General features: G+C 41.3%; 1 protein-coding gene across 1 annotated transcript; it reads left to right on the forward strand.

Moving 5' to 3' along the window:
- Positions 1-145308: 145308 nt before the first annotated feature.
- Positions 145309-412981, forward strand: LOC124556750 (synaptic vesicle glycoprotein 2B-like). The gene is made up of 12 exons (XM_047130748.1): positions 145309-145456; positions 231672-231891; positions 258002-258149; positions 300685-300865; positions 315451-315602; positions 322981-323150; positions 323360-323521; positions 351164-351252; positions 375102-375386; positions 391422-391639; positions 394679-394838; positions 411687-412981. The coding sequence occupies exons 2-12, from the start codon at positions 231682-231684 to the stop codon at positions 411865-411867; spliced, it is 1956 nt and encodes a 651-aa protein (XP_046986704.1). The 5' UTR covers positions 145309-145456; positions 231672-231681; the 3' UTR covers positions 411868-412981.
- The last annotated feature ends 163735 nt before the right edge of the window (positions 412982-576716 follow it).

Consider the following 576716-nt stretch of genomic DNA (forward strand, 5'->3'; position numbering starts at 1 on the left):
GTGTCAGCAAAATGGAGGAATTCCAATAAAAGATGAAACCGCTTTTCACTCATCAGTTTGCTAAAGAAAGGTGTGTCAACTGATTACCTCTTTGAAAAGTACATCTTGTGGTCTGGTTTGTGGAGAATTCCTTGAAGTATAAGCGTTCCAATAAGTGTTTTTACCTTGTCACGTGTACACGTGTAGTATCCTGCAAACTGTGAACCCTGGAGCATGCTGCTAAATTTGGATGAGAAGCTAGGAACTGTTCTGCATATATGTTCGTCTGTTCAGCTATTATTGTGCACTGTGCATCATCCACAAACCACATAAAACAACTCATCACATCATATTGTTTTAGAGACAAAACTGAAGCACTACTACCACTGAACAAATATTGATTACAAACTGAACTAGCACGCACAAATGCACTGGGTACTGTCTACTGCAGTACCGGTAATGTCTCATCGTCAGATGTTTCTGAATCGAAGTCACTTTCACTAGCCTCAACATCCAAATCTTGAAAACTTTCAGAACTGTCACTGAAATTATCGTCAATTTCTAAAAGCAGCTGCTCAATCTCCGTATCTGATAAACGACTACTTTTTGCCATGGCAAAAGATCACTCACTAACGCGGCGGTAAACACAGATGAAAAAGGCGGGCTTTTGCGGCTGCTTCACTGGACACATACTGTCGGCCCGCGCTCGAGTGGACACTGTTATAACTAGCCTAGAACACGCTGTGCTGGCTGACGAGAGCTGCCATCTAGTGGACCAACTAATACCACAGCGTCAACGGCAGGCTGATAACTCGTCATTCCCACTAGCTACTTGCCACAGAACGCAGTGGACGGATATATCCGTCGAACCCGCTGTGAATTAGCAGATCGGGGACGAATATATCCGTCATGCCCACTTAAAGAGTTATTACTTCTGCCGACAATTAGTTCTTATACTTCCGCATTTTCAACGAAGAGTTGATCCTACTTGTTCATGGACAGAGGCGACTCTGTTTGGTAATTGTAACGCCCTGAGAACATCCTATAGCTGTCAGCTGCGTCTTTTTGACTTTAAAATATTTTTTGGAGGTGAGTTGGTGGGGGGGGGGGGGGGGGTTGGAATTCGTCAGTGGCAACTTGAAGAGCCATTACGCAGAGAAGGACTTGCCGGCTAAGTTGCTTGAAAACCATCTTCGGGATGATCACCGTCTGCACCTTTAAGACCTGTATCTCCATCAGTACCGTTCTCAAAAACACTGTAGCGACGTTATGTGTGTCTCCAGTAACGTTAGCAATTTCCCAGTGTGTGGCTAGCAATGCCGTCATGAGTATAGAAGAACCTGTTTACTAAATATCTTTTGTACCCCAATAAAATGACAACGTTATGAAGAAGTACTCCAGACAGTTTACAGTTTACCTTTCGAATGTTAAGAAAAAAATGCTGCAAATGTACTTAGTATAGAAATTATTCAGTCTATATCTCTCTACATGGAATTTAAGACGATGGTACATTCAAGAATGAGTAAGTGCTGTTGAACTGAAACAACTTCCTTACTTGGCGGGTGAGCTATCTGTAAGCCTCGGAAAATTCTTTGCTATAAATCATGTGTATATACTGCACGGACTCTCGAGCTTGGCAAAGCCTTTCGGAAGCTTATGGCGCGCTTCCAAGCGCCTATGCCGCAGCCATTCATCTATGGTTTGTCAGCATTGCAGCCGAGCTCTTGCGTGGTATCTCAGAGAAGCACTGTAGTTTTATCCGTCGAGTGCCAATAGTTCCTTACAGTGAAATCCGATATGCGCCGTATATATAGATGTTAATTTCTTTTTTACTGTGCCAGATTTCATCAAATGAAACTTTTACAAATGTATGTTTACGTTCAGAAATTGGCTTACATATCATAATTCTGTTAGTAATCAGCGGTATATTGGTTGTGATTCATATCATATTAGCTTTGAACTTTCTGCCACCCTCGTGGTTGGAACACTATTCTGTCAGCGATCCATTTATTTTAAGTACAAACTGAATTATTGCCGCTATGGAGGCAACTGTAGGGAAAAAGTACCAAGCTTTCGTTCATAACAGAAATTATAACGAAAATTTTTGCAGATCTTGAAAAGAGAAGAATAAATAATTTGGGGCTATTTTTATCTAGGAAATAGCTTCCAGGTAAGTTCATTCGTACCAGCCCCTTGTTAATTTTTTTCTATTTACTCGTGATTTCTCTTACTTTGTCTACGAGAAGAAAATGTTCCCTCTAGTGACATTCAGTTCATTTTATTTTGTTTTTTCTGGACAGTGCAACTCATGGCAGGAAACAAATTTCCACAAGCAAGCCCGATCTCTATGACTGCTCATTAATGCAGAGTGAACAACTTTGGAGTATATTTTACGAAGAAAAGTAAACAAAATATTACTTTTGTCGCCGCCGTTGTCTGGGTTATGTCGATGGTTTTTAGTATGTCGCTTAGTTTCTAATGACGTGGAAAGTTCCAAAAATTAACTATGGTCACTCGTATTTACAGATGAGACCGTGCTCATCAGCTGGCAAGTTGTAATATTTGCTACAATACACAAATGAAAAGTTCAGAAGGGACAGAAATTAAAAGAAGCGAACGGTATGTTTGACACTTCGTAGAGTGCAGTAAGGAGAGATATATAGCTCCAATTCAATTGACCAACGTAGGTCAGTTAATACCTGCTGAACTTATCAGTAATCATTCTTTCACAACGTTTCAAGAACTAGATCAAAAACATGTGTTTCACAACTTGATCAGTGTTTGTATGACATGCAGATGGCGAGGATTATCTTGTATTGTGCATTTCTGACCATGCATGAATGCTCTATGCGACAACGAAAAGGCTACATTTCTGGGAAAACAAGGAGGGGTTGTCACGTGGACGTCTCATTATACGAATTTAATTATAGTATAATTTATTCAATTATTCTCATTCTTTCAAGTGTCGATAAAGATTTATAGAAACTGAACATTCACGTCTTTGTGGTCACAATATCCCACGTTTATTCATATATATTTTGTGAAGTGGTGTCCAATAGGAAAAGTTCATTTTGGTATCAATAAAGGTGATTTTCCTAAGTTGCTATTTGATACAGTTTCTGACTATAACACTGGCAGTAAATTTTGTTTTTCGAAATTCTTTTTGCACAGGGTGTAACTAAATTCGCTTTACAGGCTTTGAGAACAGGTTCCTTACACCAAAACAAAAAAAGAAAATACTAAACATGGGCTCTAAAATGCGTGCCTTAAGATCTATAAGCTCTTGCTCAATAGAAGTGAATAGTGCAGTAGTACTTTGTGGGGTGAATGTTGGTGGTGACGTGCCATCGGGCCCAGTGGAAACACTGCTGACAGTAAGAAATGCTTTATTCAACTTCGGTGCATGCTTTGTCATGGCTCAACGAGGCAAGACAGGCATCACCCTGACTGGTGCTGACGTAGGTAGCCTGGGCTACTGACGGCAGGCCCGTGGACTGCTGGTGGCCTCTGTAGGCGACGGCAGTGACGTCAGCGGCGCACTGCTTTTCCTTCGGCGTCGGCGCTTCAGCCTTGCACTCGTTCACCACTGCAGCGTGTGGAGATTTCGGTGTGCGGGATTCGACCCAGTGCCCTCTTGCAGGAATCGGTCGGTGGCTCGCCTTGAGGCACTATGTCCTGTGGGGAACTAAGTTCTGACATTAGCAGCCGCAGATGTCAGGTTGGCAGTGCTGTGATACTAAGTCCAGTGCAGAAGTTAGTGCTGGCGGCGACAGGTGCAGCCCTGTGTCGAATATATACAGGGTGTTACAAAATGGTACGGCCAAACTTTCAGGAAACATTCCTCACACACAAGAAAAGAAAATATGTTATATGGACATGTGTCCGGAAACGCTTACTTTCCATGTTAGAGCTCATTTTATTACTTCTCTTCAAATCACATTAATCATGGAATGGTAACACACAGCAACAGAACGTACCAGCGTGACTTCAAACACTTTGTTACAGGAAATCTTCAAAATGTCCTCCGTTAGCGAGGATACATGCATCCACCCTCCGTCGCATGGAATCCCTGATGCGCTGATGCAGCCCTGGAGAATGGCGTATTGTATCACAGCCGTCCACAATACGTGCACGAAGAGTCTCTATATTTGGTACCGGGGTTGCGTAGACAAGAGCTTTCAAATGCCCCCATAAATGAAAGTCAAGAGGGTTGAGGTCAGTAGAGCGTGGAGGCCATGGAATTGGTCCGCCTCTACCAATCCATCGGTCACCGAATTTGTTGTTGAGAAGCGTACGAACACTTCAACTGAAATGTGCAAGAGCTCCATCGTGCATGAACCACATGTTGTGTCGTACTTGTAAAGGCACATGTTCTAGCAGCACAGGTAGAGTATCCCGTATGAAATCATGATAACGTGCTCCATTGAGCGTAGGTGGAAGAACATGGGGCCCAATCAAGACATCATCAACAATGTCTGCCCAAACGTTCACAGAAAACCTGTGTTGATGGCGTGATCGCACAATTGCGTGCGGATCTCGTCAGCCCACACATGTTGATTGTGAAAATTTACAATTTGATCACATTGGAATGAAGTTTCATCCGTAAAGAGAACATTTGCACTGAAATGAGGATTGACACATTGTTGGATGAACCATTCGCAGAAGTGTACCCGTGGAGGAATCAGCTGCTGGTAGTGCCTGCACACGCTGTACATGGTACGGAAACAACTGGTTCTCCCGTAGCACTCTCCATACAGTGACGTGGTCAACGTTACCTTGTACAGCAGCAACTTCTCTGACGCTGACATTAGGGTTATCGTCAACTGCACGAAGAATTGCCTCGTCCATTGCAGGTGTCCTCGTCGTTCTAGGTCTTCCCCAGTCGCGAGTCATAGGCTGGAATGTTCCGTGCTGCATAAGACGCCGATCAATTGCTTCGCACGTCTTCCTGTCGGGACACCTTCGTTCTGGAAATCTGTCTCGATACAAACGTACCGCGCCACGGCTATTGCCCCGTGCTAATCCATACATCAAATGGGCATCTGCCAACTCCGCATTTGTAAACATTGCACTGACTGCAAAACCACGTTCGTGATGAACACTAACCTGTTGACGCTACGTACTGATGTACTGTAGAGCAATGAGTCGCATGTCAACACAAGCACCGAAGTCAACATTACCTTCCTTCAATTGAGCCAACTGGCGGTGATTCGAGGAAGTACAGTACATACCGACGAAACTAAAATGAGTTCTAACATGGAAATTAAGCGTTTCCGGACACATGTCCACATAACATCTTTTCTTTATTTGTGCATGAGGAATGTTTCCTGAAAGTTTGGCCGTACCTTTTTGTAACACCCTGTATATATATATACTACTGGCCATTAAAATTGCTGCACCAACAAAAAATGCAGATGATAAACGGGTATTCATTGGACAAATATATTATACTAGAAATGACATGTGATTACATTTTCACGCAATTTGGGTGCATAGAACCTGAGAAATCAGTGCCCAGAACAACCACCTCTGGCCGTAATTATGGCCTTGATACGCCTGGACATTGAGTCAAACAGAGCTTGGATGGCGTGTACAGGTACAGCTGCCCATGTAGCTTCAACACGATACCACAGTTCATCAAGAGTAGTGACTGGCGTATTGTGACAAGCCAGTTGCTCGGCCACCATTGATCAGACGTTTTCAATTGGTGAGAGATCTGGAGAATGTGCTAGCCAGGGCAGCAGTCGAACATTGTCTGTATCGAGAAAGGCCCGCACAGGACCTGCAACATGCGGTCGTGCATTATCCTGCTGAAATGTAGGATTTCACAGGCATCGAATGAAGGGTAGAGCCACGGGTCGTAACACATCTGAAATGTAACGTCCACTATTCAAAGTGCCGTCAATGCGAACAAGAGGTGATCGAGACGTGTAACCAATGGCACCCCATACCATCACGCCGGGTGATACGCCAGTATGCCGATGACGAATAAACGCTTCCAATGTGCGTTCACCGCGATGTCACCAAACACGGATGCGACAATAATGATGCTGTAAAGATAACATGGATTCATCCGAAAAAATGACGTTTTGCCATTCGTGCACCCAGGTTCGTCGTTGAGTACACCATCGCAGGCGCTCCTGTCTGTGATGCAGCGTCAAGGGTAACCGCAGCCATGGTCTCCGAGGTGATAGTCCATGCTGCTGCAAACGTCGTCGACCTGTTCATGCAAATTGTTGTTGTCTTGCAAACGTCCCCATTTGTTGACTCAGGGATCGAGACGTGGCTGCACGATCCGTTACAGCCATGCGGATAAGATGCCTGTCATCTCGACTGCTAGTGATACGAGGCCGTTGGGATCCAGCACGGCGTTCCGTATTACCCTCCTGAACCCACCGATTTCATATTCTGCTAACAGTCATTGGATCTCGTCCAACGCGAGCAGCAGTGTCGCGATACGATAAACCGCAATCGCGATAGGCTACAATCCGACATTTATCAAAGTCGGAAACGTGCTGGTACGCATTTCTCCTCCTTACACGAGGCATCACAACAACGTTTCACCAGGCAACGCCGGTCAACTGCTATTTGTGTATGAGAAATCGGTTGGAAACTTTCCTCATGTCAGTACGTTGTAGGTGTCGCCACCGGTGCCAACTTTGTGTGAACGCTTTGGAAAGCTAATCATTTGCATATCATAGCATCTTCTTCCTGTCGGCTAAATTTCGTGTCTGTAGCACGTCATCTTCGTGGTGTAGCAATTTTAATAGCCAGTAGTGTATATATACAGTGTGAACATTAAAACAGTGATGATAAATGACAGTTCCTCTGACCTCATGCCATGCGTTCCTTGTGTGCTGCATACTGTGTGATTGATGCAGCGTACAGTAAGCAGGAGAATGGTTCGGTATTCATGTCGGGCACAAGCCGATATGGTGTTTGTGTATGGTTAAACAGTTGGAAACAGTCGAAAGGTCTTATGGATACACCAAAACAAGTACCCTCACAGACACTAACTACATCACACAACGTTTCGAGTGTTTTTTGGGTGTTTGTGTGATCATGGGTCCTTTCAGACAAACGAACGTGCGGGGAGGTGACAGACAGCGCCTACACCAGATTTGGAGGACTGGGTGATATTGAGATGAACACTAGTACAAGCTCCAGGTAAGTGGCCCACCAGCATGGTGTAAGCCAAAGTACGATTACGTGTATCCCGCGTGACAATCGCTACTATCCCTATCCCCTGCAATCCCATGGAGCCCACTTTGAACGTCTGCTGTGACGTGGATACGATCCAGCTCTATACTGTGTTGTAGGACTATTTGTTGTCGCTGCACGCACACCACTCATTTCCTGATGCATGTTCATAGCACCCTTTACCCTTCATTTCCAGTTAGAAATCCATCCCTGAAGTTTGCAGTTTTATTACTGTTCATCCTGTATACATTTCTCTTCCAAACACAACCCAGTAATTTATCGGACATTAAAGCGAAACAGCCAATCAGTATGTACCACAGAGCTGGTGATGGGGCGAAGCTGCATGTGTTAGTCCACACCATAGCTGCTACTGAATGGGAGCTGAGTTGGTGGAAGCCCAGCCTATAATGACTTTGCAGACACCACTCTCTAGTGAGATTCGGACCTAAAAAAATAGAGCCATTGCCAACTTACGTGGAGGGGCAGGGGTTAATGCCTACTTGCTGCAACATAGGGAACTGATCATGCCCTTTGCCGACAGAAGTTTCATCTACATCTACATCTACATCCATACTCCGCAAGCCACCTGACGGTGTGTGGCGGAGGGTACCTTGAGTACCTCTGTCGGTTCTCCCTTCTATTCCAGTCTCGTATTGTTCGTGGAAAGAAGGATTGTCGGTATGTCTCTGTGTGGGCTCTAATCTCTCTGATTTTATCCTCATGGCCTCTTCGCGAGATATACGTAGGAGGGAGCAATATACTGCTTGACTCTTCGGTGAAGGTATGTTCTCGAAACTTTGACAAAAGCCCGTACCGAGCTACTGAGCGTCTCTCCTGCAGAGTCTTCCACTGGAGTTTATCTATCATCTCCGTAACGCTTTCGCGATTACTAAATGATCCTGTAACGAAGCGCGCTGCTCTCCGTTGGATCTTCTCTATATCTTCTATCAACCCTATCTGTTACGCATCCCACACTGCTGAGCAGTATTCAAGCAGTGGGCGAACAAGTGTACTGTAACCTACTTCCTTTGTTTTCGGATTGCATTTCCTTAGGATTCTTCCAGTGAATCTGTCTGGCATCTGCTTTACCGACGATCAACATTATATGATCATTCCATTTTAAATCACTCCTAATGCATACTCCCAGATAATTTATGGTATTAACTGCTTCCAGTTGCTGACCTGCTATTTTGTAGCTAAATGATAAAGGATCTATCTTTCTGTGTATTCGCAGCACATTACACTTGTCTACATTGAGATTCAATTGCCACTCCCTGCACCATGCGTCAATTCGCTGCAGATCCTCCTGCATTTCAGTACAATTTTCCATTGTTACAACCTCTCGATACACCACAGCATCATCCGCAAAAAGCCTCAGTGATCTTCCGATGTCATCCACAAGGTCATTTATGTATATTGTGAATAGCAACGGTCCTATGACACTCCCCTGCGGCACACCTGAAATCACTCTTACTTCGGAAGACTTCTCTCCATTGAGAATGACATGCTGCGTCCTGTTATCTAGGAACTCCTCAATCCAATCACACAATTGGTCTGATAGTCCATATGCTCTTACTTTGTTCATTAAACGACTGTGGGGAACTGTATCGAACGCCTTGCGGAAGTCAAGAAACACGGCATCTACCTGTGAACCCGTGTCTATGGCCCTCTGAGTCTCGTGGACGAATAGCGCGAGCTGGGTTTCACATGACCGTCTTTTTCGAAACCCATGCTGATTCCTACAGAGTAGATTTCTTGTCTCCAGAAAAGTCATTATAATCGAACACAATACGTGTTCCAAAATTCATGTTCTGGTTCAGTCCCAGCCATAGGAAATACGATCCTTACTGTGTTCCTGTGTCTCGACATGTAAGAAATAAGAACTGTTTAAATCTTGGAAAGTTTTTAAAAGCTGCCAGCTTTTAGAAAAAACTGATAACTTCTCACAAAATGATCAGAGCCAAAATCATTTGTCCAGATATCATTTCCTCGGTACTTTAGGAATAATTATAATAATGTTTTCCTTTCTCTAAGAAGTCTTACAAACGTCGTAAACTGCAATTGAAAATTAAAAGAACACTAAAAAAACTGATATAAAAAAAATTAAGTACATCGGTAGGTTTTCCATTATCAAAGGATCTTTAATTAAATCAGATTGCTTGATTGTTTTATTATTACCATTCTCTTTCTTTGTTTGTTATTTAGGGCAGCCACAGATATGCATGTCCTGACATGTGGGGTTACATACACAACTGACTTTGATTGAGCCAGGATGAAAAAATTATATGATTTCCCAATAAGGCACAAACACACCACCGAAGATTATTCTACCATAGGGTGACTTCCGTCTCAAAGAAATTAGTGCACCCCAATGACCAACGATGGGTTTGCTATACAGCATGGTGGAAAGGAAACCTATCGAGCATAGTATTATTACATACACACTGTAAATGTGTGTGAGATGAAGAAGGGAACGATAAACGGACTAAATTCCGTTGAAGTGGATTGATAGTTCAAATGGTTCAAATGGCTCTGAGCACTGTGGGACTTAACATCTGAGGTCATCAGTCCCCTAGAACTTAGAACTACTAAAACCTAACTAACCCAAGGACATCACACACATCCATGCCCGAGGCGGTCGCGCGGTTCCAGACTGAAGCGCCTAGAACCGCACGGCCACAGCGGCCGGCGATTGATAGTTACCGCTAGAAGTATTATATCAGATTCTGTGGAAAAACATCCCGAGTACCTTTTTTTGGTGATACGTTTGATAAACTGGCTTGTTACTGAAGAAGCGGTATCCCCCTTATTGCAAAATCTACTTGAATATTTCGACCACGATGAGACGATACATTATTTCCACAAAATTATTTTTATAAAATAGTGAACGCTAATGGATAAACAGCATTTTCCTCCTGTTAAAAAAAAAAAACTGACCAAAACTCTAGTTAAAAAGAAAGTGTTTGTCAGAATAATGCAGGATTTCATTGGTGACCACTTTACCTGTTTATGGTACACATGTGTTGACACATCAGAGAATCTTCGCTAACATCTAGAAACCGTATACCTAGCATCAGTCTATTACATGTACTGAGACAGTGTGCCAAAGACGGAAGCAAAAGTAAGTGGCTCGTCACGATGTGTATACCTACAATACCCGATTGTAGCGAATATGCATGCAGTCCATAGTGTATTGTGGGTAGCCACAGACAGACTGAACTGACGGCACCCTTAAGTGAAGGCACCCCTCAGTGATGTGAACTACATCAGGGAGCACAATGTATGCGATGAGGGGTGCAATACAAGTGAGTAAGTGCATGTTTACTGTCTAACCAGAGATCCATAAGAATTCTTTTAGAACGGAAGATGATCAAGGCGGGGTTCATGGCATATAGAAAACATATGTTTAAAGAATGTATAGATGCAAGAAGTACATGAGTAGGATGTATAGAAATAAGAACACTGACAAAACAAATGTGTAAAATATATGTATTTATGCATAATATATATTTACATAAATGCCTGAAATAAACACAGAGATCTTTTTATAACATTGTTGTTGTGTTTCTTATTTAAAAACAATAATCTGTACAGTGAACAGAAAAGAAATAAAGATATAAACAATTTTGTTCCTCATGAATACACAGGTTTTTATCACATTATGTAATCTTTACAATGTATAAAAAGGAAGTGGAATAAATATCCAGACACATGGATAAGGAAAGAAAAAAAGCTTTTGTTTATACATTTTTTCCCTGTTCATAGTACATATAGTTGTTTTTTAAATAAGTAAAATATCAAAAAAGCTATAAAAGAACCTCCGTGTTTATTGCAATCATTGTTGTACATAAAGATTACGCATATATATATATTTCATTCGTGTACTTTTCACATCTATACATTCTGTAAACGTTTGTTTTATATAACCATGAATCTTTTAGCAAAGGAAGCTGGGAGCCATTCCTATTTCGTTTTGTTATTTGCTTTTTTCAAATGTTCGAATATCAGATGTGTGAATTCCTAAGGGCCCAACCTGCTGAGGTCATCGGTCCCTAGACTTACACACTACTTAAACTAACTTACGCTAAGAACAACACACACACCCATGCCCGAGGGAGGACTGGAACCTCCGGCGGGAGGGGCCGCACAATCCGTGACATGGCGACTCAAAACGCGCGGCCACTCCACACGGCTTTGCCTCTTTAAATGATATACACTCCTGGAAATGGAAAAAAGAACACATTGACACCGGTGTGTCAGACCCACCATACTTGCTCCGGACACTGCGAGAGGGCTGTACAAGCAATGATCACACGCACGGCACAGCGGACACACCAGGAACCGCGGTGTTGGCCGTCGAATGGCGCTAGCTGCGCAGCATTTGTGCACCGCCGCCGTCAGTGTCAGCCAGTTTGCCGTCGCATACGGAGCTCCATCGCAATCTTTAACACTGGTAGCATGCCGCGACAGCGTGGACGTGAACCGTATGTGCAGTTGACGGACTTTGAGCGAGGGCGTATAGTGGGCATGCGGGAGGCCGGGTGGACGTACCGCCGAATTGCTCAACACGTGGGGCGTGAGGTCTCCACAGTACATCGATGTTGTCGCCAGTGGTCGGCGGAAGGTGCACGTGCCCGTCGACCTGGGACCGGACCGCAGCGACGCACGGATGCACGCCAAGACCGTAGGATCCTACGCAGTGCCGTAGGGGACCGCACCGCCACTTCCCAGCAAATTAGGGACACTGTTGCTCCTGGGGTATCGGCGAGGACCATTCGCAACCGTCTCCATGAAGCTGGGCTACGGTCCCGCACACCGTTAGGCCGTCTTCCGCTCACGCCCCAACATCGTGCAGCCCGCCTCCAGTGGTGTCGCGACAGGCGTGAATAGAGGGACGAATGGAGACGTGTCGTCTTCAGCGATGAGAGTCGCTTCTGCCTTGGTGCCAATGATGGTCGTATGCGTGTTTGGCGCCGTGCAGGTGAGCGCCACAATCAGGACTGCATACGACCGAGGCACACAGGGCCAACACCCGGCATCATGGTGTGGGGAGCGATCTCCTACACTGGCCGTACACCACTGGTGATCGTCGAGGGGACACTGAATAGTGCACGGTACATCCAAACCGTCATCGAACCCATCGTTCTACCATTCCTAGACCGGCAAGGGAACTTGCTGTTCCAACAGGACAATGCACGTCCGCATGTATCCCGTGCCACCCAACGTGCTCTAGAAGGTGTAAGTCAACTACCCTGGCCAGCAAGATCTCCGGATCTGTCCCCCATTGAGCATGTTTGGGACTGGATGAAGCGTCGTCTCACGCGGTCTGCACGTCCAGCACGAACGCTGGTCCAACTGAGGCGCCAGGTGGAAATGGCATGGCAAGCCGTTCCACAGGACTACATCCAGCATCTCTATGATCGTCTCCATGGGAGAATAGCAGCCTGCATTGCTGCGAAAGGTGGATATACACTGTACTAGTGCCGACATTGTGCATGCTCTGTTGCCTGTGTCTATGTGCCTGTGGTTCTGTCAGTGTGATCATGTGATGTATCTGACCCCAGGAATGTGTCAATAAAGTTTCCCCTTCCTGGGACAATGAATTCACGGTGTTCTTATTTCAATTTCCAGGAGTGTATATTTTTTTTGCTTTCTTAATTATCATTAGTGTTAGTGAGAGCTATACTATAAGATAAGGTGTCATTCTGTAATTCCAAGTATAATAGCAGACCCAACTTTGCTAAATTACATTAGTCAGAATAATTTCCTAATTAATTTGAGCCATTTCAAAGTAACTAGTTTCGCTAAAGCTCAGTTCAATTAATTAACAGTAATTATTTCCTATTTTAGCCACATTGTTGACACGTAAACAGTATCGATAAAGTTAGGAAAATAACGCATATAAATTTCTTGAAGTATTCAAGCAGCTAATTTCCAAAACATGGTACGAACTTTAGCACATAATTAGTTCACAGTAATAAACATTTTTATCTATTGTATTAATTATTTAGCTATTTTTGCAGTTTTCGTCATAAAGATGGCTTATTTCAGTCGAAAATTTTACTGTAACATAAATTTCAGACCAAAAAAACTTTTCTGCACTATTCAATTAATTTGAGATGTAAAATTCTAATTGTAAACTATCGAAATTACGTATTTAACATTGTGAAACTTTAGTAGCCGTTTTGGAAAACTATACAAGCACTGGGCCTGAAACCATTTTAAGTCAGTCTGTCCTGAGATTTCGAGTGTGGAACCTGTGTCAGTCAAAACAGCCATAACGTACTTGTCCAATAATGTGTTTAACCTAATATGAAACTGCACTGTGAATTAGACTGTTAATTACATATGTGGATTATCTTGAATATGAAAGGTAGTCAGTGTCTAGATTCCATGTGTGGAACCCATATCAGTCTCCACAGTAATAATATAATGGCGCAATGATGTGTTGTTGTGAATAAGAACATAGACAGTGAAGAAGGACAGTTGACAATAATCCCAGGTAAACTTTATTATAAAAGGCCGGCCACGGTGGTCTCGCGGTTCTAGGCGCGCAGTCCGGAACCGTGCAGTTAGGTTTAAGTAGTTCTAAGTTCTAGGGGACTGATGACCACAGCTGTTAAGTCCCATAGTGCTCAGAGCCATTTGAACCATTTATTATAAAAGTGCCACACATATAGTTCATGTGAGTGAGACTGTTGTTGGTTGGGTCATATAATTAGAAGGTGCAGAATATGCGTACCTGGTAATTGACTTTATTACGTAATTAAGACACGAACTGGCCGTCATTGATTCTATGAAGGTCGGTGGGTCTGACGTTTATGGAAGTAAAACCTGTGAAACCAAATTTTTTTGTGTCGACCACGTTATTGCATGTAGACAGTGCTGTTCCCACCCACATTTATGGCCAATTTTTCATCGTGATGGCTGCCACCAAGGAACTACAAGCTGATATATGACCTGGTATCTCACAATCTGCCATTATCATATTCCTTTTTAAGGAAGTTCCAACAGTTTCAGGCATAGACAGTACATGCGCACTTATGCACTTATTTATGCACCCTTCATCCCACACATTGTGCTCCCTCATGTAGTTAACAACATCACTGAGGAGTCCTTTCACGTGTGGTTGCCATTGATTCAGTCTGTCTACGGCTACCCAAGATGCACTTACAGTCCATGCATGTTCACATAACCCGGGTGTGGACGGTATACACACTGCACAGAGCTACCTACTTTTGCCACTATCTTGGGCACACTATCGTCATATATCTTGTAGACTGATGTTATATTGTTCATGGTGTCAGTAGGTGCTGGGAATGGGTCACCGCCTATTGTCATCAACCCATCAATGTACTCCAGCTTGCCGGCCAGGTGCTCTGACTGCCTGTGATAAAACCATCTTTGCATTTCTGATAGTGTTATCGATTTCCAGCACCACTTCACAATTCCTGTATAGTGTTAAACACACCACTACATGTCCCCCCCCCCCTCCCACCCTCCCCCATAGGGTTTACCTTACAGGTGCTTGCAAACAACAGAAATGACGCCATTCTGACATGGTTTAACTTGATGAACTCACTGCCAGGTCTTTTTTACAAATCCTCTTTCCCTGGTTATTACCGCTATCCCCTATTCCTACACATGTGACGTGAACACGTGGAACTTCCTACGTGTGGAGTTCTCCTGTGACCTTAGTATGTGTCCTTGGAGGCATGTGGATGAGCCAGTGACTGCAGTCAATGACCTTCGTGTTGAATTCCTTTATTCCAGAACTCCCTCAAAGTCCCTGCTACTGTTATACTTCCGACATGTTAAGGCCAGCTGATGCGCCTTATCTTGTGACGTAATCATCCAGAAAAATAAAAGGAAGACCACATGTTTCCCATGCTGTCCTGACTTACCCACGTACAGAATAAGTTACAATTCTGATCTGGTGTGAACATTCTCTGAATCTCTCACCCACTGGAAACGTTTAGTATCGTTTGCCAAGGGACTGATATGCCATCACACTCTGGTCACTATACTCAATGACATCTGGCATAGAATTCAAGCAAAATAGAATGACTTACCCGTATTTGCCATCCAAGCTCAACTACACTCTATGCCCAGCCAGGTTAGAGTATTGTTGTTGCCAGATGTGGCAGCTCTGCATACCAAATTTCGTACCCCCTATACCCCAAGTCACCTACAAATTCAGTCATATGTTCTTCCTGCTGCACTATTTATGCACAAAATGTAAAATACCTTTATTTGCTATCCTTCCTTGTGTTGTTGTTTTAAAGGTCAGCATTGTAGAAGCATCTGTGAGGACTCAAGGACTTTTGCACAACTGTGGTTGCATGAGAAGGGTTATGAATGACACCTGTCTATGGTACACCACGCTACAGGTGGCAAATTTGTGCAGTGCAGATGGTCCAACTGCTTTAACATATTAATTGCTACACTGTTGGACATCAAGTGCATTGTCACTTTGCTATCAGACCAATATTTTGGTCATTGTTCAGGCATCCACCATAAAACTGTACCTGTGGCTGTTCACGCTACGGCCGGCCAAGGTGGCCGAGCGGTTCTAGGCGCTACAGTCTGGAACCGCGCGACCGCTACGGTCGCAGGTTCGAATCCTGCCTTGGGCATGGATGTGTGTGATGTCCTTAGGTTAGTTAGGGTTAAGTAATTCTAAGTTCTAGGGGACTGATGACCTCAGAAGTTAAGTCTTATAGTGCTCAGAGCCATTTGAACCATTTTTTTGTTCACGCTGCTGACTGACAGTGAGTATTGGAGATTTGCCTCGCACTGGTCGCCTGCAAGCAACAAAGTATTCTGATGTGTGCTGCTAGAGCTGTACGACACATACAAAACAGTGGAACAGAGCTATGCGACGACATCCTGTCTATTTAACTTTACACATGTTTGGGTGAGCTATTCACCTGCCTAGAATTCATAGGAAGTAAAATTAATTTGTGTGGCTGAGCAGTAGCTGGCAGGCCCAGGGTGCGGCATGGCTGGCCGAAAGCGAGTTGCCTAAGCCAATTAGCCCAGGTACAAAGGCGGTCAGCGTGTAGCTCGATATGGCTAAATACCGGAGCAGGGAACTGGGACGGCAATTGTTTGCATGGCCTGCGTGCAATAGAGGCACCAGAAATGGAAGAGTTTAAAACATTCTGAAGTATGGCTAGTGACAACTCTTAGAAATTCAACAGTAAATCACAGTTTCATAGTAACATAAATCTGAATATATCTTCAGTTTTAGAAAACTGAGGCATATCCCTGCCACCGTTGGATAAGCAGCTGCCAGCAGCAAGTCGTATACTCCTAGATCACTTATTTGCTACATAGTTTAATTCTTAATTTCTTTGCGTGTTTTTGGGTACTTGCATCGTTTAATTCATAAATTTCGGGCGTATTATAGTATTTGAGAGATGTAGCGTCGCGTTTAATACCTGAATAGTGCAAATTCGCGTAGTCGTCTGTCTCCTGTTTTTGTTTTGAACGGCCAGTGTCGGTTGGTCACAACCAGTGTACTCCCAGCCGCCGTTGGATAAGCAGCTGCCAGCAGCAAGTCGTGTACTCTAAGCTGACTTATTTGTTACATAGTTTAATTCTTAATTTCTTTGCCTGTTTTTGGGTACTTGCATTGTTTAATTCATAAATTTTGGGCGTATTATAGTATTTAAGAGTTGTAGCATCGCGTTTTAGTACCTGAATAGTGTAAAATCGCGTAGTCTCCTTCCGCCGCCGAGCAGTGTGTTAGCAGTGCGCAAGTAGCAGCATTACTGCATTTACTGGGCAGTCTTGTATTTTAATAACCATTTAAATTTTGTGTCGAATTGTTTGTGCTCTCTGTAGATTAGTTCAGACGTTCTTTGCACAACAGTTTTTAGCATGGATAGGGACTGCAACTGCTGTGTTCGGATGCGGGCTGAGTTGGCATCTCTTCGCTCCCAGCTTCAGGCAGTGTTGGCTTCGGTCACACAGCTTGAGGCTGTTGCCAATGGCCACCACTGTGGGGGTCCGGATGGGGGTTTGTCGGGGACGGCCAGCTCGTCCCACGCATCCCCCGATCGGACTACGGCTGTGGCTGCCCACGATACTGCCCACATTGAGGCTTACCCCTCACCCGTGGTAGAGAATGAGGTCGTCTCGAGGTGTAGCAGGGGGCGAAAGACATTCCGGAGGGCTGAACGGAAGACTTCTCCAGTTTGTCTGACGAACCGGTTTCAGGCTCTGTCTCCGGCTGATACTGATCTTCGGCCGGACATGGCTGCTTGTCCTGTTCCAGAGGTTGCCCCTCAGTCTACAAGATCCGGGCCGTCGAAGAGGGTGGGCTTACTGGTAGTTGGGAGCTCCAACGTCAGGCGCGTAATGGGGCCCCTTAGGGATATGGCAGCAAGAAAGGGGAAGAAAACCAATGTGCACTCTGTCTGCATACCGGGAGGAGTCATTCCAGATGTGGAAAGGGTCCTTCCGGATGCCATGAAGGGTACAGGGTGCACCCATCTGCAGGTGGTCGCTCATGTCGACACCAGTGATGTGTGTCGCTATAGATCGGAGGAAATCCTCTCTGGCTTCCGGCGGCTGATTTGGTGAAGAGTGCCAGTCTCGCTAGCGGGATGAAAGCAGAGCTCACCATCTGCAGCATCGTCGACAGGACTGACTGCGGACCTTTGGTACAGAGCAGAGTGGGGGGTATGAATCAGAGGCTGAGACGGTTCTGCGACCGTGTGGGCTGCAGATTCCTCGACTTGCGCCATAGGGTGGTGGGGTTTCGTGTTCCGCTCGATAGGTCAGGAGTCCACTGCACGCAGCAGGCTGCTACACGGGTAGCAGGGGTTGTATGGCGTGGACTGGGCGGTTTTTTTAGGTTAGATGGCCTCGGGCAAATACAGAAAGGGCAACAGCCTCAAAGGGTGCGGGGCAAAGTCAGGACATGCGGGGACCAAGCAGCAATCGGTATTGTAATTGCAAACTGTCGAAGCTGCATTGATAAAGTACCGGAACTTCAAGCGCTGATAGAAAGCACCGAAGCTGAAATCGTTATAGGTACGGAAAGCTGGCTGAAGCCAGAGATAAACTCTGCCGAAGTTTTCAAAAAGGCACAGACAGTGTTTAGAAAGGGCAGAGTGCATGCAACCGGTGGTGACGTGTTTGTCGCTGTTAGTAGTAGATTATCCTGTAGTGATGTAGAAGTGGATAGTTCCTGTGAATTATTATGGGTGGAGGTTATACTCAACAACCGAGCTAGGTTAATAATTGGCTCCTTTTACCGACCTCCCAAGTCAGCAGCATTAGTGGCAGAACAACTGAGAGACAATCTGGAATACATTTCACATAAATTTTCTCAGCATATTATAGTCTTAGGTGGAGATTTCAATTTACCAGATATAGACTGGGACACTCAGATGTTTAGGACGGGTGGTAGGCACAGAGCATCGAGTGACATTATTCTGAGTGCACTATCCGAAAATTACCTCGAGCAATTAAACAGAAAACCGACTCGTGGAGATAACATCTTGGACCTACTGATAACAAACAGACCCGAACTTTTTGACTCTGTAAGCGCAGAACAAGGAATCAGTGATCATAAGGCCGTTGCAGCATTCCTGAATATGGAAGTTAGTAGGAATATAAAAGAAGGGAGGAAGGCTTATCTTTTTAGCAAGAGTAATAGAAGGCAGATTTCAGACTACCTAACAGATCAAAACGAAGATTTTTGTTTCGACACTGACAATGTTGAGTGTTTATGGAAAAAGTTCAAGGCAATCGTAAAATGCGTTTTAGACAGGTACGTGCCGAGTAAAACTGTGAGGGACGGGAAAAACCCACCGTGGTTCAACAACAAAGTTAGGAAACTACTGCGAAAGCAAAGAGAGCTTCACTCCAAATTTAAACGCAGCCAAAACCTCTCAGATAAACAGAAGCTAAACGATGGCAAAGTTAGCGCGTTGAGGGCTATGCGTGAAACGTTCAGTGAATTCGAAAGTAAAATTCTATGTACCGACTTGACAGAAAATCCTAGGAAGTTCTGGTCCTACGTTAAATCAGTAAGTGGCTCGAAACAGCATATCCAGACACTCCGGGATGATGATGGCATTGAAACAGAGGATGACACCGTGTAAAGCTGAAATACTAAACACCTTTTTCCAAAGCTGTTTCACAGAGGAAGACGGCACTGCAGTTCCTTCTCTAAATCCTCGCACAAACGAAAAAAATAGCTGACATCGAAATAGGTGTCCAAGGAATAGAAAAGCGACTGTAATCACTCAACAGAGGAAAGTCCATTGGACCTGACGGGATACCAATTCGATTCTACACAGAGTACGCGAAAGAACTTGCCCCCCCCCCCCCTTCTAACAGCCGTGTACCGCAAGTCTCTAGAGGAACGGAAGGTTCCAAATGATTGGAAAAGAGCACAGGTAGTCCCAGTCTTCAAGATGGGTCGTCGAGCAAATGCGCAAAACTGACGTCGATCTGTTGTATAATTTTAGAACATGTTTTTTACTCGCGTATCATGTCGTTTCTGGAAATCCAGAGTATACTCTGTAGGAATCAACATGGATTCCGGAAAAAGCGATCGTGTGAGACCCAACTCGCTTTATTTGTTCATGAGACCCAGAAAATATTAGATACAGGCTCCCAGGTAGATGCTATTTTCCTTGACTTCCGGAAGACGTTCGATACAATTCCGCACTGTCGCCTGATAAACAAAGTAAGAGCCTACGGAATATCAGACCAGCTGTGTGGCTGGATTGAAGAGTTTTTAGCAAACAGATTACAGCATGTTGTTCTCAATGGAGAGACGTCTACAGACGTTAAAGTAACCTCTGGCGTGCCACAGGGGAGTGTTATGGGACCATTGCTTTTCACAATATATATAAATGACCTAGTAGATAGTGTCGGAAGTTCCATGTGGCTTCTCGCGGTTGATGCTGTAGTATACAGAGAAGTTGCAGTATTAGAAAATTGTAGCGAAATGCAGGAAGATCTGCAGCAGATAGGCACTTGGTGCAGGGAGTGGCAACTGACCCTTAACATAGACGAATGTAATGTACTGCGAATACATAGAAAGAAGGATCCTTTATTGTATGATTATATGATAGCGGAACAAACACTGGTAGCAGTTACTTCTGTAAAATATCTGGGAGTATGCGTGCGGAATGATTTGAAGTGGAATGATCATATAAAATTAATTGTTGGTAAGGCGGGTACCAGGTTGAGATTCATTGGGAGAGTGCTTAGAAAATGTAGTCCATCACAGCTATCTGCTGTGCTGCTGGCGTGCGCAGTATTATCGTCCTTATTATATTGTCTATTCCCTGTACACATCTTTCTATTTTTCCTTTCTTTCACATGTGCCTTGGTCGTCCATCCTCTTGAATCAAAGCCAGATCACCAAGTCGGAAGTCAATACATCTTGCAGATGTGCCTCTAACTTCAAGGAAACTTCTAAATTCCATGAGATACTCCTTGGTACATCTTTTCCAAAAGTTTTCTGCTAATTTTTTCTGTAGTTTAAATTCTTTGGTCAGTTTGTTTGTGACGGTAGGTTCTGGTCCAGTGGGCACATTTAACAGGCCTTCAACAACCGGAAAGTGTGCTGGCGTCATAGATTCTGTATCATCTCATGGAGAGATTGGCCCTGAGTTTACTGCAGCTGCGATGCTGATCCAGACGGTATAGAGTTCCTCTGCAATTAGGCTTGATCGTGCCAACACCTTCCGTAAGCATCGCTTGACTGTGTCCACAATCCTCTCCCACCATTCTCCCCACCAGGAAGCTCGTGGTGCAATGTACTTCCAAGTGATTCCGTTTTCGGCAGGGAAGCTCTGGATCTCTGAGGTGGTTAGCGGGTTCCATATTTCTGATTTGTTCACGGCGTGAAAGGTCTTTGCATTGTCGGTGTAGATGGTGTGCTGCAATCTACGTCTACTAGCGATTCTCTGCAAAGCCATCAAAAATGTGCTGTTATTCATATTAGAACAAAGCTCTAAATGTACTGCAAGTCTTGTTGCGCAAGTGAAGAATGTGATACAGGCCATATCCATAGTCATCCCTGTCTTGATGTAAAGAGATCCAGCAAAGTCTATGCTGGTGACAGTAAAAGGCTTAGATGGTCTCATTCGATCTGTGCAGTGAGGGAACTTCAATTTGTTTTCTTCTTGAAGTCTTCATGATCTTTCATTGTAAACATGTATTCAGGACTCTCTTAATGGTCTGACGACCATTAGGTGTCCAAAATTCTTCTAGAAGTTTGGATGACGCAATTTGGACACCAAGACGATGTAGCTCAATATGTGTTTGAATATGAGGAGTCTCGTGAAACGATGTGAAACATCTACAAGCAATGGATGTCGTTCCTTACCGGTGAGGTCTGAAAACTGTAGTCTACCTCCCAGACGAACGAGTCCGTCTTCAGTGAATGGATGAATGCGTCCAATTTTTGTGTCTTGCGGGATCGGTTTACCGTTCTGGAGTGCGTGGAATTCCCGAGTGAAGCACTGACGTTGGACTATTTTGATCTAATAAATGCGTGCACTTGCGAGCTCGATTTCTGTCAACTATCCAGCAAGTTTATCTTTGTGACGAATCTTACGTATGAAGTGAAGGAAACAGCCGATTGAACGAATTGGTCTCCAGTAGGAACTGAATTTGGAAATGTCTATGATGCTGGGAGGTATAGCAGTTGCTGTCACGTGTTTTACTTTCCTTCTTTCTTTCAGGAGATCATGATGCATATTTGGAATACCAAACGGCCAATATTCTTCTGGGTGTGCAAGTCATGGCGATCCTTCTCACCAAACAAGTGCAGATTAGATTTGATTGCCGAGAAGTCCCCGTGTTAGGTGATCCGTTGGGTTATCATTTCCAGGACAATGTCTCCACTAACTAGAGGACATATATGTATGAACTTCTGTCACTCTTTTACAGATGAAAGTCTTCCATCGATTCGCATCATTGCATATCTAGCCTAAGGTCGCTGCAGCGTCCGTCCACAATATTGCATGAGTAATCTCTGTAGCTGTGCCGAAATAGTGCTCCCATAAGTGCACCTGTAAGTTCGAGACCTGATAGTGTCATCCTTTTGACTGGAGCAATTCTGTTCTTGCTACAGGCCAAGCGAATCAATGTGTTGCCGTGTAAAAAAACAGTGCGGATGTACAGAGGTGATGCATACGCTCGTTCTGAAACATCACAAAGTACGTGAATCTGAACGTCGCGATCCATCATGGGACACTAATGCAAGACAATGGAGGTAAACTGGACATCCACGTATTCCATTGTGTTGGCAGACTGTTGTGTATGTAATATGCGGTTTGTTAAGGTATACTTCACCAGTCGTGCATCACCTTGTGCCTTCAAACGGTAGAAGATCTGCCAGGGAACATGTGACATTCGGAAATGAACTGAGTTCCTTTAATTTCTTCAACGGGGAAATTTGAGCTATTTTTCAATATCTTTTATTTCAATTTGTCTTTAACTTGTATATACACTATGTGATCAAAAGTATCAGGACTCCTGGAAGAAAATGACATACAAGTTCGTGGCGCCCTCCATCGGTAATGCTGGAATTCAATATGGTGTTCGCCCACCCTTAGCCTTAATGACAGCTTCCACTCTCGCAGGCATACGTTCAATCAGGTGCTGGAAAGTTTCTTGGGGGATGGCAGCCCAGTCTTCACGGAATTCTGCACTCAGGAGAGGTATCGATGTCGGTCGGTGAGGCCTGGCACGAAGTCGGCGTTCCAAGACATCCCAAAGGTGTTCTATAAGATTCAGTTCAGGACTCGGTGCAGGCTAGTACATTACAGGGATGTTATTGTCGTGTAACCAGTCCGTCACTGGCCGTGCATTGTGAACAGGTGCTCGATCGTGTTGAAAGATGCAATAGCCATCCCCGAATTGCTCTTCAACAGTGGGAAGCAAGAAGGCACTTAAAACATCAATGTAGGCCTGTGCTGTGATAGTGCTACGCAAACCAACAAGGGGTGCAAGCCTCCTCTATGAAAAACACGACCACACCATAACACCAGTGCCTCAGAATTTTACTGTTGGCACTACACGCGCTGGCAGATGACGTTCACCGGGCATTCGCCATACCAACACCGTGCAATCGGATCGCCACATTATGTACCGTGATTCGTCACTCCACACAACGTTTTTCCACTGTTCAGTCGTCCAATGTCTACGCTCCTTACACTACGCGAGGCGTCGTTTGGCATTTACCAGCGTGATGTGTGGCTTATGAGCAGCCACTCAACCATGAAATCCAAGTTATCTCTCCTCCCGCCTAACTGTCATAGTACTTGCAGTGGATACTGACGCAGTTTGGATTTCCTGAGTGATGGTCTGGATAGGCGTCTGTCTATTACACATTACGACACTACCCAACTGTCGGCGGTCTCTGTCAGTCGATTGACGAGGTCGGGCTGCATCACGTGGTCGTGCGGTAGCGTTCTCGCTTCCCACGCCCAGGTTCCCGGGTTCGATTCCCGGCGGGGTCAGGGATTTTCTCTGCCTCGTGATGGCTGGGTGTTGTGTGCTGTCCTTAAGTTAGTTAGGTTTAAGTAGTTCTAAGTTCTAGGGGACTGATGACCATAGATGTTAAGTCCCATAGTGCTCAGAGCCATTTGAACCATTTTTTGATGTCGGGCTGTACACTTTTGTGCTTTACGTGTCCCTTCAAGTTTCCACTTCAGTATCACATCGGAAACAATGGAGCTAGGGGTGTTTATGAGTGTGGAAATCTCGCGTACAGACGTATGACAGACTACTGATGTCGCTGATACGGAGTACCTGGCAGTAGGTGGCAGCGCAATGCACCTAGTATGGAAAACGTATGTTTTTGGGGGTGTGCGGATACTTTTGATCACATAGTGCATGTATTCATCACATTTGAATACATCATCAGCATAATTAGTGTCATCGAGAAGAGCGTGTATTTTATCAAGACCTGTTAGTGTACACAATAGTTTCTGCAATCGATCTTTGGAATATTCATAGCCTTCAATGGTGGTTGTGTCTTCAAAGTTGCGTACTTCGCTCGAAATACGTGTAATATCAGCTGTTGCTCTCGTCCATACACTTTTTAAGCGTTGTAACTGATGATTGCTGCCAGCATTTTCCGTGTCAACGAAGCGGACAAAAGGGAATACAAACGTCTAAAAATGTGGTTGACATAACTTCCAAATAGCTAAGCATGTATAAATAGGGGAAGGTATGTGATGTCTATTGGAAAATTAAAGAGACCTCTAGAGAAAAGAGAAGCACCTGTGTTAATACCAAGGGCTCACATGGAAAGGCAATACTAAGCAATGAAGGGAAAATTGGAAGCTGGAAGGAATACGTAGAAGGCTATACAAACTAAATGAACTTGAAGTTTTTTTAGGAGGCTAATAAGAGAGATTTAGTCTTTTCTGCCATAGGTCCGGATGTTTTGTTCTGACTCCACTTATTTTTAAACAGGGAGAAAGGAGAAATTTGAATTTATTATTTGTTTCTTTTTTGACAATGTTGCAGAAAAATGGGGGGGGGGGGGGGGGGTGCGGGATAAATGAAGATAAGATGAGAGATTTGAAGTAGACCTGGGGGAAAATCAATTTGGATTCCGGAGGAATGTAGAAATACGCGAGGTAACACTGACTCAGGGAGCAAAAGGCTGCTTACAACTTGTATAGAAACAGGACGACAGTTACAAGAGTCGAAGGGCATGAAAGGGATGCAGTGACAAAGAAGGGAGAGAGACAGGGTTGTAGCCTAGCCCATATGTCATTCAATCTATACACTGAGCAAGCAATGAAGGAAACAAAAGAAAAATTTGGAGTAGGAATTAAAGTTCATGGAGGAGTAATAAAAACTTTGAGGTTTGCCGATGATATTGCAATTCTGTCAGAGACAGCAAAGGACTTGGAAGAGCAGCTGAACGGAATGGACAGCATATTGAAAGGAGGATGTAAGATGGTCGATCATCAACAAAAGCAAAACGATGATAATGAAATGTAGTCGAATTAAATCAGGTGATGCTGAGGGAATTTGATTAGTAAACGAGACACTTAAAATAGAAGATGAGTTTTGCTATCTGGGCAGCAAAGTAATTGATGATGGCCGAAGTAGAGAGCATAGAAAATGTAGACTGGCAGTGGAAAGAAACGCATTTCTGCAGAAGAGGAAGATGTTAACGTCAATTATAGATTTCAGTGTCAGGAAGTCTTTCCTGAAGGTGTTTGTCTGGAGTGTAGTCATCTATGGAAGTGAAAATATGTACGTTAAACAATTTATGGTTCAAATGGCTCTGAGCTCTATGGGACTTAACATCTGTGGTCATCAGTCCCCTAGAACTCAGAACTACTTAAACCTAACTAACCTAAGGACATCACACACATCCATGCCCGAGGCAGGATTCGAACCTGCGACCGTAGCAGTCGCGCGGTTCCGGACTGAGCGCCTAGAACCGCTCGGCCACCACGGCCGGCCTAAACAATTTAGACAAGTAGAGAATAGAAGCTTTTAATATGTCGTGTTACAGAAGAGGACTGAAGATTGGGTATCGTATAGAATTTTGGATAAAAGAAATTTGTGGCACAACCTGACTAAAAGATGGGATCAGTTGGTAGGACACATTTTGAGACATCAAGGAATCGCCAATTTAGTACTGGAAGGAAGTGTAGGGGGTAAAAATCGTAGTGGGCCACCAAGAAATGAATACAGTAAGCTGATTCAAATGGTTGTATGTTGCAGCAGTTACTCGGAGATGAAGAGGCTTGCACAGGATAGCTTAGCATGTAGAGCTATATCAAACCAGTTTTCGGACTGAAGATCACAACAACAAGATGGGGAATATGACACAGCGAGAAGAATTTGAAAGACTGAAACACCTATGTGGAAAAAAAATCCAAGGAGCTGACGACATTCTCTAAGAATTATTGAGATCCTTGGAAGTGCCAGCCACGTCAAAACTATGTCACGTGGTGAGCAATGTATATGAGGCGGGCCTAATACACTCAGACTCCAAGAAAAAAGTAGTAATTACAGTACAAAAGAAGGCATGTAAGTATGAATGCTGCCGAACTTTCATTTTAATAAGTAAAGATTGCAAAATACTGAAACGCGTTATATACAGAAGACTGAAAAGAGCTGAAAAGACCGACCTCGGGGAAGGTCAGTTTGAGTTTAGGAGAAAAGTATGAAATCGCAAGGCAGTTCTGACACTACGACTTATCTTACAAGATAGGATGAAGAAAGACAAACTTTATAGGTTTTATAGAATTAAAGAAAGTTTTTGATGATTCCAGCTGGACTAATCTCCTGGTAATTTTGAAAGTAGCGTGAATAAAGTACAGGGATCGAAAGGCTATTTATATCTTTTACAGAAACAAGTCAGAAGCAAAGTGAGACAAGATTGTAGTCTGTCCTCAAAGTTATTCAGTCTATGCACTGAGCAAGCAGCAAAGTAAACCAAGGAAACATTAAACTTCAGGGAGAAGAAATAAAAACCTTGAGGTTTTCCGATGACGTTGTAATTCTGTCAGAGACGGTAAAGGACTTTGAAGAACAGTTGAACGAAATTGTGAAAAAGGTTATAAGATGAATATAAAAAAGTAAAACGATGGTAATGGAATGTAGTCAAATGAAATCAGGCGATGCTAAGGAAGTTAAATTAGGAACTGAAACATCAAAAGTAGAAAAAAAAGTTTTGTTATTCGGGCAGCAAAATAACTGATGATGGCGGATGTAGAGAGGATATATTATGCAGTCTGAAAACAGCAAGAAAAGCATTCGCGAAAAATAGGAATTCGTTAAGATCCAGCGTAAATGTAATTGTTAAGAAGTGTTTATTGACGGTATTTATCTATAGTGTAGCCTTGTACGGAAGTTAAACTTTGACGACAAGTAGTTCAGACAAGAAGAGAAAAGAAACTTTTGAAATATGCTACATATGAATGCTGAAGATAGGATGGGCCACAGAATCCTTGGTGGGTATGTCATGTCAATCATCAAAGGATGACATGTCGATCCATGTGTAGGTAGTTTGGAATCATTGGAGGCGAAATTGTCTCTTCATACAACTTCGCAGGTACTCTGACTGGTACGATGTATCGAGCTTCTACCGTTGACTGTTTAGGTGCTATTCTTGAAAATATCGATCTAGACATTAGAGGCCGTTTGTGGATGCAGCCTGGTGGTCACCCAGACCATTCTGCGCGTAATGTTGTGCAGAACTGAAGAAAAGGTTTCCTGGAAGATGGTTAGGGCGCCCTGGTCCTCAGAAACGGCACGCATGGTCGCCGGATTTAACACCACTAGATTTCGTTTTCTGGAAGCATCTAAAGAATCGTGTTTGTGTCACCGAACCCATAACATCAGATGGCCCTCAAACAGCGCATCGAGGAAGATTGTTCCTCCGTGACACCAGACGCTTTGTATCTCGTCTGCAGGTCACTTAGAAGGCACATTAATTAGTGCATTCGGCAATATGGCCACTCGTTCCAACAACTCACTTAAGTCAACATTCCGCCACCAGAACATTCATCTAAAGACAGCTAGTTATTTGCAGCAAGTTGAATCAATCTCTGACACTTCCATCGTTTCCAGCTCCCTAACTAAAATTGATAAGAAATAGATGTAAACTGATTCGCACGCAGTGCGTTTGAAGTACGTCAGATACGTGATAGAAAAAAACTAATGCTCCTTTAAAACAACTGGGTGCTTTAAGTCTGTGGAAATTAGCTAAATAAACTGTGTTCATAAACTCATCGAAATACTGGCGTTTTGTATGTTTGTCTATCTAAATAAATATTTCTTCCATTTACTGTTTTGTAAGTTATACAGAAAACAACCTTATCTGAAACAGTCTGCCTATATTAAACACTAAATAAATACGCCAGGAATTATTTCAAGACGAGTTATATAGTAAAGAGATAAATATATTAAAAATGTGTGGAACTTCTTAGAATTATTCAGTAACAGCAATCATATTGCAAATAAAAGCTGTCTCACGAAGGAACTTCCAGAGGTGAGAGGCAAAATATTGATAACGGAGACATGTAAACTGGCAGAATTGATTAATACACTATAGATTGGCCGACAATCAGGCTGCCATTTTCAGGGGAGTTTTACACTGGAGATTACTGGTGTAACGACGCAAATTTTGTACCAGAAACTGTCTCGGTGGTGTATTCACATAGGTCCCAGCAGCATGAGCGCATTCAGTTGAGTTCAGCGCCCTCTGTCAAATACTGCTCCATCTGAGGCCCAGAGGCGCTTGCGTGACAGTGTTTCTGCATGCGTGGTCACTTCTGAAATGTGGGCCAGAGGAGATAAAATTCAGTAACAAAACTAATGAAATGAGCTACCTCAAGGCGTGACTTTAGATCTAAATTTTTGGCCTTGTGACGAAATTACAGAAATCACATAGCCCGATGCCATATCCAGGCCTAGAATGAAAGCCCCCAGCACGATTAATGTCTTCCGCCAAACGTACTTAATAGTTGAATGCCAGAAAAATCTCGCCGTCTCTACCGTGCCTTCCTCCGCACGCGTGACCCAGACACACTACGACGCCATCGGCAATTCCAGCGACACATTCGTAATTTGCTCGCGGCTAAGAAACGCCGGGACTGGCGACAGACATGCACCCGTTTAAATGCTACCCTACCTATCAACTCGTCCAAGTTCTGGTCAGCCTTCCGTCGCCTTACCGGAACTAAACCCTCCCCCTACTATCCTCTTCTCCATGATGATCACCCCTTCCCTGACCCCCTTAGTAAGGCCAATCACTTTGCCTCCTACCTCTCCGATGTATTTTCCATCCCCGATGATCCCCAGTTCGATTACTCCCTCTTCCCGGATGTCCGCGATCGAACTGACACCTCTGTCCCTCCCCTCGCACCTGGTTTCCAGAACTTGGACAACATTGCACACACGGAACTCAATGCCCCTATCACTACACAGGATCTCGTTGCTACACTCCGCACAAAACGCAGCACCGCTCCTGGTCACGATCGTGTCACCTACCGTCACCTTCGTGAAGCTCCTGTCTCTTTCCTCTCCACCCTGGCCAGGCTCTACAATGTAGTCCTGTCCACCGGTTACTACCCCGATCTGTGGAAAACATCCCGTATCCTAATGTTCCTTAAACCTGGCAAACCGCCGTCCGCCGTCTCCCCCCACCGTCCCATCAGCCTTACCTCGGTCTTCAGCAAGGTCCTGGAATCTATCCTCACCCGACGCATCCACCAGCATCTCCGCCAGCACCGCCTCCTTCCCGTTACCCAGTGTGGCTTTCGGCCGTCCTTCTCTTCCGACGACCTTCTCCTTCACCTCATTCATCTCCTTTCCGACCAGCTTAATTCCCGTCGCTCCGCAATCTTCCTCTCCCTGGACCTCGAACGAGCTTATGACCGCGTATGGCATTCCGGTCTCCTCTTCAAGCTCCAAACCTTCGCCCTTCCCATTAACTACGTCCGTCTGATCGGCTCCTTTCTCTCCCGCCGTCCTTCATACACAGATTTCTACACCTTTTTCCCCTCCGCCGGTGTGCCCCAAGGCTCCGTCCTCTCCCCCCTTCTGTACTTTTTGTACACGGCGGACATGCCGCCGCCGTCACCCCCCGTCCACCTTCTCCAGTTTGGCGATGACACCGCCTTCCTTGCCCTTGCCTCCACCCTGCAGCTCTCCCAATACCTCCAATCCCATCTTGACCGGTTCACCACTTGGTGCAACCATTGGTTGCTCAAGGTCAATTCCTCCAAAACCCAGGCGATCATTGTAGGCAAAACCACCCCTTCCTTCCGCCTCCTTGGTTTCTATCTCACCATCTATGGCCGTCCTATCGCCCTCACTCCCTCCCTTAAGTACATTGGCGTCACCCTCGACCGTCCCCTGTCCTGGACTCCCCATCTCCGGACAATCCAAGCCATGGCATGCTCCCAACTCCGTCTCCTCAAGCTTCTTTCCGGCCGTACGTGGGGTCTGGACCCCTCCACCATCCTCCACACCTATAAATCCCTCATCCGCCCTATCCTTTGTTACGCCCATCCGGCCTGGATCTCCGCCCCCCCTACCTTTTATAAATCCCTCCAAATCCTTGAACGCCATGCTCTCCGCCTCGCCTATCGCATCTGTCTCCCCTCCCCCACACGGATCCTGTATGATCTCATCCCATTCCCCCACCTCCTCCTTTTCCTTGAAAGGATACGGATCCTGTACACCTCCCACAAACTCGATCCTCCTCATCCGCTTGTCTCACCCATCCTCTCCCACCCCCGCCCGCTGCCGCGCCTGTATTCCCACGTCCCACCCAGTCTCCATCTCTCCACCCGCCTTACCCTCTCCCAAGGCGGCTTCCGCCAGCTCCCCCTTCCTGATGATGTCCTCCTCCCCTCCATCTACCCCTCCTATCAACTTTGATCCTCCCCCCACTTCCTGTGTCCTCTCCTTTAGGCACCCTCCCTCCCTTCTCTTTCCTTTTCCCCCGTCCTCTCCCTCCACCCCTCTTCCCCCGGGCTTCCCCTCCCCCTTCCTCCCTCCCCCTATCTCCCATGCCCCTGGCATCTCTGCTCTCCCCTCTCCCTCTCCCACTCCCCTTCCTCCTCCTCCTCTCTTGGCAGGTCCCCGGACTCAGTGAACATTCGCGCGCCGGAGATCTTCGCCATCAGTGTCTCGTGTGTGTGCCTTTGTTTGTTCAAAAATGGTTCAAATGGCTCTGAGCACTATGGGACTTAACATCGATGGTCATCAGTCCCCTAGAACCTAGAACTACTTAAACCTAACTAACCTAAGGTCATCACACAACACCCAGTCATCACGAGGCAGAGAAAATCCCTGACCCCGCCGGGAATCGAACCCGGGAACCCGGGCGTGGGAAGAGAGAACGCTACCGCACGACCACGAGCTGCGGACCCTTCGTTTGTGTTTAGTGTTTGTTCGCCGTCACGCCACCACTGTTCACGTGTGCCGTCACCATCATCCATGTTATGTGCGCCGTGTCTACTAGTGTTAGTGATGTTTCTCATCCAGCGTGAACGGCTCCATGTTTTTTTTTTTTTTTTTTTAGTGTCTACATTTTTTACCCGCAGTTTCGCTTGTATTCTCTGTGCCACCTATATGTACTACTTATTGTCAACTCAAGGCTGAAGAGCGGCGTACTGTGCTGCTGACAGCCCGCCTTTGTATAAGGTGTTTAAAATCACAATAAAGAAAAAAAAAGAAAAATCTCGTTGCGGATAAGATTTTCGTGTCAGAATGATACACAGAATGTATGGGACAGTTTAAAGCCCTAGCGGCACAAACAGCCGCTTAGGGCGCCAAGCTGAGAGAAGCTCCAGAAGCGTCACAACTGTTAAGATTTCTGAACAGGAAGTAGCGGCCGCTTTGGGCGTCAAGCTGAAAGGAGCGCTCAAGTGCAAGATTCGTATACAGTGCGTATCGCAATTAGTAGCGGAAACTGACACGTGTGTAAGTGTTCTAGAGAAAAGGGGGAGGGGGAGGAGGGGCATCAAATGACAAGTCGCTTATCCGAAAAAATGTTCACGAACCGGGCCTGCCCGTGGAGAAATAAAGTTCAGCAATGGTTGACTTACTGGTCTGCGAAAGGCAAGTATGGCGATCTTGTTTTATGCAGCCTTCATGTGATGAGTGTGTGTGCTCTGACGAATAATACCCTCGCCACATTGATATAGTATTTTGTAAAGTCCAGTCTCCCGCTAATCCAGATCATCCTTTGCTGAGCTGAGAAAAGCACAGCTTTGCTGGAGAGCACAGGTCTTTGATGCTGGCCAAAAGTGAGTTTACTTTAACGTAAGAGAGAATGAGGCTATTTGGCATAATTAGCATATAGTCTTTTGACCTTCGGGTTGCCTACATTCAGGGACAGGGTTAAATGACTTTGACCTTTGAACTTTACCTTGACCAACACCATGTGACTGTCACTTGACCACGATGGCCATACATTGCGTAATCGATGACCTAACCTTACGACATCTTCAACCCATCAATCAATTAGTCAATAGCTGAAAATGAAAGGCACCATCCCTCCCATCTTCCCGTCCTCACCCCTCCTTATACCCAGCTAATCATCACACAGTGTTGAAAATCCAAGATGGCGGAAATAGCCCAAATGAGTTAATGGAATATTTCAGATTCCTCGCTTCTCCCTATACCCTACCAATCGCAGTGCAGTACTCCTGATCTCCAACATGTCAGAGTGTAGTATTAGAAAATGGTGCTATATATGCAGTAAAAATTATGTAACCTCTGCTTTAAAGTCTCATTATTTCCTTAAAATATTTGATTACTTCCAGCACATAAATGGTATCACATCATGTTACTTACATACAGATACTGTACTTACCTCTCACATTAGGTTAACGTGATGTCAGTGGCAAAGCTGTACATTATTTATCTACAGGTACATACCTCTGCCTTAATACTTGAAATGACTCCAAGGTCAAAGGTATGCATTATAGACATACAGTATATGCACACGAGTATCTCCGTATTTAATATGTCAATACTGCGGTCTCTAGTAATCGTCTCTCTCTCTCTCTCCCTCCCTCTCTCTCTCTCTCTCTCTCTCTCTCTCTATCTCCATCTCTTTCTCTCTCTCTCTCTACTTCTCACAACATTTAAGAATACCTCAACTTTTTGTTTTATGTTCAGAAAAGTATAAATACTCCCGTCTCTCTAACTTTTCGTCAGTCACTCACAGACTTACAAGGATACACACATCAGTGCAGCGTACTCTTGCTACTGCGAGCTAAGTAAATTCCAGTGCAGAGAGAGATCTCCGCATGTGTCCGCGATCCTCATAAGATGCAGCGCAGCAGACATAAACTTGCTAACGTTGTGAGGAAACGGACTGTAGGGGAGTAGGAAGGAAATAGCAAACAGAAGGACTACAACGCATTTAAAATTTATTATTTAAGAATTATTTTCCACACGATGTTAGTTACATACAATATATATTATTATTTATATTTTTATAATATTCATGTTACATTTACTAAGTATTTATATTAATACAATAAAATCCAAGTTATGATGGAGCAATAAGTTTTCCCACCAGAAAAAAGGTGGTACTTACCAACCGACAATTAACATTATTTACAATAAAATCAAATTACGGGATATCACAATTTTTTCATCATGAAAGGTAATATTCACTTCAGGTTACAATTTAAAATTTACAATATTGACAACAAAACCAACTGACAATGGATCACTAAATTTTTCCACAAGAAAAAGGTAGTATTCAACTAAAGTTGCAATTTACATCTATTTGCATTTTTACACTTTTTTACATTACTTACAGTCATTTTTCATACGGTAGTGACCCCAAGCCACTGTACTGACATTATCAGGAAGTATCAAATGTTTATCATCTCGTGCAGGTAAATCAAGTTTGTGTTGTGTAATAGTAGAAAAAAGATGATGCTTGGACTTAATTACTTGCCTCACAGTTGATTTTTCAGTATTATTTAACAAACATTTCCAGTAAACATCAATGGTAAGTTCTTTTACTGACGAGCCATTTATTCTATGTACTACGTGCTATGCCTCAGTTTTCAACGAGTACATATTTGATCTCAGAATAAAGAATTCTCGCATGACAATTCATCTTTCTTTAGACACACTTTCTTTTTGTTTACACATGGGATGTTATAAATGTTGATGTCAGGGTAAGCTGAAGTATCATACCACCTGTGTACATCGTTTTTAATGATATCAAAGTACCGGTGTAACACATTTTAACATTTTTTGGGTCACATTTTTTCTATCGTGTAGTCATAATGAACATCTGTGAGCAGTGTCCTGGAAATATCTAGAATGGCCATTCTTATGGCTATAGACTTGTCGGCACCAATGTTGAGTCTGCTCATTTAGATCGCAACTAAATTTTCATTAAATATGATGCTGCGCTTGAAGTTAGGTCTTGCAGTCAGAGCAACAGCTCTGTGTCTCCCTTCTCAATACGTTTCTAGTTTCACGTCGCTTATTTTCCGCACATTTTGAACAGTTGTGTCAAAAACGCTATAGTTCATCCACCTGAAGAAGTTTTTTGAATTCGTTCTTTGCATTCATGCGTTTCTCATCATTTATATTTACGTACTTTTTTATCCAGGCTAATTGACAGAATGACAATATGCAGTGATTTTTGCGGAGAATATGATTATTTTTAAGACACTGCTTTAAATTTTTGTAATGAACTACATAATTTTTATTATTGTAAATGTGGAATGCCCGGCTTGTTGATGCTAGGTGGTGGCACAACATTCCCTACACAGAAAGGTAGATCAAAGTGGAGGTCATAAATATTCAGTATACTCTAGATCTACTTTTAGAATATAGCTCACGTTTGAATCACTGTGTACGTTCATCCCATCGTAACCCTCAAAAGCATCCATGTAAACTCGGAGTGCGGTAGGTGCTGCATCATAGCCCAGCTGTACAGATTGTTAACATCGGGATATATAATATACGATTCATTCTCACTTTCATGATAGGCAGCCATGTACCTGTTGTTTGCAACTGCAGGTCTATGGGAGCAGTGTACAATACTACCTCTGATACAGCGCTCAAAAAAGTGCGCTTGCTCATTATCGGTAATAAGTTGTAATTTTCTTTAGTGGTTTTCAGCATATCGTCCCATGCCAAGTCAGGTGAGGTCACATAATTGGTGCGATCTAGTTCACATGTTCTAAGACAGAGTGTGCGGAAGTTTTCAAACATATCGGCGGGAAGCAAGACGTTACTTTTTGATTATGAGATTGAGTAATCTCACATGGTCTTACATTCAAACAAGCCCCATACTTGGCTTGCTCTTTGGAAATCCTGTTTTTTGGTCGATGGCTCACAGCTCAGCAAGATTCTGAAGGCCTCAATCTGTGGTAATTGTTTCACCATCAAAAACGAATTCGTCAGTTATTTGCTCGTATGGAAAGACGCCTTTCTTGTTGACTAAATTGAACTGCTCGCTGTCGCGAAATGTTCCCTTGTTATCATCAGCTCTCTGAGCTTTAAATATGAGCCATTTTTCCAACGAGCACGCCAGAGAGTCGGAGGAATCAATGAAGCGAAATTTAATGTCGCTGTGATATTCGACAGCTAAAGATTTAATGAATGTTTTATATATTTTTCCATATTCTCTGCAACAACAGAAACATGGTCGGGATTCACTTTAGCTTTCTTCCATTCGCTCACAGATGTTCATGATTATGAAATGTGAGTCGTAATTTGTTATATTGTGAACCACAACAAGTGCCGTTAAAATTAGGTTATTTACATTACGGCTAGCATGCACAGCACCACGGAATCTGCCTGTAAAATGGCAGTGATCCCTGTATTTCACATTTATATTTGTGAAGAGTTGTTTTCAGTTGTGACAAATCTCTGCTGACTGAAGCGCTTCTTCCTCTTCGGCGCTAATATTCACCTGCTTGTTTGGAAAGAGATAATTTTTTATTCACTTAGCAAAGTGATACAGCTGACTGGTAAGCCTTTCCATGTAATGTACAACTCGTGCAGCTGAAATTCTGAATATTCGTCACTACAACTGCAGTGCAAGTAGAAAGTTACACTGCACGCTTTATGTGCATGAATTTTCTTATCAACATCTGGTTGGGACAAGAATTCGATGTCTGCATGAATGAGAAATGGTAAATTTACTCGTTTATTATGCGATTCGCCGGCCGGTGTGGCCGAGCGGTTCTAGGTGCTACAGTCTGGAACCGCTCGACCGCTACGGTCGCTGGTTCGAATCCTGCCTCGGGCATGGATGTGTGTGATGTCCTTAGGTTAGTTAGGTTTAAGTAGTTCTAAGTTCTATGGGACTGATGACCTCAGCAGTTAAGTCCCATAGTGCTCAGAGCCATTTATTATACGAGTCTAACTTAATGAACTGTTTCTCTGCTTGTGACATTATACTACTCACTGGTTTGAGCTGTGAACAGCAATGCCAACTTCTCTTTAGAATGAAGGTAGCTATATAAGCATCGTTCACATGTTGTTTTGTTGTGGTCTTCAGTCCTGGGACTGGTTTGATGCAGCTCTCCATGCTACTCTATCCTGTGCAAGCTCCTTCATCTCCCAGTACCTACTGCAACCTACATCCTTCTGAATCTGCTTAGTGTATTCATCTCTTGGTCTCCCTCTACGATTTTTACCCTCCACGCTGCCCTCCAATGCTAAATTTGTGATTCCTTGATGCCTCAGAACATGTCCTACCAACCGATCCCTTCTTCTAGTCAAGTTGTGCCACAAACTTCTCTTCTCCCCAATCTTATTCAATACCTCCTCATTAGTTCACATATTTCATCTAAATGGTGATAAGCAGCGATAGTACTATGCGCTCCCTCGAAAGATCTTTTATGTAGCAGTAATGGTAAATTTCTGTGTTTTTGCAGCAGCAGCATTAAGAGATTCACATGCTTCTCGTGTTTATATTATTTTGACACAAGCAGTGGAACCACTTGAGATTTTTTCCTTCATGTTCCTCTTTTGCATCTCCTATAACCATCCACTCCTGCTCAGAGTACAGTATGCTGTACACATTAATAGATATATTTATATTATTTTCCTGAAATATTCCAATGTGATTCTATTCAGTAGGAAATTAAATATTTGCAAAATTTAATGCATATGAATAAGGAAGAATTTAGAAATGTGGCTCACATGGACATTTGCTGGATGCACACCGGCTATAAATGACGATCTGAAGCAATAGACATCATTCTTTGAAACAAAATTTAAGACAATTTTTTGTCTGCGATTAGTTTTGATAGTTTTCTATACGTTCACGCACAAAACGCTTTATTTCCATTTATGTTAACACAAAGTTACACGATTTCCTTTAACGGCCACAGAGAATCGCGAACTTTAGAAGTTTCCAGTTTTTCAGAAAAGTCGCTCTGTAGCACTGGTTGAGTACCATCCAGTGATGTCATCAGAGGGCTATAGAGATCCGGTCTTGGTATTCACAGACATTTCCCTAATCTCAGCTGACATGGGCAAAAGGAACTTACAGAGCAATGAGGCATTTATCTTAACTAACCGATTCAGCTCCAGCACTTTGTTCAAGAGAACCAGAATTCATGCAGCAAGAAATAGTCAGGGACCTTTAAAAACATCGACATTAAGTATTATGCTAGTACATATTCGATTTTTAAAAGCCGAATTCTCACAAACCCATTCTTGGCTGTTACTGATTTTAACACGGTTTGTGAACGGCTCACCCATATTTTCTACTACTTTGCTTGTTCTCAATCTGACGTTGTCCACAATGACGACGACGAGGATGTCCACAAAGTTCAGGATGTCTTTTTCTTCTTTTTCTTCTTCTTCTTCTTCTCCTCCTTCTCCTACTACTGCTTGCTCCATCATGAGAACCGCAGATTCTGTAACATTAAATGAGAAAGAAGTGCATTCATCGGCATGACAAATAAAATGTTTAAATAATAGTGTGCATAAGAACAACAATACTAATATTTTTTCTTGAATGTCCGGCTTCCAACTCCTTTAGTAGGCTACAGAAACTCCGAATCTTTGTTTTTTTTTCCATGTGCCCCAGTGGAACTCAAAAAGAAGATGTTCACATCTCTGAAGATAAAGTAGAAATGACTTCTGCAAAATGAAGCTCTGCTTTTTGTACCCTCTGAATACTTTCAAACACTTCTTGCTGCTGAGCCAGCGTTCTTCTCATCTCATGTGCTCGATCAGGAAGACTGCAAATTCTGTAACATTAATTGAGAAAAAAACCTGTGTTCATAGATACGACAAGAATATTTGAATGAGACTGGAAAGCAGAAAAAGACTTTGTTTTTACCTCGAATTTCCTGCTCTGCTCCCTCAACCCGGAACTAATACAAAGATTTTGACTGTCCAACGGTTCAGCATCAATTGGAAGCTTCTAAGCAAGTCTTCCTGCATTTATACCCAAATCTCCATGCTGAGTCAGAGATTCTTATCTCGTGGGCCGAATCAGGGACTGGACAATCACATTCCCGGAAACACCTGTTTCCCACAAGCACCAAACACCTAAGCAAGCTGAGACAAGAAACAATCAAGTTGAGTCTTGTTCCCTTAGGATTTCGCTAGAGCTGATCACTCGAGTACAATAAACCTCCAGCCTCTGTCTAGAAGCAGAGGTGTTCTGCGTTAAATTAAAAAGATAATTGGTTCTAAACAATTTTTAAAAACCTAATCTGTATTATAGCGAGAAGAGCGAGGCTTACTCAAAAAAAAGTCTGAATGTGATACTCCCCCACCCCCAGAAATTTCTGGGTGAACCAGAGCCAGGATTCTAAGGAAAAATTCTGGAGGGGTCCCAGAAATTTATTGTGAATCAGAGGCTGCGCATGCGCACTCTCTAAAAAGGAAAAATAAGCATTGTGAGCCTTCAATTTTTATTTGCAAACCACACGAAATCCAAGAGAGACAATGACCATCATCACGAAGAGTACATTTGAAAAACATATTTCTGGTCATGGTGATGAGTGCAAGAATACAATAAGAGGCATAGTATGAGCCATCTTTGTCATATGTTGTTTGGATACTGAGTGTATAAGAATGTGAGGCAAAACAGATGTGTCACATCACTGATTATACACAGCATCAAGGTAAGCCCTACACATGATGGTTCAATGAAGCATTGTGTTCTGGGTAACAAAGTCTTCCCAGCAGAATACAAGCCATCATAAAGGCAAAGGGTGGGCACATCTCGCATTAATTTTCACAATGTTTCAATTTTGTTTTGCTAGGAACAATTTGCTGTAGCATAAATCAATAGAAAGCAATAGCCAATAATATCTAATAAACCGTACATCACTGCCCAAAATTTTACGATTTCGGATAAAAATGCTAGAGCGAACGTTGCCCATGGGGGCGGAGACTCCTCCCCCCCCCCTCACCCTCCCACCCACTTAAAAAAAAATCAACCATAAACAGCCCATCTATTTATTAATTTGGCTTGAAAGCTCATATTGGATATTTTGGGCGGCAGATTGTATTCGCTTCCAGAGATGAACTGAAAATATTAGTAAAATATTGAGACAGTTTTACAACTACATTGTGTAGCGTCCCAAAAAACTGTCACCATTGGAGGAAGGGTGGCGCCATCCTATACTGAGCGCAAAATGCGTCACCACCAAATCTGGACCAACAGTGTTGGTTAATCTGACGGACTGCAAGGTATATTTACCATCAAGATTCTCGACCATCAGTTCGGACAAACTGGACTTCCTCAACAGCGGTAAAGTGTCCACAATATGTCGTGGAAGTAACAAAGACATAGCCAATTCTGAAAATATTGATACATCATTATTTGTGTGTATAAAAATGTCCTGCCCACTGCCATTTTAGAGCCTTAACTCGTTCTATAATATCTTTTACTCCTGCTATTAATCAGATGTTTTCATCTTTCTGTCGATCTTTCTTAGTGAGACCTAACATTGACCTTTCCATAGCTGTCTGAGCAGTTCTAAGTTTCCTTCTGAAAAATTGATTTAAAGTCCAAGTTTCACATTTGTACGTTAAAACCGGTAGGACACACTAATCAAAAACTCCAACCCAGTTAAATTCGACGAAAAATTTCAGGTTTCAAATCCCCTTTTGTGTCAATTAATTGCCCCAGATTAACGTATTCTGTAACATTGTTTAGGATGTTGCCATTCAGTGTTACTTGGGCTGCAGCTACCCACTTATTATGCATAACCTCAGTTTTAGAGTGATTTATTTTAAGTCCAACTTCCTGACAACGATCTGTTAAGCCTTTTATAGAGGACTGCATTTCCATCTTACTGGTAGCTATGACCACTATATCGTGGGCAGGATATGTTACACGAACGAAGGATGGAAGATGGACAAATTCAGTTTTAGAGTGGAGTCCAAGAGAAAAACGAAGACCACCAGGGAGACCACCTGATAGCTGGGATAAGAAACTGAGGAAAGTCGTGGGCTTCAACTGGCAGAAGACAGCAGCGGACAGAGATGCATGGAAACACATCTTAAAATGTATTTAATAACTTTAAGATTGAATTAGCTGAACAATAAATAAATAAATAAAAGTGTCAGTTTCTACTCAAAAGTATCACGCAGTGGAGGTTAAGTGGATGAACACAGCTAACAGCTGTACGCAGGAGATAACATCACAACCTTAACTGTCACAAGGCCACAGCGAGTTCTGGGGAGGGTTTCTATTACCATTGCACCCAAAGCAAGTGCACTGCCACTTTAATTATCATGGAGGACTCAGAATTTCTATTTTAATGCAAAGTTGCGTTGTGGAGAAGCGATGTCTGTCAGATTAACCTGTTTTCCTCACCTACTCACACACATCCACAAAGAGAGAAAGATTGTGTTTCCAGAAATATTTCGAGGAGGGGTCCTCTATCTTTGAGAAATATGTGTTGTAAATAAGATATAAAAGAACTTGTTGAATAATGCCTAAAATCACTTTTTTCCCCACTGCTTCAGCAGGTAAGTGTACTACAAAAGCTGAAATAAAACTTGCTAGGAAGCTTGCATTTGATGCTGATCCAGCAGTTACTGTCTCCGACAAAAAAAAAAATAAATAAATAAATAAATAAATAAAAATAAAAAATAAAGTAAGAATCTATACACAGATACACTGAAGTGACGAAAGTCATGGGATAGCGATATGGACATATACATATGGCCGTAGTATCGCGTACGCAAGGCATGAAACGGCAATGCATTGGCAGAGCTACCATTTGTACTCGGGTGACTCATGTGAAAAGATTTCCGACGTGATTATGGCCGTACGACGGGAATAAACAGACTTTGAACGCAGAATGGTAGTTGGAGCTAGACACATAAGAAACTCCTTTTATGCAATCGTTAGGGAATTCGATATTCGGAGATGCACAGCGTGAAGATCGTGCTGAGAACACCACATTTCAGGAATTATCTCTCACCACTGACAACACAATGGCCGATGGCCTTCACTTAACGACCGAGAGCAGTGGCGTTTGCGTAGATTCATCAGTAGTAATGGACAACCAGCACTGAATGAAATAACCGCAGAAATCAATGTGGAACGTACGACGATCGTATCCGCTAGGACAGTGCGGCGAAATTTGGCTTTAATGGGCTATGGCAGCAGATGGCCGATGTGAGTGCCTTTGTTAACAGCACGACATCTCCTGCAGTGCCTCTCCTGGCTTGTGACATTATCGGTTGCACCATAGACAACTGGAAAACCGTGGCCTGGTCAGACGAATTCCGATTTCAGTCAGCGGGAGCTGATAGTAGGGTTCGAGTGTGTCGCAGACTACAGGAAGCCATGGATCCAAGTTGTCAGCAAGGCATTGTGCAAGCTGGTGGTAGCTCCATAATGATCCATAATGACGTGAGCTGTCCAAAACCTACATCTACATCCATTATCCGCAAGCCACCTGACGGTGTGTGGCGGAGGGTACCTTGAGTACCTTTATCGATCTCCCCTCTATTCCAGTCTCGTATTGTTCGTGGAAAGAAGGATTGTCTGTACGCTTCTGGGTAGGCTCTAATCGCTCTGATTTTATCCTCATGGTCTCTTCGCGAGATATACGTAGGAGGGAGCAATATACTGGTTGACTCTTCGGTGAAGGTATGTTCTCGAAACTTCAACAAAAGCCCGTACCGAGCTACTGAGCGTCTCTCCTGCAGAGTCTTCCACTGGAGCTTATCTATCATCTCCGTAACGCTTTCGCGACTACTAAATGATCCTGTAACGAAGCGCGCTGCTCTTCGTTGGATTTTTTCTATCTCTTCTATCAACCCTATCTGGTACGGATCCCACACTGCTGAGCAGTATTCAAGCAGTGGGCGAACAAGCGTACTGTAGCCTACTTCCTTCGTTTTCGGATTGCATTTCCTTAGGATTCTCCCAATGAATCTCAGTCTGGCATCTGCTTTACCGACGATCAACTTTATATGATCATTCCATTTTAAATCACTCCTAATGCGTACTCCCAGATAATTTATGGAATTAACTGCTTCCAGTTGCTCACCTGCTACATTGTAGCTAAATGATAAGGGATCTTTCTTTCTATGTATTCGCAGCACATTACGCCTGTTTACATTGAGATTCAATTGCCATTCCCTGCACCATGCGTCAATTCGCTGCAGATCCTCCTGCATTTCAGTATAGTTTTCCATTGTTACAACCTCTCGATATACCACAGCATCATCCGCAAAAGGCCTCAGTGAACTTCCGATGTTATCCACAAGGTCATTTATGTATATTGTGAATAGCAACGGTCCTACGACACTCCCCTATGGCACACCTGAAATTACTCTTACTTCGGAAGACTTCTCTCTATTGAGAATGACATGCTGCGTTCTGTTAACTAGGAACTCTTCAATCCAATCACACAATTGGTTTGATAGTCCAAATGCTCTTACTATGTTCATTAAACGACTGTGGGGAACTGTATCGAACGCCTTGCGGAAGTCAAGAAACACGGCATCTACCTGTGAACCCGTGTCTATGGCCCTCTGAGTCTCGTGGACGAACAGCGCGAGCGGGGTTCCACACGACCGTCTTTTTCGAAACCCATGCTGATTCCTACATAGTAGATTTCTAGTCTCCAGAAAAGTCATTATACTCGAACATAATACGTGTTACAAAATTCTACAACTGATCGACGTTAGAGATATAGGTCTATAGTTCTGCACATCTGTTCGACGTCGCTTCTTGAAAATGGGGATGACCTGTGCCCTTTTCCAATCCTTTGGAACGCTACGCTCTTCTAGAGACCTACGGTACACCGCTGCAAGAAGGGGGCAAGTTCCTTCGTGTACTCTGTGTAAAATCGAGCTGGTATCCCATCAGGTCCAGCGGTCTTTCCTATTTTGAGCGATTTTAATTGTTTCTCTACCCCTCTGTCGTCTATTTCGATATCTACCATTTTGTCATCTGTGCGACAATCTAGAGAAGGAACTACAGCGCAGTCTTCCTCTGTGAAACAGCTTTGGAAAAAGACATTAAGTATTTCGGCCTTTAGTTTGTCATCCTCTGTTTCAGTACCATTTTGGTCACAGAGTGTCTGGACATTTTGTTTTGATCCGCCTGCCGCTTTGACATAAGACCAAAATTTCTTAGGATTTTCTGCCAAGTCAGTACACAGAACTTTACTTTCGAATTCATTGAACGCATCTCGCATAGCCCTCCTCACACTACATTTTGCTCCGCGAAATTTTTTTTTTTTTTTTTTTTTTTTTTTTTTGTCTGCAAGGCTGGCTATGTTTATGTTTGCAGTGAAGTTCCCTTTGCTTCCGCAGCAGTTTTGTAACTCGGTTGTTGTACCACGGTGGCTCTTTTCCATCTCTTACGATCTTGCTTGGCACATACTCATCTAACGCATATTGTACGATGGTTTTGAACTTCGTCCACTGATCCTCAACACTACCTGTACTTGAGACAAAACTTTTGTGTGGAGCCGTCAGGTACTCTGTAATCTGCTTTTTGTCACTTTTGCTAAACAGAAAAATCTTCCTACCTTTTTTAATATTTCTACACTCCTGGAAATTGAAATAAGAACACCGTGAATTCATTGTCCCAGGAAGGGGAAACTTTATTGACACATTCCTGGGGTCAGATACATCACATGATCACACTGACAGAACCACAGGCACATAGACACAGGCAACAGAGCATGCACAATGTCGGCACTAGTACAGTGTATATCCACCTTTCGCAGCAATGCAGGCTGCTATTCTCCCATGGAGACGATCGTAGAGATGCTGGATGTAGTCCTGTGGAACGGCTTGCCATGCCATTTCCACCTGGCGCCTCAGTTGGACCAGCGTTCGTGCTGGACGTGCAGACCGCGTGAGACGACGCTTCATCCAGTCCCAAACATGCTCAATGGGGGACAGATCCGGAGATCTTGCTGGCCAGGGTAGTTGACTTACACCTTCTAGAGCACGTTGGGTGGCACGGGATACATGCGGACGTGCATTGTCCTGTTGGAACAGCAAGTTCCCTTGCCGGGCTAGGAATGGTAGAACGATGGGTTCGATGACGGTTTGGATGCACCGTCCACTATTCAGTGTCCCCTCGACGATCACCAGTGGTGTACGGCCAGTGCAGGAGATCGCTCCCCACACCATGATGCCGGGTGTTGGCCCTGTGTGCCTCGGTCGTATGCAGTCCTGATTGTGGCGCTCACCTGCACGGCGCCAAACACGCATACGACCATCATTGGCACCAAGGCAGAAGCGACTCTCATTGCTGAAGACGACACGTCTCCATTCGTCCCTCCATTCACGCCTGTCGCGACACCACTGGAGGCGGGCTGCACGATGTTGGGGCGTGAGCGGAAGACGGCCTAACGGTGTGCGGGACCGTAGCCCAGCTTCATGGAGACGGTTGCGAATGGTCCTCGCCGATACCCCAGGAGCAACAGTGTCCCTAATTTGCTGGGAAGTGGCGGTGCGGTCCCCTACGGCACTGCGTAGGATCCTACGGTCTTGGCGTGCATCCGTGCGTCGCTGCGGTCCGGTCCCAGGTCGACGGGCACGTGCACCTTCCGCCGACCACTGGCGACAACATCGATGTACTGTGGAGACCTCACGCCCCACGTGTTGAGCAATTCGGCGGTACGTCCACCCGGCCTCCCGCATGCCCACTATACGCCCTCGCTCAAAGTCCGTCAACTGCACATACGGTTCACGTCCACGCTGTCGCGGCATGCTACCAGTGTTAAAGACTGCGGTGGAGCTCCGTATGCGACGGCAAACTGGCTGACACTGACGGCGGCGGTGCACAAATGCTGCGCAGCTAGCGCCATTCGACGGCCAACACCGCGGTTCCTGGTGTGTCCGCTGTGCCGTGCGTGTGATCAATGCTTGTACAGCCCTCTCGCAGTGTCCGGAGCAAGTATGGTGGGTCTGACACACCGGTGTCAATGTGTTCTTTTTTCCATTTCCAGGAGTGTATTTACGGCTGAAATGGCTCTGAGCGCTATGGGACTTAACATCTGAGGTCATCAGCCCCTAGAACTTAGAACTACTTAAACCTAACTAACCTAAGGACAACACACACATCCATGCCCGAGGCAGGATTCGAACCTGCGACCGTAGCGGTTGCGCGGTTCCAGACTGAAGCACCTAGAACCGGTCGGCCACACCGGCCGGCGATGTGGGCTGTGTTTACATGGAATGGACTGTGTGCTCTTGTCCGCCTCAACTGATCACTGACTGGAAATGGTTATATTCGGCTAATTGAAGACCATTTTTAGCCATTCATGGACTTCATGTTCCCAAAAAAACGATGGAATTTTTGTCGATGACAGTGCACCATTTCACCGTACCACAACTGTTCGCGATTGGTTTGAAGTACATTCTGGACAATTCGAGCTAATGGTTTGGCCACACAGATCGCCCAACATGACTCCCATCGAATATTTATGGGGCATAATCGAGAGGTCAGTTCGTGCACAAAATCCTGCATCAGCAACACATTCACAATACGGACGGTTATAGAGGCAGTATGGCTCAATATCTCTGCAGGTGCCTTCCAACGACTTGTTGAATCCATGCCAAGTCGAGTAGCTGCACTACGCTAGGCGGAAGAAGTTCCTAAACGATACTAGGAGGTATGTTATGACTTTCGTAACTTCAGTGTATTTTGCTTATCAATTTCTTGCTTTAATACATAAAAGCAGGGTTTCCATGTTACAGGCCTGGAAGCGTTTGAGGAGCACAGTACATACCGTAAGACTGTCAATATTACCAAAAGGGCAGCGCCATTCGATATTGAGGGCAAAACGCTTCACCACCAAATATGGAACAACAGTGTTGGTTCCTCTGACGGACTGGAAGGTATGTCTGCCATCAAGATTCTGACCATCAGTCCCGAACTGACCTCTTCAACAGAGATAAAGTGTGCATAATATATCGTGGAAGAAAGAATAACAAAGTCACAGTCAATTTTAATAATGATACATTGTTATTTGCGTATATAAAAAATTTCAGTTTCTATTCACAAAGTATCACACTGCGGTAGATGTTAATATTGGATCTGTAAAAGAAGACTGTTGGTTCATTCTAAGGGGTGTTTACCTTCCGCATGTAAAGTAGTTGGTGATCTAAAGGCTTTTACAAAAGTCAGAGAGCGAATAATACAGTCGCTTCAGAGTTGTGAACACTTCGTTGTTTTTGAAGAGAAAATGGAAAGAGCACATTTAACACAACCAGCAATGTGTCTGCGGAGAAATAAGGGCACTCCCATGTCTTCTTGGAAATACGTTTTATACAGGCGAGCATTGTCAGCAGCCCTCTACATTTTACGGTAGCAGTTACACACTTTGTCCCTCAACATCCTATCGGGTCTAAGTCCTCATATGCAAATTCACTTTATTTTTTCCTATAATTTCAGATTTTAATGTGCTCTTCGTACTTGGTGTTGATATTTCGGCCTGTTTTTACTAAGCAGAACATTGAACTTTCCTGGCATTTTACTTTGTACATTCCAGAGTCTGTTCATGGGCCGTGATTAAACTTTACATTATGTATTAGTTTTTTTGTACTTAATTTGATGTTGAAAACTCAACTTTTACTTTGTGTTTTTGAAAATACGACTATTTGCAGTCTTCTGTGATATATTTCCAATGTATGGGATGCTAGGTATACGTTAGTTTTTCTCTTTTTCTTCAGTGGTGGACTTTGTGTTTGGGTCTTTATTCACTTAGTCTAGGACTGTGTCAACCATGGAAGCAGTATAATCATTGGCAATTGTAATCTGTTTCGCTATATTTATTTCTTGTTGCATGTGTTCATGGTTCAAAGGTATTTTACCCCATTGTAGCATTGACCTGTATGCTTCCTGCTTCTGGATGTCCAAGTGGCATTAGGTTGCAGATACTGTGATGTCAGTCATTGTATTTTTACAAAAAATTTGAATGTGCATGTGTTGTTGTTTCGTTTAATATTTAGGTTCAGGTAATTGATAATTTTGTCTTGTTCGTGTTCCACTGTGTATGTAATTTTCTCATGTAGATTACTGAAGCAGTTTAGAATGTATTTTATGTCTTTGGCAGCCCCTTTCACTAACAGCATGTGTCATCTACACATACCCTATAACATTTATTTCCTTTAGGCAGAGTTCTTGGCTCCTAAATAACTTTTGTTCCAAGTGATTTATGTATATGTCAGCTATTTATCTAATGCTCATGATTCCATTGCTAGGCCATCTGGTTGCTTATAAATGTTGCCATTAAAGGTAAAGTAGTTGTAACATAAAGTTAGCTGAAATAGTTCCACAAATTCAATAATCTCTGTGTATGCAAGTTCCTAATGTTTCGTAAGGTTCTTTTGTATTACTGTTATAGCTTCATGTATGGGCATGTTTGAGCAAAGGTTGGTAATGTCAAGTGATAAGAACTGATCATCTTGTGGGGAGTTTTTTGCCTTTCATTTCTTCTGTTAGTATCATGGTGTCGTGTCATATGAATAATTTTTTATCCGTATGTCACACAAACTGAATAACATACTGATAAAAAATTGTACATATGAAACAACATATTCTGTAAAAAAAAGCATGATACTAACTGAAGAACTTTTTTCGGAGTAGTTGCTCCAGTTCTGAGAAGTAGGTCTGATGACAAGTTGAAGTGCATCACATATTCCTCTCCTCTGCCAAAATCTGACGAGAATTTTTAGGCGCAGTTGGATTATGGTGTGAAACTGAAAATGATGTCTCATTTGTATCGCTGTTAAGTAATGGTTAGAGATCATAAAAATATTTTTTTTTTTTTTTAATTTTACTCAGGGATTCTCTTGGGAAGTTTGAATACTCGCATCTTCTTCTTCTCTGACAAAACCTGATGAGATTTTTTGTATTGGACAGGAAGCACAGCTGGATTAGGCCTGGAATTGAGAGTAATAGTAGAGAGTGCTTTACCAATCTTCAACACTATGTTCTTTTGAAGTGTATGATAGGAGCAAGTGTATTTACTACATAAAACTGTTTCTGTTCCCATATAAGAAGCTGGTTGATCACAACGTTAAAGATATATGATTCATTTCGCCCGCTCAATGCTATTCAGTGCTGTTTCAATTTCATTAATGCAGATACAGCACTGAAATCTTGGCTGTGTAATGAAGTTGTTTCATATTATTACAAGAAACTATTGTTTCCAAGAGACAACACTGTAAAAAAATTGTGGAGTTGATGTAGAATGTGCATTAAATTCGTACGCATATTTGCACACTATACACTGTAATAGTTACTTGTGAAAATTTTTATGTAGTAAAGTTATGATATTAAATATATTATTTGTTTTTTTCTTTTATTCATCAAGAATATATAAATACAATAACGTAATTTTTATTCAGCTCTGTGTGTGAGACAAGGAATGATTACTAGGTACCACAGTCTGCACAGTATTTTTTAGTGTAAGAAGTAAGGGAGATACATCTGCGCGTATATGATGCATAACTTTGACCGTTGAGTCATTTTTTAATATTATGCCAGCGATATGATTATATACACAATCATCTTTGACTTTCACGAAATAATCAATTTTAGTACGTATCTGTAATTATGTTTGTATATTGCAATATCATTAAGCGTTTGCCGTTTACCATTTAAGGTTTAGTATTTCTGTTTACCATTTTCCATTCAACATTTACTGTTCAGCATTTAACGTTTACCGTTTAGCGTTTATCGTTATGCATTTGGTGTTTACCATTTAGAATTTACCGTTAAGCATTTAGTGTTTATTGTTTAGCCTTTACCATTTAGCATTTATCATTTAGCATTTACTGTATAGCATTTACCATTCAGGATTTAGCATTTGCTGTTTAGCATTTAGTGTTTACCACTTAGTGTTTACCGTTTAACTTTTACTAGAGGCAGTGCGGGGTGTACAATGCACAATTGGTCTATTTACATCAACTTTTATTTTTAATACAGCGCTGGAAAGAGGAGAAAGTAGGGTTATAAAGGACACAATTAGTCTGAACGTAAATAATGTAACCTAAAACCATTCTTACACTTCAATCTGATCGGTTGGCGGTAGGATGGAGGGACACGGGGTATAGCACACACAATTGGTCTACCTCCACCATATTTAATTTTTAATATTGTGCTATGTGATTGGTTGTAAAAAAGAGGAGGGGCCTATAAAGCACTCATTAAGCCTTTACATAAGTAATGTAACTTGACACTATTTTTACACTACGTTCTAATTGGTTGGAAACAGAGAGGAGGGGAAGTGCAGTAAGAAATACACAGTTGGTTTGTTTCCATCATCTTGGACTTTAAATACTGAACTATATTTGACTGGAGATGAGGAAGGACTGGAGGGGCAGAGGGACTTATATTTTCAACTTTTAGAATTCAGTTGTTTCCGCAACGTTGGATTTTTAATACTGTGCTATCACTGGCTGGAGATAAGGAGGGAGCACAGTTTCCCAGTGACAAGGATGATGACATCACAGATAAGGACGATTATATGATGAGTTCAAAGTCATTGATGACACCATACATGACCTCCATGGTCACGTGACAGTCATGTGATGTCAGTTAACGTCAAGACCAAAGGTCAAAGGTCACTAACATCTGCCCCTAAATGTAGGCAACCCAAAGGTGAAATGTCTATTTCTGTCCAGATTGCCCATAGTAATGCTAATGGCAGAGATTATTTTATTTTTCTATTTTTTGTGTTATACTTGGAGAGGTTCTGGAGACTGTGGCGGATACCTTAACTTTTTGATTACAAAGTAATGTACAACCCATTAATTAAATATATATTTAGCTAACCGCAAAAACACTTTTCCTAAAAGCTTACAACTAGCCAACTGACCGCAGGCGTGGGGTTAATTGGCATAATCCTAGGGGTGAGTTTGCATGAGCTAATATTTACGGATATGTGTAGGCAGAACACAGCAGTTTTCGAGGAAAACATTTTATCTTTTTAAAACTTAAGCTGATTTCCTTTTCAATGAATAAATTCTTCAAAAGATAAACTCCTTGTGACGAAATAGTAATTGAAGCAAATAAAATTTGCTTCAATGCATAAACAGCAGTAAGAAATTAAATGTATGAACAAACAATGAATTCTTCAAGAAGAAACAGGCTCAGCTTATTCTTATAGCTTCCTGCAGTTATTCAAATATAATTAATTCTACGCTTTAAATCAACCACGAATGTAGGGGATTGGTGCTCGTTTATTTGGACAGGTAAGGTCAGTTCTGCCTTGGTCGAAGCAGATTGAATCATCATCGTTTGGCCATCTCCAAAGTTTCCCTTTTTTGACCGTGTTGGACACGAGAACCTTTTTGCCATCGGTTTCAGTAATCTTCCCAGGGTAATGACGGGCATGATACTTTACCAAAAAAAGTCATTTAAGTATATTCAGTGTGATCTGTAGGGTCATCTCTTGCTGGTCTTGTTCGATGTTACCTGATGGTATAGCTACGCCAGTTGACCCCATATATAACTATGCCTGTTGGCTCGAAAGTGATATAGGAAAATTAAATGTATAAAAGAAAATCCCATACATCAGAAATAAAAAAAACATAATACATGTATGCATTCACAGTTAACCCCTATTTCGAAAATCGCCATCAGCAGCGCCGCAATTCGATCTACAGGTTCACGAGAAGAAAAAAAATAACGACCAAAAGATACACTCATCAGTCAGAAAAACGATGAAACAGGTGTCGTTACTTCGTGACGTTTCCAAGCATACTGAAGTTTGGGTGGATGGTGCGCATTCACCTAGACTCGCCTCTAGCACGACGGCAGTTCTCTAGCCCCACAGTGGTACGAAATGATGCTGTGTGTCTACTAGCCAGCCCCTTATGCCAACTAACCACGGTCTCTACTAACGTTTTTTTCTGAAGGATTCCGTCTAACTTAGGCCACACGTTGGTTACGTATGGAAGGAACGCCCTGGCCTTGAAGAGGTCCTTATCTTCTTTACATTGCGACTAGTCAAGTTCCTCGGTAAAACTGTGCTGATCTGATGTAAGGAATATCCATTTTGCTTGAGCACAGATTGTAAATCTTCAACCTCCTTGACATGGCTGTGGCTGTCAGGCACAACACGTGCCCGTTGCACCAACATTCGAACCACGCCCATAGTTTGTGAACAGAGGTAACAACTCGAAGCTTGCAAAACCAAGTCACTGTGTATGGGATTATGGTAAACATAATGTCCTAATGGTCAAACCACTTTCGTGCTACGACATCTAGAAACGGTAAATATATAAATTTCGCGACTTCCATTGTAAAGCAGATATTCTTGTACCTTGACTTTAAATATTCTAAAACTCGTGACAGCTCTTTTCCAGCAGGGGGCTCCACCGCAAAAGTATCACTTACAAATCGCCAGAAGATTTTTGGTTTAAGTTCCTATAGCTCGAATACACTCTCCAGAAAATCTTCTGTACAAAAAATTTACTACGAGAAGGGACATGAGATTATCCATGACAACAATGACGATGCGTTCAAAGTGTTCACTATTGAATAGAAAATAAGTTGGGGGTAGGGCATGATGGACAAGCTCTGTATTACCGGTTTTAATATTACTATCGATGAGTGAGAACGAATCCATCAGAAGAATCGTTTTGAAGAGTTAGACGATAAAGAAACTTACTAATACGTCTGACTGATTGAGTTTTAAAATTTAATGAAGTCAGCAGAATTATGTAAGAGTAGGAAGGTAATGAGGATTCTGGGATAAATTTGACATCTGACGTTTTGATTGTCTACATTCAGGAACAGGAGTCAGTGACCTTTAACCTTGTTATTGACCTTGATCTTGAACTTTAAGACATAATGTAATTTTTCCTGACCCCAATCCCTCCCCTCCACTCCCCATTCCCTCCGCCTTATCTCCAACCAACCATGGTGAAATATTGAAAATGAAACAGCCGATCAAAAACTACTACAAGACAGCGGACCTAACCCAATTGTGTTAATGTCAAATTAAAAACCCTCGCCCCTCCCCTCCCCAGAACTATCCAAAAAATCGAGGATGGGTGAACTAGCTCATTTGTGCTTTATGCTCCACCTTTCTCCACCTTTTCCCAACCAATCACCGCAAAGTATTAAAAATGAGCGAACTAGTTCTGTAGTTCTTTGTACCTCGCCCCACTCCCTATCTCCAATGAAGCACATCGAAGTATTGAAAATGAAGGAGCCAGTCAGAAATACAAGACAGGGTGAGCTAGCTCAAATGTGCTTTATAAAATGGCTCTGAGCACTATGGGACTCAACTGCTGAGGTCATTAGTCCCCTAGAACTTAGAACTAGTTAAACCTAACGAACCTAAGGACATCACAAACATCCATGCCCGAGGCAGGATTCGAACCTGCGACCGCAGCGGCCTTGCGGTTCCAGACTGCAGCGCCTTTAACCGCACGGCCACTTCGGCCGGCTGTGCTTTATAACCACACACACACAGTGCAGTATTAAAATGGTACACAAAAATGGCACTAAGTTGCATTATATCCTGGATATTTGCCTAAAAGTGCATCAACACACACTGCATAATGTACCACCTTCCTCCTCTCTCGACCAATTGAAACCTAGTATGGTGGCTGTAATTAAAATAAAAGAGCCAATTCAGTGTAGCCCAATCTTGGCTGTTATCAAAACTATCCGAACGACCTGAATTATTCGTCTAAAACAAAAATACGTCACATTCTTTAAAAAAGTACCTAGATTGCGTAAGAGGACGAAAATGTTTTGAACCATGTTTTCGTTAGTGACTCCTAAAAGCCATTTATGGACTGGCCCTCCAGTCACACAGGTAAATTTCGTCAGAAAATTTATATCATTCGGTGTGGAATATTGACGGCAGTATATAACACTCTCTCTGTGAATAATTAAAAACCAACATTAGTTTATACAGCTCAACTAAATTAGTAAGACATAGTTGCTGAAGATGAGTTGTACTTTAAATATTATTCCGCGAACCCCAAAAAACGCGAAATAAAATTATCTGCTTATTTATGCGCAGTTGCTACTCTCACCAACAGATGTCTGAACTGGTAAAAGCGTTTAGAGTTTGATTTGTGGACTGCACTTGACGTAAGACACAACAGATCATTCAATTAATTGGTTCAAATGGCTCTGAGCACTATGGGACTTAACTTCTGAGGTCATCAGTCCCCTAGAGCTTTGAACTGCTTAAACCTAACTAACCTAAGGACATCACACACATCCATGCCCGAGGCAGCATTCGAACCTGCGACCGTGACGGTCGCGCGGTTCCAGACTGCAGCGCCTAGAACCGCTCGGCCACCACAGCCGGCTTAAATTAACTGGTTTTCGTACCAATGATGCTTCTCGAATGTCACAAGAGTTTAAAATGTCTGGAACATACATCAGTAATGCAAAAAGTGTAATTTCTATGTCATGTATCACAATGTTCCTGTAAAGTATCCTAAAGTTTTTTTCCACACATAAATGTCAAACACGTGTTTATAAAATCTGATTGTGATTCCTAAAGTATGTATGTGCCAGGGGAGGCTCTGCAAATGCCACATTCCAAAGTGTCCACAAAAATGTGTCAGCGATGCAGAGAAGTATAGCGTAGACATTTCAACAGTATCTAAATACACAAAGTGTGTTCGGTCTAATGATTTGTATTGTCAGAACCTAATGCTTTTATCAAAAGTTTAGGGGGGGAATGAAGATATTGCAACACTAGAAAAATAACAGTAATGTTAAGAATTACAAATGACTGGACCAACTGCTGCTACCGGAACTATCTCACTTTCGTACCCTAATCCAGCTGTGCCTAATGCTGAATATGAATATGTCACCAGGTTTTGTCAGAGGAGAAGAAGAAGATGCGATTCAGCAAGCATGCACTTCAACTTTCCATCTGACCTGTTTCTGTGAGTGGAACGACAAAGACGTTAAAAACAACGTACGTATTTATGAAAGCAACGGACGGAGAAGAAGAAGAAGAAGGAGAAGGAGAAGAAGTGGGTGATTATGATAAATAAGATGATATTTATTATTAAGATTTTATTAAATACAATTTGCACAAGACATTGATTAGTTAAAGAAAGTTACTACTACGGAATACATGACATGCAAAAGAATTTGGAAAAATATTATCTGTATTTCGGATTACAGACAATGGCGCAAAGTCGTTCGTTCGCGTAAGTCCAAAAATCGAGAATACTCTTCTCGCACGTGGCAAAAAAAAATTGAATTGCGAGGCCACAGAACCAATTCAAATAGTGAGTCTTCGTCTGCGGGTAGTACACGTCATCTGGGAGTAATATCATGCGCATTGTTATGCGATCAGGAGTGGCACAGGGAAGGCCAGAATTCGCTGGACCAAGTACAAGACGTATACTGCCGCGCTACAAACGAAACTATGATCGTCCGTATCTGGCACCTCACACGCGACGCGAAGTGGAGAGTCGGTGAGATAAGCTTGGTGGAGATCAGAATGATTTAACTGTTTCATGTTTACAGCGACATACCACGCGGAGCATGCAGCAGTGCCAAGAAAAGGGGTGCTCACCGCCCGCCATATATTGCGTCACCTGTAGTGCAGGTACTTCTGTTCTGTCACATGGGGGCATGGGCCAGTTGTATCTAAGTGTAGATTACCTTTGGCGACAACAAGCGCACAGGTGGCAAAGAGGCAGAAGGATAGCTGTGCTTCAGAAAAAAAGAGTCCAATGTGGTAAAGGGCGCTGGGATGTCCGACAACGTCACCAAAGTGGCCGACAAGACCGGGACATATGCATCAAGCAGTAAGCTGGTAAGGCACGTCGAGCAACACTGCCACATCATCGACTGTGAGATGGCAAAGGAGCCCGAGTTCTCTCCAGAACATGGTAAAGACCAACACCCCTCGAGCCTGGAGAAGGGTAAGAGACTCATAGTGGACTTTGAAGATCATCCCCTGTCTAACAAAGGAACACATCGAAGCTAACAAGCATTGACCTAGGGTATGCGTGACCAGAAGAGTTTGCGCCATGTGAGGGATCCATGAACGCTACGTGGGTGTCGACAGATGGTGTACGTGGCAGGATGTAAAAGAAACAATGGCGACGTTAAACGAGTGCAAACCTGATCTGCTGCAGCAGTCGTCTGCAGTTGAGGGCCACAGAGGTCCGCCATAAAATTGAAGCCAAGGCAGCTTAAGGTATCAGTCGTACTGAGCGGGTCAACGCTCGCCTAAGATGGGCCTACATAGCTCATGATTTATGTACATTAATCGAGCTGCCCGGGTATCATTGGCACTTTGAAGGCAAAGGACCAAATCGTCCACATCGGTGGTGCAGCAAAATCGGTGTCCACCTTGTGAGATACTCATCAGTTTTTATCGTAGACAATATGACAATGGTTACTGGGTGAAGGTGTACTCTAGCGCACTTCTGTTGGACCAAGCGCCTGATTGGATCTGTTGTGTGAGCCTACTACCATTATATAGCACCTGGGTTGTCGGATCATACAAGAGACATATGAGCATTTCGACAAAAGTTCCTAGGTATCCCATATCGTGGACCACAGTCATAAGAAAATAATGCTCAACCTAATCAAACGCCTGGCTGAAAGCTAAGAACGACTAAGCTACAGGCAAATGTTGAGCTTGAGCAAGGGCAATCATATTCCTATAGCGGCAGAGCGCTGTCTGGATGTTGTACTCTCTACCTAGCGATGCCTGATCATCGGACACAATATGATGGGCCATCCTCTTAAGTCATGTTCTGTTACTGGTGGCTCCAATTCCAATGAAGCATCCTCTTGTATCATGCCGAACGTGAACTAAGAGACTTCTTCAATGACAGCCAGTGAATAAGGGTGGTCAGTATACAACCTAGCATAATGGGAGTGAAGGACGCATCAAAAATTGCATTGGGTGTCATGTTGCCCACGTTTGTCATCACTGATAGTGCGAATCAGGGCCCGACGACATTGTCACCTGTCTGCTAGAAGGTGGTACATTGATAGAGCTTCCAAAGCCATATGGTCACAAGTTCGTGGTCGCAGCACCATCTCTTGAAGGTAGTGGTGCGTGAAGGCTGTGATCATTTCACTATTGTACATTGTTCAGGCAAAAACAGAATCATAGAGCAGTTCCTCAATATTTGGTAATAAAAGTCCAGGGATTGCCTCCTCCAGACTCCTGTGTCTCTGTCATAGGCTATCGCGACGACGGGTTTTGTGTAGGACAGTCACCACGACAATGCAGATGTGGAAGCACCATGGTGGCGGCGACATAAATCCCAAGTCATCCCAGTAGGCTGCTGACAGTCGGAAGACGCTGCTAAGACGACTTTCAGCTTCCAAACACTTTTTTGGTGCCACACCCTCTGGCGGTTGAGGATGACGGTGCAGATATATGCCGCATGGTAGGAAAACGCGACAGGTCAAATCTTAGCCAGTCAGGTTCCTTCCACCAGCGAGCACGATTTATAAAAACAATCAAGGTGACTGGAAGATTGTGTGACGTAATGCATGAAATCAGGGGAAATGGTTCAAATGGCTCTGAGCACTATGGGACTCAACTGCTGAGGTCATTAGTCCCCTAGAACTTAGAACTAGTTAAACCTAACTAACCTAAGGACATCACAAACATCCATGCCCGAGGCAGGATTCGAACCTGCGACCGTAGCGGCCTTGCGGTTCCAGACTGCAGCGCCTTTAACCGCACGGCCACTTCGGCCGGCCGAAACCAGGGGAGTCACCATGAATGTGTTTCCATGCGTCCACAAGATGGAGATGGTGGACAATTGTCGCAAGCTCTATGCAAGGTCAATGATGTGATAGGCGATCTTTGGGGTGGAGGGTGGAATTAAAATCACCTTCCAGTACCCATGCATCCTGCTGTTCCACGAATAGAGGAAAGGCCACCTCTGTAAAGAAGGCAGAGTGTTCCCTTCGCCTCTCCAGTCCTGAAGGACTTAGATGTTAATAATTCAGACACTGAAGAATGTGAGAGCCATGCCTATCGCATTTGGAAGATATTGGACGTCGTTGACGGGTAACCCTTCACTGATGAGGATCGCCAAACCACTACCGGTGTCTGACCCGTGGGAGACGAAAGAAATATACAAAATCAGGTCAGGCATTTCCTGTATGAGGGACACATCTAAGTACGCCACACGAAGTGTATCATGAAGCATCGTCAGTTTATGTGGGTCACGGATAGCGTTAACATTGTTATTAGTTAGGCAATATGTCTGTTCCCGCACTCCTGCTGTCGAGACATGGGATCTACCACTGGCATCCGGCTGAGGCAGATCGCACAAGACGGTCGAAGCTGTGGTGTTGACTGTGATGAGGTATCAGGGGCATAACTGGTGGAACGTGCCCGCCCACAGTATTAACAGGCCACTTTGGTTGCTCATCTATGTCGTCCGCACAAGAAACAAAAAGAGTACCAGTGAATTGTCTAAGTGTGAAATCATCAGACCGCTGCCGAATGCCAGCGACCTCCAGAGACGGCTTGCCAACAGTGGGCGAAGGCAACAGAGTGGAAGAAGTCACAGACTGTGGAGGAAAAACCGCTGAGGTAGGTAGGGGAGGAGTGACGTTCAACAGCATGCCTTCCGAGAGCGATGCGTCGTCCGACGTCGGTTCGCCTTCTGGTGCGGCCAGCCTGGCGACACAATCGCTAGATGGCGTATGACTACATGTCTTGCACTTCCTCAGTGACCTGTGCTTCCGAACGTGTTGTTCCGTATCGGAGTGGGGTCGACCGCCATCCAACACTGCCGCAACTGAAAGGAAAGTGGAGGCTGATACAGAGCCCGAGTCATCATTTATCGCTATTGTAACGTCGCTTTTCAGGTTCCGACGGGCTTCCGAGGGCGTCGGTTCCATCGGAGATGACAGAGAGGGACTCTGAAGACTCGCCATCAGTGTTCAACAGCGATGACAGATCAGTGGGAATCGTGGCCAGTGCACCTTCGCAACAGCTGTGTAGGTGACAGACAGCACTATAGGTATCATGCATGGTGCGACATCTCCTACCAGCATCTGAATTTGGCTTCTCGGTGCCACAGCCTCCTAACCACAGCCTGCACAAGTTCGCGGCTGACCATCATACATCATGGTCACCAATAATCAAATAAGAGGGCACATCTTCATCAGTTAAAATTGGATCCGACACACGCCATTTAGGGTGTTATAGATCGCAAAGGTCTGCCATTTTTCTGCTATGCGGCTGATGAAGTTTCCGTAAGGTCTAAAGGGAGATACGACCACGTCTTGCGGTACTTTAAAAAAATTTGAAAACACACAGGGCGTGTTGGCAAACATCTTCATGATCCACCGAAACAGCTCCAACGTGGACACCAGGGTATTTGAATTTCAGTCCCTGGGTGAAGCGTCGCACATAAACACAAATTTCTTCAGTCAACAGTATGAGGTACACAACATTGCTCGTGAAGGGGAAGTGAATACCTGCAACATCTTGAAGTGCAAGATGAAATTCGTCATGTATGAAAATTTGGAAAGTTCCTATGGGACCAAACTGCTGAGGTCATCGCTCCCTAGGCTCACACAATACTTAATCTAACTTAAACTAACTTACGCTAAGGACAACACACACGTCCATGCCCGAGAGAGGACTCGAACCTTCGATGGGGCAAGCCGCGCGATCCGTGGCAAGGTGCCAGAGACCGCGCGGCGTCTACTTCATGCGCTCGAGGTCGTGCATGTTCCGTTGAAAAGTGATCTCCATAGCCGCACGGTGGTAAGTTAACGCCTCGTGGCACGGCTATGAGCCGGCAGCTTTTGGCTATCCATACACGATTCACAGTCAGATCCAATCTTCCATATATCGTCGTTTCTGTGTGACAGTCTGTACTCGTACACATATTAAGTATTTGCCATATAAGGAATGACAGTTTTAATTGAAAGTCACTGCCTGGTATCGGAGAATAAATACGATATTGCAATACCTACGTTGTTAAAAATGGTTCGAATGGCTCTGAGCACTATGGGACTTAACATCTGAGGTCATCAGCCCCCTAGACTCAGAAGTACTTAAACCTAACTAATCTAAGGACACCAGACCCATCCATGCCCGAGGCAGGATTCGAACCTGCGACTGTAGCAGCAGCGTGGTGCCGGACTGAAGCGCCTAGAACCGCTCGGTCACACCGGCCGGCTGCGTTGTTAAAAAGTATGATGCAGTTTTCCTTGTGACATGTATGCTTGCTTATCCGAAGGAACATTGTATCATTCTTTTTAACAACGCAGGCTCTGCAGTATCGTATTAAAGTTACCGACATTTACCTAGTGAGAGAGAGGCGGCCGGGGTGGCTGAGCGGTTCTAGGCGCTACAATCTGGAACCGCGCGGCCGCTACGGTCGCAGGTTCGAATCCTGGATCGGGCATGGATGTGTGTGATGTCCTTAGGTTAGTTAGGTTTAAGTAGTTCTAAGTTCTAGGGACTGATGACCTCAGAAGTTACGTCCCATAGTGCTCAGAGCCATTTGAACCAACCTAGTGAGAGAGTGACAAAGTTCCTTCTTTACACTCAGTGATATGATATGTATGACAAGGTCATCCACATACGTCGCACTGGCAGCTGTCTGTGGAGTTGTTACATCCGTTGGTTGAGCATATTAGGTGATGTAGTCCGCGCGTTGCCACCCTCGTGTACAGGTGGCACAGCTGGAAGTTGACTTCCTCCCATTCATTGTTTGTCATCACTGGGGAGATGAAGAGTCCGTGATCTACACGGTCCAGTCACTTAATGTGACAGCCGCCTATATTCGATGTCAACGTGCATTAATCCTTCACAGACGGTAGGTGGCAGCAATAGCAGTGAAGGGCATTCAAAGCGTGTCAGGGGAGACGTGGAAGACAGTGCAGTCGTTATCGTAATGCGGAAACGGAATTATTTGTCTGACATCCGAAAGGTCATGATCATTGGCTTTTGGGCCAAGAGTGGAAGTATTTTCGAAATGGCTAAGATTGTAAACTGTTCGAGTGCTGCCACGGTTAAAGTATACCGTGCATTGCAAAATGGAGCAATCCGAAACTGGCGCCGAGGCAGTTGTGGTGGACCACAGGCCATCAACGACAGGGATGAATAATGGCTGAGGAGATGTGTGTGGGTGAATGAACGTGCAACAGTTGGGCAGATGACCACCCTGATGAACCAAGAGGCTATCAACAGTGTCTCCTCAAAGGCCTTTCAACGAATGTTCCAGCAGTGGACCTGTGCAGCAGGCGTCTGGTTCATGCACCCATGCTGACTGCTGCTAACCGGAGACAAAGGCTGGAATTTGCATGCCAGTACCGCAACTGGACGTCCACTGAGTGGCGACAGGTGGCGATGAATATATGCTCCATCGCATAGATGACAGTTGGCGTATACGGCGCGAAACGTGTGAAAGCAAACTTCCTGCATCATGGTCTGGGGAATGTTTTCGTGGCATTTCCTGGGTGGTCTCCTCACTCTGAGAGGCAGAATGGATCGACACATATATGCATCCATACTTGGGGACCCTGTCCACTCCTGCATGCAGTTTATTTTTCCTCAGCACGATGGCATCTACCAACAGGACAATGCAACATGTCTCACAGCTCGCAGTGTACGTGCGTTGTTCGAAGAGCACAAGGATGAGCTTTCTGTACTCCCCTTTCCACAAAACTCTCCGAGTTTAAACCCAATCGAGAATCTGTGAGACCACCTCCATCGGACTGTTGGCACAATGGATCCTCAAGCGAGAAAGCTAGCGCAGCTGGCCGCAGTAATGGAGTCGCCATAGCTCCATATCCCTGTTAGTATCTTCCTGAGCCTCACTAACTCTCTTCCTGCAGGTATAGCGCTACAAAAGGTGGTTTTTCAGGCTTTTGACAAGTGGTCACATTAATATTTGATTGGACAGTGCATATATCTTACTTTTTGTTGACTGTCTTCCAGGAGTCTGGTGCTTTGTAGAGTTGATATCAGGTTATGAATTGCCATCAAGTCTTGAATGAAGTAGGTTGTGTCCGTCAATATGTAGACTATATTTTGAATGTATTTTGAGATCCACATAATTCTTTTCACATATGCTGACTTCATTCTCTGTAGTTTTTAGAGAACTGAATATGTGAGGCACAACCTTTATGTTGAATAGCTTCAGAGCTGTTCTTACAGACAGTAGAATGTTTCTTTACCTCATCACTCTTACTAACTTGTCTTCAAGGTGCTTGAAAAAGTGTAATGTCAAGACAATTGCAGTTTTTTACAATTCTTGTTCCCCACAAGAGAAATATCTCATTGTTTGCCAGTGTTCTCCTTTCCTGGATTTGATTGCTTTTATTTTATCCTTATTTATGATGTGGTCGTTTTCCAGTCTTTGTTGACAATAAACAAGCTTTCGACGGGGTAAATAGGAGTAGAGTATGGAAAAAACCATACCCAATACTAGGAGCAGAATGTCAGATCCTCAAGTTCACAGCAAGCACCGTCCGAAAAACCACAATCAGAATTCACGATGGTTTAACACAGTCCGAAGGAATCCTGCAAACGAATGCAGTACTACAGGGAGACCCTGTAGGTCCTACTATATTCAGATTACTTACCCACGACATGATCTAAAGGATACAAGCACAAGACGTGATAATGTAGCTGCATGTCGATGATAGAGTCCATCCATCAAAAATAATAGAGCTCGTGCAAGATGACATTAAGAAATTGGAAAAATGGTCCCCGGAAGTTGATGAATATTACGAGGAAGAAAAACAAGATTATTATGATGACGTTGGTGATGGAAGACGTTCTCTAATAAATTGCCAGCGGAGATCGACCACAATAAATTGGTAGAGCAATTAGTTTCCTAGCTGGCTATTAAAGCGATAGTCAGTAATTCTTATGATAATGAAGTATCATCTACTGAGGAAGAACTTCGAGAAGTGTGAATTACTGTTTGAAGTTGCAGAAAATAAAGTGAATTGCTGGTATGTTGCACATTGTAGACCTCTGTTGGTGACAGTAGGCAGCTGGGGCATAAGTCAGCAGTTGGGTTTATTTCGCGTTTTTTAGGGCTTGTGGAATAATATATAAATTAAAACTCTTCTTCAGAAACTATGTATTACTAATTAGTTAATTGCGTTGTATAAGCAGACTTTGGATTTTAAATTTTTATAAAGTTTATGTTATATACTGGTTCCAGTATTTCATAGCAAATGATGTATAGCTTCTGATGAAATGTACTTATGGGACTGGTAAATAGCTTTATGAATGAAGTAATGAAAACATTCTCAACATTTTCGTCATCTTACACAACACAGGCACTTTCTTAAGAATGTGGCATATTTTTCTTTTAGGCAAATAATTCCGGTCTTGCGGATACTTTTGAGCATAGGCAAGATGGGGCTGCACCGCAACTGGCTCTTTTATTTTAATGGCACGTAAAATATTAATCTCTGATTGGAGGAGAGAAGGAGGGAGGTGGTACATTATGTAGTATGTATTTACACAATTTTACATAAATTACATACCATGGAACTAATGCAGCCTGGTGACATTTTTGTGCACCATTTTAACACTGCACTCTGATTAGCTGCAGAGAAGTGGAAGGACGTGTGTTGTTATAAAGCACAATTGAACTAGGTCCCCATCTTCGATTTCCGATTAGCTGTTTCATTTCTAATACTTCACCCTGGTTAATTGGAGTCAGGGAGAGCAGGGAGGAATAAAATACAATTGAACTAGTTCACCCCCATCTTGAATTTTTGATTGGGTGTTTCATTTTTAATACTTTGCTGTAATTTCTTGGAAAGAGAAGGAGGAGGCAGGGTTTAAAGCACAACTGATCTGATCCACTTATCTAGGATTTTCTGATTAGGTGGAGATAGCAGTAGGGGAAGGGAAAAGAGGGGAGGGGCTTTTTAATTTCCCACAACCAAAGTAGGGTTAGGTCCGCTATCTTGGATTTTTGATTGGCTGTTTTACTTTTAATACTTCACTGTGAGCAGTTGGAGATAAGGAGGGGAGGGAAAGGAGATGGCAGAGGCTTGATTACATGGAGCGTTCAAGACCAAAGTCAAGATTAAGATCAAAATTCATTGACCGCTGCCACTGAATGTAGGCAGCCCATCAGCCCATATGTCAAAGCTAAAATTTGTCCCAGAATCACCATTACCTTCATACTAATATATGATGAGAGCATTTCCTCACAAAGGTCTCAGTAACAAAGGAAAATGTTTAGCTAAGTCTTGTGTCAGTGGGCCAGTTTTGTTCACAATTGGCAGTGATGATAAAGCTCCCAGTTGGGTTTTTGGGAGACCATATAACCTGGATGGAATAGAGCTGTGTTGGCTTAATCTTTACACAGCGTCGGGAAGAAGAATTTAATAAGTCCGATGTTTTTGTTTAACTCTGCCTGCGGGGTATTTATCATTCTTACACTACTTGGATTCACCCATTAGTCTATAAGTATTCTGCCAGTAGAGCTGATGTGGCAACAACATAGTGGCATCTGCTGGAAGGACGACCGTGTGAATACCTTCTCGCAGCTTGCATAGTGCTTCCCTTTGTATCGAGGAAATCCCCGCACCAACCTTCTCCCTCCAACGACGAAAGCCTGCACCCCCCCCCCCCTACCTTCCCCGTTCTGCACTGCACAGGGCAGCATTATGAATTAGTGACCTATCACGAGCTCCAGCCACAACCTCTACCTCCTCCGTGATGTGACCTTTTGTTTACATGTATGCCGTGTGTCTGACAGCCTTAGCTGTGTGCTATTCTTGCACCCTGCCGCGCTGCATATCAGCAACAGGGAACCACAGTCAATATCTCAGTTCCGGTTACCATCTTTGCAATACTAGCTGCACTTCCACTGCAAGTCGATATGATGTGTAACTGATAAATGTCTTTGAATTAAAGAACACATTTTCATAGTTATACTACTACAAGTATTTCGCCCATGCAGACTTCATTCCTTATTCTTTAGTTTTGAAGATAATTAAGGGTGATTGTTAGTCACACTTGTTCAGTTTTATGTTTTCGAATGTTCTTATAACTGCTGACCTACATTATAAGTTTTGCATTACGTTTCTTACTACTGTTTCATAGGTACCGCTTTTTTCTGTAATAGTAAATAGAGTTCACCCCTTTGTGCTGCTCATCATCATTGAGTTGTTTTTACGTATTTAGCTTTATGCTTTGTGTTACTTTCAACTTTCATTAGTTATGTTTACTTTAATTTAACGAAAAGGTTTCTATCTTGTGACAATTCCGACTGCAAAGAATAATTAACTGCCATCGGTCAGGGACGAGTCACAATACTCTGAGTGCATGTATTCAGAACAAAAGCGTCATAATGACATTACCAATGGAGTGCTCGTGTTCTTGTATAAACGTTTTGCTGTTTCACGGTTACTGTTCATGCTGCCTATGGGTTTTGCGTTTCACCATTAAGCGACCAAAGAGCACATTGTATCACAGTGTCTTAGGATTTGCCGAATTCTGTTAGGCATATTTTGCAGCATTGATTTCATGAAGAATGAGGAAGAAGTTACATGTTTCACGATTTTATCACGTAAGCTAGGTTTTGCTTGTAACAAATTTATTTGTTTAATTGATATTCATTTGATTTCCAAATTCATGTTCAAATTTTATTATAAAAAAATTCTAGGATCTCATAATAATTATATCCATGCTGTCGAAAGACCACGCTTAAACCCTTTGCAAGACTGCAGCTACTCACAGTACTGCTGTGGATAATGAGGTTCATTACCCTCACAGCTCATTTCCACCATCTACAGCCAATGTCAATGAGAGTGAAAAGTAAAACAATATTTGAAAGTTACAATTGAGACACATTCTGGAAGATTTTACCCGTAGCAATAAGCCTACAGTCTACCCCTACTCAATGCGTAGACTTGATTGAAGGGGTATGGATGTACAAGTCCCTAGCCTGTCGAAGTATACTGTTATACACTCCTGGAAATTGAAATACGTACACCGTGAATTCATTGTCCCAGGAAGGGGAAACTTTATTGACACATTCCTGGGGTCAGATACATCACATGATCACACTGACAGAACCACAGGCACATAGACACAGGCAACAGAGCATGCACAATGTCGGCACTAGTACAGTGTATATCCACCTTTCGCAGCAATCCAGGCTGCTATTCTCCCATGGAGACGATCGTAGAGATGCTGGATGTAATCCTGTGCAACGGCTTGCCATGCCATTTCCACCTGGCGCCTCAGTTGGACCAGCGTTCGTGCTGGACGTGCAGACCGCGTGAGACGACGCTTCATCCAGTCCCAAACATGCTCAATGGGGGACAGATCCGGAGATCTTGCTGGCCAGGGTAGTTGACTTACACCTTCTAGAGCATGTTGGGTGGCACGGGATACATGCGGACATGCATTGTCCAGTTGGAACAGCAAGTTCCCTTGCCGGTCTAGGAATGGTAGAACGATGGGTTCGATGACGGTTTGGATGTATCGTGCACTATTCAGTGTCCCCTCGACGATCACCAGTGGTGTACGGCCAGTGTAGGAGATCGCTCCCCACACCATGATGCCGGGTGTTGGCCCTGTGTGCCTCGGTCGTATGCAGTCCTGATTGTGGCGCTCACCTGCACGGCGCCAAACACGCATACGACCATCATTGGCACCAAGGCAGAAGCGACTCTCATCGCTGAAGACGACACGTCTCCGTTCGTCCCTCCATTCACGCCTGTCGCGACACCACTGGAGGCGGGCTGCACGATGTTGGAGCGTGAGCGGAAGACGGCCTAACGGTGTGCGGGACCGTAGCCCAGCTTCATGGAGACGGTTGCGAATGGTCCTCGCCGATACCCCAGGAGCAACAGTGTCCCTAATTTGCTGGGAAGTGGCGGTGCGGTCCCCTACGGCACTGCGTAGGATCCTACGGTCTTGACGTGCATCCGTGCGTCGCTGCGGTCCGGTCCCAGGTCGACGGGCACGTGCACCTTCCGCCGACCACTGGCGACAACATCGATGTACTGTGGAGACCTCACGCCCCACGTGTTGAGCAATTCGGCGGTACGTCCACCCGGCCTCCCGCATGCCCACTATACGCCCTCGCTCAAAGTCCGTCAACTGCACATACGGTTCACGTCCACGCTGTCGCGGCATGCTACCAGTGTTAAAGACTGCGATGGAGCTCCGTATGCCACGGCAAACTGGCTGACACTGACGGCGGCGGTGCACAAATGCTGCGCAGCTAGCGCCATTCGACGGCCAACACCGCGGTTCCTGGTGTGTCCGCTGTGCCGTGCGTGTGATCATTGCTTGTACAGCCCTCTCGCAGTGTCCGGAGCAAGTATGGTGGGTCTGACACACCGGTGTCAATGTGTTCTTTTTTCCATTTCCAGGAGTGTATTTATATGATCACAGTAAATCCATTGTCGCCTATGTTTTATGGCAGCAGAGGTTGTTTGTTGCCCTAAAGTGCTGGAAATAAATATCCCCTAAGCAGTTGATGTGTACAGCCAATGGGGAATTTTTGAGAGGAATCGTTTTAGAAATTGGAAATTTGTGAAGTTCTACGGGACCAAACTCCTGATGTCATCGATCCCTAGGCTTACACACTACTTAATATAACTTAAACTAATTTACGCTAAGGACAACACACACACCCATGCCCGAGGGAGGACTCGAACCTCCGAAGGGCGGAACCGCGCGAACCGTGGCAAGGCGCAGAAGATCGCACGGCTACCCCTCGCGGCAGGTATCATTTCATATCTGCTGGTCACCATCGAAGAGTGAAAGCCCAAGTCGCGAATTTTCATGTACCTGACGCCCAGCTGGATAGGATGACTTTCCTTCCTGACTCCTGTTTGAACCTAGGTACTACACTGCCGGAGCTACATTCCTTCACTTCTGCCCTCCATGAGACTGGTAGGCCACCTGATGGAGGCTGATGACAGGCATCAAGGGAATAAACGTGCGTTTTCGCAAAAGCGTATTTTACCTTTCTCTGTAAAGCTCCGTAAGTATGTCCATACTGCATCTATATACTTGTAAACTTCTATTCATTCCCAGTCAGTTTAGTTCTAGTGTGTCAATGGTGGTGAGTCTTTTCACAGGGTTGATTTATCAGACTCATATATATCGCTCTCTTTAGATGCCCTATCACAAGAATTTTTCGTTTGGAAGACCCCATTCGGACTATACCAATTCCTTGATTTTCCTTTTGGTAGTTCTAGTAACTCTTCCATACTTCAAATACACGTAGCGCAACGAATTTCCGGAATCTCTGCTTGTTAAAACTACACTGTGAATTAAACGAGGAAGTACCCAAAAGGCCGGGCGGAGTGGCCGAGCGGTTCTAGGCGCTACAGTCTGGAACCGCGCAACCGCTACCGTCGCAGGTTCGAATCCTGCCTCAAGTATGGATGTGTGTGATGTCCTTAGGTTAGTTAGGTTTAAGTAGTTCTAAGTTCTAGGGGACTGATGACCTGAGAAGTTAAGTCCCATAGTGCTCAGAGCCATTTGAACCAAGTACCCAAAAGCGGGGAACGGAATCTAAATGAATCGTCAGAGAATGTATTACGTTATTTCAGTGCTTAATCAATCGAGCCAAAGTTACATAGAACTTGGCAGTATGAGCCTACTCACCAGCATAAGTTGTACCCCCTCTAGCCGGCCGCGGTGGTCTCGCGGTTAAGGCGCTCAGTCCGGAACCGCGCGACTGCTACGGTCGCAGGTTCGAATCCTGCCTCGGGCATGGATGTGTGTGATGTCCTTAGGTTAGTTAGGTTTAAATAGTTCTAAGTTCTAGGGGACTGATGACCACAGAAGTTAAGTCCCATAGTGCTCAGAGCCATTTTTTTGTACCCCCTCTAGCCTGGATGCATGTACCGATTCGGTTGGTAATGGTTTCATAAAGCCGTTGTATTCTCTCTTGGGGCATGCTAGCCCACAACTGTTGTGACTTCTCCGTTATATCGTGGGTGCTGACAGTGGGTCGGCGTTGACGTCCGAGCTAGTCCCACATATGTTGTATCGGGGATAGGTCTGAAAATATTGCTGACGACAGAGGTACCTCAAAAGCACGCAGACAGTTCAGAGAGATACTTGCCATGAGTGGAAGAGCATTGTTCTGCTGAAAACTGGCACCATAATACTGTTACATGAGAAGTAAAGCTGGAGATGCAAGACGTCCCTGACGTACCTATGCGCCGTCAGCGTTTCTTCAAACACAATTAGACGTGATCTGAAGCCATACGAGATAATTCCCAACACCATGACTCCAGGACTAACACCGTTGTGATCTCTAGAACACACAGAAAATGATACCTCTCGACGTATTCGCCGCGATTCATCGCTGAACACAATAAGACGCCTTTCATCAGCAACCCGTGCTTTCCGGTCATGGCACCACTCCAGATGCATCCATTTGTGTTGTAGTTTTTACAGTAGCCTACGTATGGCACCATTGTTCCTAATCTGGCTGTTACAGTAGCCTACGTATGGCACCATTGTTCCTAATCTGGCTGCTGCTTGTCTCCGACCAATAGCGCGGAATGACAAAGATATGGCAGGGTTCCTTTACTTCTACATTATGTCTGGTGCAGATTTGAAGACGACGACCATCCCTTGTTGTGGTCAGACGTGACAAGTCGGGACCTCGACGACGAGTATGCTTACCCTCATGTTCCCATTCTGTCCAACATCGGGCCGCTGTCACATCTGAATGCTCCACAAATCTGGATATTGCTTGATTCAGACACTCAGCCAAAAAGAGACCAATAAAAAAGTCACTTTCAAACACTGTAGTCGCTGATAACGCTGTCTCACACGATTACACACCATTTCCGTGTCCTTCACAACTATCAGTTGCATCTTCCGCTGTTCACGCCCCTTATATACCACACCAGGGCTAGTAACAACGCCAAACATGAACAACACTAAGGCACTCTGGTGACCATACTGCCTGCCACAAAGAACTGCGACCCTAATCATTTACATACCCGCCGGTGGTGTGTACATACAAAATTACATTGATATCATACGAAGTCTTCTGGGTGCTTCAGCTTTTTGGCGGGCAGTGTATATACACTCCTGGAAATGGAAAAAAGAACACATTGACACCGGTGTGTCAGACCCACCATACTTGCTCCGGACACTGCGAGAGGGCTGTACAAGCAATGATCACACGCACGGCACAGCGGACACACCAGGAACCGCGGTGTTGGCCGTCGAATGGCGCTAGCTGCGCAGCATTTGTGCACCGCCGCCGTCAGTGTCAGCCAGTTTGCCGGGGCATACGGAGCTCCATCGCAGTCTTTAACACTGGTAGCATGCCGCGACAGCGTGGACATGAACCGTATGTGCAGTTGACGGACTTTGAGCGAGGGCGTATAGTGGGCATGCGGGAGGCCGGGTGGACGTACCGCCGAATTGCTCAACACGTGGGGCGTGATGTCTCCACAGTACATCGATGTTGTCGCCAGTGGTCGGCGGAAGGTGCACGTGCCCGTCGACCTGGGACCGGACCGCAGCGACGCACGGATGCACGCCAAGACCATAGGATCCTACGCAGTGCCGTAGGGGACCGCACCGCCACTTCCCAGCAAATTAGGGACACTGTTGCTCCTGGGGTATCGGCGAGGACCATTCGCAACCGTCTCCATGAAGCTGGGCTACGGTCCCGCACACCGTTAGGCCGTCTTCCGCTCACGCCCCAACATCGTGCAGCCCGCCTCCAGTGGTGTCGCGATAGGCGTGAATGGAGGGACGAATGGAGACGTGTCGTCTTCAGCGATGAGAGTCGCTTCTGCCTTGGTGCGAATGATGGTCGTATGCGTGTTTGGCGCCGTGCAGGTGAGCGCCACAATCAGTACTGCATACGACCGAGGCACACAGGGCCAACACCCGGCATCATGGTGTGGGGAGTGATCTCCTACACTGGCCGTACATCACTGGTGATCGTCGAGGGGACACTGAATAGTGCACGGTACATCCAAACCGTCATCGAACCCATCGTTCTACCATTCCTAGACCAGCAAGGGAACTTGCTGTTCCAGCAGGACAATGCACGTCCGCATGTATCCCGTGCCACCCAACGTGCTCTAGAAGGTGTAAGTCAACTACCCTGGCCAGCAAGATCTCCGGATCTGTCCCCCATCGAGCATGTTTGGGACTGGATGAAGCGTCGTCTCACGCGGTCTGCACGTCCAGCACGAACGCTGGTCCAACTGAGGCGCCAGGTGGAAATGGCATGGCAAGCCGTTCCACAGGACTACATCCAGCATCTCTACGATCGTCTCCATGGAAGAATAGCAGCCTGCATTGCTGCGAAAGGTGGATATACACTGTACTAGTGCCGACATTGTGCATGCTCTATTGCCTGTGTCTATGTGCCTGTGGTTCTGTCAGTGTGATCATGTGATGTATCTGACCCCAGGAATGTGTCAATAAAGTTTCCCCTTCCTGGGACAATGAATTCACGGTGTTCTTATTTCAATTTCCAGGAGTGTAGATGATATTATTGTTACTGGTGCTATCATCGAAGAGTTAACAGAAAAATCATAAAATTGGCTTGAAAGCTTGAAATCTACAAGACTTATGTGCAATTTAATGTCATGCTAACTTTTTCAGTGGTTGGCAAATGGCATAAAAAGTGACATACTACATACTGAACTTCATTTGCCGTCCGCTTCGGTAGCTACGTGGTTAGCACGGCAGATTGCTAACAACAGGGTCGTGGGTTTGATGGTTCAAATGGCTCTGAGCACTATGGGACTCAACTGCTGTGGTCATAAGTCCCCTAGAACTTAGAACTACTTAAACCTAACTAACCTAAGGACATCACACACATCCATGCCCGAGGCAGGATTCAAACCTGCGACCGCAGCGGTCGTGCGGTTCGAGACTGTAGCGCCTTTAACCGCTCGGCCACTCCGACCGGCCTCGTGGGTTTGATTCCCGGCCGTGTCGGAGGTTTTTTCCGCTTGGGGACTACATGTTGTGTTGTCCTTATGTTCGTATCGTCATAACTGACATTCCACTGCTGAGGTGGCTGTATGGACACCTACCGAAAGCCTATAAATTTTTAAAAAACTTTACTTGCGGTCTATCAATGACATTCCACAACTACACAACTTGACAGAGCTACAAGTAGTTATAGGCGAAAAAAATTGCTATGGTTATTTTCTATCCAGTGCGTTGCTAGTCTCCAAACTCCTATACTTTTTTTACTGCATAAAAAAGATGACGTGCCTTTCAAATAGAGGCCTGAATGTGAAGAAACATTTCAATTTCCTAAATAGAAACTACGAAGAGCTCCATATCTTGTAAGATGCTCACACAGTAAACTGTTAGTTCTTGGTACAGATAGATCAGACTGTGGTACTGGTACAGTGACATCCCATCAGGACCAAAACCTGAATGATTGCGTTTCTACAATTTTGAATTTTGTTCAAGTTCATTGCTAGCAAACTGAGAAGATGGCACTCGCTACGATATATGCACTTTGCAAATTTCATACTCAACTTCACATAGTAAAATTACATTTAGTACCCGACCACAAACTTCTTTTGGTACTGTTTGGTCCTAGGCTGTCGTTGCCGTACCGCACCACATGTAGCCTATAGAGATGGGCTTTATTTTTAAGTGAATACTCTTGTACTATTTACGATAGCAGGGTCATCAACAAATATTAACACATTACACTGAAAGCTCGTTAAATAAGTAGACGCGTATGTATACATTTAGTTGAACTGCCTACTGCAGCAGAGAGTGCTCCTATTTATGCACATACAGAATACTCGAGGATGGAAGATATCTCAAAAAAAGGTGATTCCCTGAGATTTTTCTTGGTTTGATAACCAGCAGACTGCTCCACTGCATCAGTCGCGATCGGGTGCTGGATCCCCGCAACACTAAAAAATTAGTACAACGTAGTTGAATACTTATTCACTGCAACACACATTTAAACAGGTTAGACACATATGAATCTGTCCAGACTGAGAACTCAGTCCCAATACAAAATAGTCAATTTCAGAAGTAAACACCCGTTAAGAGTCTAAATCCGTTACCAAATGATAATCAGAGGCTGTCCGAGGCAGTGGTTCCTTTCCTCATTGGCTGTTTACTGTAGCCGGCTGATTCAAGACTGGCGTCTACTGTCTTCAGACTGCTGCTAAGTGTGAACTTCAGACTTTTTGGCGGATATACCCTCACTGAACTCTGTTACTGCCAAGCGAAGAACTGAAGAACTGCTCAGGAGGAACTCTTGGCTCCGCTGGATGACGAATTCTGCCTCTGACTCGCTGGGCAACGAGTTATAAAACCAGGACTGATACATCTCATCCGCGTCACTGACTGGGGCCACTGGCAATAGCGCGCGTCCTGCTCTATGCCTGCCCAAGCAGGGTGGTATCATCGTCTTGCCCGATTGGTGCACGTGACGAGGCGTGCCAAAATTGAGCGGCTGCCGCTGGCAACCTCTATGGGTAATCGCCATATTGCTATATGCTTTTGGGCTCTTCTGGATGGAGGCGTGCTGACATCCAGCGGTGATGAAATGGTGGACTACCAGTAGGAGTAGAGACTTGGAACACAATAATTGCAAGAGATGTGAGTTGAAACAGTGACCTGTACATCACTAGCCAGTAACTATAACCACTACACCACGATGGGCGTCAAACAGGATGTGGTATTGCGGTATAAGCCATCACCTCACGATCTAAATGTTGTGTTATTGTCATATTTACTGGCTCATCCTGAATCAGAATTCAGAGTACAGGAAGTGGTCTGTTTCCAACTCTCTGAGGCAGTCTGGCATGCGATGGACAGACTCCTCATAATATCACCACATGCGACCGTCAAGCCTCCTAAATATACAGTTTTAAGGAAGATAAATGGTTGAATACAGAGAGGCTGGTCATACTATTTCCCTTCCTACACAGTGAATATTTATCAAAGTTATTTTTCAGAACGGCATTGATTGTCAGTGGTCCCGGACGTTCCACTGCTAGCTACAGAAATCCATTCCCAGCGGATGATCCACCTAATCGCAACAAATGCTTTGGCCTCATCACCATACAGGTCACTTACCCATTACACAAATGAGAGCCTTAGCACCCTACGACATCTATTGGATGGCCATTGATTAGGAAACTGAAGTCGTTGTGAAATCATGTCCAGAATATGTTTCAAGCAGTCGGCTTCATCAAACGTTTATTCTGTTTGATCACAAGTCTTAGAGGTCTTGAACAGCTGCATATACATCATGCAGTACCATTATTTAAGTCAAAATGTTAAGTCGTGGTTGACTGATTTTCGAATATTCCATACGCTACCAGATTCTAGTCCGAATCAATGAAGTCTGGCATTCTCGAATTTTCCAGTATTTTTGTAATTGAGGTCTGCACTGTTTTCTTAGAGCCTCCATGATCATCAATGGCAATCAGTAGTCACCGCTGTTGTGTGCACACAAAGGCATTCAGAAACTATTCACGTAACAGTTACACCCTCAGTCGAAATGGGAGGTGGAATTAATGGCACATACATTTTAAACACAGAATGAGAAAACAGTGCAGACCACCTCAACGCGGGAAGGTCTCACAGTTTTTCTGAACAGTTTTTGGTCAGCCTCCATTGTCAGAAAGAACCCAGCTGAAATGCTCCATGGGCGATAGCCATAGACCCTGCTTCACCTTCTGACCCCTTGGCCACACCTGAAGGCTTCCTTCCAACAATATTACCCTCTGGGAGCAGTGGCATGGGCGTATTTCTTCAGCAGACACTTACACTGGCCGTCTGCAACTGTCAGCAGATCCCTAGAGGCGTCGCCTTTACAAAGTGGTATCTGATAGTTTCTGTTTCAACGGATATCATAACAATCTTTGTCTCTCTCAATAGCAAGTGGATGCACCCACATATAATCTCTGCCACGGGCTGCAATCGCAGAAGTTCCTGGTTTATCGGTATATGTAACGCCAGTCGCCACAACATGCTTCCAGGTAGACCAAGTCGATGGAACCACATACGATCTCAGCCCTAGGCCACAACAACAGGGCCACATGCTCTCGGGGCCACAGCAACCACCTCCACAACACCTTCGGTCCCCTTCATTTCCCGTGGCTTGGCACGCAGCATATTAGAAGACACCAACTCTAGGAACGTCGCAGTATCTACTTTTTTCGGCCATGTCAGACCGAGAGACGGCGCTGCCTCCCGAAAAGAAGTCAGCCGCAACTGCCAGCAGCCCTCCGCCCTGTCGACAAAGTCAAAAGCCAGATTGTTACCTATGCTATTTGCCTATTCTAAGTTCAGTATGCTGTAATACCATTAGCGACACGTAGGTGAAGACTTTAGCTGTAGTAGTATCGGCGCCTTCAGATCTCGTTCACGCTAGGTATTAGTGGTGGGGACTCTAAGCACGCTCTCTGGCGATCCGGCAAAGGGAATTTACAAACATTAACTTTGTTTACATCGTCTAAAGCACAAGCTATCCGTTACCTGCGGCAACGTTTGTCTCGTTCCGTAATTAGCATAAATGGAAAACATAAACTGCTAGCAACCCGCTCCGGCTTCGGAAGGGTAGCAACAAGAATCTACGTCCAACATTAACTAAATGAGTACAATCACCTTCGTATAACATACGCGATGTAAGCACTGCACGCTAGTAAAATTGTCTGGAGGCGTGATTTTGTTCCATACTGGATTGGCGTTTGGAGTCACATATCGTGCCATTGAAGGGAGCACATCACTATGTAAGTACTTTGTTTACAATCAACGTAAATATTGTATGCGAATCATGGGTGTATGTGAGTGTGAGTAATTCAATATGAATAGGTGTAGGATCGTTGCTAGGTGTTTTACGCCCTAGGCGGGAAATGAAAAACAACGCCCCCTCTTTTTTACTACCGTCGGTCCCCTCCCTCCCCCCTCCACAACTGCCAACATCCAACGACACGACCATGCAAGTCTCCTATTATGCTTTTTATCTTTAGACTAAGGCGACCAGACGTCCTCATTTTCTGGGGACAGTGCTCATGTTTCATTGTCTTTCCTCAATTCCGTTAAAACTGATTGAGGACAACAAATGTCCTCAGTTTCTTGTGTTTTGTCCTCAATTCTTGAAATTCCCCAAAGTAATTGAAGTAAGAAGAACGTGCTGAACGTTTTTAACTACAGCTCTATTGAATATACCAGATCAACCAGAACTGGCATCAATTACTCATTTCCTTTAATTGTAAGAAAATGGACTAATCAACGTGTGGGACTATTTTCAGGTGCGAATGAATTTTTCCTTGAATTTCAAAATCAGAAGTAGTAGTAGGGTGATGGGGTTTGTATGACACTTTTGATATCAAATTGATATGCAAATTAGTTAAATTGATCAATTCGTCACCCTCACCCACAAACACGTCCTATGCCGCCCCCAGATGATCTCACGTGTTTTCTCAACTGCACGTGTGCCCCAGCACCCTCCTCCCCCTCACACTCCCCTCCCCAAACCCTCCCCCTCACCCAACCTACCCTATTGGCGGAAGTTTCGAATTTTGGCGGAAATTTCGTATTTTGGCGGGAATTTCGAACTTTCGTGGGACTTTCTTTGTCCCGTGGCTGTGCTGACTCCCACCCCACCACCACCAATCAGGAATCGGCGGGAAATTAAAACTAGCAGTACTCTTTCTGGGACTCGAACCCTAGTCCTCCAGCGCAGAGAGCCCAATTGCAACCCCCCCCCCCCCCCCAACACAATTAAACCACCACAATCACTTGGAATTGACAGGAAAGCCCAAGTGTACGCCCCTAACACAATTAAACCACCAGAGGCACATGGAAATGACGGGAAATTAATAATGGCGGTGCCCTTTCTGGCACTCGAAACCTGATTCCACTGGATGGAAAGCCCAAGCGCTCCCTCTAACACATGGAAACTGTCCAGATGCGGGAGAGGAAGGTTACGCTAGTGTACTTTATTTATTTTGGTCGAGAGAGTGACGCAAAGATCGATCCTAATAACATAATTAATCACAAAGATTGGGCCTAATTACACAACTATATACATAGCGCTACACAAGGACGGCATAAAAGCACAATACCATTCAAAAATTGGCGACACCATACAATTGGTGTTGTCCTGCTGGGAAAAATTTCACGATGCCACTCGAAACTAGTGACAGACACGCTCAGACTCGACCGTTCACCTACAAGGTGGCAGGGAAAAGGCAGGCGTGTAAGGTACTGTCTTTACTCTATTTTCAACTGACGAGATGCTGGTGTTGGACAGCGAGGAGTTTAAAAAGTGTATTACCTGAAAGCATACAGTATCTATAATTTTTTGACGTCAGAGTTTGCTACAAATGCCTGCTCAAAAACCATCCTGTAGTCCAGGTAATCGAAGCCAATACATGCTACCACAACTGATGGAAAAAAAAATTGTCACCGTTCTAATTACACTTCGAATTTGTCATGGAAAAACCAGCACTCATAATGAATGGGTCATAATGCAGCACTTCTACTGGGGAGTATCGTCGTCCTAAAAAACTGCAGAGGGGGCGTCCACAAACTGCCGAAAATCGTGGCCATCTTCCTCCCTCTCTCCCTCCAACCCTCCTCCCTCCACACACCTGTGGGGGCGGACTGGCTTCTTGAAATGGCCAGATCCTCCGCCGAGCGTCCCGCGCCCCCACTACCGCCATCTAAGGCTGCTGCCCACACTTGGCCTTCCAACATCTGGCAGCCACCTTTGGGCGACAATACTATGCGACCACAATAGCGTGTATAGTCAACTAAACTATAGGAGATAAAAAGGACGACCGCCTCAAGTGCAGCCCGTTCGACTAAAGTATAGTGACACAGCCGCTTCTAATGGTTATGGAGCGCACTTGTGGTGGCGACCTGACACAGAATAGGCAGGCCCCCAATGGCTCCAATAGGCCTCTCGTTCTGCGATGCAAAACACTTTAACTTCGACTATTTTGCTGCGACAATTACCGGTCACAGCAGAATGATTTCGTTATCTCGAAAACGTCATCGGAGTACAGAAAAAGCGAGAATACAAACTGTGAAGAAAAATCATCCATATTAGGCAATTTCTTCTAGCTTGTTGAACAAATTATACGACCTGAGGCATGCACATGAAGTAACATTAGAGAATACAATCTTTCATGCCATTGGCTCACGTTTCGGAAGAAACAATATCATTTTACATTCGACAACAACAAGCTATAATACAAGAGAACGTAGTCGTTTTGTACACTGTGACAAGTCCCCTTTTACCAATGTGATGCTATATCATACTAGCGTTTACGAAACAAATCGTGAGAGCCTGTCTCGCCCTGGGTAGGTGGGAGATAGAAATTACGTTAAAAGATATTGCCACAACGAAAAAGAAACGCTTGTCAAGAGTCATTCCATAGTGCCCTTGCCACGTCTTCCACCCGCCAGGCGGCATGTCATTGATATCAATTTGAGAGGCTAATTAATTAAATTGGTCGTGAGAGTCACTTTGCATGGAAAATAATTTTTTTTCAGAAGTCGGATTACACTCGGCAAGTAGGACAACTAGGAATCCATGGAGGGAACACAATGTTCTTTTCGAGGAACACTATTGAGAAATGACATCTGAAGCTGACCACAGAGGCATTCTACAGCCCACAACACACATTTCGCGTAAGGACCGCGCTATTAAAATATGTTACCATCACCCAGCATAAAAAGGGGTCTAGAGTCTATAGAGACACACATGGGACGCTGGTCGTGTTACGCTTTCAGGCAGAACTGCTGTCCGCAATTTGGAATCAAGTCTATCCACTCGACCACATATTTGCCTTGAAGATTGTAGAGACGTCTTTTAATGATTACAGCCACTGGTGAATCATATTCGTGCCACTCTCGTATCTTGAAACGAGTCACCTTTTTTCCTCGAACCTCTCTGCTAAGAATCCCATACACCAAGACCTCCAGCGCTGTTTTCTGAACAGTCCCTCTCATCTTGTAACTGCTCCTAAGTCTGTGCCCCGCTCTCCCTGCAGCTTAGTCCATGTGATGGTTCCAATTCAAGTCTGACCTGTACGGAAATCAGAGAGCACTATATCTAAGACCTTCTGCATCCTGTGGGGAAACAGGATGAGCAGAGTTAATGCGATAGGAGCGCGTTTTGACCACTCGGTGGAAAGGGGAACATGGTGTCATAGCTCAGCCAACATTCATGTTTATCACTCAAACATATGTGGCAATCCTATTAAATATACAGGTTTTGGTTTATTGCAGCAGGTGGTTCGTGATCGAGGTAGCTTGCACAGACCAGTGTAAAGTTTCATCACATGTACTGTAGGTTGACCATATCCAACAGACTATCAATCACACCGAGGGTTCCTGTATTGCTCATTCATAAGCAGTTTAATACATTTTTTACGGTTGTAACACACCCAATCAGTGTACACCGCCATACACTTTGTTTTTTCTACCATGACTTAGAGATCTGTGTGAGCTGTTGCTAAACCGACATGTTTCAATACTCTGGCTCCCACAGAAAACTGAACATCACATGGCATAAACTATACAGCTACCGCAGCACAGGCTGGTAGAAATAAAACAAATACGCCATGTTTCTCATAGACAAAAATGTGGAAGACATCGCAACAAAACTCGAAGAGTTTGCGATATTGTATAGCGTTTCCAACAGCTATTCGAAGGTGATTACCTGCACAGTTAATCTCATCCTCCCATCGAATGGGCAGCGGATGTCCTTTTGCTCTGTTTCGAAAAGCATTGTGCCTTCATTTTACTGTCATGTACATGATTACTGTTCCAGTGTTGACCATCACCGGAAGGTGCTGTTCACAACACATGTGAGGCAGCACAAATAAAAAGAGGTATTGTTATCTTTTTGGCGAAAAAAGAATATAAAAATAAAAATAAAAACATGTGTAGGGCATCGCAGCATATGAAGATATGACGAGTCTGGAGCAATGAGGAACACTTCCAAACAACTGTATTAAGGTGATGACCTCTACATTTAATCCCATGTTACAAAAATGGTTCAAATGGCTCTGAGCACTATGGGACTTAACATCTATGGTCATCAGTCCCCTAGAACTTAGAACTATTTAAACCTAAGTAACCGAAGGACATCACACAACACCCAGTCATCACGAGGCAGAGAAAATCCCTGACCCCGCCGGGAATCGAACCCGGAAACCCGGGCGCAGGAAGCGAGAACGCTACCGCACGACCACGAGCTGCGGACCCCACGTTAAACAGCGAGAAGTAGCATGTATCCAGTGTTCCGACAAGGCTGCCTCCATCTCCCGGAGTGGTGTCAGTTAATCATTATGTAGTAATCGACTGTGTATCCAGTGGACAGTCAGGACGGGAAAGACACTATTGATATGGAGCGATATGGAGCGATGTAATACAGACCACAGTTGATAGCGAGATCAATTTTATCCAGAAGTCAGAGAGAGCGATATCTACCACATTCTGCAACCTGTGTAGAGATATAGTGAGCTAAGTTAATGCTATAACATGTTTTGACCACTTGGTGGAAATGGGAACATACTGTCATTGCTCCTCCACCCGTGTACGATGTGTAAGGTCAGTGCCAAACGAAGCCTGCTCCTGCAACACGACGTAGTATAAACGACAGTCTGAACAGTTACGGCGGTGTTTCCTGTTGTGAAGATTAGGAAGAGTACACATCATACATGACATGGAGGAAGCACGAAGATTTTGCTACTACATTCCGACATATCTCAAAACTACACACAGGTAATGTGAAGGAGATCTGTGTCTCTCAGGGTGCATTCACGTCTTTCACCCAAACATTCTATCATCGTTATTCTGTACGATACAACAGAGAAAAATTACGAACTATAAAAGCTCCGCTAACTTCAAAAAAATGGTTCAAATGGCTCTGAGCACTATGGGACGCAACTGCTGAGGTCATTAGTCCCCTAGAACTTAGAACTAGTTAAACCTAACTAACCTAAGGACATCACAAACATCCATGCCCGAGGCAGGATTCGAACCTGCGACCGTAGCGGTCTTGCGGTTCCAGACTGCAGCGCCTTTAACCGCACGGCCACTTCGGCCGGCCCGCTAACTTCATCCGATAGATTTTTACCACATCTCTTTCTTCTGATATATCGAAAACGAGTACTGTCTACGTGCCGGCTTCGAGCATATGCAGCTATCCTATTAAATATACATGTATTTGTCCATTGGAGCAGGTGGCCAGTGATCGATGTTGCTTACACAGACTGGTGTAAAGTTTCATCGCCTGTACTATACGAATACCTTCTCCCACAGGTTATAAGTCGGAGGACAGGGTCCCTCTTTCATTGTTTGATACACGGCCTTTTCTGTTGTAACATGCTTTTTACACTGCCACACATTTTGTTTTTTTCCTCCTCGATTTCGACGTCTGTGTCAGATTCTAAACTGACTTTGACACGTTTGGTCCACTGACTCGACCAGGAAACTCGGTGTAAATCACATTATGTGGTTCAAAAATGGTTCAAATGGCTCTGAGCACTATGGGACTTAACTTCTGAGGTCATCAGTCCCCTAGAACATAGAACTACTTAAACTTAACTAACCTAAGGACATCACACATCCATGCCAGAGGCAGGATTCGAACCTGCGACCGTAGCGGTCGCGCGGTTCCAGACTGTAGCGCCTAGAACCGCTCGGCCACTCCGGCCGGCATATTATGTGGTAATCAATAGCATACCAGTAGACTGTTGCGATGGAAAAGACACCGTCGATGTACTGTAATAATAAGAATAATAGTTGATAGTGCGATCAATTTTAGCAATTTTATCGTATATTTCAACACTGACCAATGACGCAGCAGCATACTTACCAATTTCTGTATCATCGCTAAACAGCCCCTCCCCTACTTTGCGAGTACTATCACGAATGTAAGCAGATGACTGTGCAGTACGTTCATTCATTGTTAATTCTCGAACATATACACAAAGTGTACCAGACAGTGACATACATATATCTAGCACTTAGATCATAGTGCGTAACTTACGATCTGTCTCTATGGGGATGGGATTCACAGGGCATTGTCGCATTCTTAGGATAAAGTTAGAGACCAAAATATCTCTTCGAATTGTCTTTGACCAACGCTCACTGCAGAAGCAGACCGCTACGTTCCACGTCTTGTGTAGGAACAGTGCGAACCGAGGCTGTAACTGCGGTCCCGCACCCATCCAAGGCCTCAATCTTTCTCCAGATGCGCGAATGTCGAGGAGGTTAGCACCGCTTATTGGTGTACGGTAGAAATGATACTGTTATGATGATATAACAGACGGTTAAGAACAAGAAACGGGGTTTTTATGCAATATGGATCTCCAGGCGGACGGAGTTTGTTGAATTTTACGTAAATCGACTGCGCTATCAATTCTAAAGTATTGTTCTAGTGTCTGAGGTCATCATCAAGAAGGCACTGGTAAGAGAGAACATAAACACGTGCACTTCTAAGGCTACAATGTTCTGCACTTAAAACACGCTATAATATTAGAACGTTGCGTTTTCCGACCTATTAGTCGTATGGAATGCAACATTGTTACTATCCCAATGTATGAAATATATTTCCAGCGCATGACATACTTTCTCCTGGCAGCTTTGTCTACTGTAAACTATGGTGATAAACTGAAATATGAAAAACTACTTCCTTAAAACATCGATTTCTTGTGATACACGTACAAATAGCTTTCCAGAGGTGTGTAGCTCCCCACTATTCACATCCAATGACAGTTCAGAAATTATACTATGCTCGCATCAGTCCTACGTAAAATGATCTTTATTAAAGGAGAATGCCTCTTACAAGGAAAGAGACCAACGCATAGCAGCGGTGTTTGACATGTGAAATTACACGTCGTGCCACCACTAACTCCATAAACAGGACATCTGTCAAGCAGATGCATATGCGGGGATTGTAGTACCTCACAAACACCTGTCGCTAACTTAGAATCACCGTAGTTATAAAACTGAAGACTCGATTTTATGCCCAAGATGGAGGGCGTCGCATACATCTTCGTTCGTCTAGAGGAATGTGTCGAAACAGGATGGAAGTCCTCTAATGACCGAGAGGTTTGCTATTAACGATCGCAAGTAGACAGCGCTGTAAATCACACACAGAACACGCAGTTGTATGCGAGTCGAATGCAGGTTATGACACACAACTGATGCATACTTACAGAACAACGGGAAAAATGGTCAAATGACCTACAGCGACATGCCCCTCTCTCTTAGGATGCATCATTAGTCTACCATTAAATCCTACCTCGTTACAGCGCCATCTCACCCTATCTCTCCAACCACTCTCTGTCATCCTTTAACGCATATGCAAGTAAGTTTAGTGGCAGATGATTTTCTTTTTTCCATCAAAGCATCGAAGACAGCAGTCAACTCGCCCTTGTCACTACTACCTCAATAGACATACAGTAGAATGTTGTCTCGCTGAAAAATGAAAGATTGTATCCCCCCTTTACGGTCAATGCGTGTTCCAAAATTGCTTGTAAATGTAGTACAGCTGCCAACACCTAGCGAAAATGCGCTATTTTTCTGGTCGGGCGGCAAAGCTTTGTTCATTCTGAGACAGATGGGTAGTCTGACATGCCCAATGCCAGCTGCATCCCTCGAAATATATGTTGCTGTTTTCCTTAGGACAGAGCTGCGGAGGAGGACGCTAACTTTGCGTTCTTTTTCTTGTTGGTGCAGGCAGTTGCTGTGGGAGACAAAAAAATCTCTGAAACATGTACAGGCCCCTTCCCGAAAACATCCTGTGTTTGCTGGCAAGTGGATGGAAATATTGGATGCAGCTACTAGCTTTAGAAAACCACTCTTTGCTTTCGATAAATGGGAAGAGAGAGATGTGGTAAAAATCTATCAGACGATGTTAGCGGAGCTTTTATAGTTCATAGTTTCTCTATGTTGGATGCCACAGAATAACGATGATAGAATATTTGGGTGATGAATGTGAATGGACCCTGAGAGACACAGATCTCCCACCTGTATGTAGTTAGGAAAAAAATGGCTCTGAGCACTATGGGACTTAACTACTGTGGTCATCAGTCCCCTAGAACTTAGAACTACTTAAACCTAACTAACCTAAGCACATCACACACATCCACGCCCGAGGCAGGATTCGAACCTGCGACCGTAGCAGTCGCGCGGTTCCGGACTGCGCGCCTAGAACCGCTAGACCACCGGGGCCGGCGTAGTTAGGAGATGTGTCGCAATGCAGTAGCAAAATCTTCATCCTTCCTCCATGCCATGTATGATGTGTAGTCTTCCTAATTTTCCCAACAAGAAACACCACCGTAACTGCTGGAACTCTCTCTTCTACTAGCTCGTGTTGCAGAGGAAAGCTTCGTTTGGCGCTGGCCTTACACACTGTACACGCTTGGCAGACCTATGTCCCCCCTACAGTTGTGTGGAGGGAGGATGGTTGGAGGGAGGGAGGGAGGGAGGATGAGGGCCTCGATTTTCGCCAGTTTGTGCACACCTGTCGACGTGAACGCATGTTCAACTACCACCCACTATGCAGTCTTTTACGACGTTGATTTTCCCCAGTAGAAGTGCAGCATTATGACCCGTTCATTAGGTGTGCTGGTGTTTTCGCTACAATTTCGAAGTGTAATTATAACTGTGACGAATTTTTTTGCCATCAGTTGTGGTAGTGTGTATTGGCTTCGATTACATGGGCTGCAGGAATTTTTTTGAGCAGGCTTCTGTAGAGAACTCGAACGTCAAATAATGATAGATACGGAATGCTTTCAGGTAATACACTTTTTAAACTCCTCTCTGTCCCACACCAGCATCTCGTCAGTTGAACTTATTTGCCGCCAAAAAGAATACAGTTAGTACCTTACACCCCTGCCTTTTTCCCACCAGCTTGTAGGTGAAGGGTCGAGTTTGAGTGTGTCTGTCACTAGTTTCGAGTGGTTCTGCGAATTTTTTTCCAAGCAGAATAACACCTGTTGTATGGTATCGCCAATTTTTGAGTTGTGTTGCGCTTTTATGCTGCCCTTCTGTTGCACTATGCTTATAGTTATCTAATAAGGCCCAATCCTTGTAATTAATTGCGTAGTTAGGATCGATCTTTGCATCAGTTTCCTGACCAAAATAAATAAAGTACACCAACATAACCTTCCTCTCCCGCATCTGGACAGTTTCTGTGTGTAAGAGAGGGCACTTTGGCTTTCCATCCAGTAGAATCATTGCTCGGGTCCTGGAAAGGGCACTGCCATTTTTAATTCCCCGTCATTTCCAAGCGCCTCTGCTGGTTTAACTATGTTCGGGGATACACTTGGGCTTTCCATCCAGGAGTACCAGGGTTCCAGTCCCGGAAATGGTACTACCAGTTTTAATTTCCTGTCAATTCCTAGTGCCTCTTTGGTTTAATTGTGTTAGCGGGATGCAATTGGTCTTTCTGCCCTAGAGGACCAGGGTTCGAGTCCCAGAAATGGTACAGCCATTTTTAATTTCCCGCCAATTCATGAGGGGGGGGGGGGGGGGAATGGGACGTCAGCACAGTCATGCGACAAAGAATTTTCCACGAATATCGAAATTCCCGCCAAAATTCGAAATTTCCGCCAAAATTGGAAACTTCCGCCGATAGGACAGTTTGGAGGAGGGAGAGGGTGGGGGAGGGGAGTGAGAGAGGGAGAAGGGGGCTAGGGCACACGTGCAGCTAAGAAAACAACTGACGACATCCGGGGCGGGGATGGGCGTGGTCGGGGGCGGGGTTGGGCTGGGGTGGGTGGGGGTGGCCTGGAGTGATTAATTGATCAATTTAATTAACTTGTATATCAACTTGATATCAAAAGTATCCTACAAACCCCCTCTCCCTACTACTATCAGGATTTAGAAATTATGCTATGTTGATGGGAAACATACCGAAGCATCAAGCTAGGTCAAATGGTTCAAATGGCTCTGAGCACTATGGGACCCAACTGCTGAGGTCATTAGTCCCCTAGAACTTAGAACTAGTTAAACCTAACTAACCTAAGGACATCACAAACATCCATGCCCGAGGCAGGATTCGAACCTGCGACCGTAGCGGTCTTGCGGTTCCAGACTGCAACGCCTTTAACCGCATGGCCACCTCGGCCGGGCAAGCTAGGTCATCTGGATAATCGTGGTGCTATTTCGTTTCTGTTGTGATTGAAATATTGTTAGAATGAGGAATAAATCTCATCTTTTACAGCATCGAACTTCTTGCTGTTAAATAAATAAACGACGCTTTGTTTGCATTTTCTATTGACAGTCCCACAATCTTTTATAGCCATGGCTTCTGATCTTCCATTCGAGGCGGGTCCAAGCTCGAATCCCGGTGAGGCGTGATGCTGTGTTTGTCTAAATGCGCTGGCTCTTTCGCTTCCCTAGAGCCAGTGGCCCGAAATTAACGACGGGCGACAGCTCATAGCCCCTTGAGTTGCTCACGGTGGTAGTTAAATCCTAAGTCAAAAGTCTCAGTAGCGCCTTCTTTGGTTTTGTGGTAGATGGGGCAATGTGTTCTCTTTCGTCAAAGAAAGTAAAGACTTACTAAGCAACTGTTCCGTTTCTTTTGAAAATAATTCGGTGTTTTAATTTTTCCTCTTTTTTATTTTTTCTCCCAATTTCCTCAAATTAATTTTTTCCGCCATTTGCCGCTTCAAAAATTTTGCCGCCTTAGGCAGCCGCCTAGTCTTGCCTAATGATAGAAACGCCCCTGCATCGGAGGCTAGCTGAGGCGACACAAATAAAAGAAAAATAAGAAAAAAACACGCATGATCTACATGTTTAGTTCGTGTTGCAGCACTCCTCTTGTGGTGCTCAGTAAGGATTGTGATGTATTGTTCAATGTCATTGATGTAATTTTTTGTCGTGCATGCTTTGTGGCGGACGTTTCTGTCGTAACACACAAATAAGCGTGTCCACATCTAGGTATGATTCAAGAAAAGAAGAAAACTAAAAGTGAAGTTGTCAGTTGCGCCGCTGAAAGAACGTACTGTATGCAACCGAAAAAAAAGTTGCTGAAGTCGTTTTTCGGAAAACGTTTTATATGTAACATAAAAAATAAAACACCACATACTCGTATTTTAGATCATGTTTTTTCGCTATGCAGTTGCTCTCAAACGACTGCAAGGAAACTACTGGTTAAAATTTCTGACTCACTGTCAGTTGTTTGAAGTACTTGCAACGAATTAAGAGTGTGAATTTCGATTGCTAATCTGAAGGAAGCAGAAACTAACGGTCTGAAGTTATCATAATATTTCGAAATGCGTCACTTAACCATCTGTAGATTTCTAAATATTTTGTATTTATCCACAAGAAGTTTCTGAATCCCATTAAAGAAGATCGTGCCCATGTCTTTATGATCTTCAAAATGCCTAAATCTCTATCTCGCCAGTGGGGATTCGTTTATCAGTGTTATGTACATGGCCGTACCCAGCGACGGGCAGGGGGGGGGGGGGGGTAGCTGCCCCCCCCCCCCCCCCCTAGAAGATATTCGCAGTTTTTCACTAGTTTACTGTTTTATTTAATAGGAAATGCTGCATGTTTTCTCGGATCGTACAAGTGCATTCTTCTATTTAAAATGTTTATTAAAAGCAGTTTTTCACTGGTTTACTGTTTTATTTAATAAGAAGTGCTGTATGTTGCCTCCAGTCCTTGTTTCCTGAGACTAGTATGACCTGCCCCCCTCCCCCCCCCCTAGTTCAGATCCTGGGTACGCCCTTGGTTATGTATAATTCGGAAGAGTACAAACAAATACTATCTGAATACGTTAATGCTCGCGTATTCTGCGCGCCTGAACTAACAAGGGGAGGCGGCCAATTGTGAAATTCAGATTCGATTCATACTGCGCATAATAAAAGTTCATAGCCAGAGGTGTAATGTGGCAAAGCACCAAGATGCACTTCTCAGCCGTTGTCGAGAAAATCGACAGTTAAAAGAAACCGTTGCCGTGAAATACTCTCCACGTTTATCAACATTCTACAGCGTCGTGGCGCAGCGGTAAGCGCTCGGGTTCGTAATCCAAAGATCGCCCGATCGAAACTCGCGCCATGCAATTCTTTTTTAGTATTTGTTTTTTGTAATTCAAATATATATATATATATATATATATATATATATATATATATATATATATATTAATGAATTGCTTATGCATGTTGGTGAAGGCGGATCGCTCTCCAATTGTACCGCCTCCATTTTTCCGCTTTTTTTAAACAGGGTGTACCAAAGCTCTCCCGTCAGCACTGATTTTCGACGATGTTATAAGTTGCGCTAGGGACCGCATCTACCTTCTTTCGAAGTTAGCAAGCAACTACGCTGTTATGCGGAGGCTCGTTTCGGCCCATTCAACATCTGTCCTCCAAGTGTAACGAGCGAGTAACGGAGTTTATATTTCATACCTGCCACAGCAAATTTGTGTTCGTGGGGTTTCTATTCTAATTCCAACGTTTGACTTACGCTATACGTATTCGTTTCGGAATATCGTTTCTACGTCTTCCGTTAACTATACGTGGTTAACATTATGAAGACAATTAATAACATTTGTGAAAAAAAAATATATATATACATTATGAAGACAATTAATAACATTTGTGAAATATATATATATATATATATATATATATATATATATATATATATATACATATTTGAATTACAAAAAACAAATACAAAAAAAAAAAGGTTACATGGCGAAAGATTCGATCCGGCGACCTTCGAATGACGAAGCCGAGCGCTTACCGCTGCGCCACGACGCTGTAATAAATTATTAATCGTAGTGAGTATTTCACCACAACGGTTTCTTTTAACTCGATTTTCTCGACAACGGTTGAGAAGTGCATCTTGGTGCTTTGCCACATTACACCTCTGGCCATGTGCTTTTATTATGCGCAGTATGAATCGAATCTGAATTTCACAATTGGCGGCCTCCCCTTGTAAATGAAGAGTCGTACCCCGCAGAGCTGTGGCTCCAAGGAGTTGCGCCAGTCACTGCTAGATGGCAGTTGCATCATTTTCACAGCGGCGGTTAACTATTACCCGACAAGGCGAAGTGGTAATGGGGCCGTAGCAGGAACTAATTTAGTCATGTGCAAGGATGTCAGGTTCCGATTAAAGTAGTCGCTTTGTTACGTCGCAGTGCAAGCATGGAAAAAGCCTTCGCAGGCAGGCGCGACGGCTAGCGGTTAACGTAATTAAATTTGTTGACGATGAGAAAGAGAGGAGACTTGTCGTACTGCCAGAGAAGGCGGCGGAACGTGCAGCAGAAATGTTAAAATTGTGCAACAGGATAGTTTGCAAATTGCGGTAGGAAGAACACGAAGCTGAGCAGAGAGGAATATTCAAGTTAATAATCCAAAGAAGGGAAAGCGAGGCGCTCACAATAAGTATTCTACTGACGATATAGAGGAATGTATTATCAGGTAGCAATTTCTAGGCTATTACAAACATCAGAAAGAAATCCAACTTTGCGCAAACTGCACAGCTTTTGTCGCACAAGGTTAGCAATGAGACTTAGAAAAATTATTCTTCCTGTGGGATTCAGTCTTAACAGGTGCCAAAATAAACGTGTTGTCGTGTTTGAACAAGAGGACATAGTTGCAAAAAGGATACACTACGTTAGGTTTATACGCAAGAGTGAGGCATCAGAATCAAAGCAGCTAGTGGTTTATTTGGATGAAACATGGATTCACACACATTACATCGTGAATGAATGTTGACAAAGTGACAATGTCGGTCAGGTATTAATTTTTGTGCATGCTGGCCGTGACATGACTTTCATTCCGGTTGTACTTCTCCTATACGACTCAAAAACCAAAACACTGGACTTTCACTCAGAAATGGACAGCAAAAATTTTCAAAATTACGTACGGTCCCAGCCTATACCAGGCTTACCTCCAAGAGGTATTGTCGTTTATGACAAAGCCCCACCAAATTACAATTATCAGGAGAATAAACCACCGTCCACAAGTTCTCTTAATAGTGAAATACATTTCTGCCTGGCCAATAATAACATACGTATATTATAAGCTAGCTCTATGGAAAACTGAGCTGTTGTCATTAGTTAAGAAGCACCGACCTTCTACGGTTTGTTTCATAACCAAACTTTTAGAAGAAAATAGATTTGTTTCCTCCGCTCCCACCATACCATCCAGACCTAAATTTCATAGCACTGATTTTGAATATTGCAAAAAATGAAATGCGCAGTCGCAATATCTCAAGCGTCTTGCTCTAGGAGTTGAAAAACAAAGGAAATAAAATTTGGTGCTTTTGCTGCTGTGACATTAGAACAGTGGAGAAAGGCGGATGTCACGTAAAAAAGTGAGTGATAAATATGCTTTGATGGACGAAGAAACAAAAAATATAATTATATCAATTGGCATTGATTCAAGTGAAGAATTATTATCGTTAGCTACTGGATCGGCAGACGACGAATGGACAGAGACTAGGAAGACGACGAGAGCAGCGTGGAAGGTAGTTCTACTGATACTGCCAGCGAAGTTCCGTGAGCCGCTAAGATAAGATGAAGATATTTTTCGTTCACCTTCTGTTCTTAACATGCACTTGAACAGCGCGTGCAGCAGGGTCATACATTGTGCTGGCCTATTGCGATGTTGACTGTGCGATATGTAGTATTTATACCTTGGCTCAGGCTACTGGGAGTACAAATTTTACTGCTAAAAAAATAGATGGTGATAGGCAGTGTGGAGCAGACAAGTGTGCTTACAATCACCTGCAAGACGAGCGGCTGCCATCCCCTGGTACGCAAATTCACTTGGGCGCAGGTGCCCGCCGACTGTTCGCAAATGTATAGCAGACATTAACGGGGCTTCTACTTTGATTTTAAACTGTTGATTACTTGAACGAAGTGGTTTTGTGTGGAGTAAAGGAAAAAAACTGTATTCTGCTGACCACGAAGTCTCTGTTTATTTGAGGAGACCCACGTTTTATCTTTCTTTGACGAAGCAAGGTACACAAATGCTGAAATATTTTCTGGATTAACAAAAACAAAATGAATTAACGACGACCGTCTTATCGTATCGTAGCAGGCTAGCTTGTAATTTATTACCCCCACTTTTCTTACTGGTAAACCGCACCCGTCCGCAGTCATTTGATTGTGACAAAACATTCGGAAACTCACAAGGGGTTGGGGGGAGGGATCGATTTTTTGAAACCATATATAAGGTGGTACGGCAAATAAAATTTAATACCATGTTTAAAACGACACAGCAAAAGATTAGAAATACAACAAACGTAATTAATTTAATAACAATAATGAACGAAGTCAGTTTTATAAAGATTTAAAAGTAAAAGTTTCAGATCACCCAGAGTGATTCAAACCCATAACCTTCTACTCGTCCCGTACATATTTTAACCCGTATGCTAACCCTCTGTTCCAGGTACGTACATAAATAGTCTCTAGAGCATCACCCGGGATACTTTTTGTCAATTACTCGCTACCCGATTATAATACACTATATGATCAAAAGTATCCGGACATCTGACTGTAAAATAACTTACAATTCATGGCGCCCTCCATTGGTAATGCTGAACTTCGATATGGTGTTTGTCTACCCTTAGCCTTGATGTCAGCTTCCACTCTCGCAGGCATACATTCAATCAGATGCTGGAACGTTTCTTGGGGAATGGCAGACCATTCTTCACGGAGTGCTGCACTGAGGAGAGGTATCGATGTCGATCGGTGAGGCCTGGCACCAAGTCGCCGTTTCAATATATCCCAAACGTGTTGTATAGGATTCAGGTCAGGGCTCTGTGCAGACCAGTCCATTACAGTGATGTTATTGTCGTGTAACCACTCCGCCACAGGCCGTGCATTATGAACGGGTGCTCGATCGTGTTAAAAGATGCAGTTGCCATTCCCGAATTGCTCTTCGACAGTGGGAAGCAAGAAGCTGGTTAAAATATCAAGGTAAACCTGTGCTGTGATAGTGCCACGCAAAACAACAAGGGGTGCAAGCCCCCTCAATGAAAAGCACGACCACACCATGACACCACCGCCTCCGAATACTACTGTCGGCATTACACACGCTGGCAGATGATGTTCACCGGGCATTCGCCATACCCACATCCTGCCATTGGATCGCCACATTATGTACCGTGATTCGTCAACCCCACACAACGTTTTTCGACTGTTCAATCGTGCTATGGTTACGCTCCTTACACTAAGCGAGGCGTCGTTTGGCATTTACCGGCATGATGTGTGGCTTATGAGCAGCAACTCGACCATCAAATCCAAGTTTTCTCACCTCTCGCCTAACTGTCATAGTACTTGCAGTGGATCCTGATGCAGTTTGGAATCCCTGTGTGGTGGTCTGGATAGATGTCTGCCTATTACACATTACGACCATCTTCAACTGTCGGCGGTCCCTGTCAGTCAACAGACGAAGTCGGCGTGTACGCTTTTGTGCTGTACGTGTCCCTTCACGTTTTCACTTCACTATCACATGGGAAACAGTGGACCTAGGGATGTTTAGAAGTATGGAAATTTCGCGTACAGACGTATGATACAAGTGACACCCAATTACATGACCACGTTCGAAGTCCGTGAGTTTCGCGGCGTGTCCCGTTCTGCCATCTCACGATGTCTAATGACTGCTGAGGTCGCTGATATGGAGTACCTGGCAGTAGGTGGCAGAAAAATGCAAATAATATGAAAAAAGTATGTTTTTGGGGATGTCCGGATACTTTTGATCACATAGTGTATATCTAGCCTTATAATAGTGCGAAATGTCTGATTATAATAGTGGTCAACCCGTGATCATTTCGCAATTAATTTCCAAACAGCGTGTGATATGTTCTACGGAGACGCTGACTATCCCACTTCACAGAGTTGACTAAATCGGAACAGCAGGTTTACACAATCATTTCGTGTTAGAGAAGTGACACTCGGAAAGCAGTATTTGATCGCGTTAGCGAAATAGATTCAGTCCTGACAAGTAAAAGCGACAGCGAACACCGCATTTAGATTTTCGTATTACAAATTGTATCGCTTCTAAACGTAGTGATAGAAGAACAGCCTGTGACACAGCTCCACTTATAGGAATACTGGCGTGTACACCAGTCTGCTCTACTTCCTCTCCCTCTTTCTCAGGCAGAAACACGACGGTGCTGCCACCGTGACGATACTACCACTTCTTCCTCGCAAGTTCAATAAAAACCGAATCAGATCTCTACAGCTGCTCCTGAGATTAGCCGAAATGTACAGAAAGAAGTTAGTAGAAAGCTTCAGTGTATGTATATAGAAAATATTTGTAGCATATCATGTATCAGATGCTGGCTGAGTGGATGATGTCCGAAGGCCTCAAAGAAAATAAAAAAAAAGTAAAGAAAAAACACGCTTGATGACGTGTCGCCCATGATAGCATTCCTGTTCTAAAGCGTAGTACGTACAGCTTCATTGAAAAGACTCATTGCCGCAATTTTGTGTCGCAGACCTTGTGTGCAGAATTTTTCGCCCCACTACGCAATAAATCGTGTTCACATCTACGTTTGACTCAAGGAAAGCAGAAAGCAGAAATCTGAAAGCTGAAAGCTGAGTCAACTGTTGCATTGCTGCCAAATTTTCGTCATATAAACGAACCAAAGCTGCAACCCATACTGAAGTAGATTTTCTGAATAACTTTAATTTTATACATGAGAAACTGAAAACCAAAGGGTTTGGATTCGCATGTTTTTCGCTATGGAGTTGTTCTGAATCAACTGGATGTCACTTTGCCGACTTGCATATCCGCACCTAGCTATCCACTGGCTAAGGGGCAGCAACGGTGTTACATAGAATCCGAACCATGTTTCGTTTCTGACGATTCTCCACATCATTGAGAGGTGACTGTCAGGTTCAAAGTCAGAATGAAAAATCGTGACCCATCCAAGATTGTTCTCGTCATTCGGTCTCGGCGGTCGTTACATGACACCCCTCTGGGTTCGTGGTTGAATAACTCACCCAGTTATTTTCATTACAGAGAGCAGACAGCCACCTGAGTGAACACGCTAACCTACCGTGCCGGCTGCTGCTATACCACTACCCTCGGATACGAATTTGTTCACCCTTACTTCTCTCTCAAGTCAGTTCTATTCTCGAGTTAAGGCCGATATTCACCACGTGGCAATGGTACCGTTTTCACAGTGGCGACGGACATTAATTCATCATAATTCAGGCAGTTTCTTCGAAATATTTGTAAACTACATACACAAACTTCCTCGTGAATCATTGTATCTATTAGTCAAAAAGCAGACCAAAATCCCTACAGAAGTTCCTAAAATTAGTCTGCGTAAACAGGCAGAAGAGAGCAGGCTACTTAGTTTAAATGTATATAGAGATGTTTCCCGAAAGTATTTGTGCACCAGTATTAATCCAATTGATGGATATAACTCCACACAACAACCCCTACAATGCTACAAAGAGACAATAAGAAATGTACACTATCTGATGTTGAATCCCTAGGCGACTTGAAACCGGCAGCGGTAAAATAAAAATTAAAAAAATGTTTACCATACCAAAGGCAGCTGGTTGCAGTACTTTCGAAAATTTAAAATAATACTCACATTCTTTTCTAGTAGCACTTTAAACTCTTTAAAACATGGTCCTCTCAACATGTTACAATAATGAGTTGTGGATAAGCTCTAAAATCCAGTTTTTCCTCAAACCAAATAAATTCCATAGTGACACTTCTTCCTTTAGCCCCTTAGCCTCACCTCAGTGTTTAGGAACGTTTTAGAAGCCATATTTGCCTAAGATATCCTGAAACAACTGGATGAGCACCTATCCCTTCTCGTTAACTGATATGGGTTTCGTTCTAACTTATGTGCTGAAAAGTTCCTGCACGTTACCCATCTCCTATCTCATCAACTTATAACAGAAAATCCAAACTTTTTGTCCCCTTGAACTCCAGAAAGCCCATGACCATGTATGGTAATCCGATCTCCACTCCAAGAACCAGACATACGCACTTTCAGGAACTAGATTTTAAATTGTAAGACATTTCTAACCACAATTTATTGGTCATGAACTGTAGGTAAAAAACTTAAGAAATTGCAAAAGGTAGGAAATTAAGGAGACGAGGCCTGGATAAACTCAAAGAAACAGAGGTTGTTGAGAGTTTCAAATAGAGCGTTAGCGAACTATTGACAAGAACAGACCAAAGAAATACCTTAGAAGAAGAATGAGTAGTTTTGAGAGATGAAATAGTGAAGGCAACAGAGGATCAAATAAGTAAAAAAGAGGAGGTCTAGTAGAAATCCTTGGATAATACAAGAGATACTGAATTTAACTGACGAAAGGAGAAAATATTAAAAAAAAAAAACAGCAAATGAAGCAGGCGAAAGTGAATACAAACGCTAAAGGTGAGACTGGCAGGAAGTGCAAAATAGCTAAATAGGAATGGCCAGAGGACAAATGTAAGGATTTAGAAGCATATTTCACCAGGGAAAGTATAGATACTGCCTACAGGAAAATTAAACAGGCCTTCGCAGAAAAGAGAAGCAGCTTTATGAATATCAAGAGCTCAAATGGAAAGCCAGTCCTAAGCAAAGAAGGGAAAGTTGAAAAATGGGAGGAGTATTTACAAGGTCTATAAAAGGGAGATGTACTTGAGAGAAATATTACAGAAATGTCAGAGGACGTAGATGAAGATGAGGTGGGAGACACGATACTGTAAGAAGAATTTGACGGAGCGCTGAAAAGCCTAAGTCGCAGAGTAGACAACACTTCGTTAAAACTACTGATAGCCTAGGGAGAGATGGCCATGACAAAACTCTTCCGTCTGGTGAGTAAGAGATGTATGAGACAGGCGAAATATCCTCCGACTTCAAGAAGAATATAATAACTCCTATTCCAAAGAAAGCAGGTGCCGACAGGTACGAATATTATCGAACTATCAGTTTAATAACTCAAGGTTGGAAAATGTTAACATGAATTCTGTACAGAAGAGTGGAGGAAGTGGTAGAAGTAGACTTCGGGGAAGACCAGTTTGGATTCCGGAGAAACGTAGGAACACGCGAGGAAATACTGACCCTACAACTTCTCTTAAGAGATAGGTTAAGGAAAGACAAACCTAGGTTTATAGCATTTGTAGACCTAGAGAAAGGTTTGACAACGTCGACTGGAATACTCTTCTTAAAATTCTGAGGGTACCAGGGATAAAGTACAGGGAGCAAAAGGCTACTTACAATTTGTACAGAAACAAGACGGCAGTTATGAGTCGAAGGGCATGAAATGGATGCAGTGACTGAGAAGGGAGTGAGACCGGGTGGTAGCCTACCACCTACGTTATTCAATCAGGATACTGAGCAAACAGAGAAGGTAAAAAACGAAAAATTTAGAGTAGGAATTAAAGTTCAAGGAAAAGAAATAGAAACTTTGAGGTTCGCCGACGATATTGCAATTCTGTCAGAGACAGCAAAGAAAGAACTTGGAAGAGCAGCTGAACGGAATGGACAGTGTCTTCAAAGGAGGATAGAAGATGATCATCAACAAAAGTAAAACGAGGATAATGGAATGTAACCGAATTCAATCAAGTGATGCTGATGCAATTAGATTAGGAAACTAGACACTTAAAGTAGTTGATGAGTTTTGCTATTTTGCCAGCAAAAATAACTGATGATGGCCGAAGTAGAGACTATATAAAATGTAGGCTGGCAATGGAAAGAAACGCGTCTCTAAAGAAGAGATATCTGTTAACGTCGAGTATAGATTTAAGTGCTAGGAAGTCTTTTTTGAAAGCATTTGTATGGAGTGTAGCCATGAATGGAAATGAAACAAAGTCGATAAACAGTTTAGACAAGAAGAGAACAGAAACTTTCGAGATGTGGTGCTACAGAAAACGCCGAAGATTGGATGGGTAGATCATGTAACTAATAAGGAGGCAATGAATACGATTGAAGAGCAAAGAAATTTGTGGCACAACCTGACTAGAAGAAGGGATTTGTTGGTAGGACACATTCTGAGACATTAAGGAATCACCAGTTAAGTACTGGATGGAAGTGTGGAGGATAACACTGTAGAGGGAGACGAAGAGATGAATGCAGTTACTAGGTTCAAATGGATGCGGGTTGCAATAGTTATTCATAGATGAAAAGGCTTGCACAGAGGAGAGTAGCATGGAGAGCTGCATCAAACAAGTCTTCGGACTGAAGACCACAACAACAACAACAACAACAACAACGACAATAACAATGAACTTGTTCGATGATAGATTATCACTCTCCATTGACGACCACTATACACTGCCCTCATAAATAACACGATCCCATACAATTACTCATATTGTGACTGTTTTGCATCTGTGTTAAAAATGTGGATATTATTAACTTGATATTCTCACATGTATCAATGTAAAATGAGCACTTAAATGATGTTTGCACACAAGAGAAATTCATTCAAAACTTTCCATGCATATTTAATGTTTATTTATATAACTAGTTGCATTGGCGAATATTACTATAATTATTATTAGTGGTAGTATTAAAACTGATTATTGAAAAGTTTGGAAATAATTGGGAAATAATAAATTAAACATGTATTGTAAGTGAGATTATTTTCCATTGAAATGTTAACGTTGAAACCACTGCAGTAACTTTAATTGTAACATCTTTGAGGTCATATAGTTGGCGTGAGAAAGTGTTAGTACGTCAGATATCTGCTTGTAAATGTCGTAAGCCTGACCTCGTGACAATTGGTTGATCAATGAGAAATATTGTAGGACTGAAGAAAGCATTTAAAATGAGAGAAATTAAAGTCAAAGCCTGTAGCGTTTGATTTAAATGATGTACGAAAACAGTCCTATAACCGGAAATTATTTTGTTAATAGAAACAACATTCCATTAAATTGGAACTGTGCCAACAATCACATAAGGATTAAATGACCAACGAACGTAAACTAAGTACAGAAATACGTTATTAATAACGTCAGTTCTAAAAAATACATTGATATTTTCATCAGTTTTCTTATATGTTGTTAAGGCTTGATCAAATATGCTGCAAACAGATTCGCGGAAGGTGCTTTTGGGGTTTGTTTTAAAAAATAATTTCACTGTATCGTGAATTTTGTCTTAGTAAAAAAGTAATTTGGGTAGAACTTCCAATTACCTGTATCTGCATTACAGCATTATGTGTATGTAATCTCATATTATTTGTCGCTACAAACGTTAATAATTTCGGCATCTTCCATCCTGCTGCCGGTGTTACCCAAAGCTCTATCCTCTCTCTTGTCCTTTATATCGACTATACTACTGATATCTACAGCTACACCTACGTCTAAATCTACATTTACATATATACTCTGCAAGCCACCGTACGGAGAGTGGCAGACAGTACCCTGTATCACTACTAATCGTTTCCTTTCCTGTTCCACTCGCTAACAGAGCGAGCGAAAAACAATCGTCTACATGCCTCCGTAAGATCCCTAATTTGTCTTGCATGATGCTCGAATCTACCCGCCGAATCACGTCGATGTCTTCCTTTAATCCGGTCTGGTGCGGATCCCAAACACTCGAGCAGATCTCAAGAGTGGGTCGCACTAGTGTGCCATATACGGTCTCCTTTACAGATGAACCACACTTCCCTAAAATTCTCCCAATCAAACAGAGTCGACCAGTTGTCTGCCATACTACTATCCATACATGCCTCCTCAATTTCATATCGCTTTGCAAAGTTACGTCTAAATATTTAAGGACTTGACTGTGCCGAGCGGCACTCTGCTAATGCTCTATTCCAACATTACTGGTTTGTTTCTCCCATTCATCTGCATAAACTTATATTTTTTTCTGCGATTAGAGCTACTTACCATTCATCACATCAAGCAGAAATTTTATCTAAGTTGCATTGTATCTTCTTACAGTCACTCAACGATGACAACTTCCCGTACACCACAGCATCATCAGCGAACTGCTGGAGATTGCTGTTCATCCTCCCCATCATATCATTTATGTATATAAAAAATAACAGTGGTCCTATAGCAATTCTCAGGAGCACACCTCACGATACCCTTGTCTCTGATGAGCACTCGCCGTCAAGGACAACGTACTGGGTTCTGTTACTTAGAATTCTTCAAGCTCCGCAGATATCTGGGAATGCTTTTCGGAAGCCTAGGAATAATGTGTGATCTGCCTGTTGCCCTTCATCCATGGTTCCCAGGATACCATATGAGAAAATAGCAAACTGAGTTACGCACAAACGATGCTTTCTAAAACCGTGCTGACTGGTGGACAGAATCAGAGAAATTCATTATATTCGAAGTGGTAATATGTTCAAGAAATATGCAGCAAATCTATGTTACGGATCTTTGAAACTTCCTGGCAGATTAAAACTGTGTGCCCGACCGAGACTCGAACTCGGGACCTTTGCCTTTCGCGGGCAAGTGCTCTACCATCCGAGCTACCGAAGCACGACTCACGCCCGGTCCTCACAGCTTTACTTCCGCCAGTATCTCGTCTCCTACCTTCCAAACTTTACAGAAGCTCTCCTGCGAACCTTGCAGAACTAGCACTCCTGAAGGAAAGGATACTGCGGAGACATGGCCTAGCCACAGCCTGGGGGATGTTTCCAGAATGAGATTTTCACTCTGCAGCGGAGTGTGCGCTGATATGAAACTTCCCCGCAGATTAAAACTGTGTGCCCGACCGAGACTCGAACTCGGGACCTTTGCCTTTCGTGGGCAAGTGCTCTACCATCTGAACTACCGAAGCACGACTCACACCCGGTCCTCACAGCTTTACTACTGCCAGTATCTCGTCTCCTACCTTCCAAACTTTACAGAAGCTCTCCTGCGAACCTTGCAGAACTAGCAGTCCTGAAAGAAAGCATACTGTGGAGACATGGCCAATCCACAGCCTGGGGAATGTTTCCAGAATGAGATTTTCACTCTGCAGCGGAGTGTGCGCTGATATGAAACTTCCTGGCAGATTAAAACTGTGTGCCCAAAAGAGACACGAACTCGGGACCTTTGCCTTTCGCGGGCAAGTGCTCTACCATCTGAGCTACCGAAGCACGACTCACGCCCGGTCCTCACAGCTTTACTTCTGCCAGTATCTCGTCTCCTACCTTCCAAACTTTACAGAAGCTCTCCTGCGAACCTTGCAGAACTAGCACTCCTGAATGAAAGGATACTGCGGAGACATGGCCTAACCACAGCCTGGGGGATGTTTCCAGAGTGATATTTTCACTCTGCAGCGTAGTGTGCGCTGATATGAAACTTCCTGGCAGATTAAAACTGTGCGTCCGACCGAGACTCGAACTCGGGACCTTTGCCTTTCGCGGGCAAGTGCTCTTCCAACCTTTTTTTTTTTTTTTACATGGCAGACGCTCTATCCAACTATTTTTTATAAAGAAAGAAAAATTTTTCACTCAAGGAAAGACTTGAACCAAAGACCTCTTTTTTTTGTTTTTATATTTTTTTATATTTTTTTTTTGTTAGTAACAAGAATATTTTATTTATTCATTTAATTTTAATGTCCCAAAAGAAAAATCGTATATAAAAAAGAAGGGAAAGAAATATAGGACTGAAGTGACATCCTCGTCACTTCACTGGGAGCACATCCTATCCCTCGAAAGTACGTAAACCTGGGTCTCCCCACCGCTTCGGGGGGTTGTGAAACATGCTGCCTAGAAAGTTAGCAACATGCGTTTTATATTTAGAGTGGCGTCGGATGATTTCGTGTTGTTCTAGTAGATAATGCCAATAGTCCATGCCCGATATCAAGGTCCGCGAGAGCACGTAGTGCAATGCGTGTCCTCCAATCCATCGGATTGCCGAAGTTTTTTGTGAGGGGAAAAATACAGCGTCAGGGAAAATTAAAGTGTCGGTCGTGATCGTTGATTCGTCGGTGCGTCGGAGGAGGGCCATGATGCGTTGCGTCAGCTGCCAGACATCCTTTGCCTCACCGCACTGCAGGGAATGTTGGTCGGTGTCCTGCATGCCACATATAAGGCAGAGCGGGGAATCTACCATGCGAATGTCGTACAATCGTTGGCGGTTGACTGTCTTGCGGTTGATTAGTGTATACCACGACGATCGCGCTGCTGTGGTGAGGACAGGTGTATGGACAGCTCGCCAAATCTGTCACCAGTTTCGTGTTGGGTATTTAAGTTCGACGACATTGCTGCCATGATGACGCCGCAAGTATCAATATATCTCACGGGTAGTGGGGATTCTTGTGGAAGGTATCTGTAACTGAACATAACTAAAATCAACAAAAAATCGCGCGACGTGAGAAAAAGAGGGGGAGATTGTGCCTACCGCCACCGGTGGTTCAAAGGACGTGGGAAGAAGCACATCCAGGATGGCCGACGTGATGGCGTGTTGCCGTTGGTTCCAAGTGCGTATCGTCGCTCGCAGGTATAGAGCTAGAGCCTTGTTCCTCACATCCGTGAGGTTAAGTCCTCCAGAATGGTGTGGGAGAGTTAAAGTCTTGTATTTGATCTTAAACAACATTCCTTGGCTGACATAGTATCCAAAGGCGGCCATTAATCTGTCAGCAATACCATGTGGCATTGGCAGTACCTGTGCCAGGTGCGGCAGTCGCGAGGCCAGGTGAACATTAGTGTAGTCCACCCTTTGGAGGAGGTCGTGCGTTCGGAGTGAATTGTTGCGTATGTGCAGTCGGACGTTCTGGAGGAGACGTCGATAGCTCGCCGCCGCTGATTGCCGTAGCGATCGGGTGAACAATACACCTAAGCATCGCAAGATGTCCACCGTCGTAAACGGACTGTGCAGAGCGTCCAGCCCTCGACCGATGTGCATGATCTTGGTTTTATTCATGTTGACCCTGCTTCCCGCAGCTACTACGTACGTAGTAAGAAGGGTAACCACCTGACTTACTTCGTTCTCCGACCGGACGAGTATCATCAAGTCGTCGGCATATGTACGACACGTGAAGGAGCTCGCACGGAGTCGGACGCCTGTTAGAGTCCGTCTAAGAGTCTGCATCAATGGTTCGAGCGCTATCGTAGACAGTATCATCGACAAGGTACATCCTTGCCTAACTGAGCTGCAAACAAGAATCGTTCCTACCTCCCTGCCATTGACTCTCACCGTCGAAGAAGCGCCGCGAAGGAGGCGCATGAGGACGGTAATAAAATCCTGTGGTATCGCCATGCATCGCATGGTCGAGTCAAAGAAATCATGGTTGATCCTGTCAAAAGCACGATCAAAATCCACCGATACGAACACCGCTCGCATGCGACAAGCTTCCGTCAGGGAAATTACGTCACGGTATTCGCCGAGGATAGAATGTACGTTGCTCCGAACCCCTAGACAAGCCTGGTCTGGTGGTATTGTCTTGGATATTACAGTCTTGAGCCTTGCCGCCAACATTCGCGCAAAGATCTTATAATCAGTACTGAGCAACGTGAGCGGTCTAAATTGATGGGCGCTGACACTCGCTGTCGATTTCGGTATTGGTATAAGTAGTCCCGCTACGAACTGCGACGGAACGTCCGTGTCAGGGCTCAATAACTCACTATACATCAATACCAACTGGGACATCATTAAATCCGCAAATTCGAGGTAAAATTCGAGTGTCAACCCATCTGGTCCAGGGGATTTATGCACCGCACCCTTCGCGAGTGCGCCCCGGATGTCATCTTCCGTTAGGGGTTCCAATAGCGCCTCTGCATCCGCACCATCCACCTCCGTTTGCATCTGTCGCAAAATTTCTTCTCCTGTCCGATTGTCCGTCGGCGTCCCAGTGAAAAGGAGGCGGTAATGCTCCAGAAACTTAGCAGCAATGTCCTGTTGTGACGTCAAGGGTCGACCATCGTCATCATGGAGGACTGTGATTAGGGATCGGCGATTACGCGCATGTCCCTTGGACACATGATGCATGCCAATACGTTCTCCATCGACGTTGTCCAAGCACCGAGCACGGATCGAAAGTCCCTCCAGTCGACGTCTCGTGATCGATAAAATGCAGGCCTGAATGCGATGGACTTCCGCTTGACGTTCGGGCGATGGAGCCGTGGAGGACAGGTCGCGGAGCACCATGTAGTAATAATCAAGTGTATCTCGGAGCCATTTCGCTTTTTCCTTGCTATACGTGATGAGAGCTCTTCGTATCGCCGGTTTTGCACACTGCAGCCACCACGAAAGAACCGTACGGTGCATCGGCAGACGGCGAGTGTAAGTCTGCCATGTTTCTTCGATCCGCTGGCGACATTCGAGATCCACCAATAAGGATGAATTAAGTTTCCAGGAACTACGACTCCGCCAGACCCTTTGCCGTGGGAGGGTTAACGTGCATAAATATGCAAGGTGATCCGTAAAAGCTGTGGGCCAACGTTCAGCAGCCAACACGTGATCTCTTAATCCGTCAGAAACATAAATCCGATCCAGTCTACTCGCCGAGTGGCTAGTAAAATACGTGTAGCCCTCTCGCTGCCCATAGATCTTTTCCCACGTGTCCATAAGGGCCATGTCCCGGCAGATCGTGTTCAATGCGTGGCAGGAGCTGAAATTAGGAGTTTGATCCTTCGGTGTGAGTACACAGTTAAAATCCCCCCCTACCAAGATGTGGTCATACCTCCCATGGAATAGGGGGGGAAATCTCCTCCGAGTAGAATCGTGCACGCGCCTGTCAATTGTCAGATCCGGAGGGTGCATAGATGTTGACGATACGAATGCCGTTCACGGTCATAGCCAAACCCCGAGCCGAAGGAAGGTAATCGAGGTCACACATCGGAATCCCTTCCCGGACTAATATTGCTGTGCCACGTCCTCCATCTGGAGTCGGCGCTAGGTAAGTGTTGTATCCATGCACGTCGGGAAAAGCAGCATTGCAGGTTTCCTGCATCAGCAGAATATCAAGGTCAGTGGCGTAAATCATGTCCCGGAGAAGTTGCATCTTTGCAAGCGAACGTCCGGTGTTAATGTTCACTGTGCCCACCTTATATGCTTGGTTCATTGTCGTTGCCATGCTCGTGTCATGTCATTGAGAACTCCAAGGGCTTTAGTCCACTATTCGTGCTCAGAGGGGCCCTCCTTTGTTGTCGTTCCGTGGTGTGCATCCTGTAGGTGAGTGGTCATCATTAGGGGGTGGCAATTCCTGTATGTCTTCGACTGGTTCCGCCCAGTCGCAGTGGTCATCCATCCGAGAAACGTCCTCTGATGTATTTCGACGTGGCTGCTGGGACATTGGTATCCCTGACTCCTTCGTCGGCAGCACTGGGTCAGTCGGTGTCAATGAAGAGGGACCATCTGAAAGGCAGGACATCCGGTCACCATCTGACGGAATCCTGTCAGCGTCCTCTAAAGGCACGTGTTCTGTGTCAGACAGTTCTTCGGCTAGGATATCTTCCGTGTCCCCTAGGCTAGGGGGGGACGTGTCACCCGAACTATGGCGACGCTTTTTGCGACGCTTCGGCGATCGCTGTTTGCGTGCCCTGCCCTCTGCTGCCTCACTGTGTTCGTCGATCGTTCGTTGGTGCGTTGCCGGCGCCACTGTCTCGGCCTCTACGCCGCGTGCTTCATGTGAGTTTTCGGAAGGTTCCTCCCTCAACTGACGTGACGTGGGTGTAAGGACATTCTCCGAGTCGCCTCCATGCTCCCGTAACTCGGTCTGCTCTTGCATAAACACGTCCTTGTCACGCTCCGAACTGGGCAACACTTCCCGGCGGGCCACCGACACGTACGTCATCGGCAGTTGCGTGGGAACTTCTCGCTGTGACGCTTCTCCACGTGGCAGTTGCACGACGCGGCGTTGTATGCACTCCGAGCGGATATGTCCTTCTCCACCACAGCCAGAACAGGTGCATGGCTGGCCATCGTACATCACAATAGCTCGACATCCGCCAATGTATAAATAAGACGGGATATGTTTAGTAAGGACGATCCGCACCTATCGCACGCCGTTTAGCACAGGATAGGTACTAAAACTTGCCCAGCGTTCAGGCGTATGGCTAAGTACCATTCCATATGGTCGCAGCTATTCAATAACCATCGATTCTGGCACCTCAAACGGCAATTCAAAAATCCGAATGATTCTGACAGCCAGTCCTGAAGGAGCTACTGTTACATCGCTGATATGGCCATCAGAGTGTCGAAATTTAAATCCTCTTTGAGCAGCGGAGAGAGTTCTTTCACACGCAGTTTCATCGGTCATCTTTACGTACATTGTACTGCTTACAATGGACAGGTGTATTCCAATTATGTGTGCAGCAGGTAAACGAACTCCTTCCCTCAAAAAACGCTCTATTTCGAAAGCTTTGGGTCTGGCAAATTCGTTGTCGAACGTAAATTGGAGCGTAGTCTTTCGAAAATTGTGCGCCATGGCGATCGAGTCAGACAACAACACACACGAGTACCGGCGGTGTAAAGACTTCCTCGTCCACGCGCGCCCGCGGCCGGGACAGCAGGTCCGTGCCGCGCCACCGCCTAAAGCAGACTGAACTCGGGACCTTTGCCTTTCGCGGGCAAGTGCTCTACCATCTGAGCTACCGAAGCACGACTCACGCCCGGTCCTCACAGCTTTACTTCTGCCAGTATCTCGTCTCCTACCTTCCAAACTTTACAGAAGCTCTCCTGCGAACCTTGCAGAACTAGCACTCCTGAAAGAAAGGATACTGCGGAGACATGGCCTAGCCACAACCTGGGGGATGTTTACAGAATGAGATTTTCACTCTGCAGCGGAGTGTGCGCTGATATGAAACTTCCTGGCAGATTAAAACTGTGTGCCCGACCGAGACTCGAACTCGGGACCTTTGCCTTTCGCGGGCATGTGCTCTACCATCTGAGCTACCGAAGCGCGACTCACGCCCGGTCCTCACAGCTTTACTTCTGCCAGTATCTCGTCTCCTACCTTCCAAACTTTACAGAAGCTCTCCTGCGAACCTTGCAGAACTAGCACTCCTGAAAGAAAGGATACTGCGGAGACATGGCCTAGCCACAACCTGGGGGATGTTTACAGAATGAGATTTTCACTCTGCAGCGGAGTGTGCGCTGATATGAAACTTCCTGGCAGATTAAAACTGTGTGCCCGACCGAGACTCGAACTCGGGACCTTTGCCTTTCGCGGGCAAGTGCTCTACCATTTCTTTTTTTTTTTTTTTTAGACGCTACCCCTTTTTTTCTTTTTTTATGGGAATACATATGCGAAAGAGAAAAGAAATATAAATTCTGGTTAAAGAAATAGAAAGGAAAAAGGAAAAGTTAAAAAAGGAAACAAAATCCGCGCATTCTGCGACGCGCTCTCCCATCCGCAGAGGTCAGAAGTAGAATAGATCGTAGGCGGTTGAAACTCAGACACCGCCGGGGGAGGAGGAGTGGGTGCCCTCTGAGCCAGGCACCCCCCAACGCAGTGGAGGTCTAACAAAGACCGCTCGAAGATAGTTAGCAAATAATGTTCGGTAACGTGGCGTGTTTTCGAGAGCTGCATGGGCTGTTCGTAAATAGGTCCAGAAGTCGAGGCGGGATTTAGGTCCCTCATGAAAGAGATAAGCGACCGCCCACCCTTTGACCCACGTAATAGCATGACATTTGGCGGCGGGAAAATGTCGGTCCTCCGGGTATAGAAACATTCGAGGTTCGATTGTGTCTGGTGGCACCCGGAGATAGCAGGCAATGATTTGCTACACGAAGCGCCATACATCCTGCGATGAGGCGCATGTCAGACGGTGTTCATCAGTGTCCAGTTGCTGGCAAAGGAGACAAAGAGGGGATTCTGACAAGCCAATGTTGTGCAGGTGCTGCTTCGTGGCAAATTTCCTGTTGACTATGTGATACCACAGTGCCCGGACATTCGTAGGGAGGAAGGGCTGGTGGACGGTAGTCCACACTATGGGCCACTGGATGGAGGGATGTTTGGTCTCCATCACATTCCGGGGAACACAGCGCAGCAACAGGTTGTAAAAATCCTTAGTCCTAGGTGGGCGCGTATCTGGGAGACTGGTATGTATGTAACTGTAGTCGACGAAAAAGGTCGAAATATGGGACAAATAAGGCACGATATGGCCGACGGACACCGGTGGTGAGGTGGAAGCAGGTAGGAGGACCTCAAGCAAGCTGCGTGTTAGAGATGTACCCTGGCCCATCCACTGTTTTCTCATGGTACTCATATACAAGGCTGCAACTCGCATATGGACATTGACGAGCCCGACGCCACCATACCGTGAGGGCAGGGTAAGTGTCTCATAACGGACTTTAAACATTGAACCAGCCGTGAGATAATAGCCAAAAGCCGCCTGAAGATTGCGCCCAATTGCAGTAGGCAGAGGAAGAACTTGCGCTAGGTGAACCAATTTTGATGCCACATAAAGATTAATAAACTCAACCCGTTGCAGTGTGTCCTGGCGGCGCAAGAGGTTCTGGTGGACGTCGTTGCGGATGACGTGTAACAGGCGACGGAAATTCGTTGCTGCTGTGCGTGTGACCGTGGGGGTAAAGGTAATGCCCAGGTACCGGAAAGTCCGCACAAGCGGCAGGGGTGCCACTTCACCTTCCTGGAGGCCTCGTCCAATGTGCATTGCAGAAGATTTGGCGACATTCATGGCACTGCCAGCGGCAGCCCCATAACGGGTAACCAATTCGAGGACTTCTCGAATCTCAGAGCAGGAGCGAATGAGGAGGAGGAGGTCATCAGCATATGCCCGACAGCGAAAAGTGTGTTGGCGTAGGGTGAGGCCAGAGAGCTTGGTCGTCAAGCCCCCAATAAGAGGCTCAAGGGCAATGGCATACAGGAGGGTAGAGAGGGGTCACCCCTGCCGTATCGAACGGCAGATAGGTACCGGCCCTGCTAAACGTCCATTGACTTGGACGCGTGAACTGGCACTGTCGTAAAGACGCCGGATGACGTCGAGAAACGGAGGGGGATGCCCATTCGGGCTGCCACCGGAAACAGGAAACGATGCCGCACTTTATCGAAGGCGCTGTCGAAGTCTATAGCGACGACCGCTGCCCGGAGCCTGCAGGCCGCCGCTATCGCAATTAAGTCGCGGCATTCCCCTGTGGCAGTCTGTATGTTAACCTGTCCGCCAGGCGTCGTTTGCTCTGGCGAGAGGATATGAGGGAGTGTAGTTCGGAGCCGCATTGCCAGTAAGCGCGCGAAAATCTTGTAATCGGCATTGAGTAGGGTGAGCGGTCTGTAACTCGTGACCATCGAACCACGGGCTGGTTTGTGGACTGGTATAATGATGCCCTCAGCAAAGGCGGGTGGGATTGCTAGGTCAGATGTCATCAGTTCTTGATACATAGTCGTCCACCGTGGTGCCATGAGGTCCCGAAAGGTACGGTAAAACTCAATCGGTAAGCCGTCAATGCCGGGCGATCTGTTGACTGCACCCTTGGCGATTGCGTTGTTGACTTCGTCTAGCGTGACCGCCACTGTCAAAGCATCCGCCTCCGTATGGGGGAGGGTGCGCGTGACATAATGCAAAATGGAGTCGTCTGCTGCAGTTTCAGTGTCTTCATCACTATAAGTACGACGGTAGCGCTCGACGAATGCGTGGACGATGTCATTCTGAGTGGTCACCTGCGTTCCATGAGGCGTGGTCAGAGTGCTGATGATCTGCCGACAACGCCTTCGTTTGTCGGACACTATATCATGCATGGATGGAATTTCTAAATCCGCGTGATCGTGGCGCCGCGTCCGTATCACGACCCCTTGCAGTTTCCGGCGTGCCAGCGCAATTATCTTCGCCTTAGTTCTTTGCCGTTCCAACTGGTTGTCCGGGGTTGGCGGTTGAGCATCCAGATCTCGGAGAATCGCATAATGGAAGTCAACAGTGGTGCGATGCCAGTCGGCCATGTCCTTCCCGTATCGCATCAGTGTCCTCCGGATCGCCGGCTTAGCGCAGTCCAACTGTAAGTAGGCTGTTTATGTTTTCTAATTGGCAACGTTACGTAGCGCTCTGTATGAAAATCACTGGCTGTGCTGTGTGCAGTCTGTGGCTAGTTTGCATTGTTGTCTGCCATTGTAGTGTTGGGCAGCGGCAGCTGGATGTTAACAGCGCGTAGCGTTGCGCAGTTGGAGGTGAGCCGCCAGCAGTGATGGATGTGGGGAGAGAGATGGCGGAGTTTTGAAATTTGTAAGACTGTCATGAACTGCTATATATAATATGACTATTAAGGTAAATACAGTGTTTGTTCTGTATTAAATTCTTTCATTTGCTAACTATGCCTATCAGTAGTTAGTGCCTTCTGTAGTTTGAATCTTTTATTTAGCTGGCAGTAGTGGCGCTCGCTTTATTGCAGTAGCTCGAGTAACCAAGATTTTTGTGAGGTAAGCGATTTGTGAAACGTATAGGTTAATGTTAGTCAGGGCCATTCTTTTGTAGGGATTTTTGAAATCAGATTGCGTTGCGCTAAAAATATTGTGTGTCAGTTTAAGCACAGTCTTGTATAATTATTCAAAAGGGGACGTTTCACAACCACGATGTCAATGTCGAGTGGTAGCGGGGAAGGCGTCGTTCGCAGGCTGTCCACGTTTCAGTGACTTGTTGGCGACACGCCAGGTCATGCAAGAGTGAGGTACTGAGTTTCCATGGCGCACGGCTGCGCCATACTGATTGCGGCGGAAGGAGGACCGTACAGATGTAAGCGCAATGGTCTGAAAAGGCCAGCAGCCAGCGTTCGGCGCCCCGTATCGCAGATCTAAGAGTTTGTGAGACATATATCCTGTCTAGTCGGCTTGCGGAATGACTTGTAAGAAAGGTATGGCCAGAAAGGTCGCCGTGTTGTACTTCCCAGGTATCGTGAAGCAGGAGGTCTCGCACCACTATACGTAGCTCCTGGCATGTAGTATAGTGGGGAATCTGATCTTTAGGATGCAGAACGCAGTTAAAATCACCTCCTAGTAGGCAATGGTCATAACGCCCTAAAAACAGGGGAGCGATTTCCTCGGAATAAAACTGGGCTCTTTCATGCCGTCGGTCGGTGCCTGAGGGAGCGTAGACATTAATGATGCGTGTCCCCATGGCAGTGAGTGCCATGCCCCGAGCTGATGGAAGGAAGGCGACATCGGTCACAGAAATCCCGTGGCGGACGTAGATGGCCACCCCGCGGCCCATAGGATCACTCGCGAAGGCGTGGGCGGTATAGCCATTGATATCCGGGAGACCAGCCAAGTGAACTTCCTGCAGAAGGGCGAGATCAATATCCGAAGCCCAGAACATCTCCTGCATAAGGCGGATTTTCACCCTGGAACGGATGTTGTTGGTGTTGATGGTTGCTATCCGGTAGGCCTGGTGTCGGATTGCTGGAGGCTGGTCCACTCCGCCGTCCGCGCAAGGATGTGGGCGTCGCAGCGGAACGTTATCCCGCTGGCCTGCAGGGGAGTCTGGGGAGAGTATGATTAGTGGTGCTCCTGCTCCTTGACCTCCTCCTCGTGCCACGCCGTGGAAGCGGAAACTGGTGTATCGTCCATTTTGTCTGCAGAAGATGTTGTAATTGTGCGTGGTGTAGTGTCGCCTGTGAGACGTTCATGATTTAGTTCAGCGTCAGCACGGGGCGCAGGCACACCGATAGATGTCTCCGCGCTCATTACTTCTTCGTCAGCAGTAGCGGGTTCTGAGGCCTCGTGCTGGTCGACGGTTACGTCCTCCTCGACTTGTAACGTCTCCTCTTGGCCGGAAACGGTGCGACGTCTTCGCTTGCGACGTTTCGGGGAACGTTGTTTCCTTGTGCGACCCTCCGTGTCCGACGACGGAAGGGAGTCGCGTCGTTCTGGCAGAAAGGCCGCTGTAGGAACGATGAGCGAGTCGATCTCCATCTTGTTTCCGAGATCAGGGTCAGCGTCTGGTTGCGCCGGCATCTTCGGAGCGGCGTCGATGGCCGGCCGAGGCGGCGGGTCGTCCGAGGCGCTCTCCGTCGGTGTCTGGTCGGGCTCGTTGGTGGCGTCGTTTGTGGTGACCGGGCGACGTTCCAAAGTGGTAGGAGAAGCTAGAGCAGCGGCATAGGTCACCGGTAGCACTGTAGGTTGCGACGTGGGTGGTTCTTCGGCAGCTGGAAGTTGCGTAATACGCCGTTGTAGGCATTTGGATCTAAGGTGGCCTTCTTTGCCGCACACGGAACAGGTCCGAGGCTGGCCATCGTATATAATTATTGCACGGCATCCGCCGATCTGTAAGTAGGACGGGAGGTGCCTTCGGAGATCTATGGTGACCCGTCGGACCCGGTTTAGGACAGGATACGTCCGAAACTGTGTCCACTTCTCCGCAGTGTGGCCGTGGACTGTGCCGTATGGGCGAAGTGCCACGACGACTTTCTCAGCTGGAAGTTCGAATGGCAATTCGAAAATGCGTATCGTTCGCATACCAACGCCTGCGTAGTCGTCGGTTACCTCCCCCACAATGCCATCAGCGTGACAGAAGCGGAGCCCCTGTTTGGCCTCACGTAGTATGCGTTCGCACGCCGCGTCGTTAATGATTTTCACATAGACCGTGCTGCTCACGAAGGACAAATGTATGCCGATAATATCGGTCGCCGGGATCTTCACTTCCTCTCGCAGAAAACGCTCCACCTCGAGTGCTTTGGGTCGGGCATAATCATAGCAGGAAGTAAATCGGAGTGTTCATTTACGGTAAAGGTTCGCCATGGATCGTACAAGGTAAGCCGGCACTTAAGCAACGGCCGTCAGAAAGTAAACAAGGCGAGCTCACGTGCCGCACGAAGTCAACACATACGCGTCCGCTCTGTTGCCCTGCCAAAGGCAGACTGCCATCTGAGCTACCGAAGCACGACTCACGCCCGGTCCTCACAGCTTTACTTCTGCCAGTATCTCGTCTCCTACCTTCCAAACTTTACAGAAGCTCTCTTGCGAACCTTGCAGAACTAGCACTCCTGAATGAAAGGATACTGCGGAGACATGGCTTAGCCACAGCCTGGGGGATGTTTCCAGAATGAGATTTTCACTCTGCAGCTGAGTGTGCGCTGATATGAATCTTCCTGGCAGATTAAAACTGTGTGCCCGACCGAGACTCGAACTCGGGACCTTTGCCTTTCGCGGGCAAGTGCTCTACCATTTGAGCTACCGAAGCACGACTCACGCCCGGTCCTCACAGCTTTACTTCTGCCAGTATCTCGTCTCCTACCTTCCAAACTTTACAGAAGCTCTCCTGCGAACCTTGCAGAACTAGCACTCCTGAAAGAAAGGATACTGCGGAGACATGGCCTAGCCACAGCCTAGGGGATGTTTCCAGAATGAGATTTTCACTCTGCAGCGGAGTGTGCGCTGATATGAAACTTCCTGGCAGATTAAAACTGTGTGCCCGACCGAGACTCGAACTCGTGAAAATCTCATTCTGGAAACGTCCCCCAGGCTGTGGCTAGCCCATGTCTCCGCAGTATCCTTTCTTTCAGAAGTCCTAGTTCCGCAAGGTTCGCAGGAGAGCTTCTGTAAAGTTTGGAAGGTAGGAGACAAGATACTGGCAGAAGTAAAGCTGTGAGGAGCAGCCGTGAGTCGTGCTTCGGTAGCTCAGATGCTAGAGCACTTGCCCACGAAAGGCAAAGGTCCCGAGTTCGAGTCTCGGTCGGGCACACAGTTTTAATCTGCCAGGAAGTTTCATATCAGCGCACACTCCGCTGCAGACTGAAAATCTCTTTCTATGTTACGGATATTGGTCTGTAATTTTGTGGGTACGTTCTTTTATCCTTCTTATATAAAGCGGTCCCCCGCGCTTTTTTCCAGTCGCTTGAGACTTCACGCTTGGTGAGAGATTCACGAAAATGAAAGCTAAATGAGATACCAGTCCCGTAGCGCAAACTTCGTAAAATCGAGTTATGATTTCATCAGAACCTAGTGACTCATGTGTTTTTAACTCTTTCAGCTATTTCTCTACGCCGGGGATGCATATTACTACGTTCTCCTTACGGAAGTCTGCGCGATGGTCAAACGCCAGTATGTTTGTACATTCTCCTGTGCGAACAATTTCCTAAATGCGAAATTTAAAACTTCGGCTTTTATTTTGCTGTCTTTTACTGCCATACGAGACTGTACAAAGAGTGATTGGATAGATGACTTAGACCCGCTTAGCGATTTTACGTAGGGCCAGATTTTTTTCCAGTTCTCGGCAAGATCTTTTGCTAATGTGTGACGGTCTTAGTTGTATGCTTTGCAATTCGATCTTTTTTAAGGCGCTCGGATTTCTACAAACTTTTGTCTGTCGTCATTTACGCGTTCTCTTATGAACCGGGAGTGCAACAGCCTTTGCTTCCTCAGTATTTTACGAATTTCTTTGTTAAGCCACCGTGAGTCTTTCCTGCCCTTAAATACCTTAAAATGGCTCGGAGCACTATGGGACTTAACATCTATGGTCAGCAGTCCCCTAGAACTTAGAACTACTTAAATCTAACTAACCTAAGGACATCACACAACACCCAGTCATCACGAGGCAGAGAAAATCCCTGACCCCGCCGGGAATCGAACCCGGGAACCCGGTCGAGGGAAGCGAGAACGCTACCGCACGACCACGAGCTGCGGACTTAATCATTTTACTCGGCGTATATATCTCCAGAGCACCATTTACAGTCTGTATAAACTGTGCCCGTAAACCGTCTACGTCCATCATACCGGAACCAAATGCTATCAATTCATTGTCCAAGTGGGATGTTAGCAGCTGATTATCTAACCTTCTTGAATGATTTATTAACTTTGTTAACGATAGTCGCTATTATGACGCCATGGTCACTAATCCCTGTCTCTGTACTGACACCGTCGATAAGGTCCGTCCTGTCTTTAGCCACAAGGTCCAAAATATTACCATCGCCTGTGGGCTGTCTATCTGCTCAAAACAGTTTTCGGAAAACGTGTTCTGAAGTACTTCGCGAGAGTGTCTGTCAGTACCCTCTGCAATGAATCCATAGACGTCCCAGTCTATATGCGGGAGGTTAAAGTCGCCTCTAACTAATATTGCATGATCTGGTTATTTCCACGTTAGTGACCGTAGACTTTCTTTGAATGACTCCAGAATTGTCACAGCCGAACCGGGTGGGCAGCGATTTTACGTAGACCTGTTATACGCGACCAGATAACATCACTGTCACACTCAGTAGACACAAAACTTTTTCAACTACAATGAACTCTTCCCCTCTAATGGCGTCTAATCTATCTTTTTCATATACGTTCCATGAATCGCGAAATATCTCAGAGCTTTCTACTTCGGGTTTAAGCCAATTTTCGTTCCCGAGAATAATTTGAGCGCTAGAAAGTTCCAGTTGGGCAGTAAATTCGGGAACTTTGCTATAAATACTTCGACAATTTACTGATAAGATTTTGATTGGCGAAGTGTCATTACTCTGATTTCGTTGTCTGCGTGTGGTCTGGCGAGTGTTCACAAGAGTACTTAGCCTAAAAAAATCCATGTGCTCTCCACAACTACTCTGCTACCGGAGAAACAGCTTCCTTTGGGTAGAGCACCCCAGACTTATCAGTGGGGGTCCTACAATTCCCCCCCCCCCTCCCCCCGATAATACAGGTCCAGAGATCTGCCGCCAACACCGTCAAAGAATTGACGAAGCCTTAATCACCTCCATCAGTTCCTAGTCTCCTACCCTATACTCCAGATATCCGAAGGATCCCTCAAATTCCATATTAACAAGTTTTCTTCCTCGTTTAAAAAAATGCTCCACTAGATGAACCCTTATAAAGTCTAGGCAATAATTTTTCGTCGAGCCAGTTGTAATTTCCCCGTCCATATCTGTTACTTAATCATTAACGACCATCCGCTCCAAGTAATGAACATTGTAAAACACCCAAGACCTTTGTTCTACCAGCAGATAATTTGGAATCCACACCTACTAATCGTCCAATAGAAACCCCGCAACAGATTAAGGTTACTAATATTCTCAACCAGTCAAGCATGAACATTGGGCTCATACAATGTCCTCAACGCCTATAAAATCTTGATCTGATGTCTCCTCTCCTACTCCAATGTTGCCTGTATTGTATTACTCACTCCAACTCCTGGAACGTCATGCACTCCGCGTTGGTTTGCACATCAATCCAACTCATCAAGACTTTCATCCCTTCTCGTCCACACTAAAAATCTGCATAGATATGCTGCAGCATCCCAAAACTCGATTCCTAGAAATATTATGTTACCCCTCTGGTTTTCAGTCGTACTATGTTGCCGCTCCTATACCAATAAATATAACCAACCCTACGCCCATGGCCGGCCGAAGTGGCCGTGCGGTTAAAGGCGCTGCAGTCTGGAACCGCAAGACCGCTACGGTCGCGGGTTCGAATCCTGCCTCGGGCATGGATGTTTGTGATGTCCTTAGGTTAGTTAGGTTGAACTAGTTCTAAGTTCTAGGGGACTAATGACCTCAGCAGTTGAGTCCCATAGTGCTCAGAGCCATTTGCACCTACGCCCATGCAGACTCCATACTTTCCTCCAGAGAAACCTCAAAGGTATCCCTCACCCGGCCAATGAAATCCTACCTCATATTTATCCATACCATCATCTCTAATTTTCCGCTCCTTTTACTACCCCTCATCAGGGTCTCTTTCTTCCTCTCCATCTTTCCCTATTCCTTTTCTCTTCATACCATACTCTGGCTTAAACCTCAGCCCCCATACTTTTCTGTCTGCTACCACTCAACCTTCTAGACACCTCACCTCCAGATTAGTGGCCATTTGATATCTTTGTTTATACCGTCACCCTGCCTTGCAGATCCTTTAAGTTTCCGTCTCCTGACACTACTTCTAACCTGTTCTAACTATATATCTTCCTATGCCAGGGAATGTTTAGTGCTTCCATTTCTGGTCTTACACATCAATATTTCATCATTTTTATTGCACTGTATTGGTTCAATATATTTTGAAACCACTAGGCTGAAGAGTGGAATGTTTGTACCGCTGACAGGCCACCCTACATCCTTATGGGGCGATGGGTCATGAAACAACGACACTGAAAATAAAATTCTTGAGATGAACCCTCGTACATCCAATGCATTTATCCTCAAACGAGGTACAATGCTGCGCTATTACATCTGCGTCCCAACTTTCATACACCTTGTAACATGGCTGGTACTTACCGCATCACGATTCTGTATAGGTTCAATTGCATGTATTTCTTAAATTAAAGTGGACCATGCAGATTGTTTGGGTGCTGGCTGAAAGGATCTCTCGTAAAGTAACGGTTTCTGGAAATACCAGTGCTTGCAGAGGTGTATGATGGAAAAGTTTTGCTGTAGAACTGGGTGGCGCCCTAGAGTGGTTGCTACGGTCTGCTCACGTATTTTGAAGTTGAGGTTTCCGGGATCAATCACTGACGCGCGGCTGCAGTGGTGCCTTAGAAACCCAAGTGCCCACTTGAGATGGTTCAAATGGCTCTGAGCACTAGGGGACTTAACTTCTGAGGTCATTAGTCCCCTAGAACTTAGAACTACTTAAACCTAACTAACCTAAGGACATCACACACATCCATGCCCGAGGCAGGATTCGAACCTGCGACCGCAGCGGTCGCAAGGTTCCAGACTGTAGCGCCTAGAAAAGCTCGGCCACCCCGGCCGGCGTTTGAGATGTAACGAGTATCTATTCAACACGGATGTCAGCAAGAAATCTACCTTTCCGTTCCCATGAAACGTGAAAAATTTCGCATCATATCAATGATACTTCTGTTCATCCAATCCTTGGAATTGCCTTCTCTTCTATACCCTGCTATGCTTCGTCGGCCAGTAGTAAAAGACCATTAGAACTCAGTAACAACTTCAGAAATTGTTTATGCGTATTTGTAAGCCATATCAGTGAAAGTTTTCATCGTTACCCTCTATTTTCATGTTTCGAGACAATTTCGTTCGGTCACATTGGCTACAAGCACTGCCGTCGTCTCTCCGAAGAGAGTTCAGGTGAGAACCGAGAACATGGTCTTCTTATCATTAGCTTCCTGGCGTTCTGATGATTTGCTTCCTCGCCTTCATTCCGTGTTGACTGTGCAGTTTGAAGACGTAAGTGTAGCTTCTTGCTACAGCATGAGGTGTCAGTTACATGTCTCAGAGTCCATACTCTTGCAGATCGCATTTATTTAGTTGTCTGTGCATCTTGAATTAAGAGCTCACTGGACTATTTCTCTCGTTATTTTCAAAATGTGAGTAGCATAGATGAAGAACTCTGATTCTTCCTTTCTGTCTTCCTAAGGATGTCAATTAGAGGTTCACATAATTAATTTCACCATTTCGTACTAGTTTTCTATGTTTTTGTTTTTCAAGAGCCACATTGCAATAAAGTTCCATGTTGGTTTTTGTTTCCACGGCATTTTCCGAATTTTGTATTAAAGCAAGGTTGGTCTTTCCCACACTTAATCCATTTACTCGGCCCACACTTCTTCAGAGTGCGATGAGAACCTGTTTAAACTTTGTCCATAATTACTCTACGTCCGTCCATCATATGGAACTAAATGATGTCAATTCATTATTTAAATAGGTTGCTAACAACTCCTTATTTGTTCTTTCCAGAATAAAAACTCTCTTAGCTATGGCGAATTTACACACTGCAGCACAATTAAAGGATCACTATTTTGAAATCCCGTAATGGTCTCCCTTTGCGACGTAGAAGTTTGAAATTAGACTCAAAGGTGCCTGCAATCTTCCTCTGTAATGGTGCACAGTAGGACGGGAAACAGGAGGGATGAAAATCGTAAAAACTTTTTGCTACTTCGGATCACATTTAAATCTAGTCGAATGGTTTTTAACGACCCGTAGTGGTTCCACCCTGTACACTATAGTAAAAACTGTGGTCGTGGTTCACTCTACAGAGTGTGATCGAATTCAGTGGGATTGCAGGTCTACGATGTCTTTAGAAAAGAGTTGAGTCGTCGAGGGAGTGTCAGCAGTCTCAAAGGTTGCCTACAACGTTATCTTTTTCCTCATCGCACTGCGAACTGTCGTTTTCGGCTGCAAAATGTGTGGGAATGAATGTCCCAAATGAAGGGGTGGTTTCATTGACGCTTTTTATGCCATCTTCTGAGGCTTTTCTGTGTCGATTATGTACGGCGGTGTGTCTGAAATGTTTTCTTCGGCCAACCCAGAAGAAAACCACGTGATTTGAACTCTGTGCTTCGCAGTTCTGACCTCCATCGCACAGACGTCAAGTGAAGGAGTGAAATGTGAGTAAGCTTTAGCAGCGTTTCCCTTTATTTTCAGGCTTCGAGTCACTTTCTCATTCGCTCACTGGCTAAAAGCTTGGTACCCCCACTCCAAAGAGAGTTGGAGCTGACAGGTAACTTTGAATTCCTGTCATTCGTTTCCTGGGGGTCGTCCCGTGTCGACTATGAATCGCATCCTGGCTGTCGTCCCATGATGACTGTGCAGTTTGAAGATGTAAATGTCGCTTTTTGTTATAGCATGAGGTGTTAGTTACATATCGCAGAGTCTGTATTCTGAACAGCTCGCATGTTTGTGTGTCTTAACAGTGTAATTCATGGGATTATTTCTCTCGTTATCTGAAAACGTGTGTAGCACAGATGAGGAACTCTGATTGTGTTCTTTTTTCAGTCTTCCTACCGATGTCAATTAAAGTAGTACATGAATAATTTCAGTACTTCATGTTAGTGTTCTGTGTTTTTGTTTTTCACTTTGCAATAACGTTCCATGTTAGTTTTAATTTTTAATGGATGTTTAATATTGGGATATCGGCGTCCATTTATGAACCACACTTCCTACAACTTCTCCCACTATTACGCAGCCTCGATATATTGACATCTTACTCTATTACTTTCAGTAAATGGAAAAAAGAAGGTCTTATTAACATGTTGTAACTAAGTTCTGCAAAACTTGTACTTGCACATAGTGAATTTTGTCTAGATGTAAGTGTATGCTTCCATCCTTTTTAATCTGATGCATGTTAACATATACGTGATAGGTAAATCTGCTTTCCCAGTTATTGGTATATAACTTAAACACCTTTGGGCTAGCACAGATAATTTGTTGGATCTTAAGCCATTTGCTAATTTCCTTGTTATACCAAACCTCAACTCTCAAAGCATGTACGACAATAACTTACTTTTATTCGAGCTTTATGTGGGACTGAGTTCTTAATTCATCTTACAGTTACTTTGTTTCTCTAATTTACATAAATACAAGATATGGCTTACTGAAATTTTCTTTCTTTATTTCCTTGTAAAAATCACCTTACTTATAACATGTCTTCCCAGTATCACTTCTCAGCAGGAAGACTGTAAGGTTTCTTTTTCTCTTATAATTGTAGAATCTTCAACGCCAAATACCAGGTATGAACTAATGTGGCAAAAAAAAAAGAGATTAGCATCAATTTTTTTTAGAAGGGGTGAGGAGGTGATGTAATAATTCTGGTACAGATCACTTCACAATCCTGTATAAGTTCCATTACATTTATTTCTTGTATTAAAGTGGGCTGTGGAGACTGTTTGGTGGTGACTGAAAGTTCTTACACAAGGAAGTGGATTCCGGAAGTTAATCCCTGTAACAAGGCTGCAGCCTTCCGTTCCCATAAAATGGGAGAAATTTAGCACTTTCTGAACAGTACATATGTTCAGCCAATCCAGAATATGCCTAATCAACTAATAGTTAAAGATCGTTCAAACTCGGTATCAACTTAGTAAATTGTTTATGCATATTTGTACATCATGTCAGGGAAACGTTTGCTACGTTCCCCCCTATTGTCATACTTAGAGACACTTTCTCGATCGTCATATTGGCTACAAAGTTGCTGCTGTCCCTCCAGAGAGACTCTGGACTGAGAACAAATATCTTTGAATTCTTGTCATTCCTTTCCCGAGAGTCATCCCGTGCCGACTATGGTTCGCTTTCTGGCTGTCATCCTGTGCAGACTGTGCAGTTTCAAGCTGTAAGCGTGCTACAGAATGAGGTGTTAGTTTCATATTTCAGAGTTTGCATCGCATTTATCTGGCTGTTTGTGTGTGTTGGATGTGGAGTTCATGGGGTTATTTCTCATGGTTGTCTGAAAATGTGAGTTGCACGCATGAGGAAATTTGATTTGTTCTTTTTCCAGTGTTCTTAACAATGACAATCAACGTCCTACATCATTAGCTTCACTTTTTCGTATTATTTTGCTATCTTTTTGTTTCCGAAGAATAATATTAGGGTAAGGTCTCGTGTAATTTTTAGAAAATCTGAATAAAAGTTAAGTAACTTGTGAAATCGACTTCCATTTCTGAAAAATAATTGCTACAGCTATTGCCATGACTAGGCGACCCTTTTTTTGACAGATATAATAAAGAATACATTAAGGTGTTGTTTCATTGTGATGGTGGTCTATCGTGCGCAGTGGAAAAATAATTAATGGAATTAATGCAACGTATTTTATTTTAGTAACGAGTGCATAGCGCTCACAGGTTTTTATTTCGGAGCTGAAACATTTACTAATGCAGACTAGTATCAAGCTACTTCACAAGACTGTCTCCACCACCTGCAACGAATCCATGGACGTCATACTCTATACTAGGTAGGTTAAAGTAGCCTCCAACTAGTAGTACAACTGTTACATCAGAACTGGTGGCCGATAAAAACGACCCATGATTTATCTGAGTTCACCTAGACTTGTTACTGGAGTCCAAATAGCTTCCCAGTCAGACTCAACTGCGACCTAGACAGACACAATATTTTTGTCGATTGCAATGAACACTTCCCTTCCTAGGTCGTCTAACCTGTCTTTTCGAGATAGGTTCCAGCCCTCGTTAAATGTTTCGGAGCTTCCTACTTCAGATTGCATCCAGCTCTGGGTTCCGAGTATAATTTGAGCGCGACAGCTTTTCTGGAGGACAGAAAATTCGGTAAATTTGTTACGAATGCTTCGGAAATTTACCGTTACAATTTAGGCCGTCCTAGTGCCTTTACTCTGTACACGATCTGATGAAGAACTCTGCTATACGAGTATCTGTTTCCTCTGTGAAGTGCATTCTTGAAAGGGGGCCCTATTATGCTCCATGCCATAATGCAGGTCCAGAAATCTGCAGCCAAGACCATCACAGAATTGATAGAGCCTTTGGTTGAGACCCTCCACTTGACTCCAGACCGTAGGACGCCAATCCGTTGTGGATACTATACTACAAATTACGAACTCTGTTTGCACCCCACAAGCGACGCTAGCAGCCTTCACCACTTCCGCCAGCTGACCATTCGCGTTGTTAGTACCGACATGAGCCACAGCTTGAAGGTGCTGTGACGATACCTAACGGTTGCTGCTAGTATAGTTACTCGTATACACAGTAATCCTACGAGCATATCAGTTGCGTCTTGCCTGTGATTACTCGTACTTTAGGTACTACGGCTATGCGCGAATCTGTTTAAAAGGAATAGATCTATGTAGTATTAGGGTCGAGCTGCGCACATCTGCGTTCTTGCCCTGCAGTTATTCCGCTGCAAATCATAGCCTGTAGCTGTGATCATGCAGGCAAATAGTCTATGCATTGGCTAGAATTGCGAGTTAATAAAATACACAGACATACTAAATAAAAGTTAAATGAATAAGCTAATAAAAATGGTTCTATTCTACGTCTGTAACTGCGTAGACGGCAAAGAATTGTGTTGAAAAAAAAATTTTTTTCAAGAAAGGACATTTCAGAGAAACGTGAAGTTGTCCTGCGATATTCAATTAAAATACAGACGGATATTACCCCTATCAAACACAGTTAAGTTGAGAGAATTACGAGAATGGTAGAAATATCAAAAATGGCTCTGAGCACTATGGGACTTAACTTCTGAGGTCATCAGAACTACTTAAACCTAACTAACCTAGGGACATCACACACATCCATGCCCGAGGCAGGATTCGAACCTGCGACCATAGCGGTCGCGCGGTTCCAGACTGTAGCGCCTAGAACCGATTGGCCAACCAGGCCGGCGTAGAAATATCGCCAGACAATTTGTCATCAAGATACATTCAGACGATGTCCATTTCGTAATCACAACACACGAACTATTCACCAGCTCAAAACTGTTCAGTGATCAACATGATGATTTACAAATTAACACACGTGATACAAGGAACAGTAGCTTATACTCTGTCTATCCCCACTACCATAATACAAGCAAAAGAAACTTAGAGTCCTACTCGAACACATTCAGACCTTTCGAAATATAAAGTCTCTTCAAAAGGTTTGCAACGGCTGTTCACTGGCCATAATCAGTTACCTATATGACTGAATCACGTACGTTACCATAGGCAGGTCTGTCTTCTTCCAGCTCTCGACATAAAGTCTCCAGAACTGCTCCCCTGAGCTCTCCACGCAAAAAGACCAAGTCTTTACTTGGCTTCCATATTGTTCTGCTACTGTCTGGTTTTCCATTGGTTGAAACCCGTCTCCACCAAAAATGCATCGTTCTTAAGCTCTACAGCTATCATTTGACTCAACATGACCACTTCTTGGACTACCTTAATATATTACAACAATATTTAAATAAAAAAGTTATAAGTATTCGGTCACACTCAGATCACTCATAATAATTACAAATAAAGGTTAATAAATAAAGAAGCTACTATTCTTGCACTTATGTTAAATGGAAAAGATCTGTGGCTAAATTTTGTTTACACAGTTATTATGCCTTCTTGCTAGATGCGACTTTTCGTTCTCATTTCAATTGTAGTGTCCGCTAGTACATGCGGCTGACCACTTTTAAATTAGTCCAGTTTCTTATCAGCATTTTCAGTCAACATTTAAATAAAGTTACTGGCAAAATGTAAGCTCTTCATTAACACATGTATGACAAAATGAGAGGTATTCATGCTGCATTCATTTGCATTGTGTTACTGTGGAGAATTAAATGTTCTGACAAACATTTGCATAACGAAAAGGATATAAAATAGTCTTAAATCAATAAATAAAATAGATAGATATACGTAGCTTTCAGGGATAGTGCAATGCTATCATCTGAGACACCGTTTGTTGAAATCGCATGAAGCGTTTAAAAGTTGTTAATTCAGAGGTTCATTATGAAAATGTTTAGTCACTGTGGAATATTAACATCTGTAGTTTTAAAGACACTGAAATATTGTTGTGTCATAGCATGCACCTCATTTATCTGAGATCACAGATGTATTCAATTCTGTCTCGATACTTGACTGTAAATTGCAGATTCTCAAAGGACTGGAAGAAGCCGTCTTTCAGATTGTCTCAAAGTCCGCCAATGCTGGCCATTCCGCATTCTGCTGAGCGAGCGACCATTGTCCGGCTACCCTCTTTTGGTGTTTGCCCACATCCGGCTAAAGCTGCTCGTCTTCTGTCCTGGAGCGGCCGCTGCGGCCCGTCCTGAGCCCCGAACCCGCTAACGTTCAGCCATACATCAAATTCACCTTCCCTCGTAGCAATTCTGGGCGGCTGACTAGCTCGCCTCCATATGCGTTACAACGTCCTGCATCCTCAACAGCCGCACTCAGGGTCTCCTCCACTTCTCAGATGAGGCTCCCTAGTAGGGATGACGGTTGTCGCCGAAACAATCGGTTTTCGGTTATATCGTTTGTTTTTTCCACGCCAGTCCAAGTAGACTGTTAAAACTGATCAAAATAACCGGTTTCTGAAATAACAAACTTCCTCTCTTTTCCTACTATTTGCCGTAATAATCGAAGAAATTAAATAAAGATTGAAAGATGTTGACTCTCTCAGTTTCAAGGTACATAGAATCAAAATATTATGTTAAACAGACAAGTATAAGAAAACTTAGTCAGTCCACTATTTGCTGCTTTTCTCAGAAAGTGACAAGTGGTTGAACACTACAAAAAATCACTTCTATTCTCCTACATATTCTAATTTCTTTACACTCTGCTCAAAACTCGTATTGTAATCGAGGATCATACAACTATGTGGGCATTAGGAATAGTTAGTGCTAAAGGGTGAAAACTGAGGTGAAGAATGTTGTTTTTCGTGTTAATTTGTCCGTTTTCAAGGGTTACAAGCATATAAAGGCATATTATGTAGACAGAAGCAGCAGGTCAGCTACTTTCTATTTTTATAGCATACTACAAACGAATAAGTTTTTAATTTATACTGTTACCATATTTTCCTTCCTCTTTTGTTACTTCATGTAAACAGCAGACAAATCTTTAATCTTATAAAGCAATTGAAGCTTTGCAGTTCATTGCTACGTCACTTCGTAAAAATATTTTCAGAGTAGGGTTGGTGCCGTTTTACAATACAACGGATATCGGGCGACGACGAGGAACTACCATATTACCTGGTGGGAGCAGGTCTTGCACACTGCACGTACATGCGTGCCATAAGTAACGCCACATGGCAATAGGGATATTATTGTCTCAGCAGAGCTGTACCAGTTGTTATGCCACGTGTTTGTTCTCGTTTCTGTTGGCATTGTTTTTCTTCCGATAACTAGCAAACTCCCCCGCCTAGTACCTGCTCGGATCCTGCTGAAGTAGTGGCACTTGTTCATTCGTAACGCAAATGGGCGAGGTCCGACAGCCAGCCCCCACATTGATCCTCTGCCTCGAGAGGCGTGAACGTGTTACTGCCTGCTGCTTATTCTGCGGTGGGCGCGGCTCTCCGCGTCGAATACGTCGGAATGTATCCCGGTAGCAGAGCCCGGGGGCGAAACAAACGATACCTTAAGGAAGTGTGACGTGCCACTTTCTTCGCCACCTCAACACCCCGACGCAGCAGTCTGCAGATGGCTGATCAAGTGATCAACAGCGTCTTCAGCTGTTCGAGAACTGCGGCCAGCTCCTCCCTGCGTTCTCATACAGCAAGCCTACTTGCTATCCGTCCTACTACTAAAATTCGGATCTAAACAACAGGTAAAAAATATTGGTGAAAACGAGCCCGTTTGTCTTTTAGACAAGGATTTACAATGCAAAACTTGTTAAAAACACAACGCAGGGTACTACAAAACATTGCCGGCCGGTGTGGCCGTGCGGTTCTAGGCGCTTCAGTCTGGAACCGCGTGACCGCTACTGTCGCAGGCTCGAATCCTGCCTCGGGCATGGTTGTGTATGATGTCCTTAAGTTAGTTAGGTTTAAGTAGTTCTAAGTTCTAGGGGACTGATGACCTCATATGTTCAGTCCCATAGTGCTCAGAGCTATTTGAACTAGAAAACATTACATACACTTTTAAAACGAAACCCTAGAATACGTTGAACAGTTTCAACAACTCCGTGCTATCATAATTTGTGCTATGTCCTTTGGAGATACAGTGCTCTGTGACTTCGTTGATTATTCCTTATGGTGTACCCTCGTGCTTCATGAATCTCTCCCGTACTGTATAGGAGGTCTAATCTACGTAAATGTTCACACACTTGCACAGGATGTGATATACTCCTGGTTTCCAGAGTTATGGTCGTCCTTAACAGACCCCCAACAAGGTTTTCATACTGGACGGCGTGAAAATACACATTTGGAGTTATGTTAACAGAGTAGTCTTCCAGTTTTCGCGCATGTGTTCAAGACGTAAGGGCTAAACGTCCTCACACCAGGTTCGTCTTCTTTCGCTACAAGCTGTGCTCTAGGCACTTTCGATATTATGACACGCTTCACCTGGCAATTGTTGTAACCGTTTTTCGGGATTCTGAGGACACCTTCTCTTTGTGAATGGGCACGGCAGCTGGAAGCATGAAAGTATAAAGCTGCATGCGTTGGTTTACGGTAAACGCAGGGTCTTCGAGTGCGATCTTGTCTTCGCTTGACGAGCACGTCCAGGAGAGGAAGCCGATTGTTCTCTTATATCTCCACCACTATCCAACACATCACAAATCCATTAAATGCTAAGAAACGCCGGCATTGGCGCATTACGTGTATCAACCTAAACATCACACCATCCTTAAACTCATCTAAGCGTTGGGAAACTTTCCATTGTCTCACTGGCAAAATTCTTGTTCCTCACTCCCCACTCCTGCACAGTAATCGCCCTGTATATGATAAACAAGGGAAAACAAACCATTCTGCATCCCACTTAACAGGTATTTTTTGTATTCCTGATGACACTCCAACTTTATAACTCCGTATTCCTATAGTCCGCGAAGGCAACCACACGTCCGTCGTACCGTTTGCTCCCAGAGTTCTGTACCTAATCAAATAACGGACATAATATTTCATAAAAAGTAAACACTGTTCCTTGTCAAGCCTGCATTATCTATACGTGCCTGAACGAAATCCTTCCCTTTCTTCCTAGAAAACTTTCTCTCCCTTCACAACGTCATCTATCAAACAAGCAACTATCCGGAGCTCTGAAATATCTCTGAATCCTGTTTTACTTAAACACATTATACCACAAAGTGGCACCTCCTCTTACCGACCCATCAGCCCCATCTCGGTGTTCAGTTAGGCGTTAGAGTCCCTCAGCTCTCGCTAAAGGTCAATATGTCGCCAGCAACGAGTTCCTTCCGGAGAAATATCTTTAAAGGCACAAAAGGGTAGCACCTGTATGGGTCAAAAGTCATACCAGAATCAAACAACATCGAGATTCCACAGAAATAATGGCAATTTATTAATTTTAATTAAGCTTCGCCAACTGTGATATGTGTGGTATGCTATGTCACGAACTTACTCCTAGAATGCAGTTAACAAGAATAACGAAGCATTTGACTAGACTGGAATCTGAATACATTTCCACGATATATAGTTCGTATTTGCTTCTGTTTTACAGGACGAAATCCTGGCATTCATCATCAGTCGCATTCTGTCCCCCTCTTACACTGAAGCGCTAAAGAAACTGGTATAGTTATGCGTATTCAAATACAGAGGTATGTAAACTGGCAGAAGACGGCGCTGCAGACGGCAACACGTATAAGAGACAATAAGTGTCTGATGCAGTTGTTAAATCGGTTACTGCTCCTACAATTGCAGGTTATCAAGACTTAAGTGAGTTTGAATGTTTTGTTATAGTCGGCGCACGAGTGATGGGACACGGCATCACCGAGGTAGCAATGAAGCGGGGATTTTCTCATACGACCATTTCACGTGTGCACAGTGAATATCAGGAATCCGATAAAAAATCAAATCTCCGACATCACTGCGACCGGGAAAAGATCCTACAAGAACGGGACCAACGACGACTGAAGAGAATCGTTCAACATGACAGAAGCGCAATCCTTCCGCAAAGTGCTACAGATTTCAATGCTGGGCCATCAACAAGTGTTATAGTGCGAATCATTCAACGATACACCTTCGAACCATCGATATGGGCTTTCGGAGCCGAGGGCCCACTCGAATACCCTTTATGACCGCACGACAGAAAGTTTTACGCCTCGTCTGGGCCCGTCAACACCGACATTGGGCTGTTGATGACTGGAAACATTATGCCTGACCCGACGAGTCTCGTTTCAAATTGTTTCGAGTGGATGTACGTTTACGGTTATGGAGACAACTTCATGAATCCATGGACCCTGCATGTCAGCAGTGGACTATTCAAGCTGGTGGAAGCCCTGTAATGGTGTAGGGCGTGTGCAGTTGGAGTGATATGGTACTCCTGATACGTCTAGATACGACTCTGACAGATGACACGTACGTAAGCATCCTGTCTGATCACCTGCATCCATTCATGTCCATTGTGCATTCAGACGGACTTGCTCAGTTTCAGCAGCACAATGAGACACCCCACATGTCTAGGATTGCTACATGGTGGCTCCAGGCACACTCTTCTGAGTTAAAATACTTCCGCTGGCCACCAAACTCCCCAGACATGAGCATTATTGAGCACATTTGGGATGTCTTGCGACGTGCTTTTCAGAAGAGATCTCCGCCCCCTCGTACTCTTACGGATTTATGAACAGCCCTGCAGGATTCATCGTGTCATTTCCCTCCAGCACTACTTCAGACATTAGTCGAGTCCACGTCACGTCGTGCTGCGGCACTTCTGCGCGTTCGCGGGGGCCCTGCACGATATTAGGCAGGTGTACCACTTTCTTTGGCTCTTCATTGTATTTTCACCACTAAAAAGGCCCACCAGTATTCCTCTAAGCAAGTCTCGAACTGATAGAACGGTGAGACATCCAGAATACGTGAACAGCATCGAGCATAGCCAACGGCACAAGACAACACAGAACAAGACGTCGAGAGTAGACGAAATATTAAAATCCGACTAATATCCCGGCGAGGGTCTTCTCGTATCCCAACTCCTCCCACGTGACCTGCACGAAGTAAAGAATGTGAATTCATTAGAAAAAGCCGGTGAATATCTCTGACACCAAAAGTACTTTCGGGAGTGTGCCCAGAACAGTATTGTTCCAATGTGCAAATGCGTGTGAAATCTTATGGGACTTAACTGCTAAGGTCATCAGTCCCTAAGCTTACACACCACTTAACCTAAATTATCCTAAGGGCAAACACACACACACATCCATGCCCGAGGGAGGACTCTAACCTCCGCCGGGATCAGCCGCACAGTCCATGACTACAGCGCCTGAGACCGCTCGGCTAGTCCCGCGCGGAATGCAATTTGAAATTTTTTGTTAATTTGTGGTAAGGTCTTATGAGACCAAACTGCTGTCATCGGTCCCTAAGCTTACACACTACGTACTCTAACTTAGACTAACTGACGGTAAGGACGCCACACACACCCGTGCCCGAGGAAGGACTCGAACTTGCGAAGGGGGGAGCCGCGCGGACCATGACAAGACGTCTGAGACCGCGCAGCTACCCCGTATGGCGTGTAATCTGACATAGCATTAGAAAATTCCTCCGCGCGAATAGCTGGAAATTTATGTTGCATACCTCCTCAACCCATTGAAATTCCTACTGCGTGGTAGTTAACCGTTTATTAACGCCAGAGTTAAAGTTATTTGTTATAACGTACGGAGAGCTGGTGGGAAATATGCTGAAGACTGACGGAACAAGTTTTCGAAAGTATGCCATGCTGCAGTGGCTGACAACCAGGTATGCTGTTAATACACATTTATTCATTACAGAGAAAGTACACAACAAGAAGCTATTGCACTCTCCTTCAGTTTTTCAGCATCAAATGAAATTGCTTAACCGTGTAGACGCTGAAGTCGGATCTGTTGCCCATTCAGCCATCCATAAAGACTCTTATCATAGTCATACTGTTCGTCTAGACAGTCTTGTGAAGAACTATTGAAAACGTTTCCCGAAAACTGTCTTGGTAATTAGACAGCCCACACGGTATGGAAATATTTTAGACCTTGTAGTTAGAAACAGGCCCAACCTTATCGACGGTGTCAGTATAGAGACATGGGTTAGTGACCATGATGTCACCATAGCGACTATGGTAACTAAAGTTAATAAATCTATCAAGAAGGCTTGGAGAGTATTTCTGCTAGAAAGAGCAGATAAGCAGTTGTTAGCATCCCACTTAGATAATGAACTGACATCATGCAGTTTCAGTCTGATGGACGGAGAGGAATTATATGCAAAGTTTAAACTGTCTTTAAATTGTGCTCTGAAGAAATATGTGCGGAGTAAGTGTATTAAATACGGAAAAGAACGTTGGTTTAACAGCGAAATTCAGAAAATGCTGAGGAAGCAAAGGCTGTTGCATTCGCGGTTCAGAAGGCAACGCACAAACGACGACAGGCAAAAGTTCGTATAAATTCGGTGCGCGAAGAGTACAACAACCAGCACCGTCATACCTAAGGAAAAGATCTTTCCGAGAACCAGAGAAAGTTCTGGTCCTATGTAAAATCTCTAAGTTGGTTTAAGGCTGGCGGGGCCACGATTTCGGCTGGAGGACCATGAACGAGCCGTAGTGTCTAAAAGCTCAGCCGCGCTTCCCACACCGCCACGCCACGCTGCCCGAGCGCGAGGAGGAGGAAGAGGGGAAAACTGCGAACACCCTGCATTTAACTGGCAGTACAGTCGCACTGCATACTACTCGTTTTTATATTTCACATTTCTCAACAATATAGGCAACGAAAAAAATTAATTTTCAATATTATTTAATTATTTTTAGTTCGCTGAAGACATAATATGATTTTTATCTGTTACAAACCTGTCAGCATACAGACAGATGCAGGCAATTTCACAGAGTTTTGCACTGAAGTTGCCACTTGATCGTGACTTATTTAGTTTCATAATCAAAAAAGGTCTTTCACACAAATATTTCGATTCAAATATTGTAACACTTTTGCAATCTCGTTATGGACTTGGAAACTCTACGCGTGGAAAGCAATATAGACATCCTGAACAGTTTTAACATAAAAATAGTTGTCATTAAAATTGGAACTACCCTGTAGGTCACTCACGTACATCTGCACACCCACAGCACCGCTTTCAACTGAAAGGGCAAGTGGTCTCGAAAACAGCTCGGAAAAAGGTGTCACGTTAACAGCGTCCTCAAAATCTTTGTAAAACTATCCTTGTAGTTCTTCCAAGTCCACAATGAATTCTTCAGTCCCTATGTTTTTTCTAACGCCAGTGAGCTTATGGGATTGGACTATCTTTGCAGAATGTGTCCATTCTACAACGCAATTTTCTTGCTAAATACATCCCCGTCACATCAGAAAGAAGTTTGCGATGTCTTACTATGAACAGTGTGCAGTCAAGTCTACGTTCCATTCCGGATGTTCTAATTTCCATTCTTGCATCCCTTTACAAACTAACACCGCCCGACAGGCCTTGAAGGCCCAAAGGTTGTCATCCTCAGCCCTTAGGCGTCACCGAGTGCGGATACGGAGGGGCATGTGGTCATAATTCCGTTCTCCCGGCCGTTGTCCGTTTTCGTGGCCAGTACCGCTACTTCTCAATCAAGTAGCTCTTCAATTCGCCTCACAAGTCCTGAGTGCACCCCGCTTGCCAAAAGCGTTCGGTAGATCTGGACGGTGACCCATCCAAGAGCTAGCCAAGCCCGACGGTCCTTAACTTCGGTGTTCTGACGAGAACCGGCATTACCACTGCAGCAAGGCCGTTGGCTCTTGCACCCTCTGTCCTTTATAAACTCCACAACAGTGGGTTTTAAATCGAAAAATCGATCCAGGCGTGCCCCATGAATTAACCAACATGCTTTGCAGTAATATATGAAGTACCCATACTCTTCGTTGGCCCGCCCGGTTAGCCGTGCTTTCCCGCCTTTCCGGGCGGGAAGGCACGCCGTTCCCCGGCACGAATCCGCCCCGCCGGATTAGTGTCAAGGTCCCGTGTGCATGCCAATCTGTCGATGGTTTTTAGGCGGTTTTCCATCTGCCTCAGTTAATGCGGGCTGGCTCCCCATTCTTCCACCTCAGTAACACTATGTCGGCGACTGCTGAGCAAACACTTCCTCCACGTACACTCACACACACCATTACCCTACCACGGAAACATTGGGGTTACACTCGTCTGGTGTGAGACTTTCCCGGAGGGGAGGCGGATGGGGGTGGGGGGGGGAGGGTGAGGGGGGGTCCACTGGGGGCCGAAACGCACAATAAAACTAAATTCGATGTGGGGCGGCGGAGGGGTGAGTGGACTGCTGTAGCCTGTTGTGGACTTCTGTACCAATGAGGCTACGGCGGGTACGAAGCCTCTCCGTCGTTTCTAGCCCCCAATTCAATGCAATGCAATATAATACTCTTCGTTCAGTTCCATTGAAAGCTGTTGCAACTGACAATGTAATTACGCGTGCGATTTCAGAAATTTTACTGTTCGTGACGCCAATTTCATAACGTACTCCAGGCCTGCATATTTAACACAAAGTGCTTTTTGATGTACCGAACAATGAATCTTGTCTGTCAACTGTTGTAATTTCTTGCTCTTCCATTGTCAACTATGTGGTGTCACCGCCAGACACCACACTTGCTAGGTGGTAGCCTTTAAATCGGCCGCGGTCCGTTAGTATACGTCGGACCTGCATGTCGCCACTATCAGTGATTGCAGACCGAGCGCCGCCACACGGCAGGCCTAGAGAGACTTCCTAGCACTCGCCCCAGTTGTACAACCGACTTTGCTAGCGATGGTTCACTGACAAAATACGCTTTCATTTGCCGAGACGATAGTTAGCATAGCCTTCAGCTACGTCATTTGCTACGACCTAGCAAGGCGCCATTAGCAGTTACTATTGATACTGAATCATGTACAGTCAAGAGCGACGCTCATCATTTATGGATTAAAGTTAAGTATTCCACCAGCTACGTCCGTTTTTCTAAAGTCTAATTTCCTTGTCCTGTTCCAGACCTCACGCCAGCCTGCGTGAGCCAAAACGCGTGCCTTTCGGCTTCCTCTAATAATACGGTGTTGGCTCTCCTGCCAACCCACAACAAACTACATCTTTAAATTCATTCTGCATGCCGGCCGAAGTGGCCGTGCGGTTAAAGGCGCTGCAGTCTGGAACCGCAAGACCGCTACGGTCGCAGGTTCGAATCCTGCCTCGGGCATGGATGTTTGTGATGTCCTTAAGTTAGTTAGGTTTAACTAGTTCTAAGTTCTAGGGGACTAATGACCTCAGCAGTTGAGTCCCATAGTGCTCAGAGCCATTTGAACCATTTTTTCACTATGGTCATCAGTCCCCTAGAACTTAGAACTACTTAAACCTAACTAACCTAAGGACAACACACACATCCATGCCCGAGGCAGGATTCGAACCTGCGACCGTAGCAGTCGCGCGGTTCCGGACTGAGCGCCTGAACCGCTAGACCACCGCGGCCGGCCCATTTTTTCATTCTGCATGGTATTGTACTGCCGTTTCATTGCAAATATGTAGTACCTGTCGTTTATGCGAATTGAGAATTCTCATCCCCTTCTTCCGTCACACCCATTCATTTAAAAGGATTGCGAAGACAGATCGCTAGACTGCCTCTTTTTGTGCATACAGCCGCTGGACCTGTTAACGTCCTTTACATCATGAACAAACAGGGAAGGCTAAACAGAGCTGATTTACGATTCTGCCGAACCCGAGATAGTTGTACCGACCAAAAAATGCCGCACCGCAATGCTTAAATGAGACGTCGCGCTGTTCCGGGTACTTCGGAGAAGGACCGAGCAAAGCCGAGTGACAGTCCGGGCCTGGGACCGCCCGCGGATCGCTCACGCTACACGCGTGAAGTCTGGCACATCGTCGTGACTAGTGACCGCACGTACTAGGAAACCTGTGGAACTTGGGATACTGTCTCAACTATCTCGGATGTGAACTGGAGTGCCCTGGACTTGAGTAATCGCTATGGATTGTGAAGTGCTATTGTGAACCAGTACCGTTGTGAATGAATCATTTAAGTATTTTGGATTGTTACTGTGTTACTCTCATATAACAGTTTCTATCCATTCACTCTTTGACCAGTCTGGTCTGGCAGTAAAAAATAACAAACAGAAAACCAAAGTTTTAAACTTCGCATTTAAGAAATCGTTCATACAGTAGGCTCGTACAAACTTACCATCGCTTGACCATCGCACAGACTCCCGTACGGAGGACATAGTAATAAGTAATCCTAGCGTAGAGAAACAGTTAAAGGAGTTGACAGCAAGTAAGTCGCCATGTCCTGGTGGAATCCCAGTTCGGTTTTACAAAGTGTACTCTATGGCATTAGCCGCTTACTTAGCGTGCATGTGTTCCGAATCTCTCGCCCATCGCAAAGACCCAAGCGACTAGAAAAAACCGCAAATGACTCCTGTATGTAAGAAAGGTAAAGCAACGGACCCGCAGAATGACAGACGAATATCCTTACCATCGGTTAGCTGCAGATTTCTTGAACATGTTCTCAATTCGAATACAATAAATTTCCTTGAGACGGAAAGTCTTCTGTCCACGAATCAGCACCAATTACAGCGTTTCGTGTGAAACTCAACTTGCCCTCTTCTCGTATGATACCCTGTGAACCATGTATGGAGAGCAACAGGCAGATTCCATATTCTTAGATTTCCAAAAAGCGTTTGACATGGTGCCCCACTGCAGACTGTTAACGAAGGTACGAGCATGCAGAACAGTTTCCTAGGTATGTGAGTGGCTTGAAGACATATTAAGTAACAGAACCCAGTACGTTCTCCTCGACGGCAAGTGTTCATCAGAGACAAGAGTAACGCGGGAGTGCTCCAGAGAAGTGTGATAGGACCGCTGTTTGTTCTATTCACATCAATGGTCAGGCGAACAGGGTGATCAGCGTTCTGCGACGGTTTGCTGATGATGCTCTGGTGCACGGGTAGTTGTCGTTGAGTGACTGTAGGTAGATACAAGATGACTTAGCCAAAATTTCTAGTTGGTGTAGTGCATAGTAGATAGCTCTAAATCTAGAAAAATGTATGTCAATGGAAATGAGTGGGAAGAACAAATTAATAATGTTCGGATTGGATTGATTTGGGGAAAGACACCAAACAGCGAGATCATCGGTGTCCGTGGATTAGGGAAGGATGGGGAAGGAAGTCGGCCGCGTCCTGTCAAAGGAACTATCCCGGCATTTGCCTGAAGCGATTTAGGGAAATCACGGAAAACCTAAATCAGGATGGCCGGACGCGGGATTGAATCGTCATCCTCCCGAATGCGAGTCCAGTGTGCTAACCACTGCACCACCTCGCTCGGTATATAATGTTCGAATATAGCATTAGTAGCGTGCTGTTTGACACAGTCAAGTCGATTAAATGTCTAGGCGTAATATTTCAAAGGGACATGAAAGAGAACGAACATGTGAGGACTATAACAGGAAGCCGAATGGTCAATTTCCGTTCATTGAGAGAATTTTAGGAAGGTGTGGTTCACCTGCAAAGAATACCGCAAATAGGACACTAGTGCGACCCATTCTTGAATCCTGCTCGAGTGGCTGGGATCCGCACCAGGTCGGATTAAAGAAAGACGCGGAAGCAATTCAGAGGCGGGCTGCTGGATTTGTTACCCTAAGGTTTCAACAACACGCTAGTATTAAGGAGATGCGTCGCGAACGCAAATGGGAATCCCTGGAGGGAAGGCGACGTTTTTTTCGAGGAGAACTCTCGAGTAAATTTAGAGAACCGTCAGCTGATGCTGACTGCAGAACAATTCTACCGCCATCAACGTACATTTCGCGTAAGGTCCACGAAGAAACGATATGAAACGTTAGAGCTCGTACGGAGGCGTATAGATAGTCGTTTTTCCCCCTCTCTGTTTGCCAGTGGAACAGGAAAGGAAATAACTAGCACTGGTAGAGGGTACGCACCGTACGGATTTTGTTTTGAGGTATCTTATTCCGTTCTTCAGTGAAGCCAGTGAAGTGTCTTGAAGAATCTTTCTTAGAACTGGGCGATCAGGACCACGTCCTGTGTGGGCTCGTGTTCCAAATGTTCTAGACAATTCTTGCTCCATCACATTAAAGTCCAATCTCTGAGAAACATCCCTGGTGATGGATACTACACGTAACCAGCCATGAAGCGGATTTGAGCGTGCAGCGGGCGCCATACGTTCTAATAGAATATGCTCGATGTATACACGAGAGGTAGAGTAACTACTGACAACGGCGTGACGTTTAGCCGACAGTGTTGATGCCACCTCGCGCGACCGCAGAACCTTTCCCGTTTCTGCTGACCTGTTAGACAGCGTCTAGCACTTATCGCTCACATCGGAACGTCTATTCCTGTATACGCCTATCAACCTGCACCAAAAGAAATCTTTACTGGGCTGATTTATTGCGGTGCAGTATCCAGTTAATATGGATACGGCTGAACACAACGACAGACAGCTGTGTTACAGAGAAGGAGCGTTTGGTTGCTCAACGGCAAGGTTATCAGAGAGCTACGTTACGTTGCCGCCTTAATCATGGCCTTCTAAAAGGACATATGGGTCGTAAGTTCGTTTCTCGAAACTTCTTCATTGCGTGTAGTAACACACTGTAGCTTCAGTGGCAGTTACGCGATTTTGTTACAGTTCTTTGACAGTTTCAATTCGAGGCTGCAACGCAGAAATGGCCAAATACTTGCCATAGCATTAGGCTGTCAGAGAATCGATGGCCTTTTCCGTATCGTCGTATGGTCGCAGAGTATAGACTGCACTACGTGCGTATGGCATGTCTTCTGCGACATAACGAAATGCCCAGCTCCCAGATCAAAATGAATGAACTTGCGATTTATTCGCCCTTAAAATTTTTTGAATTCTTCAAACATGCCAACGCACTGCAAAACCATGACACACCGATGTTTACTTTGTCTAATACATTTGTTTATGGAATTATTTAACCTCGTAACTTGCACCTAAAACGAATGGTCCATATTTTACTAGTGAATTCGTCATATTTGATACTGAATTACAACAATAAAACAAAATGATGATATAACAATAATCGTTGAAAATATTTATATGTATGGAGAAAAAGTACAAAATTTAAAAGTCGCGTAGAGAGTTATAAAAAAGCTAAGCTGATAGAATTTTACAGAGGCTTTGGAAAAAATCTGGTGACAAACGTTGGTTGTCCGTAGCGATGAGATGCACGTCTCGTTCAAAAAAATGGTTCAAATGGCTCTGAGTACCATGGGACTTAACATCTGAGGTCATCAGTCCCCTAGAACTTAGAACTACTTAAACCTAACTAACCTAAAGACATCACACACATCCATGCCCGAGGCAGGATTCGAACCTGCGACGGTAGCAGTCGCGCGGTTCCGGACTGAAGCGCCTAGAACCGCTCGGCCACCGCGGCCGGCCGTCTAGTTCAAAATCAAGGAGAGATATTAGTGTTCGTTTAGTAGGTACGCCCTTACATGGCTTTTGAAGGTAGAGTTGCAAGTCAGTTCTCTGATGTTGCAAGAGAAATCATTGCAGACTTGGGTTCCTGCGTCGGAAAACAATTTAGGGAAGGTACTTCTGTGATATGAAAAAAAATAAAGGAAGGAAGGTTGTGTTTAACATCCCGTCGACATCGCGGTCACTAGAGAAAGAGCACATGCTCGGATGGTGTCGAAGATGGGGATGGAAGTCGGCCGTGCCCTTTCAAAGGAACGTTCGTTGCATTTTCCTAGAGTGATTTACGGAAATCACGGAAAATCTAAATCTGGATGGCCGGACGCGTTTGAACCGTCGTCCCGCCAAATACGAGTCCTGTGTGCTAACCTGTGCGCCACATGGCTCGGTCCAGTTGATATTGATAGACGGGAAAGGTTCTGTTCCATGGGAGCGTATGTTTCTGATGTGTGGTTATTGTTAATTGTGTTAAGAGTGAAGAGAGAGAAAAAAGAGCTGTGAACGTTGGTAACACGATAATGCGTAGAGAGTGTATAGGCATCTCTAAACTTGTCGGCACGCAGCCAGCGCAAATGCGAATGTTGTTCTTCCGTCGTATGTTGCATGGCAGTGGCTCACCAGAGTTAGATCCGTCATGAATACTCGTAAACACGTTTGGATTCTACTTGCGTATGCGAACATGTTTATGGCCTTATGATGTTCCGACATTTATCCAGAGCCACTTTTGCGCTACACAATCGGTACTCGCGAGTTGTTCATCTGATTTCAATATACTGAGCTATCGTATTATCCCGAACATGTGCCGCTCCCTTAATTTTAAACGGGAGAACGAGTGAAACCCAGTGAACAAACATTTGTCACATTACCCATTCAGAGAAACTGGTCGAAATATAGTCAAATGGTTCAAATGGCTCTGAGCACTATGGGACTTAACATCTATGGTCATCAGTCCCCTAGAACTTAGAACTACTTAAACCTAACTAACCTAAGGACATCACACAACACCCAGTCATCACGAGGCAGAGAAAATCTCTGACCCCGCCGGGAATCGAACCCGGGAACTCGGGCGCGGGAAGCGAGAACGCTACCGCACGACCACGAGCTGCGGACAAATATAGTCACTATTGACCACATGTTTTGTATTTTAACATAGATAAATTGCACCGAAGTACGATCCTTTTAATCCCAGTCATCACTGATGTCACTCTTCAATTTAACTTCTGGTATTCCTTTCATCACTATAACCATTTTCCTCAGCCTCCTCCCCAAGTAAGTTGTTCCCGCTACCATCCACGGCACTGGACCTCTTTAAAAAATGGTTCAAAAGGCTCTGAGCACTATGGGACTTAACATCTATGGTCATCAGTCCCCTAGAACTTAGAACTACTTAAACCTAACTAACCTAAGGACATCACACAACACCCAGTCATCAAGAGGCCGAGAAAATCCCTGATCCCGCCGGGAATCGAACCCGGGATCCCGGGCGTGGGAAGCGAGAACGCTACCACACGACCACGAGCTGCGGACCACCTCTTGAACCCTTTGATGACAGAATCTGGTGATATTATGCACCATGACGAGAGAGTACCCTCTATATTAGGCTGACTGGAGGATTTTTAAATTTTCCGCTTTGGGTGAACTCATGATCCCATTCTCAAACCCAATCAGAATAATATTTTCTGAGAGGTTATTGAATCGTCTTGTTTAGGACGGCATCAAGACATGCAATTTTGAAATTATATTTCTAGATGTAACGACTAAGTCTGTCTTCAGTGCATCACCTTTATTCTTTACTTCAGATATTTGGTGACATTTAAAGGCATTCAAAACTAGCGTAACTCTCTTAGTGAGTAGCACACTGGGTCCGCAATTAATAACAGTAGTTAGCCACTCCATCATTAGTTCTGTTATTGTCCAGCCTTTTTCTTCACAAGTCTTTTAGAAAGGTCTTATATGGGCCAAGGTTTATGCTTCAGAATCACAAGAGGCAACTTCCCTCCCTCTGCGTGAAAACGTCTGTTTGCCCGTCATTCTTTCTTGTGTGACAAAATATTGTCAGATTGGAATCATTAGTAAGTACGAGACTAATTATTCTTAAGGAATTGCTGGGCTCACAACGGATAGATCTTGTCTGTACGTGTTTGTCGGGCAGTATTTGCTCTGAATGTGACGTCATCGTGCCGGTGTAGGCGCATACACGTGGTTGTTAATAATTAGCTTAGAGTGAAGTTATAAATTAGTGTAGTATGTAAACGTGTTTAGGTAGGATATTGCTTCGAGTGTCATTGTGAAAAGCTCTCGGGGCACTACTAGAGTCCAAAGTGAGTCAAAAAGTATTCGCCGGTATATAAGTTAAAATCGATAATAAACTAAAAATTACAAAATAATGGATGATACTGTCTCATATGACTCGCAAATATGCTCATAATTATAGAAAACACAAGTCAGGCGAAATCTCGCGTCGATAGGAATCCAAAAAATCAAACTTTCTTGTGCCGAGCGAATTCGAGGGACACGGAAGCGTCGAAAAGGAAATGAAGGAAATGGGCCAGTGACAGTCCAAACGACTACAGGCCATGTGCAGGCGTCGGTAGAAGGCAATACAGACATTCATGTTAATGCCGATAGCGATAGAACAGTACTGAATTACTGAATGATTTCATTCTCGCCCATTTCGGTATGATACCAGTGGCGATTCCTGCCGCTACAACACTCGACAATACCAGCGTGGACATAACTTTCACTGGGAACTTGAATTCGATACAGTGTGATGTGTGCGTGTGTTACTTGCGATAAACTTGTGATTTATCTATTCTGTGAGCATCATACTTCTATATATAACCGTTGCGTTAAAGCGATTGGTAGTTAAATTACATACCAAAACTAAACTCTTGTTACCATTTTATCCTGACGTTTTCACGTATCTAAGGCACGGAACCGAACTGCGCTCTCAGAATTATTAATGAGGTACTTTTCGCCCCATTACAGTCCACTGTCGTATTGCTCGGCATGTGCCGACTTGGTGTGAAAGGTGGAAGAGCCACTATAGCATTTGGATTACGTGCTTCTTATCTTGTATAAAGAAATGAATCCTAGCTTCAATTTCGGGATATTACTCAGCTTTTGGATCTGTGTGGAATTTTGTTCATGAAACGGCGTTTTGCACCTTACTCTAGAATGTGATCTGACGACGCACATTACAGTCGTCCAAGCCATAATATTTTCCATCTTTTCTATCTGATGCATGTTTTTGCATAAATAATAGCTACGAAGTTGAAGTTTTCAACACAAATGCGCCTAATTCTGGAGTTTGCGGATTTTTCCATTGGACGTTACCACTCATTATCGGAGATTAGAGTTTACTCTTTACTTAGAGAAAAAAATATTGCCTGACGTGCTATGTAAAATAACGGAGCTGTAAGTAGGATAAGCCACAACCTAAGTGAAACGTCAATAATACTAGCGATATTGTTGTTCCATTTACCACTAAGGAACGACCACTACTGCTAAAGTTTCTAAGATGCAAAAATATCCCGATATTTGTACGGACACGCAGATAAGTCGCATCCATTACTTCAGTTTTGAAGAAAGAGTGTGGCTTATATTTGGGATAATGCGGTATATTGCAAAACCGTGATTTAATCTGGTAGTAGAAAGAGCACTGAGAAAATGATAGTAAACTGTCATAAAAAGCCCATGTTCAGGATCTTGTTCGAAGACTTGATGGTGTCATTTTTACTATTAGAACAGTATCTGAAGTTAGTAACACTTCGACACGAAATGTACTCTACTTCGATTATTTTCATTTAGTTATGACTTATGGTATTATATTTTGGGGAAACTCTTCTCATTCTCAAAGAATTTTTGGCTCAGAAACGCGCTGTTCGTGCAATATGTAATGAAAGTTCGCGAGCCTCTTGTCGAACCCTTTTCATTAGTCTGGGTATTCTGACATTAGCCCCTCAATATATATGTTCTTTAATGTCGTTTCTTCTTAACAGTTTCAGCTTATTACCAAGAGTTAGCAGCTTTCGGTTAACACTAGACAGAATGCAGCGACCCTTGTGCAGAACGGCGTGCATTATTCTGTTGCAACCATTTTCAATCAGCTCCCACAGGAATTTAAAAATCTTAGCAGTAATCCTCCCACTATCAAATCCAAACTGAAGATTTTCCTCATGGCTCACTCCTTGTACTCTGTCGAGGAGTTTCTTGAAAAATTAAGCTAATTCCAGAGTTACATTGTTGATTGCATTTATATAAACTTATAACTTGTCGTCTGTTTACGATTCATAACCGTCTTACTTTATCTATTATTACTTTTATGTTGTAAGTTCATGTACTGCCATGTTCCATAAGTATGGAGATTTGGTCCTCAATTTGGTCCTACAACTATACTTATACAAAAAAACAAAAAAGAAATCCAAGCCTAGAGACAGGGATTCAGCTGGCTTATGCGGATGATGTAATGATGTAGTCTTAACAGCACGGGCAAGATATGGTTCAGATGGCAAGTGTTAATGGAATAGGCAGGCTTAAAAATGAATACGGATAAGACTAAATACCTTGTAGTGAGTAGAGAAAACAACAAATCTCTATATGTGGATAGCAACGTCTTTGAGAGGGTAAAAGAGTTCAAGTATCTTGGGACAGTATTCATTGAAAGAAAGGAGGCTGACCAGGAAATAATAACAAGAATTCAAGCAGGTTACAGGTCAAGGTTTGCACTCGGAAAGCTGCTCAAGCTCCGGCTTCTCTACGTCCATGGAGATCAAGATCTACAAGACTATGGAAAAACCTTTCAAAGTTCCATCGAAAATGGTAATCGGATGCTTTTATAAACCGCATGTGTCAGGCGATGTAATGGTAGAGCACTTCAGAGAGAACTTGCAAAATATCGCTAGTAATTTTCATGATTATGCTATGGTAATTGGGGGTGGGGGGGTGACTTCAACTTACTAGGCATAGAATGAGAGAGTCATTCTATCAAATATGGTGCCAGAGACAGGGATTCGTGTGACATTATTCTGAATACCTTGTCCAAAAATTACTTCGAAGAGATAAAGAACCAATTCGTGAAGATAAAGTCTTAGATCTCCTTGCAACAAACAAACCTTAAATTATCGAATTAGTTAACGTAGACGAAGTTATCAATGATCGTAAAGCTGTGATAGTATCTCTGACTAAGGGCTTTATAAGACAAGGAATGTTAAGAAATATAGGAAGATATTTTTGTTTAGCAAGAGTGACAGGATACAAACTGCTGAGTATCTGAGTAGTCAATATCAAATATTCAGTGCTGAGGATGAAGGTGTGGAACTCAAATGAAAAAAAATTCAAAACCATCGTTCGATTTGCCTTAAACAAGTATGTTTCGAGAAAGGCCTTAAGGAATGGGAAAGACGCACCGTGTTCAATAGCAGAGTTAGAAAACTGCTACGTAAACAAAGAGAGCTTCATCAGACTCCAGAGAAGCTGACAAACAGAAGCTGAACGAAGCGAAAATATGTGTACGGAGAGCAATGAGGGAAGCGTACAATAACTTTGAAACTAAACTTTTATCAACCGATATGAGTAAAACCACTAAGAGATTAAGGTCTTATGTAAAATCAGTAAGCGATTCGAAATCCTCTGTTCCTTCTCCCAGTGACCATACTGGCACCTAAACGGAAGATTACAGAGAGAATTCCGAAGTACTGAATTCTGCCTCACGAAATTGTTTCACCGCGGAAGATCGTAGCACGATCCCTCCTTCCAATCATCATACAAACATCGTAATGGAAGATATTGAGATAATCGACCGTGGAATAGAAAAGCAACCGCAATCGTTTAGTTGTGGAAAGGCATCAGGACCATATGAGATACCTATAAGATTCTGCAAACATTATGCGAAAGAACTTGCTTTTCTTCTAGCAGCAGTTTATTGTAAATCACTGGGTCAACGGAGGGTACATAGCGACTGGCAAAAAGCACAGGTCATTCCCGTTTTCAAGAACGGCCATAGGACAGATATACATAAATATAGGCCTATATCGTTGACGTCAATGTATTGTAAAATTACGGAATGTATTTTACACTCAAGAGTTACGAAGTTTCTGGAGAAGGAAAATCTCCTCTACAAACATCAACATGGATTTCGCAAAAAGAGATCTTGAGAAACTCAGCTCGCTATATTCCTCCTTCAGGTCCATAGCGCTGTAAACAACGGCGCTCAAGTTCATGCCGTGTTCCTTAATTTCAGTAAGGGCTTTGACACTGCCCCGAACTGCTAATTAGTGAAACAAATTCGAGCTTCTCAAGTATCAGATAAGATTTGCGACTAGATTCAAAACTTCCACGTCGCCCTTAACGGAAAAAAATCTAAAGGTGTAAAGGTAATTTCCAGAGTACAACAATGAAATGTGATAGGACCGTTACTGTTTACAATGTACATGGATGATCTAGTAGAAAACGCCGGATACTCTTTAAGACAATTTGCAGACGATGCGGTTGTCTATAAGGAAGTAGCGACGCCAGGAGACAATATCGATTTGCAAAAACTGGTTCAAATGGCTCTGAGCACTATGGGACTTAACTTCTGAGGTCATCAGTCCCCTATAACTTAGAACTACTTAAACCTAACTCACCTAAGGACAGCACACACATCCATGCCCGAGGCAGGATTCGAACCTGCGACCGTAGCGGTCGCGCGGTTCCAGACTGTAGCGGCGGCCACCCCGGCCGCCATCGATTTGCAGAATGACTTGCAGAGGATTAATGAATGGTATAGGCTCTGGCAGTTTACCCTGAACGTGATTAAATATAATATTTTGCGCATACATAGAAAAAGATATCCACCACCGTACAATTACTCTATTGATGACAAACTGCTCGAAACAGGAGCTACCGTAAAATATCTAGGAGTAACAATTTAGAGCGACCTTAAGTGGAATTACCAGATAAAAGAAACTGTAGGAAAAGCAGGTGCCAGACTAAGATTCATAGGAAGAATTTTAAGGAAATGTAACTCACCCACGAAATAAGTGGATTATAAGGCGCTTTTTCGACCGATTCCTGAGTACTATTCAGCAACATGGGATCCACACCAGGTAGGACTGACTGAATAGATAGAGAATATCCAACGAAGAGCAGCGCGTTTCTTCACGGGATCGTTTAGTTGGTTCGAGAGCGTTACAGAGATGCTCAATAAACTCTAGTAGTAGGCGTTACAAGAGAGGCGTTGTCCATCACGGAGAACTTTCTACTGAAATTTCGAAAGAACTCTTTCCAAGAAGAGTTGGAAAACATCACGTGAAATGACCACGAAGAAATTCGAGAAATTAGAGCTAATACAGAGGCTTACCGATAATCATTTTTCTCACACGTCATTCGCGAGTGGAACAGGGAAAGGGACATCAGTTAGTGCTACCGGAAGTACCCTCCACCACACACCATTATGTGGCTTGTGGAATAACATTTAGATGTACACAGACGGGATCGAGACCTGGACTCGGAGGTAAAAGATGAAAAGAAAAGTCCTTACATTTAGAATACTGTTTTGAGACATGTTTGGACCAGTGACAGATGGAGACGACTGGTGCAAACGAAAAAGTCGCGATCTGCAGGTGTTGTGCAAATTTCTGGACGTAGTGGTGATGTTTAAAGAGAGACGGGAGTGGTATGGGCATGTAAAATACGATGGGACCTGCTGGAGAAAAATGTATCTTCATCTACACGATTACTCTGCAATGTACAATCAAGTGCATGGCAGAGGGTTCATCGAACAACCTTCAAGCTATTTCTCTACAGTTCCACTCTCGAACAATGAGAGGGGAAAACGAACACTTAAATCTTTCCGTGTGAGCTCTGATTTCTCTTATTTTATTATAACTATCATTTCCTCCTGTGTAGGTGGGCGCGAACAACATAATTACACAGTCTGAGAAGGAATTTGGGGATTGAATTTCATGAGATGATGCAGCCGCAGCGAAGAAGCCTTCAGTTGTGAGACTGGATTCGTGATTTCCTGTAAGGAAGGTCGCAGTTCGTAGTAATAGACGGCAAATCATCGAGTAAAACTGAAGTGATATCAGGTGTTCCCCAGGCAAGCGTCCTGGGACCTCTGCTGTTCCTGATCTATATAAATGACCTGGTTGACTATTTGAGCAGTTCTCTTGGGTTGTAATTTACCGTCTAGTAAGGTCATCCGAAGACCAGTATCAGTTGCAAAGCGATTTAGAAAAGATTGCTGTATGGTGTGGCAGGTGGCAGTTGACGCTAAATAACGAAAAGTGTGAGGTGATCAACATGAGTTCCAAAAGAAATCAGTTGGAATTCGAATCCTCGATAGATAGTACAATTCTCAAGGCTGTCAATTCAACTAAGTACCTGGGTGTTAAAATTACGAACAACTTCAGTTGGAAAGACCACATAGATAATATTATGGGGAAGGCGAGCCAAAGGTTGCGTTTCATCGGCAGGGCACTTAGAAGATGCAACAAGTCCACTAAACAGACAGCTTACACTACACTCGTTCGTCCTCTGTTAGAATATTGCTGCGCGGTGTGGGATCCTTACCAGGTGGGACTGACGGAGGACATCGAAAGGGTGCAAAAAAGGGCAGCTCGTTTTGTATTATCACGTAGTAGGGGAGAGAGTGTGGCAGATATGATACGCGAGTTGGAATGGAAGTCATTAAAGCGAAGATGTTTTTCGTCGCGGCGAGATCTATTTACGAAATTTCAGTCACCAACTTCCTCTTCCGAATGCGAAAATATTTTGTTGAGCCCAACCTACATAGATAGGAATGATCATCAAAATAAAATAAGAGAAATCAGAGCTCGAACAGAAAGGTTTAGGTGTTCGTTTTTCCCGCGTGCTGTTCGGGAGTGGAATGGTAGAGAGATAGTATGATTGTGGTTCGATGAACCCTCTGCCAAGCACTTAAACGTGAATTGCAGAGTAATCATGTAGATGTAGATGTTTTAATAATAGCCGCCTCAATTCGCGTATCATATCCGTGGCACCCTCTTCCCTGTTCCGCGATAATACAAAACGAGCTGCCTTCTTTGAACTTTTTCGATGGCTTCCGTCTGTCCAGTCTGACGCGGATCCCCACCACACAGGGCGGACAAGCGTAGTGTAAGGGGTCTTTTTAGTAGACCTGTTGCATTCTGTGCGTGTTCTGCCAATAAATAGCAGTCTTTGGTTCGCTTTCCCCACAACGTTATCTACGTGATCGTTCCAAAGCCAAAGACCGATTACGGTTTGTGTGGCCAACCTAGTAAATAAGTATAATATTTTTTGGCGTCTTTCAGATGTCTTTAATAATACATTTCACTGATACTGTGCGCGTAGCTCGTTGCCGCGTGGACAGTGTAGCGTCGGAAATCTGTTGACTTTGCTAACGACGATTTTCGGGTGGGGAGTGAAGCTGAGAGGATCCCGCGAACGAGCATAATTCGCGGCCGCCGCTCGATGCAAGCGATCGCCAGGGGCGGCTGCCGCTGGCGGAACACCTGGTTGGCCGGCCGAGGTAATCCTCGGGGGCCCCGGGTGCGGCGCGGGGCTGGGGCGTGGGTGGCGGCGGCGGCGGCGGCGGCGGCAGCGGCGCTGCTTCCGGCAGCCGCTATCTGCTCGGCCGGCGGCTCGCCCGCGCAGGCGCCGACGCGTCCCCTGGCGTAGCAGCCGGTGCGATGCCGGCCGCGCATGCGTGCCGCGTCTCTCGCCTAGGGCTCGGGCGTCCGATCAATGTTCGCTGTTCCACGCCACCGCTCGCCGCATCCACCGACACACACACAGACACACCCACACACCGCCGCAGACTAACACACCTGCACCGCCGACGCGCACACACACACCGGTGTCCGACGCACGCCGAACGCTGCATGCATGAAGTGGCAACTGTTACTGCCGTGTAGACGCGGTCAGCGACGGTCCACTCCTGCGAGGAACTGTCATTGCCAGGTAAGACGTGCGGCGCTCTCGTTCTGCCTTTGCGACGCGCTCTTCGCAGTCGCGACGCGGCGACATAATGCCGCAGATAGAGGTTTCGTTCGTTTCTTTTCCGGTCGTGTCTCCTTGCGGGTTAGAAGGAATGACTCGCTATACAGCCAGCGCGCTACGTGCTGCGCGTCCTAATAACGCGAGTAGAGAGCAGCAAATCTTTTTGAAAATAGTGCGAGTCGGGTCCGTGTTGAATACGTAATGGGAACTGTCGTGTGCATTGTGTGCGGAAGTTTATCGATAGCCGGCCGAGACGGCGTCGCTGCGTGGCGGCGGCCGCAGACAGCTTGGCTCTGGCGCGTCCTCGCTCTCAGCGCCCCCACCACACACGATCCCGCCCTCACACCAGACCCATTTCTACCCAACATTTGCCAGTAGAATTTTAGTCCACTTCTCACTCTTTCTGTATATGCCTAAGATTGTTGTCACAGATGACGAGATGAGAATGTGGAGAACATCATTCCTCTACGGAATAGTACTCTTAACGTTTCCGCATTTTACACCCAAAAAAATATACATACGATACGCGCTGGTCTTGGTGTAGTATGAATTTTTATTTGCAACTCTTGAGCTGCCTGTTGGGCTGTTCTGTGTCCAAATCAGTGTCTCTTACATACCACAAACATATAGAATTGTGATATAAGAACCTTAAGAATTCGCTATTTATAGCAATAATTTCCATCGTGACAGTTGCCCAGCTTCGAAACCCACAAGTAAGTAAGACACTAAAAATTAAATTTCGCTCATCTGGCGACACTCCGTGCAGGCCCTGCGGTGAATGTCAGCACGGAAAAGGTTACCGCAAAATAAACAACACGAAAGGTCTTCGCTGTTGAGGCAACCTATCTTCCGTTCCACTGCACTCTTCCACTGAAGAGGTCTGCGTCTTTCATTTACAGCTTTTTCCACGAACTGTCAGTGATAACTGGTGTGGAACGCGTGTGGGGCACCAAAAAATAAAAAGATGCATCGTATAAGGATTTTCTGCGTTTCCGGCAATTGGTGTGCTGATGCGAATCGAAAACATACGCTTGAAGCCACTCATCTTCCATTAGCCTATGTATTCTATTAAAAACTATGAAAATATACTTACAAAGCTACCGAAATTTCTCTTAAACTTGTTGTGTAATTGGTTGAAGTCAGTAACTGTATTATAAATTTATCAAATAATTTTTACCACTTCAATCACTTCTTACTAATATCTACTAGTACGACGCGTTTGAGCAGGATGCTGATATCATCAGATACATCACAGATGCACATACATTTAACTGTAATACACCTGACGAGAGCAGCATGCTGCGGAAACGGGTCGTGCTAACAAATATTAATAAAAAGTAACTGAAGCAATAAAACTTATTCCATAAAAATGAAATTACAGTGCTCCGTGCACAACGTATCTGGTAATGAAACTGATGTTCCCTCATATCCACGATTCGGTGTGCGTCTAAGTTCCGATGACCACACCCAATTTGCATAGTGATAAGTATTGTAACTACATAATTATCCTACTTAACCAAACTTGTAATTAGGTTCTAGCAGTATGAGTTGTGTAAGTACAAATGATTTTGTGAATAACAGATTCGAAGTTAATATTTCGTTCAGTAGGCTGTTAAGTTCACACAGTCCGCACAGAACCAAGTGCGGGTAATTCTTTATGGAACCTAAGTATTGCGTGATCGCTTTGACCGTTGTAACAACAGTTCCCTGAAAAGGTTAAACTTTTTCTTCTACGAGAAATAGATCAACACAAATAGCCTGTCAGCTGGTATTACTGAAAAGATTCCCAGGTTTCTGCAGATATCGAGCGCTTGCATAATTAACATTTCCCACCGAAGGCGGCTTTTGTGCAGCGACGAGAAAGAACATTGATTATGAGTGTCTGAGCATGAACGAGGATGTTTATTCCTCCACATTTAATTTTCCACAGAAACAATTTTTTCACCCTATCTCTTTCACTTTTGCAGTATTTTCCGGTAATATCGATGAAACTTCACGTTATGTTTATTGTAGAAATTCTTTCTATCAGAAAAAAGAGAATATTTTTAACTGTAACACTTTATGCTTTTGACATGAAGCCGGCCTCGGTGGCCGAGCGGTTTTAGGCGCTTCAGTCCGGAACCGCGCTACTGCTACGGTCGCAGGTTCGAATCCTGCCTCGGGCGTGGATGTGTGTGATGTCCTTAGGTTAGTTAGGTTTAAGCGGTTCTAAGTTCTAGGGGACTGATGACCTCAGATGTTAAGTCCCATAACGCTCAGAGCCAATTGAACCTTTTTTTTTATCAACTAAACAATTTTCTTGACCAGTAACTAAAAATTATTCAAAAATGGTTCAAATGACTCTGAGCACTATGGGACTTAACTTCTAAGGTCATCAGTCCCCTAGAACTTAGAACTACTTAAACCTAACTAACCTAAGGACATCACACACATCCATGCCCGAGGCAGGATTCGAACCTGCGACCGTAGCGGTCTCGTGGTTCCAGACTGTAGCGCCCAGAACCGCACGGCCACCCCGGCCGGCCCTAAAAATTGTAAAATACTTTCTGTTTACATACCCTCTAAGAAAAAAAAGGAAAAAAAACGACACATCACGAAGGAATTATTCGAATGGGACGGAAATCGGTAGATATGACGTACATGTACACATAGACAAATGATTACGATTTCAGAAAAATTGTACGATTTATTCAAGAGAAGAGCTTCACAAATTGAATAAGTCAATAACGTGTTGAATCACTTCTGGTACTTATGAAAGCAGTTATTCGGCTTAGCATTGATAAACAGAGTTTTTGGATCTCCCCCTAAGGAACACCGTGCTAAATTCTGTACCATTGCTGCGTTTGATCGTCAAAATTCCGAAATGGTTGGAGAGCTATGCCCATAATGCTGCAATTGGGGAGAGATACTGCGACCTTGCTGGCCAAGGTACAGTTTGGTAAGCACGAAGACGAGCAGTAGAAACTCTCCTTGTGTGCGGGCGGGCATTACCTTGCTGAAAGGTAAGCCCAGGAGTGCTTCTCGTGAAGGGCAACAAAACGGGGCGTAGAATATATTCGACGTACCGTTGTGCTGTAAGGAAGCTGCGGATGACAACCGGCGGGGTCCTGCTATGAAAAGAAACTGCACCCGAGACCATCACTCCCGGCAACTGGGCCGTATTGCGAGCGAAAGACAGGTTGGTATCCCACCACTGTCCGTGGCGTCTCCAGACACGTCTTCGGTCTGAAATCTCTCTGACTGCAGCAGAATTATCTTCAGTGATGAGTCCCTCTTCGAATTGATCTCCGATGACCAATGAAGACGTGTGTGGAGATGCGCCGAACACCAGTGAGATACCAACCTGACTGTCGCCTGCCATACCTCCCGACAACCTCTTTGGTTGTTCATCTGCGGCACTCTTACACTATGCCGGTACGTCGACTATATTCTACCCCCCATTTGGCTGCCCGTCGTGGCAAGCCTTCCTGAGCTTACGTTTGAGTAAGATAATGACCACCCGCTCACGACGAGAGTTTCTACTGCGTGTCTTCATGCTTGCCAAACCGTACCTTGGCCAACAAGTTTGCTGGATTTCTACCAAACTGAGAACGTTTGGGGCGTTATTGGCGGGGCCCTCGAACTAACTTAGGATTTTGACGATCTACGTGCCAGTTGGATAGAATTTCGCACTATCTACCTCAGGAGGACATCAACAACTCTATCGATCAATGCCAAGCCGAATAACTGCTTGCATGAGGGCCAGAGGTGAACCAACACATTATGAACTTGTTCAATTTGGGAAGCTCTTTCTTTTGAATAAACCATCCAATTTCTAAAAAATTACAATCATTTGTATGTCTGTACATGTACTATCATGCTCAAAACTATTCGAACGACTAGAATGCCTTTCCTCCTGGCTTGCATGCAGCCCACATAACGTAGCTGTCTTGCAGGTACCCTAAACTCTTTACGTTATAGTCGTTTGAGTGCACAGTATGGATACTGCGAGAGACCACTAGAGAACGCAGTTCCTTATGGCAATCGGTCCAACCACAAAATAACTCCACAATATTGCAACTACTAGGAAACATGTCATTAGAGATGTGACAGTCCTTAAGGGGGGTAGGACGTCAAACGGGATGACTTGGAGCAGGAGAGACACCACAGGACATTTTAATTTCCATTGTCTATACTTTCAAAAATAAATTCATAAAACTTTGTCAGAATGACCAGAAAGGATTCAGGATTTACATTTATAGTGGTGGGAGTTCAAAAATATACGAAAATAATTTATTTTTTTTTACATTTGTGTTCCACCTTTTTTCACTTACCATTGGCTGCATTTGTTGCTATAGGTACACTTTTCTTCGTAAGTAAGGGACATTCTTCGATGCATTTTGCACAGCATACAAACCATACTTACAGGTGTATGAAGGTCTAGAATTTTCCTAATCTATTAAAAACTGTGGTAAAAATTGAGATAATTAACTATAAAATTTGATGTTTTTCTAAACATGAAGTTTAAAATATAACAGCACATTAATTTTTTCATAAATTAAATAATTTCTAGAGTTTCATACACCTGTAAGTATGGTTTGTATGCTGTGCAAAATTCATCGAAGAATCTCTCTTACTTATGAAGATATGTGTACCTATAGCAACAAACGCAGCCAATAGAAGTGAAAAAATTATGAACTTTCACACGTAAAAAAAATTATTTTATTATGTTTTTGAACTTCTACTGCTATGATTGTGAAACCTGAATCCTTCCTGGCCATGCTGACAAAGTTTTATGAATTTATTCATAAAAGTATAGACAGTGGAAATTAAAATATCCTGTGGTGTCTCTCCTGCTCCAAGACGGTCCGTTTGATGTCCTACCCCCCCTAACGCTTTTAAGCATAACTTTTGACAATATGTGACATTTCAAAAGGGTTACCACACTCATTGGAATCTGAAACAACTGACTCCGTCACATAAATCATACGGTAATCATTAGGCAAAATTTAATATTTTTATGAACAGGAGAATTTGGGATAATATCTGGCCTTTCTACAACAATTTGAAGTATTTTCTCTCTGTAAACCTTGTTCCTACGGCGAGTGGTTTTGCGTAAGCTGGTTGTTCAGTTACCAAGTAAAAAAAAAAAAAAATGAAGTCGAGCGCTACAGACAGCCGCTGTTTTATACATTCATCAGTATTGGCGTCCTGCCTGCATTGTAAATAAAGAGAACACAAATTAATATGAAGCCTTCTTCTTGGCCTAAAACACTAAACAGTGTCTCTTTTATGCTTCCATCAGGAAGAAAAGCGTTGGTCTTCTTGATCGATGGTGGATGGTGATAAAATAATTTAAAATCAAGAATCTATCGAGCGAATGAGGAATGTGAAAGGGAGTGACTGATTTACATGTATATTCTGCTCCTCTTTTTTAAATTAAGTATCTTAGCCTTTGTTGCACAAACATTTGTGATATAGTTATATGACACCACTATTTAAAAAAAAGATTGCGACAAACAAAACGTTCATTTTTCATAAACAAAATTTTCTCCCTAATAACACTACAGATTCAGTACTGTGTCCAATTTCCATCCTCCTCTACAACAGCATTTAGCTGATGAGGAACAGATACAACAAGTATTCGCATGAAGCTGTTATTCTGAGAGATTTATTTCTACTCATCATCAACTGCATCGGACAGTGCTGCCTTGGTTGTTGGTGCAGGTCTACTACACCTAATAATTTTCTCCATTTCTATCCATACATTTGTATATATAGCTTCCAGTGCTCGCTGGAGGAAGGCAAGGACAAGCAATCTCCACTAGATTCCGTATTATAAAGACGCATGAGGTTGAGGATTAATTCATCTGGCTGGTTGGTTGATTTGGGGGAGGGGACCAAACAGCGAGGTCATCGGTCGCATCGGACTAGGGAAGGATGGGGAAGGAAGTTGGCTGTGCCGTTTCAAAGGAACCATCCAGCCATTTCCCTGAAGCGATTTAGAGCAATCATGGAAAACCTAAATCAGGATGGCCGAACGCGGATTGGACCCTCGTCCTCCCGAATGCGAGTCCGATATACTAACCACTGCGCCACGTCGCTGGGTGTGAATTCAGTCTTCGGTTGATAATCGTATTTTTAGCAGTACCATACCCTCATGTGGCAACTAATGATTTCCACAGCTACAGGACCACAATTTGTGATATCTCTTAAGCAAAATACTTACGCATACGAAAAGATGGCCTGGCCCAGACTGTGCGGACTTCGTTTTTTAACTTCTTCCTAGGTGGACAATGAGCTTTTCTTACTCGGGAAGCCTGTGAATGTTGTTTAAGTGGAAACTATATTGCTTCAATTATGACAAAGTTTAAAGAAATCTTCTTAACAATACTAAAAGGAAAGGAGGAACGAAATAAAACCTCTCGGGTAATTGGCGACTGAATGGAAGGCCGCTGAGTCGGATGTGAGTTTTGCAGCTGCGCAATATTTTTCCTCATTGTTGAAATGGATACTAGATTTATACTAAACTAAACTAAATTCCGTTCAAACGGGCCTCGGAAGCTCCAACAGTACCGACCGACCCCGTGTTGTCCTCAGCCGATAGGTGTCACTGGATGCGGATAGGGAGGGGCATGTGCTCAGCATACGGCTCTTCCGGCCGTTGACGATTTTCGTGACCAGAGCCGCTACTTTTCATACAAGTAGCTCCTCAATTGGCCTCATAACGGCTGACTGTACCCTGCTTGCCAACAGCTCTCGGCAGACCTCTAGGGTCATCCGTCCAAGCGCTAGCCAGGCTTGACAGCGCTTAACTTCAGTGATCTGACGGGAACCGATGTTACCACTGTGGCAAGGCCTTTGGCACTAGATTTACACTAATTCTGCGAACATATGGACTACTTCAAATGCTCAAATATGAGTTCATTGCAACAGCTGATCTGCAATATTTTCTCCCTTAACACTACTTGAAACAGGTGACGTCAACCACGTCATCTGGAAAGAATGACCGTGGCATTTAACGGACTACATGAACAGCCTCTGGCCTCTGCATTGGAATTTCCCGCCAGTTTTAGCATTTAAAAGCGTCATTTCTAAGAGCATGTAAATGATTTAATGCAACGCGATTTATGTTATCAAGTAACATCTTAATTTATTTGTAATGAAATCATCGAATAATTGGAAATGTCCGATATAACATGAAAAGTATTACGTAGATATCAAAGAAGAACTAAAGAATTACCTATTTCTGAGCAATAGCTTTAAAAAATGACCAAAAAGTACTAAACGCTTCCTTCAAGCACACGTGTAGCAGCAGTGGAATGAAGAATATAATAGCAATAATGACAACAATAATCAAATTTTCTGGTAACTTCATACTCTGCGGTGGTATTTCTCGAACTAAGAAACTTGTTGAAACAATGAACATTTTAAAATTGCCTCGAATCGGGGCTGTGATGGTTAGAAGCATCTTTACATTCCACTGGCGTGAGACCAGCATAATTCCAGTGTCAGAAGCTTGGTAATAATTAACCAGTTAATAAAGAGATCTACTTCACCTCTGGTGACGCCAAGTGAAGAACGTCAGGTTGCACCGTATTTCATAATCTGTCTCATACCCCTTCCCTGTCAACTGGTGCAGAGCCGGGTTTGGCTGGGCCGTTACAGAGGCGGAAGCGCCGCAAACAAATACTCTGTCACCGCTAGGCTTGCTTAAATTAGATATTTTATTTTATTTAATGAATCAATGGTCCTTTAAATTTGTAAATTTAGGATTAGGGTTAAAAAATTTTAAGCCAAAATATCACATATGTCATCATTACTTAAATAATGGCTACGTCTCACATGTAGAACATGTCATGAATTCCAGAATACCACACAGGATTTTAAAGGCAAACATACTAATGACATGCGAAACAAAGCAGTACTTACGCTAATGTAAATTAAGTCATCTGTTTTTTAGAACATCATTATTCCATAAGCTTATAGTCGTTTGTTGTAAAGGTAAAGGTACATCTATTCATCCTTAGTGAACCTGTGGAGAAGGATCTCTGAGGCCTAATCTTATCAAAAGAATACATAAATAAAGTCTTTGTAAGAGGCAGCGAACATTTGGGCATTTTTACTAATGATTTCAGTCTAAATCATAAATATTTGATTTCTTAAACTTCACACGTTACTGGTTTCAGCGTTTGCCTCCATCAGATCATTACGACGTCAAACAAATTATAAAATGTTTCTCGTCACAGAACTGTGACTTCTTGAAGTACTGTATGCAAGCTAAAATATTATATGTACTTAAGGATTATACACGACTGGCTTCGATACAGACAGGCTTTTGTTTCCTCTGCGTTGACTAAGAGGTAGTTAATTCAATAAATCATTATCAAATCATTTCTTTTTTGTTCAAGAAAACCAATAAGAAACCTTTAACTGGATTCACTCTAAAATAAAAGTATGTATATTCTTTACTATCTATTCGTCTGGATTGGTGTCAGATGGTTGTCTGATACTACTAAAAGGCCATGTTTTACAGCTACGTGTTCTTTTCAAAACGATGTTACGACATTTCTTTCCTTAAAATTTCAGCAAAACCAATGTAAGACGTGCTCTGCTCTGTTCCCACCGAGTAAAAGAAATACTGACGGTGTCAGCAGGAATGAAAGAAGTCGCCGAATTCATGGGGCATGTGTGAGTTTGCGGCACCTCACTGTCTCACTTCAGCTAGCTTTGGACGACACTAAAATTAATAAAGATAAAACAGCTTAGTTATTAAATCACAGATTTTATTTATGAGAGTGGATATCTTACAAAGGAGACATCTGGACAACTTTTGAGTACTTATTTGCGCTTGTTTTATCTCAGAAACATTTTCGGAAATACAGATGGACAAGTTCCAATTTCTCAGCTAACAAGCAGGCCGAATCACGACAGATTATAGAGAAAATTACTAGCAGCGCACGGGGCGCGCCCTGCCGGGGCCGTATTGACGCATGCAAGCCCTTTCTGTGAGGGCCTTTGAGAGATGCTACGGCATCTCCCCCCTAGCCCACCCTTACTGGCTCAGACGTCACTACTTCTGAGCTTCAGGCACCAAAGCCTAGCGTTACGGCTGGGTAGGAATAAGAGGAAAAAGAAATGCACGCAAAAGAGCCTTAACGAGAGGATTATTGTTATTTTGCTCTTTAAGAAAGGACTATTAGAGTGAAGATCTCGTCGATGTAGATGTATTGTTAAAAGAACAGGATAATGAATCGGTCTTCGCTATGCATAATGATCGAGGAACCCTCCTAGAAGTCACATGGTGTATTTTAGAGAGACTACAGAAAACCTAAATCAAGATAATTGAACAGGGATTTGGTGCCTATTACTCTAGAAAACATGTCCTGTGTCTTAACAACTATGCCATCTCTACTGCTATATTTCAGTCTCTTTCACTGTCACGAGCTACATCAGTTTCGTATTCGCTATCATAGACATTTATTTATTTGTTAATAGGGAAGTGACGTGGCCATCTCATGCATTCTTTTAATCAGAAATTGGCATTAAAAACGAACAGTTATTGTGGAATTTCATATCACTCTTCGTGAAGTACATCGCTCAGTTGGTGCAGAGAAATAAACGGAGAAATCTGCTTCATTAAAAAAAAAAAAAATTGTTGAAATGTGTGTGAAATCTTATGGGACGTAACTGCTAAGGACATCAGTCCCTAAGCTTACACACTACTTAATCTAAACTATCCTAAGGACAAACACACACACCCATGCCCGAGGGAGTATTCGAACCTCCGCCGGGACCAGCCGCACAGTCCATGACTGCAGCGCCTGAGACCGCTCGGCTAATCCCGCGCAGCTGCTTCATACACATCCGAAGAGTGGATACTAGTCATTCACTGACGTTAAGGTCGGGCAAGAGAAGGCAAGTGTTCAGTGTCACTGTCACGTTTGTGAAAACATGACAACTCTGGATCACAGTAATCTTGAAACACAATGCTATAATTCTAGGCAGAAACAAATTTAGCCGGTGCATCCACTACCATTCTACATTCACCTAATGACTGAAAGTAATTTACTGTGCACTTAACAGATTTTATAGAACATGGAAGATTAAAGTCTAATGTACCGTCGACAACGGAGTCGTTAGAAAATGTACATAAGCTTGCATTCTGGGAGGATGGGGAAATCGCCCATGTCGTTTTCAAAGTACCAATTCCAGGAGCTGCCTTAGGCGGGGAAATCGACCGTGTCCTTTTCAAAGCAACAATTCCAGGAGCTGCATTAAGCGGTTTTGAGGAATCATGGAACAGCTAACTCGGAACTGCCGTTCTCCAGAATGCCAGCCGAGCTTCTTACAAGGGAACCTCCCCATCGCACCCCCCTCAGATTTAGTTATAAGTCGGCACAGTGGACAGGCCTTGAAAAACTGAACACAGTTCAATCGAGAAAACAGGAAGAAGTTGTGTGGAACTACGGAAAAAATAAGTAAAATATACAAACTGAGTAGTCCATCTACAAGATAAGCAACATCAAGCATAGTGTCAATCCAGGAGCGCCGTGGTCCCGTGGTTAGCGTGTAGAACTGCGAAACGAAAGGTCCTTAGTTCAAGTCTTCCCGCGGGTAAAAGTTTTACTTATTTTCGCAAAGCTATGATCTGTCAGTTCGTTCATTGACGTCTCTGTTCACTGTAATAAGTTTAGTGTCTGTGTTTTGCGACCGCACCGCAGAACCGTGCGATTAGTAGACGAAAGTACGTTCCTCTCCAATGGGAACCGAAAACATTTGATCGCAAGGTCATAGGTCAACCGATTCCTCCACAGGAAAACACGTCTGATATATTCTATACGACACTGGTGACGGCATGTGCGCCACATGACAGGAATATGTTGTCGACCCACCTAACTTGTACACTTGGCGAATGGGTAAAAAGATTCTTCTACCTTGCCCGATTTAGGTTTTCTTGTGGATGTGATAATAACTCCCAAAAAAGTGATGAAAACATAAGAGTATGTCACATAAACCGCAACAAATGAATGCAACAGTTTCACAGTCACACAGTTTTCCCTGTGCTCTGTCAAAACATATGTTTTTAACGTTTTCCAATTTTTTCCGTGTGTAGACCGTCAAATCCTGCATATGTCCAAGCAAATCTGAAAATATCATGGAATTTTCGAGAGCGAAGTTGATTGTGTGAGTGCCTGAACTTTGATAATTGACACACGTCAATTGCTAGAAAATAAAAAAGTTAAAACTTTTACTCGCAGGAAACCTTGAACCGATGTCCTTTCGTACCGCACTTGCTTACGCTAACCACGAGACTACGGCGCTCCTCAGCCCACTTTGTCCTTTATGTGGCTTATGTTGCACATCGACTACTCAATTTGTATATTTTGCTTATTTTTTTCATCGTTCGACAAAACTTCTTCCTGTTTTCTCGATTGATCAGTGTTCAGTTTTTCAAGGCCTATCCACTGTGCCAACTTATAACTAAATCTGAGGGGGGTGCGATGGGGAGGTTCCCTTGTTAGCACTGCGCCACCTCGCTCTCTTTCGACAGAAGCTTACCACTGCATTTCATTCCAAGGCTTCATAGATTTCGCCTCCAAGTTTCATGCGAAGACTCAGGCAGTCCTCCTTTGAGAATCATTTATAATGAAATTCGACCTGTTGCCGAAAGTAATGAAAAACAGAGTGGTCGAACCATACAATAAATTTCTAGATATGAGCGGTTCAAATTTTACCCTTTATTCTCCCTCTTCTCCGCAGATGGCTGACTTCGGTATCTGTGGGTTTAAAAGTCGCACTTTTAAATTTGTGTGCTTTTCCTGGAACTGTTTTTGTGGTTCAAATGGCTCTGAGCACTATGGGACTTAACATCTGAGGTCATCAGTCCCCTAGAAATTAGAACTACTTAAACGTAACTAACCTAAGGACATCACACACATCCATGCCCGAGGCAGGATTCGAACCTGCGACCGTAGCGGTAGCGCGGTTCCAGACTGAAGCGCCTAGAACCGGTCGGTCACACCGGTCGGCACTGTCTTTGTGGTTATGAGTTCTTTGTGACGTAAATGGACTATTGTGAAATGTTATGTCGCTGTTGATAGACAATTATATCATTCAGGACTTCCTTGCCTGCTAGAAATGACGCTCTTTCAGGATCATCACAACTTTAGGCACTATTCCCATGTGCGTACATAATAACTTATCAGTCTTGTAATACATGCTTCAGAAGTACAACGTAGCTAGGTTATCAGATGTCGACAAAAGTAATGTACTAATGAAATACTGTTAAGGAGTGCCCTTTTTTCTCACAATCACTGTGTTTGCATTTATTTACTTTCAGTTTAGTCGGGACTCGGGGTAGTATTTTGATCCTGTGGAATATACTTGGAAGTAGATAGTTTTTTTCCATTTCTGTATGGATGTTCGGTCTTATTCTCACCGAGCGAGGTGGCGCAGTGGTAGCAAACTGGACTCGTATTCGGGAGGACGACGGTTCAATCCCGCGTCCGGCCATCCTGATTTAGGTTTTCCGTGATTTCCCTAAATCGCTCCAGGCCAATGCTGGGATGGTTCCTTTCAAAGGGCACGGCCGATTTCCTTCCCCATCCTTCCCTAATCCGATGAGACCGATGACCTCGCTGTTTGGTCTCTTCCCCCAAAACAACTAACCAACCATCTTATTCTCAGGTTCCACCACAAAACCTATTACCGGAAACAAAGAAAACACGTACCTCTCACACTGTCAAGTTGCATAGAAGGGAAAACATACAAACACACAGTGAAGATCCACAAATATTACTGGCGCGATTTGCAAAGATCTATCTTATCTTCGATGTTTTGCAGGGACTCGGTGGACGATCGTGTGGAATATTAACGCAAAGGATACCAGAAAATAAGAACGATATGCGAGAGGAATGTCTCATTACGTGGGAGTAAAAGTTATGGCTGAAAAATGCAAGCGGAAAAGTACTTTATATCTTCAGCATACGAAGAACTATGCTCTGAACATTTAAGATATTTTCTTTGTGTATTGGGGACGGGATAGGTGAGTAGTGCCGGCAGCGATCGTCACGTTTGTAACATTCCTTAAGGCACACGTGTATCTTGGGTGTTGCTGAATGGTGAACACCTCAAGGAGCTCAGTCTTCGGTGAAGGAGTTCGGTTAGGTAATCCAGAGGCTCCCGAACTAAAATCTTGTCTGCGCTGCAAATCACTGTTAGCTGGACATACATCAATGACCACCGTGGGTTGGTATGGTGGAAAACAGTGTGTTACATGGAGCAGGGATATTAGGTTAAACATGGTGATTGCGAGGACTGTACTAACCTCATTTAAAAATTAAAACTCAAGAAACCCAGCCTCATGTATTCTGCCTTATGATGATGTGAATGACTCTGGGACGAAACAGTCGTTATCAAGTAACCTCCAGGGCTGCTGCCGCAACCCATTTGTTTCAGGCCCTGCCTACGTCAACCTAGCGTTTTATGTGTCAATAACCACGAAGTGACAACAACCACTAACTTAAAAGGACCTGAGTCTCAAGTTCTCCCGTTGGATCGTTATCACCAGTATTACAAAAGAAAAGTAAAAGAACACGATTATTTCAGATCGCGTTTATTGTAATGAAAACGGTGGTAGGTATCTTTGATGAGCTCTCCTATTTCACATTTCAAACTGCGCTTCCATATAAGCTACATAATTTAAAACCTGTTCAAAAGGTTCTCAGTGGTACTCTGTTGACTAAAACAGAGTGACTCTGCTGTTCAATGTGGCACGTACAACTCGCGGAATTAAAGAAGGGATGTTTCCCTCGACGTAATGACAGTTGAAATTAAAGGACTGAGAGAATAATGTGAAAATGTAAGATTAATGGATGTCAGGAATGTAATGAAGAAAGTGAAATGAGTACTTGGAAGAGTAGCCTCCTTCATACTCGTATTCAGTTCTCCTTTGTTGCTGGAATATTTCAAGGTCGCATCCTCTCGCGTGAAAGTACACTACCAGCCATTAAAACTGTAACACCATGAAGGAAAGCCCTTAACGTCAAAATAACATGAAATTTACTACATTCTGGGATATGCAGATGATAAGCATACGCCAATGTCTTCTGGCCAAGGTAATGGTATTTATAGCCACGTAGCGGGTTAGGAACGTAGGTATACACTGATGCGATAAAAGTAACGGGATAGCGACGTGCACATACACAGGTGGCGGTAGTATCGCGTACACAAGGTATAAAAGGGCAGAGCATTGGCGGAGCTGTCATTTGTAGTCAGGTGATTCATGTGAAAAGGTTTACGACGTGATTATGGCGGCACGACGCGAATTAACAGACTTTGAACGCGGAATAGTAGCTGGAGCTAGACGCACGGGGCATTCCATTTCGAAAATCGTTAAGGAATTCAATGTTACGAGATCCACAGTGTCAAGAAATTACCTAGAAAACAAAATTGCAGGCATTAGCTTTCACCACAGACAACGCAGTGGCCGACGACCTTCACTTAACGACCGAGAGCAGCGGAGTTTGCATAGAGTTGTCAGTGCTAACAGGCAAGCAACACTGCGTGAAACAGCCACAGAAATCAACGTGGGACATACGACGAATGTATCTGTTAGGACAATGTGGTGGAGTTTGGCGTTAATGGACTACGGTAGCAGACAACCGACGCGACTGCCTTTACTAACAGCACGACATCGCTTGTAGAGCCTCTCTTGAGCTCGTGACCTTATCGGCTGGACACTAGACGACTGGAAAACCGTGGGCTCGTCAGGTGCGCCCCGATTTTAGTTGGCAAGAACTGATGGTAGGGTACGAGTGAGGCGCAGACCCCGCGAAACCGTGGACCCAAGTTGTCAACAAGGCACAACATAAACTGCTGGTGGCTCCATAACGGTGTGGACTGTTTTTACATGGAATGAACTGGGCCCTCTGGTCCAGTTGAACCATTCGTAATGGTAATTTTCGGCTACTTGGAGACCATTTGCAGCAATTCATGGACTTCATGTTCCCAAACAACGGTGGAATTTTCATGGATGACGATGCACCATGTCACCAAGGCACAGTTCTCTGCTGTTGGTTTGAACACTCTGGATAATTCGAACGAATTATTTGGCCACCCATCGAACATTTGAGGGACATAATCGAGTGGTCAGTTCGTGCACAAAATCCTGCAGCGGCAACACTTTTGCAACAGTCTTGACGCTCTGGACCTCGTAATATTGTACTCCTTAACGATTTTCGAGATGCAATGCCCCATGCGTCTCGATCCAACTACTATTCCGCATTCAAAGTTTGTTAATTCCCGTCGTGCGGCCATAATCACGTCGTAAACCTTTTCACATGAGTGACCTGACTACAAATGGTTCAAATGGCTCTGAGCACTATGGGACTTAACTGCTGAGGTCATCAGTCCCCCAGAACTTAGAACTACTTAAACCTAACTAACCTAAGGACGTCACACACATCCATGCCCGAGGCAGGATTCGAACCTGCGACCGTAGTGGTCGCGCGGTTCCAGACTGTAGCGCCTAGAACCGCTCGGCCACTCCGGCCGGGACTACAAATGGCAGCTCTGCCAATGCTCTGCCCTTTTATACTTTGTGTCCGCGATACTACCGCCACCTGTGTATATGCACGTCGCTATCCCGTTACTTTTGTCGCATCAGTGTATACCTACATTCCTAACCCGCTACGTGTCTATAAATACAATTACCTTGGCCAGAAGACATTGGCATATACTGGCAAGGAAATTTGTGTGAAGTATGGTAAATTTGCACGTGAACTTTTAACGGAAGGTAGCTCACCTGTGTAATGTATCAAATGCTGACATGATCATCCAGAATAACATACTTTACCTGTCGCCCTCAACAAAGACTTACAAACAGTTGCAGTCACAACATATACCCAGAGGAAATTGACAGCATGTTCCTTGTATCTTTGTACATTCAACGTAGTGGGTCTATAGAGAGTGAAACTCTGGAGACTCTCACTGATTAGTTCTGAGAACTATTATCTGTTCTGGAAGATTTTAATGCTTATATTATGCTGTGGGCCTCTTCTCTGATACTGGGTGGGAATAATTGACAGTTTTGTGAAACTTGAGGACTTACGTACGAATCTTCAGTGTCTGGTAGATGACTCACTTCTGAATTGCATCATGGTCATTCTCCACTAATGACTTGTCTGCACCATCCACCTTAGATGACGTTCAGATGGAAATAGATGACAATTTTCATTCAAGAATATTTCCCTGTCTGTATTCAGTTCCAGAAGAGAGTAGTCCATAGAAGAAAGCTGCCGAAATGGAGCCTCAGCGGGCCAAATTGGACTCAGCAGAGCCAGCTCGCTTTGTTTCAAAACTGTAATGGGGACTTCGATTAGTGGACCATATCACAAATACCGTCTATCGGGCCGCTTACTCAGCCTTACCGAAGTCTGCAGGCCGACCCAGAAGGCAATATGTCCCTTGGAGGAACTATCGTTGCTGCCCTGTGCTCGGGGACAAGCTGGTTGTACTGTGGAAGTTCTTAAATACAGATCAACAGCAAAGAACATTGCAGCACTTTCCGTTGTGAAGGTAAAACGAGGAAGAATAACTAAGGAGAGCAGGAAAATGTCATAGTAGGAATTCCTGGACTCAATCAACCCAACAACGAGACCCACTGTGAGAGTGGCCTGGAAGATATACAGCACACATTTCAGGTCGCTAGTACTAGCTTACTCTACCAAAGAAGCCTGTGCACAAGCCCTACAGACCACGCCCGAACATTTTCAGGAAATTTTGCTTTACTCCAGCCACCTGATACAGCTTGACCAGCGTTCAACAGCGAAGATCGAAAAGCTGCCGTCAGCGCTGATTGAAAGCCATAGACGCCTCGAGTTTCAGAAACGCTGAGGCGTTGCCATATGAACATAGACAAAATCGCATTACGTATTTGATATTTACAGAGGCGCGAGGAAGCTGAGTTAAGCCCACTTCAACTGTCACGGATCTTCTCTGGCCGTATGGACTTTAGCGCTACTACCATGGCTATCATGGATCCATTGTTTCGTGACCAAAATGAAATCGTGGCGAGTGGCAGCCTAATTTTCACTCCTCAACAATAAAGAAGCGTACAACTGGCCTTTCTCCATGTGGGACCAGGTGTTTACATTGCTCCTGGTAGTGGTCAGATTCAGTATAGCGTAACAGCTTAATACCCAAAGAAAATCTTTGAATATTCAACTGCGTTTGCCAGAAAGAAAAGTTTCTACATTCTTTGATGTGGGCAGTACTATACCTCATCCTGAAACAAGGGAAACACTGGACTTGTTCCACTAGTTATCGTAGTGTCGCCCTTACTGGCCACAAACCGCAATTGGTAGCTCTTCGTCAAGGACTTGGAGAAGTAGGTATATAGCAATGGTTTCAAGTTCTCGTGATAGAAAATATTTTGAGTTGATTTACAACGTTCTTTTCAAGTTTTTAATCAAACTCAACTCTAAATAACGAGCACTACCCTTATTTTTGAAAATTCGATTATGTATGTGGAGCTCACTTCAAATTTTACACTTACGTGGTTGCCGCATCTGAGGGACCTAAATGCAATAGGCCCAAGAGCGATGGCCAGTCTTAATTGCGTTGGCCAGAGGTCACTGGGAGCAGACAGAGTTTTGAGTTCTACAAGGCTTTTGTTTCGTCCCAGCACGATTATGGTTGTACATTTTATGCATTGATAAGTTTGTCATACCTTAAAGCCATTAAAATTGTTAGGCTGGCAAGGCTATTTAACACCAGTCCTTCCTGTCCTCTGCACCGATGTTGTCGAGACGCCAATTGCCTCCCGGAAGTAATTCCCTACGGTGGATCTGCCATACGAGCTACAGGCCACCTTATCATCACTGTAATCTCATACTGTTTCTCGTCCTAAAATTGTGCATTCCTTCACAAATCGACCACTAGCAATGAGACCATTTAGGATATGAGAAATATCAGGACATTTTGAGAGACCTAGATTTCTGTTTTAAGCCTATTGTGTAGTAAGTCACTGTCCTAGCTATTGAAGAGGCCCCGATTAATTTTAAAATTATTGAGCTGTTGGAAGAACTCTTCCCCTCACTACTTTTAAAATCAGTGTTTACTAAATATTTTAGCTGATCATCACACCTGTGTTGTAGTAAATAACGATGGTTTTAAATAATTTTATTCCATCGGCTTCTCTGTGGTGGTCCCTGAATGTGTTCCCAAGATTTGAATATCAAATAAATTTATAGTTTATGTACCCAGCAGACCTTTGACTACAGAATATTTCACCTACAGAGGCAGGGGAAGGATGTATCTCTCTGATGGGTAAACAGGCCACGTGGGAATTCAAGGAAACAACTAGCAGTTGTGAAGTCAGTCAAGCCAACAACTTAGCCTAGGCTTCCCTCTTTCAACTGTTCATTAGAGAAGAAGTAACGCTAATTCGCTTCTGGGTAGGCCTCTGTCCTACGACGCATGGATTTCTGCTCTGGCGAGAGAACTCGCCAGAGTGCAGTGCTTGTGATGCATGTATTTCTGTACGCTGCATTTTATTTCAGTGTGTTCCATATCAAAATAAGATGACATCAGTCCGTTTACCAGCTCAACTGCCTTCTACTTCAGGCGACGATAAGACGAATGTGGTATGTTTTTCAAGAGTGTGTATTTTTTCTGATCTGCTGCTTAAATTGTGTGTATTCGGGGTACCTGGTTTACTCATTATTTTTGTAGTTATCAGCAACAATATTTTGACCTGATTTTTGACATTTTTCTCTGTGTGTATTTGTATTTCAACAGTATGTCGCTGCGCCTTCTGATTTGCACGGACAGGCCGGTCGACACTTACCTCACTATGATTGGGAAACAGAGGCGGGGTTGTGAATCTCTGAGTGGAAAAGGGGGAGGCGACCGCACGTCGGTCTGCTTACGCCTCTATAGCAGGTTTTCAGGTATTGCCCACTGTTGAAAATACATACGAGATGCCTCACTTCCTGAGAGATCCGAGACAGAGCAGAGAGTGAGATTGCTTGTCATTGAGAGCTCCAGTGTTCAGCGGGTGATGGAGCCCCTCATGGAAATAGAGGGTACATCGGCAAAAGACGAAAGGTGAAGACGGCTCACCCAGCAGCGACTGAGAGCTCTGGGTGCATCCGGCTGCAAATTGTGGATCATGTCGGCACGAATGATGCGTGCCGGCGTGGTCCAGCGGCCATCCTCTGTTCTTACAGGCGTCTGGCTGATCTAGTGTGGAGAGCAAGCCTCACTCGCATGATGGAAACAGAACGATAATTTTTTAGCTTCTTTCCCAAAACTGACAGCGATCCTCTGCTTTGAAGCCGAGTAGAGGGCTTAAATCATAGAGTCAGATGATTCTATGAGGATTTAGAATGCAGGTTTCTCGACCTCCACTGCCGGGTGGAGGAACGTAGCACCCTCCTTCATACGTAAGGCGTCCACTACACGCAGGAAGTGGCTACTAGGGTAATGGCGTACGTGTGGAGTGCACATGTTGGTTTTTTAAAGTAGAGGTCACGACAGATCGGAGACAGACAATGTTAATATAGCATTAGTTAACTGCAGGAGCATCTATGGAAAGATCCCAGTACTAGTCTTGCTTATAAATGGGAACAAAAACCACAGGGTACTAGGGGCAGAAAACTGGTTGGAACCAGATGTTAACAGGACTGAAATTCTAAACCCCAACTGGAATGTAAGTATATCACAAAGATAGATTGAACACATGCAGGCGTGTTTGTGGCAATAGAAAATGTGATAATATCTACTGAGATTAGGACAGATTTAGAATGCGAAATAATTTGGGTGAAGATAAGTGTTAAAGCTGGAGCAAACATGGCCATCGGATGCTTTTATAGACCCCCTCGCCTCATCCCTGTCTCAACAGCAGTAGCGGTGGAAAATTTGACGCCGGCCGAAGTGGCCGTGCGGTTAAAGGCGCTGCAGCCTGGAACCGCGGGACCGCTACGGTCGCAGGTTCGAATCCTGCCTCGGGCATGGATGTTTGTGGTGTCATTAGGTTAGTTAGGTTTAACTAGTTCTAAGTTCTAGGGGACTAATGACCTCAGCAGTTGAGTCCCATAGTGCTCAGAACCATTTGAACCATTTTGAAAATTTGACGCGTAAGTTGGAGAATGTTTCATGTAAATTTCCGGTTCATGGTATATTTTAGGTGGAGATTTCAACTTTAATGGCTATAGACTGGTAGACGCATGTGATTATGATGGGTAGTAGGGACGGGAATCTTGTAAATTTTTCTAAGTGCCTTATCCGAAAATTACCTTCAGCAGTCAACTAGGGAACCGAGTCGCGAAGGTAACATCTTAGCCACGTTGGTGACAGGTGAGTAAGCGTAGAACAGGGACTAAGTGATCATAAGGGCGTTACAGCATCGTCAAATAGGAACACAAATATGAATACAGAGAATGGTAGGAAGACGTTCCTTTTTTGTAAAAGCGACGAGAAGCAGATTTCTGGTTACCTGACGGGTCATCACAAAAAAGAGTGACATGAAACCGATTTCAGATGACCTGCTAGGTCAACAAGAAAACTTCATGTCCAGCACTGACAACGTTGAGCGCCAATGGACGAAACTTCAGAGCAACGCTTTAGGCAGATACGTGCTGAGCAATGTTGCAAGGGACGGAAAAGACCAACGATGCCTCGGCTACCAAGTTAGAAAACTGCTACGAAAGTGAAGAGTGCTTCACTGCAAATTTAAACGTAGGCAAAGCCTAACAGACAAATAAAAACCAAACGAAGCCAGAAGTAGCGTAAGGAGGGCCATGCATGAAGCGTTCACCGAATTCGAAAGCAAAATTCTATCTACCAGCTTGGCAGAAAATGTTAGGAAGGTTTGGTCTGATGTTAAATTAATAAACGGATAGAAGCCATCTGCCTAGACACCCCGTGACCATAATAGCGTTAAACGGAGGATGACACAGAAAATATCGAAATACTAAACGTCTTTATCAAAAACTGTTTCACTGAAAAATATTGTAAAATAGTTTCTCCATTAAACCGTTGCACGAACGACGAAAGTCACATACTGAAATAAGATAGAAAAGCAACTAAAATCGTTCGGCAGAAGAAAGGCCACTGGATATAACGGACGCCAATTCGATTCAAAATAGACTATGCGAAAGTACTCGCCCCTCTTCTATCAGTAGCGTACCGTAGGTCCTTGGAGCAGCGAAGCGTTTCAAATAATTGTAAAAAATCACAAGTCATTCCCGTTTGCAAGAAGAATGTGGGAACAGACGCATAAAGCTATAGGCTTATATCTCTAACATTGGTCTGTTGCAGAACTTTGGAACACGTTTCATGCTCGCGTATAGTGATATTTCTGGAGACAGAAAATCTCATCTGTAGGAATCAGCATGCGTTCCGAAAACAACAATCGTGCGAAACCGAGCCTTGCTCTGTTCGCGTCCCCGAGACCCAGAAAGCAGCAGAAAAGAGGCGCCAAGATAGATGCCGTGTTCGTAGACTTCCGGAAGGCGTTCCGCACTGTCGCCTAGTGAACAAAATACGAGCGTGCGGAATATCGGATCAGCTGTATGACTAGATTGAAGAGCATGTCATTCTGAACGGAGAGAAATCTTCGGACGTAGTAACTTCGAGCGTGCCCCAAGGAGTGTATAGGACCATTGCTTTTCACACTATATATAAATGACCTAATGCATCATGTTGGAAGTTCCATGAGGCTTTTTGCCGATTATGCTGTTGTTAATTCATATGTTCTATATCTTTTCGTAAATTGCACTGTAAAAAATACTGCAACCAGTCACAAGTTTTTTTCGGACTTGAGCCCATCGTCAAAGGGTAGTGTTCATATCTTGGCTAGTTTTACATTTGTGTCCTAAAATACAACAAATTTTTGTGATTACATAGTTTAAAAAACGTTTTATGTTGTGTATAAGCTCTATATATTGACCTTACTTCATGAAAAGATCTTCTTTACATATATTAAGAGAGAGGTTTGATTCTCTTTTTCGATCCATGCTGATCCATGAGCTAAACTAAATACAAGATAGCGGATCCTGTTCTGATGTGCCAAAGACTATGGTATGTGTACAGATATGGCATACTTCTGGAACTACTGCAAAGATATTTATCCGTAGTCCACATCATTTTAAAGCTATACATTTAATTATTTATGTCTGAAATCTGCTAGCAATGGCTAATGATTAACATACTCTCTGTCAATTAATTGTTATTTTTATTATGTTGAGATCATTACAGTTGCATGAAATTTTGGAGGTACATTTGGTTTCTTAGTTGTCGTTGATCATTCAGGATGCGGTCACGTTTTCTGTGAATGTGCTTGTATATTTCTAATATTTCTTATTCATTTGTACTCCTTTTTCCCTAAATGTTACATTTCTAAGTTTTCTTCGATGCTTATCTCTGTGTTTCCGTGTTGGGCCAAGTGAGCAGGGAAATTTAGTTTTTTGGGTTGTGAGCCTGAGAGCATCAGTATGTTCTCGGTATCTTACGTTGAAACTCCTTCCACTTCGGCCAATGTAGAATTTGAGACACACAGAACAATTTAGTTTAATGCTGCCAGAGTTGTGGTGTACTTCATTCTTTATATTTAAGTTATGAACAATTTCGTCTTTCATAATACGGTTTGTGGAAAAACTGATATTGATATTTTTAGCACGGAATGACTTTGCAGTCTGATATGACACCTTACCAGTAAATGATAGGAAGGAATACTTCACAAAATTTTGAGGAAATGCTTGCGCTAAAGGTCTGTTTCATGTGGACGTTGATCGCTCTTTGTTCCAGTATTTGTTTTTAATTCTATTGTTAAATTTATTGATGGTTTAAGAACTGTAACAATTATGGAGGCCATCAGTTTGATTGTTTTTAGTTCTTGTAGTTTATCTTTAGTATACAACGTGATTTTTTTCCATTCTGTTGAGCAGTCTCCTAGAAAAGTTGAAAGGTTAGAAAATTGTAGCGAAACGCAGAAGACAAGCAGAAGATCGACGCTTGGTGCAGGGAGTGGCAACATAAACAATTGTAACGTATTGCGAATACAAAGACAGGAAGACCTTTTATTGTATGATTACATGAGTGCACAACAATCGCTGGAAACAATTACTTCATAAAGTATTACCGAGCGAGGTGGCGCAGTGGTTAGCACACTGGACTCGCATTCGGGAGGACGACGGTTCAATCCCGTCCCCGGCCATCCTGATTTAGGTTTTCCGTGATTTTCCTAAATCGTTTCAGGCGAGTGCCGGGATGGCTCCTTTGAAAGGGCACGGCCGATTTCCTTCCCAATCCTTCCCTAACCCGAGCTTGCGCTCCGTCTCTAATGACCTCGTTGTCGAGGGGACGTTAAACACTAACCACCACCACCATAAAGTATTTGGGAGTATGCGTACAGAGTGATATGGAGTGGATCAACCACATAAACTTAATCACAGGTAAGACGAATGCCAGGCTGAGACTCATTAAAAGAATCCTCAGGAAATGTAGCCCATCAACAAACGAAGCACCTTAAAAAAATCTCGTTTGACCAATACTTGAACACTGCTGGCAGTTTGGGATCCATACTAGATGAGACTAATAAAGGAAATAGAAAAGATCCAAAGAAAAGCAGCACGTTTTGTTACAGGGTCATTTAGTACGTGCAAAGGCGCCATGCGGATGCTCATCCAGCTCCAGTGCCAGACTCTGCAAGAGTCTTATTCGTTATCAAGTTATTCGTCATGGCAGTAGTGGGTGAAGGCGGGTTCTGGTCTAATGGAGGACATAGTTCTCTTAAGTAAACGAACCAGCCACTTGCGCTAGCCTAATTTTACGGCCCTTATGAAAATAAACTGTTCAACTGGGTACATATTTTGTTTATTTAGGTCATAATTAATGGTCAATAACTGTCATGATAATGGAAATTAATGGTCAATGACTGTCATGAGAATTACCCTAATTTATGGGAAAGTTGGCAGCATGTTCCTCAGGTGTTCAATTCTTTTATCTTAAGTAGATAATTGTCATTTTTAATTATGGTAATTTGTGACCCAAAACAATGATGCCCCCACCACCATCACCACCCCCACTCCTCCTTAATGTCCTTCCAGCATCCTGAGACAGTCATTTTTTATCTGAACTTCGTTGGAGCAGCAACAGCAGCAGCAACAACAACATATGATATTGGAATCTTCCAGCATAGCATAGTACTGACCGGTTTTGGCCAATTTTTTGCAAACGTTTGGCAGCCACGCTATTTACGGTTACGTACCAAACTTTTACCGTTCTTTTTTTTGTTTTTTTTTTTTTTTTTTTTTTTGAGAAGACGTCCATTTCATTGCTGTTTTACTGATTTCCCCAACTGTTTTAAGAAAAAGATACACGTAAATTTGCGTTTCGCTGTTATTTTCCTCCACTCTTTAGGATGATACACAAAATACTTGTTTCGTGACTATTTTTTTTTTTTTTTTTTTTGAGACGACACACATAGATAAGAGTTTCGCTTTTATTTTATCTGTTTTTGAGAAACACACATAAAATCCTAGGCTTTAAATGATTAATAACTATTATCATATGAGGCTATTTGTAATTTTTGGTGATATGTCAAAATTTTATCATTTTCCCATCAGTATTCTCCAAATACCTGCTTTTTCAAAGAGCAGCACTTAAATGCGGAGTTACAGATATTAAAATTTTATCAACTTTCTCCTCAAATAACTACTTTTTTCAGGAAGTCATACCACAATGAGGAAAACGCAACAGGCCCACGTTTCGCTTAAAACGAACCTACTCCATGCGCATTTAGTGTGTGACGTAATTGTTAGCTCCTATAACGCTACATGACTATATTGGACTTGTAAGAAGTAACAGCTGGAACACTTCTAAAGAGAAAGGTATGATTTCCATTCGCAAAGCCCGCACTAGGTTTCTGTACTCTGCACAGAGATTCCCACCGCACCATGGGAGACTCCGTCTTCGCTGCACCATAGCGTATCTGAGCGGCACGGTACGGCGTACAGGCCTGTCGCCGTGGCTCCTGCTACCGGAAAGATCGTGGACGTTAATACACAGTGTTCACCCCACACATCCACGTGATGCAAACACTGTTGTAATCACATTATTTAATCTCATTTTTTGTGTCTTTAGAAGACGACAGATGTTGAGCAATGTCGAGGAGGAGGGAGGGGAGTGGTGTTTAACGTTTAGTCGGCAACGAGGTCATTAGAGAAGGAACCATCCCGGCATTTGCCTTAAGCGTTGTATGGAAACGAAGTGTCAAACTTGACAATCGTGATTCTTACTTATCTTTTTTTAAAATACGGCGCGCGATTTTACCAGTAGACGGATCTCGTATTGATGTCTGTATAGTTTTGATTAGATAGCACATAGCTCAAATGAGTGTAAAGTCTCGAGTACATTTTGGTAAGCTGAGTATTAACGTCCACGATTTCTCCAGAAGGCCGGCCTCGGTGGCCGAGCGGTTCTATGCACTTCAGTCCGGAACCGCGCGACTGCTACGGTCGCAGGTTCGAATCCTGCCTTGGGCATGGATGTGTATGATGTCCTTAGGTTAGTTAGGACTGATGACCTCAGATGTGATGTCCCATAGTGCTCAGAGCCATTTGAACCATTTGAATTTGATCTCTCCAGTAGCAGCAGCCGACGGCGACAGGTCCTGGTGGGTTTTATACAATGATCTTCTGTCCGTACGCCGTGCCGAGAGGAGATGGGGTTGGGGCCTATTTCATACAGGAACAGCCCTTGGCCGAGGACGCATCTCTCATACTGAGATACGCTATGGCGCAGCGAACACTGAGTCTTCCTCGTTGCGTTGGAAACCACTGTGCAGGGTACGGAAACCTAGTACGGGATTTGCGAGTAGAAGACTTACCTTTTTCTCTATAGAAGCGTTCCAGCCGTTGTTTCTTACAAGTCCTGTATAGTCATATAGCATTATGGGAGCTAACAGTTACGTCATACACAAAATGCGCATGGAGTAAGTTCATTTTAAGCTAAATATGGCCTGCTGCGAGTTTCTCAGTGTAGTGTGACTTCCTGAAAAAAAAGTAGCGATTTGTGGAGTAAGTCGATAAAATTTTTAAGATCTATAAATAGTGTTATATGTCGTGAGCTTGCAGGATATGCGCTGTGGTGTTAGTGGTTACCCATTTAAATCTCCGCTTTTAAGTGCTGCTCTTTGAAAAAGTAGGTATTTGGAGAATACTGAGGAAAATCAATAAAATTTTGACAAATTGCCAAAAATTACTAATAGGGCCATATGAAGTAGGTAGTTATTAGTCATTTAAAGCCACGTATTTTACGTGTGTTTCCCAAAAATAGATAAAATAGCTACGAAAATCCATATGCATATATCGTCTTACAAAAATCGGTAAAATTGGTCAAGAAACCGTTACTTACGCGTATCACCCTACAAAGTGGGGGGAAAGTAACAGCGAAACCCAAATTTACGTGGATCTTCTTCTTATAAAAGTGAGGGCAAGCAGAAAGGCGGCAATGAAATGTGTATTTTCTTCAAAAAAAAAATCGATAAAAGTTAACCACGAAACCGTAAATAGCGTCGTATGTTGCAGAAAGCAGTGTTAATGCCGAACATTCGCAAAAAGTTGGCCAAAACTGCTCGCTACTGTGCTATGCAGGAAATTTACAATATCAGCTGCTGCTGCTGCTACTGCTCCAACGAAGTTCAGATTAAAAATGACCGTCTTGGGATGCTGGGAGGACATTATGGAGATGGGAAGGGAGAATGACCAATAGCATCACGTTGGGGACATCATTTTTTGGGTCACAATTACCGTAATAAAAAATGACATTTATCACTTAAAGCTAAAGGAATTGAACACCTGAGTAAACATGTCACCATATTTCCCACAAATTAGGGTAATTCTCATGACAGTTATTGACCATTAACTACCATTATCATAACAGTTATTACCCATTAATTTTGACCTAAATAAACAAAACATGCACCCAAGTGAACTGTTTGTTTGCAAAAGGGCCGCTAAATTAGGCTAGCGCAAATGGCTGGCTCGTTTCCTTAAGAGAACATTGCTCCCCATTGGCCCTGAACCCACCTTCCGCCTCTGCCACTGTGATGCTGAACGCCTCTCTACAGCGTCTGGCATTGGAGCTGGGTGAGTAACTCCATGACGCTTTTGCGTTTACTGAATGAACGTGTGACGAAACGTGCTGCTCTTCTTTGGATCTTCTCTATTTCCTCTATTAGTCCTTTCTGGTATTGATCCCAGACTGACGCGCAATATTCAAGTATTTGTCGGACGAGTGTTTTTTAAGCTGCTTCCTATGCTGATGGACTACATTTCCATTTTTCTTTCACTGAGTCTCAGTCTGGCATTCACCTTACCCAGGATTAATTTTAGGTGGTTTTTCCTCTCCAGATTGCTCCGTTTGCATACTCCCAGATATTTTATGAAAGTGACTGTTACCACTGATTGTTTTGCAATCGTGTAATCATGCAGTACCGGTCACGAAATTTGGCAATGGCCGGGAGAGCGGTGTGCTGACCACATGCCCCTCTGTATTCGCATCCGGTGACGCCTAAGGGCTGACGATGACATGGCGGCCGGGCGGTACCTTTGGGCCTTCAAGACTGGTTTGAAGAGTATTTGTTTGTTTTTAATCATACAGTAATGGGTCTTTCTGTCTTTGTGTTTGTAATATGCTACGTTTGTTTATGTTGACGGTCAATTCCCACTCCCTGGACCAAGAGTCGATCCATTATATCTCTTCTTGCGTTTCGCTACAATTTACAAGTGTTGCGACTTTTCTGTATACAACAGCATCATTCGCGAAAAGTCTCATGAAACCTACGACGTTATCTGCTATATCATTTATACATATTATGAAAAGTAATTGTCTTATAATAGTCCTTGGGGCAAACCCGAAGTTACAACGTCAGTAGACATGTCTTCGTTCAGAATGGCATGCTCTTCATTCCAGTCACACAGCTGATCCAGTATTCTGTACATTCGTATTTTGTCCATTAGGCGGCAGTGTGGAACTGTACCGAACGCCGTCCAGATGTCAAGGAACACGACATCCATCTCGGCGTCTGTATCCACTGCTTTCTGGGTCTCGTGAACGCGAACAGAACTAGCTAGGTTTCACGTGATTGTTGTTTTCGGAACCCATGTTGATTCCTACAGATGAGATTTTCGGTCTCCAGAAATGTTACAATACGCGAGCATAAAACATGTTCCAAAATTCTGCAACAGACCAACGTCTGAGACATATGCCTATAGTTTTGTGAGTCTTTTCCACAACCCTTCTTGAAAACAGTAATGAGTTGAGGCTATTCCCAGTCATTACGGTCGCTTCGCTCCTCTGGACACCTACGGTGCATTGCTGCTAGAAGAGGGGCAAGTACTTTCGCATACTGTGAGAAGAATCGAACTGCTATTCTCCAGGTCCACTGTTCTGTCCTCTGTTGAGTGATTTCAGTTCCTTTTCTATCCCTTGTTCACTTATTTTGATCTCTGTCATTTTGTTATTCGTACGATGATCTAATTACTCGTAGGAGCTAGAGTGCAATCTTCCTCTGTGAAACAGTTTTGGAAAAATACGTTTAGTATATCACCCTTTTCTGTGTCGTACTCTGTTTCTCTGACATTGTGGTCACAGAGTTTCTGGACAGATGATTTCTGTCCGTTTCGTGATTCAACATAGTGCCAAAACTTCTTAGGATTTTCTGTCAGGTCGGTAGACAGTATCTTACTTTCGAATTCGTTGAATATTTCACTCATAGCCCTCCTTATCATACTTGTGACTTCGTTTGCTTTTGTCTGTCTGTGAGGATCTGGCTACGTTTAAATTTAAAGTGAAGCTCTTTTCACTTTCGTAGCACCTTTCTAACATGGATGTCAAACCACAGTGGCTCGTTTCCATCCCTCACAATTTTGCTCGGCACATACCTGGCTGAAGCGTATTTTGCGATTATCTTGAATGCTCATCATTGTCAGTGGTGGAGATGAAATCTTCTTGTTGAACTGTCAGGTAATCTGAAATCGATCTATTGTCGCTCTTGCTGATTACAGCCGTTTTCAGCAATGTTGTAACGCTCTTACTATCACTGATACCCTATCCTACGCTAACTGGTTTTCCAACCACCTATAAACATTCGTTGGTTTGACGAATGGCTTTGTATAAACTGATTAATGAATCAGCTAGGTGTAGAAACCACAGTTAGCGTCAACCGCTCTATGCCAACGACCCAACCAACAACCTAACACCGCTAACTTTGATGGTACACGAATCTATGTCCTGTTCGAAAGTTAGTTGTCACCCATGTTATCTAACACAAATTGACGTTAAATATCTAAGCTATTCATGAGCAGCTACTTGTGCATATTTGTGAACTTCAAATGGCGTGACAAACTAATTTGTTGCGGATATGAATTCAAACCCATCATCTGCAACCAATGCTAGGCAGGTAAAGCTGTCCTCCCTGACCGCGACTCGAGCACAGCAATTATCGAACTGCTGACAAGGCATAAAGACACGTGAAATATTTCATTTTTAGCCAGTATCCGGTAGCAAATCTGAACATGAAACTGCATGACGATAATTTTAGTACTGACCGGGATTGGTTCAAATGGTTCAAATGGCTCTGAGCACTATGGGACTTAACTTCTGTGGTCATCAGTCCCCTAGAACTTAGAACTACTTAAACCTAACTAACCTAAGGACATCACACACATCCATGCCCGAGGCAGGATTCGAACCTGCGACCGTAGCAGTCGCGCGGTTCCGGACTGAGCGCCTTAACCGCGAGACCACCGCGGCCGGCCCGGGATTGGTATTCAGATAACTATTGCCCCTGATAACTAAACACGAAATATCTTAAATATAGTTTCATACAAAAGCAACAAACTTGAAAGGATGGGACTTAAGTTTTCGAGTTGGATGGGCATTCGAACCCAGCACCTAATCGGATTCGTAACTAAATACAATCGATGCTTAGTTATCGAATTTTTTCAGCAACACCAGCGAGATCCTTGAACCTGAAATGATGAGACGGAGGAATAGTTATTTCCTTCCCGGTGTTGGAACCTGGCACCTGTCGCCATTGTTTCCTAGCAACGAACGGACGTTAAACATAGATCTAATTTCCCTGAAGTGAAATGTGCGCATGTTTGTACTACAGCTAATGTGACAAAGGGTTCGGTGCTGAATGGCAGTCGAAAGCTGCACATACTGTCGTTGACTACACACGACCCGACGTTAACTATTGAATTATTTTTCACTAACTGACATCTTTGAACTTGGAATACGTGACGAAAAGTACTGTGTCTGCCTGAGAGTCTCAACAATCACCTCTTGTTAATGTTGACAATGCAAGAAGAGACGTTAAAACTGAAAATGATTTTGTACCAGCATTTAGATGTGCACATGTTAGAGATTTAAAAGATATGATGAACATTTTTCAGCCTACCAGAATTTGAATCGAGACACGCGTTTTATGTGGCGATTTTGAAGATTTTAGAATCTTGAGTAAACAACGGCTTGATTGAACGCTATCATCACGAAGGAATCAGCTTCGCGAAAGGGATAAATACGAATCCGAAACCTATTCCATCACCAATAATTTCAACATCTCAAGTTGAAATAAAAGAGAGAATAGTCGCGCAGTTACCTTATATGCCGATCTGTTCATTAACTAAAATCGAAATTGCTAGCGTAATAGCCGGCCGCAGTGGCCGTGCGGTTAAAGGCGCTGCAGTTTGGAACCGCAAGACCGCTACGGTCGCAGGTTCGAATCCTGCCTCGGGCATGGATGTTTGTGATGTCCTTAGGTTAGTTGGGTTTAACTAGCTCTAAGTTCTAGGGGACTAATGACCTCAGCAGTTGAGTCCCATAGTGCTCAGAGCCATTTGAACCAGAGCTAGTGTAATAGAGCTTACGAGGAGAACACGGCAAGTGCCATAACCTGATTTTCCAGACACTTCGCCAAGTGGAAGAGGGCACAGATTAAGCGAAGACTTTTTTCGGCTTATACATGGATATTCTATTGTTTCCTAGAAAACAATTGTCAAAGTTTTCGTGGTTATTTGTGGGCCTTTAGGGGAGCAACTACACTGAAGAGCCGAAGAAACTGGTACCCCTGCCTAATATTGTGTAGAGCCCCACGACCACGCAGAAGTGCCGTAACATGGCGTGGCATGGACTCGACTAATGTCTGAAGTAGTGCTGGACGAAACTGACATGAATCCTGCAGGGCTGTCCATAAATCCATAGGAGTACGAGGGGGTGGGAGATCTCGTCTGAACATCAGGTTGCAAGGCATCCCAGATATGTTCAATAATGTTCGTGTCTAGGGAGTTTGGTGGCCAACGGAATTGTTTAAACTCAGAAGAGTGTTCCTGGAGTCTTTCTGTAGCAATTCTGGACGTGTGGAGTGTCGCATTCTCCTGCTGGAATTGCCCAAGTCCGTCGGAATGCACAATGGACATGAATGGAAGCAGGTGGTGAGACAGAAAGCTTACGTACGAGTCACCTGTCAGAGTCGTATCTAGACATATCAGGGGTCCTGTGGTGTCACCGCCAGACACCACACTTGCTAGGTGGTAGCTTTAAATCGGCCGCGGTCCATTAGTACATGTCGGACCCGCGTGTCGCCACTGTGTGATCGCAGACCGAGCGCCACCACAAGGCAGGTCTCGAGATACGGACTAGCACTCGCACCAGTTGTACGGACGACGTAGCTAGCGATGCACACTGACGAAGCCTCGCTCATTTGCAGAGCAGATAGTTAGAATAGCCTTCAGCTAAGTCAATGGCTACGACCTAGCAAGGTGCCATTAGTAACATTGCATGTATCTAAAGAGTCTCACTTGTATCGCCACAATCTCCAGATGTACCAAAAGGATGGATTAAAGTTAAGTATTCCAGAAGCTACGTACTTTTCTTTATAGCATTCATTACGTATCCTGTTTCAGGCCTCACGCCATCCTGCTTTAGCTTAGCGCGTGCCTTTCGGCTTCCTCTCATTGTGTCTAGGCTGTCTTGTCTAGACACAACAGGTCCCACATCACTCCAACTGCACACGCCCCACACCATTACAGTGCCTCTACCAACCTGAACAGTCCCCTGCTGACATACACGCCCATGGATTCATGAGGTTGTCTCCATACCCGTACACGTCCCTCCAGTCGATACAATTTGAAACAACACTCCTCAGACCAGGCAATTTGTTTCCAGTCATCAACAGTCCAAAGCTGGTGTTGACGGGCCCAGACGAGACGCAAAGCCTTGTGTCGCGCGGTCATCAGGGGTACACGAGGGGCCCTTCAGCTGCGAAAGCCCATATCGATGATGTTTCCTAGAATGGTTTGCACGCTGACACTTGTTGATGGCTCAGCACTGAAATCTGCAGCAATTTGCGGTAGGGTTGCACTTTTGCCGCGTAGAACGATTCTCTTCAGTCATCGTTGGTCCCGTTTTTGCAGAATCTTTTTCCGGCCGCAACGATGTCTGAAATTTGATGTTTTACCGGTTTCCTGATATTCACGGTACACTCGTGTAATGGTCGTACGGGAAAATCTCCACTTCATTGCTACCTCGGAGATGTTGTGTCTTATCGCTAGCGCGCCGACTATAAAGCCACGTTCAAAATCACTTAAATCTTGATAACCTGCCATTGCAGCAGCAGTATACGATCTAATAACTGCGCCAGACACTTGTTATCTTACATAGGAGTTTCCGGCAGCGGCGCCGTATTCTGCCTGTTTACATATCTCTCTATCTAAATGTGCATGCCATACCAGTTTCTTTGGCACTTCAATGTGGTTCAACCGAAGCAGTGGGACTGTGTAACGTCGTACTTCACATTTCTGCGCCCCGTGTTCGAAACCCGATTATAATCTTTGTTTTTCATTTTTCTACCCATGTCCGTAGAAGATTACTACATGAACGTTTTCCAGTGTATATTAAAATAATTTTGTTCTTATTCTTGAACTAATTGCACGTATGGATGAATAGAAAAAAACAGTTACTGATGAGAAATTTATTTTAAATTGTCTTCCGTGAAATTCCTTTAAGGTATCTCGATATATAATCAATTTCAAGTTCCAGTATTCGTAAAGTGATCCATTATGTGTGGTTTGCCGGGAAAATATTGCCAACGCGTGAAATTTCAAGCACAGTTATGGACGTTTCTTTCCCCTCAGGAGATTCATACGAAGAAATGTCACTAGAAAAGTTGCCTCGCTGAATGTTTCTACGATCAGAATCACCCAAGTGAATCCATCAAAGTTTCCTGAAAAATAAACGTGAGAATAAAATATAAGAACTATTATAATAATTTATATAAGTGTGAAATATAGGAATATGAGAATTGAAAATGATTGGAACCCCTAAAAATACCATACACAAATATATTAGATAATAAATGTATGACACCTATTGTAACAGGAAGTTGTAATTTTACAACTGACATAATGCCCTTGTATCCCCTAACTCGCTAAGAAACATTCGTGTGGGATAACCACCTACGGCCGTGAGTAGATAAATGAAAAAAATAAAAACAAAATAAATAAAAACAACAATCGAGTCTGGAACACGGCGCAGAAAAGTGAGGCGCCGCGACGTTAGCCACTGTGGTACCATTACCGCTCGCTAAAGATCATCTAAATTACGTTGGAAACTTCGACCGTCTTTTTCTCATAAACGGCCGACTATCAACTAAGCCGAGACACGTGTTCATTTATTTGACTTCCCATCCATTGAACGAGGCTTCTGGGAAATCGTGGTACGGCACTTGCTGTGTTCTCCTAGTTAGTGGTGATAGCTTCTAGACGCGTCGACTTGGTATCGTTAGTAACTGATACCTGTATTCCATGCATCATTTACGCACATTATGGAAAATAAACACGTCTCAAGCATGTCTGCGCACTACGTCGCTAATAACATAGAGGTATAAGGCAGGCTGGCGAGAGTCGGTATAAGTTTATGAAACACCCTGTAAGTGCTTGTTGGGATGTAGTGGCGTAGATAAGAGAGGGAATCGCCTGCTCGCTCCTCGGATTAAAGACCTATAAACTGCAATTCGGGACCTACCTTGCCTCACACTTTTACCTTCCCCACCCTCCCCCCTTCCCACCGCGTAGACGTTGTACACACATATAATGTTTGTTCTTAACTTACTCCATTCAACAATATACATTAATTTGATACCACTGAAACACAATTTTTAATAATCTGCGATTTTTCAATCCCCTGCAACGCAGCATCTATAAGTCGAACAGAAAAAAATGGATACCATCTTTTTTGTTGGAAGTTTAATTTAGTTCAATTTTGTACTGACAAACATTTTCGTCAGGAGCTGCGGTTTTTGAGTTACTCAAGAAAAACATAAAATAGTGATCTCTCCCGCCACCCTCACCCCCACGGTCACACCCCACAATGAGAATTTTTAGTATGTTGTTCATGACACTCCCTCCTACCACTGCACAAAAATTAACAACTACACATTTTTTCCTGTAATTTTCGTTCGTTGACCGGACTACAAATCATCCACTCACTTGTGGACGTAAGAGGACGAAGGGTGCGTCTGCTGAGGTTAGGTTTACCATGTGTTTAGTGATATTTTGCAAAAAAGTGTTACCAACTGATTGGAAATGAAAGTTGAAGACCTTAGGGGTCAAACCAGCACATTGGCTCGTAAGGGTCTTACTCCGTCTGAAATAGGTGTATTTCTCAGATATACACATGGTTTTGTGGAAGTGGGATTTGTGTCGCAAAATAAAATCATGCGCATTATGAAAGTCATGTCCTTGGCTTCAAATCTGTGGGAGAACATACATTACCTTATTAAGAAAGCTTTAACAATCAGGAGGCATTTGGAAGGAAACAGGAAGGATAAGAATTCAAAATTCTAGGAAGGATAAGAATTCAAAATTCTCCTAATTTTAGTGTAATCGAGACATCGGCTTGCTCCTACGAGACGAAGACTACTCTTCCACCTAACTGGAATTATGAATCGAGAATAGTATCTGATCTTATGTCATAAGAAAATATGAACACAGAACTGACACGTGATTCCAAATAATCACCACTACTGAAAATTTTTAGTGTAGGATATTTTTCACTTTCCTATCTAAGCAATGAAAAGTGATTAATGTGAAAATAAAATTTAGTTGTACGCTATATGAACTTACAGAAGTAAATTTGACTTAATCGTCATTGAAAGAAAAGGTGATGTGGTGTTACGTTAGTATGTCGCAGGTATGGGCTACAACCCTACTTCAAGCAACTGTTTTAATAGGTACTAAAACACCTTACTCACCTCTGATGATGCAAGCGAAGAATGTAGGATTGCACAGTGGGTCCAGATTCACATTAAACGGAATGTCCGTTTGATACCGACTAGCGGTTAGGTTGGGCCATGGCTGACACGAAAATTACGGCGTGTCGAAAGTCACCAGTCGGCTTTATTACATAAGAAATTTTATTTCAGTTAATAAGGAAATCCCCATAATTGGTCACTGGACACTTATTCCATCTTTCATTCGAACTTGAGATGTTGAAAATATTTGCTCTTGTCTGATTTTCGGACTCTGATATTCCCTTTCGTGGGATTTGGTCCCTTCGGGATGGTATCATTCGATCAATTCGTTGTTTGCCCAAGATTGCAAACTCTTCAAGATCCCCACCTAAGCCGTGTGTCTAGATTCGATTTCTGGTTGGCTCAGAAAACTTCATAATCTCTTTTCTTTCATGTGAACAACTCACTATTGACGCAAAATAATTTTCAGTTTTAACGTCTCTTCGTACGTTGTCAACAATAAAAATAGGGGATGGTTGTGACTCCCAGGCAGACACAAAACTTTTTCACGTCATTCCATGTTCAAAGGTGTCACTCATAGCTGCTAGTGAAAAATAATTCAATAGTTAACGTCTCGTCGTGTGCAGTTAACGACATTATGTGCAGCTTTCGACTGCCATTCAGCACCGAACCCTTTGTCACATTAGCTGTAGTACAAACATGCGCACATTTCGCTACTGGGAAATGAAATCTATATTTGACGTCCGTTCGTTGCTAGGAAACAATGGCGATAGGTGCCGGGTTCTAATACCGAGAAGGAAATAACTATTCCTCTGTCTCATCATTTCAGGTTCAAACATCTCGCTGGTGTTGCTGAAAAAATTCGATAACTAAGCATCGATTGCGTTTAGTTACGAATCCGATTAGGTGCTGGGTTCGAATGCCCATCCAACTCGAAAACCTAAGTCCCATCCTTTCAAGTTTGTTACTTTTGTATGAAACCATATTTAATATATTTCGTGTTTAGTTATCAGGGGCAATAGTTATCTGAATACCAGTCCCGGCCAGTACTAAAATTTTCGTCATGTAATTTCATGTTCAGATTTGCTACCGGATACTGGCTAAAAATGAGATATTTCACGTTTCTTTATGCCTAGTCAGCAGTCACGATCAGTGCTGTGCTCGAGTCTCAGTCTGGCAGGACAGCTTTATTTGCTTAGTATTGATCACTTTGAATCCATAGCCAAAGCAAATTAGTTCGTCATGCCATTTATAGCTCAAAAATATGCAAAACTAACTGCTCATGAAGCTCTTAGATTCTTAGCACCACGCTGTGTTATATCACACCGGTGATGGTGACTTTCGAAGTGCAGATAGAAGCATGTTCCATCGTAAGTACAGAAAGCTGCTAGTGACACGCTGTTGATGAGGAAGTTCCCACAGAGCGCTTGACGATGGTAATCACCGTTTTTCAAACTGGTTAGTTCCTTGACCAGTTTATTCATCACCATTCCTCAGGTGAAAGGCGGTTAATAGATGGTTGAGAAACCTTTTACAGAGGAAAAATACTTTGAGCCATAACCGAAATTTGGGAGTACAGATATTCTTGCCAAATACTCTATCCGGAGAAACATTAGTTTTGAGTAAGGATTACGGTATGATTTATTTGGTAAAGTCACGGGTGTTAGTTGTCTCATACAGTAATCAGACTGGTAACACTTCAGAAATGTAATTTATTGTAATAAATTTGATTTTACAAGCGTTAAGATCTGTCTCATCTCCAATAACGTGTTTCGTGATATTTACAGTGTCGTGGTATTAAGTTACATCTGTTCCTATTGAGATGCACACAGTGTTTTCTGGTTCTCATTAATTGGTGAAACCATTTTGAATAGTCAAACGACTGTACAGAAGTGAAGTTATAGAACGTGCAATGTCAACTGCTTGCAAATCTATAGTCACGCGCGCCATCGTCTGAACTGAGGCGAAAATGTAGTGTTTCACCTTTCAGACGACGGGACATAGCACTGCAAATGGCTGTGAGCACTATGGGACTCAACATCGTAGGTCATCAGTCCCCTAGACTGAGAACTACTTTAACCTAAGGACATCACCTACATCCACGCCCGAGGCAGGATTCGATTCTGCGACCGTAGCAGCAGCGCGGTTCCCGACTGCAGCGCCTAGAACCGCTTAGCCACCGCGGCGGCACGGCACTGCAATCACGTCGTCGACATAAGAAAGAGGAAGCAAGCCTGAGAGAGAGAGAGAGGAATATTTACAGACAAGGACAGAGATAGACGTGGCCCGGCCATATGAAATATTCTCCGCGCCTGGTAGACACATCGACAATACTCCGACCGACAAGTATCTACAACAGCTAGCTCCATCTGAAATAATGTCGGCCTATACCTCAATAGTACCGGGTAATGCAGCAATATTGACGGCAATACTATTGCTGCCACACACTACCATAAATTACGGCTCGCGTAAACGCAGCTTTAGAAGTAGCCTTGTGACTGCGCAGTTGAGGTGTGGAGAGGGGACCAGGTGGCTGGTTCCCACGCTATGCAGTGCGTCATCTACCGCGCTACAGCGCGTGAGCACATGGCAAGGCACAAACTCATTGCCAACCTGTGATTCCACCTTCATACGTTTCAATGAAGCTATGTTCATGAAACTTACTACAGTTATGTTATATATAAATATTAGTTCCCCATACAAATTAGAAGACACTATCTTTCATAATTCTTGTGAGTAGAAATTATCTTAAAACATAAAAATTTTATTCGTTAAAAACAAATTACATTTCGCATTTTACTAGGATGTGTGTGGGGTGAACGGTAGTGCCACACTGAAGAATGTCTGAGGAGTTGACGTAATGTTGTTCATTAGTTGAATGGGTGATGTACGCTGAGTGAAAGGGAAAGTGTGAAAGCAGTCGGTAATTGTAACGGACGAGTAACATCTTTACGAGTTAAGATTTCTCGATTTGGGATTCTTCGGGCATTTTGGAACAAAAATATTCGGGTAATTAACATAAATTCCATTAATAGGTTATGGCTGGCGTATTACGGAATTGTTTTGTTTATATGACACTATGTTCTCCTCTCATTGCCCATCTCTGGAATAAGCCAGTCAGAGAAGAGGAGAGGTACTACTCAGGCTACAGTAGCTTGGTTCAAATGGCGCTGAGCAGTATGGGACTTAACTTCTGAGGTCATCAGTCCCCTAGAACTTAGGACCCAATTAACCTAAGGACATGACACACATCCATGCCCGAGGCAGGATTCGAACCTGCGACCGTAGCGATCGCGCGGTTCCAGACTGTAGCGCCTAGAACCGCTCGGCCACTTCGGCCGGCCGCTACAGTAGCAATCTTGACAAAAGTACGTCAGTATGTCTTTATATTGGCTGCGATGACTTTGTTAAAATGTTGCAAAAATGCGTTTTGATGAGAACAAAAGTATTTTTGATAGTCAAAAGTGAACATGTACGGTACTATCCGATATTAATGACAGATTTGATAAGTTATTTTGAGGAAGTGAAATATGTCTTTCTCACTACATATCTTGACTCCACGTGGCATATGACGCAGAAATCTGCTTTCCTTGGCGAGAATAACAAGATATCGAACATTGGTTAACAAATAGACTACATCGAAATTTAATACTTAAAGGTCGCGAGTTTTATATAACTACTGACTGTTGTCATGAATGTCTCATGTACATTTATTAATTATGCAAGAAACGGCCGAACCTTCGTCAAATTCTTGTCTAATCAGAGCAAGCACTCTGATCTTAATGATGCCTCCAGTTACATTCTGACAAAATTCACTGACGGTTTTCTAATGAAAGCTCATTCTGTCTCAGTGTCAGTGATTCGCGTGTTGGTTAGAAGGAGGCCAGTGGAGGGCCTGCAGTCAACCTGTCTGCGTGATAGACACAATGAACCTGAACTTAGCGTTATGGTCTGGAGTGCGATTTCGTGTTACAGCAGGAGCGCTCTCGTGGTTATCCTAGCACCCTGACTGCGAGTTTGTACGTCAGTCTGGTGATTCGACTAGTTGTGTTACCATTCATAAACAGCATTCCATGGGGTAATTTTCAACAGGATAACTCTCGCCCATATGCCGCTATTGTAACCCAAAATGCTCTACGGAGTGTCGACATGTTGCCTTGGCCTGCTTGATTGCCAGATCTGTCTCCAATCAAGCACATGTGGGACATCATTGGGCGACATCTCGCAGCGTCCTGCAGAAACAGCATTAATCGTCCCTGTATAGACCGACCAGTTGCAATAGGCATGGAACTCCTCCACACAAACTGACATCCGACACACTTACAACACAAAGCATGCACGGCTGCATGCTTGCATTCAACATTCTGGCACCGGTTATTAATGTGCTCGAACTTCATATTTTCAGTGGCTTATCTCGCGCTTACATTAACCTCTGATCCTACCACGTGAATCACTTAAATATCTTACCCACACATTAATTATTTTCTGGTGTTGCTATTTTTTTCGTCAGTGTACATTATTTTACTTTGCAATTTACTCATTTCTTTCCCAGGCTATATTTGAGATTTAGTCTAAGTAAAGACCCAGTCTTCGTACAGAAATTCCATGAGCACCTGGCACTCGCCGAACGGAGTGATGGCGAAATTCATTAACTGAAAGGGTTGGAGAGAGCATCAAAGAGGAATCTGCTGCCGGCTTTCTTCTGCCGTATGTGACGTGGAAGGCACTAAACCGATTGAGGACAAGAGTGTCGCACTGCAAGATGAATTCGGGACTGAAGATGAGTCCTGTGAGAGTGGCGGTCTGCACGACCCACAACATCTCCTGGTCTGCAGATATGTGTCGGATCATTGCGCCGCGGAAGATCTATGTGCAGTAAGTGATATGGCCACCAAGGCAGCGAAATTCTGGAGCTTACGGTCCATCTAACAGAAAATCAGCAGTGCCTGGCAGTATTTTGTTAATATTTTTATTTTTTTAAATTATTAAAGATGTGAACACTTAAAATAAATGAATAAATAAATAATAAAATTCCCTTCGTCACTTCAGAGAAAGATCATAGACTTGTGGAATAAAGAAAATGATGTGTCATGCGAACCTTCTGGCAACTGGTGTTGCAGAGTTGTACGGCTTGGAGGTTAGTGTGACGTCGGTCGAGAGAAGCCATATTGAAAGTATGAGACTTGTCATGTACAATAGTATCACAAACCCCTCAACATCGTGATGTGGAACGTGTGTTCATGCCAGGGGAAAAGCCGAGAAACGCTTTACGAACGAATGACGACCGCTTGGAAGGTAATGATCAGTGCAGTACAGAGGTAGTAATAAATAAACTATTCGGACAGACCTGAACACGATCAGAACCTCAAACACACCATTGCCATCCGTATGCCACATTGATGAAGTATGTCACAAACTGCTCACATTCTTATTTGCACATGCTTATTAAATCAAACGGACGTCGTAAGAACATACACTGTCGAAAAAAAGTTGGTGCACTTAGAAATATGTCGTCGATTTTGATACGATGACTAATACCTGGGAATATTAGATGTACTGATAATGGTTTCAACAGCCTTCGCCAGCAGATACCAGCTACCAGAGCGTCATCTGAGTCTACCCTTTAATAGGGAGCGCTCACAGCCAGAAGGCTCAGTGTGGTGCAAACGTGTGAGCAAGCAGGCAACCTTACTACGGAGAGGCACTCCTACTTCACAAGGCCAACTGAGTAAGTTTGGAAGGAGTGAAATTGTGGCCTTCCAAGTGGCGGGATGGTCCTTTCGGAGAAGTACCACACGAGTAGGAGATCCGGCGTTAGTTGTGCAACGGTGCTTGTATCTGTGGTCACGTGAACATTTTCACAACTGTAGACAAGGTTCTGGACGTCCACGCAGCACAGACGCCCACGAGGATCGTCGTACTGTGAGGGCAGCAGTAGCAGATCGTACAGATACCACAACAGGGATAAGTGGGCTTGTGATCCCAGACGTATCAACACTAACTGTTGCGATCCAGTTATTAGCAGTGTAGCTATGGGCAAGCACGCGTGTGGCCCGTCTTCCACTCACACCACATCATCGACATGCATTGCTCGACTGGTGCCATCAGAGCATCACTTGAAACATCGAACGGCGTGTTGTGGTCTTCAGCGATGAAAGCAGATTCTGCCTGGACGCAAGTGATGATCGTTTGCGCGTAAGACGTAGACTTGGTCAGCCCTGATCTAGAGTGCATTCGTCGAAGGCGACCTGGCTCCAACCGGGCCTTAAGATCTGTGGCGCGGTAATCTACAACTCTTGTTCACCTTTAGAGTGTCTGGAGGGGACGCTGGCCAGTCCTCGGTATGTGCAGAATGTTGTTAGAGCCATCTTATGCCGTTTTTGCAACAGGAAGGTGGTATATTGTTCAATCAGGCTAATGCTCACCCAAAAACCGCCTGTGAAACTCAATGTGCTCTGCAAGACAGTGCAGAAACTTTCCTGGTAGGCACAATCTCCGGACTTGTCTCTAGTCAGACATGTGTGGAATGTGATCGGGCGAGAAATCATTCGTTTGACTCGTCGCCCAACAACTCTTACAGAACTAATTGAACGGGTCGAGCAGACGTGTAATAACGTATTCGCCATCTGTACGATCGATGCCAGAGTCAGCGCCTGCATTGCTGCCCATGGAGGCTACACCATGTAGTATGGGTGTCTCAGCATGAGTCGACACCTTGTACCTCAGAAGCGCTTGTACTATTGATCTGTAAATGTATTCATTTCATGAACTCCATATGCACTGTTGCAACAATAAATCTTGAGTGAATTGGAAACCTTTCAAAGGGTCAACAGTCCGCAGCTCGTGGTCGTGCGGTAGCGTTCTCGCTTCCCACGCCCGGGTTCCCGGGTTCGATTCCCGGCGGGGTCAGGGATTTTCTCTGCCTCGTGGTGACTGGGTGTTGTGTGATGTCCTTAGGTTAGTTAGGTTTAAGTAGTTCTAAGTTCTAGGGGACTGATGACCACAGATGTTAAGTCCCATAGTGCTCAGAGCCATTTGAACCGTTTTCAAAGGGTCAACAATTTTTTTTTCAGCAGTGTAATATTGTTTCAGGAATATACAACAGCCTCTGGTATGTGTCCAGGAACACGTGGAGGTATTTTTCGGAAAAAGACAAGATCTGATGTAGAAGCTGAAATATCATGATATTAACGTTGTTATGGGAGATAGCAATACAAAAATCTGCAAAAGAATGGTTATTAAATTATGACTTGGTCAGAGAAGTGATAGCTCAACCAGGAAAATGAGTTATTTGCTCTTAAAATCTATTTCAAACTACCATGGTGTAACGTTATACGTACGTAGTCGAGTGATTTAGCCGCCTGGATATGGTATGACGGCAGGTGAAATTGTTGTAAAGATCAACGTTAGTGGGCCCAGGGCTCAGCATACACCACGGCAGTTCCGGCTAGGCGATCTGTATGCGCAACTCCAGGTACAAAGACGAGAAGCGTCGTCAGATATTGGTAAATCCCAAAGCTTGGAATTTGGATGGCTATTGATCGCATGGCCTTTGTGCAAGAGACGCACTATAAATGGCGGGGTGTCAGACAAGCTGAAGGATGGCCTCTTATAGCTCTTTGAGAATCTATAATAATTTACAGTCAAATATTAAAGCAAATCTGAATACCTTTCTGAGCTAAGAAAAATGAGACGCATCCAATTACACAACATTTTTTTCGATGTCTTTAAAACTAAAGAAGTTAATTTTTCACATTGAATAAATATCTTAACAATGAATCTTTGAATTAACGACTTATAAACGCTTTATTGCAATCTCAACAAATGACACCTCATATGATATCATTGTACGACAGCTATCATCCCTGAAAGTCACTCATCTGTATTTATTTTATTCATCGACTTATGACATCTTTTATATCTTTTTTATTACGGAAATATTTGTAAGAACATTGTATTCTCCGCAGTTACGCAGCAAATAAATACAGCATGAATACCTCACATTTTGTCATACTTGTGCAGTTATTTAATGAACAGTTTACTATTTTGCCAATAACTTTATTTAAATTTTGTCTGCAAATGCTATTAGAAAACTCTACACTTTTAAAAGTATTCAGTCGCCTGTGTTAACGGACACCACATTGAAAAGGAAACCAAAAGACGCTTCTGTCAAGGAAGCATACATAGTTATTTTAAACAATATTTAACCTAATTGGCTGTTATTTAACGTGAGCGCACTTGTGCAAGAATACTATCATATTTATTTATGAACAAACCTTTATTTGTAATTATTGTGAATGATCTGAGTGTCAACAAATGCTTTTAACACTTCTCTATTTAAATGTTGTTGTAATATATTGATTTAGTCTGGGAAATGGTCAATATGAGTCAAATCATGTCTGTAGAACTTAAGAACGATGTGTTTTTGCTAGGGACGGCTTTCAGTCAATGGAAAAGTGGACAGTAGCGGAACACTACGGGAATCAAGTGGAGACTGGGAGTTTCCGAATGACGAGCTCAAGGGAGTGATTCGAGACACTTTATGTGGAGATCCAGTGGAAGGCAGACCTGTCTGTGGTAATGTGCAGTACTGGGTCATGTCTGGGCTGTGAAGGTCCGCTGCCGCATTTTAATTTCTGAAGGGACTTTATATTTCGAGAAGTCTGAATAAGCTCCAGTGCAGGACGCTAACTTTTGCTTCCTGATTTACGGAACTAAGACTAGACGGAATATGAGTTACTGTTCTTTGTGTCAAGTGTGTTAATTTGTGAATTATCATGTTAAACTCTGCTGAGCTGGTGAATCTTTCCTTTATTATGATCACGGAATGGACTTGACTTTCGCTAGTCTTTGATGGCTATTTATTTTGGGGATTTTGATAACGTTCTTGTAATGCTCTCATCGTAACTTCACTGCATTGGACAAGGTTAGCTTCTGTCTGTATTTTAACTGAATATGGGTGGACCACTTTCCATTTATTTGATGTGTCCTTGCTTGAATAAACATTATTCAGCATAATTCTCTGTCTTCTACATCAGTTACAGGCGTTAGAATAGAATCCTAGCCAATACGTGGACTATTTGATTGCAAGATCACAGCTACAGGTTACTATTTGAAGTGGATCGGCTGCGGGGCAAAGCAGTCACGCACAACTCGACCCTTTAACTACGTCGAGCTATTGTTCTTGAACAGTGCCGTGCACAGCCCAAGTACCAAAAGTACGAGTAACTGCAGGTGAAGACGCAGCTGGTTTACTCATATTGAATGCTGTTTGGAAGAGCAACTACACTAGCAGTAACCGGTAGGTAACATCGCAGTTGCGGTTATCTCGTCCGGGATATGAATTTTCTAACACCTTACCACATTCTATGATCCAGGTCCCAAATCTTTTGCGTGATTGGCAGTTTGCGTGGTGGTTGCGAGCATAAGATTTTGCAACAAAAGTTAGGTGTGGAGAAGTTAGGCGTAGAAATTGTAGAAAGAAGAAGAAGGCTACGCAAACGCCTCTGAGCTCCAGACTGCAGCGGCTAGCAGCGCCGGCAACGGCAGTTTGAGTCACCGGCAACGACTTCGTTCACAATCGTCGGCACTGCCAGCATCTACACATTCAGCAACAGCAGTACAGCAGAAGCAGCCTGCATGACCTATAAGCAAAGTACTTGCGCCAATAGCATTAATATGTATGAAACTGCACGGTCCTCATTAGTGATGGAACTTATTACAACGAATGAGCAACCGTCCAGTTTGAGTGATTCAGATAATGCTAGTCGGCCAGTTAGTCCTAAATCTGAACGTGGTAGTGTCGGAATGGAACTTACTGATTGGGCAGATAGTTCAAAATCAGAGAGAGGTAGTAAGCTTCCAGACAATACATAATCACAATTACTGGAAATTTTGCTAGAAATGCAGTGTAGTGTCGGTTCGTCGGCTACAGAGCTAAGTTCTGTAAAAACAGCTAGGTTCAGTAGCGACAAAAATTGACTATGTAGAGAAAAATGTAGCAGAAATTGTAAAATCTGAAATGAAGAAAATTAAATCTGATGTAGAAAGGATGATTCATTCAAAGTTAGAAGTTATAAGAGTAGACGTGACCAAAATTTCTGAGAAAGTTTGTCTGGTTGAAACCAGAGTCGATATAGTGGAAAAATATTTGAGGGACAAGTTGAAAAAGATTTCAGGGCGACCTTGGTGGCGACGTTAAGAATTGTATACTGAGTTAAATACACTTGAAGAAATGATCACTAAACCTGTTAATTTGTCAGGTGAGTAGTAGAATGTGAAAAGGGGGTGCTAAAAAATAGAGAACATAGTGAATCGGGGTTAAATGAAGAAGCTGTGCAGCGTGAACAGAGGATTAAAGATGTACGAGTAGAATTAAATTGTTTAGGAGCGAATAAGACTACTACAGTGATAGGTGTTCCAAGAGTTAATTCATGGACGATAAATTATTTTGCAAATGATGGAAAATACCATACAGTTGATTTTCTTGCTGCATATAGAGATGGTTCTCAGCGAGGAATCTAGGAAGATGTATAATTGAAGTTCGCTAAAAGACATCTTGAGGGCAATGCACAATCAGGGGCAAATTTAGTGAGTGCTTCATTTAGTGCCTATGAGGTGTCTGAGAATTGTTTCCTGGGGAAATTCTGGAGTGAAGCGAAACATCGCGACTACAGAATAAGTTCCTAAAAGGACCAAGTTTCAAAAAACGGTAGTGGATCATTTCAGGATTTTTGTATGCATGAATTGGCTAAGCTGACTCACATAAATCGTCCACTGGGAGTGTTGACGGAGATTATGATTGTCTTAAGATGACTACCACAATTTTCACAATGGGATCTTTTCCACGGTCCGACATACTCCATTGACGAGTTTTTAGATTTTTTTGAGAAACTTGAGCGGGTGTTGAACTTCAAAACATAATTGAAACAGTAGACAGGGAAATGGGTACCAGAATGGGAACAATAATAAGATTCACAATAATCACCAAAATAACTAATACCGCAGTTGTAACAATAATTTTCAAAGGTGAAATGGACATGGGAATTCACACAACGGAAATCAAAACCGGGAACGAAGATTTGGGAAGAAGTATCCTCTCGAAATGCAACGCCAGAATACTATGTCGGGCAACTACAAATCGCCCCATCTCAGGTCCGGAGATGGCGAAATAAACAGGCGTTGAAAAGGACCCGTTATTTTAAAAATTGTTTGAATGTCTAAAATTCCGCAAAGAAACTATAAATGTTGGAGATGGGTGTTACAAAAAATGAAAATAAAATGGGGAATAATTTTAAGGAGTGCAACCATAAAGATGGTGCAAGAAATATGGTAAAGTGTGTTGAGAGACTCGATAATGATGATATGGGGCTGGAGAATTTATTCTGTGAAAGGGAAGTGAATGATGGAATGAATGTATGTTTGCTGAAGGATTCTGTGATCAAAAGAGAAACGGAGGTGGATCTGAATTTGATGGAGATGGAACGTACGACGAATTCTGATGAGGCACTAGTCAGCTTCAACATTTATAGTAATGTAGGTGAAACTAATGAAGATGGTTTGTATCGGAGAAATTAGGTGAAGCTACCTGTGAAATCGGCGAAGCTGCAGTCTCGTAAGCTGGAGATGAATTTTGTGATGTATCGACGGAAGTATGTGAAGGTAGTTTTGAAGGCGGTGCAATGGTCTCGTCAGCTGGAGATGAATTTGGTTATGTATCGGTAGAAGTGTGTAATTTATTGTTAAAAGGAAGTAAAGTTGATATTTGAGGTGCTGAAGTTGCGAAGGTTGACACATCTGATTCAGATATCTCGAAGGATGGAAATTGTGCATTTATTTCTATTGACGGAAGTGAATCGCTGGCTCTTTATGAAAGCATGAATTATCAGTGGATGTTGAAGCATGAATATTTAACTGTGTTAGATGGTATTTTACAGCATAAAGTGTCGGAGGCGTCTGAGTGTAGATAAAATGTAATGGAGACAGAGGTAGTTCGAATGTAATGTGAATTCTAATGTGGCAATTTATGTAGTGGATCGGCGGAGGTGGTCTTAGTTATTGGTGGAGATTCCCATTAAGTATCGTCGTCGAATGTGATGGATGTTTTAAGTAAAGAAGCTTTATAAGTTATCGGTGGATATTCATGGAGTTAATTGTGATGAAGTTTTTAGTGGTATGTCGCAAAGAAGTGTGGATCTGTTTAAGAGAGACGAAGTTTTAAGTTGTGTGGTTAATGGTGAGAATGCTGCAGCTACTGATATCGTCGGTTCAGAGGACGGGAATAGTATATTTGATGCTAACGAGGACGAATAAACGATACATTTAGCAGATGATTTAAATGCTGCCGATGATATGGAGATTTATTCGGAGAATATAGGTATGTGTAATGGAAAAAATATTTGTTTAAGGGATGAGGTTAGTACAGAATGGTACGGTAAGGAGGCCGGCCGATGTGGCCGAGCGGTTCTAGGCGCTTCAGTCTGGAACCGCGCGACCGCTACGGTCGCAAGTTCGAATCCTTCCTCGGGCATGGATGTGTGTGATATCCTTAGGTTAGTTAGGTTTAAGTAGTTCTAAGTTCTAGGGGACTGATGACCTCAGAAGTTAAGTCCCATAGTGCTCAGAGCCATTTGAATCATTTTTTGGTACGGTAAGGAAGAAAGTAAATATTGTAGTAATGATCGGAAATTGTGTGGAAAAATATTGAAGTCATTACTGTCTCACTACGGGTACAGGAGAAATATAAAGTCGCAAGAGGTCTTGAACGGAAGAAAGACGAAACCAGGGCAAAGGAAGTGTTTAATTAATTGCTTGACCGTGATAATGAGATTGAGGGTCAGTCCGAAGTTGTAATGTGTACCATAAATATGGAAGAAAAACAAAGTGACGTAGCAAATGACCTTTTGAGGGAGCAGTGTTTAGAGAGGGATGAAAATAAAAATGTGCAGCTTATAAGCCAAATGTTCAATACTGATGAAGAAAGAAAGTGTGCGTTCCTCGTATCTAAAATTGCTGATTCAGCGGTAGTCACAAATTTTGTCTGTAAACGTACTCACACACGCGAAAACAATTTTATAAGGGGCAACTGTGGCAGAGTTTCACCTTGTGAATGTAGAATGGGGTGTGTATAAATATAAGTATGTACATAATTGTATTTTCATGTGCAGATAATAAGAATTTTGGAGGCTGCCTCTGTTTGGTGCGAAGGGTAAACTTGGTGAATTTAAGATGCATGTAAGATATATTGAGGTACAATTTAGTGCAAGGGGAGTATCGACTTTGGCCGCACGACTCTTGGTACGCGGAGGTCGACAGCACGTAATTTCGTTATTTACGAAAGAGAGGAATGACTTGTACTGTACGTAAGATTTGAGCGGAAATTTCAAGCGGTTATTTCAATCTATTACTCGTAGTATAATCGATGAGTTTCTCGAGTAATATGTGTAGTTTATTTGCAATTGTTGTTTGCACAAAATTTTGTGTATAGAGGTCATCAGACCTGATTAAAGTTTTAATTTCTTGTGGGAGTAGAGCATGGGGTTACGTGCAAGGTATAAGCTAAATTTTGGGAGGGTATATTACATAGATTAGTTACATAATGTTCGTTATTTTGGAAGGGTTTTGCGTATATCTATGTATGTAAAATTATGGGGATAAGTTCTTAATATATTTATGAGAATAAAGTCTAGGGACAAACAGTGTTTTAGTGCAAATACGAGTGAAAATTTGCTGAATTTATGATCCCGCTATCCTTTGAGCTAAAAATGAAAGTTAATTAATTATTTTCTCACAAGGTAGTATTAGTTTTAAAGGTTCTAACTAGACGCGTTAAAACTGTGGAGAAATGACAAAATGTTTGTTGATTTATGGTGTCGAAGAAATTTCATAGCACGAAAGACCTGTCCTCTAACAGGAACATGGACATGCGCACTGTTTAGAATATGTCCAGCGTATGTAAACAGCTGTGCTATTGTGTAGAGTGTTTGTATGATGCAACAAGCAACACTTATAATGTGTTATTTTTTTCTACTTGACATCTTGCGCGTGAGGTCAACGTAAAACTAACATGTTTTACAGCAAAAGGTTTTAAGACATGAAGATAACAGCACAGTCTGTCGAAACCGATGGTTTAAGTAAAAAAAAAATTATGCGATGTAGGTTGTTGAATGGTTTTTAACAATTGTTGGTAACTATATCACAATCGTATTTCGACAGCTATCGCTCTTCAGCACTGATGGTGAGACTGCGGATTGACGCATTTTCGACGCAGTACATGGCCAGGTGGGGGGAGGGGGGGGGGCATGAAATTCTAGAGAGGTGGCTGAACAGCGAACGATCTGATTTCGATGCCAGAACACCAATCATGTACTGTGTTTGTGTTGGCGAAGTGCTATGAAGAAGTTCTCAAAGTAAAATATTATTTCAGATGAACAATAGTCGAGTTGCCTGGAACTTTTCCATAACTTGATGTGATTTATATTTACGTGGACATTTAATTAACATGTCATAACTTTTATAATTTTTGTCAAATTTAGTAAATTAATGCTAGGAGGTACATGCACTATGATATTTGCTCTATCGGTCTGACATGAAAGTAGAGTATTCTATTTATTATGTTATATATGTACTTATTATGTTTTGTAAGTAAATAAAATTTGGTGCGACTTAATGGCTCAAGTCAGCGAGCTAATGTGTCACATTAGGTGGAGGTGTGTAACGTTACGTATATTTAGGCGAGTGGTTTGGCCGCCAGGAGGTGGTGGTCCATGGCTCAGGCCGCGCCGCAGCAGCTCCGGCTAGGAGATCGTTACGGGCGTGTCCAGGTGCAGAGACGAGTAACGTCACCGGAAAGCTGGGAATGCGGGTGGCTATTGATAGCATGGCCTTTGTTCAAGAAATGCACCAAAAATGATGGAGTGTCAGACAAGCTGAACGGCGGCTCCTTACAGCTCTTTGAGAATCTATAATAATTTACAGTTAAGTATTAAAGCTATCCTGAATACATTTATTATCTCAGAAAAATGAGACGCATCCAGTTACACAACTGTATTTTCGATATCTTTAAAACTATAGATGTTAATACTTCTCAGTGAGTAAACATTTTCATAATGAACCTCTAGATTAACAACTTTTAAACGCTTCATTGACATCTCAACAAACGATATTTCAGATAACAGCATTACATGACAGTTTTCATCGCTGAAAGCTGCTCATCTGTATCTATTTTATCTGTTGATTTATGATGTCTTTTTCACCCTTTTTGTCCAAACGTCGTATTCTCCAAACCTACACAGCAAATGAATACAGCATGAATACCTCACATATTGTCATACTTGTGTAGTAATTTTATGAACAGTTAACTATTTTGCCAGAAACTTTATTTAAATGCTGACGGCAAGTGCGATTAAAAAACTATGCTAATTTAAAAGTGTCAGTCGCATACGATTCTGTCAAGAAAGCATACATAATAATTTTAAATAATATTTAACGACAATTCGTTGTCATTTAAAGTGAGCGCACTTGTGCATGAATACTAGCTTATTTATTTACGGAGAAACCTTTATTTGAAATTACTGTGAATGAACCGAGTGTGATCGAATATTTATAACACTTCTCTATTTAAACCTTCTTGTAATATAATGATTTAGTCCGGGAAGTGGTCAAGATGAGTCGAATTATGTGTGTACAACTTAAGAGCGATGTGTTTTTGGTGGGGACGGCCTGCAGCTAATGGAAAAGCAGGTAGTAGTGGAACACTAAGGAAATGAAGTGGAGACTGGGACTTTTCGAATGACGAGCTCAAGGGAGCGATTTGGGACACTTTATGCTGACCTGCCCGTGGTAACTTGTGATGTTCGGTCATGTCGGTGATTGGTTATGTGCTGTGAAGGAGCGCTATCATACTTTAACTTCTGAAGGACTTTATACTTCGAAATGTCTGAATGTGCTCCAGTGTACGACTCTAACTTTTGCCACTTGATTTACGAACTAAGAACATACAGAGCATTAGTTACTATTTGTTAATCATCATGTTGAACTATGAACTATTTTGAGCTGGTGAATATTTCGTGTATTGTGATCACGAAATGGACATAGTTTTCGAAAGTCTTAGATGACTGTTCAGTTTGGGGATTCTGATAACATTCTCGTAACGCTCTCAACGTAACTTTACTGCATTTGATAAGGTTATTTTCTGTCTGTATTGTAACTGAATATTGTAGGACCACTTCCTGTTCATTTGGGATGTCCTTTCTTGAATGAACATTATTCAACATAGTTCTCTGTCTTCTAAATCAATTATAAAGGTTAGAATAGAACCCTTGTTATTAAATTATTCATTTAACTTTTAGTTTGTATTTCTGTGTATTTTATTAACTCGCGATTCTAGCCAATGTGTGGACCATTTGACAGCAGGATAAAAGCTACAGGTTATTCTTTGCAGCGAATTAACTGCATGCTGTGAAAGTATACGTGTGCGGCTGAACTCCGTGGCTACATCGAGCTATTCTTTTTAAGCCGAGCTGTGCATTGTCCAACTACCTGAAGTATGAGTAACCGCTGGTAAAAACGTAACTAGATTTCTCATATGGGATTCTGTCTGGAAGAGCAAGTAAAATAGCAGCAACCGTTAGATGTCATTGCATTCTACCCATTTATACACATGGCTATTATCAATGAAACATATGTAATCTATTGTTCGACTCAGAACGATTTCACTGTGATGAATATTTGCGTTCGAAATTGTGTAAATACGATTCATGTTTTTATATTAATTTGGACGACAATCTAGATGCTATGCAGAAACAATTGAATATATAGACTTTTGTAAACGGGCAGTAGAATAAGCGAACTAGCATACTGAAACTGGAGAATGTTGATTTTAAAAACACTTTCTTAGCTGGTCTCAGCAACAGGACTGAAAGTATAAACATAGGACCTTTCCAGGTATAGACTAAACTTGACAACAGAAAATCATAAAACTAGGGAAAAATCAACTAGTTTACCAAATTTCTTAAAGAAAAAGAACGGATGCCCAGTGATGTTCTAGATGTGATAAAAGACAGAACACGTAATAAAAATCGGCATGTGACAGCGTTCAAAGAATCATCAAGCAAAAAGTAATGTAGGCGAAGAATATGTCGATAAATGAAAAGTTATAAGCCTATAAGAGCTTCAGGTTGAAAATAACAGTGTAGACTAGATGATTATCGTAGCCATGATCGGCGATCAGCGTGGACTTCTGCCACCAATTGGGAGCCATAAATTTTCCGCCCCCGTTTTTTCACAGTTGAGCAAAAAATAGTTGAGAGCTTTGACAATACATAGCAATATTTGGTTAATACTCATAAGCAGAAGACAGGAACGTTAGAATTTATTTTCCATGCATATATTTTGTGTCTTCTATTCTTTCCATTATGCTGAACAGTTCGTTTTCGAAGAGTATTTATATGACTTGAGTGAGTTGTCTGTAACAGCAAAGAAAAACATATGTTTAAGACAGTTTTTCCTGAGAAAATATATACATTTATGCAATGTGAAGAAAATAATTTACTACGTCTGAACCTTCAGGAAATGGGCTTTCACAGTAACAAATAAATCTGTTCTGATTTAATTTTGGGGAGTACTTTTTGGAATATAAAGTCTATATTAATTCTTTGTCTGTAGGACCTTAGTATGCATTTCCACGGCCCATTGCGAGAGAGGCATCCAGTCTGTGTATAGAAGGAACTTCGTTACACTTTGGATTCGTTAGCCTCTAATGTCCTAGGTGTCTTGTCCAACAGGGAACAATGAAATGAAATAAAGTTGTACTATTGACATAAAAATCATGAACTTTGTATGTGTAAGTACCTAATGCCCTTGTTTTATTATTCGGAACATCCTTCTTCTGCTGTGACCACACACACACTCCAGTACTATTTCCTGCAATCGATCGCTTTCCTTGATCCTATCACACACGGGCCATTCAACAAGCACTTTCAGCCATTATTTCCAACGTCCTTATGTCTTTAAGTACTGCCTTGGAAAGTAAACTGCCGTGTTTAGAAGCAGTGGCATTGATCTTCGTGTGTTTAGTAATACCCGAAAGAAGTAATAATAAACGGAATGACATTTTTAAACCCGTTTCGGGACGCTTTCACAGGGAACTGTAGGCTATCTTACAAAATACAGTACATTTTTCATTGACAGCAAGTGTGATGTATACATTTCTCTAGTCTGTGTTTCACAAATACATTTTAACGTCTGAAAGACTTCAAGTCTATTTTGAACTGAACTGAGTTCATAACTGATATGATCTCAGTCAAAAAGCCCTGAAAATGTTTCCCTTTTTATACCAAATTTTGACCCACGGATTACCTGATCTGACTGCGATCTGACTGATATATTCAAAAGTAGGAAGTGTTTTCATAGAGCATCCAAAATTATAAGAGAAGCTTGAACATATATTTAACAGAATGGGACGTTGTAATCACAAATTTTTAATTTCCTTGCAAATTTATAAGTGTCTTTGTGTTCTCCCTTATAGAAAGGACACGTTACACGAGCATGTAAGAGATGAACCTGAAATGTAAGAGTCACAGCAAACTTATTCAGTATCAGCAAGAAGTCTCATAGGTCACGGAAGTACTAACTTACATTATATTGACTGTAAAACGCATCCTAAGAACTGGAAATAAAAATAAAAACCTGTGATACTCAGTCGCTATTTCAAAGGGGTTCTAAATACAACGTTTTTCTTAAATTAAAATTTTGTTCTGTGCCTTTTTTGCAATGCAAACTCTCTAATACATTCATCGGCGTCGATTTGTACTTCTAGTGCGAATGCCAAAATAGCTATATTTGTTAACCTTAACGTGGACATTGTAGATCTTAAATAATTTTTAATCAGTTTCAATTTACAAAATCTTTTTTCATAACTAGCATTACTTACAGCAGCTGTGAGGAATATTCTCAGCGTTGTAACTAATTTACCTGCACCTTCTTCAAAATTAGACTCAAACTAAACTTTAAGAAATCCAGTGGGCCGGAATCAATAAGTTCTTCCTGACAGTCTGTTGTAGCTATGAAAGCTAGTAGACCCACGCATTCAGGCTTAAGCTCTTCGCTGTCCATATCTTGAGAAACTTGGTAGAGGTTGAATTCCTCATCATCAGTATTCAGTATTATTGCAGGCCTTAAGGAAGACATATTTTTCCGCCAAATTCTGGAGCTGCTGGAACCTTTCTTGAATTTGAGCAGTTTCACTATCTAATGAAGAAAACATTTTTCGTTTTAAATGGTCTTCATGCGACAAGCCAGCACCTTTACTTCCGTCGCCAGAAATGGACCACCTCCTAATTCGTCTTGGAAATTCAACAGAAATGACAAGTTTTTCACTCGAGCTTTTAGTATAACGTAAAACCTTTTCAGCGAATTCCAGTCACTGCTCTTCCAGCACCATCTGTAAGGTGCTTCTTATCTGAGCACACTGATCTAGCCGAAGTCCCAGTGTTTGCAAATAATTTTGGGCGTCAAAATGAAATTTTCACTTTGCAGTGGAGTGTGGGCTCATAGTAAACTTCCTTTCTTCGAGGTGTGCTAGTATTGCAAATTCCGCAGGAGAGCTTCTGTGAAGTTTGGAAGATAGGAGAGGAGGTACTGGCGGAAGAAAAGCTGTGAGGATGTCTTGCGAGTCGTGCATGGAAAGTCGCCCATCGAGCAGATACCAGGCGGTTTTCCAGACAGTCTCCTCTTTCCTATTTACAAGCCTGAGGGTACATCACGGATATGCGATTATCGACCCTTCACGTTACCAACGACACGAAGATCTTTATCCAGCTGTTGCCCTCACGGCTTAAATAGGCGTCCAGTACATGGTTTCCCGTCATCAAACCTCTTTGGGAGGTACCAATAACATCTGCACTGCCCTCTGTCGCTACTGAGACATAAGCGCTCTTGCTCACGCTCTTTGTGTGCCTGGACTTTCGGGCACGGTTGACTTCAGCTAGGCGACCAAGACTGCCTGGAAGGGGTGCTCTGCAGTATGGGATACCCTGATACAACAGTCGACGTCGTAATGCGTCTTCTTCGCGGAGCGTCGTCCCGTGTATTCTGGGCGTCTCACTGCTCGCATCTTGATCCGTCGTTCGGTGCATCAGGCTGCCCGCTCTCTGCACTGTTGTGTTTTTGCCATGGAACCGTTGCCCTGCAGCCTCTGTCAACGCCTGTCTGGGATGTCTCTCGGTGGCCATGCATTTTGCTGCCCTGCTTATGCAGATGATCTCATCCTCGTTCTTCGGATCGGTGCTGAGGTCAGGGAGTCGTTGGCAAGGGTTACCACCTACGGTGAAGCTTCTGGTAGCTGCCTTAACGTCCACAAGTCTAGCGGTATGGCTATAGGTGCAGGGCTTCCTGAGGACGGTGCTGCTCCATTGTGTGTAGCTCTATTTTGCGAGTGATCTGCGGCGCACAATTGACCTAAACTCCCGGCGCCTACCGTTCTGATTACTAACTGGACTCCTAGATCATCATTTACGAGTCCTTGATCTTCTGCAACTGATACAATATTTAAATATATTTGGGGACACATATCCCCCTCAAGGCACGGACACTCTACGTTGTCATCCATGACCCGACGTATGCTAGCGGCATTGGGTTCATACGTTTGCTACGGCTTGCTGTTCAAGATAAGATATGAAATTCTCACCCTCCAGCGGTGCAGGGGCGGTTTAGGCCTGTAGCAGGTCGAGCAGTAGCCCTTTTCGCCAGTCCTCGAATGGTGCAGTGGCACTGCTGTCCCACGTCCCCTACCAGACTGTCGCTGGAGGCGCTTTCACTACGCTATCTCTCAGCCCATATCAAGCTTTTGGGCGTCCCGCCACCCTTCTTTTACTTTCACCATTTTTTCCTCGAACTCGCCCTTTATGTCCACAAAGGCGATCTACGGCTTTCTTCAACAGAACAGGTCGCTGAATGTGTTTGAAGGGAGGCATCCTCACGTCGACTGGAGTGCGTTCTGGCGATCGGTGTGCGCTCCTTATCTTGTCACCGAAATGGGTCTGCATGGTTCCTTATGGTCAATGGGAAGCAAGTATGGCAGTCACACCTTCACGGGATTCACCTTGCAGACACCCGTCGTGTGTCACCTGTGATGTTCTGCACACGGATGAGCCTCGCTTGGCGTGCGGATCAGTGATAGGTTTCTGGTCCTTGGTGCGACAGATGCTGGTATTAATTATCCGCATGACTCCTCATTAGACACCTCCTCACTTGCCCCTCTTTCCGGACTCGTGATACTTCCGACAAACGAAGTCGAACTCCGTGAAGTGGATTTGTGGACGCGTAGTTCACTAGTTGTTTTCTGAGGGCGAGAAAAATATTTTCTTTTACTCTGGAACTTCTTTAATTAACGCCATTGTTCAGTTGTCCGTAAATCCAATTATAGACAATTATTTTCTAATTTCTTTTTTACTGTCTTTCTTAACCCTCCCCGGAGTTCGGGTGTTACTGCAATGAGTAGTTGATGCACGCATTTTCCACTCTTATTCTTCGGTCATTGTAATGTTCTTGCGTCGATAGTACCACCGAGTGTGGCAAATTGCCGCTGCCTTCTCCTCGCTGCGTCGGCTTCCTGCTCCCCTCTGTGATGTAATTAAAAAATAATAATAAATAAAAACAGAAAAAATCTTTTCTGCTGTGCCTTGTACGTCTACTCCACGTTCGCTACGCTTTCCTTGGTTCCTGGTGGAAAGAACGAAACATGATGACAAGGCCTCGGGTTGCGGCATCTGCCCACCTTGCCCTCATTCGTCCATTTGGACGCCAGAAGGGTTCCACTGAAAAAAAAGGCGGTCAAGGAAAAGAAAAAGAAGTCGATAGAACACTTGCCGCGAATGGGCAAAGGTCCCGAGTTCGAGTCTCGGCCCGGCACACAGTTTCAATGTGCCAGGAAGTTTCAATTTTGGGCATCATTCACTTCATGCAGCACCGGTTGCCAGGGACCCAGGATACATAGAAACGAAAATGATTGCATTCCGACTAGCAACTTTTCTACGTCCTTTCATGTGTTTAAGCTTCCATCTGTTTCTGTTATTTCTCCAACGCTGTCGAAATTTCTTTTAAAATCATTTTACATGCACAGATGTTGTAGGGTTGCTATATTAGTGTACAAAGTATGTTTTGAAAATGGGTACATATTTTTATATAAATCTTGCATCTCAAATCGTTAAAAAAATCACCTGAGAGCATTACCACTTAATGAAAAGTTTTCCTTCTTCCAGAAAAAAATTCATATATGTAAGGGTTAAAACATGTGGGGTAAAGTTTTGAAAGGCATGAAATTTGAAAAAGAAAATCACTTTCCAATAATGCGTATCTCTTGATGGTGCCTGCAGAAGCGAAAGCGAAAGTTTTATTTCATTTATTTAATCGGATCTGACTAGGGCACTCATGATTTCTCTTAGATTGGACCACAGTTTCACACATATAGTGCAATTTTTACATAATAGTTTCCCAAAAAAATAACAATTTGAATATGAAAAATAGTATTAAACTGATTTTAGTGTCTGAAGTGGGAATGTAAGTAAATAATTATGACTATGAGCTAATAAAGTTAATATTGGTATTACTTGTAGTACAGTAGCTGCTGGTATTAATAGTGTTAAAAGTAATAATAATAATGATAATGACAATAACAGTGACAGTAATAACAGTGATGATAATGACAGGTATAAAAAGAATTTGTCAGTGTACAAGGTAGATGTATTCTGATATAGCGAGTTCTGGGGAAAGAAAATTTAAGGAGACTACACCAGCTAAGAATAGTGGGAAAAATGGAAAATCTGCTTGGATAAAAGGATGTACAAAGGAAGTACAAAGGTAACGAGTGCGTACAGAGATAATGGTAATCCTTGTTGTTGCTTTAGTAGATATGTCATTAAGTGTCTTCTGAAACCTGAGATGTTACTCAGTTCATTAATATAATGCAGGAAGTCATTCTAGAGTCTAGTTCCTGCTATTGAGAAGGACTTCAAGAATGTGGCTGAATGACGTGGTGGGGCAGGAAGGATTTTGCTGTGATGAGAAAGAGTGTTCATGACACGTTGTTCAGATAAGAGAATTAAGGTCTAGAAGAGATACGAGGGACAGTGTCCGTAGATTAGACAGTGGAGTAGACAGATGGTATTGAAATATCTGCACTTGCCTGTACGCAGCCAGCGTAGTTGTGCGCATGATGGTGAAATATGATCAAAGAGTCGAGCGTCACAGACGTAACGAACACAGGTTCAAAAAATGGCTCTGAGCACTATGGGACTCAACTGCTGAGGTCATAAGTCCCCTAGAACTTAGAACTACTTAAACCTAACCAACCTAAGGACAACACACACATCCATGCCCGAGGCAGGATTCGAACCTGCGACCGTAGCGGTCGCGCGGTTCCAGACTGTAGCGCCAGAACCGCTCGGCCACCAGCGGCCGGCAACGAACACAGGCATGCATAACCAGATCCAGGTGCCGTGAGATTTCCTGAGAAAGACCTTGTTGGAGAACATCGCTATAATCAGTAATTGGAGGTAAAAGTGTTGCGGAGTGAACGAAACAATTTTTCACTGTGACAAAGGAGCCAGAACGAAGCCTCAGGTGGTCAGTATATGAACTAACAAATCAATCCGTACGAAAGACACTACTGCTACCTGTAGGAAAATCATAGTTCCAGCACTCCTATCACTATTGAAAGGTACTGATACATATTTCCGCTTTGAGTTGAAGATAACATTGAGGAACCAAGTAACCTGTGTTTATTATTATTTACGTTGAATCTTACAGCTCAATTTTGAACTAATTTTATTTGTCCAATTACCTTCAGATGATGCGTAAATAGCTATTTAGTCCCGATGGAAATGTATTAACTGATGTAATGAGCATGCAGACTGGATTATCGAGATTGGCCGCCAACTGCTACCCACGCATTTATGCCGCCCTGAGCCATGCGTCCCCTCCCCCTCCCCCTCCCCCTAAATCACAAGCTACGCCATTGGCTATGACAGACACAAACACATGACCACATGACCCACCACTGTAGTAAAAGTATATAAACGCCTATAAGCTCCGCAAATGATGAAGAGATTTATGTACATATATGATGAAATAAAAGAAATGGTTCAGTATGTTAACTACGACGCAAATTGAATTATGATGAGGAACTGTAATTTGATAGTTGGAAAAGAAAGAAGTAAAATAGTGGTAGAACGCGGATTACGGGACTCGAATGAAAGCGAAAGCCGCCTAGTAGTATCATGAAATAACATTGTATACGTGTAAGAGCTCTACATAAAATTAAGAAGACAGATTCATAAATCATATTTAAAACTGAAAAACATTTTCAAGAGCAGCTGTCGGCTCTTGCCCATCTTGTAATAGTTATGAAAGGCAGATTTAAGATGATGACATTCCAGAAAGATGGGAAAAAAGCAGATAGGAGCTAAAGAAGTTGAAACAAAGAGAGGTTGCTGAGTATTTTGGAGTGGACTGGTAAAATAGGTGACAGAAAAACAACAGAAGCTGAATGGGTACTTTTGAAAGATGTAATAGTGAAGGAAGCAGTGAAACAACTGGGGAAAAGGCAACGCCCCTAAGGAAACCTTCGATAACGCGAGAGACACGGAGTTTAATTACTGAAATGATAAAAATAGAAAAAGGCATCAAATCATGCAGCGAAAAAGGAATACAGATATCAGGAAAATAAGACTGACAGAAGATGCGACATGACAAACAATAAATTGCTAGAGCAGAAATTGAAAGCTGTAGAACAATACACGAATATAGAAAATTTAGACATATTTACGGAAATATGGGAAAGCCTTGACCAAACACAAATTCGTCACCTTTAACAGATGCCGCTTATAGGAAAACTATAGGAACGTTTTGAGAAAGCAGAAACAGCTCTATGACTATCAAAATCTCAGATGGAAACTCAGTGGGAAGGTGGAAGGAATACATAGCAGGGATATAATGGGGAAAAGAAACCTGAAGACAATATCCAGGAAACGACAGAGGAACTGGCTGAAGACGAGGTGAGGGATGCATTACTCAGAAAACAATTTGACACTGCACTGAAAGACCAAAGTCTAAACAAAACATAGAGAGTAGAAGACAATACGTCATAATTATAAAGAACCTTCAGAGAACCAGCCGTGATAAAACTGTTTCACATGCTATGCGAGATATATACACTGAAGCGCCAAAGAAGCTGTTATAGACATGCGTATTCTAATACAGAGATATGTAAACAGGCAGAATACGGCGATGCGGTCTGCAACGCCTACGTAAGACAAGTGTCTGGCGCAGTTGTCAGATCGGTTACTGCTGCTACAATGGCAGGTTAAGACTTAAAAGTTAGTTTGAACGTGGTGTTATAGTCGGCGCATGAGTGATGGGACATTGCATCTCCGAGGTAGCGATGAAGTGGGGATTTTCACGTACGACCATTTCACGAGTGTACCGTGAATATCAGGAATCCGGTAAAACATCAGTCTCCGACGTCGTTGCGACCGGAAAAAGTTTCTGCAAGAACGGGACCAACAACGACTGAAGAGAATCGTTCAACGTGACAGAAGAGCAACCCTTCGACAAAATGCTGCAGATTTCAATGCTGGGCCATCAACAAGTGTTAGCGTGTGAATCATTTAAGGGATATAAGAATTATTCTCCAGGCTATGCGCTTACTCTGTACAAATCCGTAACCTTACCGAAAGTCCAAAACGTAAGTTCACATAAATGTTACAGACAGTTAAGCAAGATTGTACTCCTATCTGAAACATTTTAAGAATAACAGTAAGTTGTACAGAGCTCTTCAGACTGTACTTAGCTCACAGATAAACAGTTAAAATGGCTTGCTATAGCATCCAGTAATGAACACAGAGTAGCAGTAATATTTGAAACGATTTCTTTCCTTTTTGTGTTAACTTCTAATGTTCTAGGCGCTGCACCGTTACGTGCAGTATTTGTGTCATCAACCTTCGATTTCCTTCATACGATAAATAGAATTGTACAACAAACCAGTGTTAGAAACAATCGCCACAAAGTTTCACTGACGCATGCGCCCTGCAGAAGCGTGTTATGAACTAAGATATAAGCATGCATACACTGTACACGTGTTAATTAAATATCTATAATACAACACAGAGAAGGCGGATACCACTTAACAGTTTAAATCAGGTAAATGCGTCTGTATGAAAATGCGTACATGAAAGTGTTGAGTCCATACAGCTCACTAGCACATGAAATATATACGAACAGTTTTGTGAGCAAGTAACAGTACAACCTAAGAATAGTAAATGATGAAATGACGACATAACCATCAGCACACAGTACCTGAGGGAAGTTCATGTGCGACACTGTGACGACACAGAATTGCTACGCGTCCTGCATATTCACATTTCATAACTGCACAGTGCGGTCGCGTCACACATTCACGATGACAGTCCTCACTGCGACAGACCACGGTCTCTTTCGTTTAGGCACAGCCAAGTAGACACACCGTCTATCCGTATCGGGCGTTCCTTCGCAGTCAGCGGCAACTTCCTGCTTATTCGCAGCAGTGAATCCAACACCCCGATGCTGTGACCACCTCTTTTAGCGCTGCGCTCGCCTAGATAAACCCTTCTCTCTGTCAGAGAGGTGACCAGCAGTGTCTAAAGGGAGTATGGCCAACCCAGAATAACAGTCTGCGTGTTGCCAACTTAGGCCACAGTGCTGAACACGACACAGCACGAAGGCAGTAACCGAGAAGAGGGTGAAACAGGATTGCATCCTATATTCGTTACTCAGTTTCTACATAGAACAAGCAGGAAAGGAAAACAAAGAGGAATTTGAAAAATGAATTAAAGTTAAAGGAAATGAAATAAAAACTTTGTTTTTTGTCGATGACATTGTAATTTGTCAGAGGCGACAAAGAGATGGAAGAGACTGAAAGATGAACACCAACAAATATAAAGCAATCGTCGTCGAATAAACTAAGGTCACACAGGGAAAGTTGGACCAGGGAAAGTTGGACCAGGAAATGTGACACCAAAAGTACTTTCGGGAGTGTGCCCAGAACAGTATTGTTCAAATGTTCAAATGTGTGTGAAATCTTATGGGACTTAACTGCTAAGGTCATAAGTCCCTAAGTTTACACACAACGTAACCTAAATTATCCTAAGGACAAACACATACACCCATGCCCGAGGGAGGACTCGAACCTCCGCCGGGACCATCCGCACAGCCAGAACATTATTACTTCCGCAGTTTCGGCTACAGCTATCAACTATACTATCAAAACCTGCACTATCAACTATATTGTCTAAAATACAAAAGCCTCCGTATTAGGGCAGTGCTGAAGCAATATGAAAGAAATGCAGGAAAAAAGCGTCATCGCTTTACATTTGACGTTAAATACATAAAGACTACTCTTCGGTTCTGTCATATATCTATCTGACTTCAGTGATTTTATAAGACATTCTGAGGAAAGCAAATAAGTTGAATCCATTGTGTGATACCCTCTTTAGTTTATTTTCTTTGCCCAAATTTCTGAAATAAATAAAAGAAGGACTTGGTTGTAGTAAATATCACTATATCGAGCTATACAGGTAGTTTCAATATAATTACGCGGTGTCCACACTATAGAACAAAATAATAAACTAATGTACTGCACTATATTACGATACAAATTGGAACTTCATACTTTGTTGGAGCGTACGGATAGTTTTTTCGCTACTTCACAACGATGGAAAGGAAAAAAGGAGTACTTTATGCGTAGTATATGTGTGTTGAGAGCTACTAGACATATTTTCGTAATGCACGTTAAAAATCACGCAAACGTTAAAGGGATGTAACGGCGTATATCAGAAACGTAACTGGCATATTATTTTCCAATTAATTAGTTTTGTCAACCTAATACTGTTAACCTCCTGTAAGTGTGTTACTTTCTAACGATCGTAGTAGATAGCATACATTATCTATTACTAGTTTGACTCTGTTCCTTTCAGGTCTTTTTTTTCAGTTTACATGTGATTTTTTTCTATGTGCAAGTTGGTACAGCAAGTTTGTTTCCTATTCCATTTGAGTAATGGTTGATGGCAAAATAAATGTATGTATTTCTGTATGTGCCATAATAGTTGTTATTGTATTTTCATCACCCCTACACGATATACACAATGGAAACATCATAAATCCAGCACAGTGCTTGTCGAACTCCAGCTTTCTAAATTTATCCAGCGCAGTTTCTCGAGGACAACGTAATCTTTCTTCCATAGATTCCCATTTACTTTTCCTGTGAAATTCCGTTACACTTCCATATATGCTGTACTGTAATGATCCTGGGAACAAAACTTTGAATTCTTTGATATATGGTATGATGGATGCCTACTTGATAATCAGTTCAAATGCTGGAACATTGCTCTAGAATTTGTCACAATAACGTGTTGTATGCCATTTTCTTTACAGAAGCACAGAACGTTCTGAGGCTTTGTCAACATATCTAAATTTTTGTTTCGCCTTGCATGACACTGAGTTAAGAAGTTCTTCACATTTTATATCACTGTCAGATATTTAAACGATCTAAGAGGCTCTAAGATTGTACTATTAATCTTTTAACCTTATAATATCGAACTCATTTCTTTGTTATCCACATCTCGCATTTACCCACATCTAACGATTAGTGTCATCAGCAATCAATATGAGTAAACTGCTCACATTATCTCATAAATCGTTTACGATTATTGAGAACATTATTTTGGTTATAGCTGCACAAGCTTTATAGCAGTGTTCTACATATACGTAAACTATGTGTTCACAGAGTGACCTCATGATGAACATAAATGGAAAATTTTAGATTCATCTCTCTACATTGGTAAAAATATGGAACATGAGAGGAAGTAAGACCGTCTACATTTTTTTGGTGTGCTTGAGCGACGTACGTCTGATGAGTCTTCTATCATCTATCGCAGACACTTAGTGTCCCTAAAAAATCACCACCTACGATGAAGGGGACAAGAAAATAAAGTCAATGGCGTTGTCAGATCTGCCGTTTTCCTTCTGTATATGACATGTGCTTCTTTTAAAGGGCGCGAATCATGGGAAAAGCATCTAGTGGAAACGATTTTTCTCTCTCCGACCAAGACGGTACCTCCCCTAGCAAGCATTTAACACAATATGCTGCTTCGAAGCGTAGAATTTATAAAATTCCGTGTCACTGTGGCAAATTGTACGCAAGACAAACCACATTTGTGCTGTTGTACTTTTCACTCATTAGAATGGTTTGATGCAGCCCTCCAAATAATCTAGTATCTTTCATCTTTGATTCACCATACATCTATCAGAACGAGCATACTTTAGTCATCAGGCCTTGCTTTCCCTGTACAATTCTCCCCCACCCCCCGCCCCCTCCATAACCAAACTGTCTATACTTCCACGCTTTAGAATGTGTCATATCAATCGATCCTCTCTTTTAGTCGAGTTGTGCCATAAATTGCTTTTCTCCTCAGTTAGATTCAGGATCTGTTCATTAGTTATCCTCTCCACCCATCCAATCTTTAGCATTCTTCTGCAGCATATCATTTCAGAAGATTTAATTCTCTTTATAACTCGAATGTTTATCATCCACGTTTCATTTCGGTAGAAGTTTACATTCCAGGTAAAAACTTTCAGAAAAGTTTACCTAACACTTAAATTTATATTAGGAGTTAACAAACTCCTCTTTTTCGCTAATTATTTTCTTGCTCTTGCCAGTCCCCATTTTATGTCGCTCCAAAAGGCGATCGCCTGTTATTTTGCTGCCCAAATAACAAAACCGATCTGCTACTTTTTGAGTCTAATTTCCTAATTTTATTTCCTCTGGATATTATTTTATTTACACTGACGTAAAAGCATCGAAGCACCAAGGAGTTGTACGACATAAAAGAAAGTTGACAGGCGTATTTATACGCCTGAAAGATGCTGTCAATTCAAATTTCGCTCCAGTCTCATAAGAGTGGCGCAAGTAGCTCCACTGTGAGGAAGCAAATCAGGTTTGGTTGAAATTCACGCTGTTAAGGTCGTGAGCGATAGTTACCTTTGAAAATGGACTTGGTGCGTTGATGTTAGTCAGGAATACTTTTAAGGTGACAAAGACGCCATTATCATCACCTCACTGAGTGTGAATGAGGTCGTGTATTAGGACTACAAGAAGCCGTATGTTCCTTCTGCGATACTGCAGAAAGACGTGACACGAATGCAGCCACTGTACATGGTTGTTGGCAGCGGTGGTCACGAGAATGTACTGTCGCAACGTGACCGGCCTCAGGACAGCCACGTGGCACTACTGAGAGGGAATACGTCGTGTTCGGCGTATGGCTCTGGCGCATCGTACTGCATCTACGGCAGCAAACGGTTCAAATGGTTCTAAGCACTGTGGGACTTAACATCTGAGGTCATCAGTCCCCTAAACTTAGGACTACGTAAACCTAACTAACCTAAGGACATCCCACACATCCATGCCCGAGGCAGGATTCGAGCCTGCGACCATAGCAGCCGTGTGTTTCCGGACTGAAGCGCCTAGAACCGCTCGACCACAGCGGCCGGCTCTACAGCAGCAATTTGTGAAGCAGTTAGCACCACAGTGACACAACGAACCATTACAAAACGGGTACTTCGAGGACAGCTCCGAGCCAGACGCCCGTTAGCGTGTATTTTACTGTCCCCAAACCACTGCTATTTGCTATTCAATGGTGTCAGGCGAGAGCTCATTGGAGGGCAGGGTGCAGGGTGGAGTTCTTCTGTTTTCTGATGAAAGCTGGTTCTGCCTCAGTGCCAGTGATGGTCAGAAGGAGACCAGTTGAGGACCTGTACCCAACCTGTCTGCGTACTAGACACACTGGACGTACATCTGGAGTTACGGCCTGGGGTGCGATTTCGTATGATAGCAGGAGCACTCTCGTGGTTATCCCACGCACCGTGACTGCGAATTTGTGCGCATGTCTGGTGATTCAACCTGTTGTGCTGCAGTTCATGAACGGCATGCAAATGTGTATTTTCCTACAGGATTACGCTCGTCACATACCGCTGTTGCAACCCAACATGTTCTACCGAATGTCTACACGTTGCCTTGGCCTGCTTGCTCACAAGATGCATCTGCAATCGAGCGCATATCGGACATTATCCGACGACAAGTCCAGCGACATCCACAAACAGCAATAACCGTCCCTGTTCTGACCGACCAGGTGCAACAAGTATGGAACTCCATCCTACAAACTGACATCCGACACCTGTACAACGCAGTGAATGCACGTCTGCATTCTTGTATTCAACATTCTGGCTGTTACACCTGTCATTATTGTACCAGCATTTCACATTAGCAGTGACTTATCTCACACTTACATTAAAATTCAATCCCTTAATTATGTTACCTAGACAGATGTATTCCCAAAATTTCATTACTTTTCATTAATTATTTTTTGGTGTTGGAATGTTTTTCTGTCAGTGTATTTATTTGTTTATCAAGTTCCGTGGGAATATGCAAACCAAAGCAACTTACTTAGTCATGGAACGAATAAGTACACAGTCTACAGAATGCTGATTAGAAAATTTATAAGCAAATAATTAAATAATAAAATACAAAAAAAGAGGATACGCGGATAAATAACACGTTACAGAGCAACGTTGTCAATTATCGTGAGTCACTCCTGTACAGAATAGAAGGAGTGTCCTACAAGTAAACTTTTCAACTCGGATTTGAATACTTGAGGTTTACCACTCGATTTTTCCAGTTCTGCTGGATACCAATTGACAATGAAACCTGATGAATAGTGCATATGTTTATGTACAATACTACTGCGGCACGAATAAGTACAGGCATGGATTTGGGCAATTCTTGTAAATTTCGTGTAGCTATGGCTGGAAGGCAGTAGTTACGCGACCGATTGGCACATCGGATGGCAGACGCGGGCGATGTTCATCTTTTGCAAAAGATTCTGTAGGTCAGGTTTACGATACCGCTCGCAGGCTAGAAGGCACGACCCGGCGGGCACTGTATACAAATGTGAAGTAATCAGGACAGCACAGGGCACCGACGTGCTATAGAGAACCCACACACTGCAGTTAAAACAGCGCCTAGTGACCTGTGTATAGGGGCCAAAGTGTTCTGAGGAAAGCTGACGTTGTGATTATAAAAGAGCACTCCACTTGTCCCCTCCAAAGGAACTACGTCTTAGGCGTAAGAAAAAGACGTATAAACAAGCAAGCCCGGAGACTCAGAGCGGGCACTCGTGTCACCATTTTGTCCACGTCTAGAACTGGAGAGAAACACTATTGTTCAAGCTGGCGGCCAACCATGACAACCTTTTGATGATGGATATCGGCACACTGAAGCTACCTCCAGCCTCCGCTGCACGGACGCGTCATTGCTGTGGCGGGACGCGCTGTCAGTCGTCTGCTGCTATAGCCTATGAAAGCCAAATTTCGCTGCACTGTCCTAACGGATAAATTCGTCGTACGTCACATAATGATTTCTACGGTTATTTTAAACAGTGTTGCTTCTCTGTTAGCACTGACAACTCTACACAAACGCCGTTGCTTTCGGTCGTTAAGTGGAGGCCGTCAGTCACTGCATTGTCCGTGGTGAGAGGTAATGCGTGATCCTTTAATTCTCGTCGTACGGCCATAATCATGTCGCAAACCTTTTCAGACCGTGGTGGCCAAGTGGTTCTAGGCACTTCAGTCTGGAACCGCGCGATTGCTACGGTCGCAGGTTCGAATCCTGCCTCGAGCATGGATGTGTGTGATGTCCTTACGTTAGTTAGGTTTAAATGGTTCTAAGTTCTATGGGTCTGATGACCTCAACTGTTAATACCCATAGTGCCCACCTCTTCACATGAATCACATGAGTACAAGTGACAGCTCCACCAATACACTGCCCTCTTATACCTTGTGTACGCGATACTACCGCCATCTGCATATGCGCATATCGCTACCCCATGACTTTCGTCAGCTCCTTGTATGAGTTATAACAACGGTCAAATACCCGCCCAAGCCACATCTCTTTGGGACTTTCCTGTTTACAGAAAAGGGAAGAATTGCCAGCCTAGTCAGTTGGAGATTTTTAATTTAGACAATGTATCGATTCCGTTCATGTCCTTTATAAGCACTCATAACTATTTCATTCTTAGTCTGCACAGTCTGAAATTTGAATGATGAACCACCGGTCGCAAAATCATTATGTGATTGCATATTCCACCTTACGATTCTATGTTTTAAAAGAAGTTTATAGCACAGTACCTGAGGCTTCTAAGTCTGATCACGTTAATGTCTCACGGAAACAACAGGCACAATAACGCGATCGGAAATCAGAAATGTACACTGCTTGACAAAAGGCTTTTGTATTTTCGATAGCTACAGAAGATTTTAGCGATATGTTCAAAAGAGTTTCACAGTCTAAAATATGTTAGGCTCAGGTTCGGCAGCTGTGAGAGAATAAATGTGAAATTTAGTTCCAGTTTACTCCATCCTCGAATTTGAAGCTACGAATTACAGCACAAGCTAGCTACCTTTGATCTTTCGTAATTAGCTGCGGTGGGACACTAAATGTCAGGCACGAGTGGAACAGCCGCATAGGGAAATATTTTTCAGCGCAGTCATTTTTAGGCGTCGTTTGACCACAAATCATTAATTTTATGGCGTTATTAACATATTCCTCATACAGAGGAATGACAGGTTAAATGAAGATACGTTTCCAGTCTTAGCCCGTTGAAACAATCACTTCTTACACAACACATTTTTTGGAATACTATACTTAACCGAACAGTTGGCTTTCAGTACACCGTCCAGCAAGAAATAAGAATGAGAGTTAAGTCAGTGGTAGGACGTTACTACGGGTTATCGAAATGTGTGCTCGACACAGCTTTTACAATTTTAATGATAAATGTAATAAAAGCGTCATCTGGATAGATTATTTCGGTTTTCGTATCAAACTGAATGGCTGAGTACACAATATAAGGTTTTATGGATCATCCCTAACTACGTTCTTAATAGAGCCACTCCACACTAGCTGCACTGCACAATACGAGTAAACACATGTCAACTACAAACTATCTGATCAGAAGCATACGGACACCCATATGTGATGGGGAATCGATACTAGCAGTTGTCTTGTGACAGCCAGAGCGAGAGCACCAGCAGCAGCGAGTACTGTTTGTATAAAGCGTTTATTTTGCATTTTGTTTACGACCTTCCACTAAGGAAGGGATTCTATTTGTGTTTATCTGCTCTGCATAGTAACTAACAGTTCTTGATAAAACTTTACGTAGTTTTCGTGTTAGATTTCATAGTGTCTTCTTGATCGTTTAGAACAGAAAGCGCCCTAAAACCGTCTTTTGTTTGTTTCGCGGCCGTTAGCCACTAGTCACTTGAATCAGCAGTTGTCTTGTGACAGCCAGAGCGAGAGCACCAGCAGCAGCGAGTACTGTTTGTATAAAGCGTTTTTGTACTTATTTGCTGCGCTTAGCTTTTAAATAGTTTTTCTGGGAAAACCTAGCGTAGTTTTCGCGTCTCGTATTTCAGTGAGTGTTTCTTGATTATCAGAGTAGCTCATCAGAAGATTATCTTGGGAATTTGTCACCGTATAGAGTAGGGTAAACATAGTCATGTGTAGGGACTGTGGTTGTTGTGAGCGGACGCAAGGAGAATTGGCCACTCTTCGGGGGCAGGTGGAGGCTTTGTCTGTTAGGCTCACCGAGCTCGAGGCGCAGGCGTCGGCTCGTAGTGGCGTTGGGGCAACTGTGGTGAGACCTATGCCTACTTCGGTGGCCTTGGAATCACATGGAACCCCTGATGTCGCTGCGTCTTCCGGCAGTGAGCATCTTACCGGTCAGCCATCACTCCAGGGTGAATGGCGGACAGTGGGGGGCTCGCGCGTGCCTGGCCGAAAGGCGAAGGTGGGATCTGGCCGCGTGGCAGCTGCCTTACCCCTTTCCAACAGGTACGGGGTGCTTCCTAGTGGTGATGACATCGTTTCCGAGCCACCACAGGATGCCTCGCCTGTTGGGCCAGTGGCCGATTCTCCGGCAAGGTCCCGACAGTCACAGAGGGCGGGCCTATTAGTTATAGGGAGCTCCAACGTTAGGCGGGTTATGGAGCCCCTCAGGAAAATAGCGGGTAGGTCGGGGAAGAATGCCAGTGTGCACTCGGTGTGCTTGCCGGGGGGTCTCGTCCGTAATGTGGAGGAGGCCCTTCCGGCAGCTATTGAACGCACTGGGTGTGACCGGCTGCAGATAGTAGCACATGTCGGAACGAATGACGCCTGCCGCTTGGGTTCTGAGGCCATCCTTGGTTCCTTCCGGCGGCTGGCTGATTTGGTGAAGACAACCAGCATCGCACGCGGAGTGCAAGCTGAGCTTAATATCTGCAGCATAGTGCCCAGAGTCGATCGCGGTCCTCTGGTTTGGAGCCGTGTGGAGGGTCTAAACCAGAGGCTCAGACGACTCTGCGACTATAATGGTTGCAAATTCATCGACCTCCGTTATTGGGTGGAGAACTGTAGGGCCCCCCTAGACAGGTCAGGCGTGCACTACACACCGGAAGCAGCTACTAGGGTAGCAGAGTACGTGTGGCGTGCACACGGGGGTTTTTTAGGTTAGAGGGACCCCCCCCTTGGGCGAAACGATAAAATACCTGACGGCTTACCAGAGAGGACATTATCATCGTTGATAAAGAACGTCCGTCCTCAGAGACCAAAAACAGGAAAAGTTAACGTAATATTGGTAAACTGCAGGAGTATCCAGGGCAAGGTTCCTGAATTAGTATCTCTTATTGAAGGAAATAGTGCGCATATAGTATTAGGAACGGAAAGTTGGTTAAAACCGGAAGTGAACAGTAACGAAATCCTAGACACAGAATGGAATATATACCGCAAGGATAGGATAAACGCCAATGGTGGAGGAGTATTTATAACAGTAAAGAATTCAATAATATCCAGTGAAGTTATTAGCGAATGCGAATGTGAAATAATCTGGGTTAAGTTAAGTATCAAAGGTGGGTCAGATATGATAGTCGGATGCTTCTATAGACCACCTGCATCAGCAACCGTAGTAGTTGAGCGCCTCAGAGAGAACCTGCAGAACGTCGTGAAGAAGTTTTGTGATCATACTATTGTAATAGGGGGAGACTTCAATCTACCAGGTATAGAATGGGATAGTCACACAATCAGAACTGGAGCCAGGGACAGAGACTCTTGTGACATTATCCTGACTGCCTTGTCCGAGAATTACTTCGAGCAGATAGTTAGAGAACCAACTCGTGAAGCTAATGTTTTAGACCTCATAGCAACAAATAGACCGGAACTTTTCGACTCCGTGAATGTAGAAGAGGGTATCAGCGATCATAAGTCAGTGGTTGCATCAATGACTACAAGTGTAATAAGAAATGCCAAGAAAGGAAGGAAAATATATTTGCTTAACAAGAGTGATAGGGCACAAATCGCAGAATATCTGAGTGACCACCATCAAACGTTCATTTCTGAGGAAGAGGATGTGGAACAAAAACGGAAAAAATTCAGAAACATCGTCCAGTACGCCTTAGATAAGTTCGTACCGACTAAGGTCCAAAGCGAGGGGAAAGATCCACCGTGGTATAACAATCATGTACGAGAGGTACTACGGAAACAAAGAAAGCTTCATCATAGGTTTAAGAGTAGTCGAATCATAGCTGATAAGGAAAAGCTGAACGAAGCGAAAAAGAGCGTAAAGAGAGCAATGAGAGAAGCATTCAACGAATTCGAACATAAAACATTGGCAAACAATCTAAACAAGAACCCTAAAAAGTTTTGGTCATATGTAAAATCGGTAAGCGGATCTAAATCCCCTATTCAGTCACTCGTTGACCACGATGGCACCGAAACAGAGGACGACCGAAGAAAGGCAGAAATACTGAATTCAGTGTTCCGAAACTGTTTCACTGCGGAAAATCGTAACACGGTCCCTGACTTCAGCCGTCGCACGACCGCCAAAATGGAAAATATTGAAATAAACGATATCGGAATTGAAAAACAACTGCTATCACTTAGTAGCGGAAAAGCATCCGGACCAGACGAGATACCCTTAAGATTCTACAGTGATTATGCTAAAGAACTTGCCCCCTTTCTATCAGCAATTTATCGTAGATCGCTGGAAGAACGTAAAGTACCTAGCGACTGGAAGAAAGCGCAGGTCGTTCCCATTTTCAAGAAGGGTCATAAATCAGATGCGAATAATTATAGGCCTATTTCTCTTACGTCAATCTGTTGTAGAATAATGGAACATGTTTTGTGTTCTCGTATTATGACGTTCTTAGATAATACAAATCTCCTTCATCATAACCAACATGGATTCCGCAAACAGAGATCATGTGAAACTCAGCTCGCCCTATTTGCCCAAGAAATTCACAGTGCCGTAGACACTGGCGAGCAGATTGATGCCGTATTCCTGGACTTCAGGAAGGCATTTGATACGGTTCCGCACTTACGTTTAGTGAAAAAAATACGAGCTTACGGAATATCAGACCAGGTTTGTGATTGGATTCTGGATTTCCTAGAAGAAAGAACACAACATGTCATTCTTAACGGTTCAAAATCTGCAGATGTAGAGGTAATTTCGGGAGTACCGCAGGGAAGCGTGATAGGACCTTTATTGTTTACAATATACATAAATGACTTAGTTGACAACATCGGTAGCTCCGTGAGGCTATTTGCAGATGACACGGTTGTCTACAAGAAAGTAGCAACATCAGAAGACTCGTACGTACTCCAGGAGGACCTGCAGAGGATTAATGCATGGTGCGACAGCTGGCAGCTTTCCCTAAACGTAGATAAATGTAATATAATGCGCATACATAGGGGCAGAAATCCATTACAGTACGATTATGCCATAGGTGGTAAATCATTGGAAGCGGTAACGACCGTAAAATACTTAGGAGTTACTATCCGGAGCGATCTGAAGTGGAATGATCACATAAAACAAATAGTGGGAAAAGCAGGCGCCAGGTTGAGATTCATAGGAAGAATTCTAAGAAAATGTGACTCATCGACGAAAGAAGTAGCTTACAAAACGCTTGTTCGTCCGATTCTTGAGTATTGCTCATCAGTATGGGACCCTTACCAGGTTGGATTAATAGAAGAGATAGACATGATCCAGCGAAAAGCAGCGCGATTCGTCATGGGGACATTTAGTCAGCGCGAGAGCGTTACGGAGATGCTGAACAAGCTCCAGTGGCGGACACTTCAAGAAAGGCGTTACGCAATACGGAGAGGTTTATTATCGAAATTACGAGAGGGCACATTCCGGGAAGAGATGGGCAACATATTACTACCGCCCACATATATCTCGCGTAATGATCACAACGAAAAGATCCGAGAAATTAGAGCAAATACGGAGACTTACAAGCAGTCGTTCTTCCCACGCACAATTCGTGAATGGAACAGGGAAGGGGGGATCAGATAGTGGTACAATAAGTACCCTCCGCCACACACCGTAAGGTGGCTCGCGGAGTATAGATGTAGATGTAGATGTAGACGAGTGGCGCACACATCAGTTTAAAAGGAGGTGGGCAGTCGTATCAGTAGAGAAGTCAGCAGAGAAGTCAGTAGAGAAGTCAGTAGAGGAAGAGTAACAACAGAATGGGTCCGTCAGGAGAACTCAGTGACTTCGAACGTGGACTAGTGAGGTTTGTCACTTCAGTAACAAATTCACCAGGGACATTAAACCATTTTACAGTTGCAAGTCGAGTATCAGTGATGTATCTGTGAAGTGTAAACGCGAAGGAACAACCACAGCTAAACCAGGCCAGTCAGACCTCGTGTGCGGACGGTTGTTGTAAAAAGTCGCGTGATATCAGCGGAAGAGATCACTCATGAATTCCAAAGTGCTACTAGCAGTCCAGCCAGCGCAATTACTGTGCGTTGGACGCTAATAAGATTTGGTACAGCGGTCGAACGGCTCCTCATAAACCACACATTTCTGTAGTCAATGCTAGGCGACAGTTGAGGTGTTGTAAAGGAACAATGAATGACTGGAAACGAGTGATTTGTAGAGATGAACCGCGCTATCCCCTGTGGTAATCAGATTGAAGCGCTTTGATTTGACGAATGCGTAGAAATCGTTACCTGCCATTATGCGTAGTTTCAACAGAGAATTACAGAGGAGGTGATGTTGTGGTATGGGGGGGGGGGGGGTTCCTCGGATAGGATCCACCCCTTTCTGCGCATAATAAAACGTTAAATACGAAAGGATATGAACTCAGTTTACAGCAATGTTCATTGCGCACAGTAGAGTAACAGTTCAGAGACGATAATAATAATAATAATTTGTACCAGCATGACAATGCCCCCTGACGTAAATCAGTATCTGTCGGGCAATGTTTTGTGGACGATAACAATCCTGAAACGGACTGGCCAGCCCAGAGACCCGACCTGAACCCAATGGAACACGTTTGGGGTGGACTAGAACGTCAATTTCGCTAATAATCCAAGCGCCCAACATCACTACCTTCTCTGGTTTCGGCTTATGAGGAAGTAAGGGCTGTCATTCCTTCAGAGATATTCAGAAACTTCACTGAATTTTTTCCCAGCAGAGTTCAAACCGTCATAATGGCGAAGGGTGGACGCATCCAATAGTAATGTCTGCTAAAGGGTGTCCGGATACTTTTGCTCAGATAGTGTACATTTCAGAACGATAGAATGAAACTTGAGAACAATTACATTCATATAACCTCCACATTCAACAGCTTCCAACATACACTTACTACCGTCCTCTGGCATTATCAGTAAGTCTAAGAAGATGGGTTGTCATAAATAAAGTAAAACCACAATCATTCTGTCCAGCGTTATAAAACTTAAGCAAGCAAGCACTCCATCTTCAGGCCACAAGTGGCCCATCGGGGCCATCCGACCGCCGTGTCATCCTCAGTTGAGGATGCAAATAGGAGAAGCGTGTGGTCAGCACACTGCTCTCCCGGTCGTTAGGATGGTTTTCTTTGACTGGAGCCGCTACTATTCGGTCGAGTAGCTCCTCAATGGCGTCACGAGGCTGAGTGTACCCCGAAAAATGGCAACAGCGCTTGGCGGCTGGATTATCACCCATCCAAGTGCCAGCCACGGCTGACAGCGCTTAACTTCGGTGATCTTACAGGAACCGGTGCATCCACTGCGGCAAGGCCGTTATCGTTATATTACTTAGCTTAGGTAAAAACATAACATACAGCTTTTTTTAAGCTTGTATAAACTGTTCAGAAACAAAAACGATGTACATAGAAAAAGCTTATAATTTACAGAATAGATATGTCAGTTTTGTAGAAAAGTAACATCAGTCCAGTGTATAATTAGCTGTGACAGCAAAACTGTGTGTATAGAGGTTTATGACACTGTCGAAAATGGTGACTATAAGCTCCAGGAGAAATAATACCGTTCTTCGACCACAGCTGGTTTCAGCGCAGCAAGGCTCTGCGAAGGACTACGAACCAACAAGGCTACTGAGAGCTTTCCATACATGCTCTATGCAGTTTACTTCGGGGAATGAAGCCGAACCACTCCATCCACAACTTATTTGCTGATGAAAATATTAATTCACAGACAAACTGTGTGTGGTCAAAAGTTTTATTGCGAGATGAAATAATCACTTGCTAGTGACGGCAAGCATGCCATCTCTGCAAAGCCGCCAAGTCATTGTTCGTCACAGAAATACTTGATCATACTATCAAAAATTACACCACAGGACACACAGAGACTGCCTGGTGTGAAGGCAAGTCATTTTTGAATATATTATGAATAATGATGGATTACCGCTTTTCATTATATCATGATCCCTCTGCTGACAGTTTGAAATCCAAACCAAGGCCCACCGGTAACTACACTAGCTACCCTTGATCTGTAATCCAGTGTACACGTTGATCTCCCCATAGCATTCGCTCCCTCCAGTGACCTATATAAACGTGACTCGATGTCCTGGTTACATTTTACCCGTATGAAACATTCAGCGCATAGTAGCCTACTTGAAGATGTTATCCCTTCTCTACCTGCCCGATGGCACACCATAGTTGGCGCTGAGTGGAGTTTCTACTCCTACGAATGCATCTCAGCACATATCGATCACCGTACTCCTCATAGACATTACTCGTTTGGCTGAACCAACAGCATAGCGACTCTTCGGTTAGAAATGGTGTGGTATCGACAACAGGAGCTTGTATATATAGTCACCACACCACCTTTGTGTGCTCTTGACCATTCATCAATCGACCAATGACTATTCATAGAGCATCAGAATGGCTTATAGATAATATTGATTATTATAGCTGTCACCAAGCTTCCTCACAGCACCAGTCACCGTCCTCTTCTCAAATATGAAATTACCTGTCATTTACAGGCATTGCGTTACGGCTGTGTCGAAATACTATGCCACATTACTATCGCAATAACACATTCAAACCTCATGTGAAATATTTTATGGTTTTCGAGCTGTTACTATTTGTGTGGCAGCTCCCTCATTTATGTAAGCTATTTTATTATTTCCGGTATCGACAATTACCCAGTAAGGCCAAAAAGCTTCGAACTGGATTAACAAAAAAAATTGAGAAAAGTTAAGATGATGGTTTTAATGCTACATGTGTTCTATATAGTCTCTTCGCACTTGAACACAACGCACAGGAAGTTCATACAACCACGTGAAACTTCCAGAAAAGTCGTTCTTTGATATTTTATTCAATTCGCGCGTCACATTGTCTTGAATGTCGATTATGTCGTCAAAGCGTTGATCCTTCATGTAAATTCCTGCACTCTGTCGTTTTGGGGTAGGTTCTTATTGATAATACAAACTGTCGTCACATGTGATAATTTTTCCCAGATAAAAGTCTGTCCGTGTTTTGCATTTCAATTAAGTCGTGGCAGACGTCCACGTGTCGTCGTTTTTGTTCAAGAGTCAAGACGTGCAAGACAAACTTTATATGCATTACCTCTTCTTCCTAGTTTTATCGAGAATGTCTTGAATATTTGATTCAGAGATGTTGCTCCATATCGATTTGTGATACAACAACATTGACTCATTACTAACGCACGCCCATTACTTAACACTGCCATGCGCATCTGTTGTTTACAGTTGTTAGTTCAAACTGCTACCGTAGTTCCTGCGATTACGCCCTTCTACAGGAAGAAAAAGTCAGGCTCGGAACTTTTTGGCTGGACGGTGTAGCTTAAGTATTCTGTGAGGTCCCTCGACCTTACTTCAATAAAAGTTTTACTTGGCTGTAACATTGAAAACAGCGAAAGGAAGGACGAACGAAAGATTCTAAATGGCGGAAGAAAATGCTTGCTACAACTTTATAGAGGACTTCTTACTGAAGACATAATGTTCGACTGTGGAACATCACAAGTATAACATTTGATCATAGAGAAGTATTTCGGTCAAGACTGGTGTTCAGATACAATTTCACAATGGAACTTTTCGAAAGGACTTTGTATATATTTTAAACGACTTGCAATAAGGTAGAGCATTTACTTTGTGCTGCTATAATCATGATATTATCTTGATTATCCTACCTGCATTTCAGGCTAGAATCCAATACTTCCCAAGAATATATTGCCCTCGAAAACACTCGCAATGAGATAATTGCGTGACTGATACTGATATAAAATTTTACATAAAGCTCTGACGAACTTTATCAGTCCCCGTTTAGTAGTTTATATTTGCATAAAAGGAGTTTCTTTTTCCCGATGATAATACGCAAGACACGTACCGCGTGGATTCCTGTTAATGCCCGCAGGGTGTGCCCTGTAGCCATCGATATCAGCTCCAGTAACGGGGTAGAATTCACTGACTCTAGTATAATGTGTAAGCTTTTAAGATACTGATTTACGTTTACTACTAAGCAGTATATGATTCTTCAGGATAACTTGTGTTACTAACAAAACACACTGGCGTCTATGAGAGTAAATAAATACTTCATTTGTGTGTCTTGTGCATACGTGGTGTACAAAGGTATCCATTTCCCCGATATTTTTTTCTTTTGTTCATCCTTAAAATAAAAAAAACTTTAAACTTTTTTAACCGTTTTGACAGAGCATTGCTTACATTCATGCTAGGTGTAATAATAAACGGAAAACTGATGAGCAGATGTGGCAACATGCTGATTTCATTACTTTGTACTACGAGTCGCGTTCTAACACAATATATGTGCGATAAACGGGGTTGTGTGTCTTTCATGACTCGAATCATATACTGTTAGCAGTGAGGTTAGGAGTGGAATCAGTTCTTTGCTCAGTGTCCGGCGAATAGCAATAGGTATGTATTGTAAATGTCTTTATTAATTACAACGTACAGAATAACTCGCTTCATCAGAAGTTAAACATCTCTAGAAGGCGCCGTTCCCATGTACTCACACGTGCATCAGTTGTACCGGTGCAGGTTTTTATTCGAGAAATATATCCGTTACTGTTTCTTCAGCAAATTATCTAAATTTTAATGTAACAATCAGTGTTTTCTTTCATAATAAGACTTTCTAGGTTCCCCTCATCTAGCTTTTTCTAAATCCATTCAAGGCACAGAATCACAGACTGCGCATCACTGTTAAAACACGGAGTTCATTGATCCTTTGATTTTTATCACCATTGATTATACGGTGTCTTTCAGGCCATATTTGCGATAGGACAAGACATTTAATATCCAGTCGACGTCGAGTTTACTCAACATCAAGCACTGGCTCGGTGGGGAAGGGTGGCAGAACAAAACCGGTTACACGGTCGTTGAAGGAACCATTCTTGTGTACATCTAAATTTATTTTTGGGAGGACCAAGGAATATGTTCCGTAGAGAGGTATTTGAACGGCACATCACATGAACATGTGTCCATTAAGGTGCTGTTTGGCGAAGTGACCGCGAGCGAGAGATTGTAAACTGAGAAGTTAAAGTTTATTGTTTTGTTATGAGCAATGTACGTACCCTTTTAACGTCTTGGGCTATTGTCTGTCGTTTTTAAGTGGAACAGCTATTCATTTTACGCCTGCTGACCTATGAACAGTATTCCTTCAAGGATAAAGTCGCACGATCGGTTTCTCAGCAATCACTTACTCGTTGATAACACCTATCATTCCTATAATTATCTGTTGTTCCTTGCTCAGTACAGCTCCACAGAAAGTAAAGCAGCCAGTTATTGGGCATAATTACCTCTTTCAGTATTAATTACTGATGTGATATTATTGTATTCTGTTGCATCTACTACAAGGATACGTTACATAAACGTGGGAATGTGATAATACATTTGCCAAACCAGTATCTTTGCGCGTTTGTTGAGGTAACGTATGTAATAAGCTAAGTAGTGAAATTTGTCATCACTGATAAAGAATTCCACAATTTACTTCTATATTAATGTACACAGAGGTTCGGAGGGCAGTTAACATACGGGGTAACCCAAAAGTCCGTTGGAATAATGTAGGCAGAGAGGTTGTACTTGACACACAGGCTTCAAATGTCATGAGGTTTTATTGGAACCAAAAACGAGTGCAAAAACTGGCCCACAGACGGCGCTGGACAGCAACATGTCACTGACACCGCATGGGAATCGTATATTAAAAGAGCTGTAGTGAGAGAGGAAGTTATCCAACCCATCCTCTGCTACGTAAATTTTACGTGGATCCTCCCCCAAAGTCCTGTAAGTCCGTCCAAATCGTTTACCTTCCCCATAAGGATTCTCTACCACGTCATCAAATTCCCACTCCTCCTCAGCCACATCGAACACCTCCTCATCTCTTACACTATCCGCAAACTAGATTCCAATAACGGTGTTGTCTCCACTCTGATCACCAGCCTTGGCATGCTCCCGCGCCTTCACAAACACATCCCTTCGTCCTTATACCTACACATACTCCATATCCCATCTCAACTTGAACCAACTCTCTCTCCCAGACACTGAGAATCGCCCAGACATTTATCCCTCTTACTAACTTTAACTCTTCCCCATCTGTCCCACTCCAGATCAGCGCTTCTCTCTCCTTTTCCCTCTCCATCTATCCCTAGTGTAACCACTACCATACCCACACACAACACTTTTCCTCACCCTTTGTCTTTCCAACGTCTCTACGTCCGCTATCTGCCTCAGCTCCTACCTATCATCTCCATGCTTTCCCTACCAAACAGATGCCTATTTTTTTTACCCAGACTCCTCAACTCTATGGAACATTTTCTCTGCTCCCACAGTACTTCTCAACCAGTGTAGGTCCTTCAGATTTTAAATGAAAGTGCAGTGCTCCAGTGCTATTCCATAGAAGACTATCCCTACGTTGCAACTGCGTTTTTTAATTGTATATATTTTTCGTCCTTTTAGTATCCATCATTGACCTTTATCATTTAAATTAAAACATTCCTTATATTCCTTTTTCTCTAATCTTTGTTATATTTTTTAGAATGCCCTTTGCTGAAGAGCGGAGTATTGTACCGCTGACGGCCCACAACCCGCCCATATGAGGCGAGGGGTATGAAATAATAATTAAAGAGAGTGGAGAGAGAGAGCTTTATTATCAAAATGGAGAAACTCTAGCACACACAATATCGTGCTGAGCCGCCACTTACGTCATGCTTGGTCTCGCAGGTCCATAGACCGCAATCCGTGTGATTATTGGTTGTGGGGTTACGTGAAGCCGCAAGTCTACCGCGATCGTCCGATCCCATTAGGGATGCTAAAAGACAACATCCGACGGCAATTTCTCACCATACCTACTGGTATGTTGTACAGTGATGTTTGCAGCATTGTCCCTCGACTATGGGTCTTGTTGATTAATGACAGCCAGCCGGCCGCGGTGGTCGTGCGGTTCTAGGCGCTCCAGTCCGGAGCCGCGCTGCTGCTACGGTCGCAGGTTCGAATCCTGCCTCGGGCATGGATGTGTGTGATGTCGTTAGGTTTAATTAGTTCTAAGTTCTAGGGGACTGATGACCACAGCAGTTGAGTGCCATAGTGCTCAGAGCCATTTGAACCATTAATGACAGCCGACATATTGAGTATATGTTATAAAGAACACCATCTTTGCTAAAAAATCAAGTGTTATGCTAATTATTGTTTTTGTAACGCACGAAGCCACATCGCTTGGTCATTTTGTGCACTTTTTTGGTTTCAATATAAGCCCACGTCTTTTCAAGCATGTGTGTCAATTTTTACCTCTCTGCCTACGTTATTCCGTGAAGTATTCCATTTTCAAATGTTAACGGACTTGCGGGTCACACTACATTTTGGTAGTAACAGCACTGACAGTCTGAGCAAAAGAAGCCATACAATACCTGAACAGAGTTCTGTTCGTAATAACTGTCAATATTCTGGTTACAGATTACAGCGTGCACTTCTCTTCAGTAGATATAATAAAACATAAACGCAGATATTTAAACAACTTGTCAATATATTGTTGTGGAACTTTTAGTCGTTCTGCTAATAATTTACTGTCTCAGGCGCTAACTGGCTTCCGTTTAGAAAGGGTCTGGGCAAGAGCCGTACTAGAACCGTCTTAGTCGCTGACGTTTGGTTGTTTATTTTTAATTATTGTGTGTGGTATTACGAGGGTGGGGAATTAAGATGTTCTGACCATGTAATTAAATGAGGTACGAGTATGTTGATTAATTACTGGTAGTATTATGCCGATTCTCTGGCAGAATAAGTGTGCGTATTCCTGCTAGCAATTGCAGAACAGACAACCCCCTGTGTCGTCTTAATACTAAATGAAGGATGCAATGACCGCACAAAACGCAAAGATTACTCTTCACGTAGATATCGATACTCTTAGAAGACTGATTTTCATCGGGAAGAAACTGTCCCTAAGATTGTCTTCGTCTGGCAAAGATTCAGCACGACTGCTCGGCTAAAATCCAACTGTCTCATGACTGCCATGATTCGCGACACCTCAAATAATTCGCGGCTTCATAGCCCAACAGCCTTTATTCTCTGTCAGTTCTGAATGCTATCGCTTAACTGCCGGCAGTACCCGCCTGAGAGTAGCCATTAGGCAGTTGTTCACATTTCCAAATCCTTTACATCAACAGAAGTAAAGGGACTCCAACACACTGAAGATGAGTGGCTTAACAGTCCAGTCTAGTCTGTCTTTTTGTTTGACGACGAGCAAATAAATTCGGTTTCGTACATACTGTAGGGGTACAACAAAATAAAATATGTAAGTGTTTACGGTGTCGCCGTAGCATCCATACAGGGAGTGTAGAACAGGGGTGACGTAAAGATTAACTCTGTTCACGTGCCCCTGGCAGCCCATCGGTACCGATCGACCGCTGTGTCATCCTCTGCCAATGGCGTCATTGGATGCGGATTGGGGCCCACGAGAAAGACATGCCGTAGCGCTCCGTCGCAGCACGTGACACTGCAGGCGTTACGCGTGCCAGCAGCCGTCTCCGGCTGGGAGCCAGCAGCTACTTCAGATGAGATTAATAGTTTTTGACTGCGTGTTTAAATGCATGTAAGCTCTCGACAGCACATGAGGAAGTTAACACCTTTAGTGGGTACCTTTTCCATTACAATTAAATCAGGTGACGCTAAGGGAATCAAATTAGGAAACGAGTAGTAGTAGGTGAGATTTGCTATTTGGGCAACAAAATAACTGATGATGGCCGAAGTAGAGAGGATATAAAATGTAGACTGACAATGCCAAGAAAAGCGTTTCTGAGGGAGAGTATAGAGTATGAATTTAAGTGTCAGAAAGTCTTTTCTCAGAGTATATGTATGGAGTGTAGCCATGCATGGAAATCAAACATGGACGATAAACAGTCTAGATAAGAAGAGAATAGAAGCTCTTTAAATGCGGTGCTACAGAAGAATGCTGAAGATCAGATGGGTAGATCACGTAACTAATGAGGAGGTACTGAACAGATTCGGAGAGAAAAGAAATTTGTGGCAAAACCTGACTAGAAGAAGGGATCGGGAGGTAGGACATATCCTGAAACGTCAGAAGGATCACCAATTTAATACTGAAAGGAAGTGTGGAGAGTAAAAATCGTAGAGGGAGACCAAGATATGGATACGGTTAGCAGATTCAGAAGGATGTAGTTGCAGTAGTTACCTGGAGATGAAGAGGACTGTACAGGATAGAGTAGCATGGAGAGCTGCATTAAATCAGTCCTTAGACTGAAGACCGCAACAAAAACAACACTGGTATTCCGTCGGCCCTGTACGAGGCCGAGCGTTCGCGAAGTTTGGCGGACAAGCCGGGTAGTGCGAAGTGATAAGTTCGTCGCTGGGCCCGTATTTCTCGCGGACTCCGATGCGGTATGGAAGGGCATGGGTTCAGCACGCCACTCTCCCAGCCGTTGTCATGTTTCGTGAGCCGGAGTCTCTCCTCAAATGGCATAATGAGGCTGAGCGTAACCCGTTCCAGTCCTCCCATCATGGAAACAGACCTGGCAGTCCCAGAAATCGAAACCAGTTCCTCCACATGGCATTTAGCCGGCTGACTTCTCAGCTACGGAGGCGGACGTAAAAGAAGGGTACAGCAATATAATACACGTAACTGTTTAAAGTGACAAATTTCGCTAAGATAGCGCCGAAATATCCTAATAAGGAAGCCCGAAGCTGCCACCATAGTACAGTCTCACCGAATTTTCTACGTAATCTACACTCTACTGACTGCCTTTTCCGTCACGTCTGAAGTTTTTTCTTCTCGTTCTTGGGAAGAGCAGCACTGAAAACAATGTCAAACCCTATAACTGTGTAATACTCTTCCAGAAGTTCTTGAATACCGTTAAGAAAGTGTATTGGCCTGTATGAAGGAAAGCATAGTTGCTTCAGAATCCCGGTAGACACAGAAAGACTGGAGCTTTACCCTGACTCAAAACTTTTCGGTCTCTTACGTTATATGACACGTCTTCCACCTACTTTTAGTGGTGTGAACTGCTACGAATATGTCCGGAGGACATCAGACATGCTTGGAAATTACTGTAGACTAGACTAGAGTCTAGTCTATCTCACCCCATCCACCCACCATCTCTTCCGCTTTTACCCCTAATAAGAGTCAACTTCCATTGAAAAACATAATTTAAAACTAAAAAAAAACAGCCACCGTCTCCAAACTGTGATTTCTGAATACTTCTGTACGATCTCAGAAACGTTCATAACTACACACATCAAAAAAAGTTTTGCATCACCTCGGTTCCAAGAGTTCCGAAACCTGTACAGAAAATTGGAACAGAGATCAACATAAATATCATTTCTGCCCTTTTTATTGCTCATAAAAACCACACATTGCATGTTGTACTACCATGCAGCGAAACTTTCAGAGGTGGTGATCCAGATTGCTGTACACACCGGTGCCTCTAATACCCAGTAGCACGTCTTGCATTGATGCATGCCTGTATTCGTCGTGGCATACTATCCACAAGTGCATCAAGGCACTATTGGTCCAGATTGTCCCACTCCTCAACGGCGATTCGTCGTAGATCCCTCAGAGTGGGTCCGCAGCTTGTGGTCGTGCGGTAGCGTTCTCGCTTCCCACGCCCGGGTTCCCGGGTTCGATTCCCGGCGGGGTCAGGGATTTTCTCTGCCTCGTGATGACTGGGTGTTGTGTGCTGTCCTTAGATTAGTTAGGTTTAAGTAGTTCTAAGTTCTAGGGGACTGATGACCATAGATGTTAAGTCCCATAGTGCTCAGAGCCATTTGAACCATTTGAACCCTCAGAGTGGTTGGTGGGTCACGTCATCCATAAACAGCCCTTTTAAATCTATCTCAGGCATGTTCGACAGGGTTCATGTCTGGAGAACATGCTCGCCACTCTAGTCGAGCAATGTCGTTATCCTGAAGGAAGTCATTCACAAGATGTGCACGATGGGGGCGCGAATTGTCGTCCATGAAGGCGGATGCCTCGCCAATATGATGCCGATATGATTGCACTACCGGTTGGAGGATGACATTCACGTATCGTACAGCCGCTATGGCGCCTTCCATGACCACCAGCGGCGTACGTCGGCCTCACATAATGCCACCCCAAAACATGAAGGAACCTCCACCTTGCTGCACTCGCTGGACAGTGTGTCTAAGGCGTTCAGCCTGACCAGGTTGCCTCCAAACACGTCTCCGACGATTGTCTGGCTGAAGGCATATGTGACACTCATCGATGAAGAGAACGTGATACCAGTTCTGAGCGGTCCATTCGGCATCTTGTTGGGCCCATCTGTATCGCACTGCATGGTGTCGTGGTTGCAAAAATGGACCTCGCCATGGACGTCGGGAGTGATGCAGGGCATCATGCAGCCCATTGCGCACAGTTTGAGTCATAACACGACGGCTGTGCAAAAAGCATTATTCAACATGGTGGCATTGCTGTCAGGGTTCCTCCGAGCCATAATCCGTAGGTAGCGGTTATCCATTGAAGTAGTAGCCCTAGAGCGGCCTGAGTGCGGCATGTCATCCACAGTTCCTGTCTCTCTGTATTCTCTCTGTATGTACTCCACATCCGAACAACATCGCTGTGGTTCACTCCGAGACGCATGGACACTTCCCTTGTTGAGAGCCCTTCCTGGCGCAAAATAACAATGCGGACGCGATCAAACCGCGGTATTGACCGTCTAGGCATGGTTGAACTACAGACAACACGATCCGTGTACCTCCTTCCTGGTGGAATGACTGGAACTGATCGGCTGTCGGACCTCCTCCGTCTAATAAGCGCTGCTCACGCATGGTTGTTTACATCTTTGGGCGCTTTTAGTGACATCTCTCAACAGTCAAAGGTACTGTGTCTGTGATACAGTATCCACAGTCAACGTCTACCTTCAGGAGTTCGGGGGAACTGGGGTGACGTAAAAATTTTTTTATGTGTGCATTTGCGTCTAGCTTCTCGACGGAATGTTTGCGCCTTAGCTGACTTGCTCTTTTGTTAATGTACTTGCAGATGACCCAGGATGCCAGGCCGGAGATCGACCGGTGTGCTGTCTGAGTCTGCGGCGCTGGTGCGCAGTACAGAAGGCATGTCGTACACCGAGGAGGGCGGCTCGATGCTCGCCACCGCGCCGCACGACGAGGCCGCGCTCGACGTCGAAGAGGAGCTCATGGATTACGTCGATTCCGATATCTCTGTGCTTGCCCAGTTCCACGAAGATGCCATTCGCCAGGTATGTGAGCTGCCGTACCTTCCCCGTACGTCTTTATCACGCAAGCGACCTTACAGCGTGCCCCGGGTGATACTTGAGGTACCACTATTATTTCCTCCTTTCCAGTTTCGTTCGCGAATATTTCGCGGGGAGAAATACTGCCGGTAAGCTTCCGAATGAGTTCGAATTTCATCAACTAGATATAACACTTGATCACTTACAAGCGATGGACAGAAATATTGAAACACGAAAAACACAACACATTACCATGCCTAATACGGCGTAGTAAACCATTTGGCATTCAAAAACATCTCCCAGTCGTCTTGGAAAGAATACATATGGGTCATGTATCGTTCTTAAGAGGATCGTATACCGTTCTTCCTGCAAAGTAGTGACAAGTTCAGGTAACGGTGATGGAGGTGGGTAGCGATCACACATAATCGTAGACCGTAATGCGACCTCGAAGAGTAACGGTGGGTTCCATGGAATACCACGATATGGCTGCCCAAATAATCACTGACCCCCCTCCCTCCCCCGCCCCCTCCCCCTCCGCCGTCCTAGGTTTCATTGTTGGGATGTAAACTCGGTCAGGAGCTGAAAACAGTGTGCAGCAAGACTCCACTAACCAAATGACTCTCTTCCACCGCTCCACAGTCCAGGTTTCATGGTTTCGTCATCAAGTTTAACTGTTACGGCTATCAGCTCGCCCTCCAATTCCCTTCTTATTGAAAGCCCTACGCGTTGATTTTGTGCTGGCGAGTTTCACGAGTGGGACATTCATTTCTGCAGTGAATTTTGCAGCTGTTGTTGTCTTATTTTTCATCACAATCCTCTTCAATCACCGTCTATCGCCATCACTCAACAGACACTTTCGTCCGCGTTGTGACTTAGCGGATGATGTTTTCCCGCTTTCCCCCGTGCGCGGTACAAGCCTTTGATATGGTGCCTCTTGAAATACCGAAAACTACGGCTACCATACGAGCATCAACAATCTGCCCACGTTCGAATTTATTTAGCTCCGACATAATACACTCACAACTATACAGAATACTGTTCTGACCACGATTGCCGCTTGAAACTTATTGAGGACATTGCACCTGTGCCGTTCGTTGTCAAACAGCTCAACCTGTCGGCTCAGCTAGCATCTGCATTTGTGTTCAGATATGCATTTCTCGATGTGTTTCATATCTTTGTGCAACCCCTGCGCTTCAGGTACAACTATTATTTTCCCTTCCGTTCGGGAATATTGCATAGGGAGGACAACTATCAGTAAGCTTCCGTATGAGCCGAATTCCATCAACCGTGTAACCCCCGCCCCTCCAGACATATGTCATTTCAGTCTTCTATAGCGTTCATCCTGTCGTTACGAGTCCGCTATTTTTACATGATTCGGCAAACTTACTTTTTGTATTAGTTTCATGGCTGGATGCCCGTTCTTTCGGTAGAGGGAATACGTGTGCGTCATTTTTCTGCGAATGATATAAATTTTATTCTGTTTGTTATTGTATTTTAACTGTTTATATATCGCATTTTCTGAAACTTACATTGGGGACCAGTCCATTATTTGCCTAAATGAGCGTGTAAAACCGAATAAAATCCACACTCACGCTCTACACTGTACTAGACCTTCTTTTATTCTCAATCCATGAACTGGTCGGCAGCGCTTCTCGTTCTCCATTTTCTCTGTGTTCTGCAAGTGTCTTCAGTACCGAGTATGTTGACAGGTATAGATCATATTTTATCTGTCTGGTGTACTGAAGTTTTGGTCTTTTTCGTCCATTCTTCGAAGGAATTTTTCCTGGTTTTAATTTCAGAGTGAATGGACAATATCTGTGTATGTGTCCAACCCATCGGTCTCTCTCTTCTTTGATAGTCGCCCACAACGATCTTTTCTCTCCTACGTTATTTAAGGGTTTTTCTTCTAAAATCCTCAGATCTCTTATTCAACACCACGTCTCAAAATCTTGCAATCTTTTCCGTTCTGGCTCCCCTACTGACTCCAAGCCATATAGGGCAACGTTCGAGACAAAAGGTTTATGTACTGTCCCTGGTATGTATACTACGATTTTTCGATATTACTAACTTCTCCTTCTTGTTGAATTCCGTTTTAGCTTTTAAATTTCTATAGCTATATCTTGACATGATCTACAGCATGTTATTCAACTGTCCAAGTACTTAAAGGTGGTGACGTGCTTTAGATTCTCTTATTCTTGACTTAGGTTTGTTTACACTTAAACTTTGCTATATAGACGTATTTCAGCTTTTTCTGATTTATTTTGACATTTTATCTTCCTGAAAATACTTTTTTTTATACCTTATATGCCCTTTTGGAAACTATTGGCAGTACTGTCCCTGGTATATATACTACGGTTTTTCGATGTTACTAACTTCTCCTTCTTGTTGAATTCCGTTTTAGCTTTCAAATTTCTATAGCTATATTTTGACATGATCTACAGCATGTTATTCAACTGCCCAAGTACTTAAAGCTGGCGACGTGCTTAAGATTCTCTTCTACTTGACTTAGGTTTGTTTACACTTAAGCTTTGCTATATAGACGTATTTCGGCTTTCTCTGGCTTATTTTGACATTTTATCTTCCTGAAAATACCTTTTTATACCTTATATGCCCTTTTGGAAACTACTGGCAGATCCGGCTCAGATAGCTATATCATATGCAAATCTTACCATTTTCATAGTTTCTCCATGTACAGGTCTTCCCTCAACATATGTATCTATCTGTTCATTTATTGCATACTCATTGTATATGTTGAAGAGTAATGAGGAAACGCTGCATACCTGCTGAACACCTGTATTTACTTTTGCATATTTGTCATCACTGTCTTTCATTTTGATTCCTGCTGGCTGATTCCTCTAAAGCTGCTGGATTATTTCCTTATCTCTGTGGATCCAGTTTAATGCGCGTTAAAATTTGCATCAATCTGGACCATTCTACCGTGCTGAAAGTCTTATTTTTGTTTGATATTCTGTTGCGTACCATCTTTGTCAGTATCTTGGAGGCATGGGTTGTCTGATGTGATTTCATTATCTTGGGATTTTTAGGGATTTTTCTTTTTTCATGCATTTCATTGATGAGCTCATATAGAAAACTGTTTGTTTTGTTATCAAATGTTGCTATATTTTGCAGTTATTGCATAATAGCTAGGAGTCTTTTTGGATTTAGTTCTTTATTTGTTTTCTCGAATCCTTATCTGAGTATTTTTGGTCCAAGTTCATCTTGCAAAACATCTGTTGCATTTTTACTTAACTTATCCTTCATCCCGGGTCCGTGATATGATTACTCTATATATTCCTTACAGTGTTCTGATAAATCAGTATTATCTATGGCACACTCCGTTTTTATTATTGATTGCGGCTCTTTGTGCCTTGTAGGTGTAGCTGATTAAGGGTGTCCTAGATGTTCTTTTGGGTACAAGTACAGCATGGACTGTACTGTGCTTAGGTAATCGAAGCAGATGGGAAATTTATTTATCTGGGCAATCTCATTTACTCTAGTGCCGTCTGAATTTCACGAACGAAGGAATGATCGCACAGCGAGCGCTATTCCTGTGTTATAAAGTCATAGACCCCTTTTAAAATCTCGTAAAATTGGAGTATAAAAATATAATTTGTGGTACGATTTTTACCGTACTCTATCAAATTTGAAATGTCCTTTGACTTTCTAACAATCAGAGCGGATACTTACTCCAGATACTTGTTTCATTATTAGACCACCAGGCAGGACTCAATCTGAAAATAATAGAAACATAACGGTGCTTGGAGGAGGGTACCTTGTACCACTAAAAGTCATTTCCTTTCTCGTTCCACTCGCTAAAGAGGCGAGAGAAAAGCGACTGTCCATATGCCTCCTTGCGAGCCCAGATTTCTGTTATCTTGATTTCACAGTCCTTACAGTCAGTTGCAAACGCCAGTTCTTTAAATTTTTTCAGTATCTCCGTCATACTGGCTGTTGATCGAACCTACTGATAATAAACCTAGCAAGACGCCTTGGAATTGCTTCGATGTCTTCCTTTAAACTGATCTGGTGGGGATCCAAAACACTCGAGCAGTATTCAAGATTGGATCGCACTAGTGGTCTAAACGCAGTCTCCTTTATAGATGAGTTACACTTCCCTAAAATTCTCCCAGTAAACTCTAGTCGGCCGTTCGCCTTCCCTACTACCGTCGTTACATGCTCGTTCCATATCATATGGTTTTGCAACGCTATACTCGTACCTTGACTCTGTCAAACAGCGGACCACTGATGCTGTATTTGAACGTTACAGGATTGTTTCCCCTACTCATCTGCTTTAACTAACTTTTTTTTACATTTAGCGCATGTTGCCATTCGTCACACCAAATAGAAATTCATTCTAAGATATCCATTATCTGTGTCTAGTTGAACCTTCTTCATATAATGTGTTTTTACTTAAACTGAAATAACTGAGAAGGTGAAACTTCTACGTTATTACTTAAATTGCTTAATACAACTGAAGCTTCTAAAACTGCTGAGTGAAACTGACGTACTGTCACTTTGCTTGTCTTTATCGTTTGAACACTGATCTACAGAATTTTCGCTGACAAATGCAGCTCAAATTATTCTATTCATTTATGACACACAATATACCAGGATAACGCAATCTGACTATTAATTAACACAATAGAATGGCCCTGAATTAGAAGAAATCCTAACAATAACCCAAACATTTCATATGTCACTTACCTCACAGAAAATCTTCATGACACGAACTACAGCAAATGCAGCAAGTATACAGCCAGCTAAATAAAAAGATTTTAACTACTGCAGGCTCTAACTACTAATAAGCATGTGGTTAGCAAAGGAAAGATTTTGTTGCAGAGAAAACAATGTATTTATCAGATTTTACCTTAATCATGTGACATCCAGTTCGAAAATCGTCAGTGACGCCTAGTTCCAAATATTGTATAAGCGTCAATAATTCCATTACCCACATTTTACAATCTATGTCCAATCAATCTTAAATCTCCTGCTTCTAACCTCCATCACTGCTAACAATTAACTTCAAACTGCGAGTCCGACCAGCCAGCGAGTCTCTTACAGAGGGCGCACAGCGCTGCCAGTGATATTAATGCAGTCTACAGCGCCACCAACATATAAAGAGGCTACTTACATAGCACTCATCGATGAAATGATGGTACCTTCCCATATACTAAAGCGTCATCAGCAAACACCTGAAGACTGCTGATCACCCTATCAATCAGATTATTTATGTCTACGGAGAACAAGACAGATTCTGACATACTTCCCTGGGGCGCTGCTGACGATACTCGTGTCTCTGACGAACACTCCTCCTCAAAAACAACGTACTGGGGTCTACACCGTTCAGCCACATCAATGTGACCACCGTCTACGTTCGACGTCAGTCTGCAATAAATACTGACAGGCGGCAGGTGGCAGTACTAGCAGTGGAGGGTATATAAAGCGTGGTGGGGAGACGCGGAAAACGATGCAGTCGTCGTCGCATTGCTGGAAGGGAGCGATTTATCTGACGTCCTAAAGGTCATGATTGTTGACTTCTGGACCAAGGGCGGAAGCACTTCCGAAACGGCTAAGTCCGCAAACTGTTAGCGTGCCGCCGTGGTTAAGGTATACCATGGATGGCAAAATGGCGTTATCCAAAACCGGCCCCGAGGCAGTTATGGTGTACCACAAAGCATAGATGACAGGGGTGAACGACGATTACAGAGATGTGTGCGAGCGAATAGACTTGCAACTGTCGAGCAACTGACCGCCCAGATGAACCAAAGGGCTACCTACCAACAGTGTCTCCTCAACGACCTTTCAGCGAACATTGCTGCCCATGGGCCTCCGCAGTAGGTGCCTGTTTCGTGCTAACTGCTGTTCATCGGCGACGAAGGTTGGAATTTGCACGCCAATAACACAACTGGAAGTCCGCTGAATTCCGACAGGTGACCTTTACAGATGAATCGCTTTTTATGCACCATTGGACAGACGGCTGTTGACGTGTACGGCGTGAAACGTCTGAAAGCAAACTCCGTGCAATCAATGTCGGAATGGTCCAGGCCGGAGGACGGTGAGTTATGGTCTGGAGAATCTTTTCGTGCAATTACTTGGGTGATCTCGTCGTTCTCGAAGGCACAATGGGTCAACACAAGTACGCTTCTATCCATGGGGACATTGTCCACACCTACATACAGTTTGTTTCTTCTCGGCTCGATGGCATCTTCCAGTGGGACAATGCAACGTGTTACACAGCTCACAATGTCGTGTTGTTTCAGAGAGCACCAGAATGAGTGTACTGTGCACCGCTAGCCACCAGACTTCCCGGATTTAAACCCACTCGAAGGTACGTGGAAGCAGCCCGACCAGGCTGTTCGCGCCATGGATCTTCAGCGGCGGGGCCTAGCGCAGCTGGCCACGGCACTAGAGTCGACGTGGATCCACACCTCTGACGGTACCTTCCAGAGCCTCATTGGATCCCTTCCTGCACGTCTCGCAGCGGTTCGCTCTGCAAAAGGGAGATGTTCAGGGTTTTGACAGGTGGTCACATTAATGTGACTGCACAGTGTATAAGAAGCCTTACATACGGATGAAGGAAGCATTTTCTTCTTCACCCTCACAGTGTTGCAATGTAGGCGTTTCAGCGCATCTTTCCCTTGACTTTTTTTAATCCAAGGAAGACTTATATCGAGCGTAAGGCCCAGGAACCTCACAGAATATTTAGAAAAATGTGTGTGAAATCTTACGGGACTTAACTGCTAAGGTCATCAGTCCCTAAGCTTACACACTACTTAACCTAAATTATCTTAAGGACAAACACACACACCCATGCCCGAGGGAGGACTCGAACCTCCGCCGGGACCAGCCGCACAGTCCATGACTGCAGCGCCTGAGACCGCACGGCTAATCCCGCGCGGCAGAATATTTAGAAGTTACGCCATCCGTCCAAAAAGACCAGATATTGATTTTATTCCTAGCATATTTCCGATGTCAGCGCAGTAATTACGGCGACAGCTTGAAATAAGAACTCTAAACAACAGATGCGCATTTGTCAAGTCAGTTTTGAGCAGGCAGTATTAGGTAGAGGAAGTGCGACCGTCGTGTGTCAATGTTGTTCTGTCACAAATCGCAATGGAGCAACGTACCAAAATCTAGTGCTCAAGATATTCTGCAGAATGTTTTGAAAAAGAGAAAAGCGTATGCAAAGTTTGTCCCGCACATCTTGACTTCTGAACAGAAACAACGAGGCGTAGACGCCTGCTGCGACTTGATTGAAACGCATAACGTGAACAATTATTTGCTGGAAAAAATCACGACAGGCGACGGGACTTCGTCTTATCAGTACGAACCCACCACAAAACGACAAAGTGCAGCAACTCACGTGAAGTATCAACACTTCGACAGTATACCGACATCCATGCCAATGTGACGCGCAAGTTGAATAACATCCCAAAGGAGAACTTTCCTGACAGTTTCACGTGGATGTATGATCGTTCTGCCCGTTGTATTCATGTGTGAAGAGACTATGTAGAACACCTGAAGCATTAAAACCGTCATCTTAACTTTTCTCAATTTTTTATTAATCTTGTCTGGAAACTGACGAGGCTGATGGTTGCCCATCATATGCATGTTACCTCTGAGACACAAAATTTTGTCTGTGCTTTCGCCATCGACTTCTGTGTGCTCAGAAGTAACTGCTGATGCTGATTAAATGTGGCTGCAATACTAGAGGATGAACAGAAATTAGAAAATTCATTAACTTACAAAGAACAGTTAGAAGGAATCTATTGTGTACGAAATACAATTCTATGAAACGACTCAAATTGTAGCACTTAAAATGCTTCCCTAATACACAATGTCAATATTATAAAACAATATGAAAATGTTCTTGAAAGCCAATATCTAAAATATCGATCATTGAAGACGGATTACAATAAATTGGGTGACGTCCACGGAATTCTCAGTAATAGAGTTGACGAAGGTTATTGTATCTGCAAGTGGTATCATTTGCCTTCTTTAAAGCAAAGAATATACTTATTGGGCGTTTCTTACGAAGAAAAACTGATGTGTAGTCTCATAAATTTGAATAAGGTTTCCCGGGAATATAATGATACCTTCTGAAGACAAGCCAGAGGATGTAACACAATGTGTTATAAATCCTCCCAAGAACTCCACGTGGAGTGACGAGACCGCTAGCCGTGGCACAAGACCAGAAACAAAGTATGAGTCGAAAGGTAATTAATGAATATGAAATAAAGTGACAGATTCGGGACCTTCTGACGAGAAACAAACCGCTACTATATCCAAAATTTACATATAAATTTTATTTAGAACTATCTAAAGATTCAACTGTGAACTGAAGCATCTAAATAATTACAGGAACAGAAGGCACCTTCTAACAATAATTCACTACATACTGAGGAATCGAAATCTGTAAACAGATCTCGACTGCCATCATTTAGAGGGGAATTAATAAATAGTTGAGAACGGCGGCGGTGTTCAAAAGATTCAAGTTTAAACGGAGCGTCTTCTTTGTCTTGAGTCGCGCACGAACACAGAACATCCCGCCGTCTCAACGGCAGAGACTACGCCTGGTTAGGAAACGTCTGGGGCAAAAAGGAAGCGTCCAGATCTATGGACCAGCAGGTGACAGCTATCCTCTTGACCACCCAGCAAACTGGCACTGGATCTACTTTTTCCAGCTGTAGACACATTTGTGTGAGATGCTGACCAGCTAACAAAAGCCCTAAGCAACGCCGCTCACACGCATTCTGCTACGTCTTCTTGAAAATTCCACAGCTGCCGTCTCGCCCACGACCGCCTGTTGTCCATAGGTATGCTCCACCGTGCGACGATAAAGCTTCACGATTCGTGACTTCGGCCACTGTCTAATAATGAAGCTCGGATTCGGTCGTTTGGCGATCGAGAGTATTTCGCTATACTACGGGAGAGCAACAGCGCCAGCCATGCGGAGAGGTTGATTAAATTCTGCCGCCATCTTCTCCGTCCCGAAATCTAGTTCACATGATTCAGTATTCTCTCTCAAATAGTGCTCTCAGTTAAACTGTGTATCTATAGATGAATGCTATCTCTATATGTCATTATGTGAATGTGTCTGTGCCAGTGGAGGTTGCCCTCGGTTAAGGGTACGTTGTTCTCTGCTCATTTCAGAAAACTTCTCTTTGCACTACTTTCCAAATCTTTTATATTGTGTTGCGATTTCTACCACATCCCCTCAAACCCCCCCCCCCCCCCCCCCACCTGCTTATTCAAATCAGCGACTCTCTGCAAGAGGAATCGTAGATCGTAGTCCATGCCTTCCCACGGTCTAATACTGGACAGAATAATAACATGAGATCCCGATGGCCTATCAGAATTGATTTCGCCCCCTAACAGACGCAAGCTCTTTTCATTCAGTCCAACTGGGATACGAAAGCTGTGGCAGTCAGTTTAGATGTGGAAGCGCAAGGAGACGTAAAATTTTTCCTTCAATCCACACGAGACGGCAGCTGATCGCCTCACAAGTGTCTCTCTCATGCTTGTGATAAGAGCTATATTGTGATAGCTATTTGGAGAAGTGTGATTTCGTAAGAAGAAAGGAATAAGGATTAAGGTTTAACTACCTTTCGATCACGAGGTCATTAAAATAACTGAGTACAATCTTAAATATGATTAGCATGGCTAAGAAAAAAGTAACGTGTTATTTTGAAGGGAACCAACTATGAAAACCTCCATAGACCTATGGAACCTTCCGAAAAACCTAAATTTTGATATCCGCACGGATACTTGAAATACATTTATCTGACACGATGATCTAGCTACACTACTGGCCATTAAAATTGCTACACCAAGAAGAAATACAGATGATAAACGGGTATTCACTGGACAAATATATTATACTACAACTGACATGTGATTACATTTTCACGCAATTTGGGTGCATAGATCCTGAGAAATCAGTACCCAGAACAACCACCTATGGCGGTAATAACGGCCTTGATACGCCTGGGCATTGAGTCAAACAGAGCTTGGATGGCGTGTACAGGTACAGCTGCCCACGCAGCTTCAACACGATACCACAGTTCATCAAGAGTAGTGACTGGCGTACTGTGACGAGCCAGTTGCTCGGCCACCATTGACCACACGTTTTCAATTGGTGAGAGATCTGGAGAATGTGCTGGCCAGGGCAGCAGTCGAACATTTTCTGTATCCAGAAAGGCCCGTTCAGGACCTGCAACATGCGGTCGTGTATTATCCTGCTGAAATGTAGGATTTCGCAGGGTTCGAATGAAGGGTAGAGCCACGGGTCGTAACACATCTGAAATGTAACGTCCATTGTTCAAAGTGCCGTCAGTGCGAACAAGAGGTGACCGAGACGTGTAACCAATGCCACCCCATACCATCACGCCGGGTGATACGCCAGTGTGGCGATGACGAATTCACGCTTCCAATGGGCGTTCACCGCGATGTCGCCAAACACGGATGCGACCATCATGATACTGTAAACAGAACATGGATTCATCCGAAAAAATGACGTTTTGCCATTCGTCCACCCAGGTTCGTCGTTGAGTACACCATCGCAAGCGCTCCTGTCTGTGATGCAGCGTCAAGGGTAACCGCAGCCATGGTCTCCGAGCTGATAGTCCATGCTGCTGCAAACGACGTTGAACTGTTCGTGCAGGTGGTTGTTGTCTTGCAAACGTCCCCACCTGTTGTCTCAGGGATCGAGACGTGGCTGCACGATCCGTTACAGCCATGCGGATAAGATGCCCGTCATCTCGACTGCTAGTGATACGAGGCCGTTGGGATCCAGCACGGCGTTCCGTATTACCCTCCTGAACCCACCGATTCCGTATTCTGCTATCAGTCATTGGATCTCGGCCAACGCGAGCAGCAATGTCGCCATGCGATAAACCGCAATCGCGATAGGCTACAATCCGACCTTTATCAAAGTCGGAAACGTGATGGTACGCATTCCTCCTCCTTACACGAGGCAACAACGTTTCACCAGGCAACGCCGGTCAACTGCTGTTTGTGTATGAGAAATCGGTTGGAAACTTTCCTCATGTCAGAACGTTGTAGGTGTCGCCACCGGCGCCAACCTTGTGTGAATGCTCTAAAAAGCTTATCATTTGCATATCACAGCATCTTCTTCCTGTCGGTTAAATTTCGCGTCCGTAGCACGTCATCTTCGTGGTGTAACAATTTTAATGGCCAGTAGTGTATTTAACCAAAGCACCACCTAGCTTGGATGATTCTAGAGAGGTAAGGCCAGTATCAAAAGTGTACCCCTAGCGGGGATGTGGCCTCATCGGATTGTCTGTACTCTCGTGACAGAAATCTGTGTATGTGCTGGTAAACGGAGGAATGAAGTGATTCGATATGCAGATGTTTCAGTTTGTGGGTGATATGGTTCCAACCACTGGTGTAGGGACTGTGTACGATTTCGCCCTTCGTGTGGAAGGATGACATACCTCTACGGCAAGAGAAAGTCTTCCTGGCAACGGCCCATCAGCTGTTTGCTTCACTAGCCTCCACTGCTTTGAGATGGTAGCCTTGCCAATGTCTGCCACTTCTGCCTCGTCCACAGCAAGGGTCTTCCATCGCAGTGATTCGGGATTGATTGTACCAACCTGAAGGCGCGAGGCACACAGACGGTCCTGATCACCGCTGCTGAGTTGCAGGTGCCTCCAGAATCCGCCGCTACCTGCCTCTGCACTCCGTGCTTAAAGCTGTCCCATGAATACGAAACTTCTCACTTTGCGTAAGCATTGTCCTCCTGGAGAACATAATCTACAATCCGTATAACATGAATCTTTGTTTTACCCACACAACACGCCCCGAGAGAATTTTGCTCTCTGAACAGCCAATCAAGACTGGTTTTTTCTCAATCAGTCTCTCAAGTAAATTTTTGTCTTACTATTTGACCTTATTTTAAGTACTTTAGTACATTTACATTTTAATGTATCACTCCCTGATACTCCATCTCTATCAAGTCTGCGCAATATAGCATGTTGTAATTGGCCTTCAGTAACCAGCCTGACGCCTAGATCATTGAATTAATTGAAACCCGTAAGCATAAACTAAGTCCAGATGAACCGATTACTCTAGAAATTTAAGTCTCAGCCTGTATTTTATTAAGACGTTATATATTCGTCTGTATAGAAGACGTCGCCATTTCAGAAGTTTCTGGCATAACGAAATGTATTGAAAAATTCCACGAAACTTCTACATCTACATCTACATCTACATCTATGTACATACTCTAAAGGGCACCGTATCGTGCATGACGGAGGGTACCCTGTACCGCTACTAGTCTTTTCCTTTCTTGCTCCTCTCTCAAACAGAGCGAGGGAAAAGCGACTGTCTATATGCCTTGGTACGAGCCCTGATTTCTCTTATTTTATCTTTGTGGTCTTTATGCGAAATGTTTGTTGGCGGCAGTAGGATCGTTCTGTGGTCAGCTTCAAATGCCTGTTCTCTAAATTTTTTCAATAGTGTTGCGCGAAAAGAACGTTGTTTTTCCTTCAGGGATTCTCATTTGAGTTCACGAAGCATCTCTGTAGCGCTTGCGTAATGATCGAATGTGCAGGCAATAAATCTATCAGCACACTACTTAATTGTGGATTTCTTTTGGCCCAGGAATTAGTTGTAGCAGACAAGGAAATTCTAACTGACATACGAAAAGCAGATAGCTATGCGTGTATAGTGGATTCGAAGTCCAGTCTTTTCAGTTCCATGGCTTCTTGATGTTGAATGGGATCTCTTGTGACACACTGTAAGTTATGGCGTAAAAACATTCCGTAATTTTTTGTACTATCAAGTGGGCTGATGAGGTAAGAACACATTATCATCAACAGAAATCTACTATAGTTGTACCGGACCTTTCCGAAATACTTGTGATTACTGACACTCGTGTTCTGTGATACTTCGTAAATCTTGGTTGTAAGCCCTTTATTCTTGCTAGCTAAGTGACTTCCAGATTCACTCATGACAGTCTGATTTTGAACTTTCTCAGCGCTCTGATTTTAGAAGTAAATCCACCATTCCACTGGGGAACAAGCTACCTCTTCTATTTTCATGAGGTCTTTGGGACGGATGCGTCAACTATGTGGTGGTTAACGCTTGTGATGCGGTCCATTCTCTTATATTTGGCCACTAGCTGTCGTGGCTTCCTGCACGACATCCACGGTCAGCCGGTCAGCGGGTATTCTTGCTCCGCTGCCGTAGGTGCTTCTCCACTGGACACAGTACATACGCCGAGCAATGCAAGAACACCGCGTGTTAGGTAACCTTAACAACCTACAAACATAAACATGAATGTTGACAAGCCAGTCTCCAGCAGGTGACATCAGAAGCGCGCCCATCGACGACAGCGGCGCTACAATCGCGGAATTATGTTACATCCCTGCCGCCGTTGGATAAGCAGCTGCAGCAGCAAGTCGTATACTCCTAGCTCACTCATTTGTTACATAGTTTAATTCTTAATTTCTTTACGTGTTTTTGGTACTTGCATTGCTTAATTCATAGATTTCGGGCGTATTATAGTATTTGAGAGTTGTAGCATCGCGTTTTAGTACCTGAACAGTGTAAATTCGCGTAGTCGTTTGTCTTCTGTTTTTGTTTTGAACGGCCAGTGTCGGTTGGTCACAGTCTGTGTGCTCCCTGCCGCCGTTGGATAAGCAGCTGCAGCAGCAAGTCGTATACTCCAAGCTCACTCATTTGTTACATAGTTTAATTCTTAATTTCTTTGCGTGTTTTTGGTACTTGCATTGTTTAATTCATAAATTTCGGGCGTATTATAGTATTTGAGAGTTGTAGCATCGCGTTTTAGTACCTGAATAGTGTAAATTCGCGTAGTCGTTTGTCTTCTGTTTTTGTTTTGAACGGCCAGTGTCGGTTGGTCACAGTCAGTGTGCTCCCTGCCGCCGTTGGATAAGCAGCTGCAGCAGCAAGTCGTATTCTCCTAGCTCACTCACTTGTTACATAGTTTAATTCTTAATTTCTTTACGTGTTTTTGGTACTTGCATTGTTTAATTCGTAAATTTCGGGCGTATTATAGTATTTGAGAGTTGTAGCATCGCGTTTTAGTACCTGAATAGTGTAAATTCGCGTAGTCGTTTGTCTTCTGTTTTTGTTTTGAACGGCCAGTGTCGGTTGGTCACAGTCAGTGTGCTCCCTGCCGCCGTTGGATAAGCAGCTGCAGCAGCAAGTCGTATACTCCTAGCTCACTCATTTGTTACATAGTTTAATTCTTAATTTCTTTGCCTGTTTTTGGTACTTGCATTGTTTAATTCGTAAATTTCGGGCGTATTATAGTATTTGAGAGTTGTAGCATCGCGTTTTAGTACCTGAATAGTGTAAATTCGCGTAGTCTCCTTCCGCCGCCGAGCAGTGTCAGCAGTGCGCAAGTAGCAGCATTACTGCATTTACTAGGCAATCTTGTATTTTAATAACCGTTTAAATTTTGTCGATTTGTTTGCGCTCTCTGTAGATTAGTTCAGACGTTCTTTGCAAAACAGTTTTTAGCATGGATAGGGACTGCAACTGCTGTGTTCGGATGCAGGCTGAGTTGGCATCCCTTCGCTCCTAGCTTCAGGCAGTGTTGGCTTCGGTCACACAGCTTGAGGCTGTTGCCAATGGGCATCACTGTGGGGGTCCGGATGGGGGTTTGTCGGGGACGGCCAGCTCGTCCCACGCATCCTCCGATCGGACTACGACTGTGGTTGCCCGGGTTACTGCCCGCATTGAGGCTGATCCCTCACATGTGGTAGAGTGGGAGGTCGTCTCAAGGTGTGGCAGGGGGCGAAAGACATTCCGGAGGGCTGAACGGAAGGCCTCTCCAGTTTGTCTGACGAACCGGTTTCAGGCTCTGTCTCAGGCTGATACTGATCTTCGGCCTGACATGGCTGCTTGTCCTGTTCCAGAGGTTGCCCCTCAGTCTGCAAGATCCGGGCGGTCGCAGAGGGTGGGCTTACTGGTAGTTGGGAGCTCCAACGTCAGGCACGTAAGGGGCCCGTTAGGGAAATGGCAGCAAGAGAGGGGAAGAAAACCAATGTGCACTCCGTGTGCATACCGGAGGGAGTCATTCCAGATGTGGAAAGGGTCCTTCCGGATGCCATGAAGGGTGCAGGGTGCACCCATCTGCAGGTGGTCACTCATATCGGCACCAATGATGTGTGTCGCTATGGATCGGAGGAAATCCTCTCTGGCTTCCGGCGGCTATCTGATTTGGTGAAGACTGCCAGTCTCGCTAGCGGGATGAAAGCAGAGCTCACCATCTGCAGCATCGTTGACAGGACTGACTGCGGACCTTTGGTACAGAGCCGAGTGGAGGGTCTGAATCAGAGGCTGAGACGGTTCTGCGACCGTGTGGGCTGCAGATTCCTCGACTTGCGCCGTAGGGTGGTGGGGTTTTGGGTTCCGCTGGATAGGTCAGGAGTCCACTACACGCAACAAGCGGCTACACGGGTAGCAGGGGTTGTGTGGCGTGGGCTGGGCGGTTTTTTAGGTTAGATGGCCTTGGGCATGTACAGAAAGGGCAACAGCCTCAACGGGTGCGGTGCAAAGTCTGGACATGCGGTGACCAAGCAGCAATCGGAATTGTAATTGACAACTGTCGAAGCTGCGTTGGTAAAGTACCAGAACTTCAAGCGCTGATAGAAAGCACCGAAGCTGAAATCGTTATAGGTACAGAAAGCTGGCTTAAGCCAGAGATAAACTCTGCCGAAATTTTTACAAAGGTACAGACGGTGTTTAGAAAGGATAGATTGCATGCAACCGGTGGTGGAGTGTTCGTCGCTGTTAGTAGTAGTTTATGCTGTAGTGAAGTAGAAGTGGATAGTTCCTGTGAATTATTATGGGTGGAGGCTACACTCAACAACCGAGCTAGGTTAATAATTGGCTCCTTTTGCCGACCTCCCGACTCAGCAGCATTAGTGGCAGAACAACTGAGAGAAAATTTGGAATAAATTTCACATAAATTTTCTCAGCATGTTATAGTCTTAGGTGGAGATTTCAATTTACCAGATATAGACTGGGACACTCAGATGTTTAGAACGGGTGGTAGGGACAGAGCATCGAGTGACATTATACTGAGTGCACATCCGAAAATTACCTCGAGCAATTAAACAGTGAACCGACTCGTGGAGATAACATCTTGGACCTTCTGATAACAAACAGACCCGAACTGTTCGACTCTTTAAGTGCAGAACAGGGAATCAGTGATCATAAGGCCGTTGCAGCATCCCTGAATATGGAAGTTAGTAGGAATATAAAAAAAGGGAGGAAGGTTTATCTGTTTAGCAAGAGTAATAGAAGGCAGATTTCAGACTACCTAACAGATCAAAACGAAAATTTCTGTTCCGACACTGACAATGTTGAGTGTATATGGAAAAAGTTCAAGGCAATCGTAAAATGCGTTTTAGATAGGTACGTGCCGAGTAAAACTGTGAGGCACGGGAAAAACCCACCGTGGTACAACAACAAAGTTAGGAAACTACTGCGAAAGCAAAGAGAGTTTCACTCCAAGTTTAAACGCAGCCAAAACCTCTCAGACAAACAGAAGCTAAACGATGTCAAAGTTAGCGTAAGGAGGGCTATGCGTGAAGCGTTCAGTGAATTTGAAAGTGAAATTCTATGTACCGACTTGACAGAAAATCCTAGGAAGTTCTGGTCTTACGTTAAATCAGTAAGTGGCTCGAAACAGCATATCCAGACACTCCGGGATGATGATGGCATTGTAACAGAGGATGACACGCGTAAAGCTGAAATACTAAACACCTTTTTCCAAAGCTGTTTCACAGAGGAAGACCGCACTGCAATTCCTTCTCTAAATCCTCGCACAAACGAAAAAATGGCTGACATCGAAATAAGTGTCCAAGGAATAGAAAAGCAACTGGATCACTCAATAGAGGAAAGTCCACTGGACCTGACGGGATACCAATTCGATTCTACACAGAGTACGCGAAAGAACTTGCCCCCCTTCTAACAGCCGTGTACCGCAAGTCTCTAGAGGAACGGAGGGTTCCAAATGATTGGAAAAGAGCACAGGTAGTCCCAGTCTTCAAGAAGGGTCGTCGAGCAGTTGCGCAAAACTATAGACCTATATCTCTAATCTGTTGTAGAATTTTAGAACATGTTTTTTGCTCGAGTATCATGTCGTTTTTGGAAACCCAGAATCTACTATGTAGGAATCAACATGGATTCCGGAAACAACGATCGTGTGAGACCCAACTCGCTTTATTTGTTCATGAGACCCAGAAAATATTAGATACAGGCTCCCAGGTAGATGCTATTTTTCTTGACTTCCGGAAGGCATTCGATACAGTTCCGCACTGTCGCCTGATAAACAAAGTAAGAGCCTACGGAATATCAGACCAGCTGTGTGGCTGGATTGAAGAGTTTTTAGCAAACAGAACACAGCATGTTGTTATCAATGGAGAGACGTCTACAGACGTTAAAGTAACCTCTGGCGTGCCACAGGGGAGTGTTATGGGATCATTGCTTTTCACAATATATATAAATGACCTAGTAGATAGTGTCGGAAGTTCCATGCGGCTTTTCGCGGATAATGCTGTAGTATACAGAGAAGTTGCAGCATTAGAAAATTGTAGCGAAATGCAGGAAGATCTGCAGCGGATAGGCACTTGGTGCAGGGAGTGGCAACTGTCCCTTAACATAGACAAATATAATGTATTGCGAATACATAGAAAGAAGGATCCTTTATTGTATGATTATATGATAGCGGAACAAACACTGGTAGCAGTTACTTCTGTAAAATATCTGGGAGTATGCGTGCGGAACGATTTGAAGTGGAATGATCATATAAAATTAATTGTTGGTAAGGCGGGTACCAGGTTGAGATTCATTGGGAGAGTGCTTAGAAAATGTAGTCCATCAACAAAGGAGGTGGCTTACAAAACACTCGTTCGACCTATACTTGAGTATTGCTCATCAGTGTGGGATCCGTACCTGATCGGTTTGACGGAGGAGATAGAGAAGACCCAAAGAAGAGCGGCGCGTTTCGTCACAGGGTTATTTGGTAACCGTGATAGCGTTACGGAGATGTTTAATAAACTCAAGTGGCAGACTCTGCAAGAGAGGCGCTCTGCATCGCGGTGTAGATTGCTCACCAGGTTTCGAGAGGGTGCGTTTCTGGATGAGGTATCGAATATATTGCTTCCCCCTACTTATACCTCCCGAGGAGATCACGAATGTAAAATTAGAGAGATTAGAGCGCGCACGGAGGCTTTCAGACAGTCGTTCTTCCCGCGAACCATACGCGACTGGAACAGGAAAGGGAGGTAATGACAGTGGCACGTAAAATGCCCTCCGCCACACACCTTTGGGTGGCTTGCGGAGTATAAATGTAGATGTAGATGTAGGTCATGTACTCACCAAGAGCCGCGAGGACATTCTTCCACTTGCTGCCTGTTTAAGACGTTGTACGACCGCTAGCAGGTAGTTCCAGTCATTTTACTAGACACATTTCCAATTCGAGCGCGAAGTGTTGAGCGTGATGGATGCTTCTATTGCTATCACGGGCTCGTCCTCGGCCGAGAACGCTCGGAGGTCGACCGGTTGGCAACCTTCTGACTCTAGCCAATCGGAAACCGCAACCAGTAGCTTCGCTAAACGACCCAAGCTATGGAAGAGGCATCTAAGAGGATTACGTACATGGATACGTCATCGATAATGATTTGGATCTCTCCCAACAAGGGCTTGCTTCTCCGCTGGTCCTTATCAGTCACGTCGACAACACTAATGTCAGCAATGCTACCACCGCGGATACATCCTCATGCAAGCATCAACGTGAGAACCTACCTCCAATAATGAGACGCCCACCGATGCACAACACTTCCAAAGAGTCAAACGAACCGTTAAGCCGGCCGGAGTGGCCGTGGGGTTCTAGGCGCTACAGTCTGGAGCCGAGCGACCATTACGGTCGCAGGTTCGAATCCTGCCCCGGGCATGGATGTGTGTGATGTCCTTAGTTTAGTTCGGTTTAATTAGTTCTAAGTTCTAGGCGACAGATGACCTCAGAAGTTAAGTCGCATAGTGCTCAGAGCCGAACCGTTAAGCAGGCCGCTGAGACGCTACAAGCGAAGAAGTCTTTCGAAACGGTGGTTGAAGAGGACGCAACAGCAGGTCAGGAAACAGCAGAACAGCAAGACACTGTCGCCGAGCCGAAAATAAAAAAAAAAAAAAAAAAAAAAATCCGTTGCTTGTGATGTAGTACTCTGGCGAGTACCTCGCCCTGCACCTTAAGCTGAAGGACGTCATCGGCGGTCATGTCTTCGAAGTCAACCTGCTGAAAAAGATCTTTTCAGGATTCGCTGACGAAAGATAGTCCACCGGAATGTCGCGAAATTTTGTTCACAGATCAAATTTCCGTTCTACACCTAAGCTACTGTACCAAACAAACCGTTGAAACTCGTTCTCCGGGATCTGCCTTTCAAACTGGACCAGAAGAACATCCTCGCTGAGACGGTAATTCTCCTCAAATCTCCGAAAACTCGCCCTGTTATCCCGCTGTTCCTGGTGGTGGTCCCAGACACCGTGTTCAATAAGAGCGCTGACTGCAGACTGAAGAAATGCGTCGCCCACCCGAAATGTGTCAGCTGTGAAGGCCCGCTTGTCGAGAGCCGCCCTTCGGCAAATAAGTATCACCTCTACCTCCTGCAAGAAGGGTTCCGCTGCACTGGTGTGTAAAGCGGCATGCTTCGCATCAGTCTTCTGTGGACGCACGGCTGCCCCACTGCAGACACAGCCGCGGCGTGTACAGCAACCATCCACCTCTTCATCTTCAGAAGCCTCTCTGGACCAGGGCTCTTCCACTTCACGGAGTCCTCCAGACAACCAGTAAGTGCCGCCAAGAAGCCAACGCCGTGGGGCCAACAATAGAACTGCAACCAACATTGGCAGCCTTTGCACTGCCAGCAATGACACTTCAGTTCCTTCAGCACCACCTTGTCCTGTGGTCATGGGCGCCTCATCATCCAACGCCCTCACCAGCTTGCTGACGGGAGTTAACACAATAATGACCACCCTCCTGGACCTAGTCCGAGAGGTGATGCAACTACTGCAGCAACTTTCTGCAGCACTACAGCAAGCCATATAGGCAGCCATCAGGACTTCTCAGACGCCTGGCTATGGCCCTTAAACGCCGAGGACTTGTCGCCTGCATGTGGAATGCCAATGACATATGCACCCAACGAGATGAATAACGTTGGTTTCTCCATATCAGTTTGATAACAGAAAACCACCTCACACAAAGAGTCAATTTCCACGTCGCCAATTTCTCCTGCACTCGCAGAGATTGCCTAATGTCAGCCGATGGTATGGCAATTTATGTGCTCTCAACCATTGGCCGTCACCTGTTGCAACTACCATCCCATTCAGTCGCTGGAGGCTATTGGGGTTGCCGTTGTTTGGCTGATGGTCGCATGAACTTTATCGCTGCCTACTGCGTTTAAATCTAGACCCATCTGATTTCACCATCGTTCTCTCACTCCATGGCAGAATTTTCCTCAGGGGAGAGGCCGTGCGGTTCTAGGCGCTTCAGTCTGGAATCGCGTGACCGCTACGGTCGCAGGTTCGAATCCTGCCTCGGGCATGGATGTGTGTGATGCCCTTAGGTTAGTTAGATTTAAGTAGTTCTAAGTTCTAGGGGACTGATGACCACAGATGTTAAGTCCCATAGCGCTCAGAGCCATTTGAACCATTTTTTTTCCTCATGGGAGATTTTAATGCCAAACACACTGCATGGTAAGCTGGAACCACGAATACTAGCGACAGGTGCTTGCTATACGTAGTCAAGCGGCATCAAGCAACCAACGGTATGTATTCATCAACTATTTTTCCTCCAGAATCAGGATGGCAGACGAACATTCTTGATTTCGACATCAGTGAGGGTCTTCCATACATGGTGTCCAATAGCACGAGAGACATGCTGGCGTAGGACCACGTTCCTGTTGTGTTTGAACTCTTCACCAACGTTGCCCCCATATGCCAGCAAGCTATTAGCACCCCTAGGAACAAATGAGATGACTATTGCACAAGACTAGATACCATGATGCAACGGACCCTGGACACTGCAGTGCGGAGTGCAGATGTGACACTTCTCCATGTCACGTCCAATGTCCTCCAGCAGGTCATCGATTTTACAACAAGCGGATGCGATGGTCAGTCACAGGACAAACTGTGGACGCTGCTGCACGAACTTCTCCATGCCATTGCAGAGAAGAACCGTGTCTTCCGTTTCTGGTGGTGCACACGGAATCCTGAGACGAAATGCTTACTCAAGGTTGCTATGGAGCGTCATCGAAACCAGACGGGGCTCACCGAGTTGCCCCACTTTGCGTCGAATATGACAGTGGGTGGAGGGAATGCGGCGCCTCCTCTTCAAGAAACATGGCATCCAACCGCTGCAGGTAGGCGACGTCGTCATCAGCGAGCCCAATGCTAAGGCTGACGCTCTGGCTGATGTCTCTGCTACCAATTTAACTGCAGTGGAGCATCCTGTTTATCTCACTATTGTTACTCAACGGCTTCCATTGTACCTGGCAAGGCGTGACGTGTACAACCACATCCCACCCATAACATCAGACGAGGTCCAAGGCCAGTTGAGGAGGCTCAATGTGAGGAAGCCTGAAGGGTCCGATGTCTTCACCAATCAAATGCTTCGGCAGTTGTCACCATTGACTCTGTTAAGAAAACTGTCATCTTTAATGCTATTCTGCTGAAGGGTATATACTCTGAAGCACGGAAAAATGCGGAGATCGTGGCTATCCCAAGCAGGACAAGGATCCTCGATCTCCTGCTAGTTATAGCTCGATTAATCTTCTTCCTTCGCCCTTTGAGGTTTTCGAGCAATTATATGTGAAGAGGCTGCAAGCTCACACTCAAAACGAACGACTCTTCCTTGATAAACAATTTTGACTTTGGTACAGCCATTCAACAACCGCCATTTGATATGGATGGTGAAAAAAGTAATGGTAGTTGTGGAATGCCAGGAATACTTCAGGGTATTATTCCGTGACGTTTCCCATGCTTTCGATCCTGGGTGGTACGAGGGCTTGCTCTTGATATTATTGGTGCTTGGGGTCCCTGTGTCCCACGTCAGGCTTCTTCCCTCCTACTTACAAGATCGGACATTCCACATACGTGCCATTTCAGAAGAATTGTCTCGCTGCCACATCCGTGCTGGAGTCCCAAAAGATTCCATACAGGGGCTGTACAAGTACTTAATATTCGCTAGTGACATGCCGACGATGAGGAACGTCCTACTGGCGTTATATGTGGATGGTACCGCGCTCCTCAGGAAAAGCAGAGGCCCATATATGTTGCAGTACCAGTTTCAACACGGCCTCGAAGTTGTTGCCTGGATCGTCATTAGTCGTCTTGGCTGCAATTCGCAGAAGACGCAAACCACTATCCTCACTTGGTGAACTGTACGTAACTCTCTCCCACATCTCGAGGTCCAAGGGTCCTGTGGTTGAAACACATAAATTATTTAAGCATCACTATCGTCATGAGACTCACATAGTGCTTCCACAATGAGGATGTACGCTGCTGGGCTATGGGCGTCCGTGCCAGCTTTACCTGGTCCTCAAATCGCATCATACGTCAGGCTGACAATCTACAGGTAGCATGTGTGGCCACCCAGCGAGTATCTGGGGGTCTTCTGGGAGAATGCAGCTGAACAACATATAAAGCGCCTTCAACGTGTCCAGGACCGAGCTCTAGAGCTGGCTCTCCAACTTCTCCCATACTATCCAACGGAACTGGCCCATCAGTTGGCAGACATCCTGTATACTTTCGGAAGATGTCACAGGCAGGAGGTTCGCTCAACAGGCACATTCAGGCGCTGGGAGACAAGCAGCACAGGCACACCAGCACTCGCTTGCCTGACTTAATACGCACCTAAAGTGACAGCAGATCAGTACTGCCTCCAAGATATTTCCTAGAAGAGCACAGCACTGAGAGTCATCTACAGTTGTACTACATGCTCACGGGTTGACTGGAGGAACAACCTTACACAATAACCTAAACCACATTCTGGGCAATTGTTTCCCAGCATGTCCTCTCAGCAGCTAGCAGGCATCTTACGCTCACGTTTCACGTTTACGCCGGCCACACCGAACATCCAACCTGACGGAGCATTCGCCAACCGCACCAGCGGTTCGCTTCTCTGGTGTTCACGCCGGTCGCGCCCAGCGGCTCCATTTCTCTGAGTTCCTCGGTTCCATCCAGCCGAGTCCTGCATCTCGATTCGCACTTCAATGACACGCCTCTCCAGCTGCTACAGGGGAGGATACTCCACAATAACCTCGCCGAGGTATTGGTCATCACTCTCAGAGCCTTCGCCTCTTCCGACGTTGGTCTTTCTCTTACTCAGTGTCCCAGGACTTGTATTCTTCTGTAGAACTTGGAATGTGAACCTGTACTTTGTAGTTACCATCACGACCTACGTCCCGGCAGAGTCTGAACTCGTCATATTTCTTTGCGTTGTGCTAATGAAGCACACTTATATACTACATGGAAATCATCAGTTATGAAGTGGTCGCTCGAACTGAGATCGGTACCGACATCTCTGCTCATTAACATTTGCTACTGCTATATAAATGCTTTCTGGGAGAAAAAAAATTCAAATTGTAAATTAGCCGCTCGGTCTGAAATGGTACCAGCACCGATAACCCACTGGCTAATATCTTTGAGGGAATAGAGCAAACGAAAATGTCTATGGCAGGAAAAGACGTTGCTGTTTGTTCTCTGTTTTGAATATAAATGACCTACACAAGAATGAGCTTCTCGAATTCTTGAGGTCTGGGGGGTGGGGTATTTGTGGAACCCCATAGAGAATTTTTTAAATCTTCGTGGAGAAAAAGACAACTGAGGAACTTCCTTACTTAACTTTCTGAGAGCGTCTCTGTCAAAAGGCCCTTTTCGTGAACGATGTAATGAACATGAAACGATATTAATGATTTATCATGAATGATCACAACATTTGTTTGTAACTCGTGAATGTTTCAGACGAAGCCACATCACTTTTTTCTCTCACCACCAAGACATTCCCCCTTCACCACCAATGCCTTTCCCTTCCATACACGACAAAGCCTATAAACGTCAATGTTAAACGCCAAAGTTTTAAGCACTCGTATGAATAATAGTCTGATCCGTGTTAAGAACTATATGCCAGTTTTGTGTTGCATTGTACGATGGGAAGTCTATTATCGGTGAGAACTTGTTTTAATTTTCCTCTCTGCCTCGATGAAGAGTACTGGCTTCTTAAACGCCGTTGTAGGGGGCTTTTCGGTTCGTCAACACGAGCATACAGGACTTCACAGTTCTTTTTACTGTGGAACAGCTGCGGTCCGAACGATTTGAAAGTAACTGTCTTTTCCCACTATTAGCCTTTCCCGTTGCTTCCCCTTGTACTCGACTGAATAGACAGTGATGCTTTTACGATATAATTTTACAAAGCTAAAGAAATATTCGCTGACTTCCTGGTTCACCAACTACGAGTTTCGGATTAGTTGTTGGCAGTGTATCATTTATTCCCCTGCAAATGCTGGTATCTGTGCCGACTTCAGCAGCCTCCGTCTCCGTAACGGTATTAGTTTTGCGTTCTAATACCTTCAGGAACGTGGCAAAGGATAATTTAGAACTGAGAGATATCATATATTCCACAAGAGGATATTTTCCTGACTACTTTCAGATCCTGGATTTTCCGTCCATCGTCACAAACAAAGCAGACTCTGTTACACACTCTATGATTGCCGCAATGCCCTGTGCGGCTAGAAGTCATTATTTCCTCCCTATCTCTTTCCCATCCAGTTTCCATTCATTTCGCCCCAAAATTTTCATGTATGCTCTAGCTGCTTCATCTCGAGTGGTGTCTGTTCTGTCGGGCATGTCCGACGTAAAGGACACCACTCATATTTATAATCACTTAAGACAAAGACCAGGATGGATCCTTTGGAGAGAGGACACTACCTGTTTCCTTCTCTATGACTCTCCAATCGAAGGCTGTGTCCTGTCGTAAGTGATGTCATGGTCAACGTGTCGTTAAACCCAAATCTTTTTTTTTTTCTTTTCAAGCTGATTCCATCTGCCAAAAGTTACAGAGCCTTATTTGCTCTTTGACACACTTGAACTCTGTAATCAGCATCTACCAATATTGTCACGTAGAATCCTAAATCAAGTATCAATTACAAGAGTAGGGTCGTCAGCAAGAACTAACACTTCGCACCAGCAGCACGCTTTTAAGCACATACAAAAGTACACATGGAGCTGAAACGCTTGTCTCACCAGAGAATGTTACGTGTTCATGGAATGTTTTAGTAAATTCCAATGTTTCATAAACAAGTAAGTCCCAATAACATCCAGAAAATACAAATCTGAAATGGAAGACGCCACAACACAGGTGTTGCACATCGTGAACAGTCTTCCTCTCAAAATTCGAAAAGACCACATTCTACTACAGGTAAACAAGCATGAAACTTCCCCTATTCTGCTTAAAAGCCACAGAGATAATGTAAAGGGCTACCAGTTCTAATTCTTCCCATGTAGCATATTTGAATTGCGTACGAAACTGCAAAAAGTGGTTGTGGTATAGTATGTAATCTCTGCCATGAACCGTAAGCTGGCTTGTTGAGTACACATGAAGATGTAAGTGTAACTGATTACAACAGTACCTGTTTTTTCTGCGCAAACAGAATACTATCATGTGGATATTCATCTAACAGTGACTTGTTCATAACTATCTTAATTAATAAAAAAAGTAGTAGCCTTTCATAACCATCTTAATTAATAAAAAATGTAGTAGTCTGTAACTAAAATGTGAATCACTTATTTCTCTATCTCAGTTTTACTCCCTGTGTAGAAATTAATAACCGACAAACTTATACAGCAGCCGCAGATTCTTAAGTGTATTTTTCCTACTGCCTCTAAGAGTGTCGGTAAGATCAGCGCATTGAGATGCATAAAATGTACTGATAACTATATAGTTATAATTTATATCACTGACCTAGTTTTCATGTATGCACCCAGTACTCCAGTCTATAGTTCTGTACTGTAAGCAAAACTGAACACCTGCTACTCTCGATCAGTATAAAAAATTATATTTCAGGCTGGTTCTGGTTACTTCCAATGGATGCTGCTCTTTGTTGTTGGTCTTGGCATGGCTGCTGATACGGTGGAATTGTTTGTTGTACCATACATCCTGCCCAGTGCTGAAGTGGAGATGTGTCTTGGCAGCAGGGAGAAAATCTGGTTAAGTAAGTACTTACTACTATTTGACTATACTTTAAATTTTTAATTTATAATTATTGCAATGTTAATTATAATTAGATTTGTAAGCTTTAAGACACGTTTTACCGGAAACACCAACAGTAAAATAATAAGTAGATTACAGTTATGATTTGACCTAGAGACTTCATAAACACAATTCTTCTTGAATGAGACCAACTTGTGTCTCAAATTAACCATGCAGGAAAGACATAATAGCAACTTTCTGTGCCAAGTGGTTTAAAAAAAAAAAAAAAAAAAAAAAAAAAAACATGATGTGGACCTCGTAAACATACTTTCAAGTGGTTTGCGGTTTTAATTTTCCCACTGCATTTTAAGCTCTTCACAGGTGACTCATTCTCTCATTCTTTTCTACATCTCTGTCGTCGTAGACTCAGTGAATGAAGCCAAAACTAAGACTCTGAGATGCTGCAGTTCAGACACATTAAACAGATATACTGCAGACATGAGCAAAACTCATCACTGCCATGGGTTGTCTTCCCTTCTTGGCAACATGTTTCTCACTGCAGTTCCTTTCATTATTACAGACTGAATGGCAGGTTTGCTTAAGAAAAAGAATTGTAGACAGTACTCTCGGTTGTACCTTTTTACAGGTTCTAATGACAACTTCATATTAGCAGAGGCTGGAAACGAATCTGCATGGTAGACACTGATAGATTTTATTTCTTCACAAGCATCTAGATCAACGTTCAATAGTCATTACACTTGGTTTCTCCACGAAGTACACTTGTTAATTTGAAACACTATAACATTCACAGATTTTGGAATGTCCCAATGAGAGCATTCGTAAGGAAAACTGTTTCTCAGTTTATAATAACTAAAAGAACAAAAAGTGTTTTCCACTCATAATGTCTACAGTATAACGACTGGAAATAATGGAAAATAAAAAAAGAAAGCGAATTGTCTCTGTTGAATGAGCTTGTCAGTTTGCAGCACGCTTAAGACAGAAAATTAGAAACAATTACGACAGCTACTGAAGAGAAGGGCCGCCACCGGATGTTAATTTATAGTGTTCAGACTGCAGTGCATTACCAACTGTCTATCTGAGTATTAGCTACAATGACTAGTGACAGGAATGGGAATAAAACTCATTGACTTATTTTTTTGGTATTTTGGTCCTAATAGCCCATTCAAGGAAGATCAAAAACGTCATGAAGAACATACTAAAGATCAACCGGTGGGGTGTGTAGAGTGAGGGGGGGGGGGGGAGCGTTTAAAGGTATTTTTTTAATGTTGTTCTTGAATATCTAGAAAACTGCGTGCGGCTTCTAACAAAGATGTTTCCCAGTACTAAATTAAACTGCAGTAAATTTCCTACAAAAACGTCTTATTCATTTTGCCTCTACATCTAGTAATTTCGTTGCAGGAGACGGAAAATCACAGATTATTAAAAATAGTGTTTAACGGTATACGCTTTTTGTTTATTGTTAAAAGAAGTAGGATACGATAAATATTAAATCTTTGCAAGTGTAGGTTAAACTTATTAAGTAAAATGCTGAATTTTGGGGGTGTAACAACGTGGAAAGAAGGGGTATGGAGGTTAGAAGCGTGGGGGAAGGTAGGTCGCTGGACTGTGGTCTTGCTCTTCCCTCCTTCATAGGTCTGCAAGCTGAAGAGCGAGCATGCACTTACTCATTCTTCCTACCTCACAACCTCATAAAAACCAACTACAGATTGTATCACAAAGTTGTATCGACCCTTCCATGGTGCCTTATGCTTCACTGGCCACACAGTGTGCAGACATGCCTGGGGTGTTTATTTTCCACAAAATTTGTTGACATTGTATGAACTACTAACGCAAGTAACACGTAAGGACAGAATCTACATAAACCTGTTCATGCTCTTCTACACTGCTGGAGTGATTATTAGTCATCCTGTATGGCACGTGTAGCTTTCTTCTGGGAAAGTTATTTTCCCCGAACATGAGCACTGACCACGTTACAGTTTACCGTCAGACCATACCTCTTCAACTTGTCCAGTTCTCCTCTGTAAGTCGACAAAATAATTTAGCTGAGCTTGTGTTTATGTAGTGTAGTTATTTTCAGTCTATGGAGTACTTATTTGCAAGCGTGATGTCCTCAGTGAGTTATGTAGAATTGATCGGAAAGGGACTGGAATGATAAATGTAGCACTTGCCGCTGTCTGTCGTTAACAGCGTATTTTAAATACATGCAACTGTGTTGTAGTCGCTTCTTGTTGAATTAATGAATGGCCAGGGATTTACTGCGCTTCACTCACCATCAATTGCGTTACTGATGGAGTGCATAAAGGTTTTCAAATCAGGAATTGCTGTCACTTCTAGAGTAAGCTGCAATGGACGGAGCCGCTTACCACTCCTACATAGTATATCCTACAAGGTGGGTGTCAGTATGTCTTGTAGGACTCATTATGTTGAATCTGCAACAGTAATCTGTTGTAAAGCATTACCTAACTTACGTTGAAATATTTGAAGTTCCATAACACATAGGTGACATACAAGGTGACAATTATTGAACTACATGAAACAAAAAATCTTCATAACTTCTGAATGGTTTGCGACAGGAGTTCAAACTGCACAGTTGGCCGTGGGGCACGATGGGAATTAGTATGCACTGTATGCTTTGATTTAGCTACGAAGCCCACTTTCACTTGGATAGGTTTGCCAGTAAGCAAAATTCGCGCATTTGGGGGACTGAGAATCCGCATTTCGCGATCGAGAGTCTCTTCATCCTCAATGGACTACCATGTGGTGGGGAATGACCGGTCACGGAATAATGGGAGGGCGCTAATCCGTCGTCTTCCAGGGGAACAACTCCTTGACACCTGTACCTCGTGACAGAGACAAACTGGCAGCAGCTCTATTATGCTCTGGGGAACATTCACGTGGGGAGCCATGGGTCCAGTGCAGCACGTGCAAGGAATCATGACGGCTAAGGAGTATCGTGCACTGATTGCAGACCACGTACATCCCTTCATAACGATCATGTTTCCCAACGCCAGTGTCAGTTTTCAACAAGTTGATGCGCCGTTTCACAAGGCCAGGAGTGAGATGGATGGTTCAAGAAACACAGTGGCGAGTTCAAATTGATGTGCTAGCTCTCCAACTCGCCAGATCTGAACCCTATCGAACACATCTGGGATGCGATTGAACGTGGCGTCAGAGCTCACCCCTCCCCCCTCCTCGGAATTTACGGGAATTAGGTGACTTGTGTGTGTAGATGTGGTGCCAACTCCCTCCAGCAAGCTATCAAGGACAAATTACTTCCATGGAATGACGCGTTGTCGCTATTGTTCGTACCAAATTTGGACTTACCGGCTATTAGGTAAGTTGTCATAATGTTCAAGCTGATGAGTGTAGATGTAGTTGCACAGGATGCTATTGCAAGTAATTCTATAGTGTTGTTAGTTTGTTATTCTAATCAAGTAATCATGACAATAAACATCGAATGAATTCAGAAACGCGCTGAAAAAGATAGTAACAGGTCAGTATCCACCTTAGGCAAACGTAAAAGAAATGCTCGGGAAATTTAAACTGTAATACTTGGAAGATAGGAAACGTAGTTCTAGGCAAACCATAGTGGAACGTGCGGAGGCTGAGGTGTACGCTCTGACGACCTCTTTGACGAAGGGATATTAAACCTTAATCTTCCTTCGTGGTTATTGCAAGATCCCTTGCAAGTGTGGGCTTTCATACATCGGGCTGACGACTCACACCGAAGGTATAACCGTCTCTTACAGCCCAAAAATCAACATCGGCAGAGCACTGTATCGGTACAGGTCGAAATTTTAGCGTTGATTTCATCTTTTTGGACTCGGTAGTAAAAGAAGCATTTGGAATTCATTTAGTGAAGAATTTAATTAATGGAAAAAGCGTTTTGAGGTTGGCCTCATCATGGAATCCGCCACTTTCTTTAATAAATTTGCAAAGACGTCGCTGCAGTACAGCTCATTAACGTACATCCATATACTCATAGATAACTTTCGTCTGTTGTTGCTTCCAGTGGTTGTTCTGCAAACGTGTAATCATACAGTAATCCATCTGTCTGCAGATTTATGCACAACATGTTGCTTTTTTTCGGGGAGCTGCGGTCAGTTCCACCAAGAGTCAATTCTTTGTGGATCTTCCTGCACCTCGGGTCAATTTTCAAGCAATTTGTAAAAAGAAAGGATCCCATAACACTCCTTTGGGGTATGTCCGTATTTAGTTTTACGTCTAAAGAATTGTCTTCGTTGAGAACTACTTATTGTGTTTTGTTAGCTAAGAAAATCTTTAATCCAACCGCACAAGTAGTCTAACATTCTGTACGCTCTTATTTTGTTCATTAAGGGGAGGTTCTGGTCGAGAGGCATGAAAAAGTTGAAGTTTAGAATTTTTTTCTTACAAAGATTGATTTTATTAAAATGGGAATTTTATCACTTTATTGTACATACATTCGTCTATAAAAAAATTTCTCACCAAACATTAAAAATGGCGATTGCAACCTTTGACAAAGCATGCACCTCACGGCGCGACCTGGTTTGCGCGAAGTGCTGTACAGGCTCGTGGCTATTTATGAAACCCATAAAAACAGAAAATTCTTAAATTAGAATGAGTCTGGGATGGAAAGAGGGGGGGGGGCATCACGATGGTATTTTTAAAGAACCTCCAAAAACTATCTGCCGTTTGAAAAACATGTCACTTTCTTGGCATTTTTTTCTACGTTCAGATGTTTAAAAAAATATTTCAAATTCGAATACAAGAAAAGCTCCCTATAACGCCTCCTAAATTTAATTCTCTTTCATTTTTATTAACTCGAATGAATCGGTTAATTTGTCGAGGCTCTAGAGCGCTTCACACGCTGAAAAATGTTCTTTAAAGAAGAACGCGTTTGAAGTTTGGGGTAACAAAAAATACGTTGTTTCAAAACTTAAGGTTAGACTCCTATTCCAGGACCATGAAGGCATCTTTTCTCTACCTCAGACATGCTCTATTTCTGAACCTGGTGCTGTACTTTTTCAGTCCGGGCTCTTTTAACATATTGACAAGGGAATGATCCAATCTGACATGTCGAAACCCACCCTGAAATTTTTATACAGGAGGCATACGACGAAAGAAACGCAGTATCATAATCTTAGCTGCTAAGACAAACTGCAAGTATTTTTAAAAAGTTGTTAAAGTTGTTCATTTTTGTCGCACAAAGAGCCACATATAACAGCAGTCTGTGAAGGGCGTTCCTGCTTAGCGTGCGATCGTCTGTGACTAAAGTGCGTAGCGTCATGTAGTGCTCCGGAGTGATACAAGCGGATTTGAAACACTTAAGCCATAAAATATGTCACGTGTCATTTATGTTTTGAATAATAGGCAGTTCGTATCGACAACTAAACTGTTTCATACGTAATTCATACAATGGTGCCTCGCAGAGATAAATAAATGAAGGCGATGTTTGATGTTACATTGCAGAAGACTTCCATCAGTCGTGACTTTAATTTATTGAAATGAGGTATTGCGTGCACATACACAATTTTCTGTCAATTCCTGTAGCACAGTCTCTATGATAATTTTTTAATGATATTTACTTTAGTAACAGTGGAACAGTTCCTTGTTTATTCCTCACAGTCGTCGCAACAAAGCTAGGTGTCATTTGAATGATGGAAACATTTTTCTTACACCAGGCAAACCCGACGAAAGAAACATTAATGCTTTCAGACACGTAGCATTTCATTTAGACATATTGCCGTGGAGTAAGAAATGGTCCTGACAGTTGCTCTGCTTATTGTGCTGCATGTTGAGCATACAAATTCGTAAAATGTGCTGATGCAAACTGGTAATGCACAAATGACTGAAATTTAAGAATACTGTCCAAGAGATAATCCTAAAATGACACAGAACTATCGGAAATTATATTGGCCAACAATTTCCTTAGAAATACTTTCCACAGTCGAAGAAAATTCTTTAATAAGCGTTACATTGGTTGTTCTGGGTGAAACCTGAATTATATCAACAATCTTTTCATCGTCCTCCTGAAAGACACAGGTATCGCTATGTCCAGACCAGAAGTCCAACAAAAGCAATGAATTAATTTCCGCAACTGGTTGAAAACCGTTTTGACTGAAATGTTAAAAATTATTCTTTCCTTTTTTCCAGATTTTGACAGGTCGCTTATACAATTTTTGCCACGAGGCCCTCCTTTTATATTGTTGTTCTTAATATGCCTTGAGGTCCCTGAAGACAGATATAAATCTGCGGAGTTAGTAATCCACTCATACTTATTACTGTCATTGTTGTGTATGGATGTGTCATAGCATTAATCGATTCCACAACAGACTCTGTCTTTCTTCACCTCCAAATGATAAAGTGTGGTTTGCTCGCAATTCTTTCACGAAAGGTAGCTGATCAGTGTAAAACACAGCAGATGCGTGGATAACAGCAAGCTTTTTCTTCACGTCAGCAACGAATTAATGGTATCTCCTCTACACGTTTACTTGACGTAAACTTCGTTGTTTTGCGACTTCCTTTACTGTGTGATTTCTTGAATCTGCTCAACAAGGTTGAAGAGATCTTGACATCAGCGATGTTCATCTCAGTTGCGATTCGGAGAGCCAGTCTCGTAGATCTTCATTAGTAACACTGCATTGCCTCTCAAGAGGAGCTTTACATGGTTCTTACCTAAAGAAAATTCCTCTAAAGAGCTGTTTTGCATCTTATTTATTCACCTTTAGGGATTTGCAAACCCACGTTTGTTCACTGCTTAATATTAAGTGTTAAATACAATGAATATTGGTTTAGCTTTATCGCCATTGTTAACTCTTATACTGCCGCAAAAGCCACTGGTAATGATTATGGATATTAAATGATTAGCAAATGTGAGTGAACATCAACTGCAGAGAATTGCTACAGAGAAACTGTCAACGAAAACTGAAATTCGCTTTACAAGTCGTGATCGCACCGAGTCGCGTTGTATGTTCACCGACGCGTCGTCAACCAAGGATATGCGCCAGCCACTTCGTGCGTGTGAGGACCGGTACAGCTCCGGTAGGGGTGTGCGTTCTCCAGCTGCCTAGCAATTTTCAACATTTTTTAAAAATACTTGCAGTGCGTCTTAGCAGCTAAAATATTGGCAAGGTCTTTCTTTCGGTGTACTCTTCTTGTACAAAAAAATCTCAGGGCATGTTCTGACACGTCGGATTGTACTATTTCGTTGTGAGACATTCCTTGCTCTACAGCGGCCACCCGTTTCTTGTCAGATAACCCAGTGAATTTTGTACTGTTCGTCCATATGACGATTCCTACGACGCTCATGGTCTTCAGAATAGATGAATAGCCTTCACTGAATACACTTGCAGCTATACATGCTGCTATTCAAATAGTTTTTGCCCAACAATGGAGCAAATCTTCATTGGACTGAAATTCGTATACTGGTCGAAAGTTTTCTTGAACTAACTCACCGAGAGCCTACCACTGCCTTTATTTCAGTCGGCGCACGGTTCCATTCAATACACTATAACTTCTAAAATACTTTTACAATTGAAAAATGCTTTTGCAGACATAACTTACATACTTTAGAAATGCAGATGATGTAAAAAAAACATTTATTCATCGGTCTCGACCACCCAGCCCTTAACCGACTGTGCGGAACTTCCACAAGTAAAGCAACGCGGCATCAACCTGGGTGCAGATATCTATTGCTACCTGGGTCTCTTGGACAAACAGAGCGAGCTATTTCATGTGTTCGTTTTTTTAGAACCAAAGTTAATTTCCACAGATAAGATTCTCGTCTCCAGAAATGTCATAGTACACGAGCATAAATCATGTTACATACAATTCTACAACAGACCGACGTCAGAGACACAGCCCTATAGCTTTGTGCGTGTGTTCAACGATCCTCCAAGAAAACGGCGTGCATTTTTCCAGTCGCTTTGAACACTGCACTCCTCAAGCGACCTACGTTAAGTTGCTACTGGAAAAGGAGGAAATTATTTCGCATGCTATATGTAGAATCGTACTGGTATCACGTCTGGTGCGTCTTTCCTCTGTTGAGCGATTTCAGTGGTTTTTATATCCGGTGTTCACTCATTTCGTTATCCGTGATATTGACATTCGTTCGATGATTTAAACGAGGAACCACAGTGCGATCTTCCTAGGTGAAACAGTTTTGAAGGAGACGTTTAGTTTTCCGGCCTACTTTCTGTCGTGCTCCTTTTCGATGCCATTACGGCCACAGAATTTCTGGACAGATGTTTACGGGTTGAACACAAGAGTAAATCTTCCTAGGAACTTCTGTTAAGTCTGTAGATAGAATTTTACTTTCTATTTTGTTGAACGCTTCGCGTGTGTCTCGCTTTTCTTTGGTAGCAACTTTCTAATGCGGCTATGGAACTACGCCGGGTCTTTCCTATCCCTCACAGCTTTGCTCGACACATGCCGGTCTAAGGCGTGTTGTGCAATACTTCTGCACTTTGCTCATAGATGCTGAACATTTTCGGTACTGCAGATGAATTTTTCATGTTGACAGCTAAGTAAGCCGATTTTTTAAATTTTTTTGGCTGCTCTTTCTAAATAGAAATGTTTCCCTACGTTTCTCTATATTCCTGTTTACGGCCGTTTTCAGTGTTGCTCTAACGACTTTATTATCACTGACTACCTGGTCTACTATAGCTGATTCGAGGAGTTTGGGTCTGTTGGTGACGAGGAGATCTACGTTGTTACCTTCAGGATACGGTTCTCTGGCTAACTGTTCAAGGCAGTTTTCACGTAAGCCATATAGAACAATTTAATACAAATTCATGTACGTAATACCCACTCTTATCATTTGAGTCTACCAGTCTGTACCTGGTGTGTTGAAATCTATCTCTAATACTACGAGGGTCATTTGAAGAGTACACAACGTTTTGTTTTGACTCGTGACCACGTCCCTCCCCCCCCCCCCCCCCCCATCACCGTCGCCCGACCACTGACTTCGGTACTCATTCGCTTCAATTTGGCAGCTGCGATCCAATAGGTTGAAACTGTTGTACATCTTCATATTTTCGCTGCGCAAATACTGATCCATAAAAATTCGGGCGGCAACCGCGTAACTTTGACTTCTTCTTCTAATATTTCGGCTGAATACCGTCCAGCCATCTTCAGAGTGAGCCGAGTTGACTGACGCTCCAGCACTTGCTCCGTTCTTTTAAAGCCGTGGACCGCACCACTGCGCATGCGGCCACAGATACACAAGGAACCAGAGACGTTAATCGGCGGTAAAAACGTATGGTATAGGCATGGAAATACACTCCTGGAAATGGAAAAAAGAACACATTGACACCGGTGTGTCAGACCCACCATACTTGCTCCGGACACTGCGAGAGGCCTGTACAAGCAATGATCACACGCATGGCACAGCGGACACACCAGGAACCGCGGTTTTGGCCGTCGAATGGCGCTAGCTGCGCAGCATTTGTGCACCGCCGCCGTCAGTGTCAGCCAGTTTGCCGTGGCATACGGAGCTCCATCGCAGTCTTTAACACTGGTAGCATGCCGCGACAGCGTGGACGTGAACCGTATGTGCAGTTGACGGACTTTGAGCGAGGGCGTATAGTGGGCATGCGGGAGGCCGGGTGGACGTACCGCCGAATTGCTCAACACGTGGGGCGTGAGGTCTCCACAGTACATCGATGTTGTCGCCAGTGGTCGGCGGAAGGTGCACGTGCCCGTCGACCTGGGACCGGACCGCAGCGACGCACGGATGCACGCCAAGACCGTAGGATCCTACGCAGTGCCGTAGGGGACCGCACCGCCACTTCCCAGCAAATTAGGGACACTGTTGCTCCTGGGGTATCGGCGAGGACCATTCGCAACCGTCTCCATGAAACTGGGCTACGGTCCCGCACACCGTTAGGCCGTCTTCCGCTCACGCCCCAACATCGTGCAGCCCGCCTCCAGTGGTGTCGTGACAGGCGTGAATGGAGGGACGAATGGAGACGTGTCGTCTTCAGCGATGAGAGTCGCTTCTGCCTTGGTGCCAATGATGGTCGTATGCGTGTTTGGCGCCATGCAGGTGAGCGCCACAATCAGGACTGCATACGACCGAGGCACACAGGGCCAACACCCGGCATCATGATGTGGGGAGCGATCTCCTACACTGGCCGTACACCACTGCTGATCGTCGAGGGAACACTGAATAGTGCACAGTACATCCAAACCGTCATCGAACCCATCGTTCTACCATTCCTAGACCGGCAAGGGAACTTGCTGTTCCAACAGGACAATGCACGTCCGCATGTATCCCGTGCCACCCAACGTGCTCTAGAAGGTGTAAGTCAACTACCCTGGCCAGCAAGATCTCCGGATCTGTCCCCCATTGAGCATGTTTGGGACTGGATGAAGCGTCGTCTCACGCGGTCTGCACATCCAGCACGAACGCTGGTCCAACTGAGGCGCCAGGTGGAAATGGCATGGCAAGCCGTTCCACAGGACTACATCCAGCATCTCTACGATTGTCTCCATGGGAGAATAGCAGCCTGCATTGCTGCGAAAGGTGGATATACACTGTACTAGTGCCGACATTGTTCATGCTCTGTTGTCTGTGTCTATGTGCCTGTGGTTCTGTCAGTGTGATCATGTGATGTATCTGACCCCAGGAATGTGTCAATAAAGTTTCCCCTTCCTGGGACAATGAATTCACGGTGTTCTTATTTCAATTTCCAGGAGTGTAGATCTATAGATGCGCAGTCGATCCACACGGTGATTTCGATGTATCTACATCTACATCTACATTTATACTCCACAAGCCACCCAAAGGTGAGTGGCGGAGGGCATTTTACGTGCCACTGTCATTAACTCCCTTTCCTGTTCCAGTCGCGTATGGTTCGCGGGAAGAACGACTGTCTGAAAGCCTCCGTGCGCGCTCTAATCTCTCTAATTTTACATTCGTGATCTCCTCGGGAGGTATAAGTAGGGGGAAGCAATATATTCGAGACCTCATCCAGAAACGCACCCTCTCGAAACCTGGCGAGCAATCTACACCGCGATGCAGAGCGCCTCTCTTGCAGAGTCTGCCACTTGAGTTTATTAAACATCTCCGTAACGCTATCACGGTTACCAAATAACCCTGTGACGAAACGCGCCGCTCTTCTTTGGATCTTCTCTATCTCCTCCGTCAAACCGATCTGGTACGGATCCCACACTGATGAGCAATACTCAAGTATAGGTCGAACGAATGTTTTGTAAGCCACCTCCTTTGTTGATGGACTACATTTTCTAAGCACTCTCCCAATGAATCTCAACCTGGTACCCGCCTTACCAACAATTAATTTTATATGATCATTCCACTTCAAATCGTTCCGCACGCATACTCCCAGATATTTTACAGAAGTAACTGCTACCAGTGTTTGTTCTGCTATCATATAATCATACAATAAAGGATCCTTCTTTCTATGTATTCGCAATACATTATATTTGTCTATGTTAAGGGACAGTTGCCACTCCCTGCACCAAGTGCCTATCCGCTGCAGATCTTCCTGCATTTCGCTACAATTTTCTAATGCTGCAACTTCTCTGTATACTACAGCATCATCCGCGAAAAGCCGCATGCAACTTCCGACACTATCTACTAGGTCATTTATATATATTGTCAAAAGCAATGATCCCATAACACTCCCCTGTGGCACGCCAGAGGTTACTTTAACGTCTGTAGACGCCTCTCCATTGATAACAACATGCTGTGTTCTGTTTGCTAAAAACTCTTCAATCCAGCCACACAGCTGGTCTGATATTCCGTAGGCTCTTACTTTGTTTATCAGGCGACAGTGCTGAACTGTATCGAACGCCTTCCGGAAGTCAAGAAAAATAGCATCTACCTGGGAGCCTGTATCTAATATTTTCTGGGTCTCATGAACAAATAAAGCGAGTTGGGTCTCACACGATCGCTGTTTCCGGAATCCATGTTGATTCCTACATAGTAGATTCTGGGTTTCCAAAAACGACATGATACTCGAGCAAAAAACATGTTCTAAAATTCTACAACAGATCGACGTCAGAGATACAGGTCTATAGTTTTGCGCAACTGCTCGACGACCCTTCTTGAAGACTGGGACTACCTGTGCTCTTTTCCAATCATTTGGAACCCTCCGTTCCTCTAGAGACTTGCGGCACACGGCTGTTAGAAGGGGGGCAAGTTCTTTCGCGTACTCTGTGTAGAATCGAATTGGTATCCCGTCAGGTCCAGTGGACTTTCCTCTATTGAGTGATTCCAGTTGCTTTTCTATTCCTTGGACACTTATTTCGATGTCAGCCATTTTTTCGTTTGTGCGAGGATTTAGAGAAGGAATTGCAGTGCGGTCTTCCTCTGTGAAACAGCTTTGGAAAAAGGTGTTTAGTATTTCAGCTTTACGCGTGTCATCCTCTGTTTCAATGCCATCATCATCCCGGAGTGTCTGGATATGCTGTTTCGAGCCACTTACTGATTTAACGTAAGACCAGAACTTCCTAGGATTTTCTGTCAAGTCGGTACATAGAATTTTACTTTCGAATTCACTGAACGCTTCACGCATAGCCCTCCTTACGCTAACTTTGACATCGTTTAGCTTCTGTTTGTCTGAGAGGTTTTGGCTGCATTTAAACTTGGAGTGAAGCTCTCTTTGCTTTCGCAGTAGTTTCCTAACTTTGTTGTTGTACCACGGTGGGTTTTTCCCGTCCCTCACAGTTTTACTCGGCACGTACCTGTCTAAAACGCATTTTAGGATTGCCTTGAACTTTTTCCATATACACTCAACATTGTCAGTGTCGGAACAGAAATTTTCGTTTTGATCTGTTAGGTAGTCTGAAATCTGCCTTCTATTACTGTTGCTAAACAGATAAACCTTCCTCCCTTTTTTTATATTCCTACTAACTTCCATATTCAGGGATGCTGCAACGGCCCTATGATCACTGATTCCCTGTTCTGTACATACAGAGTCGAAAAGTTCGGGTCTGTTTGTTATCAGTAGGTCCAAGATGTTATCTCCACGAGTCGGTTCTCTGTTTAATTGCTCGAGGTAATTTTCGGATAGTGCACTCAGTATAATGTCACTCGATGCTCTGTCCCTACCACCCGTCCTAAACATCTGAGTGTCCCAGTCTATATCTGGTAAATTGAAATCTCCACCTAAGACTATAACATGCTGAGAAAATTTATGTGAAATTTATTCCAAATTTTCTCTCAGTTGTTCTGCCACTAATGCTGCTGAGTCGGGAGGTCGGTAAAAGGAGCCAATTATTAACCTAGCTCGGTTGTTGAGTGTAACCTCCACCCATAATAATTCACAGGAACTATCCACTTCTACTTCACTACAGGATAAACTACTACTAACAGCGACGAACACTCCACCACCGGTTGCATGCAATCTATCCTTTCTAAACACCGTCTGTACCTTTGTAAAAATTTCGGCAGAATTTATATCTGGCTTAAGCCAGCTTTTTGTACCTATAACGATTTCAGCTTCGGTGCTTTCTATCAGCGCTTGAAGTTCTGGTACTTTACCAACGCAGCTTCGATAGTTGTCAATTACAATTCCGATTGCTGCTTGGTCCCCGCATGTCCGGACTTTGCCCCGCACCCGTTGAGGCTGTTGCCCTTTCTGTACATGCCCAAGGCCATCTAACCTAAAAAACCGCCCAGCCCACGCCACACAACCCCTGCTACCCGTGTAGCCGCTTGTTGCGTGTAGTGGACTCCTGACCTATCCAGCGGAACCCGAAACCCCACCACCCTATGGCGCAAGTCGAGGAATCTGCAGCCCACACGGTCTCAGAACCGTCTCAGCCTCTGATTCAGACCCTCCACTCGGCTCTGTACCAAAGGTCCGCAGACAGTCCTGTCGACAATGCTGCAGATGGTGAGCTCTGCTTTCATCCCGCTAGCGAGACTGGCAGTCTTCACCAAATCAGATAGCCGCCGGAAGCCAGAGAGGATTTCCTCCGATCCATAGCGACACACATCATTGGTGCCGACATGAGCGACCACCTGCAGATGGGTGCACCCTGTACCCTTCATGGCATCCGGAAGGACCCTTTCCACATCTGGAATGACTCCCCCCGGTATGCACACGGAGTGCACATTGGTTTTCTTCCCCTCTCTTGCTGCCATTTCCCTAAGGGGCCCCATTACGCGCCTGACGTTGGAGCTCCCAACTACCAGTAAGCCCACCCTCTGCGACCGCCCGGATCTTGCAGACTGAGGGGCAACCTCTGGAACAGGACAAGCAGCCATGTCAGGCCGAAGATCAGTATCAGCCTGAGACAGAGCCTGAAACCGGTTCGTCAGACAAACTGGAGAGGCCTTCCGTTCAGCCCTCCGGAATGTCTTTCGCCCCCTGCCACACCTTGAGACGACCTCCCACTCTACCACATGTGAGGGATCAGCCTCAATGCGGGCAGTATCCCGGGCAACCACAGTTGTAGTCCGATCGGGGGATGCGTGGGACGAGCTGGCCGTCCCCGACAAACCCCCATCCAGACCCCCACAGTGATGCCCATTGGCAACAGCCTCAAGCTGTATGACCGAAGCCAACACTGCCAGAAGGTGGGAGCGAAGGGATGCCAACTCAGCCTGCATCCGAACACAGCAGTTGCAGTCCCTATCCATGCTAAAAACTGTTTTGCAAAGAACGTCTGAACTAATCTACAGAGAGCGCAAACAAATCGACAAAATTTAAACGGTTATTAAAATACAAGATTGCCTAGTAAATGCAGTAATGCTGCTACTTGCGCACTGCTGACACTGCTCGGCGGCGGAAGGAGACTACGCGAATTTACACTATTCAGGTACTAAAACGCGATGCTACAACTCTCAAATACTATAATACGGCCGAAATTTACGAATTAAACAATGCAAGTACCAAAAACACGCAAAGAAATTAAGAATTAAACTATGTAACAAATGAGTGAGCTAGGAGTATACGACTTGCTGCTGCAGCTGCTTATCCAACGGCGGCAGGGAGCTGCACCGTCGCGACGTCTTTGTGTTTTTATTGCAGAAGTTGCCGGATTCCAAGATCTGTCCAAGCTGAAGCCGCTATCTCTATTAATTAAATTCGTCGCCAAGCGAATTTCAAATGCTTCCTTCGCTATTGTGTCCCAGAAGGATGAAGTCGAGGCTACAATTTCGACATTATCGTACACCATAGAGGGCCCAGTGTCAATAAAGTGCTCGACCACCGCAGATTTATTAGGTTGTAAGAGCCGGGTGTACCTGCGGTGCTCTGTGCATCTCTCCTGGACTGTACGTGTCGTCTGTCAGATGTATGAACGGCCGCGCTCACAGGGGATCTTGTAAACCCCATTCTTTCGGAGCACCAAAACATCTTTAACGGAACCCAGGAGTGCTGGTGTCTTTGGTGGAGGGCGAAAAATCACTTTCACTTCATGCTTACTGAGGATCTGTCCTATTTTTAACGATAGGCTTCCCACGTATGGCAGAAAAGCCTTCGATTTAAAACCTTCCATGTCTTCTTCTGATTTTCTTATACCCACAGTTGGTTTCATCTGTAGCGCCTTATGTATCTGCTGTTGTGAGTACCCGTTGGCTTCAAAAACTCTTCTCAGTTGTAAAAGCTCGTCCTCCAGTCTGCTCTCGTCAGCAATGACATGTGCTCTGTGTACTAGAGTTCTGAGTACACCCATCGTCTGTGAAGGATGGTGCCAGCTATTTGCGCTTCAATATAAATCCGTATGGGTCGGTTTTCGATAAACCACGTATCCCAAGGTGCCATCATCTTTACGCCGTACCAGCACATCCAAAAATGGAAGGCATCCATCTTTTTCTATTTCGATCGTGAACTGAATTTGTCTGTGGATGGAGTTCAGATGATCTAAAAATCCTTTTAACTTGTCTTCACCATGGGGCCACACTACAAACGTGTCGCCGGCCACGGTGGTCTCGCGGTTCTAGGCGCGCAGTCCGGAACCGTGCGACTGCTACGGTCGCAGGTTCGAATCCTGCCTCGGGCATGGATGTGTGTGATGTCCTTAGGTTAGTTAGGTTTAAGTAGTTCTAAGTTCTAGGGGACTAATGACCACAGCAGTTGAGTCCCATAGTGCTCAGAGCCATTTGAACCATTTTTTTACAAACGTGTCGTCAACATACCTCCAAAACACTGTGGGCTTCAAGCTTGCAGATTCCAGCGCCTTCTCCTCGAAGTCCTCCATAAAGAAGTTGGCCACAAAAGGGACAAAGGACTACCCATGGCGACACCGTCAGTCTGTTCATACAATTCGTTACTGAATAAAAAATATGTCGAGGTCAAAACATGTTCAAACAAAGCTGAAATCTCTTTATCGAAACTTTTTCCAATGAGAAACAATGATTCCGAAAGAAGAACCTTTGCGAACAACTACACTACACCGAAACTGACTAACATATCAGAATTGCTCAGTATGAGTGATTTCAGTTTGCCAATGAAGTCCACAGAGTTACGTGTATGATGAGCGCATTTTCCCACCAGAGCCGGTCGGAGTGGCCGTGCGGTTCTAGGCGCTACAGTCTAGAGCCGAGCAACCGCTACGGTCGCAGGTTCGAATCCTGCCTCGGGCATGGATGTGTATGATATCCTTAGGTTAGTTGGGTTTAATTAGTTCTAAGTTCTAGGCGACTGATGACCTCAGAAGTTAAGTCGCATAGTGCTCAGAGCCATTTTTCACACCAGAGGCCTCAATAACGATGCTAAGTGTTTGGCACAATCATAGGTTGGAGAGCCGATGATAGTCACTATCGGACACAGAGGAACACCATTCTTGTGGATCTTTGGAAGTCCATAAAGCCTTGGAGGCACCGCACCACTTGGTTTCAACCTTCGCACAACTTCTGGTGGAAGAGGGGAGGCGTTCAGAAGCGAAGCAGTCTTCCTAAGCACCTGGATGGTGGGGTCTTTACTGATCTTCCGATACGTGCTGTCACTCAGTAAACTGTTCATTTTATGATGATAACCGTCACGAGACATTAAAACAGTGGCATTACCCTTATCAGTTGGAAGAACCACCGTCTCGGTATCCTGGCGAAGTTTACGTAGTGCAGCCCTCTCGGCCACAGATATGTTACTCCTTTGTGGGCGAGCCTTCATAAGTGCTCGACAAGTTTCGCGTCTTATTTCTTCTGCTGATTCTGTAGAAAGAGGACGAACAACTTCTTCAACGGCACTGATGAAAGCTGGTATTGGTAAGACCTTCGGCGTGGTTGCAAAGTTCTATCCTTTAGCTAAAACCATCATCGTAGCGTCGTCCTGATCTTTATTTGTCATATTAATGACGGACCGTCGAATAACAGTTTCTTGCTGCGAAGACGTCTCAAGCCGGCTAAACTTTGCTATCTGTCTCAATGTGGTTACCTCACGTACCCAGTCTGACTTGGCCCACGTTATACCCTACAATTCATGAAACTGGATCGATGGTATAACGTTATACTTTTTTTTACTACAACTGAATTCCACAGCCCCAATGGTGTAGGTTTTACAATAATTCTGATGGACTTGGAGCTACATACACATAAAATTAATCAGTCTTGGACAGCTAGCGGCAGGTGAAAATTAAAAACGATTCTATTTACATGATATACGTGGCACACAGATATATTCAGGTGTGTAGACACAGTACACATACACCGTGTATGAATAAATAAATATTTCGATGACATCATTTGTTTATGCTTTTTTACATTAATTTAACTTTTTTACTTTTTTTCACAGCTCTCACTCTCTCTCTCTCTCTCTCTCTCTCTCTCTCTCTATCTCTCTCTCTCTCTCGCACACACACACACACACACACACACGCACACACACACTCACTCACTGAATCTCTCCCTCTCACTCGATCAGAGTCCCCAAGTCCTACTCTCGCTACAAGTGAATAGTGTGGGTACGGTAGAGCTTCAATCCTGTCATCGCAAATGACCCTTTTATCATCATGAGGTGACAGGTCGATCTTAGACTGCAACATAGTTTTTGTACACTCCATGTCCTCTTGATCGAATACTGGTTTGCCGTACCTTATGTGGCGGCTGTAGTGCAGCACTGCGAACACCGCTGTACAGGCACTGCAGATAGTCTTCGATAGAGAGGACTCTTGATGGCATATGACGCACACCCGTAGCCAACTTCTAAGTGGCACCTTCCAGTGTGAGATATGCATCCACTATTGGTCCACAATCAGCAGCCCATTCCCCTCGTCTTTCATAAGGCCGATAACCTTCTTGTTCTGACGGACAATACTACACTCCTGGAAATTGAAATAAGAACACCGTGAATTCATTGTCCCAGGAAGGGGAAACTTTATTGACGCATTCCTGGGGTCAGATACATCACATGATCACACTGACAGAACCACAGGCACATAGACACAGGCAACAGAGCATGCACAATGTCGGCAGTGGTACAGTGTATATCCACCTTTCGCAGCAATGCAGGCTGCTATTCTCCCATGCAGACAATCGTAGAGATGCTGGATGTAGTCCTGTGGAACGGCTTGCCATGCCATTTCCACCTGGCGCCTCAGTTGGACCAGCGTTCGTGCTGGATGTGCAGACCGCGTGAGACGACGCTTCATCCAGTCCCAAACATGCTCAATGGGGGACAGATCCGGAGATCTTGCTGGCCAGGGTAGTTGACTTACACCTTCTAGAGCACGTTGGGTGGCACGGGATACATGCGGACGTGCATTGTCCTGTTGGAACAGCAAGTTCCCTTGCCGGTCTAGGAATGGTAGAACGATGGGTTCGATGACGGTTTGGATGTACTGTGCACTATTCAGTGTTCCCTCGACGATCAGCAGTGGTGTACGGCCAGTGTAGGAGATCGCTCCCCACACCATGATGCCGGGTGTTGGCCCTGTGTGCCTCGGTCGTATGCAGTCCTGATTGTGGCGCTCACCTGCACGGCGCCAAACACGCATACGACCATCATTGACACCAAGGCAGAAGCGACTCTCATCGCTGAAGACGACACGTCTCCATTCGTCCCTCCATTCACGCCTGTCGCGACACCACTGGAGGCGGGCTGCACGATGTTGGGGCGTGAGCGGAAGACGGCCTAACGGTGTGCGGGACCGTAGCCCAGCTTCATGGAGACGGTTGCGAATGGTCCTCGCCGATACCCCAGGAGCAACAGTGTCCCTAATTTGCTGGGAAGTGGCGGTGCGGTCCCCTACGGCACTGCGTAGGATCCTACGGTCTTGGCGTGCATCCGTGCGTCGCTGCGGTCCGGTCCCAGGTCGACGGGCACGTGCACCTTCCGCCGACCACTGGCGACAACATCGATGTACTGTGGAGACCTCACTCCCCACGTGTTGAGCAATTCGGCGGTACGTCCACCCAGCCTCCCGCATGCCCACTATACGCCCTCGCTCAAAGTCCGTCAACTGCACATACGGTTCACGTCCACGCTGTCGCGGCATGCTACCAGTGTTAAAGACTGCGATGGAGCTCCGTATGCCACGGCAAACTGGCTGACACTGACGGCGGCGGTGCACAAATGCTGCGCAGCTAGCGCCATTCGACGGCCAACACCGCGGTTCCTGGTGTGTCCGCTGTGCCGTGCGTGTGATCATTGCTTGTACAGCCCTCTCGCAGTGTCCGGAGCAAGTATGGTGGGTCTGACACACCGGTGTCAATGTGTTCTTTTTTCCATTTCCAGGAGTGTATAAGGATTATCGGCCATGTATGAGGACGTATCGAATTCTTTACCATGGTATCTCATTACTTCATATGCATCGCAGTTCTTCACCCAATAGATGAAGCTATCTGTGTACATATAAAGTAATTTAGGATCTGCAAAATGAATTTTCTCAAAATCATAATGAAAGCGGTAGATATGGACTTTTGATACGTCTAGTGTGCACATCGCCACATAAATAGGCTTCCTAATCTCCACTGCTGTCTTCACTGTCACCACAACAACAAAGTTCTCGTTGAATATTGTGATAAATTTAAAATTTGGTTTGGTGGTGCATTTCCTTGCGTCATAACGCCCATACCATTCGGTTCTAATCAAAATTTCAAGCCGTTCCCTCTAATTCTCATCGTTTTGCCGAAAACCGAATTATTCATTAATTTATAAAAATCTTTCTCAAAGTCACACATCGTGGAAGCTCTCTGTCTCGTATTCAAATCTAGATACTCCATCAACCAGGGGCACTACTTGAAGGAGATAGAACGGGTGATTCTAACCAGCTCCATACCCAAGCTGAGTCACTGCTGGAGATTACGGTAATGAATAAGTTATCTCCACTTATTCCCCAGCGTTGTCATCAGTTTTGGGGTTTAGCCTCCTCGTGGAACTAGTTGCTCCGGACACAGCGGAAATACGTTGTGCGTATCATGCAAACTAATAGGGTATGTGAGTTCTGCCTCCACCACATACGCCACATCAGAATCAGCCGCCGTACGCCCCTTAATTTTTCCACCTAATTCCTTGCATTCATTTTCGGGCATCCATCAAAACTCGCCAATTGGCAGTGATTGTTTCATGGATGCCCGTGTAAGTTATTTACATCCAGGCATATGATGTAACTCGAATCAAGGAATGTATTGAACCTGTCACCCATCTGAAAGTTATTTTGCCTTGGCGTGAATACGGACGCATTGGTGAAGTCCATCACAGACGTCTCGCTCAAAGAAAAGAAGCATGTCAGCATCGTTCAATAGTTCGATGCTGTGCTTAGTTTTCTTGAGCATAGCGTCCCAAGACAACCCAGGTACTGTGTACTAAAAGGCGAGATCCAGAGAATATATGCTCATGCATAGACTTCGGAATCTCTCTAAAGCGTCTGCAAACAAGCACACGTCTGTCTCCATGTAAAGCCATGTGTACTTTCCTAAAGTGGAGATGATGAATTCCCGCCAGACAGCATGCTCATACTTTGCATCCGTTATGTTATCGTCTGTAAGGTTACTGGAGAATGCAGTTATGCAGCTAGTCAGGTTTTGGCATACCATCCAGATACTAGTATGGGAAGATTCCCTTCCTATTCACAAGTTGGAACTTTTCCTCGTCAGGAAATGCAGCTCAAATGATGTGCATATCCTCCCGAGGTAGAGTTTCAAAGAGTTTCTGGAGTGGTGCCTGCATAAAAGTAGCGAGTCAAGGAAGTGGAGCGTAATTCTTGGCCCCATTCGTGTGGTGAATGAAATATATTTCTCGACGGTCTCAGGTAGGACACTGACCTGATCTTTCTTCACACCGAAATCAGCCAGCTGTTCAACAAGAAAGTGAGCATCATACTCGCTTAAATTATTGAAGAAAATGAGTTTGTGGCTAGGTAACTGGTACTTCAAATTGCATGCATTGTGAGCTGCGCCACAGAACTTCCGCGTAAGATAACAGTTGTCAAATGGTTCAAATGGCTCTGAGCTCCATGGGACACAACATCTTAGGTCATAAGTCCCCTAGAACTTAGAACTACTTAAGCCTAACTAACCTAAGGACGTCACACACACCCATGCCCGAGGCAGGATTCGAACCTGCGACCGTAGCAGCCTCGCGGTTCCGGACTGCAGCGCCAGAACCGCACGGCCACCGCGGCCGGCTAACAGTTGTCCCTACAAGGAGTTTCCGCTTTTCTATCTAAAGGCAGCTCACAAATATGACAGTCGACCGCTTTATTGTACAAATCTTAACTCTCTTTCGATTTGGTCGTGGGAACGTTGCCTCTGTAAAGCTTATCAACCTCCCATGAAAATTTTTCGAACTCAGTGGGAAGCCAAACTGCAGGATTATCCCTGACATAAGATTTTTAGCAGTTAAGACATGAATCATAGGACGATGTAATTTGATACGCTGTCACATATCGTACGTGTTTTTCTGTGATGGTAGTATGTCAGATTGTGGGGTCACCTTCACAGTGGGTCACAGGAGCGAGGAGGCATTCAAAGTTGGCGTACACAACAAACGGGCATCGCTCCTGATGGTGAGTATTTTTTAAATTTATTAATTCGTTTTCTTCAGTAGACATAATAACACGTACTGGGTCCTTGGAAACGCAGTCTACTAGACGCTTTTCTAATAACTTGTATGAGGAAAAATAATTCAGACATCTTAAGCAAATATGTTCTCCATAATAATCGGTTGACAGTGGGGGGGGGGGGGGGGGGAATGGAGTTGAGACGTGTCTTTGATCCAAAAATAATGATAATTGCCTTTCTCTTTTTTTTCTCATCGGAGAATAAGGGCATGTTTACTTACAACTTATGCTTACCAGCAAATTTTGAGAAATGAAGGGGGCCGACTATATGCTTGTTCTGCTCGTATGACTGGCGTTTCTCCAGGCCATAAACATGAACTGATATTCTGGTATTCTGAGCCCCAAATTTAGGTATGTGCTGGATCTTGACAGGGAACTTAATACCATCAAAGTTATAACACTTACAAACGTCAGTACCTATCCCGTATCGAGATGTGGACTGCAGGTGATCAAAATAATTGTAATTTCTTTCGCAAGCAAGGATTGACCGTGCAGAACGAGCCTGGGCGGATTTATTTTGGACATTAATGCACGCCTTCTTATTTGCTATATCCTTAGGTAGCTTGATATAGCTGCACCCTCCATTTAATGAATCATAGACTTGCGTATGGACGTCCAGGTGTAGTATTCAGCTGAGTGTTTTAGCTGATCTCCAAACTTTCATCTCGAAAAACCGGGCCAGTATAGCTCTCAAGGTGGATCCATGAAACCATGCGGTGACTGATGTGCCCCGCGGAATCACGCCATTTTCCCTCCAAAGAAAATGAAAACTTATCTCTTCAATGCCAGAGGCAACTTTGGGGGGATGAGATGGATCAATGCACAACACTGCACTGCATTTAATGACAGCACACGACATATATTTAACAACCTTGAGGAGCTGAGTTCCCACGACAGGAAGGCACGCTCTTAGAAATCCAACAGAATTGGGATACCCTCCTGCCAGATTATCGACATAGTGAACGAGATTCGCTTCTCAGAGGCGTCTGCAATCACCGAGTATTCTAACTGTGGTATGGTGCCACTGATATGGTGTCCTTCACTAAAAGGGCGGGAGAGGGAACAGCCACTAGCCACAGGATCATCGCTCTTACTAATTAGTAACTATAACCAGCTGACGACGATGACAAAGCTGCTTACAGTGAGGTGTTGAAAGGTAACAAAGGAAGTAGGTTACAGTACGCTTGTTCGCCCACTGCTTGAATACTGCTCAGCAGTGTGGGATCCGTACCAGATATGGTTGATAGAAGAGATAGAGAAAATCCAACGGAGAGCAGCGCGCTTCGTTACAGGATCATTTAGTAGTCGCGAAAGCGTTACGGAGATGATAGTGGAAGACTCTGCAGGAGAGACGCTCAGTAGCTCGGTATGGGCTTTTGTTGAAGTTTCGAGAACATACCTTCACCGAAGAGTCAAGCAGTATATTGTTCCCTCCTACGTATATCTCGCGAAGAGACCATGAGGATAAAATCAGAGAGATTAGAGCCCACACAGAAGCATACAGACAATCCTTCTTTCCACGAACAATACGAGACTGGAATAGAAGGGAGAACCGATAGAGGTACTCAAAGTACCCTCCGCCACACACCATCAGGTGGCTTGCCGAGTATGGATGTAGATGTAGATGTAGATATGTGCCGTACCTTGAGCGATCGGCGAGGACGAGAAGGTAGGGGTGGAGGTAGCAAAAAAAAAGCACTCCGTGTTCAGGCCACAAGTGGCCCATTGGGACCATCCGACGGCCGTGTCATCCTCAGCTGAGGATGCGGATAGGAGGGGCGTGTGGTAAGCACATCGCTCTCCTGGTCGTTATGATGGTTTTCTTTGACCAGAGCCGCTATTGTACGGTCGAGTAGCTCCTCAATTGGCATCACGAGGCTGAGTGCACCCCGAAAAATGGCAACAGCTCATGGCGGCCCGGATGGTCACCCAACCAAATGCCGGCCACGCCCGACAGCGCTTAACTTCGATGATCTGATGGAAACCAGTATATCCACTGTGTTGCCCGGAGGAGGAGGAGTAGCTGCGATATCGGGCCATTGAGAGCATCCTGGTTGCGGCTGCTACTGCAGCCCTGACCCGCTTGCCAGAGGGAGGATGTCCCATGGACGACAGAGCAGTGCTGGGGCCCTTGCCAGCGAGGCATGCCTCACCATACTCCGCTTTGGTAAAGCACACTTCGCCGCCCCAGGTACCTCCAGCATGACATATTGCATGGAGGGTGGTGCTGTGGAGAAAGAATAAGGAGAAGTATGTACATCATTCCAGACACTGCCAGCTGCTGCGGATGCAAGGAAAGGAAGAACACTGATTGTTATTATTATTTGCAAGTAGAATGGTTACATGTATTTAAATTACCTATTTCACTGTGGCTCCTCGGTATCTCCTTCAGGTCATCCAGAATCTCCTTACACTGATGAATGTCGCTCTCTATCTCTTCCACCCACTGTGGCGTTTCGTCCTCACTTGAATTGGGGAAGAGCCATCTGTCCATGTCGGTGATATCTCCTAGAACCACATATTAATTTTTTTAATAATAAAAACATATAACACGCAAATAAGTACGAGAAAAAAATATATTTTAGAACGTGCACTTACAGGAGAGCTGTGATGACTCCTGCTATCCTCGCCACGTATCACTCCCTGTTCCTCTTCTTCTGCCAGGAAATCGTCTACAACAACAACAACAACGAATATCTACCATATTACATGCACGATGAAATTTTGGTCAGACAGAAAACTATTACGAATACACATTACTACAAAGAAGAAAAATACATATACTACTTACAATTCTGCTGCTGCTGCTGCTGCTGTTGCTAGCTTTCAGCAGCCAGCTCACCAGTCATATGTTGGATATATACTGCAACAATCAAATGACATCTATTCAGTACTACGAAATTCTTAGTGAAGAAGTTACAGTTATCGATTTTGGTTTTCGAAAGCATGTACAACAGCAAAGACTCACTGCCTGACAACTAAATAACAACAGCTTATTACACATATGAAGAAGAATATATATACTACTTACAATGATGTTGCTGCAACTGCTGCCGCTGATGCTGCAGCAGCTGATGCATCTCAGCATTCATTTCATCCACAGTTTCGTAGATATATGCTAAAACAATAAGATGAAATGTATTTTATACTGCTACAAAAAAATTCTTAGTGGAAGAAAAAGTTACAGTTGCCGATTTGAACACTGACTTACCAGGTAATTCTCACTGCCTCAGGCATTTTCCACCACTGGCATTGTCGCTGCTATTGCCTGATGCCGCTGCAGACTGCTTCATATTGTTACAGGGAAGCAAACAGACCAGTAATGTACGAGGGAGGAATCAAATCAAGCTGACCCAAGTGTGAACAATAGCAGAATGATGCCTAGGATGGAGGTGGTAGGTTTTATATAAAATCAGATCTGCCCACTAATTTGATAGGAACCAATCAGATTGCTGTATTTTGGGATGCCTTAGTCGACAGGTAGGAACAGGTTCGTTCACACATACACAAACAGGAAGTAGCCACTTGAGAGAGAGAGGAAGAGAGAGAGCATGTGTTTCGGCAGGAATTTCTCCGGTATCAATATCAAAGAGTTGCCACCACCTGATGCTTTGTTCAGGGATTAGCGGGGCTTCCGGTCTGCGCTCCACACAAGCCAGCACTGTGTGCAGGCCTCTCTCCTGACCTGCATGCATAGGAGTACATGAAGTGGCTGGCATGTCTGCCCTGCGGTCGCTGCAAAGTCGTGATCAGAAGATTTTTAGATTTTGTGATGGTATTCCTTGCATGAAAGGAAAAATTAATCTATTTAATTACTTCTTTTCGATGTATATTACAAGACCTGCATCTTGCAAAACAGCAGAGAACGATGAGGTTATTTCCGGTAAATAAAAGAGAGATGCAACGCCAGCGAATTGAATTTTATAAGTAAACATTATAGCCTTTGCTACGTAACTGACAATGATTTGAATTTCCTGGCATGAGATCCTTCCTCTCCAGCACAGACTGAGCCTTTTTTCCGACAGTTTCCAGGTGGGAGAGGGGTGGGAGAGCTGGGGGATTTCCCAGAGTGGGAGGGGTTAATTAATTTATATATTTAATTAATTAGTCCTTCAAATTGATAGAGTTGGAGGAGGCTATTCGAATAACTCAGGACTGAAAGGGTTCTTGTATCAGCAAGGGGGAGGAGGGAGGGTTGAGGTTTCCAGATGGATGGGGAAGGGAGAGAGGGAGGGGAGGGGTGGCAGAGTTTCTCAGAGGTACAGATTATCCTCAGGGGGTCAGAAAATAATTAACAGAACAATAGTTCAAGGGGAGGGGGAGAGCGTGTTACATGAAAAACAACTCAGCAGAACAATTGGTTAAGGTCATGAATCAATTTAATTAATTTGCATATCAGTTTAATATCGAAAGTTGTGCAGAACGCAGTTTGCCTTACTACTCATCCGTACATTACATGTATGGTCCCTATCCACCTGTAATCAGTATTCGTCTATACCACAAGGAATATTAACAGTGTTCCAACCAGTCGCTGAATGCTATTTCAGGTTTTTACTGCAGTATATTACTGTAAAAAAACACATGTATGCCTATTATTCATTTCTTTGCAGAAGCCTGTGAGACCGAAAACCAAACTAAATCCAATGTATAAACAAAAACTGCTATTGCTCCTGGCACGTTCGCTCACCTGCGCAGCTGCGACTATCTCCTTTATAATGTGCTGCTCTTCTCCAGAACCCTCCACAAAATCTAAGTTTTCCATTTACCTTCCCCAAAACTGATTTAACGTGGCAATATCACGGACCTTAGTTTGCAGGCCATTGAATTCTCCTGCTAGAACGGAAGTACCGTCATAGGTCTGGGCCACTAGTTTATTCTTCATATCACAATTCCGAAACACGCTACTTAGAACAGCGAATAAAGCAGCAGAAGTTCTAGCTTGGCTAACACTGTTGGAGTCCACTAGCCTAACAACCCTAAAGCATTTTGACTTGCCTGAAACGTCTGTTGCTTCGTCCACAACTCAGGCATGAAATCAGGTACTATCCAGATTTGAATGTTTCTATTCGCAAATCATCTCATGTATACAATCAGTTCATTATGTATAGTTTTGGAAAATCCCTGGAAAAAGCTCATTTTCTTCCAGTTTGCTTACAAATCTTCGTTACTGCGTAGCACAAGTTTAAAAATGGCTTTGAAATTTCCGGGATTCAGGAAATTTTGTGTCTCGTCATGACCTCTGAAAGCTAGCTCCTGCTTACGCAAAAGTCTTTTGACGTCAGTTAGAATTTTCACAGTATCTCTCTTAACCTTCACTTCATGATTACGTCTGATTTTAGTCAGTTTGTGATGTTCATTAAGTATCTCTGAAATACTAAACACGTGTTTTCATAGTTCTTTTTATGAAATAAAACTACTCAGAAGATCGTTAGAAGAAGCATGCCGTGCTAAATCTCTTGACAGATTCTTCAGATAGTTGAAACCTTCAGCGGATCAAACAGTGTTCCTTGAGCTTAAGAGCAGACATGACGAGCAGAATAATTTTCGTTTTGTAAGGCTAGCACATAACTACACTCATACTCATAAATTAAGGATAATGCTGATACATGTTGAAACAACGCTCTGGTGGGCGGTTTGCGGGTTTAAGTCACCTCGGAGTATGACCATGCGGTGCATTTGACTTGCTGTCGTCGCACGGTGGCGCTGGCAGCAGTCCACATACACAGAGATGCGTTGGTGCATGTCACAGTAAGGTGCAGCGAGTAAGTGTGCAGACGTTTTCAGACGTGCTAATGTTGACTGTGTGTTGAAAATGGCTCAAAGAACACATATTGATGACGTTATGAGGGGTAGAATACTAGGGCGACTGGAGGCTGGTCAAACACAGCACGGGCCCTCCGTGTACCACAAAGTGTGATCTCAAGATTATGGCAACGATTCCAGCAGATAGGGAACGTGTCCAGGTGCCACAGTGAGGGACGTCGACAGTGTACAACACCACAAGAAGACCGATATCTCACCATCAGTGCTCGCAGACGGCCACAGAGTACTGCAGGTAGCCTTGCTCGGTACTTTACCGCAGCCACTGGAACAGTTGTCTCCAGACACACAGTCTACAGACGACTGAACAGACATGGTTTATTCGCCCAGAGACCTGCAAGATGCATTCCACTGACCTCTGGTCGCAGGAGAGCGCGTAAAGCCTGGTGTCAAGAACACACTGCACGGTCATTGGAACAGTGGACCGAGGTTATGTTAACGGACGAATCCAGGTATAGTCTGAACAGTGATTCTCGCCGGGTTTTCATCTGGCGTGAACCAGGAACTAGATACCAATCCCTTAATGTCCTTGAAATGGACTTGTATGGAGTTCGTGGTTTGATGGTGTGGGATGGCATTATGATTGGTGCACTTAGACCCCTGCATGTCTTTGACAGAGGAACTGTAACAGGTCAGGTGTATCGGGACATCATTTTGCACCAGTATGTCCACCTTTTCAAGGGTGCAGTGGGTCCCACCTTCCTTGTGATGGATGATAACGCACAGCCCCACCGAGCTGCCATCTTCGAGGAGTACGTTGAAACAGAAGATATCAAGCGAATGGGGTGGCCTGCCTGTTTTCCAGACCTAAACCCCATCGAGCACGTCTGGGATGCTCTCGGTCGACGTATCGCTGCACGTCTTCAAATCCCTAGGACACTTCAGGAGCTCCGACAGGCACTGGTGCAAGAATGGGAGGCTATATCCCAGCAGCTGCTCGACCACCTGATCCGGTCACCCAACCCGTTGCGCTGCCTGTGTACGTGTGCATGGTGATCATATCCGATATTGATGTCGGGGTACATGCGCAAGAAACAGTGGTGTTTTGTAGCACATGTGTTTCGGGACGGTTTCCTCAACTTATCACCAATACCGTGGACTTACAGATCTGTGTCGTATGTTTTCCCCATGTGCCTGTGTTATTAGCGCCAGTTTTGTGTAGTACCACGTTGTGTGGCACCACATTATGTAATTACCCTTAATTTATGAGCATGAGTGTACTTGTGCTGCTCATACTATGAACTTTGGAATCCACGTGTTTTGAACTTCTCTTTCTGAAGAAGGTGTGGCGCCGATGTTAGACGTCCTTTCTTCAAAATTTCAAGTTGTTCAGTTTCTCATCCCCTTAAAAACGGAAGTCCTGCCCGGAAGTAATCGTGTTCTCACTCGAAAGCCTTACGTAAGTCCTTGTACAAGGTTGGGCTTCATCCATATTCATTGCACAACGGACAAATAACATAGGAGAAACCCAGAGAGGCGGCACCACAGATGCTGGTCTCCCGTGCCACCCAAGTGCACGGCAACACGGGTCAGACAGTCTGTTCCCCGGCCGAGCGGTTCTAGGCGCTTCAGTCCGAAACAGCGCGGCTGCTACGGTCACAGGTTCGAATCCTGCCTCGGGCATGGATGTGTGTGATGTCCTTAGGTTAGTTAGGTTTAAGTAGTTCTAAGTTCTAGGAGACTGATGACCTCAGATGTTAAGTCCCATAGTGCTCAGAGCCATTTGAACCATGTTTGAACCCTCTTCTGTTCCTAGTATCGACGTCGGGTTACCACGGCGACCTCATCGTTAGATGCTTCGCGCCTCCGATTGCCTTAGGTTGGGGTTAAGTTTTCGCACCCTGACGCGCTCTCTAGTGTTGACGGCTTAGAAGAAATAACACAAGCTAACGCTTTTCACTCTCGCTAACAAAAGTGCATCAAGATTTATTGTGAAAACAATTATTGCTACTACGACTACTACTACTTTCACTGCTGCCACAGAAAATTGAGGATTTCCGGCCTCTTTTGCCTCCTCTGATCAGCCACCACTGACCAAAACAGAGAACAGACCGCTGTGCGAGCAGGAGAGGCAAGACCCACTGCCTCTGTCTATTTACCATCAGGAGACAGTAAGTTTAAACCTATTCGTTAGAGGTATGGCGCTAGCCTTTCGATCATCAGACACCATCAAGCGTCCTTGTGAAATAGCTCCAGACTAAGCACGACCCTCTTGTCACCTTCAGTTCATCTCATGGTGCCAGACGGGGCACTCTTCCCACTACGTCGTCGTAAATCTAGTTGGCAAGCTCTGCGGTGCCTTCATACCGGGGCACCGCCCTGCCACTCCCTCTTCGACGCAATTCGCAGCGCTCATATGAGGCCGGTAAATAGCGGCTAAAGCAGCAGCCAGCAAAATATAACTCCTTCACCACGAACTCGCTACGGCACAGTCCCTCGTCATCTCAGTACGTCAACGTAGCTGATTCAAAAGTAAAAAGAAGTAGAGATATTTAGTGCAAGACTATATCATGCTTACGCAAAAACGAACCCAGAAGCCATGCACATACTTAACGCTCCGGCTATTGCAAGAGTCATTTTACCTAGTGCCGATACCACAGCATCTGAGGTACCACTGAGCGATATTAAAGATCTCTGTCCCAAACTGATCCAGATGACTGTGGCGCTAATAGCTGCGTTCGAATACTCTGCTATGTCAAATAGGCGAGAGCTTAGCTCTGGTAAATATAAAAGCAAACATATAAATTAAACACACACACACACAATTATTTGCAGCTCCATTCCAAAAAGAAGCGCATAAGTATAGCTAAACAAAGCACAGTCCACAAACTTAAGAGTCGCTGTGCTATTGCTGATACCATATGATCAGAACCACTTTTAAATGTTATTTAACGACCGGGCTATATCCGACAGTGAGGTTTTATCTGAGTAAGTTGCTGTAGTTTTTTATTGTGTGTATTATGTTGCTCCACATATATTGTCGCGCTGTACTTACCATGAATAAGTTCACAGTGAACGAGCTAGCTGACATTCACATTGCTTACCGAGCAGCGGAATGCAGGGCTCTTGGAATGAGAAGATTTTATGCTGAATATTTCCCAAATAGCAGGCCATCAGCAGTCAACGTCTTCGTTGCTGTCCACAAATGTGCACGTTTACACCCCAAATGGCCGATACAGGTCGGCGAAGAACAGTCAGAGCTACAGAGTTTGTGAGGAAGTACTGCAGTGTTTCAAAACAACGCAATCAATCTAACTGAAACAATAGCTTATAACCTCTAAATCATTCATCGATTTGTTTGATGGTCTGAAATGAATATGAGGAAATGATTAATTCTTTTCATTCAGTATATTATCCAAATGGGACAAAATTGTATCTCTGGGAGTGAAGGCAGAACCAACCTCAGAATAATGTGGATTTCTCTAAATCATTCTGCTGTTTGACCAGGCTCATTTCATTAGCATTTAACGTTCACAACTGTCGCCAGTGGGCGTATGAAAATACCTGTTACATTCAAAAACCTTTGTCACGTGGAAAGCGTTTTAGTAATTTTCTGGACAGGAATGTCGTAACACTTTCATATTTCGTCCTACTTCCTCGATTAAAGGGACCGAAATATATTGAATAACAAAAAAGTAAACAACCCAGAAGGGGAAGAGGAGACTAAACGAAATTTCGCCAGTTTAGAGGGTTCGTAATTTTATTTCAGTTATTGCAACATTGACTCAAATTTATAAAGAACTTGTCAGTATGGCCCCACTTATCAGTGTGACGTTGTACATCTTGTGGCCAGGATGCATGCAGTGATTCAGTTGAGAAGGGTCGCATAAAGCCATTGTATCCTCTCCTGAGGCAAGCGAGCCCACTTATCTTTGATATTCTGGATACTTTGCTCTGGGACAGAGTTGCTGCCCTAGCTGATCCCACACATGTTCTGCCAGGGGCAGATCTAGGGATCTCGGTGGCGATGGGGAAACCTCAGCATCATGCAGACAGTTGATGGATACATGTGCGATGCGTGGACGACCAATGTCCTGTTGAATGGAACCACGATACTGTCACTCGAGAGGAATCACATGAGGACGCTGATGTCCGTGAGATGCCTTCACGCCTTTAGAGTTCATTCAGTCACTACCGGTCACGCCCTGAAGTCATATTGGATGTCCCTGCCCCCCCCCCCCCTCCCCGCCCCCCCCCTTCCCAACCAATACGCCAGGAGTAACATCGCCATGTCTTTCCTAAATATTAGAAGAATGGTACGTCTTCCCAGATCGTCGCCATAATCACAGACGATGGTCATCGCGATACTGCAGAACTGCAATTTATCGCTGAACGAAAAGTGACGCCATTCATCAGGAATCCATGCTTCCCAGTCACGGCATCACGCAGCCTTGATTTTTGTGGTGTTAATAGCAAAACATGCACGGAACGGTAATTCCGTAGTCCGGCTGCTGCTCGTCTGCGCCCAATGGTGCGGTATGCCACAGAAAGATCTGGGGAGTCCATTACTTGTTCTCGGGTGGCAGGAGCAAATATGAAGGGGTTACAATGTACTTGATACTCAATACGGTGTCCACCCTTGCGGTGGACCTTCACGACAAGTATGCCCGTCCTCACATTCCCATGCCGCCCAACACTGAGACTCTATTACATCCGAATACCCTATCCGGCCTGCTAACAACACTAAACACGAGCAACACTAGTGCAGTCTACCCGTCACAGAGAATTGCAACTACAGTCAGTTACATACCCAACGCTGGTGCTTGTTGGTACTTCACTTGTTTTGTCAGGCAGGGTATTTACTGTTTCTGCAAGTGAACTCCTATATACGTCGAAATATATATTAAAAGGGTAGTGGTTTGGCTGATTGCTACTGTCAGTTTCTGGTTTTAGCCAGAGCTTCCCTGCTTTTTAAGAGTGCTTCGAACTTTGGGACATTTCGCTAATTATTTGGCAGTCGATCTCTAGGATTTTAATAGTTCCATCTGTGGAAGACATTTCTTTGATCTTGAACTAACAATTTGGGATCTCGTAGAGTGATCATTATATAGACTGGACAGAGATTTGATTCAGTTACATGGATAGCAGCCTCTTATGTGTAATGCAATTGTGATTCATTGAAAGGGTACCTTCAGTTCTTAACCATGTGATGAATGTGTAGGAAGTAACAGCCCCGCTTGTCACAGAACTTTCGAAGCTTTTAAGCCCTTCACCCGATGCAGAACCAGGGAACCAAGGTCAGTTCTAAGGCCAATGCTGCAGATTGTGAATTTCATTGAAATTACGCGAACAACTCCGATGTTTTCAAGTTCGTCTTCTAAGCTTTGGAATGACCCAATCAGAACATTGGTACCGTACTCTTAAATCGCTGTGTCGGCAGCCTTGACCAGAGGGATTACTACAGGTACCTCCGGTTAAATTCATGTTTTGACCCCAGTAACAACTCAGCTGGAAGCTGATTATTCGTGTAATGTCTCTGTAACTTCTACCTAAGGCACTACCGGCCTTAAAAGCTTTGAGTGTACAAAGCCACCTAGTTTCATCCATACACCCTAATGTGTCGACGATACTGCATCCCATCCCTCACCAAGCACATAACTCTCCAGATTTGAGAAGATCTCCTCATATCCATCTCAATAGCTCCATGTCCTGCTGTAAGCTGTGATACCTTAAGGTCAGTACCATCGGACCTCATAAATAATAATAGGGCCCACTATCTGTCACTTCTGTCTTTCTGATTTCCAAATTACCATCCCCTGTCATCTCACCCATCTTACCAATTCTATAACTATATAGGCCTAACTTTCGAACACAAATTATCGTGACGACTCCTTCAAACAACCATCAAACAGATACCCTTGAATTGAGAAAACTTCAAATCTTATTGACAGGTTGCACAAGGTGCTTGTATCTTTCCATCACCAGCCCAAATTATTCTTGCAACTGACAAGTGGATGAAACTCGGAGTAGAAAGATCCGTTATCTAAAAAAGAAGTTTTATTTTTAGTCAGACCGAAATTCCGTGAAACAGGTAGCGTACCTAGACGCAAGTAACTAACCTAGACGCACTCAGGTTAGTCATCACATGCACGCCCCACACTATTACAGAGTCTCCACCAGTTTCAACAGTCCCCGGCTGAGATGCAGGGTCCATGGATTCATGAGGTTGTCTCCATTCCCGTACACGTCCATCCGCTTGATACAATTTGAAACGAGACTCGTACGACTAGGCATCAAGTTTTCAGTCATCAGCAGTCCAATGCGGGTGTTGACGGGTCCAGATGATGCGTGAAGCTTTGTGTCGCTGCAGTCATCAAGGGTACACGAGTGGGCCTTCGACTTCAAAAGCCCAAATCGATGTGTTACGTTGAATGGTTCGCACGCTGACATTTGTTGATGGCTCAGCATTAATATCGGCAGCAATTTGCGGAAGGGTTGCACTTCTGTCGCGTTGAACGATTCTCTTCAGTCGTCATTGGTCCCGTTCTTGCAGGATCTTTTTCCGGTTGCAGCGATGTCGGAGATTTGATGTTTTACCGGATTCCTGATATTCACGGTACACTTGTGAAATGGTCGTGCGGGAAAATCTGCACTTCATCCTTACCTAGTAGATGCAGTGTCCCATCGCTCGTACTCCGACTATAACACCACGTTCAAACTTACTTAAATCTTGATAACATGCCATTGTAGCAGCAGTAACCGATCTAACAACTGCGCCAGATACTTGTCTTACATAGCCGTTGCCGACCTCAGCGCCGTATTTGAATACGCATGCCTATTACATTTTCTTTGACGCTTCAGTGTAGATTACTGTACAGTCGTGCATCCTTTTTAAATGATGAGTAGCTCCTTTAGCGCCGTCACATGAAAAATTCCCCTCAAGCTGTTACTGAAGTAAGGGAAACACAATCCGCTCCCGCTGACTGAACCAGTTTGAAAATCTGCCTGTAATTCTATTGTTTTGTTTATAGAAAGCAAGATTCCGTAAGCAGACTTTCAAATCCACAACTCCCATGGATAAACCTTACTAGTACTTATCTTGTGGTGATTCGTTTGTGCAAGGTTGTCGGTCTATGGCTTCATTTTGTGTTTTAGGTGATTTTAAATTTATAAATAACAGAAACTTTGTAGACCTATGGTATCTTTTTTATTCCATTCAGTACAAAACAAAGGCATGTTACTCTACTTACACTTCCTTTGGTCAGTTTTCTCACCGTACTGTAATGGAATTGGATCATCAAAGTGACTTTGATAGTAACTAACCTAACTACTGTACTGAACGCTCGCCAGAACTATCGACTAATTGCTCACGTTCAGCTGAGGCTGTTTCTTTTATTATTGTGAGCTGTGACGTCATTCCTATAGTGTCAAACAAGGCTTGCATCAAAAATGCTATCGTAAGTTGTCTTATGAGTATTACTGCAATTCTAACGGCGCTGAAAACAAATTTTTCGTATGATTCAGTGGATGAAGACAGTATTCACTCACCCTCACAGACTGCCGATTCTGTTTGCATGCAAATCATGTTGGTAATACATTGACTGAACTGGGGATTGAAGGGCTAAAGGATACAAAAAAGAAAATCACTATAAAAATATCAGAACCAAAATTACCGGTGCACAGAATGCTGTTCATTTACTAGCCTACATCAAAAGATTACATTTTAATCATGGATTACAAATCTGGACTCGGACTTTTCCAAGTGCATTATCGATGCATTTGAGCCATTGTTTTAATTAATAAATATTAATTAGAATATTGTCGTTCGGATATTATTTATCCATTCAAACCAAGTTGGCAGTCTGGTGCAGTGGCTGTTTGGAGCGAACCGTAATGGGAAATGCCTTTGCAGTTACTCTTACCAGTCACTGCGCCAAATGTCAACTCGGGTTGCACTGATAGTAAAACGAATTACCTGTATCGAGGTATTTCGACCTTGTACGTAGACTGTGACACTTCAGAGTTCAAAATTGTCGAAACTAGGTAGGACAGTATTAGGTTATTCTCCGCAAAACCTATTATATCACTGAGAATAAGAGATGGTTTTGACTCCCAATACACGTCAGTAATGCTGAGGATATTTGCTAGAACAGAAAGAAAATATGAATACTTGAATAGCAGGGAAAAAACTGATAAGGCAAGCATAACTAAAAAGATCGATATGGAAAGAGATGTGTAACTTCAGGCGCTAAGCCAAAATTTAGGTTATGATTAAGCAACAGTATTCCTTCTGAATCTATTAGAGACAGACAGAGCAGTCACATTGGTCTTTCATCTCTGAGTTACGAAAAAGGTGGAGAAAATAAAATGACACTATAAGTTGTTGCAGATATGCTGAGAGAGATGAAGAATATCCACAAATTAATAAGCATGCAGTGGGCGACTTACTATAAACTCTACAGGATGATTAGACTTGATCTTCACGTATGGTAGAGTAAAATACACTGATAAGCGAAAACGATACGACCACTGCCCACCGCGAAGTTGGATGCCGCCTGGTGGCGTTGCGGGCACGTGACGCAGTAACTAAAGTACACTACTGGCCATTAAAATTGCTACACCAAGAAGAAATGCAGATGATAAACGGGTATTCATTGGACTAATATATTATACTACAACTGACATGTGATTACATTTTCACGCAATTTGGGTGCATAGATCCTGAGAAATCAGTACCCAGAACAACCAACTCTGGCCGTAATAACGGCCTTGATACGCCTGGACATTGAGTCAAACAGAGCTTGATGGCGTGTACAGGTACAGCTGCCCATGCTGCTTCAACACGATACCACAGTTCATCACGAGTAGTGACTGGCGTACTGTGACGAGCTAGTTGCTCGGCCACCATTGACCACACGTTTTCAATTGGTGAGAGATCTGGAGAATGTGCTGGCCAGGGCAGCAGTCGAACATTTTCTGTATCCAGAAAGGCCCGTTCAGGACCTGCATCATGCGGTCGTGTATTATCCTGCTGAAATGTAGGATTTCGCAGGGTTCGAATGAAGGGTAGAGCCACAGGTCGTAACACATCTGAAATGTAACGTCCATTGTTCAAAGTGCCGTCAGTGCGAACAAGAGGTGACCGAGACGTGTAACCAATGCCACCCCATACCATCACGCCGGGTGATACGCCAGTGTGGCGATGACGAATTCACGCTTCCAATGGGCGTTCACCGCGATGTCGCCAAACACGGATGCGACCATCATGATACTGTAAACAGAACATGGATTCATCCGAAAAAATGACGTTTTGCCATTCGTCCACCCAAGTTCGTCGTTGAGTACACCATCGCAAGCGCTCCTGTCTGTGATGCAGCGTCAAGGGTAACCGCAGCCATGGTCTCCGATCTGATAGTCCATGCTGCTGCAAACGACGTTGAACTGTTCGTGCAGGTGGTTGTTGTCTTGCAAACGTCCCCACCTGCTGACTCAGGGATCGAGACGTGGCTGCACGATCCGTTACAGCCATGCGGATAAGATGCCTGTCATTTCGACTGCTAGTGATACGAGGCCGTTGGGATCCAGCACGGCGTTCCGTATTACCCTCCTGAACCCACCGATTCCGTATTCTGCTATCAGTCATTGGATCTCGGCCAACGCGAGCAGCAATGTCGCCATGCGATAAACCGCAATCGCGATAGGCTACAATCCGACCTTTATCAAAGTCGGAAACGTGATGGTACGCATTCCTCCTCCTTACACGAGGCAACAACGTTTCACCAGGCAACGCCGGTCAACTGCTGTTTGTGTATGAGAAATCGGTTGGAAACTTTCCTCATGTCAGAACGTTGTAGGTGTCGCCACCGGCGCCAACCTTGTGAGAATGCTCTAAAAAGCTTATCATTTGCATATCACAGCATCTTCTTCCTGTCGGTTAAATTTCGCGTCTGTAGCACGTCATCCTCGTGGTGTAGCAATTTTAATGGCCAGTAGTGTATGTAAGCGCAGCAGACACGGAAGGGGAACACTCTAGCGAAGATATGGGTTCCTAATGGGGAAATCCATGTAGATAAGTGACTTTGACAAATGGAAGATTATTATTACGCTGAGCCTGTGAACGAGTATCTCGAAAACGGTGAAGCTGGTCGAATATTACCGTGCTACTGTCGTGAGTATCTACGGAGAAAGGTAGATCGACAGTGAAACTAGACTATGTGTTCAGAAGTATCCGGACACCTGGCCGAAAATGACTTACAAGTTCGTGGCGCCCTCCATCGGTAATGCTGGAATTCAATATGGTGTTGTCCCACCCTTAACCTTGATGACAGCTTCCACTCTCGCAGGCGTACGTTCAATCAGGTGCTGGAACGTTTCTTGGGGAATGGCAGACCATTCTTCACGGAGTGCTGCACTGATGAGAGGTATCGATATCGGTCGATGAGTCCTGGCACGAAGTCGGCGTTCCAAAACATTCCAACGGTGTTCTGTAGCAGTCAGGTCAGAACTCTGTGCAGCCCACTCCATTAAAGGGATGTCGTGTAACCACTTCGCCACAGGCTGTCCATTACGAACAGGTGCTCGATCGTGTTGAAAGATGTAATCGCCATCCCCGAATTGCTCTTCAACAGTGGGAAGCAAGAAGGTGCTTAAAACATCACTGTGGGCCTGTGATCTGATAGTGCCACGCAAAACAACAAGGTGCGCAAGCCCCCTCTATGAAAAACACGACCACACCGTAACACCACCGCCTCCGAATTTTACTGTTGGCACTACACACGCTGGCAGATGACGTTCGCTGGGCATTCGCCTTACCCACACCCTGCCATCGGATCGCCACATTGTGTGCTGTGATTTGTCACTCCACACAATGTTTTTCCTGTGTTCAATCGTCGAATGTTTACGCTCCTTACACCAAGCGAGGCTCTTACCGGCGTGATGTGTAGCTTATGAGCAGCCGCTCGACCATGAAATCCAAGTTTTCTTACCTCCCGCTTAACTGTCGTAGTACTTGAAGCGAATCCTAATGCAGTTTGGAATTCCTATGTGATGGTCTGGATAGATGTCTGCCTATTACTCATTACGACCCTCTTCAAATGTCGGCGGTCTCTGTAAGTCAACAGACGAGGTCAGCCTGTATGCTTTTGTGCTGTACGTGTCCCTTCACGTTTCCACTTCACTATCACATCGGAAAAAGTGAATGTTTGGCAGTGTGGAAATCTCGAGTACAGACGTATGACACAGGTGACATCCAATCACCTGACCATGTTCGAAGTCCATGTGCTCCGCGGAGCGCCCCATTCTGCACTCTCATAATGTCTAATGACTACTGACGTCGCTGATATGGAGTACCTGGCAGTAGGGGCCAGCACAATGCACCTAATATTGAAAACGTATGTTTTTGATGGTGTCCGGATACCTTTGATCCCATAGTATATTTCCATAAAGAATATATTAATAGAAAACATTGTATTTTGCAGAAAGCGATGTACTAAACATCCGAATTTTATTCTCAAAGAAGGAAATGTGCCAACAGGTGCTGTTATGGATGTTGCATCTGACATTCTGCCAGCTCACCAATCATTAGCTGTTGTGTTTCACCAAGCCCATTCACATATTTGGTTGCAGCAAACTTCCTCCCATTTTCAAATTCCAAAATCAGATTGAAAATGTATATTGCTCTAAAGAATAGGCAACATGAAATAAAATGCAATAGAATTTGATTCAGAAATTGATGTAATGTTACAAATCATGAGTTCCCATACAAAGAGGCTAGTCTGAAGGAGGTGGTCCAGGGTGTCCAGCGATAGTGTTCCTAATTTCAAACTGAAATATATTGAAAGCTAAGATCGATAGATGAGTTGTAAATACTGATGATTTTGGGTTTAAAAATTGGTTCAAATGGCTCTAAGCACTATGGGACTTAACATCTAGGTCATCAGTCCCCTAGACTTAGAACTACTTAAACCTAACTAACCTAAGGAAATCACACACATCCATGCCCGAGGCAGGATTCGAACCTGCGACCGTAGCAGCAGCGCGGGTCCGGACTGAAGCGCCTAGAACCACTCGGCCACAAGGATCGGCGATGATTTTGGGGTTTCGAGAAATTCCCATTTGTGTGAAGTAAAATTACGGCATTATCCCAAAGATAGGTCTACCATTCGCGCTGCGGCTTTGAGAAGAGGCGTTGTTGCCTAATGAACGTTACGTTGTAATTTTGGAACAATTTGTAGCTACACATCTAGTGTTCGCCGAATGGTTTAAGCCGAATAGTTTAAGCAACATGGGGCCAGGCCACATCGTACCGGACAGGTGTTTCACTCTCTTGATGAGTACTTCGGGAATCGTGTCATTGCGCTGAACTGTTGCAAATTTACTCGCGCAGGGGTGGATTGGCCCACACATTCGCACGATCTGACTTGTCGTGAGTACTTTTTGTGGGGCACATTGAAAGGCACTATCTGCCGGAACCATTCCACCACGCTGGACGAGCTTGAACCGGCGATCTATATGGCGTCTGAATCCACTTTCTTTCAGACACTACAGAATGTGACGGCAAATTTCATTGTTCGTTTACGCCACCTCCGTATTGCGAGTGGCGGACATTTCGAAAAGATTCTAATGCGATTGCGGAGACCGCTCGCAGAGGACGAGTTTAAATATAACGCAAGCTGATACTGTACAAGGTGCACAGCGTACAGCGCCATCTGTTAGCAGGTTTCGAACTATTTCGCAACTTACGTTAGCATTTTTAAACACCTCTTGTATGTTGACTGACATTTTGTACTTGATCATTGCATTTAGGACACGTATATGCTGTAAACTGCTACACTGACACACTTTAATAAGGTTACTTTACGAGAACCTAATTATAGAAAATAAAAACCTTTTGTTAAATATCTATTTTGATGACAATAAATTCAAAGATTAAGACACAAGATATACAGGGTGTTTCAAAAATGACCGGTATATTTGAAACGGCAATAAAAACTAAACGAGCAGCGATAGAAATACACTGTTTGTTGCAATATGCTTGGGACAACAGTACATTTTCAGGCGGACAAACTTTCGAAATTACAGTAGTTACAATTTTCAACAACAGATGGTGCTGCAAGTGATGTGAAAGATATAGAAGACAACGCAGTCTGTGGGTGCGCCATTCTGTACGTCGTCTTTCTGCTGTAAGCGTGTGCTGTTCACAACGTGCAAGTGTGCTGTAGACAACATGGTTTATTCCTTAGAACAGAGGATTTTTCTGGTGTTGGAATTCCACCGCCTAGAACACAGTGTTGTTGCAACAAGACGAAGTTTTCAATGGAGGTTTAATGTAACCAAAGGACCGAAAAGCGATACAATAAAGGATCTGTTTGAAAATTTTCAACGGACTGGGAACGTGACGGATGAACGTGCTGGAAAGGTAGGGCGACCGCGTACGGCAACCACAGAGGGCAACGCGCAGCTAGTGCAGCAGGTGATCCAACAGCGGCCTCGGATTTCCGTTCGCCGTGTTGCAGCTGCGGTCCAAATGACGCCAACGTCCACGTATCGTCTCATGCGCCAGAGTTTACACCTCTATCTATACAAAATTCAAACGCGGCAACCCCTCAGCGCCACTACCATTGCTGCACGAGAGACATTCGCTAACGATATAGTGCACAGGATTGATGACGGCGATATGCATGTGGGCAGCATTTGGTTTACTGACGAAGCTTATTTTTACCTGGACGGCTTCGTCAATAAACAGAACTGGCGCATATTGGTAACCGAAAAGCCCCATGTTGCAGTCCCATCGTCCCTGCATCCTCAAAAAGTACTGGTCTGGGCCGCCATTTCTTCCAAAGGAATCATTGGCCCATTTTTCAGATCCGAAACGATTACTGCATCACGCTATCTGGACATTCTTCGTGAATTTGTGGCGGTACAAACTGCCTTAGACGACACTGCGAACACCTCGTGGTTTATGCAAGATGGTGCCCGGCCACATCGCACGGCCGACGTCTTTAATTTCCTGAATGAATATTTCGATGATCGTGTGATTGCTTTGGGCTATGCGAAACATACAGGAGGCGGCGTGGATTGGCCTCCCTATTCGCCAGACATGAACCCCTGTGACTTCTTTCTGTGGGGACACTTGAAAGACCAGGTGTACCGCCAGAATCCAGAAACAATTGAACAGCTGAAGCAGTACATCTCATCTGCATGTGAAGCCATTCCGCCAGACACGTTGTCAAAGGTTTCGGGTAATTTCATTCAGAGACTACGCCATATTATTGCTACGCATGGTGGATATGTGGAAAATATCGTACTATAGAGTTTCCCAGACCGCAGCGCCATCTGTTGTTGAAAATTGTAACTACTGTAATTTCGAAAGTTTGTCTGCCTGAAAATGTACTGTTGTCCAAAGCATATTGCAACAAACGGTGTATTTCTATCGCTGCTCGTTTAGTTTTTATTGCCGCTTCAAATATACCGGTCATTTTTGAAACACCCTGTATGTGACACCCTTAACTAGGATGTATGTCTTACGCTACAAATACTTAGGATAAACTATAAGCAGATATATACCACTGTGTACTGTATTGTTTAATAAGAGGTACCAGGTTCTGTTTCTCATCTAGTGATAGCTACTGTGCTGTGTGTGTTACAGAAATTAGTGTCAGCAGAATTACAGTTGTGTAACAGAGCTTCTCATCGTTAGTTTCTAACTATATTTCTGATCAGAACATGAAATGTATGCGTGTCTCATAAAAAGTGTATTAAAAATAATGCTGTTGAAATTTATTTGTTCAAACTGATTTTGCAGTGTCACTTTTGTGTTTCAGGTTTCATTACACTGATCGGTATGATGGTAGGAGGTGTTGTCTGGGGCAATTTAGCTGACCGAATGGGACGTCGAAGAACTCTGCTTTCGGCATTAAGTGTTAACGCAGTATTCAGTGTTATTGCTGCATTCATGCCAACATATGGAACTTTTATGACTGCACGCTTCTGTAGTGGTGTAGGGTAAGACGTTTTCTTTTACTCTAATTTTGATTGACATTAAACAGGACAGATATAAAAAGCTGCTGCTACTGATTATTTCATGACTAAGATTTTATGAACAAAATACCGATATCTAAACTATCTGTAATACGCAAAGTTCACTGAGGTGATTTATAAAATAAATCAGGGGAGCAATCTAAACATAAAAGTTTCAACATACTAGTAGTTGTTGTTGTTGTTGTTGTGGTCTTCAGTCCTGAGACTGGTTTGATGCAGCTCTCCATGCTACTCTATCCTGTGCAAGCTTCTTCATCTCCCAGTACCTACTGCAACCTACATCCTTCTGAATCTGCTTAGTGTATTGATCTCTTGGTCTCCCTCTACGATTTTTACCCTCCACGCTGCCCTCCAATGCTAAATTTGTGATCCCTTGATGCCTCAAAACATGTCCTACCAACCGATCCCTTCTTCTAGTCAAGTTGTGCCACAAACTTCTCTTCTCCCCAATCCTATTCAATACCTCCTCATTAGTTACGTAATCTACCCACCTTATCTTCAGCATTCTTCTGTAGCACCACATTTCGAAAGCTTCTATTCTCTTCTTGTCCAAACTGGTTATCGTCCATGTTTCACTTCCATACATGGCTACACTCCATACAAATACTTTCAGAAACGACTTCCTGACAATTAAATCTATACTCGATGTTAGCAAATTTCTCTTCTTCAGAAACGATTTCCTTGCCATTGCCAGTCTACATTTTATATCCTCTCTACATCGACCATCATCCGTTTTGTACTCCCTAAATAGCAAAACTCCTTTACTACTTTAAGTGTCTCATTACCTAATCTAATCCCCTCAGCATCACCCGATTTAATTTGACTACATTCCATTATCCTCGTTTTGCTTTTGTTGATGTTCATCTTATATCCTCCTTTAAAGACACTGTCCATTCCGTTCAACTGCTCCTCCAAGTCCTTTGCTGTCTCTGACAGAATTACAATGTCATCGGCAAACCTCAAAGTTTTTACTTCTTCTCCATGAATTTTAATACCTACTCCGAATTTTTCTTTTGTTTCCTTTACTGTTTGCTCAATATACAGATTGAATAACATCGGGGAGAGGCTACAACCCTGTCTCACTCCTTTTCCAACCACTGCTTCCCTTTCATGTCCCTCGACTCTTATAACTGCCATCTGGTTTCTGTACAAATTGTAAATAGCCTTTCGCTCCCTGTATTTTACCCCTGCCACCTTCAGAATTTGAAAGAGAGTATTCCAGTTAACGTTTTCAAAAGCTTTCTCTAAGTCTACAAATGCTAGAAACGTAGGTTTGCCTTTTCTTAATCTTTCTTCTAAGATAAGTCATAAGGTTAGTATTGCCTCACGTGTTCCAACATTTCTACGGAATCCAAACTGATCTTCCCCGAGGTCCGCTTCTACTAGTTTTTCCATTCGTCTGTAAAGAATTCGCGTTAGTATTTTGCAGCTGTGACTTATTAAACTGATAGTTCGGTAATTTTCACATCTGTCAACACCTGCTTTCTTTGGGATTGGAATTATTATATTCTTCTTGAAGTCTGTGGGTATTTCGCCTGTCTCATACATCTTGCTCACCAGATGGTAGAGTTTTGTCATGACTGGCTCTCCCAAGGCCATCAGTAGTTCTAATGGAATGTTGTCTACTCCCGGGGCCTTGTTTCGACTCAGGTCTTTCAGTGCTCTGTCAAACTCTTCACGCAGTATCTTATCTCCCATTTCATCTTCATCTACATCCTCTTCCATTTCCATAATATTGTCCTCAATTACATCGCCCTTGTATAAACCCTCTATATACTCCTTCCACCTTTCTGCCTTGCCTTCTTTGCTTAGAACTGGGTTGCCATCTGAGCTCTTGATATTCATACAAGTGGTTCTCTTCTCTCCAAATGTCTCTTTAATTTTCCTGTAGGCAGTATCTATCTTACCTCTAGTGAGACAAGCCTCTACATCCTTAAATTTGTCCTCTAGCCATCCCTGCTTAGCCATTTTGCACTTCCTGTCGATCTCATTTTTGAGACGTTTGTATTCCTTTTTGCCTGCTTCATTTACTGCATTTTTATATTTTCTCCTTTCATCAATTAAATTCAATATTTCTTCTGTTGCCCAAGGATTTCTATTAGCCCTCGTCTTTTTACCTACTTGATCCTCTGCTGCCTTCACTACTTCATCCCTCAGACCTACCCATTCTTCTTCTACTGTGTTTCTTTCCCCCATTCCTGTCAATTGTTCCCTTATGCTCTCCCTGAAACTCTCTACAACCTCTGGTTCTTTCAGTTTATCCAGGTCCCATCTCCTTAAATTCCCACCTTTTTGCAGTTTCTTCAGTTTCAATCTGCAGTTCATATCCAATATATTGTGGTCAGAATCCACATTTGCCCCTGGAAATGTCTTACAGTTTAAAACCTGGTTCCTAAATCTCTGTCTTACCATTATATAATCTATCTGATACCTTTTACTATCTCCAGGATTCTTCCAGGTATACAACCTTCTTTTATGATTCTTGAACCAAGTGTTAGCTATGATTAAGTTATGCTCTGTGCAAAATTCTACAAGGCGGCTTCCTCTTTCATTTCTTCCCCCCAATCCATATTCACCTACTATGTTTCCTTCTCTCCCTTTTCCTACTGACGAATTCCAGTCACCCATGACTATTAAATTTTCGTCTCCCTTCACTACCTGAATAATTTCTTTTATCTCGTCATACATTTCATCAATTTCTTCATCATCTGCAGAGCTAGTTGGCATATAAACTTGTACTACTGTAGTAGGCATGGGCTTTGTGTCTATCTTGGCCACAATAATGCGTTCACTATGCTGTTTGTAGTAGCTTACCCGCACTCCTATTTTTTTATTCATTATTAAACCTACTCCTGCATTACCCCTATTTGATATTTGTATTTATAACCCTGTAATCATCTGACCCAAAGTCTAGTTCCTCCTGCCACCGAACTTCACTAATTGCCACTATATCTAACTTAAACCTATCCATTTCCCTTTTCAAATTTTCTAACCTACCTGCCCGATTAAGGGATCTGACATTCCACGCTCCGATCTGTAGAACGCCAGTTTTCTTTCTCCTGATAACGACGTCCTCTTGAGTAGTCCCCGCCCGGAGATCCGAATGGGGGACTATTTTACCTCCGGAATATTTTACCCAAGAGGACGCCATCATCATTTAATCATACAGTAAAGCTGCATGTCCTCGGGAAAAATTACGGCTGTAGTTTCCCCTTGCTTTCAGCCGTTCGCAGTACCAGCACAGCAAGGCCGTTTTGGTTAATGTTACAAGGCCAGATCAGTCAATCATCCAGACTGTTGCCCCTGCAACTACTGAAAAGGCTGCTGCCCCTCTTCAGGAACCACATGTTTGTCTGGCCTCTCAACAGATACCCCTCCGTTGTGGTTGCACCTACGGTACGGCCATCTGTATCGCTGAGGCACGCAAGCCTCCCCACCAACGGCAAGGTCCATGGTTCATGGGGGGGATACTAGTAGTAAGAAAGTATATTTACAAGTTTCAACATTCTAGTAGTAAGAAAGTACACTCCTGGAAATGGAAAAAAGAACACATTGACACCGGTGTGTCAGACCCACCATACTTGATCCGGACACTGCGAGAGGGCTGTACAAGCAATGATCACACGCACGGCACAGCGGACACACCAGGAACCGCGGTGTTGGCCGTCGAATGGCGCTAGCTGCGCAGCATTTGTGCACCGCCGCCGTCAGTGTCAGCCAGTTTGCCGTGGCATACGGAGCTCCATCGCAGTCTTTAACACTGGTAGCATGCCGCGACAGCGTGGACGTGAACCGTATGTGCAGTTGACGGACTTTGAGCGAGGGCGTATAGTGGGCATGCGGGAGGCCGGGTGGACGTACCGCCGAATTGTTCAACACGTGGGGCGTGAGGTCTCCACAGTACATCGATGTTGTCGCCAGTGGTCGGCGGAAGGTGCACGTGCCCGTCGACCTGGGACCGGACCGCAGCGACGCACGGATGCACGCCAAGACCGTAGGATCCTACGCAGTGCCGTAGGGGACCGCACCGCCACTTCTCAGCAAATTAGGGACACTGTTGCTTCTGGGGCATCGGCGAGGACCATTCGCAACCGTCTCCATGAAGCTGGGCTACGGTCCCGCACACCGTTAGGCCGTCTTCCGCTCACGCCCCAACATCGTGCAGCCCGCCTCCAGTGGTATCGCGACAGGCGTGAATGGAGGGACGAATGGAGACGTGTCGTCTTCAGCGATGAGAGTCGCTTCTGCCTTGGTGTCAATGATGGTCGTATGCGTGTTTGGCGCCGTGCAGGTGAGCGCCACAATCAGGACTGCATACGACCGAGGCACACAGGGCCAACACCCGGCATCATGGTGTGGGGAGCGATCTCCTACACTGGCCGTACACCACTGGTGATCGTCGAGGGGACACTGAATAGTGCACGGTACATCCAACCCGTCATCGAACCCATCGTTCTACCATTCCTAGACTGGCAAGGGAACTTGCTGTTCCAACAGGACAATGCACGTCCGCATGTATCCCGTGCCACCCAACGTGCTCTAGAAGGTGTAAGTCAACTACCCTGGCCAGCAAGATCTCCGGATCTGTCCCCCATTGAGCATGTTTGGGACTGGATGAAGCGTCGTCTCACGCGGTCTGCACGTCCAGTACGAACGCTGGTCCAACTGAGGCGCCAGGTGGAAATGGCATGGCAAGCCACTCCACAGGACTACATCCAGCATCTCTACGATCGTCTCCATGGGAGAATAGCAGCCTGCATTGCTGCGAAAGGTGGATATACACTCTACTAATGCCGACATTGTGCATGCTCTGTTGCCTGTGTCTATGTGCCTGTGGTTCTGTCAGTGTGATCATGTGATGTATCTGACCCCAAGAATGTGTCAATAAAGTTTCCCCTTCCTGGGACAATGAATTCACGGTGTTCTTATTTCAATTTCCAGGAGTGTATATTTATGAGTGGTCACTACGGAAACACTAATAATATGTAAGTATAGGCTACTGATACTTCTTTTAAGTGATTTAGAACAGCAACCAAAAACATAAATAGTGGAAGCTAGATCAATAATTAAAACTATGTCTTGTGATATGAATCCAGTCGTTAATCACTGTGCTTTTATTCTGGGTGTTTACCATATTTTACAAGAACGATGCAGAATGAATTCATTTTATTGTTGCTTAAATACAGTATTTCAAATTAGTATTGACAATTTTGGTCATGTGATTCTTCAGTTTCTCCCGGCGTATATATAGACTGAACAGTCCTTGGGTGTACTGCTAGTTCATAGTGCCCAATGGACATAATATTTCGGCGATCAGACACGTCGCCTTCGTCAGGTATGCTGACGAACGGGAATCCTGCTGCTGCATTATATGTATTACCATAGAGGCACCACAGCACTTTGCCCATCTGACTTCCAGCGTGGATGAATGAATGATTGAAGACGGTTTTGGTATCTAAATGATTGAATGCATGACTGTGTGCCTGTGTCTGTATTCCCTAAATTGTTTGGTTAGTGTGGAGATTGGTCTTTTATCTGAAGCGTCGAGGTATTGTGCGCATAACAGAATGGGTAAGATGATTGGTCGAAGCTGCAGTCCTCTTGTAAAGAGTTTCTGAGTTCCTTTTGATGTATGTGAGGGTCGATGTTTCGCCTAAAAAGTATTTAATGATCGTAATTGGCGTGTATAGGTCTGATGGAAGATCCTGTTTTGCAGTGTCTGAAGTTTGGGAAGATGGCTGTTTGCCTCCGTTGACCAAATTTCAGACCCGTATACACTGAATGCCAAAGAAACTGGTATAGGCATGCGCATTCAAAAACAGAGATATGTAGAGAGGCAGAATACGGCGCTGCGTTCGGCAGCGCCTATATAAGACAAGTGTCTGGCGCAGTTGTCAGATCGGTTACTGGTGCTACAATGGCAGGCTATCAACATTTAAGTGAGTATGAATGTGGTGTTTTAGTTGACGAACGAGCGATGGGACACTGCATCTCCGAGATAGCCATGAAGTGGAGATTTTCCCGTACGAGCATTCACGAGTGTACCGTGAATATCAGGAATCCGGTAAAACATCATATCTCCGACATCGCTGCGACCGGAAAAAGATCCTACAAGAACGGGACCAACGACGACTGGAGAGAATCGTTCAACGTGACAGAAGTGCAACCCTTTCGCAAATTGCTGCAAATTTCAATGCTGGGCCATCAACAAGTGTCAGCGTACGAACCATTTAACGAAACATCATCGATATGGGCTTTCGGAGCCAAAGGCCCTCTCGTGTACCCTAGATGACTACACGACATACAGCTTTACGCCTTGCCTGGGCCCGTCAACATCTACTTTGGACTGTTGATGACCGGAAACATGTTGCCTGGTCGGACAAGTCTCGTTTCAAATTGTATCGAGCGGATGGACGTGTGCGGGTATGGAAATAACCACATGAATCGATGGACCCTGCATGTTGGCTGGTGGATGGCTCATTAACTGTGTGGGGAGTGTGCAGTTGGAGTGATATGGGTGCCTGATACTTCTAGATACGACTCTGACAGGTGACAAGTACTAAAGCATCCTGTCTGATCACCTGCATCCATTCATGTCCATTGTGCATTCAGACTGACTTTGGCAATTCCAGTAGGACAATGCGAAACCCCACACGTCCAGAATTGCTACAGATTGGCTCTAGGGACACTCCTCTGAGTTTAAACACTTCCGCTGGCCACTAAACTCCCCAGACATGAACATTATTGAGCATATCAGGGATGCCTTGCAACGTGCAGTTCAGAACAGATCTCCAACCCCTCGTACTCTTACGGATTCACGGACATCCCTGCAGGACTCATGTTGTCAGTTCCCTCCAGCACTACTTCAGACATTAGTCGAGTCCATGTCACGTCATGCTGCGGCACTTCTGCGTGCTCGCGGGGGCCCTACACGATACTAGGCAGACGTATCACTTTTTTTTTTTCTCAGTGTAATAACGAAGGGAGGATGACAGCACTGTCTGGTTTTAGTTTTGTTTCACTTCTCAGCTCCCAACGCTTGAGGGGTGGAGATATTGATTGTACGCAGCGCAGCCTCCACTATGGGCCCACTTTATCTGTTTGGCGAAAGTCAGTCGTTTTTCTAGCTGAAGGCCTAGGTAGACTACTGAATCGCTCCACTCGCCGTTTCTGCCAGCTAAGGGAATGAATTAGTTTTTAGTGAACATACATCCTACTTTTTTGTCTGCATTTATTTTAAGTTCCCAGATTTTGCACCAGTTACCGATTTCTTCTAAGTGCTGTTGCAGCTTCCTGACGATGAAGTTGATGCAGCTACTACTTTTAAACCGCTGTGCCGTCAGCATACAACGCTCGTTCGTATCCTATTAGTTTCGGCACATCATTTGAGTCATGTTGAGCTGGTACCCGACTTTCGAGAAATATAGATTTTTTCAGTGTTCTTCATATGTATGCCAAAGTGTTGCAGTTCTCTGTAAAAAAAATTTGAATAGTTCTGCAGAATTTGCGAATAAAACACTGTTAATAGGGAACATTTTAATCTTGTACAAAAAGTTAATTGCCAAATTTGCGAAACAAAATAATATTCACAATTTTGAGTACCTCCCCAACAGTTCTACAGAAGACCCTAATGACATTTTTTGTGCAGATAGTAGTGTATGAGACAATTGCAATAATGAGGAACTCATTTTCAAAGTCATGTGAAGCTGGCACCCTATTTTCGAGAAATAAACATTTTTTTCAGAGTACTTGGTAGATATGCTATAGTTCTAGATTTCTCTGGAAAAACTTTCAGTAGTTCTGTAGAATTTTACGAAAAAATATAATGACCACGATTCTGAATAGCTGAACAGCTGTGAAGGTGGCAACCGATTTTCGAGAAATGTACCTTTTTTTTCAAAGTTCGTTACAGATATGCTACAGTTCTAGAGTCCTCTGTACAAATTTTGAATAGTTCTGTAGAACTTCGCGAAAAAACTTATGATCACATTTCTGAATAGCTGACTACCTGTGAAGTTGGCACCGGACTCTCGAGAAACACACAAATTTTTTTTCAGAGTTCTTTGTGGATATTCTATAGTTCAAGAGTTCTCTGTACAGAATTTGAGTAGTTCTGCACGACTTCTCGAAGCAAACACTCGTAATCGGGGAAATTTTAATGTTGTAAAAGATTATTTACCGATTTGTGAAAATCAAATTGTGTTCACAATTCTGAATAGCTCCCCAAGAGTTATAAAGGAAACCTTAACGAAATTTTTTGTGCAGGTAATAGTTTATGAGAACGTTACAATAATGAGAGACCTATTTTCACTACAGAAAATGTACGAAATCGCACTAGAGTTCTGATGACAGTTCCGATCACTGTTCTGGAGAGCACCCCAAGTGTTTTATCGAAAAACTTAACGTAATTTCTTGCGAGGATAATCGTTTATAATTGCAGTAATGTGGGACCTCCCTTACTCAACATATAGCTTTTCAATCGGAAGCTGAGCTGAGCTGCCCTAGTTCCGATCGGTGCATGTAGGTACAAGATAACACACATCGTGTCGACTGTCGTTATGTATCCGACTGCTGACAACATCAGAGATCTAGGTAGTTGTCATATTTTCGTTTAGTTATTGCGTTGTATCACAACAATTTTAATTTAATTTGATATTCTTTGCTATAATTACGTACTAGATTTAAAGACAACTGTCTTTATAACGTTCTTTCACGAACTCCGGTTACTTCAGTGTTCGATACATATAGGTATTTTCCAACATTAAAAAGACATACGTCATTTTTTTTCGCAGAGGAGTTCAGATGCGTCATAGAATTCAAGCACCTTTGGTGCGTTCATACGTTTAGTATCGGGTTTGGAAAACAGGGATAGGGGTAGGATCTCTTTCGCTTAGACTCACGCAGCTACATCAATTAATTTAGTTCAAAACGAACACCCTTACTGGAGCACCATACAACAGTAGTTGGTGATCGTCAATTCGATGAGAGGGTGAGTGCTGTAGTGGATCCCATTTATAATGCTTCAGCTGCCAGAGAGAGCCGTTTGGTGAAGATAGCTCTGGGCCAGATATTTGGAAGCGAAGAGTGAGAGAAAGAGATAGAGGCAAAAATAGAAAGACAGATAGAGAGAAAAGACCGAGAGAGAGGGGGGGGGGGGGGGGGAGTTCGGAGCGAAATGGAGCACTGAGATCTTGGAACTTGGAGTTGTCTGTTCTTTCTGCTCACTTGAAGGAGCTTAATAGTCTAAAATATAAGTGTGTTTGTAGACTTAATTAACATTTTAAATGATTTCCTTAATGTATTTAAACAACATCTGTTACAGCATAGGATTCTTTTATCAGTGACGTTTTACATTGAGTTTATAAAACTTGTCATCACTCACTTACAAAATGAGAATTTGACTAAATTTCAGGTATAGAAATTGACTTAAATGTCAGTTTTAATGTAATTTTAAATGTACAGATGCTTTTACGTTCTAGTTGTAAATTTAGGTTTTGAAATGAAAACAAATATCAACTAAAAATTCCAAATCAGTGACAACTAGAAGTTTGATTCGGCATTTTTGTTGAAGTTAGTTACCATCTCAAAGGCTAAATTTAAAACTAAAAGTCAAAGTATCTGTCCATTTAAAATTATAAAATGAGAATATGAGTTAATTTCCATACCTAAAACAACAGAGTGAATGTGCTGCGGATAGCAACGATGTGACCAAATATAATGAAAAATGTAAATATTGCGAGAATCATTTGAAACTCGTTTTCATACGTTACAAACCTATTTTTAGTTAGAGAAAAATATAGAATGCAGGTTCCTAGTAACACAGAAATAGAGCTGATTAGTTTAAAAACAATTTCATTGTTGAAAATGAAATCTGATAAGCTTTATTCTTATCTAAATAACTCTGCCTTACGTAATTTCTGGCACTCAGTATACAGTGAACATTTCCAAGAACTAAGAATATTTGCACTTAGCTACCGAGGACTAAGTCTCTCACAATGCTTTTCATCCATAACTTCTATTACAGGCAAAGCAACGTCACGGATAAAATAATCATATTAATGGTATGTATGGTTCCTGTGCTGTAGCAGATATTGTGTAAATATATTAAAGAAATCATTTAAAAATGTTAGTTAAGTCTACAATCATATTTTAGGCTATTTCTATCTCTATCTGTATGTCTCACTCTTCGCATCCAAAAATCTGGGCCAGAGCTATCTTCACCAAACGACACTCTGGCAGGTATAGCACCATAAGCGGGGTCAACAACAAAACTTACCCTCGCCAGGCTTCATCGAATTCTTTCTCGATGTCGAGAAATACCGCTCGTGTGCTGTTTTTCCTATCCCTCGCCCTGCATACGTGTTCCACCAGACGCATGGATTGATGGATGGTACTGTGTTCAGGACGGCAGCCAAACTGTTCAGGGCTGATAATGTTCTGGTCACTCAGGAATTTGGTAAAGTGTCTGTGGATAAGATACTCCAGTACTTTTCCTAGGAAGCATAGGAGAGATACTGGTCTGTAGCTTTGGGGAAGGATGGGGTTTTTATTGAGTTTGGGTAGGGTTACAAACTGAGCAGTTTTTCAGGCGGTTGGGAAGTATGTTAGGGAGAGGCATTAGTCGTGTATAGATGTGAGGTATGTGACTGCGGTAGGGGAAGGTGTTTTATGTAAGGGACACGGACCCTGTCAGGGCTGGGAGATTTGTTGTTCCCCTGTCGTATGATGTAGGGACACGTCAGGCGATTGGAAACTGGTGTAAATTCTGTCTCTGGCCTCTCTTGCCTCAAATGAGCCACTTGTCCGACTCTTATTTCTTCCTGCCTATCACTCTCACCATCTTCGATGACATGAATTCGGAATTGCGGCTGTAGCGATGTCGCCAACACTTCTGCCTTCTCCTCATCTTCGTTTACTAATCCGTTTTCTCCTCGTAGTGGCCTGTCTACCCTAGGAGCAGCCTTCAGCGCTTTCGTGATCTTCCATACTTGGTTCATATCCTGCTCAGCTTCTCTGAGCTTTCCTTCCCAGCTGAGGCGTCTGTGCTCTTGTAACATTCTCTTTACCTGAGCTTCTAGCTGTCTTAGCGGACGTCGATCGATGGGATAGTGAAATGTCGGCCAATCCCTCCTCACTTACCGCTTTACGACTATCAGTCTCCATGACTGGAGTTCGGGTCCCCCTGCTGCTATAACTCGCTCGCTATTTTCGAAGAAAGCCTGAAAGTCCATTACGTTAATGTTACATCGCGTGGGTTTATAAGCAGTAATTATTTTCATTGCCTGGTTTCCTATTTTTAGTTCTATCCCTGCCACCTCGACTGTGACCAAATTTGGTATATCGATTTTTCAGTGGTAGATTCTCGGCCTCAGAAAGACAGCAACTCCTCCGTCAGGGGGCTTTCGTCTTTCGATCCTGTGGGCAGAGTAATTGCGCACCTTACGTCGATTGGTCGGCAACAGATGCGTCTCTGTGATGCAGGCGACATCTGTGGTATGTCGGTCTAGAAAGGATTGTAATTGAAGGGTTTTATCGGCAATGCCATTGGCATTCCAGTTTAAAATACAGAAGGTCCGCGTTGTGTTAGGGTCCATCGACAAATAGTGACGTCGTAGCTTTCACAATTATCATGACTTTTAAAAAATCGATCTGTTTCTGCGCGGACTGTAGCTAGCGTCTCTCCAAATTTTTGCACTATTGTGCTCAGGTTTATCCCAATGAACAGCGGCTTAATCTCTCTTACTGCTGAAGTCACCGCCAGTGTTTGGCGCCGCCTGAGGTGCCTCTGATGCGGCTTCAGCCGCCGCGTGATGTGTGGTAAACGTCTCTCCAAATGTTTTCACTATTGCGCTCAGGTTTAACCCAATGAACAGCGATAACCTAACCTGACTGCTGAAGTCATCGCCAGTGTTTGGCGTCGCCTGAGGTGCAGTAAGTGGTGTAAGTTCACGAACCTCTTGTCGACCCCTGTTGACGAGTCTGCGTATTTTGACATTGGCCTCTCAATACATATGTATTCCATACTGTCATTTCTTGTTATCATTATTAGCTTATTCCCAAGAATAAGCAGCTTCCACTCAGTTAATACTCGGCAGAAATCAAACCTGCAATTTAATCGTACTTCCTTAATTCCTGTGCAGAAATGTGTGCAGTATACTGCTGCATCCATTTTCAATAAGCTACCACTCGAATTCAAAAATCTTGGCAGTAATCCACGTGCTTTCAAATCAAAACTGAAGAGTTTCCTCATGAGTCACTCCTTCTATTCTAATGAGTTCCTTGAAAAATTAAGCTGATTTTTGTTGTATTGTTGATTTGTTTACTTAAACTTATGGTTTGACTGTTTTTGGGTCCATTAACATTCTATTTTTATCTGTTATTACTTTTATGTTGTAATTTCATGTACTGACATGTACCATTACCTTGGAAATTTGCTCCTCAATTTGGTCCTACGGAACTAGACGTGTCAATAAAAATTAATAATAAACCTCTGAAACCAACGACATGACTATGGCGTTCCTCCTTCCGGCCTCTGCGACAGGTGTAAGTACTTTTAGCACACTTCCGGATAAGACACTCTCCTTTGACACATGGATTCTTCCTTTGCCAGAAGACTCACTGGTATGCAGCGCTTGTATTTTACAGGTTGCTTTATGCCACATTTTAACTGAATGCATTGTATACGAAGCCATGAGGGCCGCAACCCATTTACCTGTTGACATGGCATCTATTTTAGGGAATGATGAATCAAATGTGGTTCTTGTGTTAGGATGCTGTGTGATGTCTTGTCTTCTCAGTAGTGTGTTAGGTAAAAGTTTTTAATGTGTTTCTAGGTTGGCTGCTTCATCTTTCATTTTCCAATTGACTGTGCAGGCACAGTTCCTTATTCCACTATTTTAGATCTCGTGTGGTTGTAGTCTATGTATCTTACTTACACACTGCCCTGAGGCATCCATATTTTGCTATTTTGTGTGACAGTGTGAGTGAGAGAGTTCCAGGATGGCTGTGATTCACTTTTTTTTAATTTACATTTTATTGCTGCCTTCTCACAACTGATAACCACATTTGTACTGTTTTAGTTCAGTATGGGCACTGATAACTTCCCTACTGAGCACCCTGTACGTACCACCACCACCATTACGGCGTACTGGCAGAAGTAAATATGTGGTGACGAGTCATGAGTCATGCTTTGATAGCCTGATTGAGCACTTGCCCACGAAAGATGAAGGTCCCAGTTTTAATCTGCCAGGAAGTTTCATATCAGGGCACGCTCCACTACAGACTAAAAATTTCATTCTGGAAACTTCCCCTAGGCCGTGGCTAAGCCACGTCATGGTAATATCCTTTCTTCCTGGAGTGCTTGTCTCCCAAGTTTTGCGGGAGAACTTCTATGAAGTTTGGAAGGTAGGAGACAAGGTACTGGTGGAAATCAAGCTGTGAGGATGGGTCATGAGTTGTGCTTAGGTAGCTCACTTGGTAGAGCACTTGCCTGTAAAATGACAAGGTCTTGAGTTCAGGTGAACCTGGCACGAAATTTTAAGCTGTCAGAAGTTTAATGTCAGTGCACACTCCACTACAGAATGAAAATTTCTTTCTGAAACCTCCACCATCTTTGTCAGGGACAAACAAATGTTGCCATGCTACCAGAAATAGTGACATTGTCTCTGATAATAGCGGTGCTGCTGAAATGTAAATAACTAGGGAATTCTTTTGTAGTCTGGAAGCATCAAGAGTCCTCTTGCTTATAGTTACCATCCTAGTTAGAGTTGTTGCTAGACATTCTGATCTCTAGATGAGATGGGTAAAGGAGAGCCAAATTTAGAGCATATTTCTCAAAATACTCATAAAGCTATGTTTGATGAAACAAAACTTGTCCACAGTAGCAACCTACTTGGACCTTCTCGTCTAAAACCCTATGAAAATCAGAATATGATTCTTGCTGCACTCAGTACACAATTCTATGTAATTAGAGCTCATAGCTTTTTGAACCCACATTTATTCTTAAGTAAACTGGTTAACATAACACAGAATCAGAGATACAGATTTCTCTGTTTAAAAAAATCAAAGAGGACTGTCTACAAAATAGTCTCAGAACTAATGCCAGTTTTGTGCTTATACATAATAAATTGGAACTGTCGCTACTATAATAGTGTTGCTAGGAAATGGGCTCTTGATGTTGAGAGACTACAGAGAAATAGGCCACACTGTTTTAAGTCAAACGGGAACAACTAGCATTGGATATATTGACAAAATTTCTGGCAGAATATGAAGTTAGTTGTTCATTGAACTCCTTGCAGTTATGTTAAAAGGCTAAAACCTTTATTCTAACCTGATATAACAACACTAACCAAAATGTTTTAGATAAGAATCTCGACATGAGAAATCTTGTTGCTATACTTCCACACACTATCAGACAAGCACATACATTACATAATATAAGAAAATGCAGTCACACATGCTAATTCCTTATTTTTTACTTTTCATAATTAGTACATTATATTATCTTCACAAGATACATTTCTAGCATGTTCATAACTTCTGTTTTTCAGGATTGGTGGTGCCATGCCCATAGTTTTTGCTTACTACAGTGAATTTTTACCAAAATCTGATCGAGGGAAGTGTCTCAGTTGGCTGTTAATTTTCTGGGCACTTGGAGGAATTTTTGTAGCTCTCATTGCCTGGATGAAGATGCCAAGAACAGGTATGAAATTAATTACGGTTCTCATAACTGCAATTCACTTAGTATTATATTACAAATAGGGGAAAGGACATCCAGCTTACTCGTAACATCCTTGCTCTGCTGGAGCATATGGCTCCACTGACTGCAATGACATCTGTCGTGTATTGACTAATAATAGTCTTTTGGGCCTGCAGAGAGATCATGTGATGACATGATACAGACAGCTGCCCATGCATCTCGCTGTTGGAACTGTTCTTAAAGGTGTCAGTCAAAGTTAGGCTGGTAGACAGCATTAAAAGTGGAGATAATGGCTAACCTTTAAGTAAAATATTTTAGATAAGAATCTTGTCATAAGAAATCTTGTTCCCATACTGCCACACACTATCAGAGAAGCATATACATCACATAATGTAAGAAAATGCAGTCGAACGTGCTAGTTCCTTATATTTTACTTTGTACAGTTGGCACATTATATTATCTTCACAAGTTACATTTGTAGCATGTTCATTATTGCAGAAACTTCAAGAAAGAACTAAAGGGCACAACATAAAGCACACGCATTATGTAGTTGCTATAACAAGACACATGTATTTTATTTTATGACACCAACCAAAGACATAGATGTAGTACACAGCAGAGAGATTAATATAAATATTTCACTTCAACACTTCCCCTAAATGTTTATCTTGCTAAATGCAGTACTTAACACATTCCAATTAATGATCTTAAATATTTAAGCAGGACATGTGGCAATGGTTTGGTGAGAATATCTGCAGCTTGCTGATTGCCTGGTACATGCTCAATGGCTGACTGGCCTTCATGAATCTTCTCACAGATGTAGTGCATGCGAACATCAATATGTTTTGACCTCTTGTGAAATTCAGGATTTTTGACCAGTTTAATAGCACTTGCGTTATGAACAAGAAGAACAGGAACACTCTCCAGTGGTGAAATTTCTTCATAGAGCTTAGATAGTCATATTCCTTCTCTTGCCCCTTCACTGGCAGCCATATACTCTGACTCTGTTGTTGACAGTGATATGCAATGTTGCCACCTACTAGCCCAGGTAACTGCTCCTCCACAAAATCTTGCAACCACTCCACTAACTGAGTGTCGGGTTGCTGGATCACTGGCATAATCCGCATCAGTATATATATCCAGTCTTCTGTTTGCATGGCTAGCATCATATTTTATACCCAATGACACTGAACCTTTTACGTACTTTAGGAATTTTTTTGCCACAGACCAGTGATTTTCTTGAGGATTATCTAAAAATTTTGACACATATCTCACTGCAAATGCTATATCGGGCCTTGTACCAACTCCCAAATACAAAAGACAGCCAACTGCTTCTCAATATGGAGCATTATCACTGGGTAACTCATTTGGCTGCAGATACTGCTCAGTTGGAGTTGACACAGGATTTGCCTCTGTCATGTAAAACCATCAACATCTATCTACATGATTACTCTGCAATTCACATTTAAGTGCTTGAATATCTTTAGCATAACTTCCTTTGCAAATCTCTATTGATCCATTATCATAACATACAATATTAATATTTAAGAAATATCCTACTGGCTCAACAGTAATTTTAAACTCATCTTGAATTTCCTTTAGGAAAACTTCAATATCCTTCTTCTTACTTGCAGCTATTAATCCATGATCAACATACAGAACTGCCATCAACTTCTTTTAAGAAGCCATTCAAAAAAGCAGATTTTACATCGAATTGTGCTAACTGAAGTTGCTCACTAGCAGAAACACTCAAAATTGCTCTAATTGCATCGTATCTAGCAACAGGACAGAACGTTTGGTTGTAGTCAATACCTTTTTTGTTGACAAAATCCACGAACCACTAGTCTTGCTTTATAGTGATCAGTTTTACCATCAGCCTTACGCTTAATTCTATAAACCCAACGGTTTGTAATGAACTTACAGTCTGGTGGCAGAGGTTCCAAAGTCCGCATAGCATTTTCTTTCAATGAAGTCATTTCTTCCTCCATTCCTCTTCTCCAGTGTTCCGGGTCTACAGAATTAATAGCCTCTGTATAATTCTTTGGGTCATTTATTTCAGCCAGCATAATTTCAATAACGCGCTCTGGTTTCTTCAGTTGTTGCCTGTTTCTCAATTATCTTTCACTAGAACTTTCTTTTGCAGGTTCCTTAAACACACTTGCATCTTCATGATTCTTCAATTCTTCATTGCCTATTTCACTTGAGAGTAACACCATTGTCCCAGCAGTTTTCTCAGGTTCAAAAACTACATCGTTACTCCAAATAATCTGTTTTTCTGATTCAATCCACACTCGAAAGCCATCAAAGCCATCAGAATAACCAACAGAGATTCCTGGTTTTCCTTTTGGATCCCACTTCTTTCGCTTTTCCTTCGGAATATGAACAAAACACTTCACCCCAAAAACATGAAGTTTATTTAGCTGTATCGTCTTTCCAGTGAACACCTCATAAGGTGTTTTGCCATCCACACGACTTGTACCAGTTCTGTTTAATACATAAACAGCTGCGTTTACTGCTTCTGCCCACAAAAACTTAGGCAGGGCCTAACCTAGCAACATGGTTCGAGCTAGTTCCACAACTGTTCTGTTAGTGCGCTCAGCACATCCATTCTGGTCTGGAGTATAAGGATTTGTAATGACGAGTTGTATGCCACATTTAATATCATCAAATCTTTAACTTCAGTATTATCACATTCTCGCCCACCATCACATTGAAATGTTTTTGGTAGTTGATAACAAAAATTCTTCACAATGTTCACCATTTTTGCAATCTTCTCTGCAGTCTCAGACTTCTGCTTGAGAAAATATATCTTGCATAATCTTGAAAAGTCACAAGTGAAACAAAGAAAATATTCTGCTATTCCCAGCGATTTACACTCCATAGGTCCACACAGATCAGCATGAATCACTTCCCCAGGTTTTGTGACACGCTGTTGTCGTAACTGAAAACTGCTGCGATGTTGCTTCCACTTAACACATGACTCACAAAATTCTTCACCAAACTCTTAAACTTCAACACCACGCTGCTTCAAGAATTGTTGGACATGACGTTTGTTTTGATGACCCAAGCATTCATGCCAAATTTGTAGAGACTCCTTTGACGCAAGATTTACTTCAGGACCACAAAGCTGATTTTGTTTTGTCACTGGAATCAACATCTTCAATAAGTTGCCACTAAGTACGCCACACGCTTTTACAACGCCATTGTTTCGGAACTCACAGTTGTATTTCGATGAATAAAAGTCTAAGTCCTTGTCCATAGCAGATGGTACAAAAAACAGATTTCTTCGACCTTCTGAAGTATACAAAACATTATCCGTATGGCATAAGTTCCATTTTCCATCTACAAAAGCTTCAAAATAAATAGTCCCTTTCCCTAATGAGTTCATAGTCGAATCGTTGCCCATGCATATCAGCAGTGGTGTTACAAACTTAGTAAATGATGTATACCACTCAGTTTTTTTAGCCATGTGATTTATCGCTCTACAATCAGCAATCCACAAGTCCTCGTCCAATTCTGTACTTATCTCTTCACCAATAAAAGCCTGGTGAGGCAAATCAGTTTTATTTTGGTTGTGGATGGTTTTTTGTTTGTGTTTCACGTTTGGACATATTTTTTTTAATATGTAAGTAACATTCCTCATAGCGTTGCCATCTGCATTTTTAATGTTTGCTTTGGTAGCGAAAAGTGCAACTACCTTTTCTCGTTTCTACCTCCGACAAGCACGACGACTGTCATCAGAAGTTAACTCGTCCATTAAATGTTTTAGTGTTTGTTGATCACCAGATCTTGCCCATGATTGTCGCAAACTTTCGTAACTGTCAGGCAGTGTGTCAAGTAGTCGCACCATTAACCATGATTCATCAGGTTTCACATTTAGTTGCTGCATTCGAAGAACCAAGTTTTCAAAATGAGCGAGATGTGTCACCATGTCATCGCCTGAACTCATGTAAAAATTGAAGAATTCTGACTGAACAGAATGTGCAGCTTGGTTTGTATTCTGTTCAAACACGGCATGTAGCTTGTCCCACATATCTCGTGCACTCTCACGTGCAACCAACAACGCCATGACTTTTGCTTCTACAGTTCTAACAATAATCTGACTCGCTGCACGATCAGCTTTGACCCATGTTTTTAGCACAGCATTAAACATATATATTTGTGCCGATGCTGCATCCGTTGGCAAAGCTGCCGGTTTTTCTACGTCACCAATACACACTTCGTATGCACCGTCTGACGCAGGCAATAAATTTCGTACTGCGAACTTCCAAATAGTCCACTTTTCAGCCCCACACAGCTTCTCTATAACATGAAAATCCATTGCAGGCCCGTAAAACAGTTCAGATTTACAACCGAAAAAATTCCACAAGAGAAACGTGAAGCAATTGTTCATGTATATACAATATGAACCGCGCGTAACACACAACACACGCTAACGCGTTTCTGGCGTCACGAAATGTAAAACTGCGATACCCAATTCCTTTCTTGAATCGTGTACTGGGCCCATAACCTATTGCAGAAACTTCAAGAAAGAACTAAAGGGCACAACATAAAGCATATGCACGACACAGTTGCTATAACAAGACACATGTATTTTATGACACCAACCAGAGACGTAGATATACCGTAAAATGGGCTAAAGCGGATCAAAGATTGATCTCTTTTTTTTTCTTAAGAAAAGACGATTTAAATGATTAATGAGAATCTGACAAAAATAGTCAGGTATTTTACATTTATCATCTTTCAGATTCCACTAACATTATATTTTTACAGAACATGGTTACCAAGAGAAAAATTATGAAAATCTGATCCGCTTTAGCCCACTTCTTGGGCTTTTCATAGTTAAACCACTTTACCCCATTCAAGGTGGAAATTGGATCACTGTATGTCTTTTTACGTGAAATAATGGTGTACAGTAGTATATGTTTTTAAAAAAGACATTTAATATCAAAATTACGATTGAAAATATATATATATATATATATATATATATATATATATATATATATATATATATATATATTACTCAATACTAAGAACTTGAACACAAAACTAACATCATAAAAATGTTTTCATATCACATATGGCAATTATATCTACTCCACACTATTAATGTCTGAGACTGCATACCGACCCCTCCTTACATCTTTCAGCTTTACCTTACAAATGATGTTTGGTAAAGAAACTGTTTGAATGTCAGCAACATCTGGATACACAAAATCCGTCTGTTTTTTGCCACCTCTTTTTCTAAAAAAAATTGACCATAGCAGTGTCTTTATCTGCTTCCATAATTTTCCCTACATAACATCTAGCTCCTTTTTCAGTATTGAAGGAAACGGGGACATGATCGCCTTTGTCATAATGCATTTCAGAAAATCTGCTCCCTTGTGCTTCCATGACATCCCCCATATCAGCATCATTGATTGCTCTGTCTACCTCATCTGTAACAATAAAATCTTTGCATTGGACACTTTTTCCTGGCAAAATGTTGAGTCATTTCCCAACTTTACAACAGCTTTCTGGTATTTCACTTTCACGAGTTTTCTTCGAGTGCTCAATAAGTGAGTCTGTCCAATACTTTTTCACACCTGCAATGTGTGTTCTACATGTTTGAGGCAGTTTGCTCAGAACTTTCTGTGGATCTAGAGGGACTATGCCACAAGCTTTAAAACCCAATTTCACATTCTTTGCTGAAGTAGAATTTATGGCTTCAAATGCAGTTTTCAGCAATGTAGGAAATTCTGTTTTAGGAACTGGTCCCCTGTTTTTCATCTTCCACACACCAAGAACTTTTCACCATGCTCTCTTTAAAGGACGAAAATATGACACATCCAGAGGCTGGCATATGTCAGTTGAGTTAGGTGGAAGTAAGACAAAATGAATGTTGTTTGCTTCACAATCTTGGATAATTTGTAATGTTTAATGACTTGAGAGATTTTCAACAATAAGCACTTTTGGATGATCAAGTCTCCTGCAATATGGCATAATTATTGTGGACAACCACTGACAGAAAATGTCTGCATAAAACCATCCACTGGAGTTTCAGTTGTATGCAGCACCATTAATAATCTGCCACAGGTTTCATTCCATTCTCTCCAGAATGCGTAGATGTTATTTCCTACAGATTGGTGTTTGTAACTGAATTGGGTACAGCAGTCTTCCAGAAGTGCTATAGTGATAAAAATTTTGTACTGTTTGCAGAATGTGCACTTTTCAAGTTATATTTAAAACTGCATCACTTTCTGTTGTTGAAGGCATGTTTGTGTTGATGCTAATGTTGGGAATGTTGATGCTGCTTCTACTGATGAAGTTTCTGGCACTTTCTCTGCAGGTGCTGATGTTCCTCCTAATTCCACTCATATAACTGCAGTTGTTGTACCACTTCTGCTAGAAATATAAGAATTGGTAGAAAAATTAACTATAAGGAAAACTAATTTTCACTAAATCATCTAAATGGAATATTTTGTGAGAAAAAGAGGATATTTGTACCACATTTGTATTGGTTTCTTTCTACGTGAATTAAATTAGCTTTCAGAACTTCCTTGATTTAGAATGTATAATGCATAATGTGTTCTTTGTGAAGAACAGCTACTACCGTTAGTATTTTACTTTGATTAAGGTGAATTGCAAATCATGAGGTACTTTTTTAAACTCATACCTGTATAGACCACTGCCTTTACAGTTCAAAATTATTGTAGTTTCAATCCTGTAAAGTTTCCTGCAGGTAAAAATTTTGGTTCATGAACCAAGAGGTTCCAGGCTTTGCTGATGACATATAGGTTGTACACTTCCTCTTCCATGACTGTAAGCTTAGATGCTAACTTCATTTTATACACAAATTCAACACCTTAACCATTCAGTATTGAGTTTCATTCTAACTTTCACAATGCATTTTGGTGAGTACTCTTCTTCTTCAGGTGGCATATTCTTCACTATCCCATTTCTGATGTTTTCTGATGCATCAATGGAATATAAATTCAAAACCAACTAAACAGATTTTCTATTAAATCACTTTTATACAAAAATATTAACAAAATATTTACAAAGGTAAGTTTTATAAGCAACTGGCTTCACTTACTACATTCATTGGTACAGTGTCTATAGAATAACAGATAAGAAACTTATGTATTTATTTTGCTGTTGAATGTAAGTGTTAAAATATTTTTTTTCTTTGTTCATATGTATCATGATTTCCTCAGATTTCTTTCTCAATGTGTACCTATTCAGCTTTGTGTTTTGGTTTTATTTTTCCTCTCTCAGCCTTTTACGTACAGGTTAGCATTTTACTTCTCTTCAAATCCTCCAAATTTTGTTCACTCTCATATAGCAGTTTCTGTTATTAATCAACAAACAACATTTTTCATTTGTATTAATGTTTCAGGTGTTGATGTAGTCATGGAAAATAAGGAACATTTCAGTGCTTGGCACCAGTTTTTGTTGATTTGTGCCCTACCATCTCTAGCTGCTATAATAGGCCTGAGTTTTGTCCCAGAATCACCACGTTATCTTTTGGAAGCTGGCAGAGAAGTTGAAGCTATGATGGTATATCAGGTACTTATTACAGTCTTAAAGAATTATACTGGCTCTGAGACTTATTCTAAGCAAAAAACAGAACAGTATGTAATCTGTACTGACATTTTGTTTCTAAAACTTCATTTGTATTCAGTCACATCGCAAAATTTGGTTTCTTTTTCTCCTTAATATGATAGCAATGCTTGTTAAACTAGCTTGAATGCAGTTCTCATACTTTCTTGTTTCAGCGTATCTACAAAACAAACAATATGCACAACCCAGCAGCTCATGCTCAGTATCAACTGTCAGAACTAGAACTCCCCAGCAAAAGGCCATCAGGACGAGGCCTGTCATCTCCTCCTTCACCTGGGAAATCTGTGTTAGCTGATATGACATACAGCATTGAAACAGTGAGTTCACTGAAAAAAATTGAAAATATATATTTTTTAATTTAAATAGTGTAATGTGTGATGATAACTATTGTGGAGTGATATTAGGCAGTAGATAGTCTGTAGATAGCTGCATCTATTCTCCAAAATCTATGTTATGGTGTGTGGTGGTAACTACTTTCTGTGCCACTGTTTTCCCTCCCACCCAGTTCTATTTACAAATGCTTGCATTACCAAGAGAATTTAGCATTGTAATCCGAATAGCACAGGCACTGCAATGTTATATTTATCTACCGATACCAAGCAAGTGACTGTGAAGAACAGTATCTGACCTGTAAGGGAATATACATAATGGATGTTGGAGTACAGGTCATAAATGCATGGTTGACGACATATAGATGTTTGGGTCTGGCCATGAGTCATGCACAGATAGCCAAATGGTAAGGTGACCACTAGTAATATGCGGGAAATCCAGATTCGAATCCTGGTCCGGCATAAATTTTCATTGTTGTCGTTCCATTCTACAGCTGACAGTAGTCCTTATTAGCAATTACGAATTAATTGATGTGTTTCATAATGGCTGTGGTTGCCACAGTGCCTGTTCCTGTGGACATGCTTGCATATCCAAAGAAACTTTGCATCATAATTAGAATAACACAGGCACTGCAGTATTGTATGTCAGTAATGACCTCACACTGACTAATTAATCCCATAATGAAAGGCTCTACTCTTTGTTGGCTCTCTTCTGTTTCTTCTGTTAATCCAGTGAAGGGTTCCAGACTCAAAACTTGACTAAGTTGTTGGGAATTGAGATGGGTTTGGGGAGACAAAGGAGGGAAGGGAATGCATGTGGGTGAGGCTGGAGGAAGTGGATGTGGATCAGGGACTAGTGGAAACTGATACAAGTGTGATTGAAGATTTAAAGTAAGTGCTGTAAAGACAGCTGGGCCGTTATCATCTAAAAAATTCAAAGGAACTGAGATCAGTGGGATGATGGGGGGAAGAGAAGAAGGCTCAGTTGACATGGATTGCTACATGGTCATTGAAGGCAAACAACTTACGGTTATCATCATACTCTGCATCTGGGTTATCAACTTTTTCTGGGGCAAAATTTTGTGTGCTTATATACACTCCTGGAAATTGAAATAAGAACACCGTGAATTCATTGTCCCAGGAAAGGGAAACTTTATTGACACATTCCTGGGGTCAGATACATCACATGATCACACTGACAGAACCACAGGCACATAGACACAGGCAACAGAGCATGCACAATGTCGGCACTAGTACAGTGTATATCCAACTTTTCGCAGCAATACAGGCTGCTATTCTCCCATGGAGACGATCGTAGAGATGCTGGATGTAGTCCTGTGGATCGACTTGCCATGCCATTTCCACCTGGCGCCTCAGTTGGACCAGCGTTCGTGCTGGACGTGCAGACCGCGTGAGACGACGCTTCATCCAGTCCCAAACATGCTCAATGGGGGACAGATCCGGAGATCTTGCTGGCCAGGGTAGTTGACTTACACCTTCTAGAGCACGTTGGGTGGCACGGGATACATGCGGACGTGCATTGTCCTGTTGGAACAGCAAGTTCCCTTGCCGGTCTAGGAATGGTAGAACGATGGGTTCGATGACGGTTTGGATGTACCGTGCACTATTCAGTGTCCCCTCGACGATCACCAGTGGTGTACGGCCAGTGTAGGAGATCGCTCCCCACACCATGATGCCGGGTGTTGGCCCTGTGTGCCTCGGTCGTATGCAGTCCTGATTGTGGCGCTCACCTGCACGGCGCCAAACACGCATACGACCATCATTGGCACCAAGGCAGAAGCGACTCTCATCGCTGAAGACGACACGTCTCCATTCGTCCCTCCATTCACGCCTGTCGCGACACCACTGGAGGCGGGCTGCACGATGTTGGGGCGTGAGCGGAAGACGGCCTAACGGTGTGCGGGACCGTAGCCCAGCTTCATGGAGACGGTTGCGAATGGTCCTCGCCGATACCCCAGGAGCAACAGTGTCCCTAATTTGCTGGGAAGTGGCGGTGCGGTCCCCTACGGCACTGCGTAGGATCCTACGGTCTTGGCGTGCATCCGTGTGTTGCTGCGGTCCGGTCCCAGGTCGACGGGCACGTGCACCTTCCGCCGACCACTGGCGACAACATCGATGTACTGTGGAGACCTCACGCCCCACGTGTTGAGCAATTCGGCGGTACGTCCACCCGGCCTCCCGCATGCCCACTATACGCCCTCGCTCAAAGTCCGTCAACTGCACATACGGTTCACGTTCACGCTGTCGCGGCATGCTACCAGTGTTAAAGACTGTGATGGAGCTCCGTATGCCACGGCAAACTGGCTGACACTGACGGCGGCGGTGCACAAATGCTGCGCAGCTAGCGCCATTTGACGGCCAACACCGTGGTTCCTGGTGTGTCCGCTGTGCCATGCGTGTGGTCATTGCTTATACAGCCCTCTCGCAGTGTCCGGAGCAAGTATGGTGGGTCTGACACACCGGTGTCAATGTGTTCTTTTTTCCATTTCCAGGAGTGTATTTGGGTACTTAGCTGGCTAGTGGTCATTCCCACATAAAAGTCTGTGTAGAAGTTTCAATGGAGCTGATGTATGACATCACCACTTTCACAGGTGGGGTAGGCTATGTTTTTCACAGGGATATGATCAATGTAGTTAGGAATAGTAGGAATAGGGGGTGGACATGTATAAGGATGATTGATGGTATTTTGTATATTGGGTGGGTGGCGTATTGCCACTCTGAAAGAGGTGGGAATGCTTCTGGAAAGAATGTTCCTCGTTTTACAGTTCATTGGAATATAGTTGAAGCTTTGGGTAAGGATGTTGTTAAGCTATTCAACCTGAGTTACTACAAAATAATGTAGGGGAGATGAAGGTGTTCCTTTGTATTTGGTTAGAGAAGATGCTTGGAGAATTAGAAGAGTGTCTATGTGTGTGTGACTGAGTGGGTGTGTGAGTGAGTGAGTGAGTGAGAGAGAGAGAGAGAGAGAGAGAGAGAGAGAGAGAGAGAGAGAGAATGCTGCTTGGAAAATACATTTGGGAGCTGTCTGTAAAGTGTGAAGATCTTCAGTATGCTGCACAAGCATTGCACTACAGCTGAACCACCTAAGGTTGAATACACTATACAGACGAGGCCCTTTAGTGTTTAAGGAACTAAAACTGTTGAAGCACCACAGGAAGTAGATACTCAGGTACGTGAGTACATTTGGAGTGAAAGGTCATAGTTTGTTTTTAGTCTAGGTAATAGTCTGAGGTCCTCTAATAAATGCTCACTCATGAACACACAGATAGAAATACAATTGTGTATAAAGTAAAGGCACTTTGAGTGTCATCATTACCAGAGCATTCATAACAAAATCCCTGCATTTACCATCATATGGTGCATTTACCACTGAAGAAAGCTGTCTCATTTAAATTGTACTTGGAATCAAAAGCAGGGTTGAACCCTTAGTAAAAAGCTTCAAAATATTTAAAAAGGCATGGAATGTACATCAAAAAGTGAGATAAGACGTTATAGGAGAGAGAGTGTTCATTGCAATCAACAAAAATATTATTTCTATTGAGGCTGAAATTGAGTCTGACTGTGAAGTTGTCTGGACACAAGTAAATGGTACAGTTGAACTCAAATTAAACATTGGATGTTTCTACCAGGTACCTGATTCTACTGTAACAGTTGTAGAATCATTCAGATAATGCATGTACTCTGCAGTGCAAAAGAACACTGATCATGTTGTATTAATTGGAGGCAGTTTTAACCTACCAGCTGTACACTGGTATGTCAATGGATCTATGTATTCAATGCAGCACAGAAGTTCTGAACACTTTCTCCAAAAACTGTCTTGAGCAACTATTTTAACAACCCACTCACAAAGGAAATATTTTAGACCTTGTATCTACAAACAAGCCTGATCTTATTGACAATGTCAGTATAAAGGCAGAGTTTACTGATCACAATTTCCTCATAGTCATGATGGTTACAAAATTTAATATATCAGTGAAGAAGACTAGAAGAGTTTTTATGCTATAAAGCACAGATAAGCAGTTGTTAGCATCCTACTTAGACAATGAATGAACATCATGTAGTTCCAATATGATGGATGTAGGGGAGTTATGGGCAAAGCTTAAAGTAATTGTGAATTACACGCTTGAGAAGTACATTCCTTATGGATGAAAAAACCTACTGTGGTTTAATTATAATACTGTTAACTATTCTCAGTTTTAAAAAAAAAATTGAAAAAAAGGGAGGTATGTCAACAGGTAAAAGTTAGAAGAAACTTGAGATCAATGTGAAAAGCATACAAAAACTTCCACTGTTATACCAAAATCTATGTAATAGTGTCTACAAAATCAAAATTAGGCTATTTCATCATAACATTAAGGGGCCGAAAACAAGATAGAAGAGCATGTTGCATGGATAGAAGACATGGAAATTCTGAAATGATAGAGTTCTAGACTTGCAATGAAAAGGGGTGGAGAAGTTAAATATTAAGGATTATAGACTAACATCATTCTTCTGTAGATTTGACATGGGAAAAGTAGTTGCAACACTTATAAGAGTTACACACATAGTCAGAAATACTGAAACAAACAGTTTTTGTTGTTGAAGGCATGTGCTTGTGACTTGTCCCCTCTAGGTGAGCTACCTATGAGAAATCTAGATGCGATACTGAGCTACCTCTCAGGCAAGAAGAAACAGATAATTTTAAAACAAGGGGAGTCACAGCTAAAATAGTTATACATAATTGATTGACCAATTCATACGGCATATCAGGTGTGTACATACAGCTGTTAAAATTATTAAAATATAAAACTCAATAAAAAGTCAAGAGTCCACAGTAGCTGTTTTCATTGAAGTCAATTACAGACTCTCACAACCAGTTTCACAACTTTTAAGTTGCATCTTGTGATGTGTATAATGGTATGTCATATGGTATAGGGAGATGTTACAGAATGCTGCAAAGTAGCACTTGGCATGGCTAGGCAAATTTCTCGACCTTCAATTGCTGCAACTGTTATCAATGATGAATTTACAATCTGTGTTGAAATCATGAAATGTCTTTACATTACCAAATAAATATGTCCCATGGGCTTATGTCAAGCAATGGACAGTGTCATTTGTAAATGTTATCCAGGAAATCCACAGTGTGTTGCCAGAGCATTTAGTTTTATATTTTAATAATTTTAACCCCTGTGTATATAAACCCAGTATGCTGTATGAATTGGTCAATCAATGATGTATGAGAAGAAACAGTTAATAATTTGTGGAGATTTCAGTCAAGGTTTCTTCAAAGGTACAGACAGTAAACATGAACTGGAATCATTCTTTGGGCGTTTCAATCTAATTTCAATAGTCAATTTTCCAAATCACCTGCAGCAAGATAGCAGGACACAGATTGATAACATGTTTATAGATATCGCTTAAGCTGAAACAATTAATGTGTATGCAACTGTGAATGGACTATCTGATCATGGTGCACAATTAATGGAAATAATACCTTACAGCTCGAAGGCAGGCTCACACAAAGCAGTGAGGCTTATTAACAAGAACAGGATACAGTATTTTAAGAGTAAATTAAAAGAGGTGGTATGGAATGAGGTATATATAGAAAGAGATGCTAATGTGAAATACAATTAATTCCATAGTGAATTTGTGTCAGTATTAAAAGTATCTCTCCTAAACAGTTATCCATGGACAACAAAGGGAATTAAAATCTCATGTAAGGGGTAGAGGGAAATGTATATAATGGCCAGAATAATTCAAGACCTGTGTTACTTGCATTTTTCTAAAGACTGTAGTATTTTAAGGAAAATCATTAAAATATCCAGACTTGTGCATGTCCTGACAGAAGTAAATAATGCAGATAATAAGATTATAACAATGAAAACAATCAGTTTGTGACAATATAATGTAATTGGATACAGGGCCCGTGCAAGGCACGTGCGAAACATGTGGCCACACGGGTCGGCACTTTACAAGGGGCGGCAAATCTGCCACCTCCCCTTTTTTTATTTTTTTTTGGACTAACTCAACATTCATGCCCAAGAGGGGATTCGAAACCAAACCTTGGATGGAGTGGCTTTGGGAACTGTGGCATGGTGCCTCGACTACCTGCCAGCTACTCCTGTTGAACAAGGGGAGGGAGGAGGACTAATTTCTTCCTTGCCACTGTGGCAGCACCGTTGTGTTTACACCGGAGGAACAGAGAGTGGGAAGCAATCTGGCATACACACCAGTATTCTTATGAGTGGAGCATTGTCAGCCTGTTACACGCCATGTGTTTACCCACAACTAATTTAGCAGAAGACAAAATCTAATTTGGAAATTCGAATGCAATGTTCGATACTGCGGTGGAAAAATAGATCCTGAAAGTACAGAAACTAGTGGAGCAACTGCAGCTACATCTTTATCTTCAGGACATGACCAGAAAGTTGACAAACACAGTACTGCAACCACCGCATACAGTAGCAGTGCTGATGGTGGGCCATCCACAACATGTTCAACAGACCTCGTCTGGAATCAAGACCTGCTTTGTGACGAAAGCTCTGAGATTGAAACATCAGGCAGAACTGAAATTAGGCAACCTGATTTGGAAAACACTGGCAGAGCATCAGCCGAGGTACTCACCACCGGAGAAGGGATTGAAGGCGAGCCTAAACTGGAAGACATTGTTGATTCAGATTCCGGAAGATGGCTGGAAATTATTACCGACTGCATTCGAACAACTTTGGTCATGCAAGGTTCTCCCAAACGCATTAAGGAAGCTGAAGAATGTCCTAAAAACGCTGACACCTGGCGTTTCAGCCCTGTGCACTATTCTTTGAAGAATTAAGATGAAGCAGATAGACATCGGTTGGTGTACTCAAAGAGCAAGGATACTGTGTTCTGCTTTTGTTGCAAACTTTTTTCGTCATCTACAGAAAAAATTGCAAAGAATGGTATAAGCGACTGGTGGCACCTTGCTTCGTACCTCGAAAATCACGGGAATGCTACCGAGCATTTGAATTCACATAAAAAGTGGATCGTGTTTTCTGAGAGACTGAAAAAGTCATGAACTATCGACACCCATCATCAAAGGCTTCTGAATACTAAAAGCGAATATTGGAAAAATGTTCTTGAGCGCTTAATAGAATAATTTATTTCCTGGGTCAGCAATGTCTGCCTTTGAAAGGAAGTACAGATACACTCTTTCAGCCTGACAATGGAAATTTCTTGAAACTTGTTGAATTATTTGAAAAGTTCGACACTGTGATGATGGAGCACCTGCACAGAACAAAGCAAGGTGAGAACAAGGGTCATCATTATCATGGAAAAGAAACACAGAATGAAATTTGAAATAATTCATCTTATTGGATCATCTATAACCAATAACATTCTATTAATGATGAAATCTGCAAAGTATTACAGTATAATTCTGGACTGCACACCTGATATTTCAAAAGTTGAGCAGATGACAGTTGTGGTACGTTTCATCCAGGAGACAAGACTTGACAGGGTATACGATGTTCGAATTCGGGAGCATTTCTTGGGATTTCTTCCAGTGCCCGATTCTTCAAGCTCCAATCTGATGCAGGTGGTACTCAAGTTCTTGGAAGATAAAAAAAGTCCTATTGTGTAATATGAGAGGGCAAGGATACGACAATGGAGCAAACATGAAAGGAAAGAAGTCTGGTCTCCAGAAAAGAATTTCAGACATGAACACGCGAGCATTTTATGTACCAAGTAGGAGTCACTCATTGAATTTTGTTGTAAATGATGCCGCTATGTCTTCTAAATATGCTGTTTCCATATTTTCGACAGTGAAGAGCTTGTATGACTTCTTCTTGTCCTCTGTTCGATGTTGGGATGTCTTGAAGAAGTATCTGCCTAACCTGTCGCTGAAGCCACTGAGCGATACTAGGTGGGAATGTTGCATCGATGCACTTCCTCCCCTGAGGTTTCAAATTGGAGGTGCTTATGACGCACTGGTTCAGATATCAGAAGAATTCGATGGCATGACCACTCATGAAGCAATGTCACTTGCGAATCAAATAAAATATTACACCTTTCTCACTTCTCTGGTAATCTGGTATGACATTCTGCTTCACATAATTGTAGTCAGTAAGACCCTCCAGACCATTGACATAAATGTTTCTGAGGCCGTGGAAATGCTTGAAAAAATGAAAGCATATTTATAGACCTGCAGCACAGAAGAAAAGTTTGTGTATTTCTTGATGGATTCCAAAGAATTGGCTACAGAATTAGAGCTAGAAGATCTAAGGTTACCATGGATAAGTGTTTCCTGGCGACGAAGTAAGAAGCCATACACTTTACCAATGAAGGAAGGGATAAGACAATAGATGACCCAACAAAACGTTACAAGATTGAATTCTACTATTATCTATTAGATATAGTAACCACATCTTTGGATGAGAGAGTCAATCAACAGAAAACTCATTGTGATTATTTTGATTTTCTCTACGACATCGGCGAGCTGAAGAATGCACCTCCTGACAAAAAATGGTTCAAATGGCTCGGAGCACTATGAGACTTAACTTCTGAGGTCATCAGTCCCCTAGAACTTAGAACTACTTAAACCTAACTAACCTAAGGACATCACACACATCCATGCCGGAGGCAGGATTTGAACCTGCGACTGTAGCGGTCGCGCGGTTCCAGACTGTAGCGCCTAGAACTGCTCGCTCACTCCAGCAGGCGCACCTCCTGACAGCCTGGACACAAAGTGTAGAAACCTTGCAGCGACTTTGCAAGATCATGAGTCAAGCGACATTGATGCACTGGTGTTGAGGGAAGAACTAAAAGTGCTTTCAACATAGTTGAAACCTGGTATAGGTCCAAAAGAGACTCTGAAGTTTATATATAGACATAATTTTTGCCCTAATGTTAACATTGCTCTGAGAATTCTCCTAACACTCCCAGTGACAGTTGCAAGTGGAGAAAGGAGTTTCTCAAAACTGAAATTGATAAAGACATACCTCCAATCAACGATGAGCCAAACTTGTTTGAATGAACTTGCAACAATATCGATTGAGCACGAGCTTCCAGAGGACTTAAATTACACAGATCATGTGAAAGAGTTTGCACTAGCAAAAGCCAGGAAGGTTTGATTTGTCTAGTATTTTTTTAATTTTTTATATTATGATCAGTGTCTTGCTTATTTACTGTGTTGTTTCTTATTTTGTTCAGCATTAAATAGTTATTGTAAATATTATTGTTCAAACTAAATTATCATTAAATTGTAAATATATTTTGTTTTCCATTGAATACATTATCTGTTCATCACCATTGAAAAATGTTTATTTAAGTTAACTGTAAGTTCATGCCGCACGGGATTGGCCAAGTGGTCTAGGGCGCTGCAGTCATGGACTCTGAAGCTAGTCCCGGCAAAGGTTCAAGTCTTCCCTTAGGCGTGTGTGTGTGTGTGTGTGTGTGTGTGTGTGTGTGTGTGCGTGTGCGTGTGTGTGTGTGTGTGTGTGTGTGTGTGTGTGTTTTTGTCCTTAGGATAATTTAGGTCAAGTAGTGTGTAAGCTTAGGGACTGATGATCTTAGCAGTTAAGTACCATTAGATTTCACACACATTTGTTCAAATGTGTGTAAATTCACAAGGCTTATTAAAATTAGCTAGATTTCTTCAGTCAAGTTTGACTCCATTTTTGAGCTGGCGCCCAGTGTCTGTTTTGTACAAATCTGTAGAGAATGGCCAGTAGGGTGGCCGGGCGGTTCTAGGCGCTACAGTCTGGAACCGCGTGACCGCTATGGTTGCAGGTTCGAATCCTGCCTCAGGCATGGATGTGTGTGATGTCCTTAGGTTAGTTAGGTTTAAGTAGTTCTAAGTTCTACGGTACTGATGACCTCAGAAGTTAAGTCCCATAGTGCTCAGAGCCATTTGAACCATTGTAGAGAATGTCACCAATCAGTCGCAATTTTTGTCTCTATTTTCCAGATCTACATACATTTCGAGCACAGTGTGGCTATTCTCAATGCTTTGAGTTATGTTTACATCTATATCGTCATGCTGAATGTAACTGTCAACATGACAGCTTAGCTGTAAGCACATATTAAAAGCTTAGAGACTGGCCACTCAGTGGCCAAAATGTAGGTAGATCTGAAAAGTAAAAAAAAAAATTGCGATTGATTGCTGACATTTCCTACAGATTTGTTTAAATAAAATTTCACAAACGTTTTGTAAAAAAAAACAATGGGTGTTGGGGATGGGGGCGGCAATTTAACAGCTCACACAGGGTGGCACTTGAGCTTGCACCAGGCCTGATTGGATAGATAAAAAATCTACTCACCAAGCAGCAGCAAAAGATTCACATAAAAGAAGGTTATAATTATGCAAGCTTTCAAAGCCAGTGGCTCCTTCTTCTGGCAGAAGGGTTGAAGGAGAAGGAAGAGGGGTGAAGAAAAATGATTGGAAAGGCCTAGAAAAAAGGGAAGATTTCAGAAAAGTCGCCCAGAACTGCAGGTCAGGGGAGACTTACCAAACGGGATGAGAAGAAAAGAATTTGTTATCAATCAGGAGCCTGCTATCTTGCTGCAGGCAAGTTGGAAAATTAACTACTGAAATTAGATTGAAACATCCAAAGAATGTTTCCAGTTCATTTTTCCTTTATGTACCTTTTAAGAAATCAAGACCAAAATCTCCACTAACTATTAACTGTTACTTCTTAAACATTATTGATTGACCAATTCATACAGTATACTGGGTGTATATAGACAGGCATTAAAACTATTAAAATACACTCCTGGAAATTGAAATAAGAACACCGTGAATTCATTGTCCCAGGAAGGGGAAACTTTATTGACACATTCCTGGGGTCAGATACATCACATGATCACACTGACAGAACCACAGGCACATAGACACAGGCAACAGAGCATGCACAATGTCGGCACTAGTACAGTGTATATCCACCTTTCGCAGCAATGCAGGCTGCTATTCTCCCATGGAGACGATCGTAGAGATGCTGGATGTAGTCCTGTGGAACGGCTTGCCATGCCATTTCCACCTGGCGCCTCAGTTGGACCAGCGTTCGCGCTGGACGTGCAGACCGCGTGAGACGACGCTTCATCCAGTCCCAAACATGCTCAATGGGGGACAGATCCGGAGATCTTGCTGGCCAGGGTAGTTGACTTACACCTTCTAGAGCACGTTGGGTGGCACGGGATACATGCGGACGTGCATTGTCCTGTTGGAACAGCAAGTTCCCTTGCTGGTCTAGGAATGGTAGAACGATGGGTTCGATGACGGTTTGGATGTACCGTGCACTATTCAGTGTCCCCTCGACGATCACCAGTGGTGTACGGCCAGTGTAGGAGATCGCTCCCCACACCATGATGCCAGGTGCTGGCCCTGTGTGCCTCGGTCGAATGCAGTCCTGATTGTGGCGCTCACCTGCACGGCGCCAAACACGCATACGACCATCATTGGCACCAAGGCAGAAGCGACTCTCATCGCTGCAGACGACACGTCTCCATTCGTCCCTCCATTCACGCCTGTCGCGACACCACTGGAGGCGGGCTGCACGATGTTGGGGCGTGAGCGGAAGACGGCCTAACGGTGTGCGGGACCGTAGCCCAGCTTCATGGAGACGGTTGCGAATGGTCCTCGCCGATACCCCAGGAGCAACAGTGTCCCTAATTTCCTGGGAAGTGGCGGTGCGGTCCCCTACGGCACTGCGTAGGATCCTACGGTCTTGGCGTGCATCCGTGCGTCGCTGCGGTCCGGTCCCAGGTCGACGGGCACGTGCACCTTCCACCGACCACTGGCGACAACATCGATGTACTGTGGAGACCTCACGCCCCACGTGTTGAGCAATTCGGCGGTACGTCCACCCGGCCTCCCGCATGCCCACTATACGCCCTCGCTCAAAGTCTGTCAACTGCACATACGGTTCACGTCCACGCTGTTGCGTCATGCTACCAGTGTTAAAGACTGCGATGGAGCTCCGTATGCCACAGCAAACTGGCTGACATTGACGGCGGCGGTGCACAAATGCTGCGCAGCTAGCGCCATTCGACGGCCAACACCGCGGTTCCTGGTGTGTCCGCTGTGCCGTGCATGTGATCATTGCTTGTACAGCCCTCTCGCAGTGTCCGGAGCAAGTATGGTGGGTCTGACACACCGGTGTCAATGTGTTCTTTTTTCCATTTCCAGGAGTGTATGAAACTTCTCATCCCATCTGGCATGTCTTTTCTGACTCACAATTCTGGGTGACTTTTCCAAAATCCACCCCTTTTCCTAGACCTCTCCAGTCATTTCCCTTCACCTCTCTTCCTTCCCCTTCAACCCTTCTGCCAGAAGAAGGAGCCACTGGGTTCTAAAGCTTGCAGTATTATGACGTTCTTTTATTTGTGTGTTATGCCACTGCTTGGTGAATAGATTTTTTATCCATCCAATTACATTAGATGATAAGATTAAAACTATCTGAGGTATTGTCTAATAAGAAAATGATAGCCAGTCATTGTACAAGATACTATAACAATTAAACTAAATAACAATGTTGGGACTGATAACTCACAAGTCATGAATGCTTTTAACAAACAGTATCTAAATGTAGCAGCAAAACTAAGATTTAATGGTTCACTTGAACAAGAAGGAGAAGATATGGAAGTATCATTCCACAAAACTTTAAGCAACTAGAAGTTACACCAACAGCTGTTACTGAAATTAATGGAATTACAAAAATTATAAAAAAGAAAGCTCATGCAATACTCATGGAGTTTCAAACTGTTTTCTGAAAAGTTGTTCCAATTTAATAACTTAATAAGTAATGTCCAATGATTTATGCAATGCATCACTGGCACAGGGAATTTTTTTCAGACAGATTCAGATATGCAATTGGTAAACCACTTTATAAGAAAAGTGACCAGGAAGACTTAAATAGTTATCATCCAATTTCCTTACTGGTATCTTTTTTCCAAAATATTGAAAAAAAAGTATTCAAGAGCAGTCTCAATTTAAGTAAAACCAATTTTGTAGCATATCACACTTTTGATTCCAGAAGTGTTGCTCAACTGAGAATGCTAGTTATACATGTACCCACCAAATACTACAAGCCTTTAATTTAAAATATCATCAGTTGGTATTTTTCCTGATCTTTCCAAGGCATTTGATTGTATGGATTATGTTACACTTCTAGAAAAACTTAAGTTTTATGGAACTGATAGCTTTACACACAACTGGTTTGAATTACGCTTAACAAACAGGATGCAAAAATTTGTGCTGATTAATTAAAACAATTTTGAAAAGTAGAAAATTTTAGTGACTTGGTGTGAAAGGCACAAAGGGGATCCCAAAGGTTTCAGTTTTGGGTCCACTTGTACTCCTTAAATATGTAAATGGCCTTCTGCTTAACTCCCAACATTCAGAACTTGTACTTTCTGCAGACATTACTAGTGTTATAATGAATCCCATTAGAGACGAAACAACAAATAGATTGTTTATTACACTTTTCAGAGAATTATTAGTTGATTATCTGAGAATGGACTCTCCCTTAATTTTGAGAAAATGCACCATATTCGCTTCTGTACAACAAATAGAGTTATATCAACAATTGGTGTAGGACATGAACAAGAGTTAGTAAATAGGGTAGAATGGTCCCAATTTTTGGATGTAAATATTGATGAAAATTCAGACTGGAAGAAACAAATCACTGATCATCTCAAACAGTTAAGTTCAGCTACTTTTGCTCTTGGTATAATTGCTATGCTTGGAAATAAATGAATCAACAAGCTGACATATTTTGCAAATTTCCACATAATAAATGTCTTACAGAATAATTTCTTGGGGCAACCCATCACTTAGGAAAAAAGTTTTGAATGCACAAAAGTGAGCAGTGAGAATAACATGTGGTGTTCATCCATGGTTGACCTGTTGGTCCCTCATCAAGGAGTTAAGCATTTTCACTGCATCCTCACAGTACAGATATTTTCTAATGAAATTTGTCATAAATAATCCACCAAAGTTTGACAGGAATAGTGATGTTCACACCTACAATGCTAGAGGAGATAAATGACCTTTGTTATCCATTGCTAAAGCTGTCAGTAGGTCAGAAAGATGTTCAGCATGAAGAAACATATATTTTTGAACATCTGCCCAATAAAATAAAATGTTTGACAAGTATCAAAGCAAGTTTTAAATATAACCTAAAATTATTTCTTCTTGACTACTTTTTCTATTTCAATTTAAAAACTGATAGCCTAAAAAAACATCTAGTTTTGAAAGGTAGGTGCATGAATGGGACTCAAATATAGTGTGTTCATTAATGTTAACATGAAATATCTATACATATCCTGTAAACCAAACGGTTCTCATAATTTTGATAAAATACTCATTCAAATGGTGTGTGAAACGTGTAAATAACTAACTGTAAAAAAATGTAAGTAATTGCAGATTAGTGGTGTGCTGTTTGACAGAAGCACATCGATTAAACATCATATCTAAGAATAATGTTGCAAAATGTCATGGAATAAAATGAGCACATAAGGTCAACTGTCAGGAAGACCAATTTTTACCATTAGTTATTGGTAGAATTCTAGGAAAGTGTAGCTCATCTATAAATGAGACTGTGTAGAGAACTCTTGTGTAGGCCATTCTTGAGTACTGCTCAAGTTTTCGTGTCCCCACCAGGTCATATTAAAGGTAGATATTGAAGCAAAACTTAGATGTGTGCTGCTACATTTATTACCAGTAGGTTTGATCCATGAGCTTAAATGGGAATCCCTACAATGAAGATGACATTCCTTTTGTGAAACACTACCGAAAAAGTTTTGGGAACCAACATTTTTGACAGACTGTCACCAACCTATATCTTTAGTAAGGACCTTGAAGACAAAATAAGAGAAATCAGGGCTCATATAGAAGCATATAGATAGTCATTCTTCCCTCTGCCTATGAGTGAATCAGGAAAGGGAGTGACTAACAGTGGTACAAGGCATCTTGTGTTATGCATTGTAGGTTGGCTTGTGGAGTATGTTTGTAGATCCCTTCAACACTAAAATGTTTCTCCTCCAAGTAATGAAGTGGAGGTATACCTGTTATCTATTTAGTGCAAGAAAGATAATTATATAAAGTACTTACTGTTATTAATTACTTTTTTCTTGGCAGGACCTTAGCTTTCTAGTTTCATGCAATGTGACATTGGTATTTGCAAGTATGGGTACAGAAAGTAAACTTTTTAAATGAATCATTCAGTGATTCAGAAAAACTGTAATTCTGCCCATACTGAATGAACAAACAACAAATTTTCAAGATCTTGCTATACTGTGAATTGTGTATGGCATGCTACATCCAGAATCATGAATGCAGGACTGGTTCAACAGTGTGTGGTGATAAATCTTAAATGTAGTTTATGTGTAGTTTGACATATAATTCACGGCATAGTAAAAACATATGAACATATATAACCAGTACAACAGGAATCCAGACAGTAATTTAATAGGTGAGAGTAAGCACAGTTACGTAATCTTAGGAAAACTGAAATGTAAGAGAGAGAAAGAAACAAGGAGAAAGAGAAACAGACAAGTATTGAAGAATATGTAATTGGACTGAAGATAGAAAAAGGCAAAAAGAGTAATAATGAGGGAAAAATAATCACATACAAAGTTCAGAAAAAAGAGAGAAGGTGGAAAAGGGTTTAAAATTAATATGTGTGAACTTTTTGATAGATATACATTGATGAAAGGTGAGTGGTTGGAGAATGGTGGAGCTATATGATATTCAGCAGCATTCAGATGCCACACATTTCTTATTTCTGATGATCAACAGCTCAAATGTGAATGCCACCAAAAGTAAACACCCACAATATCATCCACAGCAGTACACTGAGGTGTCCTAGAATCTTTGGATTGTGCATTGTGAAAAGCACTAACAGTGTCCATAATCACTTTCTAAATCTGTATTTGAAATATGTGTACAAAGATTTCTAATCCCAATTTATATCACAAAAATCATTTGTTAAAATTTGTTGATTACATTAAAACACTAAATAAATGACCCATGGTTCACAACCATTACTGATCTTGTGACCGGTCCATAATCATTTATCTGGCTGATATTGCAATCTGACAAAGTAGAAGTTTCTAGTGGTAGGCAGATATAATTATAATCAAATCCCAAGCAAGCCAAGTCACATCATGAAACAGCCCATAGAATAACCAATGCATAGTAGAATCACCTTCATTACTTCAGCTGGCCATAGGGAGGAACAAATTCATTTGTGAACAGAAGTGAGACTGGGTCAGTGACTGCTTCGCCTTACATTGACTTGCTGGCAGGCTTAGGTGATTACAGGTAGAAGAAGTGTTGTTCCCCACTTGAAGCAACCCCATCAGACAAAGGTGTAGTGTGGCATATAAAAATTAAGGCATTACCCATCAATCCCTGTGATGGGGTTACGAGGGCCCTGTTTCCTTGAATCAGTACTTAAAACAGCCTGGTCAGTGTGGCAGAGGACAGTATGGCAACAGCACACTCATGCTGGATGAGTTCCTGGTTGGCACCTCCGGGACACAGGTGCTCTGGTCCGTAAGAGGAGGTGTCGAGCTGCAGCTCACTGCTTTCAATGGGGGGATGGGGTTGAAGTCAATGGGAGCCTCTACCAGCAGGCACAAAGAAGATGGAAGAAGTAAACACCCATTGTTCCTGGTGACATGTTGGAGATTTTGGCTGGTTGACATGTGTGGTTTGGATGCTCTAACTAAAGCTGAATCTGATGCTCGTGGAGCAACACCCATGCAGTGGTCACCAGAGCCATCTGAGAGCCTCTTTACCAAAACCGACACTGTTTGTTTTTCAGCTTGAGCAGACAGTGATAATACTCAGTCAAGCAGCATTCAGGGGGGTTACCCATACTGCAACTCTGCCAGACTGTGGCTGTTGATGGGCATCACTCTATAAGAAACTAGATTTGTATGCAGCTTTTCTCATAGCCTTTGAAAGTTGGGTCTTAAAGTTGTGGACAAAAATTTTCAGCAGGCCATGAGAGATGGAATAAAAAGGAGAGTGATGATATGTTTAATGCCATTGCAGCTGGAGATTTGGTGAAAAACATCCACTGTAAAGTGCAGCCCTTTATAACTTGCCTTTGTTTCCTCTAGTATGGAGTACCTTGGCTTTATCACACTATTTGTCATGATTCACCATACACACTGCTCTGGGGAAATTTTGTTCATAGTGAGGAATATATTTGACCTGTGCTAACAGATAACTGTATAGGAGTGCTGGCTGCGACTATTAATCCTATTCTAAAGGAAGAAGTCATGATGTATGGTACTTGTTTATTTATTACAGGGTTGCAATATTGTGTAATTATTTAAGAGGTATGAACACATGCTAAATGAGATACAGGCACTTGGAGTTAAGTTTCATTGATTAAATATTTATTTCAACACATTAATGAACAAATTAGATGAGATGTATCCTTTTTTGCAACAAATATTCTACAATATTAACAGTGTTTCAGTATATTGCCTGAAAGGCAAGTAAATTATCATCACATCTAAAGTCACACACATGCTAATTATTTCTTCATAAGCAAGGCAGTTTATGTCTATTTTGCAAACAAATCTCTTAAGTTGAATGAAAGCTGCAGGTTCATATTTATATTGAACTGCACCATGAAAAGATGAATGTGCTTAACATTTATGATTTCAACCTATTCATTCCTGAAACACCTTATGTTTACTGCCAAAGGGAAACTAGGAAAAGCACCATATTGCCTTACTTCTATGAGGACTGGAGTCATGACTTGCTGATGTTCTCTCATCCACTCTCCTCACTAAACATTTACTGTTCTTGCACACTAAACTAGAGAAATTGCTACTTTTTGAAGAATGTTTACTCATGATTCCCCTCCAAACTTCTTTGCAAGGAAGACATTAGCTTTTTCATTAGTCCCACTGCTCCCAACATCTGTGCAGTGTATGCCAGTGTTTGTGTAGTGGGCACGTCTTCCTGGAATTGCATCCCCATGGCCCTCTTAATGATTGGGCAACCTTGTATCAGTCACTAAAAAAGAAATAGTTCTCCTGTCTGCCAATAGAATACCAGACTCTATCTCCCATCATTTGACTGTTGCAAATATGAAATAGGAAAATCTACCTACCCAATCCCTGAACCCACTTATCTGACAGACTAACCTAATATACAGTACTGGCCATTAAAATTGCTACACCAAGAAGAAATGCAGATTATCAACGGGTATTGACTGGACAAATATAATATAATAGAACTGACATGTGATTACATTTATACGCAATTTGGGTGCATAGATCCTGAGAAATCAGTACCCAGAACAACCACCTCTGTCCGTAATAATGGTCTTGATACTCCTGGGCATTGAGTCAAACAGAGTTTAGATGCTGTGTACAGGTACAGCTGCCCATGCAGCTTCAACACGATACCACAGTTCATCAATAGTAGTGACTGGCATATTGTGATGAGCCAGTTGCTCGGCCACCATTGACCAGACGTTTTCAGTTGGTGAGAGCTCTGGAGAATGTGCTGGCCAGGGCAGCAGTCGAACATTTTCTGTATCCAGAAAGGCCCATACAGGACCTGCAACATGTGGTCGTGCATTATCCTGCTGGAATGTAGGGTTTCACAGGGATCAAATGAAGGGTAGAGCCACAGGTTCTAACACATCTGAAATGTAACATCCACTGTTCAAAGTGCCGTCAATGTGAACAAGAGGTGACAGAGACATGTAACCAATGGCACCCGATACCATCACGCCAGGTGGTACGCCAGTATGGCAATGACTAATACATGCTTCCAATGTGCGTTCACCGCAATGTCACCAAACATGGATGCGACCATCATGGTGCTGTAAACAGAACCTGGATTCATCCAAAAAAATGACGTTTTGCCATTCGTGCACCCACGTTCATCATTGAGTACACCATCACAGGCGCTCCTGTCTGTGATGCAGCGTCAAGGGTAACCGCAGCCGTGGTCTCCAAGCTGATACTCCATGCTGCTGCAAACGTCATCAAACTGTTCGTGCAGATGATTGTTGTCTTGCAAACGTCCCCATCTGTTGACTCAGGGATCAAGACATGGCTGCACGATCCATTACAGTCATGCAGATAAGATGCCTGTCATGTTGACTGCTAGTGATATGAGGCCATTGGGAACCAGCACGGCATTCCATATTACCCTCCTGAACCCACCAATTCCATATTCTGCTAACAGTCATTGGATCTCGACCAATGCAAGCAGCAATGTCGCGATACGATAAACCATAATCACGATAGGCTACAATCCGACCTTTATCAAAGTCGGAAACGTGATGGTACACATGTCTCCTCCTTACATGAGGCATCACAACATTTCTCCAGGCAACACCGGTCAACTGCTGTTTGTGTATGAGAAATCGCTTGGAAACTTTCCTCATGTCAGCACGTTGTAGGTGTCGCCACCAGCGCCAACCTTGTGTGAATGCTCTGAAAAGCTAATCATTTGCATATCACAGCATCTTCTTCCTGTTGATTAAATTTCGTGTCTGTAGCATGTCATCTTCATAGTGTAGCAATTTTAATGGCCATAGTGTAGTTGTCGTTGATCTAATACTAGATTAATTTAAAGCAGCAAATCATCATTACTCCATTGCCCAAAAATTGAAAAAAGGGGGAGGCTGATGATTTGCTTTTCAAAGTATTAGTTAGGCCCAGTTTTATGTTATATGTACTAAAATGAGAAATGCTTCAAAGTTGAAACGTATCATTCAAGTTATGGGTATGCAAATTTGTTTGTGTTGATACATACCATGGATCACACATGTGGTATATAAGTATAAAGTGTAAATTTTGCAAGTAGAGACTACATGGTAAAAACCACATATGAAACTAAAAGCTAGTACCAAACATGTGAAGCCTGCAAGGGTGGCCTTGCCTGTTGCGGCAATGGCTGGTCTTCCTGAGAGGTCCGGACAAGTGCAGAGTGTGGGATTGCTTGTCATTGGGAGCTCCAGTGTTAGGCGGATGATGGAGCCCCTTAGGGATATGGTAGCTAAGGACAGGAAGAAAGCCAATGTGCACTCCATGTGCATATCAGCGGGAGTCATCCAAGATGTGGAAAGGATCCTTCCAGATGCCATGGAGGGTACAGGGTGCAGCCAACTGCAGGTGGTTGCTCATGTCGGCACTAATGACATGTGTCGCTATGGATCGGAAGAGATTCTCTCTGGTTTCCGGCGGCTATCTGAGTTGGTGAAGACAGCCAGTCTTGCTAGCAAAATGAAGGCAGAGCTCATGATCTGCAGCATCATCGACAGGACTGATTGCGGATCTTTGGTACAGACCCAAGTGGAGAGTCTGAATCAGAGGCTCAGATGGTTCTGCGACTGTGTAGGCTGCAGATTCCTCGACTTGCGCCCTGGAGTGGTAGGATTTCGGGTTCTGCTAAATAGGTCTGGTCTCCACTACACACAGGAAGTGGCTACACAGGTAGCAGGGGTTGCTTGGTGTGGACTGGGCGGTTTTTTAGGTTAGAGAGTCTCGAGAAAAATCAGAAAGGGCTCCAGTTCCAAAGGGTACAGGGCAAAGAAATCACAAGAATTGACCAAGCAACAGTTGGTATTGTAGTTGTAAATTGTCGTAGCTGTGTTAGAAAAGTACCAGAGCTTCAAGTGCTGATAGAAAGCACTAAAGCTGAAATCATTATAGGAACAGAAAGCTGGCTAAAGATAGAGATAAATTGTGCCAAAATTTTTACAGAGGTGCAAACCGTGTTCAGAAAGGATAGATTGAATAATGTAGGTGGTGGTGTGTTTGTGTCTGTTGGTAGTAGTTTATCTTGTAGTGAAGTTGAAATACATAGTTCCTGCGAATTACTCTGGGTATAGGTTATACTCAACAGCCATACCAAAATAATAATTGGCTCCTTCTACCGCCCCCCTGACTCAGATGATATAATAGCTGAACAGTTCAAAGAAACTTGAATCTCATTACATATAAGTACTCCACTCATACAGTTATAATTGGTGGAGACTTCAATCTACCCTCGTTTTGTTGGCAAAAATGCATGTTCAAAGCTGGTGGTAGACAGAAAACATCTTTCAAAATTGTACTAAATGCTTTCTCTGAGAATTACTTTGAACACTTAGTTCATGAGCCCACATGTATTGTAAATGGTTGCGAAAACACAATTGACCTCTTAGCCACAAATAATCCTGATCTAATAGAGAGTGTCATGATGGATACAGGGATTAGTGAACACAGGGCCATTGTAGTGAGGCTCAAAACCATATCAACCAAAACCACTAAAAATAAACACAAAATATATCTGTTTAAAACAGCAGATAAAAATCGCTTGATGCGTTCCTAAGAGAGAGTCTCCATTCCTTCCAAGCTAATTATGTAAGTGTAGACCAGATATGGCTCAAATTCAAAGATACAGTATCGACAGCAATAGATAGATTAATACCGCATAAGTTAATAGGAGATGGGACTGATCCACCATGGCACACTAAACACGTCAGAACATTGTTGCAGAAGCAACGAAAAAAGCATGCCAAATTCAGAAGAACGCAAAATCCCCAAGATTGGCTAAGTTTCACGGAAGCTCGAAATTTACTGTGGACATCAATGCGAGATGCTTTTAATAGTTTCCACAATGAAACATTGTCTCAAAATATGGTAGAAAACCCAAAGAGATTCTGGTCATATGTAAAGTACACCAGTGGCAAAAAACAGTCAATACCATCACTGCACAATAGCAATGGAAATGTTACCAACGATGGCGCCACTAAAGCGGAGTTACTAAATACAGTTTTCCGTAATTCCTTCACAAAAGAAGATGAAGTAAATATTCCAAAATTTGAAACCAGAACATCTGTTAGAATGAGTGACATAAAAGTAGATATCTTAGGTGTTGCAAAACAACTCAAATCACTTAAGAAAGGAAAGTCTTCTGGTCCAGATGGTATACCAATCAGGTTCCTTTCAGAGTATGCAGAAACAATAGCGCCCTTCTTAGCAATCATATACAACCGCTCACTTGATGAAAGGTCTGTTCCTAAAGACTGGAAAGTAGCACAGGTCACACCATTATTCAAGAAAGGAAATAGGAGTAACCCATTGAATTACAGACCCATATCAGTGACCTCAATTTGCAGTAGGATTTTGGAGCATATACTGTACTTGAACATTATGAATCACCTTGAAGAAAATGACTTATTGATACATAACCAATATGGATTCAGAAAATATCATTCTTGTGCAACACAGCACAGCACATCACATGAAGTAATAAGTGCTGTCGACAAGGGATCTCAGATTAACACCTAGATCATTTATGTAAATCAGGAACAGCAGAGGGCCTATGACACTACCTTGTGGAACGCCAAATATCACTTCTTTTCTACTCGATGATTTACCATCCATCACTATGAACTGTGATCTCTCTGAGCACAGTTCATAGTGATGGATGGTAAATCATCGAGTAGAAAAGAAGTGATATTTGGCGTTCCACAAGGTAGTGTCATAGGCCCTCTGCTGTTCCTGATTTACATAAATGATCTAGGTGTTAATCTGAGCAGCCCCCTTAGATTGTTTGCAGATGATGCTGTAATTTACTGTCTTGTAAAATCATCAGACGATCAATTCCAATTACAAAATGATGTAGAGAGAATTTCTGTATGGTGCAAAAAGTGGCAATTGCCACTAAACAAAGAAAATTGCGAGGTCATCCACATGGGTACTAAAAGAAATCTGATAAATTTTGGGTGTACGATAAATCACACAAATCTAAGGGCTGTCAATTCGACTAAATACCTAGGAATTACAATTACGAGCAACTTAAATTGGAAAGACCACATAGATAATATTGTGGGGAAGGTAAAACAAAGACTGCTCTTTGTTGACATAAGACTTAGAAGATGCGACAAACCCACTAAGAGACAGCCTACATTACACTTGTCTGTCCTCTGCTGGAATATTGCTGCACATTGTGGGATCCTTACCAGGTGTGGTTGACGGAGGACATAGAAAAAGTGCAAATAAGGGCAGCTCGTTTCATGTTATCATGCAATAGGGGTGAGAGTGTCAATGATATGATACATGAGTTGGGGTGGCAGTCATTGAAACAAAGGTGGTTTTCTTTGCAGCTAGATCTGTTTACAAAATTTCAGTCACCAACTTTCTTTTCCAAATGCGAAAATATTTTGTTGACACCCAGCCACATAGAGAGAAATGATCATAATAATAAAATAAAAGAAATCGGAGCTCAGACAGAAAGATTTAGGTGTTCCTTTTTCCCATGCGCCATTTGAGAGTGTAATGGTAGAGAAGTAGTATGAAAATGGTTCAATGAACCATCTGCCAGGCACTTAAGTGTGAACTGCAGAGTAACCATGTAGATGTAGATGTAGATGTAGATGAAGTTTCATTTTCTGGCATATGAATACAACTTATTTAAAATAAAAATGTCATTGACCTAATGCTAATGCTATTTCCTTTAGCAAAAATAATATAAATTGTTGCCATCTGTATATCAAGAGCTCATGTTCCATCAAACATATATAAACTCAAAATACTGGTATACCAACAAAAACCTACTGCTAATTTTGTTGCAGTAAATGGCTTTAAAGCATAAATTTGTTTCCCTTATTTAGGGTAAGACGAATAGGAAATGTATATGTTCAAGTTTTTTTTTTTCATTTTTTGCTGCAATACATGAAGCAAAATACAGAAAAACATAAGGTAAAACATAATGCTTCAGTCTGTTGTCATTACTAATAAATGCATAAAATGCAGAAAAGAGAAAAAAATAATATACATTCTAGTGACATGTCAACAATTTCATGAGAGTGCACACACACAAGGCTCTTACACTACTAGATTCTTAGGAATTACAGTGGATAATGAGTTACTATGGAAACAGCAAATTAACTCCGTATGTAAAAAACTCTCCATCCAACCAGGCCTTGGAAGGTCCAACTGTATCAACTGTCCAACATATCATCCTCATCTGATAGGCATCACTGATATGGAGGGGCATGTGGCCAGCACACTGCTCTGCTGGCCCTTGCCAGTTTTCATGATGACAGCCACTGCTTCTCAATCAAGTAGCTCCTCAGTTGTCCTCACAAGGGCTGAGTTCACCTGCTTGCCAACAATGCTCAGCAGATCCTGACAGTCACTCATCCAAGAGCTAGCCAAGCTTGACAGAGTTAAACTTTAGTGATCTGAGAGAAACCAGTGTTACCACTGTGGCAGTGCTGTTGGCTGTAAGAAACTTAGCTCCATAATATTCATAATGAAGCAGCTACACAATATGCAGACAAATAGATTCTATGCACAGTATACCGTGGACTCTTTGAATCAAACCAGCATTATGGGGTGACAGTTTCGGGAAACTCTAATAGTCAAGCAAGGAAGAGAGTGTTCACATTACAAAAGAAAGCAATTAGGATTATTTTAAGAAGAAAGGCTTCTGAAATATGTAGAAACTGCCTCAAAAATCTAGGCGTTGTAACCTTTACATCTTTGTACATACATATTACAATAATATGCATGACAAAAGATTGACAATAATATACATGACAAAACATAGTTCAGAGTGGATTACAAATGCTAATGTACAGACCCACGACACACAGAGGAAGAACAGTATGCAATGCATATTCTGAAAATGCTTGAAAAAGGACCCCAGTACTTGGATCAAGCTACTAAGAAGACTGTTAAAAACCTACTTTATAGTATATATTATCCTAACTTTCTAAAGAAGCTCAAAGACTATCTGATGGAAAATGAATTTTACATTGTTAAAGAGTATCTACTAAAGGAGTTTAACCAGAATGGTTGCTCTTTAGAAATAAGTGGTATTGAATGTTGTCTGTTTTTGATGTGACTTACATTACATGTACTTTTATTTACACATTTTAATCCTAAATGATCAAATAAAATTCATTTCATCAATGCATTAACCACCTCCCTACACAAAATACAACTGCACCCTGGGTAAATATGAAACTGAATGTTGAATTTGTGTCATATCCACATAGATTGAAAATGTTGTTATAATATATCTGAGTTCAGTCATTGTAACTAGTACACTACAGCATGTTTGCTACAAGGGCTTGTATTTTTACAAAAAAGTATATGACCCAGAATACATTGTGAGCCATATTGTTTTTAAAAAAAAGTTCAAATGTGTGTGAAATCTTATGTGACTTAACTGCTAAGGTCATTAGTCCCTAAGCTTACACACTACATAACCTAAATTATCCTAAGGACAAACACACACACCCATGCCCGAGGGAGGACTCGAACCTCCACTGGGACCAGCCACACAGTCCATGACTGCAGTGCCTTAGACCACTTGGCTAATCTGCATGGATTATTGTTTCAAAACCATGCTCTTTAAAATTGTGTTCTTACCTGTAAATTCTGCAGAATTTCTACAGAAACAATTTTCAATACTCTAGTACTTCTCTTAAAACTTTTCACCCTTTTCTCATATAGAATTAACATAGAAGTCCCATGTCCAAAAAAATTACAGGAATGCAGCCAGATGACATCTTTGACAACCACTGGTGTTTTGACAGATGCACATTCTGTCATTTTCAAGGCACAAAAACTGAAAGGAAGTACTGTGCAAGGGAGCTTAAAACATTGGTATGCAGAGCATTTATGGAAAGATGAAACACACACACACACACACACACACACACACACACACACACACACACTATGTAAACACTACTGCCAACATACAATGAAAGATGACTGACATCAGAATTTATCAACAGTGAATATTAATAATCAATGGATGAGATAGCATTAAGTCTGTCGCTCTGTATTTTGACAAGAGAGAAAGCAGAATTTCTCACAGAACTTAAGCAAAAGCTTCCATCTCTATTCATAAGGTTACTTGCTAATTTAATTTCAACTGCTTTCTTAATAACAATATCCCTATACTGGAAGTGCTTGCCATAATCTCCATGTTGTATAGCATAGGATGACTGGTGCCAAGGCAATTTTCTGCACGAGCATATTTGCTTACTTTTTGTAAGTGTATGTGATGCTTATGCTCAGTACATCAGTCCTCCATAGCACTGATGGTCTGACTAACATATAATATGCCACAACTGCAAGGATTATGAGAGATACCCACTTTACGCAAACCAAGATCATCTTTTATCGATCCTAACAGAACCCTAATCTTAGATGGTGGTCAAAAAACACATCTGAGATTAGGCCCCTTTTAGAATCTATGAAGGGTAAAGAATGAAGGATGATTTTGGTTTGTGTAAGGCAGGTGTCTGTTTTATTCCTTGCGGTTGTGGCATGTCAGATATTGGTCAGACCATCAGGACTGTGGAGGACCAATGTACTGAGCATAAAGGTCACACATGTTTACAGCAGCTAAGAAAATCTGCTATTGCTCAACACTACCTTGGCACTGGTCATACTTCTGCTGTCAGTTATTTTTGGTAGTGTAGTGGTGCTTAGAGAGAGAGAGAGAGAGAGAGAGAGAGAGAGAGAGAGAGAGAGAGAGAGAGAGAGAGAGAGAGAGAGACGGAGGGGGGGAGTGTGTGTGTGTGTGTGTGTGTGTGTGTGTGTGTGTGTGTGTGTGTGTGTGTGTGTGTGTGTGTTTTACTTCTTGGAAGTGCTCTGCAATCCAAGGTTTTAAAGTCCTTTGCACAGTGTTTTGGTGGTTAGTGTTTAACATCCCGTCGACAACGAGGTCATTAGAGACGGAGTGCAAGCTCGGGTTAGGGAAGGAGTGGGAAGGAAATCGGCCGTGCCCTTTCAAAGGAACCATCCCGGCATTTGCCTGAAACGATTTAGGGAAATCACAGAAAACCTAAATCAGGATGGCTGGAGACGGGATTGAACCGTCGTTCTCCCGAATGCGAGTCCAGTGTGCTAACCACTGCGCCACCTTGCTCGGTCACAATGTTTCCTTTCTGCTTTTGTGCATTCAAAATGACAGAGTGTGTACTTGTCCAAACTTCAGCAGTTGTTGAAGACATGACCCAGCTGCATTCCTCTAGTATATGCCAGGAGAAACTCAGGTTTCGTAAAAGTGCCATATTTATTGCATAGCTACTACATCTGGGTTACATATACACTTAATAAAAATAAATTCCGAGTAGCAATTCAATGCATAGTTATTTCCTGCACAGTGTGTTTTCAGTTCTGTAAGGTTATATAATTGTACTATTTTAAGGAACATTGCTGCTCACCATATAGCAGAGATGCTGAGTTGCAGATAGGCACAACAAAAAGAGTCTCACAAGTAAAGCTTTCAGCTGTTAAGGCCTTCATCAACAATATGCAGACTGCAGTCTCAGCCTGAGACTGCAGTCTCAGGCTGAGACTGCTGTCATGTGTGTGAGTTGTGTGTGTGTGTGTGCTGTCATGTGTGTGAGTTGTGTGTGTGTGTGTGTGTGTGTGTGTGTGTGTGTGTGTGTGTGTGTGTGTGTGTGTGTGTGAATATGTCTGTCTATTGTTGACAAAGGCCATAACCACCAAAAACTATAATTTTGAGAGTCTTTTTGTTGTGCCTATCTGCGACTGAGCATCTCCGCTACATGGTGAGTAGCAACTTTCCTACTCATAATATTGTTACATTGCATCCTGTATTTTCCATTGTTTGATTGTACTATTTCTTTCTTTCAGTTTTGGAATTCCTTCCTTCAGTTGTTTGTGTACCCTCATCGTAGATTGACAGCAGTGCTTGTCATTTTGTGGTTTACTGTTTCATTTGGGTGAGTTCATAGTGTAACAGGAGTCTAAATTCTTATCATATTTTCTATGGATGAATTTCATATATATTTCCTATATGATGTCCTAGAATTATACATGTTTCAGTTTGATGAACATATAAATCTGACTCAATGTTTTTGTACATTGTTGCTCATAACTTTGCTCTGCAATGTTTCAAAAATATTAACATGCACATGGGTTACACCCTAAACAAACAAAAACTTGACATATAAGTACCACAAATGGCAGTCAAAAAGGTTAAAATACCTTGCTGATATATTGATTTCCTTTGTTTTGATGGTTATCAGCGAAAAAGCTATGCCTTGTAAATGTTACTGTAAAAGTAAGATAATTGGTAAATCCTAGAATTAACCAATGAAACCTAAAATTTACCATTGCAGTGTGGTAAAAGTCCAAAATTTCTCATTACATTCATAGATTTCAGACTTTTACCAAGAGACATTGTTAAACCTATGGATTTACCAGTGCTAACTGGAACAAGCTGGGTCGAAGACTCCCGCCTCTGTTGTGCAGGTTCAGCCAAGTTTCATTGTTGCCAATTTTGCATTCAGATAAGTTTCTTTGTTGGCAATTATGAGGTCTCAGTCCACTCACTGCTATGTAGTTTCAGTCAGTGTTGAGCACCGTGTGTACAGTCATCTTTGCGACTCATTTTAGTGGTCTTTTTCCTGCAGCTTCGCATCAGAATGAGTGATGTTATGCGTAACAGATTTTATGAACTTTTAAGTGAATCAGTGAATAAGAAGAAGGACAACAATTTTTATGTAACTGCTGAGTAGTATAATATTCTGTTATGTAAAGTGAAAAATGCAGAAATCGTTCCTGATGAAAAATCTGTTCACTACAGACATTTGAATTGGAGGTGAAGAGAAACTCATAGCACTGGTGTCTACTGGACAATAAAAAATTTGTTATTATGTTCATTTTGATGAACTGTTTAATGTACTATATGAAACCCACATTGCTATAGTACACGGATGATTGTGGAACTGAATCGTAAATACAAGAATGTGACTACTGAATGAATCATTTCTTATTTGAGATTGTGTGAACCATTTCAGAAAAATGCTTATGTAAATCATCTTCCATATAATTTGAAATGCCACAATAGTCAGCCTTGTTGTAACAAAAATTAATGTTCACAAGGTAACAGTTTTTACAAAAATTTTCACTAATATGGAATATTGCTTATTATAATCACATTGGAATGTAATAATGTTCAAAACACATAAATTTACAATAAATACAAACTATTTCAATAAATCGCTAAGCTGATTTTTTTTAATGAATATGGTTTTACTAGTTGGTATGGGTACGTCCTAAGATTCACCAACGTCTCTTGGTAAAAGATCGAAATCTAGGCATATAATAAAAAACTTCAGACTTGTACCACACTGTGATTGTAAGTCTTGGGTTTCACCAGTTAACTCTAGGATTTACCAATCATCTTACTTTTACAATGACATACACACAAATAAAATGTATGTTGAATGACTTGTTACATGATATGTTCTATTATCAGAAATTGTATATAGAAGTAATATATACAACTTGCACCAATTTCTGCAATTATTTGTTTCCATACAATGGTGACTACACCATTAGACATTAACTGTGGGGTTTTTACAATGTACAACTGATGACTAATTATGTCTCTTTATCCAGTAAGCATCTTCTTTTTGTGATGTATCCCCAGATAGTGCCTCACCCTTTACTAATATGTTATTTTCTGTCTAATTGCAAGGTTTTGCAATGACTGAATCTTTCCTAGATGTGTCACTGCTTTTGTTACAGCAAGAACAAATGTGATTTATGGAACATAGTGCTTTATGGAGAAGCATGTAAGATATGTGCAGTATAGAATATTCATAGTGCGAAACACATTGACTGAACAACAGTAATACAATTTACAGAATAGTCCAAACACCCATTTGTGACTGCTTAAATAATATCATTAGGCTCACCAGAGCACCCCAGGTGACCAACCCAGGTGGCCTCTACAAGCGGATCTGTGAACTGCATGGATGCACAGTCTCTCAAATGGCACACATCATGATTGAAGGCACACCACTCCTCCCTTCTACAGGGTGGGAAAACCACATACGTATATAAAAACACTAGGCATAGAAAAATACATGGTACAGAAAAAAATGCAGGTTACAGAAACAAAGCACTTGGTACCATAAAAAAAGGAAGCTCAGATATCTTAAGACACTGAGATATCATCAATTTCATTGCCTGCCTATGGTGGTTGCTGCAGCATGTGTCGGGCAGGCTCTGGCAAGTAGAGGCAGAAGTGATCAGGGAGCAGTTTGGCATGCTATCCCCCCTCTTGTGAGGCAGTAAGTCAGATCGGGGATGGTGTCTCCATAGCAACGTCCTTGTTGAGGTCAGCAGTTGGCACTGGAGATTTCAGCTGGGGCATCAGAGATAATGGCTGCATAGGGCCCAGCAATGGAGGCAGTGGTGGTTGTGGCATCAATTGCAGTGGGGACAGCACCAACAATGACAGTCAAGGAGTGGGGATGGAGGTAGGAACTGCAGAAAGTGATTACCAAGCAGTAACCGCAGCTGCCGTGTGAACCGGCCTTCTGCGACACAGGAACAGGTGTTGGGGATGGAGTAGGTAGTGGCTCCTCCAGAACAGACTCTGTTGTGCATGGCCACAGTCGGTCAAAGTGACAAGACATCTGCCTGACAGGAGTGCGGATGACTCACAGGCGTCAGCCCCAGTGACACTCAATGAAGGCAGGAACTCAGTTTGGTCAATGGCTGAAATCATGAGCCGAGACAGGTGCATTTGACCAGAGTTGATGTGAAGCCAATGATGCCAGTGGATGCAGGAGGTGAAGGAGGATCTGTCACTGGCACCCATGAAGCAGCTCTGCCACACTCTTGTCCCCCACCAGAGTGAAACGATATGAACTCAAAAAACTCTTTAAAGCAGCTTCAGAGGACCTGGCAGACACATACTCCCACATTTGAGTTTCAAATGTCCAAACCAAGCATTTGGCCTCATCATTAGATTGAGGATGAAGTGGGGTGGCTGTGGTAAACACTACTAGTCTGACAAAAAGATGAAAATTGGGGTCCGTAATCAGTAACCATGTTATATGGATGTTCCTCAATTGCAGCAATCTTAGACAGGGCCAAAATAGTGGCTGCCATGGATGTGGATGGACAATGTGCCTCATAGGGAACCTTGGAATAGCCATCCAATACAATGAGTGAATACTGATTTAAGAAGGGCCAGCAATATTGACATGTAGTCACTGCCACGGGGACTACGGTGTTAGGCAGGGGATAAAGACACCCACGGGGCCACCTGTTGCTGAACACAGTGAGTGGAACTGGCGGTAAGCCATGTAATGTCCCAGTCTATGCTGGACCAACACACATGCCGACAGGCCATAGCTTTGATGCAATGACCAACATGCAGAAGCCACAATACATTATGACATAAGTAAGCTGGAGTCACAATCTGGAGAGCAACATCCACCATAGCTAAGAAAAGAGCCTTGTTAAACACAGAAATGCAGTGCTGGAGGAAGAAGTAATTACACAAGGGATACAAGGCACAGCCTGAGGGTTTTCCAGCCAACTGTGCTGCACAAAAGAGAGGACATGACAAAGTGCAGCGTCTGCAGTGACAGCCAATGCTATCGTGGCACTAATGAAGGGGAAACCATTGACCACATTCTGGTCCTCAGTACATAAATAGAAACAAAGCAACTCATCCTTTTTAAAGGCTGGGTCTGTCCTGACTTGGAGGCAATATAAGGCCTCAGCTTTGGTGGGTTGTGCCATCGACTGGTAATGGAGCTGATAATGATAATGGGAGTGCAAGAGAGCCCATCGCTCCAAACGATGCACTGCCTTGCCTAGCACAGAAGCCAAAGGGTTGAAAACAGCAACCAATAGCCTGTGATCCATGATTAAATGGAACTTAGAACCGTAGAAGAAGACATGAAATTTCTTGATGGCTAAAGCTACCTTTTCAATATGAGAATTCTGCTGCTGATTGCGAGTTAAAGTCTCGGAAGCATAAGCAACATTTTGTTCAGACACATTGACATATCTGTGCACCAAGACTGCACCATGATTGTAATGAGAGGCATCTGTAGCCAACACAAGATGCTGACTCCACTCAAAAGTGGTTGGAAATGGTGCAGATTGAAGCTTATATTTAAGGAAAGGGAACACTCGATCACAAGCTGGGGACCAGGAAAAAGGCGTGTTTTTACCCAAAAGTGCATGCAGGAGTTGAGGAAGAGTGGATGCGTCCAGCAAAAACTTATGGTGGTAATCCACTTTACCTATAAATGTTTGCTGGCCTTAACAGAGGTCAGCTGTGGCAAAGCCGCAATCAAATCAACATGGTGATGCAACAGGTTGACTTCTGTGTGAGAAATGTCAAAACCTAGGTATTCAATTGACAGCTGAAAAAAATTGAGATTTGGCAAGATTATTCTTGAGAACCACAGACTGCAAAACAGAAAACAATGCTACGAGACTGCTAAGGTGGTCTTCAGTGGAAGAACACTAAACAGTGCTATTGTCAAGGTAACTGATGCAGCTGGGCACAGAGGCTGTCAACTGTTCTAAAAAATGCTGAAAATTCTGAGCATTCTAGTGATGCCAAAAGGCAAGCATTGATACTGATATAGGTTGAAAGGTGTATTGACAATGAGAAGGTGGCTAGCGACCTCATCCTAGGGGAGTTGGAGGTACACTTCTGACAAGTCAGTCTCGGAAAAGTAGTGGCCACTTGGTAATTTTTGAGCAGCTTGTCAGGACAGAGCAAAGGATCTATCCTGGACTGTGAATTAATCATAACACTGAAGTCACCACAGAGGCATAGCTTACTTGTTGGCTTCTTAACGATGACCAGTGGTGTAGCTCTTCACAGGAAGAAATAGACCAAATGACATTGAGCGATGTCAAATTGTGTAATTGAACCTTGACAGAGTCACTCAATATGACAGGTGCCTGCCGTGCCCAGACTCTTTCATGCCTGAAAACCAGCAGCAAAACCAAGCCAAGGGGAAAACAGAGATGAAAACTCAGAGCAGAGGGACTCCAGTTGCTGATACAAAACTTGATCCGACAATAACATTGCCTCAGTGGTAATGGAGAAACCAAAAGTATTAAACACATATAACCCAAAAAGGTCTGCAATATGGGAATGATCCACAACAAGGAAGGTGAGAGGGAGAACAACAGATTTTTAAAAGACAGGAGTGGAGAACTTATGTAGGATTAAGATCTGCTGTTTATTGTAGCTAACCAACTTCTGTGAAACCTGTGTGAATGAAGGAGAGCCCAAGTCCACATATCTTTGTGCATTTACTAAAATCAGTTCAGCTGATTCAATGATAATCTGGCTGGATCTTAAAAAGGAGCAAGTTGGCACAACAACTGATAAATGCACAGCAAAAGCCAGCAAAGAAAGAAAGCCCTATACAGGTTGGCATCACCCACACTAAAAATCTGGAAATGCTGGAGTAACCATGTCTTGTAGAAGTCCCAATCTTCAGCTGATTCATCATATGTCACTTGCATTTTTAGCAGTTTATTAAACACACATAAGTCAATAACCAATTTGTTCAGGGAGATGGTCATTGTAGAGACTCTGTTTCTGTCCATCAGTACTATTGTGTCTGCCACATTGAAGATGGGCTACACACCGATGTGATGTGGCCTTTCATTCAACACTTGTTGCAAACTGGCCAATCTTAGGGTATGGAGCATGCTTATGTTGGACAAAGCAGTAGGGGCAAGATGGAAGGGGGGCACATGGCTGCTATTGTACCATGGCCTGTTGGTGCTGTGGCGATAACCAACTCTGTCCCATGGACGAAGGTCATACTGCTGCAACAGCTTCCCCATCATCCCAAACACTTGCAGTGTTCCTAACAAGGGTTGACTGAGCAACATCCGATATCCAATACCTCCCCTCCCCCCCCCCCCCCCTCCCACCTGCCATGCAACAAACTAGCAATCTGATTGCTTGCAGCCTGTCACACTTCAAAGGACTGTGCTATACTGAGCACATCCGTAAGTGTCAGATTCTCACACTGAAGTGCTTTTTTGTGGACTTCCCTATCCACAACCAGACAAATAAATAATAACATTACACACCATGTGATTGGTGTAGGGTTTGTGATGGGTACTAGTGATAAATTTACAACAATGGCTCAACCTGTTTAGTTCTACAGCCCAGGCTGTGTAATATTGGACTGGGTGTTTCTGACAATGATAAAATTCTACAAACATCACATTAATATGCATTCTGTCACAGTAATATGTTGAGAGAAGCTAGCACATTTCGTCAGATGATAGGCTGGCTGGATCTCAAAAAGGAGAAAGTTCTCACAACAACTGATAAATGCACAGTGAAAGCCAGGAAAGAAAGAAAGCCCTATTCAGGTTGGCATTGCCCATGCCAAAAATCTGGAAATGCTGGAGTAACCATGTATTGTAGAAGTTCCTGTCTTCAGCTGATTCATTATATGCCAGAAAGGGCAATGTTGTACTGACAGGAGAATAACCTGTCGCAAACGTGCAAAGGCCACCTGACTGAGAGCAGTGAGGAGAGACTACTGCTGTTCCGCGAAAGCTTGCTGCTGGGGAATGATACATTGGAGTATTTCTTCCATCAAGATGTTTGTTGGGTCACTTAGCACTGATACTAACACATGGAGAAAATGTAAACCTCACTTATCACCAAGTTTATTACAGCAAGAACACATGCAATTTATGGAACATAGTACATTATAGAGAAACACATAAGATACAATGAAGTACAGGTGTGCATAGCACTGAATACATTGACTTTACAACAGTAATACAAGTTCCAGAATAGGCCGAGCACTCATTTGCAATCACTTAAATAATACTGTTTCCCTGCTAACTTCCCAAAGCTTGCAAGGGGCCGATCCAGGTGGCCTCTATAGGGCAGCCTGTGAACTGTATGGATAAGCAATCTCTAAAATCATCCGCATCATGAGTGAAGGCGCATCAGTTTTTTAATCCTTTATTATTATTTCCTGTTTCTGCTTTCTATCTTGTAATATTGAAATGATATATTTGATTTCTGTGGGCCACATAGTATTATGTATGGTGTTTTACATTTGAGTACTGGTAATTCCTTGAAACACTTGCCCATATACTTATATCTGGATGTTCCTGATTATTAAACACTCTTGAGTTTCAGTCAGAGATAAGTTAGGTGAAGAATAATGTTTAAGTTATGAGTAGAAGCTCTATCTGAAGGCTTTTTTTTTTTTGTTTTTTTTTTTTTTGTTTTTTTTTTTTTTTTTTTTTTTTTGATACTTTCATTTGCTGTTTTTTTTTTCTTTTTTACCAAGAATTCTTTGAAATATTTGTTTTTTGGATCGTAAATTCTGTTTTTGTAATAAATTCAAATACCATAATAGACATGTGACCAGGCTCATTCTGTACCTTACATTTTCTATGTGGAAACCTCATCCTTGGTACAATGGCATGAAACACAATCTGTGTAGAAAATTTGTCATAATAAAAGTTTGGCATTGGGTGTGTACTGCTACTGAGTAGATACAGAGAATTATTTTGTATTTTTATTGCATTTTAACGCTCTAAACATGCATTATACAAACAGATTTTAACTGACTTACTTTTAAAATTAAAACCCTTCAAAGTCAAAATATCACTCATTGCTGCATGGCCAGCATCCCTAAATGAGGGGAACGCACTGACTGACAAAAAAGTGTAGCACCAGGAAGACATGGATGAATTTCAATTAAACTTCGTACACATACACGCCATTGGTGGGTATGTAAATGATTAGAGTTGCAATTCTCTGTGACAGGTAGAATAGCCACCAGAGTGCATTAGTTTTTCATGTTTAGTGTGTTACCAGGTATATAAGGGGCATGGACAATGACAGATGCTGAGTGATCACTGTAAAGGAATGATTATACCACATACTCATGTGAGACTGCATTATCAGCAAGTGACAGAGGTTTTAAAGGGGTCCCATTGTGGGTCTCCATATGTCTGTCTGGACTAATCACGCAATTTCCAGATTTATGTGGCATTCAGATGTGAAAGTGCCATGATGTTGGACTGCATGGGAAGATATTGACAGGTATACTTTTCATCAATTTCCCGGTCGAACACATGTGATTGCCACAAGGCAGGTTTGTCTTACTGCATACCAAATGTACTGTGACCCCTTCACATCTGCATCTACCATCCAAGAATAAGTAATGTAGTCCCTAAAACATTCCATGTCATCCTGCACCATTGCTTGGAGACAAGCAGCACCTGAACTATGGAATTACCATCCCATGCATAGGCTGCCATTAACACCACAATACAAATGGCTTTGTTTGCAGTGGTTCCATGACTGGGAAGCATGGACTGTTGAAGAATAGCATTGCACTGTGTTGGGTGATAGCCACAGCTCTGCACTGACCTCAATGACCGCAGTTGGTGAGTATGATTTTGACTGTGGAGGAGAGCCCATTCTTCCAGTGTTTCAGAGAGTCACAGTGGCTTTACTCCTGATGTCATGGTGTTGAGAGCCACTGGGCATGACTTCAGGTCATGGGTGGTACTGATTGAGGGAACTCTCACAGCACAATGATATGTCGTGGACATCCTGCATCCTTGTGTGTTACTTCTCATGTGACAGTATCATGATGCCATTTTTCAAGAGGACAATACTAATCCACACATTGAATGTACCTCTATGAATGCTATGCATGATGTTGAGATACTTACACAGCTATAAAGTTTCCCAAACTGTCCTGACAGAACATGGATGGGACCACCTCAGACATCAACGCTGTTCCATCACCAAGTATCGAGGATATCAATGGCCAGTTACAACAATTGTGAGCCAGCTTGCCCCAGGAGAGGATACAATGGCTTTATGACATCTTTCCCAACCAAATCAGTGCAGACATCCATCCACGTTACAGGGGATGGCAATGTTATACTGATAAATGAGCTCATATTGCCGGTTGTTAGCAGCATCCTACTTAGTGAATGGACAATTCCACCATGGTTTGATATCAAAATTCAAAAAATGCTGGGGAAGCAGAAATAGTTTTACTCTCTGTTATAAAAGGTCTGTGGAAATCTCAACAGCCAAAACAGCAGAAATTCATGTGTCTATAAAAAGATCGGGGCAAGAAGCATACAACTTCCACCTTCATACCACAACAAATGGTCTCATCAAGAAACCATGAAAATTTTGGTCCTACACTATGTGGTTCAAAGGCTTCTATCCGGTCACTCATCAACCAGTTAGGTGCAGCAATAGAAGACAGCAAAAGGGAAGATAAAGTTTTAAATTTCACGTTTAGAAAAATCATTCATGCAGCAGGACTATACAGACATACTGTTGTTTGACCATCATACAGACTACCATATGGAGGATGTAGAAATAGGCATCCCTGGCACTGAGAAGCAACTGAAAGGGTTGAAAGGAAGTATGTCATCAGATCTACATGGAATCCCAGTTCAGTTTTACAGAGAGTGATTAGCATTGCTCCCTAACTTAACCTGCATTCATCATGAATCTCTTGCCTAGTTCATAAGTCCCAAGTGACTAGAAAGAAACATAGATGACTCCTGTACATAAGAAGCATAAAATAACAGGCCCATTAAATTAGATACCAATATTGTTAACATCTGTTTTAATAGAATTTTTGGACATATTCTGTGTTCAGATATAATAAATTTTCTTGAGACAGAAAAGCAACTGTTCATAAATCAGCGCATATTTATAAAGCATTCTGCATGTCAAACTCAGCTTGCTAATTTTTCACACAGTATCTTGCTAGCAATAGATAAAAGGCAACAGGCACATTCCATATTCCTAGTTTTCCAGAAAGCATTTCACACAGTACCCAGCTACATATTGTTAACAGACGTCCAAACCTACAGAATAGTTTCCCTGGTATGTATGTTTCTCAAAGGTTTCTTAAGTAATAGAACCCAGTATCTTTTTCTGGATGATGAGAACTTATCAGAAATAAGAGTAACATCAGGAGTTACCTAGGGAAGTGTAATAGGACTGACCATATTGTCTAAAAGATCTTATGGATAAGCTGAGTAGCAATCAGCAACTGTTTGCTGGTTATGTCATTGTGAATGGGAAATCCACTGTAGGAGATCACAGGATGATTTAGAAAGAATTTCTATTTGGTGTGATGAATGGTTGCTTGCTTTAAATGTAGAAAACTGCAAGTTAATGGAGATGAGTAGGATAAATATGCCTGTACAGTATTTAGGATGCTGCTTGCCATAGTTACATCGATTATATATCTAAGTGTAACATTACAAAGCAGTACTAGAATGAGCATATAAGTTTGGTAGTAGGGAAGGTGAATGGTTTACTTTGCTTTCTAGGGAGAATTCAAGACATGTGTGTCTCATCAGAAAGATGACCATGTATAGTACTCTAGTGTGCCCGATCTTGAGTACTGCTCACATCTTTTGGATACCCACCACTTCAGATGAAAGGAAGACAATGAAGGAATTCAGAGGCCTGCTGCTAGATTTGCGACCATGGAGGGAAGACAACATTGTTCTGAGAAACACTGTTGAGAAAATTTAGAGAACTGATATTTGTGGCTGGCTGGAGAATGTTTCTAACTACCGATGATGTACATTTTGCGTAAGGACCATAAAGACAAGATAAGAGAAATTAGGAGTCATACAGTGGCACATATACAGTTTTTTCCCACATTCCACTTGCAATTGGACAGGAAAGGCAATAGTAGTGGTACAAGGTACCCTGTGCCATGCACCATATGGTGACTTGCAGAGTATGTATGTGGATGCAGAAGTTCTTTGTAAATTTGACTCAGTTTTATAATCACTGACGTAACATCATACACCTCTCAGCACATGAAGTTTCATTTTGTTTCTTCCTCCCCTTATGGTGCTTCACTTTTCTTGTCAGCCACTGAAATTACATTAGCTACTGAATTTGTAACTAGCCAACATGGTTTTGTTTTACAGCTGTAAATGAAAACTAAAACCATGATGATGGGAATGTCTAATCAAAAGATAGGGCCTTAAGAACAATAATAAATTTATTTTTGCACATAATATGAGTTATTCAAAGCTTGAAAATTGTTAATATCTGTTACACTTCAATAAAAATGTAAAATTATGACTTTCAGAATATTTTACTAACTAATTTGTAGATATCATTCATGGAGTTTTCCTTAACACATTTATCACTGAATTTATTATTTATCATACATTTTTGCTTCCTAGTTCTGGACTATAGACCAATTTTACATTTTCCTTAACAAATCTGCCCTCATTCTCAATACTGGAATTTAAGTCACATAGTAGAAGGTACACTTGATTGATTAACTGTACATCAGAGACTCTGAAATCACCATTGAAACATTTTATTGGAATATACAAACACTCCATCTTTGATAGTGTATTGTACTGTGGGTTCCAAACAACAGTACGTCCACAATGAACCAAAGTCCATTCTTCATCCACATACAAGTCAACAATGGTTAAGAACATAAACATAAACATAAAAAAATTTTCAAATGTGTGTGAATCCCTAAGGGATCAAACTGCTGAGGTCATCGGTCCCTAAAGTTACACACTACTTAAACTAACTTACGCTAAGAATAACACACACACACACACACACACACACACACACACACACACACACACACACATATGCTCGAGGGAGGACTCGAACCTCCAGCAGGAGGGACCGTGCAATCTGTGACATGGCACCTCAAACCGCACGGCCACACCACGCAGCAAACATAAACATAGAAACAACTCAGCTGCTGATACCAGCAGTTGCTGACAATAAGTATGAACACAACATGAAAACAATTACCTGCTGCACTGTGCATATAAAGAGTAGGGCTCTGGTATATGGTATGATGGATGCTGTGCCATTTGCACCAGTCATGTGACCCACCACAAGCAACATCTGGTGGCTAGCCCACACAGATCCTGCTGGCGAAATATTCAAAATGTAGTGTGCCGGTGGCCTAGTAGCACAGACATTTCCAAGTATTCGAACAGGCTTATAGTATCCCTCCCCACTTACAGGAAGGATGTTCCACTGATGCAGGCATCGGGGTGAATTTTGAAACATGTGTCTGCATCAGATGGCATAGGCAATGGCAGCAGTGGCAGGAGTAGATACTGAGCCTGAACAGTGAGTAGGAGCATAAGGAAGCTTGGACAGTTGCTGACGGAGGAGGTGAAAGCAGTGGTGGTGGGCCTGTGGCCCTTGTTGTGGCTTGATGATGCACCTGGTCATGATGGCGTGCCATCAGCCTATCACTGGTACACAACATACAGAGGTAGTAACCTCAGTAGCTGTGGACCATAGCAGGAATCCACTTCAGCCACTGACCAAACCCATGAGCCCAGACCACAGAGCCAGGAGAGAACCATGACAAGGGACACACCAATGAGCCTTGGGGCAGGGGAGGGAGGGGGGGAGGGGGAGGCAGCATGGCAGATGCAGGAGGGTGCATGGCTGGTGACTGTGGAGCATCTCATCTGGACTCTGATCCCCAACTGGCAAAAACCTGTAGGAAGTCAAGAAGCATGTCAAGACTTCATCTGTGGAGGACTCTGTGGCATACTTCTGCATTTGAACCTTGAATGTGCAGAAGAGAAGTTATGTCTTGCCATTAGATTGGTGGTGAAAAGGAGGAGCAGTCATGTTGCAAATGTCTTGATGCAGACACAAACTGTGAACCATCATCCATCACAAACATATATACAGTAATCCTTCAATAGGAGACATGTTGGAGAGGACCTGAGGCATAGCCGTGACTGACATTGAAGGACAGCAGATAACATATGGAAATTGAGAGAAAGCATTGACAGTCAACAACCATCAAGAATTGAGGAAGGATCCCATGAAATCAACATGGACACATTCCCACATATGCTACAGTGTGAGCCACGGGGAGAGCATTGCAGCACCGCCAGTCGGGTAGCAGACTGAGAACAGGTCATAACAAGATGTTCAATGTCCCCATTGATGCTGGGGCAAAACATATGTTGACAAGCCAGTAACTTGGTATGTTAGACCCCTCCTCCCCCCCCCCCCCCCCCCTGTGCACACACACACACACACACACACACACACACACACACACACACACACACACACACACACACACACACACACATAATGTCCCTGATGCAGGAGCTGAAACACATCCCGCTGTAGGGTGGCCGTGATCACAATCCTAGGCAACAACCCATTTGTTATTAAGAGAATAACACTATCAAATACCGAAAGGTGGCAACAAAGGGCAAAATAGCTATGCAAGGGCTCAGAAACTTGCACTGAGGCCTGTCCAGCCAACCAGGCTGAATGAGATGAACAACTTGATGCAAAACCAGATCAGCAATAACAGGAGCTGAGATCCAGTAACCCTTAATAGGAAGCCCTTCCACTTTATGTTGTGCCTCAATATCTAAGTGTATACAAAGGAGTTCATCATGATGAAAAATAGGATCTGGCCTTGTCAGAAGCCTGGACAGCACACCAGTATTGGCATGTTGTGTGGCAGGCCAAAAATTTATTTCATGCTTTTAGTGAGACAAAAACAAGGCTCAGTGCTGGAGGCAATGTGCTGCTTTGTCAATGAATGAAGTAGAAGGATCAAAGAACAAAACAAAGGGATTGCTGCCAGAAGTGAGATGGAACTTAGATCCATACAAGAACACATGAAACTTTTTAAGGGCATAGACGATCGCAGACACTTCCTTTTCAAATTCAAAGTAGTGCTGCTGAGTGGAGTTAAGCATTTTTGACTGTAAGCTATCAGACGTTCAGAACCATTCTCATGTCAGTGTGTGAGGATGACTCCAATCCATAGTGAGAGCCGTCTGTAGCCAGAACAAGGTGGTGGCCAGGATGGAAAGTAGCCATGATCCGTAACAATAAATATTGTATGGATGTTGTCCAAAAGTGCATGTAAATTTATGGGAAACAATCTGTGCAAAAGGATCATACAAAATTTTACATTAAGTTGTTCAAATAATAATACATACAAAATTCTACAAAAAATATATACAAAGAATAATACTTGGTCATACAAGACACAGTAACACAATATTTTAAACATGTGTACTAACAGTATTGTAACTGCATAGTCTGTTTGCCCTAAGGCTTTACTTTTGTCTTCCCTGAACAGGAAGGCCTTATGTTTGCTATAATAATTCAGTAAAGATTTTACCACACTCAACAGCTGTCCATCAGATTTAAAAAATTAACAGAAACTTTAGTGGATGAATGACAGTGTTTTCAATGTTGCCTTAATATAAACATTATCAGAATTATTTATTGGCCTAAATACTCACTTACCAAGTAAAAACATTGTTCAAGTAGAAATTCCTTAAATTTTACTTTAAATCTGTTTTCATCTTCTAACTTTCTGATGTTAGCTGACAGTATGTTGTAAAGTTTTGTACCCATATGGCTCACATGCCTTTGTGTCTGTGTTCTTTTTGTTCGCTGAGTATAGAGTGCTGTGCTATATCAAGTATTGTAGTTACGCAAGACGGCATTTGTCTGAAAATCTGCAAGGTGGTCCCTAATGTTAGAACTTTAAGTTTGTTGAATAAGAGTTTGAATTGTGTCTGTGGGTAACTGTATGCTATTATTTGGATAGCCCTTTTCTGCAACAGAAAGATTTGCTTTAGACGGAAAGTGGTGGAACCCCAAAATATTATTCCATATGTTGCAAGAGGCTGAACATAGCCGAAATATGCCATCCTGGCACCCTCTACAGTACAAACATTTGCAATAATTCTAAGAGCAAAACAAGCTGAGCTAAGTTTCTGCAAAATCATGATCATTAAAATTAAGATTTTCATCTACATGAATCCCAAGCAATATTTTTGATGCCATTCTGTTTATTGCTTTGTCACTCAACAACAGATCAAGATTTATATTTTGACATATTTTGCCAAACTGCATATAATTTGTTTTATTTGCAATTAATGTCAACTGGTTTGTATTGAACCAAATGTGGACATTCTTTATTACTTGATCAGTAGTAGTTTGCAGCATCTGCTTTTGTGCACCTATTATCACACTAGTGTCATCTGTGAATAGTATGGCCTTTGCTGCTCCATCTGAGGTGTGAAAGTCATTTATATAGACAAGGAACAATAAAGGACCTAGATTACTGCCTTGTGGCACTCCTATTTCCACTTTTTTTTTTTTTGCATCTGCTACTAAATTTATTTTGTTGTTGGAGTAATCTGACATCAGTCCTACAATCTGTGTTCTGTTTTGTAGGTATGATTCAAACCACTTTTTCCCTGTACCATGAATACCTAACGCTTGGTAAAGTTGTATTTCAACCCTGCAGTGTGTAAGACTGTGAACAAGGTGCACAAGTTATGTAAATGCTTTTCTGTGGATCACCCATTATGATGATGTCATTGAGATAATTGATGCACCCCATAACAGACATTATCAGTTGTTCCAAAAAATACTGAAATATCATTGAGGCCATAACCATACTGAATGGAAGATGCTGATATCAGTACAATCCAAAGGACGTGTTAGTTACAAGGAGCTCTTTGTAGTCCTCATCCAATGTAACCTGTAAATAAGCTTTAGATAAATCAGTTTTGGAGAAAAACTGGCCTCTATTGAGTGTAGCCAATAACTTATCTGGATGGGGCACAGAGTAGCTGTCAATGATAGATTGAGTGTTAACTAAAACTTTAAAGTCCCAGCGGAGGGGAAGATGACCAGTCAGATTTTTAACTATCAAGGGGGGAGAGGGGGCGGGGGGGGGGGGGGGGGGTAGACAACTCACTCAATATAATAGTTTGTACGATCCCCAGAGACATCAGTCTGTGCAATTCTGATTTCGCTTCATTATGCAAAAGATTTGGAGTAGGATAGGACACACATGAAGAAAGCTTGACCATGCTGTTAAGTTCCAGGGTAATGTAGGCCACAAAATTAGTGGCACAACCTAACCCATCCAAGGAAAAAGACTTGAACTCAGAACACAGAGAATCTAACTGCTGGCAAGGGACCTGCTTGGAAACTAAGGTAAACCATATCCAAAATGGAGAAACCAAAAGCATTGAAAGCATCCAGCTCAAACAAATTTGTTGTACCAGCATCATCCACCACCAAAGAAGTCAAGCAACAAACAACAGATTTATACATACTGGGAGCCATAGATTGTCCCAAAATTAGAATATGCTGGTTATTGTAACTTACCAAATGTTTAGTGACTGGAGACAGTGCCGGAATCCCAAATCCATATAAGATTATGAGTTCAGTAAAGTCACAGCTCTGCCTATGTTGTAGTCTGAGCATTTTTTCCATTACTCGCACTTTAATAAACAGTTTTGTGATTTGTAAACACACTGGATACCCAGTTAACATCCATGTCCATATCTGCGGGAGGGGTCTGGGAACAACACACTGATGCTATCTGTCCTTTTTTTCCTACAGTTGTTGAAAATCGCCCAGTGCTTGTGGTTGTTGTTTGGCATGTCCCTCTCCAGTGCAGCACTGCAGGAAGCTGCATTTGTACAGCCACCATGTTCTCCTCCTGCAGAGAACTGATGACCAGAAATGAGAGCCACCATGGCAATGTCACACTAAGGCTTAGTCTGAGCATTAGCAGCATATGATGCTTTAAAAGGATGAGTAATATTTAACACTTCAGCCAAAGATGGATTCTTGCACTGCAGTGCACACTAACACAATCCTTGTCAGGAGAAAACCAAATGATGGCATCAGGAACAATAAAATCAGCATAGGAACGATGATGATCTTCAGCAACAAAGTGACATATGCAACAAGGGCCAGGAGTTCAACCAGACAAGATCGATAAGACTGGTGGGGCTGTTTATGGCAAGATAGAACTCTACATGCATTGCAATTCTATGTGTGTATTTACAGTGATAATTGGACAACAACTTACAGATTTTGTCAAACAAAAGCAACTTGGATTCTTGAAGTGAGTTTAACAACAACTGGCAGATCTGAGGAGAAATCCAAGAAAGCAACAAAGCCTTATGTACAGGGTGACAAGTATCAGGCTATATGAAAGAAAATCAGCATAACTTCTGAACAGTTTGTGTTGGGACATTAAAACTGCATGGTTGGTGGCTGTGAATGATGGGAATTAGTATGTATTGTATGCTTTGGTTTAGCAGTGAAGCCCACTTTCATTTGGATAGATTTGTCAATAAGCAAAATTGGCACATTTGGGGGACCAAGAATCTGCATTTCATGATTGAGAAGTCTCTTCATCCTCAACAGGTGACTGTGTGTTGTGCAATGTCCAGTCACGGAATAATCAGTGTGATATTCCTTGATGGCACAGTGACTAGTGAATGGTGTGTGAAAGTTTCAGAAGATGGTTTCATCCCCATTATCTGGAGTGCCTCCCCCCCCCCCCCCCCCCCCCCAATGAACCATAGACCTTGCCGTTGGTGGGGAGGCTTGCATGCCTGCCGGCCAGAGTGGCCATGCGGTTCTAGGCGCTACAGTCTGAAACCAAGCGACCGCTACAGTCGCAGGTTCGAATCCTGCCTCGGGCATGGATGTGTGTGATGTCCTTAGGTTAGTTAGGTTTAATTAGTTCTAAGTTCTAGGCGACTAATGACCTCAGAAGTTAAGTCACATAGTGCTCAGAGCCATTTGAACCATTTGCACTTGCGTGCCTCAGCGATACAGACAGCCGTACTGTAGGTGCAACCACAACGGAGGGGTATCTGTTGAGAGGCCAGACAAACATATGGTTCCTGAAGAGGAGCAGCAGCCTTTTCAGTAGTTGCAGAGGCAACAGTCTGGATGATTGACTGATCCAGCCTTGTAACACTAACCAAAACGGCCTTGCTGTGCTGGTACTGCGAACGGCTGAAAGCAAGGGGAAACTACGGCCATAATTTTTCCTGAGGGCATACAGTTTTACTGTTTGGATAAATGATGATGGCATCCTCTTGGGTAAAATATTCTGGAGGTAAAATAGTCCCCCATTCGGATCTCCAGGCGGGGACTACTCAGGAGGACGTCATTATCAGGAGAAAGAAAACTGGCGTTCTACGGATCGGAGCGTGGAATGTCAGATCCCTTAATCAGGCAGGTAGGTTAGAAAATTTAAAAAGGGAAATGGATAGGTTAAAGTTGGATATAGTGGCAATTAGTGAAGTTCGGTGGCAGGAGGAACAAGACTTTTGGTCAGGTGAATACAGGGTTATAAATAAAAAATCAAATAGGGGTAATACAGGAGTAGGTTTAATAATGAATAAAAAAATAGGAGTGCGGGTAAGCTACTACAAACAGCATAGTGAACGCATTATTGTGGCCAAGATACACACAAAGCCCACACCTACTACAGTAGTACAAGTCTATATGCCTACTAGCTCTGCAGATGACGAAGAAATTGAAGAAATGTATGATGAAATAAAAGAAATTATTCAGGTAGTGAAGGGAGACAAAAATTTAATAGTCATGGGTGATTAGAATTTGATAGTAGGAAAAGGAAGAGAAGGAAACATAGTAGGTGAATATGAGTTGGGGGTAAGAAATTAAAGAGGAAGCCGCCTGGTGGAATTTTGCACAGAGCACAACTTAATCATAGCTAACACTTGGTTCAAGAATCATAAAAGAAGGTTATGTACATGGAAGAAGTGTGGAGATACTGACAGGTTTCAGATAGATTATATAATGGTAAGACAGAGATTTAGGAACCAGGTTTTAAATTGTAAGACATTTCCAGGGGCAGATGTGGACTCTGACCACAATCTATTGGTTATGAACTGTAGATTAAAACTGAAGAAACTGCAAAAAGGTGGGAATTTAAGGAGATGGGACCTGGATAAACTGACTAAACCAGAAGTTGTACAGAGTTTCAGGGAGAGCGTAAGGGAACAATTGACAAGAATGGAGGAAAGAAATACAGTAGAAGAAGAATGGGTAGCTTTGAGGGCTAGTAGTTATCCTTGGGTGACAGAAGAAATATTGAATTTAATTGACGAAGGGAGAAAATATAAAAATGCAGTAAATGAAGCAGGCAAAAAGGAATACAATCGTCTCAAAAATGAGATCGACAGGGAGTGCGAAATGGCTAAGCAGGCATGGCTAGAGGACAAATGTAAGGATGTAGAGGCTTATCTCACTAGGGGTAAGATAGATACTGCCTACAGGAAAATTAAAGAGACCTTTGGAGAAAAGAGAACCACTTGTATGAATATCAAGAGCTCAGATGGAAACCCAGTTCTAAGCAAAGAAAGGAAAGCAGAAAGGTGGAAGGAGTATATAGAGGGTCTATACAAGGGCAATGTACTTGAGGGCAATGTTATAGAAATGGAAGAGGATGTAGATGAAGATGAAATGGGAGATATGATACTGCATGAAGAGTTTGACAGAGCACTGAAAGACCTAAGTCGAAACAAGGCCCCGGGAGTAGACAACATTCCATTAGAACTACTGACAGCCGTGGGAGAGCCAGTCCTGACAAAACTCTACCATCTGGTGAGCAAAATGTATGAGACAGGCAAAATTCCCTCAGACTTCAAGAAAAATATAACAACTCCAATCCCAAGGAAAGCAGGTATTGACAGATGTGAAAATTACCGAACTATCGGTTTAATAAGTCACAGCTGCAAAATACTAACGCGAATTCAGTACAGACGAATGGAAAAACTGGTAGGAGCTGACCCTGGGGGAAGATCAGTTTGGATTCCGTAGAAACGTTGGAACACATGAGGCAATACTGACCCTACGACTTATCTTAGAAGAAAGATTAAGAAAAGGCAAACCTACATTTCTAGCAATTGTAGACTTAGAGAAAGCTTTTGACAATGTTGACTGGAATACTCTCTTTCAAGTTCTGAAGGTGGCAGGGGTAAAATACAGGGAGCCAAAAGCTATTTACAATTTGTACAGAAACCAGATGGCAGTTACAAGAGTCGAGGGGCATGAAAGGGAAGCAGTGGTTGGGAAGGGAGCGAGACAGGGTTGTAGCCTCTCCCTGATGTGGTTCAATCTGTATATTGAGCAAGCAGTAAAGGAAACAAAAGAAAAATTCGGAGTAGGTATTAAAATCCATGGAGAAGAAATAAAAACTTTAAGGTTCGCCGATGACATTGTAATTCTGTCAGAGACAGCAAAGGACTTGGAAGAGCAGTTGAACGGAATGGACAGTGTCTTGAAAGGAGGATATAAGATGAACATCAACAAAAGCAAAATGAGGATAATGGAATGCAGTTGAATTAAGTTGAGTGATGCTGAGGGAATTAGATTGGGAAATGAGACACTTAAAGTAGTAAAGGAGTTTTGCTATTTGGGGAGCAAAATAACTAATAATGGTTGAAGTAGAGAGGATATAAAATGTAGACTGGCAATGGCAAGGAAAGCGTTTCTGGAGAAGAGAAATTTGTTAACATCGAGTATAGCTTTAAGTGTCAGAAAGTTGTTTCTGAAAGTATTTGTATGGAGTGTAGCCATGTATGGAAGTGAAACATGGACGATAAATAGTTTGGACAAGAAGAGAATAGAAGCTTTTGAAATGTGGTGCTACAGAAGAATGCTGAAGATTAGATGGGTAGATCACATAACTAATGAGGAGGTATTGAATAGAATTGGGGAGAAGAGGAGTTTGTGGCACAACTTGACTAGAAGAAGGGATCGGTTGATAGGACATGTTCTGAGGCATCAAGGGATCATCAATTTAGTATTGGAGGGCAGCGTGAAGGGTAAAAATCGTAGAGGGAGACCAAGAGATGATACACTAAGCAGATTCAGAAGAATGTAGGCTGCAGTACGTACTGAGAGATGAAGAAGCTTGCACAGGATAGAGTAGCATGGAGAGCTGCATCAAACCAGTCTCAGGACTGAAGACCACAACAACAACAATATCCAAAGTGACTCTGATTTAAACAAGATAGGGTTCATGCAAGGCAGAGCTCAATGCCATTGAAACAGGAGAGTGTTTGATGTCCTGGAGGAGCAGTTTGGAGACAACATTCTGTCTCTGGGATACCCAGAGATCACTGGTGTGGGCCTCTATTGGCCACCATATTCTCTGGATCTGAACACATGTGACTCCTTTTTGTGGGGCTATATTAAATACAAGGTGTAGATCAATAACTCCAATACCATTGTTGAGCTGAAAACAGCCATTCAGAAGGTCATCGACAGCATCGATGTTCCGACACCTCAGCAGGTCATGCAGAATTTTGCTATTTTTCTGTGGCACATCATTGACAAGGATGGCAAGCATATCAAACATGTCATAACCTAAATCTGAATATCTGTAGTGACATTTACATGTTGAACAAAGTGTTTGCACACTGTAGTTTGTAACTAATTTACATTTTTTTCATATAGTTCAATAATTGTCACCCTGTATGTTTGCATCCGTGAAACCAGAAATGTGGAAGTGTTACTGAAGCCACTTCTCATAAGTCTCCCAGTCTTCAGCCACATTATCATAAGGGGGAGAGGGTGGCTGGTACACCAACAGTGTGGAAGCCTGCATAGTCAATGTGGCTAACAAGTTTTTGATAGAAACCATAAGAGGCCACTGTCACTGGAGGAGAGATTGGAACACTGCCTCTATGGACAGAAGAACTGAAGGAACAGCCAGACAGACTGAGCACACAGAAGTGAACACCACAAGTGATGCCAGTTGTATCTTCCTGTAAGACAGAAACAACAGCATGACCACAATGAACCAATGGCATGGAAACCTGCATAGTCAATGTGGCTGACAAGTTCACAATGGCAACCATAATAGCCTGCTGCTGCTCAGTGAGAGATTGGAGCACTCCCTCCATGATCAGAAGAGGAAGAACAACCAAATAGACTGAACAAACAGAACAATACACTCATCCGCAGTTGTATTGTACTGCAAAATACAAACAATAGCAAGGTCACAATGAACCAAACAACAGTTGAGAAGACAGACATAAAAATAGAAACAATCTAGGTACTAATACAAGCAGTTGCTGCCAATAAGTATGAACACAATGTGAGAGTGAATTCCTGCTGCACTGTGCTTGTGAAGAGGAGGGCTCCAATAGATGGTGTTGCAGATGATGCGTCATGTGTACACGTCATGTGCTCCTCCACAGGTAGCCTCTGGTGGCCAGCCCGTACAGATGCCATTAGCAGAACATGCTAATTTTAGCAGAATGGCATCCTGGCACTGCAGAATGTATCCAAGTATTATGTACAGGGTTATAGGAGATAGAACTGCAGGAATGCAGTCATGTGATAAATTAAGAGTAAAAATCTGCCTTAGACTGCAATTAAGTGACCTTCAGTTTTATTTTAATGTAACAGATTTTGAGGCTTGTAGCCTCATATTCCAATGTACCTGATTCATATACATAATACACATGTGGTCAATGTGTGATATGCTGACCTTAGCACCATATCTTTCTGACATCTGTTGGTCTGCAGTAACATTATGACACCAAGATATCTTCCCAGTATTACCATTTCCCACATCAATTTGATGTGTATGGTAAATATGAAAATGAGGCTAGAAGCCTCAAAATCAATCTTCTTAAAATAAAATTGAAGAGAACTTAATGGTAACCTGATGCAATTTCATTCTTACTTTGTAGTCATACAAAATTTTTACAGATTTTGCATATGTCACTGTTGTGATTGTCATTATGATTTTCATAGTTTAAAACAATACACACAATTGCCTTCTTCAAACTCTGAAATTGACATCCATGAATTCTTCAATACAGTTATAGCACATTCTTGCTAGAAGAGTAAAAACATATATATTTTCACTGAACCACACTCCATGCTGAATATATACCTGCCTTTATGTTTATTGTAAGCTTTTAACTAAATATACTCTGGTGTTTGAAACTGTGTGTAGGGAGTTTAAAATTTTCTCTGTGACAAGTGCTGGAAAGGGAAAGTTTAATGCATATGCATAAGAAAATCAAGAGCTCGTAAATGTACAGGGAAGTATTTTAAATTTCTTAGGCCAGCATGACACCCTCTGTTTGGCAGTTCACATGCTCCTTACCATTTTTTTTCATACTAGTAGCTTCATGACATTTATTGAGTTCTGCCAGAAGATTGTGCCAAAACAAACAACTGAATCAAAGTAACCGTGATAAATTATCTTCCTAGAAGCCATGTTTGTGGCACCTGACTAAATAAACATTTCTAATGCCAAGTTATTTAATTTATTTGCTAAGTAGTTTAAATGCACTTTCCAATTTAAATTCTTTCAAGATTTAGTCTTTACATGATCTACTTCTGTGACTTCCAGCCATCATCTTGGTATTGGTGACATACAGTTGCAGCTCATTTTGATGGAAACATGATTAACATTTTTCTAAAGTATTTTCAACATATTTTGGAAAATTTTCAGGCAATTCATGTTCAGTTAGAATATTAATGTATAATCTGCAACTAAAACTGAATGATTATCAACAGTAGGGTTAGGTCATTTACATGGGATAGAGAGAAATATTATGGAATTCAATGGAAAATTATTTTTCAGTCAGAGGAGTAATTACTTGAATTTAATGTCATAATTACTCTTTGCTTCCTATCTTCCAAGTATGAGGTTAACCACTCTAAACCACTACCCCTGATCTCATACATGTGTAATGTCGTAAAAGTCAGGAGACATTTACTGAACTGAATCCTTATGTCAGATAACAGCTTCCTGTGATCATTTACCATTATTTAATGCAAAGGCCATCTTTTATGTAAATTCACTGATGACCCACACTATCTATAAACGTGCATTGATACATGATTGTACATACATTTTCCTTCTTCCAGGTATTACGGCTTGACTGCCTGGTTTCCAGAATACATAAAGTTAATGAAAAATGAGGAATATTCAAATAAAGCTCAATATACAAATGGTAAAAACTTTACAAATTATACATTTAACAGCAGTATTGAAAATCAGGTGTTCCATGACTGCATTTTCAACAATGTTCAGTTTAGCCACTTGACTCTAAGTCATGTGATATTTGAAAACTGCACATTGGACAACGTTGAATTTACCAATATCAAATCAAGCAGGACATACTTTAAAAACTCCATAGTCAAATATTCCAGGTATATGTATGTTCCTATTGTATTTAATTTATATGGATTTTGTGTGTGAGTGTGTGTGGGGGGGGGGGGGAGGGAGAGAGAGAGAGAGAGAGAGAGAGAGAGAGAGAGAGAGAGAGAGAGAGAGAGAGAGAGAGAGAGAGAGAGAGACACCTCAGTAAAATTAATTTCTATAAGTAGTTTACTTAGACATTATTTATTATTGTAACTTCATTAGATTATAACACATGCCTTCCTCAGCTATGTCCAGTTGTTTTCATTCTCAGGTTCTAATGGCTTCATTGTTGACTCTTAGTCTAACCTACATTACTTCATGATACCAACATACAGTTTGCTTAGTTATTCCAATACCATGATCAGTCACATCTTAACAGTAATGTACTATTGATAAAGCACAGATGATACTCCAAATAACTGACATAGCATGCTACAATGGTATCTATTGAGATTATAGGCATAACAGACTCTATTAACCACTAATTTCATATAGGCAGGACTGCCAGTGGGAGATTGGAGATATTTTGTGAGATTTTAGGGCTTCCACAAGAATGAATTTGGAATTATATTGTAGGCAGTTTCAAGTAAGGATGCCACATGCTGAAGATGAGCTAATACTGACAGTTTTTGTTCCATACTGCATCAAAATGTCTAGCAAAACAGAGAATGTAATCCAGAGGTGTGGATCGAGAACAGTACTTCAGCTCACTCTGAAGGTATTATTTATTTGGTCGATGTGATCTGATATTATACAGTGTGCTACAGATACTGAACAACACAAAAAAAACAGTGGCACAGCAAATAAGACGTCAAGGCTTTACACAGTTGTGTATTTTCTTCCATATATTTTAGACTTGAGATGAGCTTATTGAATAGCTGAAAGCCCTTGTGGGATGTTTCCTTTTGATACAATTGTGTGTTAGAATTTAACACATGCAGGTTGAAATTTGTTGTAGTGTTATACTTGTGAATTTCACTGATTTTCTTAAGTCTGCACTTAGTTGACACTATGTGGTTTTCTAAGAATTTTACTATCTCAAGAATATTTAGGCAAGGCATTGTCAGGATCTGTATGTTCTTAAAACTAGATTTTCAAGAGTCTCTATTTTTGCTTACATTATCATGGCAAGTGTGTTGTCTCATTAACATATAATAGTTTCTACAGCTACTACTGCTATTAGCGTCATTACTTTAATTATAAATTTTTGGCTTCTAAATATCACATTTTTCTACATACACTGTGTTGCCAAAAATTTCTCCACAGTCCATTGAATGAGCTCTGTAAGTCATCATGTCATTCATCAAAAATTATGAGTGGAGGAACATCATCACAAGTATATTTTCTGTTGGAATGAGATGAGTAAATGGTAAGATGTTATAGCAGGATCTAATAAAAATGTAATCAAATTATAAAAAAGAGTAATAAAGAGACATTATGTAACTATGTAAATGAGAGAGAGACATCTATATTTAAATGTGTTGAATTACAAGTAGTAATACCTGTGGATACAGACCTACAAAACCATCATTTAGTTCCCAATCACAGCATAATCAAACCAGCTTCCTACAGAGCATTTTTTTTTTTTTTTTCAAAACTGTTCTCTATTGTTATAAGTTTTGCTAATCACTTATGACAGTACCTTGTATCTCTTATTTTGCCTAAGAGGTGATGAGGTATGAACTTTTCATCAGATCCTGTGTAGAAGTTCAGTCGCCGTGCACTTACACAGATTTCATTTCCATGTTGCAGAGCACTTTTTCTGTGAGGCTCTTTGGAACACAACTGGAAATCATTTCTGATATGCATTTTTCTCTTCTGTAAGTCATATATTATTCACTTCATGGAAGTACATATTTTTAACATTAACTTCAAAACGGAATGCACAATTGCAATTATAGATAGTATGAGGCAACATTACCTCCCAGCTCCATAGTTCCCTGGTAACTGACAACTCATGGCTGGCAGTCCATGATATCTGCCTGGGCTCAACAACCACAACAAGAAGAACTCAGCTCAGAGATGTACCTATCTTATTCAAAGACTACTAATGACTCATTCTTAATCTGAGACACTACAGTTTTCTCTGGCGTTCTCACGCTCAAGTTGAATATATCTGTACACTATTTCAGATTATTTAATTTAATCACATTTCATTGAGAAAATAAGAGTAATGAAAGAAAGAATTGTGTATATAATTTGCCCTTCAGAACCAGATAATTATTTCATGTCATTGCAACCTAAAGTCTCACTTCAATGTGGGTGAATGTGCATAGGGCATGATTGTAGAAATTTACAAGTATAGACATTTTACAGAGTTATTTTACAGAAGTTTTACATACTCAAGTCCATTGTTCTTAATATTATCCCAGTTATGACTTTGGTAAGCTTAGGAAATTAAATGAGTAGTGAATTTCATTGTTTTCATCAGCTATCAGAGATCCATATCAACTGCTACAGTGAATTTCAGTGTTACATCTGCTATAGATGTCAGTGGTAGAATTGTCTATTAAGAGGCAATAATACTCGTGTTTCATAGCCATGCTGGCAGACAGGAGAAAATGATCATAAAAATGTGCCAAATTGCTCAGAGTGGTGTAAATGCAGTTATAACTCTGTGGAGCATGGAAATAAGATATTATGAAGGGATAGGTTGAGCTACCTGATGTGTTACTTTGATGTGCTGTGTGTGTATGTATCTGGTGAATACATGCCAAATTGTGTTTATCAGAAAGTCCTGTCACAATTCAGTGTAGTTGGTGTGATGACTTTTTTGTACTGAATGTTTGTTTGGCGATGTGTGGAAGTACATGTTTTTTCGAATACTATATTTACAGTTAATACGTTCTTGAAAAATAATGTAGAGATTTTTCCAGATCTTCTTATTTTTTCCCTTCCATCAGCACTGTATGCTGAAGTCAGCTTACTTTGATTCAGTATTTGTAACACATAATTTGTGTCTTCTGTAAGTGTAACAAAGGGAAAGATGGCCTAGTGGTAGTATTGAGATATGTATTTATGAAAGAACTGCTTGGTGCTTCTTTTCATTCCTTGTGTTTTATCTCTCTTATTGAAAGGGACTTCTAAGCAGACTTCAGTACACTCATTTGACAGATCTATCCCATCATAAAGCTCAGGCTGTCTTAGGAGAAATATATGATCCATACTGTCAGAAATACTCATCATATCTGTGATTATTTTAAGAGCTCAATTTGATTGTAAATAACATTTATTGTGCATATGAAACTTTTTGGAAAGTTTGTATGTTAAGAAAAAAGAGGGAGCGATGCTTGTCATGTCCATGGCATTTAATAAAGTTCACATACCAACTGAGTCATGCCATACAGTGGGCACATAAGCGAGATTATTCTTTCTTGGTTGAGTTCAGTTTTGTTGAACCTTGAGTTAACTGAACTAAAGTTGCTAAGTACCATCTGTCCTCTGTAACCCAAGGCTCTGCTTCAGCAATAGCAAGGCAGTACATTGGTGAAATTTTGTGTACCACGAGCAGTAGGAATCTTGGCTTAACCACCCATACTACAACAATGTGGCAAACCTGTATGACAAATACACCAGTTTCAGTGCGTGCTATGTTCTAGTAGGTTGGGAACAGCCTCTGGGTCAGCTACCAAACCCCAGTGAGATAAGACTTACCTAGGTAAATGGGAGACTCTGTCTTGATCGACCCTTATTTCCCTTGATGCGTGCAGAATGCATAATGGACTTTCAAATGAAAATTGAGACAGATGCAAAAAAGCAAACTACTGTTTATTATTTAAAAAGTAATCATCATAATCGTTAATTCATTTATTCCATTACGAGACAAGATGGCTAATGCCTTCATCAAAAAATGTTTGTGGCTGCCTATGGACCCATGATTGCACCCAGGCGAGCACCTCATCGTCCAATTCAAATTGATAACTGCAAATGTCTTTCCTCAGAGCTACAAAAATATGGAAAATGAATGGTGATAGATGGGGACTCTATGGAGGATGTAGAAGGGCTTCCCAACAAAACTTTCCACCCACATGTTGCTAAGGTCATTTTGAGTATGCTGCAAATGATTTACTGGTAGCCCTTACACATCCTCCATACAGTCCCACTCTTTTTCCATGTGATTTGAATATTTTTAGAGCCCTGAAGAAAGACATTTGTGGCTGCTGATTTGCTGCAGATGGTGAAGTGCATGTCTAGATAGAATCATGGTTCTGTAGGCAACTGCAAACATTTTTAAAAGACTGGCATTGACATTTATAGTCCAACAGGGGAATAAATGTATTGTGATTACATTTGAAATAATGAACAGTTTACTTACTTTTTTCTGTCTGTCTTCTTTTATTTGCCTGCCCTTTATAAGTGGTTCTTGTATCAACTATATACACTGTCACTTGTTTGGTTGGTCCTCTGGGCAGTATTAAGAGCCAAACAACAAAGGGACCTCATGTGGCTTGTCCACTGAAGAAGGCTATCAATACTAGAGAAAGTACTGCCAGTAACATACCACATCTTGGGGAAATAATGTTTTCACTGTTATCAAACATGTGGAAGCAAAAAATGCATTGCAGCAGTACAACCTTCGACTCAGTGTCACACAGGTCAGCATTGGTTATGACCACAGCAGCAACAGGATGCATCACACCAGGATCCCTGTGCCACCATCCATCTTGCATGTACTGCTTTGTCCAACATGAGCATGCCACATGCCCTAAGTGTTGGGCAGCTTGCAACAAGTTTTGAAAGAAAGCCATCCCAGGTTTGCATCACCCATATGAAAAACTTTCAAATGTTGGCATAACCATGTCTTGTAGGAGTCCCAATCTTGAGCTGATTCATCATATACGGGAAAGGGTGATGGCCACACTATCAGGAGAGAAACCTGCCATGAACATGCAGATGCCACTTGATTGACAGCGGTGGTGAGAGCTTGCTGTTGTTCTGTGAAAGCTTCCTGCTGGGCAGTGAGACATTGGAGTATTTCTTCCATCAAGATGCTTGTCAGGTGACTTAGCACTGACAAAGGATCAGCATTTGAGGCCATCTGCAGAACAATTCTACTACCATCAATGTGCATTTTGCATAGGGACCATGTAGATAAGATGCAAGAAATGAGGGCTCATACAGAGGCTTTTAGCCACTCATTTTTCCCTCACTGTATTCACAAGTGGAACAGGAGATGAAATGACTAATAGTGGTACAAGATACCCTCCGCTGTCCACCATATGGTGGTTTGCAGAGTATTCTCATAGCTGTAGATGTAGATGTAGGTGTAAATGAGCAATATTTTCTGAATCTGTGCTGACTGTGTGGCAATAGATCATTTTCTTCGAGGTAACTCATAATGTTTGAACACAGTATATGTTCCAAAATCCCACTGCAAATCAATGTCAGTAATATGGGTCTATAACTCAGTGGATTACTCCTATTTCCTTTCTTGAGTATTGTTGGGATCTGTGCAACTTTCCAGTCTTTAGGTATGCATCTTTTGCTGAAAAAGCAGTTGTACATTTTGCTAAGTATGAAGCTATTATATCAGCATACTCTAAAAGGAACCTAATTTGTATACAATCTGGACCAGAAGACTTGCCTTTATTAAGTGATTTAAGCTGCTTCACAACACAGGGTAGCCACTTCTTTTCATGTTTGCAGCTGTTCTTGATCTGAATTCTAGAATATTCACATCATCTTTTTCAGTGAGGGAACATTGGAAGACCTTTTTTAGTAACTCTGCTTTCACAGTAATTGGTAACATTGCTGTTGCTGTTGTGCTTACTACTGATGTACTTTACACATGACCAGAATCTCTTTAGCCTTTCTACCAGATTTTGAGACAAAGTTTTGCTGTGGAAACAATTAAAGGCATCTTGCATTAAAGTCCTTGTTAAATTTTGTGCTTCTGCAAAACATCCCCAATCTCAGAGATTATTTGTTCCTTTTTCGCTGTTTCTGCAACAGTGTTCTGACCTATTTTGTGTACCATGTGGAAACAAATTTACATTCCAGTTCCACACAACCATCTTCAAAACAACCTCATTGTGACTGTTTGCAATGATTGTAGTGTGCAGTCCATATAAACCTGAACTACTTTAATGAGTCATAATGTTTGAAACAATAATGGGACATATTTGCATTACTAGATTTTAACTTGTGTTTTACTCTACAATTTAATTTAATAAATGTATTCCCACCAAACACAGTTACTATCTATTCAAAAATTAATTTATGGGACAGGAGTGGCCTTTGATTGATTGCTAAATTCATCTACTGTGTACCCTAAATCCTATAATGAACAACAACATTTAGTAATGTAGAATGAAAAAACCTGCTCTTTTGCAGGCAGAAGCAGCAACTGCATGCTATTTGTGTAAAATTTACTGGCAACCAATTAGAACTAGTGGTAATCTATTCTCATTATTATCTAGATAATTATTTGTAGATTACATTCTTCATTTGAGTTGTTGGGGTGAAATGACTTAAGTAATAATATTTCTAGATTAAATATGATAATGGAAAGTCTTGAAGTGAAGGTAACATCTCAACAAACAATAGAAATGTGGAGTCATCAACAGGCACATAAACAAGACAAAAAACATTGGTAGCTTTCAAATGAATCGTTTTTTTGAGCTCTAAAACAAACACACGCACACACACATACCCCCCCTCCCACACACACACACAAATAACTGGAGGAAGGATTGGGAAAGGGGCTGACAGATGGGAAGGGGCAGCAGGTGCACAGGATGGGAATGTGGGAGGGAGATGTAACAGGTGCAATACAGAATGTGGGATATGAATGCTACATGGGCATTGGCAACAGTGCATTTGTATAGCAATTGATGACAATGATGGGGAGGAGGGCATTGCGAGGGGGGCCAGAACAGAGAAAGGGGAAACTGCAGGAAACAGGCATGGATCAAGGGGCATGGTGGTCATAGGGTCATAATTCCACAAAAGATATTTCATTAGAAATGTTTATATGTTTACAAATATAAATTTTTAAATTTTTCAACAAACTTTCAGATAATTCAGTAACATGAAAACTAAGAGTCATGAAAATGACCATAAGTTCTAGAAATCATATTCTTTGTTTACCACTGGACACTTTTCACTTTCTTGCCCATGTTGATGATCTTGCATACTGAATGTCTGTGGAGAGTATTCCAGCCGGTAAAGGCACCAGTTCATAGACTGACCATATGTAGTGCCAGCAACAAATCCAGTGTAGTACAACAGTCCACAGGTAGAACTAGGCCACCAAACCTCAGGAAATTGAGAAAGCCAAGAGGGAAAAGCACACATCCTGAAATTCAGAAATGACTGAAAGAGACAGCATTCCCACCATTTATGTGATCACGTACCGTTGGTTTGCAGACATGTGTTTACAGTCATAGTACCAAGTTAAATGTAATAGTGAATAAACACTTCACTCTTATACTCTATCAGTTTTGGTATTGTGAAAGTTGTGAGAGTTTGTCATTATCATAGTTCGTAAATCAATTACATGACCCACATACTTCTCAAAGTTTTGGATGAATGCTTTAAAATGCTGTAGTTACCTGAATTACAGTTTCTTAGGATTTATGCTAGAAATACGTACTAAGTACTGGTATCAACATATAAAATTCTTGTTATTATTATCATAGGCATATTTACCTCATAAATTATGATATTTGTAACACACAAACTACCTCTTGTTTCATTCATGCAATATTTTCTAAATATAGCTCTTTTACAAATGTCAACCAATGACATAAAATGTGACAGTGTCCAGTTATATTGGTGTCAGATAATGGTGTTAAAATAATGTTGAATACTGTTTATTTTTTAGTTGCAGGGAATTAATTGAAATCAATTTTGGTATTGATATCTTGTGTGAGACACTATGATGTTAGTGTATAAAATGAATATTCAGTCAAATGTTCTGTATAAATGCACTAGCATAGGAAATCTGTAAACATTTTGGTTAAGGTGCCAGGTACTGGTATCCACACTTATATAGACTACCTTCATGGAATCTTTGTTCTTTCCTGTAATGTTTAGACTGAATTCAGTTGCACTTGGGGTATTTGAATGTAAGCTGCCCAAAACATATTGATGACAAGACTGCTTAAGAAGTATGAATAACAACCTGTAGTTAATTTTCCTACAATTCTAACTCCAGTTTCAAGTATCCTAAAGGACAGTATTTTTGTAGAACAAGACAAAATATGCAGTCTTTGCATGTGTTAAGTTCTGAGGCATGTCAGTGGCCATTAAATTACTATTAACTTGCCATGAGCAAGATGAATATTTGCACGTATACAACTGAACCTTGTTAGAAATAAATTGATCAATAAATCTGAAAAAAAAAAACAGGTCTTTAAATCGTGTCACCAAAATGTAGACTGATAGCAAACTTAATGTGCAACAGATTTCAGTCCCAAATATGATTTATTTCAAAACCATATTACAAGAATATTCAGAAATACCTTTCCAAAAAGTATTTTTAGTAACTAAACAAACAAATTAGAAAACAAATGAATAGTGGTGGGAGAAAAGATATCTTTCCAACAAAAGTGAGAACTGTAGTTTACATAAAGAATTTCAATTATCCTGGTCAGCCAATAGAAAGTAGTGCTATATAATATTAAGTAAAGTGATGAAGAAATTTAAAAGCTTTTATTGGAATAAATCAGAAAACTGAAGAATATAAAGTAAGACCTGAGTTTCTCCTGGCGTATACAACTTTCAAATAATTTGAAAGAATGAAGAATATAAAGTAGTTTGCTGTGATTGACAATTGCACAACCAAATGTTGTTTTAAACATTAGTTAAAAACAAATAAGCAACTAAGCAATGACAACAGAACTCTTCACTGACCACATATCGAGCATTGTTAGCAAATAAGTTGCAGTGTCTCCTTAAAATAAGCCATGGCAGTAGTGAAACACTATTTTCCAAATCCTCATAAGAAAAGAAGCCTATCTCCCACAACCATAAATAAAATAAAAACAGTTAATGTCTGCACCTATACTCCTCAATCCACCTTATGCCATATTGTGTCCTATTATTGTTTTTCTCCTTTCCAGTTCTGTTCATCAGTGATGCACAGGAAAAATAACTCCCAGTGAATGTCAAAATTAGCTCAAATTTCTTTGGTTTTTACCATCATAGTTACCTCTTTAAAGAGAAATGAACACAGATGTAGATAACATTTCCAGTAAACTTTTAAAAGCTGTACTAAGAAAAACTTAGGAGACATATTTAATGCTTCTGTAAATCAAGATGCTGTCCCTAACATGAAATTTTCCATGGTGAAGTCTCTCTATAAGAGAGGAGTTAAAATAGAAACCAGAAATGATACAATTTGTTATTTGACTACTGTTACTAAAGTCGTTGAGAACTAGTATGTGCAAGAATTGTGAAACATCTTGGTAACTTTGACATTATCGCAAAACACATATGGCATCTCATAATGTAGTGTACATAACTGAAGCCATATTCTTATTATCCAATGATTAGCCAAAAAGAAACTACCAATTAATAATTTTTTTAATTTTTGTAAGTCTTTAGACTGCATGACTCATAACTATACCATTGTTGCATCAGAGTGAAGGTAGGAAACTGGCTGAAGTCCTAACTCCAAAACAGAAAGCAGGACATGGGTTTCTGCTGTTGGTTTTATATGTAGGTGTTAGTTAAATGTCTTATCTGTGCTTTAAAATGTGTCCACATTTCACTATGTTTGCTGATGTTTCTAGTATTTTGTTAGATAGCAAATCTTCCACCAATTTATAGGCTGATTCATGAACATTGTTTTCAAAACTTCTGTGTTCAGGGTAAAGCCAATATCAATAAAGCTTTCCTCACAAAATCCCACAGAAGACTCATATTGCACATGACAGTGAGCAGGTAGCTGCATAAATTCATTTGCATCCATACAGTTAGAAGGCTTATCTGGGAACACTACATATTCTAGAATTTCAAAAGGTTATCATCAGTAGCATTTATCACTGCGAAAATTTCAAATATTTGAAACATCGTGGTCACAAAGGCTTGTTATCTTAGGTATTTGAACTCTGTATTGTGTTATGATATTATTATGTATGGAAATGTACTTGATCAATAAAGTCTGTCGTCTGTTCTATTATACAATAGTTTTTTATCATATTAATTTAATGCTCAAGATGAACATTTGTATAAATAAATTGCATGTTTTTCATGTTTTTGTCAATAAAATAAAAATTCTCATTTAATAAATATGTTTTTACATATTTCCTGATGACATGAAATTCATTTTTTTCTTTGATCTCTTGTGAAAGTCTAATGTATGATTTTATAACATTTTATGGGAAACTGTTGTGAGTGTCAGCTCTGTTTTTATGATTCAGACGTGAATGTTGACTGGATAAGATCACATGTTTATGTACTGGTATGTTGGTTGGGTACTGATAACTGTTTTTCTTTATATATATTACTGCTACTTTTTATTATGATTTTATAGCCATTTTCTGTCATTTGAAGATCAATTGGATATTCTGCACATTTGTTCTCCTGAAGCAGCTCATGCTGTAGGGCAACATATCTTGTGTATGATCTGATAGAGAAATGGGCATACCCAAGTTATGCTGCTCTTCGGCATGAGCTGCTACACATGTGAACAGCATCCTGCCAAGATTTGCTTTTGCAGTATTGCAATATGCTCAGCCCTTTTGTGTAATTTGAAGACCAATTGGATATTCTGCACATATCATCTCCTCAAGCACCTCACGCTGTAGGGCAACATACTTTGTGTATGTAACTGGTTGGGAAATGGACATACCCAATGTATGTTACTCTGCAGTATGAGCTGTCGCATATGAAAGCCATTGTTTGGAGTAAATATCATCCAGCTGAGATTTGCTTTTCCAGTACTGCCAAACGCTCAGTCTGCATTAGTTGTGAGTCAGCATGCATTTCTAGAATTTTTTTGTTTTATGTGTATTTATAAGCTTGTCTTTCACTTTTAGATTGTTATTACTGAGTGTTCTGTTTATGTGGAAACTAATACTATTTTTGTATTATTTAGGCTTAATGTGTTGATTTGTGTTCACCTGGATACATACCTAACTATTTCTTAAGTTTTGTCCTATAGTATATCTGATAACATGTTTGTTACTGTATTCTGGGTTCACAGTGTTGATGTATCTTGTTTGCAAAATCAGTCAAATATAAGCATATATACATAAATAATAAAATGTAGTATATAATTTTGATCTGTTGTGAATGGCAGACATCTCCTCACAATTTCCAAGTCTTAATAGATGCTACATTTATTAATTTTGTTTGTCTCCTCAAAATGATGTGCAGGCTTTTGTCTACAAAGGTAACTTTAATTTAATATTTCAGAATTTAACCTATAGTCACTTCATTTTCTTATCACAAGACAGTTTATAACTATCAAAGAGGCTTCTGGAGACAAAGAAATATAATATTCACCAGAAAATTGCTGAGGTCTTCTGTGTGTTAAAATGGGAAAAATCATCTGAATTTCTCTCAGCAACTGTTTATAACACCTACAATCACTTCTACAAAGATGTAGATCAGTCTTAACAAAAGTTTATTCACTAGACTGAAAAATATGGCCAAGAATTGTGCACTTAATTGATGTGATATAGATCTGTTGTTCAGATAATTCACATTGCAGAACATCAGGTCAATAATAGATTATATTCTTAGTAATAAGGAAGTGGCTAATTTGGTATTGGATGCAAGAGTGTTTTGAAGTCCTGAAACTGAATCCGGGTGAGCCCCATATGGATAACACCAAGATGGCATACAAAGAACTACAAGAAACTGACAATGAATAAAGAATTTGCCTTTCATGTCAGCCTTTTGAGAGATTCCAGTACACTTTGGTTATACCAAAATTGACATGATGTGTTAATGAAAGTATCATGTATCAAAAATAAAGCTCAAAGGAAAATGGAAGGCTCCACCACACATTCTAAGAGAAGCTACTGATCATAGCCTTGGCAGAAAAGCAAAATAGTGTAGGAAGGAAGGACTGAGAAAATGTGACAATGATGCCAAAATGGTTGTAAAAGACATACAAGGAGCAATTGTGAAATATCTGTCAACAGCTGGAAGATGGAATAGAACATCATAGAATGAGAACATTCATGAAAAGAAAAACACATAGAAAACTCAGAGAAATTTGCAAAGACTTCGTGGCCTCAATTTAGAACATAATACTCACAGACCCCAGCCACAAATGTTCAAAATGGTTAAAAATCTGAACTTTAAGATAAAAGAGGCTATGACAGTAAATCCCATATTCTTACTTAAATGGTTGCAATACTTTCGGAGTCTATGGTCTAAGGCACCAGAGCCTCTTTACAATCCAACTCTGAGGGAACCGTTCAAGAGAAACCATCTCTAAGTGTAATTTTAAAGAAGTATTAAACAAACTAAAAAGTAATAAAGGCCTAGAAGAAGATTCAGTCAATCCTGAGCCGTTGAAATATGGAAGAAAATCCTTTATAGACAAATTCCTCAACTTCTACATATGATTTGATCAGGAGATGATATACCTGAGAGCTGGACTAAATTGACTGTAATTCTTATCTTCAAAAAAGGAGAGCTGAAAACTGAGATAATTACAGAGGAATAAGCTTATTGAACTCTGCATACAAAATGTTTGCCAAGAACATCTAAAATAAATTATACAGACACTACGAACCTATCATGGTTTCCATTGAACTGTAAACAGAAAAACATAGAGGACTCAGTATAGAAACAAATATTCCCTTGACTGACCCTGAAAAAGCTTTTGATAAAGACAACAGAAAGAAATTATTACAGATTCTACCAGATGTTCATGTTCCCCAGCAACTTATCTATACCATAATATATATAAAATTTCCAGAACAAATTAAATCTCTGTCAAGAAAGAGAACAAATTATCAGACTTGGCAGAATATATGCAGGAGTATGACAGGGATGCAGCCTTTCACCATGCTCATTTGTTATATATATGAATAAAGTTATCCAAGAGTGGAGATAAATGCAACACAGCTTCATTCAAATCAACAGAAACACAAAACAGGATGCTTTACTTTTTACAGATGATTTAGTTCTTTTCGTAGCTTCAGAGTATGACCTACTGTGTTCTCTGCACGATTTTCAGATTATATCCAAGAAATACAGTATGGATGTCAACACAAAAAAGTCTATAGCCTTCTGTGGAAAATATCCAGTTCAAAGCAAAATCTGTTTGAGAAATAAAGTTCTAGAAAGAGTGAATACATTCACATTCTTTCTGTCATAAACAGACCTATCTGAAAAAGCCACCAGGTATTCAAAAACAATGGGAGTCATCAATATTGTAACGAAACCTTCCCTAGCCAAGAAGCATACCAGAATATGCCTTTACAAGACCTTAGCCAGACCTGACTGTGCTATGGCAGCAAATTGTAAACAGCAAAGGCAAATGATGTGAAAAGACTAACATCCTGCAAAAAAATTTATACAGATATCTGGTTACACCAAATAGGGTCATAAAATGAATGAACATGTGTTAATGGTACTTCAAATGGAACCCATTACACATGATATTCAAAACCATCAAAACAACTGGAGGAAACATCCACAATCTACAAGGAGGAACCAAAAATCAATTCTATACTCCCATCCCAATGGCTTAAGGTTGCTGGGTCAGCCAATGAAAAGCTGGCGGCAAAGCTTCTCGCTGAGACTAGAGCAGATCAAGATGACTAACACTTCAATGGAAGACAATGATGACCTTAAGCAACTAACTTTTATTGTCCCTCAGTACTTTACATGACTGATTTCTGTGTTATTCGAACAGTTTACATGAATCTTTCAAAAGGTCTTTCATTTGACAGAATTTTAGGAAACAGAATTTGGAATTTCATCAAGAAAACGGGTGAGCTTAAGACATTAAGACATTTGTTGACCTTACATCTCCTTATGATTGTATGTTTATTCTGTAGATATATTTAAAATCATTCATATTTTATCTTTTATGCATGAAATCATTATACATCTTATTAGAAATGTTAAATATGCATATATCTTTTTGCTATAATTGTTACTATGTTCACATGTACTGTGAAAGACAATATACATATCATTGTGAGAATTAATTGTAAGTTAATTACCATTACATCAAGTATCATAGCACTATAAGCAAAATTAAAGTTGTCTTTAGCATAAACTGATCTCCATAAATTTAGTAACCAAATTAAAACAATTTTGGAGCAGTATACTTGTGGCTTTCCTAATGAGTTATTATTTTTGACTGAGGAAGACAATTTATTGTAAAATATACTGCCTTTTTGCCTCTCTCTATTGTGTAATTTATAGTCTCATGCTTGTCAGATTAACATTACCACTAGCATGGTTGTAGTGATTGTGCATAGGATTATTTCCTGGAGACAAATGAAGATTGTTATCTGCAAATGAAGCAGTCTCTAAGGTCTATATGTATAACACAGGCATTATTCCCAGTTCTTTGAAAATTAGCTTGGTGGTTCTATGTGATGAAGACCATATAATGAACTTCACAACTCATTTGTGCATGAGAAAAATTTTTTGTGCATTGATCTCCAGAGAGAATTGATGTACAAAACGGTAGTGTTCACCAGAGCCATGGTTCTTTCAGTAGTCAACTCATACCTTGGACTAAGTACTCTTGAGACATAAAGTAGGCTTCTCACTTCGATCAGCAGTTTATCTGTGTCCATATTCCATTGTAGTGTGCTATCTGCCCACATCACAAGGAATTCAGTATCACCGACCTATTCAGTATCTTTATTTCCCATTATTATTTGTTCTGTGTGCATTTCATCGTTATTTTATGGGTAGAACATCATATGAGCTGTTTTATCCAAAGTAAACAAAAAATTGTTGTTGCAGAGGCAGCATAAAGAGCCTTTAATGTTATGAGAGAGGATTGTTTAATCGACAAATAATACAGTTACTGTTTATGTTAGATTTTGAAGGCACATCGTTTTTAAGGGAAAGTAAGAAAAATGGGAAGAGTTGAGCCTTGCAGTACTACTGAGATGATTGATAGTATGTGTCAGTGAGTTGTTTCTCCCATATATGTTATTATATCTATTGGTTATCTTCAGTTTGATATACTTTTGGTCTCTATTTGATTAAAATTTTCTCATTAAGGTCTTCATGAAATTTCTTGATTTACATTAAATTTTTGTGGCCAGTTATATGGAAAACACATTACATCTCTAGCTTGTTATTTAGGTTTGTTTCTGTATTCGCAATGAACTTCAGTCTATTGCCGGTACTCATCATGCCACTGTACACTCCTCTGAAAATTAAAAAGAGCCTAGTCTGAAGCAAACATTAGGTTGTAACTGAACTTTTCTTCGACGTGTCCTCTTTCTTGGCATCAAGTGACAGTGCTCTTATGGGCTTTTTCTGGGCCTATGGAACAAAAACTGAATCTCTAAAATAATCTTAGGTTTCTGTTGAATTGAGAAGTGTCCTTGAGTAGCTCATTTGTTGAACTACAATCAGAAAAGCTTACAATCTGAATTCATTTGTGCTTCAATTAGCACTAATTTTTAAAATCATAGCTCCAATGTTTTGTCTCATGTATCACCCGGACTTTGAATGTCTAATCTAGAATTACTAACAAATCCTTATATATACCATGTTTCCATACCTTTGTCTTTCCATGTCTCCAGATAACTGTCAAAGTATCTGTTTTGCTACATATTCCTTACTTTGTGTTCTTATGAGACCTAGCACAGTGTTACTTTTCTGACAGTTGAGTTCTCCCATTGTTTTTATATATTTTAATGTGTTAGCCTCAGTCTAATACAATATTAGGTGATATATTATTCCCACTTCAGATTATTAATATATTTTATAAGTATATTTTAGAATATGTAACTGACGTACTAGATTTATTTGTATAGATGTATAGATAAATGCAGGTACAGGTATTCCATTAAGTGGTAACTAAAAGTTTTGTGTTACTGGTACATAAAATAATTCATTTTGTTACACTCTTTTCAGTAGCTATGTGATCATTTCAGGTTTGTCGACACCAATCTTTCTGATCAGCACTTCAAAAACTGTCTTCTCCAAAATAATACCAAACTTAGTTTGATACCTGGTTGCCAAAAGGATTTTGATTACAACATTTATTTAAAGGAAGTGTTTCAAGAGAATCTTGTTGGTCAACTAGCTATTCTGCCAGGGGCATTTATCTCAGGATTTATTATAGACAAGACAGGAAGAGTAAAAGTCATAGGTCTGTGCAAAATATCTGTAACTGTAACATTATTGTGACAAAATTTATCATTATTTATGTTACTGAAGTAGTTAGTTCCTCAGTTTAGTTAGCATTAAGTTTATTCTTTATGCTGGTTAGTCTACACATAATCAGTCTGTAAATAACAATGCTGCTCCCTGAGCTTAAGCAATGAAAGCACTACCTATTTTAAGAAGATGCCTTCTATAAGTCTGAGTAAGTACTGCACATGTGTGCATAATCACTAATACGCGTTTCAGAATACATTGGAAATTAGACATTAGATTACTACTTGAAAAATGAGTGAATGTGTATACTAATTACTTTCATTGTTACTGAAATAAACTTACAATATGGACATACCTAATTATGTTTCACCTTCAGTTGTCAATTCCTTCCTTAGAATAATTTCTGGTCATGATGGTTCATTCAGGGATTTAACTGAATGTGAAAGAAAAGTATGATCATTTCATTCCTTTCGTAAATTTTTTTACAGTTTTCTGAGTTTAATAATAGTTTTTTCCCTGCTATTAGTCAGCTGTTACAAAAGAGGTCTCATCATTCATTGCATGTTTTCGTAATTCTGACCTGTATATTAATTTTGTAGTGTTAACAGACTCAATTAAAGAAAGGTAGGGTAATCACTGATTTTATATTTCTGACTGATTGCAAAGAGTTTTAAACAGTTTTCTAGTGTCTGATATTTTAGTGACATATTTCGAAAAAGTTTGTGTCCTGTATTTTTCATAACAGAGACCTGACATACTATTTTTTGGTGTTTTGTAACGCTAATAATTCCTTTAGTGTTGATATATCCATTTTTTTCTTTTTCACAAAAATGAATAACTGTGATACCTGGAATGTACAGGAAATCACAATATTTGTACAAATGATATCTTCGTTTCCAACAATATCTTCAGTACCAAGCTATGGCTGCTTTTATGCGATCATCACAAATTCTGTGATAACTTGTTGTTATATAGTTGTGATAGTGTTGCTTATTGTGAGACAGACTTTGTACTCTCATCGTTCAGCCGCAGTATACACTATGTGACCAAAAGTATCCGGACACCTAGCTGAAAATGATTTACAAGTTTGTGGTGTCCTCCGTCAGTAATGCTTGAATTCAATATGGTGTTGGCCCACCCTTAGCCTTGATGACAGCTTCCACTCTCACAGGCATACATTCAATCAGGTGCTGGAAGGTTTCTTGGGGAATGGTGGCCCATTCTTCATGGAGTGCTGCACTGAGGACAGGTATCGATGTAGGTCGGTGAAGCCTGGCACCAAGTTGCCATTTCAAGATATCCCAAATGTGTTGTATAGGATTCAGGTCAGGGCTCTGTGCAGGCCAGTCCATTACATGTAACCACTCCACCACAGGCCGGCATTATGAACAGGTGCTCGATCATGTTGAAAGATACAGTCGCCATCCCCGAATTGCTCTTCAACAGTGGGAAGCAAGAAGGTGCTTAAAACATCAATGTAGGCCTGTGCTGTGATAGTGCAATGCAAAACAACATGGGGTGCAAGCCTCCTCCATGAAAATCATGACCATGCCATAACATCATTGCCTCTGAATTTTACTGTTGGCACTACATACACTGGCAGATGACGTTCACCGGGCATTCGCCATACCCACAGCCTGCCATCAGATTGCCACATTGTGTGCTGTGATTTTTCACTCCACACAACGTTTTTCCACTGTTCAATCCTCCAATGTTTATGCTCCTTATGCCGAGTGAGGAGTCGTTTGACATTTACCGGTGTGATGTGTGGCTTATAAGCAGCCGCTCGACCATGAAATCCACGTTTTCTTACCTCCCACCTAACTGTCACAGTACTTACAGTGGATCATGATGCAGTTTGGAATTCCTGTGTGATGGTCTGGATAGATGTTTGCCTATTACACATTATGACCCTCTTCAACTGTCAGCAATCTCTGTCACTCTGTCAGTCTACAGACGAGGTCAGCCTGTACGCTTTTGTGCTGTACGTGCCCCTTCACATTTCCACTTCACTATAACATCAGAAACAGTGGACGTAGGGATGTAAAGGAGTGTGGAAATCTCACGTACAGATTATTAGACAAGCGACGCCCTATCACCTAACCATATTTTAAGTGTGTGGGTTCCGCAGAGCACTCCATTCTGGTCTCTCACAGTGTCTAATGACTACTGAGGTTGCTTATATGGAGTGCCTGGCAGTAGGTGGCAGCACAAAGCACCTAATAGAGAAAACATATGTTTTTGCGAGTGTCAGGATACTTTTGATCACTTAGTGTATATTGTTTATGTACTTAAGAGATTCCAGTACAAATGAAAATGATCTGGAATCAAGAATGTTTTCGTGCTTCTAACTAGTACATTCAAACCGTAAAATCACAGAAACATTTTTTTATCAAGATCTGCTCTATTCTGCCTCATATTTCATTTCTCATCTAACTATTCACACTCACAGACTCTATCTGTTCTACTTGAGCCATTTTCTTAGAATCCAAACAGTCAACCAATGTTTTACTTTACTAAAGAAATATAGTAGGCTTGAGGTAGAGATCAGAATATCTAAGTTCCTTTTTTTCTTCTTTGTTGGCAAAGTTAATTTGCTTCTGATGAAAGTGTGAATGTTTGCAGTTAATTGCTAATTTGTAGTGTCACTGTTCATATGTGTCACAGGTTTGTGTTTCATCACATTCATTTTGCAATGAGTCTACTTTATTTATTATATGGTTTCTTTTCTTTAATGCCCAAAGATTGACTGTGATATCTAATTATTATTTTGTCTGTTTCATCTGCATCTGTTAATATTATTTGATCATGCATTTACCTCTCCAGTAATTGGTTGTAAAGAAAATTATAATGCAATATCAAAAGTTTCATATTTATATACAACTCTCCCAGTAGCAGTAGTATAGTATTTGCAGTAGGATGTTTTGTGTCTGAGAAAAAAGCTTCTAGTTATTTGTTCATTTGTGTGAATATATGTTCTTATCATGCTATCAGAAATATTTGTTAATGTGTATATCATAAACTTTTTCAGGCATATCAATGTTCCTATCCAGCATAGCTGCTTTTTTTATTTGGTTCCTAGATACAGATGCAGCTGTCATGATATTTGAAGCAATATTCAATTTCATGTTTATAGCTGGATGGAATGTTATTGATGTAATTACTATTGAGTCCTATCCCACACACTTAAGGTAATTCTTTGTTCCCTTTGATATATTTTGCTCAAAATTAATCAAAGTCACACAATCTGTATACTAAGTAATGATTATTTCTGTAGCTATGAAAGTGGCAGAAAAAAAAAGTGCCTTCATGTTCAAGATTTTTCTTCATATATTTTGATGACGTAAACATTACATGTTGTACAGAAGTAATATGTTCTAGCAATAAGTCTGAATATAAACATAAAGTAGTTATTTCTTCTGTTGTTTCATTACATGAAGTTATGTATAACATCACACAAAAAAGACTTTCATAGCTGGTATTTATATGCCATTAAATAGTATTTATTTTCTCCTGTTATATGTGTGAAGTAACTTAGTCTGTGAAGGACAATACAGTGAAATAAGTAAATGATAATTAATTTAATACCACCCTGAAGATTTTAATGGGTGTGCCTAAGAAGAATTCAGGGGTTTGGACATAAAAACCAGAAAATGGTCAGTACCGTACATAAATTTATTGTCCAGCATGTGGAACTTGGTGGTGTAGGGTTTGCAACTGTAGTAATAATTTGGATTCAGTCTGTCTGTGTACCCCCATGATGCTAGACACACAACTTCTTAAAAATGGCCTTGTTGGCTGAAACATGTAATGGCAATTCAAAATAAAGGTGCAGCTGGCACTGTTATTTCAATCCAGCTATACATAAAACCAAAGTATAGCAAAGGAGAGAATCAAGAACAGTTGGTAAAGGCTGATCAGGGTAGGCAGGTTTACAGTTAACAGAGACTATGTTTGGAAATTGTAAAGCAGAAACAGTACAAGTTACAGCAATGTATCTGATAAAAGAATGGAACTAGATTAAATAATTATCATTGCAAATATATTTTTAATAGTGAAAAAGTTGGCTCCTTCCAAGGACAAAAACACAGTTTTTGACACATGTTGACACTTAGGAAAAAATACACAGAAGGAAAAGTAAAAAGGCACCATGAATTGCCTTCTAAATAATGTATGACAAGTTTTTGTATCTAAATTTTCTCAGCCAAGCAAATATTGATGTTTAGATATGTTTGGATTACAGTTTTCATATTGTTTTATTTCTTATTGATGTGGAAATTCAGCCATATGACCTCCATCAATATCATCCACTATGAATTTTTCTTTGGTGGTTAAACTCTATTATCACTGCAAGTCCCTTCATTCTGATACTATCTTCTAACTTTTTGTGTCATGGATGATGTCTCACAAGCCCACTTTGACCATTTCATACTGAGCTAAGTGAAATGATGTCATGTTAATGTTCCATCTTGTGTGAACATATCTATAATTGACAGTGACATTCCATTCCGTTTTTTTCATCCCATTAACATTCAGTGTGAATTAACCTTAAATTTGTCACAAGGTTTCAAAGTAGTGTACACTCAATTGCAGAGTGACAGATTCATTAGAGAAAGAATCCCCTATGTTGCACATATGACATTTCTCCAGAACACCCTTTCTTCCAGTAGTGATAGTCCAGTAAGATATACAAGATTAGATTAGATGTACTTTTTGTTTCAATTAGTCCATAGTGAGAAGATCCCAAACATATAACAGAATAACAATATACAATACATATTTGAAGAGAGAAAAATATATGCTAAGGTATCGTCTATAGATTCCAAGTGAAATGGTTCTCATGGATGTGGGAAGAGTCAAAAAATCACAAATGTGTATTAATTTAAAAGGTGATAACAAACTTGTCACAAAGTGTGTAAATCTACAGTACAGTGATATGCTTATGATAATTCTTCAGTTGTTGTAGCCACACATTATCAATGTGAAAAATCAGTTTATCTCATTTATGATCAGTGAAGATGTACAGAAGTCAGAGATCACATCAGACTCAGATTATTTGATATTGTTAATAACATATACACACATCAGACAGTTCTACTAAGAAATTCATCACTAGAGTAGAAGGAGTTGGCCACCAATAAATCATTCAGGTTCCTCTTAAACTGAACTTTATTGGTAATTAAACTTTTTTGGCTTCTGAAAAGTTACTGAAAATGAGTGTGTCTGAATAATGGACACATTTCTGCACCAAAGTAACTGACTTTAAATCTTTGTGAATATTATGCTTATTTCTAGTGCAGATTCTGTGACCTGAGCTATTGTTTTCAAAAAGAGGTATCTTATTTATGACAAATTTCATTAAGGAATCATTATAATCGGAAGCAGTAGTTAGTATTCCTAGTTCCTTGGACAGGCCTCAGCAGGTTGTTCTTGAGTTCACACCACAAATAATTCATATTGAAAGTATTTGGAGTCATATCACTTAACAGTTGTCTGTATCACTTGACAGCACCTACAATTTCATCTTTTGACTGCTGGTGCTAAACACACAATTTCTTCTTCTAAATAGTCAGGACATGATCACTGGAAATAGTCACTAATAAAGTTTAAACATACTTTGGTGCACTTTTCATGCAAACAAAAGTTTCTTTTAATGCACAGTTTTCTTTTAACTACACTTTTTTTCCTCTTATTACACAATACATTATTTACTTTAGCCTTTTTGCAGCAGTGTGATTCTGCACTCTACACCTGGCACCATCTTCCTTTAGACAATAGTTGTTTTTTGAGAAACTGTAGCACTGGTGTGACAACAGAGAACAAGCAAAAATTTATGATATGATGAACCTTAGTCTCAAAGAAGTACAAAAAAAGTGTCTGAGTTCACAACAGAGCAACAGAAATAAAATTCATTTATTTATTTTCGTGTTCCATAAATCATTGATGTGAGTGCATCACTAGGATGTCAAACATGTCCGATTATCACAGTAATAACCACATCTAAATGGTCGTGGGCTTAGAGACTAAATCATATACAAACAGATGCATGACATTCAAGTGTTTAAATGACAACACAGATTAATAATAACAATAATAATAATAACTACACAATCAATTTATGAGTCTTACATTCTAATACATATAAAAAGCATTCTGTCATCAGTTGATATGCCATTGCTACATAGTCAGTTATTATGAGACTTCTTAACATTACACACATTGCTCTAATTGTTACACACTGTCAAAAAATTGCTCTAAAGAACAGAAAAGGACTATTCAAAACATAAAATTCCAGCTGTTTTTTTAATTTAGTCATATCCTCAATGATTGATTTAACATGGGGTGGAAGTTTATCATTTACTTTTATGCTTTAATAATTTACTCCTTTCTGTACAATGCTGAGATTTTTTATATATTTGTGAAGATCATGTTTGCCTCTTCCATCATGTAGGTAAAAGGATGCAAGGGAGTATCAGAAATTAATCCACAAATAGTACATTGGAAGTCAAAGTAACTTGTACAAATTAATTGTGGGCAAGAGCACCCATACCTGGGGGCCTCTCCTAGCTCTCAGGGAAAGAACAAAATATAGTGCAGTCAGATTTTTCTTTCAAGAAAATGATTTAAAAGAAATATTACACCGGTTTCTAACAGGGTCAGAGCTGGAACTTTCTTATGGCTATTTACAAATCACCATTCATCTTCAGAAATATTAAAAATATGCCATCCCTCAGGTCTACCCTCCCCCTCTCCCCCTATGTATCATCACATGAGTGCCCTTGGGAGGGCGGACTCATTCAATTTCCATCATCCTTCATGATGTAGGTCAAAAACTTCTTTCAGATACGAGGATAGCACCCATCAGTTGGACTGCACTCTAAAGAAGGGCTAGGGAATTTATACATTCAAACAGACTTACAATTTCTTGATACATGGGATTGCTGGAAGTAGTGTAGAACCTGCTTGAACAGTTCCATGACATTTGACTCACCTAGCATAAATGCTAGAGATACATGAGAAACTATGAACTAACCACAACAACAAGCTATAGCTCTGCTTTAATTTTAACAATTTCATGAAATACTGGAGGAAATAGCAGTAAATCATACCGCAACACAAACTCATGTTGCCTTTGATCAAATCTGCTCTAACAGCTCTAATTAGTGTTTCCATATATTGTAAAATAATAAAAGTAGTCATAACTTGTTAATTGTATACAACAATATTTTCAAAACTAAAATACACATATGTATTATCCCTTCCATACATTTAATATGGTGCACAAATTATTAATAGTGCAGAAGTACACATCTAAAGAAACAAAATTTTTCAAGGGTTTTTCAGTCAAATTCATATTGATCTAATTGTATTTCACTGAACTTTTGTCACTTTTTAATAATTTAGTAATTAGTTTATGTTGCACTGCATGATACACTAAACCAAGATCACATGTGGTGCTTTCATCATGCTCTTCTTTACAGTTTAAGTTAACAAAATAGCTTGATAGTTTATTTGTTCTTTCAGAATTACACTTTTCCTTAATTTTATGTCCCCTGTATTGTGCATGTTGCTTCAAGTCAGTTTGTCCACTGTACAAAATAAGAAAATGCTGCCTACACAAAGTGCAAAATACTTTACTCTCATGTGGTCCTGGTTTAACCCACGGAAACATATCTTCCCATTTTTTGAGATATATTTGGTGACATTTAGATTGAGAGTGAAACTTTTTTCACAGAAGAGTCTTTGATGTATCTTCTTCACCCTCAAACATTTTTAATGTGAAAGTAATTTTCTATTGAAAACAAACAGATTAAAAACACACTCTGAATAATACTTGAATCACAGATATTGCTGAAGAAATTGATGTAAATTAATATGGCTGGTTGTAGCTTTTGTTTGGAAGCACAAGCACTGCCAATGTCAATGGAATTCAACATAACCAAAGAAACTGTTACAAAGTCATTTTTCAAGAAGATAAGTTTTAAGATTACATTTATTCCATAAAATGTAACTTGTAATAGACTCAAATACAAAACTAGAGAATTATTCACTCTGGGTAAAAAAATAAACTGAGGAATTAAATTTGGATGAAAAAATTGGAGATTCCATTACCAACAGAGTGTCTGATAACCCTCGTTCTTGTACAGTATGTGCTGATATATAAACATTAATACTATTTTTAAGTAAAGCTAACAGTCATAGGTGAAGATGTTTGTTTTCAAGCAATATTGATTGATTCTGAACCCACAGCAACAATTGATTATTTGAGAATATAATGATTTACAAAATGGATTACTGTTAAGAATGCCAATGGTTTTCCTGCAGTGATAACACTGGTTCTTGTCAGTTCACTGAAGTTCAGTGCTGTAGGGCTGTACTCTTGGATGAGTAACCGTCTAGGTCTGCTAAGCACTATTGGAAAATTGGCTGCACTCAGCCCTCGTGAGGCCAACTCAGGAGCTATTTGAATGAGAAATAGTGGCTCTGATAATGAAAACCGTAATGGCTGGTGTGTGCTGACCAGATGTCTCTCCATATCCACATTCATTGATGCCCATTGAATGTGGATGACACTGCAGTCTGTCAGTACTGTTGGGTCTTCCGGGACCTGTTCAGACAGAGTTTACTGTTAAGAATATTGATTAACAAAAAGTAAAATACAATTTACATCTTTCTTTACATAGCGAACACACACAGCATGGAACTGACTGACTGTAGTACATACATATACATTCTCTACTGAGAGCCCCCTCGACACTGATGGTACTGTCAGTGTAAATATATCACATTCCAACACACCTCCTTACGTTTATGTCAGAGTTCCTTGCTCAAGGGATTTTGGTCACAAGAGCAACTCCAATTTAACCACTTTAAATAGTGCAACCAGAATTTGCAGTGAGGCCAATATCATATGTTTCATGACATTTATCTACTTTGGTAGAAATGTCACATGGAAGTGACAAGGGTTCATGAAAGAACTTTGTAAAGCAACTTACTTTCAGATGTGGTACTTATTTGTAGTAATGAATATGAATTTAATTCAAACCTGTTGAACATTTCAAATACTCAGAGAGAAGTAACACGATGTCTGTTGAAGACTTATGACATCTGCAGAATGGAACTAGGGCAGTGTGGGTCACTAAAAGTCATGTACAGACTGTATTCATGAGTTCCTCTTAGAGGTTTTCTAGGAGAGGGGAAGGATCACATTAACTTCCAGGTGTAAATGCTGCTTCAGGGGCAACATCTTGTGCAGTACTGAGGACTTAGTTTTCATGCCAATCATTAGCTGTGGTAAAAGTATCACATATAACTAGAACAATTCATGAAATCACATTTAAAAGATGCTCACATTAAAAATAGCTAGGATTGGCAGCAGCGAGAGAAGATATGAGTTGATCTAGTACGCTTGAGCTCACCTCAGATTGTAATTGACATATTGTTTGTCAATGTAATTTCCATTTTCCTAGCTCTGTGGCTTGATCAGAATTCCCACAAAATCATCATTGCTTGTCATATTGTTCATTTCTCATTGCTTTTGGGCTGTTAATTGTGATTGCTGTGAAGTGAATCATTGTTATTTTGATAGTGCAATATAAAAGAGTTGGAAAACATCTTCTAAAACAATAGTACAATAATATGTAATAAAATTTACCAAATATTCCCACAATTCATTAAAAATAAATGTTGTCTTCTTTTAAAACTGGATGAAATTAAATGAAACACCCAGCCCACTGCCTGTCTGAACACTACGGATGCCATAATAGCAAAAGTCTGTCTAATTTGGACCACATAAAGTTCATCATTGACCGATCCTTACTGTGTGAACCCTAGCCTAGAAATATATTTTTCTGGGTAATATTCAGTAAGATACATCAATTGATGAATATAAATTTTATTGCTTTATGAAACTACTCTATAGACAATAGCAAACAGTTGAAATTCAGTATTGTGTAATTTGGACTTCATCCATGTAATCTGGTCCATGTAGTCATGTAAAGTGGACTGCATGATACTAACCTGTCCATACATAACAAATACAGAGAAGTCAACTGGAAATCATAACAACCCATTATCAGATGATTACTGTGAACATTGATCACAAAGACAGAAACTGTCATTTGTTAATTCAGCACAGTTTTCGTGTGACCATCCTCTGCATTTATTGCACTGAATCCAGTCCTCCTGAAATGATTCTACATATACAAGACAGAAAGTCTCATTGCCATTTGAAGGTCATGTAACTTCAATCATCATTTTTGTTTCTCATAACAGCCATTGCATATTTGCCCTATGTTTTGTCAATTGTGTCATTACCAGCATCATCTTATGAGTAGTTCTAATTAGAGTTATTCCAGATATTGTACCATGCTTATGATGTTTCCTTCTTGATGGAAGGGGACTAATTTTGTTTGCTGAAAAACAGTCATGAAATGCATTCAATGTGTCAGGAGTCTGACGATATATACAGTGGGTGTGTGGTTGAATGAGAAGGTCTGGACACTTCATTCTCACCCCTTTGAGGTTCAGGCTGGTTGTTTATAGATGAGGGAGCAAAGTCACCTTTGATAAAAACATATCTATTCACTGGCCATAACCCACTTACTTGGAAAGCATTGATCACTGTTTCCACAGTTGCTATTCCCTGATGGCCATCTGGAAATCTGTAAGAGTTGATAAACTCATGTGTAATTTAGACGAGCAGACCAAATTACACACTTCAATGTGGTCCGAATTACATAAGCAAGAACAGCACAAAGGATGTGGAAATAGCACTACACTACCACAGCATGTTTTAAATATAACATGGTTTGAGCTAATAAAGTGGACAATATACTACCCTATTACTAGCCACATTTTTTAAGTAACACATGCCGTGAGAACACACCAGCCTTTCAGTCCAGCTGTTTATATATGAGTGACGGCAGATGGCAGTGCCATATGTTTTGCATGGCCAATCACAGAGGTGTCTGAGAGGTGGTGCCATCTATTGTGCTTACACTGTACTAAGGAATAGTCCAAATTACACATTGGTCCAAATTAGATGGACTTCCCATAAAAAACATGGGCCTAGGAAAAGTGAAATTGTTTTTTATTAAAATTTCATAATTCCTTGTTTAACATTAATTCTGAATTCAACAGGATGCTGATTATTTTAAAGGTATAAAAATAGTGATATAATATATAATACTGAACATCCTTTTGTACAATAAATTGTTTAAAGACATTTGTTTTTGCCTGCTTTTCAAAATGAGTGCTAAACACAAAAGATGGCTAGCTGAATGAAACGTCTCTCTACATATTGGCAAACGACCAGCCTTACTGAATTGGTGTTGGTTAATGATGACAAATCTGAAATGGAATTCATAAATAGGTATTCTGAGGCCATGAAAAATTAACATGAGTCTTCAAAGATAGGAGAGTTTGCAATATCATCTCAGAGAATTTGCAACATCATCAATGAGAACACTATGGAGGTGCTGCATGCAACAAATGCAATCTGAGTAGTGTTACTAACAGTATGGCTGAATACTGCATTCTTGGCAGCATTGTCATTTGTTGGAGCTTGTACAAAGTGGATGGTCATGGAACAACAAGTGACTTATTGTCCAACTGTAGCAGCTGAAGAGGTCTATTGAGGTCAAAAGATAGTTTTTGAAATGGTTGCCAATGACTAGAGAAAAAATGCACTGAGCAGACTCCTTATGTGAAAAGTTGCTTGTTAAGTGATCCAATGTTTTTCTGGATTATGTTTTGTTTTGCTCATAATGCAAATCACTCTTTATTGAAAGTGCTCATGAAGTGAAGTTTCACTGTACTTTGTTCAGTGTAATAATAATACTAATGTAAATATTATGCTATTTTTTCTTCCATGTTTTCTGTTAACTTGTCATTTCTTTCCTGCAGAGCATAAGCCATACCATCACGAGTAAACTCAGTAACAATAATGGTACAATTCAGTGATTATATGCAAATGCACAGCACTTTATCGCCACAACTTCATTTTGATGATTAATGTGTCTCATGTGTACCACTTAAAATTGACAGATTTTATTGTGTTTAGCAGTTTTTACCCATAAGGTGACAGTAGCAATATCTGTCATGGGTGCCACTTAGCCACATAAAAGTAAGCAGTGGTTGTAGGTCTTATACCACAATAAAAATACAAAAATTTCAATAAGAGGGCTGCATCTGTTTACTTAGTAGTACTTTGATTGTGGTTCTACTTTTGAGACACAAATAACCAAACCATTCTCTAATTAAAACCTATTTCACTTCTTAGTTTTTATATTCACCATCGAAGAGAACACTAATCCTCATAGGTATGAAATGGCAAATGACACTGATAATTTCAAGGCATAACTTGCCAGCTGTGGGTATTCTTCTTTTTTTATTTATTCATTTTTTTACATTACACATCTAGTAAAGTAGGACCAAATTGAGAAGCAAATCTCCAAGGTCATGGAACATGTCAGTAAATTAAATTACAACATCAAAGTGATAGCGGATAAAATAAAATGTTTATGAACCCAAAAAAAATCAAGTCATAAATTTACATACACGCAATCAACAATATAACACAGGAATTGAATGTTTCAAGGCACTCCTTGACAGAATAGAAGGAGTGGCCCATGAGGAAATTTTCAGTTTCAGTTTGAAAGCATGTGGATTACTGCTAAGATTTTTGAATTCTTGTGGTAGCTTATTGAAAATGGATGCAGCAATATACTGCACACCTTTCTGCATAAGAGTCAAGGAAATGCTTCCAAATGCAGACTGGATTTCTGTCTAGTATTAACTGAGTGAAAATTGCTTATTCTGGAGAATAAGCTGATATTGTTAACAAGAAACAATGGCAAAGAATATATATGTTAAGAAGCATGGTAAAGAATATATATGTTGAGATGCCAATGTCAGAATACCCAGACTAATGAACATGGGTCAACTACCACTTACTGCCTGAACCGCCAATTTCTGAGCCAAAAATATCCTTTGAAAATGGTAAGAATTACCCCAAAGTATAATGACTTGTGACATAAGCAAATGAAAATAAGCAAATATATATTACTTTTCATGTCAAACTGTCACTTACTTCACTTATTTCAGATACCATTCGAATAGTAAAAATGGCTGCATTAAGTCTTTGAAAAAGAACCTGAATGTGGGCTTTTCACAACAGTTTTCTATCTATCTGAACACCTAGAAGTTTGAACTGTTCCATTTCACTAATCATACACCCATTCTGTGAAATTAAAACGTCAGGTTTTTTTTTTAATTGTGGGTTAGAAACTTTAAAAACTGAGTCTTATTGTGATTTAGCATTAGGTCATTTTTTGTAACCCATAAACTTACATCATGAGCTGCAATATTTGGAACAGTGCCAGTGTTGCATATAACATTCTTTACTATGAAGATAGAGTCATCAGCAAACAAAAATATTTTAGAATTGCCTGTAGTACTAGACAGCACATCATTTATATAAATAAGGAACAGAAGTGGTCCCAGCACTGATCCCTGGGGCACCCCCCCTTTAACTGTGCCCCACTCAGATCCCACATCATAGCCATTCTCAACACTGTGGATAATGACCTTCTGCTGTCTGTTGTTAAAGTAAGAGGCGAACCAATTGTGAGCTACTCCCTTTATTCCATAATGGTCCAACTCCTGGAGCAATATTTTGTTTTCAGCACAATCGAATGCCTTAGTTAAATAAAAAAGGTGCCAAATGTTCAAAACCCTTCTTCTGACACGCTCATTCAAGAGAAACCATGCTTTACATGTGTTTCCTTACCGTCTAAACCTTCATTTCTAGTTAGTCGATCAACTAAGAAAATATCTCCTCTTAAGAAATCTTTCTTCATCTCAAACTATATGATTTTTCCTGTAATACCCTATATTTCCTTGGATTTGTTTAACTTTACTGCTATGGTATGTGCTTTAATGAATTGTCAGAACTTGGTAATTCGTTCTGAACTCCTTTGCTTCCATATAGCGGGAACATTGCCAAAAGAGTGGATATTTCCCCATATTTGTCTTCCTGTGTATGTCTTGAGAATGGCCAGTAAATTACTTCCAAACATGGCACTGAAACTGTGATCAGACTTCCACACCATTGGTAGTTCCATATATCAGTTTCCAGGTCTACATTTTACCAATATAATGGATACATTATATTTTAGGAGTATATTCAGTCTACAATGTGGGAGTTTAGTTCTCTACCATGATTAGTTTTCACCAACAAAACAATTATTTGTGAGCCTGTATTAGCGATAAAAATAGACTGCCTACCATTAGTTTCACCTTGTACAGTTATGTCTGCCACCTGAGCAAGTCATCTCTCTTACTAGATTTGCTTCACAGAAGGGGAGTAAGGAGCAGTGGCACAACTGCTCTCTTTAAGGTTTCTCATATTTGTATTCCTATACACATTCCCTCAAGCATCCTGGTAACCTATTTGGTTCACTGAGTGATACCATTAAGTCAGGCAATTCATTCACTCATATCTGATCTTTCTACGGTTTGCACATGCCAGTTCTAAACAGTCCGGTGCCTTGAGGAATGTGTGTTTGTGACAAGTGCAGTGCATTTCAAAAATGAATGCCCATCTAAGGGGTTCACCCTGATGGGGGGTTGGACAAGTTTATTGGCCTCCTTGTTTAGAAACATGAGTCATATGGTCTCCTGCAGTGTGCTTTATGAAGTACACCTCACCTCAGCACCTACATATGAGTCAGTTGCATGAACGAAAACATCCACACTGTGAGCTCTGATCTCACAGAGTAGTATCTCTTTTTTTTATGTTCCACCAATATATATGTGCAGCATGGCACAGTTCTCATTTTTTCAGCACAGTGCTCTAAATGATCTCCTTAATTTTGGCATAGGGTGGAAAGCTTGCCTCTATGGTAGCTAATGCTATGCATATTTACATATCTATCCACAAGTCTTTTGCAAGAGTGTCAAATGCTATGGTATTTCCTAGCCCTTCCTCAGAGTTTACATAAGTGCGTGATGTCAAATGTCATGGTATTTCTCAACCCCTTGACAGAGTTTACATAAGTGCAAGGCTCTCCTTGTAGCTTAAGGCTGGTGACTCCTAATAACACTTCATCACCTGATGTGGACATTTTCTCAACATTCATTTAATTTCATAAGAAGATGTGGGTATTTTCATCTGGTTTGCCTGTGAATGTATAAATCAGCAAACCCAATGCAAAATCAATTATAGGCTGGGACAGAATTATCTGTGGGAACCCCATAAATGGGGAAACAAGGGTAATTATGTCCACAGTACTGCTTTGCAGTGTCACATTCAATAATTCCTCATTAAGACACCTTTGCAGGTCTTCATTCTCCACCCAGAGTTGCCAATCCTTGCTTACAATTCTGTATCCATCTCCAGCTGTCCCTGTGACCTGATTGTGGGCATCCCTTTAAACTGTGCATGTGAACAAAACCAAAAGTCTTTGACAGCAGCTCCCAGTGGTGTCTTTGGTGTCAGAAACCCCAGCGACACCTTTTCCTTAATAGCGGAGGTTGCCACTTACATCTGCTGATCGACAATCAGTATGGCAGCAACAGGGCAGTGGCACCTGATGATGTCAGGGTAGTGCTGGGTTGTTGTACTCATTACATGGCCTTGTGTGAATGTGGAAGAGTCAGAGGGTGAGGCTGGATGGACATGCACAGCAACAGCAGCAGTGACAGTACTGGAGAGACTGCAGCAGGCACCCCAGACTGACAAAGAGCTCCTCCACTAAACATTTGCACAGAACCAGATGACCCCACATGATAGTTTGATGCAGCCACTCTTGGCTTAATAAATAGTATATGGCACCTCAAAACCAAACCCATGGTTAATCTAACATCTTACTTCTAACACCAGTTTGTACACTCACTTTATGGGCAGCGGTGTAAAGTTTGGGCTTGCAAATAACATACTCGTGTTAAGAAAAGGAAACCGTATTGGTTTACTTTCTGACTGAATTGCTAGAAGGCAAGAGAAGGTATCTCCAGTAGCCCAAATCCCATGCTGGAGTAGAAGGAAAGTGAAAAGGTAAAGAAGAATAAGCGATTCAGCATCTACTCTAGGTAGTGACACAGGAGAGATGAGAGCTCTGTTTTGCGGTCGTGGCTCTCATAGCCTTCTGTCCCACAAGTCAGGTGACCCTGTGGCATGATCTAATTTTCAAGGTTACTTGCTGTAATGATTTAGCCTATTCTGGAGCAAACCAGTAGAGTGTTGTCACTTCAGCAGAAAGCAATGAATGGGGATGGTAGTCTTTGTGTAAGGTTTTAACAGTAAAAGCTTGTCATGTTTCTGGCCTGGTACAAGTGGATTCCTAGATTCTCTGCTGGAAACATTGGAAGCAAAAGAGTGATGAAGAAAGCCTTTACAACAGTGTAAAGAAATGTCTCTGAATGATGTCATTTGATATTGTTACAGTAGATTTTGAACTTTTGGTCTGTATTTATGTCAGAGGGATAGGGAGTGGGACAGGGAAAAGGAGGTAGAGAGAGAGAGAGAGAGAGAGAGAGAGAGAGAGGGGGGGGGGGCTGGGACTGCATTTTGCTAGTAAAGGAGTAAAAGCTATATAGATATTTTGGTTTGTCAAGTGTACCTGTGATCCACGCATTATTTGCTGGAGAGTGATTGCCTTTCCTTAATTTTTATTTATTGTTTCCTATTAGTTGAATGTTTGTTGCATTAAATCTCCATGGAAAATTAGAGCAATGTTCCCTTGTACTGAGACATAATTCAGTATTCCTGTCATTTTATGAGCTGTGCTCATACACATAGACTGTACAGCACACTTCAACTCAAAGTATCATCTTGCAACATTGGCTCATTAGGTACCTTAAAAAATGTACAATGCTGGCCAACATATACCTGAAATGAGAATTTATCAGTAGTAAATTTTTGAAGCCCTTCACCCTGCCCCCCTCCACTTCTCTCTCTCTCTCTCTCTCTCTCTCTCTCTCTCTCTCTCTCTCTCTCTCTCTCTCTCTCTCTCACACACACACACACACACACACACACACACACACACACACACGTAACTGGTGATCAGCTCATGTTAAATGAGCAAACTGCTGAGATAGGTGTGAAATTCTACATTAATTGTTTTAGAGCATATTGTGCTACCCACACTCTTAATGCAAGACATAACCACAACTTTGAGTAAGCAGAATTTATAATCTTGCAGTGTAGCTATCCATCCACCAGTGGGTGTGTGCATAACTTAAGGAAACTCTTACATGACCTCTCTACACATGAGGTTGGTTGCACACTGTTGCATCATGCCCATACAATAAGTATCTAAAAGTTTATCAAGTGGCTTTAGGAAGCAACCATTGAATAATACATGTAGACGACATGAGTAATTCTGCTGAATTAAATAACAGTTAATCAAGGTAACAATCCCTCAGGATAATAATGTAGGTATAAAAACACATTTGAACTTTTTATTGATGTTTTATTCACAGAAGATATATTTCTAGCAGATCAAACACAGGCAATTGCTGCCAAAAGCCCAAAAGTGCTGTGCAGCACACTCAAATTTAATCAAATCTCCTTTCAATAAATAGTTCACCAAGAAAGTTCAGTCACATAACTTTTCTAATACTCATGGTTTGTACACCTCAAAACCACCAACCAACAGGCAGATAATAACTAATTTCCATACAACTGTATACAGAAATGTGCACAAATCAGTCACACTGGAACACACGATCAACCCTACCCCACAAACTTCCAGAAAAAGACACCAATGTCCCTCTTGGATTCTCTCTCCCTAACTATATTATCCACATTGCTCAAATGAATATCTGTATGCCTGTCCACCATTCCTATACACAAACATTTCACAACATTTAAACGTTTCAAGTACATGCATTAAACAGTATTTATTATTCACACACATTTAAAAGTAGTTTCATTTCATTTAGACATCATCCTATAGTTCATGTTCTCATTTCATTTTCAACATTGCACAAATCAGGACAGCTAATGCTAGTCAAACCTGCTGCTTTATTTAGTGTCGATGTTTTCACACTACCTTACTCAAATGTTTTCCTATAAATATTAATAGGCAAATTTATCATTAAATAAGCATGGATGAATAAATATTAGTGTCAGCTATCAATTCAGAGGCTAACTTCTTCATGCATTTGTGGAGAATTTTGCTTTGGGCACACATCAATTGTAATCATAGAATTCTGTTTATAAACAATTTGTAGTTTTATTTATCCTTACGTCAGTCATTCATTTGTTAGATTATTTCATGCACAAACAGTTGCTACATTGTGTGCACTGGCAACATGTTGATTCTATCATTACAGTTGTTAGAAGATTTTATATGAACCATTGTTAATAACTATAAAAATGGTGCAAACATGGTGATATTTTTCTACGGACTCATTATTTGTGACTTTTAATATTTTTATTTTTATTTGTTTATTCCTTTATTTTTTGTGAGTTGATATTTTAGCTTCAAATCCAGCCAGAATCGTGCAATTTTAGCATGCTGTAACAAGGCTGTTCCCCAATTCACCCACTCTTCTCCTATAAGAAATTCCCAGCAACATCCAAGCAGTCACATCTTGCCATCTATATTTATTGATCAACAATAGACAACACAGTGCCATGGCTGTCAAAGCTGGCATAGTACACAGCCTGCCTCCTGTTATCTTAAAATCTTCTCAAAAGTTGAGATGGAAGCTCCACAAGGTATAAAAATTTTCAACAAACTTCTCTCCACAAATTATGTACTGTGAGTAAAATTAATTAATCTCCAATGAAATTACAAATGAACTCTTTCTCAGAAAATGAATGGACTTCGAAAAGTATGTTACACTTTTTTATGACAGGCCATGCAACTTTTATTGAATGCTGCCTTACACTTCAAAGTGCCACAGATACTTGATGCTATTTTTCAAAATAGCCACACAGTGCCTGTAAACAACATTCAGAATGTTTTACCAATCATTTATTTCCTTGATAACAGAAATCCATTCCATTCAAGAACCTCTGTCTGAATGTCCACATTGTCAGGAAATCTCTTTCCCTCAGATGTCATTTCATCTTGCCAAAAATATTGTTTGGACATTGTTGTATGTAATCAATGTAGCTGACTTTCCTTCCTGATTAGCATCATCCATTTCTGTGTATCATTGCTAAAATTGTTGACACCATGTCACTGTGGCTGGACACAACATTGCATTTGGTCCATGCACTCCCAGAAATTCATGGTGAATCTGTGTGCAATTTAGACATTTTGCCCACAAGTACCATGCCCCATACCTCAACTTTGTTGTATGTTTCCAGTTGCTGTGCCACTTCACTCAAACTCTGTGATAGTCTAATAATATTTACCTCAGCAGAACTGTTTTTGCAGGAAACCTGGAACATGTACTCCCTTCTGACAATGTGGTACTCTCATGACAAGCGTAACTTACTTTCTGAAGGCTCTATATAGAACATGTACATATACCTGTCATAATATCCATGTAAGTAAAATAATTTCTCAGCATATAGCAACATGTCCTCTTAGTAAAGGGTCTCAGTACATAGCATAATGATTCTTATATAAATGATACTGATGATTTCTCTAATAGCAAGCTCTTCTGTCACATGGAAAGTGTAAGGTGTAGCCCTAAAACACATTCTGTCTCCTATTTACAAATATTACACTTTTCCAGTGGCATTCTAGAAAATGAGAGCATCAACTTATTTTTCTTTTCCTTTTTAATTATAAATGATCAGCTCATTTGTTTCATTATGCTGTCCACTAATGCACAATATTATGTAGCTTTGAACAGGAACATTACAATCACTTTTTGTAACACCTGGAAAGGTTCTTCTTTCTGATGGAATTCACATATTGCAGTATGTGTGTTTATCACTGTATGAAGTCACATGCTTCCATGTCATAAGATGGTCTTTGTACAAATTTCATACTATCCAAAAACAAGTAACTGAAATGGAATTTGGTAAGTTTTCATAAACTCATGTAATATATACTCTCTTCTTTCCACAGGACTACTGGATTTGGATTCATGTGTGCAACATCCCGTTTAAGTGGAGTTATTGGTATGAACACCTTTTTAAGTTCCATCGGTTCAAGTAGGGCAATTCCTATGCTCATTACATCTGCTGTCCTCCTCATTGGAGGAGTAGTATCAATCAAACTGCCAGAAACTGGCAGCTCATTGCTGTAAAAGATTTTAAGAATGCATATTTGAATTTTCATGTTTAGAGATGCAACAACTACATTATGTATAAACTACTGGTCCAGTTATGTCCAGACACTGAAAGTGAGAAAGATAAATGTTTTCTCTGACAGTTGTAAAAACTCATTGTGCATATATATTTTATATGGCAGTTTATTTTCAACAGCAGAAAGCATACATATAATTATGTGTATCGTGTTACATATGTACACTACAGGCAACTCTAAAAGTATCCTAAATAAAATAAATATCCTAGTATCAGACTATTATTTTGACATACATTTTGTAAAGAAGTTCAACACAACCAGCTGCATTTAGTTTTGAATGCTGCCTCATCTGTCCAGAGCACTTGTTAGTTTCAATGATATCAGTGGATGAACATAAAAAGTAAGTTGTTAACTAATGTATCTATGTGAACATTAGTATGAGCAAGAATAACAATGAAACAAGTGTCTGTGTATATAAATTTGAAGGCCATATCTCCAAAGCTTTAGTAAGAATATTTTTTTAAAGACTAGACTGCTATGAACTAAATTTTTCACCACCTATTTTGCTTAAGATTGTTGAGTAGATCATGTAGTTATCTTACTGAAATAGGATGATCTTTAAAATACAGACATCAGCAGATATAATTCAATAATAATTGTGTTTAGAGTATGGAAGACAATAAAACATTTCATTTCCTCTATGACACTAATATTTGGAATTAAATTTTCCATCAAACGATTGACATATCAACCAATTACCATGGAATGTATTTATAGTTGAATAACTGTGTACTGAACTAGAAATAAAATTATGATTTAAATTGTTTTCTGGCTTTCAAGCCTGTCTAGTTCCACACTGGTACCTTGTTTTGACCTGGGAAAAATATTCAACTGACTTAATTCATCCCATTTATGAAAGCCAATTTGGTATATAATGTCACTTAACAAAAAACTGCCTTTCACACAATGACATTCTTGCACCAGACAATGCTTTTCTAATGAAATTTCCATTTCTCCTATATCTGCCTTTGATATCTTAGAAATGGTGGCATATGTACTTTATTTCCATTATGTAACTTGGTCTATGTTGCTCCCACTTTCTGAACTTGAATAAAAATAATTGTGCATGTGCCCATATGTTGTTTTATGAGAAAAGTGGTGCTATATTGAGATATATTAATACACTTCATTTCATTTTTTATTAGATTATCGATGTGGCTGTTGCTAAGATGGTCAACATAACATTAACATATCTCACAAGGCAATGACAGGGTATGCGTTGTATTATTTTACAATAGTTTACACTTCATACATAAATTTTATTGCTTACAATTAAATTCACAACTATCCCAATATTCATATTCTTGGGCATTTTAACATCTGTGAGTCAGGCACTTAAATCTTATGATACTTTTTGGTAAAAGGGTCTGAGAATCTCTACTGGTAAATTATTGCACTCCTTCTCCTCTATCGTCTTATGAGCATTTAGAGCCATTGTTGTTCAATGATCTGAAACTTCCATAATAATTATGGCCTTCCCTTGTATATCCTATACTTGATCATTTTATGTTCTGTGTCTTCCCATGCATCCTTGCTCACAATATACTTGGTGAATACCCCTACGTCTGGCACTTTCCCCTCTTTGTGCAAAGCTTTTCCAGTTCATTCTCCTCATTTTTATGACATTACTTTTCCTCCTGTAGATTTCATCCACATACCTGATTGCCACTGCACTCATTTTGTGTGGTTTGACAGATAGGCCCTATATTTGCATAGAGTTCCAAATCCCTGAAACATATTCAACTGGTGTCTTACAAGGGACAAATAGGCTTTATTCTTTGGTCCCTTTTTTGCACCCTTCGGTATCCTCACTAACACATGCCATGGCTATACACCCTGTTTATTATCTCACCTATCTGCAGTCCACTGCAGTTTCCCATCACACAAATTTACACCCAGATATCTGCATTCTTGCCCTGCAGTGCCATCTTCATGTTCCCATATGTACTCAAATATTTGCTACTCCTGCTACTTGTGAATGTTACCAGTTGATACTCCTCTGCTCATGCGAGCACTCCATTTCTTACAATCAAGTTTCTGATGACTCTGACATCCATCTACAGTATCTCAAACCATTCTCAGCTTTTTATGTCCTGATGCATATCTATTTCATTAAAAAACTGTCTTACTTCTGATTGTAGTACATCACTAGTACCATTGACATAAGTCAAAAACAACAATGACAGTTATTGCCTTTGTACATATATCTTTAAGGTAGCTATCATCACTTCGAAGTCCCGCACCCTCCCCCCCCCCCCCTGCTGTCTTTGATATAAATAATCTTTGATCCAGGAACCTGTTCTTTCATCAAATCCCAGCCCTTGCAGTTTAGTTATCAGCATCACATGGTTTACCCTAAACAAAACTTTGGAGAAATCTGTGGCTATATAGTAAAGTTATACTCTGATGTCAGTTACTTCTGATATATCCTGGTGGAAACTATATAGTTGTTCCTCACAAAAAACACTGATTGAAGTCCGTGTTGATTCTCTCACTACCCTGTGTTCTAAAAAGAGTTTCTAATATATCTATCTACAGTTTCTTCAAATATTTTGCTTGTGTTGCAAGTAAAGAAAACTGGTCTGCAGTTTTTGCTATTCTCCTCATCCTCTTTCCCCGATAAACACCAATTACTTCAGCTTCTTTCCCTTCATCTGAGACACACTGTTGTTAAGCAGAAGACATTCAGGAATCTTAAGTGAAGCACAAAACTCCAGCTCAAGGCTTTAAGAATTTCTCCATGTATTCTGTCCACTCTTGATAGCTTTTTTATGTCCATTCTCTTTTAGCATTGCACATTTCCTTGCTGATATATTTCAGTTCACCAACCGTATCTCTCTCTCATTCCTTTACTTCTCTCTGGGCTCTTCCCCTCTTATACCCACTATTTTGCTACACTGTTTGTAACCAGTTCTAATTTACCTGCATCATGTGACAATATTTTGATTTCTGGTGTGTCATTGATGTTGTCCTTTGAGCTAGTTTCTAATTACTTACACACCCAAAAATGCTTCTTCACCTCCCTCCCCTCTACTACCAATTGATCCAAAATATATATTTTTTGCTTTCACTCTTTTTTAAACTTTATTTGATTTCTTCAGCAAGGCCTTTAGGCAATTTTTACTATGATGGCCTTTGTTGATTTTATTTCTCTGCATTCTATTTTTTCCTTCCTGTTATTCTCACTGTTCTAGTATAGTACACTGAATATGAGTATTTCTTGGTATCTTGTAGTGGTACATAGCTAACATCTTTTCTTGTATTTATCTAGTGATTCCACATAGTTAGATATTCCTCTATTTCCTTCATGTTTGCTTTTTGACAAACAGCACCTGTTCCTGCTTTGGTCTTCTAAAAATACTTCCACAACTGCTACTTACTGTCACCTCTTCCTTCAAAATGTTTTCAGGTATGTGTTAACGGGCTTCATTAAAACACTTCACTTAAATTATCACTCTTTTATTTTCTGATACAGACTATCTGCATTTCCCTCCTCCCTCATTAGCCTGTATGCTATGAGATGATTTTGTTCCTGTGAGCCCACTTTTTCATCCTACATACTTCTAGATTGTTGAAGTCTTCCCCAGTTGTTACACTTCTATCTGTCTTGGTTAGCTTATCAGCTAGGTTCCCACAGTCCAGCAATCTTTCAACTAACCTGTGATCCCTTTCTGTCATTTCTACTCTATGCATAGAAAGAATATTCATCTTTACCTCACTACAATTGCAGAGCTGTGCTCCCAGAACTTCATTACAGTATCAGAAAAGAGTCTGCTAGCATGCAAGTATTTCATGATGCATTAAAGTGAACCCCCCATTACCCTCAACCCCACCTCCCACTCCCATCTCTTCCATATATGTGATATAATCAGAGAAAATCCTCTATCTCCACTCACCCAGGATTCTAATCCTGTCACAACATCTGGATAATTTACCCCAACTCACATAATGAATACAGTGTCTTTTCTGACCACACTCCTGCAGTTTCCTAGAGAACACCTCAGGGGCTTTCTAAATTCACATTTTGGTTTAGTTCTGCATCCTTTTTTTTATTTTTTATTTTTTTTATTTGATTCAGAAAATAAAGACAGTAGTTCCTTATCATTCCAATTGCCACTGCCTTATTTACACTGACTCAAGAGTTTAAAAAATCAAATTCATAAAATATGACATATGAGTCTTGTTCCTTTCCTTTCTTTTTTTTTAAAGCCTGTCTATAGGGCAAAACATATCAGCAGAACATCTATATGACAAGGACTAAATGTGAAGAAATGTGAAAGCAGGATGTGTAAGCATAAGGTTCCGTTTTTGAAATTTTGCACTTAATCATTAAAAATACATTGCAGTAATATTGTCAGCTCAATCACTTTGATAGCTTTTTTCTTATCTGAAAACTGTACAGTATTGACAATGAAATTAAAATTGTATGGTTTTGAAATCAGTTTTTTGATGTATGTTGTGATTATATACTGAAATTATTTAATGATAATTAGTAAATCAAATGTCCAAGACTTTTAGTTTGTAAAGAAAAAGTATCAGAGCTAAACAAATACACATAAAAATGTTATTCCACCACAAATGAAAACTACAACAATCTAATTAGAGGCTAAATCTAAAGCCTCTGAAATCTATGAGAATATTGTAATATTCTAAATTTTTGATGTTGGGAGTGGCACGATATAAAACACATGTACATTTAAAAGTAAAATATTTTTATAAACATATGTACATTTTTGAGAAATTGTCAATGTGTGTACTAATGAAGAAATGATATTACAAGTCAATAATTCCCACTATTGTTGCATTCTTTGTTACAGTACTCAAACACCCATTCAGTTACTCCAGTGTTTTATCTTTATGTATTTCGATAGAAGCGTATGGACAAGTTTTGACAAAATTAGATAAATATAGAATAGTTTTTCATTGTAAATTATGTAATTTTGGCAACTCATCTCATCCACAAAATTCTTGTCTTTTTTACTTGCATTTTGGTACTGAATTGTGTATGATACGCTTAGAGCCTGAGGACTTACTCAATGTAGGGACAGGGGTAGGAAATAAAAAATAAATCCTAACTTTTGCATAACTGATTTATAAAAGTGACTTCAAACAGTAATTAGAATGTCTTAATCAAGATATGAATATGACTTCTTATAGTTACAAGATCCACATGGTATTGTTGATGTCTTTTGACAGAATAGAGAAAAATTTATAATAATGAAAGACATAAATAATTTTGTTAAGATGAGTTTTCTCAACAAGATGATTGTGTAACTCATTAAGGAATGAAAATATTAAAAATAAACGAATTTATTCATTTTTTATATCACCCACAACTGCAATGAAGTATATTGCAGGTGCAGATGAACCAAGACATTTCATTAATTATAGAATGTGATGTTTCTAATTGAGGTTGTGACTCTTCCATAGACCCAGAACCAGACCACTGCCTAGTTCTTGAATTTCATTATCTGAATAGACTATTTGTATAGTTTTCAGAATTGTATGAGATCTACTGAATTCTACATGCTGAGTTTTGTCATAATTCTATGGCAAACCATTTACCTTTAACCTTGTTTATGTTTTCTAATATTTTGTTAGATAATTTTTTTAGTAAGAGGGCTGACATATTTCTATACCTGCATCACCTGAAAATACCATGGGAAAAAGATATTAATATAAGAAACAACAAAGGAATGCAAGTAGAATCCTGTGGGGCAACAAACCAGATTGCTTTAAATTTAGAGTACCTATTACTACACAACTGATAAGGAACTGGTACACACTGCTTTCTGTCATGGATACAATACAAAGCTCATGAATTTGCTTTGTCTACTATTCCATAATATTTCAACATTTGCATAAGGTAGTATAGTTTGCTAAATCAACACTTGCAACCAATTCACAAAATATATCTAATGGCAGTAATTCATGTTTTATTGATTGTGATCTATCATCTGTCAAGGTAAAGATAACCAGTTCAGTCCTTTTTGAGAACTAAACTAACTTCATTCTAACCACCTGAACATTTATTTTTAAGATGGTTAATAACACTGAACACATCTGTTACAGATGTTGGATGTACTTGAATTTTGCCCAATTTTTCTTGGGAGACGTTGACAAGAAACTGTTGCATATCTATTATGAAACTGTTCAAACCTAAATTATCTGTTACTGACTACTGACAGAAAAACATTATCAAAAGTGTCTGCAACTGTGAGTCTGTTTTGAGTCAGCATCTTTACCTCTGCAAATTTCCTCATTTTTTATCTCAATCTTTTAGTGTTTTTCAAACAGTTCTTATCTCATTGATTAGAGAAGATTATTATTTCTTGATACTACATATATTTTGATGCTCTGGTAACTTTTCTTGGAATTTTACAGTACCAGTTTTGTCCAACATATTCAGTAGAGTCTCCTCCATGTTTCGCATGACAATATGATGGTGTTCATAACCTAATGGTTAAAAAATTTAAGCTTCTTACACAGGTAAATTCTTTATGACAAGACATTTCATAGCAATCTATGCCTGTATTATAGAATACAGTATGTTGTTCAATTACAACAAATGTTTTGTGAACACCTATCCAGTCTGCATTTTGCTAAAATTCCATGAATTCTTCAGGTTGTTTTTCATTCATTAACCTTAGGTTTTCACTTTTTATCATGCCATGCACCATAATTTGAAATGTCAGCAGTTGAGCATCATTATCTAAAGAATCATTGACTATAGTGTTTCTTTTTAGTCATGATGTGCCTGGAAAACTGCTGACTTTCCCACTGCTAATTATTCAGTTAACTCTTGCAAATTGCAAGAGGGAAATGGATTGTACAAAATCACAAGGGACTCTGCAATAGCTCTGAATACATGAGCTCTGAATATTTTAAATTAAAATCTCATCATTCAGTTTTCAAGCTAATAAATTTAAAAGACCTCAATGTATTTTATAAATTTCATTTGAAACCCTGTGTCTTGTGGTTGTTACTGCTAAGTTTCGATGAAATGCTGCTTCTGCAGTGCAAGCTTGAAAGTGCAGGTCATTCCTTCTTAATGGAAGTGCCAACCCCTTTCTCCATACCTGACCAACAGTAATTGAATATTAAGCTATTTCCAGTTAAGAAAAGTCAGTCTTTCTTGGTGTTGCTGACAAGTTTCTTCCTTGTCATCTTCTGGCAAAATGTATGTGTCCTGTCAAATATGGCTATTTATCCATTTTGGGTAATATCTCCCATTTGCTGGAATCACATGAGATCAACCAACTGCACACATTCAGAAGCGGAAATCCCAAATGATGGGAACAGAGTTGGTGATGGAGCAGCTACATGTCAAATGCCATGCCTGCTATCTGTCCTGTCTGTTGCTGGTACTCTAATCACAGAACACTCCTGGCAAATTTTAGATAAAACCTCATACCAAGCACAGCTGCAAAGGAATCCACAGTCTCTGGTCACTAGAGTTCATGCACTCTTATTTCTATCACTTCCATGTTTGCAGCATCACATGTGAAAGTGGCTGCCAATACATTGGCCAAACACAATGCCACATCTCACAGCAAAGAGTAGAATCTGTAAGGAACATCCACTTCCATTACACAGGCAAGTTAGCAGTAGTGGAGCAGAGTATCTAAAAGGGACACCCATTCAACTTCAAAGACATATAGGTTTTATGTCATACCAGGGGTTTGTAGGATTCTATAATCAAGGAAGTGATAGAAATAAGGGTGCATGAAAATCTAGTGAATAGGGACAGAGGCTTCTACATTAGCTCCACTTGGAAATATATACTATCACAATTTTGCCAGAGCATTCCTTGATACAAGTTACAACAATGGACAGGATGGACTGGCAAGTCAACACTTGATGCATCATGGTCTGCTTGGTGTTATTCTGAGAAGTGAAAGATACATGCCAAAATGGAAAAATGTCAGCATCTGGCAGGATCCAGACAGTTCACCAAAAGATGACAAGTAAAAGCATGTGAAAACATTGCTCTGAAATAAAGATATTACTCAGCTGATTTCCTGAGAGGAATTCATCATACTCAGCTTTCTTATTTGATGATCTGTAGGTAGAGAAAGATTGTATACCAACATTTGACATATTTACAATACTTCAGGAATAAAATGAAATTACGTGTTTCATAAGTACAAATTTCTGATAAAAATTTATTGAAGGTTTCTTTTATCATGGTCAGACTAAATGTGTAGGGTGTACATAAAGTCCGGGAACACTTTCAATTGTTTATTGCACAAGAACCAAACATTGCACAGATATCATACATATGTCATTTTGAAGAGAAACCCTGAAAGTTTTTCTTCACGTATACTGCCAGAGCATAGTTTGGTAATTTGCCAATAGTCATAGCTAGTCACAAACATGGCAAGTTCAGGTATACAGAGTGAGCTTTCTGTGTGTTGGAGTTCAACAAAAACAATTGTGCTACAGCTCTTCAATGGATGTTTAGAACCAAGGACAGTAAGAAGCCACCAAAAAGGAAGGTCATTTACCATTGGCCAGTGTGCGATTTGCAGGGGGGGATGGGGGGGATTTCCCCCTCTCTGCATCAGACCATCCCCTCCTCTGGTTTTAGTTTATGCATCCCAACCTGGGATGTTTATTTCCCATGCACTGGAGTAAAACTTTACATATAATTTAAATTTGTGGAGCCAAACACTGAAAGTTTTTAATACAGTCTTACTATTAATATGTTTGCTTATTAATTTTGAAAAAGTGTTATCTAGTAGTTATTGTTGTTGTCTTCAGTCCAGAGACTGATTTGATGCAGCTTTCCATGCATGTAGTAGTTAAGCATTTCAAAATGTTTAGAACTAAATCATCATTATCATGTTGTCATTGTTGCTTTCATCTAAGGTGGATCATCCGTTTACTTGCGAGCTTGTATCATGATGGACAAAAGTACAACAGTTTCCAATAAAACTTGTTTAATAATATATATATGTTTGTCCTTTGAGGGAATTGCTTGCGATTATTATTTTTTTTTTTTTTTTTTTTTTTTTTTTTTTTGTTGACATTGTTGAATTAGAAAGTGGGACAGGAGAATGTATTTTCAGCACACTGTTAGCAGCTCTTGAAAAGTATGGCATTACAAATGATGAACTAAAAAACCACCTTGTAGGTATTGCAACAGATGGTGGCTCAACAATGCTTGCACCTTACAAAGGCGTAGCCGCTCTACTGCGTAGTCATTTACATAAGGATTTAACTGTCGTTCATTGTATGAACCACAAAATGAAATTAGCTGTCCATGATGTTATGAATGATGTAGCAGATGTATACCACATACAGGTTTTTTTTTTTAGATTCCTTATATTCTGTGTTTTCTCGAAGTCCCAAAAATCAGAGACTACTACAAAGTGTTTCACAAGAATTATCCTTGCAGCTATTAAAACTAGGCCGTATTCTTCACATACGTTGGGTCGCTTCCTCATTTAATGCTTTTCGAGCTTTTCTTGAAAGTCCAGTTCTCTTACCCATCTTTTTGAAAAACTGAGACATGATGGTTCCTGATCAACTCAGGAGAGATCTAAATTTGTTCGGTTTACTAAAACATCTCACAAAGTGGCTTTTCTGATAGTGCATACGCATGAATAGTGAGTTTCGGCATTAACATCTATTTATAAATAACTGTTTAACCATGGGTAACGCCATGGTCCAAGCTAGTAACATATATAATTACACTAACCTCCTAAGACATCCCCCCCCCCCCCCCCACTGGTAAAAGCACAAATCACACACTGCCATTGGCACAACAAATTCGTTATGATGGGTTGCTTAAGCCCGGCAAAGAGAAGCAGATGTCCCAGTGTGAGTGAAGTGAATGTGGAGCATATACAAGATACATTCATAAGGAGTGCAAAGAAATCGGTGAGTCCTGCATCCCATGAACTCAAAATGGCTCCAATGAGAGTGAGGAAAGTCCTGCAACAGAAGCTGTCTATGAAACCATTCAAATTGGAGCTAGCGCAGAAGCTCAATGACAATGACAAAGACAAGAGTTTTGAGGTTTGTTCGCAGTTGCAACAATTGAATGAGGATGGGGACAGCATTCCTGATCACTTAATTTTTAGCGACGAAGCCACTTTTCACACTAATGGGAAAGTGAACAGGCATAATTGTTGAATCTGGGGTACAAAGCATCCATATGAATGTATTGAATTTGAGTGTGATTCCCCAAAGGTAAATACTTTTTGTGCCTCGTCGCGTCAAAAACTGTACGGGCCATTCTTCTTTGCCAAGAGCACTGTCACTGAATATTCCTACATGGGCATGTAGCAGCAATGGCTGATGCTTCAAATGCAATTGAACTCTCTGTTCATCTTTCAGCAGGATGGGGCTCCACCCCATTTTTATCGTGAAGTCCGTGGGTACCTGAACACGGAGCTGCCACATCGATGGCTCAGTCGTGCTACAGAAGGGGACAGCTGTTTCATGAAATGGCCTCCCTAATCACCAGATCTCACTCCGTGTGACTTTTTTCTGTGGGGAGACATTAAAGATCTGCTGTATGTACTGTCTCTACCAATTGATGTAGCAGAGCTCCGGGAGAGAATATGGGAAGCAACTGCCGCAGTCGACGATTCCATGCCAACACGGGAATAGCAAGAATTTGATTACCATATTGACATCTGCCAGGTCACTCATGGTTCGCATATTGAATGTTTTTAAAAATCTTTCAGAGTTTCTCTTCAAAATGCAATATGTATGACATCTGTACAATGTTTAGTTCTTGTGCAATAAATAATTGAAAGTGTTCCCGTACTTAATGTACACCCTGTATTTTGTTAAAAGCTTCATCAGAACTGTCAGAACAAAATTAGGGGAATTAGAGTGAATAAGCTATTCAGAAGAGAGAAAGTGGAGAAGAAAAGATTTATATTTCTGTAATCTAACATAATTAAAGTTTGAAAACTTACTGTCAGGAAAGAATTCTCTTTTCCCTTGACTAGCTTCTGCATAATTACTGGTTTACTTCTCCCTCTGTGAGCATCATACCTCTCTCCTTTTCACTTAGAATATTTAATTTGTGAGAGATAAAAATTATTTCTCTAGTTGAGTCATATCTGGAGAGCAATCTTATGATATTGTGCATTAAAATTTATCATAATTTACAACAAAAATTGTTAAATTCTTTAATAGAATCCTTATTGACATCTATTATATTTCACAAAGTCAGATATAAGGAACTGAAAAGTGAAAACTACAAATGTATATCAAGAAACATAAAAAGTTTCCACACTACAATGAATCAGAGGTAGCTTAAATATTGATAAAGGCACTCAAAAACAGCCAATGAACTCTAAGCTAGCAATCTTACAAGTCACTTCTTCCAATACAGCAGAAAAAAGTCAGTGAAATGTGCACAGAATTGGTAACAATTAGGGTAAGGACACCACAGTCATAGAATCAGGTAATTTACTAGATGTTGCTGTAGTGCAAAAAGAAGATATTCAGTGTATATGAATCATAAATGAGGGATTCAAACATCTGATCATCACCAAAATGTTAGAAATTGGAAGAGTGAGAGGAAAATTAGTAACTCTGACTGAGAAAATAATTTTTGGGTTACTTAAATGTTTGCCAACTTGGTAAAGTTTATGCAGTTGAATATACTTGGCACCTTTTCTGACAAGCAGGGAATGAAGATATGGTCCAATAGCTGATCAGAGGAGATGAGCAGGATGTATGTACATAGAATGCTGTATTTTGTTTGTGCTGTGGTTGATTGTGGAAATGAGGAAAAGGAAAATGTGAACTCAAATGCTGGCATATGGCTTACTTTTTTCACATAACTACATGGCGTGAGGCATTATGTTCAACATTTCTTTATGACAGGTGAACCATAACCTTTAGTAAATTAAACTCTCCTTTTATTTGATAAAGCAATGGGTTTTAATATTTCATCCATTGTGTTGGTACACACTTTCGTGAATACAAGCAGTATTTTGTCATCTATTCACCAACTGCGAGCCAAGACCTTAACACACCAAAATCCAAACTGTATATCATTACTCCACTCTAGTCACAGTTGCAATGTAAATAAGCACACTAGACACGGATTCTACACTGATCTGGTACTGTTATCACTGGAATAGAACATGATGTGTATCTTTGTGAGGTCTCACTGAGTACCGACAGTGATAAGCAAAAACTATAATTTTAGATGAAACACTCTTGGAGGGAGGGCCTTATATATTAATCTGATTTCATAAAGTAAAGGGTATTATGCAGTAGCTCACTATTTTATTTCAGAGGGTAAAAACATCGTAGCACAGGAGTGGTGTACATACCATGTTCTGGTAGCTATATGTCAATGCTGGCCAAAGCTGTGATGGCTATGGATGGAGATTTGACCCTCTACAAGAACAGAAAATGTTATAGAGCAGCCCCATTGTATGCTTGGAGTACAACTGAAAGTTTTTCTCCTGGCCTTTTTAAATAGTTCATAGTACGTCTCCAGAAAAGAAGAGATTTTAAGGGTTTGAGATGTGCTTCCATAGAAGGATATTGAAAATTAGGTGGACTGATAAGATTAAAAATGAAGAGGTTCTCTGAAGAATCATTGAGAAGAGGAACACATGGAAAACAATGACACAAGGAGGGTGCAGGGTGACAGGACATGTGTTAAGACATCAAGAAATAACTTCCACGGTACTTGAGAGAACAATAGAGAGTAAAAATTTTAGGAGAACACAGAGATTGGAGTATATCCAACAAATTATTGAGGACCTTGGGTGACAGTGCTAGTCTAAGATGGCTGTCACAGGAGACAAGTTCATGGTGAGCTGCATCAGTCAGAAGACTGATGACCCAAAAAAGTATGTCTCTTTCTTGTAATTAAATAAAAATAGTTGGTAGTATCAAACACATGGATAGATGCACATTAGCCATCTCATATTAAGTTGGCACTGAATCTATTCAGAAAATTGTATTTATTTATTACTTTGACATTCCTACATAGCACCAGGATATGTTTTCAGTTATGATCAAATAATAATTATCAAAAATTAAGCAACTAATTTTAAATATTCTTTTGTTGCAGACAATCACAATTAAAATACATTTACATACTTTCAGCCACAGCCTTCATCAGTAAAAGAGAGAAACACACCATTCATACACAAAAGCACGTACATCTCATGCACATGTGGCCGGCAACTCCATCTTCTTGGGCTGGAATGCAATTATTATGAGAAATTGAGAAATGCAAGTAGCAATGTCAAGGAGGGGGAGGGAGGGGGGGGGGAGGGGGTTGCATGGAAGGGTGGGGGGAGAAGGGGAAAGGATAGTAGTGTATGGTGTATGAGTGGGGAGAGAAACTGTCTAGTGGAGTGTGCTGGGACTAGAACACCAACAGGCACAGTGTCAGGAGGTTGTGGGGCAGCAAGGTGGGGAAAAAGGAGCAAAAAAGTGAAGCAGTGGGGAAAGATGGAGAGATGCATTGGCAGAGGGCAGCAAATAAACACGGTGGAAGATATTCCTACCTGGAGTTTCCATCTTCTGAAACATTCTTTTGTATTATATCTGGAACAAATGCTGTATAGGCTACTCTTCACAACATATTAAACTTCATTAACTATCTGTCTGGGCCCATGTTTGCTAGTAAAAGTGAAGAAGAATTTAGTGGGTCACTAGCATATTTCACACCTTAATTTGAATCTACTGCTCATTCATTGTTGGTATATTTTCAGTGGCAGCTTAAAATCTGCAGTAACTCATTAATTTCTTTTACCAAGTTAAATTTCTCAAACATTTTATTAACTAGTCTCATGCTACTTTTATTGACATTGTGTCACACATCACTTATAGAAAACATTAAACCTGTCAAGGAACATACACATTGTTGAATGGCAACACCTATGAGGGTGTGCTGAAAAGGAATGCCTCCAGTTTGTTATGTGAAAACCCTTAACGCTTTTTAAATAAAACATATGTTATTAACACTCTACTCTTCATATCTGCATACTTATTTCACAACATAGTCTCCCCAGTGATGAAAATGTTTCTCCCAATGAGCGACGCAGTTTGTTGAACTCTCGCCATAGGATGTTTGACTTTGTTGACAGAGCCACAACCTACCCTCTGCTTGCACTGGTTCATCACTATCAAAGTAAAGTCATTGATTGTGTACTTTAAGTTTTGTACACAGATGGAAACAAGATGAGGCCAAGTCGAGACTGTATAGAGGATGAGCAATGAGAGTCAACACAAGGCAATGCAGATGTCGCAGTGATCATGTGTGGTCTGGGATTGTCATGCTGAAGCAGGGCTGTGGATGAACTCTTTCAATTTAGAAACTTGATTACAACATGCTATTTTGCATGATCCAACTTAGCTATGTCACACACCACCATGTTACATGCTACAATTTGGTGCACTCTAGCAGCAAAAGGCTGCAAATATGTAAACATGAAGAATGAAGATGTAAAATGTTTGTATTATTTGAAAAGCTTTAATAGTTTGCTCATGAAAAACTTGGAGACATTACATTTCAGTATGCCCTCACATATTTTGGTACTTTTTGTCTATCCAGTCACACATACTACCCATTACTGATTAGTTCAAATTTTATTTTTTGACATTAGATATGTCTATATAATTTGATATGAATTTTTTACAAATATAGCCATCACTCTCAGCAGTATTTCAAATCTCAGAACTATCCAATAGCTTTGTTTAGGTATTACAGGATATATTGAGCTCTGCCAAATCTGGGTTCTTTCCGGACTAAAACTAATGACAGATTTATTATAATAGCCTTATACAATTTTGGATAGAATTGCGAAAAATGATGGAAAATACATATTGTCACGTAGAAGAAGGTGTAATTAGATGAATGTCGAACACTAACTTCACTTAATGAAGGTTTATTCGGCACTTGCACATACAAGAGCGCGGAGCGAACTGCCTCTGGCCAGAAAACATACGGTATATACAGAGTGGTCCATTGATCGGGACCGGGCCAAATATCTCACGAAATAAACGTCAAACGAAGAAACTACAAGGAACGAAAATTGTCTAGCTTGAAGGGAGAAACCAGATGGTGCTATGGTTAGCCCGCTAGATGTCGCTGCCGTAGCTCAAAGGGATATTAACTACGTTTTTTAAAAATAGGAACCCCTAATTTTTTATTACATATTCGTGTAGTACGTAAAGAAATATGAATGTTTTAGTTGGACCACTTTTTTCGCTTTGTGATAGATGGCGCTGTAATAGTCACAAACATATGGCTCACAATTTTAGACGAACAGTTGGTAACAGGTATGTTTTTTAAATTAAAATACAGAACGTAGGTACGTTTGAACATTTTATTTCGGTTGTTCCAATGTGATACATGTACCTTAGCGAACTTATCATTTCTGAGAATGCATACTGTTACAGCGTGATTACCTGTAAATACCACATTAAGGCAATAAATGCTCAAAATGATGTCCGTCAACCTCAATGCGTTTGGCAACACGTGTAACGACATTCCTCTCAACAGCGAGTAGTTCGCCTTCCGTAATGTTCGCACATGCACTGACAATGCGTTGACGAATGTTGTCAGGCGTTGTCGGTGGATCACGATAGCAAATATCCTTCAACTTTCCCCACAGAAAGAAATCCGGGGACGTCAGATCCGGTGAACGTGAGGGCCATGGTATGGTGCTTCGACGACCAATCCACCTCTCATGAAATATGCTGTTCAATACCGCTTCAACCGCAAGCGAACTATGTGCCGGACATCCATCACGTTGAAAGTACATCGCCATTCTGTCATGCAGTGAAACATCTTGTAGTAACATCGGTAGAATCAGCATACACTGCACCATTTAGATTGCCATCGATAAAATGGCCAATTATCCTTCCTCCCATAATGCCGCACCATGCATTAACCCGCCAAGGTTGCTGATGTTCCACTTGTCGCAGCCATCGTGGACTTTCCGTTGCCCGATAGTGCATATTATGCCAGTTCACGTTACCGCTGTTGGTGAATGACGCTTCGTCGCTAAATAGAATGCGTGCAAAAAAATCTGTCATTGTCCCGTAATTTCTCTTGTGGCGAGTGGCGTCCGCAGCTCGTGGTCGTGCGGTAGCGTTCTCGCTTCCCGCGCCCGGGTTCCCGGGTTCGATTACCGGCGGGGTCAGGGATTTTCTCTGTCTCGTGATGACTGGGTGTTGTGTGATGTCGTTAGGTTTAAGTAGTTCTAAGTTCTAGGGGACTGATGACCATAGCTGTAAAGTCCCATAGTGCTCAGAGCCATTTGAACCTTTTTTTTTTCCCAGTGGCAGAACCGTACACGACGTTCAAAGTCGTCGCCATGCAATTCCTGGTGCATAGAAATATGGCACGGGTGCAATCGATGTTGATGTAGCATTCTCAACACCGACGTTTTTAAGATTCCCCATTCTCGCGCAGTTTGTCTGCTACTGATGTGCGAATTAGCCGCGACAGCAGCTAAAACACCTACTTAGGCATCATCATTTGTTGCAGGTCGTGGTTGACGTTTCACATGTGGCTGAACACTTCCTGTTTCCTTAAATAACGTAACTATCCGGCGAACGGTCCGGACACTTGGATGATGTCGTCCAGGATACCCAGCAGCATACACAGCACACGCCCGTTGGACATTTTGATCACAATAGCCATACATTAACATGATATCGACCTTTTCGAAAATTGGTAAACGGTCCATTTTAACACGGGTAATGTATCACGAAGCAAATACCGTCCGCACTGGCGGAATGTTACGTGATACCACGGACTTATACGTTTGTGACTATTACAGCGCCATTTATCACATAGCAAAAAAAGTGGTCTAACTAAAACATTCATATTTTTTTACGTTGTACACTAGTATGTAATAAAAAATGGGGATTCCTATTTTAAAAAACGCAGTTGATATCCGTTTGACCCATGGCAGCGCCATCTAGCGGGCCAACCATAGCGCCATTTGGTTTCCCCCTTCAAGCTAGACGAGTTTCGTGTTTGTAGTTTTATCGTTTGATGCTTATTTCGTGAGATATTTGGCCCGGTCAGTATCAATGGACCACCCTGTATACAGTTAGAGAACATTCCAGTACAATGATTCATGCCCATTGTGAATACTTCTAGAATGTACTCGAACCGAATAAAGAAATTAAAATTTTACATTTCAGGTGAATTTTGAACTCACGACCCTCCCTGCAACAGTTTAGTATCATAATCACTACACCACGGTGACTGGGCTACTCAGCTTCTTCTGCGACATTGCTCCCTCCTTAAGAGAACAGCATCTCGGTGTTACGTCCTCCTAGTTCGGGAACGAGTCATCGGTCCTGCGTACTCCGACTCCCGATGACTGATGTTCGCCCTGGCGGTGGCCTTCTTAGTACTTCTCTTGCCACTACGTTCTTCGTCACCTTTCCGCTTGTTCCCTGTCGCTGGAGCTTCGAATTTACCCTAGGTTGCAGGATCCTTATAGGGCTTCATTTGAAGGACGTGGACCGTATCTCTGATCTTCCGTCGTCTTTTGTCGGGGAAGAAATCTTCAACTTCATAAGTAACATCAGGCAACTGTTTTACAACCTTATAAGGTCCAAAGTAGCGCCTGAGGAGCTTCTCAGAGAGACCAGCCTTCCGAACAGGAGTGAAGATCCATACGAGGTTACCAGGCTGGTAGACAACAGGGCGGTGCCTCAAGTCATACCTTCGGGGATCGTTTTCTTGCGCCTGCAGCGTGCGGAGTCGAGCTAACTGCCAAGTTTCCTCAGCTCTGGTTAACACCTGGCCGATGTAGTCATCGTCCACGTCATCAGGATGTAACGGAAACACTGTGTCCATTGTCGTAGTGGCCTCACGCCCATGCACCAGGAAAAATGGCGTTGAATCCTGTGGTGTCTTGTTTGGTGGTGTTGTAGGCAAACGTCACGAAAGGTAGCACCTCATCCCAGTTGCTCCGCTCAACATTGACGAACATTTGTAGCATGTCGGCCAAGGTCTTATTAAGGCGTCCAGTAAGCCCGTTAGTTTGCGGATAGTAGGCAGTCGTCATGTGACGAGTAATGCTGCACCGACAGTTTATCTCTGTCACAAGATTCGATTGACAAACTTTCCCTCGATCCGTAATTAACGACCTTGGGGCACCGTGTTTTAATATAATGTCTTCCATGATGAATTTTGCTACCTCGAATGCTTTGGCTGTTTTCACCGCTTTTGCAATGGCGTAGCGTGTCAGGTAATCAATGCAAACAATAATCCATTTATTGCCACTAGCAGACGTTGGATATCGTCCGAGGAGGTCAATCCCAACCCTATAAAGCTTAACATTTTATTTTTCTATATTTTTTGTTAGTCTTTCTATATTTAATGATAATGTTTTGTTGGGATGACATGAAGAATAAATAAACTCTTCACTATTACATTATTGATTTATGTTTGTTGTTTTGATCCATAATTTATGATCATAAGATTAAGTTACCGCATTGTTCTCGAGAGCTCATATCGACAAAGCAGATTGCGACCTCGGTGTTGGATTAAGAAAAATTTTGTCATGGAATTTCTGTAGAACATCTAAGCCCATGTGTTTAGGAATCACTGGTAGCCACCTTTTTCCAAATGGATCAAAGTTTTTCTTGCAAATTAATCCATTAACTACCTTAAATTGTCCTTTCACATCTTCTGACCGATTCAAGACAAGAATAATTTGAGATATCTTGGCGTCTTTCTTCTGCTCAGCAGAAAGATCCTGGAGTGCAGCGAGACAGTCACTATCTTCATCAAAGTCTTGATGGTCTTGCACAGGGTTTCTTGAGAGACAGTCGTCATCTTGGTGTCTTCTTTCACTTTTGTACACTATGGTAATGTCATACTCTTGAAGACGTAGTGCCCACCTGGCGAATCGTCCAGTTGGATCTTTAAGACCTGTCAACCAACAAAGCGAATGATGGTCTGTAACAACTGTGAATGACCTTCCATAGAGATAATGTCGAAATCTGCACATGGCCCAGATCACAGCAAGACGTTCTTTTTCTGCAGTTGAGTAGTTTCTCACGGCTTTTGTAAGTGTACTAGAAGCATAGGCTATAACCTTCTCGTTTCCATCCGAAATTTGCACCAGAACAACACCGATCCCATACCCACTGGCATCCGTGTGTAGTTCTGTAGGTGCTCTATCATCATACAGACCAAGTACAGGGTCAGTCGTCAGAGTTTTCGCAGCACATCGAAAGAATCTTGTTGAGCACCACCCCAGATAAATTTAGCATCGGCTTTTAACAACTCTTGGAGTGGCCTGGCTTTGGTGCAAAAGTCTTTGATAAAACGACAGTAATAAGAACATAATCCGAGGAAGCTTTTCACATCTCTAATACTTTAAGGAATAGGAAGTTCCGTTATAGATCTCACCTTTTCTGGGTCTGGCCGTACACCTTAGCGTGACACAACGTGTCCGAGTATTTTGATTTCTTTTGCTCCAAAGAGACATTTTCTTGGATTAAGTTTCAATCCGCCTTGTTGGAGACACGTAAGAACGGCCCTCAGTGTTTTTATATGTCCATCAAATGTCTCTGAGAACGCTATAATGTCATCTAAATAACAAAAACACATCGTCCACATCAGGTGACGTAGAAGATTATCCATCATCCGTTCAAAAGTTGCTGGTGCATTACACAAACCAAACGGCATTACCTTAACACATATAGACCCTCAGGGGTGATGAATGCAGTTTTCTCACGATCAGTCTCATCTACTTCGATTTGCCAGTATCCCGAGTACATGTCCATGGTTGGGAAAAACTTAGCCCCCTTCAGACAATCTAGTTTATCGTCAATTCGTGGAAGGGGGTAAACGTCCCTCTCAGCTGTCTGAATAAGCTTCCTGTAATTAACACAAAAGCGCCAACTGCCAACCTTCTTTCTGACGAGAACTACTGGTGACGACCATGGGCCCTGCGAAGGCTGAATGATGTCATTCTTCATCATTTTCTCTACCTCCTCGCGAATTATTCAATGTTACGTTGCTGACACACGGTGTGCTCTCTGTGTTATTGGCTGATGGCCTCCAGTGCTAATCCGGTGCTTCATCGTCGATTTGTCTTATGTGCTCTTCACCTGTGGATTGAAGCATTCAGAGAACTCTTGAAGAATGGCAAGTACCTTCTTCTGTTGTTCCTTAGTGAGATCTGGTGATAGTCGAGCCAGAATATCTTGTCTCTTAGTGATAGCGCTAATTTCGCCCACAGACTCGGCATGGGAAGTTTTTATGATGCTCAGCTGTTCGGCAATTAACGGCTCAGCGTTTGCTATGCACGTGCATCTCGTAAGGATCTGCAGTTCTCGTCGACAGTTAACTGTCCACAATTCACCGAATCCGTTCTTAAACGAGGCTACAGAAGCTGGAAGGACCAAGTTGTTCTTCAGTGGTATGCTTCTCTTACATTCCACTACAAGATCCATGGGTTGATGCATGGCATGACACATGGCAGTTACCTTTCTAGCGCTGACTGCAAGAATGGTCACATCATCCAGTACACATAGTCTCCACACACTCGGATGCGCATCTTCCTGTCCACAGTGTCTCATCTCGTCTAGCATAATCTTCGAGCGACCACGATCTATAATTGCCTGAGAAGCATTCAAAAAGTCCCATCCGAGAATGACGTTATGACTACACTCTTGTAAGACGATGAATTCTAAGGGCTGTGCATGGTCACCTATACCCACACGAATGACACATCTTCCTGTAGGTTTTACTCGTATTTCCCATTAACCACCTTCAGCTGAGATGTTTTGCTGTCTACGAATATGGATTTCTGCAACTGGCGACGGTACTTCTCCGAAATGACTGAATGTGATGCTCCAGAGTCCACAACAGCTTGGGCTGGTCGGCCATCCATGAGGATATCGAAGTAGTTTCCTATCATTATTGTACTGATCGACGGCGGAGGATTTTTCTCTTCGGTGGCCTCACCTCCAAGGAAGGTCGCACCCTTTAGTTTTCCAGGTTGCGGCGGCTAGGTGATCGGCTGGAGCTTCTAAACGGCGATGGAGATCTTGATCGGCGTGTTGGGGAGCGTCCTCTCCAGCGGCTAGCTTGCGGCGATGGTGACCTACGTCGTCCTGCACCTACATCTCCTTGTTCATCTTCGTGGTCCCGGAGTTGGCGTCGGCTAAGGTCGGTCTGCTGTCTTCTGGCGCTGGCGTCGTCAAATATCCGCCACCTTTCTCGACAATAGCGCTCCACATTTCCCGGTCGTCCGCAGTGTAAACATACTGGTTGGTTATCCTGGGTCCTCCAGACATCAGTCTTCCTGGGTCTCGACTTTTTCACCGTTTTAAAGGGAAATGAAAGACGAGAGATTGGGTTCAATGTCTGTTCCACTTCCTACCTTATGACCTCTTGAAGCGTCTCGGTTTTTTGCTCGCCGTGCAATCCAAGTGCTTTCTCAACTTCCTCTCTCACTATCTGACGCAGAACACTGTGGAATCAGTTCCTTCCTACATCACAGACATCGATACGAAGTTTGGAAGCCGTTCAAACTTCTTACGTGTAATTCTTTTTCGGTGCATTGTCTCGATATACTGGCACCATTTTATGAAGTCGTCTGCTGTCGAAACCTTCAGGAGTAGGGCTTGATACATGTCCTCAGCAACACCCTTCATAAGATGTGCAACCTTCTTCCTCCTTCATTCTAGGATCCACTATTTTACACAGTTCCAAGACTCCTTGAATGTTGGATGCTGTAGTTACTCCTGCACGCTCTGCCCTGCGCTTTAAATTATCTTCAGTCGTTGTGTGTCGCCGAAATACTCACGCAGTTCCGCCTGGAATACTTCCCAGCTTGTGAACCTCTCCTCGCTGTTCTCATACCATTGCTTGGCAGTGCCCTCCAAGTAGAAAAAGTACGTTAGCCAAACACACAGTGTCACCCCATTTGTTGTCCGGAATCGCACTGCTGCTACAGTCGCAGCTTCAAATCCTGCCTCGGGCATGGATGTGTGTGATGTCCTTAGGTTAGTTAGATTTAAGTAGTTCTAAGTTTAGGGGACTGATGACCTCAGATGTTAAGTCCCATAGTGCCATTTGAGCCAGCTGAACCATTTTCATCCCATTTATTAAATTTGGCTATACGCTCATATACCTTCAGCCACTTGTTTGGATCTTGCCCATAATCACCAGAGAACCCGGAAGGATGTCTCGTGTGGTGGCACACAGTTGCTGTCATCGTAACGTCCTCTTCTTCTTCTGTCTCCGATAAACTGCAATCTGTTGAATATGGCTGGAACTCCGGTTTTTCGCCACGTAAACGGCGGCTCAGTCGTGACCTGATGGGAACCACTGTGTCGTCTATAATGTGAGCTATCACAAGTTCCAATAACCAGCGCCTCCACCACAATAATGTCACGTAGAAGAAGGTGTAATTAGATGAATCACGAACACTAACTTCATTTAACGAAAGTTTATTCAGCACTTGCACATACAAGAGCGCGGAGTGAACTGCCTCCATTCAGAACACATACGGTATATATACAGTAACAGAACATTCCAGTACAATGATTCTTGACATAATTCTAGAATGTAATCGAGCCGAATACAGAAATTAAAATTTTACAGTTGAGGTGAGTTCTGAACTCACGACCGTCCATGCAACAATCTAATATCATAACCACTACACCATCGTGGTGCGAAAATATAAATGGAGGGAAAATACGCTGAAATGCAGGGAAATTGAGGAAGTAATTGCGTGTATTCTGGTTGGCGCAGATCAATTCTTGTACATGGGGACAAGTATGCGACAGCGAGAGGAATCCGAGAAAACGTCGGCAGGGAAGCGAAGGGATCCAGAGAAAAAGTTACTTTTTCTGCCAAGGCAGCATTCTACTGTATGTCTTTTAAGGTAACAGTGATACACGTGAGTTGACTACTGTATTCGACGCTTTTAAGGAAAACAGAGAACCATCTGTGAGAGCCGAGTTTCTCCTGGTGTATACAATTTTCAAACAATTTACGGGAATTCAGCCAGGTACTATTAACAGCGACCGCCAATATTTTGGCTGCAGCACACCCCGCCATTTCAAGGCAAACTGCAACGGACAGGCAATGTACAGGCAAATTGAAAACCTCGGTTCTCGGACTAATGCAGCAAAGATAACACACACACACACACACACACACACACACACACACACACACTGAACACTAGTGCCACACGAGATGACCAAAGTCAGAGATATCGGTAGTGAGACTACGAAGTGGCAAGTGAGGTAACATTGACTCTGTCCCTCTGTTTTTTGACCAGGAAGAGAGCAGGATTCCAAACAGAGTCTAAACAAAAACCTCCATCGCTGATTACAAGGTTGCTCGCTAATTTAATCTCAACTGCCTCCTTAATACCACTGTCCCAATGGCTGGACGTGCATCCCAATATCTCGGTGTTGTTGTATAATATAGGGTGTCCAGTATCCAAGCAATGTTTGACAGTCGCAGATCTACTTGGCTGCTGTAATCGTGTGTGCCGTTTATGCTCAGTACATCGGTCCTCCACGGTCCTGATAGTTTGACAAATACATGCCATGCCACAGCTACAAGGAATGCCATATACAAACCAAGGTCATCCTTAATGGAACCCAAAACACTCTAATTTTAGATGGAGGTCGGAAAACACATTTCACATCGTATTTCCGTAAAATACGACCGATCTTGTTCGAAGTGCTTCCTACGTAAGGGAAAAAGGCAGTAGACTTAGGTGTCGACTCAATATTATCATCAGTCACCCGATACGCAGTTGGTCGATAGCGCAACGCACGTTCAATCTGTCTTTCACTATAACCGTTTTGATGAAACGTAGCCTCAAGATGGGACAGCTCAGCTGGTAAAGTCTTAGTGTCGGAAATGACATGTGCCTTGTGTACCAAGGTATGAAATACGCCTTCATGCTGAGGCGGATGGTGACAAATATTAGCCTGCAAATACAAGTCGGTGACAGTACATTTGCTGTAATCTGCATGTCCCAATGATCCACCATCCTTTCGTCTAACCAAAACGTCAAGAAAGGGAAGGAAACCACCCTCTTCCACCACCATCATAAAACGAATGTTCGGGTGGATTGAGTTCAGATGTTCCAGAAAGGCATTCAAATTCAACCTACCATGAGGCCAAACAACAAAGGTATCATCAATATATCTGAAGAAACAGGTGGGTTTCAAAGGCCCGATTCCAGTGGAAGTTCCTCGAAGTCTTCCACAAAGAAAGGTGTAGGGATGGTAGCGCAGAGTCTGAGAGGCAGTTGCAAGATACATAGTGACTATCTAAAATCACCTTGGAATTTGACTGTAGCCGATACGTTCGAGAAAGGTGACTCGTTTCGAGATATGAGAGTGCCAGAAATATGATTCACTAGTGGCTTTTGTGAAAGAACTTCTCCATAAGATTCAATGCAGGTATGTGGTCGATTGGAAGGCTTGATTCCAAATCCCAGACAGAATTTCGACCGAAAGCGTAGCACTAGAGATCTGAAAAGCTAGTGTACGTTTCTTACGACCTCAATCAGCACACCATCTACTACTGTTTGTGATGCTTCTCAATCAACCATCGCCTATAATCCAGTCGATATATCACCGAACCTCTGACATGGCACCGAGACAGAATGTGAATACTGGAGAAATATCTAGCGGCGGCGGTGTGAGGGAGTTGCAAATACCGGTTTCATACCACGCTGCTTAGCCGAATCACTTTAAAAATCCGGTAATTTTATTACCAGGTTGCACCGTCGGCGATGTGTAACTGCACTACTGCTCTGATGCTACACACAGTGGCGATCACCGTCTATATTCAGTCTCATCGTATTTTTCTGGAAAAAACCACTTCATTCAGAGGTAATGTCATAGATAGATTTATAAACCGAATATAGCTTTTAACATGGATACTTGTATGCACCTGTAGAACCAAGACCGCTTGTGATGATAATATGGTTGTGGTTTTTAGCATCTGGCGGTCTGTAAGATGACTACGTCTCTCTTTCTATGACACAGTGGTGTCACTCGCAAGAAAACTTATGAGACACGCACACCCATCGTTGAATTTCGGTCAGTATTGTTTCGTATCGCCAGCAATCAGTTATTGATCAAGTATTATGCCTGGTAGTAGGGGATGAGTGATAGGTTGACCTTGAGCATCAGACTTATAAAGTATGTGTTTGGGTTCCAACATGTGCAAGGGAAATGACTGTGTCCAGTCGTAAGGAAGGTATGGATTTGATGTGGAATACTGTGATTGCAAAGGGAAGAGTATGTCAAGTCATAAGAATGGTACAGATATTTCTATTTCCAGAGCCACAGCCATCAGCAGGGTGTATTTCGGATACTTCGCACATTCTCGAATATCGTGCAGTTGAGACAGCGATCATAATATTTTATTGTAAGTATAGGGATAAAATATATATGAGGACGGTCTTTTTTCTGGGACGATTCTGTCAATGCATGCTTGGCGTGCAGCGCTGGTGACCTGTGGCTAGAATGATTCACGCTTTCGGCTAACGATAGGAGCTGTCCGAATGCAGATGCCTGTTGGGGTGTAGGAATGTAGCTGACTTAACCGTGTCGTCCTCTAGACGCCCGAATAGCGAACTAACACTTAGTATGTGTTGGATAGCTTTCGTGATCGCGCGGAAAATTGAGAAGATTCAATATGGACGTGTGTTTGTACCGGACTGTTATTCCCTCCCGTGTAAATTGTTCGGTTGACTGCTTCTACACATTTTGCGCCTTTATTTAGTTGAGAGCACATCGATTGTGGCGTGCGCATCTGGCAGGTGAAAGACAGGTGGAAGGCACGTTTCCTGGTTCTCTAACCATGAGAAACACCTTAGTTGACTTCTTAAATTATAGGGATAATTTAGAATCTATTATATCACCGACATCAGTGTTCGCCTGTGGAAACATCAGTTTCCTCAGTTTTTTTTCGGTTTCTCACGAAAAGCCTTCGCATACAGGATAAGTTTTTAGTTACTCAGTGATTTACAGCACGATCCACCTCGCTACAATTTCGTGTCTGTAGAGAAATAATTTCCAGTCTATATCTTCGGAATTATGTCGCGTGAGCAATCAGTAGGTTACTGCTTTGTGCTTTATATCAAGAAGTATCGCGTAAATGGTATAATATTATGGCAAACCACGGGAAAATACATTTGTTCGTGTAATCCCAGAGTCTGGAGATCTTTGTAGATAAGCAAGCAAGCAGGTCAGAACCAGAAATAGTAATGCATTTGTGCCTTAGGGAGCCGACCCCGGATTTATAGAACAGTTCTGAAAGTGACTTTGGTGCAATGAGGGCGCTCTCATCATGCGTCAGGAGTGGATGGCTTATGACCGTCGGCCGAAGTGACCGTGCGGTTCTAGGCGCTGCAGTCTGGAACCGCGAGACCGCTACGGTCGCAGGCTCGAATCCTGCCTCAGGCATGGGTGTGTGTGATGTCCTTAGGTTAGTTAGGTTTAACTAGTTCTACGTTCTAGGGTACTAATGACCTCAGAAGTTGAGTCCCATAGTGCTCAGAGCCATTTTGAGCTTACGACCATCGGCTGCGGAAAAATATCCAGTGCAGCGAGGAGTATACCTACGGCACATGTCTGTCTTCGCGGCATATGTAGCAGTGTCTGGCGGTCGATAGCTATACAAAAGACGTAAAAGGGGCGATTTTGTATGGCGCAGGATACGAATTGTATGTTTACTACATCTACACGTTACGTGGTGATATATTGCTGGGTTGGAGATTTGGTTTCACGCTCTAATGGTTCAAATGGCACTGAGCACTATGGGACTCAACGTCTGAGGTCATCATGTCTCCTAGAACTTAGAATTAATTAAACCTAACTAACCTGAGGACATCACACACATCCATGACCGAGGCAGGATTTGAACCTGCGACCGTAGCGATCGTGTGGTTCCAGACTGAAGCGCCTAGAACCGCTCAGCCATTCCGGCCGGCCCATGCTCTAATATTCAAGCTCTCATTCTCAGTGGCAAATCTGTCTAATTGAGTAAGAGTCTTTCCGTATTTGACGATCTGTAGGCCATTTAGGCGGGTTTAATTGTCACTACAACATGGTGATCTGTACAAAACAGTTTTTGCCGCTGAAAGTCTTGTCTGCAGAAAGAAAAAAAAGCTGGGCGGTGCTTCCAGACCAGCAGCATCACTAATTCGGCGGGTAAATTCAATAAGAGCCAATCATCATGATCCATTCATTCACAAGACATGCTTCGTGCCGGAACATAGGAGTGTCTACAAACTGATTCGAACAAGGTGGCGGCAAGGTATCTATGGAGAGTTCTGAGAAAGCAAGTGTTCAAAGACAAGTTGAAGCAGACCATCCATCTCTGGATGAGATACTGTCACTCATCCACCACTGTGGCATTAGGACATCTGCAGACCAGTAGCAACAGAATACCGAAAATCGTTCGAATTCTGTTTGCGTAATTGTGCTTATTTCTCCCCATCGGTGCTTATACAGTGCTCTCTTTCCAAACAACAAGACTGCTTTTATGATTAACGGTGTTTCCACGAGCGCACACTTACATAATGAAGGCCTTTAGGGGTGAGAAGGTTTAACGTTTCTGTGACGTATGTTGACAACAGGACATCACGATTTCCAGGAAGAGAACACGTGATGTCTCGTTAGGACCATTGGGAAGAATGTAATCCGTGTATTTCTGGGCTATTTTCGTAAACAGGTCCTGGTGGTTATGCGAACATTTCGGGGCGATGTGTCAGCCACCCTGGGCAGGTAAGCATGCATGCACGGCTAGACACAGCTCGCATGTCCCGTTAGGATGACTATGAACAATGCAGGCTGTTATTCTGGGAGACATTGCAACTGATTTCTATAGCGTATCCAGAGCAGAGACTTGGCTGTTATTTACATAGTTATGTGACGTCAGTATAACACTGAGAACCTTTCAGCTGCTATGCAACCATCTCTCGGTGTTGGACCCGCACCTCAGCTATGCATCATCATGACAACAACGGTGCCTAGGTGAACACGTGCTTCGACAGGAATTTCTCAGGTGTCAAGCATGAAAGGGATGCCGCCGCCTCATACTTGTGAGACCCGAACGGACACCTGTGAGAGAGTAAGCAGCTGACAGTTGCGTCGTCACTTTGCGGGGCCACTGTTGCACCCCAACTCCTGGAGGCGAGTGTGGAGTCATCAGCGTTGGCGTCAGGTGGCGGGTGGCGGAATGTGTTTTTTACTAGCGATCTTTTGTTTAAACTATATTCCAACCATTTCACCGACCAATAGGATGCTGTGAATTAAAAAAAAATACCCCATACTTGTGAAGAACATCGATTTAATTAATTTGCATAAATTTTTTTATGAGCGTGGTGTTGACAGTGCAGTAGTTAAGGGGAGGGTGCGCGTGAGTGGGTGACATGGAGCGTAACAGCAAGTTAAGTGCCAAACACTAGGTAAATTTGCATAATTCTTATGTAAAACGTAGTACAATAGTTTAAGGGTGTGGATCATAAAGAAGAATGCACCAAAAACGGCGTTCAAAAGCAAGCGAAATTCGAAAAGTGTACCATAAAATGGTGGGAGTACATAACTAATTGCTTAATTTGGTATCAAAGGTGGTACAATACTTTAAGGGGACCCGGAACGTCCTATACCTCCAATGTTAAATGCAAGGAACATTTTCTTATGAACTATTAACACCAGAATGATCAAACTTTTACGGTATAATATTACATATATTTAATACCATGTACCATATGGATTTTAATTTATTGGTGTTTTTTGGGAAGATATTAATTATTTTGTTACTGAAAATAATTGACACATTTTTTTGGCATAGTATCTTTGAAATAAAATCTGTTATCAATTATGTATCACAAAAAGGCTATGATAGAAGTTGTCTATTGACACTGTTTACATTCCTTGAAAATATTAAGTCTTTATCTCTAATAGTTTAGCAGAAAATGTTCCTTATATGGCAAAAAAGTGAACTTTTGGAAAACGAGTTTCAAAGTTTCACTAACATTTTAGTGGAGTCCAGCACCATAAGAGGGGTTTTCACTGTCACTAGACATCTCCCCATCTAGCCTTCTTTTCACACCTTTCATTCTTTGTCTGGCTTGTCTCTCACACTCCTTTTCTTTCCTTTCAGCATCCCGTTTCCTCTCATTGTCTATCAACATCATTGCGCTCACCATGTACTTTCCGGGCATCACATCCAACTTTTGCAGCACATTGCACTTTATAATGTTACCTTTGTTGTACGTAGCAATTGCATCATATACTCCAAAATGAAGAGTATGAATTTCCACAAACACATTTTTTGGGGTTCTGGTCCAAATTACATTATTCGCAAGCTCATTTTGATTTTGTGTACGTCCATGGAGACATTTCTTCAAAAGTTCAGTTACAAAAAGATCTCTGAAAATTGGTTTTATAGCCTTCACGACAGTTTCTGGTAGACTGTGATGATGCTTGTATACACGCTCAGATCCCTGATATTTGTTGTACTTGCACCAGGAATTGGGTCCCTGTGGGCATAGTCCATGTAGTGGTCCCTCGTCAGTCGATAAGGTGTGGTAGTAAAGTGTCATTACAGCCTTTCCCATTGCATCAACACTGTGAGTATTTTGTCTTATTGTCAGTCCATAGTCTCTCTGCAATCTGTTGATTACCTCATCTATCAATCTTTTAGCTCCACCCAAAGGTTTTCCATCACTGAATACTTGGCCTTTCATTGTGGTCTTCAGTCGACGCAGTCTTGTTCCCATACGTTTCTGAACGTGACCTATGCACTCCTGTTTAGTAATGGTAACAACATTTCCATAAGTTTTCAGCTCAGATACAGCAGCAAAAGACTTCAAAACACCACCACCCAGGAACTGTAGGTATCTGACCTTGTACCACAGAAGAGAGCAACTGAAAATGTCTTTCACACCAGAAACTTCCATGGCCCCACTAGACCCACTGTAATTCATTCGACAGTTTTCTGCTTACTAATCCTTCACTCTTTTAGGACACCTACAGTGCTTGGATTTAATTGCAACATCTATAACTTTTGTAGTATCAGCACTTGTTGCCATTATTACCCCATTATGTGAAGTGTGCCCGCACTTCTGCCACATACCATCTAGTGCAACAGTCATGTCCCGAGGATTCTGAACATCTGGAACTTCTTCATTCACCACCACAGCCTCCTCCACTGGTTCTTTCATGGATTCTTGGGCAATATCTTCAACATAGGATCCAACAACCGAGTTATATTTTGAGAATTTTGTTGGTGGTGGTGGTAGATTCATTACACCACAAAACATTTGACCAGCAGAGTATCCCTTACCAATTGACCTTGGAGCATAAACACATCTAATATTTACACCATAGTACTTGCTTTTCTCACTATCAGTTTCACCTTGGCCTATTTCGACACATTCTGAGTTCCAAAATGAAACACTGTAATGACAACTAGTACAATGGAGACAGATTTCTGCTGCAAGTCCTATGTGTAGCTTGACATTTACTTACATACTGAATTTGCAACATTTCTTACCCAGTACTGAACTCTCAATCACCTTTGAAAGCAATGAAATGTTAATTATTTCGTTCACATTATCCTCACTACACTTCTCCAATAAACTGCAGTATTTTTCAGTTGATCCATGCAACTTCTTGCTTGTACTAGAGACAGGAGTAGATTTCACTTCATGAATAACCTCACTATTTTCAGAATCATTTCCCAAGGTCGGAGAAATTGTTACAGTTCCACTAGTGTACCTCAGAGGAGGCTTATTCCTCTTGTAAACTCTGTTGCTAAATCGAGGCACATTTGATAAGTTCCAGTTATGCAATACAAATACAACACAAATCGTGCAGTAATAACCAAATGCTCAATGTAAACAACAGCATCCAAAGACTACAATACGCAGACAAAACAATTGCCTACCAAATCGTGTTGCCAACATAATATAAAGTCTTTGGAAAGACCGGAAGTTTCAATGAACATGTATCCATGGAAATTCAATGTCGCGACATGCCCTCTACAGCACATTATTGAAAATAATATTTTCAATACTTGGAGTTGAACTACAGGTAAGATTAATATGTCATTTTAAAGAGGAAGATCTGTAGTATTTTATTTCACAATAACCTGAAAACCCAAAATTTCATCATTCTGGGTTCCCTTAAGGAAATAGAGGTGACATGAAAAACTACTTAACAGAACAATAGGTTAAGTTCCGACAAAGGGCTGAACATTAGGTTAAGACACCTAGAGTACAGTGCTGAACATAAGGTTATGCAACATGTTTACCCCATGTAATCACTTCTTACAAGACCTACATCTTTCCAAACAACAGAGAATGATGAGCAAGAGAAATCCAACCCCTGACAAACTGGATCTTTTATGAATAAACGATATACCCTTGAATTTGCTGTTATGAGATCCTTCCTCTCCACTAAAGATCCACCAATTTTCATATACTCCATACACTGCCTTGAACCCCATAAATTGTTTAAATAAACAATATTCCACACATTTTCTAAATTGTTTACACAATATTCCATACACAGCAATCGATTTCCAGACAAATTCTTTAACTAAATAAATAAACTGTATTCCACAGACTGCCACAGATAACTAAATAATATTCTATACATTGTCTAAACTGCAAAATTGTTGAAGCTTTCGTGGCCACTTGTTGACAAACTGCCTACTGGCTTCTGTCTCGGGTTCTTCAGCCGACGTTCATTTAATGATTTTTCTCACGTTTCGCCAGCACGAGTGGCTGGCATTGTCAAAGCTTCACCCTCCATTGCCGGTGGTGAAGTGGAGCCGAGCTCGCGGGTGCAGGCTATATGTACCTGGCGCGCCAACGTCCGAGGGCTTCTCCGCGGTCATTTCCGGTGCGGTTCTCCTCTTGCTACCCGCGACGGTCGTTCGCTGCAGTACGGGAAGCCAGGATCCGTTTACCTTAAGGCTTTCCTCTTTCTTGTTCAAACTATTCGAGTGTTTTTGTATTTCCACAGCTTCTCTGAACAAGCGCGTGTGATAGTGCTTCTCTACAACCAGAACTTCCGTGTCGGCGAATTTTATTACGTGGTCGGTCTCATTCAGTGCGTGCTCCGCCACGGCCGATTTCTCCACCTGCCCCAACCTGCAATGTCGTTTATGCTCTTTGATCCTGGTGTTAATGGATCGTCCAGTCATTCCGACATAAACTTCTCCGCATGTGCATGGTATACGGTATATTCCCGACGTTGCAAGTGGGTCTCTTATCTCCTTCTCCGATCTAAGACACTCTTTGATCTTCATTGTCGGTTTGAAAATCGTCTTTACGCCATGTTTGCGCAATATACGGCCGATTCTGTCCGTCACTCTGGGAATGTAGGGCAGATAGGCCTTTTTTTCTGGTTCCTTACTTCGCCGAGTGTTTGGCTCTGTTACACTTCTAATATAATTTGTGGAGTACCCATTGCTCCTCAGGACAGTTTCCAGGTGTTGCATTTCTCGTTTGAGGTGTTGCGGCTCACATATTCGTCCTGCTCTCGTTACGAGCGTACTAATCATGCCTCTTTTCTGGCTCGGTTGGTGGTTTGACAGTTTGTGCAGGTATCGGTCCGTGTGTGTCGGTTTTCGATACACACTGTGTCCCAGGTTTTCGCCGTCCCTTGTGACCAACACACCTAGAAATGGCAGTTTCTAGTTCTTTTCTACTTCCATGGTAAATGTTATGTTGGCATGGAGGATGTTCAGGTGTCTTAGGAAGTCACCGAGCTGTTCTTCACCATGGCTCCACACCACGAAAGTATCATCGACGTACCTGTACCACACCTTAGGTTTGCAAGTCGCCGAGTCCAGTGCCTGTGCTTCGAATTGTTCCATGAAGATGAAAGATGCCGGAAGCAGACCGACAAGGCGATTCCCGACATGTCACACACAGTGATCAACCTCACTGAACGACAACTGACCGAAGAGGAAGTGTCTGTTCTGCAAAAAGGAGGGAATTTCGCTATCATCCCGAGAACTATACCTATGGAGGACATCATTGCCAACACCGAAGCAGCCATTCGGACCCTTCCCTGTGAAAGGGCAGAGGAAATACGCACTGAAACAGCCAGGATACTGCGCCGAGCAAAACCACCAGCTTGCAACCTGAAGAGAGAAGAGGTACAAGCCATTAAGAATCTCAACGCCGACAAGAGTATATTGGTACTGCCTGCCGATAAGGGGAATGCGACCGTCGTAATGAAGACCGAAGATTATGAGCAAAAGATCCGAGACCTATTAGATCCGACGACGTACCGAAAACTAAGCGCAGATCCGACGCAGCGTATCACACGGAATACGAATCGATTAATCAAGGCGTCTTCTCTGCCGGCGGACATACAGAGAAACCTGCGCAACACAGAAGCCCTACCACCTCGGCTGTATGGATTACCCAAGATCCATAAGAACAACGTTCCACTGAGACCGATCGTTAGCGCTCCTGGATCACCGTCATATAAACTGGCAAAACACTTGGCCTCTCTGCTCCAGCCACACGTGGGGAAGACCGACACGTGCATTAAGGACTCAGGACATTTCATTGAGAAGCTTAAGAAACTGAAACTTGCACCAAACGACATCCTGGTCAGCTTTGATGTTGTTTTGTTATTTACGAAAGTGCCACTCAGTGATGCTCTGGAGCACATCGGTTCCATTTTCCCACAAGACATCAGAAAACTCTTCCATGCATGTCTCACCACGAGCTATTTCACGTGGAATGGCGATTTCTACGAACAGCTGGAAGGCGTCGCATGGGTAGTCCTCTCAGTCCAGTGGTGGCCAACTTCTTCATGGAACAATTCGAAGCACAGGCACTGGACTCGGCGACTTGCAAACCTAAGGTGTGGTACAGGTACGTCGATGATACTTTCGTGGTGTGGAGCCATGGTGAAGAACAGCTCGGTGACTTCCTAAGACACTTGAACAGCCTCCATGCCAACATAACATTTACCATGGAAGTAGAAAAGAACTAGAAACTGCCATTTCTAGGTGTGTTGGTCACAAGGGACGGCGAAAACCTGGGACACAGTGTGTATCGAAAACCGACACACACGGACCGATACCTGCACAAACTGTCAAACCACCACCCGAGCCAGAAAAGGGGCATGATTAGTACGCTCGTAACGAGAGCAGGACGAATATGTGAGCCGCAACACCTCAAACGAGAAATGCAACACCTGGAAACTGTCCTGAGGAGCAATGGGTACTCCACAAATTATATTAGAAGTGTAACAGAGCCAAACACTCGGCGAAGTAAGGAACCAGAGAAAGAAATGTCGGGTACGGCCTTTCTGCCCTACATTCCCAGAGTGACGGACAGAATTGGGCGTATACTGCGCAAACATGGCGTAAAGACGATTTTCAAACCGACAATGAAGATCAAAGAGTGTCTTAGATCGGCGAAGGAGAAAAGAGACCCACTTGCAATGTCGGGAATATACCGATACCATGCACATGCGGAGAAGTTTATGTCGGAATGACTGGACGATCCATTAACACCAGGATCAAAGAGCATAAACGACATTGCAGGTTGGGGCAGGTGGAGAAATCGGCCGTGGCGGAGCACGCACTGAATGAGGCCGACCACGTAATAAAATTCGCCGACACGGAAGTTCTGGTTGTAGAGAAGCACTATCACACACGCTTGTTCAGAGAAGCTGTGGAAATACAAAAACACTCGAATAGTTTGAACAAGAAAGAGGAAAGCCTTAAGGTAAACGGATCCTGGCTTCCCGTACTGCAGCGAACGACCGTCGCGGGTAGCAAGAGGAGAACCGCACCGGAAATGACCGCGGAGAAGCCCTCGGACGTTGGTGCGCCAGGTACATATAGTCTGCGCCCGCGAGCTCGGCTCCAGTCCACCACCGGCAATGGAGGGTGAAGCTTTGACAATGCCAGCCACTCGTGCTGGCGAAACGTCAGAGAAGTCATGAGATGAACGTCGGCCGAGGAACCCGAGACAGAAGCCAGTAGGCAGTTTGTCATTGTGTAAACTGTTAAAACAATATTCCACACTGCAAACAGATTCCCACCAAATGACCAATCAACTGAGTCTTTTTCCTGCCAATTTCCAGGAGGGAGGGTGGGAGGGGAGGAGGTTTACCAGAGGGGGAGTGGTTAGTTAATTGATAATCGATCAGTTTAATTAAGTAGTCAATCAAACTGATAAGAGTGAGAGGGGCTTTCCCAATAACTCAGACCTGAAAGTGTACCTGTAGCAAGGCGGGGTGAAGTTTCCTGAGAGGTAGGAGGGGAGGGGGAGGGGGAGGCGGAACAATAGCTTAAGTGCCTGTCAATCAAAATGAAGGATCCTATTAACAGGACCTGTCAATCAAAGGAGAACAATAAGTTAAGTACCTGTCCATCAAAGGAGAATAATAGGTTATCCTCCGAGTGGATACCAGCCCTGGATGAAGGCAACCAGCACTAACAAAATGGACCACAAATGGCTTTGTTCCAATACTCACAGGATCTTCTCTATTACTATTAATGCTATTCTGCACCCTCCTCGTTGACGACGGTGTTGGGGAGGGGCAATTCAGTATGTGCTGAGGCATCCACACCTTGCTTTTACGCTGATTCTGACAAGACTGATACGATAATGATGATGACAGAGGAAGATATTGCGGTGCTACTGGGTCAGACCGATGGGAATATCTGGGCTGCGATGATGGTTCCCGATGCTGCTGTTGTTGCTGCTGCAGACCCGACCCAGTAACTTGAGCGGTGGTGGTTTGTTGCTCGGCCCATGAACCCCAGAGCGGCGGTTAGGGTCGGCGGCAGTCGTGGCGGCGGTTGCGGCGGCTTCTCATGCGGTACTAGCAGCGCCCTAATAGGTAATGCGTGTCTTACCGGACGCTGCTTTGGCGAGGGCAAAGGTTTAGCCACCATCAGTATGTGTGCCACACTGTGTTGCGGCTGCGGAGACCCAACCGCTGTAGAAGAATAGGTAAAAAAAATAATAATTAAGTACGTTGCTTACCGCTGCTGGTGCAGTAAAAGAAAGAATTCTAACGATCACAAGGTTATAAGCAGAGTGAGTAATTACCTTTTTTGTTTTGGCTCCAAGGCATTAACACTTAATCAGGCGACTCCACCACACCCTCAAAGAAATCATCATCGTTCAGTGGCCCTTTGTCTGACCCATTCAGGCATGTCATCGTTCCCATCACAATCAGCATCTTTCAATTGACCCACCTCGCCTACACCAGCAACAAACAACAAGATATATGACCCGAAAAAACAAGTATGAAATAAGAAAATTTTAAATCGCTACTATATAAAAACAAATAAGAATGAATTTTTTACTCGCATGGCACTTCTGGCTGTGAACCCAACCTCAGAAGGCTGGACTTCGAGAGTCTGCCACAGTCCAGCCTCCTCCTGTTTCTCCTCACACTCCAAGATAAAATCCTGTAGTTGTACTATAACAAGGGGATGGAATTAATGAGGCAAATTTAACATACACACGAAAATTTACATTCAAAATACAAATTATTTACTCACTTGGTAATCCTATCTCCAGAACTCTACACCTCTTGCCTCTACACTGTGAATCGTTGCTGCTGCTACCTAACTTCATCTTGGGGAGAAAAAAACACGTACACCAAAAATGGCTCTGAGCACTATGGGACTTAACATCTGAGCTCATCAGTCCCCTAGAACTTAGAACTACTTAAACCTAACTAACCTAAGGACATCACACACATCCATGCCTGAGGCAGGATTCGAACCTGCAATTGTAGTGGTTGTGCGGTTCCAGACTGAAGCGCCTAGAACCACTCGGCCACACCAGCCGGCCACACGTACACACAGAGATGACGGTACGCACAAGAAGGCAGACAGCAGCAGACTGAGGACAAATGGAGGTTGATTGTGGTTTTATACACTACTGGCCATTAAAATTGTTACACCGAGAAGAAATGCAGATGATAAACGGGTATTCATTGGACAAATATATTGTACTAGAACTGACATGTGATTACATTTTCACGCAATTTGGGTGCATAGATCCTTATAAATCAGTACCCAGAACAACCACCTCTGGCCGTAATAACGGCCTTCATACGCCTGGGCATTGAGTCAAACAGAACTTGGATGGTGTGTACAGGTACAGCTGCCCATGCAGCTTCAACACCATACCACAGTTCATCAAGAGTAGTGACTCGCGTATTGTGACGAGCCAGTTGCTTGGCCACCATTGACCAGACATTTTCAATTGGTGAGAGATCTGGAGAATGTGCTGGCCAGGGCAGCAGTCAAACATTTTTGTATCCAAATAGGCCGGTACAGGACCTGCAACATGCGGTCGTGCATTATCCAGCTGCAATGTAGGGTTTTGCAGGGATCGAATGAAGGGTAGAGCCATGGGTCGTAACACATCTGAAATGTAACGTCCACTTTTCGAAGTGCCGTCAATGCGAACAAGAGGTGACCGAGACGTGTAATCAATGGCACCCCCCAAACCATCACGCCAGGTGATACGGTCATCGGTGGGTTTCCGTTTTGTTTATTCTTTGCACTTGGTGTGCGTGGGTTTTCCGGATCACTTGTGTATTGCATATGACAAGCTACCTGTAGTAAATAATGCACGGGTGGTCTGGGGGATTCATGCGCGCTGGGTGTGGGGAGTGGGTGAAGCGGAAGCCCGCTGGTGGTGGTGCGGTGGTGTTGGGACGGGTTTGGGTGCTGAGGGGGAGCAGTGTTTTGCGTAACTGGCGAACCTCACATCCTACTATTTCCGTCCATATTACTTTCTACCCTTTCTGTAATCACTGGAAGAGTTATATTAACAGGTAAGAGCACCATCTTTTATGAACGAGATGTGTTGTTTCCAGTGTACAGTTATTCTGGCCTCAGTAGAAATTTTAAACCTTAATTGTAGTTCTACAGTTTTTTGAGAATCGTGTAGTTACTGCTGAATCAAAGAGGAAAACAGCGTAAATTTTGGACGGAAGTAGCTGATGCTATTATCCACGTGAATGTAAAATCTCAGATTTGAAACAGGACAAGGTACCACTTTTGAGAAGAACTGTGCACTCGTCCACTTCAGATGAATATTTTGAGTTTGCTTTTCGATACTTGATTGTTCTTGGTTTACACTTCTGCTGGACGTGCTGCTCCATGACTGGTTTTGCATTAAGCTGCTACCTTGCATTTTTCTCACACATGGTCGCCACTGTATACGTGCTTTAAGCCGTCAGCACATCTGTCTGAGTCACAGGTTTCCGCTGGAATGACCAGCATTGTTCCCAGAAGTCGGCGCCGGTAGTCAGCATACATCCCGCCGACCGCACGCCGGCGGTGATGAATCACGCTTCTGCCTCTACAAGCCTGATGCTGCCAGCATGTCCTGTTTGGCTGACGTTTTAGTAGAGCACGGCTTCTTGGCTACCATCCGATGACGCTTGTAGAGGCAGAAGCGTGATTCATCACCGCCGGCGTGCGGTCGGCGGGATGTATGCTGACTACCGGCGCCGACTTCTGGGAACAATGCTGGTCTTCTGCGACCCAGATATGGATTCTTACTCAAGATTTGTTCCTCTACAACCCGTCAAAGTTTATCGGTACAGTGTCGTTACGCCCCAAATAAAGTCTACTTTTTTGTCTGTTTCAAGTGTTCTTTCTTCTGTTTTTGTTATCCATCTCAGGAGTGACAGTTACATTTCATGAAAAATACTTTTTTTGATTAAAAGAGACTGCAGTAATTGCTTAAGGTCTGTTATTTCATCATCGCCTTGAAACCTAAACCCAAGTGCGAGTTCCTCTTCGGAGGAATAAAGAGGTAAAGAGGTGCTTAAACCTCCATCGTATCTGTCTAACGACAGGTTTCAACTGGACGCTCTCCGTCGTGTCCTATTGTGAGCATCTTCTTTCATCTGTTTATACTTTCATCCATTTTTTAGTTTTGTCAATCATTCTAGTTCATTATGTAACTCTTGCTCGTCTTATTCCTTCCATTTTTCAGTGTATGTTCCAGGCAAGATTTGACCTCTCTCTGATCACTTCCAATTACCTTTCTTCCCATATTTTCTCCATTATTACTTCGTTCTTCAGTCTGTCAATCCATTTGTCTTAAGCATTCTTCTCCGAAGCCACGTTTCAAAACTTTCTAAATGTATTTCGTCTTTTCTTCTAAATGTATTTCTTCTTTTACCCTCTATGATTCAACGCTGCGAAACACTACATTTAAGACATAACATTTAACAGATCTTTTCCTCAGTTCCATTGGAATTCTTCTCTTACTAACCTCTACATCTTTTCAAACGCTTTCTTACCCATAGATATTCTTCTCCTTATTTGGTCTGTATAGCTTCTGGTCCATAAACTTCCCAGGTATGGAAAGGATTTTATTTGCTCCGTCTTTTTTGTGTTAAGTATATGTTAACCGGCACTTCCTCCGTGCTTATTTTAATCTCTTTTGTCTTTTCTATATTTATTTTCTCTCCATATTCCATGCCCCTTTATGCGACACTTTTGGTAACAGTCTTCAACATACGTGTAGCTCCTCTTCTGATTCTAAAGCTACAAATAAATGACTAAGTGCCTGGCAGAGGGTTCATCGAACCACCTTCAGGCTATTTACCTACCGTTCCAGTCTCGAACAGCGCGTTAGAAAAATGAACCCTTTCCGTAAAAGGCCAGATTTCTCTTATTTTATTACGGTGATTATTTCTCCCTGTGTACGTTGGTTTCAAATACAATATTTTCACATTGGGCAACACAGACAGCTGTTGATTGAAATTCCATGAAAAGATCTGTCCAGTACTGTTTCAACACCTGCGTATTTTATAGTCTTTATCCTTCCTCCACCAATTACAACGCCCTTTGCGTCCTCTTTAGCATTGCCCATCAGTTTTTCTCCATATTCCTTAAACAGCTTCAGGGACAAAGATCATCCTTACCTCACACCACGTGCAATGCTCACCTCATCCGACTCCTCATTCTCTAATCTTACTGTCACCTTATACTCTGTGTGTATCTCCTTCATTATTTTCTCCTTCCCATCTCTATCAAAAGAGACTGAGGTCTTATGAATTTACTTTCCCAAGTCTACAGGTGAATACGTGTATTGGTGTGGCATAGATCCAATAAACATGGTACTAGACGTATCCGGGAATGCAACACAGAACACCAGGATGTATGGGACCCATCCTTCTGAGAAAGCTATAACGTCTTGCCTAATTCATGCTCTTGATAGACACAAAAGACCAGACCAAAAATATCTGCAGCTAATTCTACGCACAGACACTAGAAGTCATGAACACAAATGAGATACTGGAGGCACTCGTAGAATCAGCACAGAAACTAAACTACAAAGGCTGAATTTTACAAACCATTTTTAAAAACTGAATCACCTCTGACGAAGGAGTTTGACTAGTCAAAAAGACGAATTCAGTACTTATAAATCACTCAATGGACAACTCCTGGCGTCTTGAGGAGCGATGCACTTCTTAAAAGAGCTGCGACCTCAGCGTGGATTTCGTGTTTTACGAATCTCAGACTGAGCAGACCTCAGTATAAGTCTTTCAGTATCGCTAATGTGTAGGACTGTCGACTGCAAAGTCTCAACAAAAGCTTTCGCCAGTGATCTCGAAGATGTTAAATTACAGTGTGCAGGATATGGCTCACTCTTCCTTTTGCTGAAGCAATGGATGAGAAGAGAGTGAGACAGGGCGACTCTCGAAGTTGTTCAATCTATATGTTGAGAAAACTCTGAAGAAAAACAAGGAGAAATTTGGAAAGGGAATTACACTTCAGAGAGAAGGAATAAAATCTTTGATTGTAATTCGGAAGCAGACTAAAATGAATAAAGTCTTGAAACTGAGTTTCAAGATGAACATCAACAAAAGCAATATGAAGGTAATGGAATGTATTTGAATTAAGTCAGGCGATACTGAGGAAATTAGATTAGGAAATGAGTCTTAAAGTAGTTGATGACTTTTTCTGTTTGTGAAGCAAAATAATTCATGGTGGACGAAGTAGAGAGGATATAAAAAAATAGGCTCTCAGTTGCAAGAAAAGCATTTCTGAAAAAGAGAGATTTGTTAACATTAAATATAAAAATAAATGTTAGGAATCTTTTATGAAAGATTGTTTCTGGAGTGCTGCCATGTAAGAATGTGAGACGTAGACGTGAACACTGCAGACATCGAGAGAATAGGTGCTTTTGAAATGTTATGCTACAAAAGAGTACTGAATATTAAATAGAGAGATTGAATAACGAATGAAGAGATACTAAATGTAATTGGAAAGAAGAGATTCAAATGGTTCAAATGGCTCTGAGCCATTTGCTGTGGTCATAAGTCCCCTAGAACTTAGAACTACTTAAACCTAACTAACCTAAGGACAGCACACAACACCCAGCCATCACGAGGCAGAGAAAATCCCTGACCCCGCCGAGAATCGAACCCGGGCGTGGGAAGCGAGAACGCTACTGCACGACCACTTCTGGATGAGGTATCGAATATATTGCTTCCCCCTACTCATACTTCCCGAGGAGATCACGAATGTAAAATTAGAGAGATTAGAGCGCGCACGGAGGCTTTCAGACAGTCGTTCTTCCCGCGAACCATACGCGACTGGAACAGGAAAGGGAGGTAATGACAGTGGCACGTAAAGTGCCCTCCGCCACACACCGTTGGCTGGCTTGCGGAGTATCAATGTAGATGTAGATGTAGACCACGAGATGCGGGCAGGAAAGAAGAGACATTTACGCCACAACTTGACTAAAGGATGCGAGCTGTTGATGGGACACTTCCTGATGCATCAAGGAATAGTCAGTTTGTGTGTGTGGGCATAAAAATTTTAGACGGAGACCAAGGGTCAAATACATCAAGCAGGAAGAAATGATGTAAGTTGCAATAGGTACGCAGAGATGAAGGGATTTTCACAGGATGAACTAGTATGGAGAGCTGCAACAAACCAGTCATCAGACTGAAGACCACAAACAAATGCCGGCAGCGGTGGCCGAGCTGTTCTAGGCGCTTCGGTCCGGAGCCGCGCGGCTGCTGCGGTCGCGGGTTCGGGGCCTGCCTCGGGCGTGGATGTGTGTGGTGTCCTTGGGTTGGTTGGGTTTGGGTGGTTCTGGGTTCTGGGGGACTGGTGACCTCAGATGTTAAGTTATTGAAATGCAGGAGGATCTGCAGCGAATTGACGCATGGTGCAGGGAATGGCAATTGAATCTCAATGTAGACAAGTATAATGTGCTGCGAAGACATAGAAAGAAAGATCCCTTATCATTTAGCTACAATATAGCAGGTCAGCAACTGGAAGCAGTTAATTCCATAAATTATCTGGGAGTACGCATTAGGAGTGATTTAAAATGGAATGATGATATAAAGTTGATCGTCGATAAAGCAGATGCCAGACTGAGATTCATTGGAAGAATCGTAAGGAAATGCAATCCGAAAACAAAGGAAGTAGGTTACAGTACGCTTGTTCGCCCACTGCTTGAAAACTGCTCAGCAGTGTGGGATACCAGATAGGGTTGATAGAAGAGATAGAGAAGGTCGAACGGAGAGCAGCGCGCTTCGTTACAGGATCATTTAGTAATCGCGAAAGCGTTACGGAGATGATAGATAAACTCCAGTGGAAGACTCCGCAGGAGAGACGCTCAGTAGCTCGGTACAGGCTTTTGTTGAAGTTTCGAGAACATACCTTCACCGAGGAGTCAAGCAGTATATTGCTCCCTCCTACGTATATCTCGCGAAGAGACCATGAGGATAGAATCAGAGCGATTAGAGCCCACACAGAGGCGTACCGACAATCCTTCTTTCCACGAATAATACGAGACTGGAATAGAAGGGAGAACCGATAGAGGTACTCAAGGTACCCTCCGCCACACACCGTCAGGTGGCTTGCGGAGTATGGACGTAGATGTAGATACGCCAGTATGGCGATGACGAATACACGCTTACAATGTGCGTTCATTACGATGTCGCCAAACACGGATGTGATCATCAGGGTGCTTTAAACAAAACCTGGATTCATCCGAAAAAACGACGTTTTGCCATTCGTGCACCCAGATTCGTCGTTGAGTACATCATCGCAGACGCTCCTGTCTGTGATGCAGCGTCAAGGGTAACCGCAGCCATGGTCTCCAAGCTGATAGTCCATGCTGCTGCAAACGTCATCAAACTGTTCGTGCAGATGATTGGTGTCTTGCAAACGTCCCCATCTGTTGACTCAGGGATCAAGACATGGCTGCACGATCCGTTACAGTCATGCAGATAAGATGCCTGTCATCTCGACTGCTAGTGATATGAGGCCATTGGGATCCAGCACGGCATTCCATATTACTCTCCTGAACCCACCGATTCCATATTCTGCTAACAGTCATTGGATCTCGACCAACGCGAGCAGCAATGTCGCGACACGATAAACCATAATCACGATAGGCTTCAATCCGACCTTTATCAAAATCGGAAACGTGATGGTACGCATTTCCCCTCCTTACACGAGGCATCACAACATTTCTCCAGGCAACGTCGGTCAACTGCTGTTTGTGTATGAGAAATCGGTTGGAAGCTTTCCTCATGTCAGCACGTTGTAGGTGTCGCCACCGGCGCCAACCTTGTTTGAATGCTCTGAATAGCTACTCATTTGCATATCACAGCATCTTCTTCCTGTCGGTTAAATTTCGCGTCTATAGCATGTCATCTTCGTGGTGTAGCAATTTTAATGGCCAGTAGTGTATATAGACCGAGGAGATGAATGAGAGAGCTTAATTTGAATGTGCAGTCAATGAGAAGCTTTTATGGAATGTCAATATTTCCTGGAAGGACTTGATGCGACCATCGTCTCTCCCTCCAAACAACAGGAATGCTTTTATAGCTAACGGTGTTTTCGCGAGCGTGCATGTACATGATGAAGGCTTTTAGCAGTGAAAAGTTTCCTGTTTGTCAGGTGTATGTTGAAAGCAGGACATTACTATTTCTGGGAAGGGTAACACGTGATGCCTCGTTGGGACTATCAGGAAGAATGCAGTCGGTGTTATCCTGCACTATTTTCGCGACAGGTCCTGTTAGGACAAGAATTTTCATGCAGACAAGCTGGGACATCACGAAAGCTCCTACAACAACAGTAAAAGCGACCATTAACTATTTCTCGACACTTCACGAATTCTGAGAAGGGACTGATAAGTAATGGACGGGCTGTCCCATCAGGCTCACTAGGGTGAATGAACCCTGTGTTATTCTGGGAAGCATATCAACAAATTTCTATAGCACGTCTGGAGGGAGATTTGGCTGTTATTTACATAGACATGAGACATCAGTATAACACTGACAACCTTTTAGCTGCACTTGTGCAGGTGAGTCATTACGCAAACATCTCGTGGCGATGTGTCAGTCTCGCTGGTCAGGTAAACTCGTACATGTGGTCCGAAGCGTGTTGTGTGAGGGATGGGCTGCCCCGTTAGAATCGCCTGGGGAGAACGCACCCTGTATTATTCTGCGAAGTTTTAAAACAGATTTCTATAGCACGTCTAGAGGGGGACTTTGCTGTTATTTACATAGACTTGTGACATCAGTATAACACTCAAAGAACTCTAACTGTATATCCGAAAATAGACGTGACTTTCACCTGCTGGCTACAGTCGGCAGCAACATCTGGCTCGCATCCGGCTGGCTTTGCAAAGGTGTGCCCACGCATTGGATCTCTGTAGGGAAAAGTTTGCTGATACGTCACAGTCGAATGTCTTAACAACAGTCCGAAAACCATTTTTACGTGCAATGAGTGTTTGTGCAGTGCATTATTTCAGCTGTTTAAGAATTGTCAGCGTGTTTCCAGAGCGTTATACATGCATTATTTTTGTAATTTACGAGTAGGTTGCTGGTCTGTAGGCTGTGCAGTGCATTATTTCAACAGTTTACAATTCGTGAGCTTATTTGCAGAGCATTGTACATGGATTATTTTGACAATTTAAGAGTTTTTTGTGTGTCTGCACATCAGCGTACTGCATTATTTCAGTGACTTATGAGTAGTTTGCAGGTCTGTAGGCTGTGTATTGTGACCCCAAGCATGTCAGAGTGAGTGTTTTACATCAGTGTATGAAATAAACTACATGGAATCCATCCCTAAATAAATTTTCCCCAAATAAATATAGTAAACTCCTTCTTCTCCTGCAGCCCAGCACAATATGAGACTTTTTCCCGCCATTTTTCCCCAGACCGCCATGGGACCATAGCGCCCTCTGGTGGCAATACTGCATACTAGGTCAGTTGGATTCCAGACCTCATGGTGAACAGACTGGATGGAGCTACTACCTACGACAATTCAAATTGTCAAAATAAACACTGTATGCAAAATAAAGACTTGCATCCATCCTATCCAGCACCCCAGCACAGGCTGAGTCCATTTTCCGCCAATTCCATAGCAGAGGTGGCGGTCGGATGACTTAGGTTAGTGGAGGTGAACCAAGTGACCTTTTTACACTGCCTAAATTTGAACTTCCCACCCTTTTATTAGGGAGGGGGGAGGGGAGGGAGGGGGGGAGGGGACGGTAGGGGTTAGGTTATTGAGTTAGCCAAATTGACTTATTTTCCCGCCAAAATTTTAACTTCCCACTATGACATCATTGCGGCGTTGCCATATCTATCGCCGCCATCTTGGATCCGCCACTTCAATAAATTTGTGCAACAATGCAATTTATGGTGGTGGCAGCTTTGTCTCCCTACTCACAGTTTACATATGGTGGCGTAACATACAGCCTAAACACACAAGGAGGTAGCTGCAAAGAAAACACTCATTTAGCAAATAACCCCGAGATAGGCAAAGAATATTCCAATAACATAGATAGTAGAAGCCTAAGGCAAAATACAAATAATCTACCTAATAATAATGTTACAGATGCTTCATCCACACACAGTTCTCAGTGTACACTAACAAGAGAGGAAGGCAAATGTCATGATCTATCACAGAATACAGACAGAAACCCTAAACAATACAAGAACAACGTAACTGATTATGAAAATCTTGAGAGTCGCTTACACATTAGTAGGCTAGAAAATAAGGAAATTTTTCAGACTGCTCAGCGTTACGTTCTCCAACAACGGAGCAGACAGACAGAATAATGCTTACGCCATCTGACATCTTGACCTCAGCAGACGCATTCAGCAAGCATTCACATGAAGAGGTGAGGGTTCAAACTTATGTAAAGTATATAAGGATTTCGTGAGGGCGCGTGGGCGAGTTTATTACGATCGCAAAGAGACAATGTGTAAGTGTTATGCCTTCACTAGATATCTTCTGCTGTGGTGATCTTACAACTAAACTCCAATAGGTACACTTTGGTTCGATTAGAACTAGGTAGACTTCTGAACGAAGTACAGGCAGATACCATCTGTCTCCAAGAGACGTGTATATTCATGGCAAGAAACTTCCAGCCCTTCCCAAACATCTCATAACAATTACTGGGACCCAAAATGCCAAGGCTGCAGGACAAACACTTACATTCTGCAAAAATGCAGGAGGAACCAGCAAGACTGACATCTCATTAGTATATGCGAAGTCCATAATATACTTAAAGAAATGGAAAGTACTAGAAAACACCACACTCAGTGACCATAATGCCATACTCAGCTACACAGTCACTATGCAAACACGAACATACAACCTTCACATAAACAAAAACAATGACTTCTTCTAAACAAAGTTGACTGGCAAAAATTAAGAGACGTGGTTGAGAAATTTTCACTCCATACAGTCAATGGTATCATAGACTAAAAAGTACACATTCTGACGAACTTGCTTCAGAATGTGCAACAACTGCAAGGTGGGTCCCCATTACATGGAAAACTGCGAATGTAGTAACCATCAAAAAGTCAAAGGACGCAGATGCAACGGACCCAAAGACTTGAAGACCATATGTCTCTTGAACGCTTTGGCTAAGGTACAGAGGAGGCTTCTCTGTGATCAGCTACAGCCACACAGGAGGCTCTTCGACCTTAATCTACATCATTATGGCATTAGACCCAAAAGCTCCGTAGTGGACACAGTTAATCACATGCTGGAAATAGTATTGGACACACAAGAAAAATACGCAGTAGCAATAGCAATACACATAGCCACTGCCTTCAACAACCCCTGTTGCGTTGCAAACGGCTACGAGAGATGCAGATACTGACAGTTATATACAATAGGTTACTCGACTACTGCAAAGATAGGATGCCTAAGTGGCAAGCAGGAAAAAAAAGGTCATCAAGAAAATAACTAAAGGATGCCAACAAGGCCCAATATGTGGGCCAATTTTATGGGATATTGCCATAGAGCCACTCCTAAACAACCTGGACGAAAATGCTAGGGTTAAGAGTATAGTAACCTATGCTGATGACTTGCTAGTTGTAAGAGCGCAACTCGAAAACAAGGCTACACAACGCCTTGTAAAAATAAGAAATTGGTGCAACCATAACAAGCTCACGACTGTGGCAAACCAGACAATACATTTATTGATCAAACCCCACCATTAGATTGAACAACATTAGCATACAGAGAAAGAACAACTAGATACCTAGGCATATACCCCGATGGACGATTGACATTCAACGAGCACATAAACTTATAATTAAAAAGTGACAAGACTAATGCACAAATTTACCACGCTAAATTCAACTCATTGCAGACTACCATTTCAGACACTATAACTATATTGAAAACCTGGGCACATTGACTGTCACTATGGCCCGCAAAACCGCTGTGAGGCATGGACAAAGAGGTGTATTGCTCAAAATGTCAGGAGAATTTGGCATCACATCTGTTGAGGCTCTATGCATTGTACTTGCAACATATCCCACTGACATAACCGTTAGACATAGAGCAGCAGTATACTGGCTCAAACAGGGAAGACTGGACAAGGTACACGAGACATAAGAGGAGCATATTACATATAAACTCTAATTAAATGTTCAAATGTTCAAAATCATCTAAGGGATAAAGTTGCTGAGGTTATCGGTCCCTAGACTTACACACTACTTAAACTAACTTATGCAAAGAACAACATACACACCCATACCCGAGGAAGGACTCGAACCTCCGGTGGGAGGGGCCCGGGGCCAATTAAATCTTCAGACTTTTAAGACTTGGCAAAAAGAATGTGAAAGGGCTGACAAGGGTCATCGGGTCTTCTCCTTCTTCCCTAACATCTGGGAACGTTAGAGGCTCAGAGACGTTGACCCAAGTAGAGGTATGGTAAACTTCCTGACAGACCATGGCCCTTACCCAACCCACTTGCTCCACTTTGTATATGTTTACATGTGGTTCATGTGAATGTGGGGAACATGAATCCCCTGAACACATAACACTAAAATGCGACACACTCACTCACATAAGACTTATGACGGAAATCAAAGACATAAGGCAAGCTTTAAGATATCCAGATAAATGGAGAATGCTTAAGCAGATCACTGATGAAATATCAAGAGTGCTGCGTAAGACTTATAAGTAACAACTACCATATATGAGATCACAACCAGACACAAACCCTACACTGCAACATGATTCATGGGACAACAGAGATTCAAACACTGATGTGGAAACAGATGATGACATGAACATACCAGTATCAGCAGATACAGATACATATACAACATAGTAGCAGATCACACAACTGCAACAGTATTGAAAGTAATAAACATTGAATTTAGAAACGAGTTAGTAATAAGAAATAAGACAACGAATTTTCTTATTTGTACAAAGTAAAACAAGTAATTCTTTAGTTTTTTAGGATCATTATTTTCAGACATATAATATGTGTAATATTCAAACTGTATAAGTTGCAAACTGTAAAACATATGTATTTTATAATATTGTACAGAAACATACATATATAGTATCATAAGACCAAACTACACAAACATGAATGCACCGCATAGATAAGAAGTGCTTTTCAGGGAGATGAGGCTCAAGGTCAACTTTCCAAGGCCCCTCTCTTGCTTATGGCACAGGCTATTGGAGAAACTAATTTTAATAACAAATAGTACTGTTAAACCTCATACAAAAACCATGTGAAGTTAATCTAGAGATAGGTATACTTACAGCAGTAACCACAGTAAAATACAATATGCTAATTCAGGTGAGACAGGCTCAGAGTCTTTACCAAAGGCTTTCCACTCAAAATAACCGGTTAAAGGGACCTTGTTTACTATCTAACTCGTTTCTTTCCTCTATTATTTCTTCTTAACAAAATAGTAAAAATTTTTCCTTTCACTCAGTGTACTTTACCTATCACATTTTTTAAATTAACAATATATTTTTGTGAAAGACAAGAAAAATAAGAGCACTGAGAAAAGCTCTAGAAAAATATGAAGAGTCTGTCTCTGTAGCTCTTTACTTACTAATGTTTAGTAGTAAACGACACACTATAATTATGTAAGTGGAGGGTAGCACTGTAATGTTAATAAATAAATAATGGCGATGGGCACCCATTCAGCAGAAGTACGACTCCATAGTGGGAAGCTGGGACAGGGCTTGTGCCTGCAGTGACGTGGCAGCAGTGTGCCAATGGAGCTGCCTGTAGTACTCGCCCACATGGCAAAACGACCTTCTCTGGCCGAACACAGCGATGCTGTGCCCCATACTCGTTTTCACGTGGCGTGGCGTGTTTTGGGGCATCTAAACGCCAAGAGAAGTTCGTTCTACTGGATAATCCAGTCGAGCTTAGCAGTGCTACGGGCTATTTGTGTTCAGCCTGCTCGCTCCGATGGGACTGTTATGCGGTAACTATCTGTGAATGAAACTTAACGTTGCGTCTGCGTCCCACTGCGGACACCAGTTGTAATGGATGTACCGACGACAGGGCTTAGATAGGATGTGGACATCCAGGGGTGTCAGGAATTGTTGAAGGTGTAAAACCACAGATGTTCTGATCCGTTGGCTGATGTTTATTGCTGCATAAGTATACAGGTAAAGACCTGCAGCATGCAGGAGACCACCACTGTCAGACTCACAGGTATGATCCCCCAAAAGAAGAGCAAAAGAACACATCTGATCAGTACTAGAGCTGCCAAAAGGAACAGTGACCACACAACGTCGGTGCACTCTCGCAAGTCCACTCTGAGTTCCCCAAATGACTGTTCTCTTCCCTCTTATAGGCTGTCAGAAGGTCCTTTGGCTGTATACCTCCACCAGCAACGCTTTGCAAGAGTGTCCCTTCTCAGCAGTAGCCAGTGTGTGAGAACATTGTTCACGTGCACTAAGCGTGGCCGCATGTGCAGTATCTGGAGACAAATGGTGCTGCACCAGCCTGAGCCTGTTCGTAACCCTACAAATTGACCACGTTGAAAACCCAAAGAACTGAAAGAGTATAAAAAATTTTAATTTCCAATCTCCAATAAACCTTCCCTCACAGTCTGACCTTCCACTATATATATATATAAGCACTTTTTGGATATCAGTTGTTTCCTCACAACACACGACACTTCACTTATGGAAGGAAATAGTCTTTCTCCCATCGCTCAGTTTTTGAGTTGAACAGAAAATAAATGGCGAGTGGTAATGTAAGACACTCCATACCTGTTGTGTAAAGGCTTGCAGAGTATAAGGCTTGTAGCTCAGCAGAAGCAGCACGAAAGTATTTAGCTTGGAATAACACGATAATTTTACATGTTCCTTAGATACACTGATATTCGCTATATGTATACTTTGGTTTGATGGAAATTTGCTATTGGTGTAGACGAAATTTTACACCATTCAGGATCATGATCGTGTAGTGTTTTCCCTGACATTAAAAACAACATGCTGGTTGATACACGCTCTTCAGTTCAGTCATAAAACCCACGTTATCTTCTGCATTTTTCTTATGTGGTGAAATTTTGTATTGAACACTGATCACAAGTCAGGTGCAGTAAATTTATGTCCTTCTGGGTCTCATGGACAAGAAAGCGAGCTGAGTTCCACATAGTCAATGTTTATGGAGTACATTTTGTTAGTTTGTCTCCAGGAAGGACATAAGATGTGTTTGAAAACTGTGCATACTACTGGCGTTAATGATATAGATCTTCAGTTGCGTGTGCAAGTCAGTGATAGTTCACACAGTATACACAAAATGTTAGAGAATGTATCGACAGTGAAACATAGTTCCTGGTTTTTAATAGTGGCGCTGAAAATGTGTTAGAACTCACAATTGAACTTGGTAATTATTTAATGTCATCCATCACTCCTTCAATCTGCATTTTAACGTAAGAATTAGCACAGTAAATCCGTCAGTTGAAAACGCCTTCTTACTAGCGTGTTGAGTCATCTTTTCTCGCACCCAATTCGTCATGCACTCTGTTTGTCACGATACAGTGTTACATGGGTTGGAAAACCCACTGCATAAGTAGAAAGAGACTGAAATGTGCAATTTTTGAACCGGTAGTACATTTTTAACACTTCTTGAGTGAAATACATTCAAATGAAAGCGTTTGTTACTGAATTTGACGTATACACAGAAGGGGAAAGTGCAGAACACACAATGCAAACGTGCTGGTGATGATTTAACACCATCCAACTGTCCTAGGAAATCAATAGAGCATACTGCATTGACCTGCAGCACACACAGAACTCCTACTATCTCTCCTACATAGGAATTACATACAGCTTCTCATAGTAGGACATTCCCTGCAAGTCACAAAACACACCCTGTTATGCAGGACTGAGTATGTCCCACTTCTCAGTATACATGAGCGACAGACATAGACCTCAAACGTTTCTTAGGGATTTCTTAATAATTTCTGGCAAACACCATATAAGATTATAGTTTTGTAGCTTATCAAAAGAAGCACAAAGGACTCATACACACCCACAAGAGCTGCAAATAGCATTAGATTATTTGTTGATGTATCTTCCAGATCACTGTAAGTGTCAAGGATGTAACTTTATCTCAACTAGATACGTTTCCCGCAGTTCGTTATCATATACACTTATAAAAAAAAACAATTATTATCAATGTGCATGATGAGAGTGAGCTCCTCAGACAAGACAAATGCAAAGTAAGAGCGTTTGATATCCGATCTTAAACAATATGCCGCACTGATGCTGTGAAGAAGAACAGAACACTACTGTAGGTCACCAGAATCTCTCTCTCTCTCTCTCTCTCTCTCTCTCTCTCTCTCTCTCTCTCTCTCTCACACACACACACACACACACACACACACACACACACGCACACACACACATACAAAATTGTCAAGCAAACAGCTTGACAGAAATTGTTGTCACTGACTTAGAATCACTACAACTATAAAACTGAGCGACTAGACTTATGTCGACTATATGATAGAGAAGTTGCGTACTTCAGATCTTTGTTTGGTGTACTCTAGCGTCTAGAGGGGATGCAACTTGATTATTCAGGTTTGCGTCATAAATACGGATCGTTACTTTGGAAAAGGACTTCTAGCAATGTGTATCTAACTTAAGGTAATTGCAGTCCACATAGTCACTTTTCTAAAGTTGCAGTTTGTAGTTTCGCAGAAGCAGCGTGCAAATCTTGTACTTGCAAACGTTGAAAGTAGTCCTAGATACGCCAGAGTAGTCGTTTTGATTTAGACTGTGAATGTATTATATTTCAATACACATAAACAACATATGAATCCAACGTTTCCGTCTGATTTCCGAATCATTTCTGACAATTTATAAGAGTACTTGTAGGCAAGGTGTGTTATAATAGTCCATACAAATGGTGTAGGTGGATGTGGCTCAGTTGGTAGAGTACTAGTGGTTGCAGTAGTTTCAGTATATATTCAAGCAGTAGTTCCCATGGCAAATTCAGGAAGGTGGCCATGATATATTCATGCTGTAAACTGCTGTGGTCTCGAACCAAGCAGTAGTAGTAGCAGCTTCACAACCATGGATTCAAAGCCAGCTGTATCACTGCGACCACAGTTTCTTTTAACAGAACCAGTATTCTTTTTTAAGTGACACTGATTTTAGCTGTAGGTATGCATTTATGTAATGGAAATTTTGGTATTGATGTGTATGAAACTTTAAACTCATTGGTTCTTCTTATAAGCACACTAGCACTGCATTATTAAGTGATTTTTCACGCAAATTTTAAGTGTTTTAGGTTATATGTAAGACATCTAACATTTCCAGTGGTGCATGTGATGCTTTGATGATATGTGAAACATGTTCTTGATTGAGCAGGAGATAGTGAGATTTTTATTAGCAAGCCTGTGTGCCCCCATACGATTTCTAAATAATTTTTTGATGAATGCCTGCATGATTCATCAGACAAAGGCGCTTGTCAACACGTCTTTCTGCTGCTCACGACAGTGGGTGTTAGGAGATATAGTGTGAAACGGCTGTGTGTCTGGACTTTGAGAAATTCTAGAAACCTGCTAAGTTGTAAGATATTGAAATATGTTCAACTATAGTGAAATAGTTGTAACAAACGTCGAACTTAGACCTACCCAAGGTTATGAGGAGTTGGTTATATGAAGGCTACTATGAAATATTTCGGTTGAAGTTTGGACTTTGAGTATACCATATGAAGTGGGAATACGGTGGGAAAGTGAACAATTTGTGCACTTCACAGTATAAACTAGATAATACTTCATTCCACATGTTAATACGTTTTACTAAAAGTTGTAACAAAATGCCCTCCACAACTGTGAAGAAGATCACTGATCTGAATGCAGTCCATATAGTGAAAAATCCGAGATAGCAGTCCTGAGGGAAATGGTGCAGTCTGCATGTTAATAAGATTACAACTGAAATGGGGATGCAAGATGCCGAACCATGATGTCATCACTGATGCTAGAGAACAAAATGGTGATCTAAGATAGCGAGCTTTGCGATAAGAACATACTATGCATTGTTACCAACACAAACTTTTTCTTCCACTTTCTGTGGCAATAGAGTTGTCTACCTCCACCACTCATCATCAACATCCAAGCTTACTAGTCATCAAATGGATCCAATACTAGCGCTATGCACTCCATAAGTAGTATATTATAGCCGATTATGGCATAAAGAGCAATTTCGAGTAAAATTCCAGGTTTCAAACCAAGAAACTAATTTTGAAATATTTCCCAGCCAAAAAATCTCATTCGACTATGATGAAAAAACCAAATTCTCATTTTCTTCATCTAAATATTTTCAAATCTAATAAATATTATTCTTTATAACTAAGAACCATAACAAATCATTTGCCTAAACTGAAAAAAGAAAATTTTATTTTCTAATTTAAAAATTATCAAATCTAATCAACTTTATTCTTTATAAATAAGAACCACCAAACCTAAAATCTCAGAGGTACATTTTAAGTTAAAACATTTTAATAAAAGAAGTCAAATTTCATTCTGTGTAAATACAAAACAAAAAGGGCCAAAAAGTTTGGTTATTTAAAAACTTTGAAAATTAAAGTAAAGGAAAGTACAGATACAGTTATAAACATTTAGAAAAGTATGGTAAAGAAAATCGTTGTTCAAATGTACCTACAGAAAAACTGATGGAATTTATTGATTATTTTACTAAGAAAGAATTGAGGATAAAAACTAAGAAAAAGTTGAACTGTTTAAAAACTTAGAGAATTATAATAAAGAAAAGTATGAATTGAGTTTTAGGGATTTACAAAACTATTCTAAAGAAACTAATACTTCAAATGTAACTAAACATGATCTGATGGATTTTATTGATTATTTTAAAAAAAAAGAACTCAATAAAGAAATAAAAAAGTGAGAACTAGATTATAAAATTTTCAAGCAAATTCGATCAATTGCTAAAACAAAAAAATTGAAAATTAAAACAGAATTAACAAAGAAAAATTAATCAATCCTACTGTAAACCCTGTTGATGATGTCAATTACAATTATCGTGATAATGAGTTCAATAGAAAGTGTTTAGAAGAAGTTCATCAAATTTGTAAAACGAAAAGAATAAAGAAATTCTAACTTAAGAAAAAACACAATTAACTGATTTTATCAAAATATCTGAATGTAAAATTACTAACCCTAACAATCCGAGTAACAAATCGTTAGTCAAATTGGTTAAACGAAAAATTAAAAAAAAATTCCAATCTTAATAAACAACAATTAATCAATCTTATTAATATATGTGAGAAAAATAGTAACAACGATATTAAGAAAAATATTAATAATGACAATGAGAAAAATATTACTGATGATAATGAGAATTTTTTTCAAAAATTACTTGTAGATAAATGTCAAGAAAATACCCAAAAATAATCAGAAAAAATTACCAGGTTTCAAGTTTTTAGATGATAACAATATTTTCAAGTCAAGTAATGAATTTATAGAAAAGTATCTTTCAAATCAAAAATAATTACTATTGGAATTAATAATAACGGTAAAATTGTTGTACCACAAGAATTTATTTATCAATAGAATAAAGAGCAATTAAAATAAACATGATATTTTATTGTAATATTAAAAATCAAGAAAAAATACAAGAATTTAATCTTAAAACAATCAATCAAGTTCTACAAAGAATAACTGATTTAGAAGATTATTACCAAACATCAAAGAATAAATTATTAACTGAAATGGAAGAAATGCAAAAAAAATCTGGTTGGACTTCATATCATATTGATAGTTTAGAATTATATTCCAATAAATACAACCCAATTTTACGTTCTTCTAATACCGATTTAACAAAGGTAATTAAAAATGAAAAAGCTGTAATTAATGTAAAAAATGAAGATTCTAAGGTTAACTTGATCCAATAAAATCAGCATTGTATCCTGTAGATTGTACTGCAGAAAGAGTACCTAAACATAAATATATTGGATTAGATTTGGAAGAAAGTTTTGGACAAGAGAAGATTAATTTTAAAGTTCAGTTAACAGGCATTCCAAAATTGGAAAATAGATTAAATATTTCGGTTAACCTTTATGCATGTGAAAACAATGAAAACGGAAAAAAGTATCGTTTAGTCACACTATCACACAAAAAATAAAAAATAAAAACATGTTAATCCTATTTTAATTTCGGAAGAAAATAATTCACATTAATGTTCGATAAAAATATCTTTATATTAATTAGTTCATAAGCAATTAAAAATGAAAATTAAATTTATCATTGTGATCAATGTTTAAGGTATTTTCATTCACAAGATAGTTTAGACATTCATGACAAATATTGTAAAGAACATATAGAATTAAAAAATAATTGCCTGGGAAAGGTCAAAAAATTTAATTTAAAAATTATAATGATTCATTATTACAGGTACTTTTTTAATATATGCAGATTTCGAATATTTATTAAAAGATATTTGGAGTTTTGAACCAAATCCTGTAAATTCTTATATCTACAAATATAAAAAACATTCACCAACTTCATTCAGTTTTCATGTTAACTAATCTCATGGTGTTCACAAGAATCCTGTTATTACACTGGTACAGATGCAGCAACATAATTCGTTGAAATGTTAAAAGAAGAATCTAAAGAAACTGCTACAGTACTTGCATTAAACATACCAATGAAAATGACTAAACAAGATGTAATAAATTTTAAAAAATCAATAACTTCTTATATTTGTGAAAAAGGAAATTACTTCTGGTGAAAGAACAGTAAAAAACACTGCCATTACTTCTGGTGAAAAAACAGTAAAAAAACACTGCCATTAAACGAAAAAATGTAGTGAGGTTTCACATTAGGATTGTATTCTTAATTGCCAAAATTCTAAATGTATTGCTGTTTATATTCGTAACTTAACTAACTATGATGCTCATTTGTTTATTAAAAGAATTAGCAATATATATTAAAATATTGATGTAATTTCAAATAATGAATCATATATATATATATATATATATATATATATATATATATATATATATATGTGTGTGTGTGTGTGTGTTTTAGTAAATATGTGGAAGGTGGATTAACTTGTACATTATTAGATAAATTTAAATTTATGGCTCTAAGTAATGATAAATTATCTTCTAATCTTGCAAATGAACAATTTAGGGAAACAGCAAATTATTTTGAAGGTGAACAATTAGACTTAATATTCAAAAAAGGAGTTTCCTCTTACCAATAAATAGATTCTGAATACAAGTAACTAAATTAACCGAAAAACAATGTTCCTATTCAAGACTGAATGGAGATAAAACATTATAAAAGAGCAAAAATAGTTTGGAAAAAATTCAATATTACAAATTTAGAACAATTTACAAAATTATATAACATATATAGTGTTTTAATTTTAACAGATATTTTCGAAAATTTTAGGGATACATGTACAAAATCTTTTTTTTATTTTACAGTTCCAGGATTATTTTCGAATTCAATGTTAAATATGAAAAAATTTAGTTAGATTTATTACATGATTGATAATGATATGCTTTTATTTCTTGAAAAAGAAATTCAAAGTGAAATATCTCAAAGTATTAAAAATATGTTAAATTAAATAACAAATCTACGAAAAATTTTTAATAAATCCAATAATCAAATTATATTGCATATTTAGATGACAATAGCTTACATGGTTGACAATTTCTCATTTTTAGCATTTAAAGGAAATAACTTACTAGCAACCATAAATAATAAAGAAAAATTTATTTTACATTATCGAAATTTTAAACAAAGTTTAGATCCTGGATTGAAATTAAATATAATTCATAGAATATTATTATTTGAACAGCCAGATTAGCTGAGGAAATATATTGATTTTAATATAGATATGAGAAAAAAGGCAGGCAGCGAATTTTCAAAAGAAAAGGAGTTCTACAAGGTAATCAAAATTTCAGCATTAGGAAAAACAATGAAAGTATTAGAAATAGATAAAATATAAAAATCATAACAGATTCAAGAAAATATACGAATTATATGTCAAAATCAAATTATAAACATACTGCTATATTTTCAGAAAGTTTAGTAGCAGTTCATATGTAGAAAATAAAAATAGTGCTGAAGAAATCAACTCATGTTCTGATGAGAAGTCTAGATATTTCAAAATAGAAAATGTATAATTTTCACTACAATGTTCTAAACCTAAATATAAACAAAATATTGATTTATGTAATACAGATACTGATTCGTTTCTTTATGATTAAAGAACTGAACACTTTTCTTTAGCTATGAAATAACTCATAAACGAATTTGATAAAGTGATTATCCAAAAGATATTATTTGTGAACTTGTGAAGGTGAATAACGAAGTATTAGAAAAATTGAGACACGAAAATTGTGGTAAAATTATTTAGACACAGCAGTTTAAGATCGAAAATTTATGCATATTTAAAAAAATCTAACAGAGTTAAAAATCTTTTGTGGAAAATGAAATTACTTTCGATGATTATGATATCATTAACTGATAAAAAAGACAATATGGAAAAGTAAATTTTATTAGAAGATTTAAATACGAATTGTATACCTTTGAATGTAATAAAACTGTCTTAAATTCACTATAAATTAAATCCAAATAAAGAAAATACGATAAATATTTCTTATGAGAATTAAACAGTTGTACAGAGAATTATATAAAATAATAATAGATTATTTAGTTTTTAAAATTCTTTCATAACAGTGTAGGTTTCGATGGCTTGGTAAATAATATTTACAAAAAAATTTCACAAAGCCATTCAACTTTCTGACAAACTCTTTCTTCATTTCCTGATATTTTGAAGCTTATTTCTCTTCTTTTGTGTGATAACAGTTATGAATACATTTAGAAGAAAATTGAAGCTACTTTCAATATTTATCAGAAATAGATTCTTTAACAAGCCACTTATGAAGAAGTTCTCTTTGTTTCTTTCTTTTACAATTATTAGAACATGATATCGAAGGCAAAGTATGTTTTGGTATTACAATTTCTTTACGAAATTCTTTTCCTGATTGCACAATTGACAAATAATTTTATTTTCGTTTCACAGATATTAAATTTTTTATTTATACATGAAGTCATTTGTTGAATTAAGAAATTATAAACCTATCACAATCAAAAAATGTTTTAACAATTATTGATAAAAAACCATGTCGGTCGGTGTGGCCGAGCGGTTCTAGACTCTTTAGTCTGGAACCACGCAACAGCTATGGTTGCAGGTTCGAATCCTGCCTCAGGCATGAATGTGTGTCATATACCTAGGTTAGTTAGGTTTAAGTAGTTCCACGTTCTGGGGGACTGATGACCTCAGCAGTTTAGTCCCATAATGCTCAGAGCCATTTGAACCATAAAAAGCCATGCTTCAATTAAAAAAATATTGCTGATTTTTGGAACATTCAATTTCTAGAAAAACGTTAAGTGATAATGTTAGATGCAAATATATTAACATTATAAAGACTTGAATTGTAACCAAAAGTTACAGTTACATTTAGATACAAGGAATTGTTAATGAACCAGATTTAAATTCTTTAGTTACAAAATCCAAAATGACTTCTGTAGAAAACTTTCTTGATCGGGTTTAAGAAGATGTTTTGATTTCCATTAGAAAAGATGAACGAAATGGAAGAAATAAATATATTATTACCACATGCTGCTCATCAATTAAGCGATTAAAATTTATGACCAACCTTTGTTTATGTGGTTTGAACTATGAATTTTATGAAATTCGGACACTATTTAAAAATTCATGAAACCAAATAGATATATACAGACATCTAATTTGTGAAAAAGTTCTGAGAATTAATTGTGTACCAAATTCAGTAAATAATGAAAGGAAATTTAAGAATTGCTTGCCCCCAAACTTATTTCAATAATTTTTGATTAAACACATGAACAATTGTGTGAAGATATAAATAAACAAACAATCTTTTCTTAGAATATAAAACTAAATTTCCAAGTACTATTTCATACTCAAATTTAAAATAACATTCATAAAAACTTTTATGTACATCTAATAAACAAAATTCATTAAAACCATATGATTGCATCAACTCACTTTAAAATCTATAAACAATTTTGACAATAAATTGTTCCTATTCACCTTTATTTGGAAATCAAAATAAACTCTATCTTATTTAATGAAACAATAATTATAATGAAAATAATGTTCAATAGGAAGCATGTTTAAAGTTTCACTAACTTATATAGAACATTTTTATTAACAAAAAAAATTTAAACCTCTCCAATTTGGAGTTAATGGGAAACCTATAAAATTACATTCTCCTTATTTACCCAACTATTGTGTGAATTATCAGAACCTAACCAGTTAACAGAAACTTTAATACCTTTCTAATTTGTAACTTTTTCATCAAAGTAAACATCTGGAAAATTAGTTTTCAATAGTTCTTGTTTCTAAAAATTTCGTTTCCTTTCAATTTATATGTAATTGGATTGGAATGATTAAGATCACCAACTTCGAAAATTTCTGTTGACGAATTTGCTGTATATTCTTTTCCAAAGTTTCCTTTAAGTTTACATATTCTAACTATATTTGTTACCTAAACTGTTTTCAGCAAAAATTCTCAGTTTATTTATTTACATCTTTCTGTCACATTTTTGTGTAATTATACTCATCAATTAATCTAGGAACTAAGTCAACACATGTATAGTTTCCTTGAAGAGCAAATTTCCTCCACATTTTTTCTTTCAGTGTTCTATTAAGTCATTCAAAAATAATTTATTTTAATTAACTAAAAGCGGAATAATGATTAATGTTAACTTTTTACATTAAATCTTGGAATTTCTTATTATCAAATAATTTACCACTACCTGTCAAAAAATTTTAGATTTTTCTGGAGTCTGTTTTTGTTGTTGAAAGAATCAACTAAATGTTTACCTGTTTTATATTTAACTAGAATTGCCAAAACAAAGTTTGAAAAAACATGTTTAACAGTTAATAAATATTTGTATGCATAATTTATCTTTGAAATACGTTTCAGATTACCAGAAACCATTTTGACTAAATCAGATTTCAATAAATCATTAATTACAAAAGAAATTATATTTCTTCATTTAAAATTTTGTCTTTTCAGTGTATTTAATTCATTAATAATTTGTTCACGACTATTTAGACATTCAAGAACAAAACTGTTTAACTAATTTACTCTTTTTAGTTTTACAGATTATATAAAAATCTTAGTTTTCCAATTTTTCCAATGATGATCATGAGTTTCAGTAACATTTTTGCACTCCAAAGAGTAAATGTGTATATCGTTGCTCATTTTAAAGAATAAAAAGTAATAAAATTATTTCATCATTAAACGGAAGTACCCTTAGTTTTAACAGAATCTTTTAATGTTACAGTTTGAATATTTGAGACGCACCATATTTTGATTCCCAGAATTTCAGTTTTATTTCGTGAAATTTGTCTTCAATACTTATCCAACTATCAAAATCGTTAAATATTAAGCCTCTGTTAAGAATTAAATCATATTCATTGAAACTGTACATTTTTGTTTACCTCCCGTCATAAGAGTAAATTCAATAATCTGTTTATTACATACTTTACATTTAAGTTTATTAATTTATTTAAATCTGGAGTTAAAACTATTCCTGAAAATCTATCATTTCCGTTTTTGTAAAGCAATTATTTAGTTTTTTCGTATTAATATACGTTATTTAGTTTAGTTAAAATACTGGTGTATTCAGGTTTTGTAAGAAGAGTTGTTAACCAATTTTGTGAATAATATTTGTTAACTACATCTTTTGCGTCAATTGGACCATTCACATTCGCAATACTTCGATTTTTAAAATCAATGTAATCTCTAGCTTCTTTAGAAACGTCTTTAACTTATATCTGATATTGTTTAATTACATTATTTATTTTTGAATCTATTGATGATTGAAAGTCTTTGATTTTTTATTTTTACAACTCTAATGGCGGTTTCATTTTCATTAATTTTTGGATGAACTGATGATTCAAAATCTTTGGTTTTTGATTGAAAATTTCAAATTTTGAAATTAATTCATTATTAATTGTTGGTTCTAATGATTGAAATCGTTATTGAGTTTATTTCCAAAAATGTCCATTTAACAAATTTAAAATACAGAGTCTACCAGAAAAATGTATACACACATTAAGGAATGTAAAGTATTACTTATGTGTTTATTTTACATATAATAATTGATCTCGCAAGTTGCACAACCTTCAGTTCAACAAATGGTTACTTTAAATGTTCAAAATGTACATCATTGGTGGCTGTATACGTAACAGAATGACGAACAGTCACCGCAACTATGTCAGACAGTTTTACAATAGAGATTGCTACACGTAACACTGTAATCTCCTGGTGGAATTACTCCAGGTTACCTGGCTTACGACAATAGATGTTATCTTACACAGTTCCCCACAGTTAAAAGTTCATTGGTCTTAAACCTGGAGACTATGGAGGGAACTCCACACTACCTTTGCCACAATTTGTTTATCATCAGTTACCATTTGCTGATACCAATCACAAAATTGCATTGAGCGATAAGGATCATCGTCATATATTGTGTGCAGTAAACATGGAATGTAAATTGTACACATTGCAGCTTTCAGAATTTTTGTACACTTTTCCTGCTAACCCCAACTTCACATGCACATTGCATAGCAGACTTCTGTAGAGACTTAACAAACATTTCCCCCTCGACAGCCAACAATGCAGAACTTGTAGCTGTACGCTGTCTTCCTGATCTACCTTTGCGAATATCATATATTGTTTCATGCAATTCAGACTCATCAATGATGCGTTTAATTTTTAGGCAGAATGGTGGTTCTGTTTCAAACTCCCACCTCCACTGATGTTGCACTTCAACAGCATTATCAAATTTGAAAAACCACTTCACAATATATTTTCATTGCTCGAATGTCAAGTGTGCTCCAGCTATCTTGTTTTCTAAATACTGAGACGATAGTACTAACATCTGTTGAGCCAAAGACCATACTACAACACACACGTTACTCAAATCTAACGACAATATCGATATTTTGATAGAGCCTGAAAAAGAGTGTATATATTTTTCTGGCGGACTCTATATTAGTAAACATAACTCATGCACAATACACACATCAAAAAAAGTTTTGAATCACCTTGGCTCTGAGCACTATGGGACTTAACTTCTAAACATCTGTGCCCGAGGCAGGATTCGAACCTGAAACCATAGCGATCGCACGGTTCCAGACTGTAGTGCCTAGAACCGCTCGGCCACCCGGGCCGGCCGAATCACCTTGGTTCCGAGAGTTCAGGAACCTGGACAGAAAAATGGAATAGAGATCAACATAAACATCATTTCCGCCCTTTTTCTTGCTCATGGCTCTGAGCACTATGGGACTTAGCATCTATGGTCATCAGTCCCCTAGATTTTAGAACTACTTAAACCTAACTAACCTAAGGACAGCACACAACACCCAACCATCACGAGGCAGAGAAAATCCATGACCCCGCCGGGAATCGAACACGGGAAACCGGGTGTGGGAAGCGAGAACGCTACCGCACGACCACGAGATGCGGGCTTCTTGCTCATGAAAACCACACATTGCAGGTTACACCAAGACCTCCAGAGGTACCTCTAGTAGCCAGTAGCACGTCCTCTTGCATTGATGCATGCCTGTATTCGTCATGGTGTACCATCTACAAGTACATCAAGGCACTATTGGTCCACACTGTCCCACTCCTCAACGGAGACTCAGTGTAGATCTCTCAGAGTGATTGGTAGGTCACCTCATCCATAAACAGCCCTTTTCAATCTATAGCTCAAATGGCTCTAAGCACTATGGGACTTAACATCTGAAGTAATCAGTCCCCTTTCCAATCTATCCCATGCGTGTTGGATAGGGTTCATGTCTGGAGAACATGTTGGTCACCGTAGTCGACCAATGTCATTATCCGGAAGCAAGTCATTCACAAGATGTGCGCGAATTGTCTTCCATGAACACGAATGCCTCGCTAATACACTTCCAATATGGTTGCACTATCTGTCAGAGGATGGCATTCACATATCGTACAGCCATTATGGCACCTTCCATGACCACCAGTGGCGTACGTCGACAGCAGGGAACGTCCACGTTGGTGCACTCGCTGGGCAGTGTGTCTAAGACGTTCAGCCTGACCGGGTTGCCTCGAAACGCGTCTTTGACGATTGTCTGGTTGAAGGCATATGCGACCACTCATCGGTGAAGAGAACTTGATGCCAATCCTCAGCAGTCCATTTGGCATGTTGTTGGGCCCATCTGTACTTCACTGCATGGTGTCGTGATTGCAAAGATGGACCTTGCCACGGACGTCAGTAGAGAAGTTAAGCATCATGCAACCTATTGCGCACAGTTTGAGTCGTAACACGACGTCCTGTGGCTGCACGGGAAGCATTATTCAACATGTTGGTGTTGCAGTCAGGTTTCCTCCGAGCCATAATCCGTAGGTAGCGGTCATCCACTGTAGTGGGAGCCCTTGGACGGCCTGAGCGAGGCATGTCATCGACATTTCCTGTCCCTCTGTATGTCCAAACAACACCACATTGGTTCACTCTGAGACACCTGGACACTTCCCTTGTTGAGAGCCCTTCCTGGCACAAAGTAACAATGCGGACGCAATCGAACCGCGGTATTGACAGTCCAGGCATGATTGGATTGCAGAGAACATGAGCCGTGTACCTTCTTTCTGGTGGAATAATGGAAACTGATGGCCTGTCGGACCCCCTGCTCATGCATGCTTGTTAACATCTTTTGGTGGGTTTAGTGACATCTCTGAACAGTCAAAGGGATGTGTGATACAATATCCACAGTCAGGAGTTCTGGGAACCGGTCTGATACAAAGGTTTTTTTATGTGTGTAGTTTAAAAAAAGCAACACAAATGACCATCAATTACTTCATCAAAATTTTGTATTCTGTCGATTATTTTTCCCAGACAGTTAACTAATTGTGGAATATTTCCTCCATGTGAATCAAAAGCAAACTTTATATCTTTATTTTTATAATAACAAATCCAGTGAGTTCCAGCATGTCTGAAAGATTTTAAATTTATTATTCCACATTGTTCATTTTTTAGTAATTAGTTAATTCATCAGTCACAAAAATGATCAATTTTTAGTTGTTTAAGTTATTCTTCTGTGTCAAAATGAGATAAAGTTTATTAAATCTTTCCATTATTTCTTTGAATTTTTTTACTCTTTTTCCTTTTATCCTTTTCCAAATGATGTATTTTTTGTTCTTCTAACTTTGTATCACCCTTTTTTCGTGTTTATAACTGCATTTGCAACTGCTGAGTTCCAGCATCAAGTGAGTCAGTTATTGATGAATAATGTAATGCAGCTAATTATAATGGTAAAAATTCACCTTGATATTACGTTTTTTTGTTTGTTACATATTCATCAGTATTTTTCACAACCGGAATAGTTAATTAAACTGTTTATTTTCTATTTCTTACTTTTATGTACATCATTTAAAAATGGCTCAATAGTATTTTATTGTACAATATTGAGTTTAAGTTTAATTGACTGTGGTTTAGTTTTACGACCTGGTAGCAAAGTGTAATCAATCGAAAGGTTGTTCATTTATATGGATTAAAAAATAATAAATAATATTTATTAACCCCATAGATTTTTATCAACATTTAAACCCTGTTCCGAATTTTCGTTTTCCATACGTAATTCTTCTCACAGCAGTTGCAGCAATTTTTTCTCCTAGTGAAGAATCATTTGCAAACATTATTTCTTATCTAAATAATTGTAATTTTTTATTTGCTTCATGTTTTTTTCCTCAATCTTTATTATATCTACAAAAAGTATCATGTTCTTTACATCTAATGGATCAATTCCTTTATCATTTCTAGCTAATCTTTCTTCTAGTTTTGTTGCTGGATTTCAATAATTGTAATCAGGTAATACATACTAACTGATAGTTTGTTAATTACAGTACTAACTAAACTGTTGCATTTTCATTTTCCTAAAATGTATGTGGTAAATAATTCAAATATCTAATTAAATAACGAATTCCTATTAGATCTTTAATAATGGAATCACTAAATTTGTTTGTTAACATTTGAGTTATTCCAACTGTTACAGTATAATAATTTTTATTTTCTGCTAATTCTTCATCATGAATTACTCGATGTCTATGAATTAATTCATAAACATTCTTCAGCCAAGTATATTCGACTGGTAGTTTTGGATATTGTTTTGCTAAACCTTCACCAACTTCTTTAAATGTGTCACCAAGATTTCTTTCTGAAAAGCTAGGAACATAATTTTCAACAATTGTTTTTGTCAAATAATTATATTTATTTCCTCTACTTCACTTTATTCTACTGCGATTACGTTCATTACATACAGTATTTCAATTAATTAAATTCTTGCACAATTTTGTAAATCATGAGACTAAAATTACGTACCTACATCATCCACAATTATTTGGTTTCTAGTTTTAAACTTCATCAATCCATCTGTTCCTTCATATTCTTTTTCACAAACTTGTAATTTATCACCATTGAACTCTACTGGTAATTTTCCAACACATTTAAATTGTAAACAGGTCTAAATCAAAAACGTTATATTCACTATGATTAACGAATTCTAAAATTCTTTCACTTATACTTATTTTTTAAAACATTTTTTTTTACTTTTCTTTCTTTTCATAATTCCCTAATGAGATATTTATTTTTCTTAGACTAAGAGTACCATCGAACTGTGGATATTCATATTGTTTAATTATTGGAATATCCTTAAATTCTTCTAAATAATTTTGACTCCATGGATCTATTTGTTTTTCCACTTGTCTATTTTCTTCAATTGCCTTTAAAACTTTTTCATGTAATCCCCCAATTCCTAGATTAACTTTTTCTATTCTATGGATAAATGGTAGGCTCATTTTGAAATTTTTCATATTCTGCTCCTCATTGTTTTTTCCACTTCTTAAACTCTGCTTTTAATTTTTCTTTTACTTTTTTATTTGCTTTGGCTTTTTTAACAACTTCTGAAGCAAGCAATGTAAAGATTTATAAAGAATAAAAATATGGTCATCATTTTTTAATTTTACGTTAAATGTTTATATTTATCATTTATGGTCAATGGCTTATTGTTAACACTTACATTCAATGTTAATGTTTAATGTTTATGTTCAATGCTGATGTTCAACATTCATGGTCAGTGTTTAAAAATTCTTAATATTTTCACTTTGTTAACTGTCATTAATTTTCCTTGTCATATCCAATCACCACTGACAAAATACTGATAAATATGATTTAAATCATATTGTCTAAAAATATTTAAAAAATTAAAATAATTTCTAATTCATTTTTGGTATTTTCGAATATGTTTGACTTAAATAAATTCCTTTAGGACTTTCACTAGTAAAATATACTCTAATTTTACGTTGATTTTCAGTAGTGAACTCATCAAAAACTACAACTGAATTCTCTTCACATTCATCTTATCCAATAATTTCACAATTTGTTTCACTAGTTCTACCAACTTTTCATTAATTTAATCTTCAATTCTATTCATATCTTTTCATAGACTCTTGATATTTTGGTTGATCTAAACTTTTTGAGTAAACATACAAATGATTGTTTTTTTCCAGTTTAACCATCCTGCTGCTAAATTACAATTCTCAATCATTAATGTTTTTTCCCATTGAATAGAATTTGGTAAAAGTTTACCATTTTCATTTTTAATTTCTTTTCTGGAATTCTTATTTTTGGTTCCCAATCCATCTTTTATTTACATAATTTTCACAGGTATAAATCAGTAGATTACTTCAACTAAGGGATAATTCTTATGGTTCTGGAAAAACGGTTCACTGTTCCAATAGCAGAAACTTATAAAAGTGTTTCTCTAGTTGGATTTTATTCAGGATTTTCAACATCAAATATTACATCAAAAAATAGTTAACTTTACTTTGATGGAGAAACTTAGAAATTCCTGTTGGTCAATGTAGTTTGAAAATTTTATAAAAATTTATTCATTTCAGCGGTCCAAATATTCATATTAAAGCAGATAAAATTTTGAACAGAATTGATATCGAAAGTGATAAAAAATTATACATGGATAAAGAAGATTGTGTTGGTCAAGTTTTAGGATTTAATAACCACATTATTGAAGTAAATAAAAACTGTTACTAAACATATTCCAAAAATCATTCTGTTTGAATCAATTAATGTAAATTTTGATTTGGCTGATGAAATGTTTGTTAAGCATAATGATCATTTTCATAGAGAAATTACTGTTATTGCTTCATTTAAAACTAATTCTGTACTTGGTGGACCAATAATTTATGAACCAAATTACCCTATAATTATTCCAATTTTTTATAATATTCAGAATTTAGAAATAGCTATAACTGATGTAAATGATAATGTAATTGTCTTTAGTGGTTCATATGTAAAATAAATTATCCCCTTAATAAATCATGAACCAAATCCAAAGTTATCTATTTTACTCATTTCCTGTTAATGAGAAAAAAATTCTATATCTTTCTATTGAGGAAACTGAAATCAATATTAATATTGGTATTGCTTGTATTCATCCTAATTTTTTACAACTTGATATCACTTTTAATGTTATACACACAGGTGGAACTGATTTTTCTGCATATGGTGGAAAATCAAACATTAAAATAATTAATAATTATGTTTTAAAATTGTTTGATGTTAAGATTATTAAAAAAGGAAAGAATATTTTATCTAGAATCGAACATCTATTTTTTCATCTTTAATTCTCATTCGATTTGCTTCTTCCCTTTCAAATGAGTTGAATATGGAAGGACATATTCTTATCAATGGAAAAATTAAAACTAAACAAAATTAAGTTATTTATCCATTAGAATTATTTGACGAATTTTTTAAAGATTATAAGGAATTTATGTTTGAAGGTGATTTACCTGTTATTTTTATTTTGAGTTCAAATGAAGGTGAAGAAGATGCAATTCTTCGTTTGACTACAGAAAATGATAATTCTACGCTTCCAGAAGCAGGTACAATTGTGGTAAAAGGTATGGAAATTCGAGTTCCTGTTCTTAAATATGAATTAGAATATCACTTGAATTAGAACAAGAAAGACTCAAAAATCCAAAAATTCAGGTTTCTTTATTTGTAGTTCAAACAATTGAATTTGCTGGCTTATAGGGTAAAAGAAATTTTGAATTAGATATTCCTAATAATTATAATTCTAGAGTATTTGATATGCCTTCCTTTATTGCCGTTGTTTTCCAAATTAATAGAAAAAATGTTCAGTTACTTGATTCATCTTCATTTGATCATGTTAAATTACGAAATAGCTATGTTAAAACGACAATTTTTCCTCAAGAATTATGAAATCTTGAACCACCAAATTATATCAAAAAAACTTGTCATTCTTTTAGAGATTTAAAAAGAATATCTGAATTAAATAATGATGTAAATGTAACTCCATTCAATTTTATTTAAAATTATCTTATTTGCATAATTAATATGTCTAGAAAAATGGATCTTTTAACTACTCAAAAAACGACAATTAAATAATATGCATTCTTCAATGAAAAGATTCAAAATGATACAATTGTGTATGTTATTAAGTATGGTAAAAATAGTTTAACCTTTGATTCACAACACTGAATGCTAACTGAAAATTTCTGATTAATTAAATAAAAGAAAAATTAGAAAAAATTAAAGAATTTTAAAATTTTGTTTTCATTTCCTTTGAAATTATTTTCAGAAAACTGGAGAAGATAAGAACAGAAAACGTTAGATTTTATAAAATTAAAATATTTACAAAACGTTTAGAAAACTTTTAAATTCTTTATTCCTTAAATTTTGTTCTATATAAATGAAAATGAACATGAATGGTAGCACTGAAAATCTATTATCTGAATTTAAGAATTACAGTAATGCTTGTTCAGAAGCGTTCAGTAAATTATCAGAACTTAAAAAACATAAATCTTATATTATATCAAACACTGAAATCTTACCAACTAAATTTGTGGATAAAGCTTTATTATTTAGATTATAAATAGTAATTACTCCTCCAGTTCGATATGCTAATATATCATTACAAATAATGATGATAAATCAGATAAAGTTGTAGGATTACAGTTAATTTATCATGATATAGTCGACTGTAATTATTAGGCATTCTTCTCTACAAATGTTTATTATTCGTTTTTTGTGAAGAAGCCATATTCCAAACCTAAGGATCATTGTCCAATATTCAGTTGATTGTAGGCCTGAATAAAAAGTCATTCATGTATCTCAGTGTGCTGACAATTTAGAAAACTAGTGAAATGTTTGTTTGATTCGCCAGTCAGTATGAACAAATCGCAACTGCTGTGACAACTGTACATCCCACCAGTTGCGAGGTATGTGGTGTGATTAGATTATTGCTGGCAAAAGGATCTTCTGCTCCTGAAATCCATCATAGGTTATTCCTCGTGTGTGGGACTGAAATAATGAGTAACAAACAAGTTCGAAAATGATGTCAAGAATTTCAAAATGGCCACATAAATGTTCATGATGAACAGTAGAGCGGCAGGAACAGTAATCGGATGGACAACATTGTTGATCAAGCTAACCAAGATTTTCGAAGTTATCAGTGTTTGACGATTAGTGATCTGGCTAATGAAATCCAAAATGGTGCTCATGTCTCAATTTATAGGGCTGTCACTGAACAGCTTACATATAACAAACAGTGTGCGAGGTGGCTTCCAGACCTGTTCACAGATCAGCACAAAAGCAAAGAATATTACTGCACCTCATTTTTAGAGCGCCATGGACAAGATGGAGATTTTTTTCCCCACATTGTTATGGGCAACGACACATGGATATCGTATACCAACACAGAATCGAAACAACACTTAGTGCAGTGGCCCCATTGAAGTTCACCAAAAACCAAAAAATGTTTAAGCAATCTTCCGTTTTTTGGGTAGAAAAGTGTATCCTTTTGATTGATTTCATGGTCTGCGTGTCAACAATTACATCTGACATGTACTGTGGAACACAACAAAACAGAGGTGTGTGATCAAACATCGAAGTCACGGAAACTGTCACCTGGCATAATCCTCCTTCACGACCACACACGCCCAGACACCGGTGTCAAAACGAAGAAGACTCAAGATATTGTTTGGGAACTTTCTGGCCACCCTTCGTACAGCCACAATCTTGCACCGTACGACTATTTCCTCTTCTTCAATTCAAAAAAGTGTCTGAGTAGACAACGATTTGAAAACCACGATGAATTCAAGACTGGCGTTAAGAACTGTTTCATTTCTCAGGTGGCTGACTTCAATGCAGAGGCTTTAAAGAACCTCGCCCAGCTTTACCCTATGTGTGTAGATGTGAACAGCGATTTAGTGGAAAAGTAAAGTAGATTTGCAGTAAAATATTACTACCAAGATAAACCTTTTGTCATGAGCTTATTTTTTTATGACCAATCAGACCGTAGTTTTGGAATCGCCTTGTGCATGTAAGTGTGTGATTCTCATGGTTCTCTTTTATTTCTTCTCTCAGCACTACAGCTCACTGACATATCCATGGCAGTACTTAATACATCTGATCACCAGAAGTAATCAATGCAGCACACAGACCAACTACTTGGCGCAGCACCTGATATATCAGAGCAGGTATTATGCAACCGTTCCCTTCTAAACATGTCCTGTACTAATAAAAAATCAGAACTGAATTAATTAATCATCACTGTGATACGAAGCTTATATTATTAGCAGGAATGTTTATTTACGTTCTTATTCGGATTTGCATGGTGTATATAAGTATGAAGCCATTTGGAAACACACTGGGACAAGCTGCCTGTACTTGGGCGAGCAGTGAGGTTCCGCAGCTGAATAGAGGGACAACCCCCAGAGGAAATCTCAGAAAGATGTGCCGAACAGGATGCAGATCATTGCTGTTTCCTTCACCAGACTTTCTTTTTGAGCTGCCTCACTTTGATGCCACCCACTCCACAGGCAACATATACTGTCTCAGAAAAAGAAAAAATGGATCTGAGCACTACGGGACTTAACATCTGAGGTCATCAGTCCCCTGGAACTTAGAACTACTTAAGCCTAACTAACCTAAGGACATCACCCAAATCCATGCCAGAGGCATGAGACTGTAGCGGTCGGGCGGTTCCAGACTGAAGGGCCTAGAACCGCTCGGCCACACGGCCAGCTATATACGGTCTCCATTGCCGTAAGAGCTCCAGCAGCGACTGTCTTTACGACTTGAGGTAGCTATGTAAGCGTGGAATGCCACTAGAAGTTGAGTCAACAAAAATTAAATGTTTACGCATTAGAATGGCTAGGATTAGCTAATGTAAATAAACTGGCTGCTGATGAGAGAAACTCAATTGTGCTGTTGATTTCCGACTTAAATGGACACAGAAAGAGAGTAAGATACCTGTATTCAACACCAAATAGTAGGAAGCACATAATCTGAAAAAAAAAACTCAGAGAAGGATACTGCCATATTTTAAGGAATAAAGAGTTTATTACAAATTTGTCATATTTGCAATACATATGATCTCTTCTCGGAATAAAAGTGTTGCTGGTCCCACATCAACGAAATGTTGAAATTGCATAATTTTAAGGAATCTTTTTACTGGTTGGCACAAGGAATATCAGAAGCTGAGCAACACGAACAAAGTAATGGATGCAAAATATATGAATACGTGTTTTCCTTTTTAAGTATCAGTCGGTACAAATTCATTAAACATTTAGCAGTCGACTGTTTGACTTCTTCTTCGCTTGATCAGCAGGAACCATCTACTCCACTAGCCTTCATTACCATCAGAGTCTATTGGTGAGCATGATTTGTTGATGTGAAATCTCCTGATGCCAAAATAAGATTCACAGACTTTAAATTTGACAGATGGACTTAAGCTGCTATCCAAGAAATAACCAAAATAACCAAATTCACAAAACCTAAAATTATTGTTGCTGGCACACAACCATTTGTGTATTGTTTCCAGTGAGGTGTCATTGCTACAATGCTTGTATATGTCCATCATTGTGCAGATGAAGAACACCGTTTAAATTCTGGAGGGGATTTTATCTATTTTGTGTAGTTGGAAGCTTTGTTGGCCACAGTCAACAAGCTCCAGAGTGCCACCTTGAGGTGCGGTGGGGATGTGGTGCCTGGGGCAGCCTCTACTGTACTAGATGTGCAGGCAGGGATGTGACAGCTTTCTGTCACTGAGCCGACCTCAGGTGCGACTGAGCCGGCTGGCCCACGCTCACCTCAGTGTGGGTGGCAGACTGTGTCGAGGTCTTGAGCCTCAACGCAAAGGCTGCATGGGGCCTGCCAAATCCCATGCACTTTGCAAGTAGATTCAGTGTGCTACCTGATGCTGGGGGGAGGGGAGGTGTGAGCCAGATCAGAATGCACTTTCTGCTAGGATAGTGGCCGTTCCTTCGGGAAGGTCTGGACAGGCACGTGGGAGTAGGGGTTTGTTAGCTATTGGGAGCTCCAAGGTTAGGCGGGTCATGGAGCCCCTCAGGAACATAGCGGCTAGGGCGGGGAAGAAGTCCAACATTCACTTGGTGTGCTTGCTGAGGGGCCTTGTCCAGGATGTGGAAGAGGCTCTTCTGGCGGCTATTGAGCGTGTGGTATGCAGCCAGCTGCAGATTGTTGCGCATATCAGCACCAACGATGCCTGTCGTCGGGGTTCCGAGGAAATCATTGGGTCCTTTCGACAGATGGTTAAATTGATGAAGGCGGCCTCCATCTCTCAAGGAGTGGAACCCAAGCTGACGATCTACGGCATCGTACCCAGCGTGGACCGGGGTCCTCTGGTTTGGAGTCGAATGAAGAATCTAAACCAGAGGCTATGTCGACTCAGTGACGAAAATGGTTGTAGATTCCTCGACATACGCTATGGGGTGGAAGGTTGTAGAACTCCCCTCGATAGATCAGGGGTGCACTACACACAGGAAGCAGCTACATGGGTAGCACAGTACTTGTGGCGTGCACATGGGAGCCTTTTAGATTAGGTTCCTCCCCATGGGAAACAAACCGCTGGCCTGAAAAATTGCAAGTTCATGACACTTATGAGGGTGTCCCAACTATAAAAATTGTTAGTTCGCCTAAACAGGTCATTCCAAAGGATTTAAATATGCTTAATCTCATGTTAGTAAATTGTCGGAGATTCTGTAGCAAGATCCCCAAGTTAATCTCCGAAATAAACAGTAGCAATGCCAATATTCTATTAGGTACTGAAAGCTGGTTGAAACCAGACATAAAAAGAGCAGTGAAATTTTGAACTCGGATTGGACAATGTTTAGAAAGGATAGGACTGATGCTATGGGAGGTGGTGTGTTCATTGCGGTTAAAAGCTGTTTAAACGCAGTTGATATCAATACTGGGTCGGACTGTGAAATAGTCTGGATAAAGCAGTCAGTCAGACAAGGACTGACCATTGTATTAGGATGTTTTTATAGACAACCAGCAAGCACAACAAACGTCGAAGAACGTTTCAGGGAGAGTCTTGAGTACAAAAGAAGTAAATATCCAAAATATTCATTAGTTATAGGTGGAGACTTTAATCTAGCATCCATTGACTGGGAAAATTACACGTTTCGTGTGAAGTTATTCTAGGAGCGCTCTCAACATACAACCTTCAGCAGTTGGTTAGAAAACCAACTCGAGATGGGAACATATTAGATATCTTGGCGACAAACAGACCTGATCTTTTTGAGGAAGTTAGTCTAGACGAAGGTATTAGCCACCATAATGTAGTTGAGGCTTCTATTTCGGTGGAAGCTGCAAAAAAAACCAAAGAAGCAGTGTAGAGTTTTCTTGTTTGGGAAAGCAAATAAAAGTGTCATTCATGAATATCTTCATAGTCAGCTCCAAGCATTCACCTCGGGACACAAAGATATTGAGCATCTTTGGTCGGAATTTAAAGGTATTGCCACCATGTGCTAGAGAAGTATGTGTCTAGCAAAAGTATAGGGGAGGGAAAGGATCCACCTTGGTGCAACAAACATATTAGGAAGTTGCTGAGAAATCAGAGAATTTTGCACAGTCTTTTTAAACTTAGTCACTGTCCCACTGACAAACAGAAATTATGCAAAATGAAAGCAGCTGTCAGAAGGACAATAGGAGACTCTTTTAACGAATTTGAAAGCAATATTTTATCTGCAGATTCTAAAAATAACTCCAAAAAAATTTGGTCGTACGTAAAATCTATGAACGCTACAAATAATTCAATACCTTCTCCTGCTGACAGTATGGGTAATGTAACTGATGATGATAAACAGAAGGCCTAAATTCTAAGCCTAGCCTTCAAAAACTCGTTTATGGTAGAGGACTGCAGCACCATTCCCCCTTTCAGTTATCGAGCAAACGAAAGGATGGCTGACATAGTGTTTAGTGTATCTGGAACTGTAAAACAGTTATGATCCTTAGACGCCAGGAAGGCATCTGGCCCAGACGGTATCCCCATAAGACTTTATGTTGACTATGTACAAATATAGCACCATTCTTATCCATCATTTATCAGAGATCAACGGAACGGCGGAAAGTTCCATTGGACTCGAAGAAGACCCAGGTCACAGCAATTTATAAAAAGGGTAGAAAATCGGATGCACATAATCACCGACCAATTTCACTGATATCGATTTGTTGTAGAATCATGGAACATATTTTGTATTCAGACATAATGACCTTTCTAGACTCTGAGAAACTCATATGCAGAAACCAGCACAGTTTTAGGAAACAGCGGTCATGCGAGACACAGCTGGCCCTCTTTGTGCATGAAATACAACAGGCTCTAGATACTGGCTCCCAGGTTGATGCCATATTTCTCGACTTTCGAAAGGCGTTCGACTCAGTTCCGCACTGTCGCTTGCCACAAAAAGTGCGCGCTTACGGTCTATCCGATGACATATGCGGTTGGATAGAAAGTTTTCTAACATACGGGAAGCAGTATGTCGTCCTGAACGGGGTGACTTCAGCAGCAACAAGAGTAACTTCAGGTGTGCCCCAGGGCAGCGCAATAGGTCCTCTACTTTTTACGATTTACATAAACGAGCTGGTTGATGGTATTGACAGCGACCTTAGACTGTTTGCCGATGATGCTGTAGTCTATAGGAAAGTAGTATCACACAAAGTTGTGAACAAATCAATGAGGATTTGCAGAAAATAAATGCGTGGTGTAACGACTGGCAGTTATCTTTCAATATTAGTAACTGTAACCTACTGCGTATCACAAGGCGAAAATCCCCATTAATGTACGAGTACAAAATAAGTGAGCAGTCTTTGGAAGCGGTAACGTCCGTCAAGTATCGGGGTGTGACCATTCAAAATGATCTGCAATGGAATGATCAGCTTTCACAAGTAATGGGTAAGGCAAACTCTAGATTGCGGTTTATTGGTAGAATCCTGAAGCGATGCAGTCCTTCAACAAAGGAAATAGCTTACAATACGTTAGTTCGTCCAGTCTTGGAGTATCGTTCGTCTGTGTGGCACCATTACCAGTTGGGTCTGATTCAAGAGATTGAGATGGTCCGAAGAAGAGCGGCAAGATTCGTGACTGGTACATTTAGCAATGGCGAGAGCATTACAAATCTCATAGAAAGTTTGAATTCGGACACTCTTGCAGGTAGACGTATTTAGTCCTAAACAGAAGGGGCCGATCACTAAATTACGAAATCCGATTTTCACCGAGGATGTCGAGCATATATTATTACCACCAACTTTCAAATCGCACAATGATCACCATTTAAAGATAAGGGAAATAAGAGCTCGTACTGAAGCGTTCAGACAGTCGTTTTTCCCTCGCGCGATCCGCGAGTGGAACAGAGGGGGCGGGGGGGGGGGGGAATATAACTTTGGCGCGAATTGTGCCCTCCGCCACACACAGCTTGGTGGCTAGCGGAGTATATATGTAGAGGTAGATGTAGATGTAGGTTACATTTTGTATGTTAGGAGGAAAACAAATTTGAAGTTTAGAAATCGTGTTAGGGGATGCTGCAGTTTGCCAGACCGAGAGTGAGGAGTTTACCACAGATGAAGAAGGCAGAGAAGAAAGTTTCAAAAAATTTAGAAACATTAGACAGTAGTTTAGACTTGGAGGCACCGCAATAAAATATGCAGGAAGCAAGCAGTGTGAAGTAGCATCTTGCAACGAAACTAATATGAATAACGAGCATGGTCTGGAGCAAATTAATGATGAAGTATCTGAAACAGGGCTTACGAGAACAAATGAGAATGAAAACTTACATACAGCAGAAAATTTAGGAAGCGCAGCACAGAGTGGTGCCAATCGTGTAATAACACCGCTGACATCGGCACTTTTCGACTTGTACAGCTTTCTAATTGATCAGTTTAAGTGAAGCGAAATTTTACTTAAGAGGACTACTCCGTGAATACCACGGGAAACCTTGAAAAAACTGTTAGTTTTCTAAACAGTGTAACTCAGAGAATAAGACTTGCAAACCAATGTAACACTTACCAACTTTTAAAACATCTTTTGGGAACATTTTTATATATGAAACAGGGCTTTAGCTCTCACACTTCCTTGTTTTTTTTTTTTTTTTTTGCAAGTGAAATAAACCATATTAGTTATTTATGTACTTATTCAATATACAAACAAAGTACAAAGTTTATTTTTTCTTGTAAGTTCTTTTCACTATTATCTTTAAAGCAGACTATTGAAAATATGGTGTTGTCATAAATTGTGGTACAAAAGAATTTTAAGTATGATTATAAAAAATTTTGGAAATGAATTCGGAGTTTTTCTTCAAAAAAGCATTTTATTTTCAAAGTTACTCACAGGAGTAGTCTACTTTATAGTTAAGCATGCTTTAAGACAGTATACAAAATTTCAGCTCTCTATCTTTAACAGATTTTAGCAAATGTGTAACAGAACATGAAATAATTTAACTTTCAGGAAATTCAAATTAAAGTTAAAACTTGCTTTCTCTATTAAAATTGTATGGCATAATGCATCCCAGGTCCATATTATTGTTTTTTCATTTGTTGTTCTTCCTCTCGTCTCTTTTTCACACTTCTTCTTATTCTTGCTTCTTTGGTGGCTCCCAACACTGATTTTTCTGCTTCAAAGAGTCTCCTTCAGTCAATGGATATTAGAGCTCCATGCATATTTAGTCCGCTGGGCACTCCCATCAGTTCCATAACATTAAGCCTTGACACTGTACAATCATTGAAACACAGAACAGCAACTAAATCGCACATATTTTCAAAGTATTTAGTCCTACTAGAAAAGTTTTTGGTACCCATTCCCATATAAAATTGTTGAAACTTTCATTTGGACTTTGAGACCTACCATGTAAACATTTCTCTAATAATCTTGTGTCACTAAGATCCCTATACATAGGTTTTACAACTATCATTACAGCAAATGGCAAAGAATAATGTTTATGGTTGTAGGTCTCACCTTGAGCAACCACTCTCTGGTAGCCACACCATGAATCACTGCCAGGTGGGCAGAGTGCATGACATGGGCTGCCATCTGTGGAGGATTTATAAAAGAAGGTAGCCCATAATCCCTTTTTCATTCCATCAAGGTCATTTTTATTTTGCCTTAGGGCTTGTCTGTAATAATACTGCAACATGTCTATTTCTTTGTCTGTAAGCCAACAACTTCCACTAATGCACATACCATCAGCTAGCTTCTTTCTCTTCAAATTCCTCAATTTTGTACCTAACCTTTCCTGGACATGTCCAACACATTCTATGTTTTCAATTTTTGTGTCAGCAGAAGGTTTAGATTCACAAACGTTTTGGTACCATTATGAGTCTCCATCTCCCACATAATTACGTCCCTCCACTATAAACACTAAAATTAATCAAACGTTTATTATTTTCAGTTCACTAGTACAGCCATGATAGTACTTGGTAATACTTCCACATCAATGACTTTACCATTGTCCAAGAAGGTAGCTGTCACTACACCATTTAGGGAACTATGGCCCATTTGTTGCCAGGATGCATCTAGAGCTGTAGACATACGTGTACTGCTGTCATTCATGTCTACACTTCCCTGAACACCATTTTTCATACTATCATTTGATACTTCTTCTAAAATCTGTAGAATAACTTTATTGCACCTGTCAAACCTTGTAGAGGGAGGTAAGTCCACAAGATCACAGAAAATTTGTGCAGTTCTGTACCCTTTGCCTCTACACCTCATAGCATAAGCAAGTTTTATATTTGTGTCATACTTTCTCTGTTTAGTTACGCCACAGGTATAACCACATTCGCTCAAATCACAGAAATTACAAACAATTTTTAATTTTGATGCACAACCCCTTCTAGCTTGTATCTCCTCAACTACTTTCACACCACTATTACCACATTCTTACATTGCAAAGCTTTATTTATTAGTTTAGATGGAGCAGAGAGATCAGCAATAACACATCCTGAATGAATAGTTGTCGTCTCTATATTATTAGCATTTATACTGTCAAACCTATTGTTCAAATATTTTAGCTTTAGCTTCAAAGCACTTGGAGTAGTTGAAGCTGATTCAAGTGTTGTATCACGTTGTATTTTAATATTAGCAGAGTTTATCCGTTTGGTGAACCGATTTTCACAAAACTGACGATGTTTAACACTGAACTATTTAATTCTTCCCATTGGTTTCAAGTGGAATACGAAACTCACACATACCATAAAAAACTCATGCACACAATTACTTCACTGTAATCAAAATATTAGCGCCAAAACAACAGCAAGCAATTATTAAACTCTCTGTATAAATAAAAGATAAGCAAATGTAAAAGCTTTTGCAGGTTAGCCACCTTAAAAGACTAAAAAGTCATAAAAACGAAACAAAAGAGAGCAAAACTTTATTTTTAACAGAGCTGACTGTGTGCCATGGGGATGTCAAGGTGCGTGCAGCCACTTTTAAATTCCTATAATTTTGGTACTTTCTGTGCTTCATTTTTCTGGAAGTAATATTTTTCTCGTTCAGAAAACTACAGAGAATTCTTTTAGAGAAAAATAAAAAATCGATTTTTTGACAGTTAGTCACAACTCCCCTTAAACAAAGTGACGAAAAAATGATGGGGGATTTTAAAAAACAAATAGAAGAATGACGCTGAATTTCGAAAAAGGGATGAAAAATGGGACACCCAATTTGAAGAACAAAAGCAGCAATTCAAGAAGTGAAACGAAAAGGTAGATGGGAAATAGCAGCCTTGAAGTAGCAGCTAGCATATCACATAATGAAAAAATGTGAAGATCAGAGTAAGGCTTTAGACAAAAAGATAGATGATAAGACATAAGAATTTGGTATTAGAATAGATACAATAGTGCAGAACAATCAAGGGACGACAGACGAACTGAGGAAGGATTTCAACATTAATACAGCGAATATTGGAGGAGGAGTACGTATGCTCACAGAGGAATAGAATGGGGAGGCAGTAGAGCAAGTCGAGGTGCAAACCACCGCCACTGAGCAGCTAGCGAATCATAATTAAGCAACATCAGACAGAACAGTTACAATAAACATAAGCAAACATGCTGAGATAATAGATTAACTCGAATTTAAGGAAGCATACGATACCATTAATTGTAGGAACAGGGAGATGTTAAATGTTCTCATGAGAGAAAGAGACAGTAGCAGATTTTCTATGAATAATAATAGACGTGGAAACTTAACGATTCAAAGAGGGGAAGAAGGAAACGAGGGAAAACAGTATATTTAAGACCTTACCAAAAAATTATACGTCCTTAGAGGAATGACATTACATTCAACTTCACCAGTAAATACCACAGCTACTGCAGAAACTTTATCATGCGACATGGACGAGGAAAAAGTCTGGAAGAAATTCATGCCAGTACAAAAATTTTCATGAACCATCTACACCTGAAACTACAGACTGAAGAATTCTGAAAAACTTTACCCAAATCCTGGCCACACGTTTTAAAAATTAAGTTCATATATACTCACTTCAGAGAGGAGGCAGCGACGAAAATGCGAGTAATTGATGGAGCAATGCAAGACGTATGATGAACTTAAGCGTGTCTTCTCCAAAGAGTATTGGTCAAAATAAATGCGAGAATAGACAAAGATGGGGAAATGATAACAGCACAATGTGTAGAGTTGACATGGTCGGATCTTTTTAGAAGACATGGTAGAGGGGAACCAATTGTTACACAGGTCTTATGGACCAACAGAACTCATACGCCCTTACTTGAAGAAGCTCCCACGTCAGATTCAGAGAGACAATTAGGTTCGCTGGCTGAAACATGCACAACTTTTGCAAATTCCAGCATCTGTTGGACGAACTGGGGTGTAACGGAGTGGAGAAGTAACACAACTATAATCAGTTCATCATAAGAATAAACCTGATGTAAACAAACAAGAACACGATGATGGGTCAGAAGCTATAGCACATGTACACTAATTTTGTTACACTCTTGGAAGTAGGTCCTACTTATGTATTAAATATCTTATTATTAAGTTACGTTAAATGAAACTTTATGATATTCAAATGTACTGACAGTCATCAACGTTTTTCTTAATCACGCTTTAGCTACGTAGTTTCATTCCAAAAATCGTGTACAGTCGCAGCCTCTGAAGCGTTGTGCTCTGATTGTCGCGCTATTAATTCGCCGTATGAAAGTGGCTGAGGTGGCTTTCTGTTCCATAGTGAAACACTCACGTAGAAAATGGTTAAAAAGTGCCGGAAAATAGGCTGTTCTTAATGTTTTTCATAAATTTACGGAGGCAATCGGCTTTGAAGTTTTCTTTGCACTGTATCGACTGCAGTTGATTATCAAATTTAGACTGAACGTGTAGCGCAGTAGGTCACGTAATGGAAGGTGAAGCTGATTGGTTAATTAGTGGGTAGGTTCAAATTTCCCCACTATCATTTTTTTCTCGTTCAATTTGAAGTACCTACATCTCGTAATTATAAAACTCATCATCATTTTTTATGAATAATGCACATCTTCTTGTTTCTAATTACATATTGGACGCAAAACTCCTGTTTCCATTTCAAATACAAATTCTTAATTATAGATGTTTTATGAAAGACTATTCATAAAATTTGATGAAATTAAGGAAACATAACAATTTAATTTTTTAATGCAAAAATGAAAAGCCAAACCCTCTTTATTTGAACTATGTCCACTGTTTTATACCACAGAGGTAGATAAGTATCGTAGAAACATGAAAAACAACCATTTTGACAACATCGAGCACACCATATAAAAGCTCCATTTTTACATTTGCTACTGTACTATCACAATATGAACACAACAGCACTGATCTGGAGCCAAGCTGTGGGATTTGGCCTGAGAAGTAACAAGACTGTTAAGCTGTCAGACGTGCTGCAACTAAACACGCAGCTTTTGCACACGTCACTGCCGAACGCTGGCGGGATACAGAACGGCTCGTCATAAAAGAAGAACAGAAAATGCTGCGCCAGGTTGACTTCGTGGATTCTGATGTTGAGAGGCTCGTTATCAACGTAGCAGGTGACACTTCCAGAACTGAAATGTATTTCTCGAATTCGGATAAGGAAGGAGCTAAGAGATTACCAGACGACAGACTGTAATACATTCAGTGGCTTCAATATTTAACTATAAAATAAAATCCTTCAATACTCTCTTACGATACACACAGCTTATGCAGAAAAATTACCGTGTGGTTAAGTCAGTAATTTCCATCATTCTTCTTTTTAATTACAATAGCACGTTAGCTAGAAACAATAACGTGTTGCGGTTTCCGTCTAGTCGTCTAAGGAGCGTATTGTGGGAGATTTGTAGTGTTTTATTTCATTCCAGTTAAAAATTAAATGACATTCGAAGCTTTATTGCTCCTCTGCTCGTCTATTTTTACGTGTGAACTGCAGCTGCCCACATTCCTGCAGGCTAGCTGTACCAGCTGACCGGCCAGTGCTGTCCAAGTTAAATGCGCCGGGAAAGCTGTTGTCCCGTATTAGCGCTAAGTCGATGTGCACGTAACGCCCAGCACAAAACGTCCCTTTATTATCGTACTTACAGTACTCGAGACAGCTTGGCTGCAGTCCCACGTGAAACAGGAATCCAATTAGGTTCCAGCATACGTGGAAGAATAGGTAGCGCCACGTTTACATCAGGTTTATTCTTATGATGAACGGATTATAGTACACTTCATTTAGACGAACTTCCCGCCTGAAAATCAAGAAATCAATAATCAAAAATGGATGACAAGGAACCCACCATAATGGCATAGAAATGGATGTGATACGAGAAATTATGGTTGTCGCTGGATACCTCACAATCAGCCACATAACATAACGAACAACTGGAGTCATGACGATCGACCAAGCAATGAAAGATGAGATGATAAACAAGAAGGGAGAGTAAAGATTGTTGAAGTACTCGAACCAGACCCAAGAAATAACCGGTGAAGTGAGAAACGAGAAAACACTCCAAGAAGGTGACTAGCAGTGGACGCTCCCCCCAGTTAGTAACGGCCGGTGTACCGACAGCGCTATTCACTGATTGTTAGGAGTTAAAGGTAACTATAGTTGACGGATTAAACTATTTAATAAAAAACTATTTAATAAAAAACGCCTACCCGATTTTAAGCATTACAAGTGGGGGAAAATAGGTCTAAGGAGCTATCGATTTAGGCTGGCAAGTCTCGTTAGTGCATAAAGAATTATATGAATTGTGGGACAAGGAGCAGCAGTGGCCATTATTTAAAATGCAAGGCATGAAGATACGAGGTGCGCTGTACGGTAAATGCGCGGAAAATAAGGAACAGCTACGGGCGGATGGCGAATGTCAATAATACATTTGATACTAAAAAAGTTGACAGCGAAGGCTATACTTTAAAACACTAACCCATTGTGCTGCATTTCAAACAGAGATTTGTGCTAGTAAAATTAAATGAGGAGAATGTCAAGTTGAAATTCGTAGACAATACAGAACCCACAGAAGAAGGAAGTTATTTATTTGGTTTGTCTCCCGCGAAAGGAGAAGGGGAAATGACAGAGAGAATGAAAAGGAGAGGGTGGAAGTATCTGCAGATGAAGTTAGCCACAGATCAACGAGAACATGTGAGGAGTCAGAGAACTTGTCAGAAATTTTTTAACTCCATCTTTAACCGCAGAAACCATTCATACAACCGAAGGAATAGTTCCAGTTTTCATAATAGAAAGTGGGAACTCAACGAAAGACGTGACCGCAGCTTCGGTTGCAGCACTCCTGAAGAGAATGAATGAGTTAGAAGAAGGTGTAAAAGATGACGACTAATGTGAAGATATATGGACTAAGATTAAGGAGCAGGGTATGTAGGCTGTAACTTAGAGGAAAGGGATTTTCCGGTATTTGTCTGAAGAGGCTTTGTCTACACTCTGAAAGGTAGAGAACGTAGGCAAAGATGAAGAGACATCAGATGGTAGGGAACGTTCGGATATGCTCATGATCAGAACAGAGAAGAGTTCTTATGAAAAGAATAATGGAGTGGTGTCTGACAATGACTCCGGAGACAATCTTTGGTGTGACCTATTCGAGTAAAGAGAAACTAGTTACAAAACATCACTAGGGACGTTAGGAAGGCGAAAAGCATAGTGTCGTCACGCTGAACAAAATTTCATGTAATGAGTGTGCAAATAAACTTTTGTCATAAAGGAGAGAAACAAACATTGTAGGAGACAGTTATACTAAGGTGAAGGAAAAGGTCAAAGAAGAATCAGTATTTGAAAAGTAAATTTTTCTATATATTTTGTGAGCTTTACAAAATATGAAGAATTGTCCACCATAATATTGTGAAACCGAAAACTCTCTGAAGTTGTAATTCGTTTGGAAACAACCACATTTCGCGCATCAAAGCATTTAGGGAATGAGAAGAATTGAAGAAATTAATAGAGACGCAATTTCTAGACCGGCAACATAAACACGAGAAACGCGTAGCGCACAACCTGCACGATCGTTGCAGGTCAGTTAAAAGCAAGGCAACAGATTCAGTTTGTCGTAAAACAATAAAAACCGAACCTGCATGATCGTGTGGGTTCAGGTGGAAATGGATACAATGGCAAGCACATATATATGATAACTGATCAATCCTTAATTTTAAGCAAAAGATACTGCAGAAGTCCTCAAATGCAAAGCTTCCAGAAATGCCATGAGCAATAAGGTTGTTGTAGAGGATACGAAAATAATAGAAAATTTACAGGGACTGCCAGTCACATCATCATAAAAAATAAAAATAGTACATAAAAATTTGGGTACTTATAAATGGAGCCACTCCCAAGTGCATCTACTTCAGCTGCCACTACTGTTACTAGCTCTTCAGAAGCATCTTAAATGAATATATTTGAATCTATTAATCATAACAACTGTCAACTAAATTTAGGTACTTGGTTTCAAGACATAAGGGTTTGAAAAAGAGTGTGTGTTGATTACTGATGATATTTTATATTTTATTCATTACTGTGTTTCAGCTATGCAACACCATTGGCTGAAAATTATTATGTGAATATATAATGCATTTGTTTATAATACTCATGTATTCAAATTTTTCCCTTAAATTTTATTTCTTTATAAATGGTGTCGATTCCATGCACATCTAATGTTGCTTGCTATTCATAAACAACTATGACGAATATCTTTGAATCCATTATCCATAACACTTATCAGCTGAATTTATGTTCTTTATTCAAAGATACTTTGGTTCCATTGTTTGAAGAGAAAAATATGTTGATCAAAATGATATTTTATGCTTTTATGACGAAGATCTGAAATGGAGTAAGTATTTGCCCTTTTACAGTGGCACAGATCTTTCAAGTCACAAATGACAATATAAGAGTTTTTTTACAGAAAAATGATGATAAATTTGACGAACTAAAATATTATACCACTATACTGAATGGAATGAGTATACATTTACAGAAGATGAGTTATCGTCCTACAGTAAAACCGCTTTGGTACAAAAGACTTGACTTAAATTATCAACTGAAAATTTTATACAAGCAATAATCAAAACAAATAATCAGAACTGCAAATATGTTACAAAACACTATACTACCCCTTCAAATATATTATCTGATTATATGAAGTATACTCCAATTGTTGAAAAACCTAAGTTTCAAAGAATTATGGAGCAAGAAGGTACAGATCTGGAAAACAAAATAAAAATAGAAGAAGAACAAAAACAACAACTACAACAACAATTGAAGGATATAGATAAAGAATTATTACAGCTAAAAGATATGATACCTGACATTGTAGAAATGAAGAAAGAAAGGACTATTTACATTGCCCCATCTAAGGAATATTCTAAGAAAAACTATTTCAAAGTTGGCGGTGTATAGTCTAAAAATCATCTTTCTGGAAGATTATTAGTTTACAGCAGTGGAGGACCTAAACTAGATAAAATATTTTATGTCAGAATCGACACGGGCAGTAGAAGACCTGCTTAAGACTAATTTTGGTGCACATGAAGTACATATGTAAAGAAATGTACAATAGTCACTCTAGTTATCTGTCCTACTTTGTTCAGAAACTATGTACACAATCGAAAAACGTCATTGGTGAAATAAATGACAAGAGAAAAAATATTTACGAATAAATTTTCACTGAGCCTAGTATAGAATTTCATTGCCCTGAAGGGCTGAGTACACATTCCATGTATGATAAAATTTTAACTGAACAAGAAATAAACTCAAAACATACCGCATTCAATAAGTTGCCTAGGGAGGAACTAGCTTCAATTGTTTCTGAAATCTACAAAGAATATCAGGGTACCAGGTTGAGATTCATTGGGAGAGTGCTTAGGAAATGTAGTCCATCAACAAAGGAGGTGGCTTACAAAACACTCGTTCGACCTATACTTGAGTATTGCTCATCAGTGTGGGATCCTTACCAGATCGGTCTGACGGAGGAGATAGAGAAGATCCAAAGAAGAGCGGCGCGTTTCGTCACAGGGTTATTTGGTAACCGTGATAGCGTTACGGAGATGTTTAATAAACTCAAGTGGCAGACTCTGCAAGAGAGGCGCTCTACATCGCGGTGTAGCTTGCTCGCCAGGTTTCGAGAGGGTGCGTGTCTGGATGAGGTATCGAATATATTGCTTCCCCCTACTTATACCTCCCGAGGAGATCACGAATGTAAAATTAGAGAGATTAGAGCGCGCACGGAGGCTTTCAGACAGTCGTTCTTCCCACAAACCATACGCGACTGGAACAGGAAAGGGAGGTAATGACAGTGGCACGTAAAGTGCCCTCCGCCACACACCGTTGGGTGGCTTGCGGAGTATCAATGTAGATGTAGATGTAGAATGTGGTAAGAAAAACACTGGAAAATCTTCTTGAATCTCAATGATATTTAAAAATTATGCAAATAAAATGATATAGAACGATGGAAAGACTATTTTAGGAGAAATTAAACCAAATTTACAAATAAACTTTAAATACTCATAAACTGTTTTTTAAAGTATTAATAAATAATATATATTTCTTGTCCATCTACACTCTATAAATAGTACACACTTTCATCAGTTAACTGATTTATGAATGAAGGATGAAATATAGTCAGAAAAAATTAAATTGCTTATTTTCTCATTGGTAGTTGGTAGTAATATGAACGAAAAATTTTATAGAATATTTTTTCTTTATTTACCAAAGTATTTTGTGAACCATCAAATAATAACAAACTGACGTATGCTTTGTCTCCTTTCTTCCTTAAGACTTTCTCAACAGGATATATATCTGGCTTATTAGTTTTCTGTAACTCATGCTCTCAAAAGTTTCCTTTTACTTTTTCTACATCGTGTGCCTTTAGTTTATTTATGACTGCACCAGAAATAAAAACATTTTCAGTTTCGAAAATTTCTATTACCAATTGGATGTGTACCCTATTTCAAAAATTCCTTTCAATTTGCTTATTCTCACTTCATCTCCTGTTTTAAATTTCGGTTTATCGTCAGATACAGTGACTGCAACCTTATAACTTTTATCAATAACTTCTATTGGTTTGTTTTTATTGTTGTATGTTTTTATTATTGTATTCACCAGCTACTTCCTAAAGCATATCCACCCATTTATAATTTCCTTGTAAGTCGAATTTTTTCAATATTTTTCCTTCAGTGTTCTATTAAATCTTTCTACACCATATTCTTTTAATTCAGTAATTGTTGAGTAATGGTTGACATCAGGCTTCTTCATCTGTTCTAGAGAATATTATTGAACAGTTTTCCACTATCTGTTTGTAAATTTCTTGTAGTTTTAGTGACAGCTAAAGCAGCCTCCACACACTCTCCCACTTTAAATGTTTCTTCAGAGGCATCAACTACACTTTTACACGTTTTATCTTTAACTAAAATAGCACAAGCAAATTGTGAAAAAATATCCATTATGGTTAATAAAGTTGCTTGAATCCATTTCTACTAGATCAGCTTGCGATAAGTCATCTATATCAAGTAAAACAGCACTTCCTCTTTTAAAATTTTTTCCCATTGGTTTATATAGTTCATTAATATTTCTTCAGGAATATTATTAGGCTGTGGCCCAGTCTCTACAATTTTTAACAGACTTACTCTTTTCAGTCTTGCATACTGTACAAAGGCCTTCAGTCCTCTGCCATCCACTTTCAGTTATTACTCTTTGAGGATGAACCATATCAGTAAGTTTTCTGCACTTCAACCACTAAGTGTGATTGTTTTGAAGGACTGAGTGCAAAGCATGATTATCAGTTTACATAGATTATTGTTCTAATCTATTGTCATCATTCGATTCTAAAAACTATTCATCAAACATGAATAATTCACCTGAAACAGGTACAGTTTTAACAGACTGATTTTAATGTCAAGTGATGGATTATTTAGTTCAGTGGTATTAAACATTTGCAGATTGTTGACATTATATTTTTTATCTTTATTTCAGAATTAATAAGCGACATGTCAGCATTTACATTGGCTTCAAAAATAAAAAATTCCCTCAGTTTTTACATCATGTTCAAATTTATACCTTAATATTCCCTCACCAACATCAGAATTAAATTTCACATTATGGTTGTCACAGATTCTACCATGAAGATTTCTTAAAGTATTACTAAGTATGATCTTAAATCTGTATTGAGAAATAATTTGTAATAGTGCTTTCTGCCTCACTTTTTAGCTGTTCACTATGAAGCTGATTATGTTTTTCAGTAAGATGTTTAGTAGTGACACTGAATTATGTTAGTGTACTTGAATACTGCGCTTTGGTAACAAGATTGTCTGTAGGAACTTCGTGCAAAGCACAATTACTTCATTCATTTTCTAAGTACTGCTTCCCAACTCCATATAAACACTTATAGGGTCTTTTAAATCTATTGATCCTCTACCTATAAAATCAATATATCGTTTAATTCCTTTCAGGATTTTATGTTGATGTTGTTGTTGTCTTCAGTCCTGAGACTGGTTTGATGCAGCTCTCCATGCTACTCTGTCCTGTGCAAGCTTCTTCATCTCCCAGTACCTACTGCAGCCTACATCCTCCTGAATCTGCTTAGTGTATTAATCTCTTGGTCTCCCTCTACGATTTTTATCATCCACGCTGCCCTCCAGTACTAAATTGGTGATCCCTTGATTCCTCAGAACATGTCCTACCAACCGATCCCTTCTTCTAGTCAAGTTGTGCCACAAACTCCTCCTCTCCTCAATTCTATTCAATACCTCCTCATTAGTTATGTGATCTACCCATCGAATCTTCAGCATTCTTCTGTAGCACCACATTTCAAAAGCTTCTATTCTCTTCTTGTGTAAACTATTTATCGTCCATGTTTCACTTCCATACATGGCTACACTCCATGCAAACACTTTCAGAAACGACTTCCTGACACCTACATAAATACTCGATGTTAACAAATTTCTCTTCTTCAGAAACGCTTTCCTTGCAATTGCCAGTCTACATTTTATATCCTCTCTACTTTGACCATCATCAGTTATATTGCTCCCCAAATAGCAAAACTCCTTTACCACTTTAAGTGTCTTATTTCCTAATCTAATTCCATCAGCATCACCCAACTTAATTCGACTACATTCCATTATCCTCGTTTTGCTTTTGTTGATGTTCATCTTATATCCTCCTTTCAAGACACTGTCCATTCCGTTCAACTGCTCTTCCAAGTCCTTTGCTGTCTCTGACAGAATTACAATGTCATCGGAGAACCTCAAAGTTTTTATTTCTTCTCCATGGATTTTAATACCTACTCTGAACTTTTCTTTTGTTTCCTTTACTGTTTGCTCAATATACAGATTGAATAGCATCGGGGATAGGCTACAACCCTGTCTCACTCCCTTCCCAACCACTGCTTCCTTTCATGTCCCTCGAATCTTATAACTGCCATCTGCTTTCTGTACAAATTGTAAATAGCCTTTCGCTCCCTGTATTTTACCCCTGACACCTTCAGAATTTGAAAGAGAGTATTCCAGTCAACGTTGTCAAAAGCTTTCTTTAAGTCTACAAATGATAGAAACGTAGGTTTGCCTTTCCTTAATCTATTTTCTAAGATAAGTCGTAGGGTAAGTATTGCCTTGCGTGTCCCAACATTTCTACGGAATCGAAACTGATCTTCCCCGAGGTCGTCTTCTACCAGTTTTTCCATTCGTCTGTAAAGAATTCGCGTTAGTATTTTGCAGCTGTGACTTATTAAACTGATAGTTCGGTAATTTTTTACATCTGTCAACATCTGCTTTCTTTGGGATTGGAATTATTATATTCTTCTTGAAGTCTGAGGGAATTTGGCCTGTCTCATACATGTTGCTCACCAGATGGTAGAGTTTTGTCAGGACTGGCTCTCCCAAGGCTGTCAGTAGTTCTAATGGAATGTTGTCTACATCCTGAGGCCTTGTTTCGACTTAGGTCTTTCAGTGCTCTGTCAAACTCTTCACGCAGTATCACATTTCTCATTACATCTTCATCTACCTTCTCTTCCATTTCCATAATATTGTCCTCAAGAACATCGCCCGTGTATAGACCCTCTATGTACTCCCTCCACCTTTCTGCTTTTCCTTCTTTGCTTAGAACTGGGTTTCCATCTGAGCTCTTGATATTTATGCAAATGGTTCTCTTTTCTCATAAGGTCTCTTTAACTTTACTGTAGGCAATATCTATCTTACCCCTCGTGAGATAAGCCTCTACATCCTTACATTTGTCCTCTAGCCATCCCTGCTTAGCCATTTTGCACTTCCTGTCGATCACATTTTTGAAGCGTTTGTATTCCCTTTTGTCTGCTTCACTTACTGCATTTTTGTATTTTCTCCTTTCATCAATTAAATTCAGTGTATCTTATGTTACCCAAGGATTTCTACTAGCCCTCGTCTCTTTACCTATTTGATCCTCTGCTGCCTTCACTATTTCATTCCTCAAAGCTACCCATTCTTCTTCTACTGTATTTCTTTCCTCCATTCCTGTCAATTGTTCCCTTATGCTCTCCCTGAAACTCTGTACAACCTCTGGTTCTTTCAGTTTATCCAGGTCCCATCTCCTTAAATTCCCACCTTTTTGCAGTTTCTTCAGTTTTAATCTACAGTTCATAACCAATAGATTGTGGTCAGAGTCCACATCTGCCCCTGGAAATGTCTTACAATTTAAAACCTGGTTCCTAAATCTCTGTCTTACCATTATATAATCTATCTGAAACCTTCTAGTATCTCCAGGGTTCTTGCATGTATACAACCTTCTTTCATGATTCTTGAACCAAGTGTTAGCTATGATTGAGTTATCCTCTGCGCAAAATTCTACCAGGCGGCTTCCTCTTTCATGTCTTACCCCCAATCCATATTGACCTACTACGTTTCCTTCTCTTCCTTTTCCTACTCTCGAATTCCAGTCACCCATGACTATTAAATTTTCGTCTCCCTTCACTACCTGAATAATTTCTTTTATCTCATCGTACATTTCATCAATTTCTTCATCATCTGCAGATCTAGTTGGCATATAAACTTCTACTACTGTAGTATGCATGGGCTTCGTGTCTATCTTGGCCACAATAATGCGTTCACTATGCTGTTTGTAGTAGCTTAACCGCACTCCTGTTTTTTTATTCATTATTGAACCTAGTATTGCATTACCCCTATTTGATTTTGTATTTATAACCCTGTATTCACCTGACCAAAAGTCTTGTTCCTCCTGCCACTGAACTCCACTAATTGCCACTATATCTAACTTTAACATATCCATTTCCCTTTTCAAATTTTCTAACCTACCTGCCCGATTAAGGGAACTGTCATTCCATGCTCCAATCCGTAGAACGCCAGTTTTCTTTCTCCTGATAACGACGTCCTCTTGAGTAGTCCCTGTCCAGAGATTCAAATGGGGGATTATTTTACCTCCGGAATATCTTACCCAAGAGGACGCCATCATCTTTTAATCCTACACTAAAGCTGCATGCCCTCAGGAAAAATTACGGCTGTAGTTTCCCCTTGCTTTCAGCCGTTCGCAGTACCACAACAGCAAGGCCGTTTTGATTAGTGTTACAGGGCCAGATCAGTCAATCATCCAGACTGTTGCTCCTGCAACTACCGAAAAGGCTGCTGCCCCTATTCAGGAGCCACATGTTTGTCTGGTCTCTCAACAGATACTCCTCCGTTGTGGTTGCACCTACGGTATGGCTATCTGTATCATTGAGGCACGCAAGCCTCCCCACCAATGGCAAGGTCCATAGTTCATGGGGGGGGGGGGGATTTTATGTTATTCTTTATGAAATAATTTATTTAAATTTATGTTTTTGGCTCAGTTTTTGATATTAAATTTCAGTTCCAGTTTTGATATTTTCTATTTTTCCATTGCTTTGCTCATTATTGACAGAGGGAAGCCACGACGTTGGGATCATGGATTTACTTCAGACTTTCTACACCTTTAGTGGGCCATTAAGACAACATAATATGTAAGTAGTATAGTTGTCTTAATGGCCTACTATAGGTATACAAAGTTTAAAGTAAATCTGTGATCCTGGTGTCGTGGCTTCCACTTGTGACTTGACCTCTTGGCTGTGCCTTACTATCAAAAACATTCATTTATTAGATAAAATTTCGTTAAGCTTGTAATTATCCAACAACATTTTTAAAACAAATAAACACAAATTACCAGATATTATTTCATTAAAATTTTGTATTCGCCATCCATTATATAATAACTCACCAAAATCGAGATATTTAACTAATTCTTAGGGAATATTTCCTCCACATGAGTCAAAGATAGGTTTTTAATCGTTATTCTTATAATAGCATAGACAATGATTGCCAACATAATCTAAAATATCTAAATTAACTAATCCAGATACAATTTTTTTTACTAGGTAATTCATCAATCATAAAAGTATTGCGAAAACGCTTGATTTTTAGATGTTGAGCAACTTTCTCTACATTAATTTTTAAAGCCTTAGGGCAAGCATCGATTATTTTTTGTAATTTTTGTTCCAGAACCCTTCTTCTCCATTCCCACATTGTGTATTTTTTGTTCTTCCAATTCTTTATCTTTGTCCATTTATACAGAGTAAAGGTTTTATAAGGATGAATATTTTTATAATCCCGACCTTCATCATCAAGATTGTACTTTTTACTCAGCACTTCTGAATGATCTAAACTTATTCCTAATTTGTGTTTTTCATACATTGTTCCTCTAATTGCAGTTGAAAGCCATTTTTCTCCTAACTAAGAGTCACAAGAATGTAATCTTAGCAAGTGTGTAGCAAGCTATTGAAAAATTTAATCAGACATACTATTCCTTTTGGATTACTGATAATGATATCACTGAAGTTATTTTTTAACATTTGTGTTATTTCCCATTTTCATTATAATAATTTTTATTTCCAGCCAATTCCTCTCCATGAATGACTTAATCCATCATACATCCAAATATTTTTTACTAAGCCTTCCCCTGTTTCTGAATCTGAATATTCTGAAGAATCTGACTCCAGGTTTTTGATTTTGGAAAATAAACTTCAACAATTTCTTTTATCAAAGTATTATATGTAATACCTCTACTTGATTTTGTTATATTTGGATTCCTTTCAGAATATAAAGCTCCTGAATGAAATAAAATATCTGAATAATTTCACACATTGACAGCAACAAATTTCATACCTATATAATCCACAATAACTTCTTCAGTTAAAGATTCATTAATCCATCTGTACCATCATATGCTCTGTCATCAATTGTTAATTTATCTCTATCAAATTTTACTAGTAGTTTACAACAAATTTTTATGTGCCAACAGATCTTTATCCAAAAACTTCATCTTTATTATGGTTAATACATTCCAGCATTCTTTCACATATGTTTATTTATTTATTTTAAAAGTTTTTCCTTATCTTTTCACTTTTTCTGTTTTTAAGGTCTTCTTCATATTTGTTGAATGCAGCCTGTGTTGCTGATTCACTTAATGTATAATCTCTACTATCACTCTTAGATGACTTAATTTGTGGTATATCTCTTAGATTCCTCTAGATGTGGATGATGTGCATAAGGAATTGTTTGTTTTTCAACTTCTCTGTTTGCTTCAATAGCTTTCAAAATGATCACCTAAAGCTTCAATTCCTCATTTTACTAGTTCGATTGCATCAATAACAGACTGATTTTCTGTTTTATAGTTTTTCATACTCCATTCTCAGTTTTTCGTCCCATGTTTTAAATTCTTCTTTTAATTCCTATTTTTTCCTTCTGTTTGGTCTAGTTCTTTTAGTAATTTCTGGGTCATAAGCATTCTGCATTCTAAACCCTTTCAGATTGTTGTATTTTCCAAACATTAATAGAAATAAAAAATATTAGTAACATATGTTTAACGTTTCTGTTGATGTTGCTAGTGTTATGAAATCTGTAATTCTATCACTGTACTTACCTTAATAAAGTTTCCTGTTTACGTCTATCGTAAAAACTCGACACTGATCCCCATTCCAACAGTTGCTACAATATTCCTCAAAATCATCAAAACTCAAAACTCCATCAGCAAACTCATGCTAAGTATGATTTAAATTTGTGTTATCTTATCTAAACATGTTTAAAAAGTTAAGGTACCTCTCACTAATTTTTATTTTACATCTTCCTCTAGTAAAATATTCTCCACCTTCCTCTTGCTTTTCAAGAATTAAATCATCAAATAAAACAATTCTGTTTCTTGATATTCATACAGTGGTAAAATGTTATCATATTTTCAATAAAAGTAGTACTCTTCTCCTCCATATTTTAAGCATTTTTTTAAATTCCTGATATTTTGGTTCATCTAAATTTTTGGAGTAAACATACAAATAAATTATTTTATTCCAGTTCAACCATCCTAGAGCTAAAATATAATCGTTGATCATAAATTTTGCTTTTCCACAATTTAGTAAAAGTTAACTTTGCTTATTTTTTGATATCTTCTCTGGAATTCTTTTCTTCAGTTCCCAGTCAGTTTTCACTTAACTAATAGTATTTTTACTAGTAGTAAATCACTCACTATTTTCAGCTGAGTGGTAAGTAATCTGTTCTCAAACAAGGATTGACTATACCCATAAGAAACAGCAATAATAATATTGGATTTTTTAACTTTCATACAACATTTTTTACTCCAAATATTATATCAAGAAACAATAAACTTTATTGAATTGACGAAACGATATAAACTCCTGCTGTTCTACATAGTTTAAAAAGCTTATAAAAATTTGTTCTCACAAAAAAGCCTAACATTCGCCTTAAAGCAGGTGAAATTTTAAATAGAGCTGTTATTGAGAGCGATATTAAATTTTATATGGATTAAAAAGAGTGTATTGTAAGTGTGTTTGGTTTTAGTAATCCAACTACTGCAGCTAATAAAAGAACTGTTGTTTATAATATTTCTAAAATTAATCCATTTGAATCAAATAACATTAACTTTAATACAGCTGCTGGAATATTTGTAAAAAAATTATGATTACTTTCATTGAGAGACAAATATAATGGCCGGCATCATTCCCACACCCAAGTTTATCACATGCTGGTAGCTGACCACAGCCGATCGAATTTTACAAATCAGTACACATTACAGTGTCGCTTCTGTGCTACATAAGAGGAGAGTCTTCCCAATGGCACTGAATCTTTTTTTAATTTTGTTGCACTGTATGTAGCATCCGTCCTATAATGTGTATGGGAATCTCGCTAAGGTGTCGTCACTAGATCTAAATAAGTGTAGACTCAAGCTCCAGTTGTGTCTTATGCTTGCTACAAAGAATATTGTAGCAACTAGCCTCCCCACACTACATCAGTTAGGAAGCCATTGAAACAATTTTGTGAAAGCATCGAATATAGCACTGAAAGCAATGAAAATTAGCACCTTCAGAGGTGTAAACTCTCCCTCTCCAGATGATTTTGCAGGGATGATGATTAAAGAGCTCCAAGCTCAATGCTCGAAAATTATATGAGGATGAAACTACTACTTTGTACATCAAGTACAACGTCGATTCAGTCTGACACAAACCATTTTATTAGATTCTGGTGGGGTATATCATTCCTACAGTGCTCGTATAATGTTTGTAATGATGGTACACCCACAGCCCAATGTGACCTAAATTAAAATGAAGGTATATATTAAACCTATAATCAAGGCATATGAGCTACTCAGATATTAAAAATCGAGAGATGGACATTCATTCTCTTATGTGGCAAATAAAAAAAATTAAGGTACTATGGCTGCATAATTCGCCCCAAATTTTTATGGAGTGGATGGTGGCTACTTCACTGGCTGTTATGAAGTTGTACTCATGATTGACATACAGTGATACTTGCATTGGCAGTGTATGATTTGCACATAGTATTGACTTTACCGACATCTTCTATGTTCTTTACCTTACAATACATAGCATAAGCCACCTCTTTTCACTGTAGCGATTCTATGTTGCATGGACTGGACAAGCTCTTGACAGGGCGAAAGTGATAAATATCTGTTGTTGTTATTCTGTCTCCGAAATGGCATAGGACGTTTTCCACAGTTCAACTGCTGACTAGCAATATAGTCCTTTGGTTGTGCACATTACCTTGATGGTGCTTCACACAATTCATTTTACACTTCATATTCACATAATAGGTGTAATTCTGATATATGGTAGTACTAACCATTGAATTATCACTTTAAGGTATTCGCATTTCCACCATAGAGCCGAAACCACAATAAATTTGAATCTGGATATTCTATACATGTGGCTGATGAGCAGTGCAATTTTTGAACTGATAGACCATTTTTAGTTGCTCTTGAGAATCAGATGCACGCACACAACATGGCAGTTCAGACCACATAAATTCGAGCATGCCATCCAACAGTCCTTACACATACAACCAGCTAACAAGTTCCACACACTGTGGTCACAGATTTTAAGAAGGTGAAATTACTACCTTGGACACCATATACAACATTCGTTCTGTCTGACACAAAGCATTTCTAGGTTCCTTAAGTTGTATAACAGCAACTGTTTATGAAATTCATAACCAATTACAGTTCAGAAATTGTGGTATGTTCACATCATCCTGTATAAAATTATTGTCAGAGATGATAAATATATGAGATGAAACAGTGACCTCTTACGAGAGTATTAGTCTGATCCCTTCAACGCGAAAAATTGTTACCAGACCACACAATGTATTTAACAATGACCACATGTCAGGGACGTTAACTTTGTGTTCCAACAAATACTTGACAATATATTCAAAGAGCAGTTAAAATGTGTCTCATGGGATTACAATAATTTTCTAAATTTGACAAGTTTCCAGATTACTCATTGGCTACTTAAATCTGTAGTTATCATACACAAAAGTATAAATTTGTAATTATGCACGTATTTACGTACCTTCAATCCTGCACAATAGTGTTTATTTACTGTTTATTGTGCAACAGAACACTATACTATTACACTAGTTGATAAATAATACGGAAAAGCAATGGAAAAACATCTGAAGCTACAAATTTCGCTTTTATTTACTTGATGACTAGTTCTGGGTCAGGACACATTTTCACATCCTCCAGATACTAAAAATGGTAGTTCCCAAAATACAGGAACCATTTCAAGATAACCACCACATATTAATAACAATGTGCAAATGAACAGTTACAGAGCAAATAAATAATAGTTCAATGTACGGTTTTGGCGGTTTTTCTGTTGAATTGATTAACACAAGTTGCTGCCCTGCAATTACCCCAGCATGCTAGAAGCTCGTATTTTTCTCAAACTTTAAATTCATTTATTGTTGAATGTACATACATATTATTACCATGTTAATTAGCTTTATCTTTCACTTTTTTGTCACAACCAAATAGGGAAAATTGTTTGAATGTCCTATTCAAAATTTCTTCTTCTACGCAATTGTTTGCTTTGTGCAGTAGTTTCAAAAATATGTCCTGCACATTACATAACACCGTTTATGCATGCATCAGATTCTGCAGGCGTATTAATTTTTCTAATGACATTAGTTTTCTCTTCTTCTTCTTCCTCCTCCTTTGTTTCTTCCAGATCACTTTTTATATTGCAGATTTCTATTAAATCTGTTGCTGAAGTAGAAGTGGACTGAGCTGACAGAAAGTAATCATTTCGAGTGTAGTCATCTGCATCATTTTGAATGCAGTCATCTGCAATACATGAAATGTTTCGCATTTTAATTAATTTAGAAATTGCTGCTGCTTTTTATTGAGCTTCGAGGGCAACAAAAGCGTCTTGCTCATGTTCTAAAAATCCCGGTTTGTTGAAACACTTGGGATCAGTTTTATGCTTTATTTCCCTTACTGCTAAGCGAATCTAGTTTACCTCATCCAGGACAGAAACTGACCGTGCAAGAGGAAATGCACTTTCGGCTTCCTCGACACTAAGAATAAGAAGCTGCATCAATAATCGCCTACAATCGAACTCGCATGTGTCAGTAACCCCCTGGTTCATGGGTTGTGTGAGAAGAGTTGAACCCAATGGCAACCAATTCAATTTTACTTTTCATAACATGGCTTTCGGGTGACAGGTTGGATTTTCTAGGAAAATGATAACTTCAGGATTTCCTTTTTTTTTTATTAAGGCACTGAAAGAACTCAGCTATCCTTCCATAAGGCCACTCACCATCGACACCTTTTTATTGCTTCGCCGTGTGACTGGAAGCTTACTGACGTCTAAATTTTTGAAACAACGCGGTTTAGCCGCCTTTCCTATCACTAGTGGCTTCTCCATTCCACTTAACATGTTTCCACATAGCAGTATAGTGAGTCTCTCCTTGGATGTTTTTCTTTTACCGGTGGATTCTTCACCTCGAATTGCTAGACATTTTGAAGGTAGTGGCCGATAAAACAGTCCTGTTTTATCGGCATTGAACATGTCTTTCAGGTCATAATTTGCAATTAGGTTGTGCATTATTGTTTTCCATCCTGTTCCTACGCTTTCCTGCACATCCTTAACTTCCCAGCACACTTTATTCCACATGATGTTGTGCCTGGCTTTGAAACTGTTCAGCCATCCTGTCTATGACTTAAACTCCGTATTTTTAAGCTCTTTAGCGACTTTCAGAGCCTCACTCTGAAATATTGGTCCACAGAAAGGTAAATTTTTTATTGGCACACTTATGAACAATTGCCACACTATCTTAATTTCTTCATTTCCCATCTTCTTCGCTTCTCTTTTCATCTGCCAATAACCTTTCATCCGTTCATCCTGTATATTTTCCTTATTTCTTAAAGTATCATATATTGGTAATTTTCCGCATTTAAAACACAACGTTATTTTGCGCACAGAGAGTTTGCCTTTCTCACTCGCCTAAATTACCTTATTAATCTCTTCAAGTGGTAACGTGACACACTTTTTGTTCGCCTTCATGTTATTACTTAAAGTGCTACTAATAAACTAAAGCTGGCAGGAATAATACAGGTAGTGCATTTCTTTGGAATGTTTGACTTTGCCGTATGAAACCATTGTTTAACAGAGCAACAACCACCTCTTTCACTGCGCAGATTTCAGCAAAGTGATCGTAGGTGAGCGAAAGCATTCCAGTGTGCGCCCGCGCATATCAGTAACAATGGAAAACCAGAAACGCCAACAAACAGAGCGCCTACGAACGAACCATTTCCCTTACTTTACTGATAATGTGCGTAAACTGTTCGTTGTTGCGCGGTTTGATGTCCACATCCACAGCACTGAGCTGCACCGAACTTCTTTTCTCGGTTTTGTGGAGTGTAACAGCGTTGTCAGGGTTGTATAGTCTTTGTGTTAAAGTAGCATCCTAGTAGAGTCATGAGTGACTAATGTATACTGTAATACAGTAGTATTGCAGAAGCTCTTTTCCGCATCATACAATGAATTATTAATTAAGAGTAGTATATTCTTGTCGATTCTGGAGCAAAGAACAATTTCGAGTAAAAATTCCAGGTTGCACCAAGAATTTAATTGCACAATGTCTCCAAACCAAAAAACCTCATTTTCCTATTGAAAAAAGGAAATTTTGATTTTCTCATTTAAAAATTTTCAAATTTAATAAATTTTATTCTTTATAAATAAGAACCATCAAACCTAAAATCTCAAAGGTACATTTTAACCATAAACGTTTTAATAAAAATAAAAATAAAATTTCCTTGTATACAAATACACTGAAAACAAAATGACCAACTAAGAAGGATTATTTAAAAAATTAAAAAAGTTATAGTAAAGGATAGTATGGATTGAGTTATAAGGATTTAGAAAAAAATAGAGAAAATAGTTATTCAAATGAAACAAGGGAAGATCTGTTGGAATTTATAGATTATTTTGATAAGAAAGAAATGAAGATAGAATTTAAGAACAAAGTTGAACTGTTTACATCCTTAGAAAATAATAGTAAAGTAAAGTATGGACTGAGTTATAGAGGTTTATAAAATTACTGCAAAGCAAATTGTTATTCCAATGTAACTAAACAAGATCTGATGGAATTTATTGATTATTTTAATAGGAAAGAAAGGAATAAAGAAATAGAGAGAAGAGCACTAAATTATAAAACTTTAAAAGAACTTCGATCAGTTGCTAAAACATAAAATTTGAAGAATTGTTCCAAACATAATAAGGAAAAATTAATCAATCTGATTGTAAATCTTGTTGACAATATTAGTAACAATGTTTACAATAATGAATTGATTAAAAAATCTTTAAAAGAACTTCATCAAATCTGTAAAACAAAAAACATTAAAAAAATTATCTAAACCTAGGAAAACGCAATTAACTGATCTTTCAAATGAAATTGCTACACAAAAAAACAAAAATTATTAATTAATTAACTAAATTGCTCGTTGATTTTTGTTTTTGACAAAGATAAGACAGGTACTGCATTAAGAAAAACCTCTTTTGAATTTTTTGCCTGAATGCATACATTACAAAATTTTTACCTGTCTAATACAAACAATCTGTGAAAAAATTTGCTGTAGATGAATGTGATTTCTTCATGTCTGCTATACAGAGAGAATGGATTAGGTACAGGATGAGTTGGTGGTCGGAGGTTCCTGCTTCTCCAGTTCTCAGAGAATGCCAGACAAAGTTGGAGAAAAATGATACAGCTCGCAATGAAGACGCCGTCTCCCTTAGCGGCTACAATATTCACAGCCGCTGTAAGATTTACTTTTCTGCAAACACTTTCAGAATGATAAGGTTGAACAACAGTGGCAGTATGATATCTTCTGACTAACAAACTGGTCCCGTGATAGTAGCAGATTCGCCCAGTATTGTTGATCCATGAAGAAATCACTATACACTGTATTGCTAAACACATTAATAGTTTTTATGAAGGTTCGAGGATCCAACATCGAATAAAGGTTCGTAAAGATATTTACCTTCCTTTTTTTTCACAAATTCAATTTTTATTCTTGATAATCTCGATTACATATTGACCTTTGCATTTCAAATTACTTCTATATGCAAACTTATCTGACCACAAAAAGGCACAATGTACAACTGACATTTCTTATCTCTCATAATGACAAGAAACCATAGACGATCCTCGTTTTTTTTTCAGCAAAGAGCATTGTTGTCAGAGCAAAGAGTGTTGTCATATCAAATTACGATAGAACATCATCGCTGGTACTTGCAGACGGAATATTACGATCATATTATATTATGTAGGGACATTACATAGTCCCTCAGGGTCACAATATTTTTTTTACAAAACAATTATGTGACCACAGTCAAACAATATCTTTGTATTACAGGTAGTTGCAGACTCTCATCACTGGTTGGCACAAACAATAACACGAACCTTCTCAGGAACGGATTTTACAATCGAAATGAGACCCACCCATTTGGGCGTGGTTTGCAGAGGAAACTTGAGATGAATACCCCCAATGGGCCTCGCCAGACCGGCTGTAACTATCGTATTTGGCAAAACAGCGGAATTTTGAATCAAACATGTTGGTTTTGAGCATGAACAAAAAAAATTACTTAGTTAGTAAGGAACCAAAAAAATACAAAAAATCGTTTAAGTGTACACAGATGTCTTTGAAAATGGAGTTATTCATTCAACACAGGATTGTGGATATTATGTCGACGATGCGGTGATAATGGTTCGATGTCGATGGTGTGATGTCGATGTTACAGCCAGACAGTGAGAATCTTCAAGACATCGGGCTGTAATAGTGGTTGGTGGTGATGGCTGGTCAGGTGGTTAGATGCAAAGCTGTTAGTGAAGGATTGGAGTCTGGGATGGAACTACTGAGGCCTCACAGCGCCAAGATAGAAGTTCTTGTTGACATGCAACAAGGTAGAAAAGAATGAGCAAAATGAGCAACGACAAAAAGGCGAACTACAGCGCGTATCTGAAATAAATCGGGTTAGCGTTCAACTCTACCCAACTCACTCATATGTATAAACAGTCCAATATTGTTTGTGTTTGTACTTGTACTCCAGAGTGTCCAGCAAACATTAAAAAACAGTCACAAAATGGTGAAAACAATGTACACTGAGATATCTTCGCAACACCAGTTATGCCGTCCAGAGTATCCACATTTACATTCAAAAATGACACTAGAACTCTTCAGAGAAGATTGGTGCAAACAGTCACATGTGTACTAGCGATTGAGCAGAGTGGATCACTGTCTTTGCATAGTAACACTAGTCTGCCTAACACCACAAAAACAACATCACTTTCAATCGACAACACTTCCACTGAAGCTTCATTGTCAGACAGGACACAGGCCTAAAACAACTCGGAGGAGCAAAGTTCACTGTCTTTATAACGCTGAAGGCGATTTCACGCAATTGCAAAGAATACTGTTCAGAACAGTCACTAGTTAGCATGAGACACAGTAAACGTTGACAATACACAACACACAATGTTACAGTACATGTTCAAATTTTACCTTTGTAGTCATACAGCAACAGTGCTCCCCGTCTGTCATCTAATGTATATACATACGAGGTGCAGCTAGAAAAAAACCGGACTGATGCTGGAAAAAAACATTTATTTACAATTATTTACAATTTCATGTTATCTCCTTCAATGTACTCTCCTCCTCGGTCTCTACACCGCTCCATACGAATTTTCCACTGTTCATAGCAATGCTGCAGATCATTTTCGGTAAGTCCATACATTACTGCCGTCGCTTTTTCTTTTACTGCTTCAACAGTCTCAAATCTAGTTCCTTTCAAAGCTGACTTGACTTTAGGGAAAAGAAAAAAGTCACAGGGGGCCAAATCAGGTGAGTAGGGTGGATGATCTAAGATGGGAATGTTGTCTTTTGCCAAAAACGTCTTCACTGACAACGCACTGTGAGCTGGGGCATTGTCTTGGTGAAGGATCAATGACTTTTTTTCTCCACAAATCGTTCCGTTTTCTCCGTACTCGCTCACGTAGGGTAGCCAGGACGCTAATGTAGTAATGCTGATTCACTGTTTGTCCCTCTGGTACCCAATCAATGTGCACAATCCCTTTGATGTCAAAAAAAAAAACAATCATCATTGCCTTGAATTTCGATTTTGACATTCGTGCTTTTTTTGTCGTGGAGAACCAGGAGTTTTCCAATGCATCGATTTTGTAAGAAGGTGGGATCACTTTCAATGTTTTCCAGGATGTCAGAACAAATCATTCTTCAGCGTTCCTTCTGTTCAATTGTGAGACACTTTGGAACCATTTTTGAACACACTTTGTTCATGTTGAAACTTTTATGAAGAATCTGCCTAACACTTTCCTTGTCAACTCCTGTTAACTCAGACACTGCTCTGATTGTTAAACGGCGATCTTGTCGAACAAGTTTACCGATTTTTTCAATGTTTGCATCAGTTTTTGCTGACAATGGTCTGCCAGTGCGAGTGTCATCACTGGTGTCTTCGTGGCCATCTTTAAATCGTTTAAACCACTCAAACACTTGTGTTCGCGATAAACAATCATCGCCGTACACTTGTTGTAACATTACAAACGTTTCACTTGCAGATTTTCCTAGTTTGAAACAAAATTTGATGTTAACACGCTGTTCTTTCCGTACACTCAACATTTTCCGACGCACAGACAAAACGTCAACTACTTAAAACAGACGCCACGGGCAGACTGAGTGCAGGAGGCAGATGAAACTCGAGCAGTAGGCGGAGCGAGAGTCACGTGACAGGCCACACGACTTTCAGCCTTACTGCATTCGTTTTATTGTTTCACCAGTACTAGTCTGTTTTTTTTCTAGCCACATCTCGTATATGCTCATAACCCAAGCAGCATGGAGAAAAATTTGTCTAACGATTTGAAGGTTCAAAGAACACTAGAACACTAGACTAATGAAGGACAAATGAACAGGAAAATGGAAAGGCTGCCCTATTCAGACGAAAGAGTCCACGAAACTCATTTAACCCCAAGACACAAAAATCAGGAACTTGTAGAAAATGGCATAACCTACAGAATAAAAAAGCAATATGGAGATTATCCTACAAGTACTGGATTGAAAGTTCACTCATTTTGGAACACCAGTTCATGGCACACAATGGTGGCATGTTATCAACACATATCATAGGAAACAAAGTATATAACTTAAATAACTTCTACCTACCGATCATATAGTTACACAAATCATGACATACATATAAAAAATACACAGAATTGTTTATAGAACATTTCTAAATACTTATGAGGGTACACATCCTTTATTTTCAATGTGTTTGGATATGCCAACAGATATGCACCTGGATGTGGCAGTTTTATAATAACATATGGTCATTTGTATATTCTTTGCCACTTCTTGGTGGTCTTCTCCAGAAGTGGACATCTTCAATGAGATCTCAATAGTACCAAATCTCCAACATTATAATAATGTCTTCTCCTTAATCCCTCATCATGTCTCTTCTTTCTTATAAGAGCTTTCTCTTTCATGTTGAGGTAGACATCACAAATCTTTTCTTCCGATGAGAACCTATTTCAGGGTGTCTTTAGTAACACCTACACCTATTCATTATTTTCTTTGGTATTTAGGAGTAATTCTTCCAGAGTATAACTAGGTTTCAGTTTTCTAGATGAAGTTTTTTTTCCAAATCAACTAAACGAATTTATAGAAAAGTTTCTGCTTTCAAATCAAGAATAATAACTTATAGAATTAATAATAATGATCATATTTTGAACCACATGAATTTTTAATCAAATTAAAGAATATTTTAATATGATGAAGAGCAATCAATGTTAACAAGAAATATAGCTGTCATTTTAAAAGACAAGAAGAAATACAAGACTTTAATTTTAAAACACCCAATCACGTTCTATTAAGAAAAACTGATTTTGAAGATTATTATCAAAAACATCGAATAAGCTATTAATGAAATGGAAGAAATCGAAGGAAATACTTGGTTGGTCTTTATTTTATATAGATAATTTAGAATTAAATATTAAGAAACATATCCAAATTTTGGTTATTCTTACACTGATTGAGCAAAAGTAACTAAAGATAAAAAGACCAGTAACAAATACAAAAATGCGGATCAAAAATGTTTTCTTTATTCAATCAAATCAGCATTACATCCTGTATAACATGATGCAGAAAGAGTTCGTACATATAAAAAGAATAGATAAGAACTGCATGAAATTTTTCAATAAGAAAAACATTAATTTTCCAGTTCAGTTAACAGATATTCCAAAATCTGAAAGGATATCAAATATTTAAATTAATGTTTATTAATATGAAATCAATTAAGAAGAAGAAAAATTAATGTATATCCTCTTTACCATACACAAAATAATCAAGATAAACATGTTAAACTCCTTTAAATTGGGGAAGAAAAAAATTCAAATTATTTTTGGATAAAAGTCTTTCTAGATTAATTAGTTCACAAACAACTAAAAATGGACGTGAAATTTATCGTTGTGATTGATGTTTACCATACATTTATTCACAAGGAAAATTAGAGTTTAAAGAAACCGATAGTAAATAATATAAAGAAGTAAAAATAGATACACCTGGAAAAGCTCAAAACATTGAATTTAATAACTTATAATAATTCATTACCTGTACCCTTTGTAATTTATTCAGATTTCGAATGTTCAATAAAACATATATACAAATTATCAACCAAATCTTGAAAATATTATTTTGAAAAATATAAAAACATCAACCAACTTCACTCAGTTATTACGCTAAATACTCTAATGGTGATTATAAAAATCCATTTATTTATACTGCAAAAGATTCAGCAAAAATATTTCATTGAAATGTTAAAGGAAGAATAAAAAAAGTTGCTAGAATATATGAACGAAACAGTTTAATGAAAATTACTCAAGAGATTTAATCAATTCTAAAAATTAAGAAACTTGTGATATTTGTGAGAAAGAACAGACTATTCAGAAAGTAAAGTAAAACATCATTGCCATTTAACGTGAAAATTTCGTGGAGTTCCACATTAAGATAGTAAACTTAAATTTAAAAAAATCTTAAATTTACACCAGTTTATATTCATAATTTAACAAATCTACAATGTTGACTTAAACAAAAGAACATCATAGTCTAGCTAAAAATAGTAAAGATACTGATGAAATTATACACAATGAACAAAGATATATTTCTTTCAGTAAACATCTTGAAGATAGAGATTCTGCCACCCTGCGTGGCCGAGTGGTTCTAGGCACAACAGTCTGAAACCGCGCGACCGCTACGGTCGCAGGTTCGAATCCTGCCTCAGGCATGGATGTGTGTGACGTCCTTAGGTTGGTTGAGCTTAAGTAGTTTTAAGTTCTAGGGGACTGATGACCTCAGAACATTTACATTTAATAATTAAAAAGGACTTACCCCTAATGAATAAATGGATTATGAAGAAAAAATTACAAAAAACTAAATTACATAATAAAGAATGTGTTTATTCAAGACTTAAAAAATAATACTACTCATGAAAATTATAAAAGAGCAAAACTATTTTGAAAAATTCAGTATTAAAAATTTGAAAGAATATACAAAATTATACAATAAATCTGGTGCTCAAGTTTTAGCAGATTTCGTTGGAAAATTTTAGAGATACATGTATAAAATTCTCTTAATGTGATAAATCTCGGTAATTTAGAGCTCCAGGATTGTCTTGAGATCCTATGTTAAAACTGACACAAATTGAGTTACATTTAGTAAATATTTGTAATGCAGTTTCACTTCTTGAAGAAGAAATACAAAGTGGAATTCCTCAAAGTATTACAAGATATGCTATTTCAAATAACAAATTTATGGAAAATTTTTAAAATTCAATTTATATTGTATATATATATGCAAATAATTTATACGTTTGGGAACAGACTAAGTTTTTACCATTTAAACATTTCTGTTGGGTTGAACTTGAAAGTTTTAATTATAAAATAAAACATAACTGTCAGATGATTATAAATACGGTTTTATTTTGCAAGCTGATTTAGAATATCCTAAAACTACATGATTTAAACAAACATTTGCCTTTAGCACCTGAAGGGGGAAATAAATTATTAACAACATTAAATAACAAAAGAAAAATTTGTTTTACATCATAGAAAACTTAAAGAATGTTTTCATTGTTGCTTAAAAATATAGAACATTCATAGTATCTAATCATTTGAACAGCCAGATTGGTTGTATGTATATATTGACTTTAATACAGAAATGAGAAAAATAGGTAGTTAACGATTTTGGTCAAGATTTCTACAAGTTAATGAATAATACAGCGATTGAAAAACAACGGACAAAATTAAATAAAGACAATACACTGAAATCATAACCGATTCAAGAAAATGTAAGAATTATATGTCAAAGCAAATTATGTACATATTTTAAGAAAATTTAGCAGCACTTCGTTTGTAGAAAAAAAAATAATGTGTAATAAACAAATTTATGTTGCTACAAGTATTCTAGATATTCCAAAAATTAAAAACGTGAATTTTTCACTACAAATGTTATAAAAACAAAATATGGTGCTAATTTTTATTTATGTTTTTGGATGTTAATTTTTTATTTATTATTAAAGAACTGAAAATATTTTTGTAAAGATATCAAATAAATTGTAAATGAGTTTGATACAAGTAATTATCCAAAAGATAATACTTGTGAACTTCTGAAGATAAATAATAAAGTTTTGGAAAACATGGAAAACGAATAATGTGGGATATTTAAGTTAGAACACATTAGTTTAATATCGAAAATGTATGCATATAAAGCTGGTGATTAACAAGATAAAAAATCTATAGGTATTATGAAACCTATAGTGGAAAATAAAAATAATTTTTATGATTGTACAAACATTTAACTGACAAAATGAGACCATATACAAAAATGAATTTGATTACACCATATAAAAATTAATTATATACAGTTGAATATCCAAAAAAAGACTTAAGTTCTGATTAACATTAAGGTATTGTATTACAAAATCGAAGTAATATATTACCAAGACAACTTTGTAAATTAAATCCAAATAAAGTAAAAGATAAAATATATATTTGTATGAGAAGTAAGCAGGTGCACAGAAGATTAAAAAAATTACAAACTAATTGGTTTCCAATATTTTTACATCATATTATAATTTTTGGTACCTTGGTAAACCAGATATGTAAAAAAATTTCCTCATAAAAAATTCAACTTTCTCATAATCTCTTTCTTTATGTGTTTGATATTTTAATCTTAATTTCTCATCTTTTGAATTATTACAATTAAGAATATATTTAGAATTTTTTTAAATTTCTTTCTACATTTTTCACAAGTATGATTTTTAATATGCCAAGTATGAAGAAGTTATTTTTGCTTCTTTGTTTTACAGTATTTACATCTTGATTTTTAAGGCAAATTATGACTTGTTAGTTCAATTTCTTTATTAATTCCTTTTCCTGGATTGCAAAATAGAAAAATCATTATGTTTTCACCTTCCATTCATAAGGAAGAAATTTATTGGAAAAAAATAAAACATACATTAATTTTTTATATTAGAACTTGCTTGTCAATATAAAAAATATAGAGTTATTCATTATAACAAAAACATTTTAGTAATTACTGATGGATAAAGTAAACAATGGTTAAAACCTAAATGTATTTGTGATATTTTTGAATGTTCGAAATCTAGAAAAGCTTTAAGTGATAATGTTAGAAGTATATAGGTAAAAAAATATAAATATTTGAACTGTAACTTTTTCATACTCAAATTTAATTGATGAAGCAGGTTTACTTTCTTTAGTTATGAAATTCAAAATTAAGTTGTCAGAATATTTTCAAAAACTGCGTTTATGAAGATGTTTTAACATATTTTACAAATGAAGGCAGATATAAAATGAATGAAAGTAACTCAGTTGCAAAACTTGATAAACGAAAGGAAAGAAAGGCATAAATACAGTATTACCACATGATGTACCTCAATTACATGATCAAGATTTAAGATCAACTTTTGTTGGTTTAAGATTTCGTGGTTTTAATTATGAATATAATTCTAACACATTTTAAAAACGCACACAATCAAATAGATAATATCAGAAATAGATATCGAAATTGTGGGAAGTTTCAAGAATTATTTTTATACTAAATTCAGTAAATTTGCATCAACAAATGGAAGAAACTTTAAGAATAATTTGCCCCAAAATTATTTCAATATCTTGTTTTAGTTATCCTTGTAGGCAACTGTGTAAAAGATATAAATATTCTAACAAACAATTTTGGAGCATGTAAAACTAAATTTCCAAAAACTTTTTTCATAATCAAAATTAAAATAACATTCATAAAAATTGTTATGTACATCCTATAAACTACATTAATTAAACCTGTATCATTCCATCAACTAAATTTTTATATGGGCATATGAATTTCTGTTAACCTTCATTTCAATATCAAAATAAACACTATTTTCTTTAATGAAACAATAAACATAATGAAAACTATATTAAATACCAAACATGTCTGCACAGAATTAATAAAAAAAACAGAAAATTTGGCAATTTGTAAGTAATGAATAATCGTCATTATTTAGCAGTGGAAAAGCTGTTAAGTTCTATTTACCTTATTAATCTAACTTTTGTTTGAATTATCGAAGCATAACTATTTTACATAAAATTTATTACCTTTCTATTTCAAAACTTTCAAAAAGGTAAACATAAGGAAAATTAATTTTCAAGAGTAATATTTATGGAATTTTCCTTTTATTTGTTAACCATTTAAATTCTAAATTTTCCTTTAATTTTATTAACTATTTTAATCTTTCAATTTGTATGTGATTGGAAGGGAATGATTAACATGTTGAACTACATAAATTTCTGTTGTCCAGTTTGCTTTTTCAGAAATTACTATAAGTTTACGCTTTCTGACTTCATCACCAATTATATATTTAGTTTCAATTTTTAGCAAATTTGTTACATGAAACACTTGCAATTTCATTTGTTACTTGAATTATACCTATTGGTCTCATTTTTGTTGTTGAATAATTTATGTTATTATATTTACGAATCACTAACCGAAGTAAGTATACACTTGTATTATTTCCTTTAAAAGAAAATTTCTTCCACATTTTTTCTTTCAGTTTTCTATTCATTCGTCCAGCAACAGTTACTTTTGCATCATTAAAGGTTAGAATGAAGATTAATATTAATTTTTTTCATTAATTCTTGAAATTCCTTCTTATAAAATTCTTTACCATTATCTGTTTGCAAATTTTGTTTTCAAGACTCAAATATTTTTCAAAAGCTTCCTAAATAGTTTTATCTGTTTTATTTTTAATTGGAAATGCAAAAGGAAGTTTTAAAGAAACATCTATAAAAGGTAATAAATATTTGTATCCGCTTTTTGTTTTCGAAATTCCTTTAAGATTACCAGAATCCATTTTAACTAATACAGAATGCCATAAAACTTCAATTCCAAAAAATTACGTTATTTTGTTTAAAATTATTTAATTGTTTTATATCATTCATCCATAATTTGATCCCATATATTTAAACCTTCACCTAAGAATTATTTCGTGAATTTACTTTATTAAGTTGAAAAAATTGAACAAATTCGTTCAGCACATTGTTTTCCATTTTTAGTTTTTGATCAATGAGAATTAAGAGTTTCTGAAAACCATTTACACTTCAAACCGTAAATGTGATTATCGTTCTTAATTTACAAAGCATATAAAATAGGTAAATTGTTCCACCAAATACAGTTATCTTTACATCAACTAGAACATTTTTTCAGAATCTCTAAATTTACAATTAGGAAATTTGATACAACCAATATTTTGATTCCCAGAAGTTCAAATTTTATTTTGTAAGCTTTTTCTTCCACACTCATCCAAATTTCAGAATCATTAAACATTAAATCTCTGTTTATATATTCACCAACAACTAGAACTTCCTTAAGAATGAAATAATATTCATTGAAGCAGTACATTTTTAGTTCACTTCCAATCATAAAATTAAATTCAATAATTTGTTGTTGATATACATTATAATTAAGCTATTTTTTCCATTCATTCAAGTATTGGGTTAAATCTATAACTCAAAAATTTCTCTTTTTTGTACGGGAGTTACTTAGCCCTTGTTTATTAATATATTTTATTGAGTTAAAATAACTGAATATCCAGGTTTTGTAACAAGATATGTAACTGATTCTATATATTATGTATGTTAACTGTGTCTTTTGCATCAACTGAGTGATTTACACTTGCAATTCTTCCACCTTTAAAAGCAACATAACCTCTAACTATTTTAAAACTGTCTTTAAATTCTTTCTGAAATTGTTTAAGTATGTTATTCAGTTTTGGCTGTAATGATAATTGAAATGCTTTTACTTTTGATTCTTAAATCTCTGTTGACAGTTTTAAATATTCATTAATTTGTGGATTTATTCACGATTGAGAATACTTGATTTTTTATTAAAGTTCTTCAAATTTTGAAATTATTCATTATTAATTTTTGGTTCTATGATTGTGTACCTTCTATTTTTTCGAAATCGTTTTCTAATTTACTTCAGAAAATATCCACTTAATAAATTTAAAATGCTGCTAAACTTATAACTAAATTTAAGAAAACACAAGTGACCACAAATTATTTCAACGAAGTCTTGGATTATCTAGATATAGCAGTAAATATTATTTTTTCAAAAGTACTTAACTAGTTGTTTTGGAATTTTTCCTCTATGTGAATCAGAAACATATGTTGTTTTTCTTAAAGTAAAAAATCCAGTAAGTTCCAACAAAACCAGAAGTATCTAGATTTACTACTCCATATTCTAAATTTTTTGGTTCATTAGGTAATTCATCAATCATAAAAATATTCCTAATTATTTCTTTTTTGTTCTTCTAATTCTTTATCACTTTTTTCTTATTTACAACCGTATTTGCAATTGCTGCACTTCCATCAGCAAGTCAGCCAATTGTTACTAAAGAAAGTAATGCTGCTAATAACTATGGTAAAAATCCTCCTTCATGTTTTCTTTCCTTTTGCTATGGTTTTTAATGACAGAAATAGTTAATGGAACTAGTAAATTTATACCAGCGTTTTCTCTCTTTCTTTGGTTTTTGAACATCAGTTTAAAGTAGTTCAAATATATTTAAATGTTCATTGTTAATTTTATGTTTAATTTATTTTGGTTTAGTTTTAGAGCTTGGTACCAAAGTATAATCAATAGAATAGTTATTCATTTATAGAGAATAAAAAATAGTAAAGATTTTCTATATACCTCATCCATTTTCATTAACATACAAACCAATTCATAATTTTCATATTCTGTACATAATTCCTTTAAATGCAGGTATCTCCTAATAAAGAATCATATGCATACGTTCTTTCTCTTGTGAATAATTGGCTCTGAGCATTTGGGACTTAACATCTGAGGTCATCAGTCCCCTAGAACTTAGAATTACTTAAACCTAACTAACCTAAGGACGTCACCCACATCTATGCCCGAGGCAGAATTGGAACCTACGACTGTAGCAGTCGCGCGGTTCCAGTCTGATGCGCCCAGAACCACTCGGCCACTCCAGCCAGCTCTTGCGAATAATTGTCATTTTTTTACCTGCCTCATGTTTTCTTTCTAACTTTTTACCATCACTAAAAAAATTCGATGTTCCTTACACTTTTCATCTAATGGATTATTTCCTTTATCATTTCTAGCTAATATGTCCTCTAATTTTGATCCTGGACCACTTTAATTATAAGCAAGTAAATGTATTTTAAACGGTAATATTTTAACTGAAGTATTAACTATACCTTTTCCATATTTCCAATTTTCCAAAATTTATATGGTGTTATTCAAAATCAAATTAAATGAGTAATTCCTTCTGGATCATTAATAATAAAATCACTAAATTTGTTAACACTTGATTTATACCAATTTTTTGATTACAGTAATTTTTATTTCCTGCTAATGCCTCACCAAGAATTATTGTTAATCTATCAATTAATTCACAAACATCACTCATCCAAACAAATACGATTGACATCCCTGAATATTTTTTTACAAATCCTTCACCAACTTTTCCAGATGAGTCACTTAGATTCGTTTCTTAAAAACTAGGGAAATATTTTTCAACAATAGCTTTTATCAAATAATTACACTTATTTCCTCCACTTGATTTTGTTTTATGTGTATTTCTTTCATTATATGTAGCACTTAATGTAAAAGTTTCTTGCATAAGCTTGAAAATGAAGAGACTCATATTCTGTATCAAATTCATCCATATTATTTGTTTTCTAGTTAAAAGTTTCATTAATCTATATGTTCCTTCATATACTTTTTCACCAATTTCTAATTTGGCACCATTGAATTCTAAAGGTAATTTTCCAACATATTTAAATTGTCAACAGGTCTTAATGCAAAAATATTATCTTCACTATGATTATCAAATTGTAACAGTCTTTCACTAGTATTTATTATGTTTACATCTTTGTATTTTAATTACCTTTATTTCTCATAATTCTCTAACAAAACATTAATTTTTGATTCACTTAAAGTACTTTCAAAATGTGGACTTTCATAGTGTTTGACTGTCAGAATATCATTAAATTCTTTTAAACAATGTTGATTATAAGGTCACATTTGCTTTTCAATTTCTGTATTTTCTTAAATTGCTCTAAAAACTTTTTCTGCTAATCCTTCAATTCCTTGGTTAACTTGTATTGTTTAGATAACTGGTAGATCCTCTTTTGTAATTTTTTCATATTCTGTTCTTGGTTATTTTTTCGATTTCATAAACTATTCTTTTAATTGTTCTGTTACTTTTTTTATTTTGTTTGGCTGTTTTAACTACTTCTGGATCATATTTTGTTAACATTTATTAAGAATAAAAAATGTTACAATTTTATGTTGACCCTTTACATTCAAAATGTTTTATGTTTAACGTTTGTGTTAAATGTTAATGTTCAACATTTAACAATTTTTTAATCTTTCCCCTATATTTGCCATCATTAACTTTTCTTGTCATATCTATTAACATAAAACTAAATTCATCTTTAATCCAACATTTCCTAGATATTTTTTTTAAATTTAGCGAAAAATAATCATCACCTACATATTATTGATAAATATGATTTAAATTTGTATCATCTTGTCTAAAAATATTTAAAAATTTAATATTACTTCTAAATTATTTTTTGGTATTTTTGGATGTTTGACTCAAAAAAAGTCTATTCCTTTATGTCTTCCTGTAGTAAAATATTCTCGAACTATATCTTGTGCTTCAAGAATGAACTCATCAATAAATACAACTGAATTACTTTCACATTCATCTAACGGAATAATGTATTCATTATTTTCAACAAAACTGAAAATTTTTTCATGAATTTTATCTTCAAGCTTTTCACATTGATTAAATATTATTGACATTTTGGTTAATCTATACTTTTTGAATAAATATAAAATGATTCACTTTTTTCCAATTTAACCATCCTGCTGCTAAAATACATATATCCACCATTTAAGTTGGGTTTCCACAACAACTTTGTCCTGTAACTGCACATCGAAAGGAATTCGGTAAAAGCTCACCGTGTTTGTTTATAATTTCTTTTCTTGAAATATTTTTGGCTCCCAACCCATCATTTATTTACATAATTTTTATTAATATAAATGAGTAGATTATTTCAACTGAGTGATAATTCATCTGTTATGGAAAAAACGATTAAATGTTCTAATAACAGAAACTCGCAAAGTGTTTCACTAGTTGGTTCTTTTTCAAGTTTAACTCCAAATATATATCGAAAAAATAATAATCCTTACTGTGGTGGAGAAACGATTTAAATTCTTGTTGGTCAATATAGTTTAAAAATTTTCTAATTTAATTCATTTGAAAAATCCAAAGATTAATTATAAAACAAATTTTTTAAATATCATTATTACTGAAGTTGATAAAAAATTATACATGGATAAAGAAGATTGTATTGGTCAGGATTTAGGATTTAATAATGAAATTACTTAAGTAAATAAAAAACTGTTGTAAAGACGTTCCTAAAATCGTTTGGTTTGAAGTATTTCATGTAAATTTTAATTTGGTTGATGGATTGTTTGTTAATCATAATGATCATTTTCATAGGGAAACTAATATTACTGCTTCATTTTAAAGTGTTTCTGAATTTGGTGGACCAATAATTTATGAACCAAACTGCCCTATAAATATTCCAATTTTTTATACTATTCAGAATTTAGAAATAATTATGTCTGAGGAAAATGATAATATAATTGACTTTAGTGGTTCTTATGTAACAGTTGTTTTGGAAATGAGTTAATAAATGTCGCTCTTAATAAATTATGAACCAAATGGGTAGTTATATATTTTACTCATTTCCTGTTAGTGAGAAAAATTATTTTATATCTTTCTAACAAGGAAACTCGATAATATTGGTGCTGCTTGGATTCATTCTATTCTTCACAACTTTATATGACTTTTGATGTTATTCCCACAGACAGGACTGATTTTTCTGCATACAATGGAAAATCAAATATTAAACTAATTGATAATTATGTTTTAAAATTGTTCGGTGTTACCATTAAAAAAGGAAGCAATATTTTATCTAGAATCAAACATCCATTTACTACTTCAACTTTTATTAGATTCGTTTCTTCCATTTCGAATGAATTAAATATGAAATGACATTCTTAACAATAGAAACATTAATAGTAAACAAAATCATGTTCCTCACCCATTAGAATTACTTGGCAGATTTCTTAAAGGTTATAAAGAAATTATTTTTGAAGGTGATTTAACTGTTGTTTTTACATGGAGTGCGAAAGAAGTTTAATAACATTCAGTTCTTCATTAGACTACAGAAGATGATGATTCTACACTAGCAAATGAAGGCAAAATGTTTGAAAAAAGTGAGAAAATTCGTGTCCCTGTCGTTAAGTATGTACCTGAATATTCACTTGAATTAGAACAAGGAAGGCTTAAAAATCCAACAATTACAGTTTCTTTTCGAAATTCAAACAATTCAATTTTCTGGTTTACAGAGAAAAAGAAATTATATATTGATAATTATAATTTTACATAATTTTATGTACCTTACTTTATTATCATTGTTTTCCAAATTAATCAAAAAAATAATTAATTACTTGATTCTTCTTTATTCAGTCATGTTAAATTACACAATATGAATGTTGAAAATGGAATAAATGAAGTTTTTCCATCAAGAATTATAACGTCTTGAACCACCAAATAGTTTCTTAAAAACTTATGATTCCTTAGAGATTTTGAGAGAGTAACTCAATTAAATAATGATTTCAAATGTGGGTGCATTCAGTGTTATTCAAAATTATTATATTGGGGAGTTACTGTCTAGAAAAATGAATCTTTTAACTACTCAAAGGACAAAAAATTATGTGCATTCCTCAATGAAAATATTCAAAGTAATACAACTGTGTATGTTCTTACACAAGGTAAAAAGAGTTTAACCTATTATTGACAACACACAATGCTAACTGAAAATTTCTAATTAAATAAATGAATGAAAAATTATAAAATAATTGAAGAACGTTTACCTTCTTGTTTTCATTTCCTTTTGAAATATTTTCAAAGAACTGGAGAAGATAAAAACTAATAACTTAAGATTTTTAAAAATAATGTACTTCAAACTTTTCCAATCGTCTGGAAAATGTTTCAATTTATTTTTTAAACTTTTTATATAAATAAAAATTAACATGAATGGTAGCATTAGAAATCTTTTGACTGAACTTGATTATAGTTCAGAAGTGTTCACTAAATTACCATAACTTAAAAAACATAGATCTATTTCAAATTTAACCAACTAAATGCAGGGGAAAAGCTTTTTTACATTTAGATGCTAATAGAAATATACTCTTCCAGTTTGATATGCTATTCTCTTTACAGATGGTGATAAATTAGATAAAATTCTTTGATTATAATCTATTTATCACAGTAGAAAACCAAACAAAGATCGATCTATTATTGTAGTCAATACTAACTTCGAAACTGTTATAAAGTCCCTTTGTTTCAAGCTTTTCAGCTATTTAGCTGTTAAGTTGTTATGGTTAGAAAGGACTTTCACACGAAGTTAATGACATTTTCTGGAGTTGTGCCACTTCTGACTGCTCAGGTGTAGCCATGCCCTCTTTTCCCATACTGCATTCCTTGTTGATCTCTTGTACTAACTGTTGTTTTGATCCCGTGTTTAGATTTGACATTTCCAGCTGCAACAGAAGTCTGAGGCAGTGAGCCTACAGTAAGTCTGAAACTTAGTAGTGCAACGAGGTCATTAGAAACAGAGCACAAGCTTGGATTAGGTAAAGATGGAGAAGGAAAGCGACCATGTACTTTCGAAGGAACCATCCTGGCATTTGCCTTAAGTGATTTAGAGAAATTGCAGAGAACCTAAATCAGGATGGCCGGACACAGGTTTTAACCATCGTCGTCCTGAAAGTGAGTCTAGTGTGCTAACCACTGCACTACCTATACTCGGTCTTTATGACTACCAGTCATAGCATGCACTGTAGGAAGGAATAGAAAACACCAGATCCCATTCCTTCCATCAATGTATTGTGTTGTAATGAAGTTTCCCATTCCTCACTAGTGATGCAGATCATTGGGTTTTTTTTAAAACTGTGATGTAATGTCATACTCAGCAGAACAGTCTTGACAAAATATAAGCGACTCTGTACAACAATAATTAGACCTACAGGCCCAAAAGGAAGCCACTGTAACTGTGCCCAAAACTGTGGTGATAGTTACTTACAATATGTCACAGTGCAATATGCAGAAGACTTTTATATTAATGTAACGATTTTTTTCGAACTGTGATCACTGATAATTAACCCCATCAGTGAGTAAGCAAAATGTGAGATACTTTTATTTCTGTCAAATTGTTTCAAGAAATGTCTGAAACAGGTTCACAGTGAACACTGAATATTATCCTTGTAATACGCTTCTGCGCATTACACCCTTTTTTTCCTTAATGGTAAGTTACCTCAAAATATAGGATGTATCAAAAGGAATCTTCTGATTTAAAGAAATAAAAACTATTGTGTTACTTGGGATATGTACATAAACATACTGTTGGAAAGAGCAAACTCTTGAGTTTTATGTGGTTCCCACTAGGTAGCCGTAGTGGCAGGGTAATGCCGGAATTTTCAAATCGAAGGATTACTGAATTATGGATCGTTCACACTGGACTAAATGATTCCAACTTACATTACTGGCCTCCAAGATTGCCAGACCTGACAGTATGTGATTATTTCTTGTGGGTGTTTATAAAAGATTCTGTTTATGTGCCCCTGTTTCCAACAACAATGAATTAACTGAGACATCACATAACAGCAGCTGTGGAAGCTGGAACTCTAGATATGCTCGCTGCCGCGTGGGAACAACTTGAATACTGCATTGACATGTGCCATGTGTCTCAAGGGGGCATATTGAACACCTATGAAAAGGTATGAAAAAACATTGAGTTTCTTGTTCATCAAAAACCAAAACTCATTGTATCTGTTTATTAGTTTCAGAATTAGATGTGCCAGAATTTGATGGTTCTTTTTGATAAACCTGTATCATGACATTATCTACATTTTCAAACAATGACTACTCCAGTACACCTGATTAGCAAATAAAAATATTTGTGATTTCAAATATGTATTTGGATCTGATCATTATATGTCCATCTAAAGTTACTCAATGAAGTAAATAAAATAGATACCTAAAAAGAACAAATGTGGACTCAATATTGACCCCCTTGTGGTGATTATTCCTGGTTCTGAATACACTGTTGCATTTTCTTCTGCAAAACAGTGCATCCTTTTAGTTAGACTAGATGAAAACTAGTTACCACTAAATTTGTTATACTATATTATCTGAGCTTCTCTAGTGGAATACTGTCAATTACACAATCAAATATATCTGGAATGTCCATAAATAGCAGTTGGCAATATTTACTATTTAAATATTGTATAAGCTGACTGGTGAACTGAAAAATTGCATGTTCTATCAACAGACCCTCCTGAAACTCAGATTGGGATTAAATTGTTATTTTGAGACAGGTGTAGTGGTTTTTGCATACATAATATTTCCCATTGCCTTCAAGGAGGTAATGCTTGGTGATCATCATTTGCTTACTGCTTTTCTTATAAAGGGGCCTGACAGTCACATATTTCAGCTTATGTGGAAATATCCTCTGAAACAGCGATGTTGAATACATTGCACGTACATGAACAACAGGATTTCAATACTATACCTGAATAATTGTCAACCCCACCAGTTTTTCATTTTGAGGGTACCAATTAGGTTCTTAATTTTCTTGGTAGAGAATGGATTAATTGCGATTTGCATGTACGTATGTAGGACTGCTTCTTGCATGCATTCTATTGCTTTATCACTTCTCCTGCCAATCTTCTGACTACTCATTGTATGTGTTTACTATTTGACAGCCATATTTATTATTTGGCTGTTTTCTTACCTATAACAAAGCCATCACACTGCATAACTGCCTTCCTGGTGTCTCTTAATTGCTGTTCACACACATTTAGTTTCATTATCTGAGTTATTAATTTCACTTTCCTCAGTACAGTGCAGTGTTTGTTCCACTTCTCTGCTTGTCATAACCATGTATACTATGTCCTTCTCCTAGGACATGGTATTATTATTCCTTTTGTGATTCAAAAATGTTTTGATGTATTATAATGTCATACTTTACAGTTTTCTTGGGAAAACAGCTATTAAAGATAAATGCAAACTTATCTATAAATACACTGAATTTGGAACTGAAATGTTTCACATTATACACATTTCTCCAGTCAGCTTCCTGTCAGGATACTGTGAAACTTTCTGTTGGCTGTGCGTTAATTACTCCGTTTTTCATTATATCACTTAACTGTCATCAGGTAGGCTATTTACTACAGCTACTTTTGTATCACGCTCAGATGGGTTGTTCATTACTGGATAAACATACACTCATGTTCAGAAAAAATAGCACATTTTGAACAATTAGGATAGGACATTCATATTCACAGGAGATGTACATTAGTATGTTCTGCATAATGATTAACATTTCAGTCACCTTGGTTCAGCAAGTGTCCTGTTGCCTACTAGGCATAGGGTCTGCCGTGGACCCTGATAACTTGTTCCATGTGTGATGTCATCGATGCATTTCAGGCGTGAATGGCATCCTCTCATACAGCCATCGACTCTGCATTCACCTGGTTCCAAAGCTCATTTGTGGTGGTGCAGCACTCATCGTTTCACCGTATCCCACACATTTTCGATTGGCAAGAAGTTTCGTGGTCTGACAGACCAGGACAGAAGGCTGACATCCTGTGACACCAAGAAGGCATGTGTTCTTGCAGAAACATGTGGTCATGCATGGACTTGTTGAAAAATGATGTCTCAGGTGTTGTGCATAAAGGGTATGGCTATGGGTCACAGGATGTGACTCACATAGGTCACAATCATCACAGTGCCATGGACATGCACCAACTGTGATTTGTGGTTGTACCCTATACCACCCCACACCAGAAAGACCACTGCTGTCTACCATGTTTCTGCACATTCAAGGGTTGGTGGAAAAGTGGACACTGTGCACATAACCCATGCTGTAATAATTGGTGACGTACTGTCACCCCTGATAGTGTACAATGTGTTACACTGTTCCACTGTTGCGTCAGAGCTGAGGAAGACATCTGTCCTGCAATGCCACTCTGATGAGGTGGCAATCTTCTCAGCAGATGGTCTGGGTTGTGTGACGTGACCTATCTCGTCCTGTTCTACAGCCTTCCATGAACCATTCTGTACATACCAGTTGCACTGCCAAAACACTTTGTCCCACATGAGTAGCAATTTCCTGGCTGAACCCATCACACACTCTCATGCCAACAGTGCACCCTCTTTCAGACTCACCGACTTGACGGTAAAGTTTGTGCATATCACTGTGAGGCATACTGTATGCTTGCTCAAGTCACACTGATCCATTATCTTGGATTTATAGTGACAATCAGAGCTGTATGCACCTTTTACCTGTAAATGCTGGTGCTTTGTGGTATCGATGTTGAACTTGAACCCACAGGCAGACACAGGTAAATTTTAATCATTTCTGCAGAACATACTAATGTACATATCCTGGAAATATGAACGTCCTATCTCTAGTCGTTCAAGATGCTCTGTTTTTTCAGAGCACGAGTGCATATAGGATCATTCCATGTCAGTTCAACCAGGGGCTCCAACTCAATCTCAGATTTGACTGAAATTCAGTACACTAATTCTACGATGTGTGGAATAATCGTGTACAAAGTTTTAGTTTCCCCTGCGAATTAGTTCCTGAATTATGACTTGTGAAAGAAGGTGGCGTGACCCAGAAATTGCAACCCGCATCTGGCAATCTATCTTCAAACCCAACTTCAGGTCTTAATAACTTTGGGACTATTCCGCACAGTCCAGTGAAATTTTTACAACCCAATAACAGCCACTTATAGAACACACTCTATGAATCAAAACACCAACAACATACTTCTGACGGTAAATAAATTCCAAAAGTGTGATTAAAAAATGTAATATGTTTAAAGATGCATATTGTAGGTGCCCCCTATGTGATATATAATTCACTCAAAAAGGGTATAAATTTTTTGTGGTTAGCTTAATGTGGCCTAAACACACACACATAACTCATCATGCCCATATCAGTCACAAAAACTGAGTTACATGAACACGAAAATACAAAAATTTGAAAATTACCTCAAAAACGGATTTTCGAAGTGTGGTAGCAAGAAAAGGACAAGTGGTATCCAAGCCAAATTTCGCACACTGCATAAGGAGACCATAATGATATATATCTCAAAATTTCAGCATGTTATTGCAATACATTTGTGTACAATGGAAGTTGACAGAGGCATTTGGTGATGTGGCCATAGTTTCACAACACAATTTTGTAAAAACATATCGTAAACTGTTCTGCCTCTTCTCATCCTCTCCCACAACTGTATAATCACTAAGCAACAACATATAGAGATTAACACAACCTATCGTTAATGTTTACTGCACCTGAACTGCTAAAAACCAGTCAATTGTGCTTCGAACAGAAGTTCTCCCACACTGTAACTACTGTACTCTGTACATTGAGTGGCAAATTGTACTGTCTTCCTGACACCGTGGTAGGAACTGGAACTGTCATAAGAATATGTTCCAAAGGAATCCAACACCTGTCTGCCAAACGTGGCCAATGAAATGATCTTGCTGATCTTGTTGGTCCTGCTGGTGCCAAGAAGTTCACAAATACATAACCTTCTGCTTCACAGCACTCTGCAACACATCCTAAGTACCATTTGTCATCATAAACAGCAATAACATAGCAACCTGGTTGATTGTTGCTGCTTTTGCTTCTGAATCCTGAGTCAGACACATTGTGAAGACATGTTGTACATGACCCTATAGTTATAACCGGACGGTCTGCTCATATGCACATTATCAGAGTCCGCTGGAGAGAAGTGATGATGCCTCCTTGTGCCTGCAACAGTTTTAACGTGTTCTAATCCGCTTTTTAGCATCTCTTCAACTGATTTCACCTCATATTTCGAAACATAGAATGATTGTATGCCAGAGATATTTTTCTATACCCAGGTAAATAATTGAAGAGGTGTTAGAATGTGACCTCCTGTAGGGTTCTGCAGACTAGCTCGTGATGCCATGCACTTAATGGTAGCACCAATACCATCACATACATTTTTACCATGACTTCTTGTGAAAAAATTCCATTCTGCATGAATCTGAACATCATGGTAATGCATGCATAAATTTGAGATTTTTACAGTTTTTGTACTGACTAGCTACCCCCTCACTGAAGTATTTCGCAAAATGTGTGTGAGGCAGCTTGTTTTCACATATGCCACGACAGTGCGAATATGGGCATGAACTGCAATGGCAGTCACTAAAAACGCACAGGTTCATGACAGACACATCACCTGATTCACCTCTATAGTAAATCGTAAACGGCTGCAGAGTTGCTTGACTGTTGTCCCAATGATTTCCTTGGATGGCATCTTGAACTATAAATGCATAATTTTCTGAAAAGTCTAGTATTACTATAATTTCATCTTGTTTCAAATTATCCTTACAAAACTGAAGATAAGCTGATTGTGCTGTTGCTGTGAAGCTGTGTGTGGTAAGTTTGTCCGCTTTTTGACAACACATTTCAACAAAATCTTCCACTGTACTTTGCTTTGTTTCAAGACTTGGGCGATACATGTGTGGTTGGTTGGTTTGAGGATTAAAGGGACCAAACTGCATAGGTCATCAGTCCCTTGCTTCAGAAACACACAGAGCACAGTGAAACCATCCATTAGTCATTCGAAGCACAAGACAAAAATTCCAGGGGAAGAAAATCCCCAAGGTCAATAATAAAGCAATATGGAAAACTGAGCACAGCAACAAAAACAACAGAGAAGAAAGGCAGAAAGAATTAAAACTGTACAGCAGAGGATCATGGCTGGCTGATCACGAAAATAAAAGGATGAGCCAGCCACTCTGCAACACGTTAAAACCTCCAGCCGAAAAAATTAGGGTGGAGTCGAATTACAACACAAAACTAATTATAAGATACAGCTCAAAAGAGGGTGATGTAATAGAATTAAATGGACCAATAAAAGCCACTTGCGCGAATAAAACTTAAAACCCGATCTGCCATAGAGACATTGTCACCTAAAAGAGATGATAAATCACCCTGGAGATTAAAAATTCGCCTGAGAGCGGTTAAAAGAGGACATTCCAATAACAGATGGGCCACCGTCATGGTTGCACCACAGCGACAATGAGGGGGGGTCCTCTCGACACAGCAGATGACCATGCATCAGCCAAGAGTGACCAATGCGGAGCTTACAGAAAATAACAGAATCCCTGTGAGAGACCCGCATGGAGGAACCCCACATGGTCGTGGTCTCCTTTACTCGCCGCAGCTTGTTGGGTACAGACAGAGTGCGCCATTCGTCTGCCCACATCCCAAAGACCCAACGGCGCAACACCGATCGGAGATCAATTGCCAGGAGGCCGATCTCCAACGTCAGTTTGTGGGTAGCCTTTTTAGCTAACTTGTTGGTGAGTTGGTTTCCCGCTATCCCAACATGTCTCGGGGTCCATATAAACACCTCTGAACGTCCACACTGTTCAAGAGCATGAGAAGACTCCTGGATGGCAACAACAATGGGATGGCGTGGGTAGCACTGGTCAAGAGCCTGTACACTACTGAGAGAGTCACTGCAAATGACAAAACACTCTCCAGTGCTGGTACGAATACGCTCAAGGGCACGAAAAATGGCTGTTAGCTCTGTGGTGTAAACACTGCAGCCTTCCAGCAAGGAGCGCTGGTCTACATAGTCCGCATGAGCATAAGCATACCCCACACGGCCATCAACCATCGAGCCATCTGTATAGATAGCCTCCGAGTCATGGGATGCGTCGAGGAGAGCAAGAAATTGGCGGCGCAAGACTCCAGGAGGAACTGAATCCTTTCGCCATCGTTAGAGGTCCAGCCGAAGCCGCGGCCGACGAATACACCAAGGTGGTGTATGTGGGTGGACCTGAAAAGCAGATGGAAGAGGCAAGGACTCGAATTCACTAAGGAGTGACCAAACACTGATCCCAATGGTATGGCCTGATCGCGGCCGCCGGTGTGGGATATGGACTGCCGCATTAGCGAAAAGGAGACGGTAGTTAGGGTGATGAGGCGAACAACGGACGTGGGCAGCATAGTTGGCTAACAGATGTTGACGCCGAATGCGAAGTGCAGGAACCCCAGCCTCAGCAAGTATGCTATTAACAGGGCTGGTGCGGAATGCTCCTGTCACCTGTCGAATCCCACAGTGGTGAACAGGGTCCAGCAGTTGCAATGCTGAGGGCGACGCTGAGCCATACGCCACACTCCCATAATCCAGTCAGGACAGCACAAGGGCTTTGTAGAGCTGCAGCAGCGTATTACGATCTGCACCCCAAGTTGTGTTGCTCAGGCAGCGGAGGGCATTCAGATGCTGCCAGCACTGACGCTTGAGCTGACGAGTATGTGGAAGCCAAGTAAGCCGGGCATCGAACAGCAATCCCAGAAAACCGTAAGTGTCAACAACCCTGAGCATGGCATCCTGAAGATAGAGCTCAGGGTGGGGACGGACAGTTCAACACCGACAAAAGTGCATAACACAAGTCTTCGCAGGAGAAAAGTGAAACCCATGGGCTAGAGCCCTCGCCTGCACCTTGCGTATGGCTCCCTGCAACCTACGTTCTGCAACACTAATGGTGGAGGAGCTGAAAAATATACATAAATTGTCAGCATATAACGTGGGTGAGACAGACGACCCCACTGCTGCTGCAAGCCATTAATGGCCACAAGGAAAAGGAGGGTTCGCATGCTGGGAGGGCTTTCCTGATGCATTGTCAGGAACAGAGGAAGAGCATGAAGCCCTCCGACCAGCAGCTGGTGGCTTCTTTAGCCACTGGCTAGCGTCGCGTCTTGCGAGACACTTGTCAAGTCCTGGGGAGGAACTCCCCAAGGGACCTCTTCCGAATGAGTGAGGCCTGAGGAGGTTGTCGCCTCTCCGGCTGGGCAGCCAGAGGAGGAGGAGGAGGAGGAGGAGGAGGAGGAGGAGGAGGAGGCTGTCGCCTCTCCGGCTGGGCAGCCAGAGGAGGAGGAGGAGGAGGAGGCTGTCGCCTCTCCGGCTGGGCAGCCAGAGGAGGAGGAGGAGGCTGTCGCCTCTCCGGCTGGGCAGCCAGAGGAGGAGGAGGAGGAGGAGGAGGAGGAGGAGGAGGAGGAGGAGGAGGAGGCTGTCGCCTCTCTGGCTGGGCAGCCAGAGGAGGAGGAGGAGGAGGAGGAGGAGGAGGAGGAGGAGGAGGAGGAGGAGGAGGCTGTCGCCTCTCTGGCTGGGCAGCCAGAGGAGGAGGAGGAGGAGGAGGAGGAGGAGGAGGAGGAGGAGGAGGAGGAGGCTGTCGCCTCTCTGGCTGGGCAGCCAGAGGAGGAGGAGGAGGAGGAGGAGGAGGAGGAGGCTGTCGCCTCTCCGGCTGGGCAGCCAGAGGAGGAGGAGGAGGAGGAGGCTGTCGCCTCTCCGGCTGGGCAGCCAGAGGAGGAGGAGGAGGCTGTCGCCTCTCCAGCTGGGAGGTGGGGATGGATGTCCCCAATTGTTCGGGGTCCACTGCTCCCAAACCAGGTGTTTTGGGAGTAGTGGAAGAGAGTGTGATTCCTACCAGCAGTGGGGCAGGCGTAACTTTACTGTTCTGTGGGCCAACTGAGAAGGGAGTCTTTGCAGGAACTGGTGGCGGCAGATTTGCAGCAGCATAACTCCTCAACATAGATGTGGGGTTGAGCCGTTCTAGCTTCTTCCTTGTCTCTTGGTAAGTTAAACGGTCCAGGGTCTTAATTTCTTGTATCTTCCACTCTCTTTGGTAGACTGCACAGTCTGGCGAGCAGGGAGAATGATGCTCCCCACAGTTAACGCAGGTGAGAGGCGGAACACAGGGAGCATTAGGATGTGAAGGTCGTCCACAATGACGACACGTGGGGCTGGCAGTGCATCTGGAGGACATATGTCCGAACTTCCAGCACTGGAAGCATCGCATAGGGGGCGGGGCATAGGGCTTGACATCGCGCCAGTAGATCATGACCTTGAACTTCTCAGGCAAGCAGTCACCCTCAAAGGCCAGGGTGAAGGCACCGGTAGCGACCCTATTATCCTTGGGCCCCCTAAAGACACGACGGACAAAGTGCACACCTCCTCATGCCAGGTTCTCCCGTAGCTCGACATCGGACTGTACAAGAAGGTCTTTATGAAAGATAATCCCCTAGACCAAATTTAAGGACTTATGGGGAGTGACGTTAACGGGGATGTCACCGAGCTTCTGACAGGCGAGTAACGCCCGTGACTGTGCAGATGAAACTGCTTGTATCAAAATAGCCCCGCTCCTCATTGTGCAAAGAGATGCCACTTCTCCAAACTTATCTTCAAGATGGTGAACAAAGAACAGAGGCTTAGTCCCCAAAAACGAATCCCCATCAGTTCTGCTGCACACAAGGTATCGTGGTGAATACGGCTCCTGTCTGTCTGCAGCCTTATGTTCCTCCCATGGCGTGGATAGGAAAGGGAACGATTTGGGGTTATATGTCACAGCATTGAAGTCTGTCTTCCCGTGCTTAGAGACGTTTGTGGTCGTGTGACCACCGGATTAAGACTTCACCCGCTTCATTGCGGGTATCCGCCCCAATGCTACCCACTCCGACCAGGGGCTCTCCCCACAGGCGACACCCAGCCACAACAAAGGCCTCCTGGCAGGATGGCCATTGCCTGGAGTCCTGATGCCTCAGAGAGACGAGCATCTACTCCTTGGTTTACGCGGGGAGGTGTCAGCTCAGGCATCAGCAGTACGATCACTGTGTTGTCAGGGGGCTACAACCTAGAGGGTACATGACGACCCCACCACAACGGGCTGGCTACCATGCTGGATTTTGGGTGCCATGGGAAGTCTATAGGTATTGTGGGCGCAGATGGTGACACACTAATGGTGTAACTTACACAATCCACCAGGTGTGTTTGCCCAAAATGAGGGATGGAGGGTGCAGTTACGACGCCAAGACGAGAAAGAGTGCGAAGGTCTTAGGGCACAGAGGACTGATGGTGCACCACGTAAGGCATTCTTCCCCAAAAGCCTCGTACTTCTGTTGAATTTGGAAAAATGGAGGTCAAACCCCAATGGGTACCATCACATTAATAGCCGAAACAGTTGAGACTCCTTTTAGTCGCATCTTACTACAGGCAGAAATACCACGGGCCTATTCTTACCCCCGGACCCGCAGGAGGGGGGGAGGGGCGATCCATTTGTGTCAATTGTTTCTTATAAACAAGTTCGACGTTGGCACCAGCACCTGCGGCACCACCGCCACCACCAGCACTGTCGTCGTCGTCGTCGTCGTCCATAAGGAGTTCACCATACAGTTTGTTATTCATGTGGTCTGCAAGATTTGCCTTACCAGGACACTTTTCACATCTGTGTATCATGCACTGGTAGGATCTGATGTCACACACTAGCACCTTCACTGAACCTTTGTAATCCAGACCAGAATCCTTTATAGCAGCAAACATCAGCTTAGCAGTTTGCTGGGTCTCACATACACTAACATTGTGTGTGCCCCTTTCACTTACAGGCACAACCATTTTGGCTGAAGATTGAAAAAAGATGATAAACCTACTTTGGTATTGGGATACTTTTCCTTGAATTCTACATATAGTTCTGATATGTTGCATAGCAACAGTCTTTTTTGCATCTGTATACGTACATTTCCCATTTTCACCATTACTTAGTCTTTTTCCAGGCATTATTCGGCTGTAGTCATTTTCATAAAACTCCGACACTAGCACCTTTATTCCTGAACTCAAATGCTTACCCTGAGCCTGCTGAAGTTGTGGAAGCACTCCTTGAGTTGCTTTTATTTTCCTAGCTTGCTTTACCGTATATGTAGAAACATTGAATTCCTTTGCAGTGTAGGCAATAGACCAGCTGGAAGGTGCAAGGGTAAGAATAGCTACTTTTTCTGGCATGTAGATATGGCACATTTTCCTTTCGAATCGTGCACGATTTTGTCCAACTCAGAATTTCTGGCACGATTTCTGTTCCTTTGGAGCAGACAGTTCTTCCTCTTCCACCATTAGTGTGTCAGTTATTTAGTGTTTTAATTCCATTTGAACTTCTTGTAGTTTTCTTCTACCATAGCTGGGTCTGTCTCTTTTCCCATCTTTGTGTGTCTTCATTGGAGACAAACCAAGAGCAGTCACTGAAGTATTTAATTGCTCAACCGCTGTGGTTGTAGGTGGCTGATACTCTTCATCACTGTCATGTAAATTATCAGAATATTCTTCATTTTTTAGCAGTGTGACACACCTGGAACATAACTTTTGTCCTGGTTTCATGTTAAGTCCCATGCACTGATTCACTTTGAATACTGATTTTATATCAATTTCTCTGAGGCTACACTTCACTGTCTAGTTATGAATCCGAAATGGACCAGAACAACTTCTTTGTAGGAAAGAATACATATCCAGAAACATTTTCGTATGATAAACACTAAAGTTTCCTGGAACTGTACTTCTTGTGCCCACAAGGTGTATCCCGGATCTCCATAGCAACACTGATTCATCCAGATCATGCAGTACAAAGCAAATGCCACATTTTGTTCCATTTGTTGTTTTATGACATTCAGATGCTTGTGCTCTACCAATACTGCAACTTGTTTGAACCACTAGTACACTCTTCTGCCTCCATACTGACTTTCCAGAACAGCACTGACCAGTCTGAACTAGAATCTTAAAAACATGAGTAGCCTGTAATTGTTGCTGGTTTCCTTTGTTGTTCCTCCCTAACAATGACTCATTCTGTCCCTGAATACTACCATTGTTTAACTTTGTTGTCTAATGTCTCCCAACAATTGCTGCAGCTTTATCTGAAACAAGCTGTCTGCATCATTATTACTTGCTAAATCACGTTAAAAGAAACTTAACTTTTATTGTACACAAATACTTTGCAACAACAAGTTGAAATTTTGCCACATATTATATTATGGTCTACTTATGCAGTGTTTGAAATTTGGCTTGGTATCACTTGTCCCTTTTGTGCTAAAACACTTCGAAACTCCATGTTTTTCAGGTAATTTTTCAAATTTTATTTTTGTGTACATGTAACTGTTTGTGTGACTGATATGGGCAAGATAAGTTCTGTGTGTGTTTAGGCCACATTAAGCTTACCACAAAAAAATTTATACCCTTTTTGAGTGAATTATATTTGGCATAGAGGGCACCTGCAATATGTACCTTTTAACGTATTACATTTTTTAAATCACATTTTGGAATTTTTTATTTTCGCTCAGAAATATGTTGGTGTTTTGATTCATAGTGTGTGTTCTCTAAGTGAATGTTATTGGGTTGTAAAAATTTCACTGGACTGTGCGGAATAGTTCCAAAGTTATTAAGAACTGAAGTTGGGTCTGAAGATAGATTGCCAGATGCGGGTTGCAATTTCCGGGTCATGTCACCTTTCACAAGCCATAATTCTGAAATCAATTGGCAGGGGAACTTAAAATTTTGTACATGAGTGTTCCACACTTGGTAGCATTGGTGTGCTAAATTTCAGCCAAATCTGAGACTATCAGCTGGAAAATTTTCTCAAATTGGTTGAATTGACATGGAATGACCCAAATAGGGTGTGGGATCTAAGACAAGCCACCTCAAATATATCCGGAGTGAATAAACATAGCTAAGTACGGTTTTCGTCAAGTTATAGCACACAATATGGCATATTATCTGATGTTTCCAAGCAATTTCTATTGTTTATACTTTACAACACCCAGTTTTGTTTTCTCTAACTGAACTATGTACTTTTTCTGTGACATTTGAAAGAAGCGTCTAAGAGAACTCTAGTAACAAAACATGAATAGGACTTTAACAAACGGGAAGAAGACAATTGCTGCAAAGCACTTTTCCACACTCACAAGAAGTGACTCCACAAGCATCTGTCCTATTATACCAAATGTAAGCTAACACCTAACTCTGATACTGTTTTTGAATTTAACTGTGCACTTGAAGCCCACCAGCTTGTCTTTCCGTGTTGTAGCAATCAGATAACTTGCTCATAAAGCAGTCGAAAAAGTGAATATCGTTTATGGCCATTGTTGCCAAACTATTAGAGCAGCAGTGCAGTTGTATCCTGAAGATTTTCTAGATCGTACCAAGCACTCACGATCTTGCCTTTGCACAGATTCCAAAAGAAGGTCTAGAAACTTGAAGTGCAGAGAACAAAATACGCCAAGGCAAAAATGGGCAAATTATCAAAGAAATGAAAGTAAAATTTTAGCAGCAGTAACACACAACATGTGTGTCTTCTCAGAAGTACTGAGGGATCAAACGAACGAATATTCTATGAGCACTACATTCCACTCTCTTCACATTTCGCTCCTTCTGCAGCTCCATGGCAATAACTTCCGAAATAGCTTACAGTTTTATAAAAGTTATCTATGAAAATTGCAAAGTGGTGTGGCATATCTAGACAAACTTTTGCTTAATGGAGAAGCATCATTTACAAACCACAGACAAGTCAATCTACGAAATATTCACTAATCGTCAGTTGAAAATTCACATTAATTCAAAGATGTGGATGAAAACAAGGCTCTTGGGCTATCCACTGTCTGACAACAGTCACGACACTCACTACTGTAAAAGTTGTTACTGTTTAACAGCTAGATCTACACTAGCGCTCCAAGCAGCGAGAAAGGAGAATGTCAGCTGCATCGTAAGTATTATGTTTGTTTTGTATCCCTGACCTACGTGAGTTACGAAATATTTGAATTAGTTTTTTGTCTCCAAGAGCTTGTGTAATATCAGAGGACACATGTTTCTAAAAATGATTCTAAAGTTCGCATAAAAATCATGACTCCAGTGGCAAGTCAACCCATTCGTGAAGAAACACTTATGTTTATAGACCTGTAGCTTACCACGTAGATATCAAAGGAATATAAAACACACAGATTCACATGTAAGAAGCACAGACATGTATGTACCTCTGTGCGAGAAAGAGATCAACGCCTTATTTGTCGTTTCGTAGGCCTACTGTGTTTTAGTCATTGTCACCTGTTGCCAGTAGTATCACCTCTATCTTTATATTACTCTAAGTATGACAAGCAACGCCAAACAGTGAGAGAAAAGTTTATTGGTATCTGAGAAGTGCTGTACCTTCTGCTTTAAAAGGTGTAATATACTGTCACTTACCCCACATTTTATTTCCACATCTACATCGATACTCTGCAAATCACATTTAAGTGCCTGGCAGAGGGTTCATCGAACTACCTTCACAATTCTCAATTATTCCAATCTCTTATAGCGCGCGGAAAGAATGAACACCTATATCTTTCCGTACGAGTTCTGATTTCCCGTATTTTATCATGGTGATCGTTCTGCCCTATGTAGGTCTGTGTCAACAAAATATTTTCGCATTCTGAGGAGAAAGTTGGTGATTGGAACTTCGTGAGAAGATTCCGTCACAACGAAAAACGCCTTTCTTTTAATGATTTCCAGCCCAAATCCAGTATCATTTCTGTGACACACACTCCCATATTTCGCGATTATACAAAACGTGCTGCCTTTCTTTGAACTTTTTCGATGTACTCCGTCAGTTCTATCTGGTAAGGATCCCACACCACGCAGCAGTATTCTAAAAGAGGACGGACAAGCATCGTGTTTGCAGTCTCCTTAGTAGGTCTGTTACATTTTCGAAGTGTCCTGCTAATAAAACGCAGCCTTTGCTTAGCCTTCCCCACAACATTTTCTGTGTTTTCTTTCCAATTTAAGTTGCTTGTAATTGTAGTACCTAGGTATTTAGTTGAATTTACAGCTTTTAGATTAGACTGATTTATCATGTAACTAAAGTTTAACGAGTTCCTTTTTGCACTTTCCACACTTCATTTTTTAGGGTCAACTGCTACTTTTCGCACCATTCAGATATTTTTTCTAAATCTGTTTTGCAGTTTGTTTTGATCTTCTGATGACTTTACTAGTCGATGAACGACAGTGTCATCTGCAAACAACCAAAGACGGCTGCTCAGGTTGTCTCCTAAATCGTTTATATAGATAAGGAACAGCAAAGGGCCTATAACACTACCTTGGGGAACGCCTGAAATCACTTCTGCATTATTCGATGACTTTCCGTCAGTTACTACGAACTGTGACCTCTCTGACAGGAAATCGCAAATCCAGTCACATAACTGAGACGATATTTCATAAGCACGCAATTTTACTACTAGCTGCTTGTGTGGTACAGTCTCAAAAGCCTTCAGGAAATCAAGGAATACGGAATCGATCTGAAATCCCTTGTCAATAGTACTCAGCACTTCATGTGAAAAGAGCTAGCTGTCTTTTCACAGGAACGACGTTTTCTAAACCCATGTTGACTGTGTGTCAATAGACAGTTCTCTTCGAGGTAATTCATAATGTTCGAACACAATATGTGTTCTAAAATCTTGCTGCATATCGACGTTAACGATATGGGCCTGTAATTTAGTGGATTACTCCTACTACCTTTCTTGAATATTGGTGTGACCTGTGCAACTTTCCAGTCTTTGGGTACTGATCTTTTGTCGAGCGAACTGTTGTATATGATTGTTAAGTATGGAGCTAATGCATCAGCATACTCCGAAAGGAACGTAATTGGTATACAGTCTGGCCCAGAAGACTTGCTTTTATTAAGTGATTTGAGTTGCTTCACTACTCCGAGGATATTTGCTTCTATGTTATTCATGTTGGCAGCTGTTCTCGATTCGATTTCTGGAATATTTACTTAGTCTTCTTTTGTGAAGGCATTTCGGAAGGCTGTGTTTAGTAACTCTGCTCTGGCAGCACTCTCTTCGATAGCATCCCCATTGCTATTGCACAGAAAAGGCATTTATTGTTTGTTGCCACTAACATACTTCACATACGACCAGAATTGCTTTCGATTTTCTGGCAGGTTTCGAGACAAAGTTTCGTTGTGGAAACTTTTACAGGCGTCTCGCATTGAACTCCGCACTAAGTTTCGAGCTTCAGTAAAGGATCGCCAATCTTGGGGATTTTGCGTCTGTTTAAATTTGGCACGTTTGTTTCGTCGTTCCTGCAACAGTGTTCTAACCTGTTTTGTGTACCAAGGAGGATCAGCTCCATCGTTTGTTAGTTTATCTGGTATAAACCTCTCAAATTCTGCTGATACTATTTCTTTGAATCTGAGCCACGTCTGGTCTACACTTATAATATTAATTTGGAATGAGTGGGGATTGTCTCTCAGGAAAGCGTCAATTGAATTTTTATCTGCTTTTTTGATTAGGTATATTTTTCGCTTATTTTTCGAGGATTTGGGGATTAAAATATTCAATCTCGCTACGACAACCCTGTGTTCACTAATCCCTGAATCGGTTTTGATGCTCGTTATTAACTCAGGATTATTTGTTGCTAAGAGGTCAAGTGCGTTTTCACAACTGTTCACTATTCGCGTGGGCTTATGAACTAACTGCTCGAGACAATGTTCAGAGAATGCGTTTAGCACAATTTCAGATGATATTTTATGTGTACCTCTGGAATTAAACATGTATTTTCGCCAACGTATCAAGGGTAAATTAAAGTCACCACCAACTATTATCCTATGAGACAGGTACATGTTTGAAATGAATCTGAAGTTTTATTTGAACCTTTCAGCAACTGCATCATCTGAACTCGGGGGGGGGGGTGTTTGTAAAAGGATCCAATTATTTTATTCCGGGCGCCATCAATGACCTCTGTCCATACTAACTCACAGGAAGTATCTACTTCAATTTCGCGACAAGTTAAACTACTTCTGACGGCAAAAAACCCGCCTTCACCAACCGTGTTTAGCCTTTCCTTTCAGAACACCGTTAGGTTCTTCGCAAAAATTTCGGCTGAGCTTATATCCGGCTTTAGCCAGCTTTCAGTGCCTATAACCATTTGAGCATCAGTGCTTGGAGCTCTGGTACTTTCCCAACACAGCTACGACAATTTGCAACTGTTATACCAATGGTACTTGTATCTATGTTCTTCCTGTGTTCAGCCTGCACCCTTTGTGACTGACGCCCATCTTGGGGTTTCCCGAGGCCCTCTAACCTAAAAAACTGCCCAGTCCACGCCACACAGCCCCTGCTACCGCTGTAGCCACCTCCTGTGTATAGTGGACACCTGACCTAGTCAGCAGAACCCGAAACCCAACCACCCTTTGGCGCAAGTCGAGGAATCTGCAGCCTACATGGTCGCAGAACTGTCCGAGCCTCTGATTCAGACCATCCACTCGGTTCTGTACCAGAGATCCGCAATCGGTCATATGGACTATGCTGCATATGGTCAGCTCTGCTTTCATTTTCCAAGCAAGACTGGCAGCCTTTACCCCTTCTGTTAGCCACTCGAAACCAGAGAGAATCTCTTCTGATCCAAAGCGACACTCATCATTGGTACCGATGTGAGCAGCCACCTGCAGTTGGCTGCACCGTGTGCTCCTCATGGCATATGAGAGGACCCTTTCCACATCTGGAATGACTCCACCTGGTATGCACACGGAGTGCAATTGATTTTTTTACCCTCCTTGTCAGCCAAGTCCTTAAGGGGCCCCATAACGCGCCTAATGTTGGAGCTCCCAACTGCCAATAGTCCCACCCTCTGCAGGCTGAGTGGTTTCTTCTGAAACAGGACAGACGACAGCATCCAGCTCAGTGACAGCGTCAGCCACAGACAGCACCTGGAACCAGTTTGGCAGACAAACCGCGAAGGCCTTACGTGCGGCCGCCTGGGAAGTCTTTCGCCGCCTGCTTCACTCCGGGGCGACCTGCCACTCGACCACAGGTGAGGAGTCAGCATCAGTGTGAGCAGTAACTGGGTTGGCCTCGGGTGAGGACCAATCGGAGGACTCTGATGCACTGGATGTCCATTGGATCCCTACGGCCGGCCCACAATAGTGGTGCCCATCCACTGCAGCCTCAAACTGTGTAACCAAAGCCATCACAGCCTGAAGCTGAGAGCAAAGTGTCACCAACTCGGCTCGCATCCACACACAACAATCGCAGTCCCCATCCATATCAAAGCCGTGGAAACCTAAACTATGCAGATAAATGGACGATCGACACGTGCTGTGCAACTCTAATGTAGACCATGACGAAAACGTAAAAAAACTGTCTAGTAATACGCAGGTATTCAAGAAACTAACTACAGAAGCACTCAGGTGAAACTAAAAAATTTGCCCAGATAAGCAACTTTTAATGTGTCACAAAATTGGTTTACTTTCTGATGCAAACGAAAACGCGAGAACTGTCGCTATTAGATTTTAAATTTACACGCAGAAATTAAAAAAACTAAACTATTAAAGCACACACATGATATAAAATTCGCTCCTGGTTAGGAACTCGTAAAATTCACAAAAGCAGATTACTTATCTGTTGCTGCGTCTGTCGCAGTCTGCTACTACCGCTTGCATCTAATGTACGCACTGATGGAAGCATAAAACATTCTGACAAAACCTGTATGTCAGAGTGCTGTAATATTATAAATTTAGAGCAAACAGCTTATTTTCGTTTTTCCATCTTGCAGCACGTATCTCCTTCAGTGGCATGCCAATGTGGCTTAACAACAAGTCAAGGGCATTTGTTTTTAAATATTAACATCTCATGGTCTTCAAAATTTCCTTGTCCTTCTTCATTGGATCCTTCTGGTACAGTTTCTGTTGCTGTCTCCACTTAAAATGATAGTGCAAAACTATTATGGGACAAGGAAAGTGCTTAAGTCTAGCAATCTGCACATCCTCTCACACACACTTTTGCGAGGCGCAAATAACTGCACTTAATCTAACCACTTCATTGTCAAAGCAGGTCTATGTTTACGATTCAGATGGCTCTGGCACTGGTATATGGAGAGTTGAACAGGCTTCTTCTGTGCCACAAGACTGTTCTACAGCTTTAGAATGCTTGTCGAATCTTTGTGGCAGTTTCCTTTTAGTGATCAGTTGAGGTGGCTTATTTAGAATATCAAACAGTGTGGGTTACTGCATTCCACACAAGTTTATTATTGTCTGCATTCATGAACTGGTTTTGTTCAAAGTGTAGCGAACAAAACAACATTACCTTTTTATATAAACAGGGTATTTTTTCGTAAGACCTTGTCTGCTATTCACTAGCCATTTTCTGCTCCTAAACTAAACATTAATACACACTTAGTTTGCAAGCGAATCTTGACAATACAGTTTAGTAACATGATGGTACATACCTCTCAGAGTCCTTAGGAAATCTACAAAAAGACAGATGAGGTGTCTTCTTTTTGCTGTTGCTGCAATTTATTGAGCTACAGACGCTCCCGTTTGTAAAAACAACTGTACAGACCAAAATAAACAACTACTATTCGCTTTGGAGATAGCACCGAACTCTACAGTTTTACTTACTGGCCACTTGGCGCACTGCTGGCGCAGTAGAAAACAAAATTGAGGCAAAGTGTCGCGACTGTTACGTTAGACTTTGGGCTATCAGTGTTTGGTGCATGTTTTTGAAGATCCACATCATTGGTCTCTATTTTACTGATGGAACTCTAAATACACTCGACTATCTCGAGTTCCTAAGTTATGCTGCTGCTGCAGTTACTGGTGAGTGTCTCGCGTCAGTAAAACACCTGGTTGCATTGTCAGTTCGGACTGGATATTGATATCAAGTGACCATATCCATCCAACTTCAGAGAACACCTGGCTGTGTATGTTCCATCATCCTGAAAGTACGTACCTGCTAAGACACGTGCAGTGCTTGCCTACTCCCATATCACTTGCTTATCCTCATTTCACTTTCTTTCTTTTTTTGCTTTTATTTCTGTTTTATATCTGATGCTGGAATTTACACATTTTATATAGTTTATGCTATTAAAGGGATGAATGAAGTAAGCAGGTTCGAAATAATTTAGGAGGCAGTAGTTATTTGGAGATGAAGCTTGCATAGGATAGAGTATTGTGGACAGCTGCTTCGAGCCCGTCTACTGGATGAATACAACAAAAACAACAAGAAGAAGAAGAACAACAACAACAACAAAAACAACATTGTTTGTTGATTGTCACTTTTAAGTAGTCTGTATATTTTGTTTTTGTTTTTTGTTTTAGGTCTTGGGAACAAGTGTCATACACTCCAATGTCAGAACCTTAGAACACTTAATATGAAAAAGGAGGTGAAAACGACTACACATTAAGCCTAATCGATGGAAGGAAATAGAGCTAAGAGCAAGGACTTCCTCTTGGCGAAAGGTGCATAAAATACGCTTTAGAGACAACGGGTGTTCTGAACTAAAGGTTAAATGACCTTCGCCATACTGCTACGACGGATAAAACGTAAAACACAGGCGTGTTGTTTGTTAATGGCTGAAAACTCAGATGGACGCTTTAATGTAAGTGGTGTAAACAGGACATTCAGTCAGGAAATGGCGAACTGACTAAGGTTGATAACAATGAGCACAAAGTGGAGTGGGATCATCACTTAAAAATTGCGATGGCTAAAAACGACTGTGCTCAATACACAATGTAGCTAAAATGATCTCCTCGCGGCGATAGCGTCGAGAGAAGGATGGCCAAGCCTCTGGGATATGTTTAATTCCCTGGAGCTTGCTCCCAAATGAAGGGAAGACCAGTGGTGATGCCAAAGTGACACCACCTACTCACAAACGGCAACATGGAGATCAGAAGGAATGAAAGAACTAGCAGGCCAAGATAGGAGGATTACAGCCTTGGCAGCAGTGTCAGCAGCCTTGTCTCCCATCTGATCGACATGACCAGGAACCCACATAAACAACACATTGGGTCTCTCAAGAGTGAGCAAGTGGAAGCGTTCTTGGACGTGTTGCACTAAGGGATGGACTGTGTACAGCACACACAGGCTCTGAAGTGCAGAGAGAGTTGGAACAGGTGACAGAACTGAAAAACCTTTATCGCCAGATGTACTGCGTGGCCTGATACACAGTGAAGAGCTCTGATTTAAATACTGAGCAGCATTCTGAAAGCGGATACCGAAATTAGTTCATGAAAATGAAGCAACACGGGACACTACAGCCAGTCAGAGTCATCAGCATACTCAAATGTACTAATGCTAAGTTCTATGTGAAGGTCAAGAAACTTACAGCGATAGATCAAATCTAGAGACATTCCCCTAGGAAGCGAATTAAGTCAAAGGTGAACATGAGCCGCTGCAGAAAGCCAAGGTAGTGAAGGGTTCACACCCATCGGGAAAGTGGCTGGTAAAATGAAGTTGAACTGCTGGAGTAAGAGCCGAAAGCAAACTCCAGGAGGTAACAGAAAAGAGGGACTTGCCCCATACTGGCAGTCAAAGGAGTCATCGAAGGAGGAGGCATAAGATGGGTGACCAGGCATGGCAAACAAATGGCAAGTGTATCTGCTGAGTAGAGCATGACACCAGTATGACAATGGCAGTCCAGCAGCTTCTGCATAGAAACTCTGAACTGGGCTAGTGTGAAAAGCCCCAGTGGCCAACAGATTCCACAATAGAGGCTTGTATTTAGACGGCGTAAGATGGTCGGACATGCAGATGCATAAACGGAACATCCATAGTCTAGTTTCAAACAAAAAAGGGACTGGCACCAACAGAGGAGGGTGGTCCGATACCCTACACAGGAATTACTGCTTAAGGCACACAGGACATTGAAGGACCGTGTGCAGCAGGTGACCAGGTAAGACACGGGGGAGGACAAGAAAGTTTTCTAACAAGCATGAGCCCAAGGAATTTGGTAGAGTTAGCGAACAGAAGAACAGCACGCCCAAGATATAAAGACAGTGGAAGAAAGACACTGAGCCACCAGAAATGAATATAAGCAGTTTTGTCAGTGGAAAAGTGAAAGCCATTGTCGATGCTCCACTAGTAAAGATGATCATGACATTGCTGAAGATGCTGCTCAAGGAGACAAATCCATGGAGAACTGCAATAGTTCACAAAATCATCAACGAAAAAGGAGCCAGAGATGTCCGGTGGGAGACATGTTATAATAGGGTTAATGGCTATAGCAAAGAGAGCGATGCTCAGGACAGCCCTGAGGCACCACGTTCTCCTGGATAAAGGTGCCAACAAGGTAGAATCCACACGGCCATAGATAACTCTTGCTGTTTAAGAATTCCTGAAGGAAATGGGGCAGGTGGCCTTGGAAGCTGCAGTCCTCCAGTAGCTGTCACAGGCTTTCTCCAAATCAAAAAACACAGCCAAAGTCTGGTATTTCCGCCTAAAACCGTTGATGACAGGGGTTGACAAAGTAACAACATTGTCAACTGCAAATCAACGCACTCTGAATCCACATTGTGCTGTGCTTAGTAAATTGTGAGACTCCATGATTATGATTATGACTATGTGAGGCGAGGGATGGTCGACATCACGATCAGCGCCCCGACGAAAAGCCAGCATGCTAATCTCATGGATTGGGACGAAGGCTATCCCCACATGTGGAGCAGTTTATGAATTACTGAAGTCTGCCTCCCTTCCCCACCAGTTTAGGGATGAGGCCTGAAAGTTCCCAAAATTTCACCACCCTTGTAACACTGGAAGCAGTATCTGCGAGGATGGTGCACATATCTCCATAGAGACTGGGGGCTGCCTTAATATCAGTATATACAGCACATGTTGCCAAAATATTCTGAACTGAAAGCGGCACACCACAAACTTCAGAGTTGTGGATCCTCCCACCGAAGGAGGAAGCCATGTGTTAATGCGCTATGTCTGATGCACAATCTAGTAAGCAGAACCTCATTCCAACAGTGAGGCTGACAAAGTCCACCATCCTTTGTGGTCGATTTGAGGGACTGCAGTTCGTTTTCTGTGACCTGCAATCATTCAGTCTCCCACAGATGCATGATGCATCTGTCAGAAAATGAAATGATGGCATGCAACAGGATGGGATTTTGATGGACAGCACCATCCCAACATGCTTCCTTGGCGGCTTTGTTGACCATGTCATTTTCCTGTATCCTGATGTGGCCAGGTACCTAGCAAAACATCACCTCCTAGCCAAAGTGTTGGAGCCACTGTAAGGAGTCATGGGTCAGCTGAATCAGTGGGTCTACTGGATACATTTGATGAAGTGCTTGCCGTCTGAACAGGCAAGAAATCTTGTATGGTGATGTCTGTGAACCCTCTCTTGTGCCATGAGAATGCCATATAATTTCACACCATAATTTGTGAATTGTTCCAGGAGATGCACTTTAAAACCCCTATCAGGGAAAAAACACCAGAACAACTAAGGCCATTTCTTGCTGTGATCCATCTGTATAAACAACGAAATAACTGTGCTACATACTTAAAATGGACGAAAACAAAGTTGTAAAAGCATTACCTGGCGTACAAGTTTTCTTGTACTGTGTCAAGCTTAAAATTACTTTGGGCCTCTGAAGATGCCAAGGCAGCAATGTGTCCCATCCCTGGCTGTGTAATTTGATGCCTGAGATATCCAAATCCTTGAGTGTCTGCAGCATGTATCCCAAATGGCTTGGTTGCACGGGCATGATTCCTGAACAGCCATTCATTCAAAGGTGGGTTTGACAACTGAACTAAATGTCAATGACTGAGGTGACACCGAGCTTTTCATCGCCTCTTGAGCCAAAAGGATACACATTGCTGAATCCAGAGTGGTGGTTCACCAGCCTCTGCACACAGACTCAGAACTGGATAGGTCCGAAAGGCTCCAGACGATATCCGAATACCCTCATGCTGGACACCATCTAACATCTTGAGATATGAACTATGGGCTGCTCTGTAGACCACGCTGCCCTAATCTGAAAGTGGTCGAAAAATTGTCCTATAAAACTGCAGGAGGTGGGACCTGTCATCTCCCCATGTTTTTACGATAAGGCATTTCAAAATATTCAATGATTGGAAGCATTTTGTTCCTACGTCTTTCAGGTGCGGGAGCCAAGTTAACTTCAGACAAAGAATAAACTCAAGTGCACAGTTTCTTGAAAACTTAAAATATTGTCCCCCATTGTGAGCACGGATAAAATTGACACATGTAGTCTTCTCAGGTGAGAACCAAAAACGAGTTGTCTCCGCCCTGGTTTCCAGTCCCCTTATGGTTAGCTGTAGCTGCCTCATCGTCATAAGATCAGAAGAAGAGTAGAAGATTGCGAAGTCATCCACAAACAAAGAGCATCTGACAGGACTCCTGACCATAGAGGATATGTCATTGATAGTGATGACAAACAATGTGACACTGAGGACACTGTCTTGGGGGACACCATTCTCTTGAACATAGCCAATGCTATATCGAAACTGCCAGTCCTCAAGAAAGGATTGAATAACAAGTGGCAGGCATCCGTGTAGTCCCCATTCATGATGTTGCACCTTCCGGTAGTGTCATATGCTTTTTCGAGTTAAAAAACACACAAACCAATTGGTTTTGGCATAAGAAAGACTCCTGTATCGCTGCCTCCAGTAGAATTAAGTTGTCAAGGTTGGAATGTTAGTGCCTGATACCGCACTGGGAGTGACTCAGGTGACCTCGGGATTTAAGAGCAGCCAGACTAGGTGGCAGTTTACCATCTGTCCACAAGTCTTACCCATACAACTGGTAAGGGCTACACTCTAGCAACTCTTAGGGGCACTACAATCCTTCACTGGTTTCCAGACGAATTAATATTGCCTCCTTCCAAGTCGTGGGGTACTGTTCATCAAACCAAATCTGATTAAAACAAGAGAGGAGCTGTCCTTTCGCTTCAGGGCACAGACAACAAAGCATGACATAATGGAGGTCATCAGGTCCTAGAGTAGTGTGTCTGGCTGCAGACAGAGCTAATACCAGTTCCTACACAGAACGGAAGGTTCTATGCTTCCTCATTATGGAAGAAGAAATTGAGCTTCCCTGCCTCTGCAGTCCTCAAGAACACCTGAAAAGCAGGAGCTTGTCTGGACAAAATAGTTGCAGTAAAGAAGTGTTCAGTTAAAACCTGAGCCACGTCTTCTGGCAGTTCCACCAAGAACCCATTACTTGACAATGCCATAAGGGGATGTGTACTGCCCTTACCTGAAATCCGTCTTATTGAGTCCCAAACTTGTGTAGTGGAAATGGACCGATTAATGGAAGTCGTGAATTCCTCCAGGAAGCCCTCTTCCATTCTTACATCACTACCCTCGCATTTGCTCTCGCAGATCTGAAGACCTAAAGGTTTTCTGTCGTTTGACAGTGTTTGAAGTTCTCCAGAGCAGTTCATCTGCCCGATTGCCAATAGACAATCGTCATTCCACCAAGGTACAGGCCATCATCTGAGATGGTTACTAGACTGGGGGATGGACTCTGCAGCAGCCCTTTGGATCTCTCAAGCGATGTGGGCCACTGTCTCCTGTGAACAATCCTTTTGTTCAAAAATAGCCTGCCAGCTGTACTGCAACCAATTTGCCCTTTTCATCATGCATCTGCATGGTCTTCTGTTAGCCACTGTCTTAGTCAGCAGATGGATCCACATAGGGAAGTGGTCACTAGAATGTAAATCTGTAGCCACTTCCCACTGAACTGAGTCTGCAATAGCTGGGCAACCAAAACAAAGGTCAATGGGTGCAAAAGACCCTGCAGCTGTGGAAAAGCATGTCATCTGACCCGCATTCAGAAGGCAGATGTTCTCAGAATGGACGAGTCACCATCATCCAACCCCTGGAGCAAATGGCAGCAGATCCCCACAGCACATTATGTTCACTGAAGTCTCGCACAAGGAGGAATGGGCATGGGAGTGCCCCAGAAAGTCCTGCCAGTGTGTCTGCATCCAAGGCATCATTAGGTGGAAGGTACAAGAAACACTGATGTTAAAAGGTGCAAGAACTTTCATGGCAATTTCTTGCATGGTCATAGTAAGTACAAGAGAGGAGTGGCATTTTTCATCAATGAAAACAACCCCTCCACCTTTAGACCTGTCTCCAGTATTGTCTTGCCTGTATGGGTGGTAGCCCCATAATGCAGGTGTGTCAGTGACTAAGATGCATTTCTTGTAGGCAGGTGCAGAACAGTTTCTCATGGACCAGGAGCTGTAATTCTTCCAAATATGAGCGATATCTGTTTAAGTGCCACTGGAACACAGAAGTCCCTTTGGAAGCCATTGTTTAACGAAGGTTGTTCTTGTCTTTCTCCATCAGAGGTGGTGACTTACCAGGGAGGCCAGGGGGGAATGTTAGCCGGCTCCTGGCTCTCTGGTTCCTCCAATTGGCAGTCCATATCCTCAAAAGCAGAGTTCCCATCAGAGAAGGAGAGAGCTCACTGATCCAAAGGTTTAACTATCGCTTTCTTGGACTTTGAACTACTTTTCGAAGGACGTTGTTCTTTACTGATGGAAGGAGGTGGTTGCTTGGGTTGCGGGGACAGCTTACTTGCCTTCTGATGGTGGGCAATGGTATGTGGCTTAGGTGGTAAGCCCATTGCTGATGGTTTCTGAACAACTTAAGTTTCAAGTGGAGTGTTTCCCCCACAGGTACACGGACAAGTGCATGTGCTCGTACTTGAATCAGTGGTCTGAGTTTGTGTGTGGCATCACAATTCGTGATTGGCATCTTAAGGGCAGATGCAAAATAAGTAGCAAAAACTGGAGGTTGAATAGCTTTGAAAGCTTTTTTAGCTTCACCACAGGATATGCATCTCGACTTTCTCCTCCTGAATTTTCCTTTCCCCATTGTAAACTTCATACTTTCTGCTCCACACTGGGTGATCCCCAGTGCTGTTTACATATTTCAGAGGAAGTGTACAAGAATTTCCCAATTCGTGAGTTTAGCATCCACAATTGCCAGATGTAGCCACCCCATTACATCCCGTAGTGGTATGGCCAAATCTTTGACATTTGTAGAAATGCATTGGGTTAGGAACAAACGGGTGAACCTTAAGATGGATATACCCTGCAACGATATGTTCAGGTAATTATGGAGCACTAAATGTTAGAATAAATGTTGCGAATTTTTTCCAATTTGCCACTGACTCTCCTCATATAGTTTTGCACTTATTTGACACCCATATTTTTGCATTATTCACAGAACACCGTGAGGTCCACCTCCATTGTATCAGAGTAGGAAACCACACCCCTACTAAAGTTAAGAGTGTTGTGGAGCTCAGCCTCGACTAGGTAGTCACCTAAGGCCTGACATCCAAAGAGCTTACATATTTGGGTTGAATTAGCAGTTTCAACTAGAGGTGTTCCATTCCAAAGTCGTTTGACACTTTTTAGAGACCCAGCAATACCTTCCAATGCCTTGTCAATATAGAAAAGGGATACCTCCTTAAAGGTTCCTGCCATTTGCTTCATTACAATGAAAGTGTTATGGCACACTAATGCACTGTTATGATTGTGAGACTTCTTTTTGGGAGGACTGAGCAACCAAGCTCTCTCTGATGAGTGGATGTAGGTACTACCTGGCAGTGCACCCATTCCAACGGTAGTAGTGGTGGCGGTGGTGGGTGGTGGTGGTAGTAGTAGTAGTTTGATGACACCTTTCCATAGGGATCCCATGAGACACTAGGGAAACAACTGTCGACCCAGGCAGAGCTCTGCATGCCTGAGAAAGCCTTATACAGCTGGGGGAGGGAGGGGGAGGGGGGCAGCCTAAGATCCGGAGGCTACCTGCCAGAGACCGTTTTATCTCAACAGCCATATGCCTCATCAGCATGTAGCAAACCTTGAGGCTGAGGGCTTTTTTTATGGATGTGTGTACCTTCCACATGGTCCAGCTAGTGAAGCCAAGACCCCCTTCTCCAAAGTGCCACACGGTGGTCACTGAAGCATGCCCAGAGCTTACAGTGAAAAAGGCCTGGTAGCACTTACTAGTCCCCAGGTCACAAACCCTGGGGTTGTCAACCCCACACTCATCAAACAAATGCTAAGCCCCTGAGGGGGTGAAACTGAAGCCACCATACCAGCTGGGCATGAATCATACGTTCCATAATCTTGAAAATACAGCTGGTGAGAGAAATGGGGTGGTAGCTAGAAGGAAGGTGTTTGTAATTACCGGGCTTAGGTATGGGTACAACAGTGGCTTAATGCCAGCATCTGGGAATCGTACAATCTGCTCAGACGCGATTGTACGTATGAAGAAGAAATTGCTTGCCCACAAGAGAAAGGTTCTGCAACATCTGTATGTGAACATCATCTGGCTCTGGGGTGGAAAATCGGGATGGAGTGATAGCATGATCTAGCTCCCTCATAGTAAGGGCAGCACTGTAGCATTCACAATTTCCAGAGGACAAGGTATCACCCAAGCCGTCTCCCCTTGTTTCCAATGGAAGAAGGTAGGGTGATAGTGCACAGAGCTCTGCAAAATAGCAGCCCAAGGTGTTGGAGATAGCAATGGGGTCCACAGTGACCATCCATTAGGGTCTGCCTGGAACTTGGTGAATGGAACTTGATCCCAGAGAGCTGTCAGAGATTGGCCCACACAACGAAAGAGGGAGTGGAACTGTTAAAAGAGCTAGTAAATGAGATCCAGCTAGCTTTTCTGCTGTCCCAAAGAATGCAACGACACTGCAAAACTCTTTGTAAGGAATACAGTTCATCATTGCAGGATAATGGTTAAAAATGCAGAAAGCACGTCTACACATGCAAATGGCGATGCTGCATACTTCAGTTCACCAAGGGAATGGGACATGGCGTGGTAAAGATGAAGTGTGAGGAGTGGAAGATCCTGTGGAGGGAAGTATAACATTTGCAAGGTATGCTACCTGATCATCACAATTTGGGAAATGATGTTTGGCGAAAATTGCCAGGGAGAAGTAAAGCCTCCAGTCAGCCTTAGAAAGCTGCCACATGGGTTTACACATCGGTGGGATAGGAGTCAGCATACTGATAGCACACAGGAAATTGTCACTCGAGTGTGTGTCAGGATGGACCACTCGAGATGATGGGCAGGTTGAGCAGTACCGAACAAGAGATCCAAATGGGAGCAGGTGTGCGTGGAGTCTGAACCTTGGTGCTCCAGTATTAAGGCAAATGAGGTTGAGTTGACTGAGAAGATCAGCCAACAGAGCACCTCACACACACTTTCTGGAAGAGCTACAGAGGGAATGGTGTGCATTAAAGGCACTGAGCAGCAGAAAGGGGTGACGGAGTTGACCAGTAAGTGGGAGGAAGTCTGCCCTGGTGACACCAAATGACAGAGGGCTGTAGACATTTCCCTAATTATTTATAATGGCCTTTTCTTGCATTGTGGAAACTCTGAGCTGTTGCCCAATTATCCCAGAATATGACCCCACATTGATAGTAATCTAGGTATCACTTTTAGACAGAATAAACCTTAACAATTAACTTCACTGGGATGAAGATGTTGAACTACCTTTACCAGTGATACAGATACCTATAAAATTATAATACACGCTACAAGGGAAGTGTTTGTGAAACGGCAGTATTTTTAGTTGGCTTAGACAAACTGCTTTACAACATTTAAAATATCTGTGTAAATGTATTTAAATTAATTCCCAATGTGCCAGTGACATATGATATGATCTTGCTGTATTTAACAGAAAAGCTCTAACACCACAATCCATTTCTCAATCATTAATGCACTATGATACTCAACTTGACTACACACATTGCAATAAATGTTGACTACTGTTTCATCTTGCGCCTACTTCTACTATGGGATAACACATTACAAAAATTGCAGTCATATGCTTTCTTTCCGTCAGATGAATGTTCCTAAGCACAACTGAAATGTAATTAGCACCTTATTTGTCTCTTTATTGCAGTCAGCCATTTTACTGTACTTGCCAATTTATTTAGTGAATATACACTGAAGTGACAAAAGTCATGGGATACCTCCTAATATTGTGCTGGACTTCCTTTTGCCTGACGTATTGAAGCAACTCTGTGTCTCATGGGCTCAACAAGTCGCTGGAAGTCCCCTGTAGAAACGTTGAGCCATGCTGCCTGTACAAACATACAGAATTGTGAAAGAGTTGCAATGCAGGATTTTGTGCATGAAGTGACATCTCAATTATGTCCCATAAATGTTCAATGTGATTCAAGTCAGGTGATCTGTGTGGCCAAATGATTCACTCCAATTTTCCAGAATGTTCTTGACACCAGTCATAAACAAATGTGGCCAGGTGTCATGGCGCATTTTCATGCATAAAAATTCCATCATTGTTTGGAAACATTATGTCCATGAATGGCTGTAAGTGGTCTCCAAGTAGCTGAACATAACCATTTTCAGTCGATGATCAGTTCAGTTGGACCAAAGGACCTAGGCCATACCATTTAAACACAACCCAAACCATTATGGAGCCACCACCAGCTTGCACAGTGCCTTGACAGCTTGGGTTCATGGCTTCATGGGGTCTGTGCCACACCCTAAACTTCTCGTCAGCTCTTACCAAGTGGAATTCAGATGCATCTGACCATGCCATGGTTGTCTAGTCCTCTAGGGTCCAATCAATATGTTCACGGGCCCAGGAGAGGCACTGCAGATGATGTCATGTTGATAGCAAAGGTGCTTGCTCAGTTGTCTGCTGCCATAGTCCGTTTAACACCAAATTTCACCACACTGTCCAAACGTATAAGTTTGTCATACATCCCACATTGATTTGTGCAGTTACTTCACAACTCTATGCGAAGGCCACTGCTCTTCGTCGTAAACTGTAGGCCGTGAGCCACTGCGTTTTCTTTGGTGAGAGAGAATGCCTGTTTGGTATTCTTGGCACACTACTGACACTGCATATATCAGAATATTGAATTTCCTTATTATTTAAGAAATGAAATGTCTCATGTCTCTTCAACTACTATTCTGCATTCAAATTCTGTCAAACATTTTCATGTGAATCACCCGAGTACAAATGATAGCTTTGCCAATTCAGTGCCCTTTTGTACCTTGCGTACGCGATACTACTGCCATCTACATATTGCTATCACATGACTTTCATCACTTCAGTGTAGATAACAGAGGGTCAAAATGAGGGGAAGCACATGAACTTCATAGCTACGAAGATCATTTCCACTCGAGCAGAGTTCCGCACCTGTTCTGTCATTGCACCCCCATGTGTATGGCAGGTAGTCATGTGGTGCCAGTTTCCAGCCTGAAACATCAATGCAGCCAGGTGTTTTACTGGCACAACACACTCCCACAGTTACTGGAAGACATACCAATGCACATAAAGCAAAAGCGTGGTATTAACATGACATATACCTCTTATTAAGCACATGCAATGAGAGCTACTTACAGAACATCCAAACAGCATTGGAATGGCTGTTCAGGAAATGCAAACTGGTCCTCGGCTTCACCAAATTTTAACTTCTATACTTTTATCTGTTGCAAAAATTAAAACTAGGTGTCTGTTAGGAAACACCGAAGACCTCCCGAAGGCATGTAATGCCTAACAATGGATGTCTGTGCTGCTGTCAACTCTACATGAAATTCAATGTGCAGTATTGTGTCTCCAGAATCACTTTATTGTGTGCAGCAATGCTCAAGGTTTTGAGCACCTGGTATGATAGCCCTGATAGTAAAACGATGATCTGTACACGAGTTCCTAGCTTTCTCACATTTTATACAGTAGGGCAAACATTTGTGGACCCTCTTCTCCTGAAGGCGGGACAGTGGTTTGTGATACTGTTATCTAAATCAAGTCCCATACATGTTATGTAATTGAAGTTTCCTTGGAAGCTTCTTTCAAAGGACAAAGAAAATTTTATGCCTTCATAGTTCCATTAGAAAAAACAAAGTGTGTTGGAACTCGGTAACTACAAATGATAAAAATTATTTGTGAATGTCAGGAAGTATCCCATATCATTTGCGAAAACTTGGCAGAAACTACACCTCAATAATTTGTTTATTCTGTATATACTTCAGATGGCCCACATTACTTTCCTCAACCTGTATATTTGTGAGAATTACGAATGTGTAATTACGAGTCACCACTGAATAGTCAGTACAGATGTATTTGAAATGTAAACTTTTTGATTAAGTTCCCATGTAACTGGGCTCACATTTCATGCAAGCACTACTTTAACAAGAAATACAATACTATTCAGCATGTTACATATTAATGTTCACTCACATCTGTTACAGGAGTTGTTCTACATTGCATCCTCGCATTTCAATGCAGTACTACACCCACCCCTGCAGTAAATTATGAATTCTTTCAAACACCCATTGACTATCTCATAAATCTTGATAAGACTGCAAAATCTGCTCCTCTGGTTCTTTAACTTTATTAACAGGAGCACTATACACTTAATTGTTGAGATTTCCCAGACAGAAAAGTCAGAGGATTGAAGTCAGTTGATCTTGCAGGCCAAGACACAGTGTGTTTGAATTATCTGTCTTGTACTATATTGGCACATTTGATTTCCTATATAAAAAATAAAAAAATTATAATAAAAAATTATAATAAAAAAATTATAATAAAAAAATTATAATAAAAAAATCAACATTTCAAATACATGTGTACTGTTATGGTAATATTTCATATTGAAGTCAGTGGCAATTTGTAACTCTCCACACACACACACACACACACACACACACACACACACACACACACACACAATTCTCTCAAACAGCTTCTTTGCAAATTGGTGTTTCTGGGAAGGCTTTTGCATCCATCATCACATACTTTTACAGTATCAGTTTTTGGTATTACAAGTGATATTCAGTGTATCCACTAGTGATATACCATGTATATATAACAACCATTTTTTCAATAAAAGCTTCTTAAAGAGGAATGTCTGAGTAATACTTATTTTAATAGAAAAATAAACACTTCCATGACCACTACATTTAGACTTCTTTTTATAGGTTTTTTCCCACTATCAGGTACTCACAAGCACAGGTTTCCAAATGGACCCAAGCAGAAAATACTGGTTTAAACAGCTCTGAACTCTGTTTTCTTTTCTTAAACACATGAGAACTCCTTTTTTCTTCATACTTTCTAAACAGAAATGGGCCACTGGTTTATATTTCTTTGCATTTAACATATGGATTCCATTATTTACATAGTTTTCTGGCATACACAAAACATCTGTTTCCTTCAACATTGCAGTTCGTGTTGAGAGATACAAAGTTCATTGCAGCCTCCTATGCAACTATCAACATCTGGTTCTTTCGACTCAAAGCCCTGCACAGTGCATCAGTATCCTCTATTACCTAACAAAGGCTAGCTCAAAAGTAACAATTATTCAAACCATTCCTCTTTTGCATCTCCCAGTTACCCCAAATCAACAGCTCTAATCCAGTTTCTCCAGCCTTAATATCTGCTTGAAGGTCACAAATCTTCACTTCTTGGTATGCGATATTCCTGTCTAACACACAACCTACACATCCATGGGAGGAGGGCCTCAACATGAATCCCTTCTTCCGTGCCACTGGATTCATCCCAGTGAAACTGCAATCCCCACACATCAGATCCAAACTATTAACTAACCTGTAGCAGAATGCACATTGTCATCCATGGTCATACTATCATAAATGATCACACAGGTAGGTGTGTGTGTGTGTGTGTGTGTGTTTTTTTTTTTTTTTTTTTTTTTTTTAATTATCTATTACAGTTGTGTTTATACTCACTGATACATGCAAAGAAGTTAGGTCAACTGGCCACAATTTCTAACAATTAGTAACCTTATATAAACTTAGCTGGTATGAAACCATGCTCCAAGCTGCAGTTATCAACCCTTGAGTCTTCAAGGGTTGATAACTGGCCAATGTTCAGACAACAGCTTACAAATAACCTGCTTGAAGTTCTGCATTACCCTCATAACTATGAAACTTTTTTAAAATTTTATTTAAATTGGAAATCTTTTTGTTAATAATCTTTTGAACACAAAAATGTCTATGATCTGTCAACTGTTTAAAGGAAGTAAAAGTAAACTTGCATGACAAGTGCAGTTCAGTTGGGAACACACTGTGTCTAATTGTGAATGTAACACTGCAGCTTATATTCACTGTTCAATCTGTCAACATGCCTTTAAAAGTCATTTTCAGCTTAGGCCGCATGTGCACTGTCATTTAACAGACTGAAAAGTTGTTAGTACAGAAAGTTACAGACTGAAAAGTTGTTAGTACAGAAAGTTACAGACTGAAAAGTTGTTAGTACAGAAAGTTACAGACTGAAAAGTTGTTAGTACAGAAAGTTACAGACTGAAAAGTTGTTAGTACAGAAAGTTACACACAGAATTTACAGACACCACAGTGACATCTTTTGAACAATTTAACCACTATTTTGAGAATTAAAATACTGAATATCTACATCCCACAGGAATTATGTCTCTTGTGCACCCCTAAGAGAAGCCAACGTAGACAGTATGCAACCATATCCACACAGTATATTTCGCCACTACAGGCCTATTATGAGAAACAGTACAAATCCCCACCACAATGGTGCATCAAGGTGGACAATGGGCCATCTAGAATTAACTAATGGCATCAGGTTCTTTCCACTACCAAATACTAGATTTGCCTGATCACTACAGAAGAATGGGGAGACAAACAGGTACCAATCAACAATATTTGCATACAGTCCAATGGTTTTAATATGGACACTGGTCAGTCACATTTTGGGCTCACATCGTGGACAGATGTCAAACACCTCTTGTCACTACTGAGGGTAATCTGACAGTTGCACAGTACTGGGACAGGACCATCCATCTTATTGTCAGGACTTTGCCAACATTTCGGCGAACGGTTTATCTTCCAATGGGATAATGCACAATCATCTCATCAATACCTCCTTCCATGAGAAAGGAATCAACTGAATTGATATCTGTCAAGATAAACTCAATTGACTATGCTTAGGACCAGTTTAAACTTCCAGTGTGTTACTGCAGATTGAATGGCCTAAGAGCTTCCATTAGAGTGTGGGACAGGCTTCAGCAGCAATGTCTCAATCTTGTTGGGGATGGCAAGCCTAGAAAGATGCAAACTATTGCTATGAGTCAAGTAGAACAGCACTGTATTGTTACCCTTTCACACAGATTGCTTTTATTTTAGTTATTCTCTGTTTCCCCATCAGTACATTTTTTTTTTAAACTTCACAAGGCCTGTTCTTTCATTTTTTGCTCCTTTTAAATATAAGCTCACACACATCTCTAGATATGCTGATGGCGTAAAACTTTTCTTGAACAATTTAGTGTACAGAAGTGGAGACTTTAGAATCTTGCTATACTCAGAGATATACAGTTAGCTTGAAAAATTGTTCCTAACACAATCCAGTGTTGGAAGGCAGATGTTGAGAAAACAGAAGTGGAATAAAGTGTGCCACCAAGGAAGCACAGTTTATCAATATGCATGAGCATTTTATTAAATACAGTTATTAGCACACTCAGAAGTTATCTGAAAATGATTTCTACAAATAAGTATTACAGCTGGGTTACTAAGGAATTAAAGTGCCGAAACATGATTACTTGATATACTGAATGACACTTCTTTTCAAATCTGAATAATGTCAAGATAAGGATCACAAGAAAGGGAAATGATACATCAGTGATTTAAAAAGCAGTAGTAACCTTCTGGAAGGTGCCATATTGTTTCAGATATTTTGTGGTAATACTATGAATTGATATGAACTAAGCTGAATATGAGAAATGAATAGCAGAGAGGGCAAACAAGACAGATTTGTTACAAGGCATGGGAAATTGTGCTATATGAAACATCGAAACTCCATACAACACTTAGTGACACACATACCACAGTTTTGATCTAGAATTTGGGGTCCTCATCAGGTAACGCTAGTAGTAGACATTGGAGGACTTCAGCAATACACTGCTGGAATTGAAAAAAAAGGACATTATAGCTAGTGTAAAAGTTGACCAGCACTGTACAGGTATTAAAATTGTTATCACTAGAAGTGAGATGCCTCCTCGCAAAACCCTGTTGGATAAAGAGAAAGACTGTATTAAACACAGAATATGCAACAATTCTGCTTATTCTGTTGTAAATCATGCTTAGAGATTACGACAATAAGATGAGAGAAATTAGTGATTGTATTATGACACAGAGCCATTCCACCCCCCCCCCCCCCCCCTTCCTCAAGCCACACCCAAGGCAAACAGAACAGAAAGTTACTGATATTTGTAGAAAGTAACCATCATACACTGTCTAATGCATGATAATGCTTACACAAGATGAATCCTACTATACCTTTAAATACAGTACCATACAAGAGGTTGAATCGCACCCACTCACCAACCCAACAGCACCTCTACTCACACTGGGCATACCCAGCAAAGGGCAGCATCCCACCCCCTCCCCCACCCCCACCCAGGGGAAAAATAAAGTCTTCATAAACTGAATTCACATCCTGCCCCACCAGATGGACATTATCAGTTCACAATCACTTTGAAGCAAACCAGAACACAATGGATTCCAACTAGAGGCAAATGTACCAAATTATTTGTTGTGAAAAAAATCAGTTATTTTGTCATTCACAGTGAAATTAATTAGTAGCATCCTCCACTCCTCCCAGATTAGCTCCTGGTGCCACTTGAGCCTATTTGCTTCAATGTAGGGAGCAATACACCACAACATAGACTGAAGAAGATAAGTGTTGAGAGGACTTCTCAGCTATGACCATGCAAATACTGCCCACAAAGGAGATTGTTTGGGCATGGTTCAAAGATACACACATCTGATTCAATGGCATCTCAGAAATGCCCAGTAGTCTGAGGCTGAGTGAAAGTAGATTTTTTGGGGGGGGGGGGGGGGGGGGGGGAATGGGTAATAACGACACATGCCAAGCAGCTTCGTGTGTAGAACAGCCTTCAAAACAGTTCCAATAGGATCCATGAGCACCTTGTTGAAGGTGCAAGTTACACATGATTGGACAGCAGGTTCTCTCTTAGCCAGTGAGACGACTTATGTACTGAGAGTCCCATTTGATCATGTATAAACAAAAATGAAACTACATCCTCAGCCAGCAGGAGTAGCGAACTGTTGAACAGACAATTTATCTGATGATGTTGTCAACATCCCCAATCTTTTCCATGTGTATTGAGATTCATCAAAACTTTACTATACTCCTCTGTCTGTGTCAATTTCTGTGCCTTGCTACATGTGATGAGCAGAGGTGCACATGTGGGATGGTTAGACACTGCACACCAATTTGAAGAAGTGGTTCTGAATTGTACAGCTGCTTACCTGTTGTTGTCCAGTACTTAACTGGTGAATGATCTGCCACATGGGTCTACTTACTCTTGTTACAATAAGTGATGGTTGATGACAGCAGTCACCAAAATGCTGCCCTCAGAGATTTACTTGTGGTGGTGGTTTTTCCTGAATGGAGCTAGCTCACATTACCCTTTTGACAAAGCAGTTTGTGAAATGTTCAGTCCCAGTACATTCTTTGAGATGGCAAGTCACATGCATTAGGCATCCACTGTCTGGTGCTTGACAGTTATGCCTACAGCCACTACAAGGTCCCACAATACCACAGTCAAAAGACATGCTGATCTAGTCCATACACTGTGGTGACTGTAGTACTTTCTTTCCAAAACAAAAGACATATTACTGTCATTCAGCAACGGCAGCACCTGTGCAGTTTCTAGCATTAAAAAGATCAGATACATTAACAAGATAGATTTTCACATCATTTCTCTTCTGACAAATACATGTTACAAATGTGCGTTCTCTACCCACTTAAGTTACAGTTTGTGTCCAGTATGCTGTTAACATGATATATACTTTGCTATTATTGTGTCGCTGACTGATGGGTAGGTGGAAAGAAAATTTTATGTTCTCTGTTGTAAGCTTCCCAGAAAAGCTGTGTTTTTCAAAAACAGTTTTCATGTTAAGTAAAAATTCTCCACTTCGTGTTATTAATCTTAACCTACCATGCATTCAACCCACTTTAATTAACAACCATAACACAAAAACTACTGCAATATTGATGTCATTGTGATTTTCATAGGTCTAAGGTGTGATACTGGTATGGCTACATTTCAGAATCAAAGAAAAATTAGTTCTCATTGGAACAGTGCTAGTGTAGCATAAACTGCATTGCTGATCATTAAAACTGCAACACCATGAAGATGACGTGCAATAAATCTCACATGTATATGGAAAGTATCAGAAGCTCGGATATGAAAATGATTATTACTTCAATGCAATTGCATAGATGTAATGCCATTTACATTTCGTATATAAGGAAAGATTACACAGCTTATTTTTTACTCCTGTAATGCACTTGGATGATGTTTGTTATAAGATTGGATTATGCCTTGTGTAAGAAGAAGAAATATTTACAAGCACATTGTAACATTCAACAGCAGCAGGATCATTGCCTATTGAGACTACAGTTAATTGTTGGCAATATGTTTCTAACTTTAGTCGGGATCACACGACGGTCATGTCAATATGAAATTACTGGGTTGTGGAGGGCCATACTCTGTAGTACCACAAAGCTATGTCAACTATGTGAGTCAGTCTTATCTGCAGCAAGACATGGTGAATAGGATAATGAATGGAGCACGATGGACTATCAGCAGGGCAACCATTCCTGCAACTTCACTTGACATGGCAGCAGACAGACACACCAAGATTTGTGCACCCAATGACAACAGTGGACCCAGGAGAAGCACTGTGCCCTCTTTTCAGATGAATCACAGTTCTGCTACTACATCACAATGGGTGTATATGTGTGTGGAAGTTCTGGGGAGAACCTACCCAGCCAGATTTCATTTTCCATCATCCTGGGGGCAGAACTGTTGTATGATGGTCTGTGGTTCCACTGGGTACACACGATCACTTCTGGTTCACATATGTGGTAACCTGGGCAGCAGCCATAATATTACTGACATGTTAAGGCTGGTGTATGTGCCAGATGTTCAAGGTCTCTCTGAAATTATGTTTCAACAAGATAATAGGTCACATGCTGACTATGCTGTGGTGACCTACTTAAATACAGAGGCAACAGTTGCCCCACTCAGCATGTTCTCCACATTTCTAATCCATTTACAGCACTTGGTCTTGGATTGCTCAGAAACTGCCATGCTACCACTTGCCAGTCACTATGACTGATTAACTCTGGCATAGAATTGAAGCACCTTGCAGTGATACACTTGAATATATCTTCCAAGCCCTGCCTGACTTGATGCCATGCCAGGTTGAGAGTCAACATTGCTGCCAGAGGTGGCAGCTCTGTGTACTAAATTTTGCATACTATATGTACCATCAAATCATCCACATGTTTAATTATGTATGCTGTATACATGTACACACACACACACACACACACACACACACACACACACACACACACACACACAAAAGAGAAAAATTGTAATTTGCTATCCTACCTGATGCTGCAATTTTAATGGACAGCAACGTACTTTTAATGAATTTTGCTACATTATTCACAATATAGAACTTCCAAAGCAGAAATCTGTCAACAATTTCTGAAAATTTATTTGTCCAGCATGAATCATAAACTACATAATTAGATGGTTGTATCAGATACCATTTCTTCTTTGCAATAGTTTTAAAATTAGGTAGATTACATTAAATCCTCTGCATTTTATCCCTAGAATAATGACTAACTACATGTACCAGTTCAGAGTATGTAGGAAAAACTGTTGGCAATATAATACATCATAACCAATCTTTTATATCTACCTTTCTAACATTACAATAACATCTACGAGGATAAATCACTAGTCACCAAATAGAAAAGGAAACACACAGCTCACATACACACAGTAAGAACAACTTCACAAGTTTCTGAACAAACAACAGCCTCATTCATGACCCGTACACCTTGTCATCCTTCCAAAGTGGCTGTGTACTGCTTTGTCTTGCTTTTACTGAGAGAATCAGCATCTATTCTCAGATGGGTAATTATATTCCAGCATGGACTGCCCAGAAAGTAATTTTCTCACATTACTTTTATGACTGCTTAAAATATTCACAAAGAGTGCCTAACCACAAAGAGTATGTTTTCATCACTGTGTGAAGTATAATTTCTATTTTAATTTATAAAGAAATATTGTTACACCAGTAATGAAAATACAAGCTTCAGCTTTAGTGCACACAGCTTTGGTCTAAGCACTTTTTCCAATAGTGCCGTATGCATTATTTTATGGTATTTAAGATATTAGCACTGGGCCAGCAGCAGTGGTACTTTTCACACTATCAAATATTGAATCCAGGGCTATTAAAAAGCTGAACAGTGCTCACATCTTTACTTATTATCAGTACCCATTTTTAAATACTTTTTACTACTGAACCATAAATGTTTCACCAGCACATATAGCTCATGTCAGACAGCACTGTTAAGACATATGTTTCAATAGGCTTACATTCCAAAGGTTATATATGTAACCAGCAAAATCACGAACAGCAGTCAAAAAAAGCAGAGGGGAAAGGGTGGATATGAGGAAGAAACAGTGGTTCACATACAGAAATACCACTTCACAAAAGTGTATGAAGTGCATAGACATTTATGGCACTATGCAAGGCCCAATAGAGTACTTCTTGTTGTAGTAAAACACTAAGAGAGTTAGAATATATTATTGACTTGACAACCCTAATATAAACCTGACATCATCTTGTAACATAGGGGTGAAGTACATTTTTCTGCCAATAAGCAATTTCCAATAAGCTATAGATATACCTTTAAGTTTGCACGATTAGTGGATATTTGCCAATCATTGCTTCTTTTCAAAGTACAGAAATGCATGGAAATACTTGTCATTCTCATAAAGTCAGTTCTCAAGACATTCCTGTACCAAAAATGTTTCACGCAGGAAAAAATATTTTATGGATTTCCATTAAACGCATTTTTGAATATTATGAGTAACTTTTCACAGGTATGCAATACAAAAATATTTACTCCCCCAATTTCACCAGTAGCATGAGAAAGATGTATACAGCATAATGTATGCAGTAACTGAACTATATGAAGGCAGTTCTGTAAAATGCATTGTGCTCCAGATAATTATGCAGGAAAAACACACACTGAACTGAAGGGTTTTAATCTTTAGCATTTCTTAAGTCATATAAGATGATACTTAAAAAGTTAGTCAATGTGAGTCAAAACATACTCATTTATCTCAGAAGCTGTATGAAGTGTGTGAAACCCCTTTGAAACCAAAATTAGCAATTGAACTTAATTTGACTAGTTACAAAGTTTTTCAGTCACTGTGTCAATTTCTAATTATTTATATAGCCATGTTCAAATGTGATTGACCTCTGCCCCATCACACACACACACACACACACACACACACACACACACACACACAGATCCAACACACAGCCCACACCAAGTCAAAGTCAATTGATGAAATAGTTTCATACATTTCACACACAGTAAAAATTATAATGAAACTTTTTATGTTCTTCATGTTTATTGAGCAAAATACATTCATATTAACTTTTATCTCATCATGCGAACACTTTTCCTTCACATTGTCACCAAGAAAGAAAAGAGAAAAAAATTACTTGTGATATACTACTATGAATTAAATACAGTTACATTTCACAGTTTTAAGGTATTACCTTGCATGTAGCAGTAGCAAGAAAACCATCAATCCTTAAAAGCTAATGTTGTTGTTGTTGTTGTTGTGGTCTTCAGTCCTGAGACTGGTTTGATGCAGCTCTCCATGCTACTCTATCCTGTGCAAGCTTTTTCATCTCCCAGTACCTACTGCAACCTACATCCTTCTGAATCTGCTTAGTGTATTGATCTCTTGGTCTCCCTGTACAATTTTTACCCTCCACGCTGCCCTCCAATACTAAATTGGTGATCCCTTGATGCCTCAGAACATGTCCTACCAACCAATCCCTTCTTCTGGTCAAGTTGTGCCACAAACTTCTCTTCTCCCCAGTCCTATTCAATATTTCCTCATTAGTTATGTGATCTACCCATCTAATCTTCAGCATTCTTCTGTAGCACCACATTTCGAAAGCTTCTATTCTCTTCTTGTCCAAACTATTTATTGTCCATGTTTCACTTCCATACATGGCTACACTCCATACAAATACTTTCAGAAATGACTTCCTAACACTTAAATCTATACTCGATGTTAACAAATTTCTCTTCTTCAGAAACGCTTTCCTTGCCATTGTCAGTCTACATTTTATATCCTCTCTACTTCGACCATCATCAGTTATTTTACTCCCCAAATAGCAAAACTGCTTTACTACTTTAAGTGTCTCATTTCCTAATCTAATTCCCTCAGTATCACCCGACTTAATTCGACTACATTCCATTATCCTTGTTTTGCTTTTGTTGATGTTCATCTTATATCCTCCTTTCAAGACACTGTCCATTCCATTCAACTGCTCTTCCAAGTCCTTTGCTGTCTCTGACAGAATTACAATGTCATCGGCGAACCTCAAAGTTTTTATTTCTTCTCCATGGATTTTAATACCTACTCCGAATTCTTCTTTTATTTCCTTTACTGCTTGCTCAATATACCGATTGTACAACATCGGGGAGAGGCTACAACCCTGTCTTACTCCCTTCCCAACCATTGCTTCCCCTTCAGGTCCCTCGACTCTTAACTGCCATCTGGTTTCTGTACAAATTGTAAATAGCCTTTCGCTCCCTGCATTTTACCCCTGCCACCTTTAGAATTTGAAAGAGAGTATTCCAGTCAACATTGTCAAAAGCTTTCTCTAAGTCTACAAATGCTAGAAACGTAGGTTTGCCTTTCCTTAATCTTTCTTCTAAGAAGTCGTAAGGTCAGTATTGCCTCACGTGTTCCAGTGATTCTACGGAATCCAAACTGATCTTCCCCGAGGTTGGCTTCTACTAGTTTTTCCATTTGTCTGTAAAGAATTCGTGTTAGTATTTTGCAGCTGTGAATTATTAAACTGATAGTTCGGCAATTTTCACATCTGTCAACACCTGCTTTCTTTGGGATTGGAATTATTATATTCTTCTTGAAGTCTGAGGGTATTTCGCCTGTTTCATACATCTTGCTCACCAGATGGTAGAGTTTTGTCAGGACTGGCTCTCCCAAGGCCGTCAGTAGTTCCAATGGAATGTTGTCTACTCCGGGGGCCTTGTTTCGACTCAGGTCTTTCAGTGCTCTGTCAAACTCTTCACGCAGTATCATATCTCCCATTTCATCTTCATCTACATCCTCTTCCATTTCCATAATATTGTCCTCAAGTACATCGCCCTTGTATAGACCCTCTATATACTCCTTCCACCTTTCTGCTTTCCTTTCTTTGCTTAGAACTGGGTTTCCATCTGAGCTCTTGATATTCATACAAGTCCTTCTCTTATCTCCAAAGGTCTCTTTAATTTTCCTGTAGGCAGTATCTACCTTACCCCTAGTGAGATAAGCCTCTACATCCTTACATTTGTCCTCTAGCCATCCCTGCTTAGCCATTTTGCACTTCCTGTCGATCTCATTTTTGAGACGTTTGTATTCCTTTTTACCTGCTTCATTTACTGCATTTTTCTATTTTCTCCTTTCATCAATTAAATTCAATATTTCTTCTGTTACCCAAGGATTTCTACTAGCCCTCGTCTTTTTACCTACTTGATCCTCTGCTGCCTTCGCTACTTCATCCCTCAAAGCTACCCATTCTTCTTCTACTGTATTTCTTTCCCCCATTCCTGTCAATTGTTCCCTCATGCTCTTCCTGAAACACTGTACAACCTCTGGTTCTTTCAGCTTATCCAGGTCCCATCTCCTTAAATTCCCACCTTTTTGCAGTTTCTTCAGTTTTAATCTACAGGTCATAACCACATAACCAATAGATTGTGGTCAGAGTCCACATCTGCCCCTGGAAATGTCTTATAATTTAAAACCTGGTTCCTAAATCTCTGTCTTACCATTATATAATCTATCTGATACCTTTTAGTATCTCCAGCGTTCTTCCATGTATACCACCTCCATTCATGATTCGTAAACCAAGTGTTAGCTATGATTATGTTGTGCTCTGTGCAAAATTCTAACAGGCGGCTTCCTCTTTCATTTCTTAGCCCCAATCCATATTCACCTACTATGTTTCCTTCTCTCCCTTTTCCTACACTCTAATTCCAGTCACCCATGACTATTAAATTTTCGTCTCCCTTCACAATCTGAATAATTTCTTATTTCATCATACATTTCTTCAATTTCTTCGTCATCTGAAGAGCTAGTTGGCATATAAACTTTTACTACTGTAGTAGGTGTGGGCTTCGTATCTATCTTGGCCACAATAATGCGTTCACTATGCTGTTTGTAGTAGCTTATCCGCATTCCTATTTTCCTATTCATTATTAAACCTACTCCTGCATTACCCCTATTTGATTGTGTGTTTATAACCCTGTAGTCACCTGACCAGAAGTCTTGTTCCTCCTGCCACCGAACTTCACTAATTCCCACTATATCTAACTTTAACCTATCCATTTCCCTTTTTACATTTTCTAACCTACCTGCCCGATTAAGGGATCTGACATTCCACGCTCCGATCCGTAGAACGCCAGTTTTCTTTCTCCTGATAACGACATCCTCTTGAGTAGTCCCCGCCCGGAGATCCGAATGGGGGACTATTTTACCTCCGGAACATTTAATCCAAGAGGATGCTATCATCATTTAATCATACAGTAAAGCTGCATGCCCTCGGGAAAAATTACGGTTGTAGTTTCCCCTCGCTTTCAGCCGTTCGCAGTACCAGCACAGCAAGGCCGTTTTGGTTATTGTTACAAGGCCAGATCAGTCAATCATCCAGACTGTTGCCCTTGGAACTACTGAAAAGGCTGCTGCCCCTCTTCAGGAACCACACGTTTGTCTGGCCTCTCAACAGATACCCCTCCGTTGTGGTTGCACCTACGGTACGGCTATCTGTATCGCTGAGGCACGCGCAAGCCTCCCCACCAACGGCAAGGTCCATGGTTCATGGGGGGGGGGGGGGGGGGGGGGGGGGGGTAAAAGCTAATACGCTCCGACTAAAATGAACAGAATATACCTCTTGTTATTGTACAAAATTCCAAATACAGTAACTTCCATTTGTTGTAATATGGAACTTTTATGTTTACATTTCCAATATACAATCCTGTTATATATACATCAGTCATGAAATGACGTCAACTACTTTTTTTACCAAAGACTGGTGCAGTGACTGCACAATGTAATACAGTTTTGCCATTCTACAAAAACAAAATACTGGACCAGAGCAATTTACATGGAACACAATGACTGTGATTCAACATTTTATAAATGACACCTCTGTAAAAATAGAACCCATCAAAAGTCTGTCCTTGGGATACAAAACCATGGGCGATATTTCCCAACATCACAAGTGCAAACAACTTTGCACAAATCTAGTTTTTATCACATGTACCTTTTTAAAAATAGAGAACTTCGTTAAAGAGTATGAAGTTTTACCTACTGTACAGACGGATATATTTTGGCTGCATCTAATTCCTAATATTTCTTATCCTGTAATAATGACATTCAGAAAGCCTCAGTTTGAATCAGCTATTTCAATGAGTTTGGTCAACGCCACTGTAGTCTGATTTAACAAAAGAAAATTCTCAAATTGTCGAATAATAAATACTTTTGACAATTAACTCTTCAGCTATCATTTGCCTCATTATGATATAGTTACAGAAAATCGGTGGTGATCGATGTAAGGTTTCATGTGTACTGCTTCCCAAATATATCCTAGCTGTGTTATAATCTTTGAATGGCTTTTCGGACACATTTTAATCTACGTCTACATGACTATCCTGCAATTCACACTTTAGTGCCTGGTAAAGGTCTGATTTCTCTTATTTTATTACAGCAGTCATTTTTCCTTATGTAGGTAGGGGGGGTCAACAAAGATATGTTTGCGTTCAGATTAGAACACTGGGAGATTGAAATTACATGAAAAGATCTCAATGCAATGAAAAACATCTTTTTTATAATGTTTGCTACCCTACCTCATGCCCTCCTTTGGACTTTTCCCAATGTCCTCCATCAATCTGATCTAGAAAAGGTAACATACTTCACAGCAATATTCAAGCAGAGAACAGGCAAGTGTAGTGTAGAGCATCTTGGGTAGACTTGTTGCATCTTTTAAGTGTGCAGACAATAACATACAATCTCTGGTTTGCCTTCAGCACAAAATTTTCTACGAGATCATGCCAATTTAAGTTGTTCACAAATGTAATCCCTAGGTATTTAATTGAACTGACAGCCTTTAGATTTGTGTGAGTTATTGTACCCAAAATGTAATGGATTCCTTTTAGTATTCATATGGATGACCTCACACTTTTCACTATTTAGCATGAATTGCCAATTTTCGCATCCAACTGATACCTTTTCTAAATCATTTTAAGATTGTTTTTTATCTTCTAACAACTTACTGGACAGTAAATGACAGTATCATCCGCAAACAATCAGAGGGTTGTTCAGATTGTCTCCTGAATGGTTTGGATTAGGAACAGCAGAGTGAGTATAACACTTCTTTGAGACATGCCAGATAGCACTTTTGTTTTACTTGATGACTTTCTGTCTATTAACTGTGATCTATCTGACAGTAACTCAGAAATCCAGTCTGATAACAGACAGTACTCCATAGGCACACAATTTGCCTAGAAGCTGATCATGAGATATAGTATCAAAAGCCTTTCGGAAACCTAAAAATATGGAATTAATTTGAAATCCCCTGCCAATACCACCCATTACTTCATGAAAATAAAGAGCTAGTTGTGTTTCAGAAGAACAATATTTTCTGACTCCATGCTGTGGATCAACAGGTAATTTTCCTCAAAAATAATTCATAATACTCCAACACAGTGTAAGTTCCAATAGTCCTACTGCAAATCAGCATCAGTGATATGGGTCTGT

This window comes from Schistocerca americana, chromosome X, assembly GCF_021461395.2.
Source record: "Schistocerca americana isolate TAMUIC-IGC-003095 chromosome X, iqSchAmer2.1, whole genome shotgun sequence".
Classification (NCBI taxonomy): domain Eukaryota; kingdom Metazoa; phylum Arthropoda; class Insecta; order Orthoptera; family Acrididae; genus Schistocerca; species Schistocerca americana.

What these genes read in the sequence shown, in the direction of transcription:
- LOC124556750 (XM_047130748.1), top strand. Translation starts at nt 231,682, where the DNA reads ATGCCAGGCCGGAGATCGACCGGTGTGCTGTCTGAGTCTGCGGCGCTG. An exon ending in AGGAAGAGTAAAAGTCATAG is followed by an intron (nt 391,640 to 394,678) that starts GTCTGTGCAAAA and finishes AAACTTTTTCAG; the next exon opens with GCATATCAATGTTCCTATCC. An exon ending in TCCTATCCCACACACTTAAG is followed by an intron (nt 394,839 to 411,686) that starts GTAATTCTTTGT and finishes TTCTTTCCACAG; the next exon opens with GACTACTGGATTTGGATTCA.